Genomic DNA, 523,176 nt, shown 5'->3' with positions numbered 1-523,176 from the left:
TAACTGGGACACTGGGAACTGGGGACACTGCTGGACATGGGGACACTGGGACACTGGGAGAGGGGACAGGGTACACGACGAGGGGACAGGAACAGGGACGGGCGGGGACAGGGACCAATGGGACGGGACGGTCACAGCTGCAATGGGGCCGTAGCGGGACTGGGCCGCACTGGAGTGGGGCCGCACTGGAGTGGGGCCTTAATGGGGTGGGGCCTTAATTGGGTGGGGCCGTAATGGGGTGGGGCTGTAATGGGGTGGAGCCCTACTGGGAGGGGTTATACTGGGATGGGGCTGTAATGGGGTGGGGGCCGTACTGGGAGGGGGCTGTACTGGGAGGGGGCTGTACTGGGGTGGGTTTATGGTGGGATTGGTTTGTACTGGGGCAGGTTACGCTGTCCATTCCACTGGGACGGAACTGTACTGGGATGGGTTACGCGGGGATGGGCTCTACTGGGATGGGCTGTACTTGCACCGCTCCATACTGGGATGGGTTACACGGGGATGGGCTGCACCCGCACTGGTCCATACTGGGTGGGCCGTACTGGGATGGGCCGTACCCACACTGGTCCATACTGGGATGGGCTGTACTGGGATAGGCTGTACTCGCACTGGTCCATACTGGGTGGGCCGTACCCGCACTGGTCCCTACTGGGATGGGTTATACTGGGATGGGCCGTACCCACACTGGTCCCTACTGGGATGGGTTATACTGGGATGGGCCGTACCCACACTGGTCCATACTGGGATGGGTTATACTGGGATGGGCCGTACCCGCACTGGTCCGTACTGGGATGGGCCGTACCCGCACTGGTCCGCACTGGCCGCGCTGTTCTGTTTTTGCCGTTCTCGCCGCTCCCGCCAGGTGGCGCCATTTCCCTTCCCGTTCGGTTCCCGGAGCCGGACCGGTACGGACCAGTATGGGCCCGGTACGGACCGGTACGGACCAGTACAGACCAGTACGGACCCGGTACGGACCAGTATGGGCCCGGTATAGCCCAGTACGGACCAGTACGGACCCGGTACAGACCGGTACGGACCCGGTACAGACCAGTACGGACCAGTATGGGCCCGGTACGGACCGGTACGGACCAGTACGGACCTGGTACAGACCAGTACGGACCCGGTACAGACCAGTACGGACCAGTATGGGCCCAGTACAGACGACTACGGACCAGTACGGACCAGTATACAACTAGTACGGGCACAGTACGGACCAGTGTGGGCTCGTTATGGACCAGTACGGACCAGTACGACCTGTATAGGTCTGGTGGGACCAGTACGGACCAGTATGGGCCAGTACCACTCAGTCGAGCGCAGCAGCCTTCTGCACCATCCAGCAGCACCCCTGAAACCTGCAGACCCCCAGATACACCCAGAGCCCTCGAGGGACCCCCAGAGATCTCCGGACCCCCCTCCCAGATGGAGTCAGAAACGTCCAGTGCCCCAAAAGCCGCCCAGAGCCCCCCCAGCCCCCCCCAAACGTGCCCAGAGACCGCCCGTGTCCCCAGAGCCCCGGCTGGGGCAGGTGAGGGTGGCCGGGCTGGGGACAGGGACAGGGATGTGGGACAGGGGACAGCCCCCCCTGCCCTCCCCCTCCCGTTAATTGCGATCGTTGCCCAGCGTTAATTATCGATCCGCCCGCTCCATGTTAATTGACTTTGGATTCAATTAGCGCTGCCCCCTCCAGCCCCCCCCCACCCTGGAATCGATCGGCGGCGCGGGGACAGCGCGGGGGGGGCACCCACGGGGACCCCGCGGGGTTGGGGTGACCCTGGGTGGGGTGCGGGGGTGACAGGGGGACCCCGGGGACTCTTGTGGGGGTGCTGCCCCCCCTCCGGTCAGGGGTTCAGGGGTCACACTGGGGAGGGGTCAGGTTTGGGCTCCAGGAGTGGCACCCAGAGCTGAGGTTCAGGGTCTGGAGCCACTCTGGGACCTAAATCTGGGGGCTGGGTGGGGGTCCAAGGTCAGGGGCTGGTTTGGGGTCCCAGGGTAGGAGGCCCACAATGGGGTCCCCGGGTGGGGGGTCCACAATGGGGTCCCAGGTTTGGGGTCCAAGGGTGGCACCTGCAGTGGGACCCTGGGTGAGGTCCCAGGATGGGGTCCAGATCTGGGGGCCCCACTTGGCTCTGGGGGTGTTTGGCTGCTGTTCTTGTGCTGCCCCCATCCCCCTCCATTGCCCCCCAGAGCCAGGACAGGGCCGGGGGTCCCAGGGCTGCACCCCCAGAGTGACCCCCCCCCCCAATCAGTGCCCAGCCTTGGTCCGAGGGGATGAGGGGAGTTGACCCGAGGTGGGGGGGCTGCCCCCAGCACAGAGGGACCCCAGAACACCAGGACGCTTCACTACGTTTATTGGGCCTCTGCAGCGTTAAATACAGGCCAGGCTTTGGGGCTGGGGGCTGAGGGCGCCCCTCCCCCGCAGCACGCCCCCCTGGGCGCTGGGCCGGGCCATGGGGGGGCCCGGGGGGTTTGGGGGCGCCCCCAGGGCCCCCCGGCCCCTCAGCGGCTGTAGCCGAACTCGTCGGCGTCGTCCGCGCGGAAGTCGCCGTAACGCCACAGGTTCAGCTGGGGGGACACGGGGGGACACAGCGCTGTCACGGGGGGCTCCCCCACAGCCGGGGGGCTCCCCGGGGGTGCTGCCCCCAGCCCCTGCCCCAGGGAACGCCCCCACCCCGGTCTGCAGCGCCCCCACTCACCCGGGCGCTCTTGGCCGCCTCCTGCGCGTTCAGGTACTCGGTGACCTGGGGGGACAGCCCTGGGTGACCCATGGCCCTCGGGGGGCTGGGGGCACCCCCGAGGTGGGACGGGGACCCCCCGTCCTTCTGAGGCTCCCACTGCCCGCAGGGGATGGGGCTGGGGTGATCCCCCCTGGCACAGCCCCGAGGGGGACTCAGGGGTTTGGGGGGGTGGGCAGCACAGGGGGTGGGGGGACCCCCATAGTCCCAATGACCCCAGTCATAGTCCCAATGGGGCAGCAGCTGGGCTGGGATGGATCAGCACCAGCGGTTGGGGGGGGGGGGGGTGACAGGGACCCCCAGAACCCACCTGACATCCCCAGCACCCCCAGAACTCTCCAGAACCCACCTGACGTCCCCAGTACCCCCAGCATCCCCAGATCCCGCCCCACACTCCCCAACATTCCCCCCACCCCTCATGCACCCACCCAACATCCCAGCACCCACCGAGAGCCTCCAGCCTCTCCAAACGACCCCTGAGCACCCAGAACAACCCCCGGCACCTCCAGCATCCCCCCAACGCCCAGAACAACCCCCGGCACCTCCGGCACCCACCCAATGCCCCCCTACCCCTTCCCAGCCCCTCCCTGCCCCCCAGCACCCACCACTTTCTGGAACTGCCTCTCCTTGCGGGGCTCCACCATGACCAGCCCCTCCTTGACCAGCCCCAGCCCCACGTCGCTCTTGGAGTCGGCGAACTGCAGGGTGACGTGGGGACAGCCGGGCCCCAGGTGCTCCACGTTGAGCAGGCACTGCGTGTTCTGGATGTCCCTCACCACGCTGTCCACGGCGTCCGCCCGCGCCTCCTCCTGCACCCGCAGCCGTCACACACCCCGAGGGACACCCCGGGACAGGGGGGACACCCCGGGACAGCGGGGACACCCCACAACCCCGGGGACACCCCACCCATTGGGGACACTCTGGGCCACCAGGAACAGCCCACAACTTTGGGAACACCCCCAGTGCTGGGGAGGGGCACCCCACACCCACAGAGACACACCATGGCCTTCGGGGACCCCCCAGACCCTCAGAGATCCCCCCCACCCCTCAGACCCCAGGGACTCCTAGGTGTTTTGGGGACACCCACAACCCACTGAGGGCTTGGGGTATCCCTGGGATTGGGGTGTGGGAGGGGCTGGGGTTACCCTGGGATCATGGATCAGGATTGGGGTCAGGGTTGGGGGTCAGGGCACACACGGGGGAGCTGGGGTTGGTGTTCAGGGTCAGGAGACACATTTGGGTCCCAGGTTCAGTGTTCACAACTGGGACCAAGCTTGGGGTTGATGGTTTGGGGTTGGGGTCCACCGGTGGCACCTGGGGCTCAGGGTGTGGGTCTGGGGGCCACGGGTGGGACACGGGGTGGAGGCTCGAGGTCAGGGGCCACAGTGGGAGCCCAGGTGTGGGGAGCCCAGGTGTGGGGTGACAGCAGGAGCCCCCCATACTCACATCCTGTGGCACCTGGATGAAGGCAAAGGTGTACTCGGTGGCCTGGGGCGGCAGCACCCGCGGGGAGAACGCCGGGGGCAGCGGGGCCAGGCGGCTGGGGGGCAGCGTCTCCTTCTGCGGGGACACCAGGGGGACACCAGGGGACATCAGAGAGGGGAGACAGCGTGGGGGACACCAGGGACACCAAGGGGATGGAGGGAGGGATGGATGGATGGATGGATGGATGGATGGATGGATGGATGGATGGATGGATCCACAGATGGTTGGATGGATGGATGGATGGATTCATGGATCCATGGAGGGCTGCTTTCCCCCAGTTTCCCCGGTGCCACTCACGTTGCCGTAGTCAATGTAGAAAATGTGCACTTTGCCACCCGACTCCACCTTCTCCACCCGGGCACGGTACCTGCAGAGCAGGAGGGATTTTGGGGATCTGGTCCTCTCCCCACACCCCACGGCTGCCCTGGCCCAGCCCGTGGGTCACCCCGTCCCCTCCTCACCATTCCCCGTCGACGAACTTGGCGATGCAGAAGTCGCCGCGGCGCGGGACGAAGGAGCCCTCCACGGGCGGGTGGGCGCCCACCTCAGCACGCATGTTCTCCATCAGCTTCTCCAGCTGGGCGCCTGCGGGGCCCCGGATATCCAGGATAAGCCCCCAGCCCCATCCCAAACTGACCCCAACCCCGCTCCTCAGTGTGGCCCCAAAGCCCGAACCCCAAGTCCCAATAATGGCTTCAACAGTAGATCCCAAACCTGGACCTCAGCCCCAGACCCTGCCCCAAGACCTTTGGACCCCAAACCTGGACCCCAATCATGGACCCCTGCCCAGGTCCCGAAAATGGCCCTGGGAGATGGAGGGGTGACCCCACATCACCCTGGGCATATGGATTTGGGCGTTACCCACCAAACCCAGAGATCCTCATCCCATCCAACTCGCCAAACCACGCCTGGTCTGGGGAGCACCCCTGGGTGCTGGGGTGCCCAGGTGTCCCCCCGTACCTGTCTCCACGTCCTGCACATAGAAGTGGAGGTCGTCGGTGATCTCGGTGACGAACACGGGTTTGTAGTTGGCCGTGCGCTCCTTCTCCTCCAGCACCTGCACCACCTCCTCCACCGGCGTCTCCTCGTAGTGGGACCACACCTGGGGGGACACGGGGACCCCAGCCACGCTCAGGGGACAGCAATGGGAGGGTGGGGGGCTGGGGCCAGCAGTGGGAATGTGCCCAGGGGGTTGTGGGTGGGACATCCCTGGGGTGGGACATCCCTGTGGTGGGACATTCCTCAGGTGGGACATTCCTGTGGTGGGACATTCCTCAGGTGGGACATCCCTGGGCTGGGACATCCCTGGGCGGGGACATCTCTTGGTTAGGATATCCCTGGGGTGTTGGCATGCAACTATCTGGCATGCAACTATCATCACTTGAGGTGGGGACACCTCCGGGAGTGGGGACATTCCTTAGGGTGGAATCTCTTGGGGATGGGGACATCCATCGTGGTGGGATCACCTCTTGGTGTGTGGGCACGCACTGGGTGGGAACATTAATTGGGGTTGTGACATTCCCTGCAGTGGGGCCATCATTTTTTTGGGTGGGGAATCCCTTTGCACAGGGACATCTCTTGGGATGGGGACATCCCTTGGCACGGGGACACCCCTCACAGTGGGAACATCTCTTGGCATGGTGACACCTCCTGGAGTGAGGCCACCCTTTGACACGGGGACATCCTTTGGTGGGCACATCTCTCAGGCTGGGGACACCCTGTGTGGCCGGGCCATCTTTTGGGACGGGGCCGTGTCACTGGGGTGGTGACCCTGCTGGGGCAGGTCCCCTGGCCCCCCTCACCTTCTCCTTCCTCTGCTTGGCCGCGTCCTGGGCGGCCAGCAGGGCCTTGCAGTAGGGGCTGCGCTCGGCCGTGAAGTGCACGCGGGACAGCGCCTGCTCCACCAGCGCCACCGACAGGTTCACGCCCTCGATGTGCAGCCACCCGATGAAATTCCCGGCCTTGTCCATGCTCTCCACCTCCACCTCAACCTGTGGGATCCCGGCAATCTCATGAGCTGTGGGGCCCTGTTCCCATCCCAGCCTGCCCCAGCTGCCACCTCCTCCCAGTGCTCCGACTTCACCCAGGTGGGACCCCCCAATCACCTCCCTGCAGCCAGCCCAGACCCAGGGACCCCCAGCCCAAAGTGTCCCCCTGAGGTGGGGGACAAGGGACATGGGAGCCACGCGTGGGGTACACAAAACCACCAGGTCCTGCCACATCCTGTATCCCATTCCACCCTGGGTATCCCATCCTGGGAATGACATCCCACTCCAGGATGGGTTGGACTTGTGGCCAGCGTGGCCCTGGGGACAGCACATGGCACAGGACATGCCAGGTGTGTGGCCGAGGCACTGGGGACAGCGAGGTTTGGGCCTGGGGTGACAGATGGGCCACACCGCGATGGTTCAAACCCCGTCCATGGCCTTTGCCGTGGCCAGTGGGGTTTGGCTTTGCCAGCACTGCCACATGGAGCCTGTCCCAGCCCTGAGCTCACCCATCCCACCACAACTGCTCCCGCTGCTTCCCAAAGCCTGGAGGTGTCCCACTGTCCCTGCACTGCGGTGGCCACGGCACCGCACTGGCCATGGCACCTCACTGGATATGGCACCAAAACTGGCCATGGCATCGTGTCAGACACAGCATTGCACTGGCCATGGCACCAAAACCCGCCATGGCATTGCTCCAGCCACGGCACTGCACTGGAGATTGCACCATGCCGGCCACGGCACCGAAACCGGCCACGGCATTGCTCTGACCACGGCACTGCACTGGACATTGCACCATGCCGGCCATGGCACGGAAACCAGCCATGGCACCACAGTGGACAGGGCATCACGGAGGAGAGAGCACCACATTGGCCACTGGGCACCAGTGCTGGTGATGGCACCATGGCAGACACAACACTGTCACCACAGCAGCCATGTCACCACTACGGATACGGCACCTCACCAGACACAGCACCGCACCGGATACAGCACTGCACCGGACATGGCACCGCACCGACACGGCACTGCACCGGACATGGCACTGCACCGGACATGGCACCGCACCGGACATGGCACCGCACCGGACATGGCACCGCACCGACACGGCACTGCACTGGACATGGCACTGCACCGGACATGGCACCGCACCGACACGGCACTGCACCGGACATGGCATGGCACTGGACATGGCACTGCACGGGACATGGCACCGCACCGGACACAGCACCACACTGTTCTTGGCACTGCACCGGACACAGCACCGCACCGGACACAGCACTGCACTGGACACAGCACTGCATTGCCCATGGCACCACACCAGACTTGGCATCACACCGGACACAGCTCCGCACCGGACACGGCACTGCACTGGCCATGGCACTGCACCGGACTTAGCACTGCACCGGACATGGCATGGCACTGGACACAGCACCACACTGCTCTTGGCACTGCACCGGACATAGCACGGCACTGGCCATGGCACCGCACTGGACACAGCACTGCACTTTCCAAGGCCGGTGTGTGGCAGGGACACGGCCCCAGGCCACCCGCTGTCCCCCGGGCTGCCAGTGCCAGGCTGGTCCCTGGGGTCAGCACCCCGTGCACGCCTGTGGCACCTCCCCAGTGCCGCAGGGTGACACTCTGGGTGACAACAGTGTCCCTGTCCCCTGTGTCACCCCTGGCTCATTGGCCAGGGGACACGCAGGACACTGATGGACTCAGGGACAAGATGCGGCCACTGCAGTGAACAGGGAACATGCGGGACCCACCCGTGGGGCACTGGAGGTCACCAGGTCCTGCAGCTCCTGGGGGGACATCACCAGAACAGCTGCAGCCCCCTGGGGACGCGCCACCATCATGGGGACAGTGACCCCAGTGAGGAAGGACAGGAGGGTCCTGGGGTGCCCTGGTGCATGCCAGACAGGATGTCCCAGAGGGGCCACCAGCCCCACAGAGGTCCCCACCACCCCGTGGTAGCACTCAGGTGACAGGTCGAAGTGTCACCAGTGCCACCAGGAGCAGGGGGGCCCATAGGGTGCTGCAGGTGGTGTCGTGCACTCCCAGTGCCGAGGGCAGGGAGGGGACAAGGCACAGCTGAGGGTGCAGAGCCTGGGCCCCGAAGAGCAGCGGCACCCCCAGGTCTCATGATCCCCGTCCCCAGCCCCTGGCAGTCACCCCGTGTCCCCCCTCACCCCTGCAGGGCTGGAGCTCCCCCTCAGTGTCACAGCTCGGGTCGGGCCTCAGCCCCGCGGGCCGGGGGTCTCGGGGGTCCCCGCCCGGCGGGGGGGGTCGGACCCGGGGGGATGGAGCCGGGATCCCCTCGGTCCTCGTCACCTCCGAGCCGCCGAGCCCCGCGCTGCCCCCGTCCGTCCGTTCCGTCCCTCCCTCCGTCCATCCGTCCCTCTGTCCGTCCGTCCGTCCGTCCGCCCGTCCCCCCGGCCCCGGGGAGGGGTCGCTCGGGGAGCGGCCCCCCCCAAGCTCCACAAGCCCCGAGCGGGGCTGCGGGGAGGGGGAGGAGGAGGAGGCGGCGGGAGGGAGGGAGGAGGAAGAGGAGGAGGAAGCGGCGCATCCCGCATCTCCCCCTCCCCGCGCACAAAACCGCTCCGGGGCCGCCGCACCGGCCGAAGCGGGGCCGGCGGGGGCCCCTCCGGAGAGCGGCGGGTGGGTGGGTGGGTGGGGGTGCGGGGGGGCGCGGGGGGGTCTGTGCGGAGCCGGGATGCGTCAGCAGGAGCAGCGGGAGCGGCGGCAGCAGCAATCCATCCGCGCTCGCACTGAAGGACAAAAGGATGAGCCAGCCGCCTGCGCGGCTGCTTCCCGCACCGCCCGCACCGCCCCGCACCGCACCGCCCGCACCGCCCGCACCGCCCCGCGCGGCCCCCGCCACCGGAGGATGCCCGCCGGCACCGCGACCGCCACCGCTGTCACCGCCGCTGTCACCGCCACCATCGCCCCGCGCCGCCGCTGAACGCGACACCCACGCGGGGACGCGGGAACGACACGCGGGAGGGGACGGGACGGGACCCCCCCGCCCCGCCACCAGCGCAGCCGCCGCCGCTACCGGGAGGTGCCCCCGCCGGCATCTCCCCCCCCCCACGCCGACGCCCTTTCCTCCCCCCCGCTCCCTCCCCGAACCGCGTTTTTCCCTCTCCCGGGGGGGGCTCCCCGCGATTTATTTATTTATTTCGGCCTATTTTTAATCTTTATTTTCCTGTTTTATTTTTAGGTTTCGTCCGGGTTGTTTGGGGTTTATTTTTTTTTCTAATATTTTGAATTTTTATTTTTAGTTTTTCATCCGATTTTAGCCTTATTTTAACTTTTATCCTCATTTCCGTTCCTATCTCGATTCGATTTTATTTTAGATTTTTATTCCGTTTTTACCTCCTTTTCCATTTCCCTTTCCTGGCCAATTTTTTTTTTTTTTTTTTTCCCCCATTCCCATTTCCCTCCCCGTTTTTCATTTTTTTTCCCCACTTTTTCTCTCCTCCGCTCCCTCCCCTTTTCCCAATTCTTCCTTTTCTCCCGGCTTCTTTTTTTTAATTATTTCCTTTTTCGCCACTTTCCCCGCGTTCCCCCCCCCCCGCCGTTTCCCCGCGGCCTGGGGGGGGCGGCCATGCCGGCCCCGCCGAGCCCCCCGGGCCGGCCCCACGGGCGGAGGTGCGAGGCCGCGGGGTTGGCCGCGCTCGGGGGCTGCCGGGCCCCCGCTTAGCCGGGCCGCCCCCCCCCCCCCATCCTGCACCGCAGCCTCCAGGAGCCATTTTGTCTTTTTTTTTTTTTTTTTTGGGAGCCGGCCCCCCCCCTCTCCCCCCCCCTCCTCGGTTCCGCGCCCCCCGCGCTCGCCTCGAGCCCCCCCGGACCCCCCGATCCCCCTTCCTTCCCCAGGTAGGTACTGGCGAGCGGGGCCGGGCGGGGGGGGGGGTTCCTCCTCCTCCTCTCCCACCACCCCCCCCCCCTCCCAGCACCTTCCGCTGATTTTTTTTTTTCCCCTCCTTAAATTTTAATTTTTCCCTCCCCAAACCCCGCTCCCCCTCGGAGCCCCCCCCGACCCCGGCACCCCGACCCCCCCCCCCCTCCCCTCCGGCCGGCCGGGCCCCCCAGCTCGTGGGAGCCGGGAGAGGGGGGGGCCCCGAGCCCGTTCTGCTGTTCTCGCCGCCATCCCCAGACGATGGTGAATGATGAACGTGCCACACCATGAAGCTCTTGTGGCAGGTAACTGTGCACCACCTCCGCCGCCACCGCCGCCACCGCACCTGGCCGGGGCTCCTGGCCGCCTCCCTGACCCTGCACGCGTGGCTCCTGGCCACGGCCGCCGCCTCGCCGGGCCCCCAGAGCTGCCCCTCCGTGTGCTCCTGCAGTAACCAGTTCAGCAAGGTGGTGTGCACGCGCCGCGGCCTGGCCGAGGTGCCCCCCGGCATCCCCTCCAACACCCGCTATCTCAACCTCATGGAGAACAACATCCAGATGATCCAGGCGGACACGTTCCGCCACCTGCACCACCTGGAGGTGCTGCAGCTGGGCAGGAACGCCATCCGGCAGATCGAGGTGGGCGCCTTCAACGGCCTGGCCAGCCTCAACACCCTGGAGCTCTTCGACAACTGGCTGACGGTGATCCCCAGCGGGGCCTTCGAGTACCTGTCCAAGCTGCGGGAGCTGTGGCTGCGCAACAACCCCATCGAGAGCATCCCCAGCTACGCCTTCAACCGCGTGCCCTCCCTCATGCGCCTCGACCTGGGCGAGCTCAAGAAGCTCGAGTACATCTCCGAGGGCGCCTTCGAGGGCTTGTACAACCTCAAGTACCTCAACCTGGGGATGTGCAACATTAAGGACATGCCCAACCTGACGCCCTTGGTGGGCCTGGAGGAGCTGGAGATGTCGGGCAACAACTTCCCAGAGATCAAACCGGGCTCCTTCCACGGGCTCAAATCCCTCAAAAAGCTCTGGATTATGAACTCGCAGATCAACCTGATCGAGCGCAACGCCTTCGACGACCTGACGGCGCTGGTGGAGCTCAACCTGGCCCACAACAACCTGTCGTCCCTGCCCCACGACCTGTTCGCCCCGCTGCGCTACCTGGTGGAGCTGCACCTGCACCACAACCCCTGGGACTGCGACTGCGACATCCTCTGGCTGTCGTGGTGGCTGCGGGAGTACATCCCCACCAACTCCACCTGCTGCGGCCGCTGCCACGCCCCGCTGCACATGCGGGGCCGCTTCCTGGTGGAGGTGGACCAGACCTCCTTCCAGTGCTCGGCGCCCTTCATCATGGACGCGCCCGCGGACCTCAACATCTCGGAGGGGCGCGTGGCCGAGCTGCGCTGCCGGACGCCCTCCATGTCCTCGGTGCGGTGGCTGCTGCCCAACGGGACGGTGCTGAGCCACGCCTCGAGCCACCCGCGCCTCTCCGTGCTCAACGACGGCACCCTCAACTTCTCGCACGTGCTGCTGACCGACACCGGCCTCTACACCTGCATGGTGACCAACGTGGCCGGCAACTCCAACGCCTCGGCCTTCCTCAACGTCAGCACGGCCGAGCTCAACACCTCCAACTACAGCTTCTTCACCACCGTCACGGTGGAGACCACCGAGATCTCCCCCGAGGACGTGTCCCCCAAGTTCACCAAGCCCGTGCCCACCACGTCGACGGGCTACCAGCCGGCCTACACCACCACCACCACCGTGCTGGTGCAGACCACGCGCCCGCCCAAGCAGGTGGCCGTGCCCACGGCCGACGCCGGCGACAAGCTGCAGACCAGCCTGGACGAGGTGATGAAGACCACCAAGATCATCATCGGCTGCTTCGTGGCCGTGACGCTGCTGGCCGCCGCCATGCTCATCGTCTTCTACAAGCTCCGCAAGCGCCACCAGCAGCGCAGCACCGTCACCGCCGCCCGCACCGTGGAGATCATCCAGGTGGACGAGGACATCGCGCCGGCCACCGCGGCCACGCCCGCGGCCGCCCCGGCCGGCGGGGCAGGGGAGGGGGCCGTGGTGCTGCCCAACATCCACGAGCACCTCAACTACAACACCTACAAGGCCGGACACGGCGCCCACTGGACAGAGAACGCGCTGGGCAACTCCCTGCACCCCCCCGGGACCACCCTGGCCGACCCCTATTTAATCCAGACCCACCCCAAGGAGAAAGTTCAGGAAACCCAGATATGACTCTTTTTTGGGGGATTTTTCCTGCTTTTTTTTTGGGTCGTCGTCCCCCCCCCCCCCACTTCCAACCCCGGCCCCGAATTATTATAAATGCAATAGATGCACAAAAGCAGAACTCCAAAAAGAAGGAAACCCAGGAGAATTCCTCAATACTAAGGAAAACCAGGAGAATTCCTCAATAATAGACACAACTTTTGTACAGGGGGGGGAAAAGACTCTTTTTCGTGTACATGCTTCTATAGCCAACCTCGGGGCCGAGAAGAGCAGCAGATTCTATTAAAATTTAACGAAACCCACCCAAAACTCCTACAAAAAACCACTATTTTCTAACTCGCAGGTTCTATTTAAACACAAAAAGAAACAAACCAGGAGAAACAGAGGAGGAAAAAAAATAATCGGTAATAAGAGGAAAAATCCCCGTGCTCGGGGACGAGCGGCGGTGCCGTGGCGCGGGGGGACGCGGGGGACGCCGGAGCGGTGGCGGAAGCTGTCGGGGTGTTTCTGGGGGGGCTCGGGGTGTTTTTGGGGGTTATTTGGGGGAGGGGGTGAGGTCGGCCCCCCACCCCGCGGCGCTGCCCTTGGCCGCGCGCCCGCGGCTCCGGCGTCACCGGAGCGGGATCTCGGCCCCGCGCCAAGACCTTCCCATTGCAATAAAGGAATGGATTTTGGGGGGTGGGGGGCTCGGGGGGGGGCGGGGGGCACAGCCTAAGGGCTGGGGATGGACGTCTGCAATGTATTCAAGCAAAAAAATTCCTCAAAAACCCACGGGAAGGGGGAGAACCCCGCAAGCGCCCGGGGGGGTGGTTTGGGGGGATCTGGGGGGGCGGAGAGCGGGCGCCCCCCCGCTTTGCTCTGCACCCCCTTTCCCACGGTGTTTGTCACCCCCCCGGGCCCCCCGGACCCCCCGGCACAGGGCTATGGCTCCTGGGGGGCTGGGGGGGCCCCCACGGGAGACCTGACCAATGATTGTAACCACCTTCACTAAAAACGGCATTTTTAGTCCTTTTATTTGACTGGGGGGGAGGTGTGGGAAACACCCCCCCTGTCCCCGGGAGGGGGTGACAATGGGGACACCCCCCCAAGGGCTGCTCATGGAATGGGGGGGCTGGGAGAAATTAAGGGCTTGGGGAGGGGGGGGAGGTGACAATGGGGGGGCCACCAGCATCGGAGGTGGCGCCGGGGGGGGTCCCGGTGGGGACCCCAAGTGCCTCGTGGGGGTCCCGAGGGGATGAGGGGGTCGGGGGGGGGGGGTCGGGCAGCAGCGAGGGGGGGCCCCCCGGTTGCTCGGGCACTGGAATTACTTTAATTTCTTGTTTTAGCTTTAAAATGTTCTCGGAGGGGGGGGGCAAAGCTGAGCTAAAATTTAGGGTTTGGGGGTGTCCGGGGGGGGAGGAAGGCGGGAAGGAGATGCAGAAGTTCCCTCTCGGGCTGTAAACGCCGGAAGGATCCGACTGTACCGCGAATCCAACAAAAAAAAAAAAAAAACAAGTGTATTTTTGTATTTTAATAAATATTGTTCCAAATTTGTAACGCCGAGTGCCCGAGGGGTTAAACGGGGGCGCTCGGGGGGGCCGCGGGGGCCCCCCCCTCCCCGCCAGCCTCAAAGGGGTTTTTTGTCCTCTCAGCAGGAAAAGCTTTGGAAAAATCGCAGAGCGGGAAAGGGAGATGGAGGGAGAGGATGGAGGAGGGGAGGGGGCAAGGACAGCTCACCGGGGGGACAACAAGAATTTAGGGGGTGACATCGGGGTGACAAGAACTGGGGGGGGTTAAAATTAGGGGGTGACATCGGGGTGATGAGAATTGGGGGGGACATGGAGGGTGACATGGGGGACAATTACGGGGTGACATTGAGGGGAGTGATGAGAATCAGGGGATAACAGCAGCAGAGGGGCACTGATGGGGGGGACAGCAGGACCCTGATAGGGGCTGGGGGGGGGTCACACCCCACACATGCCAGGAACTGGGATTGGAGGGAGGGAGGAGGGATAGGGATCAATCAGGGGCACTGCACCTGCCCAGGAGGGACATGGGGACAGCGGGACCCCCAGTGAGGGGACAGTGGGATCACTGACCCCGAGGGGACAGTGGGGTCCCCCACTCTGTGGAACGGGGACACTTTGCGGGGACACCAGGAGCCTCGGCTGTGTGGGGACATTGGGACCTCCAGCCTGGGGACAGAACACTGCTACCCCAGCCTGGACACCGGGTGCCACTGCCAGGACACGGGGTGTGCTGGGCCCTGCTGGTGGTGGGGACAGGGACACAGGGACAAGGGACACAGGGACACAGAGTGTCCCTCTGGCAGTGGGGACACAGGGACCTCGGATGGCACCAGTGTCCCCAAGGTGTCACCTCCACCCCAGTGCCACCACCACGTCCGGGGGCTGAGCCCCTCCCCCAGTCACCACGCAGCTGTCAGAGTTCAGTGTTGGGATTTGGGGGAATTTTTAGGATTTTTGCTATTTTTGGCAGATCCGGGTCAGTTTTTCCCAAAATCATATTCCTGCTTTTCCCTTTATTCCTGAATTTTCCCACCAAGGCCAATCTGGGAATGCCAACGCCTCCTATTCACCCTGGGGGATGAAACCCCTTGTCCTCCCTGTGCTGGAGACAGACAGGAGTGATCCCAAAAATCCTGGGAATGATGCAGGGGGCTGGAGGCATTTATGGATTTTATAACAACTGATTTCAGCCCAAAATTAGAGCAACTAAATTCATCATCATCATCATCATCATTATCCCATCCTAATCCTGATCTTGATCTTGATCTTGATCCTCAACCTCACCCACAGCCCCATCCCATCCCCAAAGCCCTCTGGTTCTGGACTCCCCCAGCTCCCACTTTCAGGAATTCCATCCCATCCATCTTGCTAAGGACAGTCCCTGTGGCACCCTGGCCCCCGGAGCAGCCCCAGGTCCTTTCCTGGAACGATTCCTTTGGAGCAGGGTGGGAATCAGGCCCTGGGATGTGGGGAAAGGCAAATACTGGCAAATTAAATCCAGGGATTTTTAAGGAATGACAGGGAAGTCCCCATGGCAGTGGGATTTGGAGTTCTGCTCATGCCTCCCCTGGCTTTGGTGGATCAAAAAGGGAGCAGGGTGAGGTGGGATGGGGTGGGATGTGGGACAATGCAATGGGACACGGTGCATGCTCCAAGCACAGGGCTGGGATTTGCCCTGGGATTGGGATCAGGGTTGGGATTGGCACTGGGACTGGGATCAGCACTGGGATCGGGATCAGTGCCAGGATCAGGCTGGGATTGGGACTGGGATTGGGATCAACTGGGATCAGGGTGGGATTAGGATTGGGCTCAGTGCTGGCATCAGGCTGGGATCAGTGCTGGCATCAGGCTGGGATCCATGCTGGGGTTTGGACTGGGATCAGGGTTGGGATCCATGCTGGGATCAGTGCTGGGATCTGTGCTGGGATCAGTGCTGGGATTGGGACTGGGATCAGGGTTGGGATCCATGGTGGGATCTGTGCTGGGATCAGGGTTGGGATCCATGCTGGGATCAGTGCTGGGATCAGGGTTGGGATCCATGCTGGGATCAGGGTTGGGATCCGTGCTGGGATCAGTGCTGGGATCAGGGTTGGGATCCATGCTGGGATCAGTGCTGGGATCTGTGCTGGGATCAGTGCTGGGATTGGGACTGGGATCAGGGTTGGGATCCATGCTGGGATCAGTGCTGGGATCAGGGTTGGGATCCATGCTGGGATCAGTGCTGGGATCTGTGCTGGGATCAGTGCTGGGATTGGGACTGGGATCAGGGTTGGGATCCATGCTGGGATCAGTGCTGGGATCAGGGTTGGGATCCATGCTGGCATCAGGGCAGGACTGACCCACTGGAACCCACATCTCCAGCAGACAAAAGGCACTGGACCATGTGGTGGGGCCGGGGCAGTTTCCCGGCAGCTCCTGCAGGATCAGCACGGCCGCGGAGGAGCCGAGGGGCTCCCGGGGGTCCCCGGCCCTTCCCCGGCGCTGCGGGAGCCGCGATCCCGCCGGAGCATCCCGGCACCGCCTGCCCCCCACGCCGCGGGGCCGGTTCGTCAGCGGCGGCTCCGGGCCCGTGAGTCAGCAGCAGCCGGAGCCGCCGGATAAAAATATCCCACGGCTGTGGGGGTGGGCAGGGACTCGGCTGCCGGCGGGAACGCGCCCGGGGCCACCGTGGGAACCGCGGGCACCCGCGCCGGGACCGCAGCCGGAGCCGGGAATCGGCCTGGGCAGCAACCCGGCTTCCCTCGGCCTCCCTGCCACGGCATTCCTGCCCTGCCTCCCTAGATCCTGCCCTGCATCCCCAGATCCTGCCCCGCATCCCGAGATCGTGCCCTGCATCCCCAACTCCTGCCCAGCATCCCCAGCTCCTGCCCAGCATCCCCAATTCCCGCCCCTCATCCCCAACTCCTACCCCACATCCCCAATTCCTGCCCCGCACCCCCAATTCCTGCCCCGCACCCCCAATTCCTGCTCCACACCCCCAATTCCTGCCCAGCACCCCCAATTCCTGCCCCGCATCCCCAGCCCCACGTGGCCTCCCCACCGCCCCGTTCCTGGGCAGCAGCCCATCTTCCCACGGCCTCCCCACGACATTCCCGGGGAGCGTCCCGGCCTCCACGTGTCCTCCGTGCCACAGCATTCCTGGGCAGCAGCCCCGGCCCCATCTGGCCTCCCTGCCACGGCGTTCCCGGGCAGGTGCAGCGCCGAGGAGCCTCCGGAATGTGCCGAGGCAGCGGCGCGAAGCCCTTGGGATGCGGGTCAGCAATTCCCGGCAGCGCGAGATGCTGAGCAGGGAGGGGGACGACTGCAGTGTCCCCGTGTCCCTGGACTCCCGTGTCCCTGTTTCTCCATGTTCCTGCACCCCTGCACCCCTGTGTCCTCGTGTCCCTGTGTCCCTGTTTCTCCATGTACCTGTATCCCTACACCACTGTGTCCCCATGTCCTTGTGTCCCTGTCCTCCTGTGTCCCTGTTTCTCTTCGTTCCTGTATCCCTACACCTCTGTGTCCTCCTGTCCCTGTGTTTCCCTATCCCCAGGTCCCTGCATTCCCACGTCCCTGCATCCCTGTGTCCCTGCACTCCCACACCCCCGTTTTCCCATGTCCCCATGTCCCAGCATTCCATGTCCTTATGTCCCTGTGTCCCTGCATCCCCATGTCCCACACCCCTGTGCCCCTGCATTCCCAATGCCCCACAGCTGGCACCACCGGCCTGCAGCTGCTGCCACATCTGGATCCACACCCACATCTGGACCCACACCTGCATCTGGGTCTACAGCCACAACTGCACCCGTGTCCACCACATCTGGCATCCATGGCAACACCTGGATCCAGGGCCACAGCTGTCACCGAGCCCACACCTGGATCTCTGCAGCCACATCTGCATCCACAAACTACATCTGTATCCTTGCCCACATCTGGATCCATGCCCACAACTGCAGCTGGGTCCACAGCTGCATCAACCGTGCCTGCAGCCACAGCCACATCCGGATCCATAAATCCTATCTGGATCCATGATTCCCATCTCTATCCACGCCCACATCTGCACCAGAGCCAACATCTGGATGGGGGCATCAGTCCCTGAATTTTGGCTCAGCAGGACTGCGACAGTCATGGGGGGGAAGGATCCGGCATCCACCTCGGAATTGTGAATCACGGAAAAATTACCCAAAATGGGCCCCGAGCTCCGGAGCTGCAATCAGGGAAATCACAGGAGTTCCAGGGAATTTTAATATTCGGAGACGTTAACAGGAGCAGGTTCAAACAGGGGGGATCCATCCAGAACCCAACCCCACATCCATCCCCACATCCATGCTGCACCTGCCCAGCGCACTCTCAGTATCCCCAGGGATCTCCTGGATCTCTCAGTATCACCTGCGATGTGCTGGCGACACCTTGGATCTCTCAGAGCCACCTGGGATCTCTCCATATCCCAGAGGATACTGCTGGTATGCCCAGGATCTCTGGGTGATCTCAGCTGACAGCTGCTGCCCCCGGATCCCCCCGGACGCCCCCGACCCCCGCGCCCGGCTCCGGCCGTACCTCCCTCTGCAGCACGAGCTCCTTGGTGAACAGCGTGGCCTCCTCGCTGAAGGGCTCCCCCTCCTGCGTCAGCCCTGGCACGTTCCGGGCACCCCGCGGGCACTCGATCCCTGAGGGAAAACGGGGAAGGGTCAGGGCCTGGGAATGGCACACGGGGAATGGCACACTGGGAATGGCACCACGGGAATGGCACCACGGGAATGGCACACGGGGAATGGCACACTGGGAATGGCACACTGGGAATGGCACCACGGGAATGGCACACTGGGAATGGCACACTGGGAATGGCACCACGGGAATGGCACCACGGGAATGGCACACTGGGAATGGCACCACGGGAATGGCACCACGGGAATGGCACACTGGGAATGGCACACTGGGAATGGCACCACGGGAATGGCACCACGGGAATGGCACACTGGGAATGGCACACTGGGAATGGCACCACGGGAATGGCACACTGGGAATGGCACACTGGGAATGGCACCCCGGGAATGGCACACTGGGAATGGCACCACGGGAATGGCACCACGGGAATGGCACACTGGGAATGGCACACTGGGAATGGCACCACGGGAATGGCACACTGGGAATGGCACACTGGGAATGGCACCACGGGAATGGCACACGGGGAATGGCACACTGGGAATGGCACACTGGGAATGGCACCCCGGGAATGGCACACTGGGAATGGCACCACGGGAATGGCACACGGGGAATGGCACACTGGGAATGGCACACTGGGAATGGCACCACGGGAATGGCACACTGGGAATGGCACCATGGGAATGGCACCACGGGAATGGCACACTGGGAATGGCACACTGGGAATGGCACCACAGGAATGGCACACTGGGAATGGCACCCAGGGAAGGGCACCCTGGGAATGGCACACTGGGAATGGCACTCAGGGAAGGGCACACTGGGAAGGGCACACGGGAATGGCACCCTGGGAATGGCACACGGGGAATGGCACCCAGGGAATGGCACACTGGGAATGGCACCACGGGAATGGTACCCTGGGAATGGCACACTGGGAATGGCACCACGGGAATGGCACCCCAGAATGGCACACGGGGAATGGCACCCAGGGAAGGGCACACTGGGAAGGGCACACTGGGAATGGCACCCCAGAATGGCACCCCAGAATGGCACACTGGGAATGGCACCCAGAGAAGGGCACCCTGGGAATGGCACCACGGGAATGGCAACTTGGGAAGGGCTGGGAGGGAAGGGGACACTGGAAACAAGGGAGGTGTGAGGAGCTCTGGGAGGGTCCAGGGGTGGCACAGCTGTGGGACAGGCTGGGACCAGCAGGGATGGGGACATGGGGACAAACAGGGATAGGGACATGGGGATGTGTCTGCAGGGATGGGGACTCAGAGACAAACAGGGATGGGGACTCAGGGACACACAGGAATGGGGACATGGGGGTGTGTCTGCAGGGATGGGGACACAGGGACAAACAGAGATGGGGACACAGGGACACACCCAGCCCCCCCACCCAGAGCCCTCTGTCACAGCCGCTCCCCTGCCCCCTTCTCCTGCTGCCCCCGGGATCCCCCTGCTCCAGATCAGAGCACAGGGAAGTCCTGCATTATTAATGATCATTTACATAATTTGCATAATGAATGAAGTGCAGGGAATACAGCTCCAAGCTGGAGCCACGAGTGAGGAGGTGACACATTCCCCAGGGCCATGTCAGTGTCACCAACACCCAGGGACACAAGGACACAGATCCTGCCTGGAGCAGCTGGGAGCACCCAGAGCCCATCCTGAGGGACAATGTCCCTGTGCCACCACGTCCTTCCCCATTCCCATCCTCATCCTCATCCCTGGCCCTGTTGTATCCCCATCCCATCCCATCCCAGTCCCCATTTCCAGGCCATGCTGCCTCCAAGGGAAGCCATTTCCAGGGAATCCAGCAGGAGCTTCCCAGCCCTGTCCCTGCCCTTCATGGCACACACATCCTCTGTCCCCAAAAATGGGGACAGAAAGGGGGATTTCAGGAAAAGGGGAATTCTGGGAAGCACAGCAGAATGTGGGATGGGGAGCAGGAAATCCCGGGATCTTTGTTACTGATTTGGAACCATCAGGTGCCCCCAAGATCCGGGATCACCCCAGGATTCTCCTTCCAGCACTGGCACGGCTCTGATCCCGACCCTGGCTCTGATCCTGACTCAGCACTGATCCCAAATTTCTCCAGCAAGGAGCATCCCCCAGTGCCGCACTGGGAATGGGAATGAGGGGCTGGAGCTGCCCTTCCTCCTCCACGGAAGGGGCTCGTGGGCCACAACGGAATTCTTTCCCTCAAAATAACAAGGGAAGAGCTGAGGAAGGAGCAGAATCCTTCAACTCCACCAGCTCCCAGCTCCTCAGAGACGGGATCCCGCTCCGGATCCTCTCGGGCCTCTGACGCTTCCCAAGCCCACCTGCGGGAAGGTTCTGGAAGAGGGAAAGCTCCGAAGGCTGGGCTGGGCGCGCTCATCCCCCCAGGAACGCTGGCGGGAGCGGGGAGGGGACGCTTGGCACCCGGAAAAGTTCTCCAGCACTTTAAAAATAGCAGCTAATCCCGAATCCGCGGCTGTGCCGCGCTTCCCGGGAAGCCGTGACGGATTAATGAGGGATGCGGCTGCAAGTGCTGCAGCCACCGCGCTCCCCTGGGCTTCCCAGAGAGTTCCAGCACAATCCTGCCCAGCCGGGGCTGGAGGGGGCACATCTGGGGCTGCTCCCATCCAGAATCAGCCCTGGAGGGATGGGGGCAAGAATTGCGCAGCGTCCCGTCCCGGAGTACCCTGCGGCATCCTGAGCATCCCAAGGACATTCCAGAGCATTCCTGGGATATCCTGAGCATCCCAAGGTATCCCACAGCATCCCAGAGCATCCCACAGCATCCCTGCAGGATCCTGCACCAGGATTCCAGGAGGAACTCCTCCCCGGCCCTCAGTGGGAACAGACAGAACAGATCTTTCAGGGAGAATCCCTTGGAGCAAGGGCCCTTCCAGCCTTGATTCCAGGGATGTGAGCGCTTTGTCCCCTCGCTGTGCCACAGCCAGCACCGGGATCTGGGATGGCTCTGGGCCGGGATCGGCTGTGCCGGGGCCGAGCGCCAGGGACTGACTGATCTCCCACAGGATTTATGGATTCTGGGAGCAGGGAAGGTGAGCCGGAGGGAGGGGACACCCAGGAACTGCGGGAGTGGGGCTGGAATGCTGAGGATCCACTCCAGATCCCGGCGGGAGCAGCACTGGGACAGCTCCACACTGGGAATGCTCACACGGAAAAGCTCCGGATTCCCATCCCCGCCTCCCAATCCCGCAGCTCCCGGGGAAGATTCTGGAGCCCTTGGAGGCACCTGGCCACTCCAACATCCCCAGAGGTGCCCCCTCATCCCTCGGGAATCCTCCCTACCCCAGCCCCCGCTCCGGGAAGGCGTCAGGCTCCCGAGTTTTGCCGGGAGAGAGGAATTCGGGATTAAACCGGCGCCTGTATTTGCACATATTTATAGTGCTCTGACGGATCTATTTTAGCTGGAAAGCTGGGATGAGCTCCCTCGGGAGCATCCCTGGAGTCACATTTTAAGGGACTTGGCATCTCTTTCTGGTGCTCATTTGCATTTGATATCCATAAAAAAGGCAGGCGTTGATAAAAGGCGGATATTTATCCTATTCCTGGCTTGGCAGAGGAGGGTTGGGAATGGCACCGGGGAGAAATCCAACAAAAAACAGGGAAAATAAAAGCCAGAAGGTCCCGCCAGGATCATGGGATTCTATGGGATGGGATGGTCTTGGGGATGCATCCCTTCCAGAACAGAGCAGGGTGGAGCAGGATTCCCAATGGAGCAGGAGTTTCCATGGAGCAGGAATCCCAGTGGAGCAGGAGGAATTCCTGTGGAGCAGGGATCCCAATGGAGCAGAAATTCCCACAGAGCAGGACCATGGAGCAGGAATCCCAATGGAGCAGGGATCTCCAAAGAGGAGAACCATGGAGCAGGGATGCCCATGGAATAGGGACTCCCCTGTGGAGCAGGGATCACAGCACCAGGAGACATCCCAGCATCACTGGGAGTAGGGATGGAGCCCCCACTTCCCAAAGGCCATCCCAGTGCTGGTGTCCACAGGGGACAGAGACAGGACACATTCCCAACTCTGGGAACAAAGGGATGGACAAAGAATCTCTGACTCCATCCTTGCTCCCCCCAGGATAAACACTCCCACCTTTCCCAGTGTTTGATCCTAGGATTGAATCCTTTAAACGCTGATGGAATTCTTCCTCATCCTCATCCCCATCCCCATCCCATTCCCATCTTCATCCCCACTGTCATTTTGATCCTCATCCTACCATTATTCCCATCCCCATCCCCATCCCTGTCCTGCTCCTCATTCTCAATCCATCCTCACCCCCATCTATATCCCCATCCCCATCCCAGCATTCATTCCCTCCCTTCTGTCCAGTTTGTGCTTCCCCACCTGCTCCCAAGTTTTTAGGGTGGGATCACCCTCCCCAGTCCCAACCTCCCCCACCCCTCCCAGCCTGACTCAAGGCGGCTCCAGCGTTAATTGTGACCCCTCATCCCGGGATGCTCCAATCCAGGGAATGCTCCCCTGCCAGCCTGGGGGATGCTCTGGTGCCGATCCCGGAACCCAGAGGCACCAATCCCAGAACCTCACAGTGCCAATCCTGGGATCCCAAGGTGTCAATCCCAGGAACCCTGCGGCGCTGATCTCAGAACCCCGTGATGCTGATCCTGGAACCCCACAATGCCAGTCCTGGGAACCCTGCAGTGACAATCCTGGGACCTTGCAGTGCTGATCCCGGGAATCCCACAGTGCCAATTCCAGGAACCCCGCAGCGCTGATCCCAGAACCCCGCAGTGCCAATCCCACAGTGAATCCCACAGTGCTAATTCCAGGAACCCCGCAGTGCCAATCTTGGAATCCCGCAGAGCCAATCCCAGAACCCCACAGTGCCAATCCCGCGGTGCCAATCCTGGGATCCGTCAGTGCCGATCCCGTGGTCCCGATCCCAAAACCCCTCAGTGCCAATCCCACGGTGCCAATCCCAGAACCCCACATTGCTAATTCCAGGAACCCCGCAGCGCCAACCCCGGAATCCCGTGGTGCCAACGCTGCGGTGCCAATCCTGGGACCCCGTGGTGCCAATCCCGGGATCCGTCATTGCCGATCCCACGGTCCCGATCCCAAAAGCCCGCGGAGCCGATCCCGGGATCCAGCAGCGCTCCCGGCTGCGTACCTGCGAGCAGGAAGGTGATCAGGCAGGTCTCCTTGGGCAGGAAGAGCTTGAGGCGGGAGCCGCTGAACACGTACTCCACCACGGCCTCGGAGCGGCCGGCGCGCTGCAGGAACGGCAGGAACTGCTTCGCCTTCTGCGTGTCCTGCGGGAAAACGGCGAGTCAGGGACCCCGGGGCTGCTCCTGTTCCCTGTGACACCCGGGCTGTGACATCTGGGCACGGAGCTGAGCGCTTCCAGTTGGGAATGGGCTGTGCGCCCCAAACGCAGCCCAAATCCCAAATATAGCCCAAAACACATCTCCAAATACATCCCAAAACAAATCCCAAATACAGCCCAAAATACATCTCCTAATACATCCCAAAACAAATCCCAAATACAGCCCAAAATACATCTCCTAATACATCCCAAGGCAAATCCCAAATACACCCCAAATACATCTCAAAACACAACACATCTCAAAATACATCCAAAAATCCCAAATACATCCCAAAACAAATCCCTAATACATCCCAAATCCATCCCAAAATGCAACCCAAATCCATCCCAAAATCCCAAAAATACTCTAAAACACATCTCAAATACATCTCAAAACACATGTCAAAATACATCCAAAAATCCCAAATACATCCCAAAACAAATCCCAAATATATCCCAAAACGCATCCCAAATCCACCCCAAAATCCCAAAAATACTCCAAAGCGCATCCCAAGTACATCTGAGAACACGTCTCAAAATACATCCAAAAATCCAAAATCCATCCCAAAATCCCAAAAATATCCCAAAGGACATCCCAAATGCATCTCAGAACGCATCTCAAAATACATCCAAAAATCCCAAATAGATCCCAAAATGAATCCTAAATATATCCCAAAACACATCCCAAATACATCCCCAATCCAGCCAAAATGCATCCAAAATTCATCCCTAAACCCAGCCTCTAATCCATCCCAAAGCCCATCCTGTCCCTCCCCACAGGGCAGCTGCCTGGATCAGCAGGACAGATCGGGCCCCATTTCCCCATTTTTCCATTTACCCCATCCCTAATGGAGCATTCCGTCATTCCTGGGATCTGCCCTTCCCCATCCCAGCATGGAAGGGCTCCACAGAAATCCTCAAAAATATTAATTAATTGAGGAGAATGTAAGGAGCTCTGCTGGGAGGTATGGGGATCCCCAAATTCCCTCAGGAGAGTGGGGCAATCCCGGATTCCTGCATTCCCGCCAGCATTCCTGGTTCCCAGGCTACGGGGCAACTCGCGGTTTATTTATCCAAGGAAAAAAGGGAAAAAAAAACCCCCATCAGCTCCCAAAACAACGGCAGGTGTGGGTTTTATCCCGTTTGATCCCCCGCGGAATTCCCGCCCATGCCGTGCGCGAGGGGATGGATCCTTACTCCGGAGATGTCGGCCACCCTGTGGATCGGCACCTCCTTCTTGCTGTGCAGCCCCTTCCCGTTCTTGATGGCCCTGAGAGGAGAGGGAGCGCCGGGAATCAGCTCCGGCCGCAGCAGGATGGGAGCTGGAGCCTCCCCTGTGCCCGCCGGGACACCGGGGCTGTCCCAGGCGTGGAGTGAGGGGAATGCCACACACGGAGGGCACTGAACACACACGGAAAACCAGCGGGATGCTGGAGCTGCTGCCAGGCCCAACGCTGGGCTCGGATCCTGATCCTTGTCTCAGCACAAGGGTACAGGGCTGGGATGCTCCCCTGGGATGCTCCCCTGGGATGTTCCCTTGGGATGAGGCCACCAAGCTCTCTGTCCCCACCTGGAGCCTGGAGTGTCCCCTCGTGCCCCCGGGCCTGGCCTGGAGGGTTGGGAAAGGCTGGAGAGTGCCAGGATTCTGGCAGAACCAATGGTCTGGGATGTGATTCCAGGCTCTCTGAAGAGCTGGGAATGCTGAATGGATCCCCCAGAGTGCTCCAGGCCCTGCACCACAACCTCATCCAAAATCCCAGAGCATCCCACTCCTGCTGCTCCTGGCATTGTCCCAGAGCTGCTAGCTCCTCTGCCTGGTGCCAGCACCATCCTGGATTTGGGATGTGCCAAAGCTCCCAATGGCATGGATGAGCCACCTCCATCACCTGATCCACTCGAGGATCGGGCAGGAACATCCAGCACCTCCACCTGGGGACATCCAGGCTGAACCCCAACCCTGGAGTGTGGCTCTGGCTCCAGGTGCCACATCCCAGATGCCTGGAGTGCCACATCCCAGCCCCATATCCAGCTCCAGGTGCCACATGCCAGCCCCATATTTGGCTCCAGGTGCCTCATCCCAGCCCTGTATCCAGCTCCAGGCCCCATATCCGAGCCCCATACCCAGCCCCAGGTGCCCCATCCCATCCCTGCACCCGGCCCCAGGTGCCAGATCCCATCCCGGCATCCCGGTGCCCCCTCGGCAGCTCCGAGCTGCTGACTTCCTGCCAGGCTCCCCAAAAGGCACATTCCAGGCGCTGGGAAGGAGCCTGCGAGCAATCTGCCGGCCGCCCACCGCCCGGGCACGGCTGGGAGGGAGCGGGAGCAGCTCCCTCCGGATCGAGCCGCCTTTTCCCAGCAGCCAGCCCTGCCCGGCGAGGCGCCGCAGCCCCCTCCAAGCTGCTCTTCCCGGCTCTCGGCACCGTGCCGGGATCTGCTGCCAAGGAGGAGCTGAGATCCCACCATCCCCGCCGGGCTCAGCCGCCACGGAGCCGCCTCCGGAGGGAGCGGGGCCGGGCACGGAAGGGTGTCCATGGCCACTCCAGGGGGAGCGTGGGATGGGGGACAGGGACACGGGGACACCTGTCCACATGGGACACCTGTCCAAATGGGGAGCAGGGCCGAGCAGGGAAGGGTGTCCATGGCCATTCCAGGGGGAGCGTGGGATGGGGGACAGGGACACGGGGACACCTGTCCACACGGGACACCTGTCCACATGGGGAGCGGGGCCGGGCAGGGAAGGGTGTCCATCGCCACTCCAGGGCCATCAAGAACGTGGGATCAGGGACAGGGACATGGGGACACCCGGGGGGCTCTGGAGCGGGGCCGGGCAGGGAAGGGTGTCCATCGCCATTCCAGGGCGAGCGTGGGATGGGGGACAGGGACATGGGGACACCCGGGGGGCTCCTGAGGCTGGGAACAGCGATCTCTGTGTACATGGGGGGCACCAGGATATGAGATCCTCTGCATGGGGAGCTGGGCTGTGCACACCTGGATCTGGTGTACCTGAGACACAGCTGGGGACAGACAGGGACATGGGCTGGGACAGGACAGAGGGACACAGACAGCTGTGTGGGAATCACCTCGAGCCACAGGGATGGGGCAGGGGGACACAGGACAGGGGACACAGGACAGGGACACAGGATGTGACAGGGAGAGCCCAGGGGACCCCTCAGAGCCCCCAGCCCCGCGCTCACCGTGCCTCAGCTGCCAGCAGCTCATCGTAGTGTGCCGAGCGCTGGTCATCGTCCTGCCGGTAGCGCAGCACCGTGGCCAGGCCCTTGCTGACCAGCGCCTCCGCGATGTTGCTGTGGGAACGGGGTGGGATCGGGGTGGGAATGGGGCAGGGAGACCCCAGTCCTATCCCAATTCCATCCCATCCCATCCCACCCCACCCCATCCCATCCCAATTCCATCCCATCCCATCCCATCCCATCCCAATTCCATCCCATCCCATCCCAAGGGAAGGCCTTGGAGTGACACATCCCAGCTCTCTGGGCACAATGGGGGACCCAAACTGGGCTCATGCCACAGGGAGAAGCCTCCAAGGAGCACCCCAAAAATCTCACCCCAAAACCCAAAACTCCCCTCCCCTCTCACCCCAAACCCAGCAGGCTCAGCATTCCCAGCCCATGGGAGCCGAGTCCTGGATTTCCCAATCCCGTCACTTTTTTCCAGGAGCAGGGAGTGGTTTGGGAAGGAAGGCACCACCCCCAGATTCCCCCCAAACCCAAGGGGTGATGGCCCCCAGCCCATGGGAATTTCCTTGATTCCACCATCCTATTTTTTTCTGGTAAATAATTTGGGCACCGGTTCGGGGGGGTTGGACAGGGTGACCTCCCCACCCCCATTTCCATGGGAAGGGGCTGGGAGCAGCCTCTCCCAGTGAACTGGGATTTCTGGGATCAGCAAGGGAGGCCTGTGCCAGGCAGGGGTGAATCCACCACATTCCACTGCTCTAAGCAAATCCATGAATTCTCCTTCGCCAGCACTTCCCTAATTCTCCTCCAGTCACCGCCCCTCCCACTAATTCCCTCAGCATCCCCAAAAAGGAGGATCTATCCAGAGGATGGAGGGACTGATCCCTGCCCGAATCCCCGGCGTGCCCCTTCCTGAGCGGGGGGAAGGGCAAATCCAGCACCGGGAGCTGAAATTAGGTCTCGGAGCAGGGGGAGGAATCAAAAATTCGGGATTGGCAAGCGAGGGAATCGCTGCAGCCGGAGCAGCTGCGGCAGCCGGGGAATGCTGAGCACTGGGAATGGGCACCCTGGGGATGGGCACCCCGGGAATGGGCACCTCAGGAATGGGCACCTCAGGAATCGGCACCCCGGGAATGGGCATCCTGGGAATGGGCACCTCAGGAATGGGCACCCTGGGGATGGGCACCCCGGGAATGGGAACCCTAGGGATGGGCACCCCGGGAATGGGCACCCCGGGAATGGGCACCTCAGGAATGGGCACCCTGGGGATGGGCACCCCGGGAATGGGAACCCTAGGGATGGGCACCCCGGGAATGGGCACCCCGGGAATGGGCACCTCAGGAATGGGCACCCTAGGGATGGGCACCCTGGGAATGGGCACCTCGGGAACGGGCACCCCGGGAATGGGCACCTCGGGAATGGGCACCTCGGGAATGGGCACCCCGGGAATGGGCACCTCGGGAATGGGCACCCCGGGAATGGGAACCCTAGGGATGGGCACCCTGGGAATGGGCACCCCGGGAACGGGCACCTCGGGAACGGGCACCCCGGGAACGGGCACCCCGGGAATGGGCACCTCGGGAATGGGCACCCCGGGAATGGGCACCCCGGGAATGGGAACCCCGGGAACGGGCACCCCGGGAATGGGCACCCCGGGAATGGGCACCCCGGGAATGGGCACCCCGGGAATGGGCACCTCAGGAATGCTGGGGAAGGAGCAGGAGCTGGGGGAGGCCAGGGAAGGGCCAGGGCGGCTCCCGGCGCTCCCTGAGATTCCCCATCCCAGACATCCCACTCCCCATCCCAGTCAAATCCTGCTCCTCATCCTCAACACATCCCACCCCCCCATCCCAGCTGCATCCTGGAAAAGGGTGTGGAAAAGTGTCCCCTCCCTGGGCCACTGCAGAGCCCGGATGCTCTGGAGCATTCCCAGCACTCCCAGCCTCGAAATCCGGCTGCTTCCCAGTGCCACAACACTTCACTGGGCCGGAAATCCCGGGAAAAGCCCAAATTCTTTTGGGGTTCAGAGGGTTTAAGGCTCAGAATTCCCACGGGGACTGATCTTGGCACCCAGGGAAGGAGGGTGAGGGAGGCAGGGATAATGGCTCAGAGAAGGAATTGCAGCCCATGAATTCCAGCCCCTGCTCCAGCCTGGCTCACGGGGAGGCACCCCCCATTCCCACCTCCCAGCAAAGCTCTGGAATGGAGCTGGAGCTGTGGCCTGCAGGGAAGGAGCATCCCCTGGTTTATCCCAGATCCCACATTAAAGACTGGGAATACAATGGGAAAAATATCCTTAGGCTGGAAAACACCAATTTGGGAACTTCAAGCCAAAAATGTCGATTTTTAAGCTCCTCCCGCATTTCCTTTCCCAAAGAAAGTTTTGAATGGGTTTCATCCCACCAGAGCCGGTGCCCAGCATGGACTGGGATTGGGATTGGGATTGGGATTGGGATCAGGATCAGGGGTGCCAAACCCATCCCACCCCCCAAACTCCAAATCATCCCAAACTGCAGCACCCGGCCCTGCTGCCCCCAGGGAAGGGATCCCCCATTCCTGCCAGGAATTGCACCTGGAATTACAGCACAGGGTGCTCCTGAAATGTGGCATTAGGGATTTCTAGGAGCTTTTTTTTTTTTTCTGAGGATGATGCAGGATTCTGTGGGATGCTACGGAATGGTGCAGGATGCTGTGGAGAGCTGTGGGATGCTCTGGGATGCTGTGGAATGCACCAGCATTCCTAGCGCAGGGATCAGGCCCAAAGCTTGGAGGAGATGGATGCAGGCAGGGAAATGGGCAGGATACGGGCAGGGATAGGGGCTGGGAGATGAGCAGGGATCCAGGCAGGGATCCAGCAGGGATCCAGGCTGGGCTACGAGCAGGGATCCAGCAGGAGAAGCTGGGTTTGTGCTCCAGCCCCCCCAGTCCCCGTGCCTGAGCTGGGATTGGGGCTGCAGCTCCTGCCCTGGCTCCCGCCCCGGCGCTGCCGTGCCCGGAATCCCAAGCAGGCTCAGCCCAGCCCAGATGCCGGGCGGACACTCCAGGAGGACAAGCCAGGCTTTATTCCCTGCTCCATCCCAGCCTGGCAAAGGCCTCGGGACACAGACCCTGCTCTGTTCCACCCCCGGCATCCCGGGATGCAGCACCGGGAATGGCACAGGCACTGTGGAATATCCTGGGATACAGTACAGGGAATGGCAGTGTGGAACATCCCAGGAATGGTGCAGGCACTGTGGAATATCCTGGGATACAGTACAGGGAATGGCAGTGTGGAACATCCCAGGAATGGTGCAGGCACTGTGGAATATCCTGGGATACAGTACAGGGAATGGCACTGTGGAACATCCCAGGATGCAGCCCTGGGAACGGCACGGGCACTGTGGGACGTCCCGGGAATGCAGGAGTAGCTCTCCCAGCGCTGGGATTAGGGAGCAGGAGAAGGCAGCTCTCCCAGGTTTTGCAGGGAAGGGAAGGAAGGGAAGCGCAGCTCTCGCAGCCCCTGGATCACGGAGGGAAAGGCAGCGCTGCAGCGCTTTGGGCGCTTTCCAAAATAGCTGCTACCGGGAAAAAAAACTGGGAAAGCAACCAAGGGCCTATGACAAATCCTCCCTACGCAGCTCCCGGAGCCGCTGCCAGCCCGAGGCTCGGCCTATCCACAGGGATGTGCTGGGGGCCTGGCCTATCCACAGGGATGTGCCAGAGGCACCGGCACCCCGTGCCCTGAGGGGGAAAAATCACAAATTCTGGCTGCTCTGGAACATGCCCCACTTCTGAACCTTCTCATGGAGAACAAAAATCAGGGAAGGGAAGGACAAACACCCCGGGATACACAGCAGGGATTACTCCTCCAAAGCCACCCCTGAGGCAGCCGGATGGGGAGAACCTCATCCTGACATCCCCCAAAACTGATGCAGCTGTGGGGGGGCAGGTATGGGGGGTCCAGACAGCAGCACCCCAATGTACCCCATAGGATCACAGAGCTGGGATGCCAGGAATGGGGGCAGATCCCAGGCCAATGGGGAGCGAGCCAGCCTCCAGCCCCACGGAGCCCTGGCAGGGTGGGCAGGGCAGGTGGGCAGGGCAGGTGGGCAGGGCAGGGCAGGTGGAGGGAGCACTCACATCCCGCCGATGGAGACGGTGGCACAGGTGCGCTCCGAGAAGGCCGGCACGGTGTCGGTGGCGCTGCTGGCGGGGCGGATGTAATCCACGGAAACGTTCACCTGGAACAGGGAATGGCTCAGGGCTGGCACTGCCTGGACCCTCAGTCAGGGCCCAGATCAGCCAGACAGGCCCTCGTCCTCATCCTCATCCTCATCCTTATCCTCACCCTCATCCTTATCCTCACCTTCATCCTCTCCATGCCCAAACCCCTGGGATCAGACAGCCAGGCCCTCATCCTCATCCTCATCCTCTCCACGCCCAAATCTCCAGGATCAGACAGCCAGGCCCTCATCCTCATCCCCATCCCCATCCCCACCCCCATCCCCATCCTCATCTGCATCCCCATCCTTATTCCCATCCCCATCCTCCCCGTGCCCACGTTCCCACTGCCAGTCTCCAGCCCCTCTCCGTCTCCATGCCCAGGGAACGGAGCCGTTTCCCAGCGGCTCTGGCACCACCAGAGCTTCCAGGCAGGACAAGATCCCAGCTGGGATCCCAGCACCTGCCAGGTGTCCCCAGAGCTCCATGGGGATCCCGAGGTGTGGTGACCCCGGCAGTTCCCGGTTTATGGACACGACATTCCCACTGGGACAGGGATGGGAGCGGCACTTCACGCTCCACCAGGAGTGTGCCTCGGAATCAGGGTCTCCAGGAGGGATGGGAAGGTCTGGGGCAGGGCAGGGAGCACCCCGAGCCTGGAATTCCACAGTGCCCCCACGGCTCTGACACAGCAGGAAGGGATTGGAACAATGCTGGCACCCTCTGGGATCCACACAGGGACTGGGAACACCTCTGGGCAGATCCTGCTGGATTCATCACCTCCCACTGCACCGGGGTTGGGGTGAGCTGGGACATGCAGGGATCAGGGAATCCTGGAATGGTTTGGGTGGTCAGGGACCCCAGAGCCCCTCCAGTGCCACCCTGCCATGGCAGGGACACCTCCCACTGTGCCAGGCTGCTCCAGCCCCAGTGTCCAGCCTGGCCTTGGGCACTGCCAGGGATGCAGGGGCAGCCCCAGCTGCTCTGGCAATGCCAGCCCAGGCAGGAATTCCTCATTGCCAAGATGCCACCCATGGCTGCCCTCTGGCAGTGGGAGCCATTCCCTGTGTGCTGTCCCTGCAGGCCTTGTCCCCAGTCCCTCTGCAGCTCTGCTGGAGCCCCTGCAGGCCCTGGAAGGTCTCCCTGGAACCTTTCTTCATCCAGGCATCACCCCCCAGCAGTTCCCAGCATCACATCTCACATCTGCAGGCACCATTTCCATGAAAATCCCACCCAATCCCACCCCTCTGCTTCCCCAGGGAAGCTCCATCCTCAATGCTTTCCTGGTATCAGCTGCAACACCCTGAGGCTCTGGGGTAGAGGGGGTGACACTGGGGTGACAGGGGGCCGATGTGGGGATCTTTGGGGACACCCCAGTGCTGCTGCCCTGGAGCTGGACCTGGCCCTTGTGGACTTTTCCCGTTCCCGCTCCTGTTCCTGTTCCCGTTCCGCATGGCCGGAGCCGCGCTGAGCCAAAGGCAGCCAGACAGGCGAGGCAGGAGCATCCCTGAGCCCCTCCAAAGCCTCGGCTCATCCCGAAAATCACTCATTAAACCCACATCAAAATGCAAACAGGGCCGGAGCGTCTGGCAGGGCGCCGGAGCCGCGGCTTTTCCGTGCGGAGAGGGGGCTCCGGCAGGAAAGAGCCAATTAAGGGGAGCGGTTACAGCGATTCCTCGCAGCAAAGCTCCCGTCGGAACCACTGGAGGGGAAAAAGAGACGCCGATTACTCCGAGAGGCAGGTTGGGAATTCAGCTGCTCCAGGGCTTTTGAGATGTCTGGCTCAGGAGCGGCTGGCGTGGGAAACACCTGGCTGGGGATGCGGCACCGGCAACGGGGAGAGGCGGCGGTGGCGGAGCAGCCGGGGGGAACGGGGGATCCCGGGCTCGGGGAGGAGCCAGAGGGACTGAGATAGTGGGATCATGGGATCATGGGATAAGGGGATCATGGGATAAGGGGATCCAGGGGATGGGGGGGATGGGATGGGATGGGATCCATGGGATGGGATGGGATAATGGGATGTGATGGAATGGGATGGGATGGGATGGGGTGGGATGGGATGGGATGGGATGGGATGGGATGGGATGGGATGGGATGGGATGGGGTGGGATGGGATGGGATGGGATGGGATGGGATGGGATGGGATGGGATGGGATGGGATGGGATGGGATGAGGCCACCCCTCAACAGGAAAGCCTTCTATTGTGCCTCACTGTGTCCCGCTGTATCAGATGTGCCCAGGGGCAGGAAGGATCCACAGAGGGATCTGGACAGGTCAGATCCAAGGGACGAAGACAGTGGGATGAGGTTCCACAAGGCCAAGTGGAGCCCTGGCACAGCGTGTGGCTGCCCCTGGATCCCTGGAAGTGCTCTAGGCCAGGCTGGACGGGGCTTGGAGCCACTCGGGATAGGGGAAGGTGTCCGTGCCATGGCAGGGCTGGAACTGTTCCATGATCCCATGAAGTTCCCCCTTGGATCACACCAGCCCCACGGAACACTCCAGACACAGAAAGCTGGGAAAGGCCCTGGGGGTGCCGCTCAGCTGGAGGGACACGGAGCTGCAGGGACAACGCCCGGGATCATCTGAGGGCAGCCTGGGCTCCATGTGACACCAGACGTGGCACCGGCACCCCACAGCCCCGGCACCGGGGACAGCGGGCAAAGCATTCCCGGGATCCAAGGGCGACGTGCCCGTGCAGGGGCCGGGAAGGGCTGGGGGTGCAGGGACCCCCGGCACCCCCGGGCTCCGCTCCCCCCGGAGCAGCCGGAGCCACGCCTGGGTGGCTCTCCAAGGTCAGCTGCAGTCAGGGTGGATTAAATCACTCCGGCAGCTCCGCTCCCGGGAGCGCATCCAGCCCGGAACGGCGGCACCGCGCGGGCTGCGAGCGGCCACCGCCGCCAATGTCACCCGTGGGGACCTGGAATCCGTGGGGACCCTGCACCCATGGGGACCTGCATCCATGGGGATACTGCACCCATGGGGACCTGGAACCCACGGGGATTCTGCACCCACGGGGGATCCTGCACCCATGGGGACCTGGCACCCATGGGGACCTGGAATCCGTGGGGATCCTGCACCCATGGGGACCTGGCACCCATGGGGACCTGGAATCCGTGGGGATCCTGCACCCATGGGGACCTGACACCCATGGGGATCCTGCACCCATGGGGACCTGGCACCCACAGGGACCCAACACCCACAGTGACCCGGAACCCACAGTGACCTGGAACCCACGGGGACCTGGTACCCACAGGGACTCTGCACACAGAGGGACATTGCACCCCACGGGGACCCTGCACCCCAGCACTCACTGCCTGGGCTCACCAGCACAGAGCTGGGGGTGCCATGACATGGGGGAACAGGATGGGGTCCCCAGGATGTGGCCTCTGGCCTTGTCCCCAGCACCAGGGTCCCAGCGAGGCTGTTCCCAACACTCTGCTCCCAGGATGGGGTTCCTGCCTCACTGTCACCAGAACCAGGGTCCCAGCTCCTTGTCCCCAGGGTGTGGCCCCTGCCACCCTGTCCCCAGCAGGTCCCAAGGTGGGGGAGGCACCCCCGTGGTCCTGTCCCAGTTCCAGCCCCAGTCAGGGCTGGGGGGACACAACGGGACATTGCAGGCACATCCCCTGCTCCAGCCTCAGGACCCCAGGCAGCGGGGACACGTCCCCATCCTGGGGGGACATCCCGGGGGCTGCCTGAAGAGGGGGAATGGGGGCTGATCCCGCCGGGAAGGGCCGGGAGCAGCCCCACCTTTGGGATGGGGAGGGCGGGGTGGGTGCCGGTGCCGTTCCCTGCTATTCCCTCATCCCACGGGGGGCTCCGGGGGGCCGCGGGGACACGGGAGGGCCCGGGGGGGGACAGATGGGGGGTGGGTGGCAGCCCAGACCTGCCGGGCTAAAAATACGCGGCCCGCCCGCGGATCTCCCGGCCCGGCGGCGTCACCCGCGCCCGGGAATATTTTTACTTCGCCGGCAGCTCGTGCCGGGTGGAAGGGCCGGGGGGGCTGGGAAGGGGCTGCCCGGGGCTCGGGGGGTGCGTGCCCCCCGCGTCCCCCCCCGTGCCGCAGGGAGGAGGTTCCCGGAGACCCGGCGGGGCCAGGGGATGGGAGCTGTTCCCGGCAATGTGCGGGGTGATCCCGGCGGGATGGGGGGATCCCATGGTCCCCAGCACAGCGGGGCAGATCCAGGGAAGCGTTTTCCCCCTGGAGCAGCGGTTTCCCTGCCGAGGGCCGGCTCGTCCCAGCCCCCAGCCCACGCATCCTGCTGCGGGCTGCGGGATTTCCTGGGAATGGCGAGCGGAGCGGGCTGCGCTTCCCTAACGCCCTCCACCTCTCCATCCTCCCGTCATCCCTGCTGGAAAAGGCCGGGATGTGCCACAAGGATGCTCCACAGCAGCCGCGGGAGCGCCTCCGGCACCGCCAGCAGCGGATCCAGCAGGACCCGGCTGCCTCCTCCCTCCCGCTGCAGCGGCCGCCGGAGGGGCCGCGGAGACCCCCGGGGCAGGGTTGACCTTGGAGCGGGATAAGCACGGCAGCGCCGGGCTGGGAGGCGATGGGTGCAGGGAGAGCAGAGGCGCCCGGATTTGGGATGCTCACAGCGGCAATAATCCCGCTCGCCCCTGCCCCTCCCGTGCCGGGGCCAGCCCAGCCCACTGCAGCAGCCGGGCGGGAAAATGCGCTCCCGAACAGCTCTCCCGGCTCGGCTCCCTCCCCGGCAGCCAAATCCTCCCCGGCAGCCAAATCCTGCCCAGCTCCACACGTGGAAGCGGCGGCTGACGCAGCCGGCCCCGTGACGCTCCGGAGCTGGCAGAGCCGCCCCGGCTCCGGCGCATTCCCGGGAACAGCACCCGGATCCCGGCCCGGCAACAGCACCTGGATCCCGGCTGGGCACGGCGCAGCTCCCCCAGGGATGGGTCCCCATTGTCCCCAGCCCCGGCTGCATCAAGAATTGGGATCTTCCCAAAATCCGCCCCCCCCCCCCCCAGCATCGCTGCTGTGCCAGCTCTCCCAGAGCTCCCAAGCTCCCCTGAGACGCAGGAAAAATTGCCCGACATTCCAAAAATCCTCCAGTGTGCCAAAGCCTTCCCTCTCCCCGGCACCGGGATGGTGTTCCCAGGGAGAAGGCTTTCCCTGGTCAAACCCATCCCTGTTTTATCCCAGCCCGGGTCCCCAGCAGTGCTGGCACCGGGACTGCTGCTGTTGTAGCCCCAAAGGAGAATCCCTGGAAGCATCTGCGGGGACCAGACAGGTGAATGCCCTGGAAAACCACCGGGAAACCACTCAGGGCTCTGGAGATGGGCAGCATTCCCAGCTGGGATCAGCCTTCCCAAAAGGGATGGGGTGGGAATGATGGGACACAGCGATGGGACAGGATGGCGCACAGGGAGGGGATCCTGGGATTGGACACAGGGATGGGACAGGATGTGACACAGGGATGAGGCACAGGAATGGGACAGGATGGGACAGGATGGGACAGGATGGAACACAGAAATGGGACACAGGGACGTGACACAGGGATGGGCACAGGGATGGGACAGGATGGGACAGGATGGAACACAGAGATGGGACACAGGGATGGAACACAGGGATGGGACAGGATGGGACACAGGGATGGGACAGGATGGGACACAGGGATGGGCACAGGGATGGGACACAGGGATGTGACACAGGGATGGGCACAGGGATGTGACACCAGGATGGGACACAGGGATGGGCACAGGGATGGGACAGGATGGGACAGGATGGAACACAGAGATGGGACACAGGGATGTGACACAGGGATGGGCACAGGGATGTGACACAGGGATGTGACACAGGGATGTGACACAGGGATGGGACACAGGGATGGGCACAGGGATGGAACACAGGGATGGGACACAGGGATGGGACACAGGGATGGGACACAGGGATGGGACACAGGGATGGGACACAGGGATGGGCACAGGGATGGGACACAGGGATGGGACACAGGGATGGGCACAGGGATGGGCACAGGGATGGGACACAGGGATGGGACACAGGGATGGGCACAGGGATGGGACACAGGGATGGGACAGGATGGGACACAGGGATGTGACACAGGGATGGGCACAGGGATGTGACACAGGGATGGGACACAGGGATGGGACACAGGGATGGGCACAGGGATGGGACACAGGGACGGGGCCCTCCTTTCTTTCCCCCGGAGCAGCTGCCAGGGACGGGGCGGCACCGCCTCCGTGCCCAGGGAATTTCCACCCCGGAGCTCTCCCTTGCCGGCTCCGTCCATGCGAGCGATTAATCCCAGAGTTAATTAGGGAAGAGCCGCGATCCATCTCCCGCCCCGGCGCAATTATCCGGAGCGGCTCCGCGGCGCAGCGGCGCGATCGATGGGCGGAGGAGCCGGCCCTTCCGACACGCTCCACGGATTTATTCCACAAATCCATAGCGGCCTGGGCAGCCGGCGCCGGCCCCGGCTCATCCCGCGCCGCCGGGCAAATTCCAGCGGCTGGGAAGGACACGGCGGAGCTGCGAGAGGCTCCGGCACAGGAGCCAAAATCCCCAAACCCAGCCCTTATGTGCGATGCAAATCCCAGCCTGGAAAACTCCCGCTGCCCAGGAATGAGAGGGCAAGAGGGAAAATACATTGCCTTCCATCCCTTCCCAGGGAGCAGGGAATTCAGAGGTGGATTCTCGCATCCCAGCTCCTCTCCCAACAGGAGCTGGAGGAAAAGGAGCCGTGGCAGCCACAACAGGGATGGATCCTTCCTCATCACCCCTCGGTGCTTTCTCCAGAGGGAATTATTTTGGAAAGCAATGTCAGGGCTGACCCAGCGCTCCAGCAGGATGGGATGGGATAGGATGGGATGGGATGGGATGGGATGGGATGGGATGGGATGGGATGGGATGGGATGGGATGGGACGGGGTGGGATGGGATGGGACGGGGTGGGATGGGATGGGATGGGATGGGATGGGACGGGGTGGGACGGGATGGGATGGGATGGGACAGGGTGGGATGGGATGGGACGGGGTGGGGTGGGATGGGATGGGATGGGATGGGATGGGATGGGATGGGACAGGGTGGGATGGGATGGGACGGGGTGGGGTGGGATGGGATGGGATGGGATGGGATGGGATGGGATAATGGGATGGGATGGGATGGAATGGGATGGGATGGGATGTGTCCATGAGGAGCCTCCCAAGGCACAGGGAAAGGATCCAGAAGGATGGACCCCAGAGTGATGGGGATGGACGGAACTCCCGAGGCAGGCCAGGAACCAGGGCAGGCTGAGCTCCCTGAATGCCAGAACTCCTTGGAATCCCACAGCTCCTTGGAACAGCCAGGCACCCAGGGCAGGCTGAGCTTCCCTAATCCCAGAACACCCTGAAATCCCAAGGTCACCCTCCAAAGGCACCCAGTGCCAGAGCCAATTCCAATCCCTGATGCAACACAGGGCACAGCAACGGCGGATGGCAGAAAACTGGGCACCAGTAACCCCGGAATGGCTCAAACTGGGACCACACTGAGGTGCCAGAACCCCATTCCAGACCCAGTGCTCCCATCATAAATCCTGCCAACACTCCCACATTCTTTTCCAACTCCAGAAAGCATCAGATTTCCCATTAAAAAAATCTCCCAAGCTGCTCTTTTTCCCTTTCCCTATTTTTTCGGACTGCCCGGGCAGGCTCCGAGCTGGAAAGATCCAATTAGGCACCGGAGCAGCCCCGACGAGCAGCAACGGCCGCGCCACAAAGGGAATTGATTTTATTTGACTGTTTTATGAGCATTGGAAAATTGCATCCGGAGCGTTCGCTCCGCTGGTTAACACATTCCTCATTCCCGGAATTGCTCTGAACCAGCCTCGGAAAACAGCCAGGGAAACAAAGGGAGAAGCCAGGCGGAATTCCCGGGAAATGGGGAGGGCAACGCCTCGAGGGGCTCTCCAGGCTTGGGGGCATCCCCGAATTTCCCAAGGAGCCACACAGCAGCACGGGCATCAGACTCATCCCCTCCTTCACTCCCTCATCCTCACTGTCCCATCCCTTGTCCCCTCACCCTCAGCCCCACCCCAGCCTCGCCCCTCCCTCCGTACCTTCTTCCCGATGAGTTTCTTGCGCAGGAATTCCCGGGCCTCGAACATGTAGGGAATGTCGTAGAGGGGCCTCAGCTTCCTGTTCTTGTCCTGTCGAGAGAGGGGACTCGGGTCAGGGCATTCCCAAATCTGTTCCATTCCCCCCCCCAATCCCAACATCCCACAGGAGGAGGTGCCAGCAGCCTCTGGTGCCAGGTTGGACATTCCTGAGTGACAGATCCACGAGGGAAGGGGATGATGGAATTTGGAGTGGGAGCGAGCAGGGTGAACCCCCTGGGGTGTCCAGCCCTGTCCAGGGACATCTCCTGGAGTCACATCCCTGCAAAGGCTGAGCAAAAAGGGGAGACTCCCAAAGGAAACGGGGATTCAACCCAATGCAATCCAACACGACTCAAATATGACCTGAACTGACCCAGTGTGACCCAGTGTGACCCAAAGTGACCCAAAGAGACCCAATACAACCCAGTGTAACCCAACGTGACCCAACATGAAGTGACCCGAAGTGACTCAAAGTGATCCAACACAACCCAAAGTAGCCCAACGTGCCCCAACAAAAACCAACAAAATCCAACCCAATGCAGCCCAACCCAGACTCTGCTCTGCTCGCCACCACAGTGCCATGGGCATGGCCCCCTCACAGCTGCCCGAGCTGGTGAGGAAATCCTGGAAAAGGGGGAGATCAGGCCAAAACAGCCAGAAATGGAGGAGCAGAGTCAGACAGAGCAGGAGAGGGCGGACACGGCCGGCAGCACTCAGCTCCTCCCTAATGAACGAGGCTTTGGCAGAGTTTATTGTCCTTGACGCTGCTCATTCCCAGACTGCTCCTTGGAGACATTCCCTCCTCTGCCTGCATCGACCAGGGATGGGAACGGGATGGATCCAGAGAGGAGATCCTTGGGAACCCACAGCCAGTGCTGGGGATGGGAATGGGATGGATCCACAGAGGGGATCCCCAGGAACCCACAGCCAGTGCTGGGGATGGGAATGGGATGGATCCTGTGAGGGGATCCCCGGGAACCCACAGCCAGCACAAGGGATGGGAATGGGATGGATCCCGTGAGGGGATCCCCAGGAACCCACAGCCAGTGCTGGGGATGGGAATGGGATGGATCCACAGAGGGGATCCCCAGGAACCCACAGCCAGTGCTGGGGATGGGAATGGGATGGATCCTGTGAGGGGATCCCCAGGAACCCACAGCCAGCACAAGGGATGGGAATGGGATGGATCCTGTGAGGGGATCCCCAGGAATTTTGGCACCTCCTGCCCCCACAGCAGGTCCCAAAGGAGATTCCAGGTGCTGCTCCAGCCCCTGGAGCTGCGGGAGCTCAGAACAAGCACGGAGGAGCTACCGTGGCACCACCAGCCCCTCTCTCTGCCCTTTCCCAGGGGAGCACAGCTCCCCCTTTCCAAACTTCCAGCCCCTGCCCACGGGCTCCTGGAGCATTCCCAGTCCCCAAATCCTCGGGGTGACCCCGGACCCTTCCATCAGTGGGATGTGATGGATCCGGGCCCCGAGATGCTCCCGCCCTCCCCAAGGTCACGGCAGAGCTCCGACACCGAGCGCGGCTCCGCGCGGCAAAGCCCTGCGCAAACACTAATTAATCCTCACTAACGAACTCCAAATTTATGGCTTAGTTAAGTGTCTGTCTGGCACAGGCTGTTAAATCCCTAATCCCATCCCAGAGGGCGGGAAGCGGGACAGCAAAGCCCTGGGTGGCCCCGGCACCTCCGGGCAGTGCTGGGGGCTCAGGGGCCGGCAGGGAATTCCTGAGGGAGCCACGGGAGTGGGATCTGAGCCCTCCCCAAAGCTCCTCTGGGTCTGCAGCCACTGGGACCACCCCAAAAAGGGACCACTCCAAAAAGGGACCATCCCAAAAAGGGACCATCCCAAAAAGGGACAACCAGCACAGACCCCACAGCACCACTGCCATTCCTAAGCCATACTGGGATCCACGGTGCCATCCTGCCCGTCCTGGATGTGCCATGGAGGAGGGATCTGAGCCCTCCCCAAAGCTCCTTCAGAGCAAATCACAGGTCTGCAGCCATGTGAGACCACCCCAGAAAGTGGTCCCTCCAAAAATTAGTCACCCCAAGAAGGGAACATCCCAAAAAGGAGTCACTCCAAAAAGCGACCACCCCAAAAAAGAGTCACCTCAAGAAGGGATCACCCCTAAAAAGAGTCATCCAAAAAGGGATGACCATCCCAAAAAAAGGAGTCACCCCAAGAAGGGGTCACCCCAAAAAGGGGGTCACCAGCACAGGCACCCCAGTGCTGTGCTGGGACCCACGGCTGCACCACTCCAGCCCCGTCTGTGCTGGTGCTGACCCAGCCCCCCCATCCTGCTGCTGCTGCTGCTGCAAAATGCCAATTCCCTCTGGGAATCCTCCCCGCACAGGCTGGCAGCGCCAGGAGCAGGATAACGGGAACGTTTACTGCCCAGCCCGGCCGCCCCCTGTCAGCCCCATTAAACGTGGCTCTGTTGTCCCACAGCAGTGACACTCCCAGCGCAGGGAAAGCAGCAGCTGACGGCTCTGGGAAGCCGTTCAAGACCTCGGACGCTCAGCGGAGCTTTTGCAAATAAACACGAGAAATCAATGGAACAGCGGGAAGTTAACGGAATCCCACAGCCGGCAAACTCCGGCAATTTCCGACACGGACAAGGATTGTGTTGGGTCTAACCCATTTTCCGAGGCAGGAGCTGGATCCCAACAATGAATCACCTCGTGAGCTGTGGCTGCTCCATCCCCACAGTGCTCACATCCAGGCTGGACAGGGCTTGGGACAGCCTGGGACAGCAGAAGTGTCCCTGCCCGTGGTGGGACTGGATGGGCTCTGAGGTCCCCTCCAGCCCAACCCAACTCATCCCAACCCATTCTGGGATCCCACGATTCCATGAAATGCCAGTCCCGGCTCTCCTCGGCTGCTGGAGAGAGTCATCAGCCACTGAGAAGTTAATTAAGCCCAGGGATCTGAGGCTCACTTAATTAAAGGTGAGCAGCGAGGACGTCGCTCCATTAGCGACGGAGCCGGAGCTGCATCTTCAGGGAGCTGCCGGAGGAGGGGGGCACCCGCTCCCTTCCCTCCTGGAACACGGAGAATTCAATCCCAAACCTGATGGGAATGCTCTGGTTTATGCCAGGCTGGGGAAGCCGGGCAAGAAAGCAACTTTTTGGTTCCAGTGAGGGACGGAGCAGCTCCAGAGCGGGATGAGAGACCCCTGAAAACAACTCCCCACGGCCCAGAACACCCAACAGGTGACAGAATTCCAGCTCTCCTCTCCAATTAACAGCGTTACACAGGGCAGGGCCTAATTAAGGTCTGTTTCCAGGGAAGCAGCAGCCCGTATCCACTGCCAGAATTCCTGGGGGACACTGACCATGGAGTGCTGCCATTCCCAGCTGCCGGGGGTCCTGCTCCCAGCCCCAGCCCCTTCCCACGGGCACAGGGTGGGGGTGATGCCGGATGCAGGCACAGCTGGAGCAGCTGGAAATGCTCCAAGACCCGGGATGGCAACTCCAGCTCCACATTCCAGGGCTCCCCAGGGACTCTGCAGCCCCTGAGGGACCCCAGGATGGGGGGAACCTGCTCCATTCCCCTTGTGGGAGAAGGATTCCACCTGGAGCAAGAGAGGCTCCTGGGAATCCATGGAGTTGCAGGCTCCTGAAGCAGGGAAGGGGCCATGGCTCATCAGCGGTGCCACGCCACGCTTCACCCTCGGCTGAACCCGCCTGGGATGTGCCAGGTGGGGAATCCATCCCGGAGATCCATCCCAGAGGCCTGACAGGGAACAGGCAGCGTCTGGAACACGCATGCCACTGATCCAGGGGTCCTCAGAGCAGGGGGAATGGCCCGATCCCCTTGGGATGAGCCAGAGCTCCCAGCTCCCCATGCAAAGATTTTGGGGTTTGCTCCCAGAATTCTGGGTGCCAACACCCAAGGGGGGTCCCCAGCAGCGCCGAGGGGATCCAGAGCCTGGTGGCACCGTGGGATGGCAGGTGGGGAGAGCCCCCCCATCCCTGCCAGCGCAATTAGGGAAGCTCATTATTTGCAAAGTAATTAGCAGAGCTAATCAACTCACAGCGGCAGGGCGGAATGAGCGGGAGGAGAGCGGGAGCTGCCAGCTGGAAACGCCAGGGCTGGGAGGGGACCCGGGGACACTGCAGCCCCCAGGGTGGGGCAGAGCCAAGCACTGGGGAACGATCCCACCCGGAGCAGGAGAGGCCCCAGGGAGCTCCTGCTCCCGAAGCAGGGAACGGGTGACGGCCCATCAGGGTGTCACACCACGCTTCACCCTGGGCTGAGCCCGCCTGGGACGCGCCGGGTGGGGAATCCATCCTGGGGGAGTCCATCCCGGGGCCGGCAGGGCGGGGACAGAGCAGCAGGAGTGCTCAGGAATTGCTGCTCCTGGGAAAGCTCCGCTCTGCCCGGGCCCAGCGCCGCTCCCACAGCTCCCTCCCAGCATCCCTGAGCCCAGCTGGGCTGGCAGTGACGCCGGGAGCTGCGAGGGACAGCCCTGAGGACGGCAGGGATGTGACATGCATGGGGATGGAGACGAGCAGCTCCCAGTGACATCCCGGTGACATTCACAGGCAGCCCCAGGCAGGTGCTTGCTCAAGGAGCAACGCCTCAAGTGGGCACTTGGCCTCTCCAGCCTCTCCAGCCTCTCCTGCTCCCTCCTTGTCCCCACTCGCAGGCGGCGCCGCAGGCCCCGAGAGCCACTCGAGTGGCAGGAGCTGGGCACTGCTGGAGCCTCTGATGGCACCGGGGGACACAGGGCACAGCCAGGGGCTGGCAGGAAAAGGGCAGCACAGCTGGAGAACTGTGGGATAACTGAGGCTGGAAAAGCCTCAGAGCCCATTGAGTCCAACCATCCCCAGCACTGACAAGGCTGCCACTGATCCTGAAAGGGCTGGGCAGCCCTTTCCAGGAGGATTTTCCCCAAAATCCACCCTGAGGCTCCCCTGGCCCAGCCTGGGGCTGTTTCCTCTCTGGAGACTGTCCTGGGGCTGTGACTCCAGTGCCGACCATCCCCACTCCCAAACACAACCAGAGCCGCCCCAATCCTCCCCCAGCAACCCCATAGCATCAACATTCCAGCTGGGAGACCCCAAAGAGGGGTACAGGGCTGCAAACAGAGGGGACAGGACCCCAAAGTGGGATACAGGACCCCAAATGGAGGGTACAGAACTGCAAATGGAGGGAACATGACCCCATGGCCAGGACAGTGACCCCGAGAGCCCGGAGTGGGACAGCCCCGGCTCCAGTGGGATTGATGCTCCCGTGCCAGGCTCTGCTCCGTGCCCGCTCCAGGACACGCTGTGCATGCCCATCCTCATCATCCCGGGCAGGGATGAAGAGCCAGGGAGGCTGGGCTGCGCCGGGAGCTGGAGCAGGAACACCTCAGGACAAATGGGAACGGCGGGGAGCGATGGAAGCGACGGCACGGAAATAACCGGGGCTGCTTCAGCACAACGCACAACTATAAATAATAAAGTTATAAATTATAGAATCTGGGGATCAGGGATTGAGCTGGGTGGGCAGGGACCTCACAGCCCCTTCAGTGCCACCCCTGACGTGGGCAGGGACACCTCCCACTGTCCCAGGGTAGAGAGGAGAAGGCTCCAGGGAGAGCTGAGAGCCCCTGGCAGGGCCTGCAGGGGCTCCAGCAGAGCTGCAGAGGGACTGGGGACAAGGCCTGCAGGGACAGCACACAGGGAATGGCTCCCACTGCCAGAGGGCAGCCATGGGTGGCATCTTGGCAATGAGGAATTCCTGCCTGGGCTGGCATTGCCAGAGCAGCTGGGGCTGCCCCTGCATCCCTGGCAGTGCCCAGGGCCAGGTTGGGCACTGGGGCTGGAGCAGCCTGGGACAGTGGGAGGTGTCCCTGCCATGGCAGGGGTGGCACTGCAGGGGCTCTGAGGTCCCTTCCTACCTAAAACATTCCATGGTTTTATGATTCCAACATTCCAGGCTGAAGAAGAACTGGGGAAGAATTCCTCAATTTGGGCTAGGGTGCTGACAGGAGCTCCTCAAAGGGGTTTCACCCCACTGGCAGCTCTGTGCCAGCCCCAGCCTGGCCCCAAACCCCTCCGTGGGGGCAGCAGGGTGGGCAGGGTCCTCCCTTTGCAGGGAATTACTGGGGGACATCCCAGCATGGCACTGCCCCTCCCGGGGGATCCATCATCCAGCAGCGCTTGGCTCCGCGCCCCTCTCCGGGGCTGATGAGGAAACTGAGCCATCCCAAAACATCCTCTCCTTCCACAGATCACTCGTGCTTTTCCCTCCCTCATTTCCCCACCGCAGCGCTGGAATTTGGTGTCAAACCAGCCCGACTTGCCCGGGAGCTCCGGAAGAGCTGCTCCCTCCCAGGGAGGCTGAGATCCCTGCGAGAACTGCGCCAGCAGCAGCATCCCTGCTCCAGGCACCCAGGATCCCCTGGATAAACAGGAGACACGGCTCTGCTGCTGCTGCAGGGGTCTTGTCCCAGCCACTGAAATTCATCCACCCTCAGGAACTAACTGCCCACAAAAAGGTGGAAATCACAGAGCTGGATTTATCTCAATACCCTTTGGCTGCTGGAATGCAGATCCTCAGCAGCAGCACCTGCAACTGGGGCACAGCATTCCAGGCATTCCAAACCAGGCCCTTGGAATTGGGGGAGGCATCCTGGACACCCCAAACTGGGTACCTGGAACTGGGGAGCTGTATTCCAGACACCCCAAACTGGGCACCTAGAATTGAGGGGTGCATCCTGGACACCCCAAATTTGGCACCTGGGACAGAGCACTGCATCCCAGACATCCCATCCTGGGCACCAGGAATTGGGGTGCTGCATTCCAAGCATCTCAAACCGGGTACCTGGAATTGGGGGATGCATCCCCACCCCTGCCATGGTGGGAGATGCTGGTTCCAGGCTGCCCTCGGCCCAGAATCCGGCTGGAGCAGCCTCGGGATGTGCCTTTGCAGGCACCAAGGGGATGTGGCTCTGAGGGCCACGTGGATTTGGGAATCCAGCAGCGTTTTGGCTGCTCCGCTCCCACAGAGGGAAAATGGGGTCAGCGTTCCTGGAACAGGGATGATCCCGACCCAGGGTCTGGCTGTGGGACACTGTGACACCGGGAGATGCCTCTGCTTCCCAAAACCATCGCCGAGGGGACGGGAACGGGGACGGGGACGAGGACAGAGGCAGCAGCTGCTGCCAGGCACGGCCATTTCAGGGCTCCGGGAAGAGCCTCCACACTGTCCCCGCTGTTATCCCGTGTTTCAGAGGATAACTGCAGCCCCGGAGGGATGCGCAGCGGGGCTGTCCCTTCCAGCCCTGCCTGCCCTGTATCTGGGGTCGCGTGGGAGGGGACTGGCCTCACTCCCGGCCCCTTTTGTCCCCGCTCCCGGCCGCTTCACTGCCGTGGATCCTCCTCCCACACGGCCCCGCGGGCACCGGGACCCCGAGCAGGGTCAGGGCAGCGCTGGGGAGTGCCCAGAGCCCAGCCCAGAGCCCAGCCCAGAGCCGGAGCTGCACCGAGCGCTCCAAGCCCACCCGCACGTGACGGAGGGAAGGAGGAAAAGCAGCTGGAGAAAAGTAGGACAGCGGGGCCGGGAGCGAGGGAAGAGCTTGGAAGGATGGAGCTGCCTCCCCTCTGCGGGGCCTGGGACACAGGACAGCCCGAGCTGTCACTGTCAGTGTCACTGTCACCGTCACTGTCCCCCCTGCCCTGCTCACAGCACGCTCTGAGACCCCCTTGCCAACCCCAGGGGGCTGCACTGTGCCGGCGGCTCCGGGGAAAAGGCAGCACGGATCTGTCAGCCACGGCACAAGCAGGTTCCCTGGCACAAGCAGGATGGATATGTCAGCCACAGCATGGGCAGGATCACTGGCACAGGCAGGATTGATCCATCAGTCACAGCACAGAGAGGATGGATCCATTATCCCTGGCACAGACAGGATGGATCCATTATCCCTGGCACAGGCAGGATGGATCCATTATGCCTGGCACAGACAGGATGGATCTGTCAGCCATGGCACAGGCAGGATCCCTGGCACAGGTAAGATGGATCCATTATCCCTGGCACTGGCAGGATGGATCCATTATCCCTGGCACAGGCAGGATCCCTGGCACAGACAGGATGGATCCATTATCCCTGGCACAGACAGGACCCACGGCCCAGCCCCAGTCCCTGGCACAGCCCAGGTCACCTCCAGCACACCCACAGTGACACTGGGGCCATGCCAGGCCACGCCACCCCGGTGCCAGCAGGGCCCAGCCCTTCCTCACCACCAAGCCCTGCAGATCCAGGGCAGCTCGTCCATGGAAATCCCTTTCCAAGGGTCCCCACGGCTTTGCTCCTTGCACTGGGAATTTTGGGGGGTTCTGAGGTGCTGCCAGTGTCACCAAGGATGGCCGGTGCCACCAGAGCCCAGGAACTCGAGCTGGGGGGGAAGGGGCTGTGGGGGCTGCAGGTGCCCCCCAGTGAGGGACGTTCCCAATCCATCCCCCCTCCATCCCATCCACCCCTCACGTCTCCAAATGTCTGGCACTGAATGCAGCCGGTGCTAATGGAGGGGGAATATTCATGATTCCCGATTCTGGGAGCGGCGCCGGCAGAGGTGCAGCAATGGGGGTGTTCCCACTGCTCCCACGGCTCCAACCCCCCAGTGCTGGGGAGGCTCCCGCTCCTGAGCACGGAGGGATGGGTGCCCTGGGATACACACGGAGCCCTGGCCCCGCTGGGACCCCGGGGGACCACCCCGAGCCGGGAATTGGGGGTGGGATGTGAGCCTGGGCCAGGCCTTTGGGCTGGAGCTTCCCTGTCCTGTCCTGTGTGGATGGAGCTGCTGCTGTCCCCTCCCTGCCCCACTGGGTGATGGCACAGTGTGGCCCAGCTCTGTCCCCAGGGTCCCCTCGGGCTGGTGACCGGGCAGGATCCGGGGCAATGCCGGAGCTGTGCCTGCTTCCCACCCGGAGCTGGGAGATGGGAAGGGAGCCAGTGCAGAGGCTCATCCCACGCTAAAATCAGGGATCGATTCCCGAGGCACAAAGGCCGGAGCATTAATTGCAGAGCTCAGCTCTGTGCCAGGACCGAGGCGCTGCTCCAATTCAGCGCAATTTCCCATGCGCTGAGGAATTCCAGCAGCTCCCGAGGAGCTCAGAAGGTCAAAGCTCCTCTCTCCCAGCAGCGTTTTCACGCTCATCCAGCCGAGCGGCAAACAGCCGGGGCTGGGCACGGACCAAGCCTCTGGAGCGGCTCCCGGAGCGCGCCAGGCTGGAGCAGCGTCCCCGGCAATGCGAGCTGGCAGGTGCCTGGATCTCCCTCCAAGCATCGGTGTCACAACACCAGGCAGGAATTACAACAGAGGAATTGCAGCACTTAGCGGGGAGCGGCTGGGGAAGGATCTCGCCGGCTCTCCGGGGATTATTCCTGCCACGCGGCAGATCCCGGGCTCGGCGGCAGCAGATGGGCCGAGCGCGGCCTGCTCGGAGCAGGCGGCCCCGGGGCCTCCCGGAGCTGCTGCCTCATGCAAAAGCTGCTCCGTAATTGCTGGCAAGCTCCTGCCCAGCTCCCCGGCCGGCCGGCTGCTCCAGCACCAGCCCGGCTCCTGCTGCCGCTGCTGCCGCCCCAGCGCTCCGGGCCCCGGCCTGCTCCCGTTCTGCCGCCGAGCTGCTGCTCTCCGAGCCATGAGCAATTTCCTGGGATGCCAGCAGCTGTAATCCATACAGGAACCCAACTGTGCCAGATCGCAAATGAATCCGACCCGGAGTAGGCCTTGTACCTGGCGCTGGCAGCTCCCCTGGGAGCCGGCTCTGCAAGTTTGGACATCGGCAGGGAAAACGCTCCCGAGGCAAAGCGGAGCCCTCCCCCGGACCCCCCCAGCCGGAATTTAACGCCCTGCGCTGCCGGGAGCCGCCGTGCCGCAATCCAGAGGCGCGGGTTAAACACCGAAGGGCTGCCTTTCCAGCAGGAATGACTTTGGGAGCGGCAGGAGGCTCGGCAGCCGCAGATGCAAGCAAATCAGTTTTTCCCGGCGCAGCACTTGCTGCCCGGAGGGCACATTCCAGGTTCCCAGAACATGCTGACTGCACTCGTCTTCTCCCTGGAAGCGACTGCAGCTCCCATTAAATATTGATCCGGGAACTCCGGTGCCCCCGTGCCTCCTCTCCCCGGCTCTGCCAATATTTAGAATCCATTAAAGTCGCGTGCGGAGCACTCGGAGCCGCGGCGGCTCCGCACCGGCCACGCCGGCAAATCAGTTCGGTTACACAAGCCTGGATGAGCTGCCATGATCCCTGTAGCTGTAATTTAGCGGGAGCGGGCCCGGATGAGTTCATGGCTTTGTTCCTCGTTAATCTTTCATGCTCGTTGAGTGCGGAGCAATTTGTGTAGTACAAACCCTGCGCCACAAATTGCAGCCGCGACCTGCTCCGCGTGCATCCCGCCCGGCATTCCCAGCGGGACCACGGCCCTGGATTCAACCCTGCATCCCGGGAATGGCTCTGGGACTGTCCTCGTGGCACCCACAGGGACAGGGAACGGCTCTGGGACTGTCCTCAAGGCACCCACAGGGACAGGGATTCATCCCCAGGAACAGCTCTGGGACTGTCCTCAAGGCACCCACAGGGACAGGGAACAGCTCTGGGACTGTCCTCGTGGCACCCACAGGGACAGGGAACAGCTCTGGGACTGTCCTCAAGGCACCCACAGGGACAGGGATTCATCCCCAGGAACAGCTCTGGGACTGTCCTCATGGCACCCACAGGGACAGGGAACAGCTCTGGGACTGTCCTCGTGGCACCCACAGGGACAGGGAACAGCTCTGGGACTGTCCTCAAGGCACCCACAGGGACAGGGATTCATCCCCAGGAGCAGCTCCCAGGACTGTCCTCACAGCACCCACAGGGGCAAGGACAACAAGGTGGGGACACATGGGGGCGTTCAGCTGAGCTGGGGATCCCCGGCTCCTGCAGGCTTGTTACCAGAAGGATCATGGAATGCTGTGGGTGGGAAGGGGCCAAAGGGACCCTGCAGTGCCACCCCTGCCGTGGCAGGGACAGCTCCCACTGTGCCAGGCTGCTCCATCCCGTGTCCAGCCTGGCCCTGGGCACTGCCAGGGATGCAGGGCACCCACAGCCCCGCAGCCCCAGGGATTTGTGCCGGCGCCTCCCTCCCTGCAGAGGGTCTGGCAGAGCCCACCCAGCCATTCCCGCCTGGCAATCGCTGCCTGTGCCAGCCCCTCCTCCCAGCCCTCGCCTGGCAGGGCTGTGGCATCGCCCGCGCTCCCGAGGGTGCCAGCGCAGCCCCTGCAGGCCCAGGAACGTTCCCAGCTCCCGGCAAGGCGCTGCCAAGCCGTGCAGCCGCCCTCTTCCCCAAATCCAGCTGGCTGCTCCCTGGAAAAGCTCCCGGCGGACACCTGCAGACCATCTGTCGAGCGGCACCCACCGAGCGGGACCGGCCCCAGGCTCTCCATGGGCATCCAGGGTGGCGCGGAGCCGGGAGCAGCAGCTCTTTTCCAGGGATGCGGCAGCTGGCATTGCTAAAAATGGGTGGGACGGGATCTTTCCCAGCTCCTTTCCCAGTCCTCCCGCAGGGTTATAAATCCAACTGAACAGCCTCAAAAGCTGAGCTCCGGGGGCTGGGCCGGGCTGCCCTTGGCCCCAAGGTCACTCCCTGCCCTTCCTGCCTCCAGCAGGGCTGGCAGAGCTCCAGGCAGGTCGCTGGTACAGAGCCCTTCCAAGCCCACAGAAATATCCCAGGAGCCAGCGAGGCACAGGGAAAGCAGCAGAGGGCTTTGACAGGTGTGGGTAAAATGCTCCCTGAAATCTGCTGGAATGTGGCAGGAGGAGCAGCCACATCCACCACCCCTCCCAAGGGAACGAGGGACACGGAGCAGCCACGAAAAAATTCCCAGCACACAAAAATCCTGAATCCAGGAGTCAAACCCTGGCACCTCCTAAAGCAACTGGAACCCCAGAGCCCTGGAGTCACTGGGATCTGCAGGACACAGAGTGTCCAGAGAGCCAGACACAGCCATGGGAATCCCATGTGGCACCACCACCAGGAGCACCCTGGAACATCCCACATTCCAGCTGGGATGCTGATCCCTGGTGGTCAGGGTCCCACGGGAGAAGGGCCTGGATGATCCAGCAGCTCCCTGCCTTTGGAATCACAGCAGAAAGCCAAGAAACCTGCATGCAGCTCCTCCGAGAGCTGGGGAAAAAAATATCCAATCCCAAATCCATCTGTTCTCCCTCTTTCTGAAGCCATTTCCAGCTTTCCTGTGCTGCCAGCTTTTCCCTGCCGGGGTGGTGGCAGCTCTGGGAGGCTCCCATTGCTCCAGAGCAGGCAGCGCACCAGGATCCCCCATCCCAAATCCTGGCCAGAGGGGCCTGGGGTCCCTGCCCAGCACTGGTGTAGGGCAGAGCGACAGGAATGAGCTGCCATCCAGGGGAAACACGGAAAACCAGAGAGTCTCAGCTCTGCATCCCTGGAAAAGACATCTGGAAGTGTCCCGGTGCCATTCTGACAATCCCTGGAGAAACCCCACGCCTGCAGTGCCAGCCTGATCTCGGCTGTGCAGGTGGCACCAGGGACTCCTGCAGCAGCTGGGAAAGGAGCTGGGATATCTCTGCTCCCGGTCCCACTTCCAGGGCTCCCAAAAGCTCCCAAAAGCTCCTAAACCCCGGAGCAGCCTCCAGGTCCCTGCTCCAGCCGGGGGCACTGCCCCAGTTCCAGCTCCCCGGCTCCCAGCCCACCCCCAGCAGCCCGCCTGTTCCCTGCTCCTCCCGTTGAATCAGGATCCATGTGCTCGGCTCCCCCTCCTCCGGAGAATTCCCAATTAAGAGATCAATTTAGATAAATTGGGGATTGGAGCAGATTTGTGCTGCAACTGCCGCAATCCAGAAAATTCCGCCGGAGCGGCTGACGGGGCCTGGAGCGCGGCTGTCCAAGGGAACGAGCTGGAGACTGGAAAAGGGAATGGAAATATCCCAAATATCCAAATATCCTCTGGGAACTGTGGTGGCACCGACACCCAGAGAAGCTCTGAGGCAGAACCACCACAGCTGGATCCAGCAGGCCTGAGCCCCTCTTGCTCTTCATGGGAATTGGCTCTTCCTCCATCCCATGGAACTGCCAGACACGGCTCAGCTCCGCCTCTGGATGGATCCAAGGCCAGCAAAGTGCCCCAGGGAACAGGATGGATCCATCTCCAAAATGGACGGATCCCAAACCCCACCACAGGTTCAGCTGCACCTCAGGAAGGGCTTCCCTGCATCCACAGGCACCTGGAGCATCCCAGGGGCTGGAGCATCTCACATTCACAGCCCCAGATGGGGGCTGCATCCCAGGGAGGTTCCAGCCTTCCCAGGGAGATTCTAGCCATGTCAGAGAGAGGTTCCAGACATCCCAGGGAGAGTCCAGCCATCCCAGGGAGACATTCCAGCCTTCCCAGAGAGAGATTCCAGTTATCCCAGTGAATTTCAAGCCATCCCAGTGAGTTTTTCCAGCCATTCTAATAAGAGTTTCCAGCCATCCCAGTGAGTTTCCAGCCATTCCAGTAAGGGTTTCCAGCCATCCCAGTGAGTTTCCAGCCATCCCAGTGAGTTTCCAGCCATTCCAGTAAGGGTTTCCAGCCATTCCAGTGAGTTTCCAGCCATCCCAGTGAGTTTCCAGCCATCCCAGTGAGTTTCCAGCCCTTCCAATGAGTCTTTCCAGCCATCCCAGTGAGTTTCCAGCCATCCCAGTGAGTTTCCAGCCCTTCCAATGAGTCTTTCCAGCCATCCCAGTGAGTTTCCAGCCATCCCAGTGAGTTTCCAGCCCTTCCAGTGAGATTTTCCAGCCATCCCAGTGAGTTTCCAGCCATTCTAATAAGAGTTTCCAGCCCTTCCAGTGAGATTTTCCAGCCATCCCAGTGAGTTTCCAGCCATTCTAATAAGAGTTTCCAGCCCTTCCAATGAGTCTTTCCAGCCATCCCAGTGAGTTTCCAGCCATCCCAGTGAGTTTCCAGCCCTTCCAGTGAGATTTTCCAGCCATCCCAGTGAGTTTCCAGCCATTCTAATAAGAGTTTCCAGCCCTTCCAATGAGCCTTTCCAGCCATCCCAGTGAGTTTCCAGCTATCTTGATGAAGACTCCACCCATCCAGGTGAGGTTTTCCAGCTGTTCCCCCACCCCACAGCACCAGGGCAGCACCTGGAGCAGCAGGAGATCCATCTCCACCCCGACCCGTGACATTCCCAGACAGAGCCGAGCACTGGGGACGCTCCCGGCCGCCGCTCCCGGGATCCATCCAGCGCCGGGAGATGAAAGGCTGGAGATGAAAGGCGGCAGGATCCCATCACACTCCGTTTTCCATCTGTCACTTCCCATCTCCTCCAGCCGGAGCCGTGGGAGCAGCAATTAGCGCTCGGCGGGTTGGGATGGGATTCCCGACGGAGCTGCGATGTCCCGGGGCTCCTGCTCCGGCACGGAGGAGAGGCTGGGAGAGCCCTCAAAGGGGGGAAAAGCCTTCCAGGGGAGCCTGCAATCAGCCCTGAACTGTACTTTATACATTTCATATTTTATATTAAATAAGGGTATGTATGCTCCTAGAATTCATATGGATGCCAGCATCGCTGAGGCTGGGAAAGCCCTCCAAGGTCACCGAGTCCCAGCTGTGCCCAGTCCTCACCTTGTCTCCAACCCAGAGCCCTGAGTGCCACATCCAGGAATTCCTTGGACACCTCCAGGGATGGGGACTCCAAATTTCCCCTGCCAAGGCCTGACCCCCCTTTCTATGGGGAAATTCCTGCTGATTCCACCCTGAGGCTGTTCCCTCTCCACTGTCCCTGTCCCTGGGAGCACAGCCCAAACCCCTCCACTGGTGGATTTTCAATAAATGCTCAAATGTTATAAATACTCCCATGGACTTGCTGTAAATCCTGACACATTCCACGGAGGTGCCCATGCTGATATTTGATCCATAAACAGATGTGTCCACACTCCCTGAGCTCCAGATCCACGTCTGCAGTGGCAGCTGGGATGGGGGTCCCCCACCCTGAGCCCCAGCGAGGGTGGGTTTGGTCCCTTGCGGAATTCTTGGATGTTTTTTCCGTAATTTTAACTGCTGGTGTGGAAGGGAGGAGCAAACCCATCATTAATTGCACTGCCAGGTAATTAATGACAGCGCCAGGGACGGAAACATGACGGAGCCACAGAAGGATGAAACCCGGGGAGAAATAATTGGATTTAACAGGAGCATCCCAGGCCAGAGGGACCCCGGTGGCGCAGAACTGGGACCAGTACAGGCCATAAAACCTCCCAGTCTGGATCCCAGGCAGGGCTGACAGACACAGAACCTGGACCAGCCCGAGGAAGAGGAAGCAGAGGAGGCAGAAGGAAGCAGCTCTTCCTCTGAGGATTGGAAATTCCACACTTCCTGCCCCCATAAACCCTGGATGTGCCCTAAAGGCACAGCTGATCCCAAATGCAAATCCCAATGCATAGGAACAGCCAGTTACGGACACAGAGCAGCCACAGGGCTGCAATCCGGGGACCTCGGGGCGCTGGGATGTGACACTGGGGTGCCGGGATGTGACACTGGAGTGCTGGGATGTGACACTGGGGTGCCAGGAGATGACCTCAGGGTGCTGGGATGTGCCCTTGGAGCACTGGGATGTGACCTCAGAGTTCTGGGGCATTGAGGTGCCAGGATGTGACCTGAGGATGCCAGGGATGCACAGGGACACCCCAGACCAGGGCACAGACCCCACACTGCAGGGATTGGAGGATCCGTGCGGCGGCACGGCGGGCACTGCCTCTCTGCAGTCTCCTTGGAGCTGTGACTGCTCCGAGGGGACCCTGAGGGGATCCCGCTGCTCCCGCTCTGCTCCCCGGCTCCCGCAGCCCCGGCTCCCGCAGCCCATGCCAGAGGAGCAGCAGGAAGAGGCAGTCTGGGAAGGCATCCATAATTCCGCGTGGCCAGAGCAAGGCGGCGTGCAGGGAGGCAGGAACTTCCAAATTCCCGTTCCCACAGCAACGCGGGGTCACCTCGGGAGCCGTCGCCCACCGGCACGGCCAGGCTGGCTCGTGGCGCTCCAGGATGGAAAACAGCCTGGAAAAGGTGGGTCTGGAGCAATCCTGGCTCAGCCCCATCGTGTGCACGGGCAGGAGCCTTCCCAGGAGCCATCCCGGCATCTCCAGAGGCTCTGAAGGAGGAGGAGGAGGAAGAGGAGGGATGTGCCAGGAACAAGGCAGGCGCTCTGAAGGTCTCGGGAGCTCCGTGATCCCACAGCTCTGAGTGTATCAGCCATGGCGGAATGCAGTAACAGAATGCTTTTCCCTGCCCTGAGGAGCCCCTGCTGGACTGGCATCACCGAGAGACGGCAGGAAATGCCCATTTCTGCACCCCCAGAGCTGTCCCAGAAAGGGACACAGGGATTGGAGCCACATCCTGGCTCCCAGAGCAGCTCCAGAGCTCCGAGTGGGATGGAGACTCTGTGAAGAGGGATCAAGCCCTCATTCCAGTTTCTGGAACAGCTCCAAATCTGTGAGCAGGGTCAAGGAGCCTCTGTGTGACACAGGAATCAAACCCTCATCCCAACTCCTGCAGCAGCTCCGGAGCTGTGAGGGGATGAGGGAGACTGGACACAGGGACTGATTCATCATCCTGACCCCTGGCACAGCCCTGAGCTCTGAGCACAGTCAGGGACACTGCGTGTGACACAGGGACTGATCCCTCATCCTGTACAGCTCTGGGCACAGTCAGGGACACTGTGTGTGACACAGGGACTGATCCCTCATCCTGCACAGCTCTGGGCACAGTCAGGGACACTGTGTGTGACACAGGGACTGATCCCTCATCCTGTACAGCCCCAGAGCTCTGGGCACAGTCAGGGACACTCTGTGTGTCACACAGGGACTGATCCCTCATCCTGTACAGCCCCAGAGCTCTGGGCACAGTCAGGGACACTCTGTGTGTGACACAGGGACTGATCCCTCATCCTGCACAGCCCCAGAGCTCTGGGCACAGTCAGGGACACTCTGTGTGTGACACAGGGACTGATCCCTCATCCTGTACAGCCCCAGAGCTCTGGGCACAATCAGGGACACTCTGTGTGTCACACAGGGACTGATCCCTCATCCTGTACAGCCCCAGAGCTCTGGGCACAGTCAGGGACACTCTGTGTGTGACACAGGGACTGATCCCTCATCCTGTACAGCCCCAGAGCTCTGGGCACAATCAGGGACACTCTGTGTGTCACACAGGGACTGATCCCTCATCCTGTACAGCCCCAGAGCTCTGGGCACAGTCAGGGACACTCTGTGTGTGACACAGGGACTGATCCCTCATCCCAGCTCCTGGCACAGCCCCAGAGCTCTGGGCAGAGCCAAGGGCACTCAGTGGGTGCTGCACACAGACCAGGGCCATGTCCCGTTCCCAGCCCAGCTCTGGAGCTCTGAGCAGGGTCAAGGACACTCCCCGTGCCCACCCCCAGCCCATCCCGGCGCTTTCATGTCCCTGCCGCGCGCTCGGATCCAGCTCCAGCAGCGCCGGCCTGAGAGAGCTCAAACACAGAGAGCAGGGACCAAGCTGTGCAGGAACAATGTGATTTTTGCAGCCCTTCCCAACGTTCCAGAGCCTGCCAGGAACCCATCGATCCCGAGCCGCCGGTCACGAGCCAGCCCTGGTGTCCCTCGGAGCCCAGGACACGGCAGCTGCTCCTCTGGGTATGGGGAGTCACAGAGCCCAGGCAGCCCCACAGCCCAGGGGAAGGGAAACCGAGCATTCACCCCCTCAGGAGCAGCTGCACAGCCTCCCGTGCCTGCCCCACGAATGGGGACACGAGGGCGTGAGGCCACAGGCACAGGTATCCCTAAGGAACATCCCAGCAGCTGGGAGCGCCCACGGAACACGGGGGAAACTGAGGCAGGAGAAGAGGGACGGAGCCGTCTCCCTGCAGCCACCAGTGCACGCTCCAGCCCTTCCCAGGCCTCCTGCATCCCACGGGATGGGCTCCAGCAGGAAGGGAAAGGGGGCACGGGCATCCCAGGGGGAGCAGGAGCCTCATGGGAGGGGGCTGCATACAGAGCCGACCCTGCCCCTGCCCGCCCCCTTCCCATCCTGCTCCCATCCCCTCCCTGTCCTTGCAGTGTCCCCTCCCTGTCCCCTATCCCCACAGTGTCCCCCGGCGCTGTCCCCTCCCCGGGCCCTGTCCCCGCGGTGTCACCTGGGCGCTGTCCCCTCCCTGTCCCTGTCCCTGCAGTGTCACCTGGGCACTGTCCCCTCCCTGTCCCCTATCCCCACAGTGTCCCCCGGCGCTGTCCCCTCCCTGGGCCCAGTCCCCGCGGTGTCACCTGGGCGCTGTCCCCCTCGAGCCGCGGGGGCCGGATGCTGGACAGGTGAATGGTTTTGTGGTCCCCAGAGTTGAGCTTCACCACGATGGCGTCGGCGTTGAGCACCTGCATCACCTGGGGACAGAGACAGAGCTGAGCGTGGGGACAGCAGCCACCTGGGCACGGTGAGAGCCAGGCGCCACCGTGACACCGGCCCTGCCACCCTGGCTGCCATCCCCAGCACAGGAGCAGCCCCAGCCCCAGCCTGGCTGTCACCAGCGGCTCCTGGCACGGTGACACGTGGCACACCGGGGCACTGCCAGCCGTGTGTGCGCTGTGCCAGGGCTCAGCCCCTGGGCTCCATTCCAGAAGCAATTCCAGAGGGGCAGGAGCAGCAGCTGGACACTGGACAGGGGATGAGGAGAGAGCAAGGACAGCCCATGGTGGGAGCAAACTAATCAGGATCATAAAGTCAGGGAATCCTGGAATGGCTGGGTGGGAAGGGACCTCAGAGCCCCTGCAGTGCCACCCCTGCCATGGCAGGGACACCTCCCACTGTGCCAGGCTGCTCCAGCCCCAGTGTCCAGCCTGGCCTTGGGCACTGCAGGGATCAGGGGCAGCCCCAGCTGCTCTGGCAATGCCAGCCCAGGCAGGAATTCCTCATTGCCAAGATGCCACCCATGGCTGCCCTCTGGCAGTGGGAGCCATTCCCTGTGTGCTGTCCCTGCAGGCCTTGTCCCCAGTCCCTCTGCAGCTCTGCTGGAGCCGCTGCAGGCCCTGCCAGGGGCTCTCAGCTCTCCCTGGATCCTTCTCCTCTCCAGGTGAGCACCCCCAGCTCTCCCAGCCTGGCTCCCTGGGAGCTGAGGGGCAGGAGGATCCCAGTGGGGCTCAGGACACACGTGTTTAGCACTCCCAGCTCTCCAGCCCAGCTGAGTGGAGTTACTGGATATTCCCAGTGGCAGGACAGGAACCTTCCCCTGCCTGCTCCCACCACAGCCCAGTCCAAAAGGCTCCCACTGCTGCTTTTCCAGCAGGATCCCAATCCCACACATCCACAGGGGGAGGCAGGAGCTGAGCCCACCGCAGCCCTCTTTGCCCAGCAATCACACCCGCCCCTCGCAGCGTGCTGGGCCGGAGGGAGAGCAGGATTTAAGGAATTCTGATCCGAGCAGACACCACAGGGCACGGCAAAGCCCTCGGTAACGTCCCGGCCTCTCCCGGCTCCCAGCTCCCGCACGTTTCCTCGGCAGGAGCAGCCCAAAGCCGTGCGCCTGCCAAGTGGAGTAATCCAATCTCACGCTCCAGGGCATGCAGGGGCGAGGAGGGAGCGGCCTCTCTCCTTCCTGCCGCCCAAGACTCGGGAAAAGCAGGATGCGAAGCGGAGCCGCTGCAGCCAGGGCAGGGCGCTGCGGGTCAGCTCCGGGGGCACATCCCGCGCTCCATTACACATCCAGCACATGCTTCCCCGGCAGCCGCGGTCACATCTCATTTGCTCCCTGGCAGCAGGAGGCAGCAGCCGGCCAGCGGCTCCCGCGGCTCCCGGAGGGGCGGCCCGGTCCGATCCGATCCGATCCGTGCGGGACGGGCCGGGCCCCTCCGGCCCCCAGCGCCCCTCCCCGGCTGGAGCGGCTCAGGGGAGCCTGCACAGGGGTGAGACGGGATGCAGGACACGGGAGGCAGGCAGCAGCACACGGATGTAGCAGGACATGCATGTAGGACATGGGATGCAGCAGGACATGGATGCAGCAGGACACGGAATGTAGGACATGGGATGCAGCAGCACACGGATGTAGCAGGACATGCATGTAGGACATGGGATGCAGCAGGACATGGATGCAGCAGGACATGGATGTAGCAGATGATGGGATGTAGCAGGACAAGGGGTGTAGGACACAGGATGCAGCAGGACACAGAGGTGGCAGGACATGGATGTAGGATGTAGGGTACAGGAGGCAGCAGGACGCGGATGGAGCAGATGATGGGATGTAGCAGGACTTGCAGCAGGACACAGATGTAGGACACAGGATGCAGCAGGACACGGCACCTGGGACATTGTGTCTCCCAGGCAGGACAGAGCTGGGTGGCAGCAGGAGCCAAGAGGGACCTCCAGAGTCCCTGCAGGGCCCTGACCCAGTTACAGAGGGTCCCTGCAGGACACGGAATGCAGCAGGATACGGGATGCTGGAGGACAAGGGACACAGCAGGACGTGGGGCACAGGACAAGGGACACAGCAGGACGTGGGGCACAGCAGGACATGGCACCTGGGGCCAGGGCTCCCAAGGGATGCCAATCCCAGGCAGGACATGCAGGGTGGCACGAGGGGCACGCCAGGTGCCCACCCTGCCTGGGCAGCCGCTCCCTCCTCTGCTGGAGCCGCAGGGAGGGCAGGAGGGTCACAGGGGGTGACACGGTGACAGAACGGTGGTAGAACGGTGACAGAACAGCGACTCAGCACCGCCCCGGGGCCGGGGCTTTTGTCTCCCCCACGCTGGCAGCCCGCTGCAGCCACTTCCCTTATCCAATATTTATTGTGGCTTCTCCTGCCTGCGAGAGGCCCTTTGATAACGGGATTGGAGGGATTATTTTTTTAAAGCTCTGCAGCTGTTTCTTGCAGAGCCAGCACGCTCCGGCTGCGCTTCCCACGTCCCCCGGGCTGGGAGCAGCGAGGGCAGCTCCGGAACGTCCCTGTGGCACCGGCCACCCCGGCCACCCCCATGCCACCACCGCTCCAGGGCAGGGAGCCCGCAGCCCTCCCCTGTCCACATTTATCAGGGAAGATGTTTTTCCTCACTGCAAGAGCTGGGCCAAACAAAGCCTCCAGTTTTCCACCCCGGGCTTTGCTTGTCCCCAGTACTGGGGGCACACAGGGAGGGAGAACTGGGACCAGTAGAGGACACAAAACCTCCCAGTCTGGGTGCCCTGGGCAGGGATGGCACAGACCCAGAGCCTGGACCAGCCCGAAGAGGAGGAGGAAGAGGAAGCAGCAGAGGGAAGCAGCTCTTCCTCTGAGAATTGGGAATTTCACCATTCCAGGGCTCTGGCAGCACAACCTCACCCCCACAAACCCTGGATGTGCCCTAAAGGCATAGCTGATCCCAATCCATAGGAACAGCCAGTTACACACACAGAGCAGCCACAGGGCTGCAATCTGGAGACTTTGGAGCACTGGGATGTGACCCTGGGGTGCTGGAATGTGACACTGGGGTGCTGGGATGTGCCCTTAGGGGGCTGAGATGTGACACTGGGGTGCTGGGATGTGACCCTGGGGTGCTGGGATGTGACATTGGGGTGCTGGGATGTGACATTGGGGGCCAGGGATTCCACCTTTAGGGCTGGTTTCCCTGGGAGCTGGGGAGGACAAGGAGCCCCGTGCCTGGGGACCATGGGGACGTGTCCCCAGTCCCAAAGCTGCTGACTGCTGTGCTCCTAGGACAGCATCCCTGTCCCGGGACAGCAACCACTCTTGGGATGCACAGGGAGCATCCCCAAAGCTGAGGGTGACCTCCTGCACCCCAACAAGCACAGTGGCACTTGGGGAGCCAGAGCCCAGCACCAGGAGAGGCTCGGGTGTCCCCCCACCCCAAAAATGTCCTTTAGAGGGGTTTTGGCAGGGTCTGGCACTCGGCTCAGCCCAGGAGCAGCTCCCGGGCTCGGCTCTGGCACATCCCCCGAGCTCGGGGATGATTTGGCCGCGGCCAGAGCTCCCAGCAAGGGGAATAAAGCCCGCGATGATCAGAGGAGCCGGGCCGGGCTCAGGAGCGAGGCAGGGCAGCAGAGGGGCGGGACACGGCCCGGGGGCTGCCGCAGCCCCCCCTGCAGAGGATGGCTCCAGCCCAGCCCAGCCCGGCTCCGGCTCCGCAGCAGCGTGTCCCAAATCCCGCTGCTCCCAGAGCAGCTGACGCAGGGATTTCGGGAGAGAGCCTCAGCCCCTCTGACATTTCCCTTCCTCTGTTTTCCCCTCGCCCCTCACCAGCCCCACAGCCGCGGGCTGGCCGAGCCTCCCCTGCTCCCCGGCCCAGCCCTGTGCCCCCAGCGCCGGCAGCCGCAGCCAAAACCAGCCGGAGCCCATTTGCCGCGGCTCATCAACGGTGCAAAGGCAGGTTGGGATCTTCCTCCTCCCCCTCCCCTCGCAGCCCCTTCCAGCAGCTCCTGCGTCAGCTCTGCCGCTGCGAACGAGCCCCGCTGTGCCGAGCACGGAGGCGGCTGCGGCGCCATCCCTGCCCGCCCGCTCCGTGCCACCGGTACCGGCACCGGGACGGGCCGAGCCCGGGGAGCCGCACGCCGCCCAGCTGCGGGCCCCGCGCTGCCATCTGCCCTCCTTTTCCCTGTCGCTTGCGATTCCGGGCGCGGGGAAAAAGAACAAAAAGCCCCCAAAGTGACACAGAAATGCGGGGGCGCTGCGGCTGCCAAAGGCCAAATTCCAGAGCCCCGTGCGAAGAGCAGGAGCGACCCAACAGGCGGAGAAATGCCAGTCTCCTCCCCGAAAAGCAGGACGCGGTGTTTGTTGGCTGCCTTTGAGGGCTCCCGGGGACCCCGCAGAGCCGGGGAATTGGGGGCATCCTGCAAACTCTGCCCCCCAACCCACCCCACAGCACCGGGGGTCGGTGCCCACCATTGCCAGGGGAAAGCCGGATCCCATCGCTCCTGGGCACGGGGGGCGATGCTGCTGATCCCAAAGCCACCCCGGACATCCCCCTCCAGAGACCGGGGGGCCCCGCCTGCTGCCATCCCACGGAATCACGGCATCGTGGAAGCGCCGGGAGCATCCAGCCGCCCCCTCCAGCAGCTGAGCGGAGCGTGACTGACGGCGCTGGCACCGCTCCTGGCACCGCTCCTGGCACCGCTCCGGCGGCAGCCGCTGCCAGCGGCGCTTCCCGGCGTTCCAGAGCCGGCACGCGGCCCTGCCGTGCCCACGGGACACCTGCCCAGGTGCCATTTGTCACAGCCACGTCCTCATCCTGAGGGATGGGCTCTCAATGCCGGCCCCCCGGAGCCCCTCTGAGCTCGGTGTCCCTGCACTGCTCCCACAGGGAATGCCCTCCCTGGTTTGGGCAGGTTTTGGGGAGCCCTGCTCCTGTCCCAGCCACATTTGAGCCCCAGAGCAAGCACAGGAGCCATTCCCACCTCATCCCCGCAGACACGAGCCAGCAGTGCCACAGGGATCAGCTCTGAGCAGCTACAGGAGCTCCTGGCTGTCCTGGCAGCTCCAGAGCTTCATCTCTGCTCTGTTCAATCCCCAGCATCCAAGAGACCCCCAGAGTCTGCCAGGCTTGATCCCATTCCTACTTTTCCAAGGAGCTGCAAGGTTTGATCCCATTCCTGTTTTTCCCCAGGAGCTGCCAGCTTTGATCCCATTCCTGCATTCCCCAGGAGCTGCCAGGCTTGATCCCATCCCTGCATTCCCCAGGATCTGCCAGGCTGATCCCATTCCTGTTTTTCCCCAGGATTTGCCAGCTTCGATCCCATTCCTGCATCCCCCAGGAGCACCCAGGCGAGGCCAGGTTGCTCGGACACGATCCCGATCCCGGCAGGACCGGAGCAGCCGGAAAGACGCGGCCCTGCGCAGGGACCAGGCCGGCTTTCCAAGAAATGTGGCTGCTGCCCATGCCCAGGGAAATTCCAGCGGCTCGGGAGCCGCGGCCGCTGCCTGGGCGAGGCGGCAGCTCCATCTAGTGGGGCCGATGCCGCCCGGATCCCGCAGCTCCCGCATCCCACCAGGACCGGCCCGGATCCCGCATCCCACCGGGACCTGTCCGGATCCTGCATCCCACCCGGATCCCACCGGGACCGGCCCACGCTGCTGCACCTCCCTCCCGCACCGGCTGTGCCCTTGGATCTGTGCTGGAGCAGGGATTGCCGGGCACCCATGGGCAGGGATTGCCAGGAACACATGGGCAGGGATTGCCAGGCACCCATGGGCAGGGATTGCCGGGCACCCATGGGCAGGGATTGCCAGGAACCCATGGGCAGGGGTTGCCGGGCACCATGGGCAGGGATTGCCAGGAACCCATGGGCAGGGATTGCCAGACACCCATGGGCAGGGATTGCCAGACACCCATGGGCAGGGATTGCCAGACACCCATGGGCAGGGAACACACCAGCACCCACCAGGAGATGGGCTCAGCAGCATCTCCCGCCTGTGGGAGAAGCGGGAACCAATCCATGGGGCAGCCATTCCCTGGGAGGATCAGGAATTGATCCATGGGGCAGCCAATCCATAGGATGATCAGGAATTGATCCATGGGGCAGCCATTCCCTGGGAGGATCAGGAATTGATCCATGGGGCAGTCAATCCATAGGAGGATCAGGAATTGATCCATGGGGCAGCCATCCCCTGGGACGATCAGGAATTGATCCATGGGCAGCCATTCCCTGGGAGGATCAGGAATTGATCCATGGGGCAGCCAATCCATAGGATGATCAGGAATTGATCCATGGGCAGCCATTCCCTGGGAGGATCAGGAATTGATCCATGGGGCAGCCAATCCATGGGAGGATCAGGAATTGATCCATGGGCAGCCATCCCCTGGGACGATCAGGAATTGATCCATGGGGCAGCCAATCCATAGGATGATCAGGAATTGGTCCATGGGGTATCCAATGCCCCAGGATGATCAGGAACCAGTTGAGAAGCAATCCCATCCCCGTGGTTCTGCCTGACCAGAGTGAGGTGCCAGGACACCCCCAGTCCATGCCCACAAACCAAAGCCCCTGTCTCTCTCTCTCAGGGCTCCTTCCCTTCTCCTGGGCATCGCTTCTGCTGAAGATCCCAGAGCACCCTGGGATCCATGGCCGGGATCCAGCCCAGGGAAGCCCCTCTGGGGTTTGTGCAAACCCATGGAGAGGCCAGACTGGCCCCATGGGCACCCCATGCTGTGCCCCTGCTCCCCACATGTCCCTTCCAGCCCCGCTCACCTTGGCCACAAACTGTTTGTCCTTCTGATCCAGGTTTGCCGTGGGGGCCACGTAATCCCTCCAGATCCTCAGCTTGCGCTCCTTGGCAAACCTGCGGGGTGGGGACAGTGGGACACGGGGCTGGGACACCTGGACGTGCCGGGGGTGGCACTCCCAGCAAAGCCCCGGGGAGAGATGGAGGGGAGATCCCATAAATCCCACCCTGCATCAGCCACACGGGGCTGGGGGGGGCTGAAGTCACTCTGGGCACCCCATGGGTGCAGCTGGGAGCAGTGGGAGCAGCTGGGATCAGCTGGGATCAGCAGAGAGCAATGGGAACAGCTGGGTGCAGTAGGATCAGCAGGAGCAGAAGGAACAGAGGGATCAGCTGGGACCAGCAGGAGCAGAGGGACCAGCAGGATCCCCGTCCCACCTCTCGGCCGCGCGCAGTTTGTCGGCGCCGCGGGTGTAGACGGCGATGGACCAATCCACGCAGCGCGCAAAGCCCTCCTTCAGCAGCAGCTCCGTGATGTTCCCGTTCTGTGGGGAGCAGGAGAGGGCCCGGGGTCAGCAGGATCCCCCCAGGCCCTGTCCCTGCTGGGGGCACCTGCACAGCCCCTTCAATGTCCCCTGAGCTCCCAGTGCTACTGGAGACCCCACCAGTAACACCCCCTGGCTCTGCCCTCCTCACAGACCAGGATGTCCCAAATCCACCAGGAAACAGCCCAAAATCCCAGTGACACCCCAGGCCCTGCCCTCCTCAAAGACCAGGATGTCCCAAACCCACCCACGTCCCGACTCCCCCACTGGGAGCACCCTGTGACCCCAGAGTGTCCCCAGCCCCCCGAGGCAGCCCGTGGTGGCTCTCACCGGGTGCAGGATGGTGCCCAGGATGTTCTGGTTGTGGCAGCTCTCCAGGACAATCTGCACGTCCCTCTGCAGCAGCCGGGACTCCGTGAAGAATTTGGCTTCGGCCGCGAAGGGCTCCGGGACCTCGGAGTCGGCCTCGCGCTTGAAGGTGGGACACTGCGGGGCACGGGGACAGTCAGGGCATGGAGGGGCCCAAATCCTGAGGCTGCCCCCATTCCCGGCCCCAGGGGTGTTTTGGGGACTGAAATTGGGGAATCTGTGTAAGGACAGAGCCCTTTGACTGCCCTGGGAAACAGAGACCGACTCCAGTTCAGGGACACATAGACAGGGACCTGGAGCTGCTGCAGGGCTGGAGCCCCTCAGCTCCCAGGGATCCAGGCTGGGAGAGCTGGGAATGCCCAGCCTGGAGAGGAGAAGGATCCAGGGAGAGCTGAGAGCCCCTGGCAGGGCCTGCAGGGGCTCCAGCAGAGCTGCAGAGGGACTGGGGACAAGGCCTGCAGGGACAGCACACAGGGAATGGCTCCCACTGCCAGAGGGCAGCCATGGGTGGCATCTTGGCAGTGAGGAATTCCTGCCTGGGCTGGCATTGCCAGAGCAGCTGGGGCTGCCCCTGCATCCCTGGCAGTGCCCAAGGCCAGGCTGGACACTGGGGCTGGAGCAGCCTGGCACAGTGGGAGGTGTCCCTGCCATGGCAGGGGGGGCACTGGAGGGGCTCTGGGGTCCCTTCCCACACAAACAAGTCTGTGATTCCTTGAACTTGGACAACAGCAGGAATTTCTCCATAGGAAGGATGATCAAACATTGGAAGGGGCTGCCCACAGAGTTCAAGCAATTTCTGGAGGTGGCACTCAGGGCTCTGAGCTGGGGACAAGGTGGGCACTGGGCACAGCTGGGACTGGATGGGCTGGGAGGGCTTTCCCAGCCTCAGGGATCCTGAGATCTGTGAACTCCCAGTGCAATCCTGACCAGGGTGTCTGACAGCCCCACCCAAGCCACCCATGATGACACCTCAGGCTGCTTCCAGCCTGGTACTGCAGGTGCAGCAGGTGACAAGGATGTCCCTCCCTGCTGCAGCCTGGGACCCAGACAGGGGCAGGAGCCACGGAGGTCGGACAGGGAAGGAATTGGGCAGTGGGACTGGGGCAGAGGGAATGGGGCAGTGGGATTGGGGCAGGGGGAATGGGGCAGAGGGAATTGAGCAGTGGGATTGAGCAGTGGGAATTGGGCAGGGGGAATGGGGCAGGGGGAATGGGGCAGGGGGAATGGGGCAGGGGGAATGGGGCAGGGGGAATGGGGCAGGGGGAATGGGGCAGGGGGAATGGGGCAGGGGGAATGGGGCAGGGGGAATGGGGCAGGGGGAATGGGGCAGGGGGAATGGGGCAGAGGGAATGGGGCAGGGGGATTGGGGCAGGGGGATTGGGGCAGTGAGAATGGGGCACAGGGAATGGGCTCACCTTGATCCCCGAGAGCATGACGGTGACCAGGTAGAAGTCGGGCAGGAGCAGGGCCCTCACCACGCTGCCGTCCCGCACGTGCTCGATGATGGCTGCAGTGACACCGGAGCTCAGCCCGCTGGGCTGGGGACACAGGGGGACACAGGGGGACACGGGGACACAGGGGGACACACGGGGACAGGGGCCACCTCACCATTGACGGGTTTCTGGTGCAGGGAGTCCACGAAGTGCCGGGGGTTCTCCAGGGTGTACTTGAGGTCGCGCACGGTGTGCGAGCCCGTGCCCTCGCTCCACATGCCCTTCTTGGCGCTGCGCGCCTGCTCCTCCAGCTCGGCCAGCCGGCTCTGCTCGGGGCTGCGGGCACGGGGGTCAGCCCCGCAGCCCCGGGGGGCTCAGGGCCATCCCCCCCGAGCCCACCCAGCTCCTCCCACCGCCCATCCCGGGGAATGCAGCGGGAAGCGTCTCCTGCTCCTGCTGCCATGGATGGGGAGGAGAGCCCGGGAACCCCTCCTGAGGCTGCTCTGGGCACCACGGGGCAAAGGCAGCGGCGTTCCCAGCAGGGCAGAGCCAGTCTGGGAGAGCAGGGAAGGCACATTCCATGGGAATCCAGGGATCAGCCCGGCCCTGCATGCACAGGGAGCCACTGAGGGGCCACCAAAGTGGGCACAATCTCTTCCCAGCCCTGGCACAACAAACTCAGGGATATTGAACAGAGCAGCTGGGGCTGCCCCTGCATCCCTGGCAGTGCCCAAGGCCAGGCTGGACACTGGGGCTGGAACAGCCTGGCACAGTGGGAGGTGTCCCTGCCATGGCAGGGTGGCACTGGAGGGGCTCTGGGGTCCCTTGCCACCCAAACCATTCCATGACTCCATCACCCCACAAACGAGGCTGACCCTGCCCTCATGTCCTGCCCCTCTGGAATGGATCCTGCCCCTACAGCTGCAGCCCTGCACAGCCCAGGGATGTGAGGGAGCCCAGGAGAAGCCTCGGCTCTGCTGGCACAGGGATCACCCAGCCAGATCCAGCACCAGCCATGTCCCAGCACCTCCTCTGCAGTGGCAATGAAGGGGACTCAACCCCACCCCAGGAGTGACTTTGGAGGCTCACAGAGAGTCTCTGCTCCACAGCCCATGGACACAGCTCCAGTGCCTCTGCATCCAGGGAAGGAGGCAGCCCCTGCCACCCCCTGCCCAGCCCCAAAGCCCTCGGGACACCCCAGGGATGCCTGTGGGATGTGGGCACCTCGGAAGCTGAGGAGCAGGGCCTGGCCCTGCAGCTGAGGGATCCAGGGGCTCCGTGCCCGAGCACCAGCCCGGGATCGGGATCAGGATGGGGATGGGATGGGGATCAGGATCGGGATCAGGATTGGGACAGGGTTAGGATCAGGATGGGATCAGCACATACTTGTTGGCTCGGATGCCCTCCCGCCGGGACGCCAGTCCTTCTGCCACCAGGGACTCAGCAATGTTCTCACCATTGGTGTCTGAGAGAGGAGAGCAGCAGGTGAGAGGAGCCAGAGGGACATGGGAATGGGGCAGCATTCCCAGTGATCCAGGTAAGCAGTGCTGGAACAACCCCAGAGCTCCCCTGGGGACACAGCCTGGGCTCCCTCACCCCCTTTCCACGGGGAAATTCCTGCTGTGCCCACCCTGAGGCTGCCTGGCCCAGCCTGAGGCCGCTCCCTCTGCTCCTGTCCCTGTTCCCCCCGGCTGTGCCCTCCTGGCAGGGACTTGTGCAGAGCCACAAGGGCCCCTGAGCCTCCTTTGCTCCAGGCTCAGCCCCTGCCCAGCTCCCTCAGCCCTGCTGGGGCTCCAGGCCATTCCCAGCCCCATTCCCTGGACACTGCAGCCCCTCCAGGGCTCTCCTGAGCTGCCCCCAGGATCCCAGGGGGTCCCTGGGCAGGGCCAGCACAGGGGACAGTCCCTGCCCTGGGGCCGTGCCCATCGCCCTCCTGCCCCCCTGGCCCCCCTGGGCTCGTGCCCAGCCGCTGGCACAGCACCCCCAGGGCCTTTCCCAGCTTTCCAGCCCCCTGCCCCGGCCTGGAGCTGAGCCCAGGGCAGCACCTGGCACCTGGCCTGGCTGTCCCCATCCCCCTGCAGAGCTCCTGCTCTCCATCCTCCCCAGGCAGGAGCTGCTGCAGGGAATCTGTCACAGCATTCCCACATTAATGGCGCTCAAGCCCTGACAAACTTCATCAGGAAACATTTTCTGCCTCATTTCTCCCGCCCGCGCCGCTGCAGGCGGGGCTGGAGCAGGGACGGGGACGGCTCCAGAGGGGCCCCAGCACCCCAACCCTCCCCAGCCCCTCTCCCTGCCCTGGGACGGCCCTGGCTGCAGGGCGGCTCAGGGGAGAGCAGAGCAGCAGCTCCCCAAACCCAAGTGCAAATCAAACATTGCATTCCATGGTCCGCGAGCTGGGGGGTCCTTCCCAACCAAAACGTTTGTGATTCCAATCCCCCCCTCTGCAGCAGGGGATCCCCATCCCAAAGGGCCCCCCAGTGCCACCAGGAGCTCAGAGTGCACCATGGCATGTCCTGAGGGGGAAGGGACACACAGGGATCTGCAGCCCTGCACCCTCGGACCCCAGAGCCACCCTGGGCCCCCTCCCTTGGCAGAGCCCCCTGCCCCATCCTGCCAGCCTCGGGATCTGCCTGGGACGTCAGCAAGGCTGGCTGCATGAGCCCATCCCTGCTCCTGCTCTGGGAAAGGCTCTGAGTGCCATGGGAATGCCAGGAAAGGCTGTGAGTGCCATGGGAATGCCAGGAAAGGCTGCGAGTGCCACGGGAATGCTCTGAGTGCCACAGGGAGCGCACCTGGAGCAGCTGCTCCCGCTTTCCAGCCCATTCCCACATGGAAAACAGCCGAGTCCGCAGGGATGTGGGGCTGAGGGCACCCAACCCTCAGTCCCCATTTCCCCCAAAACTCAGCAGCCCCTTCCCTCCTTCCCATGGGACCGGTATCCCAAATATCCCACATCCCCCTGGTATCCCAAACATCCCAGGGCAGGGCTGTCCCAGCTGCACAGGGAGCATCACGGGGAGGGAGAGCCCCAAAACCCACCCGGAATGCTCGGAGTGAATCCATTTTGGGATCTCAGCCCCAGACAGGCAAGAGATTTGTAACAACAGAAAGGATGGAAAAAGGGAAGCTGTGGGAATTCACCCAGAGCTGCTCCTGTGTCCACGAGCTCCGGCTCAGCGGGGATCAGCACTGGGCATTTCCCTCTCTCCCAAAACTGGGAATCCATGGAGGAGCGGGAATGCATCCTGCTGCTGCCACAGCGCACCCCAACACCTCCACTGCCCACTGCACCCCCCAAAAGGGATTTCCAGCTGGATTTGTCCTTAGGGCACTCCAGGCTGAGCCCAGGAATGCTCCTGGAGCAGGGAGAGCAGGGCTGGAGCTTGGAAACCTGGGGGGCAGGTACCCCTCACTGCCTTCCCAGAGCTGGGGGCCATGGAAAATCATGGAAAAGTGATGGGGAAGCAGGCAGGCATCCTCCTGCTGATGGCACAGCCCAAACATCCCCTTGTGCTCTCCCCCAGAACCACCTTTTCCCAGGTAAAACACCCTGGAACCACCTTTTCCCAGGCAAAACATCCTGACACACCTTTACCCAGGTAACCCATTGAGCCTCCCTTTTTCCCAGGTAACCCATCCATCCTAACCTACCCATCCTCACCTTTTCCCAGGTAAAACATCCAGATCCACCTTTTCCCTGGTAAAACACCCTGGGAACCACCTTTTCCCAGGTAACCCATCCATCCTCACCTTTTCCCAGGTGAACCATCCAGAGCCACTTTTTCCCAGACAAACCATCCTGACCCACCTTTTCCCAGGTAAAACACCCTGGATCCACCTTTTCCCAGGTACCCCATCCATCCTCCCCTGTTCTCAGGTACCCCACTGAGGCTCACCTTTCCCAGGTGCCCCATCCATCCTCTCCTTTCCCCAGGTCCCCACCCAGGCTCACCTTTCCCAGGTGCCCCATCCATCCTCCCCTGTTCTCAGGTACCCCACTGAGGCTCACCTTTCCCAGGTGCCCCATCCATCCTCCCCTGTTCCCAGGTACCCCATCCATCTCCCCTTCCCCAGGTGCCCCATCCATCCTCCCCTTTCCCCAGGTCCCCACCCAGGCTCACCTTTCCCAGGTGCCCCATCCATCCTCCCCTGTTCCCAGGTACCCATCCATCTCCCCTTCCCCAGGTGCCCCATCCATCCTCCCCTGTTCTCAGGTACCCCACTGAGGCTCACCTTTCCCAGGTACCCCATCCATCCACACCTTTCCCAGGTACCCCATCCATCCACACCTTTCCCAGGTGCCCCATCCATCCTCCCCTTCCCCAGGTGCCCCATCCATCCCCCCCTTTCCCAGGTGCCCATTCATCTCCCCTTTCCCAGATACCCATCCATTCTCCCCTTCCCCAGGTGCCCCATCCATCTCCCCTTCCCCAGGTGCCCATCCGTTCTCACCTTTGCCCAGGTAGACCATGCCGTACTCGCGGCCCTGCGGGGTCTTGTACTCCACGGTGAAGCACACCTCCTTCCCGATCAGCTTCTTCCGCAGGAACTCCCGCGCGGGGAAGCCCCAGGGCTGCGGGAGGGATGGAGGCACCGTGAGCCGGGGGCCCGGGCAGGGCAGGGCAGGGGGAGCAGCCCCAGTGCCCCCGGAGCCCCCAGACTCTGCTGGGAGCCGGCTCCTGGGGAGCAACTCCCACCACGGGGGCACCGAGAGAGCTGTGGGGCAGCAAGGCAGCGGGGTTCGCAGCTCTGGCAGCCCCGCCGGGGTTCCGGGGCACGGCAGGCTCGGGAGCGCGCTCCCGTTCCCGCTCCCGTTCCCGGTGCGCGCTCCCGCTCCGGCCCCGGCGGGTGGGCGGGAGCGCGGCCGGAGGTGGGAACATGACGCGCTCATAAACAATTAGCGGGGCTGACAGGCGTCACTTTGGCAGAGAGTGACATTTAGAGGCTGTTGGGAAGACAAAACTCCCCAGGGAGAGCAATTATCTGCCAGCGCTGCTGCTCCCGCCGCCCCCGGCCCGCGGGAGGGGGGCCGGGCCCGCCGGCACCGGCACCGAGGGCACCGAGCGGCTGCGGGACCGCCCCGGGGCCCCGAGCATCCCCCGAGCCCCAAAGCACCCCCTGTGCCCCAAAACAGCCACAGCGTGAGCCCCACAGCATCCCCCGAGCCCCAAAGCACCCCCTGTGCCCCAAAACAGCCACCCCATGTACCCCAGAGCATCCCCCGAGCCCCAAAGCACCCCCTGTGCCCCAAAACAGCCACAGCGTGAGCCCCAGAGCATCCCCCGAGCCCCAAAGCACCCCCTGTGCCCCAAAACAGCCACCCCATGTACCCCAGAGCATCCCTGAGCCCCAAAGCACCCCCTGTGCCCCAAAACAGACACCCCATGTGCCCCAGAGCATCCCCCGAGTCCCAAAGCACCCCCTGTGCCCCAAAACAGACACCCCATGTACCCCAGAGCATCCCCCGAGTCCCAAAGCACTCCTTGTGCCGCAAACCAACCACCCCACGTGCCCAAAACCACCCCCATGTGTGCCAAACCGTGCCCTGGGTACCCCAAACCACCCCTTTACGTGCCCCGAACAATCCCACGCGCCCCAAACCAATCCATGAATCCCAAGCCATACCCCAGACCATCCCCTGTGTTGCCCCAAACCATTCCCTGAGTCCCAAACCGCCCCCCATGCCCCAACACAGCCACCCCATGTGCCCCAAACCACCCCTTCATGTGTCCCAAACTCTTCTACGTGCCCTAAACCATCCTGAGTCCCAAACCACCCCCTGTGTGCTCTAAAACAGCCACCCTATGTGCCCCAATCCACCCCCTCATATGACTGAAACTCTCCCATATGCCCCAAACCATTCCTCATGCCCCAAACCATTCCCATGTGCCCCAAATACCCTTTTGTGTTGCCTCAAACCACCCCACGTGTGCCAAGCCATCCCCCGAGTCCCAAATCTCCTCTTCACGTGTCCCAAACCACCCTGTGTGTGCCACCCACAACACCGTGCCAAGTGCAGAGGGACAAAAAGGAGAACACCCCCCCAAGCCCCCCCATGTGACTCTGCCAGGCCACCCTGTCCCTGTCCCCACGGGTGTCCCCTCACCTCGTCGGGGGTGTCCCTGCTGTCGGGCTGGCTGGCGTTGGCACGCCGTGCCAGGCTCCCCGCGCGGATGTTGCTGAGGTTGATCTGCCGCTCCGGGGGCGGCCCACCACGGGGCTGGCCCCGCACGATGATGGCACAGCCCGACAGCACCTGCGGGGACAACGGGGACACCGGGGTTAGAGGGGACAGCAGGAACTGCGGGATAGCGGGGTCAGAGGGGGACAGAGGGGACAGCGGGGCTCCCAGGGGACAGTGGGGACAGCGGGGGACAGGGGGCAGCCAGGGCACGGCAGGGGCAGCTGGGCAGCGGCGAAAGGACGGTGACACTGCACAGAAAGGCGACGTTGCAGGGACACACACAATTCCAGGGACACAATTCCAGGGATGTGCCCTGCCTTGGCAGGGCTCCGGAACTCAGCATCACTGAGTGCCATGGGCCTGGAGAGCCAGGAGCTGCCCCAGCTGGAGATGGGGGTCACAATCCACACGCTGGGCTGATCCTCAGCAGGGCAGGGGGATCCTGCCCCTGTGAGACCCCACCTGCAGAGCTGCCCCAGCCCTGGGACACAGCAGCAGCACCTGGAGCTGTGGCAGAGAGCCCAGAGGAATCCATGGAGCTGCTGCAGGGCTGGAGCCCCTCAGCTCCCAGGGAGCCAGGCTGGGACAGCTGGGGGTGCTCACCTGGAGAGGAGAAGGCTCCAGGGAGAGCTGAGAGCCCCTGGCAGGGCCTGCAGAGGGACTGGGGACAAGGCCTGCAGGGACAGCACACAGGGAATGGCTCCCACTGCCAGAGGGCAGCCATGGGTGGCATCTTGGCAGTGAGGAATTCCTGCCTGGGCTGGCATTGCCAGAGCAGCTGGGGCTGCCCCTGATCCCTGCAGTGCCCAAGGCCAGGCTGGACACTGGGGCTGGAGCAGCCTGGCACAGTGGGAGGTGTCCCTGCCATGGCGGGGTGGCACAGGAGGGGATTTGGGGTCCCTCAGAGCTCAGCACATGGGGTCACCTCCATGCACACAGAATCCGAAGGAGGATTTGGAAAATCAGGATTTTACAGCGGGTGGATGAGCCCAGCTGGGCCATGTCCCACCACAGCTCTGGCTCTGCGAGCTTCGGGCTGGGCAGTGCCAGCCAATCCCCTCTGCCAGGGTTCCCTCACACCCCCAGGCACATTCCCAGGTCCTGCAGCAGGGCCGGGCTCTGGGCCAGCAGCCAGGCTGTGCTGGGATCTCCCTGTTCCCAACAGGATCTCCCTGTCCCCTCTCCCAGCTCTCTGACCCAGCCTGGGGTCATTCCAGCGCCTGCCCTGGCTCCCCACACCCAAAACCCCCACAGATGCTCGCAGGGATCCCAAACCCCTCCAGCTGTGTCCCATCACCAGAGCCAGCCCAGCAAAGGCTCAGTGCTCTGTGCTCAAGGCTTAGAGATTCCATGGCTGCAATTAACCTTAATCTTTAATTGACAGGGCACGGGGATGCTGGAGCTGCTCTGCTCAATGCCCAGCACGAGCCATGGATCCCGGGGTGGGCTCCTTGGTGGAGCTGCTCCGTGTCCCAGGGTCAGAGCAGGGCTTTGGGGGACATTCCATCCCAGCTCCTGATACCTGTCCCTGCCCATGGAGTGGCCACACGCCCATGTGGCTGTGGGGATCCCCCAGCAGATGGGGAACTGCTCCAGGGATGGCAATGGGATCAGGACACTGTGCCAGCAGCCAGGTGCCACCGTCCCACCCTGCCAGCAAGAGCCACCCCACAGCCCATCTGTCCCACTGAGGGCTCCATCACGGAAATCTGGGCTTAAACCAGGCTTAAGCTGGGGGAAACAGCACAGGCACGGGGGTGCACAGACCCAACTCGTGCTGCCAATGCAGATCCCGGGCACCAGAGGAGATGGCACCAAAATCCCACGGGCACATCCAGAATCCAGGGCTGCCCCTGTGGGGCACAAAGGGTTAAAAATCCTGCCAAGAGTGGGAGGAAAATTCCTGCTCCCCATCCCCATCCTGCTGCCAAACTCCTGCTCTCAAACCCCTCAGCCTCGCTGTGATTGCAGTGAGCTGCACCGTGATTGCAACAGGAAGGTGCAAAAAACCCCAAAAACCTCAAGGCTGTGACGGAGCCACAGCAGAGCACGAGGCTGGCACCACAGAGAGCCAGGGACCCTCTCCCAGGGGATTTTGGGCTGCCCGGCCTGGAAGGGAGCACAGAGCACACCCCAGGCTATGGGGCACAGGCACAGCTGCCTCCCAGCCAGCAGACCCCAAAATCCTCCCCAAAATCCTGCTGCGGATCCCCGTCCCACAGATGGATCGGGCGGGCACAAGCAGCCAGGGGAGGGTTTCCTGAGCACCCCAAAACCTGCAGGGTGGGCAGGAGCCAGGGCAGGGTGGCAGCAGCAGATCCCCCATCACCAGTGACACACGGCACGGGGATGGTGCCAGAGCAGACCTGCAGTGTCCCCAAAGCCCCGGTGTCCCCAGACCCCCGGTGTCTGACCACAGACCCCCAGTTATCATCCCCAGACTCAGTGTCCACCCACAGACCCCCGGTGCCCATCCCAAACCTCTGGGATCCATCCCTAGATCCCTGCCACGCGTCCCCAGCCTTGCAGGGTCCATCCCGCGGTGTCCCCAGCCCTGTCCCCAGCACGGCTCAGACTGCAGTGACAGCCGGGAGCAGGTCTCAGTCCGGAGGGAGCCGGGGGTGAAGGGGTCAGCAGAGACCCCCGGAGCCACCCGGACTCGGGCACGGCAATCGGGGGGGTCGGGGCATGGCAGGGAACGGGCTGGGGCGGGACAGGGCCGGGAGGGGACACGGGACGGGGACATGGGACGGGGACACAGAATAGGGACACGGGATAGGGACACGGGACAGGACCAGGAGGGGACACGGGATGGTGACACGGGATGGGTACGCGGGATGGTGACACGGGACAGGGACACGGGACGGGGACATGGGACCGGGACACGGCGCCCGGCACTGAAGCCGACCTTCGCTCCCGCGGCCCCGCTGCCGGCACACGTGGGGCCCTGGCGCGGGGGACCGGGACCCTTCCCGGGGACCCCGGAGCGGCCCGGGGACCCCAAACCAGCGCTGTCCCGTGGGGACCCGACCGGGGCTCGGGGATCCCGCCCCGCCCCGCCCCGGGGATGCCCCGGTAGGGGCGGCGAGCGGAGCACGTGCGGCACCCCCGGGACGGCCCCGCCGCCGGCGGCACCGCGAGGCCGCTGCTCCGCCACCCTCGGGGCTCCGGGGCTCCGGCACCGGGAGCGGAGCGGGAGCAGCGGCTCCGGGACCCGAAACTCTCCCTGCCCAGCCCAGCAGCCGGGACGGCACCGGGAGCGCGCAGTGCCCGGTGCCGGGGCGTGGGGGACCGGCTGCAGGGGGATCCCAGGGTGCAGCAAGAGGCGCCGGGCAGCGGGCGGTAACGGATCAGCAACTGCCGCCCTACGGGGCCCGGGAGCACCGGACGGGCTGCACCGGGCACGGGGAGCCGGGCACCGCGCGGGCAGCGGACAGGCTCCCGGTTACCGGGAGGGGAGGCGGGCAGCGGAGCGGAGCCCCGGGCCCCGGAGGAGCCTGCGGGAGATGGGGGTCCCCGGTCGGTGAGCGGCGAGGCGCGGGGTCGGTGCGGGGAGCGGCGGGCACAGCCCTTACCATCTTGACGATGCCGCGCTGGACGACGGGCGGCGGCGCGGAGCCGCCCTGGCCGGGGTTGGCCGCGGAGGCCATGGCGGGGCCGGGCGGGCGGAGAGGCCGGGTCGGGCCGGGCCGGGCACGGGCGGCGGGAGCGCGGCGGGGCCCGGGGCGAGCGCGGAAGGGACCGCGGGGCGGGGCCTGAGCCGGGCAGGGGGGGCGCGGCCTCCCCGCGGCCCCGCCCCCCCCGCGCGGCCGGCGGCCAACGGGCGGCCGCTCCCGCCGCGCGCGCCGCCCCGCCCCGCCGCGCCTCGACCAATGGCGGCGCGCTGCCGGTGACGTCAGGCCCCGCGCGGCCACGCCCCAAGCCCGGCGCGCGGGCGGTGGGGCGGGACTTCCGGGGCGCGCGGCGCCAGGGACACGTCGGCAAAGGCCGCCCGCGCGCACACGTGGCCTCGCGCCGCCACGGGGGCGGGGCCAAGGCGGGATACGCCCCTTTCCGTCACAGATGGGCGGGGCTTGGTGGGGGCACGCCTCTCTTCGTCAGCGGCGCGCGCCCAACCCCGGGGCCGGACCGAGATGGGTCTGGGGTCCCGGGGGTCGCCCTTGCGGCGACCCCCGGGACCCCAGACCCATCTCGGTCCGGCCCCGGGGTTGGGGAGACCCCCAGACCCACCTCGGTCTGGTCCCGAGGTTGGGAGGGACCCCAGACCCACCTCGGTCTGGTCCCGAGGTTGGGGAGACCCCCAGACCCACCTCGGTCTGGTCCCGAGGTTGGGAGGGACCCCAGACCCACCTCGGTCTGGTCCCGAGGTTGGGGAGACCCCCAGACCCACCTCGGTCTGGTCCCGAGGTTGGGGAGACCCCCAGACCCTCCCGTCCGTGGGTGACCCCGACTCCCCCAGCCCCGAGCGGGGGAACCCTCCCGCCGTGTCCCGTGTCACCGGCTGTGCCCCCCCCGGACCGGCCCCAGCCCCTCGGGATGCTCCCGGTGCCGCTCCCGGTGTTACCTGTGCGGGCCCGAGCGGAGCCGTGTCACTCGTGGGTGGCCGGGGACGTTGCAGTGGCCACGGAGGGAATCCAGGGCAGGGGAACGGGAACGGAGCGGCTCCGGTGCCGCGCACCGGGATGGGAGAGGGCCCGTGTCCCGCGGGTGAAGCCCCCGAGTGTGGGGGACGATCGGGGCACACCTGGGGGGGCAATAGGAGCGCACCTGGGAGGATCGGAACGCACGGAGTGGGGATGGGGAAGGGATTGGGGCGCACCTGGGGGCGATCAATCCGCCCCGCCGGCGCTTCCCGCTGGGCACCGCACGTTTTCCCACCCTATGATATTTTTTTCACACCCTATGATATTTTCCCCCATGCTCCCGATGTTTTTCCCCGCGTTCCCGATGTTCTCCCGTCCCTGCTCACTCCCGGTTTGTCCCCACGCGCAGGTCCCGGTGCAGCCCCCGCCCCTTTCCCGAGGGTCCCGCTCCCGGACTTTGCTGCGCCGGCTGTGCCAGAGTGTCCCGGTCCACGAAGAATCCTCATCCCACCCTCTCCCTACCTGCCACAACATTCCACCGCTTCTGACCTCCCCGCTCCAGCCCTTTGATGATAATTTATTAATTTATTGCTTTTCTCCCCGTTTTTCATACTTAGCCCCCTTTTTCGGGGCAGGAAATCTCTGCCCAAAAACCTGGAAAAGCAGCTCCATTATCCTGATCCGTGGAATTTCTGGGCCTGCGACATCACTGTCCCATCCTGCACCTGCATTCCACCAGAGATGATGGGCAGCACACCTACAAGCCCCCAAATTGCCTCTTTTAGCCCGAATCCTGTAATAATCATCATTTTGATGGAAAAGAAAGTGAAATTGTAGGTGGGAACGTGGGGATAAACTCCGTTTTCTTGGTCGGCTGAGTCATCCGGGCTTTTAACTTCCACCCGTGCTTTCTGCAGGGGAAAACAATGGGATTTTCCAGGCATCCTGGTGCTCGGTGAGGAGCAGGGTGACCTTCTGCAGGGAGAAAGCCCAGAAAGGTGCAAAAACAGCCTTGGACGTGCAGACAGGAGTGACAGAGGGAGGGAAATCAGGGAATCCTGGAATGTTTGGGTGGGAAAGGACCCCAGAGCCCCTCCAGTGCCACCCCTGCCATGGCAGGGACACCTCCACTGCCCCAGGCTGCCCCAGCCCCAGTGCCCAGCCTGGCCTTGGGCACTGCCAGGGATGGGGATGCTGAGTGGAGCCCCTGGGAGCTGCTCCTCATCCCTCTGCCCTCCCAGCCCTCTGGAGCTGGCTCTGAGCTAGGATGAGGAGAGGGAACGCCAGGAACTCCAGGGTGTGGAGCACTGGAACGCCCAGATCTCCTCTGGGCAGGGATGGGAATCCCAAATCTGGTTATCCCAAATCTGGTTACCCCAGCACCCATCCCTGTGTGCAGGCTGGGAGAGCCCTGGGGATGCCCTGGGACTGGGGGCGCCCTGGGTCCTGGTTCCCCTGAGCCGCGGGCAGATGTTCCCTGTGGGATGGGGGCCCTGCTCCTGCCAGTGCCACTCAGGGAATGCAGGCACTGAGTTCCAGACAAAGCCCCAGCAATGAGCTGTGGTGCTTTGGCAGCTTTGCCTCACTGCAGAAATCTCCTGGGATAATGGCATTCCCCGGTCTGCTCCCTCTGTGTCCCTGTTCCCATCCCTGTTCCACTCCATGCCCCCATTTCATTCCCTTCCTGTCCCTGTTCCTGTGCCCCTCCAGGTCCCTGTTCCACCTTATCCGTTTCCCTGGTCCTGTGTCCCTCCATGTCCCTGTTCTATCCTATCCCTGTTCCTGTTCCCTTGTCCCTCCATGTCCCTGTTCCCTTTTCCCCTCCATACCCCCGTTCCCATTCCCATTTCCCTCCATGTCGCCGGTCTTGTGTGCCTCCCTGTCTCTGTTCCTGTGCCACTCTGTGTCCCTGTTCCCCCTTGTCCCTGTTCCCGTGCCCCTCCATGTCCCTCTTCCACTCTCTCCCTGTCCCTGTTCTCATTCCCATTTCCCTCTATGCGTCCAGTCCTGTGTCCTTCTGTGCCGCTGTTCCAGTGTCCCCGTGTTCCTGTCCCCATATCCCTGTCCCTGTGTCCCTCCCTGCTCCCGTGTCCATGTCCCTGTGCCACTCTGTGTCACCATTCCCATGTCCTTCCTTGTCCCTCTTCCTGTGTCCATGCCTGTCCCTGTGCTACTCTGTGTCCCTCCCTGTCCCCGTGTCCCTTCCTGTCCCCGTTCCCATGTCCTTCCCTGTCCCTGTGCCCCCTGTCCCATTCCCGGGCAGTGCTCCTGTCCCTCCTCTGGCGGAGCAGGTCCCCTCCCTCCTCCCAGCTCCTCACCCACCATCCCTGCAGGGTCCCTCTCTCCAGACCCCAGTCCCCAGCACACCCCGCTCCTGCTGCCAGCCTGCAATGGGGACAAGGATCCGCTGTCCCCGGGCGGGGAGGGCTCAGCGCCCCCTCCCTGGAGGGACACCAGAGGGCAGAGACCCCCTGGGCACGGGCACTGGGATCGGGGACAGACCCCCTGGGCAGGGTCACTGGGATCGGGGACAGACCCCCTGGGCACGGGCACTGGGATCAGGGACAGACCCTCTGGGCACGGGCACTGGGATCGGGGACAGACCCTCTGATCGCTGGGATCGGGGACAGACCCTCTGGGCACGGGCACTGGGATCAGGGACAGACCCTCTGGGCACGGGCACTGGGATCGGGGACAGACCCTCTGATCACTGGGGTCGGGGACAGACCCTCTGGGCACGGGCACTGGGATCGGGGACAGACCCTCTGGGCACGGGCACGGGCACTGGGATCGGGGACAGGGCAGTGCGGAGGGCAGCGATCCCCGAGCCCTGACCGAGCGGGGCAGCTCTGCTCGAGCGCGGCCCGGGCTGCACGGGGCTCTCCCGGTCCCTCCCTCTGGAACAGCCCAGAGACACCAAGAGGGGATGGGGATGGAATGGAATGGGATGGAGATCGGATGGAAACGGGGAGGAATGTGGGGAATAGGATCGGGAATGCAGATGGAGATGGTCTGGGAGTGGAGGAGGAGATGGGGTGGAGATCAAAACAGAGATGGAGGCAGAGATGGAGAGGAAGCAGAGGTGAAAGAGAGGGGGGAAAAAGGATACAAAGATGGAGATTATGACAAAATACAGATGGAGATGGAGACTAAGTCACAAATACAGAGGCAGAAATGAAGATGGAAAGAGAAATGAAGATGCAGATGAAAATGGGTATAAAGGTGAAGGTGATGGATCTGCTCAGCTGGATCCCTGTGCCCTGCAAACTCCCCGCAGAGCCGTGGGGACAGCTCTTCCTGCTGAGATGCTGCAGTGAGCGCCTTTCCCGGGACACGCCCTCTTTTGGGGAGCCCTGTGCTCCCCTCCAGAGCCCCCGGTGTCCCCAACACACCCCTGAGCCTGCCTGGGGACAGTGGGGACCGGGTTTTCTTTTTCCTTTCCTTTCCTTTCCTTTCCTTTCCTTTCCTTTCCTTTCCTTTCCTTTCCTTTCCTTTCCTTTCCTTTCCTTTCCTTTCCTTTCCTTTCCTTTCCTTTCCTTTCCTTTCCTTTCCTTTCCTTTCCTTTCCTTTCCTTTCCTTTCCTTTCCTTTCCTTTCCTTTCCTTTCCTTTCCTTTCCTTTTCCTTTCCTTTTCCTTTTCCTTTTCCTTTTCCTTTTCCTTTTCCTTTCCTTCTTTTTCTCTCTCTGGAGTTGCAGCAGGGACACTCGGGTCCCCGCCATCCCCCGCTGTGTGCTGGCATTCCTGGCCCCCAGGGCAGAGGCACCGTGTGCCACCTGCTGCCCCATGTCCCCTCGCTATCCCTGGGGTGCTCAGCACCCTCAGAATCCCCGCAAAAGCTCTTCCCGGGGAGCAGGGCGAGGCCACAGGAGCACAAATGCCGCGGTGGGTCCTGGATCTTCCCTCCACCTTTCCAGAGCTCTGTCCCCACCTCTTCGTGTCCCCAGATCTGTCCCCACTGCTCCACCTCTGCCTTTGCACCTCCCCAAGCTCCCTGATTGCACCTCCACACCTCTCCACCTCTCCTTTTCCCTCTTTCCATCATTCCACGTCTTCACACCTTCACCTCTCCACCTTTCCATGTCTCCATAATTCTGCCTCCACCTCTCCATCTCTCCATTTTAGCATTTCTCCACTTCTGCCTTTTCCCCTCTCAGTGTCCTTATGTCTCCATGTCTCCCCCTCTCCACATGGTCACCTCTCCATGTCCCAACACCTATCCCCCATCTCCTCCCCATCTCCTCCTCTCCTCCTCTCCCTTTCACCACCTCTCCATCCGTCCCTGCACCTCTCCCGTGCCCTCCTCTCTCCCTCCGTCTCCTCCCGACTCCGTCCCTCCGGGTCTCCCCCTCTCCATTCCACCCTCTCTCCATCTCTGCTCTGCACGTGTCCATCTCTCTCCCCACCTCCCCACACCTTCCACTCCCCGCATCTCCCTCTCCCGTCTCTGCCGCTCTCCCCGCTCCCTCCCCGCCTTTTCCCGGCCCGCTTTCCGCTGCCCGCGGCCGCCGCCGCGCCCGGGACGCGCCAGGGACGCACGGCCCGGTGCCCGCAGCCGCCGCCGCCTCCCCCGGGCCCGCGGGGCTGCCCCGGCTCCCCGGGCGGCTCCGGGGGCTCCTCCCGCCGCCGGGGCAGCGCGGGGCCGGCCCGGGAGCGGCGCGGGGCCGGCCGGGGCTGTGCGCCCCGGAGCCCGGCGCGCCCGTTCCCAGCGCGCGCGGCCCGGGGGCAGCCCCGCCGCTCCGGGGCCGGCCCCGAGCCCCCCGCGCCGCCCCCCGCCCGGGCCCGGGGGCTCGGGGACAGGCCCGGGCCCGGCGCCGCCGCCCCTCCGCCGAGCCCCGCGCCCCGCTCCCCGCGGCCGCGTTACGCGCGGGGCCGGCCCGGCCCGGGGGCTCCGCCGGGGTTCCCCCACGGCCGGCGCGGAGCGGGGGGTCCCGGGCGGCCGGCGCCGAGCGGGGGGACCCGGCCCTGGGTGCGGGCGCTCCCCGCGCCGCCGGGAACCCTCGCCCGGCCCCGGGGTGCGGGACGGCCGGGGCGCCCCGGGGGCGGCGGGGGGGCGGCCGGCGGCTCCCCGGGGGCCGGGGCCGGGCCCGGGCCCCGCGGGGCCGTGGTTAATGTGTAATTCGGAGCATATGGTATTTTCCAAAGGCGGGCAGCAGCGCGGAGCCCGGGGGCCGGGGCCGGGGTGCAAATAACGCCGGATGACTCGCGGGGCCGGGCGCGGAGGGCCACGGTGATGGGCTCCTCGCTGGCTAATATTTGCTCTTCAAATATTTTACTTGAAAGGTTTACAACGTTGTTTTTTTTTTTTAATCTTCCAAGAAGGGGCCATCTGTGCCGGTGCTCGCCCGGAGCACACCGGGGAGTCCCCGCCGGGGCCCAGCCGCCACCCCGGGGGCCGCCTTCTATTTGTTCAGCACCCAAAATAAATCAAATCGATGTAATAAAAGCGAAGGTGGATTTATGATTGAATCCCATATGTCCCTGTTTGCTTTGCGGGAGAACGCGGGAGCGAAACCCCTCGGGGGGCTCCGCCGGGGGATCCCCGGCGATGCTCCGGGACGCGGGGAAGCGGCGGGGCCGTGCTGTCCGCCGGCCGCAGGTGCTGAAACGCCGGCGCTCCGCCGGCACCGGCTCCCGGCCCGGCCCGGGGGGCCCCGAGCGCCCCCAGGTCCCGACGGACCCCCCGGGCCGGGCGTGCGCTGGGCGCGGTCACGTCGGGCCGCCCCTTCCTCCCCGTGCTCCTCTCCCTCCCGCGGTGACATCACGGCCCCGCTGAGCGCCCGCCCGGCCCCGGCCCCGGCGCGCTCCGCTCCGGCTGCCCCGAGGCTCCGCAGGTACCTCCTTGCGCCGCTGCGGCATCGCCGCTGTCCCGAGCGCCCCTCCCTGCGTGTGGAGCTGCAGGGACCGCTGCAGGAATTGGTGGGGATCGTGCTTGAACCTGGAGAGCTCGGGGGTCCCCCGGCCCTGGCCCGGGCTCGCTGCTCCCCGCTGGCCCCGCACAGGGACCGAGCTCATCCCGGCCCCGGGGCTCCTCGGTACCATCCGAGGGACACCCGCGGCTCGGCTTTCCAGCGCTCCCAGCCTCCCCACGGGCTTCCCTGGGGCACAGAAATCCCTGTGCCACCTGCGGGCACAGCACGGCCAAGGCAGGAGCGCTGGGGACTCGTGTCCCGTTCCTCCCTCCCACCTTCCCTCCCTCCCTCCCGGAGCAGCCTCCGCGCATCGCCCGGGGCCGATCCAGCCCTCTCCGAGCAGGGGCAGGCGGGATGCGCCTCGGCTTTGCGGAAAACCTGCGGGAAACCTGAGGGCTTGTCCCTATTGTTGGATTAATTTGGCTTTTCCCGAATTTCCGAGGGTCGGTGTCGCCAAACTCCCTCGGGCTGTGCGGTGGGATTTGGGGACTGTGGGGGTGCCGGGAGGGTTTTGGGGTGTTCCAGGTGAAACCCCGGGTGGACTGGGGGCTCTGGCGAGGCCGTGGGGGAGCAGCAGCCGCCAGGCCCGGTGGCACCTCTGTGGCTGCGCTGCTGCCCAGGCAGGAGAGGCACCGGCACCGGGGTCCCTGTGGGAATCCTGCCGGGAAATCCTACGGAGCCAGGCTGGGAGGGCTGGGGGTGTCCAGCATGGAGGCAGAAAGGCTCTGGGAGAGCTGAGAGCCCCTGGCAGGGCCTGCAGGGGCTCCAGCAGAGCTGCAGAGGGACTGGGGACAAGGCCTGCAGGGACAGCACACAGGGAATGGCTCCCACTGCCAGAGGGCAGCCATGGGTGGCATCTTGGCAATGAGGAATTCCTGCCTGGGCTGGGAGGGTGGTGGGCGTGGGGATCCCTCCATCTCCATTCCCTGTGGATCCCGGCACTCGGCTGGGCTGGGCTGGGCGTGGGGACCCCGCTGTGCCCCGTGGGGTGTCCGGGGAGCTCTGCAGGCGCTGGGACACGGCTCAGCCACGGCGGCTCCGCTCCGCCTCGGCAGCACCGGCTGCATCTCCCGAGCCTCTCCAGAGCCCTGTGACCTCTTTTCCGGCTCTTTAGCCGCTGTGCCTGCGGCACAAGGACTTCCCGAGTTGCCCCCAAGTGTTCCCATCTTCTCCTCCAGGATTCCTGCCCCTGTCCGTCCTCCTCGCAGCAAGGTCGTGGCTGAGCCCTGGACAGCGGTGCTGATTCACCCGGCCCCGCAGCACCCCCCGTGTCCCACGGGGAACTCCCAGGCCCCCACAGCCCCTGAAGCCTCTCCACGATGCAACACCGAGGTGAGGAGCGCGGTGTTCCCGGCGGGACCCGGGGATGCGCCGTGCCACCATTCCCTGCTCCGCCCGGCCGCCCATTGACCCGCGGCTCCGCAGGGCCCTGCCGGCCCCGGGCACATCCAGCCCCGCAGCCTGTCACCCCCTGCCCTTCCCAAATTCTCCCCGTGCTCTTCCAGGGGGTGTTTTCCTGCTTCCTGGGGCCGGCGTCCCCATTCCCTGCCTGCACCCACCCCCAGCACCGAGCCCCGCGTCCCTCCAGCCCGACTCCCCTTGCCCAGCCCCTGCAGCCCCCTCAGCTCCCCCTGCCCAGCCCCTCCGGACCCCCTCGTCACCCCTCTCTGTTCCCCTCCCCGGTGCCATCCTGGGGGGCCGGGAGGGCAGGACGGGCGGCCCCGCTGCCCCCAGCCCTGTTCCCCTCCCCAGGGCCCAGCAGGGTGAACCAGCTCGGGGGTCTCTTCCTGAACGGGCGCCCCCTCCCCACGTGCAAGAGGCAGAGAATCATCGCGCTGGCGGCGAGCGGCGCCCGCAGCTCCGACATCTCCCGCAGCCTCAAGGTGCGCCCGGCCGGGGCTGGGGGGGGTCTCCCGCCCCTCCCAAATCCCCCCCGCGCTCAAGCTCTGCCCGCAGGTGTCCAACGGCTGCGTCAGCAAAATCCTGGGCCGCTACTACCGCACGGGGGCCGTGGGGCCCAAGGCGGCGGGGGGCAGCAAGCCCCGCACGGCCACCCCCGCCGTGGTGGCCAGGATCGCGCGGCTGAAGCTGGAGCAGCCCGGGCTCTTCGCCTGGCAGATCCGCCGGCAGCTGCACGCCGAGGGAATCTGCGCCGGCAGCGGCATCCCCAGCGTGAGTCCTGCCCGGAGCCCCGGGGCTGCGGGAATTCACCGGGAAACGGGCAGGAGAGGGGGTCCGACCCACGGCGGGGGGCGGGAGGTGGGAATGGGAGCGGGGGAGGGCTCGGGACAGTGGGAGTGGGACAGGGAAGGGCTGGGGGCAGTGGGGATGGTGCATGGGGACGGGATCGGGGCAGTGGGAGTGGGAGCGGGGAAGGGCTGGGGCAGTGGGGATGGTGCATGGGGACGGGATCGGGGCAGTGGGAATGGTGCATGGGGAAGGGCTGGGGGCAGTGGGAATGGTGCATGGGGACGGGATCGGGGCAGTGGGAATGGTGCATGGGGACGGGATCGGGGCAGTGGGAATGGTGCATGGGGAAGGGCTGGGGCAGTGGGGATGGTGCATGGGGACGGGATCGGGGCAGTGGGAATGGTGTGCGGGGAAGGGCTGGGGGCAGTGGGAATGGTGCATGGGGACGGGATCGGGGCAGTGGGAATGGGAGCGGGGAAGGGCTGGGGGCAGTGGGAAGGGTGCACGGGACAGTGGGAATGGTGCACAGGGAAGGGCTGGGCCAGTGGGGTGGATTACCCAGGAAGGGCTCAGTGTGATGGGAAGGGTTCGGGCCCATGGAAGGACTCGGGAATGGGAAGGATGCACAGGGAAGGGCTCGGTGCTTGGTGAGAAGCAGAGCTGGAGCGGGTGGGCAGCGGAAGGCCGATCGCTCCTTCCCAGCGGAACCAGAGCCCCGAGCGCCACCCCCGAGCCCGGCTCCTCCTCGGGCCGCGGGACACCGCGGTGGCTCCGTGACAAGTGTCCCTGCCGGGCAGGGCGAGCTGCGCTCCCCAAGGACGGACCCACCCTGCCGGTGCCCCGCCGTGCCAATGGCACTCCGTTAGATTCTGTCTGTCCCCGGGGTTCCGGGGTCCTGGGCCGCAAACAGGGAGCAGACGGGCTGGGCCCCGGGCCGGAGAACCCCTGGCTCCGGAGAGCACCCCAGAGACAGCTCCAGCTCCATTCCCGTCCCCTCCCGGCACATCCCCTGTCCCCTGCCCAGGTCTCCTCCATCAACCGCGTGCTCAGGACCCTGCCCAGCGACCTCCGGCTGGCGGCCGAGCCCCAGGACCCGCGGGGTGAGCCTTGCCCCAGAGCCCGGAGCCCTCCTGACCCTTCCTGGCCCCTCCGGGGAGCCCCAGCACCGGGTCCGCCCCAGCACCGGGTCCGGCCCAGCCGCTGTCCCTCTGTCTCCGCAGGGTCCCCTCCGGCCGCGCCCCCCGGCCCGCAGCCCCCGCAGGGCCCCGGGCACCGGAGCGGGGGCAGGAGCCGCACCGTGTTCTCCAGGCAGCAGGCGGAGGCTCTGGAGGAAGGTGCGCTCCGAGCGGGGCTGTTCGGGGGGGCAATGCCGCTTTCGGGATGGGGTCGTGCCATCGCTGCGGGGCCCCAAACCGCCCCGGAGCGCCCCAAAGCGCCCCAGACTACCCTAGAGAACCCCAAACCATCCCATACCCCACCAGACCCCCCCAAACCACCCAGCGCACCCCACTCCGCTGGCCCCGCGGCCTGGCTGCAGTCACCCCCTGCCATCTCCCGCCCGGGTGCCGGGGTGGCTGTCCCGGCCCGGCCCCGCTCAGCCCGGTCCCCTTGCAGCGTTCCGGAGGGGACAGTACCCGGACAGCGCCACCCGCGAGCGCCTGGCCGCGGCCATCCGGCTGCCCGACAGCACCATCAGGGTAAGGGCGACCCGCCTGACCCGAGCGGGACCCGGGCACGTCCCGGTGCCCCGAGCAGCCCGGGGGGACCGCCGGGATCGGGACTGCCAGCTCCGAGGCACAGGGAGCCCTCCCGCCCTCGGGGACACCTCCGAACCGTGTCACCGCTGCTGGCCACGGGGCTGGGACGGGCTCCGGAGGGCGGCCGTGACTGCCCGGGGCTGCGTTTGTCCTGGCTCGGGGGTCTCTCCATGGCACACTCCCTGGCACACGTGGCACGTTTCATGGCACACTGCCTGGCACACCTGGCACACTCCATGCCACAATCCATGGCACACTCCATGGCACACTTGGCACATTTCATGGCACACTCCCTGGCACACTCCATGACACACTCCATGGCACACTCCATGGCACACTTGGCACATTTCATGGCACACTCCCTGGCACACTTGGCACACTCCTTGGCATACCTGGCACACTCCCTGGCACAGTCATTGACACATTCCCTGGTACACTCCATGGCGCACACTCCCTGGCACTCCCTGGCACATTTCATGGCACACTCCCTGGCACACACCCGTCACATGTTCCTCTCAGCAGCTCCAGATCCACATCTCTGGGTGCCCGGCAGCCCCTTCCCTTCTGATGCCCAGAATGAAACCCATTCCTCTGCCCGTGCCCCAGTGCATGCCTGGGACCAGGACACGGGCATTCCTTTGCCCATGTCAGGGATCGAGCTCCGTTCTGTGCCCGTGTCCCTCCCGTGTCGCCGCTCGCTCCCGGGCAGTGACGGGTCCGTGTCCCGGGGCTCAGAGCTGTGCCAGGGGCCTGGGACGGGCAGGGACCGCAGCCTCAGCTCCCGCCCCTGCCCAGGTCTGGTTCTCGAACCGCCGAGCCAAGTGGCGACGGGAGAGCAAGCGGCAGCTGGAGACGGGCGGCGCAGGTGACAGCGCGGGGACCGAGGGGACGGGACGTGGGACACAGGGCCGCCCCTGGCTGGGAGCGCGGCTGGCATTTGGCCCTGGGACCCCGGGGTTGCTTCCCAGAGCCCCGCTGGGAGCTGGGGAAGGGACACGGCCGCTCCCCGTGCGCCCCCGGGAGCCGGGCCAGGGCACTGTCCGAGCCCGGACATTGTCCGAGCCAGGGCACTGTCCGAGCCAGGGCACTGTCCGAGCCCGGACATTGTGCCCGCCCGTGCCCACGCAGGCTCCTGGTGCGAGTGGATCCCGCCCGCTGTCGGTCCCGCCGCCGCCGCACGGGTAGGACATGGCCGCTCCCGGGGTGCTGGGGACACCCCAACCGGCCCGAGCACCCTCTGGAGCGGCGCTCCGGCCGGGAGCCCTGTCTGGAGCGCCCCGGTGCTCTCGGGGTGAGCTGGTGCCGGAGCAGCCCTGTGACACGGCGCTGTCCGGTCCCCACGCAGCCCCTCCCGGACCCCCCCACGGGCTCGGCGCAGCCCCTGCACGGCCTCGCCCCCCAGCCGCGCCCCCCGGCCCCGCTGCACCTCTGCGCCTCCGGGCCCTGCGCCTGGGACGACGCTTGCTGCGGTACGAGGGGCCGGCCCCGGCCGCCCCGGGCTGCTGGGGGTGCCCTGGGTGTCCCCTGCCATGGCCCGGCCATGCCTGAGCCCCGTGTCCATCCCGCAGGTCTGGCTCCCGGCGGGACCCCCGCTCCAGCGCCCTGGCAGCCCCTGGAGAGCGCCCGCTTCGCCCTGCTGCCCCCCGGGCTGCCCCCGCTGCCAGCCTGGGGCCTGGAGCCGCGCTGAGCCCCCGCTGAGCCCCCGCTGCCCCCCGAGCTGTCCCGGCAGGACGGGGGGCTCCGGCACCCCCCGAGCCGCGGATTGAGGATATCCGGGCAGGGCGGGCTCCGGGGGCAGCCGGGCCAGCACGGCCGGGCCAGCCCGCGGCAGGTCCCAAACCGCCTCCGGACACGGGGGGGTCGCGGAATTCAGGATCCCTGACCCGTTCCGGGAGGGTCACCAAGCCCCGGCACTCCCCCAGAGCCTGGACAGCTCTTTGGATCCCGCTGGAGCAGAGGGGATGTCCCGGGTCCGGGCATCCCAGCTGGGCCCGACGGCACCGCGGGGCTGGCACCGGGGGTCCCGGCAGGAGCTGGGACAGAGGGGACAGCCCTGGGTGGCCGCAGCAGCTCGGGGGGCACCTCCGGCAGCTCCGCGTCCCTGGGGCTCCGGGCTGCTGCCGTTCCCGGTATTAAAGCGCTTTTCCCACCCGCCCCGAGCGCTCCGCGTCTCCTCCCGAACCGGGCCAGCCCCGCTCGTTCTCCCTCCCGGTTCCCGGTTCCCGGCTCCCGGCGCTGCCCGCAGCGGAAAGGCGCAGACGCCGCGGTGCTGGGGAGCACGAACAGCGTTGTTTGAACACGAACGGGGCTGCGGCACGGGGGGCGGCAGGGGAGGGGCGGGGGGACAGAGCGGCCCCGGGGCTGCGGCCCCTCGGGCCCCGCGGCGCGGCCGAGCCCCTCGGGAGCGGGCGGGGCCGCGCTCGGCAGCAGAACCGCGTCCGTTCCGGCTGCGCTCAGCCCAGCTGGGTCCTCAGGAACTGCAGGAAATCCCTCAGCAGGTTGCAGAACTGCAGCAGGCTCTGGTACGGCACCGAGATCAGCAGGAGCCTGTCCACTGCCTGTGTCGGTTCTGGTTCGGGGGTTGGGCCCAGCTCCTCGGGCTCCGGGGGGATGGTTGGCTCTGGTGTCGTCGGCGCCGGCAGCAGCTCCGGCTCCGGCTCGGGCACCAACTCTGTCTCCTCCTCTGGCTCTGGTGTCGCCTCTGGCACTAGCGATGGCTCTGGCACCGGCACTGTTGTCGGCGCTGTTGTCGGCGCTGTCGTCGGCGCTGTCGTCGGCACCGTTGTCGGCACCGTCGTCGGCACCGTCGTCGGCACCGTCGTCGGCGCTGTCGTCGGCACTGTCGTCGGCGCTGTCGTCGGCACTGTCGTCGGCGCTGTCGTCGGCACTGTCGTCGGCACTGTCGTCGGCACTGTCGTCGGCACCGTTGTCGGCACTGTCGTCGGCACTGTCGTCGGCACCGTCGTCGGCACCGTCGTTGGCTCTGGCGTTAAATCTGGCACTGGCACTGGTATCAGGTTTGTTACCAGCTCTGGCTCTGGGGTTGGCTGTGGCACTGGCTCGGGCTCTGGCATCAGCTCTGGCTCTGGGGTTGGCAGTGGCACTGGCTCGGGCTCTGGCATCAGCTCTGGCTCTGGGGTTGGCAGTGGCAGTGGCACTGGCTCTGGCTCTGGCATCAGCTCTGGCTCTGGGGTTGGCTGTGGCACTGGCTCTGGCTCTGGCATCAGCTCTGGCTCTGGGATTGGCAGTGGCACTGGCACTAACTCGGGCTCTGGCATCAGCTCTGTCACCAGCTCTGGCGCTGGTGTCAGGTCTGTTACCGGCCCTGGCCCTGGCACCACCAGCTCTGGTGTGGGCTCTGGCACTGGTGTTGGCTCTGTTTGTGCCTCTTGTTCTGGCCCTGGTGTCGGGGCCTCCTCAGAAGCCATGGTGAACTCTGCCTTAGGAGTCGGGGCGCACTTCGGCTCTGGTGCTGTCCCACTTACGTCTGCAGGGCTCAGGCTCGTCTGGATCAGGATCCAGTTGTAGAAGTGCTGAGTGGAGGTGTAGATCCCGGGGTGCCTGGCTCTGTCACAGCCTCTTCCCCAGCTGTTCAATCCCACCAGCCAGTAGTAGTCAGCTGCATTGTCCTTGCAGACGAGGGGACCCCCGCTGTCCCCCTGTGCCGGGAGAGATGGTTCAGGGACTGTGGGGGGCTGCTGCCACCAATCCCTGGGCTGGCTCCTCTCTCCCAATCCATGGGCTGGCTCCTCTCTCCCAATCCATGGGCTGGCTCCTCTATCCCAATCCATGGGCTGGCTCCTCTATCCCAATCCCGGGACTGGCTCCTCAATCCCAATCCTGGAGCTGGCTCCTCTATCCCAATCCCGGGACTGGCTCCTCTATCCCAATCCCGGGACTGGCTCTTCTATCCCAATCCCGGGACTGGCTCCTCTGCCCCAATCCTGGGACTGGCTCCTCTGCCCCAATCCCTGGGCTGGCTCCTCTCTCCCAATCCCGGGACTGGCTCCTCTCCCAATCCCGGGGCTGGCTCCTCTCTCCCAATCCCGAGGCTGGCTCCTCTCTCCCAATCCCGGGACTGGCTCCTCTCTCCCAATCCCGGGGCTGGCTCTTCTATCCCAATCCCGGGACTGGCTCCTCTCTCCCAATCCCGGGACTGGCTCATCTCTCCCAATCCCGGGACTGGCTCTTCTATCCCAATCCCGGGACTGGCTCCTCTCTCCCAATCCCGGGACTGGCTCCTCTCTCCCAATCCCGGGACTGGCTCCTCTCTCCCAACCCCGGGACTGGCTCCTCTCTCCCAATCCCGGGACTGGCTCCTCTATCCCAGTCCCGGGGCTGGCTCCTTTCTCCCAGTCCCTGCCAGGTCCGCATTCCCAGCACATGCCCAGCACAGGTCAGGGGCTCTCCCATCTCTGCACGTGGGCCCCAGATGTGCAGAGGACAGATGTTCCATGGTCACATCTGCACTTTGGGTCTGCCGGGGCCACTGGATGTGCTTTGTGGGCAGGAACAGGCCTTGGGGACAGGGGGACATAGGACAGGGACCCACGGGTGGGGAGGGGAGGGTGGACAGGGGACAGGCTGGGCTGCCTGTGGGGGCTCCTACCTTGCAGGTGTCGATGCCACCCTGTGGGTACCCAGCACACAGGTTGTCAGCATGAACAGCCCCCGCGTACCACCGGCTGCTGTTGCAGAGCTGTGTGTCCATGAGGTGAACCTTGGACTCCTGCAGCACCATGGCTGTTCCCTGAGCTGTGGGCACAGAGGGGAATGAGCCCCAGCAGCTCGGTACCCATCCCTTCCCCTGCCTGGGGTGAGCCCCCTTCCCAGGCCTGGCTCTGCCCCTTCCCCACGGGTGACATTGTCCAGCTGTGTCCCTGCCCCTTCCCCACGGGTGACATTGTCCAGCTGTGTCCCTGCCCCTTCCCCACGGGTGATGTTGTCCAGCTGTGTCCCTGCCCCTTCCCCACAGGTGATGTTGTCCAGCTGTGTCCCTGCCCCTTCCCCACAGGTGATGTTGTCCAGCTGTGTCCCTGCCCCTTCCCCACGGGTGATGTTGTCCAGCTGTGTCCCTGCTGTTGGCCTGGGGAAGGGGCCAAACCCCCGAGGTTTCCCAGGGCCAGCAGGAATTGTTTGGGTGAGCAGGGACCTTACAGCTCATCCCGTTCCATGCTTGTCTTGGTGGAGGCTCCTTCCCCCAGCCCGGGCTGCTCCGAGCCCGGCCCCGCTGGCGTCGTGCGGCCGGACCCTGTGTGTGCCCTGTCTGTGTCCAGCCCGTGTCCCTGTGTGTGCCCAGTCCGTGTCTGTGCCCAGCCTGTCCCTGTGTGTGTCCAGCCCGTGTCCCTGTCTGTGCCCAGCCCGTGTCCCTGTGTGTGCCCAGTCCGTGTCTGTGCCCAGCCTGTCCCTGTGTGTGTCCAGCCCGTGTCCCTGTCTGTGCCCAGCCCGTGTCTGTGCCCAGCCTGTGTCTGTGCCCAACCCGTGTCCCTGTGTGTGCCCAACCCGTGTCCCTGTCTGTGTCCAGCCCATGTCCCAGGGTGCCCAGCTCGTGTCCCTGTCTGTGCCCAGCCCGTGTCTGTGCTCAGCCTGTGTCCCTGTCTGTGCCCAGTCCGTGTCCCTGTCTGTTCCCAGCCCGTGTCCCAGGGTGCCCAGCCCGTGTCCCTGTCCATGCCCAGCCTGTATCCCTGTCGGTGCCCAGCCTGTATCCCTGTCGGTGCCCAGCCCGTGTCCCTGTCTGTGCCCAGCCCGTGTCCCAGGGTGCCCAGCTCGCCCTGGGAGCACACATCCTGTTGGGAACTCACCTCTGGCAAAGTTCCAGCCAGCGATGTAGCAGGATTTCAGCTCCGAGACCCTGAGTGAGGGGTCGGGCACACAGCCCAGCTGGATGTAGTCGCTGCACTCCACGGGCTGGTCCAGCTCCACCAGGGCAATGTCGTTCCTGGCCGTGGCAGCCACATATCGCTGATGCATCAGGAGCCTCTGGATGCGTCTCACCACAGCCCCAGGGCCTTGCTGTCTCAGATCTGTGGCCCCGATCACCACGTCCCACGTGGAGATGCCCCTGGGGAGCAGATGGACAGAGGGGTGACAGGGAGCAGAGCCACGGGCTGCAGCAGCCCAGCATTTCCCGGCCTTCTGCTTGCCCAGGTGGGCAGGGCAGCGGCCCGTGGTGCTGTGAGCTGGGCGCCTGCCCGTGCTCTGGGGACAGCTCTGTCCCTGCTGTCTCTTACCCGGCCCTGGCGAAGCAGTGTGCCACCGTGAGCACCCACTGGGAGCTGAGGAGGACACCCGTGCACATGTGCCACGTGCCGTTCTCCCAGGTGGCCTGGATGCTGACGATGCCGGGCCAGGCCCCAGGCCCCACATGGGACGTGCCAGCAGAGCTGTGGTCGGAATTCAAGGGCCGGAGCCCGCAGGTGCCCCTGGAAGCACAACGCCATCAGTGCCCTGCTCGGGGACAGCAGGGACAGGGAACCCCAGGGGCTCCTCTGTGCCCAGGCTGTGCCAGGGATCCCGAGTGGCCACTGACTTGCAGGTGATCCAGTTGCCCCTCACGGGCCCGGCCAGGGCCAGCAGCACGAGCAGCCACAGCAAAGCCATCAGTGCCAACACTGGAGGTGGCAGAGCCAGAGCAGAGCTGTCACCTCTGGTGACACCCAGGGCCCTGGCAGTGCCCACAGTGCCACCAGGCTGGGGTGATGTCACAGAGGGGCCGGTTCCATGGACAGGGCATGGCGGGGAGGGGCAGCTCAGGGTCACAGAGACGTGGAATGGTCTGGAGACAGCACCCCAAGCGTGAGAGTGGTCAGACACTGCTGGCACCGAGCTGGGCATAAGCAGCTGGAGCAACCCTGGGAGAAGGATTTGGGGGTGCTGGGGGTGAGAGCTGGACCGGATCCAGCCCAGAACCCCCCAGCCCTGGGGAGCAGGGAGGGGGATGCTGCCCCTGTGCCCCCTCAGGTGAGACCCCACCTGCAGAGCTGCCCCAACCCTGGGGACAACATCAGAAGGACCTGGAGCTGCTGCAGAGAGCCCAGAGGAGGCCCCGGAGCTGCTGCAGGGCTGGAGCCCCTCAGCTCCCAGGGAGCCAGGCTGGGACAGCTGGGAATGCCCAGCCTGGAGAGGAGAAGGATCCAGGGAGAGCTGAGAGCCCCTGGCAGGGCCTGCAGGGGCTCCAGCAGAGCTGCAGAGGGACTGGGGACAAGGCCTGCAGGGACAGCACACAGGGAATGGCTCCCACTGCCAGAGGGCAGCCATGGGTGGCATCTTGGCAATGAGGAATTCCTGCCTGGGCTGGCATTGCCAGAGCAGCTGGGGCTGCCCCTGATCCCTGGCAGTGCCCAAGGCCAGGCTGGGCACTGGGGCTAGAGCAGCCTGGCATAGTGGAGGTGTCCCTGCCCAAGGAAGCATTCAACACCCAGTAGAAGACAGACTGCTAATTAATGCAAGAGATTTTAATGTCGTTTAGAGCCAATTCCTTTCTTTGTCGGCTCAGAATGTACACACGGGTGACAAAGTTTTGTCCTGGGGTCTCTGTGGGGACCGGAGCTTTGCTGGCCACAGCCCGTGGCCAAGGACAGGGCAGGGCCGGACTCACGGACGCTGAGCCAGCACGGTTCGAGTCTCATTGACCCCGGCCGCTCCGGGGCGTTCCGGCCACACCGAGCAGCCCGGGGTCCCTCCCGCAGGGGACAGCGGGGACAGGGCCCGGCTGAGGTGGCACTGGGACACACCGAGGGCGCTCCAGCTCGTCCCCATCGCTATCCGGAGGGTTCGGAGCACCGGGATGCTCCTCAGGCCCGTCCCAGCGGGGACACCCCCTTGGGCTGGGGCTGCAGGGGCTGGGGGGACAGCACGGGACGGGGCGCGACACTGCTCGTCCCGCTCCGCCGTCCGCGGCGGGGACACTGCTCGGTGTCACCTCCCTGCCCTGCCCGCCACGACCCCACTGCAGGCTGGCACTGAGACCCCCTCGGGGCGACACGGAGGGGACACGGGGGGATACAGAGGGGACGCGGAGGGGACACGGGGGGACACGGAGGGACACGAGGGGACACGAGGTGACACGGAGGGACACGGGTGGACGGGGGGGCACGGGGGGACACGGGTGGACAGATGGGGACACGGGTGCACAGAGGGGGACACGGAGGTACACGGGTGGACGGTGGGGACACGGGGGGACACGGAGGGACACGAGGGGACACGAGGTGACACGGGGCACTCCAGGGGACACACAGAGGGACAAGGCATCACCCTGCTGTCACCGCCGTGCGGAGCCGGGCCAAAGGCCACGCCCCATCATCAGACCACGCCCACGTCGCGCTCGGCGTCGCGCGCTGAGGCCACGCCCCATGTGGGCAGAAACCACGCCCACACCGGTGTGCACGCGCACATTGCCCCGCCCCTCAATGCAGCCACGCCCACAGATCGCTTTATTTGGGGGCGGCTCCGCCCCGCCCGTAACCGCTGCCTTTGCCCCCCTCCTCCAGCAGCTTCCGGCGGAAGTGGCGGCGCGGCGGAGCCGGCCGGAGGTGAGGGGGGACCGGGGCCCGGGGGTGAGGATGGCGGGGCCGGGGATTGCGGGGCGGCCGCAGCCGTCAGGGTCGGAGTCGGGATGGTCCAGAGGGGCTGACGGAGCTGGGCCCGGGTGGTGTCCGGAGGGATCACGGTGGCCCGGGGGTCAGGGTGCTCCTGAGGAGGTGACAGTGGAGGGCCCAGGGGCGTCTGGGGGGTGTCTGGGCGGTTGGAGTGGTGTCTGAGCGCTCAACATGGAGGTCCCGGGAGGGTCAGGAAGGGGGTCCGGGAGGGGAGTTCAGGGCGGTGTCCTGGCGGGGTCAGGGTGGGGGTTCTGGAGGGCAGCTCAGAGTGGTGTCCTGGGGGTCAGAGGCCTGTCCTGGCGAGGTCAGGGTGGGGTCTCGGGGGGTCAGGCTGGGAGCCCTGGGCAGGTCAGGATGGGGTTCCTGAGGGGCTCAGGATGGCCCTCCTGGGCAGGGCGTGGTCAGGGTGGTGTTTGTGATCTTTGCTGCCCGTTTGGTGTCCTGGTGCGCCCAGGGCGATGCTATTGCCCATCCTAAAGGTGCCCTTTCTCCTTGCCCTGCTCACCCCCAGGTTCCCCCGCCATGGAGAAGTTCGGGATGAACTTCGGGGGCGGCCCCAGCAGGAAGGAGCTGCTGGAGACCATCGAGACGCAGAAGCAGCAGCTCCTGCGCTTCCAGGCGCGCCTCAAGGACGTCGTCCACGCCTACAAGAGCCTGCTGAAGGAGAAGGAGGCGCTGGAAGCCAGCCTGAAGGCGCTCTCCGTGTCCCACGACGGGGAGCTGCCCGTGCCCCCGCCCGCAGCCGCGGACTCCCCGGACGACGGGAGCTCGGAGCACAGCGAGGACAGCGCGGGCACGGCCGCCAGCGCGGACACCGGGGCCAGCCCGCCCGGGGGGGACGAGGAGGACAAACCCGCGGGCGGCCCCTCCCCGAGGGCCGAGGAGCCGAGCGGCGCCGAGGGCGGGGAGCCGAGTGCCGGCGAGCCCGAGCGGCGGCTGCAGCAGCTGAAGGCGCAGCTGGCCACGCTGACGGGCGCGCTGGCCACCGTGACGCAGGAGAAGTCGCGCATGGAGGCCTCGTATCAGGCGGAGCGGCGGCAGATGAAGCAGGAGCTGGAGGAGGCGGCGGCGCGGGCGCGGGCCGAGGCCGAGCGGCTGCAGGAGCTGCAGGAGCAGCTGGCCCAGACCCGCGGCCGCCTCCTGGAGCAGCAGCGCGAGCGGGAGCGCGAGCAGGGCGACCACGGGCTGATGCTGCGCGAGCTGCAGGAGCTGCTGCGCGCCGAGCGCGACGGGCGCCGCGCCGCCGAGCGGGAGCTGCAGCAGGCCCGGGAGGCGCTGGCCGGCACCGCCGGCACCGCGGAGCGAGCCCAGGGCCACGAGCAGCAGGCGCGGCAGCTGAGCCAGGAGCTGGAGGAGCTGCGCAGGGAGCTGCAGGGCGTGCGAGAGGAGAGCGGCAGGGCCGACCCGCGGATCCAGGAGCTGCAGGAGGAGATGGCTGGCCTCAAGAACCACTTCCAGCTGCAGCTGGTGCAGGAGATGAAGAAGGTGATTGCTGGCTGGGAATGAGGCTGGTGTCCAGGGACTGGGGCTAGAGGAGCCAAATTCCCTCTCCCAGTCTCTGAGAGTCCGTAGAATCCTGGCTTGGGTTGATGGGATGACGGTTCTGGGGAACAGCTCTCTGTGGGATGTATCCAGAGAGTGGGGCTGGAGTCAGACAAATTCCCCTTCCCAGTCCCTCAGATTCCAGGAGGTTCAAAATAAATGGCACAGGGTGCCCAGAGCAGCTGTGGCTGCCCCTGGATCCCAAGGCCAGGCTGGACGTTGGGGCTGGAGCAGCCTGGGACAGTGGGAGGTGTCCCTGCCATGGCGGCACTGGAGGGGTTTTGGGATCCCTTCCCACCCAACGCATTCCAGGATTCCAAACACACAAAACCCTAAAAGGCCAGGACAGGGAGGTGTCTCAGGCAGGGTTCCTGGGCTGGGAAGGGCCCCTTGTTGTTTTGGACAGAGCAGGGTCGCTGTGTGACCCGAGGTGTGTCCCTGTGTGACCCCAAGTGTGTCCCCATGCTGCCCTAACCCTGCTGTGTCCCCGCACAGACAGCCCAGGCCGAGGAGCAGCTGCGGCAGCACTCGCAGCGGGAGGAGCAGCGCGTGGCCGAGCTGGAGGCCCAGGTGTCCCAGGTGTCCGAGCTGCTGGGCACCTACGAGAAGGCCAAGCAGAGGGACCAGGGCACCATCCAGAGGCTCAAGGACCGCATCGTGCAGCTGGACCTGGAGAACAAGACCTTGGCCATCGCCGCCTCCAGCCGCTCCCTGGGCGAGGTGGCCGTGGAGGAGGCCACCCTGGACGTGAGCGTGCTCAAGGAGAAGATGGAGAAGCTGCGGAAGCTCCTGCAGGCGGCGGCCGGGAAGGGCGCGGAGGCGGAGGAGCCGCAGGGGCCGGAGCCGTCCCCGAGTGGTGGGGACGGGAACGGGGACAAGGCCCCGGGCGGGCACTGCCAGCAGGAGCTCAGGCAGCTCAAGGAGGAGTTTGAGCGCTACAAGGTGAGGGCGCAGCAGGTGCTCAAGAGCAAGGCCAGCAAGGACGTGGGGCTGGCCAGGGAGCTGGAGGAGGCGCGGGAGCAGCTGGCGGAGCTCCGGGACAAGCACGTGCTGCTGCAGCTGGCCGCGGACGACGCGGAGAAGCGGCACCGGCAGGAGCTGGAGGCCCGGAAGCAGGAGCTGTCCCAGCTGCAGCAGCTGCACCGGCAGGAGCTGGAGCGGTGCCAGCTGCAGTTCCGGGAGCGGGCGCTGCGCCTGGAGGAGGAGATGCACAAGCAGCGGGACCGGGCGCTGGCCGTGCTGGCCGAGAAGGACCGGGAGCTGGAGCAGCTCCGCGCCCTCGCGCTGCCCCACGGCCCCAAGGGCTCCCGGGAGGGCGGGCCCAGCCCCGGGGACGCTCCCAGCCAGGACTCCTCGGAGATCCTGCCCCAGGAGCTGCAGCTGTGCTCCGGCTCCGAGCCCACCTTCTTCCTGTACGCGGAGCAGCTGGCGCGCAAGGAGGTGGAGATCGCGGCGCTGCGCAAGCACCGGCACCGGCTGGAGGTGCAGCTGCACCAGCTGCAGGGCAGGGCCCTGGCCGAGGAGGACCGGCACCGCGAGGAGGTGGCGGCGCTGCGGGACGAGATCCAGAAGAACTGCCGCGATAAGAGCAGGGAAGGAGCCAACCTGGAGTACCTGAAGAACGTGGTGTACCGGTTCCTGACGCTGCCGGACGCGCGGGGCCGCCAGCAGACGCTCACGGCCATCCTGGCCGTCCTGCACTTCAGCCCCGAGGAGAAGATGAGCATCGCCAAGAGCTCGGCCCACGGCTCCTGGTGGCCCCACGGGAAGAGATGAGGGCTTGGTTTTATTCCCTTTGCTGTAAGAGTTCCTTCCCGAGGACTGACCAAAACCTCGTCCCAGCCACGCTCGTACCTCTCCGGGATTTGGGCTCCAGCTGGGGTTTTTAGCACTAACTTGTCAGGATTTGGACTCCAGTTGGGGTTCTTAGCACTAACTTGCAGTGAGGTTGTGCCAACTTTTCCAGCCCCAAAGCCTCTGTGGTGGGAATTTGCTTCGAGTTGAGACTTGATTTGGAAACCATGGAATTGAAGATGCTGAGGTTTTTTGAAGGTGGTTTAAAAGCAATCCCTACCTGTCAGACGTGGCATCAAGTGGAATTCACTTGGATCTTCAAGCTCCAGCCAGGCTGGTGACTCAGGAGATGAAAGGGAATGTGGGAAGCACTTTAGGTGGAGCTAAAATAGCAGCAGGCCATGGAAAGCTCAGGAAGATGGGGCTCAGTGCAGGAAATCTTGGGCATTTCCCCTAAGGCTCTTTTCCCGAGCCTAATTTAACCAGTGGATGCAGCTCCAGGCTCATCCAGGGGCTCAGGCTCTCCTTCCTTCCCAGGGATCCTCTCTGGGCTATCAGGGATTCTAGGAAGGAGAAAGGATCTCCCTGTGGACGATTCCCATCCTGAGGGTGTTGTTTTCCTGCCCCACGTTTGGAAATAAATCCTGGCTCTAAAGCTAGGCCCAGAGACAGGGACAGGTCTGGATTAGCACCCCCAGGGGTCCTGGAGCCCAGTCAAGAGCAGGTTTGGGAGCAGCTCCTGGTGCTGCACTGCCCAGAGAGCCTTGGGAAGGATCAGCCAGTCCTGGCACTGCCAGGGACAAGGACAGGGACGTGGAACTTCCTCCTTTGCTCCTTGGCTGTCCTGGCCCTGTCAGCAGCCAAACTCCCTGGATTCCACTGTGGCCAGTGCAGCCCTTGGTGCCAATTTCTCCTCCAAAAAATCCTCAGGGAAAACGTGCCCTGGGCAGAGCCTGTCCCTGCTGGGAGGGGGCAGAGCTGGGGGATGTTCCCACTGGGAACAGCAGGATACAGGTGCTGCCCTGATGGGAGAGTTTGTCCCAGGAATGTTTGAAACGCTCCTCAAGGATTAAAGTGCTGGCTCAGCCAGGAGAGAGCCCAGTCCCTGCTCCCAGTTTGGAAGTGTTGAATCAAGGGGTGCCTCTGGAATGGCAGGGATGGCTCCAACTCTTTCCCTGGAGCCATTCCCAGGACTCCAGAGGGAGGTGGAGCCCCCTCCTGCTGTGGCTTCACTGCTCGGGCTGGGGGCATGGATCCCTGTTCTCCCTCTGCTCCTGCAGGATGGAGTGACCTGGAATGGGCCCCAGGGGTGGTGGGGACCCAGCAGGGCAGAGAAATGGGGTGGGACCCAGCTGGGAGCACAGGTTGGAGCAGGGGATCAGTGTGGGATCCAGCAGGAGAGCAGGGACAAGGCAGGATCCATCTGTGAGGACCCAGAGCCATCCCATGCCCTCTGTCTGTCCCTGGCAGAGGAGGATGAGGAAGATGAGGAAGCTGCTGCAGGGGACATCTCCAGGAGTGCCCAGCTCCGTGTCACTGTCACCCTCCTGCAGCTCCCAGTGCCATTCCTGCCTCTGCTCCCCTCCAGCCCCTGTCCCTCCCTCTTCCCTCTGTCCCTGCAGCCAATATCCCTGAAATAAAGATAAAATTCCTCTTTGAGGGGACTCTGGTGGCTCCTGGGGACTGGATGGGCATTGCTTGGGGATTTTTGGTGGATGTTGGAGCATTCTTGGGTTAACATTATCACAAAATCATTAAATCCCGTGATTTCCAGAGGTTCCTGGGAGTGTGAGAACGGGAATGGTTAATTCCTGCACCTGCAGTCGGGCTGTGGCAGCTGAGGGGATGCAGAGGAGCCTGGCACTGAGAATCGTGGGATGGTTTGGGTAGTCAGGGACCCCAGAGCCCCTGCAGTGCCACCCAGCCATGGCAGGGACACCTCCCACTGTCCCAGGCTGCTCCAGCCCCAGGGTCCAGCCTGGCCCTGGGCACTGCAGGGATCAGGGGCAGCCCCAGCTGCTCTGGCAATGCCAGCCCAGGCAGGAATTCCTCATTGCCAAGATGCCACCCATGGCTGCCCTCTGGCAGTGGAAGCCATTCCCTGTGTGCTGTCCCTGCAGGCCTTGTCCCCAGTCCCTCTGCAGGCCCTGCCAGGGGCTCTCAGCTCTCCCTGGATCCTTCTCCTCTCCAGGCTGGGCATTCCCAGCTGTCCCAGCCTGGCTCCCTGGGAGCTGAGGGGCTCCAGCCCTGCAGCAGCTCCGGGGCCTCCTCTGGGCTCTCTCCAGCCTCACAAGGAGCGCCCGGCTGCTCTCCCGGCGCTGCTCCCTCATTCCCGGTGTGCCCGGGGGCATCCGAGCGCTCATTTGGGCTCTCCCGTGCCTGGGGCTGATCCCTCCCCGCTCCGGGGCTGGCACGGCGCCGCTGCTCCTTGGGAAGCTCCTGGGAAGCTGCTGCCGCCCGGCCGGGCAGGTTCCTCCGGCTGCGCCGCGGCCGTGTCCCACAGCGGGGCGTGGAGCGAGCCCGGGCCGCAGCGGGAGCCGCTTCCAGCTCCCGATCCATCCGTCCGGGCTGCGGCCGGCAAGGCTCCGGGTTCCGGCCATGGCCAGAGCGCAGGAACAGCCCGCGGCTCTCTCGGATATCCAGGTAAGGCTGCGGGGCGCTGCGTTCCCGTTCCAATAAACCCTGCCCGAGGGAGGTCCCCCCGCGCGGGGCTTGGGCCACCAGCGCTTTGGGGACCACCGGGGAGGGAGGGTGACACGGCCGGGCAGGGACACAGCCGGGCCGGGCTTTCGCTGGGGCCGGACCTGGCTCTTCCCCGGCTCCTGCCCCGCTCTCCCGGGCCCGGGGTCCGCCCGGCTCCGGCGGCCGCTCCGGTTCGTCAGGCGCCGTCGGGAGCCGCTCCGAGCGCGGCCGCGGGCGGGACGCGGCTTCTCGGCGCTCCCCAGCCCCGGGTGAGGGAAACTTGGGCGGAGATCCCAGCGGGAAAACTCGGGAGGAAGGAGCAGTGAAACCCCGCCACGTGCAGCCACCGCAGAGGGGCTGCTGAGGAACCGGCCGTGCCCCTCTATGTCCCCGAAACGCCTTTGCTGCGGTTCCTGGGCACAGCTTCGGGCAGGGATGGCCGAGGCACAGAGTCCGGCCGTGCCCAGGGTCCCACATCGCACCCCCGTGGGGGCTCGGGGTGGCCCCGCTCCCGGCCGGCCCAGCCCGCGCTGCCTCCGTGCCTCCCGCAGGTCCTGGCGCTGGCGGGCGTCACCGTCCCGGCCGCGCTGCTCAGGTGCGTCCTGTCCCTGTCCCTGTCCCTCGCCCGGGGCTGGCACCTGGCGGGCCGGGACATTCATCCCCCACCCCGTCCCCTGCAGCCTCCTGGGCAGCGGATCCGTCCTCGCTGTCACCTCCTGGCAGGGGCGCTGCTGCCACATCCAGGTGAGTGCCACCAGCTTGTGGCAATGCTGCCACATCCAGGTGAGTGCCACCGGCTTGTGGCAGTGTCACTGCTGCCACATCCAGGTGAGTGCCACTGGCTTTGGCAGTGTCACTGCTGCCACATCCAGGTGAGTGCCACTGGCTTGTGGCAATGCTGCCACATCCAGGTGAGTGCCACCGGCTTTGGCAGTGTCACTGCTGCCACATCCAGGTGAGTGCCACCGGCTTGTGACAGTGCTGCCACATCCAGGTGAGTGCCACCGGCTTGTGTCACTGCTGCCACATCCAGGTGAGTGCCACCGGCTTGTGACAGTGCTGCCACATCCAGGTGAGTGCCACCGGCTTGTGTCACTGCTGCCACATCCAGGTGAGTGCCACCGGCTCCCAGGGACACAGGGCTGGGTCTGGCCCAGCTAAGCCCGAGTCAAAGCCGAGCCAACAGCGGGTTTAAAGCCCCGGGCAGGGGACAGGAGGTGCAGGATGCCCCAACACCCGGCATCCGCCCCGGTCCCCGGGAGCCGCCGAGCCCAGCCCGTGAAGGGCCGCGGGAGCTGTCAGGGGCTGCTGCCGACAGAGCTAACGCGGTGCCCTGTCCCCAGCTGCGGCCCCTGTTCCTCCTGGCCCTGGCAGATTTCCTGGGTGCCACCGCGCTGCTGGGCACGGGAACCATCCCGCTGCTGCCGGCCCCGCTCTCCGTGCCCGCCTACGCCGTCTGTCCCTACGGGCGGATGCTGACCACGGTAAGGGGACACTGCTGGGGACGGCTGAGGCTGGAGTGTCCTGGGGACACTGTCCTGGGGTCCCCTCCTCGGGATGGGCACCGGGACAGGTCTGCCGGGGCCGGGGTGGAGCACGGGGAGGGAACGGGCAGCGGCAATGGGGGTGTCCGGGGTGAAGGTGCCCTGGCGGCGCTGGACACAACAGGATCCGCGGTCCCTTTCCCTCTCCTCTCTCTCCCAGACCTCCTACGCCGTCTCGTTCCTCATGGTCGTTGTTTACGCGTACGAGTCGCACCGCACCGTGCTCGGGGGGCGAGCCCGGCCCCCGGCAGCGCTGCAGGTCCGAGCCTGGCCCGGGCACACACGGCGCTGCCAGGGCAAGGGAGCAGCGGGGCGGTCCAGGGCAGCCCCTTTATGGAGTTCGGGGTTCCCCCGGTCCTGGCAGGGCGGGGCGGTCCAGGGCAGCCCCTTTCCCCGGGAATTTGGGGTTCCCCCGGTCCTGGCAGGGCGGACCCTCGGCCGCGGCCGCCCCTCAGCCCCGGCTCACGGCGCTTCTCCCGCAGGAGCGGAGCCGCTGTCTGGAGCGGGCCTGGCAGGGCATTCCCTACGTGCTGGCCTGGTAGGTGCCCGTTCCAGTCCCGGCGGAGCGCCCGGGCCGTGCCGGGCTGGCCAGGGGCTCCCGCCTCACACCGGCCCTTGTCCCGTGCCCAGGCTGGTGCCCGCTCTGACCCTCCTGGTGCAGCTGCTCGCCCGCGGCTCCTCCGCCGCCGCCATCGCGCCCGTGGTGCCCTGGGCCGGCTCCAACGACTCCTTCGGCCTTTACTGCTCCAGGTATGGCCCCTCCGCCCCGCCCCGCCCTGCCCGGGGCAGCCCCCGCACACCGGGCGAGGCTTTGGGACCTCCAGCCCCGCTCTGTCCCTGCAGCTGCCTCCTCCTGATCCACCCGAACCGGGACATCTGCTCCCAGGTGGGCGCTGCCTCCCCTCGCTGCCCCCACCCACCCTGCGGGGCCGGGGGCTCCGGGGCCCGGCCCCGCTCATTGCCGCTGCCTCCCAGTCCGGCGGGGACACGAACGCGGGGCTGGAGGAGAAGATCATCTTCCTGCTGTACCTGGGGCTGGTGCTCGGCTGCTGCTCGGTGAGGTCCGGCCCTGGGGGAGGCCCGGGGGTGCCCAGGCCGCGCTGAGCCCCGCCCGTCTGCCCGTCCGCAGCTCCTGTACCGGCGGGTGCGGCTCCGCTGCCGGGGGAACGCGGCGCTGCCGCTGCTCGGCCTGCACCGGGACGGCGGCACCGGCGGCAGGAGCGGCCGCGGCGTCAGCAGAGCCTTGCTGTACTTCCAGCTGGTTTTCCTGCTCTGCTGGACGCCAGGCAAGGCCGGGGGGTGCCCCACAGCCCTGGGCCCCGCAGGGTCACCCTGAGCCTGTCCCCATCATCCCCAGCCCTGCAGGGTCACCCTGAGGGTGTCCCCAGCTGTCCCAGCCCTGCAGGGTCACACTGAGGGTGTCCCCAGCTGTCCCAGCCCCGCAGGGTCACCCTGAGCCTGTCCCCATCATCCCCAGCCCTGCAGGGTCACACTGAGGGTGTCCCCAGCTGTCCCAGCCCTGCAGGGTCACACTGAGGCTGTCCCCAGCTGTCCCAGCCCTGCAGGGTCACAGTGGGGGTGTCCCACCAAGGAATGTCCTTCTGTGTCCCATCCACAGCCTTCCTCCTCACCATCCTCTCCTTCACCAGCATCAGCCCTGCCTCGCTCTTGGTGCTCTACGTGTCCACAGTGAGTAAAGCCCTTTTTCCAGGGCTCCAGGCTGGACATTTGTCCCCATCCCACGCGGGAGCTGTGACAGCCCTTGGGGACACCCTGGGCAGGGTGAGGACACAGCCCTGGGCCCAGCGTGGCTCTCCCCACTGGATTTTGGGTTGGGATTTCCCCCTTTGGCTTTCCCCGAAGGGTGGATGTCCTTTAATTGGCCACACCAAGAGGAAAGTCCCCCCGTGTCCTGTGCCACCCTGCCTGGGCTGTGCCTGCAGGGACCGGGAGCCCTGACCTTCTGTCCCCGTGTCCCCAGGCCCTGAGCGTGTCCCTGCAGGGCTTCCTGCACAGTCTGGTCTACGGCTGGATGAGGGAGAACTTCCGACAGGAGGTGCTGGCCCGCAGCCTGTCCCTGCAGAGCCCCGAGGGGATCGAGGCTTTCTACGACGACTCCCTGCGGGCTGCTCCCTGAGCTCATCCCATTCCCTGGGGGCTGCTCCCTGAGCTCATCCCATTCCCTGCGGGCTGCTCCCTGAGCTCATCCCATTCCCTGGGGGCTGCTCCCTGAGCCCCCATCTCATCCATTCCCTGGGGATTGCTCCTTCTACATCCTGTTCCCTGTGGGCAGCCCAAAGCCCGGTTGGGATTTGCACATTCCCAGCAGCTCAGGGAATCCTGGAATGGCTGGGTGAGAAGGGACCTCAGAGCCCCTCGAGTGCCACCTCCCATGGCTCCCGGTGTCCCAGCAGGATCCCCTGGATGCAGCCCCTGGTGCCTGGAGAGGTTTGGGGAGGGCCCAGGTGGGGCTGAGCAGGTCCCACAGCGCTGGAGACCCCCCAACTTCCACAGACCCACAGGGATGGAATGCTGGAACCACTGAGGCTGGGGTGGCACTGCAGGGGCTTTGAGGGCCCTTCCCACCAAACCATTCCAGGACTCTGGGATATTGGGCTTGCAGGAGATGGGGTTTGGCCTCCTTGGGAGGAATGCAAAGCTAAGAATGCATCCCTGAGGGAGAATTCCTAAAGAGGGAAGTTCAGGCTGCCGAGGAACAGCTACAAGAGATGCTGGAGTCCCCACTCCAGGAGGGATTTCAAAGCCCTGCTGTGGATGTGGCACTTGGGGACACGGTCAGTGGTGGCCTTGGCAGTGCTGGGAATGGTCGGACTCGATGTTCCAAGGTCTTGCCAACCCAAATGCCTCTGTGATTCTGTGATTCGATGCCTTGGGAGGGGCAGAGGGACACACAGCCACCCCCAGGTGCTGTGAACTCTCTGGAAGATCAGGAGGGCTACGAGTGACCAAGAGCAGGGACAACCATTCCCCACCCAATAAACCTCCCCAGCCTCCAAACCAGGACCCAGTTTGGCTCCAGGGTTTTTTTTAAACCACAATTTCCTGCTTACAGGAGGGTTTGGGGCCTACATGGACACACGTGGGATATGTCAGGATTTACACCATCCCGAAGGATATTGCTCACAACTCCTTACTCCAGCAGGGCCAGGGGCTCTGAGACACCCAGCAGCCTCCTGCAGCTCTGCCTGGCTCCAGAGGGGAAATTCAGGAGAGTTCAACCCCCTCAGCCCTTCCCCAGCCCTGGGAATGGGCAGGGACCGATGGAAACAGCACAGCTTCCACTGGGAGCTGCCCCAGCTCAGGGCAGGAACAATCCAACAGCCCCACCGTGTGCAGAGGTGCTGGGTTCGACCCTCCATGCTGCCACATCCCTCCCAAACCTTTCTTTTAGGATAAAATTCCGTCCCTGGATGGACCCCCTAGTGGCGCAATGCAGGTTTGGAGCGCCAATGCCCTGGTCCCAGCAATCCATTCCCGAGGCAGGAAGGGGATCCAGGCACAGGAGCTGCTCTGGAGGCAGGGGCACAGCAGCAGGGCCCACTGCAGCTCGGCACAGGCTGTGCAATCAGCTTCTCCAGGCTTTATTGGGAAGGGGCTGGCAAGAGCTCTCCCAGAGCCTCGGGCAGAGCCCCAGCCCCGCTGTGTCCCTGGAGCTCAGGCTGGGTTTCCAAGCAGAATAAATAGGATTTGGGGCCAGCTCCTCCCAGCAGCCATGCCCAGGCACTCCGGGGAGCTCTGATCCCTGCGGATGCTCCAGCCCCTCCTCTGGCGCTGCCCTGGAGGAACAGAGCAGCAATTGTCCGTGTCCAGCAATCCTCCTCCTGCTCCCGCGGCTGCCCAGGGCCAGGCCCGGTTCTGTCACCTCCTGCCCGTGCCCCTGCAGGGCTGCTCCTGCTGCTCCCGGGCGGGACGGGCATGCCGAGGATCCAAGCACGGGTGAGGATGAGGTGTCCGGGCGGGCCCTCCTGCCCTGCGGTGCCACCCAGGGGCGGCTCGGCAGGGACAGCCCCGGCCCGGCTCCGGCCCGGGACAGCCCGGGACAGGCTGGGAAGGGTCTCCAGGAGCCCCCCGGCTCAGGGGTGGTGCAGCACAGTCTGCAGGTCCTCGGGCAGCGAGCCGATGATGGTGTCGATGTAGAGACCCACCCTCTGCAGGGTCTCCTCCTTGACGGGCAGGTGCTGGCAGCGAGCCCTCACCTGCAGGAAATGGGGATGGACACATTCCAGGGGCCTTTCCCCTCTGCTGGGCTCTGCCTGCTGCAACTCAGGATAAACAGGGGCAGGAAATGCCACCTGAGCCTCGGGAGGGGAAGGAGTTCTCTGGATCCTCCTATTTCTGAGGATTTCACACAAACACCAAAATTCCCCGAGCTTCCCAGTACTCCAGGTTTTCCACGGCACAGGTGCGATCTGTGCCCCAGATTTCTCTCCACCCAGAGAGGAAGGAGCGCAGGGGGAGGCAGGCAGGGAGGGAGGGACTCACCAGCTTCTCCCGCAGCTTCAGCACCAGGTCCACGATCTCCACCTCGGACTTGTCCTTCATCCAGGCCACGATGTCCTAAGGAGAGAGTGGCTTCCCTCAGGGACGCTTCCCAAGGGATTCCCCTAAGGAAAGCCTGAAGGTGAGCAGGGGGTTTCCCATCCTCATTCCTGAAACAGTGACAGAGCCCCTGCAGTGCCACCATGGGCAGGGACACCTCCCACTGTCCCAGGCTGCTCCAGCCCCAGTGCCCAGCCTGGCCCTGGGCACTGCAGGGATCAGGGGCAGCCCCAGCTGCTGTGGCAATGCCAGCCCAGGCAGGAATTCCTCATTGCCAAGATGCCACCCATGGCTGCCCTCTGGCAGTGGGAGCCATTCCCTGTGTGCTGTCCCTGCAGGCCTTGTCCCCAGTCCCTCTGCAGCTCTGCTGGAGCCCCTGCAGGCCCTGCCAGGGGCTCTCAGCTCTCCCTGGATCCTTCTCCTCTCTGACTAAACTCAGCCCTGTCTCTGTCACCCAGCGCCTCACAGACATAGCCCTGTCTCAGCTCTGTCCCTGTCCTTGTCCCTATCCCTGTCACCCAGCGTCTCACAGACACAGTCCTGTCCCTGTCCCTGTCACCCACCGCCTCACAGATGGCCTCCAGGTGCAGGGCCTCGAGCTTCTGGGTCATCTCGCGGTGCCGCTGCCGGAACCAACCGTCGAAGTTGGGGGACTTGAAGAATCGCCTGTGGAGAAGTCAGCAGTTGTGAATTGTGGGGTGCTGGAGCTGGCAGGGACCCGCAGGGCAATCCTATCCAGCAACCCCACCCTGTGACCCACAGCTCCCTGAGGTGACCCTGGGAAGGGGTCAAGGGGGCCCTGGGCTGGCTGGGGACACACCAGGACAAGGGCACAGGGTGCCCAGAGCAGCTGGGGCTGCCCCTGATCCCTGCAGTGCCCGAGGCCAGGCTGGGCACTGGGGCTGGAGCAGCCTGGCACAGTGGGAGGTGTCCCTGCCATGGCTGGGTGGCACTGGAGGGGCTCTGAGGTCCCTTCCCACCCAGCCCATTCCATTATTCTATAATTATTGTTTCTGATCACTTTCTGTGATTTTTTTCATTCTCTATCTGCGCATTTCCCATTTTCCTTCCTTGGGTATCCAACTTCTGCATTTTTCCCACTCCTATTGAACCAAGTGTCTTCTCCATCCCAGTCAGAACCAACTATCCAGGAAAACCCTGGACCAACTCCCCTGCAGGATCTCCACTCATTTAAAACACACGAACCCCAGGCTGGATTTGCCCTGTATTTGCTCTCCCTGAGCATCCTGAGTTAATCCATGCTGAGTTCTGCAGGCCCCACAGCTCCCAGTGCTGCTGCAGGGTTTGCTGACCATTTGGACAGGCCCAGCTGGGGGTGGGATCAGGGTTCTCACCTGTAGAGCCCCAGCCAGTCCCCCTTGAGCACACAGGTGAGCTGGGGCCCAGCGTGCTCCAGGCTCTTCATGAAATCCTCCTGGCAGAACGGGCGGATCTGGGGGGGATTCTGCACAGGAAATCCACGTTAGTCCATGGAAATCCATATCAGAGAATCCCAAAGGAAACCAGGAAAACAAGGGCTGCATTTCCAGTGGGAAAGGAGCCCAAGGCACTGAGGATAAAAACTGCCCATGGCTGATCCTCACATGAGATTCCCAGTAACTCAGCTCCTGGTAAAACTGGGAATATCTGTCACAAGAGTTCTTTCAGCTTTTTAATGAATTTTTAAAGGAGTGAAATCCTCTTTCTTCAACAGGGGAGGTTCTCAGGAGTGTGCCCAGCACCCTGTAACCACTCCCAATCCCAAAGGGAAGGAGGACTGGGAAGTGCATCCTACCTTCCACGGAGTGATGGCCCTCTGCAGAGGCATCAGGCTGGCCATGTAATGCTCCTAAAACAAGAAAAGATAAAAATAAAAATAATAACTTCCAGGTGAGGAGCCTCTTGTGGTGCCCCTGGCAGTGCCCAAGGCCAGGTGGGCATTGGGGTTTGGAGCACCGGGGACAGTGGGAGGTGTCCCTGCTGTGGCAGGGGATGGGATGAGTTTAAAGGTCCTTCCCATGCAGCCCCTCCAGGGTTCCCTGCCCCGGGGTCTGTCCCAGGCACTGCTCCCTGTCCCCCCAGGTGTCCCTGCACTCACCAGAGGGATGATGAAGCTCTGGGTGAGCTCCAGGAGGTGCCTCCTCAGCAAAGCGCTCTGCACCTCCGAGGGGCGCTTCCGCTGGATGCCCTGCGCGACAGAGGGGTCACCCATGGCACAGCCGTGTCACACGGGGTCACCCAGTGTCACCCATGGCACAGCCGTGTCACACGGGGTCACCCAGTGTCACCCATGGCACAGCCATGTCACACGGGGTCACCCAGTGTCACCCATGGCACAGCTGGGTCATGTGGGGTCACCCAGTGTCACCCATGGCACAGCCGTGTCACACGGGGTCACCCAGTGTCACCCATGGCACAGCCATGTCACACGGGGTCACCCAGTGTCACCCATGGCACAGCTGGGTCATGTGGGGTCACCCAGTGTCACCCATGGCACAGCTGGGTCATGTGGGGTCACCCAGTGTCACCCATGGCACAGCCGTGTCACACAGGGTCACCCAGTGTCACCCATGGCACAGCCGTGTCACACGGGGTCACCCAGTGTCACCCATGGCACAGCCGTGTCACACGGGGTCACCGAATGTCACCCATGGCACAGCTGGGTCATGTGGGGTCACCCAGTGTCACCCATGGCACAGCCGTGTCACACGGGGTCACCGAATGTCACCCATGGCACAGCCGTGTCACACAGGGTCACCCAGTGTCACCCATGGCACAGCTGGGTCACCCAGGTGTCCCCTCACTGTCACACACAACCTGCAGCTCTGCAGGCACAGAAGCCTGAAGTGCTGCACAAACTCCAGATCCCCAAATCCAGATCCCAGACTCCAGATCCCATAGCACAGACTCCACCCTCCACTCAAACACACTAAAATTTCAAGTTTTACTACACAAAACCTGGGTTTTTTTTCAGGACTTTTTAAATATAAATTATTCCTACTCAGTTTATTGCTAGCACCAGGATTTAATCCTCAATATCAAATGGAAAATCCTAAACTGGGCATGATGAATGGACCCATTACAGACTAAATCATCCCAAAGTGTAAGTCCTGCTCCTTTGGAGAGCTCTGTCTGATCAAATGGAGCTCTTGGCAGTTTCCCACCAGGACAGGGTGGGAGGTGCTTACCTTCAGCAGCCTTTTGATCAGGGTTTTGTCTTTGTGAAGGAATGTTTTATAGGAAGTGTAGATTCCTGGGTGGGAAAACCACGGCATCAGGAAAAATCAGGAGTCACAAATGGACACAGCTCCCTGCTGCCAAACCCCACGGGAAGGGTCAGCCCTGAGGGATTCCTGAGGCCTGCACCCACCTGGTTTGGTGTCCAGGGTCTTCAGCTTGGCCAGCTTCTTCACCTTCACCTGCTTGGGCAGGTCTCCTGTGCCACACAGCGGGGACAATTCAGGCTCTGTCCTTCCTGCTGGGACTGCACCTGGGGACACCCAGCCCTGCCCCTGCCCACCCTCAGAGCAGTCCCAGCTCCCTTCCCTGCTGGAATTCTGGGATCAGGATGTGCTGAAAACCAGCTCCTCCTCCCCAGGGCTGCCTTGGCCTCCCAGCCAACACAGGTGCTCCATAAAGGAGAGGAGCTTTCTCTCTCTCTCCACCTTCTCAATTTCCTGCCCTGGAAGCTCCAGGACAGCAATTCCTGCTCCCCACACCCTGCCCCAGCTCCGTGCTCATCCTGCACATGGCCACAGCCAGAGGTGAGCTCCTGTGGCTGCTGGGCTCTCCCAGGAGAGAAAAACACTGCCGGGCAGCTCAGTGCCCAGGTGAGCAGCACTGACAGCCATGGGGTGCCCAGGTGAGCAGCACTGAGCCATGGGGTGCCCAGGTGAGCAGCACTGACAGCACTGACAGCCATGGGGTGCCCAGGTGAGCAGCACTGACAGCACTGACAGCCATGGGGTGCCCAGGTGAGCAGCACTGACAGCACTGACAGCCATGGAGTGCCCAGGTGAGCAGCACTGACAGCACTGACAGCCATGGAATGCCCAGGTGAGCAGCACTGACAGCACTGACAGCCATGGAGTGCCCAGGTGAGCAGCACTGACAGCCATGGGGTGCCCAGGTGAGCAGCACTGAGCCATGGGGTGCCCAGGTGTGCCCAGGGAGCAGAGGGCACACAGATGCAGGGCACGAACATGAGGGCATAAAAGGGTGGGCAAAGAACAGCAAGGGCAGATGCCTGCAGCCGTCTGAAGTGGTGTGGTGTTACCCTGTGTGGGCAGATGCCTGAAGCCTTCAGAAGCAGTAAGGTGTGCATGGAGGAATGCTTAAAGCTTTCTGAAATTGTGTGATGATGCTCTGTGTATTATGGGTGTCATGACTGTGACACCCTGGCAGCCACCCTGGCACCTGAGCTCCCCTGCAGGCCCCTGAGCTCTCCCTTCACCCTGAGCTCCACTGAGAGTCACCTTGAGCTGCCCTGGGCTCACCTGACATGCGGGGCTCGCCCACCCGCAGGATGTGCGGCCAGTGCTGCAGAGTCTTGATGAAGAAGGGGTTGGTGACGCCCACGACGATGTTGGGCCTGGAAGGAGAGGATAGGCTGAGCGCTGGTGGCCCTGGCTGTCCCTGGGGAGAGGTGGCAGGGCACAAGGGGCACTCACGGGGCCTGGGTGCGCGTGGTGTATTCCTTGAACTCGCTGTCGTGGATGGTGAAGTAGGGCCGGAAATCGCAGCAGTAACGCAGCGGCGCCAGGCAGCTGCAGGGACAGGCACAGAGCCATGCAGGGTCACCCTGGGCGTGGCAGGGTCACCTTGGGCATGGCAGGGTCACCCTGGGCGTGGCAGGGTCACCCCAGGCCAGCACAGGGTACAGTCCCTGCCCTGGGGCCGTGCCCACCCTGGAGCTGCCGCAGCCCAGGGCCCATCGCCCTCCTGCCCCCCGGCCACCCCGGGTTTGTGCCCAGCTGCTGGCACAGCACGCCCAGGACCTTTCCCAGCTTTCCAGCCCCCTGCCCCAGCCTGGAGCACTCCAGGGACTTGGGCTGAGCCCAGGGCAGCACCTGGCACCTGGCCTGGCTGACCCTCTCTAGGGATGCTGCTGTTTTTGGGGTTTTGTGCTAATGCAGAGCTCTGAGCTGGGCAGAGAACATTCCTCAGTGCTGGACCCATCAGGGGAGATTCCTTTGTACTCCTCTCTATCCTTGCTGGAAAATGAGCGTGGAATATTTGCAGCTTGTCTTGCAAAGCTTCCAAGAGCAAACTGAACCCAACCCAGGTGAGCAGCACAGAGTGCATGTGGCAGGGAAAAGCTGCCAGAATTTGGTGTCACAGCTCCCAGTCCCTCCCACCCTGTGGGTGGTACCTGGTGAGGGCCAGGACCATCTCTGAGGACATGGTTGGGGACGGTGCCATCACCACCATGGGCTCCCCCAGCAGCATCAGCTCCCACAGCATCTGGATGTGGATCAGCACTGGCTGGAAGCACCTGGGACAATGGGAACAATGACAGGGTCAGTCAGGATGGAACAGACACAGCTGTGGCCTGCAAGCCCCCCCAGGTGTGCTCCTGTCTGGGAATTTGAGATCTAGGATGGACTTCCAGCATTCCACAGGGAAATTCAGCTGTTTTCACCTGGGCTGTCACTCACTTGTTTCATACAAGTTTAAAGGAAATGCTCTAAGCACAGTCAAGCAATCTGTGACCAGAGTGGAATGGTTTGGGTGGGAAGGGACCTCAAAACCCATCCAGTGCCACCCCTGCCACTCTGGGGCCTCCTCTGGGCTCTCTGCAGCAGCTCCAGGTGCTGCTGCTGTGTCCCAGGGCTGGGGCAGCACCTGAGGGGGCACAGGGACAGGATCCCCCTGCCCTGCTGCCCACACTGGGCTTAGCCCAGGGCTGGGGGGTTCTGGGCTGGGTCAGCTCCAGCTCTCACCCCCAGTCCCTCTCCTGGCCCTGGGGCTGTGCAGGCACAACCCTCAGCTCAAAGCCTGCCCAGAATCCCAAAGGAGTCCCTGGAACACAGCAGTGTTTGACTGTGCCCCATCCCTGTGATGTATGGGATGCTCCCAGCAGGGAGAGGGCGGCAGGTGAAGGGGAGAGGGTCGGGAGGAGCCTCTCACCTGAACAGATCCAGCTCATGAACACTGGGGAGAACCAGGGGGGCTGGTAACAGATTCTGGATGAGGAAGGGAGAAAAGGCTGTTAGTAGCTGTTAGTCAACTGTGAGGAGATGGGAGCAGGCTGCCTGGAATTCCACCAGCCAGCCACAGGGAACACAGGGAACAAGGCTCACACCCTGAGGTGGGCACAGCACTCAATCCCAAACCAATTCCTGTGCCGACAAACAAGGAAGATTCCCTTCTTTTCCAGATGGGAAAGGCTGCCCATGCCTGCTCCTTTGTTTTCCAGGGTTTCCTCTGGTGGGAGAGTGTTTGAGACACAGCAGAGCCAGCGGGGTTAGAGACGTGGCACCAAACCAGTGTTAGTCAGAGAAAGGGGAAAGGAAGGAATCCAAACCAGAGCTGAACCAAAACACTGAAGCAAATTCAGAACAACTCCAGGATGAAGGCAGGAGACCCAGCAGGGCCTGACTTCCCAGGAAAAGCAAAGGGAGCAGTGAGTAAGGCACCCGGAGTGGGTGCACAGAGCCCTGTGTGACTCCAGGCAGGAGAGCCTGGCATGGAACTGCCGAGACCACACTGATCCCAGCCCAAAGGGTTCCCAAGAGGACTCAGGATCCAGCTCCTCCCTCTGCTCCAGCCCCTCTCACCTCCTGGTTGCACTGCTTCACTGGGCTGGAGCCTGGCTTGTCCACCCGGGATGGGATCCTCACCTGCAGGGCAAGGAGAGCAGGGATCACACTGGGTGGGGTGGCACTGGCAGGGCAATCCCAGGCACCATTTCCAGCTGGAAGGGCTGTGGGGAATGTGGGCTGAGCAGGGATTTCACATGCAGGAACATGGAACACAGGTCCCCAGGTACCTGGATGACAACTCCCATCACAGGCAGGTTCAGGGTCTGGCCAGGCACTGGGGGTGGCCACTGGTCGATCTCGTTGCACACTGAGGGACACAGGGAAGGGAAGAGATTCACCTGAGGGAAAGTCCAGCTCTTCCTGGCATTCTGAAAGGGAATTGTTCCCTTTCCCAGCTCACACATCCCCCTGGCTTGTGGCAAACCCAGAGCTGATAGATCAGGATGAAATCAGGCACAAAAGGCCTGATGGAGGCACAGCAGATTCCTGGCTTTGGGAATACACTGCATTCCTTGGGAACACCCTGCATCCAAACTGACAGCCCCATCCCCTGCCTCCCCACAATCCCTCCTTTACACCTGGTTATCCACTTGGACAAGCAGGAGGAGGTTCATCCCTGCTGGAATCTGCTCCAGAATGAAGCCATTTGGACACTGCAGCTGTTTTCCAGGACCCCCCCCCGATGCAGCCCCTCTATCCCAGGCTGGAATCCCTGCCCCCAGCTCACCTGCCTCCAGGCAGGGCTCCAGCTTGTCGAAGTATTCCGGAGCAATCAGCTGCAGCAGGCACTGGAACAGGTTCACGTAGGGAAGGCGGGACACGAGCACCAGGGACTGAGAATGGCACATTTGGGATCAGGACCCCCCTGACCCCAGCACTGCACATTTCTGTACTGCTTAGAGAGAGGGGAACTTAAAAACCCCAGCACTAAATCCATGGAGCAGCTCCCAAGCAGCACTTTGGTGGAATTCCTGCTGCCACCTGCTCCTGAGCCAGGATTTGGGAGAGCAAAGGGATGGCAGCATGGCCTGGCAAAGGAGCAGCTGGAGAGGGAATAAAACTCAGTTGCTGGTGGGTTCAAAGCTCCTAAAAACCATTTCAGGTGGAGAAGCACAAAAGAGTGACTCCTGAAATGGGAATTGGGCAGATAAACAAAGTCAAGGAATGCTGGGGAAGGACAAAAGAACTTGGAATAATGAATTGTGTCCAGCAAGGCCTTTTTTGTTCTAATTGGGGCCTTCTTGTGAAATAAATCCCTGTTTTTTTACAGCTGTCCCAACCCAGCCCCACTGGAGGTTTCATTGTTACATTGACTCTCCTCTTCCCCTAGCCATTAATGAGTGCATTAATTAGGAATGCAGGAGTCATTTAAACCCCTCTTGTCCAACTCCAAACTTAGCCATTTGAATTCAAACCTCATCCAAGTGTGATAATTCCTTCCCTGAGCAATCCCACTGTTCCAGTGGAAAACTCACTGGTTTAGTGGGGATGGAAAAACTGAATTCTGCATTAGCAGGAGTCAGAAAGGAACTCCTGGAGGTGGAGGGCACGAAGCTCAGGACACTGCTGGGACTGAGATGTCCCCATGGACCAGCACAGGACAAAGCTGGGCCAGGGGAGGGTCTGGGTGAAATCAGCAGGAATTTCCCCATGGAAAGGGGGGTCAGACCTTGGCAGGGGCTGCCCAGGGAGCTTTGGGGTGCCCAGCCCTGGAGGTGTCCCAGGCACTCCTGGAGGTGGCACTCAGAGCTCTGGGGCAAGGTGGGCATTGGGCACAGCTGGGGCTCCATGACTGGGAGGGCTTTTCCAGCCCCAGGGATCCTGGGGTTCCAGACTCGGCACTGACCTTCTGGAAGTAGCCCCTCCTCATGGAGCTGTCCTTGACCTGCCGGAAGTACACGTACCCAAAATAGTGAGCAGCCTCTCGCTGCAGGGACAGAGGGACAGAGAGTGACAGAGAGACAGGGAGGGACAGAGGGACAGAGAGACAGGGAGGGACAGAAAAAGAACAGAGAGACAGTTAAGGACAGCCCAGCCCCACTGCCACCAACCCCTCCTGAGCCATCCCCCTGCTCTGACACCTCCCAGCCCTCCAAGAGAGCTTTCCATGGGGGCACAGGGAGAGACACAACTGGAGCCAGGCTGGGAGAGCTGGGGGTGCTCACATGGAGAGGGAGACTCCAGGGAGAGCTGAGAGCCCCTGGCAGGGCCTGCAGGGGCTCCAGCAGAGCTGCAGAGGGACTGGGGACAAGGCCTGCAGGGACAGCACACAGGGAATGGCTCCCACTGCCAGAGGGCAGCCATGGGTGGCATCTTGGCAATGAGGAATTCCTGGCCCTGGAATAGAAGTCCCAGAGGAAAATCTGTGGCTGCCCCTGTATCCCTGGCAGTGCCCAAGGCCAGGCTGGGCATTGGAGCTTGGAGCAGTCTGGGACAGTGGGAGGTGTCCCTGCTTCAGCTCCCTCTCCCAGATTTGCCAGGCTGCCCTTGTTTCAGTTCCCTCTCCCAAAATAACTGAGGTCTCCCAAATTCAGTTCCCTCTCCTAGTGGAACTGGGGTCTCCCTAATTCTGCTCCACCTCCCAAAATAGCTGGGGGTCCTCCTGACTCAGTTCAGTTCCCTCTCTCCGATTCAATTCACTCTTTGATCCCCATGACCTAATTCCCTCTCCCAGCAGTTCCCTATCCCTGATCCAGTCCCACCTTTGATCCCATTCCCAGTCCCAGCAGTTCCCTGTCCCTGATCCAGTCCCACCATTCCCTGTCCCCTGATCCCATTCCCTGTCCCTGATCCAGTCCCACCTTTGATCCCATTCCCAGTCCCAGCAGTTCCCTGTCCCTGATCCAGTCCCACCTTTGATCCCATTCCCAGTCCCAGCAGTTCCCTGTCCCTGATCCAGTCCCACCTTTGATCCCATTCCCTGTCCCAGCAGTTCCCAGTCCCAGCAGTTTTCTGTCCCGCTCTCCCTCCCTGTGAGCACAGAAGGCAATCCCTGAGCTGAACCGTTCTTGTCTCGCAATTCCCACGGCCAAGAGCAGGAGGGGTTCCCCAGGGACCCCAGACCCACAGCATCCCTGGCTTTGCCCCGGCAGGCTGAGGGCCAGGACCCACCTGCAGCGTCACCGGGGCCTCGCGGTTGTAGCGGCCGTCGTCCTGGAACGGGGAGCTGCGGGAGCCCCCGGCCTGGCGCAGCCGGAAGCTGAACTGGGTGTCCCCGAGGCCACCTGCGACAGAGACACGGGGACAGTGACAGGGAATGGCTCCAGCACAGTGGGAGGGGGCCATGGGGAAACCCAGCAGGGAATGGGGAGGGATGGGGGAGAAACCAAAGAAATCCGAAAGGGAGAGCAAAGGGAAAAAGGAAGCAAAATGGGAAGGAAAAGGGAAATGGAACTATAGAAAAAGCTTTTCCCTGGCAGGGTGGGCAGGCCCTGGCAGCTGTGGCTGCCTCTGGATCCCTGGCAGTGCCCAAGGCCAGGCTGGACACTGGGGCTTGTGGCAGCCTGGCACAGTGGGAGGTGTCCCTGGCATGGCAGGGGTGGCACCGGAGGGGCTCTGGGGTCCCTTCCCACCAAAACCGTCCCAGAATTCCATGAAAATGCAGAAACCCAACCCTCAAAGCCCCAGGGCCTGGCTGGATGAGCAGATTTATTTCTCATTATGCCTTTGTGAAGTACAAACTCAGGTTTGGGAACATTTCTGCTGGAAGTGTCCCCTCCCCAGCTCCTGCTCCCAACCACAGGAATGTGACAGCTGCCACCCCTCCTGGCCACATTGGGAATTCCCTTGGAGCACAGGTTCCCACCCAGCAGAGCATGGGGGGCTCTGGCTCAGCCCCAGGGTGCTCCCTGCAGTCCCCTCGGCCCTGCTGCACCCCAGGGACTGTCCTCCCACCAGGGACACTTCTGTCACCCCCGGAGTCACCCACCTGAGTAGGAGTCTGGGAAGGACAGGTAGCAGATGCTCGTTTTCTGCAAAAAACCAACAGCCAGTGAGACGCTGGAGAGCTGCTGGCAAAGGAGGGAGGAGGGAAGGAAGGGTGGGCTGGTTACCTCCTTCTCGGTGAGCCTGAAGTCGTGGGGATACACCAGCTGTGGAGAGAGCAGAGCCTGTCAGCCCCTGTGCCCACAGCTCCACACACACCTCCTCCCTGACCCCAGCAGAGCCCACGGGAGAGCACCTGGGATGATTTAAACTCTGAACCTGGCACTGAACCCGGCTTTATTTGCATTTCTGGACAGACCCAAAGGCTCCTGGTTTAGATTTATTCCTGATGGCTGAGTGAATGAACAGCCCCAAATCCTCTGGGAGCATTCCAGATGTGCAAACATCTGTTCTGTCAGCAGCAGGACAGGACACACAGGAGGGACAGGGTGGAGCAGGAGCTGGGAAAGAGCAGGGGGGCGTGGGGGATGCACTGCAGGAATGGGGAACCAGGAGGGCTCAACAGCCATGGCTGAGACAAACCCCAAATGGAGGAATTCTATAACCTGGATTTGATAAGCTTGGAGGGCTTCTCCAGCCTGACTCTGTGCTTCTCATAACCCATGGAGATCACAGAGTCAGGGAGTCCTGGAATGGTTTGGGTGGGAAGGGACCCCAAAGCCCCTCCAGTGCCACCCCTGCCATGGCAGGGACACCTCCACTGTCCCAGGGTGTTCCAGCCCCAGTGCCCAGCCTGGCCTTGGGCACTGCAGGGATCAGGGGCAGCCCCAGCTGCTCTGGCAATGCCAGCCCAGGCAGGAATTCCTCATTGCCAAGATGCCACCCATGGCTGCCCTCTGGCAGTGGGAGCCATTCCCTGGGTGCTGTCCCTGCAGGCCTTGTCCCCAGTCCCTCTGCAGGCCCTGCCAGGGGCTCTCAGCTCTCCCTGGATCCTTCTCCTCTCCAGGCTGGGCATTCCCAGCTCTCCCAGCCTGGCTCCCTGGGAGCTGAGGGGCTCCAGCCCTGCAGCAGCTCCATGGATTCCTCTGGGCTCTCTGCCACAGCTCCAGGTGCTGCTGCTGTGTCGCAGGGCTGGGGCAGCTCTGCAGGTGGGGTCTCATGGGGTGGGTCCTGAGGAGGATCCCACAGAGCCCTGCACAAGTGCAGGAACTGCCGTGGAGCAGAAGGAGCTGGCACAGACCAGGCTGAGCTGGATCTCCCTGTCAGCCTCAGGATTGCGCTCCAGAATCAGCTGCTGCTCCAGCCAGGAGCTCCCTCGGTGCCTGGCTCTCCTCTCCAGGCTATGAATAGCCCGGGTGGCCCCGTGCCAGGGGCTGGGAGCTCACCCAGCTCTGACAATTCCCGCGGGTCCCTCGGTGAGGGCGGCGCTCCGGCCCAGCCAGCCAAACTCCCAATTAACAGTGCTGCTGATGAGAGCTGAGCTGAGCTGAGCTGAGAGACAACAGCCACCAAAATCCCGGAGCAAAACAATCCCTGAGCAGCTCCAGGGACGCAGCAGGGAGAGGGAGGGCTGGGATGCTGCAGTGGGAAGGGACTGGGATTGTCCCAGGGCATCCATCACCTCCCTGCTGCCCCTGTTCTGTGCCAGGACCCCCAACACATCCCTGTGGTTGGGCTAATGAACCCCACCCAAACATTTATCCTGATAATTCCCAGGGAATCACGGCCTGGACAGCTGATCCTGGTCCATCAGTGAATGCCAGGAATTGTGCTTTCCTCAACATTTGCTGCCTAATTCAGAGCAGGACTTGGGACAAGGCTTCAGCTTCTCCTGCTGGACTCTGGGGGGGCTTTCTGCAAGAGAACGTTTGGAAAATCAGGCTTTAACCTCCGGGGCTGGAACTGATGATCTCAGAGGTCCTTTCCAACCTTAATCCCTCATCTCTGCTTCCCCTTCACTTTAACTCTGATGTTTCTCTATGTTTGGGGTATATCCAAAAGTTCAAAACTTCAAATCCAAGCCAAAAGGAATCTCAGTCACTATAACTTTTCAAAACCCAAAAAAATGCAAATGAAAAGGAAATTAGGATGTGTAGAAGTCCTTGGATGTCTCCAGAGCAGCCCAACAGGGCTTCAATCACATCCTAAAGTGTTTATTTGGTTATTTGAAGGTGGAGGGGCCAGGAACAGGAATTCCATTTAACTCCTGCCTTGATTTGGGTTCTCCTTTCCTACAGCTTCTCCACTGTCCATGGAAGCAGAATGGGAATCGTTGAATTCCAGGATCTTGGGGCTCTCCCTCAGTCTGCTAGATTTCTGAATCTCCCAGAGCTGAATTTCAGAGACCCTCCAGGTTTGTACCCACAGAGACCCCCTGGGTTTGTATGGCCAGACCCCCTAAATTGGTACCCCCAGAGCCCCCCAAGCTTCTCCTCTTGCTGGCTTCCCTTCCCATGTCTCATCCCTGCTCCTTCCCCTTCTCTCTGGGATGGAAATCTAAAACATTTTTCCAAAGGAAGATGGACAATGGGGCTGTGTCATCCCCACTGACACGTTCCCAGTTTTCCTAAGTCATTTCTGCCACAGAAGGAACATTTTCCCACTGAAACTTATGCAGGCAAAGGGAGGAAAATTCTTTTCCAGAGATGAACAAACAACATTCTTGTATCCCTCATCCACAAAGGCAGACAGGTGAGAACCCTATACCTTTACACATCAAAACACAACTACAAAGCGTTGAATTTGCCATGTTAATTATCATCCCGATATTCTTCCCTTTTTTGGGGTACTTCAGGCCTGGTTTTGCAGGAAAAAGGATCAAACAGGTGAAACTCTGGTCTGGAGGAGATTTTTTTATTGACTTTGAGGCTCCAGGGAAAGAATCAAGTGTTCAAGGCAAGGGAGCAGCAAAAAGGTGGTGTTGGTTCCTCCTGCTTCCCATTCCCTTTGGAAGCTCCAGCATTTAAAACTGGGAAGGCTGAATTCTCTGAAAACCAGATCAATCTCCTTAAAAAGGGCAGAGCAAGGAGTGGCTCCCACAACCACAAGAAATAAGAGGAAACTTGAGGTGGTGCCTCAGGTTCAGACAAATCCACACTTCCCTGCTTTCCTCAGAGAGCAGCCCCTGAGGAGCCCAGCTCATCCCAAACCCTCCTGCAGGACCAGCACTGGGAACTGGGAACAGCTGTCCAGCCCTTCCCATCCCAATCCCACCCAAAGGGGGCTCAGCCCTGCTCCAACCCAGCCAGGGAACTTCCCGTCCCTGGGAATCCTGCACTGACACCTCCCTGCCCTAGCTGCTGGGAATGTGTGTCTTTGGAATCCTGGGATGGGTTGGGTGGCAAGGGACCCCAGAGCCCCTGCAGTGCCACCATGGCAGGGACACCTCCACTGTGCCAGGCTGTGTCCAGCCTGGCCTTGGGCACTGCCAGGGATGCAGGGGCAGCCCCAGCTGCTCTGGCAATGCCAGCTCAGAGCTCTCCCTGGATCCTTCCCTTCCCTCCCAGCTGGGCTCCATGGGACATGTCACCCTGGGCAGGTTTTATTCCATGAAGAGGATCCATAAAGCTCTCTTGGATGCTGCCCTGGCCCCTCCCTGCCCTGTGCACCCCCCGCCCCACAAAGATCCCATTCACCCCAAATCTCTGCTCGGGCTCCGCTCCCCTCCCTGTTCGCTTCCTCCACCTCCAACCCTGATCCCCCTGTCCACATCCCCAACCGTGATCCCGCTTTCCCCTGTCCATTCCTGATCCCGCTTTCCCTGTCCATTCCTGATCCCGCTTTCCCCTGTCCATTCTTTATCCCGCTTTCCCCTTTCCACTCCTAATCCCGCTTTCCCTGTCCATTCCTGATCCCGCTTTCCCCTGTCCATTCTTTATCCCGCTTTCCCCTGTCCATTCCTGATCCCGCTTTCCCTGTCCATTCCTAATCCCGCTTTCCCCTGTCCATTCCTAATCCCGCTTTCCCCTTTCCACTCCTAATCCCGCTTTCCCTGTCCATTCCTGATCCCGCTTTCCCCTGTCCATTCCTAATCCCGCTTTTCCCTGTCCATTCCTGATCCCGCTTTCCCCTTTCCACTCCTAATCCCGCTTTCCCCTGTCCATTCCTGATCCCGCTTTCCCCTGTCCATTCCTGATCCCGCTTTCCCCTGTCCATTCCTAATCCCGCTTTCCCCTGTCCATTCCTAATCCCGCTTTCCCCTGTCCATTCCTTATCCCGCTTTCCCCTTTCCACTCCTAATCCCGCTTTTCCCTGTCCATTCCTGATCCCGCTTTTCCATGTCCATTCCTTATCCCGCTTTCCCCCGTCCATTCCTTATCTCGCTTTTCCCTGTCCATTCCTTATCCCGCTTTTTCCTCTCCATTCCTTATCCCGCTTTTCCCTGTTCATTCCTAATCCCCTCCGTCTCCATCCTTAATTCCCCTTCCACTTCGCCATCCCTGATTCCCTCTCTCCCCATCCCTGCTCCCTCCACACCCCCAGTCCCTGACTCCCCTTGTCACCTCCCTATTCCCCATTCCCGACCCTCAGCCCCATCCCCGATTCCCCGTTCCCTCTCCCCATTCCCGTTCCCTTCCTCTCCATCCCGGCTCTCCTCACAGCTCCGCTCCCTGAGGCGGAGTGCCCGTGCCCCCGGCGCACCTCCATGGCCTGTCCCAGCTCCAAATCGAAGGTCACCACACACACGCAGTCGATCCATGCTGCGAAGCGGCCCCAGGGCAGCGGGGAGGCGGCGGCGGCGGCGCGGCGGGGCCGGGGCCCGGCCCGGCTCAGCGCGTCCATGGCGGCGCCGCCCGCCCGCGCGCGGCCCGCCCCGCGCCGCGCCCCCTGCCGGCCGGGAGGACCCCGCCTCAACGCGCCCCCGCCCTGCCCCAAGGCGCCCCCCGGCGGCCGGGAGGTCCCGAGACCATCGAGACGGGAGCGGGCGCGCAGAGCGGCGCGGGCGGGGCTGTGCCGGTGTCATGGCGGCGGCGTGAGGGTTCCGCGGGGTTGGGTCTATTGAACCCGCGGCGGCTTCACTGCTCGGCGCCCGGCCCCCGCGTGTGCCGGCCGGGGCCCGTCGGACTCCCGTGTGTGCCGGCCGGGGCCCGTCGGACCCCCGCGTGTGCCGGCCGGGGCCCGTCGGACTCCCGCGTGTGCCGGCCGGAGCCTCCCCGGCCTCCCCGAGCCCCCGTTCGCAGCCCCCCGGTCCTGCAGGGCCGGTTTTAGGAGCGCTCCAAACACCCTTTAGAAAAGACGCTGTTTGTTCCCTGCCGGGCGTGAGGAGGAGATTTCCACAAAGCAGGCTCACGAAGGGGTAAAATACGGCATCTCTTTTACCAGAGAAGTTGCACAGACCCGCCCCAGTGTAACTCACACTCTCCACCTGCCTAACGTACAACTCGTTGTGTGACCTAAGCTGACCCAGCTGAAAGTTGACTTTCGCTTGAGAGAGAGTTCTTTTATTGAGCGACTCCTATTGTAGAAGTTACCTGACGCCTCGGTTACGTTTACAAAGGTGAGAAAGTGACACCGGTTCCTTTGGGAGCAGTTTTCCCCGGGAGTGAGGATGCACCGGGGAGCCCCGGGGCCGGGAGCTGTCCCGGGGGTGTTGGCAGAGCCGGCACGGGGGTGTTCCAAGGCAGAGGGCAAAGACTGACCCGGGATTGTTAGTTACCGAGATTTTTGTGCGATTCCAGGCACGTGAATGCAATGCACGAGCTGCTTCCTGCTCGCGGACATCTGGGAAATAGCGGGGATGAATCACAGATCTGCGGCAGGTTTGCTGAGGAGCACCCAGGCACTTTGGGGGGTTATTTATTGCCAGGGCCAGGCCCGGAGCACAGGAGGAGTAGGAGCAGTGTAAAGAGAAAGTGTGAGAAGGAACAATTCCACCCTGGCAGTGCCCAAGGCCAGGTGGGACAGGGCTTGGAGCACCCTGGGACAGTGTCCCTGCCCACAGGACTGGGTGGGCTTTGAGGCCCCTTCCAGCTAAACCATTCCATGATTCCAGAGTCCCCATTGGTGTCCAAGTGACCCCGAGTGTCCCCCCAGAGACCCCGGGTGTGTGGTGTCACTGCAGCTCCTGGCAGGAGCTGTTTTCCACAGGAATCCCATGGCCAGGCTGCCGAGCTCCCACAGCAGCATTGCCCCCGTGGGTTTGGTTATTTATTTTGGCACTTCTTTGGCCCCCCCGTGTTGTTTGTTCAGTTTCAGCCCTTTAATGTCCTTGCCCCACCTGCCCTGCCCCTGTCAAACTCCCCTGGTCAGGGAGCAGAGGAGCTGCACCTAAACACTGCCCTGTCCCATGAACTGCTAATTAATGCTGAATATCATTTATTACAGGCTTGTAATAAAGCCTGCAACACTGCATTTATACTTGCCACACTTGGAGGTGATTCTTGCCACACAAGGGACAGGGGGAAAAGATAAGGAAAATATGAATTAAAAATATTGGACATTGTTTCCTCATAACTCTTTGTCCCACAATAAAAATCAGATTTAATCTTGTCCCAGGGTTCTCCCATGGCTAATTTCACTGCAACCACACAAACATTCCCTCCTGGCCAAGCAGAAGAAAATTAACTGTGAATAAAAAGAACAATAAAAGTGCTTGGAACGTCTGAGAAGTGTAAAAGTGAGGGCTGGAGGGTTTCCATTAGAACGGGAGCAGAGCCCTGTCCCTGAGCAGGGAGCTGTCAGGAACAGAAGGTCACACCCAGCATCCCCATTCCTTCACTGAGAACTTCCCAGAGCCAGGAGGCAGGACAGGCAAATGTTGGAATCACAGAACCAGGGAATCCTGGAATGGCTGGGTGGGAAGGGACCCCAGAGCCCCTGCAGTGCCACCATGGGCAGGGACACCTCCCACTATGCCAGGCTGCTCCAGCCCCAGTGCCCAGCCTGGCCCTGGGCATTGCAGGGATGCAGGGGCAGCCCCAGCTGCTCTGGCAATGCCAGCCCAGGCAGGAATTCCTCATTGCCAAGATGCCACCCATGGCTGCCCTCTGGCAGTGGGAGCCATTCCCTGTGTGCTGTCCCTGCAGGCCTTGTCCCCAGTCCCTCTGCAGCTCTGCTGGAGCCGCTGCAGGCCCTGCCAGGGGCTCTCAGCTCTCCCTGGATCCTTCTCCTGTCCAGGTGAGCACTCCCAGCTCTCCCAGCCTGGCTCCTCAGGAGGTTTCCATGAGCTCAGGACCTGCCGCAGAGCAGTTCTGGTTTCCTGTTGTTGAAACCCCCGAGCCCTCAGGACTCCTTTGCCCACCTGCTCTCGGTATCCCCCGGCTGGAGCCCTGCGGGGCTCGGGCTGTGCCCAGCCCAGGCTGCTGGTTGTGGCCAGGGGAGGCTGCAGAGCGGGATTTCCCGCAGGGCTGAGTTTGGTGCCCTCAGGAGAGGCTGTGAGGGTCCGATGGCAGCAGCCGGCTGGTCCCAGAGCCCGGGCCGAGCCGGGGAGCTCCGGCTGCTGCTGGACCATATTTGGGAAGGTCGGCGGTGCAGCCCTGCGAGCGCAGCGCTGGTGCCGAGCGCGGAGCCGCCGGGGCAGCGCTGGGGCCGCCGCTCATCTCCCCGGCAACCCGGCAAACACAACATTGCCCAACCCTGCCGGCTATAATTAACCGTGCGCCCCGGCCCCGCAGGAGCCGCTGCCCTGGCCGCCTGCGCTCCCGCGCTGCCGGCCGGGATAATGTGGATAATGTTCCCCAGAGCAGCGAGGAACATTCCCTGCAGCCCCGGGAACGTGCGGGGTGCCGCAGGCCAAGGAATGTGAGCTGCTCATCGGGCTCTTTGTGCTCGGGCACTCGGAGCCGTGGGATTTGAACCAGGCCCGGTCACTCGGCTCAAAAGGCAGCCAGAGAGAAACGCCGGGGTTTGGAAAAGCTCCCAGAGCAGCGCTGGGTGCTCGGCAGAGTCTGTGGCTGCGGGAGAAGGGAGGAGAGCTCGTCCCCTCCTCCCTGCAGGGCCGCTCAGATTAATGTCAAACCGGCGCTGGGAGATCCTGTTCTGATGCCTGCTGGAGGCACCAGATCACGCCTCAATCCGAGCCCAGAATAGATCCCAGAATTCTTCATCATCCACAGCCTATTCTGGGCTGCAGCCTCCCACCCAGCGTGTGCCCGCTCCCGCTGGGAATCCTGCTCAGGCTCAGCTCCATCCCTGCTCCAGGGCCGGGGGCTCTGCAGGCAGAGCGCTCCTTGTGCTGGGGGGCTGCCCTCACACAGAGCACCTGCAGGGAATCCTGCAAGGGTTTGGATTGAGGGGTCCCTGATGCCCCCCACTGCCACCCTGCCAGGGACAGGGACACCTTCTGGGAGTCCAGCCTGGCCCAGCCTGGCCCTGCCCCTCGTGTCGGTGCTGAGGACATTCGAGCAGTTGTTCCCAGTGGGATCCAGTGCCCTGTGCCACAGCCAGGGCACAGAACCGTGGCCTGGGGTGTCTGTCGCTGTCCCTGTCCCTGTCCCTGCTGGGAGAGGGGAGCTGGCAGCTCCTGGCCCTGCTGCTGCCAAGCCCAGAGTTCAGCTGTATCTTAGCGTGTTCCAGAGGGCTGGAGCAGAGACCAAGGAAGCTGTTCCAAGGTTGGAGCTCTAGAAATCAGCTGGAGGAGTCAGGCTGTACAACCCCAGCCCTCCTGGGGGCGGGAATGGGCTCTGAGGGCGGCTGGAAGGTTTGGGAATTTGCTTGGATGGTTTCGTCCTGTCCCCAGCAGCCACAGCAAGCCACAAAAAATGCTTTATAAGCCCATTTCCCTCCAACAGATGAAACAGGGAAGTGAAACTCCTGAGGTTGTGCTATTTTTTCCGCATTAATGGCCACCAACGTGCTAATTACCACACTGGGTGCCATGTAAATTCTAGGAGTCCTTCCCTTGCAGCTCTCACACTGGAAAAGCGTCCATAAACGAGGAGTTTTACCCACTCAGTCATGGGGGACACTTCTATGGCATTTCTGTGGCACAGTCCCATGGCCAAACCCCAGCCTGCGGCAGGGGGTGACACGGGATGAGCCTTAAGCTCCCTCCCAGCCCCGACCATTCCAGGATCCCGTGATTCCGTGGCCCCTGCCAGCAGAGCAGTACAAAACCGTCCCTCTTTTCCCATGGCAAAGGCCACGTTTTCCCTGTAAACTTTAACCACGTGCAGGAGTCTGTGCAGGGTCAAGGCCTCGGTGAGAGCAGCATGGAGCAGCTTAGTGGTAAATCTCATGGCAGGAATTCACTTTGGAATGAAGGATTGGATGGCTTCCTTCTGGTTCCTGGAGGATGCTGGCACTTGGAAAGCAGTTTATCCACGAGACAAAGACAAATCCGGGCACGGCGACGGCGGATCCAGGAGCCCAGGCTGCCAGCATGACTCAGAGATCCCGGCTCCAGCCCTGGCTCCCTGCTCCCTCTGGCTCCCTTTTCCCTTCCCTTCTCCAAGCTCACCCAGATCCCTGGACACGGTGGACTCTGTCCCCACCCCAGTCCCCTGACCCCCATCTCTGGCGTCCCCCCCTTGCAGTAACGCTGGGGCCACCTGAAGGCCACGGAGGGGCTCCCGCTGTCCCCGTGTCCCTCCAGCTGCGGGGTCCTGTCCTCGTGCTCCTCCTGCTCCCCCCGAGGCCGTGACCACCCCCGCGGGCCGCAGCTCGCCCACCCCGGGGTCCCGAGGGCTGTCACTATCCCCTCGCCCCTGTCCCCGGGGCTGGGGCCGCCCCACCGGTCCCCTGTCCCCGCCCTCGCCCCACCATCCCCGACCCCCTGTCCCCGTGTCCCCATCGCCATCCCAGTGTCCCCGTGTCTCTGTCCCTGTCACTTCCCCGTCCCACCATCTCCCTGTCCCCTGTCCCCGCCCCCGTGCCTCCATCTCCGCCCCCGAGTCTCCGTCCCCTTATCCTCATTCCCGTCCCTGTCTCCTCAGGTCCCCGTTCCTGTCCCCATCCCATCCACGCCCCTGTCCCCCCATCCCCATTCCTGTCCGCGTGTCCCCATCCTCGTCCCCATTCCGCCCCACCATCCCCATCCCCATTCCCGTCCCTGTCCCCCCGTCCCGTCCCATTGTTCCCGTCCCAAGTCGCGATCCCCGTCCCACAGTCCCCATCCTGCGGTGTCCGTGTCCCTATGTCCGTGTCCCCATGTGCCCATCCCCATGCCCATCCCTGCCCCCGTCGCCGTGTCCTTATGTCCGTGCCGCCATCCCCGTGTCCCCATCTCCATGCGCTCATTCCCGTCCTCCGTCCCCGTGTCCTTATGTCCGTGTCCCCGTCCCTGTGTCCCCATGTCCATGCGCTCATTCCCGTCCCCCTGTCCCCATGCCCATCCCTGCCCCCGTCCCCGTGTCCTTATGTCCGTGTCCCCGTCCCTGTGTCCCCATGTCCATGCGCTCATTCCCGTCCCCCTGTCCCCATGCCCATCCCTGCCCCCGTCCCCGTGTCCTTATGTCCGTGTCCCCGTCCCTGTGTCCCCATGTCCATGCGCTCATTCCCGTCCCCCTGTCCCCATGCCCATCCCTGCCCCCGTCCCCGTGTCCTTATGTCCGTGTCCCCGTCCCTGTGTCCCCATGTCCATGCGCTCATTCCCGTCCCCCTGTCCCCATGCCCATCCCTGCCCCCGTCCCCGTGTCTTTATGTCCGTGTCCCCGTCCCTGTGTCCCCATCTCCATGCGCTCATTCCCGTCCCCGGTCCCCATCCCTGTCCCCGTGTCCGCTCCCCAGCCACGCCTACCTCCGATAGCACCGCCCATCAACGACCACGCCCAACTCAGACCACGCCCCCTCCCCTCGGCCCCGCCCCTCTCCCCCGCCCTGAGGGAGCCGCGGCGCCGCCGCCATTTTGGAGCCGCCGCCGCCGCCGCTCCGCCGCCGCTGCCCGCGCAGCCCCGGCCGGCCCAGCCCGCGGGCCCGGCCCGCAGCCCGGCCCGGCAGCGCCCGAGGGCAGCCCGGCACCCGCAGGTGAGACCCGGCTGTCACCGCCGCCCTCGCGGGGCCAGGGTCGGGGCTGGGCCCGGCGCCGCGGACTGGGCCCCGCCGCCCCCCCGGCTCCGCTCCGGCCTCCCGGAGCCGCCCCCCGAGCTCTGGGGGTTCGGTACCGTTTGGGGGGTTAAAAATCTCCCCCGCCGAGCCGCTGTCCGGGGCTGGGCCGTGGTCCCGCCGCCTCGTTCCGTGCGGATCTGGGTTAAATCCGCCTGCTCTGCGCGTGACAGTTTCCTTTTGCCGTGTTTTGGTGCGTGCGGGGCGGGCTGGCGGGGCGGGGGGCTGGGGCTGCGGCCTCCCGGTGCTCCTGGAGCTCACCTGGCCGGCCGGGAGTGGCCGGAGCTGTCGGGAGTGGTGGCGGTGGCAAGGTCAGGGGTCAGGTCATCCTTCCTGCGACTCAGATCCCCCTCCTAGGGCTCAGCGCGCACTCCCGAGGGTCTGCTCACCTTCCGGGGGTCCCCCGCCCGAGGGTCACATCACCCCCCTGGGGGTCTGGTCCCTTTCCCGAGGGTCAGGTCCGCCTCTCGAGGTTCTTGTCCCCCTACCGGGGGTCAGGTCAGTCCCGGAGGTCTGGTCCCTTCGGGGGGTCAGATCACCCTTCTGAGGGTCCCCCTTCCTGGGCTGTGGTTCCCCTCCTATAGGTCAAGTCCTTCTCGGCTGTCTGCTCCCCTTCCCGAGGGTCTTGCTCCCCTTTGCGGAGGTCTGGTTGCCTTCCCGAGAGGCTGGCCCGTCCTCCGGGGTTCTGGTCCCGTTCCCGCGGGTCAGGTCCCTGCCGGGGGTCACAGGAGGGGGCTCAGCCTCCCACGGTGCCACCCTCCTGGGGACCTGCCCACCTCAGGGTGCAGAGTTTGGCCGTAAATGTCACCGTGCTGGTTTTATTAACGACCAGCCCCGCTGGAATCACCACAAGATTGATCTGACAGGAAAGCGGCTCCTGGCAGAGGCTGGGAGGGCCCTGCTGAATTTGAGGGCCTTGTTTTGCACCAGCTAAAAAAAAAAAAAACAAACTAGGAAGTGAAAAAGAGAAACTGAGCGAACTTGGAGGGGCCTAAGAGGTTTTTCCTCACTTGATCCCCGCTTGGAAATCAGTGTTTTAAAAACTTAAAGGTTGTTTTCATTGTTTATTTTGTGCCTAAGAAAGGAGAAAGTGGTGATTCCAGCCCTGCCCAGCCCCACAGGTTTGAACCAAGCTCTTAGGAGCAGATTTGGGTTATAAAGCTCTGTTTAAAGCCTGATGAGAGAAGAAACATTTATGTTTTCTCTTATTACTCTGACACTTAAAAGCGAACATGCTGTCAAAATACTTCAGTGGTAAAAAATACCCTTGGTGGATGGTAGTATAGGGATTTCCATGGCAACCAATGGTGATCTCATGGGAAGCAAAGTTAAATTTTGGGCTGTCAGTGGGAGCACATCATGGCCTGGGCTGGCCTGGGTGACATTTGCTCGGCAGAAGGTGCTGAGGGCTGGGTAGGAACAAACTGGTCTGAAACCAAGGCTTGTTCTCTGTGTGTACACTGATATTCTTGGTGCTTTCTGTACCTCCTTTGGATTAACGTTGAAATGCAAGGATGTGGGACGAGGTCCTGGCTGGCAGCGGGGACAGATTGGCGGTGCAGCAGCAGGTGCCTGTCGGGCAGGTGGTGCAGGAAAGGTTCCTGCAGAACCTCACGCTGGGGGAAGGTTTGTTGTGGGATGCAGGAGCTGTGGAGCATCTCCTGCTCAGCCTGGTGTTCCAGGAGCTCTGCGTGTGCTGTGGGAGGGACAGGGTGGATTTCTGACTTCACAAATTGGAAACTGTCAAAAATAATAACGACGAGGCAGCGCTGTGTGAGAGCTGCTGCTCGGGGGTTTGTTACCAGGAGAAAAGTGTTCTGTGGGCTTACAGGATTTTTGGGAAGCTCCAGGCCGCTGTTGGCAGAGCTTGCCTGGGGAACAGGGGGCTGGGGGGCCCAGCTGTGTTCCAGAGTGGGATCCCCTGGTCCTGATCACAGCTTCCTGGTTGGATTGGGAGACAGCTGGAGGGAATCCCATCCCTGCTGTCCCCCACAGTGAGATCCTGAGCGAGAAGGGGGTGTTGGTTTGTTAATGCTTCCTCTCCTCTTTGGTAGGGAGATATCCCAGTGTTTCCTGTGGTGCTTTTCCATGCTCTCTGCAGGGAATGCTTCATTTGAGGTCTCCCCTGAGTTTTCAGGTGGCAAAGGGGACCCAAAACTTTTCTTCCCTGAGCCTAGCAAGCGGTATAGAGGAATTCCAGCATCACAGAACCATGGAATCTCCTGAGTGGGAAGGGCCCACAGGGATCACAGATCCAGCTCCTGTGCATCCCTGGAACGCTGTGCAAACACTCCTGGAGCTCTGGGGCTGTGCCCGTTCCCTGGGGAGCCTGGGCAGTGCCCAGCACCCTCTGGAATAGAGCCTGTTCTGATGTCCATGCTATCCCTGCCCTGGCACAGCTCCAGCTGTTCCCTGGGTCCTGTCCCTGCTCAGCAGAGTCTGGGGGGAGCTTGGGGCTGGGAACAGAGGGCTGAGCTCTCCTGCTCTCCTTGCTGACTGCCAGGGGTGCAGGTGGAGCAACCCTGGGCTCTGTGCTCGGGATCATGACTCTGTGGATGTCATCCAGCAGGATGGTTCAACAGGGGCTGCGAGTCACAGTGCCTGAAGGGCAGGAGCTGCAGCTCAGCCATAAAAATGGGCAAACTGGAATGCCAGGAAATAGGAGAGTCTCTTGTTGAAGTAAATCTTGGGTTTGGAACAGGAGTAGAACAAGAATAACTGGGAAATTTGGGTGCAAATGGTGCGGGAGAAACGGGTGAGGTCGGCGAGCTGACAGCAAAGGAGGAGCTGGGTGCTTCAATCATAGGATCAAGGAATATCCTGAGTTGGAAGGGGCCCACAGGGATCATCCAGTCCAGCTCCTGCCCCTGCCTGGGACCCCCCAAATCCCACCCTGTGCATCCCTGGCAGTGTTGTCCCAGTGCTCCTGGAGCTCTGGCAACCCCGAGGCCATGCCCATTCCCTAGGGAGCCTGTGCCAGGTTGACAGAACTTCAGAGAACTTTACAGGGAGGAAGGTTTGTGGGAGGTCTTGTTTTGCTGGATGCAGAATTCCTGAAGAACTAATTGAGGAGTTAATAGAGTGAGTTAATGAGTGACGGCAGTGCTCGGGCCGGGCTGTCAGACACTGAGCCTCGGCCGGGAGCAGCAGTCCCTCACTCCTGGCCCTGTCTATGGGGAGAACACAGCCCTGCTCCCAGTTACATTGATGGGCTGCGGTGGTTTTACCTCCTTTTCATGGAAAATCCACAGATGTCGGGGTTTATGGAAGGCTCAGGGAAGGAATGTGGCCTCTGTGTGACCAGGAGTAGCAACAAAGGCTCTTAAGTGTCTCCTTTGATTCAATATTATTGGAAGCAGGAGTGTGTTGTCTTTCCTGGCTGCTGCTGTGTTTCTCTACTTGAGCTTTTCTTTTTCCCTCTCTGCTCCCTGTTCCTCCCACCATCCTCCCCTCACTCCTGATGGACTTCCCTGCTCCTTGTTTTGATCCTACCCAGCTGCCAGCACTGCAATAACCAATATTGACATTACTATCACTGCCTGGACTATTTTTACCTGCACCTTAACTCTGGTTTGGAGGGAAACTTGGGCAAATAAATATCAGTTATCTCAGGAAATGAAGCTTTTGCAGCCAAGCTTGAAAATATCAGACAAAAAAGGCTCAGATTTAGGTGGAATTTGAGTGCCACACATATTGCTGTTGGATGAGGTGTGGAAGTGGGAAGTTCCATCTTTGTGTTTCTTAGTGCCTGTTAGTCCCAGATGGAGCAGAGGCACCTCGAGAGTGACAGTAATAAATGTCTGCAGGGCCTGAAGCCTGACCAGAATTGTCATTTTTGTCAGGGGCGCCTTTAAACCGAACCCCACGTGGCACAGAGCCGTGACCGGGGGCTGTCACCGCAGCGAGGGTGAGGTGCTGTCAGGAGGAAGTGCAGCTCCTCAGCCTGAGCTGGCAGCTCTGCAGCTGCTGGGCTGGGATTGCTCCTCCTCGTGCTTCTCAGTCTCTCTTTGCCGTGTCTGCTTGTTACCTGAGAGCCGGGAGCTCTGGGGGTGGCTGTCCCCGGTGTCACGGTACCCACACACCCCATTCCTTTCCCTGGAGTCAGCCGAGGTGCCTGCGGACACCAGGATCAGCTGGGCAGGAGGGGAGGCTGGAAGGTGCGAGGGAGAAACCTTCTGGTGAAATGGCAAAGGGCAGGGAGTCACTGGGGGCAGGCAGAGCTCAGAGCTTTTCCCTGCCTGGGGCAGAGTGAAAAGCTTCTCTGGCACAGCTTTCCACAGAATCTGCTGAGCTGGACGGGAGCACAGGGATCCCAGATCCAGCTCCTGGCCCTGCACAGGCACCCCAACAATCCCTGGGAGGGGAGCTCTGGCAGCCTCGGGGCCGTGCCCATTCCCCAGGCAGCCTGGGCAGTGCCCAGCACCCTCTGGGGCAGAACCTTTCCTGCTTCCCAGCCTGACCCTCCCTGGCACAGCTCCAGCCATTCCCTGGGTGCTGTCCTTGCTCTCAGGGAGCAGAGATCAGAGCTGCCCCTCGGGATGAAGCTGCAGCCCCTTGGGAGCTCTGAGCTCAGTCTCCTCCAGCTGGACATTCCAAGTGCCCTCAGCCGCTCCTTGTGTGGCCCCTCCAGAGCCTTCCCCATCCCCATGTCCCTCCTTTGGATGCTCCCCAGGAGCTTTAGTTGTTTTGTATATTGAGGTGCCCAGTCCCAGGAGTGGAGGTGAGGCCTCCCCAGTGCAGAGCAGGACAGTCCCCTCCCTTGCTGCTGTCCCTGATGCCCCTGAGACGGATGTCCCTCCTGGCACCAGGGCACAGGTGACTCAGGTCCCCCTTGCCGTCCACCAGGACCAGGTCCCTTCCCAGAGCTGCTCTCCAGCCTCCCCATCCCGGCCTGTGGGTGCATCCAGCTGCAGAATCCGGCACCTGCCTGTGTTAAACCTCACACTGCTGCTGACTGCCAGCCCTCGGATTTCTCCAGGTCTCTGCAGGGCCTCTCCCTTAGGGGAGGCAGCAGCTCCTCCTGGTTTTGTGCCATCTGCACACTTCCCTGGTGTCCCCTCAAGCTGCATCCAGGTCACAGTGAAGGTGCTGAAGGAGCTGGGCCTGAGCTGGAGCCAGGTGGAACTTTGGCTTTGCAGGGAAACTTCCCAGACATCTGGACTGCTCAGTTCAGGGTTTGTGTGGACCTGGCAGTGCCCCTGCTGCACTTGAGGGTGCCTGTGCTGGGAACCTGGGGTTGCAGTGGGATTTCAGTTCTGCAGTTTGCTGCTGCTCAGAGTTCTGTGGCCTGGAGTGACACTGATGACTCTGGAGTCACTTTGATTCTGATTTCCTCGAGCAGCTTTCGGAACAGTGGCAGCAGAGCAGAACCTGGCACTGGGAGAGGCACAAACCTGCAGGAGTGGGGATGGTCTGGCTGCTGCCGCCACAGGAAGGAAGAAGGAAATAGAACACAAGAAGCTGCTTCAGTTTCAGTTTTGTGTTCGATTCCTTGTGAGGACTGAGTTCTGTCACACCTCAGAGAACACACCGCTGGCTCTGCTGTGACATTTGGTGTTTTCTTCCATGTGGCAGTCTCTTCCTTTCCTTCGTTCCCGTAGCCCTGCACAGCCTGCAGCTCGTTCCAGCTCCTGGCTCGGCTGTGCAGCGGGCTGGGATGAGAAGGTTGTGTTTCCTTAGCTGTTTATTTGTGTTCTCTTCCCTCGGCAGATCCCCTGGGACGCCGTTTAATTGAATTCTTTTATGTTAAGATGGATTTCTTTTCTTTGAAAAGGATAATTGAGCCTGTGAGCTCACAGGTTGCAAACTGTCCCCGTGTCCCCGAGGCGGAGGACGAAGGGCAGGGTTGCCCCGTGCCAGGAGCGGGCAGGAGGCCAGGGTGCCCTGTGCTGGCACCGCGTCCGTGCGGGATGGCAGCGGCACAGCGCGGGCACGGAGCCAGCACCGGCAGCTCCGCAGCTGGAGCGGCACGGCAGCGCTGGCACCGGGCACAGCACGGGCACCTGGGAGCCAGGAGGGAGCGCAGTGACAGGGCCAGGGCTGGCCTGGGATTTAACCAGGGCATGGTTGGATGGCGCTGGCAGCATCGTGGTGCAACGTATTCCTGGGGTGGCTGTGCGGCTGCTGGGCTCGCAGGGAGCAGGACTCAGATACCTCCCCTTCCTGGGAACTTCTGCTGCTGCCTCTGAGAGCCTGCAGCTCCTGACAGCAGAGGGACTGGAGCTGCTGGAGTGAACCCAGAGAGGCCATGGGGGTGCTCGAGCTCCTCTGCCCTGCAGCCAGGCTGGGACAGCTGGGGGTGCTCACCTGGACAGGAGAAGGATCCCGGGAGAGCTGAGAGCCCCTGGCAGGGCCTGCAGGGGCTCCAGCAGAGCTGCAGAGGGACTGGGGACAAGGCCTGCAGGGACAGCACACAGGGAATGGCTCCCACTGCCAGAGGGCAGCCATGGGTGGCATCTTGGCAATGAGGAATTCCTGCCTGGGCTGGCATTGCCAGAGCAGCTGGGGCTGCCCCTGCATCCCTGCAGTGCCCAGGGCCAGGCTGGACCCTGGGGCTGGAGCAGCCTGGCACAGTGGGAGGTGTCCCTGCCATGGCTGGGTGGCACAGGAGGGGCTCTGAGGTCCCTTCCTACCCAACCCATCTCATGACTGTGCACTTCTGTTTCACTGAACATGAGTCCCACTGCTGGAAGTTCTGCCGGGCAGTTGGAATATGGGGCTGGAATGTGATGGGGTTGCAGCGGTGGGGCTACACTGGTGTTGACAGCAGCCACAGCTCTGTGTTAGGTTAAGTCAAGCTCAGCCCAGGGAATGGAATAACCAGGTTATCCTGAGAGCCTGGAGCCAGACACCCCATTCCTGCTGAGCAGGTGCTCAGTCTGCACCATTTAGCAAATTGGAAAGCACCAAAGGGTGTTTTTTCAGCTTAGCTCTGCAGCTTGTTTCCTTTTTATTTTTCAGTTGGAAGATTGTTTTTTTTTGTGCTCAGTTGTTATTTACTTCTTCTGCATTCTCCTAGTCTTCGTTCCCTGCCATGATTAGAATGAGATGGTATTTAAAGTCCCTTCCCACCCAAACCATTCTATGATTCCCTGATTTACTGTATCATTATTTAATGTTGTACTGTCCATGGTATACTCTAATTTTTCTTCCATGACTTTCCAAGTATTTCCCCTCCCCCAACAATGTGTTTCATACTTTGCCTTTGCTTTCCAGGGGCTGGACCCTCACCCTAAGTTTGCACCTCTGTGATGTAAATCCTTCTTTCTGAGGTTCAGTGGTTCAGGGTTCCTTTTTTAGTCAGTGGAGGAGCCAGGTGCTCATTCCCTGTCTGCAGGGGTCGGAAATAGCCGAGTTGTGCTGGAGAAGCGCTCCTTCCTCTCCTGCCAGGGAATCTGTGTGACTGACTGGCATCAGTCATCCTCAGCATAAAGAGCTGCCCCTCGGGTGGGACCCAGCCTGGGCAGGGGACAGGGACAGGGACCTCCTCACCTGGGTCAGGCAGCTGAGGAGATTGGGCTGGGTGTTCCCCAGCAGCTTTTCCGACCTAAGTGATTCTGTGAGTGTGAGACACTGAGGTTTAACTATGTCCAAACCCCGAGCTCTGCCTGGGGAACCTTCTCCCTCTTCCACAGCACGTGGATGAGTTTGCTGCTGGAAGCAGGGAGGCATTCAGAACCCTGCAGATCTCTCTAGGGCCAAAGCACTGAACCAAATCAAAGTTGTTGTTGTTGTGCACATGCCCAGCACAGCTGGTTTTCAGTTCTGTGAGGAGCACGGGGCACAGCTCTGCTGCTCCTGGCATCAGGAGGACGTGGAGCTGCTGGAGCAGGTCCAGAGGAGCCCAGCACGTTCATCCAGAGACAGCCTGGGAGAGTTGGCAATGTTCAGCCTGGGAAGGGGAAGGTTGTGTCGAGACCTCAGAGCACCTTCCAGGATCTGAAGGGATCCTAGAGAGCCAGAGAGGGACCTTGAATCAGCACTGGAGTGCCAGGACACAGGGAATGGCTTCCCACTGCCAGAGGGCAGGCATGGATTGGGTTAGATTGGATATTAGGAACTAATTCCTGCCTGGGAGGGCGGGCAGGCCCTGGCACAGGGTGCCCAGAGCAGCTGGGGCTGCCCCTGATCCCTGGCAGTGCCCAAGGCCAGGCTGGGCACTGGGGCTGGAGCAGCCTGGCACAGTGGGAGGTGTCCCTGCCGTGGCAGGGTGGCACTGGAGGGGCTCTGAGGCCCTTCAGGCAGAGGACAGGGTTTCCCCTTCTGCTTCAGTGCCTGGCATGGGGAGGACCCAAAGCTCAGAAGAAGTTTATCAATATTTTACTGAGTTTTTTCTTTCTGCTTTAGAGAAAATTTGTTTCATTATGGCTGGTCCTAGACTGGTGTGTGTAACTGAGGGCTCTGGAAACTCAAGGATGAGCTGTAAGGGGCTTTAGAGTGCCAGATGTTGGTGGGGGTTTGGGATAGGGTGTCAGCAGTGACTGCACACTCAGTTTCACTGCTGTTACACTGTAACTTCCTCTTGCAAAAGAAGCAATTTCAGGCCTTCTGTTTTTCCTTCCCTTCTGTCACCTTTGTTCTGACACATGAAATTACTGCTGCAGGGCAGTGATGTTAGTGTGGGGTGTGCTTCCGGTGTGTCCATGGCCTCCCTGCTCCTGCTTTGCCTCCATTTCCAGCAGCAGCTCTGCTCAGGAATGTTGTGTCTTGCAGGAAACAAACGGCCACTTCATTTTTGACAGGTGAATTTTGGGCATCAGCAGCAATTTCCCCATGGAATAAGGGGTCAGGCGTTGGCAGGGGCTGCCCATGGAGCTTTGGGGTGCCCATCCCTAGAGGTGTCCCAGGAATTCCTAGAGGTGGCACTCAGGGCTCTGGGCTGGGACAGGGTGGGCATTGGGCACAGCTGGGGCTCCATGGGCTGGGAGGGCTTTTCCAGCCCCAGGGATCCTGGGGTTCTTAGAGCTTCTTTGTGCTGTTTTCTCAAATACCTGGAAGCAAATGCTGAAATGAAGCAGTGCACTTCCCAAGCACAAAACTGTTGAGTTATTTTTAGTTTTAGAAGAGAAAAGCAAGGAGAAGTATTGAGTGTATCCTTGGGGTTTGGATCTGTGCTGGAGTTTTCCGAGGAGCAGTGGAGTGAGACGGGATCACCTGGTGGGCATGGGAGACTTTGGCCATGTGGGGAAAATCCTGTTGTGTAATCCCAGTTTGTTTGGAGCTGTGGATAGTTGCCTGGTCAGGAATGTGTTATTTTGGGAAAAGCAGGTGGGATCACCACCAGCCAACCAGCAGGGCCAGTGCTGGGGGAAGCAGGAGGATCTCCAGGGCCCTGCTGAAAGGAGCAGTGCCCTGCTGGGTTTAGGTTTTGATGCTGTGGGGGCAATTCCTGCTGAGGAAATGGCTGCAGTTCCTGTGGGTTGGCCCATTCAGAGTCGTGGGGGAATCACAGGATCCCAGGATGGTTTGGGGCCTTAAAGCCCCTGCTGAGGGCAGGGACACCTTCACTATCCCAGGGGACTCCAGGCCCCACCCAAACCATTCCAAGAGAGCTATTGATGATCACTTGTGCAAGGTGGATGTTCACTTATTTTCCCAATGTTGATCCAATCTCTAGGATTCTTTAATAAGCTTGGAAAAACAAATGTCATCCTTTTCAGTCTTTTCAAACGCTCACCCTACAGATTCCATGGGTTTTATGAGTGGTTTTGGTTATGATTGAGGGAATTCAGTCACAGTGTGAGTGACTCCTTGGATTAGTGCTCCAAGCCCGAGTTGGATGGACATTTCAGCTGGAATGCTGTCTCCTTGCTGCTGCTCCGTCCTTCCTCACTTCCCTGCCCTCCCTCCCTGCTCAGACATTCCTGCAGCAATGTTGGAAGCTGGTTTGGGGGTATGATCCAGCTGGTTATTTTTTTGCTGCTAATACTGCATGGCCAAGGAAACCCATTTTTTCCCAGCAGTGCAGGTTTAGTACCCAGCAAGACGTGGCCTCAGATGAGGAGTGTGTCCTGCTGGTTTGGGATTCCCAGGGCAGGTTGAGCTTTGATGTTTCTTTGTCCAGGTAAAACCCATGGAACTCTAAAGGGTGGGTCTGAGAGTTCCCAGGGATTGTTTTCCTTTCAGGAGGTTTTATGATGGATGAATGAAGCCTGGCTCATAAATAGAGGTTAAGTGCCATGCAGGGAGAAAGATGTTTTACCCAATTCTGAGGAATTGGGTGAACGGGGAGGAATTTCCCCATGGAATAGGGGGTTCAGGCCTTGGCAGGGGCTGCCCAGGGAGCTCTGGGGTGCCCATCCCTGGAGGTGTCCCAGGAATTCCTGGAGGTGGCACTCAGGGCTCTGGGCTGGGGACAGAGTGGGCATTGGGCACAGCTGGGACTTGATGCTCTTTTCCAACCTCAGCCATTCTGAGCTCCTTCTGAGGAGTTTTTATTAATTTTAACTGCAAAACTTCTTAAACTTTGCATAAACTGTCTGTAATGCCCTGAAAGCTTGAGGAAATGAAAATGCATTTATTTAATGTCCTGTTTGAGGGCTCTGCTTCACTGAGGCCTCAGTTCTGGGTCCATTGCGTGGAGGAGCATTGGAATATTCTGGTAGGAGCTGCAGTGTGTGACAGGCTGGGCTGTTTTGCTGAGGTACAGCCACAAACTCACCTTGGGAGCTTTGAACTGGGATGAAGGAGCAGGAAAGGAGCTCGGCAGTTGTTTCACTGGCTCACTCGAGGCCGTGTGTTGATCAAAAAGGCGTCTGTGGAACGGGCAGCCCTTGATCTCCCCGTGGGGTGCAGCAGGAAATCTCAGTTTGCAAATGCTGGCCCTCAGTCTGAGTACAAAGAGGTGTCTTCTGTAACGTCACCTTCGTCTGTGTGGGCAGCAGAGGTGAAAACATCCAAGGTCCACGGAAGGACAGATGGATTTCTGTGAAACGCTGCTTGTGCACCCCAGTACAAACCAACACCCGGCTCGGAGATCCCAGGCTGGTCACGAGCAGGGATTTCTGTGGGGCTGAGCTGGGGTGACCCGGCTGAAAATGTCACTTGTTGCTTGGAGCGGACAGTAACCAACCCTGAGCAGCATCAAAGTGATGCAGGCAGGCCGAGAGGGAGGAGCCTGGAGTCCTGCAAGGGATGGAAATGAACGCTTCAAGCACCCCAGGACTTTGTTTTGCTGCTTTAACATTCAAATGCAGTTGCAAATCTTACACTCAAAGTTAATATTTAATGGGAAGCCCCGAGTCCCCCCGGGGTTCCTTGGGACTGGTGTTGCTTCCATGGGGTCAGCACAGAGGAGCAGCTGCAAATACCAATCCTGCCGAATTATTGCTGAAATAGAGATCACAGACTGGGAGATTGCTCTGCCCTCAGAGCTGATGTGAGCCCAGCAGCCCACAGAGGTGAATTTTAGGGATGTATTGAGCTCCATGTGCGTCGGCTGAGCTGGTAAAAAAGGCCTTTTTTGTGCTGTTCTGTTCCCAGAGCGCTTGGGATCCTTTTCTGCAGCCTTTTCTTGCAGCTTTTGAAGTGCTGCGGTTTCGGTTTCTTCGTGTCTGGGTGTGGAGCAGTTAATTAAAAAAGTAACATTTAAATCCAGAAGCTGTGCAAATTCTGTCTTTAGCATGGGGTAGGGCAGCAATTAGGAGGCTGCTTAACGAGATCCTGGGTGAGGATAAGGTTGATGATCAAAACAAAGTACTCCTGATATCATCTCTGTCTTTGGGAGCTTCGGAGGCCAAGAAGGATTAGAAGGAGCTCTTTATTTCGGGTGTACATTTGTCCAACACAGAGGCCTTCAAGGGTTTATTGCCAGGGGCAGTTTTTTGTTAAAGAAAAAGCCCAGCACAGCCCCTTTCTATGCAGAGCAGCATCCCACTGTGCCTGCGGTTTCCTGCTGGTGGCCAGGGAACCTCGGGTGGTGCTGAGCTGGGTGGGAGCTTGCAGAGGGACGGGGGCACAGCAGGGTGAGGGACAGCCAGGCCAGGTGCCAGGTGCTGCCCTGGGCTCAGCTCCAGGCCGGGGCAGGGGGCTGGAAAGCTGGGAAAGGCCCTGGGGGTGCTGTGCCAGCGGCTGGGCACGAGCCCAGGGGGGCCAGGGGGGCAGGAGGGCGATGGGCACGGCCCCAGGGCAGGGACTGTCCCCTGTGCTGGCCCTGCCCAGGGACCCCCTGGGATCCTGGGGGCAGCTCAGGAGAGCCCTGGAGGGGCTGCAGTGTCCAGGGAATGGGGCTGGGAATGGCCTGGAGCCCCAGCAGGGCTGAGGGAGCTGGGCAGGGGCTGAGCCTGGAGCAAAGGAGGCTCAGGGGCCCTTGTGGCTCTGCACAAGTCCCTGCCAGGAGGGCACAGCCGGGGGGAACAGGGACAGGAGCAGAGGGAGCGGCCTCAGGCTGGGCCAGGGGGGGTTTTGGGGAAATTCCCCATGGAAAGGGCTGTGCAGCCCTGACACAGCTGCCCAGGGAGCTTTGGAGTCCCCATCCCTGGGCTGGCTGGCTTTGCAGGGCTTTTCCAACCTAAATGGTGCCAGGATTTTGTGATGCAAATGCAGAGATCTCTTTAATTTGTCGGATATTAAGGAATAATGAAGAAATTCATCTTTGTAGCTCACAAGGGGAAAACAAAAGGAGATTCTTGGCAAACTGGTGAAATATTTTGGTTGAAATTTTATCTGTGAATTTTAAGTGTATCCCAGTGGTTTTCACTAAGCAGCTTGGGCCGGGGAATGTCTCAGGGAGCTGAAGTGCCTCTTTTGGGGGTGTGTAGCAACGATGAACCCCCAGTGAGTTGGGATCACTGCCTCCAGGCCTCTGGTGTGTCTTGCTTTGCCTTTAGTCAGGGATTCCAAAAAGAATTGAGCAAATGAGAGAGGCAGGGAGCAAAGGGAAAGGTGCTGAATGAGAATGGGGTTATGTAAAATCCTGATGTCAAAGGAGCTGTTTTAATTTTGTGCTGCCACTTGGGAGGGTGTCCCAGAGCTGCCCCTGAGGGAGAACCTTGCACAGGTCCTGTCCCTTGGCTGTTCCTCATGGCTGGCATGGGATGGGCTCCTGGCGTGGTGTAATTTGAGAGCAGGGGGGCTGGGTTCATGGAATTGTGGAATCCCAGACTGCTGTGGGTGGGAAGGGACCCCAAATCCCCTCCAGTGCCACCCCTGCCATGGCAGGGACACCTCCACTGTCCCAGGCTGCTCCAGCCCCAGTGTCCAGCCTGGCCTTGAGCTCCAGGGTTTGTGTAGGAAGCATTTCCTTTCCTCCTTTGAGTTTCTCACCATCCTTGGTGCCTCCACCATTCCTCTGAAGAGAAATCCACAAAGGTCTTGGATTCAGTCTTTGCTGTGTTAAAGATGAAAATGGGAATTTTTCCATCTTGGAAGCAGAGACAGATTGTGTTGCTCAGGAGTCTGAGGTGGGAGCCTAAGGAGGTTGAGAGAGCTCTGAAATCACTGAGTAGCTCATGATTCTCTTCTCCTGGCTGACTGAATCCCAGAAATACTGAGGCTGGAAAAGCCCTTTGGGATCCCTGAGTCCCAGCTGTGCCCAATGCCCAGAGCCCTGAGTGTCACCTCCAGGAACTCCTTGAACACCTCCAGGGATGGGCACTCCAAAGCTCCCTGGGCAGCCCCTGCCAAGGCCTGACCCCCTTTCCATGGGAAATTCCTGCTGAATTCCTGCAGGATGGTGACTTCTTGTCACCCTTGTCCAGCACTCACAGGAGGAGGACTCTGGGATGTGCCTGCAGCCCCCATCAGGGCTGACCTGAGACATTTACAGGGTGCTCTGAATTCTGGACAGTGTTTGCTTCTCTCTCAAGGAAATTTGGGTCCTTTTTAGGGAAATGAAATTGTGCAGTCGAGAAATGTTGATAACCCAAATGATCCCATTTCTTGGGGATAAAAATACTGGCGAGTGTAAATGGTTGTGAGGTGGCAGTGGGGTGTGATGTATGAGCCTGGCACCGCTCCTCGCCTGCTTTCCTGGGAGTGCCTGACAGCTCTGGGGATGGAGCAGGGCTGGCTTCCAGCTGGGCAGGGAGGCAGAGCTGTGTGGCAGGAGGTGGCAGAGGGCTGGGAGTGACCCTGTCCCTGCCCTGGCGGTCACCAGGCAGCACTGGGACCCCTGGGCACCCTCCATCTCCTGCAGCTGATGCTCTGCAGCCTCCAGCTTCTTCCCAGGGAGCCCTGGGCAGGGATAACCATAACAACAATAACAACAGCAACAACTGTGCCTCTGCTTGCAGGTGTGGGCAGTTCATTGCCGTCAGGAACTGCACTGGGAAGTCCTGGGCTGTGTTTCCTCTTCCAGGGCTGCCTGACCTTGGGGAAGGACCTGCTGTGGTTGGGGTGACTGACTGGAAAGCCACAGCAGCTGCCCGTCCATCCTGTGGTGTACCTGGGATCACAGAATCAGGGAGTCTCCAGAGCAGGAGGGGACCCACAGGGATCACAGATCCAGCTCCTGGCCCTGCACAGACACCCCAACAATCCCAGCCTGTGCAACCCTGGCAGTGCTGTGAAAACGCTCCTGGAGCTCTGGGGCTGTGCCCGTTCCCTGGGGAGCCTGGGCAGTGCCCAGCACCCTCTGGAATAGAGCCTGTCCTGATGTCCATGCTATCCCTGCCCTGGCACAGCTCCATGGAGATTTGAAAAGATTTGGAGCAGGCTCTGGCAGCACAAGGTGCTGGTTGTGTGCTGGATCAGCTCCTGTGGAAGATTCCTAGAGCTTGGCCAAGAGTTTAAAATAGTAACTGGTCTTGGTGGCTTCTCCAGTTACCAGGATCATTGCAGGGATCTCATGATTTGCATATCGTTTTCCAAATGTCCACATGCAGAGGAAAAGAAATTTGCTGTTGCTCTGACCCTGAGGTGAAGAAGGAAGAGTTGAAATGATGTTTGCCAGGAGTGGATTTAGGGATGAGCTGGGGCTGGGAGCAGCTGGCAGCGTTTGGGCAGAGAGGGGTGGGCTGGCTGCTCCTCCACAGGGATGGAATGGGAACTCCAGGAAACTGCCAGAGGGTAGCCATGGATGTGATCTTGGCAATGAGGAATTCCTGCCTGGGCTGGCATTGCCACAGCAGCTGGGGCTGCCCCTGCATCCCTGGCAGTGCCCAGGGCCAGGCTGGGCACTGGGGCTGGAGCAGCCTGGGACAGTGGGAGGTGTCCCTGCCGTGGGCACCCCCTTGTCCTGTCCCTGCAGGCCTTGTCCTCTCTCCCTCTCCTGGAGCCCCTTTAGGCTGTGGAAGGGCTCTGAGCTCTCCCCGGGGCCTTCTCTTGTCCAGGTAAGCACCTGCAGCTCTCCCAGCCTGGCTCCAGCCCTGGAGCACTCCATGCTCTCTGGACTCTGGCCAGCAGTTTGTCTCAGCTGTTGTTTATTTACTGTTAGAACCAGTGCCTCTGGGAATATTTCAATTCCTGTATTGGGGTTGAGGTTCAGAAGAGTTGATGGAAGGATCTGTATGTATGTATATGTTTGTTTATTTATTTATTTATTTGCTGGAAATGAGGAGGCAGCACAGACCAGAGCCCATCCCAGTGACCCCATGGCTGTGTGCAGTCAGGGATGGGCTGCAGGAGTTGGTGGGTTAGAACTGACCAGGACTATCTGGAGTGACCATCCTGGTCAGTTGGTGTTTGTGGTCACTTGGCTGTTCTGGCTGAGCATTGGGGCGGTGCCTGGATGGTTTTACGGCTCTTCCAGCCTTTAATGCCTCAATTCCTGGCAGAGACAAGGAGGATTAGGGAAGTGCTGCCGGTGTCATAAACCCCCAAGTTCAGAAAATCAGTGCAGGTGTTGATGGTATAAAACTCCAAAAATGGGAAAACCTCTGGACCATTTTTCCCAGTCTTTGCATCACTCACATCTGCTGGAGAGAAGCTGGAAAGTCCCAACTGTTTTAGGCTAGGATTATTTTTTCCTTTGAGTGTATTTAGCTATGGAAGGGGCTGCCCAGGGGGGTTTGGGGTGCCCATCCCTGGAGGTGCCCAGGGAATTCCTGGAGGTGGCACTCAGGAATCTGGGCTGGGGACAAGGCGGCGATTGGGCACAGTTTGGACTGGATGGGCTGGGAGGGCTTTCTCAACCTCAGCGATCCTGGGATTTTGTTGGGGCTGCTCTTAAAGCAGGTGGGAAGATGCTGAATAAATCCCAAAATTCATGTGAGTGGACATTGATTAGGGAATAGTTTGTGGTTGTTCTGTTCTGTCACCAGTGCAGGTACCCTGGGAAATGCTGCTTTTCCTTAGTTCCAACAGCTCAAACTCTTCCTTTATCAGTGAAATCTTGAGGGAAGTTCTAACTTATATAAAAGGTTGAATTTAGCTCATCTGGGCTGATAGTTCTGATCAACCATGATAAAGTAACTGAGGCAGTGGGAAGACTTTAAATTTTGTTAAAAATAGCTGGATTCTGTATGTGTCTGTCCTTTTCCAAATGCTCCCATCCCACTGCTGCCTCCTGGGATGAATGGGAAAGGCAGGAATTCTGTTCCTCTTGTGAGGCTCATGTTTAAGAGTTAAATGGACCTTTTGATTGTTTTTATTGAGGAATTCCTGATTCTCCTCATCCTTTTCCAGTTCCTTTTGCAGGCAGAGAACCTTTTCCTTGTAGTTGGGTCAGAGCAATGGTGGGTATGTATTTGCCTTGGGGAAGGGGCACTGCAGCCCCTGTGCATCCCTTCTGCCTGGGTAATGGGCACTGCAGCCCCTGTGCATCCCTTCTGCCTGGGTAATGGGCACTGCAGCCCCTGTGCATCCCTTCTCCTGGCTCCCCTGGAGCAGTAGGCACAGAGCAGGAGGAGCCCCTGGGATGCAGGCTCAGGTGGGATCTCAGGTTGTTCCCCAGAGGGTGCTGGGCACTGAGCAGGGCATGGTGCTGGCCCCGAGGCTGCCAGAGCTCCAGGAGCATTTGGACAGGGCTCCCAGGGAAGGGATCTGAGGGGTGTGTGCAGGTGATCCCTGTGGATCCCCTCCAGCTCAGGATACTCCATGAGTCCATGAGTCCAAGGGCAGTTCTGTGCTTCCATCCCTGTGCTGGGTGTTGAATTCCCGGCTCCCTTAAGCAGAGGGGCACAGGGAGGGATCCGGGCTCTGCCAGAGCCCATCCCTGTCCCTGCTGGTTGGACTCAGGGATCCTGGTGCAGGCTCTGGGGTGGGCTCTGAGCCCTGTGTCCTGCAGGGATGTGTTACACACACAGCCCCTGGCACACGTTCTCACAGGAACAGCCACAGAACAGCGGGTCTGCTCCTCCTGGGCTCTGCAGATCCTCCAGCAGGGCTGCTCCAGGTGGAACTTCCCTGAGGAGAGCTTGGGAGGGGAGCTGGGATGTACTGAACAGTTGTTCATGACTTGCTAATGTGTAAATGCTTTTCCAAAGGCACTGGAGAGGTTTTTAGTGGATTTTAGGCTGCTCTGTAACGAGCTTTCCTTACTTGCCTGAGTGGATTCCATGGAAAGTGGATTCCATTGCATATTCCTGTGGAATATCTTGGAGCCATCTGTCCTAAGGCATGGAAGGTGTGGCCAAGGTGGGGAAGGTGGGCTCTGTTCATTGGATATTGTCATACAGATGTGTGGAAAAGCTGCAACACACTCTGATTTCATTCATGTGCTTGGAGCTGAGCTGTGAATCTCCCTTAAAGCTATGGCCCTTGGATCCCTGGCAGTGTCCCAGGCCAGGCTGGACACTGGGGCTTGGGACACCCTGGGACAGTGGGAGGTGTCCCTGCCATGGCAGGGCTGGCACTGGATGCACTTTAAGATCCCGCCCAAACCATTCCATGGTCCCTCATTTATACAAAATGGATTTCACTCTTGATTGATCTTCTCAGTTTGTTCATATTATTTGGGCTGTGTCTTTCCAGTGCCAGCCACAGCTCTTTGTGTATGTTTGGGATATTTTGGACCAGCTGCTGTCTCATGGGAGGAGCTGCAGGTCAGCAGCCTCTTGCACTCCTTTGGGGTTTGCTCCCACCAAACTTGGCCTGAGTTCTGTGGGTGTTTGGCCAATGTCCCTCCCGAGGGGACACGGCTCCGTTTGTGCTGCCCTGTGGGTGCTGGCACCTCGGCAGAGTTTGGGTGCTGTGGGAGTGAGGCTGGATGGAGGGAATTGTGATCATCAGTGGCTGTGCCAGCCCCTTGGCCCTGGGGAGCACTGCCAGCAGCTGCTGCTGCCACCAGGCGTGTCCCTTGGCCAGCAGATGTGTCCTGGTGACACAGCAGTGACACGGGGTGGTGGCAGGAGTGCTGGTTGTGGTGACACAGCAGTGACACAGGGTGGTGGCAGGGAGTGCTGGTTGTGGTGACACAGCAGTGACACAGGGTGGTGGCAGGGAGTGCTGGCTGAGGTGACACAGCAGTTACATGGGGTGGTGGCAGCAGTGCTGGCTGTGGTGCCATGGCAGTGACACAGGGGTGGCAGCAGTGTCCGGGGTGTCCCTGGAGGCTCTCCATGAGGATGTGTCACAGCTCAGGGTTGCTGGGGTCGGCCAGGCTGGATCCCTTGGTGTCCTGGCTCTGCAGGGACGTGCAGTGCCTGAGGGAACTGATGGAGAGAGGCTCAGGTTGGATATTGGGAACTAATTCCTGCCTGGGGGCGTGGGCAGGCCCTGGCGCAGGGTGCCCACAGCAGCTGGGGCTGCCCCTGATCCCTGGCAGTGCCCAAGGCCAGGCTGGACACTGGGGCTGGAGCAGCCTGGGACAGTGGGAGGTGTCCCTGCCATGGCAGGGAGGGCACTGGAAGGGCTCTGAGGTCCCTTCCCACCCAACCATTCCAGAGCTCCATGGTTGTGGGATGCAAAGCCAGCTGAGACTAAGACAAGTTCTCCCTTCCAACCCCCCCATTGCTCCCTGTCCCAGCTTCTTCTGTGCATTGTGAGAATTCCCTGTGTTCTTCCATGGCTCTTGCAGCCTTGAGCTCTCCAAAGCATCAGTGCTCATTTAAGCCAGAGCTGTGCAGAATTTGTTTTGCTGAGGAAGTGTCCCTGTATATGGCAGGGATCTGGCTCTGCTCCCAGGGAACAGGGACAGGAGGAGAGGGAGCGGCCTCAGGCTGGGCCAGAGCAGCTCAGGGTGGAATCAGCAGGAATTTCCCCATGGAAAGGGGTCAGGCCTTGGCAGGGGCTGCCCAGGGAGCTTTGGGGTGCCCATCCATGGAGGTGTCCCAGGGGAACTCCTGGAGGTGACACTCAGGGCTCTGGGCTGGGGACAAGGTGGCCATTGGGCACAGCTGGGACTGGATGGGCTGGGAGGGCTTTTCCAACCTCCCTGAATCTGGGACTCTGTCGAAGACTTTTGGGCACAGATTCTGGGTGACAAAGTTTAGAAATAAAACCCTGAACAGTTTTTGTTCTCATCAATGCCCTTGGTGTGGGTCAGTGTTGTACCTGCAGTTAAGTAACCACTTACTGGATGATGAGGAAATACATTTATATTCACATTGCATTTAATTTCCATTTGATGTGGGGACCTGCTGCTGGTTGGTCTCTGCCTGGGTGTGTCCCACAGCACACCAGGAATTCCTGGATTTCAGGAGATTGGTTAAAGCCCTGCTTGGAGTTGTGGGGGAGCTCATGGGCTGAGCCAGGCTTGGCTCTTCCCCTGTGATCCCCTTGCACTATCTGTGGTTGTTCTGAGCCTCATCCAGCCTGGCCTTGGACACTGCCAGGGCTGGGCAGTTCATGTTTGCCCAGTGCTGCAGAGGAGGGGAACTGGGATAACTGGGAGGATCCTGAGTGCCCTGATTGGTGATTCCTTGGCAGGGACTGTCAGTCCCTATGATCTTCCTTTGAGCTGAATGGTTCTGTGAAAGTTCATTTAGGGAAAACAATAAAAGCCTTTGGCCCTCAGGTACCTTTGCTTATTAGTAACTTTTAAAAATCTTTTCCAGGATTGGAATCTTGCAAAGGAATTCACACTGGATGAAAACCATTTCCTGAAGCTGGGTCTATTCCAGGAACTGTAACCCAAATGTTTCTCTGTCCGTGGAGGAGATTTCACATTTGAAGAAACTTCTACCGAAGGTAGGAACATCTCCCTGTCCTTTTGTCTTGGAATGGGTTGGGTGGGAAGGGACCCCAAAGCCCCTCCAGTGCCACCCCTGCCATGGCAGGGACACCTCCCACTGTCCCAGGCTGCTCCAGCCCCAGTGTCCAGCCTGGCCTTGGGCACTGCAGGGATCAGGGGCAGCCCCAGCTGCTCTGGCAATGCCAGCCCAGGCAGGAATTCCTCATTGCCAAGATGCCACCCATGGCTGCCCTCTGGCAGTGGGAGCCATTCCCTGTGTGCTGTCCCTGCAGGCCTTGTCCCCAGTCCCTCTGCAGCTCTGCTGGAGCCGCTGCAGGCCCTGCCAGGGGCTCTCAGCTCTCCCTGGATCCCTCTCTTCTCCAGGTGAGCACCCCCAGCTCTCCCAGCCAGGCTCCCTGGGAGCTGAGGGGCTCCAGCCCTGCAGCAGCTCCGGGTCCCTCTGCTGTTGGCCCCAGGGCTGCTTTGCAGGTGGGGTCTCACCTGAGCAAAGGGGTAGAATTCCCCTCTGCTGTGGGATCAGCCCAGCACTGGGGGATTTCTGGCCAGGGCCTGTGAAGTTCTTCATTAAGTGGCCAGTTAATTCCCAGTAATGAGGATGAACTCTGTGATGCTGCTGTGATGCTGGGTGCTCAGTTCTGGTGGCTGCTCCTGGGATTGATCCTGGTATTTAATGCCTTGAGTCATCTGAGAGGGAATTGTGGTGTCCCAGGGATGTTCCTGGGATGGAGTTTGGGCTGAGGGGCTCAGTCCCTGTGTCCCTGTGCCATCCTGGAGCCTGGGCTGCCTTTTTCCCCATGGAAAGGGGTCAGGCCTTGGCAGGGGCTGCCCAGGGAGTTTTGCAGTGCCCATCTCTGGAGGTGCCCAAGGAACTCCTGGAGGTGGCACTCAGGGCTCTGGGACAAGGTGGGCACTGGGCACAGCTGGGGCTCCATGGGCTGGGAGGGCTTTTCCAGCCCCAGGGATCCTGGGGTTCATGGTGTGCTGGCCAGGAGCCTCCCTAGAACCAGGTTCAGCTGGGAAAAAGTGTCCCTCAGAACCTGAGCTCAGGTCCATAGTGGCTGGGAAGGGCATGGAGCTCCTCTTTCCCTGCTCTCCTGGGCACTGCTGTGGCTGTGGCAGGAAATTCCCTGTGGAGGTGCCACGCCGTGCCCTCATTGTGGGGCAGGAAAAGGGAATGGGTTGGGATCTCTCACCAGAGTTCCCAGGGAGGAGTGGGAACCTTCCAGCAGAGCAGCTCAGGCACACAGCAGGAGCTGCCCTCTCTGCAGCAGCACTTCCATTGTGGATTCACTGCCCTGGCATTCCCTGGAGCTGTGGGAGCAGTGCATCCTTCCCAGAGCCAGCAGTGGAGTGGCTGACTCAGGCGTTTTCCTCTTGGGAATTCCGTTGGGAAAAGCTACCCTAATGCTCCAAAGGGAGAGATTTGATGTAAAACAAGTTCTGCAATGGAAATAGGGCATGAGTTAAAGATGCACAGACTGAAATGGTTAGGTGGGATATTGGGAAGGAATTCCTGCTGGGGCGGTGGTGAGGGCTGGGATGGAATTCCCAGAGAAGCTATGGCTGCCCTTGGGTCCCTGGAAATGTCCAAGGCCAGGCTGGATGGGGCTTGGAGCTCCCTGGTCCTTGTGACAGCTTTGGTAGGCTCAGCCTAATTATTTTTGTGTCCCAAGCAGATGTTGATTCCCTGCTGTTCCTCTTGGGAGCAGGGATCCTTCTGGGATCACTCCCAAATCCACTGGTTTGGGATCTGCCTGTGCCTTTTTCTCTTTCTGATTTGTGCTGATTCATTTCTTCCCTTTCATCCCGCTGCTGAGTCACCAAAGGGGAGGGAGTTTTGCTCTAAAGCTGTTTGGGAGTTCCATGCCCAACCCTTCTCTGGGAATTCAGCTGAGCCACTGATCAGCCTGGCCTTGTCCATCTGTGTTTTCCAGGTGGATTTTCCAGTGGTGGAACAGTTTGCTGGAAAAGCTGATTTGGGGGTTCACGTTCAGCAGGTTCAGTGAAGTGAGATTTTGTTCCCCGGAGCTGGGATAACTGTTACTGGATAACTGGAATTAAAGGTGGAGAGTTCTTGGGTGGATGTGTGGTCCTGGTGTTCTCCAGACTGCTTCCCATACTGGAATTGGAGGGAATTCCCTATGTTTTGGGGTATTTTTAGTTGCTTTGTGTAGCAAAGCTTAAAATTATTTATTCTTATGGGGGAAATAGGGAAGATTTTGTATTAAAACTTGGTAAAAAAAAAAAAAGAGCAAGGTTTAAATTTCCATCAGGAATCTGTGTCTGTCCAGGCTAAAACCCACCCTGGATGAAACTGGGACCTGTTCAGCTGGGCCAGAGCTGCTGGAGTTGGGGTGGCTTTGGGATTTTGTACTGGGTGTTACCGGGATGGCGGGAGGATCCCAAAACTCTTTTTGGGAATGTCCCTCCTTCAGCACTTCCATGTGCCCCCACCTAGAAAAAACATCCAGTGATTTATTTTAGCAGGAATGATCTTAAATGGACCTAAAAAATCGGTAAATCTTGGGAATTTTGTCCTGATTTCCAGGAGACATTGCCTGGGGGGTTCCTGCCCCTCCCTGTTCACTTTTCCTGGCACTGGAGTGCACAGAGCACTTTGGAAAGGTTGGAAAATGCTGTGGATGTTTTCTCTGTGCCTGTGTTTGCTGGGGCTCAGGGGGGCCCTTGGTGACACAGATCTGGCTGGGAACAACCCTGGGAGAGATCACAGCAACCCAGGGCCTGGATACTCCTGGAGCTGTGGGATCAGGGGGGCTGGGAAAGTCAGCTGAGGGTGTCCCTGTGTCCCTTTGGAGTCACCTGGGAGTGACCCTGTCCCCAGCACCACGGCGCCGGGTCCCTTTGGAGTCACCTGAGGGTGGCCCTGTCCCCAGCACCGTGTCCCTGTGTCCCTTTGGAGTCACCTGGGAGTGACCCTGTCCCCAGCACCGTGTCCCTGTGTCCCTTTGGAGTCACCTGGGAGTGACCCTGTCCCCAGCACCGTGTCCCTGTGTCCCTTTGGAGTCACCTGGGAGTGACCCTGTCCCCAGCACCGTGTCCCTGTGTCCCTTTGGAGTCACCTGGGAGTGACCCTGTCCCCAGCACCGTGTCCCTGTGTCCCTTTGGAGTCACCTGGGAGTGACCCTGTCCCCAGCACCGTGTCCCTGTGTCCCTTTGGAGTCACCTGGGAGTGACCCTGTCCCCAGCACCGTGTCCCTGTGTCCCTTTGGAGTCACCTGGGAGTGACCCTGTCCCCAGCACCGTGTCCCTGTGTCCCTTTGGAGTCACCTGAGGGTGGCCCTGTCCCCAGCACCACGGCGCCGGGTCCCTTTGGAGTCACCTGAGGGTGGCCCTGTCACTGACACCACGCCCCCAGCCTGCTCCCCTGCTGTTCCCACTGCAGTCCCCAAAGGGAGCCTTGGTTTTCTGGAGCTGCCGGCAGCAGGAGCCTGGGTTATCATCCATGAAAAATAAATAATTAAAGGACAAATTCCCCACTGGAATTCCCAGGCAGGAGCTCCTCGGGCTCAGAACATTCTGTGTAAAACATTGATTTTGTCCTTTATGCAGATGAGCAGCTCTGGGGCAGGTACTGTCCAGGACACGGCTTTGGGGAGGGGGTAAAATGAAACAAAATACAATACAATAAAATAAAATAACATATAACAAAATAAAATAAAATGTGTCCTCCCCCTAGCTCCTGAGCAGGTGGAGAATAAGAAAAAGAACTGAACAGAACAGAGGTGGCAAAAGGGGTCCTTTGTTTGGGGTTTTAAGCAGCAAGTGCATTACTTGTTGGAACTTTCTATAAACTCAGCAGGAATTCTGTTGGCAGGGAATTGAATATTCCCAGCCCTGAGGAGGCAGGGTTTGTTAGTCTTGGAATTCTGTGTTGGAACAGGGAGATTAAATATCTCCTGCATTGTCCCAAAATTGAAACACCCCAACACTGTTTTTTTATCATGAATAGGAATTCATTTATGGGCTGAAAACTGATGCTGCTGTGCTGGGACAGGGGAGCTTCGATCCAGTTGGGGCTCAAAGACACACCTACGGAAATCACCTTCCCTGGTGCCTCAGGCTGGGGAGGGCAGGGCTGGATGGGATATTGGGAATGAGGAATTGTTCCCTGGCATGGGGTGCCCAGAGCAGCTGGGGCTGCCCCTGATCCCTGCAGTGCCCAAGGCCAGGCTGGGCACTGGGGCTGGAGCAGCCTGGCACAGTGGGAGGTGTCCCTGCCATGGCAGGGGTGGCACTGCAGGGTCCCTTAGGCCCCTTCCCACCCAGCCATGCCAGGATCCCCTGAGCCTCAGTGCCCACCCTGAGGATCTGTAATTGCTGTTGTTAATGAGCTGTCCCAGAGCCTGGTGCCCACAGGGGTTGCTGTGGGGCTCTCCTTGGCTGCAGCCTCACTGCTCCTTCCCAGCCCTGCAGCTCCTGCAGAGCCTTGGTGGCAAACACAGGGCTTGGGGGGACACTGGAATTTCCCTGTGGGGCTGGGAGATGCTCCCTGGAGAACAGCTCAGGTCCAACCCCACAGCAGGAACTCACACAGAGCTGCCCTCCTGGAGCCCTCGTGGGTGTTGCTGTTATTGGATATTCCAGAAATAAAACCAGCAGCTGGGAAGGGCTGTGGGTGTCCACCTGAACAAGGGAAGACATCTCTGCTTTACTGGTGGCAAGAGTGACCTAAATTTAAACACTGAGATGAGAGAAGTAGCAGATGCCATGGAATCAGAGAGTTCTGGAATGGTTGGGTGGGAAGGGTCCCCAGAGCCCCTCCAGTGCCACCCCTGCCATGGCAGGGACACCTCCCACTGTCCCAGGCTGCCCCAGCCCCAGTGCCCAGCCTGGCCTTGGGCACTGCCAGGGATGCAGGGGCAGCCCCAGCTGCTCTGGCAATGCCAGCCCAGCACCTCTCCACTCTCGCAGGGGAGGTCAGGCAGCTTTTCATGGTGATGTATAAAAAGTTCAGGAAAGCTGTGGCATTGCCAGGATTACAATGGGTGTCAGTTTGGAAGGTGAGAATTCTGTGTGGATTCCACACCAATGGAAGGAATATTTCTGCAATTGAGTTGACTGAGCCCCCAAACCTCCTTCACTGAAGGCCTTTGGTGCCAGATTTTCCCTCGGTGAATTTATAACCAAGCAGAGATGGTTAAAAATACCCAAAGAACAGTTTGTGAGGAACACACCGAGCCCAGCAGTGCTGTCACTGCAGTGTCACGTAGGTTGAACATTCAGATGGCTGCTCCCAACTCCAAAATTCAGTGCTGAGATCCCAGAATCCCAAAATCCCTGGATTTGGAAAAGCCCTCCCAGCCCATCCAGTCCAATCTGTGCTTGACCTCAACCTGTCCCCAGCCCAGAGCCCTGAGTGCCACCTCCAGGAATTCCTTGGACACCTCCAGGGATGTGCACCCCAAAGCTCCCTGGGCAGCCCCTGCCAAGGCCTGACCCCCTTTCCATGGGGAAATTCCTGCTGTGCCCACCCTGAGCTGCCCTGTCCCAGCCTGAGGCCGCTCCCTCTGCTCCTGTCCCTGTTCCCCCCGGCTGTGCCCTCCTGGCAGGGACTTGTGCAGAGCCACAAGGGCCCCTGAGCCTCCTTTGCTCCAGGCCATTCCCAGCTCCCTCAGCCCTGCTGGGGCTCCAGGCCATTCCCAGCCCCATTCCCTGGACACTGCAGCCCCTCCAGGGCTCTCCTGAGCTGCCCCCAGGATCCCAGGTGGGCAAATCCTGATGTGTAGAAGAAACTCAGTTTTTCTCCTGTTCCATGTCCTGCTTCTGTGAATGCTTCACTTGAAGACTCACTGTGGAAGTTGCACCATGAAGGACTGAGAGGTTTAAAATCTAATGGGAAAATTGGGGTCTTCAGCTTTTTGCAAGGCCCTGCTCTGGTGACTGGAAGGCAGAGCCCCCTCAGTGTCATTCCTGGGGAGAAAGTGGGTTTTTAGGAGGACAGTGTCCAGGCTGTCCTGTAGCTGAGAGTATGCAGAGTGTAACCAGCAGAGGAACAGGCACAGGGACATTTTTGGAAAAAGCCAAAGGAATGGACGGAGAGAGTTCTGTGTGTGGAAATGGGGATGTGGGTTAGGTTAAAAACAGCCTTGTGATCCTGGGTGTGGAATCACATGGTGCTGCTGGATCATCTGGGAATGTGGCACAGGGACACAGCTCAGCCCAGGGGCTGCGTGTGCAGAGCATGGGAGCAAGGGCTGGCACTGCCCAGGATGTGTCCCCTGTGTCCTGGGAATGACAGCCACTGCCTGCTGTTTGTGGTAATGGCTGCAGAGGGACTGGGGACAAGGCCTGCAGGGACAGCACACAGGGAATGGCTCCCACTGCCAGAGGGCAGCCATGGGTGGCATCTTGGCAATGAGGAATTCCTGCCTGGGCTGGCATTGCCAGAGCAGCTGGGGCTGCCCCTGATCCCTGGCAGTGCCCAAGGCCAGGCTGGGCACTGGGGCTGGAGCAGCCTGGCACAGTGGGAGGTGTCCCTGCCATGGCAGGGTGGCACTGCAGGGGCTCTGAGGTCCCTTCCCACCCAAACCATTCCAGGATTCCATGAATTCTGTACCTGGTGTGGCCAGAACAGTACTGTGAAGGGTTGTTGAGGAGCTGAGGTGAGATGGTGAAGGGCAGAATTGGAAGAGGAAATGTTAAACAAGAGGAAGAGCCCTGGAAGAGTGTCCTAGGAGTGGTCTGAACAGTGCCTTGCTTTGGTGTAACTCACAACTTTTCCAAAATTTCAGGTATTAGGAAAGCAAAGTGGAAAAAGATCATTAATAGAACTCGCACAGAGAAAAATTGGGGTAACAAAAGGGCAAACTAGTGTTGGGATAGGAGTGCATGGTAATGGGGGATGCAAAGTGCAGTGCCCCAAGAACAAACCTGAGGGGTTGGAGTATCCAGGGAATGGAGATTGGAAGGGAATGGAGCCCCAGCAGGGCTGAGGGAGCTGGGCAGGGGCTGAGCCTGGAGCAAAGGAGGCTCAGGGGCCCTTGTGGCTCTGCACAAGTCCCTGCCAGGAGGGGACAGTCCAGGGAACAGGGACAGGAGCAGAGGGAGCGGCCTCAGGCTGGGACAGGGCAGCTCAGGGGGGATTTTGGGGAAATTCCTTCCCCAGGAGGGTTGGAAAACACTGGATGGGCTGGAGTCCCCATCCCTGGAAGTGTTCAAAAATGTGTGTGTGGAGATGGCACCTAAGGCCATGGGGTGGCAGTGGGTGGGGTTGATGGTGGGACTCGATGGTCTCAGGGCTCTGACATCAGCAGTGCTGTGATCATGCACAGTAGGTGTGGAGCAGTAACCAGTGCTTTCCTGCCCCCAGCCAGTCGTGTCCCATCACCATGTTCTGGAAGTTTGATTTGAACACAACGTCACACGTGGACAAGCTGCTGGACAAGGAGGATGTGACCCTGGAGGAGCTGATGGACGAGGATGACGTCCTGCAGGAATGCAAGGCCCAGAACCGGCGGCTGCTGGACTTCCTGTGCCAGCAGCGCTGCATGGAGCAGCTGGTCACCCTCATCACCCACGAGCCCCCCGTGGACATGGACGAGAAGGTCCGATTCAAGTAGGTATTGGATCCCTGCTCCCCTGGGACATGCCAGCCAGGGATCCCGGGGCTGAGAACACACATTCCACCTGGGCTCCGTTGTGCCACCTCCTCGGGGGAGGCTTTGAGCACTGGGGATGTTCCAGCTCTTGGGCTTTGGAGGGAATTGGTTTGCTTTTGATGGTTTGACATTGAGTTGGTCTCCAAAAAAATTCCTATTTCAAGTAATGTCTCCAAAAAAACATAGCTCAAGTAATGCCTCAAATAATCAAATCTCAAATAATGTAAAAAAAAAATCTTATCTCAAAAAATCTTATCCAGAGCTCCCAGCTGGCCTGGAAGTGGCTTGTCCTAGTGGCTTGTAGGGAATGCAGAGATTGGGAAAGATCCTGGTGTAGAAACTTGCTGTTCCCTCAAAATCCAAAGCCCCCTGAATAGGTTTTTATAGGAAAGGGAAGCAGAAGAGGTAGAAATCTCTGAATTCAATGGGTTTCCAATCCCACAGAACAAAGTGAGCTGAAAAATGAATAAAATCTGGGTTATTTTCAGTGTGCTGCATGTCCAGATCCTGCTGATTTTAGGGATCACAGCTGTGGGCAGGCCCTGCCTCTGCTCAGACCACTCTGAGCTCCTCACAGGGGTTTACTTCTCACCAGAGTTGTGTTTATGTATTTTTAACCCAATGTATACTCAAAAATATTGACATTTGGGTTTGGGGAGTTTGTTTGCTTTTGTGAAGTTCTTACAAAGTTTATATAAAAATAAAAGGCTGCTCTGACTATAAATAAATGAAACTGGGCAGGTTTTTCCTGGTGGGGATGGATCAGGGCTGGGGTTGGTGGAAAGCCACAGAAGTGCCACGTTCAGGTGTGGTTTTGGGTAAGAGTTGATAATGGCGTGGGGTGGCTGTTCCCAGGTGAGTGAATGCCCGGGAATGTGTGGGGTAATAACCTGGATTATCCTGTAGCTGCTGTGCAAGGATCCTGCTCTGAAGGGTGAATTTGGGATCCACCTGCAGAGCTGCATCAGCCCTGGGGCAAGCAGCTGAAGGACCTGGAGCAAGTCCTGGAGCTGCTTCCAGGGCTGGAGCCCCCTGCTCAGGAGAGGCTGGGAGAGCTGGGGGTGCTCCTGGAGAGGAGAAGGCTCCAGGGAGAGCTGAGAGCCCCTGGCAGGGCCTGCAGGGGCTCCAGCAGAGCTGCAGAGGGACTGGGGACAAGGCCTGCAGGGACAGCACACAGGGAATGGCTCCCACTGCCAGAGGGCAGCCATGGGTGGCATCTTGGCAGTGAGGAATTCCTGCCTGGGCTGGCATTGCCAGAGCAGCTGGGGCTGCCCCTGATCCCTGCAGTGCCCAGGGCCAGGCTGGACACTGGGGCTGGAGCAGCCTGGCACAGTGGGAGGTGTCCCTGCCATGGCAGGGGTGGCACTGCAGGGGCTCTGAGGTCCCTTCCCACCCAGCCATGCCAGAATTCCCTGACTGTTACCAAACAGGTGAAGAGTGAGGGAAGGGGGGCACAAGGACAGAGGTTTCAAGAAGGAAATTCGAACTGGAACACCGAGGGCTGATGTTCATGGAGCATTTTCCTGGCAGCTCTTGGGACTCCCAGGCAGAGCAGGCCCAGAAGCATCTCCAAAGCCTGGAGAGGGGAAGGAGAGTTTGAGTTCATTAGAGACCAGGGAAGCATTTGGGATAAATAAAGGCTGAGCAGGAAGAATGGGCTCTGTGTAAATCCAGATGGAATCCCACTTTGGCTCCTCAGGAAAGGTTATAAAAGTTGGTGAAGTGGAACAGGGAGAAACTTGATAGCTTTGGAAGGATCTGGGGCTGGGGATGCGTGGAGAGGGGATCATCCAAAGGCTTTGTCCCTGGAACAGTGGGATGGAGGTTCATAAAGTTCAGAGGGGAAATTGCAAAGAGGAAAAGTCCCCGGTAAATCCCCATCCAAGCAAAACTTGTGGAATGAAACACCTGAAAGGAGGCTGGAGCAGGAAAGGAGAGTGTGAATCTGGGATCTGCCAGTGTGCTGCTGAGCCCAGTGCTGAGGGGAGCTCAGCTTGCAGGGGTCAGAGGGGGAGTTTGGGTGAGGTGAGGTCCCTGCAGCCTGGGAACCTCCAGGGCTGGGATGTGGTGCCAGAACGGGAATGGTGAGGGGTTGGATCAGACCCGGGCTGTAAAAACTGCAGGAGCAGAACCTGCTGGGACAGGGAGAGCTCCCATTTCTCCCCGTCCATGGGGTGTGTATCCCAGGGAGGCTCCACACACAGATCTTTAGGAATTGTGGATGTTTTGTGCATGGAATGAGCCAGGAAAAGGAGAAAAGAAGGGTGGTGTTCCTTCGGGGCTGTGAGGGATGGAAGGGCTGGAAGGTTCCTCTGTGGTGGTGACATTGACATCCTCAGCCTCAGCTCCTTGGGCAGCACCAAGCCTGGAACAGCAGCAGCAGGGCCTGAGGGGCTTTTGGAACCTCCAGGGCTGGAACTGCAGAACAGGAGGCTGCTGGGGGAGGGAATGGTGCAGGGAAAGGGTCAGAGTTCCCAGCTGGCCTGGAAGTGGCTTGTCCCAGTGGCTTGTAGGGAATGCAGAGATTGGGAAAGATCCTGGTGTAGAAACCTGTGGTCACAAATCACTAATAACCCGTTGTGGGAAAAGTGTCCTCACCAGAGGGAGTCAGTCATGGGATGGGTTGGGTGGGAAGGGCCTCAGAGCCCCTGCAGTGCCACCCTGCCATGGCGGGGACACCTCCACTGTCCCAGGCTGCTCCAGCCCCAGTGTCCAGCCTGGCCTTGGGCACTGCCAGGGATGCAGGGTGCTCTGGGCACCCTGTGCCAGGGCTGCCCACCCTCCCAGGCAGGAATTCCTTCCGTTCCTTTGTGGAGGGCAGATCTCCAGTTCCCATCTCACTTGTGCCGGCTGTGGTGTGTCACTGCAGGTACCCCAACACGGCCTGCGAGCTGCTGACCTCGGACGTGCCGCAGATCAACGACAAACTGGGCGGGGACGAGACCCTGCTCAACATCCTCTATGACTTCCTGGACCACGAGCCCCCCCTGAACCCCCTCCTCGCCAGCTTCTTCAGCAAGACCATTGGGAACCTCATTGCACGGAAAACAGAACAGGTGGGAATGGGTCTGTCCCAATCCAGGGAATTCCCTGGCACTGCCCGTGCTGTGTCCTTGCTGTGAGCTCATGGTGCTCCTGGAGCTGGGTTTAACGTTGGAGGTGAAATGGGGTCTCTGAAAGTTCTCAGAATTCCTCAGTGCAGGGTCATGCTGCTGTGGACAGACTCTTCCCAGGGCTTTGAGTTGGGATCTGCCACAGCCAGGATATCCCCATGGCACAGCTAAAGCTTCACTTTTCATGCCAAGGCATTTTGAGGATCATCAGAGTCATCCCAATCCATACACAAGGCCTCAGGCTCATCCTTGTGAAAGGGGTGCTGAGGCATGGGCTAAACAGGGATTCAGGAATGCTCACATCCCAATAAATACCGGGGTTGTAAATGCTGCCTGGTAGGGAGCTTGAGAGGAAAGGAAAATCCTCCAGCTTCACTTACTTTCCATGGCATTGGGTTTTTCTGTGACACAGAGGGGAGAAAAGCTGCCTGAAAAGATCTGATTTGGTGTTGCCTTGGAATAAGAATTATTCCCTTGTTCCCTGGAGAGTTCCCAGCCCAAGGTCGGTGGTTGAGACAAAAAGGAGAAGCTGTGGGAGCTGTGAGGGAGGAGTTGTGAGGGAGTTGAGGGGGATCTGTGAGGGAGCTGTGGGGGATTTGTGGGGGATTCGTGAGGGAGTTGTGGGGGGTTTGTGGGGGAGCTGTGAGAGAGCTGTGGGGGATTTGTGAGGGAACTGTGTGTCCCGCTGGCAGCTGATGCAGGCTCCTGTTTCCACAGGTGATCTCATTTTTGAGGAAAAAGGACAAGTTCCTGAGCCTGGTGCTAAAGCACATCGACACCTCTGCCATGATGGACCTGCTGCTGCGCCTCATCAGCTGCGTGGAGCCCACGGCGCTGCGCCAGGACGTGCTCAACGTGAGGGCCTTCCCCTGCCAGCCCCTGTCCCTGCCTGGCTGGGGACAGCTGGGGTCTGTGGGTGTTTTATCCCAGGAGCACATCCCCCCCTCAGGCAGCTCCTGTTCCCAGGGCTGGGGTCACTCTGTGGGGTCCCTCATTGTGGCTCCAGGGCAGCAGCCTGGGTCACTCCTGGCAGCAAAGGGGTTCCCACTCGTTTTTCCATGGAGCAACCTCTCTTCAGCTGGAGAGCTTGGAGAAAGGAAAACTGTGTTTTCCCAGTGTTCAGAAATTCAGACATTGATTGGGACAGTAATTCGTGTAATTCCTTACCATGTTCAAGAATCATAGAGTCAAGGAATCCTGGAATGGTTGGGGTTAGAGAGGACCCTAATGCCCCTCCAGTGCCCCCTGTGCCATGGCAGGGACACCTCCACTGTGCCAGGCTGCTCCAGCCCCAGTGTCCAGCCTGGCCCTGGGCACTGCCAGGGATCAGGGACAGCCCCAGCTGCTCTGGCAATGCCAGCCCAGGCAGGAATTCCTCATTGCCAAGATGCCACCCATGGCTGCCCTCTGGCAGTGGGAGCCATTCCCTGTGTGCTGTCCCTGCAGGCCTTGTCCCCAGTCCCTCTGCAGCTCTGCTGGAGCCCCTGCAGGCCCTGCCAGGGGCTCTCAGCTCTCCCTGGATCCTTCTCCTCTCCAGGTGAGCACCCCCAGCTCTCCCATCCAGGCTGTGGAGCAGAGGGGCTCCAGACTCATCCCTGGAAATGTTTTTCCTTGTAATGGAAGTTTGCTCATTTCCCAGGCAGCTGAGTTTGGGCATTGTTGGGATGAGTCTGGGGGATGTCACACGTGCAGCAGCTTTCCTGGAGCAGGAGTGGGATGTGAATGGAAACGGATGGAGATGAGGGGCTGAGCACGTGGGGCTGGCAGGGAGGAGTGGCAGGGAGCCTTTGGAGAGGACCTTCCTGGTTTGCCTGGGCCAGAAGAGAGGATAGGGAATAGTTTACATGGAGAACAAGAAGTTGTGGAGCAAGGTGAAGGTGCAGTGACAGCTGTTCCAGCATCTGGCAGGAGGTGGAATTGCTGGGTGTGAGCAGCAGGAAGAACAGGAGCTGCTGGGAGAACGTGGTGGGGTTCTGCCACCACTGCTCAGATGAGGCTGTTTGTCCCTGGAGCATTCCATGTTTTCCGAAGGGCCCTGTAGTTCCATGGCAGGATGCACATCCACATCCATCCCCATCCATGCTAATGCAGATCTGAATACATCCCTGTCCCTGCCTTAGGGATGGGATTGGAGATGGAAGGAAGGGCTTCCCCTTCCTGCAGAGCTTCCCAGAGCCCTTCTTGCTCTGAGTTCTTGGACATCCATTGAGGATTTTCTCTGCTGCTCTTTTCCCTGCAGTGGCTGAATGAAGCCAGGATTATCCAGAGACTCGTGGAGCTGATCCATTCGAGCCAGGATGAGGATGTGAGTGGCACAGGGCTGGGATTTGGGGGGCTGGGTCCTGCAGGGTCCGGGAGATTTCTGTTTGCCTTGTCCTGTTGACCTGTGGAGGAGCCATGGGGATGGCCTTGGGATGTCCCATCTTCTGCTCAGCACCAGATGAGGGGAATTGGAGTGGTTTCATCTGCTTTTGACTTACTTTACTCCCAGTTTCTTTGTTCTGCTGCCTCAGTTCATCTCAGTCCTACAGACAGTGGGGATTTCCCTTGGGATTAGGGAGGAGCCTGTGTTCCTGGGAGATCCTTTAAAATCAGCCACTTCATGCCATTTTCAAATCTTTCTAACCCCAAGTAGGAATTCAGTTGTAAAGTCCAGAAAATGCAGTTCTCTGAGCCCAGTTCCCTCAGCTCATCTCAGGCAAACTTCCCTCTGCAAGGGGAAAACTGGGAACATCCCCATGGATTGGATTTTGTTGGAGCAGATGCTGAGGTACAGCAGATCCATAGAGGCCTCTGATGGCCAGAAGCAGAGGATGAATTCCTCAAACACTCCTGGAAAGCCTTTTAAATCCCAGGAATTAAATGGTGAAGGGTTTTCTCAAGCAGGAAAGCTGAGCAGTGAGGGGAAGGATGGGATGTTTGTGTTGTAGATGTGCAGATTAGCAGGATTGAGGAGAGAAAAAGGAATCCTCACCCCTGAGCTCCCGAATGGTCACGTTTGGGCCAATCTCCTTTGAGTGCAAAGCCTGTTGGTGCTGCAGCTCCAGGAGTGTCCAGTCCTGAGTAACTCCAGGGGGAGCAGGAGTGGGGTTGATCCCAGCCAGAGCATTCCCAGCCTGGCCAGGTGCTGAGGCTGCTCCTGTCCTGTTTCCAGAGGCAATCCAACGCTTCCCAGACCCTGTGTGACATCATCAGGCTGAGCAGAGACCAGAGCACTCAGCTCCAGGATGTCCCGGAGCCAGATCCACTTCTCACGGCACTGGAATCGTGAGTACTGGGGGCACTGGGCGTGCTGGGGGCACTGGGTGCCCTGGGAGTGGCTCCTGGAGCGCTCTGCAGGGAGCAGAGAGCAGGGATGTTCCTTTGGAGCTGGAGCAGCTCTGAATGGCCTCTTCAGTGATCTGGGGGTTGGGGCTCTGTCCAGAGGCAGGAGAGGGGATCAGGGAGCCCAAAGGTCCCAGCTGATCCAGGGTGAGAAGCAAAAACCCAAGGAATTCCAGCCTGGCAAAGGGAGGGTTGTGTGGGACCTCGCAGCACCTTCAGGGTCTGAAGGGATCTCAGAGGAATCCCAGAACCTTTAATGAGGGCTGTGATTCCCTGCAGTGGCAGGGGTGATGGCCATGGATCCCATGGTACTTACAGACTTTTTTGGTAATTTTAGGCTCTCTTTGTACTTTTGGAGAGGGCTGTGGGACCCTGCACTTCCAGGAACTATCTCCAGAATTCTTGCTCAAAATAAAGGAGCATTTTGGGCAAAGGGGTTCTCTTGCTTCTCTTCCCTTTCTGCTGAAGGTCACAAAGCTCATTACCCTTCCTGGCCAGTTTTCCCAGCATTACAGTGACCTTTTGGGTTTTGGATAACTTTTATCATTCCTGAGTCAGGAATGAATGATCAGCCTGAAGGAGGTGGGATCAGGGAATGAACCCCAAATCCAGGTTCAGGAGATACTACTGGGTGCAATAAAGGGAATTTGGTTCATTACAGAAAATTGCCTCCTTTTCCTGCCTCTGCCTCCCCTGTTCAGCTGACAGAGGGTATTTAGATGCTCCTCATTAAAAGAATCCTCCCTCATTCAGCTGTTTTTACATTTTTGTCTCATATTTTATTTATACCCATGGAAAGGAGACTTTTTGGAACGTTATAAAATAGTCAGGATTGGGCTGTGAACTCCAGGGATGCTGGGTTTGGCTGGACATGGGACTGGGGAAGGCAGGGAATGGGAAGGGTCTTCCTGAGGGCTGGACTTTGGGGAGCTGTCCCTGAGGGACAGAGCTGGGATGTGGTGAGGGACAGGAGCTGCAGGAACTGGAGCAACAACTGACAGAACCAGAGGACACAGTCTTAAACTGCGCCAAGGGAAATTCAGGTTGGAGAGCAGGAAAAAGCTTTTCCAGCAAGGGGAATAAAGTTCTGAAATGACTGCCCAGGGAGATGGTGCAGTCTCCATCCCTGGGTGTGTTTAACCAGCCTGGATGTGGCACTGGGTGCCAGGGGCTGCCTCAGGGGTTGGGGCTGGGCTGGAGTCGATGACATTGAAGGTCTCTCCCAACCTGGTGATGGTGTGAGCTGGGGAGCAGGGCTGGCCTCAGCCTCCTGTTCCTGCCACCGTCATTCCTTGGTGTGGCACAGGGAAGGGGGAAGCGTGGGACGTTCCCTGTGCCTTCAGTGCCCGTGTGAGTGAGCCCTGTGTCCCCAGGCAGGAGTGCGTGGAGCAGCTCCTCACCAACATGTTCGACGGGGAGCAGAGCGAGACCTGCATCGTCAACGGAACCCAGGTGCTCCTGACGCTGCTGGAAACGCGGCGCTCTGGGTGAGTCGGGACCGCCGGGATCACTGGGACTGCTGGGATCGCTGGGATCGCTGGCATTGCCAGGGTTACTGGGATCGCCGGGATCACCGGGATTGCCGCGATCACCGGGATTGCCAGGATTACCGGGATCACCGGGATCACTGGGATTGCCAGGATCACTGGGATCGCCGGGATTGCTGGGATTACTGGGATCACTGGGGCACTGGGATTGCTGGGACTGCTAGGATTGCTGGGATTATCAGGATCACTGGGATTTCCAGGATCCCTGGGATTACTGGGATTACCAGGATCGCTGAGATTACCAGGATCACTGGAATTACTGGGATTACTGGGATCACTGGGATTGCCAGGATCGCTGGGATTACTGGGATTACCAAGATCCCTGGGATTACCGGTATTACTGGGATCACTGGGATTAGCAGGATTACTGGGATCACCAGGATTACTGGGATTATTGGGATTACCAGGATCGCTGGGGTCACTGGGATCACCGGGGGCTCCAGGCTGGGCTGGGGGCACTGCCCAGACACAGGAAATGGCTTCAAGCTGGAAGATGGGAGTCTTAGATGGGATATTTTGGGAGGGAATTCGTGGCTGGGAGGGTGGGCAGGGCCTGCTGCCCCTGGATCCCTGGCAGCGTCCAAGGCCAGGCTGGACACTGGGGCTGGGAGCAGCCTGGGACAGTGGGAGGAACAAACATTGTTAGGTAGCTCTTGCTGAGCCGAGCACTTCTCTGGAAGTGTTTAAGGGTTTGGAACCCCAGGCCCCACTTTGGGAATGTGGTTTGCCAGCTCTACTGGGAGGTTATTTCTGGTCAGCTCCTCCTGAGCTCAGCACAGGTTTGGTTGTGTGAGCAGCACCTGGGATATTATACCAATATTAACTAATACAGTATAATAAATAATGGGAATAGCTAATATAATAGAATCAATATTGTGCAGGTATGGGAATGTGTTCAGGAGCTGAATATTATTATTTTTCATCCTCATTTTTGAAGAGAAAACCACTGACATGGCCAGTGTGACTGGAGGCTCTTTAACAAAATCTCCACCTCTGGATACTGGGGGCAGTTCTGGGCCCCAGGAGAAGGAAAATGGAATGCAGGAAGTGTAGAAGGAAAATGGTTTTAGTGGAATTGCTGATTGAACACCAGGTTGGGCACTGGTTTAATATCATAAAGTCCCAGAATCCCAGGATGGACTGGGTTGGGAGGGACCGTGAGGACCCTGGTATCACTTGGTTGTTCAGAATGGGAAGAGGGAATGGTGAGTGACTTCAGTGAATCCTGGTGTTCCCTCAGAGTGGAAGGCCTGATGGACTCGTACACTCAGGGATTCGAGAGGTCTTACACTGTCAACAGCAGCATCTTACACGGCATCGAGCCCCGGCTCAAGGACTTCCACCAGCTGCTGCTGTGCCCGCCCAAGGTACCGCCGGCACTCCCGGGGCTCCAGACAGCTCCATGGACACGTGGCCAGGGAGGGGAAATCCACTCCAAACCCTGTAACTCAGGGATGAGCAGCAGGAGTCTGAGAGCTGTGTTCAGGGAAATCTTTGGAACTGGGGAGATGGGAAGGGATGGAGAGGAAGAAACTTTCAGTGCATAGTTGGATTTTAATCTTCTGATTTGGAAGTTAAATCTCGCAGTGGCCCCAGAACCGTCCTCTTGGGAAGGTGGTCTATGTTTCCCTGCTGAGAACATTCCTGAAATGGGTGGGTTCTGTTAAATCTGAGAATTCCAGAACAGCTGGGGTTGTTAGGGATCACCCGGTGCAACTCCATGCAGGGCAGGGTCACTGGAGCAGGTGACAGAGGGACGCGTCCAGCTGGGATTGGGATGCCTGCAGAGTGGGGCACTCAGGCCCTCCCTGGGCAGTGCAGGGTTCCAGGGCTCTATCCCCTCCATGGGAAGCTCTTGCCCCTGGTGAGGTGGAATTCCCATGGTTGGATTTATGGCCAAGGCCCTGCAGAACCCTGGTGCAGGTGCTCTGTGGGAACGCTGCCCTGCCCTGACTGCCCTCCCTGCCCGCAGAAACCGGCGATCCTGACCACGCTGGGGGTGCTGGAGGAGCCGCTGGGGAACGCGCGGCTGCACGGCTCGCGGCTGATCGCGGCGCTGCTGCACGCCAACACGCCCAGCATCAACCACGAGCTCTGCAGGCTGGGCACCCTGGACTTGTTACTTGTGAGTGTTTGGGGCACTGGGGATGGGGACCTGGGATCCCTCTGTGCGGGGCTTGTGCCAGGGGGACAAAGTCCTGGCATTTCCCTTACCTGCTCCAGTGAGCAGGACTTGTTACTTGTGAGTGTTTGGGGGCACCGGGGTGGGACCTGGATCCCTTCTGTGCAGGGATTGTGCCAGGGGGACAAAGTCCTGACATTTCCCTTACCTGCTCCACAAGGAGCAGATCCCTGGAGGAGCTTTTGTGATCCAAATCCGACTGTTTGGGGTTTTGGACTGAGCCTCACACTTCCAAGTCCATGTTAGTTCAGTGGAGAAGGTGTGAAACAGTCTCTGCTGTGAGTGTGAGCTCGTGGAATGATGAGAGATTAATTTTCTCCCAGGATCCCTGAGGCTGGAAAAAGCCTTGCAGAACCTGGGCAGCCTTAAGAGAATTCATTCCACCCTTAGCAGTGGTTTAGTTCCTGTTTTTCCTAGGCTTCACTGAGCCCCAGCAGAGTTGTTTAATTCAGTGTGTCTGTGCTGTGAGTGCTGTGTGAGAGGATTCCTAAGTGCTCCATTTACGGGGAATATTCACTGATTTCCCAGCAGACTGAGTGCCCTGGGAATGCAGAGCCCAGCCTGCACTGGGTGCTGGCATGTAGCAGGAAAACTGTATGAGTGGAATTGCTTGATCAAACAGCTTGGGCAACAATTTAATATCCCAGAGTCCCAGAATCATGGGATGGGTTGCAGATCCTTAAAGATCCCTGATATCATTAAAACCAGGAAAATTTATCCCAAGTAAACTCTTCCATCTCTCATTTCTCCTCCAGGATTTATTTTTTAAATACACGTGGAATAACTTTTTGCATTTCCAAGTGGAGCTGTCCATAGCAGCCATCCTGTCGCACTCGGTGCACGAGGGGAAGCCCAGCCCGGGGGAGCCGGGCAGCAAAGAGGAGGCTGCGAGCGGGAGCGCGGCCGCGGAGCCCCCACAGCCCCCACAGCCCCCACAGCCCCCACAGCCCCCTGCCAGAGGCACCGAGAACCTCATGGTCACCCACGTGAGAGCCGGGCTGGGGTCACCAGGGTGCCTGGGGAGGGGCTGGGGTCATCAGGGGTCTCGGGGATCAGACTGGGATCACCAGGGTGCCTGGGGTGGGGCTGGGGTCACCAGCGCGTCTCTGGGATGGGGCTGGGGTCACCAAGGTCCCTGGGCTGGGGCTGGGGTCACCAGGCATCTCTGTGGTGAGGCTGGGGTCACCAGGGATCCCTAGGATGAGGCTGGGGTCACCACAGATCTCTGGGATGGGGCTGGGGTCACCAGGACATCTCTAGGGTGGGCTGTTCCAGAGCGGGCACTTGTCTCAGTGTAGATTTTTTAAATTATTATTTATTTTTATATGTAATTTTTAGTAGGTTTTGTTATTATTTATTGCCTTTAAAATTTGTTTTTATTGCTTATTATCAAATTTTCATGGGCTTTATTATTATCTATTTTTAATGGGTTTTATTATTATTTATTATCATTTGTAGTGGGTTTTATTGTTATTTTTTATCTATTTTTAGTGGGCTTTGTTATTACTTATTATCATTTGTAGTGGTTCTCATGGAGCTGTGGTTACTTTTATGCCTTTATTTGTACTGCTGTGCTGGGATCCTCTGGGGAATAACCAGGAAGGAATTGGGCTCTTGGACAGGGGAAGGGCTGAGGTTGGAGCTCCTGAGGAGCAGCCAGGGAAGGAGCAGGAGGATCCACAGTTCTCCTTTGGAAAATCCTGACTATCCTCCCCTTTTCCCCACAGCTGTTCCAGAAGTGCTGCCTGGTGCAGAGGATATTGGACGCCTGGGAAGCCAATGACAAAATCCAGTAAGGAATTGCTGGCCTGGGGCTTCACATTCACTTTGGAATATTCTTGGAGAATTTCCATTTTAATGGTGTTGAGACAGACTTGGATTTTGGTTGGGATTTGGAACTGGGGTGATTTGCATGCTGACAAGCCAAATTCCCAAATTTTGGACAGGATTTGAAGGCATGGTGGGTTTTATGGATGTTTCCAACACCCCATCCCAAACATTCAGTCTTCTGCTTACCTGCTTTCTCAGGGAATCCCATGGAATACTCACTTTTTAAACTTTTTTGTTTGTTTGTTTCAAATGTACAATTTTATTCTTCCCGGAGTACAAAACTGTTGGAAGTTGGGGTGGCCAAGCATTTGTGGCCTGGATTTTCTATTTTATCTTTAAAAAACCCTTGGATTTTGTGCTGATTGGGCTGATAAGAGCTAAATATTCTAAAAGAACTAAAACATTAAAGTGGAAATATTCCAGAAGCTTCAGTTTCCATGTCCAGCTCAGTGTTTGGTCCTCCCTCTCTATTTTGAGCTCCTGGTGGCTTCCAAGGCCTTTGGAGTCCCACTGGAATTGTTTAGGCCATAATTGGTGGATTGAGATCTGGATTACATTTTTTTGTTGTTGGTGTGGTTTGGGGTTTTGGATTTTTGGTTCTTTTTACAGCCCCTTGTCCACATAAGGAATTTTACTGGGCATTTCCTTGCTCAGTTCTGTAGGACCAAAAATATCCCTGGGTGCTGCTTGGGAGTCTTCCTGATTAAACCAGAAAGGAGCCAGAGCTCATCCCTATTTCCTGCCAGAGTTCCAGTCACCACCACGCTGGAAAGAATCTGAATGGAAGGAAAAAAATAGGGATTTAAGCAGAGGAATCTCAGCTGGGGCTTTGGGAAGGTGGAGTTTCCAGGAAGGTCCTTGGCTGCTCTCAGTGAGCAGATGGAGACCAGCTGGGGCTGCCCCTGATCCCTGGCAGTGCCCAGGGCCAGGCTGGACACTGGGGCTGGAGCAGCCTGGCACAGTGGGAGGTGTCCCTGCCATGGCAGGGTGGCACTGGAAGGTCCCTTCCCACCCAAACCATTCCCTGGGCTGCTTTGGAGCACGGCTTCACTCTGCAGGAAGGGAAGCAGTGAGGAGCCAGAGCGGGGACTCAGGGCTGCTCGGGCTCTGTGTTGGGAACTGGTTTTAACCCAGGGGGAATCCCATGGTTGGATGGGAATGTCTTCTGTTCTGGGGGAGTCACTGCTGCAATCCCAGTCCCACCCTGGAGCTCTACCAGTAGCTGTACATCCTTAACTTTGGGAGTTTTCTTCCCTGGGAATTACAGTCAGATTTATTTCTGCATCTTTTCCATGTTTATCTCCTTGTTTAGAACCCCTGCCATGTTACCTGAGTGGGAGGAGGGATCCCAAAACAGCGCAAAATGAGGGAAGGTCCCTGTCCTGGGGGTGAGCTCACCCCATCCTGCCAGAGCAGGGCTGATCCCTGTGTGGGGCTGAAATTCTGTGACCATTGGGGCAAGAATGCTGTGGCTACTGGGGCAGGAATTCTGTGGCCAGTGGGGCAGGAATGCTGTGGCCAGTGGGGCAGGAATGCTGGGGCCATTCCCAGGGCTCTGTCCTGGCTCTGTGGTTATCCTGGCTCCATGGGCAACCCATCCCAGCTCCATGGGTGTCCTGGCTCCCTGGGTATCCCGGTTCTGTGGATGTCCCGACTCTAAGGATATCCTGGTTCCGTGGGTATCCCAGCTCCGAGGGTGTCCTGGCTCCGTGGGTAGCGGCTGCTCTCTGTTCCAGGGCAGAGGGCGGCAGGAGGAGAGGGAACATGGGGCACCTGACCCGCATCGCCAACGCCGTGGTGCACAACATGGAGAAGGGGCCCATGCAGGCCCAGATCAGTGACTTCATCAAAGGTACCGCCTGCTTCTCCTTCTCCTTCTCCTTCTCCTTCTCCTTCTCCTTCTCCTTCTCCTTCTCCTTCTCCTTCTCCTTCTCCTTCTCCTTCTCCTTCTCCTTCTCCTTCTCCTTCTCCTTCTCCTTCTCCTTCTCCTTCTCCTTCTCTTCCTTCACTTTTCACTGCTCTCCAGGGAAAAATAACTCTTGGGAACTCCTGGGAGGGCTCACTGCAGGTATTTCCTCAAGATCCTTTCCCATTGGAAAGTGTTCCCAGGGAAATCCCACAATATTCTCATCATTTAAAGTATGGTGAGACCCCATTTGGCTCCTCCTGGTTTTCACACAGTGAGGTTAAGATTGGACAGTGGGAGGTGTCCCTGTCATGGCAGGGGTGGCACTGGATGGGCTTTGAGATCCCTTCCCACCCAACCCATTCCATGATTCCATGGCTCTCTGAGGAAAGAGACAGGAGGTTGTGTCCCCAGAGGCCCCAGATGTGCTCATCAGGGATATTCCCATTGCCAGGCTGTGTCCATCCTGCCCTCACTGGATCCACTTGGAGAACTGGTTTTGTCAAATAGGCTTGGGTGGGAAGAAGGAAGATTTTCCATTTTCCACATTTTCCATCCCCTCTGCTCAGCCCCTGCCGGGCTAGGAAGGGGCACAGCTGGGCAGTGACAATCTGGGGGCACAATCTTCTGCTTGTTTCTCCTTTTATTATTTCCCCATTTCCCTGCCTCAACCCTCAAGTTCTGCTCACCTTTGTGCTCCCAGTTGTGCTGGGCTGGGAGGGATGGGAGGGGAAGGTGCCCTCAGTCTCCAGGAGAAAAGGGAAGACCCAAGCACAGCTGGAGCCCTGCTCGGGGTTGTTCCCAGCAAGGTGAGAGAAGCTGTGAGCCCTTTGCCCAGGTGAGTCCCCAGGGAGTTCAGCTGGCTCAGAACTCCCATGGTTTCTATGTCCCTTTTGTTCCAGAGTTGCCTGAGGACTGCAGGGGCAGGTGGGAGAGTTTTGTGGAGGAGACGCTGACGGAGACAAACCGGAGAAACACGGTGGATTTGGTGAGTTGGTCACTCCAGTGCCTGCTGGGCTTCTCCTAACAAAAAAGGGATATTCCTGGTTTTTCTCATTTTCCTTCTTTTGCTGAAGAGCCCTTCAAGGCAGAGTAGAAAGCATTTCCATAAACATGTTTCATAACAGTCCTTCAGCAGAGCTGATCTGTGGTGCTGAGCTGGTCCCTGGGATTCCTTGGGGCAGCTCCTGCCTGGGCAGGAGTTTGGGCTTTGGTGGAACTGAAACATTGGAGCTTTTCCAGTTTTCCCTGGTTCCCTGACTGGTTTGTGCTTTCCCAGGTGAGCACCCACCACCTGCACTCCTCCAGCGAGGATGAGGACATTGAAAATGCTTTTCCCAACGAGCTCACTCTCCAGCAGGTGGGTTGGGAGCATCTTCACTCTTCCCAGGAAACTCACTGCTCCAGTTGCCTTTGGTCCATCCTGGTGTGGAACAGCTTCCTGAACTCTGCTCCCAGTCTGTGTTCAGCTCCTTTGGGGTTTCCCAGAGCAGTTCCATGGCCTGGGATCCACCTGAGAGCAGGGCAGGAGGCATCAGGTTGGGAATCCCAGAGCTCTGTGTGATCCTGCACTGGGAAGGGATCAGAGTGAGGGTTTCACACTCTTCCCTGGGATTTTAGTGCTTTCCTGGAGGAGCTCCACTGACTGTTTCTGGAATGTCTCTGGACACCCTATTGATGGATTTTTTGGGATCCCTTCCCAGGCCTTCTCTGAGTACCAGATCCAGCAGATGACAGCCAATTTTGTGGATCAGTTTGGCTTCAATGATGAGGAGTTTGCAGACCAGGATGACAACATCAAGTGAGTCTGGGGGTGTTTGGTGGCAGCACCGAGTGAGTCTGGGGGTGATTGGCATTTCAGCCTCTTTGCATCCCATCCTCCCTCTGCTTCAGGTTTACAAATGAGCCTTGTTATCCCTCCTCAGGTTGTAAACAGCTCCTTGTTTTCCAGGAGCCCAGCCCGATCTCCAGAGCCAGGTGGAGAAGCAAGGAAAAGTATTCTTTCATTTCAAAGAGGGATATTTGAAATAAAGCAGGCAACTGTTGTCCAGCCCTGGTCTGGAATGAGTTTAAAGACAAAGCATGAGAGCAAACCCTGGGCAGTTAAACAGATCTTTTCCAAGGAATTAAATCCTTATTGGAAGGAGGAGTGAAGAGACAGTGCTCTGATGGAATCCATGGAAAATGCAGCCATTTTCCCTCTCCTGAGTAAGGGAGCAGGGATGATCAGGAGCAGTGGCATTTCAGGGAGACAGGGAAGGGGATTCAGTGTTACACAACTTGCTGAATCCGGAGCTCAGAATTTGCTGCTTTTACAGAATTCCTTTAATCCCATTAAAGCTGCAGCTCATCCTCTCCCCTTAGAAATGTACCTGGCACTGGGATTATCCCAGTGGCCATAACAGTCCTGAAATTGGGACCAATTATGGACAGAACAGTGCTCCAGGGGATCCCAATGCTCCTGGGTTTGTCTGCATCCCGGGAATTCCTTGGGATCCAAGGCAGCACCTCTGCCCTTCCCATCCAGGGTTTTTCCTGAGCCTCAGAGATGTCAGAAACTTGATAAGGCCAAAAAGTTCTAGAATAGAATCAGAGTTGAAATGAACAGAAATTATTCTGTTCTACACATAAATATTTTTTTAAATAAAATAAAATAAAGACTTTTCACTGCTGGCAAATACAGCCCCATGTGAGTGAGGGGCAGGGAGGAGTTAAATCCCTGTGGAGCTGCCCCAGGGGCCTCGTGCCAGGTGTAAAATGAACACGAAACTGGAAGAAGTGTGCGTGGCAGGTTGTAGCTCTGTTTGTGATTGGAAAAGGAGAATGTTCTGCAAAACCGGGAATATTGTGGGAGTGGTGCTCCCTGCCAGCTGTTTCCAAGTGGTGGACACTGGGCTGGAAGTGAATTGGAATATTTAAGGACTATCAGTCCTGTGTCAATGTCCCTAGAACTGCAGGGGTATTGAACAGGAGAGTCTTTCAAAGAAAATGACACTGGAAAAGCTACAGATCCATGAGTGGGGAGTGAACGCTTCCTGAATCCAAACTCTGGGAATTGGGAATTTCTGGGCCTGCAGCACCCTCTGCTGTTCCCACCAGGGGCTCCCCTGCCTTGGACTGGGAATTGGGTCATCGGGGATATTCACATTCTGGGATATTCACAGAGCAGCACACCTTGGGCTTTGAGACTGAGATTCACAGAACCCCAGGATCCCTGAGGCTGGAAAAGCCCATCCAGCCCCAGCTGTGCCCAATGGCCACCTTGTCCCCAGCCCAGAGCCCTGAGTGCCACCTCCAGGAATTCCTTGGACACCTCCAGAGATGGAGACTCCGAATTTCCCCTGCTGAGGTCTGACCCCCTTTCCATGGGGAAATACCTGCTGGTGTCCGCCCTGAGCTCCCCTGTCCCAGCCTGAGGCCGTTCCCTCTGCTCCTGTCCCTGTTCCCTGGAGCACAGCCCGACCCCCCCAGCTGCCCCCCAGGAATCCCCTCCAGTGCCCCCCTGCCATGGGCAGGGAATGTTCTAGGCTGGAATAACCCTTCCCTCGGTGAGGGGACACCGTGGGCAGGAGTGGCTGTGCGGGGACCCCAGCCCAGGAGTGGCTCTGGCCCTGCTGCTGTCCCTGTGGGCAGCACGGGCTCCTGGGAGCCACCCCTGAGGCTCTTCCCTCCCTCCTCCCTCCCAGCGCTCCCTTTGACCGCATCGCCGAGATCAACTTCAACATCGACGCTGACGACGACAGCGTGAGTGGGCTCTGGGCTGGGGCTGGGCTCAGGGGGCTGCTGGAAAGGTGATGCTGGCAGGCTGAGAGAGCAGAGCTTTGGGGCTTTGGGCAGTGAAGAGGGGCCTGAGAGAGCTGGGCACTGCTGGCCCCTCAGGGCTTCCTGCCAGAAAATGTTCCTTCCCTCTGAGCACAGAGGGAATCTTCCTCCCTCCCTGCAGTGCTTGTTCTTGGAATAATGGAATCCTGGGATGGGTTGGGTGGGAGAGGACCTCAGAGCCCCTGCAGTGCCACCCCTGCCATGGCAGGGACACCTCCCACTGTCCCAGGCTGCTCCAGCCCCAGTGCCCAGCCTGGCCTTGGGCACTGCAGGGATCAGGGGCAGCCCCAGCTGCTCTGGCAATGCCAGCCCAGGCAGGAATTCCTCATTGCCAAGATGCCACCCATGGCTGCCCTCTGGCAGTGGGAGCCATTCCCTGTGTGCTGTCCCTGCAGGCCTTGTCCCCAGTCCCTCTGCAGCTCTGCTGGAGCCCCTGCAGGCCCTGCCAGGGGCTCTGAGATATCTCTGTATTCGTCTCCTGTGCAGGTGAACACCCCCAGCTCTCCCAGCTTTAGATCATCTTCCAGACATAGATTAGGGAAGCATAGGCAGAGAAGGATTTCTCATGGATCTAAACATTGCCAGGCTGTTCCTGGCCTTTCCTGCTTTATTGCCCCAAAGCAAAGCAGCAGCTGGACTGTGGTGGTCCCAGGTGATCCCAGTTCCTGAGCAAAGCTGGATTTGGTCAGCCCTGAGACTTGGGCTTAAAGCAGTGTCTCCAGAGAGCGTGTGGCATGTGGTTTCCCTTTGGTCCTGCAGCCCAACGCCTCCCTGTTCGAGGCCTGCTGCAACGAGCGCATCCAGCAGTTCGACGACAACGAGGAGGAGGAGGATATCTGGGAGGAGAAGGACATCTCCTACGCCACCCAGGTCAAGTCCAGGACACGGTAAGGTGAAAGCAGAGCTCTGATTTTCCCCTTGCTGCTGGCAATCTGCACATTTCAGTCCAGGCCAGGAGGAATTCCTTGGGTTTTGTGTCATTTTGGGGCTGTGAGGTTTTGTCTGACACAACCCTGAGCACTTTCCCTGCCACTTGTGCTGGGGGTTCTCCTGAACTGAAGACAGATCCAGTTCAAAGGAATTCATTAACGATGGGGACACCTAATGAGTGAGTCTTCCATCAAACACATTAAAAACCCCCACCCTTAGTGTGAAACACTTGGAATTTGCTCCTTCTCTCATCCTTGGAGAGGAGGAGGAGGAGGAGGAGGAGGTGAGACTGAGGGGAGTGGGCAGAACATTCTTTCTCACAACATTCAAATCAGAAAAGTGAGAACAAGAGGCCTCCCAGGGGCATCTCGGGCTTTGAAATAATTTTTCATCCCTTTGACAGAGCCACTTATTAAAATAAAGTTATTTCCATAATTCCCAATCTGCAATTTGATCAAAGGAAACAGAGAAAACATCCAAGACTTCCCTGTGTCCTTGCCAAGCATCAACAGCCTCAGGTCCTGCGTGGGCATGGGGTGGGCTCCACACCCGTGTCTGTCCCCTCTCTGAGCACTGGTTTGTGTGGTGTCCCCAGCCCTGGCTCTGTCCTGCACCTCCAGGGAATGCTGGCAGCAAAGCCCTCAGGAATGTGGGGGAATCTCTCTGTGCACCCAGGAGTGCCCTGAGTCGTTGGGGGAAATATTTTGGAGGAAACAACCCTGGCAAAGGCTCTGGGCTGTTTCCCCAGGGACAGGGAGGAGGAGCTGCGGGATCCAGGCATGGCTCATTCCCAGTTCCCATTCAGGTTTGGAGCCTCACAGACGTCAGAGAGCTCCAAGAGTGACCTGGAGAACGGGGACCACGACGGCAGCGTGGACTCGGAGGAGGAGGAGGAGCGGCCACCACCCCCCTCCCCACACAAGGGCAGCACCCCAGAGCAGAAGGACTCAGACTCCTGCCAAGGTACCAGGCTTGGGAGCACATCCCTGGGGCTGCAGGGGTCACAGCAGCACTCACACACTGCCAGCTCCCCTGGCCAGGGGAAACCAGAGTGTCAGGGCTCACCTTGTGCCTCTGGAGTCCCTGGAGCTGCAGCCCTGCCCCAGAACAGCCCTTGTGTCAGGCAGCCCCACAGGGAGAATCCCAGGGAAAGGGTCCCTGCCCGTGGCAGGGCTTGGAATGAGAGGAGCTGTAAGGTCCCCTCACACCCAAGCCATTCCATGGTTCTGTGGCTCCCTGAATCCCAGCTCCTTCAGTGCAAATCCCAATCAAAGCAGCAGTGCAGGGATGTGACCTGAACTCCTCCCTGCCTGTTCTTCTGCTTTTCCAGCTGTGCTCTGCCTGTGGCAGTCCCATCCCTACAGTAACTGGAGCAGGAGTGCAGAGGGACTGGCTTTTCCTGGAATCCCAGGAATGGGTTGGCTGGGAAGGGACCTCAGAGCCCCTCCAGTGCCCCCCCTGCCATGGCAGGGACACCTCCCACTGTCCCAGGCTGCTCCAGCCCCAGTGCCCAGCCTGGCCTTGGGCACTGCCAGGGATGCAGGGGCAGCCCCAGCTGCTCTGGCAGTTCCAGCCCAGCCCCTGCCCACTCTCCCAGACAGGAATTCCTTCCTAAGATGCCATCTACACCTGGGGCTCAAGCCATTCCCTGTGTCCTGTCCCTCCAGGCCCCTGTACATTGTCATTTTTCATCTTGTCTGCTCCCTTCAGGGGTTTTCACAACTCTGTGTAAATGACACCGTGGGAATGCTGGACAGACATGGTGCTGTCAGCAGAACAATTCCAAGGGACAAAGCACTTTCCCAACCATCCATTTTCCCGTGCTTTTTGAATTCTATACAGTTTTTTTCTCTGGGTGCTGCCTTTGTGTTGTCACTGTGAGCACCAGGCAGGGTTATCTCAGGTTCCTGCTCTCTACACCCCTTTGGAAATGTCAGATAATTACAGTCCATTGGGAAGGACCAGTATGAACCTCCCAGTCCCAGTGGGCTCTGTGTGTGGCAGCCCAGTCACCCTCTGGAGACTCAGCTGGAATTTGGGATCAGTTTTGGGGATGCAGCCCTGGGGGGGGCTCTCCTGCCTGGTTCGGTTCCTGCAGAGCTCTGCAGTCGTCCCTCTTCCCTGGGAAAAGCTAAGGAAAAATGCTGTTCCAAAGATGGGATTTTTAGGACTGGAAATAGGAAGTGGGACAAGAAGTGGAAGGAGGTTCTGGAGGAGGAATTGTCCAAGACTGTGAAAAAAGCAATGGGTGATTTTTAGGATCTTAAATATTGGAATCCATTGATCAGTTCTTTACCTGAAACCTAACCATTGGAGATGGAGATGGCAGCTTTTGGCAGGGAACTGAGGGACTTGGACCTGGGAATCACTGGCTTGGGAGATGAAGCCACCTGTGGTGTCATTTGTCTCCATGGATGCCTCTCAGGGATAAACACCTGCAGAGGGATCTCTGTGGGACACAGGTGGGTGTGGGAGGGGTGCCCTGGGATGGGTCACTGTGTCCCTGGGATCCCGGGGATGTTCCTGGGATGGGTTACTATGTCCCTGGGATCCCTAGGGTGCAGTTGAGATGTCCCTGGGATTCCCCTGGAATCCCAGGGGTGTTCCTCAGCTGGGTTGTTGTGTCTCTGGGACATCCCTGGGATCCCTGGGATGTTCCTGGGATGAGTTGCTGTGTCCCTGGGATCCCTGGGATGTCCCTGGGATGGATTTCTGTGTCCTTGGGATCCCTGGGATGTCCCTGGGATGGGTTGCTGTGTCTCTGGGATGTCCTTGGGATCCCTGGCATGTTCCTGGGTGGGTTGCTGTGTCTCTGGGATGTCCTTGGGATCCCTGGCATGTCCCTGGGGTCCCTGCTGTGTCCCTGGGGTGCTCCTGGCCAGCTGGGGCTGGGCTGGCACCCAGGCTGTGGTGTCTGTCCCTAGGGGCTGGCTGGACGGCCGTGTTCGAGCCCGCGGGCCCCACGCCGCCCGTGGCCATGGACGTGGGCTCCAGCGTGTGGGACTCGGCCGCCCCGCAGAGCAGCGCCCCGGAGGAGAAGGGCTGGGCCAAGTTCACAGACTTCCAGCCTTTCTGCTGGTAAGAGCCACGGAATTCCAGCTCCCCTGGGGCTTGGGAATGGGGGAGTATTTGGGATACGTTTTGATGGAGTGCCTGGCTGTAATCCTTTCTTCTTCCCCTTCCCATCGCTTCCGTTTTATTGTGTAATGCTGTCTGATGATCCTGGATCAGGCCTCCTTTGTGCTTCCTGCTGCTTCCCAGTGCTCCTGACTGGGGTGGGACACAGCCCCGCTTTCTGTGTCCTCGCTGGGGTAGAGAGCCAGGAAATAAGGTTTAGAGAAATTCACAACAGTGATGGGCCGGTGGCTGCTCCTGGGGCTGTTGGGAGGCTCTGGGGTGATCCTGGCTCCGTGCTCAGGGCTCTTCCCTCCCCAGCTCCGAGTCCGGCCCTCGCTGCAGCTCCCCCGTGGACACCGAGAGCGGCGGCACTGACGGGACCCCGGCACAGGGCCAGGACAAGAACTGTGAGTGACACTGAGCCACACGGGGTGCTCTCAGCCCCTGGGAACCCTGCATGGAGCCCCTGGGGCAGGAGAGACCTCCCTGTAGGGCCCCTGCCCTGAGCATTCCCTGTGGGATCAGTGAAGGAAACAAAGGCAGAGATCCCCAGGGTTTGTTGGGACAGTGTCAGCAGGGAAGGGATGGAGCTGCAGTGGGTTGGAGCTGATATCACAGGCACACTTCATTTACCCCTGGTGGTGTCCCAGGCCAGGCTGCATGGGGCTGGGAGCACTCTGGGACATGGAAGGTGTCCCTGCCCATGGTGGCACTGGGTGGGCTTTGAGATCCTTCCCACCCACCCCATCCCACGATTCCCAGGCCATCTGCAGTGGCTGCAGGCCCTGTTTGACCCCTCGGGCCGGTCCAGGGAGCTTTCCCTAGGTTCCAGTGTGGGCTGTTCCTCCCCCAGCCAGCACTGCTGCCTCTCCCTGTGTGTGGAACGCGTGTGGGACACGGAAGGCACCGCTGGTGGCCTTGGACAGCAGCTCCTCGGGCAGCTCCGAGAGCGACGACGACGACGACGACAAGGCCAAGGCTGGCACGGAATCCACGGCCACGGCGCAGGAGGCCAGCAAGGACAGGGCAGCTCCCTCCAGGTGGGAAGGGATCTGTGTGGGCTGGGATGGCCCCTGGGCTGGGATGGCCCCACGTGGTTACTGTCCTTTCTGCTGTGGCCTCCGTGTCCTGGTATCCCCTGGGAGCAGGTCCTGCCCTGGCATGGCACAGGGGGGCTGAGGGACATATTTAGCACAGGGTTACTCCAAGGAAGGGTTGGGGCTCCTTTGGGCCACTCCAGTGTCACAGGAGCATCTCTGTTCCTGTCCTTTGGGCACTCCAGTGTCATGGGAGTGTCTCTGTCCCTGTCCTTTGGGCACTCCAGTGTCACAGGAGCATCTCTGTCCGTGATCTGGGATCAGACCCAGGGCAGGATCTGGGTGAGATCACTCAGAAAAGCAGAGTAAAGGCTCCCATGGGATCCTCCTGCAGCCATGGGGGTAAGGTTTAACCCACTCAGGTTCTCATTTTCCCCTCAGTGTCAAAGGCATTCAGTGATAAAAGCACCAGGAAAGGCTGGAGCAGATCCAGGGGTTGGGCAGGTTTGTAGGAATTGGATCTTCAATCCAGCCTGCTCCAGTCACAGGGGATGAGCTGCTGCCCAGCCCAGTCAGCATCTGCTGCATCCACAGAGATTTTACTCAGCTCCAAGATTCTGAGGTTTTTCCTCATACTCTTCCATGGATTTCCTCGTGTTTTTTACCTGAGTTCCTGGGTTTGTGCACCTGACTCAGGATCGGGAGTTTCCTTCAGCGATGCTTGGTGACAGTTTGGGGTCATCCCTGGGTGTGCACTGCCAGCAGCAGCTCCTGAGGGCCTGGGGGCTGGGAAACCACTGGGATTGCAGAATTCCCTGGAATTAGGGCAGGAGTTATCCCAGGGTCTGTTAGGTTGGAAGCAGCTCATTCTGAAAAATGCATTAATTCTGATGATTGCATTAATTCTGATAAATACAGTTCATTTTGATAAATGCATTAGTTCTGATAAATGCATTAATTTAGATAAATGGATTCATTTTGATAAACACAGTTAATTTTGATACATTTCAGTTTGATAAATGCATTAGTTCCAAGAAATGCATTAATTCTGATAAATGCACTCTGTGCCTGGGAGTGGCCTGGCTGTGGCTTGGTGGGGAGCAGAGGGTGAGGGAAGGCACAGCAGTTCCAGCTGTGCTGAAACAGCCTCTCCTTCTCTGGAGTTGTGTGGAGTTGGATCCATTGGATCTGATCCAAGCTGTGCTCCAGGTGCTTTTCCTGCCCTGGCCCATGGTGTGGGCACAGCAGGACCTTGCCTGGGGCTGGCTGGGTTCCCAGTAGGATCAGGGAATGTCCTGAACTGGACTCACAGGGTCGTTGGTGCAGCTGCCCAGGACAGCCCAGCAATCCCAGTGTTGTCCAGGTATTCCTGGGGCTCTGGAGCTGTTCCAGTGCCCAGCACCCTCTGGAGGAAGAGCCTTTCCTGATACCCCACCTAACCCTCCCTGACCCAGCTCCAGCTCTTCCTGTTCCTGTGTCCATCCTCTTCCCTGCTTTCCTGGCAGGAGGGAAGTGTTTGTTCCTGGTTTGGCACATTGGGAATGTTTTCCTCTCCAGACAAGTGTCTGTAGCACATTCCATAGGGATAAAGCTTCCCAAGCTGCCTGCCTTTGCCTGCCTGCTGATTCCATTGTGGCAGAGAGCACCCAGGGCCTCCCTGACAGGTGTCTGTGGCTCTCCACAGCTGTGTCCATGGCCAGAGATCCCAGGGGAAGCTGTGGGAGGACAGGGGCAGTGCCACAGCTGGGACTGGAGCTGCTCCAGGCCTGAACTCCCAGAGGGAATCACCACCCAGAGCTCTCCCAGTGTCCTCAGCTCTCCCAGACCACTCTGCCTGCAGTGGGAATATCCATTTCTTACCACGTTCCTTAATGATTCCAGGGAAATCGGGAACATTTTGGAGTCACTCTGTGGCTTGTGACTCTCTCCAAGCACTTCCCCAAAACCTGCACCACACCCCATTCCTATTGCTGTAGGAGCAGTTTTTCCATCCCCTTGTGCCCCTGGAATAACTGGAATCCACACAGGGATCTCTCATTCTCCTTGGAGCTGCTCAGGGACTGAGGATTTTTCTTCCCCTTGTCCCTGGAATCCACGTTGGAGGTCTTTTATCCTTGGAGCTGTCCAGGGCCTCTGTGGATTCCTTGGAGAACCAGATGTTGCAGCCCAGAAAATCCTCCAGATGTTCCACCCTCTGTGAGCCCCATCCCAGCTCCCAGGGGGATCCTTAGGGAGATGCGGCTCAGGAATTGCTCTCAGCTTCCCAGTTTGGATAGTTTGGATCCTGCTGCCCAGGAAGGTTTGGGGTTCCACCCCTGGGGGACCAGGGGACAGCAGGACATCCCACACAAACTCCTTGTTTGGGCTGTGTCACCCCTGAGTGACATGGGGTGTGTGTCCAGCTGGGATTTTCCAGGAGCCCAGGGAAGGCAGAGAAATTCCCAAGCCCCCGCAGGTGCTCAGGTAACTCTGGAATCCTCCTGCCCTGGAAAATTCAGGGATTGGGCTTCAGAAGTTTCTCTCTGAGCCATGGAAATGTCGAGCTCCAGTTTTTTGTGTGGGAAGAGGTTTTTTCCAGCGACATTCCTGGGAACACAGCTCCATCCCTGTGTCTCTCCAAGGTGTATTTTGGTACTTCTGAGGAGCTTGTGAGCCTGGAGAAAAGGGAATGTTTGGATCTCATTATTCCTCATTTTAATGTCTTTTTTTTCAAGATAAGTGCTCCAGAAATAGAACCCCAGTCTCCAATCTCCATCACATGTCCAATTATCCAGCTGGGATTATTTTATTCCATAAACTCCCCCGGAGATGGTGACAGGATTCAGCTCAGCCCTCTCCAGCTTTTCTCCCTTTTGTGGAGGTTTGCTCTGGGAGAGAGGGAAAAAGAATTGTTCTGGATGGAAACTGGGAAGAAAACATTCCTGGGGCAGCTCGTCCTCTGCCTTGGAAGCCAAAAATGGGGTGTGCACAAAAATCCCTTCTCCAGCTGCAAATCTGAGTGGGTTTATTCCAAACAAGAGATTGGGAGGGTTTGTTCCTGCAGTTCTCCTTTCCCAGGATTTGAGCTTTGGTTGTTGGTGCCTCTCTGGGGACATTGTCCCTCAGGTGGCACCTCCATGGTCCCTGGAGCGCCTTCAACATGTTTGGATTCTGGACATCCAGTCCCTGGGGGGTTTCCTCCATGGGATTTTAGGATCTGCCCCTAAACCCAGGATTTTCTGGGTGTCCCAGAAGCCTGAGGAGCCCCTTGGGCAGAGCCTGTGGAGCAGAGCAGTGTCTGTGCCCATGCCCGAGCAGTGTCTGTGCCCATGCCCGAGCAGAGCAGTGTCTGTGCCCATGCCCGAGCAGTGTCTGTGCCCATGCCCGAGCAGAGCAGTGTCTGTGCCCATGCAGAGCAGTGTCTGTGCCCGTGCCCGAGCAGAGCAGGGTCTGTGCCCATGCAGAGCAGTGTCTGTGCCCATGCCCGAGCAGTGTCTGTGACCATACCCGAGCAGTGTCTGTGCCCATGCCCGAGCAGAGCAGTGTCTGTGCCCATGCAGAGCAGTGTCTGTGCCCGTGCCCGAGCAGAGCAGGGTCTGTGCCCATGCCCGAGCAGAGCAGTGTCTGTGCCCATGCAGAGCAGTGTCTGTGCCCGAGCAGAGCAGTGTCTGTGCCCGAGCAGAGCAGTGTCTGTGCCCATGCCCGAGCAGAGCAGTGTCTGTGCCCATGCAGAGCAGTGTCTGTGCCCGAGCAGAGCAGTGTCTGTGCCCATGCCCGAGCAGAGCAGTGTCTGTGCCCGAGCAGAGCAGTGTCTGTGCCCATGCCCAAGCAGAGCAGGCTGTGCCATCCCAGCAGTGGCAGTGGGAATGGTGCTTCGGGAGCTCTCAGACTGCATTTGCAGCAGGAGTTGGGAATGCCTCCCTCGAGGAGCTGTTCTGGTGTGTACTGTTGGGTTTGGGACCCGGAGCCTCCAGGATGTGCCCGCTGATTTGAATCCCAGCTTGTTGCCAGTTCTCATTCCTGATGGGATCTTTAGGCCTGTGTGAGGAGAGCAGAAGGAATTTTGTTTTGCCCATTGGAATCTGAGCCCCATTCCAGCGTGAGTCTGCTTTTGCCGTGGGCTGAGCTGCACTGACGTGTCCCTGCCCTGTCCCACAGTGGCTCTGACGGAAAGGCTCCGGACACGCTTTCCGCGGGCGACTCCAGTGCCCCCCGTGCCCGGAACAGCGCGGCCACGCACACGGACGGGCACCAGAGAGTGCCCACTGCTGTCACAACTGCCACAGAAACGGCCACGAGAGACAGGTGAGCGCAGAATCCTGGCATGGCTGGCTGGGAAGGGACCCCAGAGCCCCTGCAGTGCCACCCCTGCCATGGCAGGGACACCTCCCGCTGTCCCAGGCTGCTCCAGCCCCAGTGCCCAGCCTGGCCTTGGGCACTGCAGGGATCAGGGGCAGCCCCAGCTGCTGTGGCAATGCCAGCCCAGGCAGGAATTCCTCATTGCCAAGATGCCACCCATGGCTGCCCTCTGGCAGTGGGAGCCATTCCCTGTGTGCTGTCCCTGCAGGCCTTGTCCCCAGTCCCTCTGCAGCTCTGCTGGAGCCCCTGCAGGCCCTGCCAGGGGCTCTCAGCTCTCCCTGGCTGAACATTCCTAACTCTCAGCCTGCCCTCATGTTAGAGACACCCCATCCCTCTGATCACCTTGGAAGAGGTTGGAGGCTTTTAGGTCTGTTCCTACCCATGCCATTCCCTGATTCCACGTTGATTTTCCCTGTAATATTCCATGAAGCACTGGGGGAGTTTCTCCACAGGGAGCTGAGAACACCTCACTGGGCAGACAGAACACAACCAGAGGGAGGGGCTCAGGTCCCAGCAGAAAGGCGTTCCCAGGAGGGATGAGGGCAGCTCTGGGAGCCCTCCTGGCCTGTCCCATGTCCCTAAGGCTGCTCCCTGGTGTCCCTGCAGGAGTGACGAGGCCTTGCCCTGCACCGAAGCCACGTTGAACGGCCCCGCTTGATGCCGCCGCCGCCCTGGGACGTGTGTGAGCCAGGCCAGGCTGCTCCCTGGTGATGCAATTTGTCAATTCTTTATTATTTTTTTTCATTTTAATTTTATTTTTTAATAAATGCTGCATTGATGAGAGCGAGCTGGCGTTCAGGACCAGACACGCAGATCCAACAGCACCGATCCGTTCGGAAAGACACTCGGCATTGTCGAAATGTAGCATTGAGTTCAGTCCTCACGGGAATGACGGGCTCTTCCCAAGCCTTCTGCCTGATTTGAGTTGTCCCCTTCCCCGTGCCCCTGATTTTTGTTTTGGATTTGGGGTTCAGTGCTGTTTTCCCAGTGTTATTGCACACAGTATTCAGCTTCTCTTGGGAAGGTAGCAGGTCCAGCGGCAGCCGGGGCCAGCGCACAAATCCCGCAGCCGTGTGACCAAAGTTCCTGATGGAGCTGTCCTCGGGCAGCCTTTGCACCGCTTTGTAGAGCAATAAAGCCTTACCAGAAACATTTCACAGGAGAGGAGGAATGCCAACACTTCCGTGGGGGGAGCAGGGAGGGCTTGGATTGGGTTGGCAGGGCCCAGGCTGGGGCTGTTCCCGGCCAGAGCCAGGGAGTGACGCTGAGGCCCAGCTGTCCAGGGAACGGGATGTCCCTGCATTCCAGCGCTGCTCCGGGCTCTCCATGGACACGTGGTGGATCAGGGCAGGGGCTGGGCCGGGCACAGGTGGCCTCTCCTGCCGATGTCCGTGCTGGCCACAGGGGACCCTGCCCACAAGGAGGTGACCAGGGGTTTGCTGGCTATTTGGAGACTGAATTAATGTATTTGCAAATGATGGTGGAAATCCTTTTTCTGTTTGTTTTGTTCTGTTTTTGAAGTTTTTAATGGATGCAGGAACAGCAACACTTTTGCACTTTGTACCTGGTGATGACAGCGTTGGGGGAGGGCATGGGAGAGCCCTGGGGGACATCTGGATCCCTCAGGGGCGATGGGAGAGCAGGCCAGGTGAGGGGAGCACCTGGAGCTGGGATATGGGATGTGGGATGTGGGATGTGCCCAGGCTGGAGCTCTGAGCTCACTGCCAGCCCAGCCTGGGGGGGCACTGGGGGGTTGGGCCACCTGGGGCAGCTGAGCTGGAACCCCTGGCTTGTGGAATCCTGAAAAATCCTCCCTTTGGAGCAAAGGCTGGAGCTTGGCACACAGGGAGGCAGAGCGTTTGGGATGCATTCCTGGGGGTAGGAAGGACCTCGCTCCCAACAGGCAGAAATCCCTTGCTTGTGCTGTGGTGTCTGCTGGTGGGATGTGCTCAGCTGGGCTGGGGGGGCAGTGGGGGAACCAGGTGTTCCCACTGTGGGGCTGCTCCTCTGGGTCCAAGGGCACCATTCCCACAGCCCTGGCCCAGCCCTGTGTGCCCAGGTCAGTTCTGCTCGTGGGGAAAGGGCTGGATCCCAGGAGCTGGGGTGCTGAGGTGGCTGGGATCCTGGAGGTGGCTGGGGCTGTGGGCCATGTGTGCTGCTGGCGCTTCCTTGGGAATCAGGTGGTGCAGGGCTCCTGTTCAGGATGTCTTCACTCGCTGCATGTAATTTAAAATTAATAATTTAAAGTTAATTGCACTGGGAGGGAAAAAATCTCACTTTGTGCTTTGCTTCCCCCACTTGGTGTTCAGGGATCAATCCCACTCCAGCCAGGACTCTCGGACAGGATCAGTGGCTTTGAGGTCCTGATTGGAGACACATTAAAGTCTTAATTTTCCAAGGATTGGTGCTAGAGTTCTGCTGGACATTGGGCATCCTTGGGGCCCCAGAGCTGATTCCATGGGAGCTGAAGGATCCATGTGCTGGTACAGCCTGGCTGGATCCCAGGGGATGCCAGGGTGCTCTTCCAGCCTGTTCCCTGTGCCTGCCCCAGGGGCAGCTGTGCCCAGACCGGTGTGGGATCAGGGATGAGGGGAATGTCCTTGGCAGGCACAGCTGGATCATCCTTCCCACTCGGATCCCTTCCCGTGGGAACAGTGCTTTGGGTGGGGTCTGAGGGACAGGACAGGGCCTCCACCCCCGGGCTGCCGAGCTTTGGGAGCAGAGATTCCACCTGGACAGGGATGGGGCAGCAATGACCCCATGGTGGCTCCCAGAGCTGGGGCTGGCTGTGCCTTCCGCTGCAATTCCAGCCTGGCATTCCTCAGCTTTGGCTTCGAGTCCCTGAGTGTCAGTGAGAGCTTTAATAATAATAATTATATTAATAATAATGATTATAAGAATTATAATAATAATAATAATATCCTTGGGCATATCCAGAACTGAACACAGCTCATTACTGGGGGCTCATTAGTGGGTTAATTTATTACTTAGTGCTGAGACACATCACTGGGGCTTGGTCAGACCTGTGGAGATGCACAAATTCCATGGGTTGGGTGCCTGTGGATGATCCCTCCACGGCTGGGGTTGAGGCTCTCAGTTCATTGCACCTCCCCACCCCCCTGGGCTGTTCTTCCCCCCAGCCAGGGCCTGATCCAGACCCAGCTCCTGCTGCTTGGGCTGCCGAGGTTTGAGCAGAGCCAGAGCCACTTCCAGGCTGGCTCCAGTGGTTGTGTGGGGAATCCAGGAATGGGAAATCCTTCTGAGGCAGAGCTTCCAGTTCCTCTGGAGACACAGCGGTTGTGGAGGGCTTGGAGTGTCCCACCTGGGTTTTCCTTCTCCCTGTGCTCCAGGGAAGGCTTCCCAGGGCTGGAGCATGGCATTCCCTGTCCCTGTGTCCCCTCATGCTCTGGCCCTGCTGGGCTCCGTGCCCAAGTGATGAGGGCTCCCTCCAAGTCCTGCTCCGTGCTTCCCTCCTGCCTCCTTGGAATCTCCCATAATCACAGGGTGCCCTGGGGCTGCTGAGGGTGTGCCTGGACACAGATCTGTGTCATTGCATGGGTATTCATCCACGCACGCTTGGATCTTGTGAGAAGCCTGGGAAGGGGCCACTGAGACACAAGGAGCTGCGTTTTTATCTCCAGGGTCAAGGCCAAAAGCAGCAAGGCCAGGTTCCAGGGGGATGGTTCTGGAATGTTCTGTGCAGTGGCTCTGCCTGCCTGGGCATCAGTCTGGGGATCTGGTGATGCTGCTGTGCCAACTGCTCCACACTGGGATGGGAAGGGAGGGAGCTCCTGGGCACAGTTAGAGCTAAACCTGATCCCTTTGGCCAGTCCTGGGCAATCCCTGGATCGTGGCACACCTGTCCTGGGTGGGATGTGGGAAGAATGGAATGGGCTCCTTGGGCATGGGAAAACCCGGTGGTGTTGGGAGTGTCCCCATCACTGTCACATTGGGTGCCCCTTCCCAGTGTCCCTGGTCCTGTGGGGGCCCCTGGGTGCAGAGTGAGGGAGGGGAGCAGGGTGGAGGGCTGGGAATCCCAAATCCCAGTGTGTGGAGCTGTGATCCCAGGGCAGATGGAGTGGAGTGGCTGGAATTGAGCATTCCTGGGGCTCAGGACAGGCTGGGGGGTTCTGTACCCCCTCAGTCCAGGGTTGTCCAGAGGTGTGTCCAGAATTCCCTGCATGTCCCAGGCCAGAGATCCCACTGCACCCTGCAAGGGCAGCCAGCAGGGAATATTCCCATCATTCCCTCAGCAATTCCACAGCCAAAAACTCCCCTAAAACAGAATTCCCTCTCCTCCTGAGGCAGGCAAAATCCTGGGTGTTTGTTGGGGTCCTGTGTCCTCAGCAAAGCCCAAGGGAATTTCTCCAAGTGTCCCAAGGCTTGGCTGTCCCTGGGATGGAATCCCAAGGTTCCACCCCGAGGTTTCATCAAGAGCATCTCTTTGGAGAGCTGCAGGTGTGCAGGGAATGGAAACCCTGGGGGGCACAGATTGGAAAAAAAAGACCAAAAAAACCCGAAAAGCCCAGTGTTGCCCTCAGTGTCTGTTCCAAAGGGCTTGGGCATCCCAGTTCCCAGACTTCCCAGTGAAAGGTTTGGAGTGAAGGTGCAGACATTCCCAAAGAACATATCTGAAGGAAATATCATTTAAATTACTTTCTTGTTCTCCAGTGGCATCCCAGAGTCATTTTTCCCACACTGGCCAGGGAGCTGTCATTAAAATCCTGATTTATCAGTGGCAATCCTTGGAGCTCATCCCTGTGCCAGGCCTTGAAATCCCAACCCCTCGGGGATCCCCCTCACTCTGAGGGGCCCTTTCTGCCCACAGTGGGTGGGCTGGGAATTGATCTGTTGGAAAAATCAGAATTGATTGGAAAAAACAGGATTGATGAATTGGTGAAGGGCTTGGTGAAGGGCTCAGGGCGTATCCAGGGTGTATCCTGGGTGTAACTGGGGTGCACCCAGGGTGTGTTCAGGGTGTATCCGAGCCGTACCCGTCTTCCCGCTGTCGTGTCGCTCATGGACTGGCTCTGAACTGGTTTAAACTGGGACTCACTGGGCTCGGTGCTGCCCTGAGAGAATTCCTGGTCTCCTCCTCGTGTTGGGATTGGGAGCTCCTCCTGCCATTTCCCATTCCCGCTCCCCTGGCTCCGTCCTGTGCCGTTTCCCTGTGCTGTCCTCTGGGGGCACAGGGATGTGCCACCCTGGAATCCTGGCCGTGTGCTCAGGGAAGGGCTGGAGGCTGCTGAGTGTGCCAGGCTGGCACACCCGGCCCCCTTGGAATGGGCTGTGCTGCTGTGGTGCATCCATGGAAACCTGGGATGGAGGGGTTTCCTTGTGACTGTTCTCCCTTTGACTCGTTATTGGGATTTTCCCCTTTGCTCTGCCGGTATTTGGGATTTGGGATTTTGGTGTTCCCGGTCCGGAATCGGCTCTGGGATTCGGCAGTGTTAATGAATAATTAGTGAATAATTACCTGTGTTAGTTAATGACATGTGGCAGTGGCAGGAGTGGTGCCCTTGAAGCACTGGACCGACTCCAGCATTCCGTCAGTGGAAGTCTGAGATCCTTTGGAATTGGGTTGGATCAGTTCCCGTTGGTTTCATCCTGGGTAACGTTTCTGACTTCACCAGGAATGCTGTTGGGCTTGGGCTGAAATGGGAATTTTGATCCTGGATTTTCCCTCTGTGGTGGGAAGTTCCAGCAAACCCAGGAGTTTTCCAGGTGTATTTAGGGCTGAGCTTTGGGACAAGTGGAAAAGGAACAATTTGGCTCCTCCCCGGTGGCGTTGCTCACCTGAACCTCTCTTACCTCATCCAGGAAGGGCTTTGTGGTGTCCCAGCTCCCACCTGGGTTTGTACAGAATTCCTGGTATTCCGTGGTGGTCCTCACCTCTCCCAGCAATGGGATATTCCCATGGAAACTGTATTTTTGTATTTGATGCTGATGGGAAGAGAGGGATTTTCCTCTCTCCCTGAATTTGGGGCTTTTCTGGAGGGCAGAGCCTTCCCTTCTATTTTTGATTCCCTCCAATTCCTTGGACAGATGGAAACAAGGGATAAATCCTTTCTCCTGTAATTTTGATGCTCAGAGGTAGTTTTGCAGAACTCTGTAGGAATTCTGGGAATGCTGTAGGGATTCCCCTGTGGGGGGTGGGTTTGGTGCTTTTGCAGTGAAGGGACTTGGCTGGATCTCATGGATCCAAACACGAGGATCCGCAGGCACAGCAAACGTTCTTCTCTCCATGGAAATGCTTCTCCCACTCTCCTCTTTCCCCAACTGCTGCTGGAGAACCTCAGGTGGCCCCTGGGGTGCTGGGATTGTGACAGGGAATTCTGGCTGCTCCGCTCCAGAGCCCAGAGCTGGGCCTGGAGCTCCCTTGTTCCGTGGTCCTTGTGTGCCTTCCATGTCCTCCTGTGAAGTCCTGGCTCCCTGGAGTCATCTCTGGTCCTTGGAGTCATCCTTTGTTCTTTGCAGTTCCCTGATCCTCACATCTGTCTCATGGCCCTTGCAGCTGTTCCCTGGCCCTGGTGCATTCCCTGCTCCCTGCAGCCATTCCCTGCTCCTCAGCTCCCTGTTCCCACTCCTGGCAGTGACTTTGCACGGACACTTCAGCTCTTTCCCTGCTCCTCTCTGTCGTCCCAGGAATGTGCGAACTCCAATCTGTGTCTTATTGGCCATGGCAGAATCTGGAAAATTTGGGAAAATCCCCTTCCCTTCCCTTCCCTTCCCTTCCCTTCCCTTCCCTTCCCTTCCCTTCCCTTCCCTTCCCTTCCCTTCCCTTCCCTTCCCTTCCCTTCCCTTCCCTTCCCTTCCCTTCCCTTCCCTTCCCTTCCCTTCCCTTCCCTTCCCTTCCCTTCCCTTCCCTTCCCTTCTTCCCTGGATCCTGTTAATTTGCAGTTAATTCCCGTGTATTCATCACATCCCTGCAATTCCCATCCCTGCTCCTCCCCTCCCTCCCGACCTGCTGCAGCTTTCCCAAAAAAGGTTCAGCTCCCTCAGACACTTGGAGCTCTGAGGCCCCTTGGATCTGGGAGCTGTTCCAGGGCACAGCACTGACCACACTGTGGTTCCAAAGCAATCCAAAGCCTTGGATTTAGTCTGGAAGGAGCCACCTCTTCCCATTCCAGCTTGGATCCAGTGCTGTTCCATCCCAGATCACAGGAAACAGAGGAGAATGTCCTGTGCTCCAGCCCATGGATAAAATCATTCCCAGTTCCCACTGTTCCGAGTGCCTTAAATCCATCCCAGTTCCAACAATGGATTTCTGTTCCCTGTGCTCTTCCCTCTACACCTCACAGCTCCTTATCCCACTTGGTGCATCCCAGTATCCCAGTTCATCCCTGTATCCCAGTTAGCCCATCCCAGTATCCCAGTCAGTGCATGCCAGTATCCCAATTCATCCGTCCCAGTATCCCAGTGAGTGCATCCCAGTGTCCCAGTTAGCCCATCCCAGTATCCCAGTCAGTGCATCCCAGTATCCCAGTTAGCCCATCCCAGTATCCCAGTCAGTGCATCCCAGTATCCCAGTTCACCTATCCCAGTATCCCAGTCAGTGCATGCCAGTATCCCAGTTCACCCACCCCAGTATCCCAGTTCCTCCACCCCCATTGTCCCCACGAGCTCCGGGCAGAGCCAGATGGGATTTGGTCACGGGAACCTTCCCTGCACTTCCCCTGGATTTGGGATGTGAGGATGATGTTTGGGAGTGGGGCCCTGTCAGAACTCCAGAGAACAGAAGGAAAAGGTCCTTTGGGAATGCTCAGCTCCCGGGGTTCCCTGTGGGGCCGTGCAGGGAGAAGTTGATCCCTTCCCAGGGGATCATGGAGGTCCCACAGGAGTGGGGCTGTGGGGCAGGGAATGGCAATGGGAATTCTGTGTCCATTTCCAGTCTGCTCCAGAGGGATCCCAGACTCCAACCTGGGCATCAGAGCTGTCTCCGAGTAGGACAGAAACTGGGCCAAGAGCACCAGAAAGAAAGGATTATTCCTGATTTTCTGATGGAATGGAATTAGTGTTTAATCCCAAATATTTTATTATTTAATGGAAATATTTAATGAAAACTTCCCGGACCTGTAAATATTCCCCCCCTTGGAATATAAACATTCCCCTGCTGGGTCTGGGGTTTGTGGAATGGAAAGGGATTTTGTGCCAGACAGTCCCAGAGAATTCCCTGGTGAGCTTTTCCCTCTTAGAATCGTCCTTGTGTCCCCTGGCAGCCAATAGTGGCAAACACCGGGAGTGCTCCAACCTCCCAAGTGGAGGGGCCGGTGCTGGAATCCAGCCTTAACCCTGGAGCTGGGCACAGAGGGAGGGGCTGGAATTGGGAATTCCCTGGGCTGGGTTGGGCTTTCCCTGGCTGGGATCCCCCTTTTCCTGTTTGGGATCAAAGGAGGCGCTGCGGGGCGGACGTCCTGGATTTATGGATTTATGGATTTATGGCTGATTTAGGAGCAGGACCTGACCCTCCACCCCCATTCCCAAGGGAGCCAGAACCTTTCCTGTGGTTTCCCATTTGGCTGAGGCTGTGACTCAAGGGTTGGACCATGAGAGTGATGAGGAGAGACCTTGGGATAGAAATCCTGGGGATTTCAGGGAAGGAGGTGGTTGGTTTCTCCCCCAGCCTTGGGGACAGGCAGGAACATTCCAGAGGGGATGGATCCATGGAATGAGGGCAGAGGGGACTCTGGGGACAGGCAGGAGCATCCCAGTGGTGGCAGCAGGAGCTGCTCTGAGCGTGTCCCTGGCTCCTCCTTCCCTCCCCACGCTCCCATTCCCAGTGTTTGCTGTAAATAGGGAATATTTATAAAAATTTATTGCAGAGATTTCTAAACTCACCCGAATCCCATTTTTCCCAGAGCTTTTGGCTTTGCTGGGATCTCCTGGAGCAGGAGATTTGCACCTTCCCAATGGGCTCCGGCGTCAGTACAAATCAATCCAATCCCAGTCCCAGTCCCAGGTGCTGGGCAGGGCTGGGAATTCCAGGGGTGCCAGGGCTGAGAATGGAGCAACTCCTTCCCTTTATTTTATCCCTGTTCTATTTTCTCCGTGTGGGAGAGGCTGTTCCAGGCTGCAGCCGTCCCAGGGTGTCCCTGGTGCTCTCGGAGGTCGTGGATTTTCCCTTTTCCTTGTTTCTGTCTTTGCCTTCCATGTCTGACCCGGCTGCAGCAGCAGTTGAGGGGAATTTGGGTGGGAATGTGGAGTTTTCCAGGCATTCTCCTTGATGTGACATTTTCCAAACCTTTCCTTTATCCCTCCTGAGTCCTGGGATCCCAGCTGGCACATCCCCAGGGGTTCTTGGTGGTTTTCCCTGGTGAATTGGCTCCAGCAGATCCCTCTTGGCTCCACTTTCCCGCCCGGCCTCCTCCGTCCACCCGTACTCGGAGCATTCCATGTTTGCAGTTGAGTTGGAGCCTCTGGAGCCGCTTTTCCAGGGCTTTTCCAGGGCTTTTCCAGGGCTTTCCCTTGCAGGGGCTCGCTGGGAACACTCGGCTCTGTGACTGTTAGCACAAACCATGGATTCATCCCCCGGGACACCCCGGTGCCGCCTCTGGCCCCAGAACCCCAGGCTGATCTCAAAGTGACCCCAGCCAGGCTGTTTGTTGGGAATAATTCCGGATCTTCAGGAGAGCAGGAGGTTCTGGGACCACAGCAGTGCCTGGGGCTGGCAGGGCTTCTGCTGAGGGAGTGGATTCTGGCTGGGATCCGTGCCCATTCCAGGGGCTCCGTGCCCATCCTGGGGGCTCTGTGCCCATCCCAGGCCGTGCCTGGCTCCCAGCCTTGGCTCATTGTGGAAAAAGGCCTTGGGAATGGCACCTCTGCCATCTCCACGTCCCGGCTGAGGCAGAGCTGATTCCAGGCTGTGGGATGGGAGCTGGAGCCTTCCGTGAGCACAGGAGATCCCATAACCCCAACAGCCCGGGCAGGGGGAGGCGCTGCTGCCGCGGGGTGGGGATTCGTGGATTTGGGAAGGTTGCAGGGGGGTCCCCAGGCCGAGCCCGGAATTTCAGCGTCGCTCCGCTCCTCCTCCTCTTCCCGCTCTCCCCAAATCCTACCGTGGTGTCCCGAGCTGAGTCTCCCTGAAAATGTGCGCTGGCACCGGGGCCATCCCCGGTTCCCGAGGGAGGGATGGGGTGTCCCGGCGGGAGCAGCGGGCGGGGCGGACTCGATGCCTTTCTCCACAACCACCGGCCCCGCAAAGCAATAAAACCACGGAGGGGCCGCGGGGAGATCCCGGGATCCGCTCCGGGCGGGCACGAGGGCGATGCCGGGGGAGCCTTCTCACGATGCCAACTGCCCTTAAACTGGGATCCGGGTCTTTGTAAGCAATGTCTGTGTATTATGTGTAAATATGAGGGACAAATTTGAAATTACTGCCTTTTCCCTGTTTATTTTTCTGAGTAATTCCAGATGTACTTTAGTCTCTCTACTGTCAAAACTTTTATATTGTAAATCTGATGCTGGTGGCTTTTTTGGTTATTTTGGTTTTTGGTTTGTTTTTGTTTTTTTTTTTTTGTTTGTTTTGTTTTTTGGTTGTTTTTTGTTTTTTTTTCCTTTTTTTTTGTAAAAAAGCAACCAAAAAAAGAAACAAAAAAAAAAAAAAAAAAGAAAAAGAAAAAGGAAAAAAAGTCTGCATCTCTCTATGTTGTCAGTTTTAGGCTGTAAATTCCAACTATCAATAAAAGCTCAAAATTCATGTGCCAGTGCTGGGTTCCTCCATCCTGCAGGACATGCCAAGGGTCCCGAGGGGCTCTGGGATGGTCGGGGCCAGGAGTGGGGCTGGACTCCTTGTGGAATCATGGAATCCCCGAGGCTGGAAAAGCCCATCCAGCCCCAGCTGTGCCTGACCTCCACCTGTCCCCAGCCCAGAGCCCTGAGTGCCACCTCCAAGAATTCCTGGGACACCTCCAGGGATGGGCACCCCAGAGCTCCCTGGGCAGCCCCTGCCAAGGCCTGACCACCCTTTCCATGGGGAAATTCCTGCTGGTTCCACCCTGAGCTGCCCTGGCCCAGCCTGAGGCCGCTCCCTCTGCTCCTGTGGGGTTGGAATGGTGGCAGCAGGAGTGGGTGGGACAGAGCAGATCCAGCATGGTGCAAAGGTTCCAGTGCCAGGATCCCCCAGGAGCTCTGCCCAGTGACAGGAGCTGAGCCTGTCCTGTGCTGGCCCCAGGCTCTGCCCTGTTTCCCTGTGCTCAGCAAGGCAAAAGGAGCGTCTCTCATATTAATTTTTTTATTAAATTCCGTTAGTTTTCTTTTTATAGAATAACCTTTTCCTCTAGGCACAAATACAATACAAGGACTCTGCATGTTTGACACAATGTACAGAAACTTCAATAATCTACAACTGCTCAGGTAAGTTACAAAACCTCCGTGTTACACCTGCACAGCCAGGATGGTACAGAGGAACGGGGCGACTGTACAAAGAGCTCTGCACTGAAATAAAACGCTGGACTTTAAAAACAAGACGGGTGGAGGGGCTGGCGGAGCTGGGGGGGTCAGTCCTGGGGGTGGTGGGGGGTCCCGGGCAGCAGTGGGGCCGCAGTGACCCCACAGTGCCCTCTGGGGTCCCCCCACGCCGAACCCCCAGTTCACACCAGTGCGGGGGCAGGGGGGCTGCAGGAGCCAATTCGGTACCGAGAGCCACCCCCAGCACTGAGGGGCAGCAGCGGGGGGACAGTGGGGACAGGGACAGCGGGGCTGGGACAGGGACAGTGGGACAGGAGCTGCTCCCCCGAGCTGGGCACAGGCAGAGCACAAAGGGGGCAACCGGGGGGGGTGGATGCAGGAGAGCCCTGGGGGGGTGTGTGCGACCTGTGCAAAGGAGACCCTGCAGGGACCAGGTGGCACTTGCAGGGCTGCTGCCCCAGCCCCCAGCCCCGTGTGCCTTCAGCCAGAGGGGACCCTCATCCCGGGGCTGGTTTGGTCCCCACCCCCCGGGAGGGGACAGAGGGGCACCCAGGAGGCTGCAGCATTTGGCACCTCCCGCAGGGAATGTGCCCCCCGGGACAGCCAGCCTGGAGGTAGAGACTGCCCCAGCCAGGACAGGGGGCCCAGCGGGACAGGGACCCCCTGGCCACAGCCCGAGGAGCCTCCTGCCCGCTGGGAGCAGAGTGGCCACAGCCACGTCCCCCCCCAGGGACACGGAGCCAGCACCTGCAGCATCCTAACATTCCCAGCACTCCCGTTCCTGTGCTCAGCTGGGAGCGGCTCCAGGGTGGGACAGACACGGGATGGTCCCGGTGCTCTGTGCTGTCCCCTGCGCCATCATCCCCTGAGCTGCAGGTCCCGGCTCCAGCAGGATGGGAGCAGAGCCCAGGACTCGCTCCCAGGCCGGGAGGGGCAGGGCAGGTTCCGGGGGCTCTGGCAGACATGCAGGGGGGCAGGACGAGGGGCAGGATGAGGGGGCAGCTCTGCCTCCCCCCGCAGTGTGGGGTGGGGGTGTGGGGTACAGGATCCCCTGCCCAGGGAGCTGGAGCGGGACTGGGGCACACGGAGGACACGGGGTCACGACACGGCTCAGACGGGGCCGGGGGCGGGAAGGGCCCCCGCCCGCTTCAACGCGAGGAATCCCTCCCTGTGCCACCCCTCCCCGGACACGCCCGTCCTGCCCGGTGGCTGGGAGGAAGGGCCGCTCCTCCTCTCCCTCAGTCCCGGGCTCGCCTCGAGCCTGGCGCTGCCTCTGCTCCCGCTGCGGGCCCGGCAGCCGTGCCTGGAATTGCGGCTCCGCTGAGCCGGGCTCACGCGTCCGACAGGCAGCTCTGGATGCGGTCGATCCACTGCTGGGCCAGCTGCACGTCCTGGGCGCAGAAATTGTAAACTCGTTTCGTCGTCTTCAGCTGCGGGCAGAGAGAGGAGGGGCTGAGGGCGGTACCCAGGACAGCTCCGGGGACGCGGCCGCAGCCCGGAGTGACAGGAGCTGCCCAGTGCCAGCCCCTGGGGACACTCACGTCGAAGAAAGCTTTCTCATCCACCGTCTTGGGGGCCCCCATGGTGGGGGTCCCCGGCGTGATGGACTCCACCTCGGCCAGGTCAATGACACCTTTGCACTCTGTGTCCATCCGGCTGTCGTAGTACCGCAGCTGTGGGAGAGCCGTGCTCAGGGCAGGGCAGGGCAGGGCACGGAAGGGATGGGATGGGATGGGACAGAGGGACAGGACAGACCCCGGGCCCCACCCGGTACCTGATGTTTGGTTTTATCCAGCACAAACCACCGAGACTTCCAGGGTTTCATGAAGGCGCCTTTCTTGTACAGAGACCCCTCGTAGGATCTGCAGGGCAGGAAGGGGTGGAACAGCGGGGTCAGGGATGGAAACTCACCAGGACCCACATCCTGCCCCCTGGGAGGGATCCCCCTCCTGCTGCCACCATTGCCAGCCCATCCCCAGCCCCGCCTGCCTGTTCTCGCTCTCGGACATCTGGAACTGGCTGTAGAGGGTGGAGGTGCTGCGGCGGCCGCCCGGCTTCCCGCTGGACGGGGTGGAGGTGCTGCTGGTGTCGCTGTCCAGGCTGAGGTTGAGCGTGGAGCCCACCCCGCTCTCCTGCAGGTACACGCCCAGCGAGCGCCGGTGGTGGGACAGCCCCGATGACATCAGCAGGGAGCTGGGGGTCTGCGGGACAGGGACAGCGTGATGGGGGCCGGGGCTGAGCTCCAGCAGCAGCAGCAGCAGCAGCACCCAGAAGCAGCACAGCCTGCCACGCTCTGTCACACCTCTGTCACAGTCACTGCCACCCCATCACAGCCCTTGCCACAGCTACATCCACACCCTGTCACACACTGTCACATCCTGTGACAGTGCCTAGCACAGTCCTGTCACACCCTGTCACCTACCCTGTTGCCCTCCTGCCGCCCCTCCGTGCGCTGGGACGCTTTCACCTTGTCCCACGTGTCCTTCCAGCGCTCCGGGACCTGCCCCAGCTCCATCTCCAGGTTTTGCAACTCCTGTGGGGGGAATTCCAGCATCAGCCCCGGAGGGTACAAACCCCCTGGGGCCGCTGTCCCTGTCCCTGTGCCAGGGCTCTGCCGGGTGCCATCTCCCGGGCAGGATGCCCACCTCGAGCAGTTTGGAGATGGCGTCGGGCTCCACGCGGCTGCGGTTGTCGTAGCAGGGCCAGATGATGCGGCGCTTGCTCTGCGGGGCCGCCGTGTCCTGGCGATCCGGCTCCTCCGCCGGCTCCGGCTGCCCCTGCGCCAGCTCCCAGTCGTACGGGGGGCCCTCGGACAGCGTCTCCTCCGTGTAATAATCCCACACCTTCAGGTTGGAGATGTTGCTGTACGGCCTCAGCACCTGCGGGAGGGGTGGGGGAAGGCTCATGAAGGGCAGCGGGGCCAGGCTGGACATTCCCGGCCAGAACAAGGAGATGGTGTGTCCACATGGAGAGCTGGGAGTGTCCAGCATGGAGAGGAGAAGGCTCCAGGGAGAGCTGAGAGCCCCTGGCAGGGCCTGCAGGGGCTCCAGCAGAGCTGCAGAGGGACTGGGGACAAGGCCTGCAGGGACAGCACACAGGGAATGGCTCCCACTGCCAGAGGGCAGCCATGGGTGGCATCTTGGCAATGAGGAATTCCTGCCTGGGCTGGCATTGCCAGAGCAGCTGGGGCTGCCCCTGATCCCTGGCAGTGCCCAAGGCCAGGCTGGACACTGGGGCTGGAGCAGCCTGGGACAGTGGGAGGTGTCCCTGCCTTGGCAGGGGTGGCACAGGAGGGGATTTGGGGTCCCTTGCCAGGGGACAAATCCCAGCTCCAGCTGCTCCTGCAGGGAGGATCCTGGGGTGCCCCCAGCTCTCACCTCGCCGTCCTCAGGCGCATACAGGTAGTTGAAGAAGATGGGAGCTTTCTTGTTGAGGCGGTCGATGTAATCCCAGATGGATTTGGAGACCTGCTGGCCCTTCCGCTCGCCCTTCTCCTCGTACAGGAGCCCTGGGGGACAGAGGGGACAGCGGGTGTGACGGGGGCAGGGGCAGGTGCCATCTCTGGCCCCGCACGCTGCGCTCACCCAGCTCAATGCGCTCGTAGTCCGAGTCCAGCAGGAATGTCCGGAAGCGGTTGGAAATGTAGTGGTAGCTGAGGAACTTCAGGTAGTACTGGCTGAACTCAAACTCCATGGGGAACTGCAGGTGGATCTGTGGGAGAGCCCGGGATGGCTGGGATCAGGCACACGGGCTGGGCTGGGCTGGGCTGGGCTGGGCAGGGCCCTCCCGCCTGCCCCAGGGGACACTCGGGGGTTCCAGTAGGCACTGAGGGGTCCCTCGGGGTGCTGGGGTTCCCACTGGACACTCGTAGACCTGTGGGCACTCAGGGGTCCCCCCCAGTCACTCGGGGGTCCCGTGGCCCAGGTGCCAGGGCTCACCTGGTGCACACAGTCCAGGAACTGCAGGAAGATGGGGGCGAAGCCGCTGCTCTGGCCCGCCAGGGTCTGGGCGCCGCGGTGGCTGAAGCGGTGGCCGAAGGACAGCCACTCCTTCTCCACCAGCAGCCGGAAGCCCTCCAGCGTCCGGTAGTAGGGGTCGGACAGGAGCTGCACCAGGGACACCACCTGCGGGGACGGGGAGCTCCAGGGGCTGTGGGGGACAGCCACGGGGCCACCCCGGCCAGCGCCGCGCCCTCACCTGCGTGGTGATGTCCCAGCCGTCCTCCAGACTGACCAGCACGGACGAGCCCGTGTCCAGCAGCTCCACCACCAGCACCGAGATCTGCAGGATCTTGTGGATCTGCCAGGGCAGGCCCAGGAGTGAGGAGGGCACAGGGAGCTCCTGGGCTGGGTGTGGGGGCAGTGTCCCCTTCTCCGGAGCGAGGCCACGCTCGGGGGTCACAGGGGCCACCACCACAGGGGCTCAGACATGACAGCAGCAGCAGGGACACGGGACCCTCAGCCCCCTCAGCCCCTCCAGAGTGGGACTCTTCTCATGGCTCCACACTGAACCAGCCCCCCTGGGCTGCTGCCCTGGCTCATCCTGGCACTGCCCTGTCCCAGCCCCTCTGGAGCACCCTGCAGGTCCTGCCTGGCATTCCCGGCTGGCAGATCTGCCCAGCACTACAGAGCTGAGCTCTGGATTGTCCCACCCCTGTCCCTCACACCCCCCTGCATGTCCCAGTGCTGCTCTGCACAGGGCACTGGAGCCCATCCTGCTCAGAGCCCCCAGGGAGGGGAGGGCCCTGTCTGTGAGTGTGACTGACCTGGGACAGCCACTCCGAGTCCTCCAGGGAGCGCAGGTAGGCCACGCTGGGGTCGCTGGAGGGGCAGCCGGGCACGCAGGCCTTCATCAGCTTCTTGAAGCTGGCCTTGACCTGGCGCACGTCAAACACCTCGATGGGCACCACCTCCCAGTGCTGCAGCGGGTCTGGCTTCACACCCTGCAGGGGGACAGCATGGCCTGGGCTGCCCTGGGCTGCCCTGAGCCACTGCCACCCTCGGGATCAGGGAATTCTCTGGATTGGAAAGGCCCTCGGAGACCGTGGAGCCCAACTGTTCCCCAGCACTGCCAAGGCCACCACTGACCCTGGCCCCAAGTGCCACATCCACACATCCTTGAAATCCCTGCAGGGATGGGTGCACCAAAGCTCCCTGGGCAGCTGTGCCAGGGCCTGACCCCTTTCCATTGGGAAATTCCTGCTGCTGTCCAACCTCACCTCCCCTGGCCCAGCCTGAGGCCGCTCCCTCTGCTCCTGTCCCTGTTCCCCCCGGCTGTGCCCTCCTGGCAGGGACTTGTGCAGAGCCACAAGGGCCCCTGAGCCTCCTTTGCTCCAGGCTCAGCCCCTGCCCAGCTCCCTCAGCCCTGCTGGGGCTCCAGGCCATTCCCAGCTCCGTCCCTCCCTGCGGTGGCAGTGCAGGGCGTGTCACCTTCAGCTGGGACTTGTCCCCGATGATGTAGAGCGAGGCGCGGTGCTGCCGCAGGAAGGAGGGCTCGGCGGGGGTCCCGTTGTGCTGTGTCCCCAGCAGGTCCTTGCCGGCCAGGCGGGACCCTATCTCCACGTTCAGGGCGTAGCTGCTCATGCGGCCGCTGGCCCGGATGCTGCCCCACTTCCCTGCGGGACCGGGCCGGGTCAGGGCGGGGCCGGGGCTCGGGGGCTGCACAGCCCCACGTCCCCAGCCGGGGGCCGTGCTGTCCCCGCAGCCCGGCCCGCGGGGCACATGCCAGGGAGGTGCTGGGCACCAGGTTTGCTTTGGCTCCTTCTCCCTCTGGGTGCTGCAGGAATTCCTGCCCGCTGGATTCCGGCCCCGTTGGCTCCGTGTCTGGTCACTGGCACTGTCACACCCCACCCCAGCGTCACCGGGACCTGCCACCTGCACCACAGCCCTGCCACCAGCTGCACCCTGCCCTGGCACCACCGCCACGCACCGCAGAGCCCAGGAGCCCAAAGCAAACCTGGCGAGGCTGCCCGGTACTTACCGTGCCCGTGGCACACCTGGAGCAGGGGGGCTCGGGGGGTTACTGGGGTTACTGGGCATTAGTGTGAGGGGCAGGGAGTGAGTGAGTGGGTGAGTGAGTGGGGGGTCAGTCACAGTGGTCAGTCACACCCCGCCGGCTCGGGCGCGTCCGTACCTCGGGGCGTCTCGCGGCCCTTCGGCGACGCGCACTTGGGGGAGGACAGGGTGATGACCCTGGCTCTGTGACCCAGCCCTGGGGGCACAGGACGAAAGGGACCTCAGCAAGGGACACGGAGCCACAGACAGGGAATGGGATGGAGGTGATGGCACCGGGGCTGTGGGAGAGCCCTCCCCCCCTCCCTGTGGCTGCGGCTCAGGGGAGCATCTGCTCTTCCCAAGGAATCACCTGCTCTTCCCAGGGGATCACCTGCTCTTGCCCAGGAATTATCACCTGCTCTCCCCAAGGAATCACCTGCTCTCCCCAGGGGATCACCTGCTCCCCCCAGAGAAGCATCTACTCTACGAGAGCTGCCCGGGGCTGGGGGTCTCAGTGAGGCCCCCAGGCAGCGCCCCCGTCCCGTCCTCACCTCCGCGGCTCAAAGTCCCAGGCCCTTCGTCCTTCCCTCCCATCACCTGCTTCATGAGCGATCCCAGCTTAGGCTGCTGCCTCTTGTCGGAGAAATCTGCAGCACCAAGAGAAGGTCAGCTCCCGAGGCCCTGCCCAGCTCCCGAGGCCCTGCCCAGCTCCCGGGGCCCTGCTGGAGCCAGGCAGGGCAGGCAGGAAGCAGCAGCAAGCGGAGCCCCGGGATGCAGAGCCAACAGGGGAAGCACCATCCAGCTGGAGCCACGGAAAACCAGTGCCCGGGGCAGCCCTGGAGTTGGAGACTCGGTCCCCAGCTCACCCACAGGGTGGGGTCACCCTGTGCCAGTCCTGCCAGGTCACCCATGCCACCCTCAGAGCCAGGCTGAGCCCCCTGCTCCGGCCACGCTCTAGACACATCCCCTTGCACTGGGGAAAGGCCTCGGAGGGGCTGTTGGGAAGTTCTCTCTTCTCTTCAGGATCAGGGAGCCCCCCTGGGCTCCCCAGAGCCCCCAGCCCCTGATGTGTCCACAGTGATGATGGGTGGGATGACGGGACAGCACGGATGGCACTGGGACAGGATGGATGGCACCAGGACAGGACAGATGGCACCGTTGTGGCAGGACAGGATGGAACTCTGTCCTGCAGGAAGGGCCAGCTCGGAAGGGACAGCTGGGATGGGACAGTTGGGACAGGACAATTGGGAAGGTCTGGCTGGGAAGGGACAGCTGGGCACGGACTTACCAGGGGTTCCCAGACCGACCTCAGCACCATGCATGGGGGACACGCAGTGCTGAGATCCTGGTGGGAAGGGTCTGTCCCCACTGGCCCCCGCAAAGTGCCCAGATCCCAGCACAGGCTTTGGCTCCCAGCGGTCCCAGTGCTCCAGAGACACTGGGATTCCCAAAACCCCCAGGGCCCCCAGTGCTCCAGGGACACTGGGATTCCCAAAACCCCCAGGGCCCCCAGTGCTCCAGGGACACCAGATGTCCCAAAGCCCATCCCCACCCGCAGCCAGGGAGACCCAGCTGGAGCCGGGAGCTCTGGAGAGGCAGCGCTGCCTCCTGGGATGTGGGAGCCCAGAGAGCAGCTCCCTTGGGATGCAGAGCAGGAGCCCCCCCGTCCCCCTCCCCTGTGCCCCCCTCACCTGCACTGCTCATGTGAGCCGAGGTGAAGCCGCTGAGGGTGTTGCGCCCACTGGCGTCCGAGTAGTGGGGCATGGAATTGATGACAGCCTGCAGGTACTTCTCCTGCTCCAGGCTCGTGGAGTCTGCCTGCGAGGGGCCTGCAGGGGACACCAGTGTCACCTGGATACCCTCAGACTGTCACTACCCAGAACCAGGAGACCTCTGAGGGCAAGCACCCAGAGCTGGGAGACCCCCGAGTGTCACCGCCTGGAGCTGGGGACACCCCCAGGTATCTGCACCAAGCTAGGGAGACACCTGAGTGTCACCTCCCAGAGCTGGAGAGTCCCCTGAGTGCCACCTCCCAGAGCCAGGGGACTCCCAAACACACCACGCGGAGCTAGAGCCCCAAAGTGTCACCACCTGGATCCTGCAGACCGCCAGGTATCCCTGCCTCAAGCCAGGAAGACCCCTGAGTGTCACCACCCCAGAGCCATGGGGACAATTCAATGTCACCCCAGAGCCAGAGACACCAAAGCATCACCGCCGTGAGGCAGGGGACCCCTGAGTGTCACTGCTCTGACCCAGGGGACCCCTGAGTGTCACCACACAGAGCCAGGGGACCCCTGAGTGTCACTGCCAGGAGCCAGGGGACCCCTGAGTGTCACCACCCCAACCCAGGGGACCCCTGAGTGTCACCACCCCAACCCAGAGGACCCCTGGGTGTCACAGCCTAGAGCCAGGGGTGATCCCACAGCCCCAGCCCCCCGTTCCAGCCAGGCTGGGAGGGTCACCTGGGGTCGGGGCGTTCTGGGACTTGAAGAGGCCGACGACGCCCTTGCCGTGGAGGCCCCCGGAGCGCAGGAGCACGGCCTTGGTGCGGGAGTTCCTCCAGCACACCACGGGGAAGCGGCTCTGGCGGTAGCAGCGCGAGATCCGCTGGATGGTGTTGTCCTGGATGCTCTGTGGCACTATCAGCAGCCCGGGGTAGCTGCAGACACAAAGCCCGGGATGGCACGGCTCTCCTGAGCTGGCTTCGTTAGTGCTTTCATTAATCCTGAGCTCCACTTGGAGCCAGCACTGATCACCCTTCCCCACACTCCTGATTGCTCCTCGGATCATTAAATCACAGCTCTGAGTTGGGTAAAACCGACCCTGACAAGCTGCACTCAACAAAGCCTGAAGGAGTTAAAGCCTGGACACCTGGGAGCCAGAATTCATGGCCCTCCAAGGACACAATGGAGTGACCAGGACTCATGGTCATCCAAGGACACGATGGAGTGACCAGGATTCATAATCATCCAAGGACATGATGGAGGGACCAGGACTCATGGCCCTCTAAGGACACATTAGAGTGACCAGGACTCATGGTCATCCAAGGACACAATGGGGTGACCAGGATTTATGGCCATGCAAGGACACATTAGAGTGACCAGGACTTGCGGTCATCCAAGGACACAATGGAGTGACCAGGACTCATGGTCATCTGAAGATACATCAGAATGACTAGGATTTATGGTCATCCAAGGACACATGGAGTAAATGAAGACAAAGAAAACACTAACAAAGACACTTCAGTCTCAGTGCTGGAAACTCCCCATGTGGGAAAAACATTACAAAAACACTGAAAAATTCACACTAACCATGAGAAGCGAGAAATCAATAATCAATAGAGGGCAGAACAGTGATTAATGACGAGCACTGGGCAACTTAGAACCAATGAACGTTGGCTGAAAATAAGTGAGAAAGTTGTGGGGCGCTGCAGGCTGGGATTGGGTTGACCAAGGACAAAGCCATGCTGGCACCAGTTTTATTGATCCCAGTGGCTCTGGGTGGCCCGGTGACAGCAGAAGGGATCAGCTGGGATGGGCAGGGATGGGCAGGGATCCGTGCCCCGGGCGGGCTCACCTGCGGCAGATGGCGTACATGCGGTTGACGGTGGAGATGCGGAAGGGCTCGTTCTTGGAGCGGGTCAGGCTGCTGCTCAGCGTGCCCAGCCCCAGGCGCTGGTAGTCCCGGCAGCAGGCGCGCTCCACCACGTGCGTCATGGTCATCTTCTCCGACGGCCTCATGGTGCTGCTGGGCGTCAGGGTGCTCCTGTCCAGCTCCTCGGACACTGCGGGGACACGGCGGGGCTGGGACACCTCGGTGCACACACACGGTGTCCCAGAGCAGCAGGAGGACATGGATGGCTTGGAGCAATGTCCCACCCTGCTGCTGTCACCCATCAGCCCCAGGAGATTCTCCAGCCAGCCCAAGACCTCTCTCCATACTGGGCTCTCTGCCTGGCCACCACCAGCAGCCAAGGGCTGGGACAGCACTGGGAACCAGGAGATGCTCCCACCCTGCTCCCACCACAGAGACACCAGGACTTCTCCCAGGTGCCACTGCTCCCTGCCTCCCCAGGGACATTCCCAACCTGAGATCTCGTCCTCGTTGTCCTCGGGGAACTGCTGGCTGCCTCGCTGCTCCCAGGCTGGAGGTGTGTACTTCTTGCGGGTCACGTACTGCCGGCCGATCGTCCTCTTGGCGTTCTTCACCAGGTTCTTGGACAGCGTCCTGGGACAGAGGGACAGCACTGTCACCCAGGCAGCCAGAGCCAGGAGCAGCCCTCAGCCTGGACAGTCACTGTCACACGGGAGGGAATGGACGTGTCACCTGCCAGCACCCTGGCCCTGCAGGAGCCACAGCTCCTGCCATTCCCAAGGGATTTGGGAGGTGGGATGGGGCTGTGCCCCAGGCTTTGGATCAGAGTTGAGCCAGGTTGAGCTGGTTCAACCCAGCCTCAGGTTGAGCTCTGGCTCATCCCAGGGGAGGAGGGCTCCAAATCACAGCAAGGGACAGGGATCCAGCACAGGGACAAGAGGATCTACTGGTATCATGGAATCCATAGCAGGGACCTGGGGATCCACCACAGGTACCAGGGGATCCATGGCAGGGCCATTGCCAGCCAAGCCTGGGCTCAGGGCTGCAGCCAGTGCTGCAGGACCATGTCCCCAAGTCACCCAGCACTGCAGGACAATGCTACCCAGCCATTCAGCACTGAAGGACTGTGTTACCACGTCACCCAATGCTGTAGGAAAATGTCCCTGAGTCACCCAGTGCTGCAGGACCGTGTCCTCAAGTCACCGAGCACTGCAGCACTGCATCCCCAAGTCACCCAGTACTGCATCCCTGAGACACCCTGTGCAAAATCAGTGTCCTCGAGTCACCCAGGGCAGGAATAATGTGTCCTCAAGTCACCCAGCACTGCAGGACAATGTGCCTGAGTCACCCAGCACTGCAGCGCCATGTCCCCAGATCACCCAGCACTGCAGCACTGTGTCCTTGGGCCACCCAGGCCACTGGAACCCCTCCTGTGGGACACCTCCTCAAGCAGGGGATGCCACTGCAACAAACTCCCAGTGTGACCTGTCCTTCCCAGTGTGACTGTGTGGGGCTGGGGACACTGCAGGACAGGGGACACCTGCAGCTCTTTGGGCTCCACAGCTCCCTGCCAGGAGGGCACAGCTGAGGGCTCGGGCTGTGCTCCAGGGCACAGGGACAGGAGCAGAGGGAACGGCCTCAGGCTGGGCCAGGGGAACCTCAGGGGGGATTTTGGGGAAATTCCTCCTGGGAAGGGCTGTGCAGCCCTGGCACAGGAGTGGGGTCCCCATCCCTGGAGGGGTTAAAGAGCTATGTGGATGTGGCACCTGGGGACATGGGCAGTGCTGGGAATGGGAATGGCTGCAGTCATTGTCCCACAGGGCTTTTCCAAGCCTAAGGATTCTCTCATCTCCAGTGACACAAACCCTGCACCAGGATGGGTCTGAGCAAGGAGGGCTCAGCTCCCCGTGTCCCCTCCCTGGTGGCTCTGCCGGAGCAGGGACAGGAGGGGGAGTCCCAGAGGATGAGGCACACCCAGGTGTGATCCCCTCTCCTGGCACAGGTACCTGAGTGAGGGGTTCTTCTCCTTGGCCTTGGGCTGCATGGCCTGCTTGGGGGACTGGCCCACGGTGAAGGCGAAGGTGCCGCGCACGTGCTGGGGGTAGCGCAGCTTGTGCAGGTGCTTCCGGAAGATCTCGGCGCTGTCCGAGGCCACCTCCTCGTCAAAGGCGATCTTCAGCAGCTGGGGAGGCACAGGTGAGGGGTGACAGGGGGGTCAGGCCAGGGACAGCCCTTCCCATGGATCAGGGCAGGGCTTGGATCCACCCAGGAGCACCATAGGCACGGGCTGGACTGAGGCTGCCCTGCCTCTCCTGGGATTCCCATTCTCTTTCCCCTGCCCCATTTCCTTTCCCCTGTCCCATTCCCTTTCCTACTGGAGTCCCCACTCCTGCTCCTGGGTGTCCCTGAGCTCTCTCCCAGCATGGGGTCCCACCTGGAATGTGCAGGAGCGCAGCTGCAATCCCTCCTGGATGAACTGATCCGCCTGGGCCTGGATACTGATCTTCTTCTCTTTGGTCAGCGAGGCGATGGGGAAGGACCGGATCACCACCTGCTCCCCCACTGGATATAGGACAGGAATGAGGTCAGTTCTACCCCTGCCCCGGCCCCAGGCAGGGCCAGGCCACCCCAGGCCACTCCTGGTGTCTGTCCCACCACAGACATGGGTCTGTGGGACACAGCAGCCAGAAACAACCAACCCCTGCTCCCCAGGGACCACTGACCAGCCCCCTGCTCCCCAGGGATCCCCAACCCTGCTCCCCAGGGATCACTGACCAACCAACCCCTGCTCCTCAGGGATCACCAACCCTGATTCCCGGGAATCACCAACCCTGCTCCCCAGGGATCCCCAACCCTCCCCCCTGCTCCCCAGGGACCCCTGACAACCAAGCCCTTGACCTGCAGGGATCACTGACCAGCCCCCGGCTCCTTAAGCATCCCAAACCATCCCTCTGATCCCCAGGGATCCCAACCCTCCCCCCTGCTCCCCAGGGACCCCTGACCAACCAACCCCTTGACCTGCAGGGATCACGGACCAGCTCCCTCCTCCCCAACCATTCCCCTGATCCCCAGGGATCCCAACCCTCTCCCCTGCCCCCAGAGACCCCTCCCCTCTCCCGAGGCTGCAGCCCCTCACCCAGGGGGTCGGTGGGGGTTCCCTTGAAGATGATCCTGTAGGTGGTGAGGAACACGGCTCCCTCTGCGGGGAGCAGGGGGGGCCCCCCGATGCTGCCCCCGGCCCCCTCCTCGCGCCCGTCCGGCATCAGGTACACGCGGAGCCCCTCCATCACACACTCCTCCCCCAGCAGCAGGTTGGGCCGCAGCAGCTTTGGCTGGGGAACAACGGGGGGCTCAGGCCCGTGGAAGGGTCTCACAGACCCCCAGCTCTGCTCCCAGCCCAGCAGGGCATCCCTACCTTCTGGATGGGGGGAAGCCTCTTGCTCTCCCTGTGCACAGCGTCCAGGGTCTCGATGTGCATCTGGACGATGTCTGTGGGACAGGGGGTGAGTCCTGCCCTGCCCGAATCCCACCCTGTCCTTGTCTGAATCCCACCTGCCCTGCCCAAATCCCATCCTGCCCTGCCCAAATCCCACCCTGTCCCTGCCCGAAGCCCACCCTGTCCCTGCCTGAATCCCATCCTATCCCTGTCTGAATCCCACCCTGTCCCTGCCCAAATCCCACCTGTCCCTGCCCAAATCCCTCCCTGTGTCCCTGTCAAAATCCCATCCTGTCCTGCTTGAATCCCATCCTGTCCTGCCTGAATCCCACCTACCCTGCCGGAATTCCACCCTGTCCTTGCCCAAATCCTACCTGCCCTGCCCAAATCCCATCCTGTCCCTACCCAAATCCCATCCTATTTTACCCAAATCCTGCCCTCCCTTACCTGAATCCCACCCTGCCCTAATCCTACCTGCCCTATCCAAATCCTGCCCTGCCCCGCTCAAACCCCACCCTGCCTTTCCCAAATCCTGCCTGCCCAAATCTCATCCTGCCCTTCCCAAACCCCACCCTCCCCTTCCCAAATCCCACCCTGCCGTCTCCCGCTGTTCCTGCAGGATCCCCGTGGCCAGCCCGGTGTCCTCACCCGGGATCATGACGTGCAGCCCCTTGAGGTGCTCGTTGGTGACACCGCTCTCGGTGCACACCTTGTCCACGAAGCGGTTGATGAACCTCACCACGGAGTTGGCCACGTCTGAGCTCTCGGCGTCCTCGAAGCCGCTCTCGGTGTCGTAGCTCTCGGCCACGCTGCCCGCGATGCTTCCCAAGGGAAACGGGGAAGGGTCAGCCCGAGACAGCCCCAGCCATGGACCACTCCCTGCACGGACCCAGGAGAGCTCCCACTCCTCATATGGTCCCAGGAGAGCACCCATTCCTCATATGGTCCCAGGAGAGCTCCCACTCCTAGTAAAAACCCAGGAGAGCTCCCAGTGCTGACACAGACCCAGGAGCACTCCCACTTGTGACAGAAACTCAGGAAAGCTCTTACTCGTGGAAAAAGCCACGAGAGCTCCCACTGCTCATAGGAGCACAGGAAAATTCTTACTCCTGATATGATCCCAGGAGAGCTCCCAGCGCTGATACAGACCCAGGAGAGCTCCCAGTACTGATACAGACCCAAGAGAGCTCCCACTCCTCATATGGTCCCAGGAGAGCTCCCAGGGCTGACACAGACCCAGGAGAGCTCCCACTCAAGACAGAAACGCAGGAAAGCTCTTACTCCTGGAAAAAGCCAGGAGAGCTCCCACTCCTTATAGGAACACAGAAGTTCCTACTCCTGATATGATCCCAGGAGAGCTCCCAGTACTGATACAGACACATAAGAGCTCCCACTCCTCATAGGGATGCAGGAGAGTTCCTACTACTGATATGATAGCAGGAGAACTCCCACTCCTGACAGAGGCCCTGGAAAGCTCCCTCCCATTCCTGCCAAGAGTCCAACACTGTTCCCATTCCCAGCAGGGACCCAGCAGAGCTCCCACTCCTAGAAACCCCCCGGGACACCACAGTCTGCCTCAATCCTGACAAAACCCTGGAATCCCAGCATGGCTGGGACTGGAAAGAACCCTCACAGGGGTCCAACGCCCACAGGGAGCAGGGCTATCTTTCCCTGACAGCAGCCTGTCCCCAGCTCGGGTCACGCCGGTGTCCCCACACCTGTTGGTGACGAAGCTGTTGCTGACGCTCTCCACGTCGCCCAGGCCGGAGCTGCGCAGCAGGCGGTTCTTGCTGGTGTCCAGGGGCAGCAGCAGGTAGCTCATCCTGTTGGCGTAGTGGATGGCCTGGCTGAACACCGTGCTCTCCTCCTTCTGGATCAGCTCCTGCTGCTTCTCCCGGCTCATGGTGGGCCACAGCCGCAGCTGCTCCGACGCGATCTCCAGCGCAGACTTGGCCTCCTGCGGCTCCTCCGCGCTCTCCTGGGGCAGGGGAAGGGATGGGGCTGTGTGCATGGGCACACCCACAGGGATCTCCCAGAACTGGGGTGCCGCCCCTCGCTCTCAGCTGAGCAGCCTGCCCAGAACAGGCAGCTGGGCTGGCATTGCCAGAGCAGCTGGGGCTGCCCCTGCATCCCTGGCAGTGCCCAAGGCCAGGCTGGACACTGGGGCTGGAGCAGCCTGGCACAGTGGGAGGTGTCCCTGCCATGGCAGGGGTGGCACTGAAGGGGTTTTGAGGTCCCTTCCCACCCAACCCATTCCATGATTCTATAACTCCATGATGAGCCCCAGCCCTCTGGGAAGAGCTCTCCTGGGCCACGCTCCCACCTGCTCCGTGTGGTTCTCCTCAGCACTGTCCAGGTAGAGGGCCCGGATGTGGTTCTGGACGTCACAGTAGAACATGGCCTCCCAGAACTGGATGTTGGTCCACACCACGTGCTCCTGCACACAGCTGTAGGCAAACTGGGTGATGCCAGGGCTCAGTTTCTGTGGAAGGAGGTGGAAAAGATCCATCTGCACACAGCCTTGGTGCTGAGCTCTCCACTCAGGTGTCCCTGCTCCTCAAGTCGGCCACTGGGAAAGCCCTGGGCAGGCAGGAGGGATGTCTGCACCAGAGCTCCTCTAGCATTCCCTGAAAATTCTCTTGCTTAGAGCCCATCCAGAGCCCAGAGGCTCAGCCCAGCCCAGCCTGACCATGGGATTTAGCTGTCATTCCAGAGCAGCCCCTTCCCACAGGTTCCCCTTCCAGCCTCCCTGGGAGCCTCGGGCCAGTCTGGGCTGGGTGGAACATTCTGGGCAGGAGCTACAGGCTGACAAGCTCTGAGGGGACACCCCCCACCCTGCAGCCTCTGCCCCCTGGGGGGATCCTGAGGCTCTGGGGCGGGGACCCTGCGGTCACTCACCCTGCAGAAGGCGGTGACCAGCGGCAGCAGGGCCGCAGCGATGCCGTGCTCATCCATGGCTGTGCAGTCCTGGGGAAGGAGCAGGGGTGACCAGGGGACACTCCAAGGCTGACCCCTGCCGTGCCCCACGGGAAGAAGGAGCCCCCCAGCCCTGCCCTACCTGGAGGCAGCAGTTCATCATGCGGATGACGAAGTCGAACTGCTGGTGGTCCAGCACGGCGCGGTTCTGCTGCACGTGCAGGTGCAGCTCCTGGGTCAGGCAGTGCCGGGCAGCCCGGCCCTTCATGGCACGGAGCACAGCTGGGAACAGCTGTGGGAATGGGGTTTGTGGGCTGGGATGGGCCTGGAGAGCCCTGCTCCCACACAGAGCGGGCCCACACCAGTGTCAGGGCATGCACTCGGACATGGAGACAAAGCAGGGCAGAATTCCAGGTGTGGCTGGCAGGACACGGCCATGGAGGAGGGGGAGGAGACCAGGGGCAGGGGGACATGGAGCAATGGAGTTGGGCTGGTGTGGAGCCACCAGCCAAAATCCCAGGAACACCAGGAGGGGACAAGTCACGGGTCAGTGGTGGGCACGGCAGTGGGACTTGATGGTCCCAGAGGGACTGCCAATCCAAATGGCTCCATGGCCTGTTACTGAGGTGGGAGTGGGGCTGTGATCCCTGGGAACAGGGACAGGAGGAGATGGGACAGATTCAAGCTGGGCCAGGGAAGGCTCAGGATGGACATCAATGGGAATTTCCCTATGGAATGGGTGGTCAGGCACTGACACAGCTGCCCAGGGAGGTTTGGAGTCCCCATCCCTGGAGGGATTTCAAGGATGTGTGGATATGGCACTTGGGGACATGGTCAGTGGTGGCCTTGGCAGTGCTGGGGATGGTTGGACCCAATGGGCTCAGAGGAATTTTCCAACCTCAGTAACTCTGTGATTCCACAACTTTTTGACTCTAAGCCAACCAGCAGGATGTGGGCACAGGACAGGAATGTCCTCTCCATCCACAGAGGACACTGACCCCCATCCCCAGCCCCCCTCACCTTTTTGGCCTCCAGCATCTTGTTCTCGAAGACGTAGGAGATGCAGTTCCTGACCACCTCCAGGCGCCGCGCGCTGTTGGCCAGGGCGTTCCCGTTGCGCTCCAGGATGGCAGCTGGATGGAACAGATGCCCTCAGTCTGGGTGGGGTGGGGCTGGCACCCGGGGGGACACTGTGTCCCCCTGCTCTGAGAGACCACGGGGCCTCCATGGGCCTTGGGAGCCCCTGGGGAGCTGAGGACCCAAAGGAGTTGGAGCTGCTGTTTCTCCATGTTTTACTCCTGTGCTGTGACCCAGAACAGGGTCCACTGTGCCCCACATACCCATGGGGTGTTCCAAGGGCACCAACAGCCCCCCAGAGCAGGGTCTCCCAGTCCCCCACACACCAGTGGGGGTCCTGAGGGCACCATGGCCTCCAGCAGCCCCCCAAAGCAGGGTGTCCCCATGCTCCACATACCAATGGGGGGTCCCAAGGGCACCATGGCCTCTGGCAGCTCCCAGAACAGGGTTCCCCTGTGCCCTACAAACCACTGAGGCTCCCAAGGGCACCATGGCCTCCCACAGCCCCCCAAAGCAGGGTCCCCCCTGTGCCCCACGTACTGATGGGGGGTCCCGAGGGCACCATGCACTTCTTCTCAGCCTTGACAGCAGGTGGGGCTGTCTGCAGCTTGGCCGTGGCCTGGTCGATGATCCACTGCACGGTGCCCTCATCCAGGTGTGGGAAGGGCTTCTGGTGCAGGCGCAGGTGGCAGCCCTCGGTGGGCTTCTGCACCTTGTGCATGGTCACCGCAGGGTACGGGTTCTCCTGCGTGGGGACAGCTCCTGCTCAGCCCTGAGGTTACCCACAGCATGTCCCCTCCTGCACAGGAGCCCCCAGCTCCCTGCTCTGCTCCCAGCTGGAATCTGCAGGGCCCAGGATCTGCTCCCCCAGCCCCCAGGGATGCACAGCTATGGCACAGCCATGAGCCAAGTGCCAGCAGGAGCTCCAGCCCAGCCAGGCGAGGCTCCTGCCTTCAGGTGCTGCTGGAAACCTCCAGCTGGACTGGGGAGGCTCGGGTTGGACATCAGCAGGAATTTCCTCCTGGAAAGGGGGGTCAGGCCTTGGAAGGGGCTGCCCAGTCCCCATCCCAGGAGGTGTCAAAGGAATTCCCAGAGGTGGCACTCAGGGTTGTGGGCTGGGGACAAGGTGGCCACTGGGCACAGCTTGGACTGCATAGCCCTGGGAGTCTTTTCCAACCTCTGTGATTCTGGGATTCTATGATCCTATAAAATCAGGACCTCTGGCACATGAGGATGTGCCTGACCACCCACGACAGCACAAGGACGGACAGGAACTATCACCAGGAGCTTATGGAGGGAGGACAGAGTGACCAGGACTGCACCCAGGCTCTCCCTGCCCCGTATCCCCCAGCACATCCCCACTCCTGCCCGGGGGCTCCAGGACTCACATTTTTGTAGAGTTTCTCTGCCAGCTCCTTGATGTGCCTCAGGATTTTCTGTTTGTTCCCCTCCTCTGCCTTCATGCGCTTCACCTCGTTGGCCACGAGCTGGGGAGGACAGGACAGGGGTGACAGGGGCAGCTCCAGGGCCTCTCCCAAACCTGGGGCCACGCAGATCCTGCTCAGGCCCCGCAGATCCCGCTCAGGCCCCGCAGATCCCCCTCAGGGCCAGCAGATCCTGCTCAGGCCATGGCAGATCCTCCTCAGGCCCTGCAGATCCCCCTCAGGGCCAGCAGATCCCCCTCAGGCCCTGCAGATCCCCCTCAGGGCCAGCAGATCCTGCTCAGGCCATGGCAGATCCTCCTCAGGCCCCGCAGATCCCCCTCAGGGCCAGCAGATCCTGCTCAGGCCCCACAGATCCCGCTCAGGGCCAGCAGATCCCGCTCAGGCCCCGCAGATCCCCCCCAGGGCCAGCAGATCCCCCTCAGGGCCAGCAGATCGCACTCAGGCCATGGCAGATCCCCCTCAGGCCCCGCAGATCCCCCTCAGGCCCCACAGATCCCCCTCAGGGCCAGCAGATCGCGCTCAGGGCCAGCAGATCCTGCTCAGGCCCCACAGATCCTGCTCAGGGCCAGTAGATCCTGCTCAGGCCCCGCAGATCCCGCTCAAGCCATGGCAGATCCCTCTCAGACCCGCAGATCCTGTTCAGACCCTGCAGATCCTGCTCAGGCCATGGCAGATCCCGCTCAGATCCCGCAGATCCCCCTCAGGCCCTGCAGATCCTGCTCAGACCCTGTGGATCCGGTTCAGATCCCACAGATCCCGCTCAGGCCATGGCAGATCCCGCTCAGTCCCACAGATCCTGCTCAGCCTCACAGATCCTGTTCAGGCCATGGCAGATCCCGCTCAGCCCCCACAGATCCCACTCAGGCCATGGCAGATCCCGCTCAGCCCTGTAGATCCTGCTCAGGCCATGGCAGACCCCACTCAGCCCCACAGATCCCGCTCAGCCCCCACAGATCCTGTTCAGCCCCACAGATCCCGCTCAGCCCCCAGATGCTGCTCAGACCCCACAGATCCCGCTCAGATCCCGCGGATCAGACTCAGACCCTGCAGACCCCGCTCAGCCCCACAGACCCCACTCAGCCCCACAGACCCCGGGCTGTGGGAAGGGGAGCTGCCCTGAGGCCCCACCTCGTCGAAGAGGTCGATGGGGCGGTAGGGAGCCCCGCGCTCGGTGACAAAGCCAGCGAAGGCCATCCCCTCCAGCACCTTGGTGAGGAAATCGTCCTCTGTGAGCCCCCGCTGGCCCAGGAACGCCGCCTGCAAGGGAACGGCAGTGCCATCAGCACAGTGGTGACACCAAGCTGTGGGTGGGCACCTGGGGGGCACTGGGACGGTGCCACCTCCTTCCTCAGGGACACGGTTGGCATGGAAACCTGAGCCTCTGGCCCATGGCAGCAGGACAAGGGGCAAGGGAAGGGCTCTGGTGTCACCCTGGCATGCAGAGGCAGGACACAGGGACACGGGGGCACAGGGCCAGAGGGACTCTGGGACACAGGGGCACAGGAATACAGGGACAGAGCGATACAGGGCCATGGGGACACAGGGACATAGGGACACGAAGCCAGAGGGACTCTGGAACATAGGGGCACAGGGACACAGGAATACAGGGACAGAGGGATACAGGGACACAGAGACATAGGGACACAAGGGTACAAGGCCAGAGGTACTCAGGGACATAGGGCCAGAGGGACACAGGGACAGAGAGCACAGGAACACAAAGCCAGAGGGATTCAAGGCCAGAGGGACTCAGGGTCAGAGGACTGCAGGTGGTCCTTCAGCAGTGCCAAGAGCTCCCCAAACACCCAGCTGCAGGCCTGGCTCCCTGCTGGCTGAGCTCTGCAGGAACACCCAGGCAGGGAGGGAAGCGCTCCTGCCCCGGGAGACCTCGGCGCGCTCCAGGACAAACACGGGATGCAGGTGGGCTGGCAGGGGTGCTGGGGAGGTCACTGCCTGGAAAGGCAGGATGTTTCCTGCACTCAGCTGTCCCAGCCCGGCCTGGGTGAGGCCCTCACCTTGTGGAAGCGGATGACGGGCTCGGGGTGGATGCGGATGATGTGCAGGCACCAGCGGTAGCCCTGCAGCAGCTGAGCAAACAGGCGCAGGAACACGGCCCGGATCTCCTTGTCCTGCAACAGGGAAGCACAGCCCGGGCTGGGGGGGCTCAGGGTGTGGACAGGGCAGCTCCAGGGGCACGGATTTCCCCCCAGGATGGGATCAGCCCCGGGGTGAGGGCAGGGAATGCAGCTGAGATTCCAGGGAAAAGGGGCATGGGATTTACTGCTCTGCCCCCCCGGGGCTGCACAGGGAGGAGAGGGAGCTCTCCAGCTCTGGGAATGCTGCAAGCCCAAACATTCCCTGTCTGCTCCAGCCTGGCTGTGAATCTGGAGAACAAGGCAGTGCAGGATCCAGCCACGGCTTGGAGCAGTGGCCTCGGATGGACACGGGGCTGGAATGGTGTGTGAGAGCCAGGATGGCCCTGGGGAACAGCCCCTGCTGAAGGTCCCTCTCCTCCTGCCCCAAGGTGTCCCTGGGGAACAGCCCCTCACCCAGGGGAACAGCCCCTGTTGAGGGTCCCTCTCCTCCTGCCCCAAGGTGTCCCTGGGGAACAGTCCCTCACCCTGGGTCCCTCTCCCTCCCACCACTCACCTGCATCTTGAGGGAAGAGGCAGAGATGGTGGAAGGGGGGAAGGCGAGGTCAGCCACCTCCAGCTCCGGGTCCAGGACCTGCCCAGGGAGGACACTCAGCTCAGGCTCCATCCCGGCTGGAGAAGCCAAGGACATTTCCCCAGAGACCCCACAGCCCCTGTGGAAAAGGTCTGAGGGGCTTGGGGACAAACCACAGGGGATCAGGAATGCTCTGCTGGGCCTGACCCTGCCTTGGGAAGCACGGCTGGCACTGGGATCCCAGGGAAGGGGGAGCCCCTCCTGCTCTGCCAGGGAGACCTTCACCCCCCAGTGCCCCCAGGAGGAGCAGGAGCTGCTCCAGCAGTGCCTTGGGAACACAGGAGCAGCCAGGCCACAGCTGCTTCCTGCCCTGGGCTGGGAGCCAGCACCACATTCCCAGAAACCTCTGCCAAAGGAACCCCCCCAGCACTGCAGGACATCAGAGGGCACTGGGCTGGGAATGGCCACTGGGACAGGGGCAGCAGCACCCCAGGGCAGCAATCACAGAGGAGGGAACCCCTGCTGCTCCACTCCCAGCTCCCATGCAAATGTGTGCCATTCCCAGGGCGCTGGCCAGAGGCCAGTGGATGAGGAATGGTCCCTGTGACAGGACCCCAAGGCATGGGTAGGACCCCAAGGTATGGACAGGATCCCAAGGTATGGGCAGGATCCCAAAGGCATGGACAGGATCCCAAAGGCATGGACAGGATCCCAAGGCATGGGCAGGACCCCCAAAGGCATGGGCAGGACCCCCAAAGGCATGGACAGGATCCCAAAGGCATGGGCAGAACCCCAAGGCATGGACAGGATCCCAAAGGCATGGGCAGGACCCCAAAGGCATGGGCAGGACCCCCAAAGGCATGGGCAGGACCCCCAAAGGCATGTACTCCCCAAGGCACAGGGAGGACCCCAAGGCAGGAATCCTGTTCACAGAGGAACCTCAGCTCCATTCCCACCTCTCTGGCCACATGTGTCACTGCCAGGGGATGGTGCTGGCACCCCAGGGATGCCGTGGGGAACAGGAATGCCCTGGCACTCACCATGGACAGGGCTTCCCGTGTCTGCTGGAGCAGGGGCTCGGGCAGCAGCGAGATGTGCACGCACTCCGGGACGTTCACGGTGCCGCCGTCCAGGTCCGCGATCACCACGTCCAGCTGGGAGGGGACAGCAGTGGGACACAGCCCCACCTCCCAACCCCACATCCCAATCCCACAGCTGATGGGAAGCTACCCAGGTGAGCTGGCTCAGGAAAGGGCTGGGAATGGGCTCTAGCTCCTCCCCACCTTCCCTGAGCACTCAGCAGTTCCATCCTGTCCCCAAATCCAAGGACACACTGGGATCCCTCACTGGGGGGACAGGGGGACACCGGGCAGGAGAGGGACCCAGCCATTCCCACGTGACCCAGCCATTCCCATGTGACCCAGCCATCCCCTGGCTCCTGTGGGACACCTGGATGCATCCTGGGCTGGGCACACACAGCCCGTGGCCCTGGGCACGCTCAGGACAGATGGAGCTGTCACCCGAGCTGTGACACCCACGCTGCCCCTCCCCAGCCCCTGGCACCAGGGCAGGGCACGTGGCCTCTCACCAGCTCCTGGGTCTCCGACTGGAAGATGGAGTGGACGCCGATGATGAAGGGGGTGGGGGTGCTCAGCACCTCCAGGAGCTGGGCGGGCAGGATGGGCACGTAGGTGAAACTGCAACCAGAAACAGCCTCAAAACCAGCCTCAAACACCGCCCCACTGCAGCCAGGCCAGCCCTGCCCCACACCCCTGCCCTGTCCTGGCACAGCCAGACACCATCCTGGCTCTGGAGCCGTGTCCAGGGTGCCCTGGCAGCCCCAGCCCCTCGGGCACACGTGGCCCCCAAAGGCTGTGGCTGCCCCATCCCTGTGAATGCCCTGGGAGGGACCGGGGACAAGGCCTGCAGGGACAGCACACGGGGAATGGCTCCCACTGCCAGAGGGCAGCCATGGGTGGCATCTTGGCAATGAGGAATTCCTGCCTGGGCTGGCATTGCCAGAGCAGCTGGGGCTGCCCCTGATCCCTGCAGTGCCCAAGGCCAGGCTGGACACTGGGGCTGGAACAGCCTGGCACAGTGGAGGTGTCCCTGCCATGGCAGGGGTGGCACAGGAGGGGCTCTGGGGTCCCTTCCAATACAAATTATCCTGGGATTTCATGATTCCATGATATGATCCCTGTCTGGTCTTGGGGTTGTAATCAAAGTCTGACCAAGGAAAGGGTTTCCAGCAGAGCCACTAACTCCAAAAGAAGAATTTCAGGAAAAATTCCCCATGGAAAGGGTGGTCAGGCCTTGGCTGGGGCTGCCCAGGGAGCTTTGGAGTGCCCATCCCTGGAGGTGTCCCAGGAACTCCTGGAGGTGGCACTCAGGGCTCTGGGCTGGGGACAAGGAGGGGATTTGGAACATCTTGGACTCAGTAACCCTGGAGGGTTCTTCCAAGCTCAGGGATTCCATAATTCTGTGAAAAATAAGGTTCCTCTGGGACACCAACAACCTCTCTGCAGCCTGGGGAGACAGGAGCTGGCCAGGAACCTCTGTCCCAGCCCAGCCCTGGCAGAGCTGCCAGGAGCCCCAGGGCTGCCAGGGCTGTGTTCCCACTCCCTGTGGGACATTCCCAGCTCCCAGGGTGAGCGGGGTTCCAGCCATCCCACAGGAGTCACCACGGGGGCTTGGCCACCACCAGCACAGCCACTGCTGGGAACACCTCACTCCTGCTCATGGAACCATGGAATCTCCTGAGTGGGAAGGGCCCACAGGGATCACAGATCCAGCTCCTGTGCATCCCTGGCAGTGCTGTCCAAATGCTCCTGGAGCTCTGGGGCTGTGCCCCTTCCCTGGGGAGCCTGGGCAGTGCCCAGCACCCTCTGGAATAGAGCCTGTCCTGATGTCCATGCTATCCCTGCCCTGGCACAGCTCCAGCTGTTCCCTGGGTCCTGTCCCTGCTCACCAGGAAGCCCAGAACATTTCCCAGCACTGCCTCCAGTGCCAGAGCCCGTTTTGCCTGGGAGAAGAGGGAAGCAGGGCTGGGAGATTCCCAGTTATTCCCCAGACCCTGGGATGCACTAAGGGTGGCACAGGGGCACAGCTGGCACAGCTGGAGGCTCGGGGACCCTCACCTGTATTTGAGGGGGAACATGAGAGCCAGGAGGGCCCGGCAGGCGTCCGTCAGCCTCTGGTAGCTGCTGGAGAGGAACAGGATCTTGTGCTCGGTCAGCGCCGCGCAGAACAGGAACAGCACGTTGGTGATGCCTGGGCAGGGCACAGCAGGGGCTCAGGAACTGGGGGGTCCCTCTGACACCCCTCAGAGACCCCTGATCCCCCCCCAGGCTGCAGCCCACTCCCCATCCCTGCATCCTGCCAGGGGAGGAGCTCAGCATCCCCCAGAGAGCCACTTGTGGTTCTGGTCACTGCCAGGTGTGCTCCCCCTTCCTGGACAGCTCCGTCCCTCCTGGGGGCTGGTGGCCTTCCCTGGGGGCACAGGATGGCCTTTCCTTGGGGACACAAGGCCAGTGGCAGCCCTGGGCTGCTCCTCCAGACCCCAGCCCCAGTCCCACCCTCCTGGAAAAGGGACGGCACAGCAGGGCCAAGAGGCTCAGCTGGGACAGAGCTCAGAGCCACATGCAGGAGGTGACCCGCAGGGAGGTGACCACAGGGAGGTGACCCATGGGAGGTGACCCACAGGGATGTGACCCGCAGGGAGGTGACCACAGGGAGGTGACCCACAGGGATGTGACCTGCAGGGAGGTGACCCACAGGGATGTGACCCACAGGGAGGTGACCCATGGGAGGTGACCCACAGGGATGTGACCTGCAGGGAGGTGACCCACAGGGATGTGACCCACAGGGAGGTGACCACAGGGATGTGACCCATGGGAGGTGACACGCAGGGAGGTGACTTGCAGGGACCCCAGGTGCCACGGGGACAGGGTGGGGACACGTCTCACCAAGCTGGCGGAAGAGCAGGGCCACGCTGCAGCTGCTGACAGGCAGCGAGTCATTGATGGGGGTCTGGATCACCTGCCTGTCCCCTGCTCCCAGAGAGATCGTCCTCTGCAAGGCAACACACACCTGGTCACCAGGGCCACCCAGAGAGGGACAGGGCCAGGGCAGGGGCAGCCAGACCCCCCCCGGGCACAGGGCCACCCTGTCCCAGCACAACCCCGATCTGCTGTGGGAAGAGGGAAAGGGAAAGTGAAAGGGAAAGAGGAAAAAGAAAAGGGAAAGAGAAAAGATGCTGCCACAGCACCCACTGGGTGCCTGACTGGGTCCCTGGGCTGAGGGAAGGAGGGCAGCTCCTGCAACATCCCCAGGCAGTGCCAACAATGTCCCAACAGCCCTGAGATCCACCTGCAGGTGGGACAGAATGGCTCTCCAGGACACGAGGGCTCCCCAGAACTAGAGGGTTCTCCAGGACATGAGGGCTCTCCAGAACTCAGGGAGTCTCCAGGCCACGAGGGCTCCCCAGGGCTCCCCAGGATCTGAGAGGGCTCCCCAGGATCTGAGAGATCTCCAGGACACAAGGGCTCCCCAGGATTCAAAAGCTCTCCAGGATCAGAGGGCCCCCCAGGATTCAAAAGCCCTCCAGGATAAGAGGGCTCCCTCAGGATGCAAAGACTCCCCAGGATTCAAAGACTCCCCAGGACTCAAGGGGAATTGAAGCCTCTCCCAGGCCCTTGGAGCCAAGGAAGCAGCTCCCCTGTCCCAGCCTGGCTGTGCCCAGGAGCAGCCCCAGCTCCACAGCCTCTCCAGCGAAGGAATATCCTGAGAATATCCTGAGGAATATCCTGGGAATATCCTGAGAATATCCTGGGGGAAGGGATGGACATCCTGGGCACAGGATTGGTGCTTCTTCCCTGGTACCACTGAATACTCCCAGCCCCGAGCTCGTTCCCAGGGACACAGGGACACTCAAACATCCCCAGGCTGTCTCCAGGCCCCTCTCCTCCTCTTTTCACTCCTTTCCAGGGAAAACACTCCTGCAGGAGCAGCATTTCCTCTGCAGCCACCTCCTGGCAGAACAGCCCCAAAATCCAGGGCTGAGCAGAGCCAGAGCCCTGAGCTGGGCTGTCACAACCCCAGCAGGGCACCCAGAGAGCTGAGCCTGGAATTCAGCTCCTTCCCAGAGCCCAGGGACACCCTGGCTGTGACACACAGGGACACATACCCGAGGGTACCACCGGGACCTGGGGCTGGGTCACAGCAATTAACAGAGAGGCTGCTAATGAGGGGACAGACCCAGAGCCGGGAGAGAAAAGGTGGGGAAAAGAAGATGGGAAAGAAAAGGAGTTCGTACCACGGCTTCGTCCTCCACGTCAGGCTGAGGTGGGACAGACAGAGAGCACAGTCAGTTAGGACACACAGACAGGCACAGTGGGGACACAGACACCAGCAGGGACAACGGGACAGGAGAGAAACTCACGGTCAGGGACAGGGACACCAGCAGGGACAACGGGACAGAAGCCCACAGACAGGGACACCAGCAGGGACAATGCGACAGGAGAGAAGTCCACAGACACAAACAAGGACACCAGCAGGGACAAGGGGACAGGAGCCCACAGACAGGGACAGGGACACCAGCAGGGACAATGCAAGAGGAGAGAAGCCCACAGACAGGGACACCAGCAGGGACAAGGGGACAGGAGCCCACAGACAGGGACACCAGCAGGGACAACGGGACAGGAGCCCACAGACAGGGACACCAGCAGGGACAAGGGGACAGGAGCCCACAGACAGGGACAGGGACACCAGCAGGGACAATGCAAGAGGAGAGAAGCCCACAGACAGGGACACCAGCAGGGACAACGGGACAGGAGCCCACAGACAGGGACACCAGCAGGGACAATGGGAAGGGAAAGGAGCCCAGATACACAGACACAGAGTGAAAGCAATGCCTATGGCACAGGGAAGGAGCACTGGACACGGCAGGAGAGCAGGAAAACCGCAGGAAAACCACAGGAAGGGAAGTGCCACCACCAAACTGTTCCCCCTGTCACACAGTCCCCGTTCCCAGGGCACAGAGCCATCCTGCCCCAGCTGGGGGCATGGATCTGTGCCAAGCTCAGCGAGCCATGGTGGCAGGAGAAGCCGTCCTGCTGTGGCAGCCGCTCCTGGTCCCGCCGGGAGGAGCCGGATCCAGGCAGATCCCATGGGAAGGGACTGCAAACCCTGGCACAGCCCGGGCACGGGCAGCACCTGGGGCACGGGCAGCACCTGGGGCATGGGCAGCACCTCGCTCTGCCCCAGCACTGGGACAGGCCTGGCTCCACACCCCTCCACAAATCCCAGCAGCACTGCTGGCTTCTCCCAGGACCTACGTGGCTCTGGGTGCCAGAGCAGGACCTGCCTCAAATCCTGCTGTGATTTGGGATCAGGGAGAGCCCCCTCAGGGTCAGGGCACTGCAGGAAGGACACCCCTGTGGAGGCACCAGGGCCTGTGTTGCTGTCCCAGTGCCCCATGGTGCTGTCCCAGTGTCCTGTGCTGTTGTCCCAAAGCCCTGCAGTGCTGTCTCAATGTCCCACAGTGCTGTCCCAGTGCCCCATGCTGCTGTCCCAGCGCCCTGCAGTGCTGTCCCAGCCTGGCCAAGGCTCCTGCACTGGATCAGCCAGGCTGTGGGATCACTCCTGGCCCTCTGTGCTGGGGCAAGGGGAGCTCAGCCAAGGGAAGGCCCGTGGGGACACAAGCACACACCCACAGGGACATCCCAGGGGCCAGCAGGGCACGAGAGCTCCAGGGCACAAACTGCTGTCCCCAGCCTCTGCCAGGGGTCCAGCTGGGCTCTCCCTCTCTGCCACCCCCAGTGAGCCCCCCAGCTCCATGTGCTGAGCCCAGTTGGCCCGGAGCAGGGCAGGCTGGAGGGACACAGGGCTCTGAGGGGACAGCAGGGGGCTTGGTGGCCTCAGCTGCAGGAGAAGCTGCTGCTCCTCAGGCCCCCAGCACCGGCACAGGACCCGGGGCACACACAGGACCTGGTACAGAGCTTGGCACGGCCATGGGCACAGGACCTGGCACAGAGCTTGGCATGGCCATGGGCACAGCACCTGGCACAGACACAGGACCTGGCATGGACACAGACACAGGTCCCAGCACAGGACCTGGCACAGACACAGGTACAGCACCAGGCCAGTGCCCCGAGGAGAGCTCCAGGCTCTGCCCTGCCCTGCTGGCCATGTCCCCACAGCTGTCCCAGCCCTGCTCTCACAGATGGCCCGTGACCACTTGGCTCTGGAGCAGGGTTCAGCACAGAGCCAGACCCCAAGAGAGCCCACGGAGCAGGGAATGTTTGCATGGATTGAGCAGCACCTACGCCAAGCCCCTGGTGCTCCCTCCCAGGCAGCAGCCGCCAGGACAGAAGCTGCAGCAGGAGCTCCTTGGCTAATTGAGGATCTGAGTGGGATTTGTGCTCGGAAGCACTCGGGAAGGCAGCAGGGCACGGAGCCAGGCCCTGCCCACGGGGCCCACTCGGGCATGGGGAGCAGGGCTGGGCTCTGAGGGGACAGAGCGAGGACAGGGAGGGCAGCAGGAGCCCAGGGCCCACCTGTGCTCCCCCCGTGATGGGGATGGTGCAGGTCAGCAGGTTCCCGATGACGTTCTCCAGGGACACGCTCAGCCCGTCCACGTAGATGGTGTAGATCAGCCCCAGGCTGTTCTGGAGAGGGGAGCAGAGCAGGGATGAGCAGTGCAGGCAGCTGGGGACACCCCAGGGCTTGTCCCTGGCCACAAACACACCCTGGCAATGCCAGCTCCACATCTTCCTCATCCACAGGGATGGATATTCCAGCCAGGAGAACGTCCCCATCCCTCCACTGATCCCACCAGAGCAGGAGATGCGTCCCCAAGGCCAGAGCTCCATGGGAGCAGCACCAAGGGGCTTTCCAAAGCTCCAGCAGAGAGGTGACCAGGGCAGCTGGGCTGCCCCAGCCTTCCAGTACCCCAGTCCCACACAAACCCCAGGGAAGGCATGGCAGAGGATCCTTCCCCAGCGAGGGTTGGGTGAGATGCCCAAAATTTGGGCAATGCCCTTGACAGCACACCTGGACTCTGGTCAGCCCATGGTGGTCACTGTGGGTCCCTTCCCACCAAAACATCCTATTCCAACTGGGAAGCAACAGCAGCCCCAGCTCTGGGGGCACCAGCACAGGGCAGCCCCCAGAACAAGCTGGGAACGAGGGATTTGAGGAATTTGTGTTCCAGGCACCCTCAGGGTGCTGGTTTCCAACCACTGAGGAAAAGGGAAAACACAAACACTGGACTTTGGAGAGCAAGGCCAGGCAGACTCTGTCACAATGGAATAAAGAGGGAAGAGCAGGATAAACCTCTGCCTGCTGGAATGAGAGAAGATGAAGCTGAGATTCCTGGGCACTGGAATGAGGAGCTGGGAACTGTTTCTGTCCCAGGGGAGCAGCTGGCAGGACATCTCTGTCCTTGGGGACAAGTGAGGGGACCCTGTCTCCTGGAGGTGCCCCAGCTTGTGCCTGGCAGGACCCCACTCTGCTGTCCCAGGCTTAGGAAAACAGATCCTGCATTTCAGAGAATTCCCACTCCACACAAGGCAGGGACACCTCCCACTGTCCCAGGTGCTCCAGCCCCAGTGTCCAGCCTGGCCTTGGGCACTGCCAGGGATGCAGGGGCAGCCCCAGCTGCTGTGGCAATGCCAGCCCAGGCAGGAATTCCTCATTGCCAAGATGCCACCCATGGCTGCCCTCTGGCAGTGGGAGCCATTCCCTGTGTCCCTCCATCCCTTGTCCCCAGTCCCTGGAGCCCCTTCAGGCCCGGCAGGGGCTCTGAGCTCTCACTGGATCCTTCTCTCCAGGCTGGTCACTCCCAGCCCATCCCCATGGATACACTCTGTACCCAGCCCTCCCAAGGCTCCCCAGGCACACAATGCAGCACCTCTGGAGGCAGCAGAGCTGGCACAGCCAGTGCTCCCAGGAACAGGCTGTTCCTCAGGGCTTCCCAGGAGTGGGGCCTGCAGCTGCTCCGTGTCCCGCAGCCATCCGGGATCAGCGGCAGCAGCTGCAGCCCCACAGCTCCGGGGTGCCAAGGCAGGATGGAGCCAGGCTGCCAGGGGCTGTGCCAGCCTGTTCCCACTCCCACAGGCAGGAAGCCCTTCCCAGCACAGCTGCCCTGCTCCTGACTCACCCGGAACACCTCGGCGTGGTCCAGCCGCGACACCAGCACCAGGCTCTTGGGAGCGAACAGCTGGGCAGGCTGCACCAGGGCTGAGGCCTCCTCCTCCTCCTCCTCCTCGCCCTCACCGTTCCTGGCATGGCTCTGGGGCTGGGGAGACACAAACCAGCCCGGGCTGGGGGTTAAGGGATGCTCTTCCCTGTCCCAAGCTCCTGCATTCCAGTGGCACAGGGAAGGCAGGAACCCTGACCAGAGCCAAAAGCAACTGGGTGCTTTTCTACCAGCATTGTTGGCCACCTTTCCCATCCATCCATCCATGGATTCCTGTGGCACAGGGAAGGCAGGAATCCTGCCTACAGCCAAGGGCAGCTGGGTGCTTTTCCACCAGCACAGCTGACCATTCTTCCCATCCATCCACCCATGGATTCCTCTGGCACAAGGAAGGCAGGAATCCCCAGAGCCAGAGCCAAAAGCAACTGGGTTCTTGTCCACCAGCATCGCTGGCCACCCTTCCCACCCACCCATGGATTCCTGCGGCACAGGGAAGGCGGGAACCCCTGGCCAGTGCTTGACAGGTGCTTCCCCATCAGCACCACCAGCCCCTGCCCCCACGTCCCCGTGTGTGTCCCCATGTCCTCATGTTCCCATGTGTCCCTATGTGTGGCCCCACGTCCCTATGTCCCCATGTCCCCGTGTGTGTCCCCGTGTGTGTGTCCACGTCCCCGTGTCCCTGTGTGTCCCCGTGTGTGTCCCTGTGTGTCCCCATGTCCCCGTGTGTGTCCCCGTGTGTCCCCGTGTCCCCGTACCTGCGGGCTCTCCACGGCCTCCCAGAAGGTGAAGCAGGCGCAGTAGTGCCGCTCCGAGTTGATGTCGGTGAGCACGGCCACGAAGAAGGTGGGGGGGTTCCTCTCGGGGAAGAGCTGCCACCCGCTGGGCTGGCAGAACTGCAGGAGGGACAGGCTGGGCTCAGGGGCTGCCACCCTCACCATCATCGTGGGATCCCAGCCCCGAGCCCCAGCCCACATCGCCCATGGAGCCTGCAGAGAAGGGCGGCTCCACGGGCCAGGAGCTGGGAGAGCACCAGGCAGAGCCCCCAGGCTCCTCCTGGAACTGGGCGGCTCCTGGAATTCCCAAATCCCCCTTGCAGGGAAGCAGGGCCAGCAACATCCCCTCCTGTCTGCAGGGACAGCAGGAGCTGCCTGGAGAGACCCACACTGGGAGGGGTCGTGATGGGACAGCCCAGCCAGGCAGGAGCCCCCAGCTCCTGGGGAAGGTCCCCCATGGCAGACAGGCCCCAAATTCTGTGCTGACCCCATGGCACAGAAACTCCAAACTCTGCACTGCCCCCATCCCACCGTGGGCCAGACACCCCATGCCAGCACCACACAGAGCCCAGGAGGACAGGGGACACGTGGGACACGGGCTCTGGAGTGGCTCCAGGAGGTGGCACCACTCCCCTGGCACACACACGGGCCTGGCTGTGCCATCTCACTGCACCAGCCCCTGGCACTTCCCAAAGCCCCTCCCAGGGCCGGGGTAATTCCAGACTCCCCCGGCTTCCCGAGCCTCAGGGGATTTTCTCGATTTCCTCAGGGCTGCAATTGGCTGCTGAGGAGCCATGGAAAATTCCCTGGGTGCGGGACAGCCCGGCTCCTTCCAGCCTGACTCCTCCCAGGGCTGGAGGCACACTGAGGACACGGGAATTCTGCAAATCCTGGGAGGAGAACCATGGCACCAGGGCCTGGCGAGCTCAGGAGTCCTGCCCCAGCTCCCTCAGGAACCCAAGGTGGATCCCACCTGAGTCTCCCAGCTGCTCACCACTCCCCGTGCTCACAGTGCCCACAGATCCTCCTGTGCTCCCTGGCAAGAGCCCACGGGACAGGAGCTGGGCTTTGTGCGGATCCTTGGGGTGGCAGCAGGAGGGACAGGAGGAGAAAGCACCCCAGGAGCTGCTTCCCACATCCTGTGTCCCTGGAAAGGAACACCCGGGGCTCCTCCATCACAGAGTCCCTCCATCCTGGGGCTCCTCCATCCCGATGTCTCTCCATCTGAGAGCCCCCTGCCAGCTCCCATGGGAGCACGGGGAAGGCCTGGCTCAGCAGAACACCAGGATGAGCACACGGTGTCACTGTCCCGGTGTCACTGTCCCAAGGTGGGAATTGCCCCTCCCTGCTCCCAGCCCCACACAGAGATCTCCTGGCACTGTGGGAATGAGGAGCCCAGAGCACACGGAGCTGCTGGATCAGGATGATGGAATCAGGGAATCCTGGCATGGCTGGGTGGGAAGGGACCCCAGAACCCCTCCAGTGCCACCCCTGCCATGGCAGGGACACCTCCCACTGTGCCAGGCTGCTCCAGCCCCAGTGTCCAGCCTGGCCTTGGGCATTGCAGGGATCAGGGGCAGCCCCAGCTGCTGTGGCAATGCCAGCCCAGGCAGGAATTCCTCACTGCCAAGATGCCACCCATGGCTGCCCTCTGGCAGTGGGAGCCATTCCCTGTGTGCTGTCCCTGCAGGCCTTGTCCCCAGCCCCTCTGCAGCTCTGCTGGAAGCTGCTGGATGCCCTGGAATGCTGGCAGAGGCGGAGCAGGTCTGCAGGCCTGGACACACCCAGCAGGTGCCAAAACCATCCCAGAGCTGCCTCAGGACGTGGAAAATCCCACACAAAGTCCAGCAGACCTGTGGGATCATGGCATGGAAGGTCCTAAAGCCCAGTGCCGAGGAAGGATCCAAAAAGGAGAGTGGGAACGGCCCTGAGAGCCACTGGAGCACAGGGAGCCCCTGGATTTACAGCAATCTCCATTCCCACCTGGATGCCCCTGCTCCAGCAGAGACCCTGGGAATGCCCTGCCCATGGAATGCCCCCACCAGGCAGCTCCTGGGGCTCTGCAGGAGCAGCTCTGGGCAGGCAGGGAGAGGCTCCCAGGGTGGTTTATCCACACCCTGTGCCTGTCCCCAGAGAACTCAATCCATTAAAATGAGTTATTTCTGCTGGGAATTGCTGCTGGACACCGCGCACAGCCAGGAGCTCCAAACCCCAGCTCCCTGCACACCCTGGGAATGTTTCTGTCCCCAAAAAGCTGTCAGGGAGATCAGCCCTGACCGCAGGGACACGTCCCACCGACCCCCAGGACAGGCTCCCGTGGGTTTCCCGAGCTGCCTTCGGAGCAGCCCCACGTGCTGCTCCCCCTGGACACTCAGAGAGTTTGTGGGAAGCCCTGGAGCCACCCCTGCCTCCCAACAGCACAGGGCTCCAATTGTTTAAATTCCAAGGATTTTTTGGCTGGACAGTTTGACCCTTGGGAAAAAAAGCAGCTTTGCTCCTGCTTGGGACAGTTCCCAAGTCCCTGCAGACACCAGGAAACTCGGAGCAGAAAAATAAAAATAAATATAAAAATAAATGCGTGGTTTTGCCTCAGATTAAACAGCACAGAAAGGTCCCAAATTGTGCTGGAATTTCAGGGAACATGTGATAAAGAGGAGCTGGTCACTGCTGATCCCAGTAACAATGGGATGAGGAGCCAGTAACCCCAGTGATGACGGGCAGGGACACCTCCCACTGTCCCAGGCTGCTCCAGCCCCAGTGTCCAGCCTGGCCTTGGGCACTGCCAGGGATGCAGGGGCAGCCCCAGCTGCTCTGGGCACCCTGTGCCAGGGCCTGCCTGCTCTTCCAGGCAGGAATTCCTTCCCAAGATCCCACCTAAAAGGATGTCCATCCCTGGCACAGCTGCCAGGGCAGTGCTGGAGTCCCCATCCCTGCAGGGGTTTCAAAGCCATGTGGATGTGGCACTCGGGGACATGGGCAGTGGTGGCCTTGGCACCACGGATTGCACTCAATGGGCTCAGAGGGATTTTCCAACCCAAATGAATCCATGATTCCATGAACCCCACGGGGAATGGAGCAGCTTCCAGAGGGCTCAGCCTGCAGGGCTCAGTCTGTCCCAGCCCATCTTTTCACTGGAATGGAGCTCCAGCTCCTCCCTCAGGGTCCCTGGAGCTCCAGGGCACAGGGCAGGGATTGGGAAGAGCTCCCACTCCAGTTCAGCCATGAGGGAAACAATCCCACCCTCCTGGATGAGCTGGAGGATCCCCACAGCTCCACATGCCGGGAATGTCCCAGCTCTGAGCTGATCCCAAAGCACCCCGAGAGCCGGTGACCATGTCCAGAGGGCTGGGGACAGCCAGGCCCTGGCCCTGGGATCCAGGCAGGACAACAGGAGCTGGGGGTGCTCAGCCTGCAGGAAAGGAGACTCAGGGTGCCCCCAGCACTCTCACAGCTCCTGAAAGGTGCCTGTGCCCAGCTGCCCCTGGGCTCTGTCTGCAGCAGCACTGGCACACCCAGGGCACACAGCCTGAGCTGGGCCGAGGGAAATCCAGCTTGGAGAGCAGCAAAAAGCTTTTCCAGCAAGGGGGAGAAAGTTCTGCAATGGCTGCCCGGGGAGGGGGTGCAGTCACCACCCCTGGGTGTGTTTAACCAGCCTGGAGGTGGCACTGGGTGCCAGGGGCTGGGCTGGGCTCCAGGGCCTTGGAGGGCTCTCCCAACACAGGGATTGTGTGATTGTGTGTGATTGTGTGAAAGGCCTGGCCATTCTCCTGGGGGGCTGTGGACACTAAGGCTGCATCCATGGCTCCTCCAGGGGGCATTCCAGCATCCCAGAAGAGGAGGGGTAGCAGGAGGCCAGGAGAGGAGCCAGTCCTGGATCCATCCCACCATTTCTGGAGAGCTCCACTGCTGGATATGCAGCCAGGGCAGGTGGGAACTGCTCCCTCCCAGCCCCCCCAGTCAGACCCCGTGGGATGCGTCCCAGTGCCACCCCCAGTGTCACCCATGGGGCCCCAGCCACTCACCAGCTCTATGCCCTGTGGGAAGGGGTTGTCCTCCCAGTCCTTCTCCGGGAAGCGCTGCAGGATCTGGCCCTGTCCATCCCCGCTGCCTGTGGGGACAAGATGGGATTAGAGGGCAGCAGGTACCCCCCACCCACTGGGAATGTCCAGCTGGAACAACCCCGGGTGCTCCAGCTCTCCATGCATGGGGCAGCACAGGAGAGAGCCCAGGCCAAGCAGCGCTGCCCCCTCCAGCAAGGAGCAGCAGAGATTCCAAGGAATCCCAGAGCAAACAGCTCCCAGAGCCTTCTCTGGAGGTGGGAGCGGTACTGGAGCAGCAGCTCTGGTCCCTCTCCAGGCAGAACTCCCTTCCCTGCGATCCCCACACGGACAGCACCCCCCGCTCTGAGCTGCACTCCCTGCTCCTCATCTCCCACTGGCCTTTCCCCAAACAACTCTGCCTGGGGTTTATTTTGGGTTCCTGACAGCTCCTGCTTCCCCGGGGCTTTATGGAGCACTGGGAGCACTCCAAACCCTCACCTGCCCCCCAGCCCACACCATTCCAGACCCTAAATCCTGCTGTTCCCCATGGACAGCCTGGAAAAGGCCCAGCAGGACAGGTGGGCACTGCGGGACCAGCCGGCTCTGGGACAGCCCAAGGTGACAGTGCCACCAAGTCTCCTGTCACAGCCCGAGGTGACAGTGCCATCAAGTCTCCTGTCACAGACCCTGCCAGGCTGGGAGGGGCTCCCACACTGCTCAGGCTGCTCCTGGATCCAGCTGGGAATCACAAATCCCAAGGATTCTGGCCCAGCCACGAAGGCAGGCAGCCTGTGGTGGGGAGAGGGGGCTCCTTCCAGCCCCTTCCAGAGGGAGGGATTATCCATTTCCAGGGACCACCCAGGGCCTCTCCCATCCCAGGAGCCGGGTCCTGGCCATGGAATGGGGCTGGGAAAGCAGGAGGAGCCCCAGGGAAGGGCTATTTTGGGAGCCCAGACAAGTCCCCAGGGTCCTGCTCACCACACAGCAGCCACAGCTGGATTTAGCAGGGAGAGAGAAAGGGAAAGGGAAAGGGGCCATTTATAGCCCTGGGCCCAAAATGGAAAGGCTGGAGCCAAACTGGGCACCAAATATCCACAGGGATGGGGTCAACCAGATCCTGCCTGGCCACGTGCTGCGACACCACAGCCCTGCTCTGCCACCACAGCCCCGCTCTGTCACCACAAACCTGCTCTGCCACCATGTCCCTGCTCATCCCTGCTCTGTCACCACAGCCCTGCTTGTCCCCTGTTCTGTCACCACGTCCCTGCTGTGTCACCACGTCCCTGCTCCATCCCCACATCCCCCTGGAGGCAGCCCTGGCCCCGAGTGCTCCCAGCCCTGGCCAAAGGCTGCCCACTCCCAGTGCCGAGGGCTCGGCTCAAGCACCAGACAGGAAAATCCCTTGAGATCCACACGCCAGGATTACAGCTCCAAGCTGTGCCCTCCACACCCAGCCCTGCCACGGCTTTGCTGCAATATCCTCAGTTAAAGGGGAATGGATACAAGACCACAAAATGATGGAATGGTTTGGGAAGGGACCCCAAAGCCCCTCCAGTGCCACCCTGCCATGGCAGGGACACCTCCCACTGTCCCAGGCTGCTCCAGCCCCAGTGTCCAGCCTGGCCTTGGGCACTGCCAGGGATGCAGGGGCAGCCACAGATTTTCCTCTGGTACTTCTATTCCAGGGCCAGGAATTCCTCATTGCCAAGATGCCACCCATGGCTGCCCTCTGGCAGTGGGAGCCATTCCCTGTGTGCTGTCCCTGCAGGCCTTGTCCCCAGTCCCTCTGCAGCTCTGCTGGAGCCGCTGCAGGCCCTGCCAGGGGCTCTCAGCTCTCCCTGGAGCCTTCTCCTCTCCAGGTGAGCACTCCCAGCTGTCCCAGCCTGGCTCCCTGGGAGCTGAGGGGCTCCAGCCCTGCAGCAGCTCCGGGGCCTCTCTGGGCTCTCTGCCACAGCTCCAGGTGCTGCTGCTGTGTCCCAGGGCTGGGGCAGCACCTGAGGGGGCACAGGGACAGGATCCCCCTGCCCTGCTGCCCACACCGGGGCTCAGCCCAGGGCTGGGGGAGCTCAGGCTCATCATCCTCAACACAAACAGAAATCATTCCAAGGGCTGCTGAGAACAATGGGAACCTCAATTCCCAGGGTTTTCCCAGAGCCAGGAGCTGCCACCCTTCAGCCAGCTGCAAGCAGGTACATCCTGATTTTGGGGACTGTCACCAACAGGCTGACTCAGGAACCCAGCACTTCCCTCAGCTGCTCCCGGGGCAGCCTGATCCCGGCTTTGCCACTTCCCAGCATTCAGCTCCGTATCGGGCTGCGGGATCGGCGCGTCCCTTCCTGCCCCATCCATCCTGCTGAGATCCCTGGGAACGCTGGAGATCCTGGCAAAGCACAGTGCCAGTGAACCCCGGCCCGCAGGCAGCTGCTGCTCTGCTCCGTCCTTCCTGCAGCTCCTGGGGACACCTGGGGGAGCCCAGCCCCTCCCTGGCCTGCACTGGAAGGTCACGGGATGTTGTTGTGACACAGGAAATTCTAAATAAGCCCAGAGGTAAACACGGGGCTGAGGCACGGCACCGGATGACCCCGGCTGGGAGCGCTGGCACGGCGGGACACGGGCGGACACTGCCGGGAACGGCTCCGGACACGGCTCACGGACACACGAGTGTCCCCTGTGTCCCCTGAATGTGGGACAGGAGGGGCTGTGCATCAGCCCTGCGCACACACCGGCCAGGCTCTGCCTCCGGGGCTGGGGGGCTCCCAGAGCCTGCAGGAGGTGCCCACCGTCCCTGGAAAATCCCGGGGGATTCACGGGTGGAGCACGGCAGCCCCAGCCCATGCCAGCCCCACGGGGGCAGCCATGGGGTCAGGGCTGGGAACCACCCTGCAGCAGCTTCTGCAGCCCTTTCACACAATCCAGAGATCCACAGAATTCACACAATCACACAATCACATACAGTCACACAGAATTCCCAGAATTCCTGATTTGGGAGAGCCCTCCAAGGCCCTGGAGCCCAGCCCAGCCCCTGGCACCCGGTGCCACCTCCAGGCTGGTTAAACACACCCAGGGGTGGTGACTGCACCCCCTCCCCGGGCAGCCATTGCAGAACTTTCTCCCCCTTGCTGGAAAAGCTTTTTGCTGCTCTCCAAGCTGGATTTCCCTCGGCCCAGCTCAGGCTGTGTGCCCTGGGTGTGCCAGTGCTGCTGCAGACAGAGCCCAGGGGCAGCTGGGCACAGGCACCTTTCAGGAGCTGTGAGAGTGCTGGGGGCACCCTGAGTCTCCTTTCCTGAGGAGCTGGATGCAACAGGGAGAGAGGAGAAGGGAATTTTCACAGGGATCTGAGGCAAAGGAGCTTGTCTGGAACAAGCCCTGTCCCACCCCTCACACCTGACAGGTGACTAGAGGTGTTTCACCACTAGCACAGGACCACTGGTCTGGCCAGTCCCCAGGAACGGCTCCTCTGCAGGCTGGGACACGACTCCCACACCCCTGAACCTCAGAAATTCGGGATGAAATCATCCAGGGGAGCACAAAGTTCAGACAACACAGCTCAGAGCTGGAGCAGGTACAGGTCACCAGAGCAGCTGGGGCTGCCCCTGCACCCCTGCAGTGCCCAAGGCCAGGCTGGACATGGGCTGGAGCAGCCTGGCACAGTGGGAGGTGTCCCTGCACATGGAACTGGAGGAGACTAAAGGTCCCTTCCATTCCAAACTGTTCCACAATTCCAAGTCCTCCCCACAGGAGCCAGAGCTGTTCCAGCCCTCCTTCCCCACAGGCTCCAGCCAGGAGAGTGTGGAATCATTTTAGAAACATCCAGTACCTTCAGATACCTTAAATTATTCCAGAAACATTCATTTCACACCATTAATGATTCTCCACCTCAGCCAGGTTCAGGGGCAGCCTCATGCCTGCCTGGAAGCATCAGCTGAGGCTTCCGAGAGCCTCTCACTGCAGGAATTATTTATAAATTCAGCAGCTTTACAGCACCAGAAAATCCTTGGTGCTCCAAAGCCCTGCCTGGAGGTGGCTCCTGCAAAGGCAGAGACAGAGCAGGCACAAGGCACAACAACCTGCCAGGACCTGGAGCTGCTGCTGAGGGCACTCAGAGCTGAGCCCTGACCCCAGCCCAGCCCAGAGCAGGGCCCTGATGGGGCTGTGGAAATGAGGCAGGAGCCATGAATCCCTGGGGCAGCACCAAACAGGGATTGGGAAATGTCCTGCAAGCCCTGGGAGTGATTGCATCAACCAGCACCAAGCAACACAGTGGGGAGCACCGCCAGCAGCCCCTGCCCCATCCCTGGAAACACCCAGGCCAGGCTGGACATGGGGCTGGAGCAGCCTGGCACAGGGGAAGGTGACCCTGCCATGGCTGGGTGGCACTGCAGGGCTGTGAGGTCCCTTCCCACCCAACCAACTCTGGGACTCCCTGATCCTCCAGTCACTCTGTCCTACCTGTGCACCGAGTGGTGGCTCCTGCCAGGGCCTGGCACACAGCCAGAGCAAGGAGGGCACTGCCAGCCTGGAACAGGAGCCCAGGGGGGCAGGAGGGCGATGGGCACGGCCCCAGGGCAGGGACTGTCCCCTGTGCTGGCCCTGCCCAGGGACCCCCTGGGATCCTGGGGGCAGCTCAGGAGAGCCCTGGAGGGGCTGCAGTGTCCAGGGAATGGGGCTGGGAATGGCCTGGAGCCCCAGCAGGGCTGAGGGAGCTGGGCAGGGGCTGAGCCTGGAGCAAAGGAGGCTCAGGGGCCCTTGTGGCTCTGCACAAGTCCCTGCCAGGAGGGCACAGCCGGGGGGAACAGGGACAGGAGCAGAGGGAGCGGCCTCAGGCTGGGCCAGGGGGGGTTTTGGGGAAATTCCCCATGGAAAGGGCTGTGCGGCCCTGGCACAGCTGCCCAGGGAGCTTTGGAGTCCCCATCCCTGCTGGGATTTCAAAGCCATGCAGATGTGGCACCTCGGGACAGGGTCAGTGGTGGCCCTGGCAGTGCTGGGAATGCTCAGATTCAGTGGACAGAAAGGGCTTTCCCAACCTGACTCCATGAATCCACGGTGCCAGAAGAGAACAGCCCTGTCCCCAGGGAAGCCCTGTGCAGGACATTCCCACGCTGATGGAGCCAGTGGGATTTGTCACCAGCAGCTGTTGCCAGCCCAGGTGGGCCCAAGGACCAAACCTGCCCCGTTCTCAGCTGGGACACACCAGGCGGGATCAAAGCTGGCACTGGGGCTGCAGCAGCTTCCCTGGAATTCCCCAGGATCCGGGATTGGCACAGCCCCAGGGCTGGGCCCGGGCCAGGCCCGGCTGCAGCACCTGCCCCGCGTGGCAGCGGCACTGGGCAGGAAGCTCCAGAGGCAGGAAAAGCCTGGGGGAAAATGGTGATTCTGCAGCTGCCAGGAGCTGCCAGACAGGCACAGGCTGAGTGCCACACCAGGGGTGATGGCCTGGCATGGTGACATCCCATCCCATGCCATCCTATGCCATGCCATCCCATCTCATCCCAGCCCCAAACCCCAGTGACCACCTCCTGTCACCCCTCCAGTCATGTCCAGGAGCTGCATCCCCTTTCCCACACCTGCACCACAATCCTGGAATGGCTGGGTGGGAAGGGACCCCAGAGCCCCTCCAGTGCCACCCCTGCCATGGCAGGGACACCTCCCACTGTGCCAGGCTGCTCCAGCCCCAGTGCCCAGCCTGGCCTTGGGCACTGCCAGGGATCAGGGGCAGCCCCAGCTGCTCTGGCAATGCCAGCCCAGGCAGGAATTCCTCATTGCCAAGATGCCACCCATGGCTGCCCTCTGGCAGTGGGAGCCATTCCCTGTGTGCTGTCCCTGCAGGCCTTGTCCCCAGTCCCTCTGCAGCTCTGCTGGAGCCCCTGCAGGGGCACTGGGCACTCTGGGACAGTGGAGGGTGTCCCAGCCATGGCAGAGGTGCCACTGGATGGGGTTTGATGTCCCTTCCCACCAAACCACTCCATGATTCTCGGACATGTCACACCAACCTGAGGACAACCAGCTCATCCTTCACCCCTCTGTTCACCAGGAATCATCACCTGAGTGGGGAGCTGGGCTATTCCAGCCCTGCCCATCAGCTCCTGCCTCCCTCCCAAGAGCAGGGATAAGGCACAGACAGGGATGAGCCATCCCAGCCCTGCAGCCCCCCACCCCCAAGCCCACCCAGAACAACACCCAAGTGTCTGCTGTGGGGACAAAGGAGCCTCTGTTCCCTGTGACGTGTCCCCGAGAATGGCCTTTCTATGGAGGGAACAAAGGGGCCGTTTGTGGGGCTGGGGTGGCCCCCAGCTCTGGCCACTGCCAGGAAAGCCCACCCAGCCCAGGGAGGGCACACAGCCCCTGTCCACCAGCACAGCATGGGACAGCCCTGTCCCCACAGCCCCTGTCCCACCCTGGCCACCAGCATGGCATGGGACAGCCCTGTCCCCACCAGCACCAACAGCAGGTGCTGGCAGCTCCCTGTGCCAATCCCAGCACCCCTGAGGCTGGAAAAGCCCTCTGGGATCACTGAGTCCCAGCTGTGCCCAGTGCCCACCTTGTCCCCAGCACAGAGCCCTGAGTGCCACCTCCAGGAATCCCTTGGGCACCTCCAGGGATGGGCACCCCAAACCTCCCTGGGCAATGGAATTCCTGTTCCAGCGCTGGTCAACCCTTTCCATGGAGAAATTCCTCCTAAAGTGGCACTTACCAGGCCCCCAGTGTCCCCTCCAGCTGTCCCCAAGGCCACACCCCCCTGTGGCATGGCTGCTGTGCCCCCAGAACGGGACATGCAAAATGCCAAGGAACAATTTCCCACTTGTGGTTCTCTCCATGTTTTAGAGCAATCCCATGGGACAAGGAGCTTGGGAAGGACACAGCCCTTCCCAGACAGCAGGAACCCTGCAGGAGCAGGTGACAGGGACACCTCTGGCTCGGCCAAAGGGATTTGGAGGGGATTTAGGGCAAAAGTCTCCCCAGGTCACAGCCAGAACAGCAATTCCTGTCCCAAGTACAGCTAAAAAAGGGAAAAGCTTGGGAATAAGGGCCTGTTTCATTCCCTGTTTAATGGTCACCTCGGTGATGTCTGAGGATGTGCCTGACCTGCTGGACGATAAGGATCACCCAGGGAAGATAAGGATCACCCACTACCTGGGACAAGAGCTGGGTGAGGAAACAAACTGTCTGCATGCAATTCCAGGCTGGAAAAACCCCCTCCAGCCACGGACGCTTCCCACGGGAGGCAGAGCCCTCCAGCCCGGGGTCACTCACTCCCAGTTGCAACATCCTGGAGCAGCAGCAGGGCTGTCACTGCCCGGCCAGCACGGGGAGGGGAGCTGGGGACACCCCCAGCATGGCACTTCCAGGGAGCTCCCCTTCCCCAGGGAATGCAGGGAGGCTCAGGGTGAGGGTGTTTGTAGGAACCTGAAATGAGGCAGGGGAAGGAGGGGTCAGTGCTGATCCCCCCCACCCTGGCTCACATCAGCCCTGTCCTGGAATGTCATTATTCCTCAAACCTCCTCCTAATCCCTCTCAACCTCTCCTGAACCCCCTCAAATTCAGGAGAAATGCTGGAGAGAGCCATCTCTCTCTGCACACAGCCCAGGTGCCCTGCCAGGAGCTGGGGGTGCTGATGCCAGGGATCAGGAATGCTGGCAAATCCCTGGCACAGAATACAGCTGGAAAATCCCAGGAGCCTGTGCAATGTGGGGCTCTCTGCTCTCCCACCACCCCAGATGCTGCAGGAAGATGCACTGGGATCCTGCCCACACCCAGCACTTTGGGATGGCACTCAGCACGGGCCCAGGGGAGATGCCAGGGTGCAGGAGTGGTCAGTGAGGAGGGAGCAGCCCGGCATGGAATCCCTGCTGTCCTGGCAGGGTCAGACCCTGGGAGATGCCCAGCACCACCACCAAAGCTGTGCCTGGGAGCGGGCTCGGCGCAGCCTGGGCAGAGCCCAGCTGTTCCCTGACCCCGGTCCAAGGGAGAGCTGTGTTTATCTTTGGAAACATTAAGGCACAAGAGGAAGTAATTAAATTTAAAAAACCCCGCCTGCTTCCGAGAGCTCGGTGCAGGAAAACGCTGCAGGCCCCGAGCGTTCCTGGCAGTGGGACATGGACAGGGACAGGGACACGGCCTGCAGCTGCCACAGCCACAGCCACTGCTCACCCAGCCTCAGCCACGGCTGCAGCAGGAAGGGTTTCCATCAATCCTGGGGGACACGGCCCCACAACCCCTCAAACCACCTCAAACTACCACCCACACAGGGCAGGAGCCAGAGGTCCCTTTGGAGGAGCCCTCCAGGAAAACTGGAAGCTGTGACGGCCCAGGAGCTGCTTTAAGAGATCCTAGGGGATCCCTGAAGGTGCCTTTGGAGCTCACATCCTCTGGGGTCCCACCAAGAGCAGCCAGGTGACAGTGACACCCAGCTGGGGGGAATGTCCAGGAGGGGCTCAGGAGAGCTGCAGAGGGGCTGGGGACAAGGCCTGCAGGGACAGCACACAGGGAATGGCTCCCACTGCCAGAGGGCAGCCATGGGTGGCATCTTGGCAATGAGGAATTCCTGCCTGGGCTGGCATTGCCACAGCAGCTGGGGCTGCCCCTGATCCCTGGCAGTGCCCAAGGCCAGGCTGGGCACTGGGGCTGGAGCAGCCTGGGACAGTGGGAGGTGTCCCTGCCATGGCAGGGGGGGCACTGGAGGGGCTCTGGGGTCCCTTCCCACGCAAACCATTCCATGATCCCTGATTCCAGGACCTGGAGCCGAGTGGGTGCTGGGGCTCAGCCCCCCCAGAGGAGGATCCCGGTGTCCAGCCATGGTCCCGTGGCCAGAGCTGCTAAAAGCATTTTGGGGATGAACCTCTGCTATTTTTACCTGATGCCAAATTCCAGCTGCTTCCCAGGGGAGCCATTCCCAGCTCCACTGGCACCCTGGGTGATAATTATGGGGATGCCAACATTTTCTCATGGCCTAAAAACAGCCCCGGCTGCTCCCATGGCCCCTCCTGCCCTGTGGGAAAAATATGTGGGAATTACAAAATGGTTTGGGTGGGAAGGGACCTCAGAGCCCCTCCAGTGCCACCATGGGCAGGGACACCTCCCACTGTCCCAGGCTGCTCCAGCCCCAGTGCCCAGCCTGGCCTTGGGCACTGCAGGGATCAGGGGCAGCCCCAGCTGCTCTGGCAATGCCAGCCCAGGCAGGAATTCCTCATTGCCAAGATGCCACCCATGGCTGCCCTCTGGCAGTGGGAGCCATTCCCTGTGTGCTGTCCCTGCAGGCCTTGTCCCCAGTCCCTCTGCAGCTCTGCTGGAGCCCCTGCAGGCCCTGCCAGGGGCTCTCAGCTCTCCCTGGATCCTTCTGTCCAGGTGAGCACCCCCAGCTCTCCCAGCCTGGCTGCAGGGCAGAGCTGTTCCCAGCTGGCAAAGGGACACAGAGGGACAGTGGGACAGGATCCAGCCAAGCCCCAGGACAAAAGGCCTCAGTGCCCTGGTCCTGTCCGTGCTGGGCAGTTCCCTGCAGAGCAGCCAAGGACAGAGGGAAACCCCAAACCCCAATCCCAGGGCTGCCCTCACGGATCACACGTGGGTGCCCCAGTCCCTCCCTGCTCCGTGCTGCCAGGGCCCAGGGAGTGATCCAAGCCCTGCCTCAGTTTGTCTTGACCCTGCAGGGATCATTTCCACCCGGCCTCTGCCAGCATCAACATCTCCCACGAGGGCAGAAGGAGCTTTTGTTCCCCGTGTCCCACACAGGCGGCAGCGGCTGCGGGGCGGAGCTGGCACAGCCAGGGGGAGCCTGCAGGGAGGGACGGGGACAGGGACTGGGACAGGAACCACGGGGCAGGAATGGAGAAGTGGGAATGGGGTCAGCTTCCACAGGGGCCTCAGCTGGGCTCGGCAGTGCCGGAGCCACCAGAACTGACGGGGAGGAAATGTCCCATCAATGGGGGAACTGTGAGAATTCCCCGAGAACAGCACTGACCCTGTCCCCAAATGTCACATCCACACAGCTGATATCCCAACAGGGATGGGCACAGGGCTGCACAGCCCTTTCCAGGAGGAATTTCCCCAAAATCCCCCCTGAGCTGCCCTGGCCCAGCCTGAGGCCGCTCCCTCTGCTCCTGTCCCTGTTCCCCCCGGCTGTGCCCTCCTGGCAGGGACTTGTGCAGAGCCACAAGGGCCCCTGAGCCTCCTTTGCTCCAGGCTCAGCCCCTGCCCAGCTCCCTCAGGGCTCCTCTCAGGATCTGTGCTGCAGAAGGGAATCCCTCCATGAGGGACAGTCCTCACCAGGGCTCTGCCTCTCCTGGGGCAGCAGGAACAGCACAGGGTGCAGGAGGAGGGAGAGGCTGAACCCAAGGGGAACTGAAACCCCCCTGACCACAGACAGCTCCAGGATGGGGAAATGATCCTTTCCTGGAGCCCTCAGCTTCCTCATCAGCATTACCCAGAGAATTTTCTGAAGCAGGTACAGCTCCCATGGAGCACCTGCAGTCCCAGAGCCTGGAGCTGTCCCTCAGCCTGACCCCACAGCCTGGAGAAGAGCCCTGCCCTGCCCAGGCTCAGGAATGCCCATCCCTGGGAATGCCCATGCCCCAAACCCCATGGCACACCACCCCAGAGGGTCCAGCCGTGGTCCCAGTCCTGCCCCAGTGACCTGGAGCAGCTCCTCACCTCTGATCCTTGGGAATGAGCAGGGAGATGGCAACGGAAGCACCAGGGAGTGCTGCCAGCTCTGAGCCTGGCCAGGGATTCCTGGAATTAGCACATTCCCAGCAGCTCCTGCTCCCAATAGACCCCACCAACACCCAGCTCCCCCAAACCCACCTCATCCCCCCACATGGATTATCTGGGAAGGCTGGAACAGGCTGGGATGAGTCCCAAGGTCACAGAGTCGAGTGGTTCTGCCCCAGAGGGTGCTGGGCACTGCCCAGGCTCCCTGGGCAATGGGCACAGCCCTGGGGCTGCCAGAGCTCCCCTCCCAGGGATGCAATCCCCTCTCTGGGATTGCTGGGGTGTCTGTGCACAGCCAGGAGCTGGATCTGGGATCCCTGTGCTCCCTTCCAGCTCAGGACGTTCCAGGATTCACCTGCAGACCAGTCCCTGGAGCTGCTCCCAGCCTGACCCCGTCTCCTGGAGACCAGCAGGACACAGGGCCCTTCCCAGCTCATCCCAGGGACTGAGCTAAATAGGGGAGGTGTAGATGGGATATTGGGAAGAAATCAATACAGAACATGACTCAAAATTCCCCATTTTAGTGAAAGTTCCTGGAGAATGCAGTTTGTCAGGTGCAGAGGGACTGGGGACAAGGCCTGCAGGGACAGCACACAGGGAATGGCTCCCACTGCCAGAGGGCAGCCATGGGTGGCATCTTGGCAGTGAGGAATTCCTGCCTGGGCTGGCATTGCCAGAGCAGCTGGGGCTGCCCCTGATCCCTGCAGTGCCCAAGGCCAGGTTGGGCACTGGGGCTGGAGCAGCCTGGGACAGTGGGAGGTGTCCCTGCCATGGCAGGGGTGGCACTGCAGGGGCTCTGGGGTCCCTTCCCACCCAACCCATTCCAGGATTCCCTGACCCCAGGCACACCCACAGCTGGGCCAGGGGCAGAGGCTCTGTTTGATGGGAAGGGCTGGGAACCACAGCCCCATGGGATCCTTCCCAGAAGGAAACACAGCTCTGTCCTCCACCCAAAGCCAACAGAGCCGGGCAGGGGCTGGGCCCTCACACCCCTGGGAGCCGAGGACAGGGCTGGAACACTCCACGTGCTCCCATGTGACTCGAGGAGCTCCTCATCTCCACCAGCCCAAAATCCCTCGTTTCCCACAAGAACTCAACTGAGATCCTTGGATCACTTTGACTTTGAGGAACACAGGAAAGCCTCAGTGGACTGAGGAAGATGAATTCCCCGTCCTGTGGAGCAGAGCAGAATCCAGCTGGAGCAGGAGTGCTCCTCATGGATGTGCCTGGCACATTCCACACCTGGAGCTTCCAGCCTTGCAATGAAACAGCTCAGACCTGAGAGAGCAAACACTCATCTCTGCTGCTGCCATGCCAGAGAAACTGAGAATCACGGAATTCTGGAATGGCTGGGTGGGCAAGGGCCTCAGAGCCCCTCCAGTGCCACCTGTCATGGCAGGGACACCTCCCACTGTCCCAGGTGCTCGGGCACAGCCACCCCTCTGTCCCAAAGTGCTTCACTTCCCCCACAGCAAAACCCTGATTTCCCAGAACAAGCACTTGGAATGTGACCCAAATAAACCCCATCTCTGGCGTAGGTTTAGGTTTTTCCAAACCCTCAACAAGTGACTGACCCCCCGTTCAGCCAAACCATCTTGGGATTTACCAAGCTGGACAAAAAAACAACCATTAAAGAGTTCAGCAATAAAATAAACATCCCCAAAACCACCAACACGACATACGGGTAAAACCAAGTCAGACGTGGGGCAAAGGTCAGGGGAAAATGAGCAACAACAAACTACTGAAAAACACCGAAAAATGGTAATTAACAATAAATTCAACAGAAACACTGAAAATTCAAACATTTTCTCCAGTGTCAGCTTCCTGCCCTGCGTGGATTTTCAGGAATATTGAGTGATGTCCGTGCTGAGCCCGTACCCTGGGGATTTCAGCAGCACAGCTGCTTCCAGACACACCAGCCCCAGCAAAAAAACACCTAAAAGCCCCAAACCCACCGGCTAAGAGCCAGAAACCGGGGCAAACACGCTGCAAGCATTCCAAACTTGGTCATGGATTAAGGATTAAGGCTGGTTTGGATGCACAGAGCTCAGGGGAGGAGGGACGGGGACCCCCCCGCACCCTGTCCTGGAGCAGAAGCGACATTCCCAGGGGCAGGAATGATCCCAGAGCCCTGGGGATGATCCCTGCATGGGCACACGGGGCTGGGATACAGCCAGGGCTGGGATAAATCCCACAGACACATCCCAGGCCTGCTGGGACTGCTGCAGGCACGGAGCAATCCTGGTGCGAGTGCACAGGAATGGGAACCCCACTGACCCAAAGGCACACGGGAACGGGAATGGGAACCCCACTGACCCAAAAGGCACACGGGAATGGGAACCCCACTGACCCAAAGGCACACGGGAACAGGAACCCCACTGACCCAAAGGCACACGGGAACGGGAACCTCACTGACCCAAAGGCACACGGGAATGGGAACCCCACTGACCCAAAGGCACACGGGAACCCCACTGACCCAAAGGCACACGGGAACGGGAACGGGAACCCCACTGACCCAAAGGCACACGGGAACGGGAACCCCACTGACCCAAAGGCACACGGGAACGGGAACCCCACTGACCCAAAGGCACACGGGAATGGGAACGGGAACCCCACTGACCCAAAGGCACACGGGAATGGGAACCCCACTGACCCAAAGGCACACGGGAACCCCACTGACCCAAAGGCACACGGGAACGGGAACGGGAACCCCACTGACCCAAAGGCACACGGGAACGGGAACGGGAACCCCACTGACCCCAAAAGGCTCCAGGAAAACAGTGGGGCCAAGGGCATTTCAGGGTGACGGGGCTTGGGACACAGGCACAGCCCCTGCCCAGGGGGTCTGGGTGGACACCAGAGCAAGGGATGACATGGAGGCTCCTGATGGGAATAACTGCATCAATTGGAAAGTGGGAAAAATGCCCCAAATCTGTCCAGAACAAGACAAGGAGCACTGTAACTGCACTGGATGAGCCCAGCACTTCTCCATTCCCTCCTTCCCACCCATCCCAGACCAGAGCAGGAGCTGGGATGAGCCCACCACGTCCCTGTCTCTCACTCCAGACCCAGGGAGAAGAGTCCACATTTTCCATGAAACATTTCTGGGAAAATATCCAAGAGCTGTGAGCAGCTCCCAGCTCCCCCTCCTCCTCCAGAGCCCCTTCTTCATCCTCCTTTTGCCCAAAGCCGGGGCCAGGGGATGGGATTTTGCTTTTGGGGTGGTGCACGGTGACATTCCCACCTTATCCCCCTTCTTCTGTCACCAGCCACCCCAGTGCTTGGAAAATTCCATGAGCCCCAAAGCCCTCATGGGCTGGGATGAGGCAGCAGAGCCAAGGAAAATAATGTGCAATAATCCATTGAAATGACTTCAGGGACAGACAATGGGATGGCTGCAAGAGGGAAGAGCCATTCCCTGTGTGCTGTCCCTCCATCCCCTGTCCCCAGCCCCTCCGCAGCTCTCCTGGAGCCCCTGCAGGCCCTGCCAGGGGCTCTGACAGGGTCAGTGGTGGCCTTGGCAGTGCTGGGGAACGGCTGGACTCAATGAGCCCCAAGGGATTTTCCACCCCAAACAATTCCATGGTTCCATTAAAAACACCCAAGGGAACAGAGAAGCACAAGAGCTGCACGTGGGGGGCAGGTGGAGCAGCTGCAGCCAGGTGAGCTCCTCACAGGTACAAACACCATCAGGTGAGTTCCTCACAGGTACAGACACCCCCAGGTGAGTCCTGACAGGTACAGACACCCCCAGGTGAGCTCCTGACAGGTACAAACACCCCCAGGTGAGCTCCCCCCATGCCTGAACAATGTCACCCAGCCCTCAGCACACCCCGAGGTCAGGTCTCCTTCCCCTTTTCTTGGAGCTCCAGCATCCCAGGAGGGCGGGCAGGCCCTGGCACAGGTGCCCAGAGCAGCTGGGGCTGCCCCTGCATCCCTGGCAGTGCCCAAGGCCAGGCTGGGCACTGGGGCTGGGCACACACTGGGGCAGTGGGAGGTGTCCCTGCCGTGGCTGGGAAGGGGCTCTGAGGTCCCTTCCCACCCAAGCATTCCACACATCCATGTCCCTGTCCTGTGGCCACAGCAGGGTCCTGTCCTGTCCTGTCCCCTCCCGGGGGTCCCTGGCTGACCCCATCCACGCTGCCTCCCCCGTCCCGACCCCAGCACCGCTCCCGCCCGTCTCAGCCAGGAACCCCCGGTAAATCCCGGGATTTACTTGGAGCCTGGCAGTCTCCATCTGGAGCAGGAGCCGCAAATGCCACAGCAGCCTTGCCTGGATGGGACAGGCCCCAGGCTGGCACTGCTCCCAGGACATGTCAGCCAGTCCCCAGGCGCTGCCTTGGGGAGCACAGACCCCTCCTCACCCCCAGCTCCGGGGCAGGACATGATCCCTTCCTCCCTTCCCTTCCCACTGGGAATTCTGTCCTGTCCCACATCCATCCTTCCCCCCCATCTGGGGTTCCCCACTGTGCCAGGTGGGCTGCCAGCTGCTGTGCCCTGCAGCGTTCCCAGGAACCCCGGGAGCTTGGGATCAAATCCTGAACAAGGATGTGTCCCACTCCATGGGCTGACAACTCCAGGAGAAACTGGGACTGGTTGGGGCAGGGGGGCTCTTTAGTCTGCGGGTTTTTTGTTTGTTTTTATAACTCCACAAGGCTATGGATCCTCCTGGAGCTGCATCCGGTGCTTCTACTGGAGTGCAGACTGGAATTTCACCTCTCCAACTGGAACGGCCTCCTTGGTCAGGACATCAGCCCCACTTCCCTGCAGCCCTGTCCAATCTCTGTCCACACATCCCTACAGCCCCTTCCCAGCTCCTATCCCACCTCCAGCCCCACCCCATTTCCCATCTCCCACATCCCTGCAGCCCCATCCCATCTCTGTCGCCACATCCCTGCAGCCCCATCCCATCTCCAGCCCCACATCACATCCCTGCAGCCCCATCCCATCTCCAGCCCCACATCACATCCCTGCAGCCCTATCCCGTTTCCCATCCCACATCCCTGCAGCCCCACATCCCTGCAGCCCCTTCCCATGTCCCCACGGACGGAGCCGGGATCTCCACCTCCTTTCCCTCACGGCCACACCCTCTCGAGCCTTCCCTGCTCCGACGTTCCTTCTCCCACTCCCCGCGGGCTCACGCACGCTCCGCACGAGGTGTGGAGGAGAATTTCCCCTTTTATGGCGAAAGGCAGCAAACCCCAGCTGGGGGAGCTGCCCGCAGCCCCGCTCCTCCCCGGGCTGGGCTCCACGGCTCCCAGCTGCTCCCTGCGCTTCCTACGGGCTCCGGAGCCGGAACGGATTTCTGCCGGGATGAGTCAGAGGATCCCAGCCCTGTGCCTGTCTCATGACTCCTCCCGGCTGCATCTCTGCGGCTGCCGATTCATGCCCACGTGCCGGGATGACAGATCACACTCCTCCTGCCTGGCCGGCTGCCACCTGCATCCCTCGGGCCAGGAGGAGCGGCTGGCACACGCCCAGGGATGCTCTCAAGGGCCTTTGGGAAAAAGGAGCCGCTCGTTCTTGGGGAAAACATCCTGGAATGGCCAGGATTGCAGTCAGGGGATCCTGGAATGGGCTGGGTGGGAAGGGAGCCCAAAGCCCACCCAGTGCCCTCCCTGCCATGGCAGGGACACCTCCCACTGCCCCAGGCTGCTCCAGCCCCAGTGCCCAGCCTGGCCCTGGGCACTGCCAGGGATGGGGATGAAGGAAAGAGCTCCAGCAGCTCTTGGAGCTGCTCCTTGAAACCAGACCTGGATCCCAAACACAGCAAACCTCGAGTTCTGCACCAGCATTAAACAAAAGTACAAAATCCCAACATCCTCGATGGAATTCCCAAGAAATCCAACACTTGTGAAAGGTCCCAGTATAAAACCAGAGCTGCCAAGAAAACCTCAGGTCAGAGGGAGAATCCAGAAGAAAATCCACATTTCCTCCCTCTGTGTTAATGATGGTGAGGTGAGTGCACTGCCAGGCCTTGGGAGGAAAAAGGGAAAACAGGGATGCCAGGGAGAGTGGGAAGAATGTGGATGCAGATCGTGTGTGACAGGAGCAAAGCAGCCTCCAGACACAGTCCAAACCCACCCAAACAGGGGGGAAAGAAAACGCGAAGTGAGAACACAGACCTGAGCCAGGAGAGCCGAGAGGAACCCAGAGAGGGAGGAAGGAGAAGTTAAAGGGACAGAGAAATCCCCCAGGAGAGCCCCAGTGCTGGGAGGAGCTGGGGCAGGAGAGGCTGTGGGACAGCCAGGGCTGTCTGCAGTGCCACTGTCCCCCTGCCCTGCTGGCACCTCACTGGGACAGCGCTGTGGTCACCTGAGAGGCACTGGGGACAAGGAGGAATGGCCCCCATCTGCTGCCAGATGGAATTAGATGGGCTATCGACACGAGATTCCTGGCTGTGAGGCTGCTGAGGCTCTGCCAGGCTGTGCCAGGGCTGGACCGGGTTTTCCATGGGGAAATCCCTGCTGATGTCCCCCCTGCCTCTCCCCTGGCCAGCCTGAGGCTGTTCCCTTTCCTCCTGTTCCTGCTTCCTGGGAGCAGAGCCTGACCCCACCTGGACACACCCTCCTGTCCTGGCTGTAGGAAACCACCTTGCTGGGCTTTCCACACGTCTCTGCAGGAATTCCCAGTGCTGGGAACACCAGACACAGCCCCAGGCAGAGCTGAGAGCCTGCTCCTGCAGCCAATCCCTGCAGGAATCAGCTCCCACTGCTCCTGTGAGGAACCAGCACTGTCTGACCTCCTTCCTGCTGAGCTCACCTTGATCCCTCCAGGAGCTTATCCCTGTCCTCTCCAATCCCCTCCTGAGCAGGGGAGCCCAGCTGCCCTCGCTGGGCTCATCCCCTGAAGGCACCAAGCCCCAGCTCTGCTCATGCCCAGCCCAGCCCGTGGTGAGGCTGAAGGCGGCCATTGTCCTCAGCTGGGCTGACAGAGCCACTGTGTCCGAGGGACAGCAGGGCCGTGTCCCCACAGCTGTGGCCCAGCCCTGTGTCCCCACAGCCCCGCAGAGGGACAGAGCAGCAGTACCTGCCCTCGGTCCCAGCCCCTTCTCTGCCCATGGAGAGCTCATTCCCAGTGGTTCCAACCCCCTCTCTGCCCTTCCAGAGCTCATTCCCAGCCCCTTCCCTGCCCTCACAGAGCTCCTCCCCAGCTTTCCCTGCTGGAGGACACAAAGCTGGCAGGTGAAGGGGTGGATGATCACCCAGCTGGCACCTCCCAACGCCTGGCTGGGCATCCTGACGGGAATTTGCTGCAGGGCTGTGACTGCAGGTAGCTCAGAAACACCAAACACCAGGGCAAGGTCCTAAAACCAGGGCAGAGGCTTTTCCCACATGAAACAGCAACGTTACAGCAGCTTTGGAGCAGAGTTGACCCAAAATCAGGGAATTGTTTGGGTTGGAAAAGCATCGGGTCCAAGCATTCCCCAGCATCGCCAAGGCCACCACTGACCATGTCCCCAGGTGACTCCATCCCTGTGCCAGGGGTGCACAGCCCTTTCCATGGGGAATTCCCCAAAAATCCACACAAACATGGCCCAGCCTGAGGCCGCTCCCTCTGCTCCTGTCCCTGTTCCCCCCGGCTGTCCCCTCCTGGCAGGGACTTGTGCAGAGCCACAAGGGCCCCTGAGCCTCCTTTGCTCCAGGCCATTCCCAGCTCCCTCAGCCCTGCTGGGTTCCCAGCTCCGTTCCCTGCCCTGGGCAGCAGCACTGGGAGCTTTGGGGGGACAGTGTGCAGGAGGCCGCTGTCACCGTTCCCCTGGATGCAGGGCCAAGCCCCTCGGAGCATCCGGGCTGGGCTCAGAAGCTGATCAGAGCAGCAGGGCCCCAAGGCTGCCCTGGGGAGGGTGTGACAGTGACAGTGGCAGTGACAAGACACAAGAGGCCTTATCTGGGCCATCAGCAGCCGCGCTGGGCAGGAAGGTGCAGCAGAGCTCACGAGGAGCTGCTTTGCTGCATTTCCTGCAGCTGCCCACAGAGACACCTCAGCTGCACACACACACAGACACACACCACGGGCAGCTCTTCCTCCCCAAAACCCCCCTCGTGCTGCCACATCTCCCTCGCACAGCTCAGGCACACCAAAATAACGCGAGAGACTCTCTGCATCCCAGCGCTGAGCCCGCGGGAGCTGGGGACGTGTGGCTGCTCCTGCCAGGGGACACGTGGCACTGGAGCCACTCCACACACACACACAGACCTCTGGAGTTGCTGGCGGATGGAGGGACAGGCAGGGCCCCGCTGCTGCTCCCCACTGCCCCGACCCCCGTGCACAGCCTGCCCCTAAACCAGCCGCCAGCCCCTTCCCGAGGGGTCCCAGCAGCCCTAAATCCTTCCACAGGCTCCCACCAGCCCCTAAATCCTTCCACAGAATCCCACCAGTCACCAAACCACTTCTCAAGGTCCCACCAGTCCCCAAACTCCCCCAGAGAGTCCCAACAGTCACCAAGGACTCCCACAGGGTCCCACCAGCCACCAAATCCTCCAAGAGGGTCACAATAGTCACCAATCCCTCTGAGAGGGTCCCAACAGTCACCAAATTCCCCCAGAGAGTCCCTTCAGTCACCAAGAACCCTCTCAGAGGATCCCACCAGTCCCCAAACCCCCTCACAGGGACCCACCAGCCCCTAAACCCTTCAAGAGGGTCCCAATAGTCACCAAACCCTCTGAGAGGGTCCTACAAGCCCCTAAACCCTCCAAGAGGGTCTCATCAGTCCCCAAATCACCCCACAGGGTCCCAGCAGTCACCAAGGACCTCTCAGAGGGTCCCTGCAGCCCTCAAACCCTCCGGCCCTGCCCTGGCAGCAGCTGACACCCCGGGAGGGACAAACACACTCAGGATATGGAAGGCTCGTTCCCAGCAGCAGGAATTCCCTGCCCCGAGGCCAGCAGCCTCTCCAGCTCTCTCCAGCTCCTCGCCTCTGCCACAGGAGCAGCATTTAGTGGTCAGGAGCTCTGGAGCCACAGGAGGAACAGCGAGGCCCTGGAGGCGTCACCGCCGCCATCCCGGAGAGGTGGCAGAAATCTCCTCCGGATCCCACCCAGCCCCAGGGAGGGTCCCTGCTCCCCCAGGTGTGCCAGGGAACCAAACCAGAGGGGTTCTGCAAAGGGCTTAACTCCTCCCTGCAGCCCGGGCAGCCCCAGGGCACATTCAGTGGGGTTTGTTTGTGTTTCTAGCGCCCATAAAACCGCAGCTGCTGCTCCAGCCAGGAACGGGAAAAGGGAACAGGCTGCAAGGAAAGGCTTCAGGTTCGGGGAAAACACGAGCTGGGGTGAGAGAGACCAGAGAGAAAAGTGCTAAATCCTCACTGGCAGCACACAAAATACCACCAAGAAATGGGGCGAGGATCAGGGTACAACACCTGGGTTAGGGCTGAGCGCCCACCTCACCTTGAGCCACCTTCCCCAAACAGGGGCTGCCACTCTCCCAGGAATGCCAGACACCATCCCTGGGCACAGCAGCAGGCAATTCTGGCAAAGAAACACAGCTGGACACAGAAATGTGTCCAAAGGGGGAGAAATGACCAGCCCAGAGCTGCAGCCCCGGTTTCCCCTGCTCCAGGTCCAGCGTTATCCATCCCACAGCAATAACAACACCGTGGAAAAGGAGGGGCTGCAGTGTCCAGGGAATGGAGCTGGGAATGGCCTGGAGCCCCAGCAGGGCTGAGGGAGCTGGGCAGGGGCTGAGCCTGGAGCAAAGGAGGCTCAGGGGCCCTTGTGGCTCTGCACAAGTCCCTGCCAGGAGGGCACAGCCGGGGGGAACAGGGACAGGAGCAGAGGGAGCGGCCTCAGGCTGGGCCAGGGCAGCTCAGGGGGGAATCTGCAGGAATTTCCCCGTGGAAAGGGGCTCAGGCCCTGGCACAGCTGCCCAGGGGGGTTTGGGGTGCCCATCCCTGCAGGAATTTAAGATCCTTGTGGATGTGGCACCTGGGGACATGGTCAGTGGTGGCCTTGTCAGTGCTGGGGATGTTGGACTGGATGGGCTCTGAGCGGTTTCCCAACCTAAACAACTCCATGATGAATGTTCATTCCAAGATGAATCTCTCCCCATCGACAAACACACCTCGGTGGAGCTGGAGGAGCTCAGGCCCAGCCCTGGCACAGCCCAGGGACAGCTCTGGCCCTGTCACTGCCTCTGTCACTGTCACTGCTTGGCCTCCAACACCCACGTGGGACCTGCAGCCCCCAGAGCTGCTCCTCCCGGGCAGGAGTTCAAAGGGAAGGAGAGGAGGATTCCTGGAGCAGCTGGGATCAAAGAGCTGCAGTTCCCAGGCCTGGATGCAGCTGGAAGCTGTGGGGGCTGGTGGGAGGGGTGACCCTTCCAGAGGCACATGGAACCAGGGAATCCCAGACTGGGCTGGGTGGGAAGGGATTAAACTTCACCCAGTGCCACCCCTGCCATGCAGGGACACCTCCCACTGTCCCAGGCTGCTCCAGCCCCAGTGCCCAGCCTGGCCTTGGGCACTGCAGGGATCAGGGGCAGCCCCAGCTGCTCTGGCAATGCCAGCCCAGGCAGGAATTCCTCATTGCCAAGATGCCACCCATGGCTGCCCTCTGGCAGTGGGAGCCATTCCCTGTGTGCTGTCCCTGCAGGCCTTGTCCCCAGTCCCTCTGCAGCTCTGCTGGAGCCCCTGCAGGCCCTGCCAGGGGCTCTCAGCTCTCCCTGGATCCCTCTCTTCTCCAGGTGAGCACCCCCAGCTGTCCCAGCCTGGCTCCCTGGGAGCTGAGGGGCTCCAGCCCTGCAGCAGCTCCGGGGCCTCTCTGGATTTGCCCTGTCTCACATCCCCACCTTTCCCAAGGCCAGGCACGTGGGTGGGAGCAGCTCTGCACGTGGCAGGGCCATTCCCAGCCTCTCTTTCCCTGTGCAAATATTGATCCAGCAAACAGCTCCATCACTGCTGCCAGTCCCGGGGGCTTTTCCACCGGGATTTTGCCAGAACTCAGCTGAGTCAAACCCTGAGTCACTGGGCCACGGCCACGCACGACAGTGACACGAATGGGTGCCACCAGGAGAGCTGGAACCCAACCCAAAACAGCTGGGACAGAGCCCTGCTGGCCTGCAGACCCATTCAGCTTCTCCCACCAGGAACCAGCTCCAGGAGCACCTGGGGAAGGGTGGGATGTGTCCTGTCTGTGCCCTCACCGCTCACAAAGAGCACCCCAAAACCTGCCCTGAGCACCTCATGGAAAGACCCCAAAACCTGCCCTGAGCACCTCATGGAAAGAGGCAGCCCCAAGCGGCTTCCTCCTGCCAGCCCAGCCACCCACGGAGCTGCCGAGCCCAGGCCGGGTGTCTGAGCAGGGCACAGGCGTGGGGTGATGCTCCTCCCTGAGCGCGGAAACGCGGAAACCACCGCGACTTCCCAGCAGCCGCGGCATCCTCTGCGGCCAGCCCGGCACCCACGGGACACCGGGACCCAGGGGACACCCACGGGACACTGATGGGACACCGGCACCTCCTGGGACACCCACGGGACACCGGGACCCAGGGGACACCCACGGGACACTGATGGGACACCGGCACCTCCTGGGACACCCACGGGACACCGGGACCCAGGGGACACCCACGGGACACTGATGGGACACCGGCACCTCCTGGGACACCCACGGGACACCGACGGGACACTGGCACCCAGGGGACTCCACAGGGATCAGTCACGGGATGGGCACAATGAGAGGGACCCCAGAGCCCCTGCAGTGCCACCCCTGCCATGGCAGGGACACCTCCCACTGTGCCAGGCTGCTCCAGCCCCAGTGTCCAGCCTGGCCTTGGGCACTGCCAGGGATCAGGGGCAGCCCCAGCTGCTCTGGCAATGCCAGCCCAGGCAGGAATTCCTCACTGCCAAGATGCCATCCATGGCTGCCCCCTCTGGCAGCTTAAATCCCCTGGAATATCCTAAATCGATCCCAAGCTGGGTCTTGGCTCCCATCATCCAGACCATGACCATCCAGTGCTCCCTATGCAAAACTTCCAGACTCCTTCAGCCACAGGGTTTGGAATGGAGCTGTCCTGGACTCTCAGGGTATGAGGGGTGCACAGAGAAAACCCCTCAGATCCTAAGGGAAAACCCAGCACAATCCCAGCTCTGGGCAGCTGTCATTCCCAGTAAAACCCAGCACAATCCCAGCTCTGGGAAGTTGTTATTCCCAGGTAAAACCAGGCACAATCCCAGCTAAAACCACGCACAATCCCAGTTCTGGGAAGCTGTCATTCCCAGCTAAAACCACGCACAATCCCAGCTCGGGGAAGCTGTCATTCCCAGCTAAAACCAGGCACAATCCCAGCTCTGGGAAGCTAGCATTCCAGGTAAAACCCAGCACATTCCCAGGTAAAACCCAGTCAAATCCCAGCTCTGGGAAGCTGAAGGAAGAGCCAGGAGAATAAAACCGTTCATTTCCAGGGAATAATGTGAGCAATCAGCATACAGTAAAACAGACCCTGCCATGGAAGGGGCTGGTTCCCAGTGCCTGCTGGTTCCCACTGCCAGGAGCATTCACCCCACACTTTTCCCTGGTGCCCCACACAGCCCCACAGAGCGGGCTGGGTGCCTGGCACAGCAGAGGGACAGGGGCACACTGTGTCAGGCAGGTGGCGTGTCCATGCTCTGCATTGCCTGACACTTCCCCCACAGCTCCACAAACCAGGAAAAGCCTCTGGATGCCTGCCCTGGTCCTGGACAGCCCGTGCAGCCAGAGCAGCTCAAGGCCCTGCTGCACAGCCAAAGGCAGAGCCCTTGAGGGAGTTGAGAGCCCTTGTGTGCCCTGCCCAAGGAGCAGGACGTGGTCCCTGCACACAGCCCCAGGTCACGGGGATGAGGCTGCTCTGGGACAGCCCAGGGACAGGCGGCTCCAGCAGCACCCAGTGACCCCAGGGAACCCAGCAGGGCCTGCTCCAGCACAGATCTGCTTTCGGTTTTGTTCCCACGAACTGCACTGAGCCACGGCAACATCGCACGGAGCCAGGCTGGGAGGGAAGGGAAGGAACCAGGGAGAGCTGAGAGCCCCTGGCAGGGCCTGCAGAGGGACTGGGGACAAGGCCTGCAGGGACAGCACACAGGGAATGGCTCCCACTGCCAGAGGGCAGCCATGGGTGGCATCTTGGCAATGAGGAATTCCTGCCTGGGCTGGCACTGCCAGAGCAGCTGGGGCTGCCCCTGATCCCTGCAGTGCCCAGGGCCAGGCTGGACACTGGGACACCCTGGGACAGTGGGAGGTGTCCCTGCCATGGCAGGGGTGGCACTGCAGGGGCTCTGCCACCCAGCCCAGCCTGGCATTGTCTCTCTGGAGACGCTGCAGAGCCACCTCAGCTCCTTTCACATCCCCAGTGCAAACCCATCCCTGCCCGACCCCAAACCCCACAGGCACTGCACTCCCCGAGGGGCTCATCCAGCATTGTGCAGCTCAGCCCAGCTTTGTTTACAGGTGAGGCCTCCAGGGATGGCACAGCCCAGCCTGGCACAGCCCACGGCTCTGCCAGAGCAACCCAACCTGTACAGCAATTAGTCACCGGCAGATGAGCGCCGCTGCCCTTCCTCCAGCGTTATCTAAGCAGGGAGCGGGGTGGGAAAACAGAGCTGGAGCCGGGAATGCTGCCAGCCTGATCCCAAAAACCACAGAACCGGTGTCACTCCATGCCTGGGGACAGACTGGCACTGCCCTGGGGACAGGGCTCGGACACCTCCAGCCTGGCACGGCAAGGGGTTTGCCTGGGCTGGCACAGAGGCCACAGCTCCTGGTGCCTCATCCTGCACAGGGGACACTTCTGACTGGGCCAGCCCGGCAGCCAGGAGGGTTGGGCTGGTTCTGGGACCTGTCCCTTCCCAGGGGAACCTGGATCCATCCCCCCAGGGTATCCTGGACCCATCTCCCCACAATATCCTGGAGCCATTCCCTCCATGCAGAGGTGAGCCAAAACCAAAATAAAGCAAATATTTACACCAAAGGAACATAATTTGTTAAGTGTGAACTCTTCCCTTCCCAGTGGCACAGAATCACGGAGTGATTTGAGTGGGAAGGGAACATAAAGTTCATCTTGATCCACCCCTGCCATGGCAGGGACACCTCCCACTGTCCCAGGCTGCTCCCAGCCTGGCCTTGGGCACTGCCAGGGATGCAGGGGCAGCCCCAGCTGCTGTGGGCACCCTGTGCCAGGGCCTGCCCGCCCTGCCAGCCAGGAATTCCCTCCCAACATCCCACCTTAACCTGTTCTTCCTTTTGGCTGTCCCACTGCAGCCAAGCACATCAGCTCACAGCACCATCCCTCTCCCACACAATCCCAAATGACTCCAGGCACACGAGGGACATTTCTGCTCCCGGGGAAACTCGGGCTCTGGGATCACAGCAAGGAATGTCAGGTCCCTGATCTCCACCAGCCACCAACCAGCTGACAGCACCAGTTTGAGGATGCAGGTCCCAGCTGCAGCATCCTCAGGGAGGAGATGAGGAAGAAGATGCAGGAGGAAGCACCCAGGGGCAGGACAAAGTTGGTACAGCCACTAGCATGGCTCCTGAGAGGATGTGGAGCCTGTTACCAGATGGAATCCTGAAATCCCCCGGCACCTCCCACCCCAGCACAGTGTGAGCCCTGGGACAGCAGCTCCTGTCCACCCCAGTGCCCCAGGACAAGGGGACACTGGGGAACACAACTGCAATAACAGCAATAATAACAATAACAACCAAACCAGCACCACATGAGCAGAAAGCCCTCGGGGAACACCAAACTCTGATCCAGAGCTCTGCTCTCCAGCGTTCCCAACACACACCTCACTCCTGCTGCCCCCTCCAGGGACCCCAGGATGGGGCTGGGATCCAGGCTGGGATTGTGCATCTGAGCCCCACCAGCATCCCCCGATGGACAAACCCCCAGCCAAACCAGCATTCCCCTTCCCCAGCCCCGAGCACAGGCTCAGAACAAGCTCAGCCACAGCCGGGAGGGTGCCAGGTGGGCACAGACACCCGGGGTGGGGGGTTCTGCAGCAAAGGCCTCCTTTCCTGATTGCAGGGCACTTCACCTGCCCTGTGACGCTGCCAAAGCTCGTCTGCCCCGACAGCTCTGGGGGCAGGAACCAGAAGGAAACACGATGGGAAGAGAACCTAAATCCACAACAAGGAACACCCCACAACCACAACAAGCAACAGCATCACCTGACAGCGAGCAGGGATGTGAGAGAGGATGGAGGAACTGTGGGACATCCCACAGATCCGGGGGTCAGGAGTGGCTGAGGGAGGGCATGAGGGCCTGCCCGAGGGGGCTGGGGGTGCCTGGGGAATGGGGCTGGGGGTACAGCCCCCCATCGCAGGGGCTGTGGGTGCGCGGGCAATGGGGCTGGGGGTACAGCCCCCCATCGCAGGGGCTGGGGGTGCCTGGGGAATGGGGCTGGGGGTACAGCCCCCCATCGCAGCACCGGGAGCGGTCCCGTGCCCGGAGCCGAGGATGCGCAGGGGGCGCGGGCCAGGCCGTGCCCAGGACAGCAGTGCCCCCCCAGGCCCAGCCGATGTTTCCGGAGCGGTGACAGCCCGCGCACGGCGGGGGAGGGAGACAGACCGAAAACACCCAAACCGTGAACGCGCCGGGCCGCGCAGGGGCGGCTCCGGCTGCCGGCAGCTGCTCGGGGGCCGCTCGGAGCGGCGTCACGGCGGGCTCGGAACGGCCCGGGGCTGCCCGGCCCGGCACCGGCCACGGCCCCGCGGCCCCGGGACGGCTCCGCTGCCCCGGCCCGGCTCACCCGCACGCCCGGGACGGCCCCACAGCCCCGTCCGGCTCCAGCAGCACCCTGCACCGCCGCCCCGCGGCCCCGGCCCCGCGCCCACCGCACGGCCCCGGCCCCGCAGCCCCGGCCGGGGCAGCCCCGCGCGGGCCCGGCCCCCCCGCGTCGCTCCGCCGCTCACCGCGCTTGCCGGGGTCGTATCCCACGAGCACGAAGTAGTCGGCCAGGCGGGCCATGGCGGCGGGGGCGGCCCGGGCCGGCCCCGGGGGCCCCGCGAGGCCGCGCTCGGCTCCTCAGGGCGCCGCCGCCCGCCCGCGCCCACCGCCCGCCGCCGCCGCCATCTTGGCCCCGCGCGCACCGCGCCTGCGCCAGCGCCGGCCGCCGCGGGGGGCGGGGCCGCGCCTCCCATTGGCTGCGGGTGGGAGGGGCGGCACCTCCCATTGGTCGCGGGGTTAGGGGCGGGGCCAAGAGCAGAGGAGGCGGGGCCTGATGGGGAGGGGGCGGGGGCGGGCCAGGGGCTTCCCCGAGGGGGGGAGGGGGAACGGAGGGTCCGGGAGTGGGGGGGACACGGGGACACCCGGGGTGCGGGGACATCCAGGGGTGTGCGGGGACATCCAGGGGTGCGGGGACATCCAGGGGTGCGGGGACACCCGGGGGTGCGGGGACACCCGGGGTGCGGGGACATCCAGGGGTGTGCGGGGACATCCAGGGGTGCGGGGACATCCAGGGGTGCGGGGACACCCGGGGGTGCGGGGACACCCGGGGTGCGGGGACATCCAGGGGTGTGCGGGGACATCCAGGGGTGTGCGGGGACATCCAGGGGTGCGGGGACACCCGGGGTGCGGGGACATCCAGGGGTGTGCGGGGACATCCAGGGGTGTGCGGGGACATCCAAGGGTGCGGGGACACCCGGGGTGCGGGGACATCCAGGGGTGTGCGGGGACACCCAGGGGTGCGGGGACACCCAGGGGTGCGGGGACATCCAGGGGTGCGGGGACACCCGGGGTGCGGGGACATCCAGGGGTGTGCGGGGACACCCAGGGGTGCGGGGACACCCGGGGTGCGGGGACATCCAGGGGTGCGGGGACACCCAGGGGTGCGGGGACATCCAGGGGTGCGGGGACATCCAGGGGTGTGCGGGGACACCCAGGGGTGCGGGGACATCCAGGGGTGTGCGGGGACACCCAGGGGTGTGCGGGGACATCCAGGGGTGCGGGGACACCCAGGGGTGTGGGGACACCCAGGGGTGCGGGGACATCCAGGGGTGCGGGGACATCCAGTGGTGTGCGGGGACATCCAGGGGTGCGGGGACATCCAGGGGTGTGCCTGGACACCCAGGGGTGTGCGGGGACATCCAGGGGTGCGGGGACATCCAGGAGTGTGCTGGGACGACACCCAGGGGTGTGCGGGGACATCCAGGGGTGCGGGGACATCCAGGGGTGCGGGGCCATCCCCGAGTGTGTATGGACCCCTCAGGTGTGCACGGCCACGCGTGTGGGGACCCTTTGGATGCGGCGGGACACCCCCCGTGAGCACAGACCCCCCTCAGGTGTGCACGGCCCCCGGGGTGCCCACAGGTTGTACACGCCCCCCACTGCACAACGTTCCCCTGGAAAGGACCCCCGCAGGTGTCACCCCACTCGGATGTGACCCCACACACAGGTGTGACACCACACACAGATGTGTTCCCACACAGGTGTGACCCCACATAGACGTGACCCCGCGCACATATGTCACCCCACACACAGATGTGACCCCCAGGACACGACCCTGAGGCTCGGCGTCCCCATCCCGCGGTGTCCCCGCACTCGGGGCTCCGTGCCGCCCCTGCCCCAGGGACAGCGGGGCCCTGCCCTGGTGTCAGCCCCGGTGTCCCCGCGGCGTCCCCGGGCAGGGACGGCCCGGGCCATCCCCATCGCCGGCCCTGGGGGGATCCCGGGATGCGCGGCCGGTCCCGGCACCCCCGAGCGGGGTCCCCCCGGCACCCGCACCCGCACCCGGCCGGGGGTGATGCAACCCCGCCCGGCCCTTGCGCCTCCCGCCGGCCCCGCCGCGTGTCGGGACATGTGCGGCGTGTCGGGACACGGCCGGGACACGGCTGGCTCCGTGCCGGGACACGCTGGCTCCGTGCCGGGCACGGGCACCGGCCCCGGTAGAGACCCGGTCCTGCGCTGGCCCCGCTCCGGGCAGGGCTGGCCCAAGGCGGCTCCTGGGGACACCGGCGGGGTGGGCCAGCGGTGACCGGGGGTGGCACCGAGCCGCAGGTGTCCCTGTGCCATGTACCCATTGCGGCACGGCTCGGCCATCGGCCGGGTGCGGCCTGGCAGCGGGGTGGCCGTGCCCGTGTCCCCATGTCCCCGCATCCCCGTGTCCCCGTGTCCCCGCATCCTCGTGTCCCCGTGTCTCCGTGTCCCCGTGTCCCCATGTCCCCGTGTCCCCGCATCCCCACTTCCCCGCATTCCCACGTCCCCGCATCCCCGTGTCCCCGTGTCCCCGGTAGGAGCCACACCCGGACCCCCGGCTGCAGGGATCACGGGGGGCTGTGCGGGCACGGAGCAGGGGACACCCGCTGTGACCTCCTGGGACAGCGACAGGGACGGGTACCCGGCAAAGGTGACAGCGGGGACGTGGGACCGGAGCGGTGCCGGAGGCTGGGAACGGGAAAAGCGGGCTGATCCAGCCTGGCAGCGCCCGGGGCCGTGCGGGTGTGACTGTCCTGTGCCAGGGTGGGACGGGCACGGGGACACCGCTGGGGTCTGCACCGGCGGGGGCGGGACCGCGGGGGTGGCACCGACAGCGCAGGGATGGCGCTGACACGGCGGAGATCGGCACTGACCCCGCAGCGGTGGCGCTGCAGGGACCGGTGGCGGCGGGCGGTGCCGCGGGCCGTGGTGGCAGCGGTGACGCGGCAGCAGGGGCTGTGCGGGACCCGCAGGGGCAGCAGCGGGCACAGGGAGCGCAGGACACGGGCACGGGGACGGGAACGGGGCACGGGGACGCGAGGCACGTGCAGAGCCCCGTCGTGCCGTGTGCCCGGGATCCTCTCGGGAAAGAGCTGCTGCCGGGGACGCTGGGGACGCTGGGGACACTGGGGGTTGCTGGCGTTCCTGGAGATGCTGGGGACACTGGGAGCACTGGGGACACTGGGACACTGAGGATGCTGGTGACAATAGGGATGCCGGTGACCCTGGGGACCCTGGTGACCCTGCCGTGTCTGCAGGCTGAAGGAAGCGGTTCCTCCCCTCTCCCGGCAGCTCCCGGCCGTTCCCGCGGCCCGCACACGGAGCCCGATGTCCCGGGGTGTCCCGGACACGGAGCCCGATGTCCCGGGGTGTCGCTGTCACCGCTGCCCAGCGGGACGCGGCTCCGGGGCCGTGTGAGGCCACCTCGGGTGTCCCGGCGGGCCCAGGGATTGGGCAGGGACCGCTCGGTTTGGGGGTCCCGGCTGTGCCCCCCGGGAGTCCCAGCAGCAGCCAGGGGCGCTTTTTGGGGGGCGGGTGACCGGAGCCCGCCCTGCCCCGGGGCCTCAGCCAGCAGGCAATTAAGCTAATTAAAACTTCTCCTGGGTTCCCAGGGCCGGGAGCCAGCGGAGAGGAAGAGGGAAAGGGAAAGCGCTGCCGAGCCCGGGGACAGAGGGGGTGACCCGGGGACGGCGGCTCCCGGTGCGGGTCCAGCTGTGGCCCGTGCCGGGGTGGCCGTGAGGGGACAGACGGAGCCAGCAGGGCCGGGCAGGGACAGTGCAAGAGGCGCCAGGGATGGCGATCCCTGAGGAGGAGGAGGGCAGGGAAACTGGCCCTGCCCCTGCTGTGGGCCGGGGGCTCAGCTGCACCCCTGCCGTGTCCCCAGAGCCCCCTCCTCGTGCCCAGGCTGCTCCTGGTGACACGGACCCTGGTGACCTGACCCTGGTGACACGGTTTGTCCCCGGGGGTGACAGCGGCTGGCCCTGCCCCGCGCGGGGACCCGCACAAGGGGAGCCCGGGATGGCGCTGGGGTCGCTGCGGGGGCGCTGGCGCTGCGCCGTGCCGGGTGACAGATGTCACCTCTGTGTCCCGGACCCCACGGGGTGACACCCGCGGGCACAGCCCTGGGGACACCGCGGAGGTGGCGGCGGGCTCGGGGGTCCCAGGGTGTCCCGCGTCCCCCCGCCCGCGGCTCTCGGCCTTGTTTCCAGCCGGGTTTTCCCTCTCGCTGGGTTTTCCCTCTCTCAGCCCGGACCGCGGCAGGGATTCCCGGGGGTCGGGCCGGATCCAGCCGTGCCCCCCGCCCCGCTCGGGGCCGTGTCCCGCCGCCCCCGCCCGTTCCCCCCGCGCCGGGATCAGGTGCTGCCCCAAATCCCCCCGCACGGGGCCGGGTGTGTGCAGCCTTTGTGTCCCGATAATGCGGAAGAATCCCAGCGATTCCGGGCACGCGGAGGCCCCCGGCCCTCGGCCTGGGGAAGAGGGGGGAGCGGGAGCCCCCAGCCCCGGGTCCGGGCCGGCTCGGGCTCCTGGGGGTGCTGGGGGGGTCTCCCCCGCTCCCCCCGGACCGCCGGCTCCAGCAGGGTGGGGGTCCCGGCCGGGGGTCCCAGCGAGGGGAGCTGTGAGGACCCCTCCCCTGCCCAGCTCAGAGGCAGCCCCCGGGAGCCCCCCGGAACCCCGGGATCCCGGTTTGGGGGAGCTGCTGCCCGGCAGGAGCGGGGCCGCTCTGATCCCTGCGGATTTACATTCCTGAGCCGTTCTGCAAGGCGCCATGTGATGCTTTAAACACGGAATCAGCCCGGGCAGGACCGGGGGTGCTGCTGCCCCCCGAGGGGGCGCACGGGGCTGTCCCTGCTGGGCTGCACTGGGGGGCTCTGTCCCCCCGGCGTCCCCGCAGGGCAGGGGGTGTCGGGGTGCCCGGGGGGTGCCAGGGAGGTGCCCGGCGGTGCCAGGCGGGAGGGCACGGCCGGGTTTGGCAGGGCACGGAGCGACGTGGCACGGGGCAGCGCGGACCCGGCCCGGCCGGGGGGCTGCCCAGACCCCCCGATAGTCCCAGTCCCGTCCCTCTGCCCCCCCAGCCGAGTCCCCCAGCCCAGCCCGGCCCGGCCCGGCCCCAGGGCCGCTCCCCAGCCCCGGCCCTGCGCCGGCAAGGTCCCGGGGGCAGCGGTACCGGGGTGAGGTTCGGGCCGGGCTCGGCCCTGGGCTGCTGCGGGGCTGGGGAGGGGCCGGGGAAGGTGCGAAGGCTGTGCCGGGCAGAGGGGCGGGGGGCAGTGCGGGGTCTGGGAGGAGCAGTGCGGGGTCTGGGACGGACACAGCGGGGCCGGGGCGCTGCGGGACTCGGGGGCTGCGGGAGCGGTGCCGGGAAGGTGCGGGGCCGGTGCGCGGCCTGGGCTCCGGGGCCGGTGCGGAGCCGAGGGCGGCGCGGGGCTGCTGCCGCTGCCGCTGCCGCTGCTGCTGCTCCCGCCCGCGGCTCCTCCCGTCCCGCTGGGCCCCTCCCGCCCGCCGGCCCCGGCGATATTTAACCTGGGCCAGGGCGGGGAGCGGCAGCGCCGAGCGGGGACGGAGCCGAGCCCGAGGCAGCGCAGCCCGGTCCCGGTCCCGTTCCGGTACCGCCGGGACCCCGCGCCGCCCCCGCTGCGGCACAGGCAGGGAGCGGAGCGGGGCCAGCACGAGCAGGGGCCGCCACCCCGAGCCGGAGCCGGAGCCCAGCGCGACCCCCGCGCCGAGCCGCCCTCCCCGTGCCTCCCGCCGCCGCCGCCGCTCGTCCCGTCCCGTCCCGTCCCGTCCCGTCCGGCCATGCGAGCCCCGGCCCCGCTGGCGCTCGGTTGCGTCAGCTTCGCGCTGTGCCTGCTGGAGCTGCCCCACGGGCGGGCCCTGCCGCCGCGCAGGTGAGGGACCCTGCCCGATCCCCGCTCGATCCCTGCTCGATCCCTGCCCGATCCCTGCCCGATCCCTGCCCCCATCTCTGCCCGCACCCCTGCCCCGCTCGTCCTGCCCACCCGCACCCCCTTTTCCCGCACCCCCTGCCCGCCCCCTCCCCGTTTCCCCCGGAATGGGGGCCTGGGGGGTCCCGGGGCAGCGTCTCCTGCAGGGCCCCCACCCCGGGGACGCGGTACCGGGCGGGGGGTGCGGGGTCCCGGCCCCCGCCATGGGCGCTGGGGCCAGGTGTGCCAGGCGTGCAAAGGTGTGCCAGGTGTGCCAGGTGAGCCAGAGCCGCGGGGGCTGGCACACGCCGGGACAGGGATTTTCTGTGTGCGGGATCTCGGGGGTGCCCGGGGCCGCTGTGGGTGCCCGGTGGGGTCTCTGGGGCCGGGCCGCCCCCCGTGTGACCGTGCCCACCCCGCACGTTCGGGTGCGTGTCCCGGCTCGGGGAGCGCGTCCGGACCGGCCCCGGCGCCCGGGGATCCCCGCCTGGCTCGGGGGGTGCGGGGGGAGCGGCCCTGGCACCGCCGGCCGTGGGGGGCACCGGGGCATCCGCAGGGCACCCCCTGCCATGGCTGGGCTGCGGTCCTGTGGGGCACGGGACGAGGGTTAAAATGGGGAGAAATATTAAAAAAAGGGAAAAGAGAAGGACGGGACTGAGAATGGGACCCAAAGCTCCGAGTTCCTTGGAGCTGAGGAGGGGTCCCCCGAGGAAAAGGCGTCCCGGGATAGGGGCACTGAGGCCGGGGCAGCTCTGTGGCCCCGTGGGGGTGCCCGGAGCCCCCCGCGGTTACCGGGGCACGTGGGTGCGGGGCAGGGCCCGTGGGAACGGAGCCGGGGGGGCTCCGGCGGCTGCCCGGGGGTGTCGTGTGTGCGGGACACGTGTCCGTGTGCTCGGGGTACGTGTGTGCCTGCAGGTAGAGGCTGCTTCCTCCTCCTCCTCGTCCTCCTCCTCCTCGTCCTCCTCCGCCCCTGCGGAAGCGCCGGGCTCAGCGGCGCCCGGTGCCCCCCGAGCCGCAGCCGCGTCCCCCTGACCGCGTCCCTTCTCTCCGCAGGGCCCCCCCGGCTCGGAGCCCCCCGGAGCGGATCCCCGCTCTCCCCGGAGCGCCCCCGGCCCCGCAGCCCGTGGGGACCCCGCGGCACCGAGCCCCGGTTCCCCGGCACGGCCCGTGGGCCGACCCCCGGCACCGCCCGCCCGCCCCGCGGCCCCCGCCGCGGCACGGCCGGCGCCTCGTCCTGCGGCACCCCCGGTGGGACCCCCGGTACGATCCCCCCCGGTGGGACCCCCGGGCCGGCCGCGGCCGCCGGCACGCCGGGGCGCACCTGGTGCGGGTGGGCTGCGTGCTGGGCACCTGCCAGGTGCAGAACCTGAGCCACCGCCTGTGGCAGCTGCGGGGACAGTCCGGCCGCCGCGACTCGTCCCCCATGAACCCCAACAGCCCCCACAGCTACGGCTGAGCGGGGGGCGCGCCCCCGCCCCGCGGGACCCCCCGAGCACCGCCGCGGGCTCCTCCGGGCGCCGGAGCCTCCTGAGGGAGCACCGGGGCGGCCACGGATGGACAGCGGCACCGTGGGACTGCTGGTGGCCCGGGATGACCAACGGGATCCGTGGTGGCCCGCGGTGGCCCCAGGGACCGGCGGTGGCCTCACAGACTGAAGGTGGCCTCACAGACCGGCGGGGGCCCAGAGCGACTCACGGCGACCGCTGCTGGCCCGCGGTGACTCTCGGTGGCTCAGAGTGGCCCCTGGTGGCCGGTGCTGGCCCGCGGTGACTCTCGGTGGCTCAGAGTGGCCCCTGTGACCGCTGCTGGCCCGCGGTGACTCTCGGTGGCTCAGAGTGGCCCCTGGTGGCCGGTGCTGGCCCGTGGTGACCCGTGGTGGCCCGTGGTGGCGGCAGTGGCCAGTCGGTGCGGGGCAGGTCCAAGGGCCACCGGGAATCCCGCTGACCGCAGCAGCACCGGAACCTTGTGCAAGACGCTCCTGCTGACTCAGCATTCCCGTGCGGGCCGTGGCACCCCCAGGGCACCCCCAGGGCCCCAGCCCTTCCCCAGGGTGACACTGGGGCTGTGGGACCCCGCAAGGACAGGGCACGGGGACCCCGCCCGGTGGGACGGGGATGTGTGACCCAGGTCACTGTCCCACCCCCTCCTGGGGGCAGCTTGAGCAGCCGCCCAAGAGCAGCAGCCCCACTCCCTCCAGAACAGCCCTGGCCTTCCTGGGGCACCCCATTCCCACAGGAATGTGCCTGTTCCCCCAGCGCACCCCGTTCCCAGAGCACCCCAATTCCCAGAGGAATGTGCCTGTTCCCCCAGAGCACTCCATTCTCAGGAACACCCTATTGCTGGGAACAACCCTCTTCCCAAGAACACCCTCTTCCCAAGAACACCCTATTTTCAGAGAACCCCCATTCCCAAGAACACCCCATTCCCAGAGCACCCCAATCACGCCAGGAGCTCCCCAGCCCCCATTCCCCAGAGCACCAGGATGTCCCCTGGGTGCCACACGGACGGAGCTGTCCCCGGGTGTCCGTCCCCTGGGTGTCCCGGGACTTCCCAGACCCCATAGAGCTGCCGAGGGGCGCTGGGGGATCCCGAGGGGTGTGGGGGTCCCCAGGCCTTTGTCCCCTCCCCTGGGTGCCCCCGCTGAGCCTGGGGGGTGCCCGACCCACCCTGGCCCAGGTCGCAGCTTCCCGGGAATCCTGGATTGTGTGGAATAAATAAAACGTGTGAGGAGGAGCTGGGCTGGGGCGTGGTGATCCCAGGGGGACGGGAGCTGGGATGGGGCACGGTGATCCCATAGGGAAGGGGATGGGATGGGGCACGGTGATCCCATAGGGAAGGGGATGGGATGGGGCACGGTGATCCCATAGGGAAGGGGCAGGGATGGAGGGTGGTGATCCCAGGGGGATGGGATATGGGATGGGATATGGGATGGGGCACGGTGATCCCAGGGGGATGGGATATGGGATGGGAGCTGGGATGGGGCACGGTGAGCCCATAGGGATGGGATATGGGATGGGAGCTGGGATGGGGCACGGTGAGCCCATAGGGATGGGATATGGGATGGGATATGGGATGGGGCACACTGATCCCCTGGGGATGGGGCAGGGGGTGGGCAGGGGGCAGCCGTGTCCAGGGACAGGCACTGAGCCCCTCAGGAGCAGGAGGTGACGGGTGGGGGCTGTGTCCGCAGGGCCGTGGGGACAGACGTGGGGACAGTGGGGGCACACACATGTGTGTCTGTGCCTGTGCCCACACGTGTCTGTGCCTGGTTATGCCCACACGTGCCCATGTCCGGCCGCGTCTGTGCCCTGTCCTGGCCGTGCCCACACGTGTCCATGCCCACCCGTGCCAGCCCGTGCCGTGTCACACCCGTGCCATCGCCTCCCCGGGGCAGCGCCATCCCGGTGTCCCCGCTGTGTCCCCAGGGCCGGTTCCTCTCCCCGTGTCCCTGCGGGGTCACTCGCGGCCCCACCCGGGGGTCCCCAGCTCGGGGCCGGCCCGGGGGTCCCCAGCCCCCCCCCCCCCCGGCGGGCGGGGGTCAAACATTAACCGGGGCGGGTTAACTGGTCACCGATTGTCACCCATTGTCCCCGCGGCGCCGGGCGGGCCCCCCGCGCCACCCCCGCCATAAAAGCGGGGCTGAGGCGGCCGCCCCCAGCCCCGGAGCCCCCAGCCCCAGCATGAGCAGCCTGCAGGAGGTGAGCGGGGCGGGGGGCTCCACCGGGGGGGGACAGACACACCTGGGGGGGGGGGGCGGCACGGGACAGACACACCCGGGCCACCCCAAACCCAGGGACAGAGGGACCCCTTGGCGATGTCGCCCCTGCTGTGGGGTGCCCCCCCACCCCACCCCAAAGGGTCCCAACTTGGGGGGTCCCGAGGCGACAGGGAGCTGCCCCCACCCTGGGCAGGGTTGTGGGGACAGGGCCAGCCCGAGGGGTGTCCCACAGCACCCGTGGGGCTGGGCAGAGACCCCCAACAAGGACCCCTGGACCGCTGTCCCCATCTAGGGACAGCCGGGGCTGGACCCCCCCAGGGATCGGGGATGGCACCCCCAGATCCGTCTGTGCCCCGGGGGACAGTGTGTGGTGATCTGTGACACCATGTGACACCGTGTGACACGGTGATAGTGTGCGATAGTGTGTGACAAAGTGTGACACCGTGTGACAAAGTGTGACATTGTGCGGCAGTGTGTGATAGTGTGTGACAAAGTGTAACAGTGTGATCCCACACGACCAGGTCTCTCCTTGGCGCCAGTGTCCCCCGTCCCCAACCTCCTGTCCCTGTCCCGCAGAGCCTCGGCCAGAGGAGCAGGACAGGACAGGACCCCGATCCCCTCTGTCCCTGTCCCCTGTCCCCATCCCGGGGGCAGGATGGGACCCCTGATCCCTCTGTCCCTGTCCCCTGTCCCCATCCCGGGGGCAGGATGGGACCCCTGATCCCTCTGTCCCTGTCCCGCGGTGCCCCATGGGACCCCTGAGGCGCTCCGGTCCCTGTCCCCTGTCCCTGTCCCCGTCCCTCGGTCCCCACGCGGGTCCCCCTGAGCCGCTCTGTCCCTGTCCCCCATCCCTGTCCCCTGTCCCCGTCCCTCGGTCCCCACGCGGGTCCCCCTGATTCCCGTTCCCCGCAGGGCCCCGACTCCTCCGAGGAGCCGCAGCCCGGCAAGGCCAAGAGCGAGTTCCGCAACTACACCGTGAGTGGGGGTCCCGGGGGGCGGGGGTCCCCAACCGGGCGGGTCCCGCGGCTCCGGCTGTCCCCAGAGCACCGGGCAGGGTGCGGGGACACGGGGGGAGCCCCCGGAGCGCCCCCAGCCCCGGTGCTGCCCCGCAGGAGGGGAAGCTGATCGACCGCGTGTACAACACCTACCGGCTCATGCACACGCACCAGACCGTGGAGTTCGTCCGCAGGAAGGTGCGAACGGCCCCGGGTCCCCCGGTGTCACCCCCTGTCCCTCGGTGTCACCCCCTGTCCCCCGGTATCACCCCGGGTCCCCCGGTATCACCCCGGGTCCCCCGGTGTCACCACAGCGGGGGTGTCCCAGCCCCGCCGCCCATGCCAGCCCGTGTGGGGGCACCGAGGGGCACCGGCCCCCGGGGCTGGCAGGGGATGGCGCTGTCGCCACGTGTCGCCGTCCCCAGAGCGCCCAGTACGGCTCCTGCTCGCAGCGGAGGATGAGCGTGATGGAGGCGCTGGAGCTGCTGGACCAGCTCGTGGACGAGTCGGACCCCGACGTGGATTTCCCCAACTCCTTCCACGCCTTCCAGACGGCCGAGGGGATCCGCCGGGCGCACCCCGACAAAGGTGGGGCCGGAACCCGCCCTGTGCCCCGCCGGGTGCCCGGCCCGGGGGTGACACGGCCCCGCCTGTCCCCCCAGACTGGTTCCACCTCGTGGGGCTCCTGCACGACCTGGGCAAGGTGCTGGTGCTGTTCGGGGAGCCCCAGGTGAGCGGCACGGCGGGGAGGGGGCTCGGGGGGTCCCCCCGCGGCCGGGGAGCCCTCGGGGGGCGCTGTGACCCCCGTGCCCCCCGCAGTGGGCCGTGGTCGGGGACACCTTCCCGGTGGGCTGCAAGGTGCAGAAGTCGGTGGTGTACGGGGACTCCACCTTCCACGAGAACCCCGACACCAAAGACCCCCGGTACAGGTGAGCGGGACCCCCGGGGGGTTGGGGGCTGCACCCCCGGCCCGGCTGGGCTGCAGGGGGGGGTCCAGCCCCTCAATCCCCACCCCATCCCCAGCACCGAGTACGGGATGTACCAGCCCGGCTGTGGCCTGGACAACGTCCTCATGTCCTGGGGCCACGATGGTGAGTTTGGGGGGCTGAGGGGAGGGTTCCCTTCCTGGGGGCAGCAGCCCCTGCCCTGAACGGGGCTCTGGTGCCCCCCGGGGCTGTGCTGAACCCCCCCTCCCCACTGCCCCCTTCGCATGGGCTGCAGCCCTTGGCGTGGGGCAGGGGCTGCTCTTTGGGGGGCTGCAGCTCCTGGGGGGGCTCTGTGACTCTGGGGGGGCTCTGCACCTCTCGGGGTCCCTCCCCGGTGGGGGTCCAGCCCCTCCCCACGCCCACCCCCCTTTTCAGAGTACATGTACCAAGTGATGAAGTTCAACAAGTTCGCCCTGCCCAAGGAGGTGAGCTCAGCCTGGGGGGGGCTCGGGGACCCCCGGGGGGTTTGGGGGTGCGGGGGGAGCACCCTAACCCCGCGTCCCCCCCACGCCAGGCCTTCTACATGGTTCGCTTCCACTCCTTCTACCCCTGGCACGCCCACGGTGACTACGGGCACCTGTGCTCGGAGGAGGATCGCCGCATGCTGCCCTGGCTCCGCGAGCTCAAGTGTGTGCCAGGGGGGGTCTGGGGGCTCGGCCGGGCCCCCCGAGGCTTTGGGGGGTGCAGCCCCCCGCCCTGACCCCCCGTTTGCCCCCGCAGCAAGTTCGACCTGTACACCAAGCAGGAGGAGCTGCCCGACGTGCAGCAGCTCCGCGCTTACTACCAGGGCCTCATCGACAAATACTGCCCGGGGCAGCTCTGCTGGTGACGCCCCCGTCCTGCAGGGGGGACCCCCGAACCCTGCTGAGCCCCCCCCGAACCCTGCTGGGACCCCTAAACCCTGCCGGGCCCCCCACAGCACCCCCAGACCCTGCCCTAGGGCTCCACAATAAACCTGCTCTGCTGCACCCCCGTGCCAGTCCCCCTCCCCACAGGACCCCCCATATCCCAAATCCAGGAGAGCTGCAGGGTTGGAATGTCAAAGGCTTTAATTAGAAAATTATAGGAAAGCTCTGGGCTCGGGCTGAGCCGGGCAGGGGGAACCATGAGATGGGCAGAGCCCGCAGGGAGGAGCACCCCAAAGTGCCAGGGGGGACCCCAAAGTGACCTGAGGGGCTGGGCAGGGTAACCGGAGGGCTGGCACTGCCCAAACTGCCCCAGCCCGCGGGCACAGAGCCCCCACCCGCCCTGAGCCCCTGACCTGTGCTGAGCCCCCACACTGTGGAGCCTGGAGGGGTCCCCAAGGGGCCCCTGGGTACTGGGGAGGGGTCCCTCGACATTGGGGCCAGGTTCCCAAGGGGTCCCCGGGCATTTGGGCCGGGTCCCCAGACACTGGGACACGTCCCCAAGCAGCCCCCGAGCCATAGGGAGGGGTCCCCAGGAGTGCCTGGACACTGGGGAGGTGTCCCCAGGTAGCAGTGGGAGGTGTCCCCAAGGCCTGGCTGTGTCCCCAGGTAGCAGCGGGAGGTGTCCCCAAGGCCTGGCTGTGTCCCCACAGGCAGTGGGAGGTGTCCCCAAGGCCTGGCTGTGTCCCCAGGTAGCAGCGGGAGGTGTCCCCAAGGCCTGGCTGTGTCCCCACAGGCAGTGGGAGGTGTCCCCAAGGCCTGGCTGTGTCCCCACAGGCAGTGGGAGGTGTCCCCAAGGCCTGGCAGTGTCCCCACCCCACATGGCCACACCGTGCTGAAGGCACTGGCCCGGGCTGGGGTCCAACAAGCGCTGCCCCCCCAGCCGGGGACTCCCTCCCTGCCCCCCATTTTTGGGGGGCTCTGGGGGCTACTTCTTCTTCTTGTTGGCCTGCCGGCCCTCGGGCCGTGCCCCCTCTGCGCCCGTGCCCCGTGTCCCCTCGGTGCGCGCCCCCTCTGTGCCCCGCGTCCCCTCGGTGCCCCGGGCCCCGTTGCGCTCCCCCCGGTCCCGGGCCCCTTTGTGGCGGGCGGGGGGCGGCCCCCGGCGGGCCAGGGCCCGCAGCAGCCCCGCGGTGGCCGCCACCAGGTAGAGGGACCAGAGCAGGGCGGGGCCCGACACGGGCTGGCACAGGCGGCGCACGGAGCTCAGCAGGCGCGGCAGCAGCGCCTCGGCCCGGCGGCGAACGGGGGGCTTGTCCTGGGGGCAAGGGGAAATGGGTCAGGGGGATTGTCCTGGGGGGGAAAGGGGGCAGGGGGAAATGGGTTAGGGGGATTGTCCTGGGGGGGAAAGGGGGCAGGGGGAGAGGGGGTCAGGGGGATTGTCCTGGGGGGGAAAGGGGTCAGGGGGCTTGTCTTGGGGAGAATGGGATCAGGGGGGATTGTCTTGGAGAAAAAATGAGGTTGAGGTGGGGAAAGGATTGGAGGTGAGGGAAAAGGGCCAGGGGTTGAAAAAGGGGATCAGGGTGAGGGATCAGGGTGAGGGAGGGAAGAGGGTCAGGGGTAAGGGAAGGGGGGATCAGGGGCTGATAAAGGGGATCAGGGTGGGGGAATGGGGGAATGGGGTCAAGGGCTAAGAAAAGGGGTCAGGGCAAGTGAAGGGGCTCAGGGAGGGAGGTGGGGCCAGGGGAACAAGGGATGGGAAAGGGGTCAGGGTCCAGGGAGAGAGAGGGATGGGGGTCAGGGGTGAGGGAAGGGGGCATCAGGGGCTGAAAAAGGGGTCAGGGTGGGGGAAGAGGGTCAGGGGGCAACAAAATGAGTCAGGGGAGAGGGAAGGGGGCTTGGGGGGGTTAAGGGTGAGGCAAGGGGATCAAGGTGAAAGAACAGAGGGTCACGAGCAGTGGAATAGGGTCAGGGAGACAGCTGGGGGCAAGGGAAGGGGGGTCAGGACCGTGGCAGGGGGTCAGGGGTGTTGAAGGACAGGGTCAGGAGCCAGGGAGGGTCTCAGAGCCCAGGGAGGGGTCACGCCGTGCCCACCTTGAGGCCGTGCTGGCTGAGCAGGGACTCCAGCGTGGGATCTCCCAGGGACACGGATGGGAAGAACTCCTGCACGTGCTGCCGCCGCCACCACGGAGCTGGGCCTGGGCTGGGGGCACAGGGGGCTCAGTGACCCCAAACCAACCCCCCCCAGGGCTAGGCTGGGGGCACAGGGGGCTCAGTGACCCCAAACCAACCCCCCCCAGGGCCGGGCTGGGGGCACAGGGGGCTCAGTGACCCCAAACCAACCCCCCCCAGGGCCGGGCTGGGGGCACAGGGGGCTCAGTGACCCAAACCCTCCCAGGCCGGGCTGGGGGCTCAGGTGACCCCAACCCCCCCCCGAGCCCGGGCTGGGGGCACAGGGGCCCCTCCCCGCTCACCTGGCCTCGCTGGGGGATGTGAACCAGTACTTGTAGAGCTGGGCCCGCAGGAAGGTGGGCGGGCGGGCGTGGAACGGGTACCGGGACTCGTCTGTCTGCACCAGGCGGATCACTGCGGGACAGGGGCACAGATGGGGACACCCCAAACCCAAACAGGGACACCCAAACACACCTGGGGACACCCCCAGGGCTGTGGGAATAACCCAGTCATGGACACCTCCAAGGCTGTGGGGACACCCTAAATCCATCCAGGGACACCCCAAACCCAAACAGGGACACCCTAAAACCATGGTGGCACCAATGCTGGGGAGGTCCCATCACACCCTGGGTCTCCAGAGGCCCCAGCCCCCTGTGTCCCCTGTCCCCAGAGCCCCCAGGCCCCGGTGACCCTGTCCTCAGTCACCAGACCCCCCAGCCTCCCATGTCCTCTGTCCCCAGTGCCCCCATCCCCAGAGCCCTCAGCCCCCCTGCTCCTTGTACCCAGCCCCCGTGTCCCCTGTTCCCCCAGCCCTTGTGTCCTCTGTCCCCAGAGCCACCCAGCCCTTGTGTCCCCTGTCCCCAGAGCCCCCAGCTCCTGTGACCCCTGTCCCTAGAGCCCCCAGCCCGTGTCCTGTGGCCCCTGTCCCCCCAGCCCTCCATGTCCCCAGCCCCTGTGTCCCCTGTCCCCAAAGCCCCCATGTCCCCTTTCCCCCATGTCCCCTGTCACCAGAGCCCCCAACCTCCGTGTCCCCCGTCCCCAGCCCCAGAGCCCCCTGTCCCCAGAGCCCCCTGTCCCCCATGTCTCCTGTCCCCCATGTCTCCTGTCCCCAGAGCACCAGCCCCCCAAGCCCCCAGCCCCCTGTGTCCCCTGTCCCCACCCTCCATGTCTCCCATCCCCAGCCCCCGTGTCCCCTGTCCGTGTGTCTGACCGTCGGGCTGTCCCTGCAGCAGGCGCAGCACCAGGGCGCTGAACCAGGGGCTGCTCTGGTGGGGCCCGAGGGCGGCGAACCAGAGCTGCCAGTCCAGGCGGGGCTGGTGCGGGGCCACCACGGCCGGGGCCGCGCTCACGTTCCCGGGCTTGTACATGAACTCGATCTCCTGGGGACGGAACGGCTGCCATGGCAACGGGGACAGGGACACCCAGCCCCAGCCACGGCCCGGAGCCGCCCCAGCCCAGGAAAGGGACACTGCCACCCAAAATCCCGGGATTCTGTGACAGGGACACTCTGGAACCCAGCCCCAGCCAGGGCCACCTCAGCACAGGAAAGGGACATTGCCACCCAAAATCCCGGGATTCTGTGACAGGGACACTCTGGAACCCAGCCCCAGCCAGGGCCCGGAGCCGCCCCAGCCCACGAAAGGGACACTGCCACCCAAAATCCCGGGATTCTGTGACAGGGACACTCTGGAATCCAGCCCCAGCCAGGGCCTGGAGTCACCTCAGCCCCAGGAAAGGGACACTGCCACCCAAAATCCCAGGATTCTGTAAAAGGGACACCAACCCAGCCCCAGCCAGGGCCCAGAGTCACCTCAGCACAGGAAAGGGACATTGCCACCCAAAATCCCGGGATTCTGTGACAGGGACACTCTGGAACCCAGCCCCAGCCAGGGCCACCTCAGCCCAGGAAAGGGACATTGCCACCCAAAATCCCGGGATTCTGTAAAAGGGACACCTCTGGAACCTGATCCAGCCATGGGCACGGTTCTGTCCATGGTCACCACAACCTCAGGAAAAGACCATTCCCACCCAAAATCCCTGGATTTTGTGACAGGGGCAGCACCAACCACAGCTGACCCAACCATGTGTCTCATCCTCCTTGGGGTCACCTCAGACCCAGGGAAAGGACATTCCCACCCAAAATCCCAGGATTCTGGGGCAGGACACCTCCAGAACCCGATCCAACCAAGGGCCTGGTCCTGCCCAGGGTCACCACAGCCTCAGAACAAGGACCCAGGGTGACTCCATCCCAGCGAGGGACAGGATGAGAGGAAACAGCCTCGGGTTGCAGCAGGGAAGGTTTAGGTTGGATATTGGAAAATTCCTCCTGGAAAGAGGTCCCCAGGCCTGGCACAGGCTGGAGCCTCCAACCCCCAGAGAGAATTCAAAGTCATGGATGTGGCACTTGCAGGGGACACAGGCAGTGGTGGCCCTGGCAGTGCTGGGCATGTTTGGACCCCACGATCCCCATGTTCCAACCAGGCCAACTGCACCATTCCCTGCTCCTGCCCTCTGCTGCCCCTTGCCCTTGGCAGGAGGAGCTCCAGGGCAATTCTTTGGCAGGAAGAACTGGGCCTTGGGACTGCATGAGCTCAGAGCCCCTTCCCAACCCTGATTCTGTGTCCCCACCCTTGGCTCAGTGTCCAGATGTGCCCAGCCCCCAGACTCTGTGTCCAGCTGTGCCCAGCCATGCCCAGCCCAGACTCCCCATCCAGCTGTGCCCGTTCCTGTGCCCAGCCCAGACTATGTCCAGCTGTGCCGAGCCCAGACTCACCATCCAGCTGTGCCTGTTCCCGTGCCCAGCCCAGACTCTGTGCCCGTTCCCGTGCCCAGCCCAGACTATGTCCAGCTGTGCCAAGCCCAGACTCACCATCCAGCTGTGCCCAGCCATGCCTAGCCCAGATTCTGTGTTTAGCTGTGCCTGTTCCCGTGCCCAGCCCAGACTCACCGTCCAGCTGTGCCCATTCCCATCTCAGGCTCTGTGCCCATTCCCACGCCCATCCCAGGCTCTGTGCCGATTCCTGCGCCCAGCCCAGGCTCACCGTCCAGCTGTGCCCATTCCCATGCTCATCCCAGGCTCTGTGCCCATTCCCATGCCAGGCTCACCGTCCAGCTGTGCCCAGCAGTGCCCAGCCCAGGCTCACCGTCCAGCTCTGCCCATTCCCGTGCCCACCCCAGGCTCTGTGCCCACTGCCGTGCCCAGCCCAGGCTCACCGTCCAGCTCTGCCCATTCCCACGCCCACCCCAGGCTCTGTGCCCACTGCCGTGCCCAGCCCAGGCTCACCGTCCAGCTCTGCCCATTCCCGTGCCCATCCCAGGCTCTGTGCCCATTCCCATGCCAGGCTCACCGTCCAGCTGTGCCCAGCAGTGCCCAGCCCAGGCTCACCGTCCAGCTCTGCCCATTCCCATGCCCATCCCAGGCTCTGTGCCCACTGCCGTGCCCACCCCAGGCTCTGTGCCCACTGCCGTGCCCATCCCAGGCTCTGTGCCCATTCCCCTGCCCAGCCCAGACTCTGCGCCCACTGCCGTGCCCAGCCCAGGCTCACCATCCAACTCTGCCCATTCCTGTGCCCATCCCAGGCTCTGTGCCCACTGCCGTGCCCATCCCAGACTCTGTGCCCACTGCCGTGCCCATCCCAGGCTCTGTGCCCACTGCCGTGCCCAGCCCAGGCTCTGTGCCCACTGCCGTGCCCAGCCCAGGCTCACCGTCCAGCTGTGCCCGTCGTAGCTGCCCTCCAGGATGACCTCGGGCCGGCCGCCCACGCCGGTCATCCTGCGGAAGAGCCCGTAGGAATTGACCACCTGGAATCGCTCCACGGCCCCGAACATCTGGTGGATGCCGGGCCACAGCTTCCCGTTGGACTCGTGCTCGATGTAGGTGAAGGGCACCTGGGGGGCAGGGGGCTCTGTCAGGGCCTGGGGGGTTTGGGGGTGCCCAGTGCCCCCCGGCCCCCAGGCCTCACCAGGCTAACGGCGAACAGGCCCACGGTGGCCGAGGCCATGATGGCCCACTGCAGGGTGGCCCAGAGCTTCCAGAAGCATCCCCGGACACAGGCACAGCTGGGGGGGCACAAACGGGGGGTTATGGGGGCAAAGAGGCTCAGCCCCCCCGGTTTGGGGGGTTAAAATCCTCCCACACTCTATCTGACAGCTTAAATCACAGAGCAGGGTCACCCCTTCCCAGCTCCCAGGGTGTCACCTCAGTGTCCCCAACGCCCCTGGGGGCACCTCAATTCCACCTACACCCCTGGGGGCACCCTGATTTAACCCACACCCCTGGGACCACCCCAGTGTCCCCCTACACCCCTGGGGACACCCTGGTTTCACCCACATCCCTGGGGACACCCCGATGCCCCCCACACGCCTCAAGGGCACCTCGGTGTCCCCCACACCCCTGGAAACACCCTGGTGTCCCCCACACCGCTGGGATCACCTCAGTGTCCCCCACACCCCTGGAAACACCCCAGTGTCCCCCACACGCACCGGTACATGGCCACGAGGATCTCCCAGGACAGGGACAGGGAGGCCACCCCCACGAGTGGCAGTGTCACCGTGCGCAGCCACATGGTGAACTCGTGGTAGGTGAAGGCTGCAGGGGGGACAGACGTGGGTCAGGGACAGACATGGGTCAGGGACAGCCCCTGTGCCCAGGGAGGGGCACACAGCTGTGCCCTGGCACGTACCCACTTTGGAGTCCAGCAGTTTCTTGTCCCAGTCCAGCTCCAGGCCGAAGTAGTGCACGGTCCAGCAGAGCAGGAGCCCGTAGGTGCAGAGCTCCAGCAGCGTGCCCAGCACTGAGCGCAGGCTGGGGGGCCAGCCTGGGGCACAGAGGGGGTCAGAGCCTGCCTGGGGCCCCCCTGGGCACAGCCCCTGCCCTGGGCTGAGTGTGGCAGCTCCCACAGCGTCCCCTGTCCCCAGGAATGCCCCCTCCCCTCCCCAGCCTGGGGTCTCACCGTTGCCCTGCCTCCCGCGGGGCCGGCCCAGCCAGCGCCCCACGTGCTCCTCGTCCAGCAGGGAGAAGGCCAGCACGATGGTCAGCACGTTGAAGAAGTTGTAGTTGCCCGTGAGGATGATGAGGACCTGCAGCAGGACCTGGGGGGCACAGGGGGGATTTGGGGTGTCACAGGGACAGAGGACACTGGGCACACCTGAGCAGCACCTCCAGTGCGGGCACCTCAACTCCCAGTGCCAGCCCCAGCCCTGGAGAGGCCCCCATGGGGACCCCCGGGCACAAAGAGACCCAGGGCTGTCACAGACACACATTTTTCTTTATGTCCTTTTAAAGTTTTAAACCTGCTTTACCTTCCTACTAATCCTATCTCACAACAAAAAGTGAATACACTAATAATTAACCAACACTAAACCCACCACACTCATTAGCACACCACACAAAAAAATCTTAAAATTAATAAAATCCCAAATTAACAAAAAGTGATACACCGGTAATTAATGAACATTAAACCCACCACACCCACTAGTACACCACCTAAAAAAATCCCAAAATTAATAAAATCCCAAATTAACAGAGTGAATACACCAGTAATTAACCAACACTAAACCCAGTACATTCACTAGCATACCACACAAAAAAAATCCCAAAATTAATAAAATCCTGAATTAACAGAGTGAGTACAGCAGTACATTAAATCCACCACACTCACTAGTACAACACCCAAAAACTCCCCAAATTAATAAAATACTGAATTAACAAAAAGTGAGCACACCAGTAATTACCCAGCACTAAACCCTCCACAGCAATTAGCACACCACCCAAAAAATCCCAAAATTAATAAAAACACAAATTAACAACAAGCAAATACACTAGTAACTACCCAGCATTAAACCCACTGCACTCACTAGCAACTACCCAAAAAATCTTAATAAAATCTGAAATCAACCAAGTGAGCACACCCGTAATTAACGAACATTAAACCCACCACACTCACTAGCACACCACCCAAAAAATCCCAAAATTAATAAAATCCCAAATTAACAAAAAGTGAATACACCAGTAATTAACCAACACTAAACCCAGTACACTCACTAGCACACCACCCCAAAAAATCCCAAAATTAATAAAATCCCAAATTAACAAAAAGTGAATACACCAGTAATTAACCAACACTAAACCCAGTACACTCACTAGCACACCACCCCAAAAAATCCCAAAATTAATAAAATCCCAAACTAATAAAAAGTGAATACACTAATGATTAATGAATACTAAATCCACCACACTCACTAGTACAACACCAAAAAAATCCCAAAAGTAATAAAATCCCAAATTAACAAAAAGTGAATACACCAGTAATTAACTAACACTAAATCCTTCACAGTGATTAGCAGATGAAAAATCTTAAAATTAATAAAATCTGAAATCAACAAAAAGTAGATACACTAATAATTACCCAACACTAAACCCATCACACTCACTAGCACTCCACCCAAAAAAATCCCAAAATTAATAAAACCTCAAATCAACAAAAAGCGAGTGCACCAGTAATTAACAAACATTAAACCCTTCACACTCACTACCACACAATCCAAAAAATCCCCAAACCAATGAAATCCCAAATAACCAAACCAAAACCCCTGCAGCAGCCCCTCTGAAGTGCAGGACGCCCACTCCAGCCCAGCCCCTGGACGCAGTGCCCAGTCCCACCTGGCAGTAGAAGGCGAAGAGGCGCAGGCGGCGCAGGGGCGCGAAGAAGAGCACGGGCACGGCCACCTCGATGACGTAGGTGGCCACCACGCTGAGCTTCTGGAACCACACGGGCAGCTGGTGTGCCAGCCACGCCCCCGGCGTGGGGATGCACTGCGTCTCGTAGTGGTACGTCAGAGCTGGGGGGCACAGAAACGGGGGCTCGACAAAAATCCCAAAGATTCACCCCAATCCTGGGTAATCCCGGCTTTTGCCATTGCAGAGTATAACCAGTGCTAACCACGGAAAAGCTTCTCGGGGCAAAAATGGTTCCAAATGAAGGGGTATCTTGGGGCTGGGGGATACAGGGGACTTTGGGAGGACTTCCATAATCTACTTCCCAAAAACTGAACCTAATTTGGGGTTAATGCCAGTTTTTCCCATTGCAGACTACAAGCAATTCTGGGAATTCCAGAATTGGAATTCAGAATTAAGTGGTATCTTGGGGCTGGGGCACACAGCAGGCTTTGGGAGGGCTTTCCATAACCTGCTTCCCAAAAATTCCCTGGAATTCCAGGCTAATAGAGATTTTTCCCCATTGCGGAATAGAATCAGTACTAAATAGGAAAAACCTTCTTTGCAGAAAAATCCAAATTAAACTGTACCTCAGAACTGAGGCGGCATAGGGGGCCTTTCCATATTCTACTTCCCAATAATTCACTGGAATTCCAGGCTAGTGACTGAACCCCCAAAGCTTCACACCCTTAACAACACCTGAGCCCCCAAACCTGCACCCTTCACCTGTGAGCCCCCCGACAGCCGAAACCCCAAACCTGCATCACTCACCAACACCTGAACCCTCAAACCTGCACCCCTGCGATCCCCCCATGCGGGGCAGCAGCTCAGGAGCTTCACAACCCCTAAAACTGGGGGATTCTCCCCAGTAGCTGAGCCCCCCTCACCTGTGAGCCCCCACCAGGTGGGGCAGCGGCTGGTGAGCTTCACCACGCCCGAGGCGAACATGAGGCGGAAGAGGAGCCAGCGCACGGCCCAGAAGGTGACGGCATCGTGGGGCCTCCAGGCCGGGGACCCCCAGCGCAGCAGGCGCAGGGGGGCCACCAGCACGGCCAGGAACCCGGCCTCCAGCAGCAGGCTGTCCCTGGGGAATGGGGGGGACAGGGCTGAGACCCCCACCCTGCACCCCACAGGGGCTGGGAACACGGGCATGCCCTGTATGTGGGGCTGGGGACACAGGTGTGTCCTGTATGTGGGGCTGGGGACACAGGTGTGCCCTGTATGTGGGGCTGGGGACACGGCCGTGCCCTGTATGTGGGGCTGGGGACACGGCCGTGCCCTGTATGTGGGGCTGGGGACACGGCCGTGCCCTGTATGTGGGGCTGGGGACACAGGTGTGCCCTGTATGTGGGGCTGGGGACACGGCCGTGCCCTGTATGTGGGGCTGGGGACACGGCCGTGCCCTGTATGTGGGGCTGGGGACACGGCCGTGCCCTGTATGTGGGGCTGGGGACACAGGTGTGCCCTGTATGTGGGGCTGGGGACACAGGTGTGTCCTGTATGTGGGGCTGGGGACACAGGTGTGCCCTGTATGTGGGGCTGGGGACACGGCCGTGCCCTGTATGTGGGGCTGGGGACACAGGTGTGCCCTGTATGTGGGGCTGGGGACAGGGCCGTGCCCCGTATGTGGGGCTGGGGACAGGGCCGTGCCCCGTATGTGGGGCTGGGGACACGGCCGTGCCCCGTATGTGGGGCTGGGGACACGGCCACCCCCTGCTCCCCATCCCACCGTGCCCCGACCCCAGTCCCCCGAGCCCCCCACATCCCCTGCCCAGTTCCCAGAGCTCCCTGTGCCCCTCACCCCAGTCCCCCGAGCCCCCCACCCCACTGTGTCCCCTGCCCCCTGGGCAGCCCCTTGTCTTGGTCCTCACAGCCCCTTGTGCCCCCCACCCTGGCCCCCAGAGCCCCCCGACCCACTCCCCAGGACCCTCTGTGCCCCCCACCCAGGGGGCCCAGGACGGTTCCCCAGCCCTGAGCCCCTCAAAAGCCCCAAAGGTGAGGGGGGGTTGCCTGACTCACCACTGGAAGTACAGGAACACCTGGCCCACCTGCGGAGAGGGAGCAGGGTGGGGATCAGCTGGGGGGTCTGACACCCCCAGACCCTTCCCCATGGGGAGAGGGGTGGGCACAGAGCCCTGGGCCCCCTGGCACGGGAGCAGTGGGAGGTGACAGCCCCCTTGGGAGGGATGGCCTCATACAGATCATCTGTCCTTCCTTAATTCCTGATTTCAGAGGGAAGTGAAACCTCCTCCTCTTCCTCCTTCTCCTCCTTCCCCCACACCCAGCTCTGACCCATGGGAGCTCCAGCCCCAACACCAGGGAGGATCCAGGGAATCCTGGGATGGTTTGGGTGGCAAGGGACCCCAGAGCCCCTGCAGTGCCACCCCTGCCATGGCAGGGACACCTCCCACTGTGCCAGGCTGCTCCAGCCCCAGTGCCCAGCCTGGCCTTGGGCACTGCCAGGGATGCAGGGGCAGCCCCAGCTGCTCTGGCAATGCCAGCCCAGGCAGGAATTCCTCACTGCCAAGATCCCTCTGGCAGTGGGAGCCATTCCCTGTGTGCTGTCCCTGCATCCCTCATCCCCCTGCAGCTCCAGGCCGGGCTGAATCACCCTGGGACAGTGTGAGGTGTCCCTGCCCATGGGGGCTGGAATGGGATGGGATTTACAGCTCCTTCCCACCCCATCCTTCCCTGATTCCATCACTGTGCCCCCCCGGCACACCAAGAGCTGGCAGGACAAGCCACCCCCCGCCGTCCCCGCTGTCCCCGCACCTGGTACAGTGACAGGTAGAACATCCTGAGCAGGGCGAACACCAGGCAGTCCCGCAGGCAGTCGCAGAGCAGCGCGCCGAGCGCCGCCAGCATTCCCAGCAGGCAGAGCAGCTCCATGCCCTGCTCCGTGTCCAGCCCCAGGCGCGGCCCCAGCCACAGCAGCGTGGGGACATCGCGCAGCTGCTCCCACAGCCCCTTCCCGCTCAGCCGCAGCACCCGCCGCGCCGGCAGCAGCCCCTCGCGGCCGTACAGCCCTGCGGGGACGGGCAGTGAGCACGGAACGGCAGGGAGAACCGGGAATGCACACGGCATGCCAGGGAGAGCACCCGGATTAAACGCGGCACGCCAGGGAGAACCGGGATTGAGCGCGGCACGAACCCGCATGCCCGGGAGAACCGGGAATAAACCCGGCATGCCAGGGGCAACACGGATTGAGCACGGCGTGCCAGGGAAAACTGGGAATAAACACGGCATGCCCGGGAAAGCCCGCAATAAACCCGCCATTCCCGGGAGAAAGCCCGGCATAAACCCGGCACTCCAGGGAAAACTCGGCTTAAACCCGCCATTCCCGGGAGAAAGCCCGGCATAAACCCGCACATTTCCCCGAGAACCGCGGCATTCCTGGGAAAAAGCCGGCACTCCCAGGAAACACCCACAATAAACCCCACATTCCCGGAACGTCCCCCGAGGAGCCGGCGCTGCTGCCGGGACAAACCCGAGGCACCGGGAGCGCGACCCGGCCTCAATCCCTGCCTCCAGCCCGGCCACCCCTGCCTCCAGCCCCCGGGAAGGGCCCAGGTGCGAGGCAGGAGCTGCCAGAGCCACGTGGAAGGGACGGGCGGTGGCGGCTGCTGCGGCTCAGGGACACCGGGGCCGCGCCGGGACCGCCGGTGCTCCCGGGAAGGGGAAACGAGGGAGGGAAACGGGAGGAGGGAAAAGATAACGGGGATACGGAGCGATCGGCCCGGCAGCGGGACGGGCACGGACTGTCCCTGCCCCGGCTCCGCCGGTCCCCTCCCGACCCCGATCCCGCTCGACTCCACCGGCCACGTCCCCAGCTCTCTCCCGGCTCTGCCCCGGTTCCCCCAGCCCCACTCCCGGTCCTATCTCGGTTCCCCGGCCCCATCCCGCTCTCCCGGCCCCACTCCCAGCTCCGTCCCGCTTTCCCCGGTCCCACTCCCGTCCCCATCCCGGTTCTCCCGGCCCCGCTCCGATCCCTGTCCCGGTTCCCCCGGTCCCGATCCCGGCTCCTCCGGCCCCACTCCCATCCCTATCCCGGTTCTCCCGGCCCCGCTCCGATCCCTGTCCCGGTTCCCCTGGCCCCACTTGCGGCACAGTCCCGGTTCCCCTGGCCCCACTCCCGTCCCTATCCCGTTTCCCCCGCCCCAGTCCCGGCTCTATCCCGTTTCCCCCGCCCCAGTCCCGGCTCTATCCCGGTTCCCCCGCCCCAGTCCCGGCTCTATCCCGGTTCTCCTGGCCCCACTCCCCGCTCCGTCCCGGTTCCCCCAGCCCTGTCCCCGTTCCCCCACCCCCACTCCCATTCCTTTCCCGGTTCCCCCGGCCCCACTCCCATCCGTACCCTGGTTCTCCCGGCCCCACTCCCGTCCCTCTCCCGGTTGCCCCGGCCCCACTCCCGGCTCTGCTCCATTCCCCCATGCCTATCCCGCATGCCCCGGCCCCACTCGCGGCTCCGTCCCGGTTCCCCCGCCCCACTCCCGGCAGTGCCCGCCGCGGTACCGGGGATCTGCACGTAGAGGGAGCCGAAGGCGGCGATGTAGACGGCGGCCAGCCCGGCCAGGAACAGCGCCCGCGGCCGCGCCAGCTCCCCCATGGCGGCCATGGCGGCCCGGCCCGGCGGCGCGCGGCGCTGACGTCAGCGGCGCCGTGACGTCAGCGGCGCTCGGGGCGCGTCCCGGAGCGCGGGAAGGACGAAAATGGCGGCGGCGATCGGGGGATGAGGAGGGGCCGGTGAGGGGCGGAGAGCAGGGACACGGCGGGGTCGGGGTTTGGATGGGGATCAAGATCAGGGTTTGGGTGGGGACCGGCACCGGTACCAGGATTTGGATGGGGACCGGGGTCGGGATCGGGGTCTGGATGGGGATCGAGATCGGGATCGGGGTTTGGATGGGGAGCGGGACCGGGATGGGATCGGGGTTTGGATGGGGAGCGGGACCGGGATGGGATCGAGGTCTGGATGGGGACCGGGACCGGGATGGGATCGGGACTGGGATGGGGACCGGGACTGGGATGGGATCGGGGTCTGGATGGGGATCGAGATCAGGATCGGGGTTTGGATGGGGAGCGGGACCGGGATGGCATCGGGGTTTGGATGGGGATCGAGATCGGGATCGGGGTTTGGATGGGGACCGGGACCGGGTTCACGATCCGGATCGAGGTTTGGATGGGGGCCGGGATCAGGTCGGGATCGAGATTGGGATTGGGATCGGGATTGGAATCACGGTCGGGATTGAAGTTTGGATGGGGACCGGGACCGGGATGGGAATGACGATCGGGGTCGAGGTTTGGATGGGGACCGGGGTCAGGGGCGGGATCATGGTGGAGACTGAGGTCGGGATGGGGGATTGGGATTGGGATCACGGTCGAGGTTGAGAGTGCAGTTGGGGTAGGCATTGGGATGGGAATTGGGGTCGGGGTCTGGCTGGGTATCGGGGTTGGGATCAAGATCGGAATTGAGGTTAGGGTTGGGGTTGGGATCGGGACCGGGGCGGAGTTAAGGTTGGGAATTGGGGTCGGGGTCAGGTGAGCGTTGGGATAGGGGATGGGATTGGGGTGAGAATCAGGGTGGGGAGCAGGATCAGGGTTGGGAGTGGGTTCCAGACTGGGATCGAGTTTGAGGTCGGGGTCACGGTTGGGACTGAAGTTAGGGCCAGGGTCAGGTAGGATTGGGATCATGGTCAGAGTGAGAATCAGGGCCAGGGCTGGGAGTGGAGTTGGGATCACTGTCACAGGGCTTGCAAGGGTCTTTCAGAGTGAAGAGAGAGACGAGAATGTTGACCTTATGTTCAGAAGGCTTGATTTATTATTTTATGCTATATATTACATTATAACTGCACTAATAGGAATAGAAGGAAAAGTTCTCAGAAAATTGCTAAGCTAAGAATAGAAAAGGAATGAATAACAAAGTTCTATGTCCAGGCAGAAAGCAAGAACAGCTTTGCCGTGAGTGGTCAGTAAGCATAAACATCTACAGGAGACCAACCACAGATCCACCTGTTGCATTCCACAGCAGCAGATAACTATTGTTTACATTTTGTTGCTGAGGCCACAGCTTCTCAGAAAGGGGGAAAATCCTAAAGAAAGGATTTTTCACAAAAAATGTCTGTGACAGATCAGGATCAGGTCAGGACTGGGATCACAGTCAGAATGAGAATCAGGGCCAGGGCTGGGGTCAGGGTCAGGATTGGGGTGGGGATCAGGGTCAGGATCAGGACCAGGCTTGAGCTGGGATCTGTGTGTTGGGATTGGGATTGCTGTTGGGATTGGGGTGGGCATTTTCCAGCCCAATCAATTCCCTGTTACCTGAGCTGTGTCTCTGTTCCCACCCAGCCTAGCTGTGATTCCTGCAGAGCTTCCCCTGGCGCTGTCCCCTGACTTGCAGCCCAGGACACTCATTCCCTGAGGGACCCTCCTCCACAGCTGGGAGCTCCCAGGCCGCTTTTGGGGTGTCTGCAGGGGGATCCCACCATGGAAGAGGTGGATTCCCGCTTCCTGCACCTGCTGCAGCCCATCCGGGACCTCACCAAGAACTGGGAGGTGGATGTGGCTGCCCAGCTGGGGGAGTACCTGGAGGAGGTAATGGGCTCACCCCAGAGCCCCTCGTGTCTCCTGCCCCTCTTTTTCTCCCTCCTTTTTCCTCCTTTTCTTCCTTTTATCCCTCTCTTTCCTGCTCTTTTTCTCCCTATTTTTATCCCTCCTTTTCTCTCCTTTTTGTCTTCCTTTTCTTAATTTTATCCCTCTCCTTCTTTTCTCTCTCTTTTTATCCCTCCTTTTCTTCCTTTTATTCCTCTCTTTCCCCCTCTTTTTATCCCTCTTTCTGTCCCTTTTTTTCTTTCTTTTATCCCTCTCTTCCCCCTCCTTTTCTCCTTCTCTTTCCCCTCTTTTTCTCTCTCCTTTTTCCTCCTTTTCTTTCTTTTATCCTGTTTTTTCCTCCTTTTGTCCCTCTCTTTCCCCCTCCTTTCCTCTCTCCTTTTATCTCTTTTTTTTATCCCTCCTTTTCTCCCTGTTATCACTCTCCTTCCCTCTCCTTTTCTCCCTGTTTTTATCCCTCTTTTGCTCCCCTCCATGCCCCAATTTCCCAGGTGAATGCCAGGGCCATCCAGCCAGGGTGGTGGCCCTGGGGACAATGACACCTTTCCCAGTTCTCTGCCACCTCCCCTCATCCCTGTCCCTGTGGCACCCCAGACCCTGCCAGGCTCAGCCTCTCCTCCCTGCCTGTGAGGAACAGATTTACAAAGAATTGCCAAAACCTCAGAGAAAACTCTTACAGTTTTATACATCTGTATGCAAACAGTAAAAATAATAATAATGTGTGCTGACTTAAAGTCATAAAACATAAATTACATTATTGATAGAGAGATTGAACTAGAAACACGTTTTAAAATGTGGCCTTCCAGAAGAATTTTAAAGAATTAAAATTTTAATTTAATAAATTTTAATTAAAAATTTAATTTTAGAGGGTTAAAACTGTGAAAGATGCATGGTAGCAAGACCACACGGAGTGAAAATATAAGTGATCAGTGTTAGAATTAACAGCAATATTAGAATTAACATAATTAATTATAAGCGATTAGTGTTAGAATTAACAGCAGTATTCGAATTAACATAATTAATTGTGAGTGATCAGTGTTATAATTAACAGCAATGTTGTGTGGCAGAAGCTAATAGGGTGAAAAGTATTTATAAGTAATTGTAACCAGAAAATAAGTTAGCTTTAGTAGAACAGTGTTGAGTTTTACATCTCTTAGTCTCGCCCTTCATTGAGTTGAATAATATATAACAGAACAAAACCATTTAACAGAATAAAACCTTTCCAAACACCTCTGTAAAAGCTAAACCCAAACCCTGCCTCTCCCAGCTGGACCAGATCTGCATTTCCTTCGACAACGGCAAAACCACCATGAACTTCATGGAGGCAGCGCTGCTGATCCAGGGCTCTGCCTGCATCTACAGCAGGAAGGTGAGATCACACCTGCCCCATCCCCATCCCATCCCCCTGAGCCACCCGAGTCCCTGGGGTCACCCCAGAATTCCCCCTTGGCTTCAAATCTTTAATCTTTAATTTCAGCTCATCCTTCCGAAATTCGATCCCTTTGTAGGTGTTGGCAGCCCCAGGGAACAGCAGGAGTTTTGCTGTTCTCCAGGGTGGGATATAAATTCTGTTTTGTCACAAAATTGTGGCATGTTGGAGCTATTGGACCACAAAGCCCTGGAATGGTTTGGGTGGGAGGAGACCATGGGCACGGACACCTTCCACTATCCCAGGCTGCTCCAAATTCCAGGGATTTCCCCCAGTCTGGCCGTGGAATGGCTGAAAAAAGGGAAAAGAGCACCAAACCCCAGGGAATTGACCTCCATAATGGGAGACGGGGGGAGTCCCTCGGGTGGAGGAGCTTTCCCAGGAGCTGCTCCCCCCTTTTCCAGCCCCAGGTGCTGTTTTCCAGGTGGAACACCTGTACATGCTGGTCTGCCAGACACTGGACTGCATCTCCAAGAAAAAGTGAGTGGGATTTTCCCATCCCAGGGGGAAATTTTCCCTTCCCAGAGGGGAATTTGTCCTGCAGAATCCCTGCCCTGATCCTGGGCCATCCCCACTTCCATCCCTGTCCTGGGAGGTGCATCCCAGGTTTAGGAATGCCATCACAGGGGTAACACACAAAACCAGGGCTGCTTTTCCTTCTCATTCATGAGGATTCAGGAGTCCAAAGGAGTCTGAGGGAGACTTTTCCAAAAGGAAAATCCCTTCAGAATGTGCTGCCAGCTCCTCTGGACTCCCACACTGACACAGATGAGAGGGAAATCCCCATTGTTTTTTGGGATTCTCCCACCTGGGGGGGGCACAGCAGGGCTGGAGGGACCCTTGGCCCCCATTCCATGGATCCTGAGCCCGTTTTTCCCTAGGAGGGAGAAGCTGCCCACTTCCCTGGGCCCCGACGGCCGCGATGCCGACGCCACCTTCACGGAGAAGGAGGAGGAGGTGAGGCGGGCTCTGTGCTCCCTGTCCTGCTCCAGGGGGGTCCCTCGGTGTCCCTGCCAGCTGGGGTGACACTGGGGGGGGCTTTCCTGCAGTTCCTGTCCCTGGATGACATCCCAGAAACCAGCCAGGCCAGCGTGGACATGAGGAGGGATCAGCAGCCTGCTGTAAGAGGAACCAGTTCTATTTTATGCCTCATTTTAGTTCTCCTTTCCTTTCTTTTATTCCTGTGTTTATCCCTCCTTCCTCCTTTTCTCCTTCCCTTTTTTCCTGTGTTTCCTCTTTTTATCCTTTCCTTTCCCCTTCTCTTTCCCCCTCCTTTTCTCTTTCTTATCCCTGTTTTTATCCCTCCCTTTCCTCTATCCTTTTTCCTACTTTTCTTCCTTTTATCCCTCTTTTTATCCCTCCCTTTCTCCCTCCTTTCCTCCCCTCCATGGCACCATTTTCCCAGGTGAATCCCAGGGCCATCGAGCCAGGGTGGTGGCCTTGGGGACAGTGACACCTTTCTCAGGCTCTCTGCCACCTCCCTGTCCCTTCCCAGGCCGTGAACATCATTCCCCTGACCCCGATGTCCCTGGTGCCTCCGGAAGAGGGGGAGAAGAAGGAAAATCCCCTCCTGAGGTGCCACTCCTGGGATTGTCCTGTGTCCTCTCCCCTGGGTGGGATTGTCCCGTGTCCCCTGCCCTGCTCCAGTCCCTGGTGGCATTGTCCCGTGTCCCCTCTCCTGTTCTAGTCCTTGGGTGGGATTGTCCCGTGTCCCCTCTCCTGCTCCAGTTGGGATCCCTGGGTGGGATTGTCCTGTGTCCTCTCCCTTGCTCCAGTCCCTGGTGAGATTGTCCCTTGTACCGTGTCCCCTCCCCTGGGTGGGATTGTCCTGTGTCCCCTCCCCTGCTCCAGTCCCTGGTGGGATTGTCCCGTGTCCCCTCTCCTGCTCCAGTTGGGATCCCTGGGTGGGATTGTCCTGTGTCCTCTCCCCTGCTCCAGTCCCTGGTGGGATTGTCCCTTGTCCCCTCTCCTGGTGGGATTGTCCCGCGTCCCCTCCCCTGCTCCAGCCGGGGTCCCTCAGCACAAACACACAATCCCTGCTGGGATCTGGAGGAGCAGGACGATCCCAGGACGTGTGTGGCCATCCAGGCCATTCCCGTGCTGCTGGGCTGGCCCAGGGGCTGTCCCGGGGGACGCTGGGGACACTGGGGACAGTGTCCTGCCGTGTCCCCGCAGCCGGCGCGGCGAGGTGCTGGCCAGCCGCAGGGATTTCCGCATGAACACCTCCACCCCCCACGCCTCGGGCGCCTTCCTGCTGGAGCTGGCCGGGCTCTCCCCCACCCACCCGCAGCAGGAGCAGCACCTGGGCACAGCCACAGGTACCGGGGGCTCTGGGGCGGCCCTGTCACCGTCACTGCCACTGCCAGGGCTCACTGTCACTGTCCCCAGCAGCGGCTCTGGGATCCAGCCCCGCCGAGTGTCCGAGCGCTGGCACGGCCCTGGTGCGGGCACTGAGCTTCCGCGAGGAGGCAGGTGAGGGGTGGCACCTGCCAGGTGTCCTGGGGTCCCTCTGTCCATCCAGGGGGCTGCAGAGGAGGGTGAGGGTGAATTCATCCCTGCCAGGAGGGGATGGTCAGGACTGGGCTCTGCTCCCAGGGAACAGGGATGGGAGGAGAGGGAACGGCCTCAGGGTGGATTTTGGGGCATTTCCTCCTGGAAAGGGCTGTGCAGCCCTGGCACAGGGGTGAGGTCCCTGTCCCTGGAGGGGTTTAACATCCCTGTGCATGTGGCACTTGGGGACAGGGTCAGTGGTGGCCCTGGCAGTGCTGGGAACGCCTGGATTTGGGCTCTGGGGGATTTTCCAACCCTACCAACTGCACCATTCCCTGCTCCTGCCCTCTGCTGCCCCTGCCCTGGCAGGAGGAGCACCTGGGGAGATTCCTTGGCAGACAGGGTGGGAATGGGGGGTCCTGGAAGCTTCTCCAGCCTCTGCCCATTCCCACCCTTCCAGGTGATGCAGGACCTGACGATGACGACGTTCCTGGGGTCCCCCTGGGGGATGACATGGAGGTGACCCCGGTCCCCAACGAACACATCGTGGCGCAGAGGGTCTGTGTGGGGCAGGGGCTTGGGGTGCTGCCTGTGCTCCTTCCCTGGATCCCCTCACTCCTTCCCTGGATCCCCTCACTCCTTCCCTGGATCCCTGGAGCCCCTTGTTCTTCCCTGGATCCCCTCACTCCTTCCCTGGATCCTTGGAGCTCCACAGCCCCTCACTCCTTCCCCAGAGCCTCGTGTTCCTTCCCTGGACCCCTGGAGCCCCTTGTTCCTTCCCTGGAGCCCCTCACTCCTTCCCCAGACCCCTGGATCCCCCCACCCCAGCCCTTCCCTGTCCCCCCATCCCTCACTGTCCCTCTCCATGTCCCCCCATCCCTCACTGTCCCTCCCCGTGTCCCCCAGAACTTGCCCCGGACCCGGGGGTACATCCTGCGGGAGAGACTCCCCAGCCAGGACCCCAAAGCCCTCAGCAAGGTAAGGGGGGGCCTGGAGCCAGGGAGATCCCAAATCCGGGCAGGATGGGACCTCTGGGATGCCCCAGAGCCCCTGCCCATCCTCACCCCTGTGCCAGGAGGAGCCCAATCCATGGCAGAGCCTCGACCCCTTTGGAGACTCCGAGGAGAAGCCCTTCAGGAAAGGTATTTCTGGGGAAACTGGGCAGCTCCAGGGGAGCAGGGACGGCATGGCCCAGGTGGGTCATCCCTGGCCACGTGTCCCTCAGGGTCCCCAGCCCCACAGCGGGTCATTCCCAGCCCCACATCCCTCAGTATCCCAGCTCCATGGTGGGTCCTTCCCAATCCTACGGGAGGGTCACTCCTGGCTATGTGTCCCTCAGTGTCCCCAGTCCCACAGTGGGGTATCCCTGCTCCCACAGGGGGACATTCCCAGCTCATGGAAGGTCATTCCCAGCCCCACAGGGATTCATTCCCAGCCCCACATCCCCATCCCCATGGCAGGTCCTTCCCAGCCCCACAGGGGGTCACTTCCAGCCCCACTGGACATCCTCAAGTGTCCCTGTCCCCACGCTGGGTCATTCCAGCCCCGGGACATCCAGAGGGGCCCCTTCCCAGCCCCTGGGGGTGGCCGCACACCCGGTGTCACCCGTGTCACCCGCAGGGAGGCCCTTCCTGGTGCCACACGGCCTGGATGATGTGGTTGGAGGCAAGAGGAAGAGGAGGGGCCCGAGGAAGCTCCAGGATTTCACAAGATGGTTTTCTGCAGCCTGTGAGTGATTCCTGTGGGATTGGGATCCAAAAGGATTTAAAAATCTTTAACAGAAGGATTTAACAGCCCTGTGCATTTGGCACTTGGGGACACGGGCAGGGGTGGCCTTGGCAGTGCTGAGGGAGCTTGATGGGCTCAGAGGGCTTTGCCAGCTTTGATAAATCCATGGGATTTCCATCCAATGATTATTCCTGATCTGCTCCCCCCAGACAACAACGTCACAGAGGGCCGGAAAACCAGGAGGAAGGGCCCCACCTTTGCAGGTGAGGGGACACGGGCAGGGACACATTCCCTGTCCTGGGGGACACCAGGGACTGGATCCTGCAATGGGGTAGGAAGGAGGGGAATGACACCCCAAAAGTGGGGAGGGAGGAGCACCAGGGACTGGATCCTGCAGTGGGGAGGGCATGCAGGGGAAGGACACCCCAAAACTGGGGGCAGTGGACACCATCTCCTGCAAAGGGGAAGGGCCTGGGATGCCTGGGGGGGGGGTTCTGCTTTGGGGGGGCACAGAGGAGCCACCCCAAATCCCTGTTCCCAATCCTGCAGACCTGGAGGTGCTGTACTGGCGGCACTTCAAGGAGCGGCTGGCGGCGCACAGGAAGCTCCAGAGACAGGGGGTGAGTGGGGTGCGGGCTAAACTGGGGGGCTGGGGGGCTCCAGCACCTCCTTGCCATGCTCTGGGGGGGCTCAGGGCTGTTCCTCCCTCCAGGAGCTGCTGAGGGAGCTGGAGCCGGAGCTGGAGCAGGAGCGCGGCGCTGAAAGCGAGGATGGGGCAGGTGCTGGAACCCAAAACCCCAAATCCCCCAGCCTGGGGAGCCTTTCTTTCCTTCCTGGGGGTCTGGGGGGGGAACCCAGAAGGTTGGGAGGGGGTCTTAGGGGGCACTGAGGGGGGCTCAGGGGACACTGAGTAGTGTCCCCATGCTGGCAGATGGGGATGATGATGATTTTGTGGAGCACGAGGACATGGAGCCTGAAGCGCCAGAGGAGCTGGAGGAAGGAAACCTGGGTGAGCTGCTGACCCTTCCCTCCCCAGTTCCCTGGCCTGTCTGTCCCTGAGGGTCCCCTGTCCCTCCCATGGGGGTGGCTGGGTGCTGTCCCCCACTCTGGTGACCCCTTTTCCCACAGACCCCCCTGAACCTGGCTACGAGGAGCTGGTGCGCAGGAACGTGGTAGGTGCTGAACGTGGGGACCTGGGGGTGACTCCAGAGGGTCAAGGCTGGGGTGTCCCCAGGAGGCTTTGGGGTGTCCCCATTGCTGTCCCTGTCCCCAGGAGCTGTTCATGGCCAGTTCCCAGAAGTTTGCTCAGGAGACAGAGCTGTCGCAGCGCATCCGGCAGTGGGAGGAGCGCGTGGAGCCGCTGCTGCAGGAGCAGGCACGGAGCCAGGCTGGGCTGGGGGCTGGGGGACACTGCTTGGGCTGGACTGGGGGCTGGGGGGCACTGCCTGGGCTGGGCTGGCACCTGGGGGACACTGCCTGGGCTGGGCAGGGGGCTGGCACTGCCCTGCTCACCCCTGAGCCCCACTGCTCATACCTGAACGCCCAGTATCCACCCACTCTGAGCCCTCTGCCTTTCCCTGCCCACCCCTGAGCAGCCCCCTGCCCCTCTCACTCCACCCCTAACCCTCCCTGTCCCTCACACCTGCAGGAGTCCTGTGCTCCCTTCCATGTCCATGGGTAGGGGCTGGCACTGACAGGGTCAGTGCCACTGACAGGTGGCACTCCTTGTCACCTCGCTGTCCCCCAGGAGACCTGTATCCATTCAATGTCCAAGCCTACGGGCTGGCACTGACCAGTGACACTCCCTGACCCTCCCTGTCCCCCAGGAGAGCCGTGTCCCCTTCGATGTCCGTGCCTACAGGCTGGCACTGACCAGTGACACTCCCTGACCCTCCCTGTCCCCTTGCCGTCCCCCAGGAGAGCCGTGTCCCCTTCGATGTCCGTGCCTACGGGCTGGCACTGACCGGGCGCTGCGCGGAGCTGGGCCGGTGGCACTCTCTGGCCAGCCTGGTGGCCGGGCAGCCCCCGTTCGAGGTGTGCCGCTACCTGCTGGCCTCGCTGCAGCTGGTAAGGCTCTGGGGGCTCCCCGGGGGGTCACTGGGTGTGCCAGGACCCTCTCCCAGCCCCTGTCCCCTCCCCAGGCCAACGACGCGGAGGTGGAGCTGGCGCAGGAGCCGGGGCTGGAGGCGGCGCTGGACACGGCGCGGCTGCGGCTGCTCTCGGCACGCCCGGCGCACGAGAGGTTCCAGCACTTCCAGCTGCCCTCCCAGAGGGACCCCGGGCCCCAATAAATCCCCCCCCACGCTTTGCTAAGGCCTGGCCTCTTCCCTGGGGGGGATGGGGGGGTGTAATGGGATTTGGGTGCACAGGGATTGTGGGGAGGGGCTGGGGGGTCCCTCTGCCCACCTGCCTTTTGTCTCCCTTTGGAAAGGGGTCACTTCACTCACCTGTGCAGAGCCCCCTGCCCCACGGGACACTCCTGGGGGGCTGCAGGGGTCTCTCCCTGCCATGTGACACTGCTGGGGGACACTGGGGTCTGGTGGGGGTGCCTTCACCCACCCACATTCTCGCCCTCACAGGACACAGCTGGGGGGGTCCCTCCACCTGCCCACTCTAAATCTCCCTCACCCCAGACCATTCCTGGGGACACTGGGGGCTATCAGGTGTCCATTTCTGCTATGTGACAGCCCTCAGAGGGTGTGGGCTCTGTCCCTCCCACAGAACACACCTGAGGGACACTGGAGGTGTCAGATGTCCCCCTCTTTGTGACACCCTTGCAGGGTGTGGGCTCTTTCAGGGCTGTCTCTCCCACAGGACACACCTGGGGGCTGTCAGCTGTCCTCCATGTGCCACCCCTGCAGGCTCTCAGGGCTCTGTCCCCCCGTGGAACACACCTGGGAGACACTGGGGGTGTCAGCTGTCCCCTTCTTGCCATGTGCCACCTGTGAAGGGTGCAGGCTCTGGCCCTCCCACAAAACTCACCTGGGGGACACTGGGGGCTGTCAGGTGTCTCTCCCCTGCCATGTGACACCCCTGCAAGGTGTGGGCTCTGTCCCTGCCATGGGACACACCTGGGGACACTGGAGGCTGCCAGCTGTCCCTTTCCCCTGCCATGTGCCACCCCCACGCCCCAAATCACGACAGACCCCACTCTTTAGGGGGGTGTCACGGCCGTTTATTGCCCATCCGCGGCGGGCAGCGGCTCGTAGGCGTCCATGTGTCCCCTGACGCTCCGCGCCATCTCCTCGGCCGTGCGGGAGCGCCCGTAGCAGTCCCGGAAAACGCCGTCGGGATCCACGAGGAACGTGAGCACCGAGTGATCCACCACGTAGTCCCCGTCGGCATCGCGGGGCCCGGCGCTCACGTAGACGCGGAAGGCGCTGGCGGCGGCCCGCACCTGCTCGGGGGTGCCGGTGAGCCCCAGCAGGCGCGGGTGGAAGTCCCGCAGGTACCGCTCCAGCGCCGCCGCGTCGTCGCGCTCGGGATCCACGGTGACGAAGAGCGGCTGCAGCGGCGGCAGCGCCGGGTCGCGCTCCAGCAGCTCCACGGCGCGGCTCAGCTTCTCCAGCTCCTCGGGACACACGTCCGGGCAGTGCGTGAAGCCGAAGTAGAGCAGCACCCAGCGGCCCAGGAAATCCGCCTTGCTCCGCGCCGCGCCCGCCGTGTCCCGCAGCTGGAAGTCGCCCTGGCCCAGCGCCAGGCGGCGGAGCTGCCGCAGGCGGCGGGAGCGCCGCTGCCGCTCCTTCTCGTGCCGCGCGTACAGCCAGCCCGCCGCCGCCGCGCCCGCCACCGCGCCCGCCACGCACAGCCGCTGCCGCAGCGGGAGCCGCGGGGCGCCGGGGGGCACGGCCAGGCGGCGCCGGGGCTGGCACCGCGCGGGGCACGGCCCGGCGGGGCACGGCCGCGGGCACAGCCGCGGGATGGGGCGCAGGGACCGCAGCATCGCTGGGGCTGGGGGGAGGACGAAGGGGGGGTCAGGGGGTGGGAGCTGCCCCGCTGTCCCCGCCCCGCGGTGGGTTTGGACCCCAACCCTGTCCCCCGAAATGCCCTCTGACTCCTCATTTCACCCCTCCTGATGCTCTTGGACCCCAACGCTCTTCCCCAAATGTCGCCTAACCAATACACTGCTGGTCTTGGAGCCCTCAGTCTGCTCCCCAAATGCCCCCCGACTCCTCATCCCACCCCTCCTGATAACCTTGGACCCCAACTCTGCCCTCAAATACCCCCTGCCCCCCGTGCCCTGCTGCTCTTTCCCCCCAGCCCAAATGCCCGCTGACCCCATCCCTGTCCCTGCTACTCCCGGACCCCGCTCTGCCCCTCGGACGCCCCCCGGCCCCTCATTCCCCCCACCCGCCGTGTGCAGCCCCCGCTGACCTTTGGGGCCTCCGCCCGCTCCCCTCGCGCCCCGTCGGCCGCCGGTGCTGCCGGAACCGGATATACCGGAGGGGGCGGAGCCACTGTGGGAAAGGGCGGGGCCACGGCTAAATGGGGCGTGGTCTGTAGCCTGCGCTGCCAATGTGGGCGGGGCGTGGTCAAAATAAGGGGCACGGTCAACGTGAGGGGCGTGACCGGCCCTCGTGCACTCCCCCCTTTCACCGCAAGGTGGCGCCACCGCCCCGCGGCCCTGAGACTCGTGGTAGGGGAGTGAATCGCGACATGGCCCCGGCATCGCGATCATCGCGGTTTATTGCGAGTCCCGGCACGGCCCGGGCAGGGCTCCCGACGGCACGATGGTCTCGGCCACCAGCGGCGGCGGGTCCCGGGGGGGCTGCGGGCCGAGGCACAGCGCGTCCTGCAGCTCGCGTCGGCCCTCCGCGTCCAGGGTGCCCTCATGGTGCACCCGCAGCCAGGGCTCGCCTGAGGGAGGGGCACGGAGGGGTCATCGAGGGCTCTGATCCCCCCAGATATCCTCCCCGACCGAGGGGCACGGAGGGGTCATCGAGGGGCTCTGATCCCCCCAGATATCCTCCTCGACCGAGGGGCACAGAGGGGTTATCGGGGGGCTCTGATCCCCCCAGATATCATCCCCGACCGAGGGGCACAGAGGGGTCATCGGGGGGCTCTGATCCCCCCAGATATCCTCCTCGACCGAGGGGCACAGAGGGGTTATCGGGGGGCTCTGATCCCCCCAGATATCCTCCCCGACCGAGGGGCACAGAGGGGTTATCGGGGGGCTCTGATCCCCCCAGATATCCTCCCCGACCGAGGGGCACAGAGGGGTTATCGGGGGGCTCTGATCCCCCCATATTCCCCCCAGCCAGAGTGCACCCGCAGCCAGGGCTCGCCTGAGGGAGGGGTTATTGGAGGGCACACGGAAGCTATGGGGGTTTCGGGGAGCCCCCCCTCACCTGCCCGCAGGTGCTGCCCGGTGCCCACCAGCAGCTCGGCGCCCACGCGGGGGTTCACGGGGTCCCCGGCCCGCGAGCGGCCCGCGCCCAGGCCATGCAGGACCCGCGCCAGGGGCAGCGCCCGCACCTGCTGCACCCAGCCTGGGGGAAAAGGGGGTCAGGAACGTGGGGGGACAGGGACATGGGGGGACAGGGACATGGGAGGAGGACAGGGACATGGGGGGGACAGGGACATGGGGAGGACAGGGACATGGGGGGGACAGGGACATGGGGAGGACAGGGACATGGGGAGGAGGACAGGGACATGGGGGTGTCAGGAACATGGGAGGAGGACAGGGACATGGGAGGAGGACAGGGACATGGGGGGGACAGGGACATGGGAGGAGGACAGGGACATGGGAGGAGGACAGGGACATGGGGGGGACAGGGACATGGGGGTGTCAGGGACATGGGAGGAGGACAGGGACATGGGAGGAGGACAGGGACGTGACGGGGACATCTCAGCCCAGGTGGGTCAGGATACGGGCATCCCCCAGGGATCAGGATCAGCCCAGGGATGGGGTGCAGGGGGCACAGATGAGGACCCCCAGAACACGGGATGGGGAACCAAGGACCCTCAAGGGGCAGGGGGGTTTGGGGACCCCCAAGCACAGAGCATGGGGGGCAGGTGAGGACTCTCAGGGTGGGGGGAATAACCCAGAGGGGTCTTGAGCATCCCGGGGAGGGGCAAAGGGATGTCAATGGACGGGGGCAGTGGGAATAGGGGGACCCTCAGCCCCCCGGAGGGGCACGGGGTGAGGGGAGGGTGCAGGATTTGGGCTGGGGTCCCCTCTGACCTTCCTGCGGCGCGGGCAGCTCCTCGCACACCTTGGCCTCGCCCAGGAGCCGGCGGCGCTGCGCGGGGGTCCCGGCACAGAGGCCCCGGGCGGTGTCGGGGGGCACCCCCTGCGCCCCCAGCATGGCCTCGAACGTGCCCAGGGCCGAGCCATCGTCCAGAGCCCGGGCCAGGCGCTCACGGCCCTGCTCGGCCCCCGCGGCCATCCCGCACTGCCACAGCAGCACCCCGCCTGCAGCACCCCAAAAGGGACAGGGCTGGGACCCCCACAGGGACCCCCACTCCTGGGGAGCCCCAAACCCTGCCCCACTGTCCCTCTGTGCCCCCAGCCCCGCTCGGGACAGGGAGGAGGGGCGGGGGCAAGGGAGAGGGACAGGGACTCCATGAGGGGGCAGAGAGTGTGAGGGGGACCTCAGGATTGGGACAGGACACAGGACCCCTGTCTGCAGACCCTGGCCCCCCCGTGTCCCCCCACTGTGTCCCCGCACTGACCCAGGGCCGTGACCAGGTGTCGCAGGTCGGGGGGGCACCCCCTCCCGTGTCCCCCCCTGTGTCCCCCCGTGTCCCCGCACTGACCCAGGGCCGTGACCAGGTGTCGCAGGTCGGGGGGGCCGCCGCCCCCCAGGCACTGCAGCGCCTCCAGCACCTCCAGCGCGTTGCCCACGGCGCGGCCCAGCGGCTGCTCCATGCGGCTCAGCAGCGCTGCCGTGCGGATGCCCAGGTGGGCGCCCACCTCCACCTGCGGGGACACCCAGGGGGGACAGCGGGAAAGGACAGGGATGGGCAGGGACAGGGACGGGGAACAAGCAGCGATAGGGACAGGAGGAGGGACCGGAGCAGGGACAGGCAGGGTCAGTGGGAAGGAGAACAGACAGGGACAAGGGACAGCAGGCAGGGAGTGTGGGCAGGGACGGGACACGTGGGGACACGGACAGCCAGGGACAGGGGCAGCGGGCAGGGTCAGGAACAGGAGCAAGGACAGGAACAGCGGACAGGGACAGGAGCAGGGACAGCGGGAGGGGACAGCGGGCAGGCACAGAGGACAGTGACAATGGGAGCGGACGGCGGGCAGGGCAGCCGGGCGGGGGTCCCGGGGTCCCCGAGGTCTCACCAGGCTCCGCGCCAGCTCCCGCGCGCTCTCCTGGGTGCGGTACAGCGCCGCCTCCCCGAACTTGACATCGAGCACCAGCGCCGAGAGCCGCTCCGCCGCCTTCTTGCTGAGGATGGAGGCTGGGCCGGGCGGGCCGGGGGGGTCACCGCCTGCCTGCGCCCCTCCCGCGCGTCCCCCCGCGTCCCCGTGGCCGTACCGGTGATGAGGGGCAGGCTGTCCACCGTGGCCGTGACGTCGCGCAGCCCGTAGAGCACCCGGTCCGCGGGCACCAGCTCCGCGCTCTGCCCCACGATGCAGCAGCCCACCCGCGCCAGGATGCGCTGCATCTGCCGGAGCCGTGTCCCGGTGGGACCCCATGGACACCCCATGGACACCCACACAACCCACGGGCACCCCATGGACACCCCATTGATACCCCACTGACACCCCACTGACATCCCACTGACACCCCATGGACACCCCACTGACACCCCACTGACACCCCATGGACACCCCACTGACACCCCATGGACACCCCATGGACACCCACACAACCCACGGGCACCCCACTGACATCCCATGGACATGCCACGGACACCCCATGGGCACCCCAAGGGCACCCCTCATCTTCTCCTGCGCCCTTTTGGGACCCCACAACCCGTTGGCACCTGTACCCCATCACTACCCCATGGCATCCACCCCCATGGACACCTCACAGTCACCCCCCAGCCCATGGACACCCCCCGGGTGCCCCAGAGGGACCCCACCATCACCCCGCACCCCTCTGGAGCCCCCCGAGCCCGGCTCCTGCAGGGTGTGAGGGTGCCCGCGGTGTCCCCGTCCCTCACCCATCACCCCCCGTCCGTCACCTCCTCGGGGCTCTGGGACACCCGGAATCCGGGAATGGCCTCCAGCTTGTCCAGGGTGCCCCCGGTGTGGCCCAGCCCGCGCCCGCTGATCATGGGCACCTGCGGAAGGGCACGGGTGGGCACAGGTGGGGCTCGGGGACCCCCCCGTGCCCGCCCCATCCCCGGGTCCCCCTCACCTTGCAGCCGCAGGCGGCCAGCGCGGGGGCCAGGGCCAGGCTGACCTTGTCCCCGACCCCGCCGGTCGAGTGCTTGTCCACCAGCAGCCCGTGCCAGGCGGGCGGCCAGGCCAGCGTCCGGCCAGAGCCGGCCATGGCCCGGGTCAGGGCCAGCGTCTCACCCGCGTCCATGCCCCGCAGCCGGATGGCCATCAGCATGGCGCCTGCGGTGACAGCGACTGGCTGCGTGTCACCTCCCCGCTCCCCTCCCTGTCCCCAACCCGACCCGTGCCCGCAGCCAGATGCCATCTGCGTGGCACCCGGAGGCACCGCAGTGCCCTCCCCAGGGCCCGCACCCATCCACATTCCTGGCCGTGACCGTCTGCCACATCCTGGGGTCCCCCCTCTCTCACCCCCATCGTCCCCTGCTCATGACCCCCTGCCATGTCCTGGGGTCCCCTCTCCCCCCCATGGGGTCCCCCAGCCGTGTCCCCTGCCCAGGACCCCCGGCGCATCCCGGGGTTTGTTTCCCTTGCTGTCCCTCCCTCTGCTGGGACCGCCCGCTGCCCCGGTGTCCCCTGTGCCCGTGTCGCTCTCCTGTGCCCGTGTCACTCCCCTGTGTCCATGTCACTCCCCTGTGTCCGTGTCACTCCCCTGTGTCCGTGTCACTCCCCTGTGCCCGTGTCACTCTCCTGTGTCCGTGTCGCTCCCCTGTGCCCGTGTCACTCTCCTGTGCCCGTGTCACTCCCCTGTGCCCGTGTCACTCTCCTGTGTCCGTGTCACTCCCCTGTGCCCGTGTCACTCCCCTGTGTCCATGTCGCTCCCCTGTGCCCGTGTCACTCTCCTGTGTCCATGTCACTCCCCTGTGCCCGTGTCGCTCCCCTGTGCCCGTGTCGCTCCCCTGTGCCCGTGTCACTCCCCCGGCCATGTCCCCCCGGCTCTGCCCGCGCTCCCCACCCCGTCCCCGTCCCATCGGCGCATCCCGCCGTGTCCCCGTCCCGCTCCCTCCGCTGCCCTCCCGCCCCCGGTGTGTCCCCCGTCCCTCCCGCCCGCACCGATCTGTCCCTGCTGCGCCGTGCCCTCGGTGACGCCGCGCACGAAGCTCCGGATCTCGGCGTCCTCCAGGCGCTCCCCGTCCCGCTTCTTGCGGATCAGGGTGGGGAGAGGGCTCGGGGCGTCCATCCCTGTCCCGGACAGCCGGCACCCCGCTTTGGGGCGGGGGGAACCGCGATGTGGCAGCGGTCACAGCCCCAAGTGGCACCGGCGGCACCGGAGCCCGCACGGTCGCACCCCGAAGTGGCACCGGTGGCACCGGAGCCCGCAGGGCCGCGCCCCGGTTGCTCAACGCCGCCAGCCCGAGCCCGCGGGGCCGCTCCTGCCCCGGAGCTGCCGGGACCTGCCCGGGGCTGCCCGGCTGGCCCCGTGCCCGGCCCGGCCCCGTGACTGCTGCCCGCTGCCCGCGGGCGGCCAGGCGGCTCCGGCCGTGGACTCTGAGCCCGGGACAACGAGCGGGGCACGGGAGAGGCCGCGGCGGGGGCGGCACGGGGGTGACACGGGGGCTGACACGGGGGGGTGGCACGGGGGGTGACAAGGGGGTGACACGGGGGTGACACGGGGGGTGGCACGGGGGGGTGGCACGGGGGTGGCACGGGGATGACACGGGGATGACACGGGGGGTGGCATGGGGATGAGACGGGGGTGACACGGGGGGTGGCACGGGGGGTGGCACGGGGGGTGGCATGGGGATGACACGGGGGTGGCACGGGGGGTGGCACGGGGGTGACACGGGGGTGGCACGGGGGGTGGCACGGGGGGTGGCACGGGGGTGGCACGGGGGGTGGCACGGGGGTGACACGAGGGGTGACACGGGGAGTGGCACGGGGGTGACACGGGGGGGTGACACGGGGGGTGACACGGGGGGTGACACGGGGAGTGGCACGGGGGTGACACGGGGGGGTGGCACGGGGGTGACTCGGGGGTTGCCCCCGGGTCCCTTATTCGCCCCGGACACTCGCAGGTGATGCCCTGCCAGGGATCCCCCCATCGCACAGATCCCACAGAGTGGGGGGACCCCTCAAGGCGCGGCGCTGGTGCACGTCCCCTCCCCGTTCGGTGTCCCCAGAGCCCCCCATGCCCCGAGGTCCTGGGTGGGATGGGACTGGAGCTGGGAGGGGGGCGGTAGCACATCCCTCACCCCGGCACCTCCCACCCCACCGTGGGTTCCCTTTCCGTGGTTTAGCCACGGTCCCCCTCGGGATGGGCCAAGCGCGGCTTTAGGGGAGCCCCGGCCCCCGTGCGACGCAGCGGGACAGAAGCAGAGCGAGCGAGCGAGCGAGCGCTGCTGCGGGTCGTGTTTGTCACGCGCTGGCGGCGTCACCCGCGTCCCCGCTCTCCTACAGCTGCAAGTCCATCACGGGGACCACAGACTCCGAGTGGCGCACGCCGAAGGTCTGTCCTTGTTTGCGGTCCTGCGGGAGGACGGAGGCGGTGTGAGGGTGGGGGGCCGTGGCTCCCTGCCCCTGTGTCCCTGTGTCCCTGTGTCCCTGTGTCCCCGTCCCCGTCCCCGCTCACCGGTTTGGGGTAGTAGTCGCTGGGGCTGGGCGTGTTGGAGGTCAGGCGGGAGGGGGTCCGCCCCACTATGGTGCAGCGGGGGGCCCGCTCCATGTACAGGTTGGTGTCCACGATGCAGTAAGTGTTGGGTCCTGGGGTCTGCGGGGACAGGGGCGGGGGGCGTCACCCCCTGGACACCCCACACCCTCGGTACCCGGAGCCCCTGCACCCCACACTCGGCCCCCCGCAGTCGTGGCACCCCACACTCCTCGGTACCCCAACGCCGCGGACCCCTGGCACCCCACACTCCTGGTACCCTAGCCCCCCGGGACCCTGATACCCCAGATCCCAGTCCCCCGGCCCTCCCAGTCCCTTTGCACCTGATCCCCCAGCCCCCAGCCCCCCAGCCCCTCCAGTCCCCTCAGCCCCACGTTTTTATCGTCGTCGAAGATGCTGCGGCCTCGCCCTGCCATGGTGTACTGGGGGGTCGATGTCTTGTCCACCAGGCGGGGGCCCACCACGGGTGGCAGCTGGTAGGTGGCAGGGCCTGGGGAGGGGACACGGCTCAGGGGCTTCACCCCCGCATGGTTTGGGGGGGAAAGCTCAGCCCCGGGGTGCTGGGCGGGTCAGAGCAACCGGGGGATGTTGGGGAGCCCGGTCTGGTTCGGGGGAATGGGGCATCCCAGCCCGAGGAGGAGATGGGGGGCCCAGCCCAGAGGAGATTAGGGGGTCCCAGTCCAGTCCAACACAGGGGAATGATGGGGATCCCGGCCCAGGTGTTGGAGGTCCCAGCCCAGCCCCAGGGAGATGTCGGGGTCCCAGCCCCACACGGGAATGATGGGGATCCCAGCCCAGCCCCACACGGGAATGATGGGGATCCCAGCCCCACACGGGAATGATGGGGATCCCAGCCCAGGTGGGTGTTGGAGGTCCCAGCCCCAGGGGTGTGCCGGGGTCCCAGCCCCGGGGGTCCCCTCCCGCCCCCTCTCTGTCTCACCTGGCGTCTGCTGGGGTTTGTCCGGGCGGGTGCGGGACCGCACGGAGCAGGCGGGGGCCGAGGGCAGGGTCACCCTGGTTGCCTGCTCCGGGGAATAATAGGCTGCAAGGGGAGAGCGGGTCAGCGCCGTGAGCTGCGGGCACCGCGCGGGGCTCCCGCCGCCGGGGCTGCGGCCACTCACTCACTACTCACGCATTCGCTATTCGCTCACTCACTCCTCACTCACTCACTACTCACTCACTCCTCACTCACACACTCACTCACTCATTGGCTATTCACTCACTCACTCCTCACTCACACACTCCTCACTCATTGGCTATTCACTCACTCACTCCTCACTCACTCACTACTCACTCATTCGCTATTCGCTCACTCACTCCTCACTCATTCTCTATTCACTCACTCACTCACTTACTCACTCACTCCTCACTCACTCACTCACTCACTCACTCACTACTCACTCATTCGCTATTTGCTCACTCACTCCTCACTCACACACTCACTCCTCACTCACTCACTACTCACTCACACACTCCTCACTCACACACTCCTCACTCACTCACTCCTCACTCACACACTCCTCACTCACTCACTACTCACTCATTCGCTATTCACTCACTCACTCACTCACTCACTCACTCACTCACTCACTCCTCACTCACTCCTTACACACTCCTCACTCACACACTCCTCACTCACTCACTCACTCACTCACTCACTCACTCACTCACTACTCGCTCACTCACTCACTCCCTCACTCACACTCACTCCCTCACTCACACACTCACTCCTCACTCACTCACTCACTCACTCACTCACTCACACTCACTCACTCACACACTCACTCCTCACTCACTCCTCACACACTCCTCACTCACTCCCTCACTCACACACTCACACTCACTCCCTCACACACTCACACTCACACTCACACTCACTTACACTCACTCACCCTCACTCCCTCACACACTCACTCCTCACTCACTCACACTCACTCCCTCACACACTCACACTCACACTCCTCGCTCACTCACTCACTCCCTCCTCACTCCCTCACACACTCACACTCACTCCCTCACACACTCACACTCACACACTCACTCCTCACTCACTCCCTCCTCACTCCCTCACACACTCACACTCATTCCCTCACACACTCACACTCACTCCCTCACACACTCACACTCACACTCCTCACTCACTCACTCACTCACTCACTCACTCACTCACTCACTCACTCCCTCCTCACTCCCTCACACACTCCCACTCACACTCCTCGCTCACCTGGCCCGGGGGTGTCTCCGGCCCGCCGCTCCCGGGGCCGGCCGCCCATGGTGAAGGCGGGGCCGCGCTCGGGGCCGCGGGCGGTGCAGCCGGCGGGCACCAGGTACTGGGGCCCGGGGGAGCGCTGCTCCTCGGGGCCCTCCAGCCTCATCCCGAAGCTGTAGGCGGGGGCGCGGCGGCCGGAGGGGTCGCGCTGGTCTTTGCCTGGGGGCGGGCAGGGGCTCGGTGGGACTCGGCGCCCCCGGCCCCCGTCCCCCGCGGGCCCCGCGGCCCCGCACTCACCGATGCCGCCGGGGACGCCGTACTTGGGCCCGGGGCTGCCGTACACGGCCGAGGTGGGTCCCCGGGGCCGGTGCGGCCTCCAGGGCCCCACCCAGCCGTGGTTCCGCATGGGGGGTTCTGCTGGGGGCGCCTCGGGCTCGGGGGGAGACGCGGGGGCCCCCGGCGCGGCGGCCCGGGGCGAGCGCAGCGGCGCCGGCATGCGGGCACGGCCGTGTTGGTGGCGGCGGCGCCCCGGTGACGAGTGACTCTGCGGGGCCGCGGGCGGCGGCGGCGGCCGAGGGGTGGCCGTGGTGTCACAGCGCCCCGGGGTTCCAGCGCCTCGTCCCCTCCGCGCCCAGCGCCCCGCGGCGACAACGGCGACAGCGGCGGGAAGGAACGCGGGGAGCCCCGTGGGTACATCCCGATGGGTACACGCCAAAAATACACCCCATGGATTGACCCCCAGAACCCCCATTCATACACCCCAAAGGGTGCACCCCAATGATAGACCCCCCAAATACACCCCACGGGTACATCCCAATGGGTACACCCCAAAATACACCCCATGGATAAAGCTTTGCACCCCCATGGGTACATCCTAATGGATACACCCAAAAATACACCCCGTGGGTACATCCCGATAGGTGCACCCCAAAAATACACCCCGTGGGTACATCCCGATGGGTGCACCCCAAAAATACACCCCATGGGTACATACGAATGGGTGCACCCCAAAAATACACCCCGTGGGTACATCCCGATGGGTGCACCCCAAAAATACACCCCATGGGTACATACGAATGGGTGCACCCCAAAAATACACCCCATGGGTACATCCCAATGGGTACACCCCAAAATACACCCCATGGATAAAGCTTTGCACCCCCATGGGTACATCCCGATGGGTGCACCCCAAAAATACACCCCATGGATACATCCCGATGGGTACACTCCGAAAATACACTGCATGGATAAACCCTGGCACCCCCATGGGTACATCCCAATGGGTACACCCCAAAAATCCACCCCCATGGATACATCCTAATGAATACACCCCAAAAATACCATGGATTGACCCCCGGCACCTCCATGTATGCATCCCAGTGGGTTCACCCCATGGATACACCCCCAAAATACACTGCATGGGTGCATCCCATGGATACATCCCAATGGATAGACCCCAAAAATACACCCCATGGCTGCACCCCTTGGACCCAGTATCTGACCCCCCAGAACCCCATATGACCCCCCTGGACCCCGTGGAGGGGACAGGAGGGACATGGAGACACAGGAACACAAGGACAGGGGGACAGGAGGGGACAGGAGGGGACAGGAGGGGACAGGGGAACATGGAGACTTGGATGTGAATGACACATGGGGGACATGGGGATATATTGGGGGACATGGGAAGAGCACGGGGACACAGGGAGACGGTGAGGGGACATGGGGACGGGGGGACACAGGGGATGTGGGGACATGGGAATATGGGGGACACAGGAGGACAGGGGGACATGAAGACAAGGGGGGACATGGGAACACAGAAACTGGCAGAGACCCCCAGGGGCTGCCTTGGGGACACCCCTGGTTGTGTCCCCCAGGGGGAACTGAGGGTCCCTGTCCCCTGTTGGTGTCACCCGTGGGGTGCAGACACAGCAAAGGGACACGGGGACATCGCGGTGCTTCCGTCACTTTATTGGGGGGTCTCCATGTAGGGGGGGCTGGGTGTGTGGGGTGGGGGTGATCCAGGGGTTGGGGGGTGCAGGGGGTGGGAATTGGGGGGTGGGACAGGGGTTTGGGGCTCTGGGTTTGGGGGAGGAGGTTAAGGGGGCAGGGTTTGGGATTGGGGTGCAGGGTTTGGGATGGGGACAGAGGTCCAGAGTTTGGGGGCTGGGGTTCAGGGGTGCTCAAGGGGCTGGGACTTGGGGGGCAGGACACAGGGTTTGGGAGAAAGAGTGTGGGGCAGGGGTGTGGGGTGTCGGGGTCTGCAGATGGGATTTGGGGGCAGGGTTGGGAGCAGGGATTGGGGTCTGGGATGGGGTTTGGGGCAGGGATTGGGGTCTGGGATGGGGTTTGGGGAAAGGGATTGGGGTCTGGGATGGGGTTTAGGGGCAGGGATTGGGGTCTGGGATGGGATTTGGGGGCAGGGATTGGGGTCTGGGATGGGATTTGGGGGCAGGGATTGGGGTCTGGGATGGGATTTGGGGACAGGGATTGGGGTCTGGGATGGGATTTGGGGACAGGGATTGGGGTCTGGGATGGGGTTTAGGGGCAGGGATTGGGGTCTGGGATGGGGTTTAGGGGCAGGGATTGGGGTCTGGGATGGGGTTTAGGGGCAGGGATTGGGGTCTGGGATGGGATTTGGGGGCAGGGATTGGGGTCTGGGATGGGATTTGGGGACAGGAATTGGGGTCTGGGATGGGATTTGGGGACAGGGATTGGGGTCTGGGATGGGGTTTGGGGGCAGGGATTAGGGTCTGGGACAGGATTTGGGGCAGGAATTGGGGTCTGGGATGGGGTTTGGGGCAGGGATTGGGGTCTGGGATGGGGTCTGGGATGGGGTTTAGGGGCAGGAATTGGGGTCTGGGACAGGTTTAGAGGCAGGAATTGGGGTCTGGGACAGGTTTAGGGGCAGGGATTGGGGTCTGGGACAGGGTTTGGGGCAGGAATTGGGGTCTGGGACAGGATTTGGGGCAGGGATTGGGGTCTGGGACAGGTTTGGGGGCAGGGATTGAGGTCTGGGACAGGGTTTGGGGCAGGGATTGGGGTCTGGGTTGGGATTTGGGGACAGGGATTGGGGTCTGGGATGGGGTTTGGGGGCAGGGATTGGGGTCTGGGACAGGTTTAGGGGCAGGAATTGGGGTCTGGGATGGGATTTGGGGGCAGGAATTGGGATCTGGGATGGGATTTGGGGGCAGGGATTGGGGTCTGGGACAGGTTTAGGGGCAGGGATTGGGGTCTGGGATGGGATTTGGGGGCAGGAATTGGGGTCTGGGACAGGTTTGGGGGCAGGGATTGGGGTCTGGGATGGGGTTTGGGGGCAGGGATTGGGGTCTGGGACAGGTTTAGGGGCAGGGATTGGGGTCTGGGACAGGATTTGGGGCAGGATGCAGGGTGGGGGTCAGGCCCCACAGTCGGGGGGCCCCCCTAGGCCGGGTATTTGCAGATGAAGGGTTTGCGCTCCCCACAGGCCTCGCCCTCCCAGGCCATGAACCCTGCGGGGACACGAGCCAGGGCTGGGACAGGGGACACGGGGACACTCTGACAGCCCCGGAGCCCCCCTGACCCCTCATTGTCCCTCCCGGGCACCCCCTGACCCCCAACCCTTGAGTCCCCTCACCAGCTGAGTCCTCCCGTGTGGCACAGGGCTGTCCCCGTCCCCAGCCCACTGTCCCCAGCCCCGGCTCCCAGGGTCCCCTCACCTGCCGAGTCCTCCATGGCGATGCAGGGATGTCCCTTGGGGCCATCGTCCCCCTCCCAGGCCAGGTAGTGGCGCGGGGACCCGTCAGCCCAGAGCCAGCCCTGGCGCTGTGACAGGGACACAGGTGGGACAGGTGGGACAGGGGCACAGGGGGCACAGGGGGACAGCAGAGGGGGACAAGGGGACACACAAGCAGACAGGTAGCGCTGCACAGGAGGCTCAGGACACCAGGATGGCACATAAAGGTGTGGCAGGGCGGGCTCGGGGCAGGTTTGGGCACAGGGACGCAGGCAGGGTCAGGCAGGGGACACCGGGGTGGCACATGAAGGTGTGGCGGAGCGGGCTCGGGGCAGGTTTGGGCGCAGCCAGGGGACACCGGGGTGGCACATCGGGGTGTGGCAAGGCAGGGTCAGGGCAGGTTTGAGCACAGGGAGCGCAGGCAGGGGACACCGGGGGACACCGGGGTGGCACACCGGCTGTGGCACACCGGCACAGACAGGCGCGGCGCACTCAGGCACCCACCCGCCGGTGCAGGCCGATCCAGACGCTCTCCTCCCTGTCCCTGTCCCTGCCCTTGTCGCCCTCCTCATCGTCCTCTCCGCGCCGCGGCCGCCGCGCCAGGAAGGCGGCGAGCGCCCGGTGCTCCTCGGGGCTGTGCAGCGACGCCAGGTGCGCCCCGCGGGTGGCCTGGCACCACGCCTGGGGACACAGCCACCTGCAGCGCCGTCCTGGGCACCCCCGGCACCCCCCGCGGCCCCCGGACCCACCTCAGCCCGCCGCCAGCTCAGCTGCTGCCCGAAGTAGCCGTAGCAGTGTCCCTCGAAGGACAGCCAGCCGCGGGGACACCGCGTGGCCTCGGCCCCTGCGGGGACAGCGGGGTCGCCGCCACATCCCCCCGAACCCAGCTGGGGCGGCTTTGGGGGCTCCGGGCAGCTCCGGCCCTGTTGGGGGCTGGGGGAAAGGGAAGCAGAGGGCGGGCAGGGGGCGCTTTGGGGGGCTCAGAGTGTGGCTGGGGGACCTGTGTGAAATTTGGGGGGCTCAGAGTGTGGCTGGGGGACCTGTGTGAAATTTGGGGGGCTCGGGGCGCAGTTTGGAGGGTTAGGGGGCAGCGGGGGTGTCTCAGGGTGTGGGAGGGAGGGTCTTGGGGTGCAGTTTTGGGGGTCAGGGCGCAGTCGGGGGTCTCAGAGTGCAGTTTGGGGGATCAAGGTGCAGTCTGGGCTCTCAGGGCACAGCTTGGGGTCTCACCCGGCAGGGAGGGGGGCAGCACCAGGCACCCCAGCAGGCAGAGCCCCAGGAACGTGGCGGGACCCATCCTCAGCCTTCCTGCAATGGGGGGGGGGCTGCAGGGCTGGGGGTGCAGCTGCCCCAGCACCCACCGAACCATCTCCCCCAGTGCCCCAGCGCATTCACCCCAGGATCTCTCTGGTGCCCCCAGCACCTCCAGCCCCCTAACACCACCAGGACCCCTCCCCAGCACTCCCAGACCTCCCCAGGACCCCTCCCCAATATCCCCAGCCCCGTGGCACCGCCAGGACCCCTCTCCAGCACCTCCCCCCAGCACTCCTAGACCCCTCCCCGGCACCCCCAGCACTCTCCTCAGCCCCTCCAGTCCCCCGGCACCCCCGGGACCCTCCCCAGCACCCCCAAGACCCCTCCCCAGGACCCCCAGCACCCCCAGCCCCGGCACCTGGCAGCTCTCGCAGCTCCGGTCGGACGGGCCGGGGGCCCCCCGAGCCCTTTATAGGCCCGAGCGGGGCCGGGTGCGGGGGGGCCGGGCCCGGAGCAGCCGCTCGTGGAGCCGCTGGCACCGCATCAAAGGCACCGGGCACAGCCGTGACGCTGGCACCTCCACCCCGGGCCGCTGCCTGGGCGCCCCCGGGCCGTGCCCACCCACCCTGAGCCCCCCGAGCCCCCCGGGGCTGCCCCCGCGACACAGCCGGGGGTCCCTGGCGGGCTCTGGGGTCCCCTCGGGGCTGTGGGGGTCACCCACGGGCGGGGGGCTCGGGCTGGGCCAGGGCACAGCTCCGTGTGAGGGACCAGGATGGGCACGGAGCCGGGAGGGGACGCAGCGGGACACGGGAGGGGACAGGGCCATCCCCGGGAGTGCCCTGAGTGGGGACAGGGGGGTGAAGGGGCCCGGAGGGGACACAGGAGGGGACAGGGCCATCCCCGGGGTGCCCCCCGCCCCAAATGGGTGCCGGGGGTGCCGGCCTGGGGTGCGCTCACCCGAGGGATCTGATAAGGGAGCTGATAAGGGAGCTGATAAGGGAGGGGGAGCGGGCGCGGCTGCGGCGGACACGGACCAAGGGACACGGAGCGAGGGACAGACAGAGGGACACGGACCAAGGGACACGGAGAGAGGGGCAGACAGAGGGACACGGAGCGAGGGACACGGAGAGAGGGACAGACAGAGGGACACGGAGCGAGGGACACGGCCAGCCCCTCGCGGTCCGGGGTCCCAGCACAGCCCCCCCCAGCTCCCAGCGGTGTCCCCGATGTCCCCACGGCACCCAGGACACCCCAGTGCCAGCTCCGAGCCCCCCTGGCCGTGGGGACTCCGGGGGGGACACAGCCCCAGCGTGGGGACAGCAGGATGTCACCCCGATATGGGGTCGGGAGGGGGAAGTCACCCCGATATGGGGAGGGGATGGTGGATGTCACCCCGATATGGGGTCTGAGTGTGGGATGTCACACCGATATGGGGTCGGGGAGCAGAATATTACCCGATATGGGGTGGGGAGGGGGATGTCACCCCGATATGGGGTGGGGATGGTGGATGCCACCCCAATATAGGGTCGGGATGATGGATATCACACTGATATGGGGTCGGGGATGGTGGATGTCATCCCGATATGGGGTCGGGGTGCAGGACCCAGCCCCGGTGCGGGGGTGACAGTGACCCCACGGGACTCTCCCCAGGCGGGGGTGGGGTCTCTGTCCCTGGACCCTCTCCCAGAGGGGTCTTTGTCCTTGTTCCCTGTCTGTCTCCTCTCCCGGGGGATCTCTGTCCCCGTCCCCTGTCTGACCCTTCTCCGAGGAATGTCTCCCATCCCTGTGCCCGCTCTGTCCCCTCTGACAGATGGCCCCTGGTCCCCTGTCCGCTCTCCCGGGGTTCTCCTCGGTCCCTGTCCCCATCTTGTCCCCAGACCCCGTGCCCCTCCTGTCCTTTTTCCTGGGGTGTCCCCAGTCCCTGTCCGCGGTCCCTGTCCCCTCTCCCGGTGTGTCCCCTGTCCCTGTCCCCGTCCTGGCCCCCGGCCCGCGGGTGGCTCCGGGCTGGCGGCGCCGGGCGGGCGGTGCCGGTGCCGGTGGCGGCGGGCAGGGAGGGAGGGAGGGCGGGGACGGTGCCAGCGGTGCCAGCGGTGCCACCCGGGGCGCGGCGACCCCCAGGCGGGACACGGGCCAGGGGCTCTGCGCAGGCCCCGCCCGTGCCGCCGTGCCCCGCTGAGCACCCCCGTCACCGGGATGGGGACAGGGACCGGCACGGGTATGGGGACTGGCACGGATCACCGGGATGGGGACAGGGACCGGCACGGGTATGGGGACTGGCACGGATCACCGGGATGGGGACAGGGACCGGCACGGGTATGGGGACTGGCACGGATTACTGGGATGGGGACAGGGACAGGCACAGGGACGGGGACCGGCACGGATCACCGGGATGAGAGCGGATCTGGGGATGGGCGTGGAGCACCCGGATGGGCACGGATCTCTGGAACGGGAATGGAGCACCAGGATGGATACAGACATGGGTATGGATATGGGGATGGGCACGAGTACGGGGATGGGCACAGATCACTGGGATGGGCATGGATCATTGGGATGGAGATGGGCACAGATGACCGGGACAAACATGGGCACGGGCATGGATCACTGGGATGGGCACGGAGCTGGGAATGGCCATGGATCACTGAGATGGGCACAGATCACCAGGATGGGCATGGAGCTGGGGATGGGCACAGATCACTGGGATGGGGTCAGCCATAGATCACCAGGACAAGCACGGGCATGGGCATGGGGATGGGCACGGATCACTGGGATGGGCACGGACCTCAGAATGGCTACAGATCTCTGGGATGGGCATGGATCACCAGGATGGGCACGGAGCTGGGGATGGGCATAGATCTGTGGGACGGGCATGGATCATTTGGATGGATGGCCACAGATCCCCGGGATGGGGCTGGGTACGGACCACCGGGGTCACTGCCCTGGAGATGGCCCTTTTGATGCCTTCACTGGCCCTGGCTGGTAACCACCTGCCCCCACCGGGGACACCCCATGGATCCAGCCCTGGCTGCACCCCAGCATTCCATCCATGGATCCAGCCCTGGCTGCACCCCACGGATGCACCCCAGCATTCCATGGATGCACGCCACATTCCATGGATCCAGCCCTGGCTGCACCCCACGGCCACCCCCGGCGTCCCCCCCGTGGCACAGCGGGGTCACACCAAGAGCCTTTATTGGGAGCGGGCCCAGGGCAGCGCCCCTGGCCCCCCTGGCCCCCCCCATCACTTCCCGGCCGCGGGTTTGTCGAAGAGCGCCGCGAGGTCCAGCATGGCCTGGCGGATGTTGCGGCCGAAACGCTGCGAGTCCTGCGGGCAGCGCCGCTCAGAGCCCGCCCCGAGTGCCCAAAGGGACACCCGGACCCCCCGTGCCCACCCCGGGGCACCCCCGGGGCTGGGGGACCCCCAGAACAGCCGGCAGCCCGGTGGAATGGGGGACCGGGATGTGGGGAGGGTCCCAGGGATGGGGTGGGGATGGGGATGGGGTGGGGGTCCCACAGGGTGGATCGGGATGTGGGGAGGGTCCCAGGGATGGGGTGGGGGTCCCACAGGGTGGATCAGGATGTGGGAAGGGTCCCAGGGATGGGGTGGGGATGGGGTGGGGGTCCCACAGGGTGGATCGGGATGTGGGGAGGGTCCCAGGGATGGGGTGGGGGTCCCACAGGGTGGATTGGGATGTGGGGAGGGTCCCAGGGATGGGGTGGGGATGGGGTGGGGGTCCCACAGGGTGGATTGGGATGTGGGGAGGGTCCCAGAGGAGGGGACAGGGATGGTCTCACAGGAAGGGGTGGGGTGCAGGATGCAGCAGGGTCAATATCAGGGTCAGGGGTGTCCCAGACCCACAGGTGACCCCACAGGTGACCCCATGGATTGCAGTTCTGGTATAGCCCCCCCCCCCCCCCCACACCCCCCGTTCCCCCCTCACCGTCTCGGGGCTGGAGAACTTGCTGGACACGTGGAAGGTGATGAGGTTCTCCCCGGCAATGATGTAGGACACCCCATAGCCATCGTCTGCCACCTGCGGGGGGGGAGAGAGGGGCCATGGGGCACCTGGGGGCACCTGGGACCCACCTGGCGCACCCACCTGGGGGTTGTGGGGCCGGGCTGAACCCCCCGGGTCACCCCTGTGGGGCTGGGGGCTCCCGGCGTGGGGCACCCCCTGCCCGAACCCACGGGGGGGGGATGGAGTACAAGACCCCACGGGCCCCCCTGCACCCACTGCCCCCCTCCCGGTGCCGCCCTGTGCCCTCCCGGTGCCCCCCGGTGGTCCCGGGGCTCACGGGGCCGAAGCCGCCGCCGCAGGAGACGTGGTCGGGGAATTGCTCGAAGTCGAACATCTTGAGCTGCTGCTGCGGGGTCTGGCTGGTGGAGAGGCGCCAGGGCTCCGACAGCACCTGCGGGGACACTCGCTGCAGCCCGGGGCACCCCAGGGAGCCCCACTGCACCCCAGGGAGCCCCACTGCCCCACTACGCCCCATGCCACCCCCGCCCCAGAGCGGGACTCCATGTGCAGTGACACCGGGGAGGGTGGCAGTGCCCCCTTGTATCCCGCCGTGCCCTCCCGTGCCGCTCCCGGTGCCACACTGTGTCCCCCGTGCCCCCCTGCTCGCGTCCCACAGTGGCTCTGTGTGCTCCCCCGTGACGGCGCCTGTTCCCTCGTGTCCCTCAGCGCCACCCTTGGGTGCTGCTCCCCCCGTGCCCCTGTCCCGCGCTGACCTTGGCCAGGAAGGGGCTCTGCGTGCCCAGGTACCGGGACATCAGGTAGAGGCAGAAGAGGTGGCGGTCGATGCCCGCGCCCGTCATGGCGAGGCGATAGAGCTGCTGGTGCTTCTCTGCCGCGGCCTTGAACAGCTGCTGCCGCTCTGAGCGCTGCGGGAGAACCCCAAATTACAGCCAGACTGCACCCCAAACCTGACACCCCAAACCTGACACCCCAAACCTGACACCCCAAACCCGAACCCCAGCACAGCCCCCAGATCTGCACCTTGAACAGCTGCTGCTGCTCTGAGCACTGTGGGAGAACCCCAAATTACAGCCAAACTGCACCCCAAACCTGACACCCCAAACCTGACACCCCAAACCCGAACCCCAAACCCAAACCCCAGCACAGCCCCCAGATCTGCAGCTTGAACAGCTGCTGCCGCTCTGAGCGCTGCGGGAGAACCCCCAATTACAGCCAAACTGCACCCCAAACCTGACACCCCGAACCTGCACCCCAAACCTGAACCCTGATACAGCCCCCAGATCTGCACCTGGAACAGCTGCTGCCACTCCGAGCACTGGGGTGAACCCCAAATTACACCCAAACTGCACCCCAAACCTGAACCCAAAGAGGCACTCAGCACCCCGTGAGGGACAGGAACCTCTTTGAGGGATGGGGACATCCAAGAGGGACAGAAACTTCCATGAAGGATGGGGACCCCCAGGGGGGATGAGGACCCCCCGAGTGACAATCCCAGGAGGGTGTGGCGGTTCCCAGGCCAGCCCCGTGTCCCTGCCGGCGTCACTCACGCTGCTCCAGGGGTCGGCCATGCTGCGCACGAAGGCCGTGGCCTCGGAGGTGCAGGAGCGCACGGTCTCGGTGCGGCCCTCGCGGAACAGCCGCGTCATGGACGCCTCGTAGGTCAGGCAGAAGGAGCCCTTGTCCTGCGGGATGGCAGCGTGGGGACATGGGATGGGCCTGGCTCGTCCTGCTGCCTGACGCTGGTCACACCCACCTCGTCCTGGCCATGGCCCTGCCCAGATCCCGTCCTTCCCTGGTCCTGCACCATCCCATCCCATCCCATCCCATCCCATCCCATCCCATCCCACCCCGTCCCACCCCGTCCCGTCCCGTCCCGTCCCATCCCATCTCATCCCATCCCATCCCATCCCATCCCATCCCATTGTTATCCCATTCCATCCCGTGCCTATGCGGTTCTATCCCTATCCCTGTCCCATCCCATCCCAATCCCATCCCATCGATCCCATTGCACCCCATCCCATCCTTATCCCATCCCATCCCATCCCATCCCACCCCTACCCCATTCTATCCCTATCCCTGTCCTATCCCATCTACATCACCATTCCATACCTACCCTGCCCCATCTCAGCTCCCTCCTGCCCCATTCCCTCCCCATTCCCATTCCCACCCCATGGATCCTCTGCCATCCCATCCCATCCCATCCCATCATCCCATTACCCCGCCCCAGGCTCCCGTTCCCGTCCCTCACTCGGAAGTGAGCCAGCTGCAGGGCGATCTGGATGAAGGCGTCGGGGCTGGTGCGGCAGCGCTTGATGAGCCCCTTGCCGAAGGTGGTGAACGGGAAGCAGCAGAAATCCACGTCGTCGGCCAGCGCCCGCGCCACGCGCAGCGACGCCTCGATGGCCGCCACCCCCTGGGGACACCGCGTGGCGTGGCGTGGCGTGGCGTGGCGTGGCGTGGCGTGGCACCCTCACCTGAGCCTGTGCCCACACCTGAACCTGTACCCACACCCAAGCCACCCCCAGCGACCCCTCGATGGCCGCCACCCCCTGGGGACACCACAGCATGGCACGGCACAGCGTGGCACTGCATTCACCTGTGCCCTCACCCTCACCTGCAGCTGTCCCTGCCCCTGTCACCCACCTCGGGGGGGATGTTCCACTGCAGGCGCTGGGGGGGGGCCAGCTGCCACCTGGGGTCCCCCTTGCAGTGCCCGTCCTGGGTGTAGCCCAGCTGGAACTTGTCCGTGGCCAGCATGAACTGGGAGGGACAGGGGGCGGTGGGAAGGGGGCAATGACCCCCGGCTCCCCAAAAACCTCCTGCCCCCCAAAACCCCCGGCCCCCAAAACTCCCGGCCCCACAACTCCATAACTCCCAGCACCCCAATTCCACAATCCACCCAGACCCCAAATCCCCAGAACCCTCAATCCATGACTGCCCCAACCCCGAATTCCTGAGACCCCTGATCGCCCAGTTCTGTGCCCCCAGACCCCCAATCCCATGGGCCCCCAACCCTTCAGCTCCCCAAACACCAAATCCCCAAGCCCCCCGACCTCCCAATCCCGTGACCCTCCAACACCAAAATCCCCAAATCCCCAAATCCCCAAATCCCTTGGCCCCCCAGTTCCATGGTCCTCCACACCCCAAATCCCCAAGGCCGTGGTCCCTGACCCCCAATTCCATGGCCCCCAACCCTTGAGCTCCTCAAACTCCAAATCCCCAAGCCCCCCGACCTCCCAATCCCGTGACCCTCCAACACCCAAATCCCCAAATTCCCTGGCCCCCCAGTGCCATGGTCCCTCACACCCAAATCCCCCCAGTTCCATGGTCCCCTACACCCCAAATCCCCAAGGCCGTGGTCCCTGACCCCCAATTCCATGGCCCCCAACCCTTGAGCTCCTCAAACCCCAAATCCCCAAGCTCCTCAACCCCACAATCACCCCCGACCACCTGCAGCCCCCAAGCCCCTCAAATGCCCCTATCCCCAAAACCTCCCATCACCCCAACTCCCTGATCCCCCCAGCCCCCCAATCCCAAACCCTCAGGGCCCCCCCAGAATCCCGACCCTCACCCCACAGCCCCGGGCAGAACCCCCACATCTTCCCTCCATCCCCAAACGGGGGTCCCCAGCCTTGGGGTGCCTTATAGGGGTCCCCAACTGAGGGCTCCCAACCTGGCCAGGGGTCCCCAGACCTTGGGGCACCCCACGGGGTCCTGAGCCGAGGGTCCCCCTCAGGGGGTCCCCAGCCCTGGGGTGCCCCACTGGGGAGTTGCCCGTGCCAGGGGTGCCCCATTGGGGGTGTCCCCATCCGGGGGAGCCCCACTGGTGCCCCGGTACCTCCCAGAGGTGCCCCACAATGGGGGCGTCGGCCCAGGAGTGCTCGGCGTTGGCCCCGATCTTGCCGTTCTTGTAGACCACCACTGTGAAGGACTTGTCGAACCAGCTGCGGGCGGCACGGGGGGTTTGGGGCGGATTTGGGGGTGTTTAGGGGGTGTTTGGGGGGCACTGGGGGGCAGAGGGTACCGGGAGGGAGAGGGCAGGGGGCACGAGTGGGGGGTGAGAGCAAGGGGGGGATTTGGGGGATGGCAGGGGAGGGTGGGGAGTTTGGGACATCTGGGAGGGTTTTGGGGTCCCCACAGCTGGTGGGAGCAGCAGGGATGGGGTGCTGAGGGGCCCGATGGTGCTGGGGGGTCTGGGAATGGATCTGGGTCTGGGATTGTAGGATGGGGGTGCAGAGGGTGCTGGCGGGAGGTTTGGGGTCCCAGCAGGCTTTTGGGGTGCCCATCGGTCACAGCAGTGCAGTAGGGACTTGGTGATGGGGTCTGGTGGGGCTGGGGATGATGTGAGGGGGTTCAAAAGGTCTGGGAGGGTGTCTCGGGGGTGTCTTTGGGGTGCACACAGTCAGAGCAGTGTCTGTGCAGCAGGGACTGGGCTGGGTGGGATTTTGGGGTGTTTGGAGTGTCTGTGGGTATTTGTGGGTACCAGGGGCAGGTTTTGGGGTGTTTTGGGGTGTGCACCGGTCGCAGCAGCGTCTGTGCAGCATGGACTGGGCTGGGTGAGGGTTTGGGGTGTCTGGTGGTGTTTGTGGGTGTCTGTGGGTGTTTGGGATGCAGCTTTGGGGTCCTGGAGGTGTTTTGGGGTGCTCACCAGTCATAGCAGTGGCCGTGCAGCTGTGACTGGGCTGGGCAGGTGTTTGGAGTGTCTGTAGGTACTGAGGGCAGGTTTTGGGGTGTCCTGTCTCACGCACCAGTCATAGCAGCGGCCGCGCAGCAGGGACTGGGCTGGGGGGGTGTTTGGGGTGTGTGGGGTGTCTGTGGGTACCAAGGGCAGGTTTTGGGGTGTCCTGTCTCACGCACCGGTCGTAGCAGCGGCCGCGCAGCAGGGACTGGGCTGGGTGGGTTTTGGGGTGTCTGTGGGTACCAGGGGCAGGTTTTGGGGTCACGCACCGGTCGTAGCAGCGGCCGTGCAGCAGGGACTTGGCGTAGGCGTCCATGCAGCCGGGCTGGGCGGGCTCCTGGCCGTGCTCCTCCTCGTCCAGCGTGAGGAAGAAGGCGGCGCGCTCGATGGCGTCCAGGGACGCCCTGTTGGGGCCGCGGCGGAAGAACCGCGCCCGCGCCTCGGCCCACGGCACCCTGGGCAGTGCTGGTCAGCCAGGGGCCCCCCAAACCCCACGCACCCCGCCCTGAACCCCACCCTGGGCAGCCACGGTCAGCGAGGGGCACCCCAAACCCCACGCACCCCGCCCTGAACCCCACCCTGGGCAGTGCTGGTCAGCGAGGGGCACCCCAAACCCCACGCACCCCGCCCTGGGTGGCACCGGGGCCATCGAGGACCCCTCTGAGCCCCCCACCCGTGAGGGGTGTCCCGTGTCCCTGTGCGAGACTGGGGACAGGGATGGGGGACAGAGATGGGGAAAGGACGCCCTGGTGGTCCAGGGTTCCCAACACTCCCAGTGTTCCCAGTATCCCCAGTGTGCCCATCGCTCCCAGAGTTCCCAGGAGCCCATTATGCCCAGCATCCCCAGTATTCCCAGTATGGCCATTGCTCCCATTGTTCCCAGTGTTCCCGGTGTTCTCAGGTGCCTGGCATTTCCAGTATGCCCAGCATGCCCGTTATTCCCGAAGTTTCCAGGTGCCCAGTGTCCCCAGTATCCCCATCATTCCCAGTGTCCTGGTATTCCCAGAGTTCTCGGGTGCCCAGCATCCCAGTATGCCCAACATTCCCATTATTCCCAGAGTCCCTGGCATTTCTAGGTGCCCAGTGCCTCCACTTTTCCCGGAATTCCCAGTATTCCCATTATGTCCATTATTCCCATTATTCCCAGAGCTCCCAGGTACCCAGTGTCCCCAGTATCCCCATTATTCCCACTGTTCCCAGAGTTCCAAGTATACCCAACATCCCCATTATTCCCAGAGTTCCCAGTATTTCCAGGTGCCCATTATCCCCAGTATTCCCATTATACACATTATTCCCAGTGACCCTGGAGTTCCCAGGTGCCCAGTGTCCCCACTATTATTCCCATTGTTCCCGGAGTCCCCAGAGTCCCCAGCATCCCAGTACGCCCAACACCCCGTCATTCCCGTTGTTCCCGGTGCCTCGCACCTTTCCCCGGCCGTGAGCGCCGCCAGCCGCTCCTCTCCGGGCTGCGGGGGCGAGGGGTCCTCCAGGATCCTCTGGAATTGCATCTCCAGGTCGGCGGGCGGCAGCACCTGCCCCCCGTAGTAGAGCCACACCTTGTAGTAGCGGCCCTTGTGGTACACGGCCAGGTGTTTGCTGTCGGTCAGGTGCAGCAGCGTGTCTGGGGGGGCACGGGGGGGGTCAAGGCCAGGCCGGCGGGACCCCGGGGACGCCCCCCGGGCCCGGTGCCGCCGCCTCCCGGGCCGTACCCGTCTCCTTTCCCGGGATGCGGGTGGTGTTGAACATGCGCTCCATCTGGTACGAGCACATGGGCACCACGCCCAGCGCCATCATCTGGGGAGGGGGACACGGCTCAGGGGGGCTCGGGGGGGGGCGGCGTGCCCAGCTCTGCCCAGCTCTGCCGCTGCCACCCCCGCTCCGAGCCCCCCGACAGCCCCGGGTGACGCCGCCCTGCTCCTGTCGCACGGAGCTCTCCCTGCGCTCCCGGGACCCCCAAATCCCCCAAATCCATGGGATCCCCACAGCTCCCCCAGCCCCACGGGACCCCCAAATCCATGGGATCCCCACAGCTCCCCCAGCCCCACGGGACCCCCAAATCCATGGGACCCCACAGCTCCCCCAGCCCCACAGGACCCCCAAATCCATGGGATTCCCACAGCTCCTCCAGCCCCACAGGACCCCCAAATCCATGGGATCCCCACAGCTCCCCCAGCCCCACGGGACCCCCAGGATCCCCAAATCCATGGGATCCCCACCCCACAGCTCCCCCAGCCCCGCAGGACCCCCAAATCCATGGGATCCCCACAGCTCCTCCAGCCCCACAGGACCCCCAAATCCATGGGATTCCCACAGCTCCCCCAGCCCCACGGGACCCCCAGGATCCCCCCATCCCCCTGGGACCCCCCAGCCCCCTGGGAACCCCCCAAACCTCCATCCCCCTGGGACCCCCCAGCTTCCCCAGCCCCATGGGAGCCTCTGGACCCCCAGGCTCGTGGACCCCCCCCAACCCTAAAGAATCCTAAAGAATCCCCCAGCCCCCCCCAACCCCATGGGACCCTCTGGAGCCCCCAGACCCATGGCACCCTCTGAGTCCCTTCAACCCTAAAGAACCTCCCAGTCCCATGGGACTCCCCCAGTTTCCAGTCCCCTTGGTCCCCCCCAGCCCCATGGGGCCCCCCTGGGACCCCCAACCCCATGGGACCCCCTCCCAGCTCCATTGGGGCCCCCCAGTCCCCCCTCACCGGGGTGATCTGCCCCCATTCCAGCTGCTGCCGGTACAACGGGACAACGCTGACCCCACCCCTCCGGGACCCCCAGGACCCCCCAGCCCTGTGGGACCCCCTGGACGCCCCCAAGCCCCCGGGCCCTCTCACCGGGGGGATCTCACCCCGGTCCAGCCGCCGGCGGTAGAGCATCATGGAGTGCACCACGTTGGCCGCCCGCGCAGCCTGGACGCGGCTGGGGGTCACGTACAGGAAATCCTGGGGACAGGGGACACGCCGCGTGTGGCGGGGGGTGCCGGGGGATCCCCGGCGGGGTTTGGGGGTCCCCAGGCCCCCCTCCAGACCTTACCATGGCGTAGTAGTTGCTGTTGACCATGAGGGGGCTGCGGCCGCGCAGGTAAATGTACTCCTCCCACCAGTCACTGACCTGCAGGAACGGGGACGGGGACAGGGACACGGGACACGGGACAGGGGATGGGGACAAGGGACCGGGACAGGGGACAGGGGATGGGGACAGGGAGAGGGGTAGGGGATGGGGACAGGGGACAGCGGGGGAAAGAGAGCACAGGGACAGGGATGCGGAGAGGGAACCGAGAAAGGCCACAGGGAGGGTGACATGGGATAGGAGACAGGGACAAGGACAAGGGATAGGGGACACGGGATAGGGGACAGGGTAAAGGGTCAGGGAACAGTGACAGGGAACAAGGGATAGGGGACAGGAACGGGGATGGGGACAGGGATAGGAATATGAACAGGAATGGGGGACAGGGAGAGGGGACAGGGACAAGGGTTAGGAGGCAGGGACAAGGGCAGGAGACAGGGGAAGGGACAGAAACGGGGGACAGTGACGGGGGACAGCATCCTCTGCCCCTACTGCTCCAGCCAGGACACCCAGGAGATCCCAAATCCCTCCTCATGCTGCCGGGAGGGGACACCAGTTCTGGGGTCACCACCCCAAAGGCCGCGGGGTCCCCATGTCCCCGGGCGTCCCCACACTCACATAGTTGGTTGTCCACCAGGACTTGAGGCGCAGGTACCGCTGCAGCCGCGGCGCCGTCTTCTCCTGGAACTCCTTGGCCAGCGCCTCCATCTCCCGGAATTTGTCATCGTCCAGGAGCGGCCGCACCGACTCCAGGTACTGCGGGGAGGGGACACGGGTGACACCCCATCATTGCCACCGCCACTGCGGGCACCCCTCGGGTCCCAGCCCCGCGGGGACAGCGTACCCGGGCGATGGTGGCTTTCACGGGCGGCACTGGCAGCGTGGGGAGGGAGCTCTGGAAGCTGTACAGGAGGGGCTTGCGGATGGACATGATCTTCACCAACGCCTGCGGGAGCAGCGGCAGAGGCAGGAGGAGGAGGAGGGATGGGGTGAGGATGCACAGCTCCCACAGCTCCCAAAAAAATCCAGCACCCACAGCTCCCACGGCACCCAAAGCTCCTGCACCAGCCACAGGTCCCACGGCTCCCACAGCTCCCAAAAATCTCCAGGTATCCATGGCTCCCAAAAAATCCACGGCTACCAAAACCTCCACAGCTCACAAAGCTCCCCGAGTTTCCAAAGCTCCCACAGCACCCACAGCTCCTACACCAGTCACAGCTCCCACAGTTCCCAGAGCATCCCCATCTCCCATAGCTCCAACAGCTCCCTGAGTTCCCACAGCTCCCGTGGTTCCCACATCTCCAAAGGTTTCCCTGGCAGCCACAACTCCAACAGCTCCCACAACTCCATGGCATCTGTGGCTCCCACAGCTCCCACAGCTCCCAAAACTCTCAAAGCTCCCACTTCTCCCTCAGTTCCCAAAGCTCCCACATCTCCCAAAGCTCCCATAGCTCAAACAGCTCCCATGGGATCCATGGCACCCAAAGCTCCCAAACCAGCCACAGCTCCCAGAGCTCCCACAACTCCAACAACTTCCACAACTCCATGGCATCTGTGGCTCCCACGGCACCCAAAATTCCCAAAGCTCCCACACCAGCCAGAGCTCCCACAACTCCAACAGCCCCCACAGTTCCCAAAGCTTCCACATCTCCCACAGTTCCCTCAGTTCCCACAGTTCCATCAGTTCCCAAAGCCCCCACATCTCCCACAGTTCACAAAGCTCCCACATCTCCCACAGTTCCATCAGTTCCCAAAGCTCCCACATCTCCCGCAGTTCCCAAAGCTCCCACATCTCCCACAGTTCCATCAGTTCCCAAAGCTTCCACATCTCCCACAGTTCCCTCAGTTCCCACAGTTCCATCAGTTCCCAAAGCCCCCACATCTCCCACATCTCCCAAAGCCCCCACATCTCCCGCACTTCCCTCAGTTCCCAAAGCTCCCACATCTCCCGCAGTTCCCAAAGCCCCCACATCTCCCAAAGCCCCCACATGTCCCGCATGTCCCAGTGCGGTGTTGCTCACCATCCAGACGCGGGTGCTGCGGCTCACGCGCCCGTGGGGCTCGAACATCCAGCCGTGGTAGGAGAGCAGCAGGCGGAGCAGCCTCCGGAAGAGCAGCACGGCCGCCAGCCAGGCCCCCGTGGAGAACACCACGGTGCTGACCACGGTCTGCACATGGGGGGTCAGCGCCTCGCTGGCGACACGGGGGGGACACGGCCTCAGCGGTGGGGACAGCGCGGGTGGCAGCCCCGGAGCGTCCCCAGGCTGGGCTGCGTCCCTGGTGGCGCTGCCAGGGAATGTCCCCAGGTGGGGCTGTGCCTGTGGAGTGGGACCCACGGGGATGTGCCTGCGTGGGGTGCCTTGAGGGACACCCCCAAATGGAGATGCCACAGGTCTCCTGCACTTTCTAGGGGTCGGGGTCCCTCCGTGGGGTGGGACTCCTTGAGGGACACCCCCAAATGGAAACCTCCCGCACCTTCTGGGGGCTGGGGTCCCTCTGCGGGACAGGGCCGTGCCGTGGCTGGGACCCCTTGAGGGACACCCCCAAATGGGGCGGGGATGTGCAGGGTGGAGCCCCCAGGGCTGTCCCGGTCGCCACGGCCACGCCGGGTCTGGGGTCTCTCCCCGGAACGCTGCCGGGGGGCCATGCAGGTCGCGGCTGTCCCCACCACGGGCCGTCCTCGCTGGCCGTGCCGGTGTCCCGGCCGTGTCCCGCGTCCCGCTCACCTGCGGGGCAGCCAGTGCTGGATGCGGGCGATGAGCCCCAGGGACGGATCCACGTGGCAGTAGCAGGAGCCGGCCGTGGCCATCACCACCACCATCCAGCTGGAGGGCGACGCGGGGTACACGCCGGTCAGGAAGCTGTTCTGTGGGCACAGCGGGGTCACGGGGGCGCACGGGGGTGGCACCGGAGGGGGCGCGGGCGGCCGAGCCCACCTTGGCGCGGACCAGGCGCTTCTTCCATGAGTGCACGACGGCCAGGTAGAGCTGGCGCACGGCCTCGCGGCTCAGCTGGAAGCCCAAGCCCTCGGGGGTGACCGTGAACTGGAAGGCCACGGCCTGGTGAGCTTCCGCCATCCTGGGGCCCGGCCGGTGACACCTGCGGGGGACACGGGGGCGGTGGGCGCGGGCACGGGCCGGGGGGCGGAGGGGACAGCGGTGCCCTGCCGGTGTGCCCGGGGCGGCGCCAGCCCCCGGGAGCCCCGGCCGCGTCACGGCGGTGTCACGGCGGCGTCACGTGGCGCTGGCCCGGTGCCCACTGAGGGAAGGGTCAGCGCTGGCACCGCCGCCAGCGCGGCCCCGGAGGGGACAGCCGGGAGGACAGCCCGGCCCCTGCCCCCGCCCGTGGCACACCCTGTCCCCTGCCCGTGTCCCCTGCCCCGTGTCCCCTGCGGGACATAGCTGGGGTGCCACCAAGTCCCCGTGTCACCACGAGTGTCGCTGGAGACCCCCCTGCTCTGGGGGTGCCGCAAAGCCCCCCCAGCTCTGGGACTCCGCTGTGTGGGCACAGCCAGGGCCGAGCCCGGGGGCGGCGGGGGGTGACCCCCCCTGGCCCCAACACGGGCACCTTTCCCACGGCGGCCTTGGGCTGAGGGCGACAGCCGGGACCCGATCGCAGCGGGGCTGCTGTGCCCTCTGCACCGCGTGGTGTCACCACCCCGCGCCCCATGGCACCCCCATGGCACCCCACTGTGTCACCAGGCCTGGCACGGCACCGATGGCACCCCACGGCACGGCCTGGCCTGGCACGGCGCACCTGGGCACTAAACCACATCCCCAGCCCTGCAGGGCGCCGGGGCACTGCCACTGCCCGGGTGTGTGTCACCGCCCTGTGTCACCGCCCTGTGTCACCCGCAGGGCACAGTGGCACTGCCACTGCCCGGGTGTGTGTCACCGCTCTGTGTCACCCGCAGGGCACAGTGGCACTGCCACTGCCCGGGTGTGTGTCACCGCCCTGTGTCACCGCCCTGTGTCACCCGCAGGGCACAGTGGCACTGCCACTGCCCGGGTGTGTGTCACCGCTCTGTGTCACCCGCAGGGCACAGTGGCACTGCCACTGCCCGGGTGTGTGTCACCGCCCTGTGTCACCCGCAGGGCACAGTGGCCCGGCCCGGCCCGCCCTGTCCCGCGTGTCCCCGCGGCGGGTGGCACCGGGGCCACTCCCGCCGTGTCCCCCGCCCCGCCCAAGGTCACCGCGGCTCCGGGGCCGGGATGCGCAGCCCCGGGATGGCCCCGCCCGTTGCCCCCGCGTGGGGCCGGGCCCCGCTCCGGGACCCCCGCAGGTGACACCGCCAGGGGACCCTCGGAGGGGACCCCCGGACTCGCGGGGGGCGCGGGGGTCGCTCCGCACGGACACGCGTGGAGCCGGCACCGGGCGCGGCGGCACGGGAGGGACCGGGGGGGCTGTGCCGGTACCGGGGGTGACCCCGCGCTGCCGCCGCCGCCCCCGCGGGGCTCCCCGCGCGCGGGTCCCGTCGCGCCCCCTCCCCGGGCCCGGTACCTGCGTGGGCAGCGCGGGGGCCGCGGCTCCGCGGGACGACGGCTCCTGCGGCCGCGGCGGCCGCCAGCCGGTAACCGGACACCGGCGGGGCCGGGCGGGACCGGAGCCGCTCCGCCCCCGGGGGGACCGCGACACCCGGGGGGACCCCGACACACCGGGACGGCAGCGGCAGCGCGGGGGGACCCGGATACCCGGCGTCCCGGGGGACAGCGACATCCCGGGAATGCGACAGGAATCCCCGGGACAAGGACCCCGACATCCCCCGGGTCACCGTCCGGGACAGGAATGGACATCCCGGGACAGAACGGGCATTCCCGGGATGGGGCGTTATCCACAGCCCGGGCCACGGAGCGTCACCCTGGGGGACAGCGGGGACACCGGGGGACACCGACATCCCGGGGGGATGGATCCACGTCCCGAGACAGTGACCCGCATCAGCGACAGGAACGCACATCAGGGACAGGGACACATCCCGGGACACATACACGGGACAGGGACACGCGGACCGGGACAGGGACCCGGGACAGGGACTCCCATCCTGGGACAGGGACACAGGGACAGGGACAGGAACCCGCTACAGGGACACACATCCTGGGGACAGGGACAGTGGCTCTGCCACGGGCTGCGGGGGCTCCGGGTGTCCGTGCCCCGGTGTCCCTGTGCCCCGCCTGTCACCTGCCCCCTGCCCTGCCTGTCACCTGCCTGCCACCTGTTTGTCACCTGCCCGACCTCTGGCCCCTGTCCCAGTTGTCACCTGCCCGTCACCCCGAGTGTCACCTCCCTGTCCCCTGTCCACTCCCTGCCCCCTGTCCCCTGCACTGAGGGGACACGGGGAGGGGTCTGCAGCACTCGCGACCCCCACCCTAAAGACCCCCCCCATGTCACCCCCCGTGTGTCCCTTGTGACCCCCCCACCGACGGCGATTGGGGGGTCCCGGGGAGCGGATTTGGGGAGGGGGCAGAAGGAGCAGTCGGGAATTTGGGGGTGGGATTTGGGGAAGGCGGGATTTGGGAAGGGGGAATTCGAGGGGGTTGGATTTAGGGCGGGATTTGGGAAGGGGGAATTTGAGGGTGGGATTTGGGATGGAGGAATCTGAAGGGGCGGGATTTGGGGTGGGATTTGGGGCGGGATTTGGGGCGGGATTTGGGAAGGCGGACTCGAGCGCCGGCCCCAGCGCGGCTTTATTGGTCTGAGTTTTACATTCTGCTGTCGCAACGGGGCGACCCCGGGAGCCCCCCGGCCCCAGAGCAGCGGGCGGGGGGCGCAGGGGGCACTGAGGTACAAACGGGGGTCCCCCACCCCCTGTGCCGCACCCCGAACCCCCCAAACCCACCCCAAACCCCCGTTACTGGCCAGGAGTGCGGATCTGGGGGTGCCCGCAGCCCCCACCCCAAATCCCACCCTTATTGGGGGGCGTCCCACCCACCTCTGCTGCCGAGTCCCGGGGTGCGGGAGCTCCCGGGGCTCAGCCCCCCCGAACCGTTGTGGCGGCGCCCCCCAAACTGTCGGGGCCCCCCCAAACCGTTACAAACCCCCCCAACCGTCCCAACGCCCCCCCAGAGCCCGGGGGGGGGGCCGGGTTTGGGGGATCCCCTCAGGAGCAGCGAGCCTTGTGCTGGAAATAGGCCTGGAAACGGCTCTGGGCGTAATCCTGGGGAAAAAGGGGAAAATGGGGCGAAAAAGGGGTTAAAAGGGGGGTTAAAAAGGGGTTAAAGGAGAGGGGAAGGGGATAAAAAGGGGAGGAAGGGGTTAAAAAGGGGGAGGAAAAGGAGGAGGAAAAGGAGGAGGAAAAAGGGAGAAGGGGGAAGAGGAAAGAGGGAGGAAAGGGCGGGGAAGGAGGGAAAAGGGGAAATGGGCAAAAAAGGGGGGAAAAGGGGTTAAAAAGGGTGGGAAAGGGCAAAAAAGGGGGGGAAGTGGGATAAAGGGGGAAAAGGGAGAGAAAAAGGGGAGAAAAGGGGGAAAAAGGGAGAAGGGGGAAAGAGGGAGGAAAGGGCAGGGCAGGAGGGAAAAGGGAGGAAAAATGGGGGAAAATGGGAGAAAATTTGGGAAAAAAGGGGAGAAAATGGGCGTAAATTGGGAAAAAAGGAAAGAAAGGGGCAAGGTGAAAAAATGGGGGGAAAAGGGGAAAATGAGGGGAAAAGGGAGAAGGGGGAAAGAAGGAGGTAAGGGCAGGGATGGAGGGAAAAGGGGGAAAAAGGGGGGGATAAAAGGGGCAAAATGGGATAAAAATGGGGAAAATGAGGGGAAAGTGGGGGGCAAATCGGGAAAAAAGGAAAGAAAGGGGAAAGGGGAAAAATTGTGGAAAAGGGGGGAAAAGGGGGGAAGAAGGGGGAAAATGGGGGGAAAAAAGGGAGAAGGCGGAAAGAGGGAGGGAGGGGCAGGGAAGGAGAGAAAAGTCGGGAAATGGGAGAAAAAGTGGGAAAATGGGAGAAAAATTGGAGAAAAAGGGGAGAAAATGGGGGGTAAATCGGGAAAAGAGGAAAGAAAGGGAAAAGGAGGAAAATGGGGGGAAGAAGGGGGAGAAAAGGGGAGACGGAGGGGAAAGGGAGGGGAAATAAGGGAAAAGGGGACCAAAGGTGTGTTCAGGGGGTTGTGCAGCCCCCCACACACCACAGGGGCACAGTGCCCCCCAAAACTCACCAGGTACCCAAAGTGGATGGTGGAGATCTTGGCCTGCACCACGGACCAGAGCCCCCAGAAGAAATGTGAGGCCAGGGTGAAGCTGGGGGAAAAGGGGGCGTGAGACCCCAAACCCCGCCCCGGGCACCCCAAAAACACCCACGGGAGGGGGGCGTGGGGCAGGGGAGCCTAAAAATGGCACAGAGACCCCAAAAGTGGCAGAGAGACCCCAAATGGGGGCACAGAGACCCCAAATGGGGGCACAGAGGGCCCCAAATAGAGGTACAAAGCCCCCCAAAAATCCCACTGATGACCCCAAAAGTGGCACAGACATCCCAGAGCGGCACAGAGACCCCCAATGGAGGTGCAAAGACCCCAAAAAACCACACAGGGCCCCAAAAGTGGCACAGAGGACCCCAAAAGTGGCACAGAGGACCCCAAATGAGGGCACAGAAACCCCAAATCTTGGCACAGAGGACCCCAAAAGTGGCACGGAAACCCCAAACAGAGGTACAAAGACCCCCCCCAAAATCACACAGAGGACCCCAAAAGCGGCACAGAGGACCCAAAAGTGGAACAGAGGACCCCAAATGAGGGCATAGAAACCCTAAATCTTGGCACAGAGGACCCCAAAAGTGGCACGGAAACCACAAATAGAGATACAAAGACCCCCCCCAAATCCCACAGACACCCCCAAAAGTGACACAGACACCCCCAATGGAGGTGCAAAGACCCCCCTAAATCACACAGAGGACCCCAAAAGCGGCACAGAGACCCCATGTAGAGGCACAAATGCCCCCAAATCCCACTGAGGATCCCCCGAAGCCCCCCGAGCGCCCCGGTACCGCTCGATCTCCCGCAGCATCTCCTCCTCCAGGCGCGCCTGCTCCTCCGGCGGGGCCCGCCCGGGGCCGCCCGACAGCGCCGACAGGTAATGGCGGATGAAATGGAGCTGGGGAGGGGGGCACGGGGCTGGGACCCCAAAGGGACCCCCCCAAAGGGACCCCCAAAGGGACCCCTGCCCAGCCCTGGGACCCCTGAGCACTCAGACAGGTAATGGCGGATGAAATGGAGCTGGGGAGGGGGGCACGGGGCTGGGACCCCAAAGGGACCCCCAAAGGGACCCCTGCCCAGCCCTGGGACCCCTGAGCACTCAGGTAATGGCGGACGAAATGGAGCTGGGGAGGGGGGCACGGGGCTGGGACCCCAAAGGGACCCCCCCAAAGGGACCCCCAAAGGGACCCCTACCCAGCCCTGGGACCCCTGAGCACTCAGACAGGTAATGGCGGATGAAATGGAGCTGGGGAGGGGGGCACGGGGCTGGGACCCCAAAGGGACCCCCAAAGGGACCCCTGCCCAGCCCTGGGACCCCTGAGCACTCAGGTAATGGCGGATGAAATGGAGCTGGGGAGGGGGGGCACGGGGCTGGGACCCCAAAGGGACACCCCCAGACCCAAGGGATCCCCAAGGGACATCCCCGAGACACCCAAAGGGATCAACCCCCCTGGTCCCAGGGACACCCCAGGGAACCCCTCAACCCCAAAGAACCCCCACGCCCCCCGAGCACCTGGACAGGTAGTGCCGGATGAAATGGAGTTGGGGGCGTGGGGAGGGGCTGCGAGTGTGGCCGGGACCCCAGAGGGACCCCAAAGGGACCCCAAAGCACACCCTGAGCCCCAAGGGACCCCTCCAAGGGACTCATCCACCCCAAGGGACCCCTCCCTGTCCCCAAAGGACTTCTCCAAGGGACCCCTGCCCAGTCCCAAGGGACACCCCCAGGGGACCTTTCAGCCCCAAGGGACCCCCCTGGGACCCCAAAGCCCCCCTCCCCAAAGGCCCCCCGGCCCCCCAGACCTGCTGCTGGCGGCTGGGGAAGTGCTCGGGGTGTGCCTGGAAGCAGGGCCAGCTCTCGTGGCTGTAGCTGTAAACCCACTCGCAGAAGTGATTGCCCAGGTCAAAGCCCCTGCAACGGGGGGGTCACACAGCACCGACCCCACTGTGAGCCCCAAACCCACTGAGGGATCAGCACCGACCCCACCGTGAGCCCCAAACCTACCAGGGATCAGCACCGACCCCACTGGGAGCCCCAAAATCACCCAGGGATCAGCACTGACCCCACTGGGAGCCCCAAACCCACCGGGTATCAGCACCGACCCCACTGTGAGCCCCAAACCCACCAGGGATCAGCACTGACCCCACTGTGAGCCCCAAACCCACCAGGGATCAGCACTGACCCCACTGGGAGCCCCAAACCCACCGGGTATCAGCACCGACCCCACTGTGAGCCCCAAACCCACCAGGGATCAGCACTGACCCCACTGTGAGCCCCAAAATCACCCAGGGATCAGCACTGACCCCACTGTGAGCCCCAAACCCACCAGGGATCAGCACCGACCCCACTGGGAGCCCCAAACCCACTGAGGGATCAGCACTGACCCCACTGGGAGCCCCAAACCCACCGGGTATCAGCACCGACCCCACTGGGAGCCCCAAACCCACCAGGGATCAGCACTGACCCCACTGTGAGCCCCAAACCCACCAGGGATCAGCACCGACCCCACTGGGAGCCCCAAACCCACTGAGGGATCAGCACTGACCCCACTGGGAGCCCCAAACCCACTGAGGGATCAGCACTGACCCCACTGTGAGCCCCAAAATCACCCAGGGATCAGCACTGACCCCACTGTGAGCCCCAAACCCACCAGGGATCAGCACCGACCCCACTGGGAGCCCCAAACCCACCAGGGATCAGCACTGACCCCACTGGGAGCCCCAAACCCCCCTGGGAGCCTGCAGAGGGGATTAAAGCCCCAAATCCCACCAGGATCATGGAGCGGGGACAGGGCGACCCCAAATCCCACCATGATAATGGAGCAGAGAGGTGAAACCCCAAATCCCAACGGGGTCATGGAGCGGTGATGGGGAGACCCCAAATCCCACTGGGACTGTGGAATATGAGCAGGAAGCCCCCAAATCCCAGTGGGGTCATGGAGTGTGGGGAACCCATAGGGAGCCCAAATCCTCTAGGGACTCCCAAATTGCCATCCTCCAAAAGCCTCCAGGGACCCCCTAAAATCTCCCTAAAAATAGAGCAGGGACGCAGGAGGGGGAGCCCCTAAATCCCACCAGGAATATGAGCAGGAAGCCCCCAAATCCCAGTGGGATCATGGAGTGTGAGGGACCCCCAGGGACACCCCAAAATCCCCCCAGGGACCCCCAAAATCCCCCAGGATCAGAGACTTGTGAGGAGGAGCTCCTAAATCCCACCGGGACCACGGAATGTGAGCAGGAGTGGGGAAATCGCAGTGGGATCATGGAACATGAGGGACCCCCGGGAACCCCCCAAACCCCCCCGGGAACCCCCAAACCCCCCCGGGAACCCCCAAGCCCACCGGTAGTTGTAGCTGCTGTACTCGAAGTCGATGAGCATGAGCCGTTCCGAGGAGGCCTCGCGCCCCGCCAGGAGCAGGATGTTCCCTGTGGGGTTGGGGTTTGGGGCATTTATGGGGGATTTGTGGGGTTCTGGGGGGTTTGGGGGGGTCTGGGGGACGGCCACCCACGGCACTCACCCTCCTGCACGTCGTTGTGGCAGAAAACCACCGGGGATGGGGTGGCCTCCAGCAGGTCCCTGAGGGACGAGAGGGGCTCAGAGGGGACAGGGGAGGGGCTGGGGGACCAGGGTGGGGACAGGGGGACAGCCAAGGGACATGGGGGACACAGGGACACTGGGGACATGGGACACAGGGGACATGTGGGACACAGAGGAACAAAGGCATGGGTGACACCAGGAGATAGAGGTGACACAGATACAGGGAACACAGGTGACACCAGGGACAGGGGGGACACAGGGACAGGGGGAGCATGGGGACACCAGAGACACGGGGACACACAGGGATATGTAGGACATGGGGAGACACAGGGGACACCATGGACAGAGGGGGACAAAGGGAAGGACAGAACCATGGACGCCCCAGCCCCGCAGGATCCCTGCCCTGGGGACGCCGTCGGGCTGGGCAGGGACAGGGGACAGCGGAGGGACACCCAGGGGGTGGCAGTGACCTGAGGCTCCTCATCTCCTGCTCCAGGTTGTAGCCCCGGAGCTGCTCCAGCTGCTGCAGCTGTGATGGCTCTGAGAACGTCAGCTTTGAGATCTGCTGCAGGTACCTGGGGACACGGGACAGTGGGGACACGGGGGCAGCACGCGGACACAGGGGACAGTGTGGGGACATCGGGGACAGGACCCTCAGAGCTGCCTGCCCAGCCCCGGCCACCCGAAGGTCTCCCCTGTGTCCCACAGGACCTGCTGGAAGCAGCCAGGAAACCCCCGGGGTCTGGACCTGCTGGGATTTGGGGTCCCCACTCCCTGATCCCAATGGGGTTTGGGGTCCCCACTCCCTGATCCCAATGGGGTTTGGGTCTCCCTCACAAGTTCATGATCCCGCTGGGATTTGGATCTCTCCCACTCCATTCTGTCTTCCCAATGGGATTTTGGGGCCCCCACTTCCTTCCCTCAGTGGGATCTGGGTCCCCATTCCCCACTGTCAGTGGGATTTGGAACTCTCCCTCCCCATTCCCTGCTACTAGTGGGATTTGGGTCCCCACTCCCCGCTCCCAGTAGGATTTTGGTCCCCCCCTCCCTGTTCCCAGAGGGATTTTGGGTCCCCCTCCTCCCCATTCCCAGTAGGATTTTGGGTCCTCCCTCCCCCTTCCCTGTTCCCAGTGGGATTTTCGTCCCCCATCCCATGCCCAGTAGGATTTTGGGTCCCCGCTCCCTGCTCCCAGTGGGATTTTGGTCCCCCATTCCCAGTGGGATTTTGTGTCCGCACTCCCCTCTCCCAGCAGGATTTTGGGTCTCCTCACCCCATTTCCTGTTCCCAGTAGGATTTTGGTCCCCCCTCCCCATTCCCAGTGGCATCGGGTCCCCTCACCCCATCCCCGTTCCTAATGGGATTTTGTGTCCCCACTCCCCTCCCCCAGTAGGATTTTGTGAATTTTGTGTCCCCCCTCCCCATTCCCAGTGGGATTTCGGTCCCCCCTCCCCATTCCCAGTGGGATTTCAGTCCTCCATCCCCATTCCCAGTGGGATCGGGTCCCCTCACCCCATTCCCAGTGGGATTTTGGTCCCCCCTCCCCGTTCCCAGTAGGATTTCAGTCCCCCCTCCCCATTCCCAGTGGGATCAGGTCCCCCCTCCCTGTTCCCAGTAGGATTTGTGTCCCCTCACCCCATTCCCTGTTCCCAGTAGGATTTGTGTCCCCTCACCCCATTCCCTGTTCCCAGTAGGATTTGTGTCCCCTCACCCCATTCCCTATTCCCAGTGGGATTTGTGTCCCCTCACCCCATTCCCTGTTCCCAGTAGGATTTGTGTCCCCTCACCCCATTCCCTATTCCCAGTGGGATTTCGGTCCCCCCTCCCCATTCCCAGTAGGATTTCAGTCCCCCATCCCCATTCCCAGCGGGATCAGGTCCCCCCTCCCTGTTCCCAGTAGGATTTGTGTCCCCTCACCCCATTCCCTATTCCCAGTGGGATTTGTGTCCCCTCACCCCATTCCCTGTTCCCAGTAGGATTTGTGTCCCCTCACCCCATTCCCTGTTCCCAGTAGGATTTGTGTCCCCTCACCCCATTCCCTATTCCCAGTAGGATTTGTGTCCCCTCACCCCATTCCCTATTCCCAGTAGGATTTGTGTCCCCTCACCCCATTCCCTGTTCCCAGTGGGATTTGTGTCCCCTCACCCCATTCCCTGTTCCCAGTAGGATTTGTGTCCCCTCACCCCATTCCCTATTCCCAGTGGGATTTCGGTCCCCCCTCCCCATTCCCAGTAGGATTTCGGTCCCCCCTCCCCATTCCCAGCGGGATCAGGCCCCCTCACCCCTCCATGGTCCCAAAGAGCCACTTGGGCTCCTTGTTGAAGGGCATGGCCATGCCGTGGAAGCGCGCCATGGTGACGGCGATCTCGGCCGAGACGCGCGGGTCCCGCAGCTCCTCGGTGCGCAGCCGCCGGCTCTGGGGGGGCACGGGGCGTTGGGGGGGCCCGGGGGGGCCCGGGGGGCGCGGGGGACCCCGATCCTACCGGCAGGTACTGCTCCAGGCGGCCCTGAGGGAACACCCCAAAGAGGCGCGGGCCCAGCGCGCGCTCGGCCAGGATGGCGAACATGACGCTCTCCAGCACCAGCGAGTCCACGCCCTGCGGGAGGGAGGGGGACAGGGGCGCCCCAAAACGGGGACACGGATTGGGACATCAAAATGGAACACCAAAATGGGAGCCCCAAAAACGGGGTCCCAGATTGGGACACAAAAAACACAGGACACCAAACAAGAATCCCCAAAAATGGGACCACAAAATGGGATCCCAGATTGGGACACAAAAAACACGGGACACCAAAATGGGATCCCCAAAAACGGGGTCCCAGATTGGGACACAAAAAACACAGGACACCAAACAAGAATCCCCAAAAATGGGACCACAAAATGGGATCCCAGATTGGGACACAAAAAACACGGGACACCAAAATGGGAGCCCCAAAAATGGGACACAACACAGGACACCAAACAGGGATCCCCAAGAACAGGACCCCAAATTGGGACACCAAACAGGGATCCAAAAACACGGGACCCCAAAAACACAGGACACCAAACATGGATCCCTAAAAACAGGACCCCAAATGAGGACATAAAAAACATGGGACCCCCAAAATGGGAGCCCCAAAAACGGGACCCCAAATTGGGACAGAAAAAACACAGGACACCAAAATGGGAGCCCCAAAAACGGGACACAAACTGGGACACAAAAAAACACAGGACACCAAACAGGGATCCCCAAGAACAGGACCCCAAATTGGGACACCAAACAGGGATCCAAAAAAACAGGACCCCAAACTGGGACACCAAACAGGAATCCCAAAAAAACGGGACCCCAAAAACACGGGACACCAAACATGGATCCCTAAAAACAGGACCCCAAATGAGGACATAAAATCATGGGACTCCCCAAAAATGGGAGCCCCAAAAACGGGACCCCAAATTGGGACACAAAAAACACGGGACACCAAAATGGGATCCCCAAAAACGGGGTCCCAGATTGGGACACAAAAAACACAGGACACCAAACAAGAATCTCCAAAAATGGGACCACAAAATGGGATCCCAGATTGGGACACAAAAAACACGGGACACCAAAATGGGATCCCCAAAAACGGGACACAAAAAACACAGGACACCAAACAGGGATCCCCAAGAACAGGACCCCAAACTGGGACACCAAACAGGGATCCAAAAAAACGGGACCCAAATTGGGACACCAAACAGGAATCCCAAAAAAACGGGACCCCAAAAACACAGGACACCAAACACGGATCCCTAAAAACAGGACCCCAAATGAGGACATAAAAAACATGGGACCCCCAAAATGGGAGCCCCAAAAACGGGACCCCAAATTGGGACAGAAAAAACACAGGACACCAAAATGGGAGCCCCAAAAACAGGACACAAAAAACACAGGACACCAAAATGGGAGCCCCAAAAACGGGACACAAACTGGGACACAAAAAACACAGGACACCAAAATGGGAGCCCCAAAAACGGGACACAAAAAACACAGGACACCAAACAGGGATCCCCAAGAACAGGACCCCAAATTGGGACACCAAACAGGGATCCAAAAAAACGGGACCCCAAATTGGGACACCTAAATGGAATCCCAGATTGGGACACCAAAAACACAGGACACAAACAGGGATCCCAAAAAACAGGACCCCAAATAGGGACACAAAAAACATGGGACACCAAAATGGGATTTCCAAAAATGGGAGCCCCAAAAATGGGAGCCCAAATTGGGACACAAAAAACACAGGACACCTACAGGGTTCTCCAAAAACAGGGCCCCAAATTGGGACACCAAAAGCACGGGACAACAAACAGGGATGCCCAAAAACAGGATCTCAAATACGGAACCCAAAAACCGGAAGCAAAAATGGGATTCCCAATCGGGACACCAAATAGGGATCCCCATATCAGGACTCCAAAAATGGCATCACAAATAGGGATTCCCCAAATCAGGACTCCCAAAAGGGACCCCAAAAATGGGACTCCAGATAGGGACCCCAAAATAGCACCCTCAAAACTGGACCCCAAAACCAGGATTCCCATACAGTTACCCCAAAACCAAGACCCCAAAACTGGGATCCAACACCAGCCTCCCCAAAACGGGCCCCCAAACCAGCACCCCCAATACTGGCACCCCAAACAATGGTACCCCAAAAACAGGCCCCCAGCCCAGCACCCCCAAAAGTGGCACCCCAAAAACGGGACCTCAAACCCAGCACCCCAAGGAGCCTCAGAACCCCAAACCCCAGCACCCCCACCCCAGAGGGAGGGCACCCAAAAACCCTAATCCCAGGAGGTCCCTTGGGGCTCCCACGGGGTTTGGGGGGTCCCTTGGGATTTGAGGTGTCACTGTCCCCTGACCTACAGGATGGCCCCAACACCCCCTACCCCAGTGGGAAGGCACCCCAAAATCCTAATCCCAGGGGGTCCTGGGGGGTTCCCCTGGGGTCCTCATGGGGTTTGGGGTCCCGGGGGTCCCCATGGGGTGTTACTGTCCCCTCACCTGCAGGATGGCCCCATAGACGCGCAGCAGCACCTGCCGGGGCTCGTCCCCCACGCTCTGCACGTGCTCGGGCAGCGCACACTTGTACAGCAGGTTACTGAGCCCCCCTCTGTGGGACAGGGACATTGGGGACATTGGGGACACTGACCCACCCGGGCAGTGCACGCTTGTACAGCAGGTTACTGAGCCCCCCTCTGTGGGACAGGGACATTGGGGACATTGGGGACACTGACCCACCTGGGCAGCGCACACTTGTACAGCCGGTTACTGAGCCCCCCTCTGTGGGACAGGGACATTGGGGACATTGGGGACACCAGGGGGACACTGACCCACCCGGGCAGCGCACACTTGTACAGCAGGTTACCGAGCCCCCCTCTGTGGGACAGGGACATTGGGGACATTGGGGACACCGGGGGGACACTGACCCACCCGGGCAGCGCACACTTGTACAGCCGGTTACTGAGCCCCCCTCTGTGGGACAGGGACATTGGGGACATTGGGGACACCAGGGGGACACTGACCCACCCGGGCAGCGCACACTTGTACAGCCGGTTACTGAGCCCCCCTGTGGGACAGGGACATTGGGGACATTGGGGACACTGACCCACCCTGGGCAGCGCACACTTGTACAGCAGGTTACTGAGCCCCCCTCTGTGGGACAGGGACATTGGGGACATTGGGGACATTGGGGACATGTGGGGACACGGATCCACCCGCACAGCACGTGGGGGTCTGTCCCCTCCCGTCCCTGGGGACAATGCTTGGGGACACTGGAAGAGGCACTGGGGTACTGGTCCAGGGGGAAACTGGGGGCAACTGGGAGAGGGACTAGGACACCAGTCCATGGGGACAACCGGGGGACACTGTGGGACAGGGATGCTGGTCTAGGGCGAGACTGGGAGGGGACACTGGGGCACGGCGCCAAACGCAGCTGGGGACACTGGGGGACGGCGACGCTACTTCGGGGTGGGGCAGCTGGGGACACTGGGAGAGGGACTGGGATAAGGGTCGGGGAAGGGACCGGGACATTGGTCCGGAGGGTAACTGGGGACACCAGTCCGAGGGGTACTGGGCTACTGGTCACGGGGGCAACTAGGGGACACCGGGAACGGGGACAACGCTCCGAGGGCAACCGGGGCCACTGGGAGGGGACAGGGACACCGCTCCGGGGGTAACCGGGGCCGCTGTGAGGGCCATTGTGAGGGGCCACTGTGAGGGGACACTGTGAAGGGACAGGGACACCGCTCCGGGGGTAACCGGGGCCGCTGTGAGGGCCATTGTGAGGGGCCACTGTGAGGGGACGCTGTGAGGGGACACGGACACCGCTCCGGGGTAACCGGGGCCGCGGGGAGGGACGCTTCCCTAAACCCCGGGACGAGACCACCGCGGAGAGGGCCGGGGGGGGAACGCCTCTCGCCCGTTCCGGTTCCTACCCGATGGGCCAGATGCCGAACTCATCCGGGCCGATGAGCTTCCAGGAGCCGGACAGAAACTCGCGGCACCAGGCGTAGGCCTGCAGGCGGGTGGCGGCGGGGACATTGCCGTCCTCGCTGCAGCAGCCCCGGCCCCCCGCCGCCGCCGCCATGGTCGCCCCTGCCCCGTCCCGCTCTGCCGGGGCGGCACCCGGGCAGCCTCCAACCAATAACAACGCGATTAACTGATTGACGGTGTAATCGACCAATAGAAAGACGTCTCAGAGAGGTGGTGCGTGCGCCGCAGCCAATGGGCGCACTCGGCGGGATGCGGCGGAACGTGGAGGTGAAGGCGCGGCTGAGGGCGCGGGAGGAAGCGCTGAGGGCGGCCCTGAGGCTGCGGGGGCTGGGCCCGGTGTGCCCGGTGTGCCCCGGGGCAGGGCAGGGAGCGCCCCAGGTGTGCCCCGGGGCAGGGCAGGGAGCGCCCCAGGTGTGCCCCGGAGCCGGGCCGGGCACGGGTGAGGGGCAGAAGCCGCCCCAGGTGTGCCCCGGGGCCGGGCAGGTGCTGCTCCAGACCGACACGTTCTTCCGGGTGCCGCGGGGGCGGCTCAAGCTGCGCCGGACACAGGTGAGGGGTGGCAGGAGGGGCTTGGCCCTGGCCCTGTGCTCACCTGGCCCCGTGCTCACCTGGCCCTGTCCCTCACTTGTCCCCACCTGTGCCTGTCCCCAGGATGGCCGGGGGGAGCTGATTTTCTACGAGCGCCCCGACAGCGCCGGCCCCAAACTGTCCAAGTTCAGCATCACCCCCACGGCCGATCCCGAGGGGCTGCAGGTGAGCGGGGCTGGGGGCGCCCTGGGGTCCCTGTGTGTGCCACCTTATCACCCCTGTGCCATCCCTGTCACCCACTGTGCCACCTTGTCAGCTGCTGTGCCATCCCTGTCACCCCTGTGCCATCCCTGTCACCCCCTGTGTCCTCAGGTGGTGCTGTCCTAGTCCCTGGGTGCCATCCCTGTCACCCCTGTCCCTGTGTCCCCAGGCGGTGCTGTCGCAGTCCCTGGGCGTGCTGGGCACGGTGAGGAAGGAGCGGCTCCTGTTCCTGCTGGGCCAGACCCGGCTGCACCTGGACCAGGTGCAGGGGCTTGGGGACTTCCTGGAGCTGGAGGTGAGGGAACAGGGGGCGTGGCACCCCGGGTGACCCCAGGTGACCCCGGTGACCCTGGGTGACCGTGGGGTGGCCACAGGTGGTGCTGCGGCCGGAGCAGAGCGAGGAGGACGGGCAGCGCGTGGCACTGGAGCTGCTGCAGGAGTTTGGGATTGGGGAACAGGACCTCATCTCTGGGGCCTACCTGGATCTGCTGCTGGCACAGGGGGACAATGGGGACACACCCTGAGCAGCCACTGGCCGGCCAGGGACAGCGGGGCTCAGGGCAGGGGCACCTGGTGGCTGTGCCCACCCTGTGAACACGCTGTGCCCACCCCATAAACACACTGTGCCCACCCTATAAACACACCGTACCTTGTCCCACACCATAAACACCCCGTACCCCCTATGGACACCCTGTGCTCAACCCCATAAACACCCTGTGCCTTGTCCCATCCCATAAACACCCTGTGGCCACCCCGTAAACACACTGTGCCACCCTATAAACACACTCTACCTTGTCCCACACCACAAACACCCTGTACCCCCTATGGACACCCTGTGCTCAACCCCATAAACACCCTGTGCCCTGTCCCACCCCATAAACACCCTGTGCCCTGCCCACAGACACCTCCAGCCCCATAATGCCCCCCAGAAACCCCATACCCACCCCACAGACACCTCCTGCCCTGTCCCACCCCACAGACATCCTGTGCCCACCCCACAGACACCCCCAGCCCCAAACTCCCCCTGGAAACCCCACACTGCCCCATGGTCACTGTGTCCCCCTCCCCATGGCCACCCTGTCCCCCCCGTGGTCACCGTGTCCCCCTGCCCATGGTCACCAATAAACTCTGTGTCCATGTCCAGCTGTGCCCGTTCCCGGGGTCACCCTGTCCCCACCGTGTGACATTCCCGGCTCAGAGGTGGCAGCGATGCCCGGCCCCGATCCCGGATTATGTCCGGAGCCTCGGGAAGTGCCGGGGGGGGCCTGGGGGTGACAGATGGGTGACGGGGGTTGGTGGCATCTGTGCCAGCTGCTGCAGCTGCTGCTGCCACCCCGGCCTGCCCGGGGGGGGGAACTGCGGCTGGAAAATCCCCTGGGATCGATCCAGCAGGGCAAGGCCACCCTCCTGTGTCCCCAAGTGTCACATCCATGGGGCTGGAAACCCGTGTGGGGATGGCGATCCCAAACATTTTCCGGGAGGAGTTTTCTCAAATTTTCCAAAGGTGGCCCCGCTGAGGCCCCAGCCGGAATCCTGGAGAGCCCTGGAGGGGCTGGAATGGGGTCAGGAAGGGAACAGGGCTGGGAAGGGCTGGAAAATTCCAGAGGGGTTTGGGAGGGGACTGGAAAACTCCAGAGGGGTTTGGGATTTGGGCTGGAAAACTCTGGGGGATTTGGGCTGGAGAAAACCAGCTGGATTTAGGATTTGGGCTCAGCCTGGAGCAGAGGCAGCTCCAGGGCTCCTTCGGGACAGGCTCTGGCTCATCCTGGGATTCTCAGGGAAGCTTCTGGAAGCCCTGGGCTGCCCTGGGGCTCCCTCATTCCCTTTGCTTCCCAGATTTCTGTTGGGCCTGGGCTGGGCTCAGGGCTGGGACGGTGCCGGGCGCTCCTGGATCCGGGATTTCCCAGCTTTGGCTTTTCCCAAAGGGAAATTCCTTTTTTTTTTTTGGGTGGAATCTCAGCTCCAGCCACTCCAGTTGCTTCTCCAGGAACTGATGTTCCATGTTGGGGTGGGAAGTGGTGGAGGTTGGATGTGGAGAAGGGCTGGGATTTGGGGATTTGGGGATTTGGGAATGAGGAGACACCGTGGCTCTGTGGGAAGGACTTGGCTGGAAGTGAGAGGGAAGAGGGAAAACTTGGGATAAGGAGAGCGGGAAGGATTGAATGGATGGATTTTCCTCAGGCTGGATTGTCCCAGCAGAAATTTCTCCCATTTTTTGGAGCTGTGGCAGGTCCAGGTGGATCCTCTGGATCCATTCTGGGAGCTGAAGGTTTGGGATCGACCCAGGGTGGAATTCATGGATCCTGGGAATGGAAGCGCTTGGAAAACTTCCTGGGCTGTGCCCGTGGGATCTCCTGGATCCTGGGGGATCCTCGGGATGGGCTGGGAGGTCCTTCCCAGGCAGGCCTCACCAGGATTGGGGAACTTTGGAATCCTGGCCCATGGAATGCCGGCAGTGCCTCGGGAAGGGTCCCCGAGCCCCCCAGGGATCCGTGCAGGGAGAGCCCGGGAAAAGTGGGATGTGCCCCGGGCTGGGGCCAGGGCAGCTCCGCGGGGATCGGGGCCGGGATCGGGAATGTCCTTCTGGGCCTGCCCAGCTGCTGCCAGGAGCCAGCGGGGATCGGGATCTGCTCCAGGGAATGAGCCCCGGGAAGAGAGGGAGCGGCCTCAGCCTGGGCCAGGACAGGCCCAGCTCCCGGATTTGGGATCGTTTTCCATGGAAAGGGGTCAGGCCTTGGCAGAGGCTGCCCAGGGAGCTTTGGAGTCACCGTCCCTGGAGGTGTCCAAGGAATTCCTGGAGGTGGCACTTGGGGCTCGGGTGGGGATCAGGCCCAGCTTGGATCGGTGACCTTGGAATTCTTTCCCAGCTCAGTAATCTGGGAATTCTGTGCTCACACCCCATGAGAATTCCCAGCACATCCCAGTTATCCAGGGAATGAACCTTGGGAAAAGTGTGAGCGGCCTCAGCCTGGGCCAGGGGGGATATTTGGGATAATTTTCCATGGAAAGGGGGCCAGGCCTCGGCAGGGGCCAGAGGAATCCGGAACATCCGGAGCGGGACCCCAAAGGAGCATCGAGCCCAGTTTATCCTTGGAAATCCTTGAAGTCCCTTAAAGCCACAATTCCCGCTGGGAGTTTGGGAATCCCTGGGCTTGGGAAGATCCTGCTCGGTTTTTATGGAATGTTTTCCCTGTGGAATGGGAGTCAAACACCCCGGGGAGAGCTCCTGGAACCCCAAATCCCTGCTGCGGTGGGGCCGTGTCCCAAAATCCCAAAGGAACAAAGATGGGAATGGGAATGTTGGGGTGAAGATGGGAGTGGGAAAGGGCTGAAAACTGGGAATGTTGGGTTGGAAATTGGGAATGGGGGTGTTGGGATGGATGGGGAAGGAAATGTTTGGATGGATGGATGATGGATGGATGGATGGATGGATGGATGGATGATGGATGGATGGATGGATAGATGATGGATGATGGATGGATGGATGATGGATGGATGGATGGATGGATGGATGGATGGATGGATGGATGATGGATGGATGGATGGATGGATGGATGATGGATGGATGGATGAGGGGTGGATGATGGATGGATGGATGGATGGATATGGATGATGGATGGATGATGGGTGGATGATGGATGGATGGATGGATGATGGATGGATGGATGGATGGATGATGGGTGGATGATGGGTGGATGGATGATGGATGGATGGATGATGGGTGGATGATGGATGGATGGATGGATGGATGGATGGATGGATGGATGATGGATGGATGGATGATGGGTGGATGATGGATGGATGGATGGATGGATGGATGATGGATGGATGGATGGATGGATGGATGGATGGATGGATGGATGATGGATGGATGGATGGATGATGGATGGATGAGGGGTGGATGGATGGATGGATGGATGGATGGATGGATGGATGATGGGTGGATGATGGATGGATGGATGGATATGGATGATGGATGGATGATGGGTGGATGATGGATGGATGGATGGATGATGGATGGATGGATGGATGGATGGATGGATGGATGGATGGATGGATGGATGGATGATGGATGGATGAATGGATAGATGGATGGACGGATGATGGATGGATGGGAATTTTGGGAAGAGGCACAGGCAGGAGTGGGTCATGGGGGGCGTTGAGGTGCCCTGGATGTCCCCTGGGCCTTGTGGTGGCACCAAAGTGGCCTCAGCCTTGCTTGGGGACATGGGGGACACTGAGGGTGTGGGGACATCGAGGGAATTGGGGGACACGGAGACACTGAGGGAGTGGGGGACACAGGGGTGGCACTGAGGGACCCCACATCCCACGGGTGGCAGTGCGGGGGTCCCATTGCCCACCGCCGGAACTGGGACCGTCCCCGGTGTCCCCTGGCCGCTCCCTGGTGTCCCCTGCGGCCACCAGCGGCGGCCGTTGTCCAGTCCCGCTGTCAGCACCGGGGACAGCTCCGCTCGCGGGCCCTGCGCGGCGCCCGGCCCCGCTCAGCGACCCTGCAGAGCGACCCTCTAGAGCACCCCATAGGGCCCGATCCCCTATAGAGACCTGACCTCCTTGTAGGCTCCCCGATCCCCTATAGACTCCCCGGATCCCCTATAGATCCCCCCGATCCCCTATAGACCCCTGTGCTCTGCTCCCAGTCCCCACACTGCTCCTGTCCCCTCTTACCGACCCCATAGACCCCCCGAGCCTCGTATGGATCCCTCAGGGCCCCTACAGAGCTTCGGGATCCCCTATAGACCCGCCCTATAGCCCCTCTGCCCCCCATATGGCCCCTGTTCCCCTCCCCTGGGTTCAGCACCGCGGACAGCTCGGCCCAGGCCTGTCACCGCCCCTACAGGGACCCGCCCACCCTGACCACCCTATAAACCGCCCTGCCCCACTACGGACCCACTGACCACCCTATGGACCCCCTGGCCACCCTATAAACCTCCCTGCCCCACTACAGAACCCCGACCACCCTGCCCTGCCCCACTACAGAATCCCTGAACCCCCTGCGGACCCCCTGGCCACCCTATAAACCCTCTGGCCCCACTGTAGACCCTCGACCCCTCCTATAGACTCCCTGACCCCACTATAAAACCCCTGATGTCCTATAGACCCTACTGACCCCCTGTCCCTATAGACGCCCCTGTCCTCCCTCGATCTGACCCCTTCCTGCCCCTCCCCGCCCCAGCTGATCCCACCCCATCCCAAATCCCCTTCCCTTCCCTTCCCTTCCCTTCCCTTCCCTTCCCTTCCCTTCCCTTCCCTTCCCTTCCCTTCCCTTCCCTTCCCTTCCCTTCCCTTCCCTTCCCTTCCCTTCCCTTCCCTTCCCTTCCCTTCCCTTCCCTTCCCTTCCCTTCCCTTCCCTTCCCTTCCCTTCCCTTTTCCCCTCCCCTCAGGAGATTCCCCCCCCGCCCACCCAGGACCCCTCCCCATTCCCTCCCAATCCCACCCCCATTCCCAGAACTCCCCCAATCCCATCCCACACCCCCAGACCCCTCCTTCTCTGGACCCCCTGGACCGCCCCTCATCCCATCCCACCCCTCATCCCATCCCATCCCATATCCCATCCCATCGCATCCCATCCCACCCCACCCCACAACTCCCTCCCTCCCTCCCTCCGGCCGCCCCCGCCCCTCCCGGCTCCTCCCTCTCCCCCCGTTATTCCCGCAGCTCCTCCCGCGCCTCTCCCCCCGTTTTCCCGCAGCTCCTCCTCCCTCTCCCCCCGTTCATTCCCGCGGCTCCTCCCGCCCCCCGCCGCTCCCCCGCCGCTCCCGCAGCTCCTCCCGCCGCTCCCCCCCCGCTCCCGCAGCTCCGCAGTCCGGCGCAGCCCCGGCCGGAGAAAATGGCGGATCGCGCCGAGATGTTCTCGCTCTCCACCTTCCACTCGCTCTCCCCGCCCGGCTGCCGGTGAGCGGGGGACGCGCGGGGGATGCACCGGGGGATGCGGGGTCGCGCTGCCCTTCCCCTCCCGCCGTGCCGCCCTTGCACCGGGCCCGCGCCCCGGCCCCCCCTGCCCGCCCGTTCACCTTGGGATGCGGGACCGGGGGGGCTCCTCTCGCCCCCCGCCCCAGCGCGGCCCTTCCCGGCGTTACCGGCGCCGCCATCGAGCCCCCGGAGCGCCGCGGGCGGGGGGCGCGGGGTCCCCTCCGTCCCTTCCCCTGCCCGGGGCCCGGAGCCCCCCCGGCCTCGGGGGCCGCCGCATCCCGGGGCCGCTGCGGGAGGAGCCGCCGCCGCCTCTTTGTCTCTCCCGAGGCGCCGCAGCGGCCCCGGGATGGGGACGGGGATGGAGATGGGGGGGCCGGTCCCGGGAGCAGGGGGAGCTCGGCGCGGCCGGGGAGATGCCGAGGGGATCCGGGGGGATCCCGCAGCCGGGACGCCGCACCGGGGCCCCGGCATCGGTCACCTTCCCGCAGGGCCATCGGGGGTCCCGCGGGGAGGGGACGCGGCGGGGCCCGCCCCGCGCCTGACCTTGGCTGGGTGCGGGGCCGGGGGTCGCGGTGCGGGGCCGGGGTGTGGGATGCGGGGTCGGGGTGCGGGCCGGGCTGGCGCACTGCGGGGCCGAGACGCCCGGCAGCGGAATGGGAAGGGCAGGAGGCGGCCCTGAGGGGCACCTGGAGCGCCCCGGGGATGCGGGAGCTGCGGAGAGAGGAGCAGGGACAGCGGGACTGTGGGACGTGCCCTTGGCTGGCTGTGGCTGTGTTGGGCAGGGCTCCCCTTCTCTGGGATGTCCCTGGCCCCAGGATGTCCCCTTCTCTGAGCATCCCCATCCCCAGGATGTTCCCTTCCCCGAGCATCCCAGGATGTCCCTGTCGCCGGGCTGTCCCCTTCCCGGGCCGCAGCGCAGCAGGACCCCGGGCTGTCGCTGCCCGCGGTGGCGCAGGGAGGGGACGCCACGGCCTCGCTGGGGCCGCTCGGCCCCGGGCCGGCCCTGGGGCAGCCGGGCCCGGTCCGGGGAGCGGGAGCTGTGCCCGGAGCCATCCCAAACCCGGGGCCGCTCCCTGGGGCTCCTCGAGCATGCCGAGATCAGCCGGGAATGGTGACGGAGAACACGAACCCGAACCCGGCTGTGCCTTCCCTGAGGAGCCGCGGGCAGGGAGGGGATGCCCAGCCCGGCTGGAGGTGCCCGGTGGGGTGGGACCCCCCGGCCGGAGAGGAGAGGCCGGAATGGGCTGGGAATGCTCCCTCGATGTGGGAATGGATGCTCGATGTGGGAACGCTCCCTTGATGTGGGAGCGCTCCCTCAATGAGGGAATTCCAGGCGCGCACGCAGCCGGGCCTTGCGATGGCTCCCACCTCCCGCTCGGGCCGTGGCAGCCCCAGGTGCCAACCAGGAGCCCCCGGTCCCCAGTTTGGGGTGACCACGGGGTCAGAGCAAGCTCCGGGAGCGGGCGGGGGTGCCATCCCCTCCCGGGTCGCTGTGGGTCCCCTCCCGGGCCGCTCTGGGGTCCCCTCCCGGTCACTGTGGGGTCCCCTGCCGGCTCTCGGAGCCCCCCCGGGCGGTGCGCGGGGAGCGGGGCTGGCAGCGATGAGGAAATTCCACCCGCCCGGGGCCTGCGCCGGCGGCAGCGCTCCCCGGGGAGGGAGCCCGGCCCTGGCAGCGCTGGCACCGCCGCTGTGCCTGCCCAGCCCTCCCGGCCCTGGCAGCGCTGGCACCGCCGCTGTGCCTGCCCAGCCCTCCTGTCCCCTGCCCAGCGCTGTCCCTGCCCAGCGCTGTCCCTGCCCGGCCCTCCTGTCCCCTGCCCAGCGCTGTCCCTGCCCAGCCCTCCCGGCCCTGGCAGCGCTGGCACCGCCGCTGTCCCTGCCCAGCCCTCCCGGCCCCGTGCCCCTGCCAGGTGACACTGGGCCCCTTAGGGGTCCCCTCTGGCCCATCCCGGCTCGGGGTGGTGGCGCTGGGGTCACTGGAATGCCGTAGGGGTGTGGGGGGTCCTGCAGGTTCCAGCCCTTCCCGATCCCCTCTGCCTGTGCGGGGCTGGGTGAGACCCCCTGGCCCTGTCCTCACCCTCGGCTCCGCTCCTGTCCCTCGGTGCCAGCCGGCCCCGGGAGTGTCCCCAAGGTGGGGACGGGCACTGTCCTTGTTCCTGCTGCTCATCCCCAGCGCCGTGTCCCTCACCCATGGCCAGGGCACTGACTTTGTCCCCAGCCCGGTCCCCAGGGGTCCCATCAGGGAGATTGTGGAGCTGCATGGGCTCTCACTGCTGGTTCCATCCCACCACAGTGTGACCATCCCATCCCACCACAGTGTGCCTATTCCACTGTGACCACCCCATCTGTGTCCCCATCCTACTGTGTCATTCCCACCCCACCAGTGTCCCCATCTCATTGTGTCATTCCCATCCCATCCCATCCCATTCCCGTGTCCCCCAGCCAGGAGCAGGAGCTGCTCCCCCATTGAAGAGGGTCCGGGGTGCAGGAGGGGACCCCGAGGTCCCCACCCCAGGAGGACTCAGTCCCACTGTCCCTGTCCCCCTGTGTGCCCACAGGACCCCCATAGACCCCAGGGACAGCAGAGTCCTGGGGTTCTTCCTGAAGGGGGGAAGCCCCCGATATTCTGTGGGGCTGGGAGATGGTTTTGCACCCTATAGGGCTCTGCACCTGTAGGGCTCTGCTCCCTGACATCCTGGGATCTCTACCCCAACATCCTGGGCTTTACACCCTGACATCCTGGGCTCTGCACCCCAATATCCAGGAATCTGGTCCCCAACACCCCTGGGCTCTGCTCCCCAAAAGGCTCTGCTCCCTGACACCCCAAGGCTCTGCTCCTCAGCATTTTTGGGGCTCTGCTCCCCAACAAATCAGGTCTCTGTGCCCGAAAGGGTTCTGCACCCCAACATCCTGGTGTGTGCACCCCAAAAGGCTCTGCACCCAGGGTTCTGCTCCCTGGCATTCTGGTGTTCTGCACCCCAAAACCCCAGGGCTCTGCTCCTCAATACCCCAGGCTCTAACCTATATCTCAACAGGATCTGCACCCCAAAACCCCAGGGCTCTGTTCCCCAATAGCCCAGGCTCTGGTCCCTACAATCCAACAGGATCTGCACCCCAATATCCCAAAAATCTTCTTGTCACCAAAAACTTTTTGCTCCTCAACAGCCCAGGGCTCTGCCCCCCAACACCCTAGAGGTTGGCACCCTGGAACCCCAAAGGGTTCTGAACCCCAAAGGGCTCGGCACCTCCACATCCCATAGCTCGGCACCCCAAAGGTTCCTGAACCCCAAAGGGCTCGGCACCTCCACATCCCATAGCTCGGCACCCCAAAGGTTCCTGAACCCCAAAGGGCTCGGCACCTCCACATCCCATAGCTCGGCACCCCAAAGGTTCCTGAACCCCAAAATTTCTGTTCCCTGACACGCCAGGGCTCTGCACCCTGAAGGACATTCCTTCCCAGCACCCAGGGCTCTGCACCCCAAAAGGCTGCGCTCCCCAAACCCCGGGGCCCCTCACCCCCCAGCCCAGGGCTCCCCTGTCCCGTGTGTCCTTTGGGGCCCCGCTCAGCCCCGCTCCCGCTCAGCCCCGGCCCCGGCTCCGTTTCTGCCGCTTTTGCCCCAAATCTGCGCGGATTTGGCGCGGCCGTGCCCTACTTCTGGGAATTATGGGATTAGGGGAATCTTCCTGCCGGGAATCAGGGGCGGCTGCGCCGCGGGGGACACAGGGGACAGCCCTGGGTCCCCTTGGGGGTCTGACCCTGCTGCCACCCTGGGGCTGGGCCCCCGCACCCGCCCGAGCCCACCGGGCTGTCCCCAACCCCACAGAGGGGGGACGCAGGGTCCTGCTGGTGCCCAGGTGCTGATGGGAGACCCTGAGGGGGCCCTGGGTGTCCCCAACCCCACGGAGGGGGGCACAGGGTCCCACTGGTGCCCAGGTGCTGCTGGAGGGGCCCTGAGGGAACCCTGAGGGGACCCTGAGGGGAGCCTGGGTGTCCCCAATCCCACAGAGGGTGGGCAGAACGTCCCAGTGGTGCCCAGGTGCTGCTGGGGGACCCTGAGGGGACCCTGGGTGTCCCCAACCCCAAGGAAGGTGACCAGAGGCTCCCAGTGGCACCCAGGCACTGCCACACACCCTTGGGACTGGAATGGGCCACCCTGGGTGTCCCCAACCCCACAGAGGGTGACAAAAGGGTCCCAGTGGTGTCCAGGTGCTGCTGAGGGGACCCTGGGTGTCCCCAACCCCATGGAGAGTGACCAGAGGGTCCCAGTGGCACCCAGGCACCCTTGGGACCGGAATGGGGGACCCTGGGTGTCCCCAACCCCACGGAGGGTGACCAGAGGCTCCCAGGGGCACCCAGGCTGTACCTCTCCCCTCACGGAGCCCCCCCAAACCCCCAGTTTCTGTTTTCTGGCCCCAAACCCTGCCGGGATTTCAGGATTTCGGGATTTCTCTCATTCCGCTGTTCCCGCAGGAGCCGCTGGTTTCCATGGCACCCCCGTTCCCTGGGAATGCGCTCAGGGGTGTCACAGCCTGTGTCCCCTTTGTCACCCCAGCCATGCCCGTGTGACCCCCCCAGCAGCACAGGCCACCCCAGACCTGGTGACCGTCCCCTCCCCACCTCGGCTCCGGGGATTCTGTGGGACGGGAATTTGGGACATGTGGTGGCCTTGGCACCTCCACCCAGCCGGTGCCACCGCGTGGTGACAGCCGTGGGTGACGTGTGCCCGTGGCTGTCCTGTGCCAGCACACAGGGGTGACAGGGTGTGGTGCCACGTCCATATGGCACCCAGAGGTGACAGGGGTGTGGTGACATGTCCCTGTTGTTGTCCTGTACTGCCACTAAGGAGTGGCAGGGTTATGGTGACATGTCTATGTGGCACCCAGGGATGACAGAGTTATGGTGATGTCCTTGTGATACCAGAAGTGACAGAGTTTGATGCCATATCCCTGTGTTATGGTCACATGTCCTGGGCCAGCACCCAGAGGTGACAGTGTCCTGGTGCCATGTCCATGTGGGACTAGAGGGGACAGGGATGTGGCGCCATGTCCGTGTGACACCAGAGGTGACAGGGTTATGGTGCCATGTCCGTGGTGCTCCCATGCTGAGAGTGCCACCCATGCACGGACGGATGTCCTCATGGTGCCACTCTGCTGTTACAGTGCCATGAGGGCCTGGCTGTCACTGAGCCGTGTTCCCTGTGTCCCCGTGGTGCCACTTTGCTCTCACGGTGCCGTGAGGGCCTGGCTGTCACTGAACCATGTCCCCCGTGTCCCCAGGCCCCCCCAGGACATCAGCCTGGAGGAGTTCGATGACGAGGACCTGTCAGAGATCACGGACGACTGCGGCATCGGCCTCAACTACGACTCGGACCACTACGAGAAGGTGCAGGAGCCTGGTGGCCCTTGGGGACACCGCGGGGGCTGCGGGGACACCGGGCTGCCACCACTCACCCGCAGCGGTGCCTATGGTGGCTCTGTGGGTGCTGAGGCAAAGGGGACGAGCCGGGGGTCCCTTGTCCCCTCTAGGTCACCCCAGCGGGGACTGGGGATGGTGCCACCCCTCGGTGGCAGGGGGGGTGGCCCTGGGTTGTCCCCTGGTCCCTGACACGGTGCCACCCACAGGACTGCCTGGTGCTGGAGCGCGGGGAGCAGCCGCACCCCGTGTGCACCTTCCAGGACGACTTCCAGGAGTTCGAGATGATCGACGACAACGATGACGACGACGACGAGGAAGAGGAGGAGGAGGAAGGCAACGAGCTGGAGGCGCCGCCGTCCCCCTCGGCCTCGCCCATCCCCTCGCCCGCCCTGGAGGAGACGCAGAAACATCGCCCCACCACGCTCAACCTGACGGCCCCGGGCACCCAGGTGAGGCCGGGCTGGCCGCAGGTGTCCCCTTGTCCTGGGGTCACTGTCCCCTTCCTCCCCAGGGTCACTGTCCCCTTCTCCCAGGGTCACTGTCCCCATCCCCCCCGGGGTCACTGTCCCCTTCTCCTGGGATCACTGTCCCCATGGCTCCCTGGGGTCTGTGTCCCCTTCTCCTGGAATCTGTGTCCCCATCCATCCTGGGGGTCACTGTCCCTTCCCTTCCATGGTCACTGTCCCCCCCTCCTTGGGTCACTGTCCCTTCCCCCCCGCGGTCACTGTCCCCTCCCTCCCGGCGCTCTCCGTCCCCGGTGCCCCCCCCACGCCGTGTCCCCCGTTTTGCGGGGCTCGGGGCTCCCGGGGTGTCCCCCCGGCCGTGTCGCCGCAGGGATGTCCCCGTGTCGCGGCGCAGGCGCCGCCGCAGTGTGTGGGAAGCGGCTGCACCGCCGGCGTTGCCAGGGAACCGCGGGCCCTCGGGAATTTCGGGGCCCCCCCTTTTCCCGGGAGGGCCCCGCGCGCTGCCGGCCTGGGGGGGGCCCGGGGGGTGGCGGTCACCGCGAGGGGACAGAGGGGACAGAGCCCGGGGGTCCTGCCCGGCCAGGCCGGGTCCCCGCATGGCTCCGTCATCCCTTGGAAGGGGCGGGTGGGGCCCCTGGATCTGCCCCATCGCGGGGTCCCGGGAGGAGGCGACATCCTGGTCCTTGGGCCCGGTGTCCCCACAGAACACATCCCTGCGTCCCCCCTGCAGCCATCCCTGTGTCCCCATGCCCTGTCCCCTGTCTTTAACCCTTCCACCAGCGTGTCCCCCATCCCTGTCCCCTCTGGCACGTGTCCCCATTTCCTTCATCACCCACTCCCATCGCTCCCATCCCTGTCCCTCCTGCACCCATTCCCATCCCTGTCCCCGCTAGGAGCCATCCCCATTTCCCCATTCCCACATCCCCCATTCCCATCTCCCCTTCCCATTCCCATCTCATCCCCATCTCCCCTATTCCCATATCTCCCTTTTCTCACACCCCCCATTCCCATCTCCCCCATTCCCATTCCCCCATCCCTGTTGCCCCCCCATTCCCATACCCCTGTCCCCTCGGTGCCCACCCCAGTCCCTGTCAGGGCCACCCCGGTTGGTTCCCCACGGCCCGGCCGCGCTCCCTAATCCCCGCTCCCGCCGGGATGTGCCGGGATTAGCGCTGCCCGCGCTTCCCGGCGGGACTAATCCCGCTGCAGCTGCCGGCGCGACATTCCCGAACATCCCGGGCGCTCCCCACACCCCTGCGGGCCGGGGCCGTGCTGCCGGGGTCCCACATGGCTGTCCCGTGGTCAGCACCCTGCTGGGTTTGTCCCCGGGGTGGGCACCGTGCCACCCGTGCCGTGCTGTGCCATGCCCCTGGCATGCTCTGGCCGGGCAGGGGATGCAGGGATGGATGCGGCGGCCCTAATCCGGATAAACCCACGCACGTGGCACGGGGGCTGCCAGGCACCCCAGAGCCGTCCCTGCGACACCCCCGGGACCATCCCCACACCCAGCACCCCCTCCTGTACCCCCATCCCTGTCCCCACATCCCCCATTCCCATCCCTGTCCCCCAGTGCGCATCCCTGGGGGTGTCCCCCCATCCCTGTCCCCTCCTGCACCAATTCCCATCCCTGGCCCCCCTAGGACCCATTCCCACATCCCTCATATCTCCATCCCCCATTCCCACATCCCTCATTCCCATCCCTGTCCCCCCTAGGACCCATTCCCACAAATCCCATCCCACATCCCCCATTCCCACATCCCCCATATCCCCATCCCCCATTCTCACATCCCCCATTCCCATCCCCCCATCCCGGGGATGTCCCTCCATCCCTGTCCCCTCAGCACCCATTCCCATCCCTGTCCCCTCTAGGACTCATATCCCAATCCCCCATTCCCACATCCCCCATATCCCCATCCCCATTCCCACGCCCCCATCCCGGTGTCCCCATGGTGTCCCCGAGCGCTCCCAGGGTCGGGGGTCCCCACTGATCCCCCCGGCCCCTCTGTCCCCGCAGGATTCCCTGAACAACAACGGCGGCTTCGTCCCGCCCGCGCCGCGCCCCAGCTGGCAGGACGCGCTGCTGCACTCCTCCTCCTCCTCCTCTTCCTCACACACCGGTGAGCGCGGTGGCGGGGTCACAGTGGCAGGGTGACAATGGCACGGTGACAGTGGGCATGTGCCAGTGGGGCTGTGACAATGACGGGGTGACAGTGGGGCTGTGTCAGTGGCAGGGTGACATGGGGCTGTGACAGTGGGCATGTGCCAACGCAGGTGGGACAGTAGGGTTGTGACATGCAGGTGTGACATTGGTGTTGTGCCAATGGGGCTGTGACAATGCAGGTATGACATTTGGGTATGTGACACTGGGGCTGTGCCAACGCGGGTGTGACAGCGGGGCTGTGACAATGGGGCTGTGCCAATGTGGGCGTGACAATGCAGGTGTGCCAGCGGGGCTGTGCCAATGGGATGTGACAGTGGGGCTGTGTCAGTGGCAAGGTGACAGTGGGGCTGTGCCAATGCGGGTGTGACAATGCAGGTGTGACAGTGGGGCTGTGCCAACGTGGGTGTGACAATGCAGGTGTGACTGTGGGGCTGTGACAATGCAGGTGTGACAGTGGGGCTGTGCCAATGGAATGTGACAGTGGGGCTGTGTCAGTGGCAAGGTGACAGTGGGGCTGTGCCAATGCGGGTGTGACAATGCAGGTGTGACAGTGGGGCTGTGTCAGTGGCAAGGTGACAGTGGGGCTGTGCCAATGCGGGTGTGACAATGCAGGTGTGACTGTGGGGCTGTGACAATGCAGGTGTGATAGTGGGGCTGTGACAGTGGAACTGTGCCAACGCGTGTGTGACAATGGGGCTGTGCCAACGCGGGTGTGACAATGCAGGTGTGACAATGGCAGGGTGACTGTGGGGCTGTGCCAACGTGGGTGTGACAATGCAGGTGTAACATTTGGGCATGTGACAGTGGGGCTGTGCCAACACGGGTGTGACAGTGGGGCTGTGACAACGTGGGTGTGACAATGCAGGTGTGACAATGGCAGGGTGACAGTGGGGCTGTGCCAACGTGGGTGTGACAATGCAGGTGTGACATTTGGGCATGTGACAGTGGGGCTGTGCCAACACGGGTGTGACAATGCAGGTGTGACAGTGGGGCTGTGACAATGGGGCTGTGACAGTGGGGCTGTGCCAAGGTGGGCGTGCTGCCGGCTCCCGCGGCCGCCCCGCGGGGTGACGCCGGCTCCGTGTCCCCTCCCCACAGGACACTCGTCCCCCCACGCCTGCATCCTGGACGGACCCTGCCTGGAGAGCCCGCCGGGCCCCGGGGGGGCTCCCCCCTCGCTGCCGCCCTCCCCCCTGGACTCGCAAGGCAACAGCCCCGAGTCCCTGGCACATGGTAACCCATCGCCCCCGAGAGCCGCGCCCGATTTTAACATGAACCTCATCTCCGCTGCGCTCCGAGCTCCGCTCTCCCCGCCGCGCCCCCGCCAGCCGCCCCCGCCTCCTCACCCCTGTCTCTCTCCAACAGGGCCCGCGGCTCCCCCCGGCGCCCCCGAGGCCGCCCCCCCGCCCCAGGCCGCCCCCCAGGCCCCCACGCAGCCCCAGGGCGGCGGCAGCCCGGGGTCCCCCCGCCCGCAGCCGCAGCCGCGGCCCCCTCGGCCGGAGCGGGACGGGGCTCCCGCGGAGCCGCTCAGCTCCGACGGGGAGGGCGCCCAGTCCGGCCGGGCTGCCAGCGTGCGCGGCCACCCCTCGGGCTCCTCGGAGACCACGTCGCCCTCCTCGGACCCGGGCATCGAGGCCGACCTCACGAGCCGCACGGCCAAGCCCTTCCTGCCCGGCGGGCGGCGCGGGGACGAGCTCAGCTCGCCCGGCTCTGACTCGGACGTGGACGGGGAGCTCGAGGCGGCTTTCGCCGGCGGGCGCCTGGTCAGCAACATGATCTCGTCCATCTCGGAGACCGAGCTGGACCTCAGCAGCGACAGCAGCAGCGGCCGCTCGTCCCACCTGACCAACTCCATCGAGGAGGCCAGCTCGCCCGGCTCCGAGGGAGAGCTGGAGCCCGAGCTGGAGGCGCCCGGCCTGCTGGGCATCAAGGACTCGCTGCTGCTGGACAAGGGCAAGGAGGACGAGGAGGAGCCGGCCGAGAGGGGCCCGCCGGAGCGCGGCGTGCTCAGGAGGGAGAGCCTGGCCGAGCTGAAGATGGACGCCTACTACGACAGCCTGGATCCGGCCGACGGCCCCGCGCCCGAGGGCCAGACCGAGGTGTCCAGCGCCAGCCCCCTGGACCTGAAGATCGACCCCGACCACAGCCTGGAGAGCATCCGCCGCTCCTTCTACCTGCCTGTGGGGCCCAAGCTGATGCCCGAGGCGGACGAAGAGGACAACAGCGAGTATGACTCTGACTCAGAGTCGGAGCCCGACCTGAGCGAGGACTCGGACTCGCCGTGGCTGCTCAGCAACCTGGTGAACAAGATGATCTCGGAGGGCTCGTACCCCATCAAGTGCCCGGACGAGTGCTTCCAGAACAGCCACTCGCTGTGTGACACCATCTCTCCCGCCTCCGACCTGGAGCCCGAGATCCTGAGCGAGGCGCTGGACGAGGAGCCGGGCCCACGGGACTCGCCGGCGGCGCTGGCGGACACGGCAGCAGGGACACGGTGCCAGCGCGGCGCCATCGAGCTGGTGGACATGGAGACGCTGCGCAGCTCCCTGGCCGAGGCCGAGCACGCGGCCGCTGAGCCGCCGCCGGAGCCGCCGGCCGAGGAGCCGGGGCCCTTCCTGTTCCTCAGCAACCCCACCAATGACACCATCGCGCCCGTGTGCCCCGGCCGCCCTGTCGCCCTCGGCCGCCTGGACGCCTCTGAGGTCCTGGCCACCCTGGGCTGCCACCCGGCCTCGCTGCCACGGGCATCCCCTGGCGCCGAGCCCACCGTCACCGGCGGGGATCGCCGCCCCGCCAGCCCCCGGCGCTGGGCCCTCGAAGGGGACCTGGACTCGGGCGTGCTGGAGGCCGACTCCATGATCGACGACGTCCGGTTAGCGCCTGACGCCGACCCCGCCGCGCTGGACGTGTCCACGGCCAAGACCAACCGCGGCTTTGCCATGGCCTTGGAGGAGGCCGAGCCGGCCTTGGTGGCCTCGCGCCGGGGCAGCCCGGCCGGGGAGGCGCTGGAGCCGCCGGAGCCGCCGGCGCTGGACGAGTCGCTGGCCTACGACTCGGTCAAGTACACGCTGGTGGTGGACGAGCACACGCAGCTGGAGCTGGTCAGCCTGCGGCGCTGCACGTCCGTGCTCAGCGACGACAGCGACATCCTGAGGGCCTGCGACGACGAGGTGGCCTTTGGGGACGGGCTGGTGGCCCCCGACGCGCGCAGCTCCTCCGAGGACTCGTCCCCCGAGGCCGACCTGCAGTTCTCCAAGAAGTTCCTCAATGTCTTCGTCAACAGCACCTCGCGCTCCTCCAGTAAGTGGCGGTGTTGTGTCGTGACATGTCGTGACCTGTCACGGTGTCCTGGGCTGGTCTGGGTGACCTTGGCAAACTGGCTGCCCTCCGTGTCCTGCCCCAGCCATTCCCGTGTACCCTGTTTGTGGCATGTCACGACATGTCACGACATGTCTCAGCATGTCCCGATATGTCCTGGGATATCGTGACATGTTGTGCCATGCTGTCCTGGCTCTTCTCACACCAGCTGCCCTCCCTGTCCTGTCCCTGGCACCATTCCCTTGTGCCATGCCATGCCATGATATGTCACGATATGTCATGGCATGTCGTGACATGTCACAGGAGACGGGGCAGGCTAACAGTGACCACAGGGGTCCCCAGCCCTGCTCTGCTGGGCAGGGCCCAGGTGGGACCCCCAGGAGGGTTCTGACCCCATGAGTGCCCCCCAGGAACATGGGTGGGGATGTCCCTGTGGGGGTGGCAGCTGTCCCATGTCCCTGTGGGGGTGGACGCTGTCCCCATGTCCCATGGGGGTGGCTGGCTGTCCTGTGTCCCCATGGGGGTGGCAGCTGTCCCCCGTGCCCCTGGCATTGCTGTCCCCTGTCCCATGGGAGTGGCAGCTGTCCCCCTGTCCCCGTGGGGGTGGCAGCTGTCCCCTGTGTCCCTGGCATTGCTGTCCCCACAGGCACAGAGTCCTTCGGGCTGTTCTCCTGCATGGTGAACGGCGAGGAGCGGGAGCAGACCCACCGCGCTGTCTTCAGGTGAGGCCACCCCCGGTGACACCCAAGGTGACACACAGCCCCTGCCAGGGACACCCAGGGCCCTGCAGTGCCACCCCAGGGCTCCCTGCCTGCTGCTGGGGTGGCTGTCCCTGGGCTCTGGGGATGTCATGTCCCCCCACAGCTGCCACAGGGTTTGGGGGTGACCACAACATTGGGGTGGGGTCTGAGCATGGGGGATGAGGAGGGGATGAGGGGGACAGGGCTGTGGGTTTGGGGGTGTCCAGGAGGGGAAGGGGTGTGGGTCTGGGTTTGGGGGTGCCCAGGAGGGGAAGGGGTGTAGCAGGGTGGATTTTTGGTGAATGGCTGAGGGGAGTGGCTTTGGGGGTGATGAGAAGATGAATGGAGTGGCTTTGGGGCTGATGACCAGGAGGTCAGGGCTGTGACTGGGGCTGAGGTCAGGGCAGTGAGTTTGGGGCTGACCAGGAGGTCAGGAATGTGGTTTTTGGGGTGACCAGGAGGTCAGGGGTGTAGTGGGGTGGATTTTTGGGGTGGTGAGGGGCTGAGGAGAGTGTATTTGGGGTGATTGGAAGCTGAGAGGTACAGGACAGTGCCTTTGGGCTGACCAGGAGGGCAGTGCAGTGGTTTTGGGGTGCTGATGACCTGAGGGGTGCCAAGCGGTGGCTTTGGGGCTGACCAGGAGGTCAGGGCAGTGAATTTAGGGCTGCCCACAAGGTCAGGGCAGTGGCTTTGCGCTGACCAGGACATCATGGCAGTGACTTTGGGCTGCCCAAAAGATCAGGGCAGTGAATTTGGGGCTGGCCAGGAGGTCAGAGCCATGGTTTTGGGCTGACCACGAGGTCAGGGTAGTGGCTTTGGAGCTGCCCAGGACATCATGGCAGTGGCTTTGGGGCTGCCCATGAGGTCAGAGCAGTGACTTTGGGGAGGTGATGGTGACCTGAGGGTACTGAGCTGTGACTTTGGGGCTGCCCAGGACATCATGGCAGTGGCTTTGGGGCTGCCCACGGGGTCAGAGCTGTGACTTTGAGGCTGCCCACGAGGTCAGAGCTGTGACTTTGGGGCTGCCCAGGACATCATGGCAGTGACTTTGGGCTGCCCACGAGGTCAGAGCCATGGCTTTGGGGCTGCCCACGAGGTCAGAGCCATGGCCCTGGGGCTGCCCACGAGGTCAGAGCTGTGACTTTGGGGCTGCCCAGGACATCATGGCAGTGACTTTGGGGCGGCCCACGAGGTCAGAGCTGTGACTTTGGGGCGGCCCACGAGGTCAGAGCTGTGACTTTGGGCTGCCCACGAGGTCAGAGCCATGGCTTTGAGGCTGCCCACGAGGTCAGAGCAGTGACTTTGGGCTGCCCACGAGGTCAGAGCAGTGACTTTGGCGCTGCCCGTGTCCCCATGCCATCCCCCTGTGCGTCCCCCCAGGTTCATCCCGCGGCACGAGGACGAGCTGGAGCTGGACGTGGACGACCCCATCCTGGTGGAGCTGGAGGAGGACGATTACTGGTACCGGGGCTACAACATGCGCACGGGCGAGCGCGGCATCTTCCCCGCCTTCTACGCCCACGAGGTGGTGGGGCAGGCCCGCGACGCCGTCGGTACGAGCCCGGGACCCCCGCAATGGGGAGGGGGCTGGGGGCGTGGGGGGCCTCTCTGGGAGAAACCAGATTTGCTCTTTAACACCTTTAATTTTTCATAAGGGATAAACGCGTTGGGGGTGTGGCCGTAGCTTGGTCGCGCTGCTTTATTATAATAATTTTTCTTTTTCTATATTTATTTTTCTATGTGTATTTTTCTATATTTATTTTTATATTTATTTCTATGTAAATTTTTATATATATTTCTGTACATATTTCTACGTTTATTTCTATATATATTTCTACTTTTTTTCTCTATTTATCTCTATATTTATTTATATATTTTTCTGTTTTTCTATATTGATTTTCTTTCTATATTGATTTCTCTATATTTATCTTGCTATATTTATATTTCGATTTTTATTTCTATATATTTATTTCTACAATTATTTCTATATTTATTTCTCTATATATTTCTATATTTATATATATATTTCTACATTTATTTCTCTATTTATCTCAATATATATTTCTATTATTTCTATATTTTTCTATATTGATTTTCTTTCTATATTTATTTCTCTATATTTTTTTATTTTTATTTTTCTATATTTATCTCTATATTTCTTTCTATATTTCTTTCTATTATTTCTATATTTATTTTTCTATATTGATTTTCTATATTGATTTTTCTACATTTATCTCTATCTTTATCTCTACATTTACTTCTCTTATTTCTATATTTATTTTTCTATATTGATTTTTCAATAATTATTTCTACATTTATTTCTACATTTATCTCTATATTTACCTTTACATTTATCTCTACACTTATCTCTATATTTATTTCTATTATTTTCATATTTTTCTATATTGATTTTCTTTCTATATTGATTTTTTCTATATCGATTTTCTATATTAACTTCATTTATTCTATATTAACTTATGCATTATTTTTATATCATGTATAAATTATATATTATTTATATTGCATTGATTGCATACCTATTTAGGAGGATTATATGTATTTAATATTTTCTTTGAGTTCTTTTATATCCTCTGGGCATTTTTTAGTTTGGTTCCACCCCTGACCCATCGTGCAAGAGTGAATATTTGATTTTTGGGAGTGGTGAATGGCAGTTTTTCCCAATATTTATGCTATTTTTTCACAATGAGTGTGTCATTTCTTCACAACAAACAGGGAGTTATTGACAGTCAAAGGGTCAGTGGCAGAAATCTTTTTACATCTTTTTTTCCCATATTATCTGTGTGGTTTTTTTAATGTTATTTAACCGCACAGAGAATTTTAGTTATTTTCCTTATCCGAGTTATTATTGTCAGATAGTTCCAAAAATAAAAGCATTAGTTAGTATTTCATAACTAATTGTATGTGTACTATGTGTGCTGTGTGCTATAACATTAACTTTTGCTTGTTGTAAAAGTTATTGTTATAGCACACAGCACATAGCTCCTATATTAATATTTTGTGAAAGCGAAATTTAAAATTATTACAGTTTAAACTAATCTATCTATCTATAATATATATTTTATGTAATTTATTATTTTAAACAAGAATATATATTTATCACACTAAAATATGCAATCTACACAGGGATTAGGGTATTGACCACAAAAGGCTGACAAATTATATAAAAAATGACAAATTATATCAACTTATATAAAAAGTAGTTATAAAGAGATTTAATAATTTATTATATTTAAAAAGAGGTTGCAAATTTTAATGATATCAAAATAATTTGCAGAAGTTAATATATAATAAATAATATATTAGAAAATATATAAAATATAAATGTAATATATGTAAAAAAATAAACAATATATAAAGAATAAATAATATATAAATAATATAACATATATTAATAATATATAAAACATAAATAATGTATAAAGAATAAATATTACGTAAATATGATATAAAATATATAAATAGTATATAATTTATATATTATATAAAAAAATAATGTATTAGTTTGTATAGAATAAATAATCTATCAAGTTAACATAGAATAAATAATCTATATGATTTAAGCAGAGAATACCAACTGTACTAAATTAAAATAATTTTCAAAAGTTAATATAGTATAAGTAATAAATTAAAAAAATATATAAAAGATATGTAAATATATTATAATACATAATAATATATAAATTTAAAAAATATAAAATATAAATAATATGTAAAGAATAAATAATATGTAACTACTATATAAGATATATAAATAATATGTAATTGATATATAATATAAAAATATATAATGTATAAGTTAATGTAGAATAAATAAAGTTAATATAGGATAAATAATATATTAAAAATATCTATAAATATATAATGATAAATAACAATATATACATTTTATTTATATACATAGTATATAAACACTATAAAATATAGAAGTAATTAATAATTTTTGTATAAAATAAATAATGTATAAATTAATATAGAATAAATAATCTATATTATTTAAACCGAGATTACAAACTATACTAAATTATGATAATTTGCAGAAGTTAATACAGAATAGTGACAGCCAATGGCTTCTATGGCCCTCTTGGCCACCAGGGCTCATGGCTGGCTCGAGCTCAGTTGGGCATTGACCAGTGATGTGACAGTCCCTGACGTTGTGGCTGGGCAGTGCCAGGCACAGAGGGACCCAGTGGGCAGCAGGGTAGGAGCCCTGGTGTGCCCTGGTGGCCAAGGGCCCAGTGCCACCTGGCTGTGCCACACTGGAGGGCACAGCAGCAGGGAGGGCACTGTGCCCTGGTGGCCAAGGGCCCAGTGCCACCTGGCTGTGCCACACTGGAGGGCACAGCAGCAGGGAGGGCACTGTGCCCTGCCCTGGGCCAAGGACCCAGTGCCACCTGGCTGTGCCACACTGGAGGGCACAGCAGCAGGGAGGACACTGTGCCCTGGTGGCCAAGGGCCCAGTGCCACCTGGCTGTGCCACACTGGAGGGCACAGCAGCAGGGAGGGCACTGTGCCCTGGTGGCCAAGGGCCCAGTGCCACCTGGCTGTGCCACACTGGAGGGCACAGCAGCAGGGAGGTCACTGTGCCCTGGTGGCCAAGGGCCCAGTGCCACCTGGCTGTGCCACTCTGGAGGGCACAGCAGCAGGGAGGGCACTGTGCCCTGGCACGGGCAGGGCTCAGCTCCAGGGCTGTGCCAGCTCTGCCCCCTCAGCCCGGGCAGGACCTTGGGACACTGAGCAGGGCCAGAGGGGCAGCGGGGCTGGAGAGGGGCTGGGACACAAACCCTGAGGGAGCCCTGAGGGAGCTGGGGGTGCTCAGCCTGCAGGAAAGGAGACTCAGGGTGCCCCCAGCACTCTCACAGCTCCTGAAAGGTGCCTGTGCCCAGCTGCCCCTGGGCTCTGTCTGCAGCAGCACTGGCACACCCAGGGCACACAGCCTGAGCTGGGCCGAGGGAAATCCAGCTTGGAGAGCAGCAAAAAGCTTTTCCAGCAAGGGGGAGAAAGTTCTGCAATGGCTGCCCGGGGAGGGGGTGCAGTCACCACCCCTGGGTGTGTTTAACCAGCCTGGAGGTGGCACTGGGTGCCAGGGGCTGGGCTGGGCTCCAGGGCCTTGGAGGGCTCTCCCAACACAGGGATTCTGTGATTGTGAATTCTGTGTGATTCTGTGACTGTGTGTGATTGATTGTGTGATTGACTGTGTGATTCTGTGATGCTGTGTGATTGTGTGTGGTTCCATGATTGTGTGTGATTGTGTGATTCTGTGAGATTCTGTGAGATCCTCTGTGATCCTGTGTGATCCCTTGTGATTGATTGTATGATTCTGTATGATTCTGTATGATTGATTGTGTGATTCCATGATTCTCTGATTGTATGATTCTCTGATTGTGTGATTCTACGATGGTGTGTCATTCCGTGATCCTGTGATTCTGTGTGATCCTGTGATTCTCTGTGTGGTTCTGTGTGATTCCATGATCCTGTGATCCTGAGGTTCCATGATTGTGTGATTTTCTGATTCTGTGATTGTGTGATTCCATGTGATTCTGTGTGATTCCCTGATTCTGTGATTCCTGATTATGTGTGATTCTGTGATTATGTGATTTCATGATTCCCCACTCCTGTGTGATTCCGTGATCCCCCAATCCCGACATTCCGCCATTCTGTAATTCCCCGATTCTCTGCGATTCCCCGATCCCGTGCGATTCCGTGATCCTGTAACCCTGCTGTTCTGCCATTCCCCGATTCCGTGATTCCATGTGAACCTGTGTCACCCCGCGATCCCGCCATCCCACCGTTGTGCCATTCCCCGATCCCGTGTGATTCCGTGATCCTGTAACCCTGCCGTTCTGCCATTCCCCGATTCCGTGATTCCATGTGATCCTGTGTCACCCCGCGATCCCGCCATCCCACCGTTGTGCCATTCCTCGATCCCGTGTGATTCCGTGATCCTGTAACCCTGCCGTTCTGCCATTCCCCGATTCCGTGATTCCATGTGATCCTGTGTCACTCCATGATCCCGCAATCCCGCCATCCCACCGTTGTGCCATTCCCCGGTCCCGTGTGATTCCGTGATCCTGTAACCCTGCCGTTCTGCCATTCCCCGATCCCCTGTGATTCCATGTGATCCTGTGTCACCCCGCAATCCCGCCATCCCACCGTTGTGCCATTCCCCGATCCCGTGTGATTCCGTGATCCTGTAACCCTGCCGTTCTGCCATTCCCCGATTCCGTGATTCCATGTGATCCTGTGTCACCCCGCAATCCCGCCATCCCACCGTTGTGCCATTCCCCGATCCCGTGTGATTCCGTGATCCTGTAACCCTGCCGTTCTGCCATTCCCCGATTCCGTGATTCCATGTGATCCTGTGTCACTCCATGATCCCGCAATCCCGCCATCCCACCGTTGTGCCATTCCCCGATCCCGTGTGATTCCGTGATCCTGTAACCCTGCCGTTCTGCCATTCCCTGATTCCCGTGTGATTCCATGTGATCCTGTGTCACCCCGCAATCCCGCCATCCCACCGTTGTGCCATTCCCCGATCCCGTGCTTGCTGACGCCGCTGTCCCGCGGTGCCGCAGGGCTGAAGCGCAACCCGTGCTGGGTGGAGCGGTTCAACGTGCAGTTCCTGGGCTCCGTGGAGGTCCCGTACCACCAGGGCAACGGCATCCTCTGCGCCGCCATGCAGAAGGTGAGCGGGTAAAAACAGCCGCGACTCGCTGCTTTGGGCAGGAAATCTGGGTTTTTATGGCGCAGGCCAGATTTGATGGCATTATCAGAAATTATTATTATTATTGGCGTACATTAATTATTGTATATTTCATCGTTAATATTATAAAATTATTTAAAATATATTATAATATTATTTATGTCGTAATATAATATTATTTATATTATAATTATATATAAAATATTGTATTATAGTTATTAAATTATATTTAAAATATATCATTATATTATTATAGTATTGTATAATAATAACTATATAACTATATAATAAGATTATTATATAAAATAATATTATTAAGTTTATAGTACAAATATTATAATTATATACTATAATATTAATTATATATTAATTATACAAACTATTATAGACCATAATAATTGTAATATTATCTAATAAATATTATCTATAATATATTAATACATAATATAGGTTATGTATTTATAATATAAATAATAGAAATAGTAATAAATAATGCAATTAATGTAATATAAATAACAATATTATTAAGTAGTATCAATAATATTATCTAAACACAAACATATGTAATATATAATAATTATATAATTATATAGAATAATTATACAAGCTATAATGTGATATGATATGATTGATATGAATATGATATTATATGATTGATATAATATAATTAAGATGATATTATTATTGTCAGATCTAATTGTAATTAACAACACACTCACACTCAGTTCATCAGTATCTGTCAAACTTTATTTTTAGTCCATTTCCACACCTTTTCTGCTCATTCTCAAGGAACAGATCTCTTTTTATTACAGGTGCAGCCTGTTTTTTACCCAGGAATAAGTATTTTGTTATTAACCAACTTTTCACTCTCAAGATTGCAAAAATAGTCTTGAGAATGAAAAGTCAGGTGATAAGATGAAAAGTCAGATGATGATGATGATGATGATGATGATAATAATAATAATAATAATGTCAGTTGATTAGATGAAAAGTCAGTTAATAATAGAAAATAATTATAAAAATAAGAAAAATAATATAATATTAAATAATAATAAAAATAATTATAATAATAATAAGAAAAATAAATAATAAATTAATAGGTAATTAATAATAGTAAATTTGGCATGGGAACTTGGGAGCTCTTGCTGAGCTGTGCTTAGCAGAAGGAGCAGACCCCAGCCTTGCCCCATGAGGCTCCCTTTTACAATCTCTTATCAATATTTTATAATTTTACCTTTCTCAATTTTCCCTTTTTTTTGCCGTTTCCCGCCTCTCCCGCTGTCCCAGATCGCCACCACCCGGAAGCTGACGGTGCACCTGCGGCCCCCGGCCAGCTGTGACCTGGAGGTGACACTGCAGGGCATCAAACTCATCCTGACCGTCACCGAGTACAGCCCCGAGCACGAGGTCAGGGACGGGGACACCGGGGGGACAGTGGGGGGACAGTGGGGGGACAGGGGTCTGGGTTTGGGGGGGACAGGAGGGGACAGGGGTCTGGGTTTGGGGGGGGACAGGAGGGGACAGGGGTCTGGGTTTGAGGGGGGACAGGAGGGGACAGGGGTCTGGGTTTGGGGGGGACAGGAGGGGACAGGGGTCTGGGTTTGGGGGGGGACAGTGGGGGGACAGGGGTCTGGGTTTGGGGGGGGGACAGGAGGGGACAGGGGTCTGGGTTTGGGGGGGACAGGAGGGGACAGGGGTCTGGGTTTGGGGGGACAGTGGGGGGACAGGGGTCTGGGTTTGGGGGGGGACAGGAGGGGACAGGGGTCTGGGTTTGGGGGGGGACAGGAGGGGACAGGGGTCTGGGTTTGGGGGGGACATGGTGGGGACAGGGGTCTGGGTTTGAGGGGGGACAGGAGGGGACAGGGGTCTGGGTTTGGGGGGGACAGGAGGGGACAGGGGTCTGGGTTTGGGGGGGGACAGGAGGGGACAGGGGTCTGGGTTTGGGGGGGACAGGAGGGGACAGGGGTCTGGGTTTGGGGGGACAGTGGGGGGACAGGGGTCTGGGTTTGGGGGGGCACATGGTGGGGACAGGGGTCTGGGTTTGGGGGGGCACATGGTGGGGACAGGGGTCTGGGTTTGGGGGGGACAGGAGGGGACAGGGGTCTGGGTTTGGGGGGGACATGGTGGGGACAGGGGTCTGGGTTTGAGGGGGGGCAGGAGGGGACAGGGGTCTGGGTTTGGGGGGGGACAGGAGGGGACAGGGGTCTGGGTTTGGGGGTGACCAGGGCGGGAGGAATGGGGGGTGGGTTTTGGGGGGCTCAGGGGTCTGGGTTTGAGGGGTGACCAGGGCGGGAGGAAAGTGGGGGTGGGTTTTGGGGGGCTCAGTAGTCTGGAGGTGAGCAGAGCAGATGTGGGGGTGCCCAGCAGGTGCAGGGTGCAGGGCTGTGGGTTTGGGGGCCGATGCTGAGGGCGGGCACAGATTTTGGGGGGCTCTGGGCCCCCAGACCTGACCCAGCCCCTCCTGTGCCCCTGTCCCCCGCAGTTCGAGCGCTGCAGCCACTTCTTCCAGATGAAGAACATCTCCTTCTGTGGGTGCCACCCCCGGAACAGCTGGTGAGCCCCCCCTGCCCCCAGGGGCACCCCGAGGGACCCCCACCCTACCCAGGTGCACCGCAGGAGACCCTCACCCTGCCAGTAGCACTCCAATTGATCCTCACCCCACCTAATGACATCCCAAGGAACCCCTACCCCATCCAGGGACACCCCAAGGAACAGCCACCCCATCCAGGGTCCCAAGGGACCCTCACCCCATCCAGGGACACTCCCACCCTTCCAGGGATGCCCCAAGGGACCCCCCCACTCTGCTAGGGATGCCCTAGGGGACCCCTTACTCTACCCAGGGACACCCCAAAGGACCCTCACCCCATCCAGGGGCACCCCAAGGGGTCCTCACCCCACCCCATCCAGGAACACCCCCAGGGACCCTCACCCCATATAGGGGCATCCCCAGGGACCCCCTACTCTGCCCAGGGACACCCCAAAGAGACCCTCACCCAATTCAGGGACACCCTAAGGGACCCCACCCCATCCAGGGGCACCCCGAGACACCCCCACACTGCCAGGGGCACCTCAAGGGACCCTCACCCAATTCAGGGACACCGCAGGGAACCCTCACCCAATTCAGGGACACCCCAAGGTACTCCCACCCTACCCTGGGACCCCAAGGGACCCTCATCGCATTTAGGGACACCCCAAGTGACCCCCATCCCACACAGGGACCCCGCGGTGCCACCCCGGAGTCCCCTGCCCGCCCCGGTGTCCCCGGGGTGGCCGTCCCGGACTCTGGGGGTGCCCCCTGGCAGAGCCCGCCCGGGGCAGGTTTGGGGTGCCCCCTGAGCCCGTGCCCCCCACCCCCGCAGCTATTTCGGGTTCATCACCAAGCACCCGGTGCTGAGCCGCTTCGCCTGCCACGTGTTCGTGTCGCAGGAGTCCATGAGACACGTGGCCGAGTGTGTCGGGTACGGCACCGGGACACCGGGGGGACAGGGTGGCACGGGGGGCACCGGGGGGACACGGGGGTACAGGGGACACTGGGCTAGGGGACACTAGGACACCAGGGGAGTATGGGGATTACAGGGGACACGGGGGCACAGGGGACACGGGGGGTACAGGGGGCATGGGGAACACCGGGGGGACACGGGGGGTACAGGGGACATGTGGGGCACGGGGGCATGGGGGGTACAGTGGGTACAGGGGACACGGGGGGCACTGGCAACACCGGGGACACGTGGGGGACACAGGGGACATGGGGGACACGGGGGGCACACGGGTGTACAGGGGACACGGGGCACCGGGGACACTGGGGACACGGGGGACACGGGGGGCACGGGGTGGCTGGGATGGGGCTGGGGGCACGGGGGTTATGGGGGTACGGGGACGTGGGAGATACAGGGGACAGAGGGGCACAGGGGGCATGGGGGGCAGGGCATGGGGTGTTGGGGCTGGAGGTTTTGGAGGCTCTGGGTGCCAGGGGATTGAGGGTGCAGAGGGTCTGGGGGTGCTGGAGGGTCAGGGTGCCAGGGGACAAGGGGTGACAGGGGGCAAGGGGGCTGGGAGTGCTGGGGGTCTGGGTGCCAGGGGAATGGGGTCTGGGTGCCAGGGACTGGGTCTGTGTGGCAGGGGATTGGGGTGTCAGGGGGTTGGGGTCTGGGTGCAGCATTATGGGGTGCAGGGGTCTCTGGCTGTACTGGGGCTGGGGTCACAGGGTGTGAAGGTTTGGGGTGCTGAGGGCTGGGTGTGGGGGCTCTGTGTGCCAGGGACTGGGGGTGCTGTGGGGCTGTGGGGTCTGGCTATGCCAGGTTTGGGTGGTCTGGGGATGCTGTGGGTCTGGCTGTGCCAGGTGTGGGGGGGCTGTGGGTACCGGGGTCCAGCTGTGCCAGGTTTGGGGGTACCAGCCCCTGTTTGTGGGGTCTCAGCGGGTCTGGGGGTGCCTCTCTGTGCCCCCTCCCCTCGCTGACCCCCCTCCCCATCGCTGCCCCCCCAGCCGAGCGTTTCAGGAATATTACCAGGAGCACCTGGAGTACGCCTGCCCCACAGAGGACATCTACCTGGAGTAGGGTCCCTGCCACCCCCGGGACTCGGTGTCACCCTTAGGGACGCTGTGTCACCCTTAGGGACTCGGGGTCACCCAGCCAGGGACTCTGGGTCACCCCAGAGACTCGGCGTCACCCTTAGGGACTTGGTGTCAGCCCCAGGGATTCTGCATCACCCCCAGGGATTCTGTGTCACCCTTAGGGACCCTGTGTGACTCCCAGGGACCCTGTGTGACCCTTAGGAACTCGGTGTCACCCTTAGGGACTTGGTGTGACCCCAGGGACTCTCTGTGTGACCCCAGGGTTTCTCTGTGTGACCCCCAGAGTCTCTGGCCCCCCCCCGCGCCCCCCCGCACGCCCCCCCCACCTCTCGGGGGTCCGGGGGTCCCCTCGGGGGGTGACACAGCCCGGGGGGGGTGGCACGGCCCGAGCAGCCTCCCCTGCATGAGCACGGCCAGCCCGGGGGGCAGCGGGCCCGCGGCTTTGGGGGCACGGGGGGGGTCCGGGGGGCTTCGGGGGGGGGGTCCAGGGGCAGCTCGGGGGAGGGAATCTCTGCGCACCCCCAAATCCGCGCTGCCCCCCCACAGGAACGGGGATCCCCCAGAGCCGCCCCCCGCCCCGGGTGTGCTGCCCCTCGTGTCGGTGTCCCCGGCTGTCCCCCCCCCGCCCGCCACCGAGCTCGGGACCCCCCCGGGGCCGCCCCCTCCTCACTGCTGTGCCTGGTGGTCCCTCGCTTCGGCCCTGTCGCCCAGCGCTATCGTGACTATATCGCCACCCGCTCGATGTCCCGGTATTTATCTGTACTCAGCAGCCAGAGGAGCCCCCGAGCCACTGTGCCACCCCGGCTGTCCCCACGCCGTTGTCACCCACTTGGTCTTTCAATAAAATATATGCTTGGTGTGAGCTGGGGACAGTCCTGGCACGGGAGGGGACAGGGGTGGGGACAGGAGTGGGACAGGGCGGGGACAGTGCTGGGGACAGTGTTGGACACTGGTGGGGTCAGTGTTGGGGACACTCCTGGAGACACTGCTGGGACAGTACTGAGACACTGCTCAGGACACTGTTGGGGACATCCCAAGAGTGACAGTTGCTAGGGACACTGTTGGGGACATTGCTGTGACGGTTGTTGGGGACACTGTTGGGGTCAGTGTTGGGGACAGTGCTGGGGCACTGCTGGGGACACCGCTCGGACACTCCTGGGGACATCCAGGCCATGCTGGACACCCAGCTGAGTTGGGGACACCCAGATGAGTTGGGGACGTTTGAGTGAGTTGGGGACACCCAGACAAGTCGGGACCCCCAGCCCCTTCCCTGTCCCTTTGTCCCTTGTCTGTGCCCCCCGAGGGTGACCCCCTGCCCTGGCCCTGGGGACACCAGTGGGTGGCCAGGACCTGCTGGGGGTGTGACGCTGGGGACAGTGGCTTCGTGCCATTGATGTGGCACCTGTGGGAGCCAGAACACCCCAAATCTCACCCAGGGACACCCCAAAACTTATCCAGGAACACCCCAAATCTCACTCAGGGACACCTCAAAATCCATCCCACCCATCCTACTCAGAATTCATTCACCCCAAAATTTGAGGGGCACCTCAAATTTCACCTGGGAATGTCCCAAAATTAAACTGGGGCATCTCAAAATTCAGCCAGGACAACCTAAAATTCAACCGAGAACACCCCAAAACTCACTCAGGGACACCCCAAAATTCACCCGGGGCACCTCAAATTTCAGCAGGGAGTACCCCAAAATTTATCCAGCAAAACCCCAAAATTCATCCGGAAAACCCCCAAAATTCAACCGGGGACACCCCAAAACTCATCCAGGAACATCCCAAAATTCAACCGAGGACACCCCAAAACTCATCCAGGAAAATCCCAAAATTCAACCGAGAACACCCCAAAATTCAACCGGGGACACCCCAAAATTCAGCCAGGAAAACCCCAAAGTTCAACTGGGGACACCCCAAAATCCACCCATGGGGCTCTGTCCCTCAGGAGCTCCCCTTGTCCCCCGCTGTGTGGGGCCAGGACCACCGCAGGATCTGAGTGAGCACAGGACCAGGCGGAGCTTTCTTATAAATTTATTACATAATAATAATAATAATTAATAATAATAATATAATATAAGAAACATAGATCTCTGTGGGGGATATGTATCACAACGTCAAGGGCGGGAGGCGAATGGCCGCACCTCCGTGACTCCGGAGAAGGAGAAAGCTCCTCCGAAAATCCATACAAAATTAAGGGTGAAGTCAAACTGACCCTGGGAAATTAAAAACGGAACGAAAACCCACAGGTGAGTCCGGCTGGGGGACGGAACCGAGAGTGTGGCGGGGCCGGGCTGTGCACATGCAGCGGGCGTGAGGGCGTGGCACATGCATGGGCAGTGAGGGCCTGGCCGGACAGCGGCCGGCCGGCCAGACAGCGGCCCCGCCACGGATGGGGCCGGCGGGGCCGGGGATCCCCCGGGAGCTGAGTGACCCCGGGGGGTTCTGCTCTTTGTCACAGTCGGGGGAACGGACGGGCGGATGGAGGGGGGCGATGGCGCTGGGCTGGACAACGGAAAAATATCGACAGCTTGGGGGGGAAAAAACCCCTTTGGAAGCAGGGGGGAAAAGAAAAGGAAAAGTGTCTCCCTTTGTACAGCGGAAAAACCCGAGTGGTGGAGAAGCCATGAGAGGAATCACAGTAATGCCGCGGCCCGGGGCGGGGGCGGCGCGGCCGGGGGCGGCACGGCCCTGGGGTTGGCGTGGCCGAGCCGTGGTCAAGGGGTCGGCGTGGCCAAGAGGCCAAGCGGTGGTCAAAGGGTCAGCACGGCTGAGGGGTTGGCGTGGCCGAGGGGTTGGCGTGGCCAAAGGGCCGGCACGGCCAAGGAGTTGGCATGGCCGAGGAGTTGGCATGGCCGAGGGGTGGTCAAGGGCTTGGCACAGCCAATAGATTGGCATGGCCGCAGGGTTGGCATGGCCAAGTGGTCAACACGGCCAATGGGTTGGCATGGCCGAGGGGTCAACATGGCCAATGGATTGGCATGGCTGAGGACTTGGCGTGGCCAACGGGTTGGTGTGGCCAAGGGGTGGTCAAGGGCTTGGCATAGCTGATGGGTTGGCATGGCCAAGTGGTCAACACGGCCAGTGGATTGGCATGGCCGAGGGGTTGGCATGGCCAAGGGGCCAGCACGGCTGAGGGGTGGTCAAGGGCTTGGCACGGCCAATAGGTTGGCATGGCCGAGGGGTTCGCATGGCCAAGTGGTCAACACGGCCAATGGGTTGGCATGGCCAAGGGGTTGGCGTGGCCGAGGGGTTGGCGTGGTCAAGGGGTCATCATGGCCAATGGGCTGGTGTGGCCAAGGGTTGGCGTGGTCGAGGGGTTGGCATGGCCAAGTGGTCAACACGGCCAATAGATTGGCATGGCCAAGGGGTTGGCGTGGTCAAGGGGCCAGCACGGCCGAGGGGTGGACAAGGGCTTGGCACAGCCAATAGGTTGGCATGGCCGGGGGGTTGGCGTGGCCAAGGGGCGGTCAAAGGGTGGGCACGGCCGATGGGCTGGCATGGCCAAGTAGTCAACACAGCCAATGGGTTGGCATGGCCGACGGGTTGGCATGGACAAAGGGCCAAGGGGTAGTCAAGGGGTTGGCACGGCCAAGGGGCTGGCATGGCCGAAGGATTGGCATGGCCAAAGGGCTGAAGGGTAGTCAAGGACCTGGCACAGCCAATGGCTTGGCATGGCCAAGGGGTCAGCATGGCTGGGGGCACAGCATGGCTGACAGGTTGGCGTGGCCAAAGGGGCCAAAGGGTGTTCAAAGGGTCGGCACGGCCAAAGGGTTGGCGTGGCCGAGGACTTGGCATGGCCAAGGGTCCTTAAAGGGTCAGCACAGCTTAGGGGTCAGTGTGGCTGTGGGGTCAGTGTTGCTGTGGGGTCAATGGGTCTCAGGGCTGACCAAGGGTTTGGCACGGCCAAAGGCTTGGCATGGCCGAGGGGTCAGTGTGGTCAAGGGGCCAGCCTGGCCAATGGGTTGGCGTGGCCACGGCATGGCCGAGGGGTTGGCAGGGCCAAAGGGTTGGCGTGGCCGAGGGGTCAATGTGGCCGAGGGGTCAGCACAGCCGATGGGTTGGCGTGGCCGAGGGGTCAGCGTGACCCCGGGATTGGCGTGGCCGAGGGGTCAGCGTGGCCAAAGGTTTGGCATGGCCGATGTGTTGTTGTGACCGAGGGGTCAGTGTGACCCGGGGGCTGGCAGAGCCGGGGGTGGCCGAGGGGTCAGCGTGGCCGAAGGGTTGGCGTGGCCGGGGGGTCAGTGTGACCCAGGGGCCAGGCCGGGGTCGGGGGTCAGCTGGGCTCCCGCTCTGCCTTCTCCCGGATGGCTTTTCCAAAGGCAAGGTGGCCCCGGCTCCGGAGGGGTCCGGAGCGGGCGGGCGGTGTGGCCGGAGCAGGGACAGGAGCTGGGGACACCGGGAATCACTCCCGGCAAGGGGACGGCAGCGCTTTGGGAACGGCCACGGCAGCGACCCGTGGCCGATGGGCAGCGTGGGGTCCTGGTGGTGGCACCGTGGCACTGGGTGGGTGACCCTGGCCGCCGGCACGGGGCCACCCCCAGCCGGTGGCACAGCGGGGCACAGGCTGGGGGTGCCGAGGGGCACCGGGGGGACACGGAGGGGACACCGGGGGTCTGTGCTGGCAGCTGGAGGGGCCGCCCCAGGCGAAGCCAGTTCGCCCGGGGACCCTGATGGCCTTTTGGAAGTCCCTTGTCCAGCTCTGCCACGTCCCCGTGGCAGCGCAGGGGACAGGGATGGGCAGGGGACGGGGGTGGGCAGTGCTGGGGACAGGGACGGGAAATGAGGGGGACAGGGATGAACGGGGCAGGGGACAGGGATGGGCAGGACAGGGGACAGGGATGGGAAATGAGGGGGAACAGGGATGGGCAGGGAACAGGGATGGGCAGGGCGGGGGATAGAGACGGGCAGGACAGGGGACAGGGATGGGCAGGACAGGGGATAGAAATGACAAAGGCGGGGGAAAGGAATGAACAGGACAAGGGACAGAAATGACAAGGGCGAGGGACAGGGATTGGTGGGGTAGGGGACAGAAATGAAAGGGCTGGGGACAAGATGAGTGGAGCAGGGCACAAGAATGAACGGGTAGGGGACAGGGATGACCTGAACAGGAGACAGGGATGAGCGGCACAGGGGACAGGAGTGAGGAGGGCTGGGGACAGGAATTTATGGGACGGTGAACAGCCATGAGCGGGACGGGGGACAGAGATGAGTGGGACAGGGGACAGGGATGAACAGGACAGGGATGAGTGACACAGAGGATAGGATGAGTGGGGCAGGCGACAGGGACAAACGGGACAAGGGAACGGAATGGGGATGAGAGGAGCTGGGGACAGGGATTAACGGGACAGGGATTAATGGGACAAGGGGACAGGGATGAGTGGTACAGGGACAGGGATAAACGGGACAGGGAGACAGAGATGAGTGGCACAGAGGACAGGATGAGTGACACAGGAGACAAAGGATGAGTGGGGCTGGGGACAGGGATAAACGGGACAGGGATAAACGGGACAGGCATGAGTGTTACAGGGGACAGGGATGCTGGCACAGGTGACAGGGATGAGTGGCACAGGGGACAGGGATAAACGGGACAAAGGGACAGGGATGAGTGGCACAGAGGACAGGATGAGTGACACAGAAGACGAAGGACTAGTGGGGAGAGGGACAGGGATAAACGGGACAAGGGGACAGAGATGCCTGGCACAGGGAACAAGGATGCCTGGCACAGAGGACAGGGATGCCTGGCACAGGGGACAGGGATAAACGGGACAATGGGACAGGGACGCCTGGCACAGGGAAAGGGATAAACGGAGCAGGGATAAACAGGACAGGGGACAGGGACAGCAGGACGAGGAGGCTGCGGGGACACACGGGGCAGCTCGGTGGCAGCGCCGGGCGCTCTCGGGACGGGCAGCGCGGGTGGAAGTCGCCTTCTCTGGCGTGGGGCCTGACTGGGACGAGCCGTGGTGTCCCCGCGAGCGGCGCGGGTGACACTCAGTGTTCGCCAACACAGGTACGGCTGCAGCTGCTTCAGCGGGAGCTGGGGGTGCGGGCCGGGCACGGCCGCGGCTCCGCGGGCGCGGAGCGGGCACCGCCATTTCCGCCCTCGGGGGGCGCGGAGGAGGACGAGGAGGGAGAGGAGGAGGGAGGGGAAGGCTCCTCCGAAATGGCGAGAAGGCGCACAGCTCTCCGGTCCCAGAGCGAGCTTGAGCGGAGCGGTTGCGCTCCGCGGGTTCGGCCTCTCGCGGCGAGAGGCGGCCGCGGGCGGGGGTCTCCGTCTCGGTGTGGCCCCGACAAACAGCTGCGGAAGGGGCGGAGACCCGGGACACCCGGCGGGACGCGCCGGGCTGCCCGCGCTCAGGCCACCACTGTCACTGCCACCCGCGCCCGTGGCGCCTGCGGAGCCCCCGAGCCTCAGGGGACACCGGGGGGGGGGCTCCGCGAGGGGACACCGGGACAGCGGTGCCACCCAGGGGACACCGAGAGCGCCGGGGGCTGCCGGGGCTGCGGGGATGGGGAGGGACAGGGGACAGGGACAGGGAGGGACGGGCAGGGTGGGCAGGCAAGGGTGGTCGGGCAGGATGGGCAGTGCCAGGCAAGGGTGGGCAGTGCCAGGCAGGGTGGTCAGGCAAAGCAGTCAGTGCCAGGCAGAGTGGTCAGTGCCAGCCTGGGATGGTCAAGGGGTCAGACAGAGCGGTCAATGACAGGCAGAGTGGTCGGGGCGGCCAAGCAGAGTGGTCAGTGCCAGGCAGGGGTGGTCAGGCAAGGCAGTCAGTGCCAGGCTGGGGTGGTCAGGGTGGTCGGGCAGTGCCAGGCAGGATGGTCAGGGGCGGCCAAGCAGAGTGGTCAATGCCAGGCAGGGGTGGCCAGGCAGGGTGGTCAGTGCCTGGCACGGGCGGTCAGAGAGAGTGGTCAGTGTCTGGCGGGGTGGTCAGGGCAGTCAGTGCCAGGCTGGGGTGGTCAGAGAGAGTGGTTAATGACAGGCAGAATGGCCAGTGCTGGGCAGGGGTTAGCCAGGATGGTCAGGCAGGGCAGTCAGTGCCAGGCAGGGTGGGCAGTGCCAGGCTGGGTGGTCAGAGCAGTCAGTGCCAGGCTGGGTGGCCAGGCAGGGTGGGCAGTGCCAGGCAGGGTGGTCAGGGCAGTCAGTGCCAGGCTGGGTGGGCAGTGCCAGGCTGGAGTGGCCAGGCAGGGTGGGCAGTGCCCGGCAGTGCCAGCCAGGGTGGTCAGGCAGGGTGGGCAGTGCCAGGTAGAGTGGGCAGTGCCAGGCAGGGTGGGCAGCCACGGGCGCGTCCCCACCGGGATCCCCCAGGGGAGCGGCCCCGGGAAGGGACAGGCAGAGGAATTCCCGGGAATTCCCCAATCCCACAGCGGCGCCATGGCACCGGGACGTGCTCCGCCCGCCATGCGACATTCCGCCGTGCGACATGCCGGAACGCGACATTCCTGCGTGCGACATTCCCGCGTGCGGCATTCCCGCGTGCGACATTCCGCCGTGCGACATGCCGGAACGCGACACTCCGCCGTGCGACATTCCCGCGTGCGACATTCCCGTGTGCGACATTCCGCCGTGCGACATTCCCGGCGGGATGCGGAGGGGCCGGGAGCGCCCCGGGATGCGCGGAGCGGCTCGGGACAGCACCGGGAGGTGGCGGAGGGACACGGGGACAGAGGGGACAGGGAGCGGAGGGGGCAGGGGAGAGGCACAGGAGGGTGGCACGGCATTGTCTAGGATGGGATTGGGATGGGATGTCGGATGGGAGCTGGGGTTGGGATCTGGGACGGGATGTCAGATTTTGGGTGGGATTTGGGGTGGGATCTGGGATGGGATTTGGGGTGGGATTTGGGGTGGGAGCTGCCAGCCTGCTCCTGCGCCCGGAGTGTCCCGGGAATGCCGGACACAGCGGGGACACAGAGCGAGGGGTGTGGGGATGGATTTGGGGGATAAGGGTAGGATGGATTTTGGGGAGATTGCACAGGGTAGAGCTGGATTTGGGGGCGCAGGTTTGGTCGATAAGGGTGGGATGGATTTGGGGACACAGGTGGGATGGATTTGGGGGATAAGGGTGGGATGGATTTTGGGGAAGATTGCACAGGGTCGGGCTGGATTTGGGGCCGCAGGTGAGGTGAATTTGGTGGATAAGGGTCGGATGGATTTTGGGGACGTGGGTGGGATGAATTTGGGGGTACAGGTGAGGTGAATTTGGGGGACAAGGGTGGGATGGATTTTGGGTAAGTGTGGGATGGATTTGGGGGCACAGGTGAGGTGAATTTGGTGCATAAGGGTGGGATGGGTTTGGGGTAAGGGTGGGATGGATTTGGGGGCACAGGTGAGGTGAATTTGGTGCATAAGGGTGGGATGGGTTTGGGGTAAGGGTGGGATGGATTTGGGGGCACAGGTGAGGTGAATTTGGTGCATAAGGGTGGGATGGATTTTGGGGACGTGGGTGGGATGAATTTGGGGGTACAGGTGAGGTGAATTTGGTGCATAAGGGTGGGATGGGTTTGGGGTAAGGGTGGGATGGATCTGGGGGAGATTGCAGAGGGTGGGGCTGGATTTGGTGGATAAGGGTTGGACGGATTTGGGGGCACAGGTGAGGTGAATTTGGTAGGGGTGGGATGGGTTTTGGGTGCCGGTGGGAGGGCGCAGGGCGGGGCTGGGTTTAGAGGGCGGATTGCGGGGAGGTGACCGTGGGTGGGGCTGGCACAGAGGATTTGGGGGCCGAGGGTGACACCTGGTGACACCGCGGGGCTGGCAGGGCAGATCTGGGGACACGGGGGAGAGGACGGGGACGGGACCTTGGCGGCGTGGCGGGGGCTGCGGGGACACGGCCGAGGGCAGGACCTGAGCTGGGCGGGGGACACCGGGCGGGCGCGGTGGCACCGCGGTGGCGCAGGGGAGGGGCCGGGACGTGCCGGGCTCACCGAGCCCGCCATTCCCGGCTTGTTTTTGTTTCTTCCCGGGATATTTTTTCCCGGCTCGTCGCCCGCCGGGCCCTCCCCCGTTCCCGGCTGGGACGGCGGGGTGGCAACCGGGCACGGGGACAGAACGGCGGGGGTCGCCACGGGGGTGAGGGCTCGGGGACAAGGAGATGGCACCGGGGACCCTCCTGGGGACAGCCCGGTGCCTGACACAGGGCAGGGACATCCCGGGGACATCCCAGTGCCCCAACAGAGGGCAGGGACATCCCGGGGACATCCCCGTGCCCCGACATAGGACAGGGGACATGCCGGGGAGGTCCCAGTGCCCTGACACAGGACAGGGACAACCTGAGGACATCCCGGTGCCTGAAACAGGGCAGGGGACATGCCGGGGAGGTCCCAGTGCCCTGACACAGGACAGGGGACATCCTGGGGACACCCCGGGGGAGCTCCGGGCCCTTTTCCCTGGCAAGGTCGGAAAGGTTCGGAGATGTTGAGGGTCAGGACGGAGCTCCCTGTCCTCCCCTCTTAGCACCAGAAGAGTTTTGTTAATGCCTTCCTGGGGGCCTCGCTCGGCTTTTGGGAGCACCGAGCCCTCCCCTCCCGGCCAGCCGGGCCGCCCCCGCCCGGGGGACACTGGGGACACCACGGGGAGCGTCCCCTCCCCCGGGCATCGTCCCCACGGCCACCACCAGCCCTGGGACCCCCAAAATCGGGGACACCTCCCTGCTGTGTGCCTGGAAGACTCGGTGTGTCCCAAAACGCAAGTTTGTGTTTTTGTGGTTTTTTTTTTTTTTGTGTGTGTGTGTGTTTTTGTGATTTCTCTGAATTTTTACAAATCCAGAGCGTCTGAAAGGAGCTGTTTCGGGTTGGTGGGGAGGGGGATTTTAGGGGTTTTTGTGGTGTGTTTAAAAAGACTTTTTCACATTCATTCAGTCGCATAAAAACTCCCGCGAGCCACGGGCGTGCCGGGAGCGTCTCCTCTAGTCCAGAGATAGGAATTCTTTTAGGAAAATCCTAACAAAAATCAGGTGGCTATAGCTCTGGAGATATAGATATATAGATATTCTCTCTTTCCAAATATAGAGCTGCTTAAAAAGATGCAAAACGAGGGATGAGCAGGATTTTGGGGGGTGGGGGGGCGGAAGGGGTGTGTGGGGAGGGGGGAGGATCCTGTAATTCGTTATCTCGTGGGGCTTATCAGCTGCTCTCTAGATAAATGCACGGAGATTAAATAATTTCCCATCAACGCTTTTCCCCCCTTTTGGAAAAAACAAGACCCCAAGCCCAGAGGAAATCAAACCTTTCCCACCCCCCGCCCCCTCCCCTCTAAACGTTGCCAAAGCGATTTTTTTTTTTTTTTGTTTTTCGTTTTTTTGCTGCGGGATTCGTCCCCCCCAGCCTCCCGACATTCCCAAACATGCTTCGATCCATGCGCTCCTCGCTCCCTCTCACCCGGCCGGGGCAGCAGCTCAGAGTCCGGGGGGGTCCGCCTGGCGGGGAGGGCTCTTCTGGCACGGCCTGGCACGGCTCGGGGTGGCACGGCCGCGGCTGGAGCCTTCCCGGCCCTTCCTTCTTTCCTTCCTCCTTTCCTTCCTCCCTTCTTTCCTTCTTCCTTCCTTCCTTCCTTCCTTCCTTCCTTCCTTCCTTCCTTCCTTCCTTCCTTCCTTCCTTCCTTCCTTCCTTCCTTCCTTCCTTCCTTTCTCCGGGAGCGCCGCCGGGATGGCCCCGCTGGAGCCGCCGCCTCCGAGCCCGATGGGGACACCTGGGGGGGACCCGGGGCCACCTCCTGGCAGGGACACCTGGGGGGGTTCAGGACCCAGGGCCACCCCCCGATAGGGACACCCTTGGGAGGGGGCAGGACCTGGGGCCGTCCCCTGACAGGGACAATTCTGACCCTGCCGGGGACACTTGGAGGGGTTCAGGACCTGGTGCCACCCCCTGGCAGGGACACCCGGGGGGGGTCCAGGACCTTGGGGCCACCTCCAAGCCGAGCAGGGACAGCTGTGAGTGACCCTGCCGGGGACATCTGGGGGGTGTCGGGACCTGGGGCCACCTCCCGGCAGGGACATCTGGGACTTGTCAGCACCTGGGGCCACCTGTGAGCGTGGCAGGGCCACCCGGGAGGTGCCACCCCCGCAGGTGCCACCTGCCCGCTCCGGGGCTCCAGGCCGTGTCGCCGCCGAGGTGCCACCACCGTGCGTGTGGCCGGTGCCACCCGGGCGGGGCGCACGGAGCGATTTACAGGCCAGGCTCTCCGGGAGAGCGGGAACGAGGAGGAATTTCATGCAACATTCCTGGGCCGGAGGCGGCGGCGCGGGGCCGGGGCGGGAGCCGGGGATGGGGGATCGGCGGCCCCGCGCCCTCAGTGCAGCGCTCGGAGAAGGAGAAGGAGAATCCGAGTGGGTTTTCTTGGCTTGGGAATTCCGCCCCGCCCTTCCCACGGCGGCTCCGGGCGCGGTCAGCTGTCCACCAGCTGCTTGAGCGCCCGCTCGATGTTCATGCGGTGCCCCACGCGGGTCACCCCCAACTCCACGAAGTCCTCCTTGGTCAGGGCGGGCAGGTGCGTGCCCTCGATCTCGTGGTCCTCGAACTTGTCCCGGTGCTCCACCAGGTTGATGCTCTCCAGCCAGTCCCCCACGTCGTACTTGTTCCACAGGTGCAGCGGCTTCTGCATGAAGGGCCGCGGCGGGTGCAGCGTGTGCAGCGGCGGCCCCGGCGACGGCGACGGCGACGGGGAGCGGCTGCGGGCGCTGACGCTGCGCACCACGAACCGCACCTCCTTGGGCTCGTGCGGGATGGAGAGGCTGGAGGATTTGAGGATGGTGGGGGGCGTCAGGCCGTAGGGCCGGACGGTGCTGAGGGGCTCGGGGCGCTCCAGCGCCGCGGGTTTGACGGGGCTGGGCGTGCGGCGGGTGACGGGGTAGCGGCTGCCGGGCCGCACGGTGAAGGTGGTGCCGGAGCTGCGCTGGGAAATGGTGCTGAGTTCTCCTAAACTACTGAAAAGTCTGCGGAGAGAGCGGGGAGGCGGGGGGAGAAAAGAGAGGAGAGGGAAGGGGTGAGGCCGGGTTTGGGAATGGGGGCGCGAATCCTGCGGGGTTCGGGGAGGTTCGGGGTGGGGGGACACGGCTCGGGCGGGATATCCCGCTGGGGATGTCCCAAAGATTCCGGCAGCGCCGCCAGGGTGGGGGTTCCCGGCCGGTCCTGCCCTCCTGGCACGGCTCTGCGCCCCCGAAGTGTCCCAAACCCTGGGGACAAGGACCCTGTGCCCCGTCCTGCCCCGTCCCCTCCACCCCGTGCTGATCCCACGTGGAATGGGAGAAACCCAGCGGAGAAAAGCTGGGATAAGAGGGAACTTTCCAGCATTTTCCCGGGATGGAGGGACCCTCTGGACACCCCTGGTGAGGTCACCTGGTGGCCAGGGTGTGGCGTGAGGAGCCCAGGGGTGGCCGGGCCGTGTCCCCTCGGCACTGGGACATGTGGGACCCCCTGGCTGTGCCACCGTGGGAATCTTGGATGGGGACAAAGCTCCTCAAAGCGCTGCTGTCCCCTTGGCATTGTCCCCATCCTGCCATTGTCCCCGTGGGATGGACAGGGAATGGGAAAGGAAAGGGATCTGACACCTGGGTGAATCCTAGAAAATCAGAGTCCTGTGCTCTGGAGAGGCTGGGAGAGCTGGGAATGTTCCCCTGGAGCAGGGAAGGCTCCAGGGAGAGCTGAGAGCCCCTGGCAGGGCCTGCAGGGGCTCCAGGAGAGCTGCAGAGGGACTGGGGACAAGGCCTGCAGGGACAGCACACAGGGAATGGCTCCCACTGCCAGAGGGCAGCCATGGGTGGCATCTTGGCAATGAGGAATTCCTGGCCCTGGAATAGAAGTACCAGAGGAAAATCTGTGGCTGCCCCTGCATCCCTGGCAGTGCCCAGGGCCAGGCTGGACACTGGGGCTGGAGCAGCCTGGCACAGTGGGAGGTGACCCTGGATGGGTTTTGAGGCCCATCCCATCCCATCCCATCCCATCCCATCCCATCCCATCCCATCCCATCCCATCCCATCCCATCCCATCCCATCCCTGCCACTCCATTTGTCCTCAGAACTATCCTATAAAACTTCCTTCATCCTGGTGCCTCAGTTTCCCTGCTCAGCCTCCCATCTCAGCTCCCTCCTGGAAAACCAGGACACTCTGGAATGCTGCTGGGATCCACCACTGCCTCGATTGCCACCTCCTGGTTTTGGGAATGCTGATGAACTCCGAGGATCCCATAAATCCATAGCTCTGAAGGGATGAGCTGAACGTGGCTGAAGATCTGCAGGATGAGCCGTGTACCTGATAATTCCCATTTTTGAGCCACATTCCTGATAACTCCCATTTTTCTGCTTCCCTGGCACAGCAGAGAAGGAATCACCTTTTGAAGCTCTGACAGGGAAAAGCTGGATGTCCTGGGATTTCTTGGATTGTTCCTGGGATTGCTGGGATCTTTTCTCCAATTATTTGGATCATTCCTGGGATCATTTGGATCATTCCTGGGATGGCTGGAATCGTTCCTGGGATTGTTTGGATCGTTCCTGGCAAGGCTGGATTGTTCCTGGCATGGCTGGGATCGTTCCTGGGATCGTTTCTGGGATCACTCCTGGGATCATTTGGATCATTCCTAAGATGATGGGGATCACTCCTGGGATTGTTTGAATCTGGGGATCACTGGAACTGTTCCTGGGATCGTTTGGATCATTCCTTGTTCCTTCATGAGGCTCCCGTGCGGCTGCTCCGGTGCTCCATGGTGGGCCTCAAATCCTTGGAATTGTCTCTCACAATTCCCATGGCAGTTTCCAAAGGGGCTGTGACCACCTCCAGCCTTGGTGTGGACCTGTTCCCAACCTTCCTATGGATCTTCCTCAAACCTTCTCCCAGTCTTCATATAGATGTTTTTCCAATCTTCCTATGGATCTTCCATCCAACTTTCCTATGGATCTTCCTGAATTTCCTATGGACGTTTCCTGACCTCCTCGTGGATCTTCCTCTGACCTCCTACAGATGTCCTCCAACCTTCCTGAGGGGTTTTCTCCAACATTTCAGTGGAGCTTTTTCCAACATTCCCAAGGACCTTGTTCCAACCTTTCTACGGATCTTCCTTTGACCCTCCCATGGATCTTCCTGCAAGATCTTCCTTCCAATGGATCCTAAGGATCTTCCTTCTTTTCTATGGACCTTCCTCCAATGCTGATCCCAAACATAGCCCTAACCCTGAGCCTAACCCTAATCCTAATCCTGATCTTAATCCTGACCCTGATCCTGATACCGACCGTGATCCTGATCCCAAGTGCAAACCTGATCCCAGCCTTGACTCTGGCCCTAATCCTGATCCTAACCCTGACCCTGATCCTAACCCTGGATCTGACCCTAAGCTTAACCTTAACCCTGACCCTAAACCTGACCCTAACCTTGACTCTAAATCCACCTCAACCCTGATCCTGATTTTGATCCTGGTCCTAACCCGAAACCTGACCCTAACTTTAACCCTGAGCCTAAACCTGACCCTAATCCTGATCCCAATTCCCAGGTGATCCTAACCTTGATCTGCATCCCACTCCTAATCCTAATCCTAACCTTGACCCAGACCCTGATCCCAACCCTAACTCTGATCCTGACCCCAATCCCAACCCTGATCCTGATCCCAATCCTCACCCTGACCCTACCCCTGGAGCCAGGCAGGGATTCTGGGAACCAGGCAGGGGTACTGGGAACTGGACAGGGGATACTGGGAGCCGGGCAGGGATACTGGGAACTGGACAGGGGATACTGGGAGCAGGGCAGGGATACTGGGAACTGGACAGGGGATACTGGGAGCCGGGCAGGGATTCTGGGCAAGGACCAAACACTGTCCGAAGTTTTCCTGATCCCGGTCACTCCGATGGATGGGACGTGGCCATCCCAAAGGATCCAGGAGCAGATGTGGGAGCAGGACACGGAATTCCTGCTGTCCTGAACCCGGGAGCTGCGGGATGAACCTTGGGATGAGCCCTGGGAGGAACCTTGGGATGAGCTTTGGGATGAGCCTGGGAGGAATCTTGGGATACGGAGATGAGCCCTAGGAGGAACCTCGGGATGAACCTCAGGATGAGCTCTGGGATGAGCCCAGGAAAGACACTGGGTGGAATCTTGGGATAAGCCCCAGGAGGAGACCTGGGATGAACCTTGGGATGAGCCCAGGGATGAACCTTGGGGTGAGCCCAGGGAAGAGCATTGGAAGGAATCTTGGGATAAGCCCTAGGGTGAGCCTAGGGATGAGTCCTGGAATGATGCATAGGATGATCCAAGTGCCCCCAGTGCCAACACAGGGGACGGTTCCCCCTTGGTGTCCCCCAAATATCCCAAATTTCCATGAGACCAGTGCCAGGACTGGGGGAATGAATCCACGGCTGGATCCCGTGGGATGAGCCCCCCATGGCCGAGAGGACCCTCCGGAACGACCCCGCTCCGGGCGTTCCTGGAAAGATCCGGAGCAGGCCGGGAGCTCCCGAGCATCCCGCGCCCCTGCCCCACCCGGGAGCGGAGCAAATCCCTGGGAATGGCATCCAGCAGCTGTCGGGAATGTGGGAACGCGGCCCCCGACATTCCCAGAGCGTCGGGATCCGGCGCCGCTCTCCCGGGACGGGGCCGCGGCCTCGGGAATTCAGCGCTTGGCAGAAAAGGACAAGGAAAAATCAACCGGGAACGGCTCCGGGAGCCGGGACACGGATGGAGCCGGAGCTCCGCACACGGGACGGGACACGAGGACGGGACACGGGGACAACACGCAGGAAGCACAACCAGGAGCACAGAGCCGGCCATGCACGCTGGGAAATTCCCAGGGGGAATTCTCCGGCCCTCCCCATCCCATGGGTCGCCCCTTCCAGCCCAAGGGAGCTGGAGTGGGAACAGCTTTTCCCGGGATCCCGCTGCTGTCCCATCCCAGCCTGGGGAGTCCTTCCAGAGCTTCTGAAAGCCTCTGGGATATCCTGGAGTCATTGCTGGCAGAAGGGGAATCCCTGGATCCCGGTTTTCCTGCTGCGGCCTCGGGTGGTTTCCCTGGGGGATTGGGATGGAGCAGGATCCCAGCAGCTCCCTCCTCTGTCTCATGGAATGTTTGCTCCAGAGGGGCACCTGGGAGCCCCCACCCTGGGGAACCACAGATGGATCCAGGTGCATCCACGGTTTGCTGGGATTGGAATGGGGATGCTCTGCCCCCTTTCCCAGAGTCCTTCCCAGGGTATTCTCCACCTTTCCCAGATTCTCTCCCATCATTCCTGGAGTCTTTCCCACTTTTCCTGGGGTCCTTTCCTCCTTCCTGGGATCTCTCTCACCTTTCCTGGGATCCTTTCTCACCTTTTCTGGGGTTTCTCCCACGTTATGTGGGATCTCCCACTTTTCTTGGAGTCTCTTCCAACATCCTGGAGACCTCTCCCACCTTTCCTGAGATCGTTTTCCCACCTTTCCTGGGGTCTCTCCCACCTTATCTGGGATCTCTCCCACTTTTCTTGGAGTCTCTTCCAACATCTTGAGACCTCTCTTACCCTTCCTGGGGTCCTCTCTCACCTTTCCTGGTGTTTTTCCCACCTTTTCTGGGATCCTTTTCCCACTTTTCCTGGTGTCTCTCCCACCTTTCCTGGTGTCCTTCTCTTTTCCCACTTCCTGGTGTCTTTCCCACCCTTCCTGGGATCTTTTCCATCCTTCTGGGGTCTTTTCCACCTTTCTTAGAATCTGTCCCACTTCTCCTGGGATCCTTTTCCCACCTTTCCTGGGGTGTCTCCCACCTTATCAGGGATCTCTCCCACTTTTCCTGGAGTCTCTTCCAGCATCCTTGAGATCTGTCCCACCTTTCCTGGTGTTCTTCCCTACTCTTTCTGTGGCCTTTTCCCACCTTTCCTGGTGTTTTTCCCACCTTTTCTGGGATCCTTTCCCACTTTTCCTGGGGTCTCTCCCACCTTTCCTGGCGTCCTTCTCTTTTCCCACTTCCTGCTGTGTCTCCCACCCTTCCTGGAGGACCGAGCCGCTCCAGGATCTCCCCACCCCACAGCCCCAATCCCCCGGGATCCCGACGGGAATTTCCTCAGCAGGAACACCAGCGGGAAGAGCCGGACACGCCACCACAGCACAGGGACAGGGCCATGCTCCCGAGGGACGCGCACATCCCGGAGCCGGCGCCGCTCCCTCCGGAACATCGGGAACGCCGGCGGGAGCGGGGCGGCAACGGGGACGAGGGAGAGACAGGTGAGGAATGGGACATTCCCGGTGGGATGGAGCTATGGAATGGGAACGTGCTCACTTACACAACTCGCCCACCCTCCGGAGGCCAGAGGCGGATCTAGGACAGAGCAGCGGGACATGCACATGGAAGCAGGAAAAGAGGCAATGAGAGAAATGTTAGCTCCGGTCCGGGAAGCGCCACACGGAAAAAGAAGCCACCGGACGTCGATCCCGAGGGATTCGGGGCCGGGAGAACCGCGGGAATCGATCCGGCCTTGGTGTTCCCTGAGTGGAGACCCCCGGGTGGGTTTGGGGAGAGTTGGGGATTGGGAATGGGGGAATGGAGGGGGTGGGAATTGGGGGGGAGATCGGGATGGTTCCCGTGGGATGGGTGAGGGCGTGGCCAGCCGGGAATGGGGCGGTTGGAATTGCATGGATTCAGCCAAAGCCTGGAGGGTTGGACAGCGACAGAGCTGCTGGGAGGGCTGGGAAAAGAGGGAACAGCGGGGAGGGATTCGGGAAAGGGCCAGGGATTTGGGAAAGAGAGGGATTTGGGAAAGGCAGGGAAATGGGAAATGCAGGGATTTAGGAAGGGCAGGGATTTGGGAAGGAGCGGGGATTTGGAAAGAGAGGAATTCGGGAAAGGCAGGGATTTGGGAAAGGCAGGAAAATGGGAAAGAGGAATTTGGGAAAGGCAGGGAAATGGGAAATGCAGGGATTTAGGAAGGGCAGGGATTTGGGAAGGAGCGGGGATTTGGAAAGAGAGGAATTCGGGAAAGGCAGGGATTTGGGGAGGGCCAGGGATTTGGGAAAGGCAGGGAAATGGGAAAGAGGAATTTGGGAAAGGCAGGGAAATGGGAAATGCAGGGATTTAGGAAGGGTAGGAATTTTGGAAAGAAGAATTTGGGAAAGGCAGGGAAATGGGAAAGAGGAATTTGGGAAAAACAGGCAAATGGGAAATGCAGGGATTTGGGAAGGAGAGAAATTTGGGGAGGAGGGTGGATTTGGGAAAGACAGGGATATCGGAAAGAGGGATTTGGGCAAGGCAGGGATTTGGGAAAGGAAGGAAACAACAAACGCATGAGAAAAATGCCCCACAGCCAAAACAACACCGAGCAGCTGACACAAAATTCCCAAGTTTTTCCATGTCCCCCCAGGGCTGGTGACAGTGACGGTGCCATCGGCCACCCCCAAAGGCCACGGGATGTTCCCGGGGATTCGGTGCTTCCCAGAGGGAATAACCTGTGGAAGTTGCCCGGGATCCCTGGGCTGTGCTGTCAGGAAGGAGGGAATGGCCTCATTCCACCTGGATATGGACCAGGAGCTTCCAGGTTTGGAATGTTGGCTCCAAATGCCCCCAAACCCCTGGATTATTCCCAATTTTAACCCTTTCTGCAATGGAACAGGCAGGAAATGCCAGAGCTGTGCCGGGAGCAGAGACACCTCGGGAATGCCAAAAGTTGGAAGCTGCCATTGGAGCAGAGTCTGGGAACATTTGGGAATGTGGATTTGGGAATTTTTGGGCAGGACGCATGGTTATCCCTTGGGTAAAACATCCCAAGGGGCCCAGGCCGGAGCAGGGATGGGGAGGAGACCCAAGGGGGTCTCAGGCTCCAGCAGGGATTTGTCCGGAGCGGTTTTGGGATTGGGATTTATCCATGAGCTCTGTCCCGGAGCAGGGACAATCCAGAGCAATCCCGGGAAGCTCCAGCAGGGAGCTCTGGCAGGATCGGGGATGTTGTAACTAAAATTCCCTTTTTTTCCTTCTCTGATCCCAGCAGGAAAAGGGAATTCCAGGCTGGAATCCATAGGAAAATTCCCAATTCCTCGAGTGTTGCCCCTGGGCCTTCCCAAGGCAATCTCTTCCCGTGAGAGATCCTGCAGAACATCCGGAGCTCCCTCCTTCCCTGAACTCCACCTGGAATGGATCCCTCTGGATTTCTCCAAGGAAAATCCCCTTTCCCACGATTCCCACCTCAAGGAAAAGGTGACAAAGCCCAGTTTAACGGGAACATGGGGACAATTCCACTCTTCCCACTCTGAGGCTCTCTCAGGACCTGGAGCTCATCCCTTGGAGCTCCAGGCAGCCCCACTGCTCTTCCCAAATTCCCAAAAAGCCCGTTTCCTTGGGATGAGCGTGATGGGTGATGCTGGGATGGGAGAAGCCAGCGGAGTGGTGACGTGGGGACACGGTGACACTGGGACAGGACACGTGCTGGGGGGGACCCTGTCTCCTTGTAGGCATCAAACCCTTCCCAGATCCTGCAGCACCTCCGAATCCTCTGGGATCAAGGGCTGGGAGGGTCCTCTCAGTGCAGACCCCCAGAATTCCCCATTTTCCACAGCTCAGCCTCCCTGAGGACCTCAAAGATCCCCAGCCTTTGAGAACCTGGGGAAATTCCATGGAAACCCAGAGGGGAAGGGATCCAGGGGATCCCACTGTGCCTGGGGACCCCTGCAGCAGCCTCTTCCCATGGGAAGTGGAATCCATGGAGCCCAGTGGGAGGGAGGGTGGAGAACACAGGGGTTGTGGCCGTTTGCAGCGTGGTCACCTCCATCCCAATCCTGGTCACCTCCATCCCAATCCTGGTCACCTCCATCCCAATCCTGGTCACCTCATTTCCAATCCTGATCACCTCCATCCCAAGCCTGGTCACCTCCATCCCAATCCTGGTCACCTCATTCCCAATCATGGTCACCTCCATCTCAATCCTGGAACCTCCATCCCAAACAATCCTGGCCACTTCATTCCCAAACTTTGCCACCTCCTTCCCAGTCCTGGCCACCTCCATAGTCCTGGTGACCTCTCCAGATGTGGTGGGAGGGGGGCCCCTCCTTCCCAATCCTGGCCATCTCCTCAATCCCGGCCACTCCTTCCCAATCCCAGCCACTCCTTCCCAATCCTTGCCACCTCCTCTCTAAATTTGGCCACCTCCTCTCCAAAAGTGGCCGCCTCGTCCCCACCCCTCCCTGCCACACAAATCCCCCCTATTCCCACTCTCCCTCACTCAGCGATCCCAATCCCCCTTTTCCTTCCCTCCCCACAGCCAATTCCCTCGATTTTCATCCCAAATCCCTGCTTCCCGTGGGAATTTCCCCAGGAAGAGCCCCCAAGCCTACAAGGAAACAGGGGGGTGTTTTTCCAAGCTTTTGCTGGGATGTGACACCACTCCCGGGACACGGAATTCATTCAGGATCGGAGAAAAAGAGGCAGCTTTACCCTAAAAGGAACTAAAACCCCAAAGGGCTCAAGTTTCTTCTCCTTCTCTCTCAGATCTGTGGGAATACAAAGGAATTCATGGAATTGCAGAGCAGCACCGGAAACGCTCCCTTTGGAAGCTCGAGTTCCGCTTCCCAGGAGCCTTTTTTGGGTTAAAGAGAAACAAAGGCACGAGCAAAGACATAAAAAACCCTTGGAGAAGTTTCCCTTTGGATCCAGAGCTCCAAACTGGGAAACCTGGGATGCTCCTGGGAGTCCCCAGGGGCCAGACCTCCTTGGAAAAGCTCCCCCGAACCTGGATCCAGAACCCCAAAATGGAACATTTGGGATGTTCCTGCAAGTTCTGAGGAGCTGTTGAAAAAGGTCATTGAGCTGGGATCCAGAGCCCCAAACTGGGACATTTGGGATGTTCCCGGAAGTTCTGAGCAGCCAGAAGCCCTTGGAAAATCTTCCCTGAGCTCAGATCCAGAGCTCCAAACTGGGACACTTGGGATGCTCCCGGGAATCAGTGGAAACCAGGACCCTTTGGCAAAGCCCTGCCTCACCTGGAGCCCCAAAGTGGGATATTTGGGATGCCCCTGGAAGTCCCCAGGGGCCAGAACTTCCCCTGAATCTGGGTCCAGAGCCCCAAAACAGGACATTTGGGATGTTCCTGGAACTTGTGAGGGGCCATTTGAAAAGCTCCATTGAGCTGGGATCTGGAGCTCCAAACTGGGATATTTGGGATGTTCCTGGGAGTCCCCAGAACTCCTTGGAAAAGCTCCCCCAAGTCTGGATCCAGAGCCTCAAAATGGGACATTTGGGATGTTCCTGGAATTTCTCAGGAGCTAGAAGCTCCTGGAAAATCTTCCCTGAGCTCAGATATGGAGCCCCAAACTGGAGCCAGGAGCCAGGACTGGTTGGCAAAGCTTCCCTGAGCTTGACCTTGGATCTGGAGCCCCAAACTCGACATTTGGGATTCCCCTTGGGAATCACTTGGAGTCCTTGGCAAAGTTCCCCTGAGCTTGGACCCAGAGCCCCAAACCAGGAGCAATGGGAATTTCTTGAAGTCCCCAGGAGCAAGATCCCTTTGGAAAAGCTCCCCGTGGCCCGGCTCCAGAGCCCCAAAATCTCGGAACTCTCCTGGAATTTGCCTTGGAGATTTATCAACACCAAAGAAAACCCTGGGAAGAGCTGGAAACCTGTGGCTGGGATTTAGCTGGAAAAGCCTTTGGGATGGGCAAAGCTCCCACAGTCTTGGACTTGGAGCCTCCTTCCAAATTCCAGAGGAAAACAGGAAAATACAAAGCTCTACCTGGGAACGACCTGGACAAATCCTGGGCCCTCCACATCCCAAACTCCTGGGAGTTAAATCGTGATTGGTTTGTAAAAGAAAGGGTTTTTGGGATGTTTGGGATGCTCCTGGTGAGTCCCAGAGGTTGGGAAGATGGATCCAGTTGGGATTATGGATGGTGAGAGCCTGGCAGGGCTGGGCGGGGACACGCGACGGGAATGTCTTGGGGAATTTTGCGGGAATGCCGCCTGGAGCACTGGAGCAGTGAATCCGGAGCCGGAGCTGGCTCCGGGCATGGAATGTGGCTCCCGAAATGCTGGGAATGGCCGTGTCCCCAATGACACACACACACCTGTCACGGTCACCGTCAGCTTTATTGGGGACACGGATGTCACACGTGGAACGCGCTCGGCCCCGCGCGGCTCCCGGCACATCCCGAGCCTCTCCCACGGCTCAGCAGGGTTTTCCCAGGATCCTGGGATTTCCAGGATCCCAGCACTGCTCCAGGAATCCCGGACAGGAATCCCAGCTGGGGCAGGGAACAAGAGGGTGTCACCTCGAGGTGAAGTTCGATTTTTGGGAAAATTCCTTCCCCAGAAGTTGATGAAGTGCTGGAATGGGATGCCCAGGGAAGGGGTGGAAGCCCCATTCCTGGCGGGATTAAAAGTCGTGTGGATGTGGCACTTGGGGACACGGGGCAGCACTGGGAGTGGCTGGGCTCGGTAGGATCAGAGGGATTTTCCAGCCTCAACAATTCCAGGGTTTTGGGTTAAACACGAGGAAGCTGCTCTTGGACACGGCCACCAAGGGCCACCACGGATGAAGGGAAGTTGTCCCCTTGCTCCGCTGCCATTGTCACCGTTCCAGGTGTCCCTGGTCCTGGGATTGTCACCATCAGTGGCCTGAACTGTGACCTGACGTTGCCACTGTCAGAATTCCTTGGGCTCTTTCCCAGTCCCTCGGCTCAAAGGTCCTTCCGTGGACGCCCAGCTTGGGAGGAGACAGAGCCGGAGTTAGAGCTCAGGAAAAATCCATGGAATGGGGCTTCCCGGGTTTCCCAGGGAGCATTCCCACAGGGATCGGTCAGGGAAAGGCGTTAGGCACTGCTCTGGAGCAGGGAATTCCCTGAGCTTGCACGGAATTGCTGGGAATTCAGGATGAACGTGGGGATGGAGGAATTGCAGGATGATTCCTGAATGGCAGCTGCTCCGCCAATCCCATGGATTCAGAGCTGCTGGAAGGGCTGGGGAAGGATCAGATATGGGAACACCGGTGTCCCCATCCCTGTGGGACTCAAGGCCACCTCAGTGTCCCCATTCCCAGATTCCAGGACACCTCATTGTCCCCTCTGGGGACTCCAGGCCACCTCCCTGTCCCTATCCCTGTGGAACTCCAGGTCACCTCAGTGTCCCTGTTCCTTGAGGAATTCCAAGACCCCTCAGTGTCCTTTTGGGATACTCCAGGTCACCTCAGTGTCCCTGTTCCTTGTGGAATTCCAAGAACTCTCAGGATCCTTTTAGGGACTCCAGGTCACCTCAATGTCCCCATCCCTACAGAATTCCAGGGTCCCCATTCCTGTGGGTCTCCAGGACACCTCCATGTCCCCATTTGGAATTCCAGGTCACCTCAATGTCCCCATCCCTGCAGAATTCCAGGCCACCTCCCTGTCTGCATCCCTGTGGGATTCCAGGCCACCTCTGGCTCCCGGCAGCTCTTGAGGGACATTCAGGTGACACTTCCTTTCTCTGGACAATTCCAGAGCCTGGAAAACACATCCCAAACTGGGTCACTGCCTCTTACCTAACCGTGCTCCCGTTATTCCCTGAATTCACAGCAATTCCATACAAAAAGCCAGGAGAACTCGGACAATGCGGGAGAGCGGCTGCCATCATTAAAATTTCCATTCCCCACTGACTCCCTGGGAAACATTTCAAGTCTTTGACATCCCAAAATTTGTGAGGCCGTGGAAGGCCATGACTTTGCCAAAAGAGAAAAACTGGGAATGTGGGACTCTGCGGGATGGCTGGAAGGGCCGGATTCCGGTGGGGAGCGAGGACGGGATGTGCAGGAAAAGAGGAGGCTCCAGGGGCTGGATGAGCAGGGCACAGAGCCCTGGGAATTGCAGGGATTGCAGGGAAAGCAGGAAGAGAGGATGGAAAAAGGCTGATCCTCAAAATCGGTGAAATCGCTCCAGGGGAAAACCAGGAGGTTGGATGGACACAGATGGAAGGGATGGGGACATGGAAAGGGACATTCCGATGTCACCAGGAGCCGGAGGATTCCCAGCAGGGAATACCAAACCAGCATGGGATCCTGGTAAAAGGGCTTGTAAAAGCCCAGAATTCCCAAAATTCCAGCGCCACTGGAGATGGGCACTGCCTCGATTCCAGAGGATCCCCAGATGGCCTCAGCTCGGGATGAGGGAAGGGACGTTGGGTGACACCTGGCTCCTTAGGGAATCACACTCTTGGGCAGGGAGACACCCCTGGATCCACTCCCAGTACTCCCAGTTTGGATCTGCTGGGAGAGGCTGGAGTGACCCCAGAATGCTCCTGGACACTTCGTCCCCAAGGCCACCACCTGGAATGTCACCTCCTGTGCCAGCGCCATGCGCCGGAGCAGCCGTGGCTGGGATGGTGTGGTTGGAAAAGCTTTTCCCATGGGAAGGGCTGCCCCTGATCCAGAGCTCCTGGCACCTCACTGAGCCCTGACACCCACAGGTGACAGCAGGTGACACTCGGTGACACCGGCTCATGGCTGCTCTGTGGGGCCGCGCCTGAAGGGGCAGGACAAGACTCGGAATTTTGGGCCATTTCATGCTGGGATTTGATATTCCCAAGCTTTTTAAGGGTTTGGGCTCCCATTTGGAAGGTTTGGGATAGTTTTAGGGTTGGGGGGATGAGGCAGAACCAGGGTGGCGTTGGTGCCACCATGTCCTGTCCAGGGGGTGCCACGGGCCGCCTTTGTCACCTCCTGAGTGGGACAACACCTGGAGATCCTCAGACATGGAAAAGCCCCAGAAAAACCCATCCTTGGTGCTTGGCCAGGAGAGAACACGGAGGGGGTGACCCAGGACTCGAAATTGTCACCACAGCATTGTCATCTCAGCATTGTCACCATGGGGTCATCATTGTCACCACATCATCATTGTCATCACAGTATTGCACCTCAGCATTGTCATCATCACCACAACATCGTCATTGTCGCCACAACGTCGTCATTGTCACCATAGCATCATCATCACAGCATCATCAACATGGCATCGTCATTGTCACCACACCATTGCCACCACTGCATCGCCATTGTCACCCCTTCGTCATTGTCACCACAACATCGTCATGGTCACCACAGCATCGTCATGGTCACCACAGCATTGTCACTGTCATGACATTGTCATTCTCATCACAGCATCATCGTCAGGACATTGTCATTGTCGCCATGGCATCATCATTGTCACCACAGCATTATCACCACAGCATTGTCACTACAGCATCCGCATTATCACCACATCGTCATTGTCACCACAGCACTTTCACTGTCACAGCATCATTGTCACCACAGCATCATCCTCAGGACATCGTCATTGTCACCACAGCATCCCCATTGTCACCACATTGTCATTGTCACCACAGCATCGTCATTGTCATGCCGTCATTGTCATCACAGCATCATCATCAGGACATCGTCATTGTCACCACAGCATTGTCACCATGGCATCGTCATTATCACCACAGCATTGTCACCACAGCATTGTCATTCTCACGTTGTCATTGTCATCATGGCATCATCACTGTCACCTCACCATCGCCATTGTCACCACACCATCACCATTGTCATCACACCACCCCCACCGTCACCATATCATTGCCATTGTCACCTCATCATCGCCATTGTCACCACGGGGAGGGGAGGACACGGAGCAGCAGGAAGGGCAGAGCAGGGGGAGCAGCCACAGCCACGGCACGCCAGGAGCCCATCCCACAACTCCCACTGACATTCCAGCCCCTCCGCCGAGCTCCCAAAGCTCCGAGGTGTCCCTCAAAGCCACATCGGGCTCCTTGGCAGCGTCACCCGCCCGTCCCCGACCCTGGCCACGCCCGGCTCTTACCGTGCGGCCACCACCGGCGACTTCTTGCCGGGATCCAGGGCGGAGCCGGCCGGTTCCTCGCCCAAGGAGCGCGTGTCCTTGTTGAGCTGCTGGAGGCGGGAGCTCAGCTCGCTGATCACAGTTGGTTTGTCCTCTTCGGCCCCGTGGCCGGGCCTGCTCTCCATGGGGTCCCCCCATAGCTTGGACCTTCTCTGAAAGAGGTAGCGTGGCCGGGCCGCGCTGGTGGCCGCCAGCGTGGCCGCGTGGTGCTGGGAGATGAGCTCGCTGTCCGAAGACTGCTTCAAAAGTGGGTCCCTGAAAGTAACCGGCCCCTTGCTGAGCTGGGACTTGAGTTTGGGCTTTGGAGGCACTGGTGGCTTCTCGAGTAGAAAAGTTTGGCCGTCGGCGAAGGACGTGTAGGTGTCGGTGGGCTCGCCGCTCTCCGAGGACAGCGTGGACATGCTGGAGACCGTGGAGATGGTGCTCGTGGTCTCCAGGTGGTGGTCGCTGGAGCTCCTGGTGTCCACCTCTTCCACTCCCGAGTCCGCCGCCGACTCTGGGGCCGCGGGGGCGTCCGAGGGCTTCCCTGAGGGTGTCGCGCCGGGGGGAGAAGGTGCTACTGCTGCCGCTGGCAGGGACGGCGTGCTGGGCGCGGCCAGGTGGCTCACGGGGGTGCCGGGGGTGGTCACCAGGACCCCGTTGGCGAATTCATCCGGGGGCGGCACCAGCCCGATCTTGGCCAGCTCCTCGCGGGTCTCCTCGTCGCTGGAGGACAGCTGGGCGGGCGGGAGGGTCACCGTGTAGGGCTCCACCTCCTCCTCCGAGCTGCCCTGGCCCAGCGCCTTCTCTGAGGCCGGGCTGACCGGTGGCTTCCCCACGGGGCTGGGCTGGGGCTCGGCCTTGGGGGACTCGACCGGCTCGGCGCAGACCTCGGGCACGGCCGGGGTCTCCTCCTTGATCTCCAGGCCTATCTCGTCTTGACCATTACTGGTGGCGTGGACCATGATGAGGCCGGCGGTCTTCTGCTGCGATGTGTCCACGATGCTGATGATCATGGACTTCTTGTCCTCGGGTTTCTTCTCCTCCTTGCTCGGCGTCTCCGCTCGCACCTCGGGCTCCTTCCGCAGGGTGGTTGGAGTCCCCCAGGGGCTCTTGGTGGGGGTCAGAGCGCCGGCGTCGGCCGCCATCACCGCCTTCCCTCCAGGGGAGTAGGCGGGGGACACCAAGCTCTCCAGGTCCCCCCTGTCCGGTTCTTTGGTTTGGATGTCCACAAACAGGGGCGCGGCTCTGTCCGAGTCGGGGCTGTGGATTGGGGTGGGTGACCGGGATGGGACTTGAGTGGACAGCGCCCGTTCCCTTGCGGCCAGCGCCAGCGCCAGGGGCGAGTTGGGATCCAGGGGCTTTCCTGTCAGGGGGTGGATGAAGGTCGAGGAGGAGCTGCTGATTAATGGCTTTAAAGCTGACACGGGGGACGGCAGGAGGACGTCCCGGCTGCCCAGGAGCCGCTCGTCGATGGAGCGCGACTGCTGCAGCGACGGCATCTCGCTGCCGCCCGGCGCCGGCCCCTCGATGGCTCCCACCGACAGGAACACCGTGGATTTCCTCCTCTCGTCCAGCCGCCGGTCCCGGTCCTTCATGACGCCGGCGGCGATGGCGGTGGCGAAGGGGAGGCCGGCGGCTTCCACCTGAGCGATGCTGGGGTGGTGCTGGTAGTCCAGGCGGTGGCCCCGGCGCGTGGGCGACGGCTCCCGGGAGGAGTAGCCGCCGGTGATGGCCAAGGCCGCCCGCTCCTGGGCATCCTCCACCTGGAGCTGCTTCACCAGGGGGCTCTTCTTCCTCTGCGGCTTGGTGGGGGCGAAGAGGCTCACGTTGAACTGGCCCATGTTGGCGTAGGGGTTGTCGATGACCCGGCCTTTCCTCTTAAGCTTCTCCGGGGGCGTCGCCGCCGGGCCGGGCCGCGGGATCTCGGTGGGTTCCACGGGGAGGTGGGAGGAATCCTGGAGGATTATCATGGAGCGGGCCCTCTTCTGCCGCTCGGGGTAGGGCATGGAGCCCCTGGCCTGGTCGTACATCTCGGCTGCGCTCAGCACCTGAGGCAGCCCGTGCAGTTTGGCCTCTAGGCCCGGCTTAAAGCTGGACCTGATGGTGTCGTAGGCCCGGCCCGGCGGCGGCGGGGGTGAGAAGGACGGAGGGGGGCCGGTGTCGAAGTAATAGGGGGAGGGGGGCGGGGGAGGGGCAGTCTGAGGGGGAGGGGGGATCCCGTGGCCTTCCCGGACCGTGTCCGTCATGGAGGTGCTCCGCGGGAACTTCCCGTCCAGCAAGGACGCCGCCAGCTTCTCGTCTTCCCCTGGAAAACAAGGAAAACGGAGGAGTTGGGGATGAGTTTGCGGTCTCCGGCTGGACAACGAGGAAAAGAGTGGAGTCAGGGAGAAGTTTCCCATTTTCCATGTGGAAAATAAGGAGAACTAAAGTCAGGGATGAGTCTTTGGTCTCCACCTGGCAAACAAGGGAAACAATGGAATCAGGGATGAGTTTCTGGTCTCCAGCTGGAAAATGAGAAGTTAAGTCAGGGAAGGAGATTTTTGTTTTCCCCTGGAAGAAGGAAAAGAGCAAAGTCAGGGATGAATTCTTTGGAAAACAAGGAGAGAACTGGAGTCAAGGAGAAGCTTCACATCTCCACACAGAAAACAAGGAAAAGAGCAAAGTCAGGGATGAGTTTCTGGTCTCCACCTGGAAAACAAGGAAAATAATGGAATCAGGGAGAAGTTTCTTGTCTTTCCCTGAGAAACAAGGAGAACTAAAGTCAGGGATGAGTTCTTTGTCTCCACCTGGAAAATTAGGATAGAAGTGAAGCCAGGGATGAATTTGTTGTCTCCACATGGAAAACAAGAAAAAGAGTGGAGTCAGGGATGAATTCCTTGTCTCCACTTGGAAAACCAGGAGAGAAATGGAGTCAAGGATGAATTTGTCTCCATGTGGAAAACAAGTAAAAGAGAAAAGTCAGGGATGAGTTTCTGGTTTCCAGCTGGAAAACAAGGAAAAGAATGGAGTCGGGGAGCAGCTTCCCATTTTTCACCCAGAAAACAAGGAGAGAAATGGAATCGGGGATGAGTTTCTGGTCTGCACATGGAAAACAAGGAAAACAATGAAATCAGGGAGGAGTTTATTGTCTTCCCAAGGAAAACAAATAAAACAGGGGAGTCAGGGATGAGTTTCTTGTCTCCCCCTGGAAAATAAGGATAGAAGTGAAATCAGGTATTAATTTGTTTTCTCATGGAAAACAAGAAAAAGAGTGGAGTCTGGGATAAGTTTGTAGTCCCTACCTGGAAAACCAGGAAAAGAGTGGAGTCAGGGAGAAGTTTCCCATTTTCCACCCAGAAAAGAAGGAGAGAAATGGAATCGGGGATGAGTTTCTGGTCTGCACATGGAAAACAAGGAAAAGAGCAAAGTCAGGGATGAGTTCCTCATCTTCCACCTGGAAAACAAGGAGAACTATGGAATCTGGGATGAATTTCTTGTCTTCCCATAGAAAACAAGGAGAGAAGTAAAGTCAGGGATGAATTTGCTGTCTCTGGAAAACAAGGAAAAGAGTGGAACCAGGGATGAGTTTCTCATCGACACCTGGAAAACGAGGAGACCAGTGAAGAGGACATTCCGAGAGAATTCCCAGACTGGAAATTCTGGGACAAATCGGGAAGTGGCTGGGGTTGTTCCTCCCACCCCACTTTGCTCCCAAGACTTTTCCTCTTTCCAAGCCTCACTGGAAAAAGCTTGGAGAAACTTCCAGTGGAAGCTCTGAAACTGGAGGAACCAGCCGGAATTCCCAGGAAAGCCGTGGATCCCCCCAAATCCCTGGAAGCACCCAAGGCCAGGTTGGAGCACCCTGGGGTAGTGGAAGCTGTCCCATGGAAAGGCTGGGAATGGGATGAGCTTTGAGCTCACCCCAATCCCAACCATCCCACGATTCCTTGAGAGCCTCCCCACAGCCACATTCCCGTGGGATCGGCTCCCACGGGAGCTGTTCCCACCCCTTCCCGAGCAGCTCCGGTGACGGAAGCGCCGCCACCGCCAACGTGCCAGACACCCGAGTGCCACCGGCACGGGCGCGGCTCCCGTCACACTTCCCGCTTTCCCGAGGGGTGACATCTGTTCCCGAGTGCCAGACTGAGCCCGGCAGGGTCTAGCAGGAATTCCTGCTTTTTCAGGGAATACTCGGAGACGCTGCGAAGATTTGGATGTTAAAGCAGGAACAAACCAGGGGTGGATTGGGATGATTTCAGGGCCTTCCCAGCCCGAGCCATTCCGTGATCCTAAAATCCATTCACGCCACAATCCCCCCCTCCATTCCCAGCTCCAGCCTCATTCCCGAGCCTGGATCCGCCGTGCTCACCTGTCCTTAGGGAAAATTCCTCCTTCCCAATCCCTCCTCCGCTCTTCCCAAGCTTTCAAACGGCTCCGGAGAGGATTTGGGCTTTTTTTATTTCTGGCCTCTGGAGCGAATTTTCCTTTATGGAAAATGCTCTTCCAGTGGCACCGAGAGGCTCCGGCAGCTCCGCCCGGAATCCGTCAGCGATTCCACCCGAGGCAGAATCCAATGGGGACAAAAGGGAGGAATTTGGCACTGAAATTCCATCCCATGCTGTTGGTCGTGCTGGAAACTGGGCTATTTTTGGGAATTGGGGATGTGCTGTGGGAATAAAGAACCGGCAGCATGGAACGGGTTCAAAGGGAGCCTGGACAAAGCCATGGAAAATGTGCCTTTCCCAAGCTTTTTGAAATCCCGGAGCCGAGGCCAGCAGGGGGAATTTGGGAGAATGATCCCGTTCTTGCCCTTTTTTCCTTGGGAATCTGGGAACCTGCACTAGATGGAGCCGTGGAATGTTCTGGGAGCAGCAGGAAGATCCCAAAATAAACCTCAGTCCTGCCTTTCTGAGATTTCTGGGAATAGCTGGGAGGTGACACAGGGATATTTGGGAAGATCTGAGCACCATCCCTGGGCCTGGAATGTCCCAGGACACAGAATAGGGGAGCTGGGCAGGAAATCTAGTGGGAAAGCAGGATCTTCCCTCTGGAATGTCCTGGGAATGGCTGCCGGATCAGGGGTGACATTGGGACATCCAGTCCTTGGATCCAACCCTCCTCCATTCTTCCCTACATGAGGAGGGGACACTATGGAAAACCACATCCAAGGAATTGTCAAATGCAGGGAATACCATGGAAAAACCACATCCCAGGAATTATCATGTTCAGGGAATACTATGGAAAACCACATCCCAGGAATTTCCAAGGGCAGGGACACTATGGAAATTCACATCCGGGGAATTGCCAAGTGGAAGGGACTCTGGCAAATCACATCCCAGGAACTGACAAAGGTAGGGAATGCTATGGAAAACCAGATACAAGGAATTGTCAGATGTAGGGAATACTATGGAAACCACATCCAAGGATTTGCCATGTTCAGGGAAAATGACAGAAAATCAAATCCAAGGAATTGCCAAATGTAGGGAATACCATGGAAAAAACACATCTCAGGAATTGCCACATTCAGGGAATACTATGGAAAACCAAATCCCAGGGATTGTCAAATGTGGGGAATACTATGGAAAACCAAATGCAAGGAATTGTCAAATGTAGGGAACGCTATGGAAAACCACATCCATAGAAATTGCCAAATGCAGGGAATACCAGGGAAAAACCACATCCAAGGAACTGCCAAATGCAGGGAAAATTATGGAAAACCAAATCCAAGGAGTTGCCATGTTCAGGGAAAACGACGGAAAACCGAATCCAAGGAATAGCAAAATGAAGGGAATACCACGGAAAAACCACATCCCAGGAATTGCCACATTCAGGGAATACTATGGAAAACCAAATTCCAGGAATTGCCAAGGGCAGGGGCACTAGGGAAAACCACATCCAATGAATTGCCAAGTGAAAGGGGCTCCGGAAAAGCACATTCCAGGAATTGACAAAGGTAAGGAAGACTATGGAAAACCAAATCCAAAGAATTGTCAAAGGTAGGGAATACGACGGAAAACAACACCCCAGGAATTGTGAAGGGCAAGGAGCACTATGGAAAACCACATCCAAGGGCAGGGAATGCTCTGGAAAACAACATCCAAGGAATTGCCAAATGTAGGGAACACCATGGAAAACAACATCCAAGGAATTGCCAAGCAGAAGGGACACTACGGAACAGCACATCCCAGGAATTTCATGTTCATTCCCACCCAGCATTCCTGCCCTGTGGCAGCGGCTGAGCCACAGCCATGGGATCATTCCCAGATCATCCCTCGGTTTTCCAGCCATTCCCAGGAGAAGGAGCTGAGCCACCTTGGGTGTCACTTTGGCAGCAGCTCCACTCCTGGATCCTGGAACTGCTCCCTGGATTTGGGCAGGGTTCCTTGGAAAAGGGAGCTCGGAGCAACCATGGAATGGGGGAGGAACCATTGGAGATTTCGTTGGGAATGTTCCCCAGGGATGTGTCCGGCTGGATCAGGAATATCTCCAGGGAAGGAGATTCCACAGCCTCCAGAGTCCGGATGTTCTTCCCATGGAAAAATCCTGGAATCTGGGTGGGAAGGGACCTCAAATCCCATCCCAATCCCATCCCATTCCAAGGGCAGGGACACCTCCCACTGTCCCATGCTGCTCCAGCCCCAGTGTCCAGCCTGGCCTTGGGCACTGCCAGGGATCAGGGGCAGCCCCAGCTGCTCTGGCAATCCCAGCCCAGGCAGGAATTCCATGGCTGCCCTCTGGCAATGGGAGCCATTCCTGGAGTTCCTGCAGGTTCTGGAAGGTCACAGCTGGGTCACCCTCGATTTTTTTTCCCTTTTTCCCTTCTCCAGACTGGACAATCCCAATTTTTCCAGCCTTGGATCATCCTGGTTCCTCCTCTGGAGTTGTTCCAACAATTCCATGTCCTATCCCTTCCTCATCTTCCCATCCCTCCAGGTCCCTCTTATCCTGAGGATCCCAGACCTGGATCCAGCTCTCCCTGTCCTGCTGGGAATGCTCTTCCCAATCCATCCCAAGATCCCACCGGCCTCAGGGACAAAGTTTTTCAGTAGATCCTTCTCCACTGAGCCACTTCCCAGCAGATCCTTTGGAATTCCAGTGGAGTTGCTGGGTCCAGGGAAGGTTTTTCCTGAATTCTGGGGCTGTTTTGTTTCATCCTGCCCAAATCCTCCCCCCATCCCAGCTGCTGTGGCCAAATTCCTACAGAACCTCAGGAGAGGAGGGAATTCCTCCCAGGAATTTTAAGGAGCATGGAAAAGCAGGATCTGTTTATTCCCAGCACGGATGCTCCAGAGCCGAGCTTTATTTACTTTTCATGGAATTCTGCCTGGGAATCTCCAGAGGGGGGTAAAAGCCACCAGCGATCCCCTGGGAGCAGCCTGGAATGCTGGGGGCTGGATCAGGTGTGGAGAATTTTGGGACTGGGCTCCATCCCTGCAGCAGCTGGAGCCTGGAGATGCTCCTGGAATTCCCAAGGGAATTTGTCCTTGGAAAAGATCTCTAAAGGATCCTCAAAGATCCTTAAAAGGGAACAAATCCAGAACATCCGGCTCTTGGACAGAATTCCCAGAGAAGCTGCGGCTACCCCTGGATCCTGGGATGCGTCCAAGGCCAGGTTGGAGAAATCTGGGATGTGGAATGTGTCTCTGTCCACGGAAGGGGTGGGAATGGGATGGGATTAAGGTCCTCAAACCATCCCAGGATTCCACGATTCACCCCTGGATCTCAATCCCTGTGTCCCAGGAAAGCACAGGGTGTCCAAACCTTCAACTTCCCAGTGAATCTGGAATTTTGGGAGCTGCTCCAGGCTCTCAGGAGGGATGGGAGAAAAGTGGGAATATCCTCTGGGAAAAGTCCCAAATGTCCTCCTATTCCCAGGAATTTTTTAACCCCAAATCAACCCCTCCCTTTGCTGTTTTCCATGGAATTCTGCTCCCTTCAAACCCCACCCGGGGCCATGGGAGACTCCCGCTCTTCCCACGGAACACCGGGACAGCGCTGGGATCAAATTCCGGAGCTCGGGAATAAAGAGCTGGAATCCAAACAGAGCCACCAGTAAGGACCAGTAAGAACCAACTCCCAGCATTCCCTGGAATGGGAATGGCGCTCCCAGCGTAGCCTGGCAACCCCCGGAGCCATTCCTGGTGCACTCCATGGAATTAATCTCCAAGGAAAACACAAAGCCTTGCCACGAAAGCTCCCGGGGCCGTTGCCATAACAGCCCAAATCCCTGGAAAACCTCATTCCATGCATTCTTTAGTGATGGATAAGGCTGGGATGAGGGAGCGAATCCCAAAAAAAGACCTGGAGCAGGAGGGTGCAAATACTGGAGTGGGAAGGGGAAGGGAATCCGCATCCTCTGGAGCCCAGGAATGGGAATTTCAATCCCCCGGAGCCTAGGGATGGGAATCTCCATCCTCTGGAGCCCAGGAATGGGAATCTCCATCGTTTGCAGCCCAGGGATGGAAATCTTTGTCCTATGGTATCCAGAGATGGGAATTTCTGTCCTCTGGTACCCAGGAATTGGAATCTCCAATTTTTGGTATCCGTGGTTGGGAATCTCCATCCTCTGGAGCCCAGGGATGGGAATTTCCATCCTTTGGTGTCCAGGAAAGGGAATCTCTGTCTTTTTGTGTCCAGGGATGGGAATTTCCATCCTCTGGAGCGCAGGGTTGGGAATTTCTGTCCCGTGGCATCCAGGGATGGGAATCTCCAATTTTTGGTGTCCGGGGGTGGGAATCTCCATCCTCTGGCACGCAGGATTGGCCCAGGATTCCCAGAGCAGCTGTGGCTACCCCTGGATCTCTGGAAGTGTCCCAGGCCAGGCTGGAGCACCCTGGGATAGTGGAAGGTGTCCCTGCCCTTGGAATGGGGTGGAATTTGGGAATCTCGAGGATCCTTCCCACCCAAACCATTCCAGGATTCCATCCCGGATATCGCTTTAACACCAGGACACTTCCCAGCTTCTCCCAACATTCCCGATGATCCTGAGGGGTCACAAATCCCTCCCATCCCTCCAAAGGCAGCGGCTCCACCCTCTGGAGTTCTCTCCGGGAGCCATGGCAGCTCCGCAGTCTCCGGAGTGTTTTTAACTCTGCTGCCGGAGCAGATGGCGCTGGCAGAAATCTTGGAAGTCTGACAGGAATTATCTCCCCTCCCCTTCCCCCCACTCCTTCCCTTTCTCCTCCAAATATTCCTCCCATCCCGCTTTTTTTTTTTTTTTTTTTTTTTTTTCCATTTTCCTCCCATCCTTGCTTTTTATTCAGGGATTTTTTCCAGGACTTTTTTTAAAATCTTTTTCTCCCATTTTTTTTTTCCCAGCCAGCCAGGGGTTAACCACCTTTATCCCGGGAATTTTCCCCAGAATATTTTGGATCTTTTTCTCCCATTTTTTTCCAGCCAGACGGGAGTTAACAACCTTTATCCCAGGATTTTTTCCTGAAATCTTTTCTCCCAGTTTTTTTCCAGCCAGCTGGGGGTTAACCACCTTCATCTTGGGATTTTTTCCCCCCTCTGGAATATTTTTGATCTTTTCTCCCTCTTTTTATTCCAGCCAGCCAGGGGTTAACCATCTTTATCCCAGGAATTTTTTTCCCCCTAGAATCTTTTTGATCTCTTCTCCCTGGGAATCTGCAGTGCTGCTGTAATACGCAAATGCCAGGGAATATTTATTCCCAAAAAAAACCCATCCGAGCGCTGCTTTTCCATCTCCTTCCTCGCCCGTGCAGGGATTTTTCCCCGGGAATCAAGTGACTGCGCAGCTCCTGGCCGTGGGTGTGGAATGACAGCTCAAGGACTTCTAATTCCAGCCCCATTCCCACCCGATTCCTCCCTCTCCACCTCTTTTCCATCCCCGTTTCCCTGGAATTCCACGGGAATGGTTTCTTCCAGGAGCTGCTTCGGGTTTGGGGCTGGGTCCCCTCCATTCCAAGGGTTGTCCTCCTGTGGGGATGGATCTGGTGCTCCTGGGTGGGATTTTTCCCTGGATTTTTTGTCGGGATGTGCTGTGGCAGCTGCAGCCATTCCTGCCTGGAGCAAGGATTCTCCCACTGGGATTTGCTGGAGATTCAAGGAATGATTTTAATCCCTTTTTTTCCAGGGGGTTTGGCTGCACGGGCTGGGAATTCCTGGGAAGGTCTGGGATAACCGGGATGTGCTGGGAATTCTCATGGGGGTGTGAGCACAGAATTCCCAGATTACTGAGCTGGGAAAGAATTCCGAGGTCACCGATCCAAGCTGGGCCTGACCCCCACCAGAGCCCCAAGTGCCACCTCCAGGAATTCCTTGGACACCTCCAGGGACGGTGACTCCAAAGCTCCCTGGGCAGCCTCTGCCAAGGCCTGACCCCTTTCCATGGAAAACGATCCCAAATCCGGGAGCTGGGCCTGCCCTGGCCCAGGCTGAGGCCGCTCCCTCTCTTCCCGGGGCTCATTCCCTGGAGCAGATCCCGATCCCCGCTGGCTCCTGGCAGCAGCTGGGCAGGCCCAGAAGGACATTCCCGATCCCGGCCCCGATCCCCGCAGAGCTGCCCTGGCCCCAGCCCGGGGCACATCCCACTTTTCCCGGGCTCTCCCTGCACGGATCCCTGGGGGGCTCGGGGGCCCTTCCCGAGGCACTGCCGGCATTCCATGGGCCAGGATTCCACAATTCCCCAATCCTGGTGGGGTTTGGGTTGGAAGAACCTCCCAGCCCATCCACTTCCAGCCTCTGGACACCTCCCACTGCCCCAGGCTGCTCCAGCCCCAGTGTCCAGCCTGGCCTTGGGCATTGTAGGGATCAGGGGCAGCCTGGATTTTGGGTTTGGGGGCACCAGAAATCTTTGGGATCAGAATCAAGAACACACCAGAGATGGTTCTGGGTTTGGAGACTCCATAAATCTTTTGAGATAAGCTCAAGGGTTGCTTGAGCTGAACAGATGGTTTAGGGTTTGGAGACTCCAGATATCTTTAGGGACAAGGTTCAGGACCCACCAAAGGTGGATTTTGGATTCAGTGGCACCATAAACCTCTGGGACAAGGTCCAGGACTTCCCACAGATGGATTTTGGGTTTGGTGGCACCATCAATCTTTGGGAACAGAATCAAGAATCCAGCACAGATGGTTTTGGGGCTGAGGACCCCATAAATCTTTTGGGATAAAGTCCAGGACATCCCACAGCCAGGTTTGGATTTGGAGGCACCACAAACCTTTAGGGACAATGTCCAGGACCCAGCACAGGTGGATTTTGGGTTTGGTGGCACCAAAAACCTGGAATGGGGTGAAGGACTACCTACAAATGGATTTTGGGATTGGTAGCACCAGAAATCTTTGGGATCAGAATCAAGAACCCGCCAGAGGATGGTTTTGGATTTGGAGAATCCAGAAATCTTTAGGGACAAGGTCCAGGATGCACCACAGCTGGTTTGGGGTTGGTGGCACCATAAACCTCTGGGACAAAGTCCAGGACATCCCACAGATGGATTCTGTGTTTAGAGACACCATAAATATTTTGGGATAAGCTCAAGGATCCCCCACAGCCAAGTCTGGGTTTGGTGTCACCAGAAATCTTTGGGAATGGAAATAAGAACACACCAGAGATAGTTTTGGAATTGGAGACTTCCTAAATCTTTTGGGATAAGCTCAAGGATCCACAACAAGCAGTTTTGGGTTTGGAGACTCCAGAAATCTCTAGGGACAAAGTCCAGGGCCCACCAAAGGTGGATTTGGGGTTTGGTGGCACCAAAAACCTTCTGGGATGGGGTCAAGGACTTCCCACAGATGGATTTTGGGTTTGGTGGCACCATCAATCTTTGGGAACACAATCAAGAACCCTCCAGAGATGGGTTTGGGTTTGGAGACTCCATGAATCTTTTGGGAAAAGCTCAAGGATCCCCCACTTCCAGGTGCCTCCTCCAGACCTCATCCTGCTCCTCTTAAACCCCAACTCTGGCATTCCTGGTTTCAGTGCCATTCCCGTCGGGAGTGCTCAGTGCCAACACTGGGGGTGGCAGAGCCCCCCTGTTCTTGGCAGAGCCGATCCGGGAACTCCTGGAATTCCCTCCCAAAATTCTCTCCTGGAATTCTCCAGTCCCACCTTCCGCTCCGAGCACTCCTGGAATTCCCTCCCAAAATTCTCTCCTGGAATTCTCCAGTCCCACCTTCCGGCATCCCTCCAAGCCGGAATTCCATGGAATTTCATGGAATACTCCAAAATCCAAGAGCTGGAGTGATCTGGGAAGGGCCGAGCCTTTCCCACCAACTCCACATCCCGCAGGGACCCTCCCTCCTCATTCCCAAGGGATTCTCCCGGGTCTTTCCTCACCTACTGACTTGGTCCGTGGAATTCCTTTCCGGAGGGGCAAGTGGGGCTTCTCCGTTCCCGCCAGAACCCCGGGATGTGCCATTCCTTGGCGCTCAAACAGGGACTGGAAGGGAAAAACAGGGAATTCCCAGTCTGGATGCTGCTGGAAGGACCCGACATGTCCACCTGAACTTCCAACCATGGGAAAATGGGAGCTCTTCCCAATGGGATAGACCCCCCTTGCCTCCTCCTTCCTGCTGCTCCATCCAGTGGAATTCCAAACTTTGGGATAATTTCCTGGGTCTCATCCTATCTCCCTGCCCGCTCCAGGTGGGAATCCGGTGAGGATGGCTCCAGGAGCTCCTGTCCCGTTTTTCCCAGAGCTGCCTCCCACCCGCAGCATTCCCAGCACAATCCCGAGCCTCCTCCTCTTCCCTCCTCCGTGCTCCCCCCCGGATTCTGGTGGAATTCCAGCCCTGCATCCAGCCCAGCTCTCCCGGCTCCTCCCAAGCTGCTTGTCCAGCCTTCCCTGGGAAATCCATGCGGATTCCCAGCCCTGGATGGGGATCCTGGGAAGCCGAGGGAGTGCTGAGGCCCTGCTACGGATCGGGGTCTCCCAGGCTCTGCATTCCTGGGAATTCTGCTCCTGAACCAGCTCCCCTTGGCACCACATTCCGTCCCATCCTCCTACATGGGCTCCCTTCCCTCTCCTTCCGTTCCCAGGAATCCCACTCCCCATTCCTGGTAAGGACATTCCCCATTCCCTCTCATCCCTCTCCCTCATTCCAGGCCCCCATTCCTGGTGGGATTCCCTCTGGCTCACACTGATCTCCTCAGTGAGACCCTCCAGATCCTTCCCATCCCTTTCCATGTGGTCCTGTCCCTCTCCTTCCTTCCTTGGAATTTCACTCTCTGTTCCTGGGAATTCCAATCCCCGATTCCCGCTGGCTCACACTGATCTCTGCAGGGGTGATCTTCCATCGCATTCCCACATCCCACGCCCCCATTCCTGTGGAATTCCCGCTGTCTCACACTGATCTCCGCAGGGCTGATCCTGTGGCTCTCTCCCATCTCATTCCCACATCCCACGGCCCCATTCCTGGTGGGATTCCCTCTGGCTCACACTGATCTCTGCAGGGGTGATCCTTCCATCCCATTCCTATCTCATTCCCACATGCCATGTCCCCATTCCAGCTGAATTCCCGCAGGCTCACTCTGATCTCCGCATGGGTGATCCTCCCATCCCATTCCCACATTCCACGCCCCCATTCCCACATCCCACTCCTGCATTCCCACGGAATTCCCGCTGTCTCACACTGATCTCCGCAGGGGTGACCCTCCCATCCCATTCCCATTCCCATCCCATTCCCATCCCATTCCCGCTGTCTCACACTGATCTCTGCAGGGGTGACCCTCCCATCCCATTCCCATTCCCGCTGTCTCACACTGATCTCCACAGGGATGGTCCTCCCATCCCATTCCCATCCCATTCCCATCCCATTCCCATCCCATTCCCGCGGCATTCCCGCTGTCTCACACTGATCTCTGCAAGGGTGACCCTCCCATCCCATTCCCATCCCATTCCCATCCCATTCCCGCGGCATTCCCGCTGTCTCACACTGATCTCCGCAGGGGTGACCCTCCCATCCCATTCCCATTCCCGCTGTCTCACACTGATCTCCGCGGGGGTGACCCTCCCATCCCATTCCCATCCCATTCCCGCGGCATTCCCGCTGTCTCACACTGATCTCCGCAGGGGTGACCCTCCCATCCCATTCCCATCCCATTCCCATCCCATTCCCATCCCATTCCCATCCCATTCCCGCGGCATTCCCGCTGTCTCACACTGATCTCCGCGGGGGTGATCCTCCGGCTCGTCGGGCGCTGTTTCACCGTGGCCGCTCTGGAATCGGCCTCCACCAGCTCCGCCCTCAGCGCCGGCTCCGCGGCCGCCAGGATCTCATCCAGCTTCTCTGGAATCCAAGGAAAACCAGCTGATCCCGGGGCTCAGCCCTGGCATCGCTCCCTTCACGCAGTTCATCCCAGAGAATGGGGGGGACCATCCCTGCCTCTCCTCTCCTCAGGCAGTGGCTTTCCATGGATTTGTGGGGGCCGATTCCGCTCAGCTGGGGAATTCCGTGAGTGCTGTCCCACCCCACATTATAAGGAATTCTCTGTCTGATGCCAACCAGTGAGTTCATCCCAAATTTTGAGTATTTGGGATCAGCTGAGTCCTGCCAGGAGGGTGGGAGATCCAGGGAATCCCAGGACATGGAGATGCCCGTGGGATCCACACGACTCCAGCACATCTGGCTTTTGTTTGGGATAAACTGGGATAACAGCTGGGATGTTCCCAGCTGGAATGGACTCCCTGAATGATCCCAACTTTCCGTGTCTGGGGCAGGATCTGGCGCCCACGGATATTGGGAATATCAGCAGAGCCACCACAGCCGTGTCCAAACTCAGGGAATGGAGAGTGGGGACTGGAATTCCCAGCTCCAGGATCCACCCTGGCACTTTTATCCCTTGGGAACACCAAGTTGTGCCTGGATGTGTCCCAGTGGATCCATTCCCTTGGGAATTCCAGCTGGAATCCTGAACCTCAGGATATGGGAAAAGGCAGAGGGTGGACATGGATTAATTTCCATTGATTCCACCTGAGCTGAGCCTATGGAATTCCCAACTGGAATGGGAATATGGGGCCGTTGGCTCTGTGCCACTGATGGCGCTTCCCAGATCCAGCTGGATCCATATCCCAAATTCCTGCCCTGGGAGAGGGACTGGGCAGCTCCACCTGTGTCCAGGTGGGAATGGTAGCCCTGGAATTCTCCTGAAGCCAGGCTGGTCCTTGGACCTTCCATGGAATTGTGGGACATGGAATCATGAAATGGTTCGGGTGGGAAGGACCTTAAAGCTCATCCCATTCCATGGGACACCTTCCCACGATCCCAGATTTCTCCAGCCTGGCCTTGGGCACTGCAGGGATCAGGGACAGCCCCAGCTGCTGTGGCAATGCCAGCCCAGGCAGGAATTCCTCATTGCCAAGATGCCACCCATGGCTGCCCTCTGGCAGTGGGAGCCATTCCCTGGGTGCTGTCCCTGCAGGCCTTGTCCCCAGTCCCTCTGCAGCTCTGCTGGAGCCCCTGCAGGCCCTGCAATGTGCTGGGAGCTCTCCCTGGAATCTTTTCTGGAAGAAAAGCATCCTGGATCCATCTCCAATCCTTGGGAACCTCCAGCTGATTTTCCTGATCCAGGGGTCCTCGTGTGTGGCCCCCTCTGGATCTGCCCGATCCAGGGAAGGGTTGGGAGGATCCCTCAGACACTTCCCACAGTAATTCCCACTCGGCTTTTTCCCTGTCCTATCCCCACGGGATCCCTGCTGGAAGAGCTGATCCCACATGCCCATCTCCATGGGGAACACGGAATGGGAACCAGCAGGACAGAAAATCCTGGATCAGAAAATCCCAGGAGGGGTTGGGTGGGAAGGGACCTTCAATCCCATCCAGATCCAACCTTGCCACCAAAAACTTCTGCGGCCCTCACACGACATTCCTGACACATCCTCTGGGTGGGAACAGCGGGATAATCCACATGGATCTGCCAGGAATAGTGGGAAAAATTCCCTGGAATTGCCAGGAATAATGGGATCAACTGCATGGATCCACCAGGAATATGGGGATAAACCACCTGGAACTGCCAGGAATAGTGGGATAAACTCCCTGGAACTGCCAGGAGAGGCTTTGGCTATTTGGGATAAAGCTGGACATTGTCATTCCCAAGGATCCCACACAGGACATTCCCATGGGGAAAATCCAAAGCAGGAATCACACCTGGGAATGGCAGGGTTGGGAATTTTGGGATACAGGACCAGTCTGCCCGTGCCCAGCTGAATCCCATGTAGCTGTTCCAACTCCCGGCTCCATAATTCCTGGCATTCCAGTTCCTGGCATTCCAATTCCAGGCGTTCCAATTCCTACTGGAGCAGCTCCTGGACACCACTGGAGCCGATCCCAAATTCCCAAACTCCCGGCTGAATTCCCTGAGACGCTGCAGGAACAGCGACCCTCAGGATGCCAGGATCTCCCCCCAGTCTGGATCCTGCCAGATCCCAGCGGAATCCCGGGAATTTCAGTTTCACTCACCCCCTTTCCTTCTCCGCATGGAGGCTTGGAATGGGAAACAAAACACAGAATCAACGGCATGGAACAATTCCCGCCCCCGTTCCCGGCTCCAGCCTGGCTCTGCCCACAATTCCCGGCCTCTGGCATGCGGGATCCGGCCTGGGATGTGGGATTTGGGCAGGGCACCTGGAATTCCAGCCTTTATCCATTGGGAATGTCCCTCTGGCCCGGGATTTGGGATTTATCCCAAGGCTGGGATCATCCCTCATGGATCCTCATGGATCCGGGGAATCCAGAGTGGGATTGGCTGGAATTCCATCCCAAGCCATGGAAAAGCTGCCAGGGCAATTCTCTACATCCAAGCCCATGGATTTTAGCACAGGAGGGATCCTGGAGCATCCTGCTGGCAATCTGCTGCTCCAAGGGGATTGGAATGTCAGGGAAAGGGTTGGGAAGGGCACAGGGAGTGTTTGGGATCCATGGAAAATGGGGTGAGAAGCACCCGGCAGAGATTTTTTGGGGATGTCCCTGACTCTTCCTTGGGAAGGAGAGTGGCTCCAGACCAAATCCTGGGAATGCTGATCCACGGGAAAACCCAGAGTGAAAGATGGGAAGAGGACGGATCCCCTGTTTTCCCTGGAATAGCTCCAGCCCATTCCTTGGATCCATAGGAATGAGCACTACAATTCCCAGAAAAACTCATGGGAATTGTGGGATCAGAGCTGGAATGGCCTCCAGATCCTTCTCTGGGACTGCTGCTCCCAATCCCTCTCCAGGAAAACTGGGAATTGCTGGAAGGGTGGAAGGAGGAATCCCAGGATCTGGGATGGGGGAAAAGTAGGAAAAAGGAGCCGGTCTGGCTCTGCTCCCAAGAATTCCCACCAAAAAAAGAACCTTGGATTGGGAATAATGGTCTGGAAATGCTGGGAATCAAGGGTGGGAATTCCAGGGTGGGAATCCAGGCTGAGGCTCAGGATAAAATAAATCCCAGCTGATCCAGTCTGGGAATTTTGGGATCTGTCCTGATCCCGCAGGGTCTGGCTCCAAGGAGGAGCACAGGGAGCAAGGAAAGGCTTGGAAAACTGGAAAGGGCATGGAAAACCAGAGGGAATGGAAAAACAGGAAGGGCATGGAAAACAGGGAGAGCAGGGGAAAAAATGGTGAGCATGGAAAACCAGGGAGAGCATGGAAAAGCAGAAGGAATGGAAAAACAGAGAGCACAGAGAACAGGGAAAACATGGAAAACTAAGGAAAACAGGGGGAATGTGGAAAAGCAGAAGGAATGCAAAACCAGAAAGGGCATGGAAAAAACAGGGAGAGCTTGAAAAACCAAGGACGGTATGGAAAAACAGAGAGAACATCGAAAACTGTGGAAAACAGGGAGAACATTGAAAACTACGGAGAGCATGGAAAACAGGGAAAACATGGAAAACCAGGGGTAATGTGGGATCCTGCTGAGGCTCCAGGATGCCACATTCCCACATGGAAAATCCCAAATTCCCATGGATGCTGGGGCAGCATCGATGGCCTCCAAGCCAGCTCAGGGATGCTCCAAAGTTTTCCTGGGATTTGGCATCCCTCCGTGGCCACATGGCCGCTCCAGTGACATCCAGGGACAAAGCGTCAGCGGATCCAGGAAAAGGGAAGGGATGGAGAGGGATCGGCTCCCACCCTGCCAATGGGTCCTGGGGACATCCCAGCTGGCCACAACGGCTAGGAAAAACAAGGAATTCTGAATGGTGGGAGTGGAGAGGATTTCAGGGAATCTGGGAATGTGGAGCGGGATGGGAAAGCAGCAGGAAATGTGGGAGTGGCAGCGGGGTGGGGGGCGTGGAGCAATCCTGGAGATCTGGAATTCTCCTGGAGCTGTCCCGGAATTCTCCTGGAGCTCACTTGGAGTTCTCTTGGAATTCCAGAGCTCACTTGGAGCCACCTGAAGCTCATCTGGAATTCTCACAGAGCTCTCCCGGAGCTCTCCTGGAATTCTGGAGCTCTCCTGGCAGGGTTTGGGACCTGCCCAGAGATGGGAAATCAAAACCTGGGACTGCCGGGTGTGGGAAAGGAGGGAGAGGAGCAGGATGAGGAAACGGGGGAGGAAGGAGAGGAGCAGGGAGAGGAGCAGGGAATGAAAGTGGGAATGGGGCAGGGAGAGAAGCTGGGAGAAGGGAAAGGTGTAGGGAAAAGGAGCAGGAGGAGGGAAAGGAGCAGGAGCAGGGAGAGAGGCAGGCAGAGGATGAGGATCAGGAAGAGGAGCAGGAGGAACAGGGAGAGGAGCAGGAAAAGGATCATGAGCAGGGAATTGATCAGGGAATGAAGCAGGAAATGGAGCGGGAGAAGGGCAGAGAGGGTATCGGGAAGAAGAGCAGGAGCATGAAGAGGAGCATGGAAGGAGTGAGGAAAGTGAGGAGAGGAGCAGGGACAGGAGCAGGGAGAGGAGCAGGAGGAGCAGGAGGGAAAGGATCAGGAAAAGGAGCAGGAGGAGGGAAAGGAGCAGGAGCCAGGAGAGGAGCAGGCAGAGGATGAGGATCAGGAAGAGAAGCAGGAGGAACAGGGAGAAGAGCAGGAAAAGGATCATGAGCAGGGAATGGATCAGGGAATGGAGCAGGGAGAGTAGCTGGGAATGGATCAGGGGAACGAACAGGAGAAGGGCAGGGAGGGTATCGGGAAGAAGGGCAGGAGCAGGGAGAGGAGCATGGAAAGGAGGCAGGAAAGTGAGGAGAGGAACAGGAGGAGGGAAAAGAAGTGGAAAAGGGAGAGGAGCAGGATTAGGGAGAGGAGCAGGAGGAGAAGGAGCAGGGAAAGGAGCAGGGAACTGATCTGGGAATGGAGCAGGGAATGGAGCAGGGAATGGAAGGAACATGGAAAAGAGCAGGGAGAGGAGCTGGAAACGGATCAGGAATTGAGTAGGGAATGGAGCTGGGAATGGAGCAGGGAATTGATCTGGGAAAGGAGCAGGGAATGGAACAGGAGAAGAGAGAGAATCAGGAAAAGGAGCAGGAGCAGGGAGAGGAGCAGGCAGAGGATGAGGATCAGGAAGAGGAGTAGGAGGAGCAGGGAAAGAAACAGGGAGAGGAGCAGGGAATTGATCAGGGAATGGATCAGGGAGAGGAGCCGGGAATGAAAGTGGGAATGGAGCAGGGAATAGATCAGGGAATTGATTGGGGAATGGAGCAGAGAATGGAGCAGGGAAAGGAACAGGAGAAGAGAGAGGATCAGGAAAATGAGCAGGATCAGGGAGAGGAGTAGGAGGAACAGGGAGAGGAGCGGGAAAAGGAGCAGGGAATGGAACAGGGACTGGAGCAGGGAATGGAAGGGGCAAGAAAAGGAGCAGGGAGAGGAGCTGGGAATGGATCAGCAATTGATCAGGGAATGGAACAGGGAAAGGAGCTGGGAAAGGAGCAGGGAATGAAACTGGGATGGAGCAGGGAATGGAGCAGGGAAAATAACAGAAGAAGAGAGAGGAGCAGGAAAAGGAACAGGGAGAGAGGCAGGCAGAGAATGAGGATCAGGAAGAGGAGTAGGAGGAACAGGGAGAGGAGCAGGAAAAGGATCAGGAGTAGGAAAAGTATTAGGGAATGGAGCAGGAAATGGAACAGGGAAGGGAGCTGGGAAAAGAGCAGGGAAAGGAACTGGGAATGGAGCAGGGAATGGAAGGGGAAAGGAAAGGAGCTGGGAATGGATCAGGAATTGATCAGAGAATGGAACTGGGAAAGCAGCAGGGAATGAAACTGGGATGGAGCAGGGAATGGAGTAGGGAATGGAAGGAGTAGGGAAATGAGCAGGGAGAGAAGCTGGGAATGGATCAGGGAATTAAACCGGGAATGGAGCAGGGAAAGGAACAGGAGAAGAGAGAGGATCAGGAAAAGGAGTAGGAACAGGGAGAGAGGCAGGCAGAGGATGAGGATCAGGAAGAGGAGTAGGAGGAACAGGGAGAGGAGCAGGAAAAGAAGCAGGAGCAGGGAAAGGAGCTGGGAAAGGAGCAGGGAATTGAACAGGTAGAGGAGCTGGGAACAGATCAGAAATTGATCAGGGAATGGAGTAGGGAAAGGAGCAGAGATTGATCAGAGAAGGAGCAGGGAAGGATCCGGGAAAGGAGCAGGATGCCCAAGGCCAGGGCACACCAACCCCTCCACACCCACCTGGACACTCCCAACATCCTTCCCACGCCCACCTCCGCCGGGATGCGCCCCCAGAGCGCTGGACATCCCTGTGGACACCCCCCTGGACATCCCCATGGACATCCCCATGGACATCCCCTGGACATCCCAATGGACATCCCAATGGACATCCCAATAGACATCCCCTGGACATCCCTGTGGACATCCCCCTGGACATCCCCATGGACATCCCAATGGACATCCCCTGGACATCCCAATGGACATCCCCATGGACAGGGACGGGGATCCGGCTCCCCCGCCCCCCCCCCGCGCCTCCCACACCCCCACGGCGCACATGCAAACAGCTGGAAAACCGCTGGAAAACCGCTGGGAAGCGGCTCCCGAGCACCCCCCGCGCCTCCCGGGGGATCCCGGCCGCATCCCGGTGCCGGCCTTACCCAGCTCCTCCAGCTCGGCCGTCATGGACTTGGAGCGCAGCGTGAGGGTGGTGCTGGGCGCTCTCTTGGGCGGCGGCGGGGCTGCAAGGAACAGAGAGGGCATCTTGCACCGCTTCTCGCGGAATTTGCGCGGCGTGGCCAGGTGCAGGTGCCACTTCTTCTCCACAGCCTGGATCTCCTCGTACTCGCGGGACGAGGAGTCGCACTGCTGCAGGATCTTATTGAGGCTGCGCGTGGACGCGAACTTCTTCATGATTCCCGCCGGGAATGTGCCCGCGGCCCTCGGGAATGCGGGCCACCCCCCCCCGCTCAGCGCGGAGCCCGAGCCATGGCCCCGGGCGGGCGGGGGACGCGGGCAGGGATGCGGGGACGGCGGGAATGTGTCCAGCCTGAGCTCGGGATCCTCTTCCCGCCTCGGCGCAGCCCCCGGAGCGCTCAGCCCACCCCACCCTCCTCTTCCTCCTCCTCCTCCTGCTGCTGCCGCTGCCGCTGGCCGTGGATCCCGACCCTACGGAAGCGCCGGCGTCCGGCCGGGAGCTGCCCAAGGACGCGTGGCCCGGGATGATCCCGAAAGCTCCCGATCCCGCATTCCCTGAGCGCCCCCCCCGCTCCCGGAGCAGCGAGGATGAGTGGAAAGCTCTTCCTCTTCCTCCTCCTCCTCCTCCTCGCTGCTCCTCGCTGACAATGCTGGAATAACGCTCCAGGATTGCCATGGCAACGGCAGCTCCAAGGATCCCTGTGCCTGCGGCAGGGATCCAGCGGGGCGGATTCAGCCCCAGCCGGGCCCACACAGGCGCTGTCACCGGGGTGGGGGGGACACGGCACGACCCCCCCCGGGCCCCCGGCGCCCCTCGGATCCCTTGGAGCAGCGGCCGCGGGGATGCGGAGGAGCGGGAGGAGGAAGGCACCGGGCAGAGGGGGAAGCGCCGAGGGGCAGCGGCTCACCCCGGGCTGGAGCGGCTGCAGCGGCCCGAGCGGCCCCGCCGGGGCTCCCGGCGCCGATTCCCGGCTGAATTCCCGAGGATTATTCCCGGCTGAATTCGCGGCTGAATTCCCGAGGCTGCCAGCCGTTCCCACGGCTCGTGCCTTTGTGCCGTGACGGGATAATTGGAGCTCCTCGTGCCAGCAGCGCTCCCTCCTTCCCTCCCTTCCCTCTTCCCTCCCTTCCCTCCCCCGAGCCCCGCGTGCTGCGCTGGGAGCGGCCCCGATCCCGGCCCCCCTCATTCCCTGCTCCCATCCCCCTGCTCCAGCCCTGCTCCCATCCCCCGGGCTCCACTCGCTACTCCAATCCCCCTGATTCCACTCCCTGATTCCATTCTCTACTCTAATCCCTGCTCCCATCCCCTACTCCAATCCCTCTGATTCCATCCCTGCTCCCATGCCCCTGATTCCATCCTGATCCCATCCCTGATTCCATTCTCTACTCTAATCCCTGCTCCCATCCCCTACTCCAATCCTTCTGATTCTATCCCTGATCCCATCCCCCAGCTCCCATCCCTGCTCCCATCCCCAACTCCAACCCCCCTACTCCAATCCCTCTGATTCTATCCCTGATCCCATGCCCCTGATTCCATCCCTGAATCCATCCCTGCTCCCATTCTTTACTCCAACCCCCCTGCCTCCATCCCTGTTTCCATTCCTGTTTCCATCCATCCCCGCTCCTGACCCTCCTGTCCCACTGTTTCCATCCCTTGCTCCTGTCTCCTGCTCCCATCCCCTGCTCCCATTTCCCCATTTCCATTCCCTGCTCCAGTCCCTCTCCTCCCTTCCCTGCTTCCATTCCTGCCCCTCTCTCCTGTCCCTGCTCCTGTCCTGTGTTTCCATTCCCTGTTTCCATTCCCTGCTCCTGTCCCTCCACTTCCATCCCTGCTCCCATACCCTGCTCCTTTCCCCCGTTTTCATTCCCTGCTCCCATCCCTGCTCCAGTCTCTCTTCTTCCATCCATGTTCCCATATCCAGTCCCATTCCTGGTCCTGTCTCTCCTGTTCCCTGCTCCTTTCCCCTGTTTTCCATTCCCTGCTTCCCTCCCTGCTCCAGTCCTTCCACTTCCATCCCTGTTCCCATCTCCTGCTCCTTTCCCCCATTTTCATTCCCTACTTCCACCCCTGCTCCAACCTCTCTTCCATCCCTGCTCCCATTCCTGCTGCCATTCCTGTTTTTGTCTCTCCTGTCCCCTGTTCCTGTCCTGTGTTTCCATTCCCTGCTCCCATCCTCCTGATTCCATCCCTGATTCCATCCCTGATCCCATCCCTGATTCCATTCTTTACTCCAACTCCCCTGCCTCCATCCCTGTTTCCAATTCCTGCTTCCATTCCCGTTTCCATCCATCCCTGCTCCTGTCCCTCCGGTCACGCTCTTTCCATCCCTTGCTCCTGTCTCCTGCTCCCATCCCATTTCCATCCCTTGCTCCCGTCTCCTGCTCCTGTTCCCCCGTTTCCATTCCCTGCTCCAATCCCTCTGCTCCCAACCCAGCTTCCATTCCTGCTCCTCTCTTCTGTCCCCTACTCCTGTCCTGCGTTTCCATTCCCTGTTTCCATTCCTGCTCCTGTCCCTCCACTTCCACCCCCTGCTCCTTCCCCCATTTTCATTCCCTGCTCCAATCCCTCTGCTTCCATCCCTTCTCCCATTCCTGCTGCCATTCCTGGTCCTGTCTCTTCTGTCCCCTACTCCTGTTCTGTGTTTCCATTCCTTGTTTCCATTCCCTGCTTCCATTCCCTGCTCCTGTCCTTCCACTTCCATCACTGTTCCCATCTCCTGCTCCTATCCCCCCATTTTCATTCCCTACTCCCATCCCTGCTCCAACCCCTCTTCTATCCCTGCTCCCATTCCTGCTGCCATTCCTGTTTTTGTCTCTCCTGTCCCCATGTTTCCATTCCGTTTCCATCCCTGCTCCTGTCCCTCCACTTCCATCCCCTGCTCATTTCCCTGTTTTCATTCCCTGCTTCCATCCCCTGCTCCTGTCCTTGCTCCCATCCCTCTGCTCCCATTCCAGCTCCCATCCCTGCTCCTGTCCCCGTTTCCACCCTCATGCTCCCATTCCCTGCTCCCATTCCCTCGTTCCCAGTTTTCATCCCTTCACTTCCCTCCCCTGTTCTCATCTCTCTGCTCCCATTCCCTGCTTCCATTCCCTGAGTTTCCATCCCATTTCCATTCCCTGCTCCCATCCCTGTTCCTGCCCCCTGCTCCCATCCCTCTGCTCCTGTCCCTCTGCTTCCATCTCCTGTTTGCATCCCTGCTTCCATCTTCCTGCTCCTATCCCTCCATCTCATCCTAATCCTGCCTCCCAAACTCCCATCCCCCTTTTCCCATTCCCCTCTTCTCATCTCCATAATTCCATCCCCTGCTCCCAAGCCCACAATTCCATCTCCTTTTCCTATTACCCTTTTCCCATCCCCATAATTCCATCTCGTTTTCCCAGTCCCATAATTCTACCCCCTTTTCCCACCCCCCTGCTCCCATTCCCTGGAATTCCAGTCCCAATCCCCCCAAACCCCTCATGGCTCTTTCCTAAAGTTCCCGTCCCTCTGGACAAATCCCTGCCCTGCCCAAAGCCCTGGATCTGCTCCCGGAATCCAGAACCCATGGAATGAAATCCCAGAACTTTCTGGGATCCCCCAGGACCAGCCGTGCCCAGGAATTCCCACAGGGACTCCCTGGCTCCATCACAGAATTCCCGGTGTTCCTTTGGTATCATCATCTTGCCCCCCAATATTCCTAGAAATTCTTAGGGTAGTTTCCCATCCCAACAATTCCCAGGTGGAGCTGGAGCCTGGAGTAGCTGATGGGAATTCCAGGAATTCCTGATCATGGGAATCAAAAGTGATTCCCAAAACCCATCCTGGGGCTCCCCAAATCCCTCCCTTCCTGCATCCATGAGTTCCCAAAACTCTTATTCCTCATTTGCCACAATTACAGAAATTCCCGATCTTGGGAATTCAAGCCATTCCCAAAAAACACCACAACTCCAGGAATTCCAGGCCTTGGGAATTCAAGCCATTCCCAAAAAACACCACAACTCCACAGATGTTGGGACCTTCCTGATCTTTCCTGCCCACCTCCCTCATTCCCAAAAATCAGCACATCCCAGAAACTAGCACATCCTAAAAATCAACAAGTCCCAAAAATGGGAACATCCCCAAAAAGGGATGCCTCCCAAAAATCAGCGCATCCCAAAAATGGGAACATCCCAAAACTCTTTGTATCCCAAACATTAATGCATCCCAAAAACAAGCACATCCCAAAAATCAGCACAGCCAAAATGAGCAAATCCCAAAAATTTTTGCATCCCAAACATCAATGCGTCCCAAAACCCAGTACATCCCAAAGAATGGGCGCATCCCAAAAAATGGACACATCCCAATAAACAGCACATCCCAAAAAAATGATGCACCACAAAAATGGGCACATCCCAATGTGGGCAAATCCCAAAATGGGCTCATCCCAAAAATTTATGCATTCCAAAAATAAATTCTTACCAAAAATCAGCACAACCCAAAATGACCAAATCCCCAAAATTTTTGCATCCCAAATATCAAAGTGTCCCAAAACCCAGCACATCCCAAAAATGGGCACATCCCAAAAACCTTCACATTCAAAAATGAGGACATCCCATAAACCAGTGCATCCCAAAAATCTGCACATCCCAAAATTGGTGCATCCCAAAAATGGAAACATCCCAAAAATCATCCTATCCTGAAAACTGGCACATGCCAAACATCAACAGGTCCCAAAAATCAGTGCATCCCAAAATCAGTGCATCCTGAAATCGGCGCATCCCAAAAACTGGCACATCCCAAAAAATGGACATATCCCAAAAATCGTTGCATTCTAAAAATCATCACATCCCAACATCAACACATCCCAAAAATCGGCGCATTCCGAAATTGGCGCATGCTAAAATTGACGCATCCCAAAACCCAGCATATCTCAAAAACTGGCACATCTCCCAAAAAATGGCACATCCTGAAAAAAACGGAAACATCCCAAAAATCACCGCATCCCAAAAATCATCGCATCCCAAAAATCGGTGCATCACAAAAACCACTACATCCCAAAAACCAACACATCCCAAAAATCATTGCTTCCCAACATCAACACATCCCAAAAAGCGGCACATCCTGAAATTGGCACATCCCAAAAACGGGTGTATCCCAAAAACGGGCGCATTCCAAAAATGGAAACATCCCCAAAACTGGCACATCCCAAAAATCAGGACATCCCAAAAAATGGGCATATCCCAAAAATCATTGCATTCCAATGCCAACACATCCCAAAAACTGGAACATCCTGAAATTGATGTATCCCAAAAATTAGCACATCCCAAAAAACTGGCGCTTCCCACTTGGAATTTTCCACCCCTGCCACTCCCTCTCCTTGCTGGGGCCACTCCAGCCCATCCCGAATGACCAGAATCCCTGAAATCCCATAAACCAGCACATCCCAAAAACTGGCATATCCCAAACATCAACACATCTCAAAAATCTGCGCATCCTGAAATTGGTGCATCTCAAAACCTGACGCATCCCAAAACCTGACGTATCCCAAAAATCAGCACATCCCTGAAACTGGAACATTCCAAAAAACGGACATATCCCAAAAATCATTGCATCCCAACATTAACACATCCCAGAAATTGGCAAATCCCAGAAACCGGCACATCCCAAAAATTGCCGTATCCCAAAAATCGTCTCATCCCAAAAAACAGCACATCCTGAAATTGGTGCAGACCAAAAACCGGCATATTGCAAAAATCAGCACATCCCAAAACCAGGCACATCCTAAAAAATGGACGCATCCCAAAAATCATTGCATCCCAAAAAATGGCACATCCAAAACATCAGCACATCCCAAAAGTTGGTGCATCCTGAAATTGGCGCATCCCAAAACCAGACACATCCCAAAAACCCAATGCATCCCAAAATCAACACATCCCAAAAATTGGCACATCCCCAAAAAAAGGCACATCCCGAAAAAAAAGGGAAACATTCCAAAAACCGGCACATCCCGAAAATCAGCGCATCCCAAAAAGCCGGCACATCCCAACCTTCCCACCCTGGAATTTCCCACCCCCGCCACTCCCTCTCCTCGCTGGGGCTGCTCCGGCCCATCCCGAGCCCCTGGAGAGTTGCAGGATTCCCAGGAACTGTGGCTCACCCTTTTTGCGAGATCCCTCCTCGGTGTCGGGCTTGCGGCTGACGGACACGACTTTCATCAGGAGGTGATTCCCGCCCTGCCGGATCAGCGCCACCACCTGCTTGTGCCCCACCTTCACCACATTCACTCCGTTCACCTGCATTCCCAGAAAAAAAAAACATGGATCAGAATTCCCAGTGGGAAAAAACCCCATGGAAGTCTCCACAAAAATCTCGCTTCTCCCCGTTTTTTTTCCCCGTCTTTTTTTGCGGTGGTTGGGAGCCGCTGCCTGGTGATGGCAAGGAGGAGAGGGGAATGGCTAATTCCTGCTGGGAGATTCCCAAAAAAACGGGGTTTCCCCAGGTTTTTTTTAGAGCGTCTGGTCATGGAATGTTCGGAATGGAGAGAATTCCCTGGAAAACCATTCCATGGATTCCAGTAAATCCCATGGGAACTTGCCCATGGAATGGGGTCAACTTGGAGAGGGGGAAAGGTCCAAGCTGGGATCCCTGTGAAGATTTTGGGACCTGGAGAATCCTGGATAATCCCAAATTCTCTGGAATGGCAACCCCTGGATTTCTGCTCTTTCTTCCTGGTGAAGGCTGATTCCAAAATTCCAGGAGTTCTTTCCAACACTCCATGTTTATCCCATGGATCCATCCCAAAGGACGGCCCCGAGCCCATTCCAGCTCCTTTGCTCCAGGAAACTTGGGAGCTACCAACGATCCCACACGATGATTCCCGGGAATCCAAAGTCTCCTGGAGCAAAGGAGCCGGAATGGGCTCAGGGCTGTCCCTCGGGATGGATCCATGGGATTAAGACAGAGTGTTGGCAAGAACTCCAGGAATTTTGGGATCAATCTTCAGCAAGAAGAAAGAGCAGAAATCCAGGGATTGCCATTCTGGAGAATTTGGGATTATCCAGGATTCTCCAGATCCCAAAATCCTCCCGAGGAACACAACTTGGATCTTTCCCCCTCTCCAAGCTGACCCCATTCCATGGGCAAGTTCCCATGGGATTCACTGGAATCCATGGAATGGTTTTCCAGGAAATTCTCTCCATGTGTACCAAGCTCCTTCCAAACTGCTGGAATTCCACACCCAGATTCCAGAGCCAGGAATTCCTGGATCCTCATCCCTTTTCCCACATCCTGAACTATTCCCAGCTCCCATTCCAATCCCACTGGATCCATCCCCCATCCGGGATCCAAGTGGGAATTTCAGGGAGCTCAGGAATTTTGTCCTTTCAGGATCTGCCACACCCAACCAAAAAAATCCATGTGAAATCCAGAAATTCCTGGGAGAATTCCCTTTTCCCAAGGGAATTCCGGAGCCTGGAACCTCCATTCCCTGCCTCGCAGGGTTTGCTGGAATGAGAAATTTCCAAGGTTCTCCCATCAGCATTTTTCAGGTTGGGAATGAAATCCTGGAATCTGGGAATCCCTGAGGCTGGAAATCCCACCGGGAACATTCCCAGCATTCCCAGCACTGCCATTCCCATCCTGATCCATGGATTTGAAATCCCTTGGGAATGTCGATTCCCACTGTCCCGCTCAGCCCAATCCCATCCTTACCAACCTTTTCCATTAAGAATTTTTCCCAAATATTTCATTCCTGGCTCAGCTTGAGGCCATTCCCTCTCATCCTGTCCCTTTTCCCTGGGATCAGATCCTGATTCCCACCTGGATCCATCCAGGGAATTGTTGTGAATTGTCTCTGACTCCTAATTCTATTTATTTCTACCTGAATTTGAAGGAATTCCAACAAAACCCTCGGGATAACCTGAGCCTGACTTCCATCCCCAGGGAATTCCTTGGGATTTCAATCCTGGAATTCCCTGTGCTCCCAATTCATCCCTGCCTTGATTTCCCTCAATTCCTCCCCTCCGGAAAACTGGGAGAGCCCAATGCTCATCCTGAGCCTCCGGAATTCCAGGGCTGAGCAGCATTCCCAGACCCCCCTCCCGCAGATCTCCGGGATCCGCTCTCCCAGCCCGGTAATTTGGGAATGGATATTTTTAGGAATTCCTCTCTCCTTGGTTACTGGGAAACTTCGTGTTCCGAGACATCTCCCGGAGAAATCCGAGCTCCGCATTCGTTCCCAACTCGGAGCGGAACATTCCAGCTTTTTTTCCCCACACCAGAATATCCCAAATTTTGAGCATTTCCATTTAAAAACTGGAGCTGGATCAGCCTCTTCCCTCTATTTTTTTTTTTTTTCCCTGTTGTTCCCAAATTCCCAATGATCCGAAATCCCGGCCTTTGATATTTCCTCGGATCCTTTTTATCAACCTCCCACGCTCCGGAGCTGGAATTATCCGCATTTCCTGCTTTTTTTGCTTCCTGACCTTTCCAGCAGGGAGAGGATCCGGGAATGTTTCAGTGCTCCCTCATTCCCACAATTCCAGAGGGGGAAATTTTGTCCCAGAGGATTTTTCCCTACCCTTGTGTATTTTTGGACTCCGTGTCCTTAAAAAAACCTCTGGAATTTTGTTCATTGGGATCGTGGAATGGTTGGGATGGGATCATTCCATTCCCACCGCTGCCCAGAGCAGGATTTTTCCTCATTCCCAAAGAAAATCATGGAATTGTAGAGTTGGAAAAGCCCTCAGAGACCACTGCTAACCCACATTCCCAAATCCAGGTTTTTTGAACATTCCCAAGGATTTGACTCCACCACCGCTCCTTCCAAAGCTTCCCAACCTTTTCCATGGAGCAACATTCCCAAATATCCCACCGAAACCTCCCCAGGGGATGCTGGGGTCCCACCTGGATCCCTCATCCCAGTTTTTCCTTTAAAAACATTGGGATAACAAGAAAATCAGTCACTAAATCCTGAAAATATCCACAGATTTCCAGCCATGTCTGTATCCCAAATCCTGGGAATTCCCACCTGGATCCTCAAGGAATCATGGAATTCTCATGGAAGTGGTCAAAGTTCTCCACTTCCAAGGCTCCTCATGAAAAAAATTCCAGGATTGAAAACCTCCCAGGATGGGGGAAGACAAAAGGCTGGAAGTCCTGGATTTTCCTCTGGAATTCTGGTGGGATTTTCCCAATCCCACCGCCGGAGAGTTTGGATCTTGGCAATTCCCCAGCCTGGCACTGGGAATTCCCTCATGGAGCCATTCCCGGAATGTGGTTCATGGGATCATGGAATTGTTGGAGGTTGGAAAAGCCCTTGGAGATCAAATCCCAGAATTCCCAGCTCTGTCAGGGCCACCCTGGATCAGGTTCCTCCGAATCCACTGGGATTTGATTCCCTCCAGGAGGAATTTTCCTGATTTTCAGCCCGAACTGTGGCTGTTCCAGAGGCTGCTCCAGATTTTCCAGGAGGAATTCCTGCCAGCGCCTTCCCAAAGGGAATTCAGGGCTGGAATTGGCACCAAGGGCAGCTTGGAAGAGCTCCAGGGGTGACCCAATTCCCAAAGGGAATGTGGGGACTCTGGATCCCTCCTGATCCACACCTGGAGGACTCTGGATCCTCCTGACCTGGAAAACTTCTGGAAGTTCCTGATCCACATGTGGGGACTCTGGAACCTTCCTGATCCACACCTGGAAAACTCCTGGAAGCTCCAACACCTGGAATACTCCAGATCCTCCTGATCCACACCTGGAGAATTCCAGAACGTCCTGATCCACAGCTGGAGGACTCCGGATCCTCCTGATCCACACCTGGAGAATTCCAGATCGTCCTGACCTGGAAAGCTTCTGGAAGCTCCCGATCCACATGTGGGGACTCTGGATTCCTCTGGATCCCTCTGGATCCACACCTGGAGAATTCCAGACCCTCCTGATCCACATCTGGAGGACTCTGGATCCTCCTGATCCACGCCTGGAGAATTCCAGATCCTCCTGACCTGGAAAACTTCTGGAAGCTCCTGATCCACATGTGGGGATGCTGGATCCCTCAGGATCCACACCTGGAGAAATCCAGAACCTCCTGATCCCAGTCTGGAGAGCTCCTGGCACTCCCATTGTCTGGAGGACTCTGGATGCCTCTGGATCCACACCTGGAGGATTTCTGAAAGCTTGGAATCCACAGGAATTTCCCCATGGAAAGGGGCTCAGGCCTTGGCAGGGGCTGCCCAGGGAGCTTTGGAGTGCCCATCCCTGGAGGTGTCCAGGGGATTCCTGGAATTCCAATCAGTTCTCTGGGCTGGGGATCAGGCTCAGCCTTGGACTTGGTGACTTTGGAATTATTTTCCAAGCGCAGGGATCCCAGGATTCTGAGGAGAAGCACATGGGACCAGCTTCAGGATTTTGGGAAGCCTCTCCCAGGCGCTGAGCAGGGACATTCCCGGTGTCACACTGGCCCCAAAAGGAAGTTCAGGAAATATGCGAGGCTGGAACTGGGAAATTATCCATGGAAAAGGCGGAGAGGAGGAAAATCTGGAAGTTGGATTTCATGGATAAAAGGAACTCCCAGAACTCAGAGGGAAAGGGACAATTCCCATCGGGAAAGGAAGAGCTCAGGGAATTCCCAAAACAGCTCCGGAATCCACTGGAATGAATCCAGAGGAAGCTCTGGAGCTGCTCCAAGGCTGGAGCCCCTGTGGAGTCAGGTTGGGAGAGCTGGGAATGTTCCCCTGGAGCAGGGAAGGCTCCAGGGAGAGCTCCCAGCACATTGCAGGGCCTGCAGGGGCTCCAGCAGAGCTGCAGAGGGACTGGGGACAAGGCCTGCAGGGACAGCACACAGGGAATGGCTCCCACTGCCAGAGGGCAGCCATGGGTGGCATCTTGGCAATGAGGAATTCCTGCCTGGGCTGGCATTGCCACAGCAGCTGGGGCTGCCCCTGATCCCTGCGTTGTCCAAGGAAAGGTTGGAGCAGCCTGGGATGATGGGAGGTGTCCAGGGGTTGGAAGTGGATGGGCTGGGAGGTTCTTCCAACCCAAACCCCACCAGGATTGGGGAATTGTGGAATCCTGGCCCATGGAATGCCGGCAGTGCCTCGGGAAGGGCCCCCGAGCCCCCCAGGGATCCGTGCAGGGAGAGCCCGGGAAAAGTGGGATGTGCCCCGGGCTGGGGCCAGGGCAGCTCCGCAGGGATCGGGGCCGGGATCGGGAATGTCCTTCTGGGCCTGCCCAGCTGCTGCCAGGAGCCAGCGGGGATCGGGATCTGCTCCAGGGAATGAGCCCCGGGAAGAGAGGGAGCGGCCTCAGCCTGGGCCAGGGCAGGTTTGGATTGGATATTTGGGAATTTCTCCATGGAAAGGAGCCTCCAGCCATCACAAATCCCTCCAGGCTCTGTTTTCCTCCTTCTCCTGTCAGGACAAGCAGGAGTGGGAATGTCCCAGGTCTCCTCCCAGCTTTCCATGGAGACAGAGCCTGAAATCCTCAGCGTGGAGAAAATTGGGATCAGGTTCCCACCCAAACCACGTCAGGCAGCACAAAATGCCAGAGATTCATCCCAAATGGAATCCTGGGATGGTTTGGGTAGGAAGAACCTCAAAGCTCATTCTGGGGACACTTCCCACCATCCCAGGCTGCTCCAACCTTTCCTTGGACAACGCAGGGATCAGGGGCAGCCCCAGCTGCTGTGGCAATGCCAGCCCAGGCAGGAATTCCTCATTGCCAAGATGCCACCCATGGCTGCCCTCTGGCAGTGGGAGCCATTCCCTGTGTGCTGTCCCTGCAGGCCTTGTCCCCAGTCCCTCTGCAGCTCTGCTGGAGCCCCTGCAGGCCCTGCAATGTGCTGGGAGCTCTCCCTGGAGCCTTCTCTTCTCCAGGGGAACATTCCCAGCTCTCCCAGCCTGGCAGGATCTGTCCCAATCCCAACACTCCACACATTCCATTGGAATCCAACTTTCCATGATCCCTTTCCAACCAAAGCAGTGCTTGGATCCAGTCCCTGAACCATTCCTTGGATTTCCCACTGGAAAACCTTTTTTCCACCTTTCCAAACTCTAGCCCTGTCCTGTTCCCACCAATCCCATTGGAACATCCTAAGTTCCTCCTCCAGCCAGGAAAATCCCTAAAGCAATGACAACTCCAGGGAATCTCCTGAAATCTCAGTGTGTTCTCCATGGTGGAGCAGCCACAATTCCAAAGGGATTCACTGGCACTGAGGGACTCAGGATCCCTCTGGATCCACACCTGGAGAATTCCAGATCCTCCTGATCCACACCTGGGGAGCTCCTGGAAGCTCCTGATCCACACCTGGAGGACACTGGGATCCCTCTGGATCCACACCCAAAGAACCTCTGGAAGTTCCACGACCTGGAGGACTCCGGATCCTCCTGACCCGTACCCGGTAGAATTCCAAAACTCCTGGGCAATTCCCAAAATTCCCGGGGAAGGAGTGGAATTCCGGGAGGAGCTCACCTCGATCAGAAAATCCCCCGTGCGCAATCCCGCTCTCCAGGCGACTCCTTCCACATCCACGGATTCCAGGTACTGCAGTGCTGGGAATGCCGGCGTGGGCGTGAACTCCTCGATCGGGGTCTCGGCTGGAAAACACAACGGGAAGGGGAACTGAGGGATTTCCAAGGAAATTCCACCGGGGAAGGCTCAGCCCGTGCACAGCATTCCTAAAATCATGGAATTACAGAGCTGGAAAACCCCTGAGTGAAACTGTTCCCAGCAGTGCCGAGGCCACCCCCAATCCGTGTCCCCAGGTGCCATATCCATGGATTCATGGATTTGAATCCCACCCCTTGTCCTGCCCTGTTCCCACCTCAGTGATTGAATCCGAGGTGGAACCAGTATTGGAATCAATGATGGAAATAATGAAGGAATCCAAGATGGAATCAATCATGGAACTAATAGTGGAATCAATAATGGAACCAATGAAGGAATCAATGAAGGAATCGAAGGAACCAGTGATGGAATCCGAGATGGAATCTATGAAGGAATCAATGAAAGAATCCAAGATGGAATCAATAATGGAACTAATAAAGGAATCAATGAAGGAATCAATAAAGGAACCAGTGATGGAATCTAAGATGGAATAAATAATGGACTCAGTCATGGAACTAATAATGGAATCAATGATGGCATCAATGACAGAATCCAAGATGGAATCCAAGATGTAATCCAAGATGGAACCAATAATAGAATCAGTCATGGAATCAATGATGGAGTCAGGGAATCATTTGGGTTGGAAAATCCCTTGGAGAACATCAAATCCAACTGTTCCCAGCACTGACGAGGCCACCCCTGATCCTTGTGCCCAGCTGCCACATCCACATGGATTTGAATCCGGTCGGGAATGGGGATTCTACTCCCATGCCAAGGTTGGAAAAGCCTTTCCAGGAATGAGTTTTTCCGTTATCCAACCTGGAGACGTCCTGGCACAGCCTGAGGTTGTGTCCCCTTGTCCTGTCCCCGTTCCCACCTCAGTGATGGAATCAAGGATGGAATCAACGATGGAGATAATTAAGGAATCCAAGATGGAATTAATGATGGAATCCAAGATGGAATCAATCATGGAACTAATAATGGAATCAGTCATGGAATCAATGATGGAATCCTAGATGGAATCTAAGATGGAATCAACGAAGGAATCAAAGATGGAATAAAAAATGGAGTCAATGATGGAATGCAAGATGGAATCAATCATGGAACTAATGATGAAATCAGTCATGGAATCAAGGATAGAACCCTAGATGGAATCTGAGATGGAATCAATGAAGGAATCCAAGATGGAATCCAAAATGGAGTCAGTGATGGAATCAATGATGGAATCAATGAGGGAGTCAATGAAAGAATCCATGATGGAATCAATAATGGAACTAATAATGGAATCAATGATGGAATCAATGATGGATTCAAAGAAGGAATCAGTGATGGAATCCAAGATGGAACCAATAATAGAATCAGTCATGGAATCAATGATGGAGTCATGGAATCATTTGGGTTGGAAAATCCCTTGGAGACCATCAAACCCAACTGTTCCCAGCACTGCCGAGGCCACCCCTGATCCGTGTCCCCCAGTGCTGCACCCACATGGATTTGGATCCCACCGGGAATGGGGATTCCTTGGACACCTCCAGGGACGGTGACTCCAAAGCTCCCTGGGCAGCCCCTGCCAAGGCCTGACCCCTTTCCATGGAAAACGATCCCAAATCCGGGAGCTGGGCCTGTCCTGGCCCAGGCTGAGGCCGCTCCCTCTCTTCCCGGGGCTCATTCCCTGGAGCAGATCCCGATCCCCGCTGGCTCCTGGCAGCAGCTGGGCAGGCCCAGAAGGACATTCCCGATCCCGGCCCCGATCCCCGCAGAGCTGCCCTGGCCCCAGCCCGGGGCACATCCCACTTTTCCCGGGCTCTCCCTGCACGGATCCCTGGGGGGCTCGGGGGCCCTTCCCGAGGCACTGCCGGCATTCCATGGGCCAGGATTCCAAAGTTCCCCAATCCTGGTGAGGCCTGCCTGGGAGGGACCTCCCAGCCCATCCCGAGGATCCCCCAGGATCCAGGAGATCCCACGGGCACAGCCCAGGAAGTTTTCCAAGCATTTCCATTCCCAGGATCCGTGAATTACACCCTGGGCTGATCCCAAACCTTCAGCTCCCAGAATGGATCCAGAGGATCCACCTGGACCTGCCACAGCTCCTAAAAATTGGAGAAATTCCCGCTGGGACAATCCAGCCTGAGGAAAATCCACCCATTCAATCCTTCCCGCTCTCCTTATCCCAAGTTTTCCCTCTTCCCTCTCACTTCCAGCCGAGTCCCTCCCACAGAGCCGCGGTGTCTCCTCATTCCCAAATCCACCTGGAGCGGATTAGGAGCCAGGAGAAATTCTCATCCCCACAAATTATCCCAAGAAATGGATTTTTAGGAGCTGACAGATCCCGGATCCCTGAGGTGACCCCGGTGGCCTCTCCTTTGACGCCCTTCCACCAACATTCCCAACGTTCCCCTCCCTTCCCACCAAACCAAGCCTCCGGTTCCACCCAGATCCAAGACTTTTCCTCCTCTATCCGTTTTTATTCCCACATTTTAGGCGGGATTTTTCCACTCCGGCACGGATCGCACCCCGGGAACCTTTCCCTGCCACCCCTCCATGTGCTGAAGCTTCTCAGCTGCTTCCCACCAACGGCTTTCCACGATTTCTGCCTTTCCCGGGAGAAGTGGCAAACGCTTGACAGCTCATCCCTATTTTTAGACATTCCGACGGAATGTTGGAGCGCTCTCCAAACCCTCCAGGATCCTTCCAGGATCTCAGCTCCTGTGATCCCAGGATGCTCCAAGTGTCCGACCTGGCCTTGGACACGTCCAGGGGTCCCAGCCATGGATTCTCTGGGATAAATTTCATGGAGCAAATCCCACATTCCCACAGATCCCATCGCACTCCAGGCCCATCCATCGCCTGAGTTATCCATGTGTCATTCCAGGCACTTTTCCAGCTTTTTCCGTGGGCTGGGAGCCACCAGCCCACGGTGGGTGCATGTCGTGATCCAGGATTTGGGAAGTGCTGCCAGAGCCTGAAGGATTTGCCAAATGGGAAAATGCTCAGGAATTGGGAATTGTCTCCCTGTGGAATAATTCCGGGAGCAGATTTTCCTCCATGAGGGGACAAGGAGACACAGGGACAATTCCCACCATCCCAGGCTGCTCCAACTTTTCCTTGGCCATTGCAGGGATCAGGGGCAGCCCCAGCTGCTGTGGCAATGCCAGCCCAGGCAGGAATTCCTCACTGCCAAGATGCCACCCATGGCTGCCCTCTGGCAGTGGGAGCCATTCCCTGTGTGCTGTCCCTGCAGGCCTTGTCCCCAGTCCCTCTGCAGCTCTGCTGGAGCCCCTGCAGGCCCTGCCAGGGGCTCTCAGCTCTCCCTGGAGCCTTCCCTGCTCCAGGGGAACATTCCCAGTTTCTCAGAGGGAAGCTGATCCAGTTCTCTGGGTTTGCTCCAGGATTTCCAGGTCCTCCTGGTGTTGGAGCACTGGAGCTCCCCCTGGAATGGTTTGGGTGGGAAGGGACCCAAATCCCACCCAATTCCAACCCCTGGACACTTCCCATCATCCCAGGGGGCTCCAAGCCCTGTCCTGGCCTTGGGAATTTTTCTCCCAGGTTTTACAACCCCTGGGGATGGAGAAGGACATCCCTGCTCCCAGCAAATCCTGGGAATCTCGATCCACCTGTCCCAGCTCAGCCATTCCCAAAAACAGTTTGGGACCAAACCTGATCCAGGGAACGCTCCAGGTGTGGAAATCATGGAAAATCCATCCCTAAGTGCCCTCCCGGGGAAGAAATCCAATGGGAAGAGTCTCCCATCCAATGGGAGAACCAAAGCAAAAAGTTGGGAATTATATCCAGGAAGTTCCCACTGGGAATGAGGGGAATTCCCCGACCAGGAGGTTCAGCCTTTCCCACCAAAACTCCGGACTCAGAATTCTGGGAAGCGTTATGGGAACCCCCTTAGGAATCACCAGGGCCCTGGTTGGGGAATTGGGAATTCCTGGGCTTAAATTCCCACAATTCCCAGCTGGAATTCCAGAGCCAGCTGCGGGAGAAGCCCTGGTAGAGCTGGGTCACCAGGAAGGCCTGGGAGCACCAAAATCCACCTGGGAGGGAACCAAATCCCAACCTGAGGACAACAAATCCCATTCAGGGGGACAATATTCCATCCTGGAAACACTAAATCCCATCCCAGGGACACCAAATCCATCCTGGGGAACCAAATCCCGTCCTAGGGAACGTCAAACTCCAACCTGAGGGACCAAATTCTGTCCTGAAGGGACCAAATCCCACCCTGATGATCAAATTCCATCCTGGGGACACCATATCCCATCCTGGAAGCACCAGATTCCATTCTGGGGACACCAAAATCCCATCCTGAGGGACCAAACCCAACCTGGGGAATCAAAATCCATCCTGAGAAAACCAATCCCATCTTGGAGATCAAATTCCATCCTGGAAGCACCAATTCCCATCCTGGTCATCCCTGGAGTGGTCAGGCAGTTGGAACAGGTCCCCATCCCACGGATCCCAGAAAGTTCCAAACTCAGGGAATTCCCAAAGGATCCTTCAATCCCCAATGGATCCTGGCAAGCTCCAAGCTCAGGGAATTCCCAAAGGATCCATTGATTCCACAGATCCTGGCAAGTTCTGAGCTCAGGGAATTCCCACCTGGAATATCCAACCTGCAAGCCCAGCTCCAGGCTGTTCCCTCTCCTCCTTTCCCTTGGGATTGGCTCCTTCAGAAGATCCTCAGGAAGGAATAATTTAGGAATTTTGGGAATGACCCGGTTCTCTCCAGGCACACCAAGGAAAACTCATCCCATCCAGCAAAAACTTGGATTCGTTCCTTTAATTTGGATTTCAGGACAGATCCTTGTTTTCCATAAAATCACGCAATGGGTTGGGTCGGAAGAGCCCTCAAAGCTCATCCCATTCCAGGATGGCATTCCATGATCCCAGGCTGCTCCAGCCTGGCCCTGGGCAATTCCAGGGATGCAGGGAGAGCCACAGATTCCCTGGGAATTCCCAGGGGATTGGATGTGGGGCAAGGCCAGCTCTGAGAGCTGCAGGGACTGGGAATAACTCAGAATCCTGGGATGGAATGGGATGGGATGTCCCCCTTGGGAATTGGGAAGAGCCAGAGCTGGGATGGGCTGGGAAGGACCCCAGGGTGGGCAGAGCCTTTTCCCTGGAAGTGCCTTTTACCATGGAATGGAAAAAATTCCAGGGAGGAATTTGCAGCAGGAAGAGCAAATTCCTTTAAGGATCATCCCAAAATCTGCCTTCCTCTTCCTGCCTGGAATGAAGCTCCAGCCCCTGCCTTTTCCAGCCCCTTTTCCCTCTTTTCCCCAGAGGTCTGGAGTGGTTTTCCAGGAAAACCCAAAGGGAGCAGTGCTGACATGGATGGGGCCAATTCTGGGTCTAAAATCCATAGAATTCCAGCCCAAAATCCATGGAATACAGGGATGAGGGGCTGGGAAATGGGGGGGATTCCAAGCCACTTCCGTAACTTGGGAATGCTGCTCCAGAGGGAGCATTCCCAGATTCTGGATCTTCCAGGCCAGGACCCCTCTGCATCCATGCCCTCCCTGTGTCACACCGAATTCCCAAATCCCACAGAATTCCCAAATCCCACAGAGCCACACACCCACTCCAAACACTTCCCTCAGCCTTGGCACATGAAGGGAAACTGGGAATGACAGGAGAGCCAGGAAGGAAAATAAAGGGGAAGAAAAAACCAGGGAATGGGATTAAATTTCCCATTTTTTTCTGACACAAAAGCTGTGGGATTGATCCCAAAAAAACCCCATGGATGCCATTTTGGGCCCTGAAGTTTCACTTGGCGCTCCACAGATGTGAATCCATAGGGAATGGGAGGGAAATTCCCACTGGGATTGCAAACCTTGGGACAGAATGGACAGAAGGACAGAAATCCAGGAGTTCTCCTGGAAAATCCCATTCCAGCCTGGATCTGCAGCTCTTCCCAGCTTTCCTCCCACATGGAAAACAGCTCCGCTGTCCCTCTGCTCCTGGGAATGCCGGGGGTGGAGAGGTCTCTCCATCCTGAGCTTTTCCCGCCTCCTCTTCCCTAAATCCATAGGAATATTCCCAAGTTTCCAATGGATTACTTTTTTTTTTTTTTTTTTTTTTTTTCCAGCAAAAAGGTGGAATTCTGGCCAAAGGAGTCACAGGAAACTCCCAGGAAAGATCCTGGCCCTGGGAGAACCCCGGGATGAGCCGGGAATGAGCTCCAGGGTGGGAGCAGCAGGAAAAGCTCTCCCGGCTTTCCCCAGGGATCCCAAAAGCCCCCAGCTCTCCCCAGCCAAAATCCAGGGAAAAGCTCCGAGCATTCCAACCCCAAAAACCCATGGATGGAGCTGGGCAGGGGCTGTTCACTCCCACATGGAAAAAGGAGTGAAAATTCCCAAAAATTCCAAGCAGCATCCACACCAAAACCCCCAGAAAGTGGGAAAGGAGGAGACGGAACGAGGGATGGAAATCCCTTTGGAGCCCCCCAGGGTTGCTGGGAACGGGGTTCCGGAGCTGAGCAGGGGCCGTTCATCCCTCCGGGAAGCAAAGTGACAATTCCCAACAATTCCAAGCCACATCCACAGAAAACCTCCCAAAAATTCTGAGAGCCACGATGGCAGCAGGACAGTGCACTAAACTGGAGAAATCCGGGGAAAAAAATCCCTTTGGAGCCCCCCCTCCCCGGATTGCTGGGAATGAGAATCCTGAGCTGTTCACTCCCTGGGGGAAAAGAAGTGAAAATTCCCAAAAATTCCAAGGCACCACCAGCACCAAAACCTCCAAAATTCTGAGAGAGCTACAATGGCAGCAGGACACGGCACAGAACCGGAGAGAACCGGAGAAATCCAGGGAGGAAAATCCCCTTGGAGCCCCCCAGGATTAACGGGAATGAGAATCCTGAGCCGTTCATCCCTCAGGGAAAAGCAGTGACAATTCCCAAAAATTCCAAGGCGCCACCATCACCAAACCCCCCCAAAACCCCAAATCCACAACCCCAGACCACGACACCGAACGAGCCAGGGAGGAAAATCCCTCTGGAGCCTGGGAATGAAAATCCCAGGAATGAGAATCCTGAGCTGTTCATGCCTCAGGGAAAAGAAGCGACAATTCCCAAAAATTCCAAGGCACCGTGAGCAGCGCCTGCCCGAAAATGTGAGAGAGCCACGATGGCAGCAGGACATGGCACTGAGCCGGAGAGATCCAGGGAGGAAAATCCCCTTGGAGCCTCCGAGGATTGCTGGGAATGGGGCTCCAGAGCCATTCATTCTCCCAGGGAAAGGGAGCAAAAATTCCCAAAAAATTTCCAAAAAATTCCAATGCACCACGAGCAGCACCAGCACCAAAACCCCCGAAATTCCGAGAGAGCCACAATGGCAGCAGGACACGGCACTGAACCGGAGAAATCTGGGGAGGAAAATCCCTTTGGAGCCCCCCAGGATTACTGGGAATGAGGATCCCGAGCCAGGCAAGGGCTGTTCATTCCACTGGGGAAAAGGAGTGAAAATTCCCCAAAATTCCAAGCCATCACCAGCATCACACCCCCCCGAAAACCCCAAATCCACAACCCCAGACCACGACACAGAACGAGCCAGGGAAGAAAATCCCTCTGGAGCCTGGGAATGAGAATCCCAGGAATGAGAACCCTGAGCCATTCATTCTCCCAGGGAAAAGCAGCAACAATTCCCTAAAATTCCAAGGCATCATCAGCACCAAAATCCCCAAAATTCCGAGAAAGCCACGATAGCAGCAGGACACGGCATTGAACCGGAGAAATCCGGGGAAGAAAATCCCCTTGGAGCCCCCCAGGATTGCTGGGAATGGGGCTCCGGAGCTGAGCAGGGGCCGTTCATTCCCTCAGGAAGATTCCCAAAAATTCCAAGGCACCATGAGCAGCACCAGCAGCACAACCCCCGGAACTCCCAACCCACAAGCCCAGACCACGACACTGAACCGAGCCAGGGATGAAAATCCCTCCGGAGCCCCCCAGGATTAGCAGAAATGAGAACCCTGGGACGTTCATTCCCTGACGGAAAAGGAGGGAAAATTCCCAAAAATTCCAAGGCACCACCAGCACCAAACAAAACCCCCAAACCCACAACCCCACTCCACGCCATCGCCCCAACCCGACCCCCCCCCCCAGCGCTGCACAACCACGCCGGAAAAAATCCCCGTAAAAAACCCTGGGGAAAAAAAAAATCCGGAAAAAAAGAAAATCCTGGGGAAAACGGCTGGAAAAGCGGCTCGGGGCTTACCTTTGGCCCCGCGCAGGACGAAGCCGAAGCCCTCATGCTCCCGCTTCTGCAGCACGGCCGTCTTCTCCTCGATGATGTAGTCACTGGGCAGGAAAGAGCACAAGAGAATGATGCCAGGGTTAGAGCGCAGCACCATCGCTGCCAGCGCCGTGGCCGCTGTCACCAGCCGGGGGTGGCCCTGTCACCAGCCGGGGGTGGCCTTTGTCACCAGCCAGGGGTGGCCTCTGTCACTCTTCGCATCCAGCCTTTCATCTCCGCAGGGATCGTTGCTTCCCCTCCCTTCCTTTCTCTTTCTTTCTTTCTCTCTCTTTTTTTTCTTTTTTTTTTTTCCTCCTGGATTTTTTTTTCCTGTTTTTTTTCTCTTCCCGGATTTTTTTTTTTTTTTGCGCCCAAAGTCACACCAAAAAGACGGAAGCGACTTTTGCCTCGGCGTGGAGGAGGAGGAGGAAAAGGAGGAAAAGGAGGAGGAGGGAATTAAAAAAAAAGCAAGAAGAAGAAGAAGAAGAAATCGTGGATGTCCCTGCTGCCCACCGGGCCCCTCGCAGTCACCTGCAGAGGAATGCAGGGATACGGAGCCCTCGCTCGCAGGAATGCAGGGATACGGAGCCCACGCAGGAATTTCGGGAATTTCGGGATCCGGAGCTTCGCCCGTTAAACGCGGAGCCCCATCGGGAATCGTCTCTTCCCACACTTGCCGAGCGCGTCTCCCGCGGGAATAAAAACCGGGATTCTCGGATGGAAGCGGCGCTGCCTCCTCGCCGCTGGCCGGGCAGGAGCGGGGCAGAGTTTAAATCCTCATCCTGGCGGATTTGATCCCAAAATTCCCCCCCTCGGGCGTTGCTAAGTGACGGATTGCCGGGAGCGGGGGGGAAGGAGCATCCTTGGGAAAAGCCGGGAATGATCCAGCGATGGATGGAGGGAGGGATGGAGGGATGGGTTGGAGCCCCCTCCCCAAACGGGCTCTAGGAGCGGCGGGAGGGGGAGGGGGCCGCAGGTCCCTCCCAGCGGAGCCGCAGGGGTGACATCAGAGCCGGGATAATCCGGGAGCGCCGGGAAGGAGCTTGGGAAGGAGCCGGGAAGTGGGAGCCAGAGCGGGAGGGGAGAGGAGGGAGCGAGGGGAGGGATGGGAACAATGGGAGGGACGGGGAGATGGAAAAGGTTTGGGAATAATGGGGAGGGATGGGAACAATGGGAGGGATAAGGAGGGATGGAGAGATGGAAAAGGATGGGAGGGATGGGGACGCATGGGAGGGATGGGAACAATGGGAAGGATGGGGGGATGGAAAAGGATGGGAGGGATGGGAACAATGGGAGGGATGGGGAGATGGAAAAGGTTTGGGAATATTGAGGAGGGATGGGGAGGGACGGGAACAACGGGAGGGGTGAGGAGGGATGGAGAAATGGAAAAGGAGGGATGTAAAACAACGGGGGAATGATTGGGAGGGATTGGAGAGATAAGGAGGGATGGAAAAGATTTGGGAGTATTGGAGAGGGATGGGGAGAGATGGGGAACAATGGGAATGATTGGGAGGGATGGAGAGATGGGAACGATGGGAGGGACGGGAACAATGGGAGGGATGGGGAAGGATGGGGGGATGGGAGGAGATGAGGAGGGACAGAGAAGGATTGGGAATATTGGAGAGGGATAAGGAGGGATGGGGAGGGATGAGGACGGTTGGGAGGGATGGAGAGATGGGAAAAATGGAGGGATGGGGGGATGGGAGGAGATGAGGAGGGATGGAGAAGGATTTGGAATATTGGAGAGGGATAAGGAGGGATGGGGAACAATGGGAGCGATGGGGAAGGATAGGGAGGCATGGGAGAGATGAGGAGGGATGGAAAAGGATTGGGAATATTGGAGAGGGGTGGGGAGGGATGGGAACGATGGGAGTGACGGAGAGGGATGGGGAGGGATGGAGAAGGTTGGGGAATATTGGAGAGGGATAGGAGGGAGGAGGAACGATGAGAGGGATGAGGAAGGATAGGGAGGGATGGGGGAGATGGGAGAGATGGAGAAGCTTTGGGAATATCGAGGAAGGATGGGAGGGATAGGAGCAATGGGAATAATGGGAGGGATGGGAAAGGATTGGGAATATCAGAGAGGGATGGGGAGGAATGAGGAGGGTTGGGAGGGATGGAGAGATGGGAACAATGAGATGGATGGGAAGGGGTGAGGAATGTTGGGAAATGATTGGGAATATTGGAAAGGGACGGGGAGGGATGGGAACAGTGGGAGGGATGAGGAGGGATGGAGAGATGGGGAATGATTTGGAATATTGGAGAGGGATAAGGAGGGATGGGGAGGGATGAGGAAGGTTGGAAGGGATGGAGAGATGGGAATGGGTGGGAGGGATGGGAATGTTGGGGAATGATTGGGAATATTGGAACGGGATGGGGAGGGATAGGAACAATGGGAAGGATGAGGAGGGATGGAGAGATGGGGAATGGTTGGGAATATTGGAGAGGGATGGGAGGGATGGGAGAGATGGGGAGGGATGGAAAAGGATTGGGAATATTGGAGAAGGACAAGGAGGGATGGGAGATGAGGAATGTTGGGGAGGGATGGGGAGAGATGGAAGCGACAGGGAACAATGGGAATGTTGGGAAGGGATTGGGAATTATTGAGAATATTGGAGTGGGATGGGAAGGGATGGGGAGAGATGGAGATGTTGCGGAGGGATTGGGAGAGATGGGAGCAGTGGGATCAGTGGGAGCACTGGGAATGTTGGAAAGTGTTGGGGAATGTTGGGGAGTGATGGAAACAATGGGAATAATGGGGAATGTTGGGAAGGACAGGAATAATGGGGAGTGTTGGGAATGATGGGAATGATGGGAGTGATGGGAATAATGGGGAATGATGGGGTGTGATGGGAAGAGATGGAAAATCATGGAAATGTTTGGAAGGGATTGATGGGAGGGGTGGGGAGCACTGGAACAGCTGGAATTGGTGGTGGGAATTCCCCATGGATTCATTCCCAAGGCACAGGAAAGGACTGGAATTCTACTGGGGAATGAGGGGTGGGGCTGGGCCTCGCCAGCTCCTCCAGAGGGAAAACCTTGGATCACCGGGAGGGAATGGATCCCTGCCAGGAACACCGGGAATACTGTGAGAGAATGGATCCCTGCTGGCAACACTGGGAATACCGGGACAGAATTAATCCCTGCCAAGGAAAACCTTGGATTTCCTGGATCACCGTGAGGGAATGGATTCCCGCCGGGAACACTTTGGGAATCCATTCCACAGGGAGACAATTCCTAATCCTGTAGTGTTTTCCCACTTCCCAAATTCTGGAATCATGACATGCACTCACTGTGGGCTGGAGGTTTCCCTGCTCCTGGAATGGTGGGATGGAATTCATGGAATCGCGGAAAAAGCTGGAAAAGTTCCAGGGTGGAGCAGCGTCATTCCACAGAAATGGGAATGTGGAGGGAGGGAAGAAAAACTCTTCCTGGAAAGGTTTCTCTGGAATCCCACTGGGAGCATTCCCAAGCCTCTGGAATTGTCTGGGAGCAGCAGCTTTTGGGATCAGTTCCCGCTTTCAGGGAATGTCAGGAATTCTGGGAATCATGGAATGGTTTGGGTGGGAAGGGACTTCAAGCTCCCGGAATTCCACCCCATTCCATGATCCCAGGCTGCTCCAACCTGGCCTTGGAAGCTTCCAGGGATCCAGGGGAATCCATGATTCCATCCCTCAGACAAAACAGGTTGGAAAAGTCTCAATTCCATGGAAAACTGGGAATTCTGGCCTGAGGACACTGGAGAGGCTCTGTGGAGCTGCTTTTCCAATTCCATGGGAAATAGAGCAGGGCTAGATGGGATTTGGGAAGGAATTCCTGTCTGGGAGGGTGGGGAGGGGCTGGGATGGAATTCCTAGGGTTGGAATTGGGCGGGATTTCAGCTCCATTCCCACCCAACCCATTCCAGGATTCTCCCATGGAATTTCCATCTCAGCAGTGCAATCCCAGCCCTGGAAGTGTCCAAGGAATTCCTGGAATTCCAGCTCTGTGTTGGGATCAGGTCCAGCTTGGCCTTGGTGACCACGGAGGGCTTTTCCCACCTCAGGAATTCCATGGATTTCAGGATTTCAGCTGAACTCCAGTTTTGCTTGAGGAATCCAGAAATTCTCAGGTGAGTGGAATGCTTCTCCAGCCACTCCAGCATTCCAGCGCTTTCCTGGGAAGCTGGGACACCTTCCAATGGTTTTCCCATGGGAATAACCAAGCGGATCCATGAAAACTGATTTTACTTCCCGATTTCCCCCTTTTCTTTTAGAATCCCAGGATCTGGGTTGGAAAAGGGATTCAGGATCATTCCATGGGCAGGGACAATTCCCGCTATCCCAGGTTGCCCCAGGCTTTTTCCCAACCGGTCTGGAATTCTTCCAGGTGTCTCCTGGGCGGCTTTTCCGGCTGCTCCCCAAACTTTGGGAATGTGGGCGGAGCGTTACCTCAGCGGGATCGGCGTCACTGAGAATGTGGGCGGGATCCAGGTGTGGGATCCGAGCCCGGAGCCGTCACCGGAGCCTCGGGAAGCGTGGGAGCCGGGATGAATCACGGCTCCATTGATTCCCGCAGATTCCATGGGTTCTAAAAGGAGCTGGAATTGCCGGGGGTGGTGCTGAGACCAACGCCCACCTTTAACTCCCGGCGTTCCGTAGGGACGGAGAATTCCCAGGATTCCAGCTCCCCTTCCAGGTTTTCCGCTCGCCCTCGGGCACCAAAGGGTGGGATGGTGGTGGCCTCTCCAGAAATTCCTTTTCCAATCCTTTTCCACGGGTTTTCCACAGTTTTGCCTAATCCAAACCCGACCTTTAACTCCTAGCGTTCCACAGGGACAGGGAAAATTCCAGCTCCCATTCCAAGTCCCATTCCTGGGATTCCAGCTCCTATTCCAGTTTTTCCACTTGGCCTCAGGCACCAAAGGATAGGAGGGTGGTGGCCTCTCCAGGAATTTCTTTTCCAATCTTTTTCCATGGTTTTTTTTTCCATAGTTCTCCTTGATCCAATGCCCACCTTTAACTCCCAGCATTCCACAGGGACAGGGAAAATTCCAGCTCCCATTACCAGTCCCATTCCCAATCCCATTCCAGCTCCCATTCTGGGTCCTATTCTTGATCCAATTCCAGCTCCTATTCCAGGCCCATTCCAGGTCTCATTCCAGGCCCATTCCAGGTTTTCTGCTCGGCTGTGGGTACCAAAGGGTGGGATGGTGGTGGCCTCTACAGGAATTCCTTTTCTAATCCTTTTCCCAATCTTTTTCCACGTGTTTTCCATAGTTTTTCCTGATCCAAACCTGACCTTTAACTCCCAGCATGCCACAGGGACAGGGAAAATTCCAGGTCCCATTGCAGCTCCTATTCCCAATCCAGTTCCCGATCCCATTTCAGATCCCATTCCCAATCCCATTCTAGGCCCATTCCCACTCCCATTCCCGATCCAATTCCTGGTTTTCTGCTCAGCCTTGGCCACTAAAGGGTGGGATGGTCGTGGCTTCTCCAGGAATTCCTTTTCCAAGCCTTTTCCATGGGATTCCCATAGTTTTGCCTGATCCAAAGCCCATCTTTAATTCCTGGTGTTCCACAGGGACAGGAGAATTCCAGATCCCATTCCAGGTCCCATTCCCGATCCCATTCCAGGTGGAATTCCAATGGAAACTCAGCCCCTTTGGATGGGGGAATTTCAGCTTTGGAAACACGAGAAGGAACTCCCAGATTTCCAGAGGGATGGGAGAAGAGGCAACCACACCAAGAAAATCTCAGAAATTACAGGGAAATCCAAGGAAAACTCTTCCCAATGGAAGCTCAGCTTCCTTTGCCTGTAGAATTTCCATTCTTGGAAATATGGGAAGGAATTCCTGGATTTCCCAGCTCCAGGAAAATCATTCCCTAATTCCAACCTCTGTTATTCCATAATCCCATCATTCCAACCACCCTAATTCCATAGTTTTCTGTCTCCACACATTTTTCCAGCCTCAGCATTCCAGGACCAGAGAAATTCCCTTTTCCCCCTCCGTGTTTTCCACATTTTCCATGTTCTCCCTGTTTTCTGGTGAAATCCCTCTCCCTAATCCCCGACACAAATCCGGGATTGGCTCCTGCTCCCAATTTTTCCCCTTCCCAGCTGCTCCCGGCTTTAATACCAAAATTAATTTGGAGCCTCTTTAATCCCTGCCTTTAATTCTGAAGGCAATTCCCATTGGGATTTCTCTTCCGAATAAAGCCAAGCTCAGATTTGTCTCCTCCAGGTAAATTTTTCTGTCCCATTTTTCCCATTCCCAGATTTTGGGAATGACCAGAATTTTGGGAGCATTCAGCACATCCTGGCTATGGAGTGGCCCCTGCTCCTCCTTAGAGGGATTCCTGATTCCAAAGGAAATCTGGGAATGCTGGGAATCCCATCCCGGGAGAGTTTTTCCATCTTCAATAGAGATTTATCCCGAAATTCCTGGGGATGTCCTATCATGCCAAAGCATTTCATGATCCCTCAATTCCATCATTCCCAACCATCCCATGGTCCCATAGAATCCATAATCCAGAATTTTGGGATTTTCCCTTTCCCAATAAGTCCCTAAACTTTTCTTTGAGAGCTTCTTCCTGGAATTCAAACAATTCCCAAAGGATTTCCTGGAGCAGGACCAACCCAAGCCCTCCCTGTGGATCCAATCCCACTCCGGGCTCTTCCCAAGGTTTTTTCTGGATCCAGCTCCTTAAATTCCTCTCAAATTTGCCTTGGGCCAAGAAATGGCAAGGATCCATGGAATTCTGGGAATCTTGGAGCTCATCCACAACATTTTCCTGCTTTTTTGAGCTCCTTATCTCAAATTTTGCTCCTCTGAGCATTCCCAGCTCCAAAGAATTTGTGGAATTTTAGGGTCTTCTCAAGTTTTTTTTTCCATGCTGGATCCGGCCCCTTGAATTCCCCTTCCTGCCTCACTCCTCCACTGGAATTTCCAGGAATCTTTTCCCAGTGAAAATTCCCAGGAATTCCAACTCCTGGCCAAGAGCTCCTCCTGCTGTTTCCCCAAGATGTGATTCCCAAAGGAAATCTCTTTTCCTGGGATTCCCATAAATTCAATCCAGTTTTTTTCCTCTGAACCAATGGAATTTCACCTCATCCATGAATTCTCACTTTTTTTCCCACTCTTCCCGTGATCCCAGCAGGGATTTTCCAGAGCTTCCCTTCACTTTTCCCTCGGTTTTCCCTCTTTCCCGATTTTTCCCACAGGAACGTCCCCAGAGCAGCAAATCCCAGGAATTTTAAGGATCCACCCAAATTCCACAAATCGTTCAGAAACAGGAATGCTCCCAGAAGCAAAATTTGGGATAAGGAGCTCAAAAAAAGCAGGAAAATGTTGTGGATGAGCTCCAAGATTCCCAGAATTCCATAGATCTGCACAATTCCATGGCTTCCAAGGAGAGACCCCTCCTTTGGCTCTGATGGGTTTGGGAACTCAGAAACTTCCCTGGAAAAAGGGAAAACGTCCCCATTCCAGAGGAAGCAGCTGCTCATCCTTCTGGGAATTCCACAGCCCTGGGACATTCCCAAATCCAACCCTTCCCATTCCCGATCCCAAATCCACAGGAAAAGCCACAGTCCAGGAATGTCCCCCTGCTGTCGCACCTGGGAATGCGCTCACGTTCCCAAACTTTTCTGGAACCTTGGATTACCCACTGGGATTGGAGACAAGAATGGGAAACATTCCCAGACTTCTCCAGAACTTTGGATCTGGCACTGAGAAATAAGTCAGGAATGGGAAACATTCCCAGAATTTTGCAGAATGTTGGATTCTCCCCTGGGACAGGAGCCTGGAATGGCACCACATTCCCAGACTTTCCAGGATGTTGAATTCTCCCCTGGGAAATGAGCTGGGAATGGGAAACATTCCCAAACTTTGGATTCTCCAATGGGACAGGAGCCAGGAAGGGGAGCACATTCTCAAACTTTTCTGAAACCTTGGATCCTCGCATGGGACACGAGCTGGGAATGTTTCACATTCCCAAACTTCTCCAGAACTTTGGATCACCCACTGGGATGAGCCAGGAATAGGAAACATTCCCAGAATTTTCCAGAACGTTGGATCCTCCCCTGGAATGTGAGCTGGGAACGTGAAACATTCCCAAACTTTTCTGGAACATTGGATTCTCCACTGGGACATGAGCCAGGAATGGGAAACACTCCCAGACCTTGGATTCTCCAATGGGACAGGAGCCTGGAATGGCACAACATTCCCAGACTTTTCCAGGATGTTGGATCTTCCCCTGGGAAATGAGGCAGGAATAGGAAACATTCCCAAACTTCTCCAGAATTTTGGATCATCCATTGGGAAATGAGCTGGGAATGGGAAATATTCCCAAACATCTCTGGAATGTTGGATCCTCCACTGGGATAGGAGGTAGGAATGGGAAACATTCCCAGAATTCTCCAGAACTTTGGATTCTCCATCAGAACATGAACCTGGAGTGGCAGCACATTCCCAAACTTCTCTGGAACTTTGGATCCTTCCCTGGAACATGAGTCGGGAATGGGAAGCATTCCCAAACTTCTCCAGAATGTTGGATCATCCATTGGAATACGAGCCAGGAATGCAGCCACATTCCCAGAATTCCCCAAAACCTTGGACCCCACCCAGGGACTTCCCCCACCTGGATTTCCTCCCACAACCCAAAACTCACGGAAAAATCCCCTTCCCATGGAATTCCAAACCTCTGTGACGAAAACGGTGGGTTTTTCCATGGAAATGGGAATTCCCAGAATTCCCGGGATTCCTGGGAGTGGCTCCTTACCTGTGGGAGGTGAAGTTGTCATAGGACCCGACGGTGTAGTGCCGGAAAAGCCGCTTGGTCCGGTCTTCCCTGGTTTCTGTGGGAAAAATCCACATCCCAAATTATTCCTGGCATTTCCTGCTTTCCCAGGGGATCCACAAAGCCCGGGAATTCCATTCCAGGTGGGAATTTCTCCGTGGATGAGGAGAATCCGTGGGGGTGAGAGGCCCACGTGCGGCCGAGGAATTTCTGGGAATGTTTGAGCCGTTCCTGGAAATCATCCAGGAGGAAATTCCAGCAAAATTCCCAGCTGGAATGACAGAGGAGACTCAACCCTATGGAAAACCCAAATCCCACATTCCTGCCCCTCCCTCTTCCTTCCTTTTCCAGTGTTGGAATGGATGGGAAGAGCTGGGAATGCTCCTGGGAATTCTGTGCTGTCCTGGAGGTCACCGGATCCCCGGGAATGCCAGAATTCTGAGGAAAACTGGGAATGAGGGAGATCCCGGCACCACTCCTGAGGGAGCAGCTCCCATGGAAAAGCTGGAAATGTTCCAGAGATCCTCCTGCTCTCCCAGAGGTCTCTGGATCTCCAGGAATGCCGGAAATTAGGAGGAAAACTGGGAATGAGGGAGACAATCCCATGGGAGCAGCCACATTCCCACCCTGCTTCCGTGCTTTTCCCACCTCGGAATGGATGGGAAGAGCTGGGAGTGATCCCTCTGGAGTTTTCCAGCCCTCTCCCAGGATTAGCCTGGGGAAATCCTCACCGCTCCAAGGGGCTCCTGATTCCAGGGGGAAATTCCAAGGAAAAGAAGCCGCCTGAGAATCTCCCAGGTAATTAATAAAAACAAGGAATAAAAACAGGGAATTCTCTGCTTGGATCAGGATGGGAAAATCCTCATGGGTCTGAGGAGTTTCTGATTCCAGAGGGAAATTCCAAGGAAAAGGAAAAACTTGGGAAGATCCTGCTCGGCACCAGGAGACGGCAGCAGGGAGCAGCTGTGGAGCCGATCCAGGAATGATTCCCGATGGGAATAAGGGAAAGGAAAGGAAAGGAAAGGAAAGGAAAGGAAAGGAAAGGAAAGGAAAGGAAAGGAAAGGAAAGGAAAGGAAAGGAAAGGAAAGGAAAGGAAAGGAAAGGAAAGGAAAGGAAAGGAAAGGAAAGGAAAGGAAAGGAAAGGAAAGGAAAGGAAAGGAAAGGAAAGGAAAGGAAAGGAAAGGAAAGGAAAGGAAAGGAAAGGAAAGGAAAGGGTAATCAGGGAAATCTGGAAAAGGGGAGGGAAAAGGGAGAGAAGGAGGGAGGGAAGAAAGAAATTCCCAGTAGATTCTGAAGTCCCAGCAGATCCCGACAGCTCCATGAGCTGATCCATCCAGCCCTGGTATTTCCCAGCACTTCTCATTCCACCAGGAATTCAGGAATTCCCTCCTCCTGCCCCCTTCTCCTGCCATCCCAGCCCTTTGGAATTCCCGATTCCCCTCATCCCTTCTTCTCCTCATCCCTCCGGACATTCTCCCTGATTCCCAGCCCCTCCTGGATCCCATTCCCGAGGAAAAGCCAGGATTTATGGGCTGTCCACGGCCCAGCGGCTCCGTTCCCTTCCCGGCTCCCAAAAATAGCAGCGCTTTTAATGGAGCCGTCACGGAGCCTCCGGAGCTGATGGATGGATCCAGGAGCAGCCGGGATCCGCAGGGACACGGAGCGGCTGAAATGAACGGGAATGAGCCCGAGGAGACCGGGATGGGATCCAGGGAATGGGATCCAGGGGATGAGATGGGATCCATGGGATGAGATCCATGGGATAGGATGGAATGGGACCCATAGGATGGGATTCATGGGACAGGATCCATGGGATGGGATCCATGGGACAGGATCCATGGGACGGGATCCATGGGATTTATGGGATCCATGGGACAGGATCCATGGGACGGGATCCATGGGATTTATGGGATCCATGGGACGGGATCCATGGGACGGGATCCATGGGTCGGGATGGGATCCAGGGGATGGGATCTAGGGGACGGGATGGGATCCATGGGATGGGATGACATCCATGGGATGGGATCCATGGCATGGGATAGGATTTATGGGACTCATGGGATGGGATCCAGGGGATGAGATCCATGAGATGGGATCAATGGGATGGGATGGAATCTGGGATAGCGGAAGATTTCCACAGGGAATGGGATCAGGATGGGCTTTAAAGCCCTTCCCAACCTAAACATAACCTCGAATCCATGACCAAAATCCTTGGCAATTCGGGTCTGGAATAAATCTGGGATGTGCTTGGATCTGCCAAGGGAAGGTGCAGAAATTTGGGAAAAGCCTGGATTTCAGCATCCTGATTAAATCTGTGGAAAAAGATCATTCTGCTTTTTCTGGGATAATGGACAGCTGGAAAATCATTGGGAAGGACTCAATTATTGGAGAAGGGATAGGATGGGATCCATGGGATATGGATGGGATGGAATTCTATGGGATGCTCTTCCAGCAGGAATCTGGGAACAGGGAATGCTGGGAAAAAGCTGGAAAACCAACCAGGAATGCCTCATTCTCTTTTTTCCCCGGGAATCAGTCCTAGGTTGCAAACAAGGAGGGAAAATAACGCCCTCTGAAATGTGGGAAGATCCCTTTTCCTTCTGTCTGGAATTCTGGTTCCATGGAGAGTTTGGAATTTGATTAATTCCATTGAAAGGGAAGATTCCTGAACCTTGAATTCTTGGGGAATGGGATTTTTCCTTTGTTTATTTTGGACCCAGGCAGGGAATTGTGGAATCCCAGAATTCCAGAGGTTGGGAAAGAATTCCAAGGGCACTGAGTCTGAACTGGGCCCGATCCCAGGCCAGAGTGGAATTCCAGGAATTCATTAGACACCTCCAGGGATGGCCACTCCAAATCTCCCTGGGCAGCCCCTCCCAAGGCCTGACCCCTTTTCCATGGGGAAATTCCCAAAAATCCAATCCCAACCTTCCCTGGCCCAGCCTGAGGCCATTCCCTCTTTTCCTATCCCTTTTTGCTGGGAGCAGATCCCAACCCTGCCTCAGATCTTGGCAGGAAGTTGGGAAATGGGATAAAACCCCCCTGGATCCTCCTTTTTCCAGGCATGGAAAAATCCTCCTCAGTGGAACAGGAATTCCTTTGGAATTCCAGAATTCCCATCAGAGCTGGGGCAGTTCCAGCCACTTCTGTGGATCATCCTGGATCTTCCTCTTTTCCAGTTGGGACAATCCCAGTTTTCCCAGTTTTTCCTCTGCTCCCACCCCTCCATCATCCCAAACTCTCCATTCCTACAGATGATCCCAATGATGGATCCATGATTGGAACTCAATCCCACAATTCCATGTAGGTTGGAACAATTCCCATTCTCCTATCCCTCCATCCCTTAGAAACATTTCTGATATTCTCACTTTTCATCTTTCCCATGGCTCCTTCAGGCCTTGGCTGCCACAGTTGGATCATCCTGGATTTTTTCTCTTTTCCAGGCTGACCAATCCCAGTTTTCCCACTTTTCCCTCTGCTCTCACCCTTCCATCATCCCAAACTCTCCATTCCCTGATGACGGATCCATGATTGGAATTGACCCCTTGGGATACAATTCCTACAGTTCCCTCAATCCTCACCCCACTGAATGAGTGCTACAGTGATTCCCACTGGGAATTCCAGCCGGAGTTCCAGGATACTGCCCTTCTCCAACTGACCGATCCAAATTTTCAGTTTCCCCTCTGCTCCCATCCCACCATCATCCCAAACTCTTCATTCCCTGATGGTGAATCCATGATTGGAATTAATCCCTTGGGATACAAATCCCACAATTCCCTCCACCCCTCCACCCCCCCCCCCCCCCCCACCACCACTAAAGGAGCACTCTGGTGATTCCATTGGGAATTGCATCCGGAATTCCAGGATACCAACCTTCTCCAACTGACCAATCCCAATTTTCCCAGTTTTCCCTCTGCTCCCACCCCTCCATCATCCCAAACTCTCCATTCCCTGATGAGGAATCCACGACCAGAACAGATCCCTCAGGATACAATTCCCACAATCCCCACACCGCCGAAGGAGCGCCCCGGTGATTCCATGGGGAATTCCACCTGGAATTCCGGGATACCGACCTTGCCTGGAGTCGTACTGGCGCATCTGCACCTCCTCCACGCATTCCGCCGGGAACCAGCCGCTCCTGCCCTTCACGGAGCCTTCCCAGAATCCGCCCTCGCCGATGCTCAGCACTGCGGAAAACAGGGATTGGGAGTCAGGAAGGAATCCCAGGAAAAGGGGGCTTGGGATTGAGGAGGTACCGCGGGAATCCGGGAGGCAAAGCTGGAGGGAGGTTGAGGAATGTGGAGTTTTCTGCGGGTTAAGTTCCTTTGGAAAATCTGGAATTGCTGGGTTTTCCCACTCTGGATGCCAAAATTCCCATAATTTTCCCACTCTGTATCCCCTAATTTTCCCACTCTGGATGCACACATTTCCAAATTCCTGATTTTTCTCACTCTGGATGCCCCATTCCCAACTTTTCCCACTCTGGATCCCCAAATTCCCAAACTGTCCCACTCATGACCAAATCCCAAATTTTCCCATTCTGGATACCCAATTCCTGATTTTACACACTCTGGACGCCCAAATTCACAAATTGTCCCACTCTGGACACCCAAAGGCCCGAATTTTTCCACTCTGGATGCTAGAATTCCCAAATTGTCCCACTCTAGATGACTGAAATCCAAAATTCCCAAACTGTCCCACTCTAAATGCCTTCATTCCAATTTTTCCCAGTCTGGGTGCCTGAATTCCTGAATTTTCCCACTCTGGATGTCTAAATCCCAAATTGTGCCACTCCAGATCCCCAAATTCCAAATTTTCCCACTCCGGATGTCCAAATTCCTGAATTGTGCCACTCTGGATCCCCAAATCCCAGCAGCACATTCCCGGTATTCCCCAGGTGTGAATTCTCTCAGGAGTGTCCAGATCCCAGAATTCCAGTGGCTGGGATTTGGGGATCCAGAGTGGCACAATTCAGGAATTTGGACATCCGGAGTGGGAAAATTTGGAATTTGGGGATCTGGAGTGGCACAATTTGGGATTTAGACATCCAGAGTATCTAAATCACTGAGCCCAAACTGGGCCCAATCCCAGCCCTGAGTGGAATTCCAGGAATTCCTTGGACGCCTCCAGGGATGGCAACTCCAAAGCTCCCTGGGCAGCCCCTGCCAAGGCCTGACCCCTTTTCCATGGAAAAAAATTCCCAAAAATCCAATCTGGCCCTGCCCTGGCCCAGGCTGAGGCTGCTCCCTCATTTCCTGGGATTTAAGGTCCCTTCCCACCAAACCATCCCAGGATTCTGTAAAAGGAAAAAACCCAGGAATTCCTGTGGGATTTGCTGTCCCGTTCCTGCATTTCTTCCAACACTTCCCAGCTTTATCCCAGCTCAAATTCCTGCGGATCCATCAGAGCTAATCCTACATTTCTTCAGGCATACGGAAATCCAGCCCTGCTCCATCCATACCAAAGAATTCCCAGAAGGATCCAGGAATTAAATTCTGCCTGGAGGCATCCAAGGAAAAACAAATCCAAGGAAAAGCCAAACAGCAAAATCCTTTCAGGCTCCTCCAGGGTTTTTTTTTTTTGGGATGCAAATTCTCCAGCTCTCCAAAGGTTCCGGTGCTGTCAGGCCTTGGAATGATCCCAAATCCTGGATTTTGCTCAATTCCCACTGCTCTGCTCTCAACAGCTCCCCTGCAAAATTCCTCCTTTGGAGCCCTTGGGAATTCTGGCCTCCCAGGAAGGAATTTTGGGATTTGGGGCTTCACACCAAACATCCCTGGGCAGTCCCCTCCAAGCCCTGACCCCCTTTTCCATGGAAAAATATTCCCAAAATCCAACCGCAATCTCCCCTCCAGGCTCTTCCCTCTTTTCCCATCCTTCATTCTCTGGGTTCTCCTTCCCTCCCGCAGCCATTCCCAATTTTTGCTGCTCTCTTCCAACATTCCCCATCCTCATCCCGCAGGACCTTGACCAGCCTGGAATTCCAGCAGGGATTTCCGCAGGGAATCCACGTTCCGTGTATGGAATGGGACTTGGGAATGGATCCAATGGATCTGGGAATCAGCACTGGGAATGGCTCTGGAGGGATCCGATGGATCCAGGAATCAGCATCAGGAATGGATCTGATGGATCTGGGAATCAGCACCGGGAGCTGTTCCTGCTCAGGATGGATCTGGGAATCAGCCCTGGGAATGGCTCTGGATGGATTCAATGGATCCGGAAATCAGAATTGGGAATCAGCACTGAGAGCTGATTGGAATGGTCCTGGATAGATCAGGAAATCAGCACCAGGAATGGATCTGGATGGGTCCAATGGATCTGGGAATCAGCACTGGGAATGGCCCCAGATGGATCCAATGGATCCAGGAATCAGCACTGGGAATTGATCCGGATGAATCCAATGGATTCAGGAATCACAACTGGGAATCAGCACTGAGAGCTGGAAGGGTTCTGGATGGATTGAGGAATCAACACTGGGAATGGTCCCAGATGGATCCGATGGATCCGGGAATCAGCACCAGGAATGGGTCTAGGTGGATCCAATGAATCCAGGAATCAGCACTGGGAATCAGCACTGGGAGCTGTTCCTGCTCCAGATGGATCCAGGAATCAGCACTGGGAATGGCTCCGGATGGATCTCAGAATCATCCCCGGAGCCGTTCCCGCTCTGCCGGCTCCAGCTGCGGAGCTGATTTGGGAACGGATCTGGCTTTGATTCCCGTCATTATCCTGTCCTTCCAGCTCTAATCAAGCATTCCTTGGAAAAAATAGCGGCAATCAAAGGGAACGGGAAAGGGAGGGAACGGATGGAGCCGGGAAAATGTTCCTGAGGAATTTTCGGCCTCAGCAGAATTTTGGGACTGCAGGACAGAAAGGAGCTTGGGAATGGGATTTGCTGATCCAAAGGTTTCGGATCCTTCCCATGATCCAGGATTTCCTCTCCCTTCCTCATTCCCATTTTCCTTCCCAATTCCTGAGGACCTGGATCCCACACACAGAGAGATTCCCACAGTGAGAATACCGGGGTTTTCCGTGGGCTGGAATTCCAGGATTTTCCAGCCCACCCAGAATTCCCAGTCAACCTTCCCAGAGCTGATCCCACCTGGAAAACTGGGATGAATCTTGTCACAATTCATCTTTCCATAATTCCCAGTCTGGCATTCCCAGCACTTTTCCTTTATCCCAAGGAATTCCTGGCAGCTCCAGCGGAGTGGGAGCCACAGGGACAGAATTACCAAGGGAATGTGGCCCTGGAATGGCCCTTAAAGATAAAAAGCGAGAACATTGGGAATATTTACAAGGGCCCCATTCCCAAAAACTGGGATTAATCCCATTCAGATCCCCCACCATCCAGGGAATTCCAGCTCCTGGCACAGCCACAGGATAGGGAAAGCTGTTCCCAAATCCCATGAATCCCAGATTCCTCAGGGAGCCAATTCCAGGATTTTGGGAATACAGGGAGGATCCCGGGGGGATCGGGGAGATCTAAAGGTACCTGGATTCAGCAGATTCCCAGGAAATTCCCCAGCATGGATATCCCTCAAATCCCACCCAGCAAAGGCCAAAGGTCAGAAAACCCTGGAATGGCCGGAGCTGGAAAGGATCCAGAGGGATCAAAGCCAGGAGGGATTGTGCTGGAATGTTCCTTTTCCTGCTATTCCCTCTTTTCCATAACCCGGGAATGATGACGGGAGCATCCCAGGGAACAAAAGGAGGGAAAACAAACAAACAAACAAAAAAAGACAGAGCACATTCCATAGGAAAAACAGGGAGAAATTCCCTTTTCCTGCAATCTCCCAGCACTGGGAGAGCAGCAGGATCCTGGAATTGCAGGATCTGGACTGGTAAATCCAGGGAAATATGGCTGAGGGGTCCAGGAGGGAAAAGTGGGAATGAGAAGCCAATCCCAGCGGGAAATCCTGGGAAAAGCCTATTTCCAACTGGAAACGGGAATTCCCGAGCCTCGGGAATGCTGGAGCATAGAACGTCCTCCAATCCCTGCTCCAAGCCAGGAAAGGGCCAAAATGTGGGAAAAGCAGCGGGATTCCTGGGACTGCCCTTGGGAAAGGGACGCTGGAATGCTTTGGGTGGGGATGGAGCGAAAATCCCATCAAATTCCAAGAGCAGGGAAATTCCCACCATCCCAGGCTGCTCCAGCCTGGCCCTGGGCACTGCAGGGATCAGGGGCAGCTCCAGCTGCTCTGGCAATGCCAGCCCAGGCAGGAATTCCTCACTGCCAAGATGCCATCCATGGCTGCCCTCTGGCAGTGGGAGCCATTCCCTGTGTGCTGTCTCTCCAGGCCTTTCCCAAATTTCAGCTCTCCTGGAGCCCCTTCAGGCTCTGGAATCTGCTGGAAGCTCTCCCTGGAGCCTTCCCTTCTCCAGGAGAACATTCCCAGTTTTCCCAGCCCTGGCTCCAGCTCCTTCTCCCAGTGTTTATTCCTCAGATGTTTCCCAGGCTTCCCCAAGAGCTTTCCTGGCTCAGCGTTCCCGGGCTCCGGAGAAGAGCGAAGAGCAGCCGGAGCCGTCTCACACCCGTGCCCACGGAAAACATGGATGGGAAAGGAGTCAGGGATCCAAGGAAACCCGGCCCGGCTGCCAGGCTGCTCCGAGCTTCTCCCGGGGAACAGGAGGAGGAGGAGGAGCCCCGTGAGTTCAGGGAATCCCTTTGGAATCCGCAGGAATCCTCTTCCCGCTGAAAAGCTGGGATGTGTTTGAGGGATTAGTGCCATTCCAGAGGCGGAAGTTCCTTGGATAATCCGGCCTGGGAAATGTTTCGTGTGCTATTCCAGCCTGAGGGGATTTTCTTAATTCCTGCCCGAACTCCAGGAAAAATTTGAGATCATCCCCTGTAAGCAGGAATTCAGAAATATTTTGGGATCACTCCCTGGTGGAATTCCCAGCTGGAAAACAGCGGGATTTGGGAATTCCCCATTCTGAAAAATCCCAGGGAGACAGAGTACTCAGCATCCTTAGGGAAGGAATTCCCAGAATTCCCACCCCAAGAGCAGCTCCTGGCAGGATGAGGAACTCCATGGGAGGCCCTGGGAATGCTGGATCCTGGCCAGAATTCCCAGAGAATCCGGCAGGAGAGACCTGGGAGAGACCTGAGAGACCAGGGATTGGGATGGGCCCATCCCACTTGGAATGTGGCACAAAGGGCAGAACCATCCCAAAAACCCATGGAAAACCCGAATCCACCTCCCTAAAAACCCAAGAAAAAACCCATGGAAAAATCCACATCTCTCAAAAACCCTGGAAAACCTGGATCCACCTCCCTGAAAACTATGGAAAACCTGGATCCACGTCCCCTCAAAATTATGGAAAACCTGGATCCACATCCCTAAAAATGCACTGAAAACCTGAATCCACATTCCCCAAAACTCATGGAAAACCTCCCATTTCCAAGGGAATATTCCTGGATTTTTCCTTATTTTTGATTATAATGCACCAGGAGATGGAAAAATTCCTTCTCCAAGCTTTTTCTCTGGGAATGCCAACCCCAGATTCCCATTGGATCATTTGGGATAGTTCTGGTTTCTGTGGATTGATCTGAATTCCAGGAAAAAATTATGGATCCTACTTGGAATTGGCAGCTCCAAGTGGATCCTGGTGGAAAACAGGGAAAAGGATGATGACATCACCTTTTCCTTAAAAACCTGTGGAAGTTTTGCTCCTGGAGGTTTTATTTTCCCATGGAAATTCCAGGATTTCTGAGCAGCCTCTGCAGTCGGAGAAGAGCATGACACGGCACTTCCCAGCCCTTGAAAAATTCCGGGATTAAACTCTGAAATCCTGGAATTCCTGACCTTGGAAAGGCCCTCCTGGGTTATCAAATCCCACCTTACTCCCGCCTCAACATCCAGGAATTCCTTGGAATTCCTCCAGGAATGGTGACTCCAAACCTCCCTGGGCAGCCCCTGCCAAGGCCTGACCCCCTTTCCATGGAAAAATTCCCAAATATCCAAGCTGAGCCTCCTTGGCCCAGCCTGAGGCCATTCCCTGTTTTCCCATCCCCTATTCCCTCAGGAATTCTGTGGCACCTGGAATTCCCAATTCGAACTGCATTCCTGGGCTTAATCCATGTAAATTGGAGGGAATATTCCAGGAGGCAAAATTTGCTGGGAGCAGCAACTCCCAGGTTTAAATCCGGCTGATCCCAACTCCTGTTGGATGGGATTTTCCTGGGAATTGGAATCCACCTGGAGCAGCAGCAAACAGCAGGAAAAGAGCGTTTTTCATGGGATTTCCCAAGGATATGGCAGCAGAGGAGTGACGGGAGCACATGGAAACCTTGGGATATTCAACGGAATTTTTTGGGACCAGCTCCGCCCCATTGGATGCTTCCCCATCCCTGAATCCAGGATCAGATTTCCAGGATCACCAGGAGGGGATGGATTTTCCTGACATCAGAAATTCCAAAGCCACTCTGAGAGCACCGGGAATTGTGTCCCAACATCCTAAATCCCTGAGCAGCAAGAATTCCCACGGAATTCCTCCTTCAGAATTCCCAACCCACAATTCCCACCCCAGTTTCTCACCCACAGCTCCCATTCCAGAATTTTCCCAGAAGGTGACTCCCAGTTTGGGTTTTCTGGGAATTTCAGGACAACAAGGACAGGGAAACTTTGGAAGCGCAGGAAAACGGGGATGGGAGAGGAAGATCCCTCTGCCCCCCGATCCCATCTGGAATAAACAGCAGGAGTGGAAGGAAAACCAGGAAAAGCTGAGCTCCAAAAATCCTGGAAAACTCCCCACACTTGGAGGCCATAGTGAGGAAAAAATGTGGGCAAAAGGATAAAGCTGGGAAGGAGAAAAAAAATTCCAAGGAAAAATTCCATAGTTACCTACTTCACGGAGCTGCTGGTCTGGAGCATGGATGGGAATGGAAAAGAGAAAAAAACATGGAAAATAGAAAAAAATAAACATGGAAAAGAGAGGAAAAAAAAAACACAGAAAAGATAGAAAAAAATCCATGGAAAATGTGCAGAGGCGCAAACAGAACAATGTGGAAATGAAACACGGGAATGGTCTCCAGCTAAATCCCTGGAATTATCCCCTGGGATGTCATCCAGGGAAGTGTGGACTCCTCAGCCAGGTCAGAACATGGACAATCCCAAAAAACCCAACCCAAGATCCCAAATTCGGTTGGAATTCCAGGTCAGGACCATGGAAAATCCCTAAATCCCAACACAAGATCCCAAACTTTGGGGAAAATCCAGATCAGGACCACAGACAGCTCCCAACAAAAGGAATCCAAACAAAAGATCCCAGATTTCGTTGGAATTCCAGGTTAGACCATGGACAATCCATCCAATCCCAACCCACGACTCCAAATTTGGGTGAAATTCCAGGTCAGAGCACGAAGAGCTCTGAAAACCCAACCCTTGACCCCAAATCTAGTTGGATACACAGGTGAGACCATGGATGAGCATCCAATCAAAAAAAAAAGACCCCAAATTTCCTTGGAATTCCAGAGCAGACCATGGAGAACCTCTCCCAACCCAAAACCACCAAATCAGGTTGGACACCCAGGTGAGACCATGGACAATCCCAAAATCCCCCCCAAAAACCCCAAACTTGGTTGGAATTCCAGAGCAGACCATGGGCAATCCCTCCAATCCCAGAAGAGATCCCAAATTTCCTTGGAATTCCAGACCAGACCATGGACAATCCCTCCAACCCCAAATTTGGTCGATCCCCAAATCCAACCCTGAACCTCCCCTTTGAATCCAATATCCCAAACGCGGCCGAAATTCCAGCCAAGATCCCAAGGAAGCCGATCCATGAAAACCCAACAGCGCCACAGCCACTCTTCCCACCTCCCCGAATTCCCAGCTTTTCCCAGCCTGGATTGTTCCGTCATTTCCGATCCTATGGGAGCTCAATTCCCTCTGGAATTTTCCTGACGATTTTGGGTCACGCTGGAAAACTGGGACAGCTCCGAGGTCACCGGGATGTGGAGTGGAATTAATGAGGAATTTTCTAATTTTGGGATGGGAATCGGGGCCGGCCGCCAGCTCGGCGGAATATTCCCAATGGGAATGTCTCCCGGGTTTCTTCATTTCCACAGGAAACCAAGGCAGTTCCCAAATTCCAGCTGGGAATTTGGGGTCACTTGGAGACCCTTGTTTATGGGTTGGAATTCCAGGTGGGAATAATAATTCCCAGGATTGTCTGGAGCCAAGAAGGGAGCAAATCCATCTGGAATTCCCAGGAAAATCCTGAAATTATTCCCCAAAACCCAATGGGATTTCCATTCTGGAGGTGCCACCTCAGTTTTTCTAGGAATATCCCATAATTTAGGGATTCCCAATGGAATTCCCATGGGAAAGGGGAAGCACAAGGGGATTTTTCCAGAGGATGGAGGAAAGCAACATTCCAGGACTAAATTCTGGGATTCAAATCCAGGAAAAGTGCCAGGAAATGCAGGAACACCAAAATGAATCCTTAAAACTATTCTTTAAAATAGTTCTTTCCTTAAAATTTTTGTTTCTTTTGGAAAATTCTGGGAATTTTCCCACTCGATTTAAGATTTCTGTGTCCAATGTTTTTTCCCACCGGGATCATTTCCTGCTCCTGCCCCTGATCCCAAAAATCTGATTCCCAAAATGATCCATTAAATTATCCCAGGGATCTGAAATGCCTCAGCCTGGAAAATTGGATTTATATGGAGGCTCTTCCTGAGAATTCCAGGAAAAATGCTTTTTAAAAATCTGGAATTCCCAGAATTCCAGCTTTGGGAATGAACTAAGGGAAGGATTTTGGTGCCAAGGCAGAGTTTTCCAACTCATCCAAGTGGGAAAATTGATCCCATTCCAGAGGTTCCACTCTCCCTTTTTTCCAAAGGAAAAGATCCATCCAAAACCAAGATCCAAGGAAAATCCATCGGGATCACCCTGGAAATCAGAGTAGAACCTCGGGAATTCCTGTGCTGGTCAATCCCAAAAGAATTTTCATGCATTTGGATCCAGCCCCAGAGCTGAGCCCACAAATCCCAGCCCAGGCTTGGGATACGGGGGGGGGAAGCGGAAATGTGGGAATGCTGTCCCAAAAATCCGAGTTTTGATGGGATATCCCCCTCTTATCACCAAGGATTTTTCCAGGGATAACTGATAAGAATTCCCAATGTTCTCCCAGATTCCAGAAACGAATGTCATTTTAATGGGAATTTTCTGGAATAACCCAGCTTCATCCTGGATATTTCCATCATTTTCAGATGGATTTCCATCCACACATTTGGAAAAACATCATTTTTTGGGAATTTCGGAAACTCTGGGATGACTCCAATGGATCCCGACCAAGGAACACCGTGGGAATTCTCGGTCTTTTCCAGATTAGGAAGAAATTCCATTAAAAACAGGGAGGTAGGGAATAAAAAAATCCGGTAAGTGTCCTGTCCAGCTTCCCTGCAGATATGGAAATTCGGGAAGAGGGATCTTCCCTGGCAAAAATTGATTATGAAGGAAAAGCAAAGCACAGGAAAAGTTGGGAATTTTTCAATCCCGAGCAAGATCCCTCCACCTGAATGGGAGGTGGAGCCAAGAATTCCTGGGATTCTGGAATGGTTTGGGTGGGAAGGTTCTTTAGGATCATCCCATTCCAATTCCCACATTCCCAGGTTGCTCCAAACTGGCCTCGGACAATTCCAGGGATGGAGCAGCCACAATTCCAACTCCTTTTCCAACAAAATCCCAAAAATCCTGAGGCCATCCCACCAAACCATCCCTAAATCCTGATTTTTATTTTTCCCCCTGTATCCAGCAGAGAATTTTTCCTTGGATTTCCAGTCAGGAAATTTGGATTTGGGGAAGTTCAGAGTGGAGCGGCTCCAAAAATTCCCCAAAACTTTTCCTGGTGACCTGAAATCCCAAAAATCCCAATGGAAAAATCCTAGCCTGACCTGAAATGAAGGAATATAACCTGGGTAAAAATGGGATTTGGGACAGATGGCATTCCCGAGGGCTCGGATAATTTTCCAACCGGGAACCAGCTGCATCCTGGCTTCTTCCCAACCCTTCCCAAATGACCTTCCCAGAGGGAAAACCAGGAGCAGCAGGAGAAATTTCTGACCTTGGGATGAAGGAAAAACTTCCCAGGAATTCCGAGCCCTGGAGAAGCCATGGGAATGAGCTGATCCTGGGAAATGTGGTGAAAACTGGGAATATGGGATCGGGAATTATCCCGGGAAGGATGTGGAGCTGTTGGAGCAAATCCAGAGGAGGCACCGGGAGGATTCAAGGGATGGAGCTGAGAGGAAAAACTGGGAAAATTGGGAATGTTCTCCTGGAGAAGGGAAGGATCCAGGGAGAGCTTCCAGCACATTCCAGGGCCTGAAGGGGCTCCAGGAGAGCTGAAATGTGGGAAAGGAATGGAAGGATGGGACACAGGGAATGGCTTCCCACTGGGAAAAGGGAGATTGGGGTGGGATTTTGGGAACGAGGAATTCCTGGCTGGGCTGGAATTGCCAGAGCAGCTGGGGCTGCCCCTGCATCCCTGGAATGTCCAAGGAAAGGCTGGAGCAGCCTGGGATTGTGGGAATTTCCCTGCCCTTGGAATGGGATGGGAATGATCTCATGGATAGGGATGAGATCCATCATCCCCCAAATCATTCCATGATCCTGGAGATTCCTAGGCTGCCCCTTGGCCAGAATTCCTGAAATTCCAATTTCCCATCCTCATCCAGCAACCCCTTTCATTCCCAAACCTTTTCCCATCCTCGCAGCTCCATTCTCAACATTCCCATTCCCAGGGATCTCCACCATCCCTCCCCTCGCATCATTCCAGAACCCTGGAGAGCTCCCTCGGCCGGAATTCCTCCAGTTCCAGCCTCTCCCAGCATTCCCGGCCACCCCCCGAGCTCCGGGCTCCGGGATTGTCCCGAATCCATGGAACATGACAAAGCAGCGCCGTTCCGGAGCCGCCAAGATTCCCAAAAATCCACGGATCAGCCTCTCCTGGAGCAATTCCAAGGGGGAAGGGATTGACTGTGAACTCTCATCCTCCCGAACTCCATTGGGAAGCGATTCCCGCTCCCAGGGGTCACTCCACGTCCTCCTCCTCCTCCTCCCTCTTCCCACGGGTTGTTTTTCCCTGGAGATCACACGCCAGGAATTTTGGGACGGAGAAGCGAATCCCAAGGATTTTGTGGCAGCAACTCCAGGACCACCCACTCCACGGCAGCACGAGGAAAAACAGGGAGAAGGGGGGGGGGGGAAACATCGGGAAAAGCATTTCACATCCCAGGAATCCTTCACGGACCCTGCAATTCTACACCTGCATCCCAGGAATGCCGGAATCCCGCGTGAAACCCTTGGAATTCCAAGGAATCCATAGGAATTCCTCAGCACAGCCCCCCCCCCCCCCTTTCCCACTCCCGCTCCTCGCAGGGAAACCAAATCCATGGGAAGGGCAGCGGGAATGTGGGAGCCGCAATTCCAGGCTGGGAACATTCCCGGTCTCCCTCTCCCGTCATTCCAGAGGCTCCGGCCCCGCGTCGTGCCAGGAATCCACAAAAAAAATCGCGGAGGAGGGAGAGGAGGAGAAGCTCCCGAAACTTTCCGCATGGGGGGAAGAAACTCTGGAATTCTCCGGCTGGCAGGGAATTCCCTTCCTCGGGAAGCTGGCAGCTGGAATTCCCAGCTTCCAGCAGAATTCCCAGCCCAACCCCACGGCAGCGCTGCCGTTATCCAGGAAAATTCCCCTGGCATTATCCATGAGAATTCCCCCGGTTTTATCCATGAAAATTTCCTTGGTGTTATCCACGAAAATTCCCCTGCGTTATCCATGAATTTTTTCCCTGCCGTTATCCGTGAATTTTCTTCCCTGCCGTTTTCCATGAGAATTTCCCGGCGCCCGCTGCAGCTCGGGAAGCGGAGCCGGGAGAAGCCGGAATGGGCGAGGGGGGTTGGGAGCTCGGGATGTGGGGATGGGATTTGGGAGCGGAGCCGGGATGGGCGCGGGGCGCGGGGGGGACAAGGACACGGCCCCGGAGGGACGGGAATGGGAACGCCGGGAACGGGAATGGAGCCGGAGCGGGGCCGGCCACGAGTGCGGCCCCAAAATCGGGATGGGGACCCAAAACCGGGAGGGGGACCCCAAAACCGGGATGGGGACCCCAAGACAGGACTGGAGATCCCAAAATCGGTATGGAGACCCCACAGAGCTCCGGCCCCAAAACTGAGACTAGGGACCCCAAAACCGGGATTGGGGATCCCAAAATCGGGACTGGGGACCCCGCAGAATTACAGCCCTAAAACCAGGCTGGGGACCCCACAACAGGATTGGGGACCCCAAAACCAGGCCGGGGACCCCACAGCCCTGCAGCCCCACAGGTAGGGACCCCACAGAGCTGCAGCCCCAAAACCAATCTGGGGACCCCACAACCACTCTGGAAACACCATAGAGCCGCAGACCCACACCTGGGCTGGGCACCCCACAAAGCTGCAGCCCCACAGCCAGACTGGGGATCTCAAAGCCCTGCAGCCCCACAGCTGAGCTGGACACCCCACAGGTGGGTTCAACACCCCAAAGCGCTGCAGCCCCACAGATGGGCTGAGGACCTCACAAAGTGGCAGCCCCATAACTGGGCTGGACACCCCACAGAGCACCAGCCCCACAAGTGAGCTCAAGACCCCATAGCCCTGCAGCCCCACACCTGGGCTGGGGACCCCACAGTGCTGCAGTCCCACAACCAGACCAGAGACCCCAGAGTTCTGCAGCCCCACAGGTGGGCTCAAGACCCCAAAAGCTCCAGCCCCACAGGTGGGTGGGAGACCCCACAGTTGGGCTGTGCACCCCACAAAGCTGCAACCCAACCAGCTGCAGACCCACAAACTGATTGGAAGACCTCAAGGCCCTGCAGCCCCACAGGCAGCCCACAGACCCCACAGCTCTGCAGCCCCACCTGCGCTCGGGATCCCAAAGCCCTGCAGCCCCACAGGTGGGCAGGACACCCCACAACCCGACTGGAGACCCCAGAGCCCTGCAGCCCCACAGGTGGGCTGAACGTGCCCAAATCTGCAGCCCCACAAGCAGCCTGCAGACCCCACAGTTGTGCAGCCCCACATCTGCGCAGCGATCCCGAGGCGCCGCAGCCCCACAGGTGGGCAGGACGCCCCAAAAGCCGCAGCCCCACAGGTGGGCAGACACCCCAATCCCTCCACCCCACACCTCAGCGCTCCCATCCCTCCGTCCCATCCCTCCATCCATCCCAGCCGCGGCCCCGCCACTGCCGCATCCAGCACCGGGGGCAGCTCCCGCCGCTCCTCCCGCCCTCCCCGGCCGCTCCCCGCCGCCGTCCCGGCGTCCGCGGCGCTGTCCCCGCGTCCCCGCCGCCGTCCCGGTGTCCCCGCTCACCCTTGACGGCCTCGCCGCGGTTGAGCTGGATCTCGCCATCGCCCTGCGGCGCGTAGCTCTTCACCACGATGAACTTGCGGCCGGGCACGGCGCTGTAAAGCTTCCGCTTGGGCCCGCGCAGCGGGGCGGGCGCGGCGTGGGGCGCGGGCTCGGTGCCGGGGCCGGCGGGCGGCCCGGCGGGGCCGGCGGGGCTGTAAACGAACACGTAGGTTACGGTGCTGATGCCCGGCAGCTCGCGGCTCGCCCCGCCGCGCCCCGCGGGCTGCGCCATGGCCGGGGGGGCCCCCGCGGGGCTCAGCGCGGCCCCGGCGGCGCCGCCCGGGCGCGGGCAGCGGCGGAGGCTGGAGCGGCACCGGCTGCGGGGCGGCCGCCGCCCGCCACCGCCGGCTCCATGGCGCAGCGGCGCCGCCCGCCCCGCGCTCCGCTCCGCTCCCTCCGGCGCACCATGGCCCGGGGCAGGTGGGGCCGGAGCCCGCGGCTCCTCCCCCGGCGGGCGGGGACGCCGCCGGACCGGCCGCCCCCGCTCCCGCCGCCGCCGCCGCCGCCCCCGCTGCCGGCGCGGTCCCGACCCCGCTCCCGCTCCTGAGCCCGGGGCCGCTCCCGCTCCTGATCCCGCTCCTGGATCCCCATGCCTCTCCTGGATCCCGATGCCGATCCCTGATCCCGATCCCGACCCCGCTCCTGATACAGACCCCGCTCCCGGGACCGTCGAGCATCACCCATACTCCCGTGTGGGAATGGGAGTGGGAGTGGGAATGGGAATGGGTGTGGGACCGTGCCACAGCCATCCTGGGGCCGATCCCGCTCCCGCTCCCGTTCCTCATCCCGCTCCCAATCCCGCTCCCGGTCCCGGTCCCGGCGGGGCCCTCCCGGAGTCGCCCCCTGGCGGCCGCTGCCGGCGCTGCCCCGGAGAGGGAACCGGTGCGGGAGCGGGAGCGGGAATGGGAATGGGTGTGGGAATAGGGGTGGGAATGGGATTGGGAATGGGTGTGGGAATAGGGGTGGGAATGGGAGCGGGAGCGGGAATGGGATTGGGAATGGGTGTGGGATTGGGAATGGGTGTGGGAATAGGGGTGGGAATGGGAGCGGGAGCGGGAATGGGATTGGGAATGGGTGTGGGATTGGGAATGGGTGTGGGAATAGGGGTGGGAATGGGAGCGGGAGCGGGAATGGGATTGGGAATGGGTGTGGGTGTGGGAATGGGAATGGGAGCGGGAATAGGATCGGGTGTGGGAACAAGACTGGGATGAGAATGGAATCACATGAATGGAATCGGGGGTGGATTAGGATTAGGATTGGGATTGGGATGGGAGCAGCAAAGGGAGCGGCTCCGGAGCCGGGAGGACACGGCGAGGAGGGAGCAGGGAGTGGGATGGGAGCGGGATGGAGGGACAGGGATGGAAGGAAGGATGGGAACAGGAGGCAGGGAAGGAGGGAGGGTCCCCAGTTCCCATTCCCGGTTCCCATTCCCGGTTCCCGTTCCCGGCCTGAGGGTCCCCAGTTCCCATTCCTGGTTCAGGGCTGCCCGCAGTGCTCCTACCCCGTGCCCCCAATTCCACATTTGCCCCCACAATTCCATATTTTTCCACCCCAATTCCATATTTGCCCCCACCTCGTCAAGTTATTGCGACGTAATTGCGGGAATTCCAGGGATTTTAGGAATGCGGGATTTGCGTGGATTGAGGGAATTGCGGGGATAGAGGATTTGCAGGAATGCAGGAATTGCGGGATTGTGGGAATCTCGGGAATGCTCCGGGAGGATCCCTGAGTGCACTGAGGCGGCAGAGCCCCGCCCAGACACAGCGACACCGGTGCCACCGCTGGGTGCCACCGTCACCTCTGCCAGCCAGTGACGCTTTGTGCCACTGTCACCTGTGCCACCCCTGTGCCCCAGTGCCACCTATGACAACCTGTACCCCAATGCCAGTTGTGACAATCTGTGCCCTGCTGCCACCCACAGCAACACTGTGCCACCGTCCCTTGTGCCACCCTGTGCCCTACAGTCACTTGTGCCTCAGTGCCACTCGTGCCATCCCTGGGCGCCATCATCACTTGCGTCACCCCACGCTCACTGCCACCCACAGTGACACTGGGTGCCACCACCAGTTGTGCCACCCGTGCCAACCTATGCCCTGGTGTCACCTGCGCCACCCCGTGCCTGCTGCCACCCACTCTGTGCCGCTGTCACTTGTGCCAACCTGTACGCCGCTGTCACCTGTGTCACCCTGTGTCCCAGTGCCATTGGTGCCATCCCTGGATGCCATTGTCACCTGTGCCCCGGTGCCAGTGCCCAGTGCCACCCACAGAGACACTTTGGGCCATTGTCACCTGTGCCAGCCTGTGCCCCAGTGCCACCTATGACAACCTGCGCCCCAGTGTCATTTGTGACAATCTGGGACCCTCAGCCACCCACAGCAACACTGTGCCACTGTCCCTTGTGCCACCCTGTATGCCAGTGTCACCTGTGTCACCCTGTGCCACTGGTGCCATCCCAGGGTGCCCACTGTCACCTGTGTCACCCTGTGCCACCCCTGTGCCTCAGTGCCCCTCATGCCATCCCTGGGTGCCATTGTCACTTCTGTCACCTGTGCCCCAGTGCCACTCCCACCTGTGCCACCCTGTTCCCCCGTGCCACTCATGCCATCCCTGGGTGCCATTGTCACCTGCGTCACCCCATGCCCCAATGCCACCCACAGTGACACTGGGTGCCACCACCAGCTGTGCCAACCTGTGCCACCTGTGCCAACCTATGCCCTGGTGTCACCTGCGCCATTCTGTGCCTGCTGCCACCCACAGTGACATTCTGTGCCACTGTCACTTGTGCCAGCCTGCGCCCTGGTGTAATTTGTGACAATCTGTGACCCTCTGCAACCACAGCAACACTGTGCCACTGTCACTCGTGCCACCCCGTACGCCACTGTCACCTGTGTCACTCTGTGCCCCAGTGCCACTGGTGCCATCCCTGGGTGCCATTGTCACCTGTGCCACCTATGCCCCAGTGTCACTGGGGTCATCCCTGTGCCCCATTGTCACCTGTGCCACCCTGTTCCCCAGTGTCACTGGTGCCACCCCTGGGTGCCACTGTCACCTGCGTCACCTGTGTCCCAGTGCCAGTGCCCACGGTGACACTGGGTGCCATTGTCACTTGTGCCACCCTGTATGCCATTGTCACCTGTGTCACCCTATGCTCCAGGGCCCCTGGTGGCACCCCTGTCCCCTGTGCCACCCCGTGCCCTCCTCCTGTGCCTGGGCCCGAGCCCTTTCCTGGCTCCTTCTGGAATTTTCCCTCCTTTCCCAGCTCCGCTCCTTTCTCTCCCGGCGGGCAGAGCCCCAGGAATTCCCGGGGAAGAAGTGTGGGAAGAGCTCGGCATTCATCACGAATCCCAGAATTCCAGAGCTTGGAAAAGAATCCCAAGGTCACCGAGCCCATCCTGAGCCCCCCGGCAGAGCCTTGAGCAGAATTCCAGGAATTCCTTGGGCACCTCCATGGATGGGCACCCCAAAGCTCCCTGGGCAGCCCCTGCCAAGGCCCGAGCCCCCCTTTCCATGGGGAGAAAAATTCCGTGAGGAAAAAAATTCCACGAGGAGAAAAATTCCATCAGCAAAAAAAATTCCACGAGTAAAAAGTTCCGGGAGTTAATCTGCCCGGCTGGGGTTGGATGTTTTCCATGGGAGAAAATTCCCGGGCGTTTTTCCAGCGGAGTTTTCCCTTCATCCCTTTTATCTCCCCTCACTAGGAGGCTCCAGGCCCCTCGTTCCATGAATCCCGAGCTCATCCCGGATTTCTGATAAATCCAGCAGCGGGGATTAAGCGGCTCGTGAGATTCCCAAAATTCCCGGCAGATCCGGGATTTGTCCACGCTCGGTGCCCACATCCTTCTTCCAGGATTCCCATGGGATTCTGAAGGGAAAGGGAATTCTGGGAAGGAGCAGCAGCTCTTCCTCCCACCCTGGGTTTTGCGTTCCATGGAATTTTTTGTCCTGGATCGCTTCCATCCCGTTGGAATTCTGGGTGGGATTGATGGGACTCCATGTCCGATTCCAGGGAATTCCAGCCCATGGAAGTGTCCGGGTGGATTTGGACACCTGGTGGTGCTTCCATTGGGAATTGTCCCATTCCAGGATGGAAAAACCTCCTCGGGAATAAACTCGGAATAAACCCCCAGAGAATTCCCATTCCAGGTGGATGAATGGACCATGATATTCCCAAAAATCCAGGACATTTTAATTTCCATGGGATTTCATGGGAACAACCAGAAGTGAATTCCAGGTGAAAGATTTTGGGTTTGGTTTAAACAATGCTTCCCTTGGGAATTCCTGGAATTCTCGGAATTTCTGGGTCTGTTTTCCAGGATTCCTGACTGCTCTTTCCCAGGAAAAGGAGCTCAAACCCAGGAAGAACATCCAGAGGGAGCCGGGGCGGGGGGGCTGATCCTGGGAAAAACAAGGATCAGGAGGGACCTTTTCCCTCCAGAATTCCATGGCAGAGGTGGCAGCCGGGTGGGATTTGGGATCTGCTCCCAGGAAATCCCAGGGAACAGCCTCAAACTGTGCCAGAGGAATCCTAGGTTGGATATTGGGAAAAAATCCTGAATTTTCACACAGAATTAGGACAAATTCCTGCTCTTAGGAGAATTCCTCCCTCTGGGAGCATCCTGGGATTCTCCTTCTCTGCACTTGGACACAGTTCCAGAATTTCTGACCCCGTTTTCTGGGATTTCCAACCCTGTTTTCCAGGATTTCCCATGTTTCTTTTCCAGGATTTCTGACTCTCTTTTCCGGGATTTCTGACCGTTTTCCAGGGTTTCTGACCCTGTTTTTTGGGATTTCCAACCCTGTTTTCCAGGATTTCCCATGTTTCTTTTCCAGGATTTCTGACTCTCTTTTCTGGGATTTCTGACCGTTTTCCAGGGTTTCTGACCCTGTTTTTTGGGATTTCCAGCCCCTCTTTCCCAGGCTGGTGGGATCTAGGGGTGGCACCCGGAGCTGCTGGTGGCCACGGATCCGGATTCAGCTCCAGGGATTCCCAGGATCTTTCTCCCAACATTTCTGGGATCCTTTGCCCAGCATTTCCAGGATCCTTCTCCCAACATTTCCAAGATCTTTTCCCCAAAGTTGCCAGGATGGTTTCCCTGACATTCCCAGGATGATTCTCCCAGCATGTCCAGGATCCTTTCCCTAAAGTTTCCAGGATCTTTTCCCCAACATGCCCAGGATAATTTCCCAACATTTCCAGGACCTTTTCCCTAAAGTTTCCAGGATGGTTTCCCCAACATTCCCAGGATTATTTTCCCAGCATTTCCAAGATCCTTTCCCTAAAGTTTCCTTTTCCCCAACATTTCCAGGATCATTTCCTAACATTCCCAGGATCTCTTCCTATCATTCCCAGGATTGTTCTCCATGGACAGGGACACCTTTCCCTATCCCAGGTTGCTCCAAGCCCCATCCAACCCGGCCTTGGGCACTCCCAGGGGTGGGATTTGACTCCAAACACCACCTGGACACCTGAAATTGTTCCTGGACAAATCCAAACCTCTGGATTCCACCAGGAAATGCCCATGGAGGAATTCCCACAGTTAATTTCTTTCCCTAAATCCAGCAGCAGCAGGAAAAAAATCCCAGGAATTGCTGGGAATTCCTGGTGTTCCCTTGGCTGATGGCAGAGAGGGAAAACTTCCCCACGGATGTGGAAATTCCAAGGTGCTGAAATCTGGGATAGGCAGGGAGATTTTGGGAAGATCCCACCTGGAAAGGAGCAGCAGGAATGAAAGAAGGATTTTGGGATGAGCCTGGCCGGACACATCGGGAATGTTGAGGAGGGATTAAAGCATTCCAAGAATTATTTTGGAAACTCTGGTTGTGTGTCCAGGAGAGCGGAAAAAAAATGGGAATAAGGAAAACTGGAGGAATTCAGACACTGAATTCCCTTGGGGAAAAAAAAAAAAAACAAACCACCTGGAGCAAATAAAGCCTGGATGGAAGAAATGTGGGATCGGAGGGAATTGCAGTGGATCAGTGGGAAAAGGAGCTGATCCCAAAAATCCCAGCTGTTCCCAGATCCAGGGGATGATTCCCTGCTCCAAAGCCTCCCTTCCCAAAATGGGAATATCCAGGATGCACCGAGAGCCGAGCAGGAAAACCAGGATGGATCCCAGATCCAGAGGGCTCCAAACACTGGGAATGAGGGTGGGATGAACGTAAGGAATGAAACATCCGGAGGGATGATCCCAGCACGAGGAGCTGGGTGGGGAACTCGTGGTGTTGGAGTGGGACTGGGAAGAGCGCGGAGGCTCCGGAGGCTCCGGCACGTGGGGAATGAGTCAGAGTCACGGCCGGGAGGGAGGGAGAGAGGGAGGAGGGATCCAGCTAAAACCTGGAAAAAACCTGGAAAAAACACATGGAGAAGTTCTGCTGGCCCAGCCCCGCTGCTCCTGGGAATGGCTGAGGGATCCCCCGGAATTCTGGGAGCAGCTCTGGAGCAGGAAAAGAGAAGGGAAAGAGATGGGAAAGGGGCCGGAAAACCTCCCTTGGAATAAAAAAACTGGGACAACACTAAATATTCCTGATATTCCCTGGAAAACTTGCCCCAGAATCCATTTTTCTCCGGGATTTATCAGGAAAATGTGAGAGGACTCCGGTAATTATGGATATCCCTTGCCGTGGAGTGAAGGAGTTTTTGTCGGGATTTAAAACTTAAGGGTTTTTTTCCCAACTTGAACTGTTCAGATTGCAAATCTGGGAATTTATCCTGCCCCAGCTCCATGGAATGAATTCAGTGATCCCTCTATCCTTGGAAAAATCTCAAAATAACAGAGCACAATGCTCTTTCCTAGAGATATTTTCCCTGCAAAAGGTTGGGAATCACGGAGCCAGGTCCAGGAATGCTCAGGAAGTTTGGACAAGGAGTTGAGCAGAGCTGCTCCAGGGTATTTTGGGATTATGGATTTTAAAATCCCACACTATTTTTGACCTCCCAATGCCTCCATATCCCACTCTGGATCTGCCTCCGACACATCCTAAATTCCCAAGCTTCCCAAATTCCAAGGCCAGGTTGGAGCAACCTGGGGTAGTGGGAGGTGTCCCTGCCTTGGAATGGGGTGGAATTGGATCAGGTCTTTAGGATCCTTTCTATTCCAGGATTCCAGAATTCCAACAGAATCCTCTGAATCCAAATCCGGACCCTGCGGTCACCACAAGGATACCCCAAAATCCCCGGACACATCAGGGACCAGTGACCATTCCCAATCCCAGGCAAACCAACATTCCCATGGGACACGGCTGGCAGGGATGGGGAGCAGCGGGGTAATGCCAGATCCAATCCCAATCCCACCAGAACCACCGGATGCCATATCCACAATGCCCATGTAATCCACCATATCCATGAAATCCACGATATCCACGATATCCATGAATCCATTATATCCATGGTATCCATGATTCAAGCATGGAATGGCAGGAAAACCCAGAGAAAAACTCAGGGAACAATGGAATCCAAGTATGGGACAGAGGGAAAACCCCAGGAAGAACCAAATTTGACACTGGGATGGATGGAGGGAAAAACCTAGGGAAAATCCAGGGAAAAACTGGATCTGACCTCAGAATAGCCGGAAAAACCCATGAAAAACCCAATAAAGCCACCATAACCCCACTCCTCATCGGAATGATTAACCTTTCCCACTCTTCCCATCCCACATCCCACATCCCACATCCCCCTAGTCCATGGGATCGCATTCCCAGCTCTAATTCCTTCTACATCCCCAAATCCATGGGATTCATTTCCAGCTCAAACTCTTTCCACACCCTCCAATCCACGGGATCATATTCCCAGGTCTAATCCCTCCTCCATTCCCCCAGTCTATGGGATCCTTTCCCAGCTCTAATTCCTTTCACATCCTAATCCAATCCAATCCAATCCAATCCAATCCAATCCAATCCAAGGGACTGCATTCCTAACTTCATCTAACTCCTCCCACACCGCCCAATCCATGGGATCCCATCCCCATCACTAACCCTTCCCACACCCCAACCCAATCCCTGGGATCCCATTCCCATCTCTGACCCCTCCCACACTGCCCAATCCATGGGATCCATTCCCAGCTCTAATTCTTTCCACACCCCCTCAAAGCACTGGGATTGCATTCTTAACTCCATCTAATTCCTTTCACACTCTCCCAATCCACGGCATCCCATTTCCAGCTCTAACTCCTCCCACACCCAATCCATGGCATCCCATTCCCATCACTAACCCCTCCCACGTCCCCCAATCCACAGGATCCATTCCCACCACTAAATCCTCCCACATCCCAACCCAATCCACAGGATGCATTCCCATCTTTAGCTCCTCCCACATTCCAACTCGAACCCTGGGATCTCATTCTTAACTTCACCTAATTCCTTTCACATTCTCCCAATCCATGGAATCCCATTCCCATCACTAACCCCTCCCACACCCCCCAATCCATGGGATCCATTCCCAGTTCTAATTCTTTCCACACCGCCTCAATCCATGGGATTGCATTCTTAACTCCATCTAATTCCTTTCACACTCTCCCAATCCACAGCATCCCATTCCCATCACTAACACGTCCCACATTCCAACCCAATATTCCACGGTACCCCATTTGCAGCTTTAATTCCTCCCACACCCAATCCATGGGATCCCATTCCCATCACTAACACGTCCCACATTCCAACCCAATATTCCACGGTATCCCATTTGCAGCTTTAATTCCTCCCACACCCAATCCATGGGATCCCATTCCCATCACTAACACGCCCCACATTCCAACCCAATATATGGGATCCTATTCCCACCTCTCACCCCTCCCACGCCCCATCCCACTCCCCGGGATGCCGTTCCCGATCCCATACCTGGCTTTCCCGCGGCTGCTCCGGCGCAGTGAGGGCACCTCGGCCTCCCTCTCCTCCTGCACGCGCTGCAGCGAGGGCGAGCGGCTGTGGGCGCTGCGGGCGCTGCCCGAGCTGGCCAGGCTCCCGTCCCCGCCCGCCATTCCAGGGCCTGCGATTCCAGCGGCCGCTTCCTGCATCTGGACCAGGAGCTGGGGCGGAAGGCTCCGCAGGGACGGCACCGGCGAGTACGAGGCGCGGCTCTCGGCCTTCAGGTTGTTGTCGCTGGCCGAGCGCTGCAGGACGCGCGGCGACGCCAACCCGCCCGAGCCGAGGAGCCGGCGGCGCTTGGTGTAGCTGGGAGTTTCTCGGAAAGGCACTGGGAACGAAACATGGGAATGCGGGATTAGGTGTTGGGAGTTGTGGGAAAAGATGTAAGAGAGTGGAGGGTGTGGAGTTGGGTTTTGGGAAGAAGGTTGGGAGTTTCTCGGGAAGGCACTGGGAATGAAAAACAGAAGGATGGGATTAAGTGGGAGTCTCAGGCTGAAAAAAATGGGAATATAGGATTAGGTGTTGGGAATGCAGTTGTGGGAAGAGATGGAAGAGGGTGGAGGAGAAGGTTGGGAATGGGTTTGGAGTTGGGTTGGGAAGAAGGTTGGGAGTTTCTCAGAAAGGCAATGGGGATAAAAAATTGGAAAATGGAATTAGGTGGGAATCTAAACCCAAAAAAGATGGGAATATGGGATTAGGTGTTGGAAGTGCGGTTGTATGAAAATCTGGAAGATAGTGGAGGAGAAGGTTGGGAATGGGTGTGGAGTTGGGTTTTGGAAAGAAGGTTGGGAGTTTCTCAGAAAGGCACTGGGAATGAAAAATAGAAGGGTGGGATTAAGTGGGAATCTTAGGCTGAAAAAAATGGGAATATAGGATTAGGTGGGGAATCTAAGGACTAAAAAAATTGGGAATATGGGATGAGGTGTTGGGAGTGCAGTTGTGGGAAGAGATGGAAGAGGGTGGAGGAGAAGGTTGGGAATGGGTTCGGAGTTGGGTTGGGAAGAAGGTTGGGAGTTTCTCAGAAAGGCACTGGGAATGAAAAATTGGAAGATGGAATTAGATGGAAATCTCGGGCCCAAAAAATGGGAATACGGGATTAGGTGTTGGGAGCTGTGGGAAAAGATTGAATAGGGTGGAGGAGGTGTGGCACTCAGGAGAAGAAAGTTAGGAATGGGTGTGGAGTTGGGTTGGGAAGAAGTTTGGAAGTTTCTCAGAAAGGTACGGGGAATAAAAAAAGGGAATATGGGATTAGGTGGGAATCTAAACGCCAAAAAAATGGGAATACAGGATTAGGTCTTGGGAATGTGGCTGTGGGAAAAGTAGGAAGAGAGTGGAGGAGAAGATTGAGAATTCCCGTGGGAATTCCTGTGGAGCTGGCTTGGGAAGAAGAGAATGGTCTCCTCCTGCTCCCAGTTCCTCTCCCAACACTGGAAATCCATGGGATCCAGCCATGGATCAGCACTGGGAAAGGTTTGGAAGTGGCATCTCAGGAAGCTCTGATGGACCAAGCCAGGACCAGTGGAATTCCCAGCAATCCAGATTCAGCTGCCACTGGGATTGACACTTGTGCAAATCCCAGCTGCTCCTCCTATCCCAAGTCCTTATTCCATAGCTCCAGGGATGTGCCAAGAGAAAGATGGGAAAATCCAACACATGGAATAAATCACCAATGACTCCCTGCCCTGAATTCCTTCCCAATCCTTGGGAACACCGGGAAAAAGTGACCTCCCGGATCCACCTGGAAGTGCAAACTTCAGCTCCACTGAGGGACCAGGAGTAGAATCTCCATCCTGGAAGAATTTCAATGGAATTTGGAGACATGGATCAGTGGTGGACTTGGAAGTGCTGGGAATTCTTGGATTCAATGTCTTAAAGGACTTTTCCAGCCTAAACAATTCCATGATCCACAAAACAGATCCAGATGTTCCGGAAAGGGATGAAGTTCAGCTGGGGGGCCCCTGCACTCCAAACTTCCAGGAAAATGGGATTTTACAATATTTTGTTCAATGAGCTCGTTCCAATCCCAAAGTTTAACATCCCTAAAATTTGTCCGGCGCCTGTGACAAAATCCAGCAGGAAATCCGGAATCGGCCGCATCCAGCCCATTCCTGGTGCCAAAACATCAGGAAAAACATGGATTGCTCCTGCTCTGAGCCAGAACAGGGGACAAGGAGCAGGGAATTCCTTGCCCTCTAGATCTGGGATATTCCCAGAGCCGCCGTTCCAAGGCCACCGCTCCCATGGCAGAGGTGAATCCTGAGGATGCTCCGAGGCCAGGAGAAAGAAAATCCTGGGATTGGGAAGGAGCAGCCCAGGCTGAGCATGGCCATGCTCGGAATATTTTCCCGAGGAATATTTGAGGTTCAAAGTCCGAGGATTTCAGGCTCCTGGAACTCTTCCCGTTGCCGTGGCAACGCCCGGCGTTCGTTCTCCGATGAGTTCCAACCTCGGCTGTGGGAATTTCTCCCGGCGTCAGCGGCGCTTCCCGGATCCTGTCGGCACCTTCTGCCCTCAGCGCCCACATCCGGCCATTCCCAACGGGAAAACTGGACAAAATTATGGAATTTCGGAGCCAGAGGGGTTGGAAAAGCCCTCCAAGGCCATCAATCTCAACGACTGCAAGGTCACCACAGATCCGTGTCCCCAACTGCCACCAGCAAGGAGGGATGTCCAGCCAAGGCCATCCCAATGGGAAAGCTGGACCAAAACTATGGAATTTCGGAGCCAGAGGGGTTGGAAAAGCCCTGCCAGACAATGAAATCCAACCACTGCAAGGCCAACAGTGATCCGCATCCCCAAGGAAGGATGGATGTCCCACCAAAGCCATCCCAATGGGAAAGTTGGACAAAAGAATGGAATTTCAGGGCCATACCCCATGGATAAGTCAGACTAAAATTATGGAATTTCGGAGCCAAAGGGGTTGGAAAAGCCCTCCCAGACAATGAAATCCAATGACTGCAAAGCCACCACTGATCTGTTCCCCAAGTGCCACCAGAAGAGGGATGTCCCACCAAGGCCGGGTGTCACCCGGGCATGGGACACATCTCCAGGAAATGTTTCATTTTGGACTCCATCATTCCTTACAGAAAATCCCTGGAAAAAATCCAGGAAGTGAAAGTCCTGTCTGAAGAACTTCCCAAGAGGGAGCAGCTTCAAGCTGTGCCAGGCGAGGTTGGGATTGGATTTTTGGGATCGTTTTTCCATGGGAAGGATGGTCAGGCCTTGGCAGAGGCTGCCCAGGGAGCTTTGGAGTTGCCATCCCTGGAGGTGTTCAAGGAATTCCTGGAATTCCACTCAGAACTCTGGTGGGGATTTGGCCCAACTTGGACTCAGTGACCTTGGAATTCTTTCCCAACCTCAGTGGTCCCAGGATTCTGGAATTCCAGACTGGCTGGGTGAGCACAATGATGATCATGATGATGATGAAGAACCACTGAGTGTGAATTCCAAGTGCTGGAATCAGGACATTCCCAAACTCCTGCCAGATTCCCAGTTCTTTGGAAGTTTTCCTCATCCCACCCTCCTGAATCCACAGTTCCCAATGGGAAAAGCCAGGAAGGGAGAGGTGATGATGAAGATGAAAAAACTCCAAGTCCAAACTCCAGGATCCAGAATCAGGACATTCCCACACTCCTGCCAGATTCTCAGTTCTAGGGAATACTTCCTCATCCCATCCCCCTCAATCCACATTTCCCAGTGGGAAAAGGAACAGAAAGGGAGGGAAAGGGAGAGATTATGGTGATGGTGATGAAGAATCACCAATCCTGCATTCCAGGATCCAGAATCAGGACATTCCCAGATTTCCAGTTCTGTGGAATATTTCCTCATCCCACCCTCTGGAATCTGCAATTCCCAATGGGAAAAACAGGGAAGGGAGAGATGATGGTGGTGGTGATGACGATGGTGATGAAGAAGAACCACCAAGTCCAAACTCCAGGATCCAGGACCAGGACATTCCCAGATTTCCAGTTCTATGGAATATTTCCTCATCCCACCCTCCGGAATTCACAATTCCCAGTGGGAAAATCCTGGGAAGGAGACGACAAAGGAACAAAACTCGGAGCAATTCCCACAATGAGCTCCGGATATTCCTTCCCACACCTTTCCCAGACTTTATTCCAGGTCTGTTTACAGAGTTTCTCCCGGCACAACGAATCCCGTCCGTTACCATGACAGCGCCGTTCGGAGCAGCCCGATCCCTGTTTTCCAAAGGAAAACACGGATCCCTGTTTTCCAAGGGGGCCTGGACGCTCCCTGAGGGGAGCGGGACACACCCAAAGCTCCCTGAGGAATTCTCAGCCTGGAGATGCTCCAGAGGCTCCCGAAAATTCCTGGCAGCTGGAGGAAGGGAAGCGCAATCAACTCTCCGAGGTTTGTTTGGATTTGCTGCTTCCATGATAATAAATATTCATGGAAAAGCACGAGGAGTGCAAATGTCTGCTCGCTTCCAGGCCACGGTTCCATTTTAATCCTGGAAAATTCCAGAGGGAAGTGGGAAAGGAGCCTGGAATGGCCCAGAAGGGAAAAGGGAAAAAGTGTTTCCCAAGCTGGAGAATTCCCTCATTTCCCACACTAGACAATTCCCAGGGCATTTTCCAAACTGGAGAATTCCCACAGTACATCCCAGACTGGAAAACTCCCACAGCGCTTTCCAACCTGCAGAATTTCCAGGGCATGGCCCAGACCAGAAAATTCCCATGGAATGTTCCAAACTGGAGAATTCCCACAACATTTCCTGGAATGGAAAATTCCCATGGCATTTTCCAAACTCGAGCATTCCCAAGTTGTCCCACAAACTGGAGAATTCTCAGGGTACTTTCCAGACTGGAGAATTCCCAAATCATTTCCCAAACTGGAGAATTCCCAGGACAAGAGGGAACAGGAAGTTCCAGCCCTGCCGACTCCAGATCCCAAGGAAAATGTGGATGAGCCTGGAATTCTCCTGGGAAGTTCCCACCCTTTCTCCCTCTGCACTGGGATCACCAAATCCAACCTCAACCCAGCCCAGCTTCCCACTGGGAATTACACAGGAAAACCCCTCCACGAGCATCATTCCAACCCCAATCCCACCAAATTCCTTCCTTATTCCCATAAAACCCTGGGAAAAGGACACCAGCAGGAGCCGTTCCCTGCTCCGACAAAATTCCTCAGCTCCTGTTGAACTTCCAAACCCCAATTTCCAAACCAAATTTTTCCAAACCAATTTTTTCCAAACTCAATTCTTCCAAATCCCCATTCCCAAACCCAAATTCCAACCCCAATTTTCAAACCCTGATTTCCAAACCCCAATTCCCAAACCAAATTCCCAAACCCCAATTTTTCCAAATTCCAAGTTCCAACCCCAATTTCCAAACCAAATTTTTCCAAACCCCAATTTCCAAACCATAATTTCCACATTCCAATTTTCAAACTCTGACTTCCAACCCCAATTTCCACATCTCGACTTCCAAACCCCATTTTTCCAAACCCCAATTTTCAAATCCTAACTTTTCCAAATCCCAGTTTCCAAACCCAATTTCCAAACCCTGGGAAGCTCCCGGCCGTGGGCGTGACCATCTGGACCTGCTGCTCAGGTTGGAATTAGTTTGGAATTCTTCCCTGACCTAATTTTTATCCGGAGCTGATTCCCAGACTTTCCATTGCTCCTGACAGCTTTCCGTGCTACTTTTCCTGCTTTTGTTTTCCAAGGAAAATCACGGAGATGCTCAGTCCCAGGTGCAGATCCCAAGGGGAATTTAGGCCGGACCTTTGGAGGTCATTTGTTCCCAAACTTTTTTCTTGGATTAATTCCATGACCTTGCTGGCAAAGGAATTCTCAGGCTCTTCCCAAAATCCTTCCCGACTTTTCTATCCCACCCCCAATTCCCAGTTCTGGCTATCAGGAATAGGGAGCTGAGAAAAAAAATAATGGGGGAAAAGATTTTTGGGATTGAGCCAAGCTCAATTCCTGCTGCGAATTCCGGAAGAACTGATCCCTGTTTTCCTTCATTTCAGTGTTTTCATGAAATTCCAGGAATTTGGGTGGGAAAGGACCTTAAATCCCATCCAATCCACCCCTTTCCCACAATCCCAGGCTGCTCCAACCCTGGACATTCCAGGGACACAGGGGCAGCTACAGGGAATTTTCTGGGAATTCTGTGTCAGTCCCTCCCAGGCAGGAGTTTTTCCCTGAATTTTTTTTCCAGCTGCTGATCCCATGGCTCCATTCCTTTGTGCTGGGAATTCCCTCTGCTCCCTCCATCGGCAGCTCTGGATCCGTAAATTCCTCAGGATAATCCATGGAAATGCAACAAGTGTGGATTTTATTCCTGATCCAAACACACTTTTCCATAGAATTTCTCCCATGGGGACAGGGGAAGGATGGGAAAGGTGACCCAAAGGACTAAAATTCCCAAAATATTCCTTAAAAAAGCAAATCCAACCTGTGCTCCTATTCCCAGAGGATTTTCCCTCCTTGCCCAAAATCCCAGGATGCTGGGAATGAAATCCCTCGGGGATGCAAAAAGAGAGGAAAAATCAGGATTTTACAGCAGAGAAAATCCAGGATAATTCCAGAGCTTGGGAATGTCAGCCAGGCTGGAAAAACAGCCTGAATCCCATGGGAATCTCTCAGACACTTCCAAGATCCAAAGTGGCAGCAGCTTCCATGGATGCAACACTGGAAAAATCCATGGATGCAACACCAGGAAAATCAATTAATCCCCCCCACCAGTCCATCACTGGGATCCACAGGAAAGGAAAAAAAAAAAAAAAGGGAAAACCAGGAAAACCAGGAAAAATCCAACTCACCAACATCGGACTCTTTGTGGGTTTTGATGATTTCCGCCAGCTCAAAATTCCCTGCAATGATGGCCACCTGGAAAAGAGCCGGAAAAGCGGGATGAGCAGCTCCGGAGCTTCCATATGGATGGGAACAGCTGCTTTCCGTGGGGGAAGCCAAGGATTCTTCTGCCTCGGATCATCCGGGAATTCCGAGGCGCCAACACCTTCCCACGACAGTGGCCGGAGAGGGTTTGGGTGGCCCTGACTTGGGGACAATCCCTGTCCCCTGGAATTCCCAGATTCCAGGCAGAAATTAATCCCAAATCCTGGAATGCTCCCAGGGTGTTGGGTTTGGATCCTGGGTAAAATTGTGGAATTTGGAAGAGGTTTGGGATCAGCCAGTCCAGCTGGATGTGTCACTGACCGTGTCCCCAAGGGCCACATCAAAACGATTTGGGGACATTTCCAAGGATTAGGAATGCCCTGGGCAGTCTGATCCTGATGGGAGGGAACTTCCCAGCAGCCAAATTCCCAAATCTCCAAATTCTCAGATCCCCAAATCCTCAAGTCCTCGATCCCCCAAATTCCCAAATCCCCAAATCCTGAAGTCCTCAAGTCTCCATGTCCCCAAATCCCAAGTCTCAAAATTCCCTAATCCTTGATTCCCCAAATCCTCAAATTCCCAAGTCCCCAGATCCCCAATTCTCCAAATCCCCAAATTCCCAAATCTCCAGATCCTCAGGTCCCCAAAACCCCAGGTCCTCGAGTCCCCAAATTCCCAAGTCCCCAAATCCTGAAGTCCTCAAATCCCCAAGTCCTCAATTCTCAAAGTCCCTAAATCCTCAAATCTCCAAATCCCAAAGTCCCAAAATTCCTAATTCTCCAAATCCCTGATTCCTCATTTCCCCAAATCCCTAAACCTCCAAATCACTAAATCCCCAAATCCTCAAACCTCCAAATCCCTAAATCCTCAAATCCCCAAACACTCAAATCTCTAAATCCCCAAATCCTCCAAGCATTCTGCTCCTTTTCCAAGGATTCTGCCCCTTTTCCCAGGATTCCCCTCCATCCCAAACATTCCCATCCCAAAAAACATCAACTTCCCCTTCCCACTTCCATATCCCACAAAACCCCCACATTCCCATCCTGTTTCCGGAATTCCATGCGCTTTTCCCTCCCTCCTGCCCCAGCACTGAATGCTCATCCCAAATCATGCCCCAGTGGGACAAATCCCACCTGGAAAAATCCCAGGATATGTGACAAAATTCCCAGGAACATCGGGAAGCTCTGTGGGATTCCTGGGAGTTGTGCTCACCTGGAACGCCGTCTGGCTGTTGTAATTCCGGATTTCCTTGCTGGCGCCTCGGAAGAGGAGAACCCTGGCACAGCTTTCCTGGGGAAAAAAAAACAAGCAAACAAACAGGGAAAACAGGAATTAGACCAGGATTGGGAGCAACAGAGCCAGGAAATTCTTCAGGAAGAAGGAGGATGAGCATTCCCTAAGGATTTGGTATCCTAAAGGGAGCAAGTTATGGAATCACAGAATTCCAGCACAGATTGTGTCAGAAGGGATCTTTGGGAACACCCAGATCCAAATTCCATGGATTCTGCCTCTTTTCCAAGGATTCCTCTCCTTTTCCAAGGATTCTTCTCCTTCTCCAAGGATTCTCCTCCTTTTCCAACAATTCTGTCCCAGCAAAACATTTTGGGAATGGGATGGATTAAACCACGGAATGTTCTCTTGGGACATCCCAAATCAGGCTGGGGCTCCAAGGAGGAACAGCCTCATCCAAGGGCAGGGACAGATTCCACCTCTGAATTTGGGAATGGAGATCTAGGAGGGTCCAGGGGTGGTGTCACCTCCCCCATGATGTCCCCTGTCCCCAAATCCCACAGATTCAACCCCGGAACCCAAACTCTGGAGCTATGAGGAGAAACAGCCTCAAACATCTTAATCCGAAGACAGGAATGGATTTCATCCTCTGGATTTGGGAATGGTGAGCCAGGAGTTTGCTCTTGGTGTCCCGTGCGGGTGCCACCTCCCCTGCGGTGTCCCCTGTCCCCAAATCCCACAGATTCCACCACAGGATGTTCTCCTGCGGAACCCAAAATCAGGGGCTCCAAGGAGAAACAGCCTCATCCCAGGACAGGGATAGATTCCACCCTCTGGATTTGGGAATGGTGAGATCCAGGAGCGCCCCGGGCTGGTGCCACCTCCCCTGTGATGTCCCCTGTCCCCGTCCCCATCCCACCTGGTTGTAGAGGGCGCAGATGTGCAGGGCGGTGTTTCCTGAGGCGTTCTGCGCCGTCATGTCAGCTCCGTAGAACAGGAGGTGCTCCAGGTGCTGCACGTGCCCGTAGCGACAGGCCTGCTCCGGAAAACACGGAAAAGCGGGAATCAGGGAGCGGCGGGAGCCAGAGGGATCCTCCCCCAAAAAAATCCTCCGCTGGATTCAGTCAGGGAATCGTCCATTCTGTGGGAATGGGTGTGGCTGCTCACAGCTCCACCTGGACACCCATGGAATAAATCAGCTCTGGATCAACGGGAAACGTTTGGATCACCCCAGATCCGGAGGCTCCTCCAACTGGGTGGTGGCTCGGGATGAACTCAGCACCCTGAATCTCTGGAAAATTGGGATGCTCTCCTTTGGATGTCCATCCCAGGATTCAGGGATCAGCCAAGGAGGATGGAGGCAGAAGGGAGGGTTGGATCCATAAATTGGGATCACAGGACACATCCCTGGATTTCCTATCCCCAGCTGGGTGTTGTGGGAGATATTCCAGTGGGATCCCATCCCTCCTTCTCCCAAAGGATTGGGAAGCACAAAGCTTGGGATTCCTGACTCCTGATCCAAGTGTTTCTCCAAGTCCCCTTAGAGAAAGGGGGTTCCACGTGGAAAACAGCGATAGGCACAACTGGGATTTGGATCCGAGATCCCAAAGTGTTCTCCTTGGAGCCAGCCATCCTTTGGGAAGGTCCCAAACACGGGGAGAGGCCAGAAAATCTGGGATGGAGGCAGAGCAGCCATCAATCCCAGAGATGGGACAACCCCACCCATGGACAGCATTCCCAGAGTCCAGCCCTCAACTCCAGGAATAGAATGATCCCTTCCATGGGTACCAGGATGGCATTCCCATCCCTGTGGTCCCTGTTCCACCTGGTGGATCTCCATCCATGGCACTGGGAGAACATTCCCAGAATCCAGTCCTCAATCCCAGCAATGGAAACACCCCATCCATGTTCTCCCCAGAAGAATATTCCCATGGTTGAATCCCATCCCTGTGGAACCTGTCCCTCCTGGTGGATTCCATGCCACCAGGTGGATCTCCATCCATTGGCACCAGGAGAACATTCCTAGAATCCAATCCCTAACCCCAGGGATGGAACCACCCCATCTGTGAGTACCAGGAGAACATTCCCATGGCCGGATCTCATCCCTTTGGATGCCCTCCCCATAGATCCCATCACACCTGGTGGATCTCTATCCATGGGCACCAGGAGAACATTCTCTCAGCCCAGCCCTAAACCTCAGGCATGGAATGATCCCATCCATGGGCAGCAGAAGAACATCCCCAAGGCTGGATCCTATCCCCATGGATCCCGTCACCCCTGGTGGATCTCCATCCATGGGCACCAGGAGAACATTCCCAGACTCCAAACCCCAACCCAGGGATGGAATCACATCATCCATGGGTATCAGAAGAACATTCCTGTGGCTGGATCCCACCCCCATGGATCCTGTCACACCTGGTGAATCTCCATCCATTGGCACCAGGAGAACATTCCCATGGCTGTATCCTGTCCCTTGTGGACCCCATCCCCTCGGATCCCATCCCTGTGGATCCTGTCACACCTGGTGGATCTCCATCCGTGGCACCAGGAGAACATTCCCATAGTTCAGCCCTCAATCCTAGGGATGGAACCACCCCATCCATGAGCACCAGGAGAACATTCCCACAGCTGGATCCCATCCCCATGGATCCCATTGCGCCTGGCGGATCTCCATCCATGGCACCAGGACAACATTCCAGCAGCCCAAACCTAAACCTTAGGCATGGAATGATCCCATCCAGGAGCACTGGGAGAACATTGCCGTGGCTGGATCCCATTCCCATGGATCTCCTTTCACCTGGTGGATCTTTATCCATGGGCACCAGGAGAACATTCCCACAGTCCAGCCCTCAACCCCAGGGTTGGAACCACCCCATCCTTGGGTACCAAGAGAACACTCCTGTGGCTGGATCCCATCCCTGTGGGTCCCGTCACACCTGGTGGATCTCCATCCATTGGCACCAGGAGAACATTCACTTAGCCCAGCCCAAAACCTCAGGCATAGAATGATCTCATCCATGAGCACAAGGGGAACATTCCGGTGGCTGTGTCCTGTCCCTCGTGGATCCCATCCCCTCGGATCCCATCCCTGTGGATCCTATCACATCTGATGGATCTCCATCCATGGGCACCAGGAGAACATTCACTCAGCCCAGGCCTAAACCTCAGGCATGGAATGATCCCATCCATGAGCACCAGGAGAACATTCCCGTGTCCGTATCCCGTCCCTGCGGATCCCATCCCTGTGGATCCTGTTGCACCTGGCAGATCTCCATCCATGGCACCAGGAGAACATTCCCATAGTTCAGCCCTCAACCCCAGGGATGGAACCACCCCATCCATGAGCACCGGGAGAACATTCCCGTGGTCGGATCCCATCCCCGCGGATCCCGTGGCACCTGGTGTATCTCCTGCCAGCCGTTCTCGTCCACGCAGCCCAGGCGGGCGTAGTCGTGCAGCAGCAGCTCGCAGCAGTAGGGGTCCCCCCCCACCATGGCACTGTGGTACAGCGGCGTCAGCCCCCGGCTGTCCTTGTAATCCGGGGACGCTCCCAGATCCAGCAGCGTCTGCCCGGGAAACAGGGAACGGCCCCGTGGGAACGGGAATGGTCCCTTGGGAACAGGGAACATCCCCTTGGAAATGGGAACGGTCCCTTGGGAATGGGAAACGGTCCCTTGGGAACAGGGAATATCCCCTTGGAAATGGGGAACAGCTCCTTGGGAAACAGGGAATGGTCCCTTGGGAATGGGAACATCCCATTGGGAATGGGAAACGGTCCCTTGGGAATGGGAAATGGTCCCTTGGGAAACAGGGAACGGTCCCTTGGGAATGGAGAGCGGTCCCATGGAAACAGGGAATGGTCCCTTGGGAATGGGGAAGGGTCCCTCGGGAAATGGGGAATGCTCCCGTGAAAAAAGGGAATGGTCACGTGTGAACGGGAACATCCACTTGGAAACAGGAACACACCCTTGGGAATGGGGAACAGTCCCAGGGAAGCAGGGGATGGTCCCTTGGGAAGGGGGAATGGTCCCTTTGGGAAGGGCTGGGATGAGGGAATCACTTCATGTCCGTGGGGAATTGGCTGGGGAGAGGGCTGGAGGGAAATGGGGGAAAGGAGGGAGGGAGGGAGGGAGGGAGGGAGGGAGGGAGGGAGGGAGGGAGGGAGGGAGGGAGGGAGGGAGGGAGAGAAGAAAAGGAGGGGGGAAAAAGGGGGGGGGGAAAAAGGGGGGGGGAAAGGAGGGAATAAAAGGAGGGGGAAAAAGGAGGGGGGAAAAAGGAGGGAAAAAAGGAAGGAAAATCTGGGAAGGGGAGAGGAAAAGGGAGGGAAAGAGCAGAAGGAGGGAGGGGCAGAGGAGAAAAGGAAAATCTGCGAAAGGGGATGGAGGGAGAGAAGTAGAGAGGGAAGGAGGGATGGAGGGGAAGGGGAAAAGGGGAAAAGGGGAAAAGGGGAAAAGGGGAAAAGGGGAAAAGGGGAAGGAAAAGGGGAAGGAAAAGGGAAAGGAAAAGGGAAAGGAAAAGGGAAAGGAAAAGGGAGAGGAAAAGGTGGAATGCAGATGGAAAGCCCTGGCACTGACCAGCAGGGCCGCGTGATTCCGACACCTCACGGCTTTGTGCAGCGCCGTCATTCCCTCGCGGGTGCGGAAGTCCAGGTGGGCTCCGCCGTTCCGGAGCGCCTTGATCATCTCAGCGCTGAGCTCCAGCTGCGCCGCCGCCGTCAGCGGGCACTCTGGGAATGAGGGACATCCATGGAATGCCCGGCACATCCACGGGAATGTCTCCCCATGGGATCCACTGGAATGTGGATCTCACTTCCAGCTGGAAGTGCCCACCGAGATCTCCTCGGGGTTTGGGATCGGATCCATTGGAATGGGAATGAGGGTCAAATTTGGGAGCTGCTCCCTCCCAGGTATTCCTAAGGATCTCCTGAGCAGCGGGAGTGGGAATTGGATGGAAAATTCCAGGATTAGGCAACAACAGCAGAGCAGCCAAAATATCTCGGGAATGGGATCTGGGAAACCATAGGTTCTTCTTGGCCCCTTGGGAATTCCCAGATCTGGTGCTACCAATGGAAAAATCCTCATCCTGGGAAAAGGGGTGGATTCCAATCAGGAGAAGCCTCTGGATGCTCCCAGCTTTCCCTGGGGTTGCTGCTACGAATCCCACAGATCCTGCTGGGAATCCCAAGAATTCCAGGATTCCCTCATTCCCTTGGGATGCAGATGGGATTCCCAGAGCAGAGTGGGAATTGTGTAATTTAAGGAATGCTACAGGATTGGGTCTGGAAACCCTATGGATACAAAAGGGAGAAGGAAAGTCTGGAATTCCGTGTCCATGGCCAGTTTGTCCCGGCAGGAAATCATGGAGAAAGGGCCTGGAATTAATGAGGGAATTAAGGAATGCCCGGGATCCAGATTGGAAAGGGGCTCAGGCCTTGGCAGGGGCTGCCCAGGGAGCTTTGGAGTGCCCATCCCTGGAGGTGTCCAAGGAATTCCTGGAGGTGGCACTCAGGGCTCTGGTGGGGATTGGGCCCAGCTTGCACTTGGTACATTGGAATTCTTTCCCAAACTCAATAATTCCATGATTTGGAGAAGGGACACTCCAAGGTCATCTCATCCCTATCCCTGGGATCATTCCCATCCCATTACAAGGGCAGGGACAATCCCACCACCCCAGGCTGCTCCAACCTTTCCTTGGGCACTGCAGGGATCAGGGGCAGCCCCAGCTGCTGTGGCAATGCCAGCCCAGGCAGGAATTCCTCATTGCCAAGATGCCACCCATGGCTGCCCTCTGGCAGTGGGAGCCATTCCCTGTGTGCTGTCCCTGCAGGCCTTGTCCCCAGTCCCTCTGCAGCTCTGCTGGAGCCCCTGCAGGCCCTGCCAGGGGCTCTCAGCTCTCCCTGGAGCCTTCCCTGCTCCAGGTGAACACTCCCAGTTTTCCAAGCCTGGCTCCACGTCCCTTTCCCTCCCCCATTCCCAATTCCCGCAGCAATTTTTCCCCCACATCATTTCAGGGATTTTGAATCCTCCTTTGTAATTCCAACGTTTCCCTGGGCTCCTCTCCCTCTCCCGCTGTCCCTCATTAAATATCCCTCGTTAAACATCCAAGGATTTCTTCTTCCCTCTTTTCTCCAGCAAAATCATCCCTGGGGTTTGGCTTTCATTCCAGAACAACGGAAACTTATCCCGGATCCGGAGCTTTTTTCATTCCCACTTTTTCAATGTCCCCACAGGTAGCAACTGTGAATTTTTTTGGCTTTTTCATCCCTTTCAAATCCCGGGAATCTTTCCTGGAATATCTTCAATATCTTCCCAGCAACTGCAAAATGGGAACAGCCTCAAACAGGGCTGGAATTGCTCCCCAAGGTGGATTTTCCTGTATTTTTCCATCCAAGAAGAGCTTGGAAAATGGGAATAAATCCTCGGCACAGCTTAAAACCTTTCCCAAAATCCATTGAAATGAAGATTCCCAAAGTTTGGAATCCATGGGATCAGCTCAGAGTGTCCCAGGAAGCTGAGAGGATTTTATGGCTCTTCCCAGTTATTCCCAGAGCATTTGTGGGATTAAATCCTGTAAGAAACCATCTTTCCAAGCAGGATTTTCCAATTTTCCATGCGGAGATTTTAATGGGATCCCCAAGGATCCACTCCTAAAATTCCAAAAGGAGAAGTGCTGGCTCATTCCCAGCTCATTCCCACCCTGCTCTTCCAGCATCCAGCCCAGACTTCCTGGAAAATGCATGGGAAGCCAACCAACATTCCCAAAAACCCCCAAAGATCCCAATCCAGGAATTTCTGAGAGATTCCCATCCATTCATCCAACAGTGGGTGGGATAGGAAATGGAAATGGGAAGGGAAAATATTCCAAGAGGAGAAATGTGGGATCGTATCACAGTGAACCCCAAAAGGGATTGGGAAGAGCTATTCCTAAGGAATGCCACATTGCTAAAATCCCCTGAAAAGCAGGAATTGCACCATAAAACCCCAAAAAACAACTGGGATAGAGCGGGAAAAATTCCAGAGGAAAGCCTGGAGGAATTCTGGGAAGGAATTGGGAATGTTGAGCTGATTCCTTCTGGGAAGAACTCCTGAATCCCGAGGTAAAGATGGAACTGACCTCCGGTGTCGGGATCATGGAAGTTGGGATCCAGCCCCTTTTCCAGCAGCCGGCAAACCTTCTCCGAGTTCAGCATCTGCACGTATTCCATGAATTTCTTCAGGTTTGCCTGGATTTGGGAAAAACCGCAGCGTTAACATCCTGAAATTCCGGGAAAAGACACTGGGGAAACATCCCCATCTCAAAAATCCAAGGAAAATCGGGATAACAGGACGGAATTCTGTCAGGATGGGACACAAATCCACGTGGAAATCTCAGGAACTGAGGGGAAAATTTGGGAAAAGCTCCAAGGAAATGGAGAAGGTGAAGCCGGATTTTACATCCAAGGAAAAAATTTCAATTCCAACATTTCCCACCTTAATTCCATATGGGAAAATGATCATTTTTAGGAGGAATGAATCCCAGAAATGCTGTGTTTCCTTGTTTATTCGGATGACTTCCAGTTGGAAAGTTGGGAAAGAACCTTGGAAATGCCAAGTGGGATGAGGAAAAGGTTTGGAAGGGAATCTGGGAATTCTGGAATGGTTTGGGTGGGATGAGAGCTGAAATCCCATCCCATTCCAAGGGCATGGACTTCTCCCACCATCCCAGGTTATTCCAACAATTCCAGGGATGAGGCAGCTGAAGATTCCTTGGAACTGCCGGATCATCGCATGGGAATCCAGGCTCCCAGTGCCTCCCCTCTATCCCAAATTTTGGGATCAGAATTTTGTTCCTTCAAGCCAGAATTCCCAAAGATTCACCTCAAATTCCCAAATCATTGGGATATTTCCTATTTTTGGTCTGGCTGGATGAAGCTATTATTAAATTCCCGGATTCCAGGAATTGCAGAGGCAGGAATAGCTCCGGGGGGAAAGTCCCAGCTCCCACATTCTCAGATTTCCAGACTTTTCATTGGAGGATTTTTTTGGGAGCTTATTGAAATCTGGGAAAAGTCCTGGAAAATCCCAAGAGCTGGAATTCAGGCCGGCCGTGCCCTTGGAGCCAGGAGAGGCCGAAGCAAATCCATGGATCCGCCTCCCGCTGCCAGGCAGCAGCAAATGGATTCATTGATCCCACAGAAACGGGGAATTATGGATTTGCTGCCACGTCAGGACAACGCGGAGCCTCTGGAATTGCGCATCTCCTCCCAGTGGGAATCTCCAGGGCCACGGCACCGGGAATCCTGGAATGGTTTGGGTGGGAAGGAACCTCAGATCCCATCCTGATCCTGTCCCATTCCAAGGGCAGGGACTCCAGGAAGGGTCTCCCTTCCCTTTTCCATCCCCAGCTTCCATAAAAATCCCTCAGAACGGATTCTGAGCTTCCTTGATCCCAAAATCCTGGAACGGTTTGGGTGGGAAGGGACCTTCAACCCCATCCCATTCCAATCCCACCATCCCAGGCTGATCCAACCTTTCCTTGGATATTCCAGGGATGCAGGGGCAGCCCCAGCTGCTCTGGCAATGCCAGCCCAGCCAGGAATTCCTTCCCAAAATCCCACCCCAATCTCTCTTTTCCAAGGAATCCTGTCCATCCCTTTGAATCCCAGAAAATCCAACATTTCCCTGCCCGAGGAACCGGACAGAGCCACAAATCCCAGGAAAGCCCCACCCCGGGACACAGAGGCAGCGCCTCTACTTTTCCAAGGAAAACCTCAATATTAAACACATGGAAGAGCAGGAATTCCTAGAAACTGAAGCAGGAATTCTCTGGATTTGAAGGATTGAAGGATAAACCCCCACCCTTCCAGGAGCTGAGGCAGGAATTCCCAGAAACTGAAGCCGAAATTCTCAGGAACCGAAACAGAAATTCCCAGGATTTGAAGCAGAGACCCACAGAAACCACAGCAGGGATTTCCCAAAAAACTGAAGCAGGAATTCTCAAAAAAACCAAAGCAAGAATTCTCAGAAATTGAAGGAAAAAATTCCCAGAAACTGAAGCAGAATTTCCCCAAAAACCAAAGCAGGAACTCCCAGAAACCAAAGACAGAATTCCCCAAAAACCAAAGCAGGAATTCCCAGGAGCTGAAACAGAATTCCCCAGAATCTGAAGCAGAAATTCCCCGAATTTGAAGGAGAAATTCCCAGAAACTGAAACTGGAATTCCATAGGAATTGAAACCAGAATTCCCCAGCTCCCAAACCTCACGGAATCTCCATGCTGAATTCCAGCTGTTCCCTGGATGACCCCATTCCGGGAATGATCCCTGCCCATTATCCCAATATTCCCAGGGAATCTCTGTGCTGAATCCCAGCCCCATTCCCGACTCAGGGAATGATCCTCAGCTCCAGGAATGATCCCTGCCTGTTACCCCGATGTTCCCATGGAATCCCCGTGCTGAATTCCAGCCCCATTCCCAGCTGAGGGAATGATCCCTGCCCGTTATCCCAATATTCCCAAGAAATCTCTGCGCTGAATTCCAGCCATTCCCTGGATGACCCCATTCCGGGAATGATCCCTGCCCATTATCCCAATATTCTCAGGGAATCCCCGTGCTGAATTCCAGCCCCATTCCCAGCTCCAGGAACGATCCCTGCCCGTTATCCTGATGTTCCCATGGAATCCCTGTGCTGAATTCCAGCCGTTCCCTGGATGACCCCATTCTGGGAATGACCCCTGCCCGTTATCCCGATATTCCCCGGATCCGGTACCGTTCCCGAGGCTCTCCGGGTGTCCCGGTGTCCCCGTGCCAGCCAGGATCCCATCCCTGCTCCCGCTCCCTCTGGATCCAGCTCCAATCCCAGCCTTTTTTCCCGGGAGCTGCTCCAGTCCCAGCTTTTCCCGGGGAAGGTCGATCCGTGCCCGCTGCGCCGGCATCGCTCCAACGGGCACGGAACGAGGATGGATTGGCCGGAATTGGCCCTTTGGCTCCCACCCGGCATCCCCAAATATCCAAGGGACTGGAAAAGGCCAAGGAATGCCACAAAACCCCACAGGTTCTGGAAAGGCAGCAGCCCAAGGAAAAGGGAAATGGGAAAAAGGGGGGAAAAGGGGGGGAAAAAAGCCAAAAAGGGGGAAAAAGGGCAAAAAAAGAGAAAAAAAGAGAATAAAAGAGAAAAAAGAAAAAAGAGAAAAAGGAGAAAAGGGAGAAAAAAAAAAGAGAAAAAAAGAGAGAAAAAAGAGAGAAAAAAGAGAAAAAAAAAAGAGAGAAAAAAGAGAAAAAAGAAGAGAAAAAAAAGGAAAAAAAAAGAGAAAAAAAAAAAAGAGAAAAAAAAAAGGAGGAAAACAAGGAGGAAAAAAGGAGGAAAAAACGGAGGAAAAAAAAGGAGGAAAAAAAGGAGGGAAAAAAGGAGGGAAAAAAGGAGGGAAAAGGGAGAAAAGGGAAAGCTCCTTCCCAAAATTCCACAGGCTTGGGACAAGTCGCCAAAGGAAAAGGGAAAAAGGAGAAGGAAGATAAATCCGTGATCCCGGATTTCATCACCCCACGAACACTCTTCCTGCTCAATCCCACCCCATGGAATAAAATCGGAGGAAATCTCTCCAACTGCTCCTATGCCCGGTTTTGGCACCAGGAACGCTGGGATTCCTTAGGATATCTCGGAATTCCGAGGCCGTAGGGATTTCCCAGGATTTTCCAGGTGAATTCCATGGGAATTTTGGGCTCACCACCACTCCCACTCCGGTTTCGGTGCCGCTTTAATTTCAGGTTTGGATTCCTTGGGACATCCCGGAATTCCAGGCCGGAGGGGTTTCCCGGGGGTGTCCCGGGGTTTTTCCATGGGAATTCCACGGGAATTGCGAGGGGCTGGGGCTCACCTTGGTGTGCAGCTTGGCGAACTGCTTGTCGTCCAACAGGGGCTGCGAATACACGCGGCGCTTGTAGCGGAACTGCCGAGGTAAGAGGATGATAAGAGATAAGAGATTAATATCTTCTGATAGATAACAGATAAATAAGAGATAACAGATAACAGTTAAATAAATATAAGAGTTAAGAGATAAAAAGATAAGTGATGAGAGATAAGAGATGAATAAATATGAGATAAAAGTAAAGACAAGAGAAAACAGACATGCAAATGTAAGAGGGAAAGATAGGAGACAAGAGATAAGAGATAAGCACAGATAAAAGAGGAGAGATAAAATGTAAGAGATAAAATAATATTAGATAAGGGATGAGAGATAAAAGGAGATGAGAGATAGATGAATATGAGATAAAGACCATGGATAAGAGATAAGAGGGAAAGATAAGATATAAACAGAGATAAGAGAGTTGATATAAGAGATAAATGAATTTGAGATAAAGAGGAGGGAGAAGAGATAAGAGACATACCAAGAAAAGAGACAACAGATAAACAGAGATAAGAGATTTGATGTAAATTTATTTAACTTGATATGAGATAATATATAAAAGAAAATATAAGATAAAGATAAGAGATAAGGGGTATACAAAGATAAGAGATAGTTAAATGGAGATAAGAGATAAGATATAAAGATATGAAGCTTAAAATAAAAGATCACTAATAAATGGAGATAAAATGTGATAAACAGAGATAAAAGAGGAGAGATAAGAGATAACAGATAAATGAATTTGCGATAAGGGAAAAGAGATAAATTAATATAAATGAGAAAGATAAGAGAGAAGAGATAAGAAACATACAAAGATAAGAGATATATATAACAAAATGTAAAAATATATAATAACAGAAAATTAAACAAAACTAAATGCAAATAAAACAAAATAAAATAAAAAATTTAAAGTAAAACAATATAAAATAACATAAAATTAAATTAAAACAAAATAAAATAAAAAACCAAAATAAAATAATACAATAAAACAAAACAAAATAAACAAAGGAAAGTGAAATGAACTAGAGCAAAAATAAAATAAGACAAAATAAAGCAGAACAATATAAACCAAAATGAAATTAAATAAAACAAAATAAAATATTTTAAATAGTAAAGTAACATAAACCGAAAATAAAATAAGACAAAATAAATCAAAACAATATAAAACCATGTCAAATAAAATAAAACAAAATAAAATATTTTGAAATATAAAATGAAATGAAACAAAATAAAATAAAAAACCCCAAAATAAAATAACAAAACAAAACAAAATAAAATAGCATAAAATCATATAGCATAAAATAAAATATTTTGAAATGTAAAATAAAATGAAATTAAGCAAAATAAAATAAAAGTAAAAAAATGAATAAAATAAAATAAATATAATAACATGAAATTAAATAAAAATAAAATAAAACAAAATAAAGGAATAAAATAAAATAAAGCTAAATAAAATAAAATAAAATAAAATAAAATAACATAGCCTAAAATAACATAGCATAACAAAATAAAATAAAATAAAATAAAATAAGATAAAATAAAATAAAATAAAATAAAATAAAATATGAAAAAAACCAAAATAAAATAACAAAGCATAAAATAACATAGCATAATAAAATAAAATAAAATAAGATAAAATAAGATAAAATAAGATAAAATAAAATAAAATAAAATAAAATAAAATAAAAATAATCTAAATTAAGCAAATCCCCCAGCCCCCAGCCCCCATCCGCGCTGTCACCTCCAGGTAGGGCACGGGCGTGTCGGGGTTCAGGGGGTATTCCCGCAGCAGCCGCTCCTCGTCCAGGAATTTCCCGGCGCGGCCGTTGAAGGCGGGCTGGAAGAGGCCGTAGTTGAGCACATCCTTGAGGCTGTGGTTGAGCGTGCACAGGATGCGCTGCTTGGACACCCACACCGGCACGTCGGGGTTCAGCCGCAGACACTTCTGGGGGCGGCACGGAACGCCGCGTCAGCGCGGGGAAATACCGGGAACGGGACGGGGCGTTCATCGGGAACATTGGGGAAAGAGGGAGGGAAAGGAGCAATGGGGTTTGGAGAGTGCAGAGCTATAGGAAATTAGGAATTCCCAAGGTTTTATGGATAAATTATTTTTTAAAAACCAAAAAATTTGGATGTTCCCACTGTGAATTCCAAAGGGAAATACATAGGGAAACAGAAGGAGAAAACGGGAATCCACCAGGTTCTCCAGGGAATGGGGGAATGAGGGAGTTGGGGTTTGGAGAGGGCAGAGCTATGGGAAATGGAGAATTCCCAAGTTTTTATGGATAAATTATTAAAAGACCCAAAAAAATTTAGCTGTTTCCACTGTGAATTCCAAAGGGAAACATGGAGAAAAAGGGAATTCACCAGGTTCTCCAGGGGATAGGAGAATGAGGGAGGGAAAGGGGGAGTTTGGGTTTGGAGAGGGCAGCGCTATTGGAAATGAGGGATTCCTGAGGTTTTATGGAAAAAAATTATTTTAAAAATTCCAAAAAATTGGGTGTTCCCACTGCGAATTCCAAAGGGAAATCCATAGGGAAATCGGGGGAGAAAATGGGAATCCACCAGGTTCTCCAGGGAATGGGGGAATGAGAGAGGAAAAGGGGGGAGTTGGGGTTTGGGGGATTTGGGGGGGCGCAGAGCTATGGGAAATACAGAATTCCCAAGTTTTCCTGATTTTTTTAAATTAAAATAATTAAAAATTGGGTGTTCCCACTGTGGACCTCAAAGGGAAATCCATAGGGAAAGAGAAGGATAAAACAGGAATCCAAGGAGTTCTCCAGGGGAATGGAGGAAAAGGGAGCAAAAAGGGGGTGTTGGGGTTTGTGGGGCACAGAGCTATGAGAAATGAAGAATTCCCACGTTTTTATGGATAAATTATTAAAAGCCCCCCAAAAAATTGGGTATTCCCACTGTGAATTCCAAAGGGAAACGGGGAGAAAAAGGGAGTTCTCCAGGTTCTCCAGGGAATGGGGGAATAAAGGAGGGAAAGGGAGGAGTTGGGGTTTGGGGGTTTTGGAGGGGGCAGAGCTATGGGAAATTAAGAACTCCCAAGTTTTCCTGATATTTTTCATAGGACAAACAAAGGACGATGGATCCGCGTCCGTCCCTAAGGAGTTGTCACACTCCGGGCACGGATCTGGACGTGGATCCAAACATGGATTTGGGAATGGATCCAGGTATGGATCCCAAATTGGATCCCAACACTGATTCCAGAATGGATTCCAACATGGATCCCAACATGGATTCAGAAATGGATTCCAACATGGATCCTGACATGGTTTGGGAATGGATCCAGGCATGGATCCTGACATGGATCTGGGAATGGATCCCAACATGGATCCAGGAATGGATCCCAACGTGGATCCTGACATCGTTCTTCCTAAAGCCAGGCCACAGTTCCAGCCCCAATCCAGGCCCAGGGCACCTTCCCGGCTTTTTTCCAAGGATTCTCTTTGGATTTCTCCCAGGATCTTGGTTTTCTTCCCGATTACTCCTTCCATGCCATCCCAGCAGCATTCCCATTCCCACAGGGTGGAAAATCCCACAGGATTCTCCTGAATTTCTGTGGGTTGGCAGGAGAAGGGATCAGAGCCACAGGATTGGGAATATCCATGGGAATTCCCACCTGGAATCCCACCTTGGGTCAGGCTGGATGTCACCATTCCCATCATTCCTGACCACAATCCTGGGAAGGAGTTGGGATTTTTGGATATCCAGGGAAAAGCAATCCTGGAGGAGAGGAGGAATCCATAGGATTTTTTTTCCATCCTCCAAAGTCAAACTGGGACCAGTTTGTGGAGCCAGCTGGGAAAAAAAAAGCAGGAATTTGGGGGCTTAGATCATCTCCTGAGGAAAATTCTGGCCCTGCCATTCCTGGAGTTTAATTCCATGATTGGAGAAGCCACTTCCAGCAAAAAAATGGGATAAGGGCGAGAGGGAGGATCCAGGAAGCACCTGGAGTTCCTGGAGCCAGAAAAACAAAGGATTTGGGATTTTCCAGTGAATCATGGGTCGATCCATCGGGAAGGGCGTTGGATGTTGTGTCATGCCACAAAACCCAAGCCCAAAATCCCATCCGGTGATTCATGGTTCAAAGCTCCGTCCAAAAATCCCAGAATTCCAAACTTGCTGCAGCACTGACAGCCCCGGCCATCCCAATATTCCCAAAGTCCCCAAAATCTTGGAATGTTTCCAGGGAATTCACTCCCCCCATCCCACCCAGCGCTTCCCATGGGATTTGCTCCATCAGTTTTCTGGGATAAAGGTTCCCCACAAGGAAAACCGTCAGGAATTTCAAGGAAACACCACAATTCCCTGGAAAAGCCATCCCAGTCCATTTCTGGCAGCTCCTGATCCAACAGATTGAGGCTGGAATTTTCCCTTGGGAAGCAGCACCCTTGCCTCACTTTTCCAGCATTTTTCCAGGATCTTTCCTGATCCCTCAGGAATTCCAGGATCTGCTGGATCTTTGCCCTCGTGTCTCCTTCTTCCCAGAATTCCTTCCCAAATTTTGAACACCTTAACCTTGGAATGTTCTCCCTCCTTTCCTCAGTGCTTTCCCAAAAAAATCCACAACTCATCCTTGGGAATTTCTCCCATTCCAAGCTCCTTCCCTTCCCCCTGGAGCTGTTCCAGCCCTCCCAGAAATTCTTGGAATTCAGTTCCAGCAGGAGCCTCTGGAAGTGGCTGCTCTGGAACTTTTAATTCAACCCAAATTGAAATTTCCAAATCGGGAATTTCTCAGAATTCCCATCCTTTATATCCAATCCTGTTCAACATTCCAAACCCATTTGGCCACCACATTCCCAGGAAAACCCAACAGTTCAAATTCTCCAGGAATTCTTTCCTGGATTTACCGGTTTTCCATGGAAAATCCCGGATCCGTTCACTGCTCTTTAGGTCACGAAGGCGGCTCCTTCCCAAAAATCCTTTTTCCCTATGGAATCACCACTTAGAATGCCAACATTCCTCCCTCCTCACCCTCTCCATCCCTCCAATCCTGGTGGGAATTCCCACAGGAATTCTTTGGAAAATCCAGCACTCACCGACTGCTCCATCCTGGAGCGAAAATTCCCAACTTTTCTCACTGGTGGCTCCATCTTTTCCTTGTCGTCCCTTCGTGTCCCCCTGGATGTTCCAAGGGGACAAAATCCCATGGAAGGAGTATCCCTGTTTTCCAGGGAAGGGCTATCCCTGTTTTCCATGGAAGGGCAATCCCTGTTTTCCATGGATCCTCTGGAAGCGTCCGCTCCAGAGCTTTGAATCCCAAGCCAAATAAATCCTGGGAATGTTGATAAACTTATCCAACCACTCCCCTCTGGATCAGTCCTGCCGGGATTGGTCCAACGCTTCCAGGGGCCGTTCCCAGGAAATTCCGACCTCCAGCTCCATGGTCAGATTCCCAGGAAAAATACAGAATTCTGAGCTGGAGAAAAAAGGGGGAATTTTCCCTCCTATCCACGTTTTACCTGGTTAAAATTGGGATTTTCCTTCCATTAATTCCCAGCTTGAATTGGAATCCTGCACATTCCTATGGAATTTTCTCTCCTGCTTCCCACAAAAAACAAGGATCTGATTATTTAGGATGAAACAGCACCAAAAAAATGTTGGAAAACTCTGAACCAGCCAAGAAAAAAAACCAAGGATGGGACGCATCCGTGCAAAAAAAATCTGGAAAAATGCGGGTTGAAAATGGTGTGGATAAAAATTCCAACTTTTTGCTGGAAAAATGGGAATTAACCATGGGAAAGCTGAATAATAAATGACAGGATTTTTTTTGATGCAAAATCAAATCGGGATTTGAATCCGACGAAATTCCAAAGGGGATTTAATGGGAAGGGAGGGAAAAGGAGAAATTGGGCAGGAAATTTTAATTAATAAAGGATTAATTAATAAATTATTAATCAGTTAATGTTTATTTATTTATTGCTAATTAATAGAAGTGGGCTTGGATAATAATTCCTCATTTTTTAAATTCTTAGGGAATTCTTATCAAATTCCAGGCAGGGTTGGATGAGCTTGGAAAAGCCTTCCCAGGTTCCCATTGGAATCTGAGGTTCTTTAAGGACTTTTCCCACCCAAATTTTCCCAAATTCTCAATAAAATCTCCCAGAAATAATTTTCCAGGGAAAAAAAATTCCATCATTCCCAAGGACGAGCTCATTCCTTCTCCTGTTCCTCGCACCAGGCTTCCCTTATTCCGTAAAAAACCAGGATAAAAAAAAAAAGCTGGAATTTCTATCGATCCCCAATGGGAATGGGAGGGAGGATTTGACTGGTTAATTAATCAACCATAATTAATTAATTAATCGGTGACCTGTGAATGTCAGGATAATTGAAGATCCCGGACAAAGGCGGCTGCAGAATGTTTGATTCCAACCGGGATCATCCCAAAAAATGAGTTTTAACAGCCTGGCTGAAGGAATTTTTCCATGGAAAAGCAAAAATTCCTGGAGTGTGGGAATGGATGAGGGTTAATTAATCCTTTTTTGGGGTGATTTGAATTAATTACTTAAAATTTTCACGGATATCAGCATGGAAAAAAACTGGAAAAGCTGGAACAATATAAAATGTGGGAATGAGGTGGGATAGGATCTGGGATTAAGCAAAGAAATAAAAAAAAAAGAAATTTCCGTTTGGAAGAGGAGAAGCCAAAGCCGGGAAATCGGCCCAACCCCAAGCCCAGCCCAGGCCTGATGGAAATCTGGGAAGCAAAGGGAAATCCCTCGGGAATGAGGGAGCCCCAGGGTGGCCCAGGGCTTCCAGAAGCTTCCCTGAGAACCCCGGGATGAGCCAGAGCCCGTCCCGAAGGAGCCCCGGAGTCGTCTCTGCTCCAGGCTGAGCCCAAACCCCAAATCCAGCTGGAGTTTTCCAGCCAAAATCCCAAAACCCTCAGGAGATTTCCAGCCCAAATCCCAAACTCCTCCAGTGTTTTCCCAAGTCCCTCTGGAGTTTTCCAGGTCAAATCCCAAACCCCTCTGGAGGTTTCCAGCCCCTTTCCAAATCCCTCTGGAGTTTTCCAGATCTTTCCCAAATCCCTCCGGTGTTTTCCTGTTTTCCAGCCCGAATCCCAAACCCCTCCAGAGTTTTCCCAAATTCCTCCAGAGCTTTCCAGCCCCTTCCCAGCTCCATTCCTTTCCCTGGCCCCACTCCATCCCCTCCTTATCCCGAGGATCCAGAACTTCCCCATGGAATGTGCAAAACTTTCTCCTGCTGCTTCTTTTGTGCTCTGGATCCCAGACATTCCTGAATTCCCTCATTAATTCCAGCCCCTTTTCCACTATTTCCTGCCGGGACAAACTGACCATGGACAGGGAATTCCAGCCTTTTCTTCTCCCTTTTGTATCCATGGGGTTTCCAGATCCAATCCCACGGCATTCCTTAAATGTTATCATTCCCACTCTCTTCTAGAGATCCCATCTGCATGCCAAGGGAATGAGGGAATCCTGGAGTTCTTGGGATTCCCAGCAGGATCTGTGGGATTTTCCAGTTCCTCCAGGGCACTCCCTTGTGGATCCTCAACGGGAATCCAGGCAAGAATTTCCTTCCCTTCCCTTCCCTTCCCTTCCCTTCCCTTCCCTTCCCTTCCCTTCCCTTCCCTTCCCTTCCCTTCCCTTCCCTTCCCTTCCCTTCCCAATGGAAGCTGTGAACCCTTCCAAGAGTTCCTTTTCCTTCCCCATTCCCAATGTTTTGGGCAATTCCCAGAATTTGACAACCCCCAACTCCAAGATTTTACTGGCCACAAGAAAGCCTCAATTTAAGGAATCCTGGGGGGAAAAAAAATCCCTTTTTCCCTCCTCTTCCTTTTTCTCCTGCTGGAGCTCTTTGGTTGCTCCCACATTCCCAAGGAATCCAGCAGATGGAATTCAGAGCCATTATTCCTGATAGTTTTTTTTTAGGAATATTTCCAAGTGCTCAACTAATTTTCTTTTCATGCCAATTTTTCCTCGCCTCAAATGACTCAGAATTCCTCTTTATTAAGCACGGAATGTGCTCTTCCCGAAAAAAATGGCTGGAAAATGAAAAGATGGGATTGACGTTTTCCATGAAAATTGCCTCAATGGATGCATCCTGTTCCAGCAAATCCGCTTGGGAGGAGAAAAAAAGGGAATTTTTTTCTCGTAAAATCTTCCAAATTTATTAAATTGCAAATGTGCTGGTCACGGCTTGATCTGAGTAGGATTTTCCTTGGAAAAAGCCGCGGATTGGGAACACGCGGCAGCTCCGGTTATTTGCGGGCGGATTTTGCTGCCGGCGGATTTCTCCCAGATAAAATCGGGAATTGCTCAGATTCCGATCAATCCACTTTGTTTGATTGAGCTCACAGAGGGTGACTTTGCCCCCGGGGCAATTCCCGGGATTTGGGGTTGTGCTGGAATATTTTGGGAGGTTCTGCTGCTCGTCATTGTCTGGAATGTGCCAGGGCAATTGTTTGGGATAAATGGGATTTATTTCCATGGAATTGTTCAAATTTGGGGTGGAAAAAGCCACTTAAATGTGGTGGAACTGCAGCTTTCCAATGTTTCCTCTGGATCATGGATTGGAAAAACCCGGAGGGGCCTGGAAAAGCCAGGATGGGGCTGGAAAAGCTGGAAAGGGTCTGGAAAAACTGGGATGGGGCTGGAAAAGCTGGGATGGGGCTGGAAAAGCCGGGATGGGGCTGGAAAAGCCGGGATGGCCATCCATGGAGGAATCCAAGGAATTCCTGGATGGGGCTCTCAGAGCTCCGTGATTGGGATCAGGCCCAGCTTGGATTTGATCTTGGAATTCTTTTCCAAGCTCAGGGATTTCAGGATTTATGGTTAAAGCACCTGAATCCTTCCAGGGGATTTTTGGGAATCACTCATTTGATTCCCACCGGTTTTTGGGACACTCTAACTCAGCTCCATCCGGATCCTCCCTCCGGATGCTCCAACGGCCACCAAGGGAAAACAGCTCCCAAAAAAACCCCCAAAAAAGCCACAAAAAGCCTGGAAAAATCCGCAGGCAGCACCTGCAAGAACGGGGACGGGGAAAATGGAAATGGGGAAGAGGGAAAAAAAGCGGAGCAGCTGCTCCATTCATGGAGCACGATCCGGCGGATCTGAAAGGAGCCGCATTTCCATGGAAAAACAATGGGAAGCTCCAAGCAAAAAGCAGCTCCCGGCCTGTTTGGAAGCACTTTGATTCTGCCCTAAAACGGGGGAAAATTCCATTGGAATTCTCGACATCCCAGGGTTTTTGCCGCAGTGCGAAAGCGGGGAAGGATCAAAGGTTTGGGGCCATTCCCAAGGGCCATTCCCTACATCCTGATTTTCCCCTTGCAGGAATCAAATTCTCCTGATTTTCCCTCTTTTTACGGTGTTCCCATGGCTGGAGAGTGGAGAATGGAGAGGGGAATTTCGGGATCTAAGCACTGGGAAAACAGGGAATGGAAAAGCTTTGGGATGGAGGCAGGGAATTGGTGCGAAGGGGAGCGATCCCTCATCCCACACTTTTCCATGTTCTCTCTTCCCTTGGAATCCACATTCCCACTCTCATCCCTCACTTTTCCAGGTGTTCCCATCCCTTGGAATCCACATTCCTGTGGGATCTCCACTCTCATCCCTCCGTTTTCCATGTTCACCCTTTCCTTCCCAGGAATTGGCCACATGGGATGGGCAGGAGCCTCCTCTTCCACATCCCAAAGGAATTCCCAGGCAGAATTCCCATTCCCACCCAGCCTTGGAAGACCGAGGAATCTCCTCAGCAAAGCCGGAGGAAAACTGGGAGGCTCTCGGCTAAAAACCACCTTGGAAGGGAAAAAATGTGGGAATTCCAAGGATTGAGGGATCAGGGCTGGGAGCTCCAAACGCATCCTGGAAAACATCAGGAAAAACCTCTGGAATTCCACCTGGACACTCCTGGTCCATCCAATGCCGGGAGCTGCTCCCAGATAAATCCAGCTAGGATTTTATTTGGATTCCAATTTTTCCATGATTTTGAAGGGAAAAGGAAGAACTCCCAGCACAAAATGGGGAAGGAAAACTTTTGGAAAATTCCCCCCTGGCTGCACATCCCTGATCTTTCCCAGCTGTTCCCATAAATTCCAGCCCTGGGAATGCCAGCAGCTTCCCAAGGCTGCAGGAGCCTCCCATCTCTCCACATTCCAGTTTTCCTGGGATGTGCTGAACCTGTGGTTTCTTGGAATGAGTTTTCCCCTGCTTCCAGAGGAAAAACAAATGGAAAACCTCTGCAATCACAGCCAGTGCCAGCCCCCACAGAGCCCATTCCCATGGGATGATCCCAAGGTTTGCTCCAGCACCTCCAGGATTCCAGCACTGCTGACAGAGAGGAAAACTCGGCACATTCCCAGGATTTTTCCTGGATTTGCCACTTTTTCCTACCAAAGAAGGAGGCTGCTCCCAAAGCGCTCCCGCCAAATTTCAGGAATGGGTTTTCCCGTGGGATTTAACGGCTCAGAATCCATAAATCGTTCCAGAGGAACCAACCCCAGCTCGGGCGTGTTCCTGTCTCCTTAAAATCCGGCTCCGAGCTCGCGGACCCCGTGGGAGGTTGGGATAATTTTATCCCGGGTCTCCACCACCCTTCCCACGGAGCAGCTGGAGGCAGGAACGGCTCTTCCCGAAGGATCCACAGCTCCGGGATGGGACAGGGAAGCTCCAAAGGATCCTCAGGGATTCCTGCACCCTCCTTTTGCCAGGATCACATTCCCAGCTCGGGGAGTGATCCAGGTTCTCAAATTCCAAAAAAATCACAGGTTTGGGAATCTCTGGAGCTCAGGGTGTCCAAGGAAATCAGTTCCCGGCCCTATGGAAAAGCTCCAGGATGGGAAACACCTGGAGCTCCAGGCTGAGCCCGGATCCTGGATCACAGCTGGATTCCTGGAATGCCGCACTGGGATCAGTAGGACATCCCATGGATTGCCTGGAATCTCATAATGGGGTCAATGGGACATTCCATGGATTCCCTGGAATCCTGCACTGGGAGCAGTGGGACATCCCATGGATTCCCTGGAATGCTGGGATCAGTGGGACATCCCATGGCTTTCTTGGACTCTTGGGATCAGTGGGACATTCCATGGATTCCCTGGAATCCTGCACTGGGATCAGTGGGGACGTCCCCGGCTTCCCAACCTTCTGGAGACTCCAGGACATTCCAGACCTGCCTGGACATCCCAGGAAAGTCCAGATGTCCCACCTGGACACCCCAGAACATTCCAGACCCTCTGCTTGGACACCCCAGGACATTCCACGACATTCCAGACCTGCTAGGACATCCCAGGATAGTCCAGAACCCCTGGACACCTCAGGACATTCCAGACCCTCTGCTCAGACAATTGCAGGGTATTCCAGAACCCCTGGACACCTCAGAACATTCCAGACCTGCTCAGACACGTCAGGGCATTCCCAACCTCCCACCTGGACACCCCAGGACATTCCAGGACATTCCAGACCCCCTGGACACCTCAGGAAGGTCCAACCTCCTCCATCCACAATCCGAGTGGGAGAACCGGGATTGGGACCCCATCACCCCACAGGACACTTGGGAAGGGAAGGGAAGGAGAAAAGAGGAGGAAAGACCTCAAAAATTCTTCATTTCCCACAGCCTCATTCCCTGAAAATCTTCCCCATTCCCATGGAATTCCAGAACATTCCAAGCTGGAAAACCCTCCCCAGGATCTCCAAGTCCAACTCTTGGCCCTGCACAAAATAATCCCAACATTCCCAGCACTGACCCGAGGGCATTGTCCCAAATTTTCTGGAGCTCTGGAATGCCGAGGGTTGGGAGCAGTTCCAGAGGTTTTGGGAATTGCAGCTCCCTGGAGCAGCTCCACCACCCACCAGGAGCTTTCCCAGGATTTTCCAGGTGTGGGGAATTTAAGCTCTCTTCCCTGGCTCGGGTGCAGGTGATAAAAACCGGGATGTGCCGACGGAAAAGGCCCTTCATTCCCAGGAAAACTGGGGGGAGATTTGCACATGGGAATTCCAGCACTTCCACAGAATTCCAGGGATTTGGGATGAGCAAATTCCAGGAAGGCAGGAAAACTTCCCGGGACTTTCAACCCCCACCTGGAGCCTCCCAGAACAAAGATGGGAATTCCATAACCTGAGCTTTATGGCAGTCCTGACCTCGGGAATGCTGGGATGGAGCCGGACTTGGGGCTGGAAAACTGATGATCCCAAAGAATTCCTTTCCCAGTGATCCCAAAGAATTCCCAAACTGATGACTGAGAGAATTCCATCCCAGTGACCCCAAAGAATTCCCATGCTGGTGATCCCAAAGAATTCCCATCTCCAGCAGAGTTTTTATGGAAGAGCTGGTGGAACATTGGCCGTGGATCCGGAGCTCCAGGCGCACCTCTGTGACGGCTCTTGGCCAGCTCGGTGTCCCCAGAGCCACCAGACACAGGATTGGTGTCCCCAGTGCCACTGACCCCAGACTCAGTGTCCCCAGTGTCACTGGCCTTTGAGAGCTTGGTGTCCCCAGAGCCACCAGACACAAGCTTGATGTCCCCAGTGCCACTGACCTCTGCCATCTCCGTGTCCCCAGTGCTACCAGTCACTACCTGCTTGGTGTCCCCAGTGCCACTGACCACAAACTTGACGTCCCCAGCGTCACTGGTCTCTGCCAGCTTGGTGTCCCCAGTGCCACCAGACACAGCCCATGAGTACCCATTGTCACTGACCACAGGCTCCACGTCCCCAGTGTCACTGGCCTCTGAGAGCTCAGTGTCACCAGTGCCACCAGACACTCCCGGGTCGGGGTCCCCAGTGCCACTAACCACAGACTTGATGTCCCCAGTGACACCTGGCTTCTGCCAGCTCAGTGTTCCCAGTGCCACCAGACACAGCCCACGAGCCCCCAGTGCCACTGACCAAAGGCTCAGTGTCCCTAGTGTCACCAGCCTCTGACAGCTCTGTGTCCCCAGTGCCACGAGACACAGGCTCAATGTCCCCAGTGCCACTGGTCTCTGCCAACCCTGTGTCCCCAGTGCCGCCACCCTGCTGTCCCCGTGGGAACCCCACGCCAGGCCCCAAAAGAGAATTTTTCCTTTCCAAGAGGCTCCAACCCACCTTGGTGCCCTCTGCTCACCCCAGGTCTGTCACCTCAGCCTTGTCACCTCACCCTTGTCATCTGCAGCTGCCCACTCCCCTAATGAGAGCTGTTAATTACCCCATTGCCGCAGCCCTCCAGCTTTTCCTGCCTCTCATTCCCTACAAATACCCCAGTTCCAGGGAATTCCAGGTTCCTGGAGTGCTGTGCCCTCCTGGGTCACTCTTATGGTCACTTCAGGGGTAATGCCTGGGTCACCCCTGGGGTCACTCCTGGACTTCGGGGTCCCTCTGGGGTCACTCTGGCACATCCCACCAATGGCACTGGCACATGTCCCCCCCATTCCAGCGTCCATCACCCCCACACCATCCCAGTGTCCATCACCCCCACACCATTCCAGTGTCCATCACCCCACACCATTCCAGTGTCCATCACCCCACACCATTCCAGTGTCCATCGCCCCCACACCATTCCAGAGTCCATCACCCCACACCATCCCAGTGTCCATCACATCCACACCATTCCAGTGTCCACCACACCATCACTGTCCAGCCCAGCAGAGCACCCTGGACACGAGTGACCATCACACACCAGCACCGCAGCCCCACAGCCTGGCCCTGGAGCCGATCCCAATCTCAGTCCCAGTCCCAATCTCAGTCCCAGAGCTACTCCCCGTTCCAGGCTAGTGATGGAGCCGCCCCTGCTGCCCGATCCCAGCCTGGTCCCGGTGCCAATCCCGGTCCCGTTCCCGGTGAGTGCGGATCCCTGGGGCGGGGAGCGGCCCCGCGGCGCGGCCGCACCGCAGCACCCCGGGATGGCAGCGGGAGCGGGGGGACACCGGGGTGGGGACACCGGGGACTCGGGCAATGGGACCCGTCCTGCCGGGCCCGGGGCGGGGAGAAGTTTGCCGGTGCTGCCGGGGCGGCGGCGGGGCCGGGAGCGGGGCCGGGAGCGGGCGGGATGCGGGACGGGATGCGGGACGGGATGCGGGACGGGATGCGGGTTGCCGCCAGCGCTGGAGCGGCGCCGAACCGGGTGCGGATCGGGGCGCAGATCGGGACCCGTCTGAGAGAGGGTCGGGACCGGTCCTGGTGCGAATTGGGGCCGGTCTGAGCGAGGTTTGGAGCCGGCCCGGGTACAGAACGGGGCCGGTCTGAGCGAGGTTTGGGGCCGGTCCGTGTGCGGATCCCGGCGCGGAGCGGGCCCGGTGTGTGAGTGCGGGTGGCGGCTGCTCTGGGTGCGGATCGGGGCCGCTCTGGGCTGCGCATCCCGGCGCGGGCGGCTCGCGGTGGCGCTCCCGGTGCGGCTCCCGCTGCCCTTCCCGGCTCGGCGCGCTGCCGGTGCGGCTCCCGCTGCCCTTCCCGGCTCGGCGCGCTCCCGGTGCGGCTCCCGCTGCCCTTCCCGGCTCGGCGCGCTCCCGGTGCGGCTCCCGCTGCCCTTCCCGCCTCGGCGCGCTCCCCGTGCGCATCCCTCCCGGCTCGGTGCGGCTCCCGCTGCGCATATCCCGGCTCAGGGCGGTCCCGGCGCGGCGGCGGCCGCTCGGGGCTCCCTCTCTCCCTCCCTCCTGCCCGGTGCCCCCGTTCGGCACTCACCGTCTGCTGCAGGTCGGGGATGCCGATGCGCACCACGATGGCGCCGGGCGCGGGCTCCTCCATGCGCGCCGGGGCCGCCAGCTTGGGCGAGCGGGGCCCGCCGTGGCCCCGGGCCGGCTCCAGGCGCGGCTCCTCCCGCAGGCCGGGGCTCGGCTCCCCGCTGCTGCTGCTGACGCGGGGCTGGCGCTCCGGCGGCGGCTCCGGCGGCGGCGACTCGGGGCTCTCATGCTTGCTGCCCGCGGGGCTCAGAGGCATGCTCCGTGCGCCGCGGCGGGCGGCCCGCGCCCGCTCCGCTCCCGCACCGGCACCGGCACCGGCACCGGCTCCGCACCGCGCCGGGGCCGCGCTCAGCGCCCGCCCGGGGCCCTGCGGGGGGAAGCGAGGGGTGAGCGGAGCGGCGGGACAGAGCCGGGAGAGGCATCCCGGAGCCCCCGAGGGCGCCCTGGGACTGGCAAAGCCAGCGGGGAGAAAGCGGAGCTCCCGAGGGATGGGGAAATCTGGGACGGGACACCCGGGATGGACAGGGACACTCCCACAGGGACCCGCTGGAATGTCCCCTCAGGAAGGGCATTCCCCGGGAAAAGTCCAGGAGTGAATTCCCCCTCTCCCTATGGACATTCTCACCAGATTCCACAAACCCTCCCAACAGGGATTGTCCCGAAACAGGGACCATTCCTCAGGAGAAATCTGGGATGGGACACCCCGAATGGACAGGGACACTCCCACAGGGACCCTCTGGAATGTCCCCTCAGGAAGGGCATTCCCTGGGAAAAGTCCAGGAGTGAATTCCCACTCCCGCCACGGACATTCCCACAGGGACCCCCAGGAATATCCCACCAGGAAGGGCATTCCCAAGGATGGAGGAATCTGGGAAGGGACTCCTGGAATCCCCATTCCCAGCAGGGATCATCCCTCGGGAAAGGATCCCCAGGATGGACATGGACACCGCCACAGGGACCCTCTGAAATATCCCTCCAGGAAGGGCCACTCCCAAGGAAAAGTCCAGGAGTGAATTCGCACTCTCCCCATGGACATTCCCACAGGGATCCTCTGGAATATCCCTCAGAAATTCCTCATGAGAAATCTTAAAGGGCATCCCTGGACCCCAAAAATTCCCCCAGCTGGGCCCATTCCCTCAAGAAATCTGGGATCAGCCCCACTTTTCACATGGAATCTCCTCGGGAATTCCGTGGAATTTTCCCAGCAGGATCCATCCCCTAGTGGAATTTTCCCAGCAGGATCCATCCCCTAAAGGGACCCCACAAAGAAACTTTGCGATCCCACCCCGAGGGATGAGGAAAAACAGTGGGAGAACCCCAAAATTCCAGTCGGGAAAATGCACTTGGGAAGGAGAAAAATCAGGATAAACAGGGAAAACCACCGGGATCCTCCTGCCCTGTGGCCTGGGATAGACAGGAAACCCCTTTGGATCCCTTCGCAGCCATGCCCCAATCCCATCCCAAATTCTCCTCCCTCCCTTTCCCAAATCCTGGATTTGATTTATTCCCATTTTTCCCCCTCTCTCTGCCTTGTTATCCCACAAATGAAGTGCTCCAGATGGCGACCCCTGGGATTTTCCCTTTTTTTTTTCCATCTCTCATTAGTTCCCAATAAATTTAAGGCCCTGTCTGGGAAAGGCTGGAAAAAATTCCACGATGGAATAATTCCCCAAATTCCATTTTGCAGAGTCATTTTCCCTCCTTAAATCCACTTTTTTGCTCACGAAATCAAAAAATTTCCACTTTTCTTTCCCAAGGAATCCATGGAATCTTTTAGGAATCACAACCCAAAGAGTCTCATTCCAATAGCAGGGGAAAAAAAGGTTGGAAAAGCTTCCAAGGGAGCTAGAAAAATATTGCAAGTTTTTTTTTTTTTCCCTGCCGTGGTGTTTTCCTTGAATTTCTGAGAATTCCTTGGATTTCTGAGCATTCCCAAGAGGGTCAGAGCAGAGTCTCCTTCCCTCCTTTTCCTTCAGGAACAGAATTCCCAGATTTCCCACCCTTCTTCACATCAGTTTGGGATTATAAATCTGGAGCCTTGCCCAAATTCCAGCGCTGGGAGCAGCAATTCCAGAGGGAACAGAAATTCCAGAGATGACAGAAATTCAGAGGGAAATCCCAGAGGGAGTCCAGCTGGGAGAACCTGGGAAAAGGGCAGCAGGATGGGGAGACCTGGAAAGGATTTTTGGGAATTTTTGGGGGGATTTTTTGGGTGGATTTTCAGATTGGATTGGAGCTTTTCCCTGGAATTGAAATTTCTCCCTGGGATTGGAATTTTCCCCTGGGATTGGATTGTTTCCCTGGGCCTGGCACTTTTCCCTGGCAGAATCCAGGTTAAATTCCCTCCCTTTCCCAACTTTCCCAGTTTTCCCAAGCCCGGGGATGGCTGGGAAGCTGCTGCCTCCTCCTCAGTCCCACGTCCCCATCCAGAAAACCCGGGATCCTTTGGGAAAAGGGTTTTTTGGGAAGCACCTGGCTCGGTGTGTGCCCAGGTGAGGCCATTCCCGAGCTTTTCCTGGGAAAACCGGCCAGGAATGACAGGGCCAAGGGAGACCTGGTGTCCTGCTGGGCTCACTGGGATCGCTGGGAATGGGCCCAGGAAGAGCTGGGAAAATCCTGACTGGGATTTTCCAGTCCTGGAATTGCCACTGCCTGGCCACATGGGAGAGGGGTCCTGGATCCCAAACAATTCCTGCCCTTCCAGGGATCCCAAACAATTCCTGCCCTTCCAGGGATCCCAAACGATTCCTGCCCTTCTTTCCAGAGATCCCAAACAATTCCCGCCCTTCTTTCCAGGAATCCCAAAAGATTCCTGTCCTTCCAGGGATCCTGAACAATTCCTGCCCTTCTTTCCAGGGACCCCAAACAATTTCTGTCCTTCTTTCCATGGATCCCAAACGATTCCTGCCCTTCCAGGGATCCTGAACAATTCCTGCCCTTCTTTCCATGGATCCCAAACAATTCCTGCTCTTCCAGGGATCCTGAACAATTCCTGCCCTTCTTTCCATGGATCCCAAACAATTCCTGCCCTTCCAGGGATCCCAAACGATTCCTGCCCTTCTTCCCAGAGATCCCAAACAATTCCCGCCCTTCTTTCCATGGATCCCAAACAATTCCCGCCCTTCTTTCCATGGATCCCAAATGATTCCTGTCCTTCCAGGGATCCTGAACAATTCCTGCCCTTCTTTCCATGGATCCCAAACAATTCCTGCTCTTCCAGGGATCCTGAACAATTCCTGCCCTTCTTTCCATGGATCCCAAACAATTCCTGCCCTTCCAGGGATCCCAAACGATTCCTGCCCTTCTTCCCAGAGATCCCAAACAATTCCCGCCCTTCTTTCCATGGATCCCAAACTATTCCTGTCCTTCCAGGGATCCCAAACAATTCCTGTCCTTCTTTCCAGGGACCCCAAATTATTCCTGCTCTTCCAGAGCTGGATCCAGCCCTGTGGCTCCGGCTGCCAAAGCCTCACCTGGATCAGGGATCCTGGAAGGATCAGGGATCCTGGAAGGATCAGGAATCCAGACCCTCCCTGGGAAGGATCGGGGATTCAATCCCTCGCCTGGAAAAATCTGGGGGCCAGAACTGGAAGGATCTGGGGTCAAACCCTCACCTGGAATTCTCAGGGGAGCCAAAGTCTCCCCTGGAGAAGGGAACCTGGAAGGATCAGGGAATCCAGAGCCTCACCTGGAATTCTCAGGGGAGCCACACCTCACCTGGGTCAGGGATCCCATCCCTCTCCTGAAAGAACCAGGGAGCCTGGAAAGATGAGGAATCCTGGAAGGATCAGGGATCCAGACCCCCACCTGGAAGGATCAAACGGGCCAAGCCCAGCCCTGGAAGGATCTGGAGACAATCCCTGTCCTGGAAATATCTGGGAGCCTGGAAAGATCAGGGAGCCAAAGCCTCATCTGGATCAGGGAATATGGAAGGACCAGTGGGCCAAAATCCCTCACCCGGATCAGAGATCCTGGAAGGATCAGGAGAATGAAACCTGGAAAGATCTGGGATCCAATCCCTGCCCTGGAAGGATCTGGGATCCAATCCCTCACCTGGAAAAACCAGGGCGCCCAAAGCCTCACCTGGATCAGGGATCCTGGAAGGATCAGGGAATCCCAATCCTCACCTGGAAGGATCTGGACAGCCTGGAAGGTTCAGGGAGTCACAACCTTGGCAAGATCAGGGATCCAGACCCTGCCCTGGAATTCTCAGGGGAGCCAAACCCTGCCCTGGAAGGATCAGGGATCCAATCCCCCTCTGGGAAGGATCAGGGGAGGGATCTGGAGCCAATCCCTCACCTGGAACAACCAGGGAGCCAAAATCCCTCACCTGGATCAGGGAGCCAGACCCTCCTACAAGGATCAGGGATCCAACCCTGTCCTGGAAGGATCAGGGATCCGATCCCCGCAAGGATCAGGGATCCAGTCCCTCCTGGAAGGCTCGGGAATGTCACTCGGGCCGGGCCTGGGGACAATCGGCGCCGTTTGTCACCCGCGGGGCCGTTCCTGAGTGACCCTGGAACCCTCGGGAATGGGGACACGGGGACACGGGGACTGTCCCGCTCCGTCCCCGCCGCGCCACCCCCGCGGGGCTGGCAGTGCCACCGTGGCTGGCAGTGCCACCGGGGCTGGCGGGGCTGGCAGTGCCACCGTGGCTGGCAGTGCCACCGGGGCTGGCGGGGCTGGCAGTGCCACCGTGGCTGGCAGTGCCACCGGGGCCGATCCCTGGGGCGGTGCCAGCCCCGTGCCAGCCCTGCCACGCTGTCCCCGCGCTTATCTGGCCACGGCGAGGTCACCGCTGCTGTCCCCAAGCCACGTGACGGGGACACGGGGACAGCGGCCCGGGCCAGCCCCGCGTGTCCTTTGTCACCGCGGGGGGGTCGGGGACAAACCCGGGGACAGGGACAGGGGACAAGCACAGAAAGAGGAGACACAGACAGGAGCAGGGGAAGGGGACAGGGAAAGGGACAGAGACAGGAGAAAGGACAGAAGAGGAAGGGACAGGGACAGGAGAAGGGACAGGAACAGGGAAGGGACAGGATCAGGATTGTCCCCCTGGAGTCCCCGCCCGTGCCAGGACACGGGGACAGCGCGGGGAGCATCGATCGCCCGCGGGTGGCCGCAGTGTCCCCGCAGTGTCCCCGCAGTGTCCCCAGCGCCTGCCGGGTAATTCCATGGATTTTTCCTCTCCCGCTCTTCCAGGGGCACTGGGACAGCGCGGAGGGGCCGGACCGGGCATTAAAGGGCGAGCGCCACCCCCTTGGGGACATGGGGACACCAGCGGGACAAGGGGGCACATCAGTGTCCCCAAATGTCCGGCACAGGGACAGGGCCACCCCTGAGCAGGGCCGGGAATGGGGGGGAATTCAGGGATCCCGGGCAGAGTTTTTTGGGATTCTCCGGATTTTTGGAATAGGATCAGGGAACGACAGAATGCGAGGGGACATGAACAATCACCCAGTGCCACCACCTGGGGACACCTGCCACGGTGCCAGGCTGCTCCAAACCCCATCCCAGGGATCAGGGGCAGCCCCAGCTGCTCTGGCAATGCCAGCCCAGGCAGGAATTCCTCAGTGCCAAGATGCCACCCATGGCTGCCCTCTGGGAGCCATTCCCTGTGTGCTGTCCCTCCATCCTTTGGGATTTTTCCCTCTCCCTGTTTCCTGCAACTCCTTCAGGCTCTGGAATCCAAAATTGGGTCAGCCCGGAGCTCCTGATTTCCAGGATGAACGTTCCTGATTTTCCTGGAGCTCCTGTGCCCAGGATGGACATTCCCGATTTTCCTGCTGGAGCTGCTCCATCCCTGTCCGGCCCTTCCGGGATGATCCCAGAGTTTGGTGCCACAAAATCCCAAAACTCCCGGTGGTCCCAGCCCCTGGGGAGGGGTCTGGGGACAGAAATTTGGGGACAGGAGGGAGATTTGGGGACAGGGCAGAGAGCTGGGGACAGGTCACAGGTTTGGGGGACAGGAGAGAGATTTGGGGACAGGAGAGAGATTTGGGGACAAGAGAAGGATTTGGGGACAGGCCACAGATTTTGGAGACAGGAGGGAGGTCTGGGGACAAGCGAGGGATTTAGGGACAGGAGAGAGGTTTGGGGACAGGACACAGATTTTGGGGACAGAACAGATTGGGGGCAGGAAGGAGATTAGGGGACAGGACAGGGGTTTGGGGACAAGAGAGAGGACTGGGGACAGGACAGGGATTTTGGGGACAGGACAGATTTGGGGACAGGACACAGATTTAGGGACAGGACAGGGGTTTGGGGACAGAACACAGATTTTGGGGACAGGAGGGAGATTTTGGGACAGGACAGAAGTCTGGGGACAGGAGAGGGGTCTGGGGACAGGACAGAGATTTTGGGGCCTCCCCTGTCACCTCCTCCATCCCAGCAACGTCCCCCCGGTTTCGGGAATGTCCCCCCTGGATCGGGAGCGTCCCCCCGGTTTCGGGGCTCCCCCATCCCGCTCCGTATCCATGGGAACGTTCCCGGCACCGTCACCATGGAAACCGCAGCGCCACGCGCGGCACTGCGGGACCTGCGCACCTGGGAGGGACAGAGGGACACGGACAGAGGGACAGGGATGGGGGCAGAGGGGACAGAGGGACAGGGATGGGGACAGAGGGACAGAGGGACAGGGATGGGGACAGGGACAGAGGGACAGGGATGGGGACAGGGACAGAGGGACAGGGATGGGGACAGAGGGACAGAGGGACAGGGATGGGGACAGGGACAGAGGGACAGGGATGGGGACAGAGGGACAGGGATGGGGACAGAGGGACAGAGGGACAGGGATGGGGACAGAGGGACAGGGATGGGGACAGGGACAGAGGGACACGGACAGAGGGACAGAGGGACAGGGATGGGGACAGAGGGGACAGAGGGACACGGACAGAGGGACAGAGGGACAGAGGGACAGGGATAGGGACAGAGGGACAGCGATGGGGACAGAGGGACAGGGACAGAGGGACACGGACAGAGGGACAGGGATGGGGACAGAGGGGACAGAGGGACAGGGATGGGGACAGGGACAGAGGGACAGAGGGGACAGAAGGGACAGCACCAGAGGGGACAGAGGGCACAGCAACAAAGGAGACACGGGGACAGAGCCAGAGGGACAGGAATAGGGCCAGAGGGACAGGAATGAGGACAGGAATCGGGACAGGGGGACAGAGGGACAGGAATGGGGACAGATGAGACAGCAAAAGAGGGGACAGAGGGCACAGCGACAGGGGGGACGTGGACAGAAGGACAGACATGGGGGACAGGGACAGAGGCGACAGAGGGGTCAGAGTGGACAGGAATGGGGACAGGGGCAGAGGGACAAGGATGGGGACAGAGGGACAGGAATGGGGACAGATGGGACAGCAAAAGAGGGGACAGGGATAGGGATGACACAGACAGAGGAGACAGAGGGACAGGAAGGGGGACAGTGACAGGGGACAGATGGGACAGCAAGAGGGGACAGAGGGCACAGCAACAGGGGGGACATGGACAGAGGAGACACAGGGACAGGGGGACGGGGGACAGAGGGGACAGGGGGGACACGAATGGGGACAGGGACAGAGGGACAGAGGGGACAGAGCTGTGCTTGCACAGGACACAGGAAATCCCTGCCAGGGCTGGAGCATTCCACGATCCCCCAGACCCCACAGATCCCTGGATGGACCAGACCCCCCCGCCCCACAGCAGCTCCCGCCTGGAGCACCAACATTCCCATGGATGGGGACAGGAGCAGGCCCGGAGCCGCGCAGGGACAATTCCAGAGCCCCCGGTGCCACCAGGAGACAAACAAAGCCCACCTGGCGGCGCCCACAATCCCCGCTGTCATCCCGGGAAATCCCGCCGGTGCCACCCGGGACAGCTCGGCGGTGGCACTGCCGCGTCCTGTCCCCTCTGCCGCCTCCACCCTGACCCCAAACCCGCCGGGAATCCCGGCAGTTCCACGGAGGCGCTGGTGGAACACGCCGGAGCCCATCCCGGGGGTTGGATCTCACCTGTTCCCGGGAATTCGGCGCTGCCCGAGGGCTCGGGGCCGCCCGGAGCTGGATCCGGCCGGGACAAACATCCCGGGCCCCCCCGGCAGCGGCGCCGCTAATGGGATCAGCCCCGCTCCATCTGCTCGGCGGGGCCGCGCTAATCCCGAGCCAGACCCGGGACAGGCCGGGAAACGGCAGCGGGACACCGGGAACGGGGGGGAATCAATTCTGGGAATGGCGGGGAAATTCTGGGAATCTCGGGGAAATTAATTCTGGGAATGGCGGGGAAATTCTGGACATTGGAGAAATTACGGGAATCGGGGAGAAAATACGGGAATTAGGGGAAAATTAATTATGGGAATCGGGGAGAAATTACTGGAATTAGGGGGGAAAATAATTACGGGAATCGGGGAGGTATTCTGGGAATCGGGGAGGAATTACAGGATTCAGAGAGAAATTCTGGGAATCGTGGATAAATTACGGAAATTGAGGAGAAATTACGGGAATTGGGGAGAAATTACAAGGATCAGGGAGAAATTCTGGGAATCACTGGGAAATTACAGAAATCAGAGAGAAATTCTGGGAATTGAGGATAAATTACGGGAATTGGGGAGGAATCCCAGGGATCAGGGAGAAATTCCAGGAATCGGGGAGAAATTCCAGGAATCACAAGGAAATTACAGGAACTGGGGAGAAATTCTTGGAATTTGGAGAAATTCCAGGAGTCAGAGAGAAATTTTGGGAATTGACGAGAAATTCTGGGAATTGGGGAGGAATTCTGGGAACTGGGAAGAAATCCCAGGAATTGGGGAGAAATTACAGGATTCGGGGAGAAATTCTGGGAGTCACGGAGAAATTACGGGAATTGAGGAGAAATTCCACAAATTGTGGAGGAATTCTAGAAATTGGGGCAAAACCCCAGGAATCAAGGAGAAATCGTGGGAATTGGGGAGGAATCCCAAGAATCAGGGGGAAATCTGGGAATTACAGAGAAATTCCAGGAATCGGGGAGAAATCACGGGAACCAGGGAGAAATTCTGGGAAGTGGGGAGAAATCCAGGGAATCACTGAGAAATTCCAGGAATTGCTGAGAAACTCTGGGAATTGGGGCAAAATCTCAGGAATCAAGGAGAAATTCTGGGAACCAGGAAGAAATCCCAGGAAATACAGAGAAATCCAGGAATCAGGGAATGGCGCTGTCACCCCACCACAACATCCCGGGAGTCTGGCACCAGCGGGAGACTCCAGACGCGCATTCCAGAGGGAGAACAGCTTGGGAAAGCTCCCACATTCCCACATTCCCGCATTCTCACGTTCCCGTGTTCCCACGTTCCCGCATTCCCTCCCACAGCCAGCAGGGCAGGGAAGCGCCTGCAGCACTCGGAGTGGGAAAACGGGGTTTGGAATGGTTTGGAATGGTTGGAAATGGTCGGGAATGAAGTGCTGGAAGTGCATTGCAGGGGTTCTGGGATGAGGCTGGAGCCGGGAGAAGCCCCCTGGGCTCCGCTGGAATTCCCATTCCTTGGTTTGACCCCCGGTTCCCAGGATTTCATCCCAAAGCCTGGCACGGGCAGGGAAGGGGCCGGGAGAGCTCCTGGGGTGTCCCTGTGGGAATTCCAGGTGCACTCCTGGGATGGGATGGGATGGGATGGGATGGGATGGGATGGGATGGGATGGGATGGGATGAGCCTGGGGACAGGAGCTGGAATCCCAAATCCTGATGATTCCCAGCACCAGGAACAGCAGCAGGTCTTGGTTTGGGACTGGGATCAGAATTGGAATTGGAATTGGAATTGGGATCGGGTTTGGGATTGGGATTGAGATCAGGATCAGGATTGGGATCAAGATTGGGGTTGAGATTGGGATTGAGATCAGGATCAGGATTGGGATCAAGATTGGGGTTGAGATTGGGATCAGGATCAGGATTGGGATCTGGACTGGTGTTGATCAGGACTGAGATCAAGATTAGGATTAGGATCAGGATTGGGATCTTTTCCAGGAACAGAGGAGCCCTGAGGGCCACAGGAAGATGTTGGAGCAGAGATTGGGAAAATCCCTAAGGAAAACCCTTCTGGAGGGAGGTTTGGATCAGGAGGATCCAGACACTTTTCCTGGGTCACCTCCATGGGACGTCTGTCCCCTCCCTGTCCCCATCCCAGTGCCAGGAACAGCCGGAGCTTCCAAAGGTCCAGGAGAAGCCCCACGGCTCTGGGGGGCCCTGCCCAGCCACATTCCCATGGGATTTTCCTGGAGGGACCTGCCCAGCCACAGTCCCATGGGATTTTCCTGGAGGGACCTGCCCAGCCACATTCCCATGGGATTTTCCTGGAGGGACCTGCCCAGCCACAGTCCCATGGGATTTTCCTGCTGATGGCACATCCCAGAGCCTCACCCAATCCTGCCTCGCTCACAGCCGGCACCGCTCGGAGCCTTTCCAGCCTTTCCCAGTTTTCAGTTTTCCCATTCCTGCCCTCAACTTTCCACACCTGAACTAGGACCGTTCTGAGCCCAGCCAGCCTTTTCCAGTTTCCCAAATTTTTCCCAGCCTTTCCCAGTTTCTTCCCGCCTTTCCCAACTTTTCCCATTCCCATTCCTGCCCATAGGGACCGATCTGAGCCCTGCCAGTCTTTTCCAGCCTTCCCCAGTTTTTCCCAGTCTTTTCCCAGTTTTCCCAGCCTTCTCCAGCTTTTCCGAGCCTTTCCCCAATCCCATTCCTGGAATGGGACTGCTCTGAGCTCTGCCACCCTTTCCCAGTTTTTCCCATTCCCTTTCCCATCTCCCATCCCTGATCCCCAGAAGAATTTTCCGGCCGGATCCCCCACCCCAGGGGCTGCAGGGACATTCCTGGTTGGCATTCCCGGCTGGATCCCCGGCCTTAGGGCCATTCCCAGCTGAATGCCCCATCCCAGGGCCATCTCCCACTCCAGGGCCATTCCCGGCTGGATCCTCCAGGCCCATTCCCAGCTGCATTTCTGACCGGATTCCCTGCCCCAGGACCATTCCCAGCCCACATTCCCAGCTGGATCTCCCACCCCAGAGCCATTCCCGGCCGGATTCCCAGCCCCAGGGCCATTCCCAGCCACATTCCCAGCTGGATCCCAGGGCAGGCTCACCTGGCAGCAGAGTCACAGCCGCGCTCACAGCGCTCCCTCCTCATCCACCTGCGGGGACAGAGGGGACACGTCAGAGCATTCCCGGGAATGGGAACGCTGGGAATGCATCCGTGGGCACCGCGGGTGGCAGGAGGGTGGGAATAGGAGAACTCCCAGGAAAGGGACGGCAGGGACAGGGAAGGGCACCTCTGGTGTCACAGGGAAGTCAAAATTCCGAGCTCTGAGAATTCCTGATGCACAAACCCGTTCCTTACCCTGAGAATTCTCACCACAGGAGCCCATCCTTATCCTGAGAATTCCTGATGCACAAACCCATCCTTATCCCAAGAATTCCCCCCACAGGAGCCCATCCTTATCCCGTGCTGTCCCAGTGAGAGCTCCAGGGAACATCCCAGGGATCAGGGAGAGGGATGCAGGAACCTGGCTCAGCGGGAACCATGGATGCTTCTCCCATCCTGGATCAGTGAGATTCTCTAACACTTTTCCCACCCCAGATCAGTGGGATCGTCCACTTTTCCCACTCTGGACCAGTGGGATCCTCCACTTTTTTTCACCCTGTATCAGTGGGATCTTGCAGCACCAATCCCACCATGGATCAATGGGGTTCTTCCCACAATTTTCCGACCCCAAATCAGCGGGATCCTCCACTTTTCCCACATGGATCAGCGTGAATCCTCCAGCACTTTTCCCACCCTGCATCAGTGGGATCCTCCACTTTTTTTCACCCTATATCAGTGGGATTTTCCAGCACTGGTTCCATCATGGATCAATGGGGTTCTTCCCACACTTTTCCCACTCTGGATCAGTGGGATCCTCCACTTTTCCCACCCTGGATAAATGGGAATCCTCCAGCACTTTTCCCACCCCAGATCAGGGAGATTCTCCAGCACCAATCCCACTCTGGATCATTGGGATCTTCCAGCACTAATCCCACCATGGATCAATGGGGTTCTTCCCACACTTTTCCCACCCCAAATCAGTGAGATCCTCCACTTTTCCCACCCCAAATCAGTGAGATTCTCCACTTTTTTTCACCCCAGATCAGTGGGAATCCTCCAGCACTGATCCCGCCATGGATCAATGGGGTTTTTCCTCCACTTTCCCCACCCTAAATCAGTGGGATCCTCCACTTTTGCCACCCCGGATCAGTGGGATCCTCCACCTCTCCCACCCCAAATCAGTGGGATCCTCCACTTTTCCCAGCCTGAATCGGTAGGATCTTCCAGCACTTTTTCCACCCCAGATGAGTGGGATTGTCCAGCACCTTTCCCACTCCAGATCAGTGGAATCCTCCACCTCTCCCACTCTGCATCAGTGGGATCCTGCACTTTTCCCACCCCGGATCAGCAGGATCCTCTCCCGGCTCACTCCCATCCTCCCCTCAGTGCCCCCAGCCCTGAATGTCCCCACTGGGGTCGCCCCTTTTCCTTCCTGCTCGGGGCCGGCGCCCACCTCCAGCCCGGCGGAGATTCGGGAATGGGAACATCCAGGGAATGGGAACATCCAGGGAGCCTCTGGGGCCGCTGCCGCCGCCAAAGCCGCGCTCGGGGCGGGCGCTGCAATGGCTGCCGGTTCTTAGGGAATTAAAAATGCATGGCTTGGGAATTCTCCGAGCGCCGCAGCTGCTGCCAGCCGGGAAGGGGGGGAAAAGGGGGGGAAAAGGAGGAAAAAGGGGGAAAAGGGCCGTGCTCAGGGTGCCCTTTGTGCCCCAAAACCCCTGGAGCGCCACGCAGGTGCCTGGCCGGAATCCTGGGAATGTTTCCCAAGGTCTCCTCTTTCCTGCACCTGGAGAAGTCGCGGCTGGTGTGGAAAATGATGCTGGCGGAATTCCCAAGGGGCCGGAGAGGCCGCGGCTGCCGCCGTCACCAGCCTGGCCAGCTCAGGGGACGCTCCTGGGGACAGGGAAGCGACACTGGGGTCTGTGCAGGACCCACGGAAAGATTCTTGGGAATATCCAGGGAATGCTCTGCCTGCAGGGACATCCAAGCTCCCCGCACAAATCCTGGTTTTGGGATGAGGGAAAACACCTCCACAGGCAACGTCCCAAAATCCCGGATTTTGGCTGCTCCAGAGCCAGGCAAGGGCTGGGAGCAGCCCAGGCCTTCCCAGCCTGAGCTTCCCATAAAACACAAATCCCAGGAAAACCCGAAACAGGCGGGAAGAGCGGCCAAAGGGCGAGGAGAACTCGCAGGAAGGGGGAGGAAAAGGCAGAATTGGCGCCTCGGGACCTGGGAGAGGAGAGAGGAGTGAGATAAGAGCCGTGACATCCTGAGCAGGAGCGGAAAATCCCGTGGGATCCGGCGCTGGAGGGCAGGAAGAAACGCTTCCCGGCCTGGCAGGAAGCGCCAAGGAGAAAATTCCCAGCCGGATCCAGAGGTTCCGGAGGGGGAGGCGCTGCCGGGGGGGCTCTGGGGGTCACGGCAGCACCGAGAGGGATTTTCCTGCTCTTCAGCCCAACTTCAGGGCTCAGGTGAGGCCTGGCTGCAATTCCAGCCCTGGGAATGTGCATCCAGAGGTGCTGGGAAGAGAAATGGGATGCTGGCAGGAGGAGATTCTCCTGGGAATGGGGAGGAAAAGATTGCAGAAATTCAATTTGGCCCAGGGAATGAATTGTGCCAGAGATCCAGGAGGTTTGCAGCCTGCAGGATCCCAACCCTGACATTCCCAAGGATCCTGGATCCTGGGATTCTCAGGGTTCCCATCCCAACCCTCAAATCCCAAAGGATTCTGGGTTTTGGAATTCTTGTTCCCATCCCAACCCTGACATTTTCCAAGGATCCTGAAATCCTTGTTCCCATCCCAATCCTTGCATTCCAGAGGATTCTGGGATTCTTGCTCCCATCCCAACCCTCAAATCCCAAAGGATCCTGGGTTTTAGAATTCTTGCTCCCATCCACATTCCCAAGGATTCTGGATCCTGGAATTCTTGGTCCCATTCCAACCCTCACATTCCCAAGGATCCTGGGATTGTTGTTCCAATCCCAATCCTCCCATTCCCAAGGATTCTGGGTTTTGGGATTCCTGTTCCCATCCCAGCCCTCACATTCACAAGAATTCTGGGTTTTGGAATTCTTGGTCCCATCCCAACCCTCACATTCCCAAGGATCCTGGATCCTGGGATTCTTATTCCCATCCCAATCTTCACATTCCCAAGGGTTCTGGGATTCTTGTTCCCATCCCAACCCTTGAACCTCATAGGATCCTGGGTTTTAGAATTCTTGTTCCCATCCCAACCCTGACATTCCCAAGGATTCTGGGATTCTTGTCCCCATCCCAAACCTCACATTTTCCCAGGAAATTCCTGAGGGGAAAAAAAAAAACCCCAAACCAGGCCCAGTTTTTCTGGGAAAACCAAACTCGTCCACGGATCCAGAAAAATTGTCACCTCTCGCTGCCATCCCACTGTCCCCAAGGTCCCCCGGGGCTGGTGGTGACACCAGGGAGAGCTCCGGGATCCCCCATCCCAACGGGATCCCCCGGGGACGCTCCAAAGGCTCGGGAATCACCGCGGGAAGGGCCCATCGCGGGTTCCCGGCTCTCCGGGAGCCGCAGCCCCCGTTCCAGCCGGGAGCATCCCGGGGCCGGGAAGGGCCGCGGGCGTTTCCTGCGGGAGCCAAAGGACAGGAACGGCCGCCCCACGGCGCTTCCGGCCATTCTTGCCGCTCCCCGGAGGGGTTCCAGAAAAAGCAGAGAGATCCAGGCCTGGAAGCTGAAATCATTCCCGAGAAAAAGGCAGGAATGCCAGCCCTTCCCAAGGGATGGGGCGGGAGCCAGCTCAGACCCCAAATTCCGCTTTTGGGGTTTTTGGTGCCCGGCACCGAACCCAAACCCATCTTGGGGTCTCTTGGTGCTCCCAGAGTGAAAATTCCACTGGAATCTGGGATGGGATTCCCAGGGAAGTGTTGGGGTCCCCATCCCTGGAGGTGTCCCGGGAATTCCTGGATGTGGCACTCGGGGATCTGGGTTGGGGACAAGGTGAGGACCAGGCACGGGTTGGGCTCGGCGACCTTGGAGGGATTGTCAAACATAAACAATTCTGGGATTCTGGAATTCTGGGGTTCTGGATTTTGGGATTGTGGGATTCTGGACTGTGGGAATATGGGATCTCGGATTCTGAGATTCTGGGATTGTGGGGTTCAGGGATTTTGTGATTCTCAAATCTAGGGTTCTGGATTATGGGATTGTGGGTTTCTGGGGATCTGGGATTCTAGGATTCTGGGATTGCAGGAATACTGGATTTTGGATTCTGAGATTCTAGGGTTCTGGGATCCCCGGAGTTTGGGATTTGGGGATTCTGGGTTCTGGGATTATGAGGTTTTGGGGTTCTGGGATTCTGGCATTTGCATTTCTGGGATTCTGAGTTCTGGCATTCTGGGATTCTGAAATCCCAGATTCTGGGATTTGGGGATTCTGGGATTCCCAGAAAGTGCCCCCCACAGCACCAATTCCCTCCCTGCCAGGGCTGTGTGGGGCTGTGACCCCCAGCTCCACTGTGCGGTTCAAGGGACATCTTTGGGGTGCAGGGGGTGTCTGTGGGGTGCCCCCCGGGCCCCAGCCCTGCCCCTGCCACCCCCGGTCCCCGCCCGGCCCCGTCTGTCCCCAGTCACGCGCCAGGGCCAGCCCGGTGCCACCGAGCCGCCGGGCCCTCAATATTTCATGAGCGAGGAATCGGCCGCTCCCTGCTCGGGTTACCCCGGAGCGCGTCCCTGCTGTCCCCAGCGCCAGACGGGCGGCCGGGCCAGGGACACCTGCTGCCACCAGGCCTGACACAGCCACACGCTGCCACCAGGCCCGGCCAGTGTCACCCTCTGTCAGCCACTGTCACCCTCTGCCACACGCTGCCACCCAGCCTGGCCAGTGCCACCCTCTGCCACCCTCCGTCAGCCACTGCCACTCTCTGCCACCAAGCCTGACATGGTCATCCTCTGCCACCCTCTGTCACCCATTCCTGTCAGGCCTGGCCAGTGTCATCCTCTGCCACCCACTGCCACCCTCTAAAACCCTCTGTCACCTGTTGCCACCTGCCGCCACCCGCTGCCACCAGGTCTGGCCAGTGCCACCCTCTGTCACTTGCTGTCACCCTGTGCAACCACTGCCACCAGGTCTGGCATCCACTGTCACTGGATGCCACCGGATGCCACACAGTGCCACCAGATGCCACCCTCTGTCACATTCTGCCATAGCTGCCACCTGGCCTGGCACCCACTGCCACTTGCTGCCACCACTGTCACTGCTGCCCCCCGCTGTCCCCAGGGCTGTCCCTGCCCAAGCGGCGGCACTGTCCCTGCTGTGGCCCTGTCATGGCACTGTCCCCGCTGTGGCCCTGTCATGGCACCGTCCCTGCTGTGGCACTGCCACGGCACTGTCCCCACTGTGGCCCTGTCATGGCACCGTCCCCGCTGTGGCTCTGTCCCCGCTGTGGCGCTGTCACAGCACTGTCCCCGCTGTGGCACTGTCACGGCTGTGGCACTGTCCCTGCTGTGGCACCGTCCCTGCTGTGGCACTGGCACGGCACTGTCCCCGCTGTGGCACTGTCACGGCACTGTCCCCGCTGTGGCCCTGTCATGGCACTGTCCCTGCTGTGGCACTGTCCCTGCTGTGGCACCGTCCCCGCTGTGGCGCTGTCACGGCACTGTCCCCGCTGTGGCCCTGTCATGGCACTGTCACGGCTGTGGCACTGTCCCTGCTGTGGCACTGTCACGGCACTGTCCCTGCTGTGGCACTGTCCCTGCTGTGGCACCGTCCCTGCTGTGGCGCTGTCACGGCACTGTCCCCGCTGTGGCTCTGTCACGGCACTGTCCCTGCTGTGGCACCGTCCCTGCTGTGGCTCTGTCACGGCACTGTCCCCGCTGTGGCGCTGTCACGGCACTGTCCCCGCTGTGGCTCTGTCCCCGCTGTGGCACTGTCACGGCACTGTCCCCGCTGTGGCACTGTCCCCGCTGTGGCACTGTCCCCGCTGTGGCACTGTCACGGCACTGTCCCCGCTGTGGCACTGTCCCCGCTGTGGCTCTGTCACGGCACTGTCCCTGCTGTGGCACTGTCCCCGCTGTGGCACTGTCCCCGCTGTGGCTCTGTCACGGCACTGTCCCCGCTGTGGCTCTGTCCCCGCTGTGGCGCTGTCACGGCGGTGTCACCGCGGGCCCGGCCCACGCGGGCTCCGCCTGCCCCCGAGCCGTGCCCGTTGTCACAGTGACAGCGGTGACAGCGGTGACAGAGCTGCGCTGCCTCCGGGAGTGGGATGGTGGCAATTTACTCTTTGTGCTCCTTTTAGCTGCGGCCTCCCGCTCCTGCTCCGCCGTGCCGGGGGGAGGGAGCTCGGCGAGCCGGGAATTCGGGAATTCAGGGATTCAGAGGATTCGGGGGATTCAAGGGGGTCAGAGAATTGGGGGGTTCGGGGGAGTCAGGAAGTAAAGGATTCAGAGAAGTCAGGGGATACAGGGGTTTCAGGGGAAATCAGGGAATTTGGGGGATTCAGGGGAGTCAGGGAATTTGGGGATTGAGGGATTCGGAAGATTGAGGGATTCAGGTAAATCAGGGATTACGGGGATTCACGGAAGTCAGGGGATTCAGGAAATTTGGGGGTTCAGAGAATTCAGGGGAGTCGGGGATTGAGGGATTCAGAGGATTCGGGGAAGTCAGGGATTTCAGGGGAATCAGGGAACTGGAGGATTCAGGGAGTTTGGGGGATTCAGGGGTTATGGGGAGTCAGGAATTGAGGGATTCAGAGGATTCAGGGGATGCAAGGAATTCAGGTATTATGGGGAGTCAGGGATTTGGGGAATTCAGGGGAGTCAGGGAATTCAGAGGATTCAGGGATGCAGGGAATTTGGGGGGATGCAAGGAATTCAGGGATTATGGGGAGTCAGGGATTCAGGGAATTCGGGGCAGTTAGGCAATTCAGAAGATTCAGGGATTATGGGAGTCAGGGGATTCAGGGATTCGGGGGTTCAGGGAATTCAGAGATTTGGGGCAGTCATGAGATTTGGGGGATTCGGGGGATTCCACCCCACGGGTCCCCACTCCATCCCACAGCTCCTCGTGGTCCTGGAGCAGCACATCCCATTGGGCACGGAGCAGGAAGAGGATGGGACCCTGTCCCTGTGCTCCAGCTCCGAGGGAATTCAGGAATTCAGGGGATTTGGGGCATTGAGTGGAGCCAGGGGATTTGGGGATTCAGGGGAGTCAAGGAATTCGGGATTTAGGGGATTCAGGGAATTTGGGGAATTCAGAGATGCAGGGGAGTCAGGGAATTTGGGGATTCAGGGAAATCAGGGATTTAGGAATTCAGAGAATTCCACCCCACGGTTCCCACTGAACCCCACAGCTCCAGCTGGGAAGAGCTGGCACAGCACATCCCAGAGGGCACGGAGCAGGAAGAGAACAGGACCCTGTCCCTGTTCCCTGGCTCTGCCCATCCCAATTCCCAATTTTCTTCCCATGCGCAGAGGGCCTGGAGCGCTCCAAGGACCCTTCAGCCATGGAAAATCCAGGAGCAGCCCCACTGCGCACGAATCCCTGAGCTGCACCCCAAATCCATCATGGCCAGAGAGGGGAGGGGGAGAACAGAATTCCCCTCCGGAATAATGGAAATGGGAAGGGGAGAACAGAATTCCCCTCTGGAATGCAGGAGAGAGGGGAAGGGGAGAACAGAATTCCCTGCTGGAATAATGGAAAGGGGAAGGGG

General features: G+C 59.8%; 19 protein-coding genes across 23 annotated transcripts; 8 read left to right on the top strand and 11 right to left on the bottom strand.

The window, feature by feature from the left end:
* Window positions 1–2,331: 2,331 nt before the first annotated feature.
* SND1 (staphylococcal nuclease and tudor domain containing 1) lies at window positions 2,332–76,784 on the bottom strand. The gene is made up of 24 exons (XM_058804863.1): window positions 76,620–76,784; window positions 72,967–73,116; window positions 71,313–71,433; window positions 68,244–68,322; window positions 67,033–67,193; window positions 66,840–66,931; window positions 65,386–65,541; window positions 64,949–65,055; window positions 64,537–64,627; window positions 57,642–57,755; window positions 39,316–39,405; window positions 31,164–31,264; window positions 27,042–27,152; window positions 25,045–25,117; window positions 23,653–23,794; window positions 18,400–18,509; window positions 6,020–6,208; window positions 5,178–5,319; window positions 4,679–4,802; window positions 4,515–4,584; window positions 4,179–4,292; window positions 3,338–3,541; window positions 2,694–2,738; window positions 2,332–2,562 (listed from the first exon to the last, which is right to left on the bottom strand). The coding sequence occupies exons 1-24, from the start codon at window positions 76,692–76,694 to the stop codon at window positions 2,497–2,499; spliced, it is 2,727 nt and encodes a 908-aa protein (XP_058660846.1). The 5' UTR covers window positions 76,695–76,784; the 3' UTR covers window positions 2,332–2,496.
* On the top strand, window positions 10,394–12,364 carry LRRC4 (leucine rich repeat containing 4). Its single transcript, XM_058804864.1, has one exon. The coding sequence runs from the start codon at window positions 10,394–10,396 to the stop codon at window positions 12,362–12,364; it is 1,971 nt and encodes a 656-aa protein (XP_058660847.1).
* LOC131558337 (collagen alpha-1(I) chain-like) lies at window positions 76,693–89,170 on the top strand. Its single transcript, XM_058805987.1, has 16 exons — window positions 76,693–76,769; window positions 76,813–77,291; window positions 77,452–77,589; window positions 81,380–81,509; window positions 82,770–82,854; window positions 82,944–83,659; window positions 84,745–84,868; window positions 85,042–85,419; window positions 85,493–85,708; window positions 86,751–86,826; window positions 86,947–87,060; window positions 87,341–87,423; window positions 88,279–88,348; window positions 88,612–88,664; window positions 88,829–88,952; window positions 89,052–89,170. The coding sequence occupies exons 1-16, from the start codon at window positions 76,693–76,695 to the stop codon at window positions 89,168–89,170; spliced, it is 2,982 nt and encodes a 993-aa protein (XP_058661970.1).
* A 7,432-nt stretch (window positions 89,171–96,602) lies between these two features.
* Window positions 96,603–101,042, top strand: GCC1 (GRIP and coiled-coil domain containing 1). The gene is made up of 2 exons (XM_058805755.1): window positions 96,603–97,565; window positions 98,118–101,042. The coding sequence occupies exons 1-2, from the start codon at window positions 96,603–96,605 to the stop codon at window positions 99,396–99,398; spliced, it is 2,244 nt and encodes a 747-aa protein (XP_058661738.1). The 3' UTR covers window positions 99,399–101,042.
* A 5,834-nt stretch (window positions 101,043–106,876) lies between these two features.
* On the bottom strand, window positions 106,877–123,642 carry DENND6B (DENN domain containing 6B). Its single transcript, XM_058805391.1, has 20 exons — window positions 123,493–123,642; window positions 119,019–119,057; window positions 118,895–118,937; window positions 118,078–118,190; window positions 116,813–116,893; window positions 115,694–115,799; window positions 115,194–115,273; window positions 114,982–115,044; window positions 114,332–114,387; window positions 113,574–113,696; window positions 112,873–112,968; window positions 112,699–112,793; window positions 111,573–111,638; window positions 111,391–111,455; window positions 110,301–110,390; window positions 109,998–110,051; window positions 109,558–109,667; window positions 108,766–108,868; window positions 108,146–108,220; window positions 106,877–107,859 (listed from the first exon to the last, which is right to left on the bottom strand). The coding sequence occupies exons 1-20, from the start codon at window positions 123,631–123,633 to the stop codon at window positions 107,737–107,739; spliced, it is 1,722 nt and encodes a 573-aa protein (XP_058661374.1). The 5' UTR covers window positions 123,634–123,642; the 3' UTR covers window positions 106,877–107,736.
* Window positions 123,643–129,634: 5,992 nt separating this feature from the next.
* PPP6R2 (protein phosphatase 6 regulatory subunit 2) lies at window positions 129,635–186,085 on the top strand. Of its 2 annotated transcripts, none has more exons than XM_058806013.1 (24): window positions 129,635–129,753; window positions 149,706–149,838; window positions 157,173–157,418; window positions 160,331–160,517; window positions 161,292–161,429; window positions 162,814–162,879; window positions 163,729–163,841; window positions 165,272–165,385; window positions 166,686–166,812; window positions 167,418–167,570; window positions 168,383–168,613; window positions 169,355–169,419; window positions 171,194–171,309; window positions 172,266–172,351; window positions 172,643–172,723; window positions 173,067–173,164; window positions 175,050–175,107; window positions 175,945–176,072; window positions 176,921–177,078; window positions 179,040–179,193; window positions 179,551–179,639; window positions 180,086–180,272; window positions 184,407–184,553; window positions 185,214–186,085. In XM_058806013.1, the coding sequence occupies exons 3-24, from the start codon at window positions 157,192–157,194 to the stop codon at window positions 185,263–185,265; spliced, it is 2,775 nt and encodes a 924-aa protein (XP_058661996.1). In that variant the 5' UTR covers window positions 129,635–129,753; window positions 149,706–149,838; window positions 157,173–157,191; the 3' UTR covers window positions 185,266–186,085. The 2 variants fall into 2 exon arrangements, with proteins under 2 accessions (XP_058661996.1, XP_058661997.1); XM_058806014.1 differs by lacking the exon at window positions 129,635–129,753 and adding an exon at window positions 129,861–130,024.
* A 9,777-nt stretch (window positions 186,086–195,862) lies between these two features.
* Window positions 195,863–231,225, bottom strand: SBF1 (SET binding factor 1; the record flags this gene model as incomplete). Its single annotated transcript, XM_058806009.1, has 41 exons — window positions 195,863–197,443; window positions 197,555–197,686; window positions 197,788–197,875; window positions 198,003–198,214; window positions 198,436–198,546; window positions 198,659–198,892; window positions 199,391–199,521; window positions 199,598–199,724; window positions 199,952–200,137; window positions 200,211–200,312; window positions 200,779–200,955; window positions 201,443–201,627; window positions 202,146–202,223; window positions 202,558–202,653; window positions 203,698–203,835; window positions 204,469–204,665; window positions 205,583–205,790; window positions 206,094–206,233; window positions 207,607–207,782; window positions 208,035–208,162; window positions 208,737–208,932; window positions 209,016–209,089; window positions 209,685–209,857; window positions 210,755–211,014; window positions 211,360–211,518; window positions 211,935–212,003; window positions 212,095–212,244; window positions 212,973–213,085; window positions 213,570–213,774; window positions 214,418–214,516; window positions 215,603–215,731; window positions 216,487–216,600; window positions 217,121–217,198; window positions 218,179–218,292; window positions 218,727–218,835; window positions 220,276–220,408; window positions 221,104–221,209; window positions 224,695–224,805; window positions 226,299–226,436; window positions 227,093–227,230; window positions 231,133–231,225. Coding segments are annotated over 41 exons (5,706 nt in total), but the record flags the coding sequence as incomplete, so codon positions are not given.
* Window positions 231,226–267,110: 35,885 nt separating this feature from the next.
* Window positions 267,111–270,101, top strand: MIOX (myo-inositol oxygenase). Its single transcript, XM_058805749.1, has 10 exons — window positions 267,111–267,139; window positions 268,072–268,134; window positions 268,272–268,352; window positions 268,580–268,742; window positions 268,817–268,884; window positions 268,974–269,083; window positions 269,178–269,245; window positions 269,516–269,565; window positions 269,655–269,767; window positions 269,861–270,101. Exons 1-10 carry the CDS (start codon window positions 267,122–267,124, stop codon window positions 269,967–269,969), a joined length of 843 nt encoding a protein of 280 aa, XP_058661732.1. The 5' UTR covers window positions 267,111–267,121; the 3' UTR covers window positions 269,970–270,101.
* Window positions 270,102–270,192: 91 nt separating this feature from the next.
* On the bottom strand, window positions 270,193–283,481 carry LMF2 (lipase maturation factor 2). The gene is made up of 15 exons (XM_058805986.1): window positions 283,221–283,481; window positions 281,949–282,096; window positions 281,642–281,895; window positions 280,889–280,917; window positions 279,757–279,953; window positions 278,816–278,994; window positions 277,107–277,245; window positions 276,837–276,971; window positions 276,637–276,742; window positions 276,117–276,213; window positions 275,860–276,042; window positions 273,365–273,533; window positions 272,457–272,568; window positions 272,077–272,185; window positions 270,193–271,300 (listed from the first exon to the last, which is right to left on the bottom strand). Exons 1-15 carry the CDS (start codon window positions 283,479–283,481, stop codon window positions 270,974–270,976), a joined length of 2,445 nt encoding a protein of 814 aa, XP_058661969.1. The 3' UTR covers window positions 270,193–270,973.
* Window positions 283,482–283,550: 69 nt separating this feature from the next.
* Window positions 283,551–293,426, top strand: NCAPH2 (non-SMC condensin II complex subunit H2). 4 transcript variants are annotated; one of them, XM_058805514.1, is made up of 21 exons: window positions 283,551–283,609; window positions 285,209–285,454; window positions 286,737–286,838; window positions 287,323–287,378; window positions 287,780–287,855; window positions 287,948–288,019; window positions 288,394–288,473; window positions 289,074–289,216; window positions 289,290–289,370; window positions 289,849–289,946; window positions 290,295–290,366; window positions 290,464–290,530; window positions 291,009–291,116; window positions 291,326–291,379; window positions 291,666–291,736; window positions 291,811–291,895; window positions 292,048–292,125; window positions 292,245–292,288; window positions 292,390–292,491; window positions 293,034–293,183; window positions 293,258–293,426. In XM_058805514.1, the coding sequence occupies exons 2-21, from the start codon at window positions 285,347–285,349 to the stop codon at window positions 293,405–293,407; spliced, it is 1,797 nt and encodes a 598-aa protein (XP_058661497.1). In that variant the 5' UTR covers window positions 283,551–283,609; window positions 285,209–285,346; the 3' UTR covers window positions 293,408–293,426. The 4 variants fall into 4 exon arrangements, with proteins under 4 accessions (XP_058661497.1, XP_058661498.1, XP_058661494.1 ...); XM_058805515.1 differs by having other exon boundaries at window positions 289,287–289,370; window positions 291,829–291,895; XM_058805511.1 differs by having other exon boundaries at window positions 289,287–289,370.
* An 865-nt stretch (window positions 293,427–294,291) lies between these two features.
* LOC131558334 (protein SCO2 homolog, mitochondrial) lies at window positions 294,292–295,059 on the bottom strand. Its single transcript, XM_058805985.1, has one exon. The coding sequence runs from the start codon at window positions 295,057–295,059 to the stop codon at window positions 294,292–294,294; it is 768 nt and encodes a 255-aa protein (XP_058661968.1).
* A 741-nt stretch (window positions 295,060–295,800) lies between these two features.
* TYMP (thymidine phosphorylase) lies at window positions 295,801–300,722 on the bottom strand. Its single transcript, XM_058805747.1, has 9 exons — window positions 300,469–300,722; window positions 299,435–299,637; window positions 299,259–299,357; window positions 298,607–298,736; window positions 298,411–298,529; window positions 297,876–298,038; window positions 297,301–297,531; window positions 296,465–296,605; window positions 295,801–295,973 (listed from the first exon to the last, which is right to left on the bottom strand). The coding sequence occupies exons 1-9, from the start codon at window positions 300,593–300,595 to the stop codon at window positions 295,801–295,803; spliced, it is 1,386 nt and encodes a 461-aa protein (XP_058661730.1). The 5' UTR covers window positions 300,596–300,722.
* Window positions 300,723–301,680: 958 nt separating this feature from the next.
* On the bottom strand, window positions 301,681–304,635 carry CIMAP1B (ciliary microtubule associated protein 1B). Its single transcript, XM_058805925.1, has 6 exons — window positions 304,527–304,635; window positions 304,245–304,448; window positions 302,961–303,062; window positions 302,395–302,510; window positions 301,985–302,122; window positions 301,681–301,881 (listed from the first exon to the last, which is right to left on the bottom strand). Exons 1-6 carry the CDS (start codon window positions 304,633–304,635, stop codon window positions 301,807–301,809), a joined length of 744 nt encoding a protein of 247 aa, XP_058661908.1. The 3' UTR covers window positions 301,681–301,806.
* A 3,014-nt stretch (window positions 304,636–307,649) lies between these two features.
* Window positions 307,650–309,307, bottom strand: LOC131558333 (dromaiocalcin-1-like). The gene is made up of 5 exons (XM_058805984.1): window positions 309,169–309,307; window positions 308,691–308,785; window positions 308,446–308,622; window positions 307,925–308,030; window positions 307,650–307,717 (listed from the first exon to the last, which is right to left on the bottom strand). Exons 1-5 carry the CDS (start codon window positions 309,305–309,307, stop codon window positions 307,650–307,652), a joined length of 585 nt encoding a protein of 194 aa, XP_058661967.1.
* Window positions 309,308–312,364: 3,057 nt separating this feature from the next.
* On the bottom strand, window positions 312,365–325,468 carry CPT1B (carnitine palmitoyltransferase 1B). Its single transcript, XM_058806152.1, has 19 exons — window positions 325,414–325,468; window positions 323,850–324,012; window positions 323,640–323,779; window positions 322,935–323,106; window positions 321,758–321,859; window positions 321,532–321,669; window positions 320,881–320,958; window positions 320,682–320,789; window positions 319,557–319,641; window positions 319,273–319,468; window positions 318,117–318,302; window positions 317,008–317,113; window positions 315,813–315,929; window positions 315,418–315,582; window positions 314,717–314,851; window positions 313,922–314,074; window positions 313,486–313,599; window positions 313,131–313,223; window positions 312,365–312,514 (listed from the first exon to the last, which is right to left on the bottom strand). The coding sequence occupies exons 2-19, from the start codon at window positions 323,988–323,990 to the stop codon at window positions 312,431–312,433; spliced, it is 2,313 nt and encodes a 770-aa protein (XP_058662135.1). The 5' UTR covers window positions 323,991–324,012; window positions 325,414–325,468; the 3' UTR covers window positions 312,365–312,430.
* Window positions 325,469–326,881: 1,413 nt separating this feature from the next.
* CHKB (choline kinase beta) lies at window positions 326,882–334,186 on the bottom strand. Its single transcript, XM_058805375.1, is given in 9 exon segments — window positions 326,882–327,064; window positions 328,054–328,135; window positions 328,878–328,984; window positions 329,887–329,995; window positions 331,425–331,509; window positions 331,602–331,660; window positions 332,092–332,196; window positions 333,902–334,081; window positions 334,083–334,186. Coding segments are annotated over 9 exon segments (888 nt in total). The 3' UTR covers window positions 326,882–327,007.
* A 4,191-nt stretch (window positions 334,187–338,377) lies between these two features.
* On the top strand, window positions 338,378–340,013 carry LOC131558332 (uncharacterized). Its single transcript, XM_058805983.1, has 4 exons — window positions 338,378–338,677; window positions 338,780–338,881; window positions 339,087–339,212; window positions 339,292–340,013. The coding sequence occupies exons 1-4, from the start codon at window positions 338,378–338,380 to the stop codon at window positions 339,439–339,441; spliced, it is 678 nt and encodes a 225-aa protein (XP_058661966.1). The 3' UTR covers window positions 339,442–340,013.
* A 4,700-nt stretch (window positions 340,014–344,713) lies between these two features.
* MAPK8IP2 (mitogen-activated protein kinase 8 interacting protein 2) lies at window positions 344,714–368,723 on the top strand. The gene is made up of 12 exons (XM_058805982.1): window positions 344,714–344,830; window positions 350,123–350,228; window positions 350,468–350,710; window positions 352,740–352,842; window positions 353,985–356,186; window positions 356,851–356,926; window positions 358,325–358,497; window positions 363,538–363,647; window positions 364,953–365,072; window positions 366,148–366,218; window positions 367,025–367,123; window positions 368,149–368,723. The coding sequence occupies exons 1-12, from the start codon at window positions 344,766–344,768 to the stop codon at window positions 368,219–368,221; spliced, it is 3,441 nt and encodes a 1,146-aa protein (XP_058661965.1). The 5' UTR covers window positions 344,714–344,765; the 3' UTR covers window positions 368,222–368,723.
* Window positions 368,724–378,856: 10,133 nt separating this feature from the next.
* Window positions 378,857–512,378, bottom strand: SHANK3 (SH3 and multiple ankyrin repeat domains 3). Its single transcript, XM_058805981.1, has 25 exons — window positions 512,203–512,378; window positions 508,015–508,044; window positions 507,874–507,887; window positions 504,402–504,898; window positions 491,513–491,716; window positions 489,745–489,816; window positions 486,008–486,116; window positions 483,469–483,620; window positions 482,293–482,460; window positions 479,814–479,930; window positions 478,877–478,954; window positions 477,589–477,655; window positions 470,773–471,127; window positions 461,902–462,092; window positions 448,617–448,730; window positions 444,525–444,600; window positions 435,742–435,824; window positions 427,388–427,512; window positions 421,086–421,221; window positions 414,933–415,013; window positions 410,399–410,422; window positions 408,102–408,229; window positions 406,278–406,380; window positions 393,981–396,306; window positions 378,857–380,167 (listed from the first exon to the last, which is right to left on the bottom strand). Exons 1-25 carry the CDS (start codon window positions 512,376–512,378, stop codon window positions 379,621–379,623), a joined length of 5,973 nt encoding a protein of 1,990 aa, XP_058661964.1. The 3' UTR covers window positions 378,857–379,620.
* Between the last annotated feature and the right edge of the window lie 10,798 nt (window positions 512,379–523,176).

This window comes from Ammospiza caudacuta, chromosome 5 (assembly GCF_027887145.1).
Source record: "Ammospiza caudacuta isolate bAmmCau1 chromosome 5, bAmmCau1.pri, whole genome shotgun sequence".
Taxonomy (NCBI): domain Eukaryota; kingdom Metazoa; phylum Chordata; class Aves; order Passeriformes; family Passerellidae; genus Ammospiza; species Ammospiza caudacuta.
The sequence above is the reverse complement of the archived record's forward strand: the minus strand, read 5'-3'. Positions and strand labels throughout refer to the sequence as shown.

Coding starts and splice junctions, on each gene's coding strand:
- SND1 (XM_058804863.1), bottom strand. CDS start 76,694: ATGGCCTCCGCGGCCAACCCCGGCCAGGGCGGCTCCGCGCCGCCGCCC. Junction 64,628..64,948: donor AAACTGCGCGCGGCCGAGAG/GTGGGACGGGGA, acceptor CCCACCCCGCAG/GTTTGCCAAGGAGCGCAAGC. Junction 2,563..2,693: donor AGGCGGCCAAGAGCGCCCGG/GTGAGTGGGGGC, acceptor GTGTCCCCCCAG/CTGAACCTGTGGCGTTACGG.
- CIMAP1B (XM_058805925.1), bottom strand. CDS start 304,635: ATGCGGAACCACGGCTGGGTGGGGCCCTGGAGGCCGCACCGGCCCCGG. Junction 303,063..304,244: donor CGGAGACACCCCCGGGCCAG/GTGAGCGAGGAG, acceptor CTCCCCTTGCAG/CCTATTATTCCCCGGAGCAG. Junction 302,123..302,394: donor TCTTCGACGACGATAAAAAC/GTGGGGCTGAGG, acceptor CTGTCCCCGCAG/ACCCCAGGACCCAACACTTA.
- GCC1 (XM_058805755.1), top strand. CDS start 96,603: ATGGAGAAGTTCGGGATGAACTTCGGGGGCGGCCCCAGCAGGAAGGAG. Junction 97,566..98,117: donor TGGTGCAGGAGATGAAGAAG/GTGATTGCTGGC, acceptor GTCCCCGCACAG/ACAGCCCAGGCCGAGGAGCA.
- MIOX (XM_058805749.1), top strand. Junction 268,885..268,973: donor TGCTGTTCGGGGAGCCCCAG/GTGAGCGGCACG, acceptor TGCCCCCCGCAG/TGGGCCGTGGTCGGGGACAC. Junction 269,084..269,177: donor ACCAAAGACCCCCGGTACAG/GTGAGCGGGACC, acceptor CCCCATCCCCAG/CACCGAGTACGGGATGTACC.
- LOC131558337 (XM_058805987.1), top strand. CDS start 76,693: ATGGCGGGGCCGGGCGGGCGGAGAGGCCGGGTCGGGCCGGGCCGGGCA. Junction 77,292..77,451: donor CACCTCGGTCTGGTCCCGAG/GTTGGGAGGGAC, acceptor TCTGGTCCCGAG/GTTGGGGAGACCCCCAGACC. Junction 88,953..89,051: donor CTGGGACGACGCTTGCTGCG/GTACGAGGGGCC, acceptor TCCATCCCGCAG/GTCTGGCTCCCGGCGGGACC.
- MAPK8IP2 (XM_058805982.1), top strand. CDS start 344,766: ATGGCGGATCGCGCCGAGATGTTCTCGCTCTCCACCTTCCACTCGCTC. Junction 363,648..364,952: donor TCTGCGCCGCCATGCAGAAG/GTGAGCGGGTAA, acceptor CCGCTGTCCCAG/ATCGCCACCACCCGGAAGCT. Junction 367,124..368,148: donor CACGTGGCCGAGTGTGTCGG/GTACGGCACCGG, acceptor CTGCCCCCCCAG/CCGAGCGTTTCAGGAATATT.
- NCAPH2 (XM_058805511.1), top strand. CDS start 285,347: ATGGAAGAGGTGGATTCCCGCTTCCTGCACCTGCTGCAGCCCATCCGG. Junction 291,896..292,047: donor TGAAAGCGAGGATGGGGCAG/GTGCTGGAACCC, acceptor CCATGCTGGCAG/ATGGGGATGATGATGATTTT. Junction 292,126..292,244: donor GCTGGAGGAAGGAAACCTGG/GTGAGCTGCTGA, acceptor CTTTTCCCACAG/ACCCCCCTGAACCTGGCTAC.
- LOC131558332 (XM_058805983.1), top strand. CDS start 338,378: ATGCGGCGGAACGTGGAGGTGAAGGCGCGGCTGAGGGCGCGGGAGGAA. Junction 338,678..338,779: donor TCAAGCTGCGCCGGACACAG/GTGAGGGGTGGC, acceptor GCCTGTCCCCAG/GATGGCCGGGGGGAGCTGAT. Junction 339,213..339,291: donor GGGACTTCCTGGAGCTGGAG/GTGAGGGAACAG, acceptor GGGTGGCCACAG/GTGGTGCTGCGGCCGGAGCA.
- SHANK3 (XM_058805981.1), bottom strand. CDS start 512,378: ATGGGCTCCGGCGTGTTCCACCAGCGCCTCCGTGGAACTGCCGGGATT. Junction 491,717..504,401: donor TCCCCGACCTGCAGCAGACG/GTGAGTGCCGAA, acceptor TGCCGCCCCCAG/AAGTGTCTGCGGCTGAACCC. Junction 380,168..393,980: donor TCGCCGGTGGTGGCCGCACG/GTAAGAGCCGGG, acceptor CTCTCTCCGCAG/ACTTTTCAGTAGTTTAGGAG.
- LOC131558333 (XM_058805984.1), bottom strand. CDS start 309,307: ATGGTTCGGTGGGTGCTGGGGCAGCTGCACCCCCAGCCCTGCAGCCCC. Junction 308,786..309,168: donor GCTGCCCCCCTCCCTGCCGG/GTGAGACCCCAA, acceptor CTGTCCCCGCAG/GGGCCGAGGCCACGCGGTGT. Junction 308,623..308,690: donor TGAGCTGGCGGCGGGCTGAG/GTGGGTCCGGGG, acceptor CTGTGTCCCCAG/GCGTGGTGCCAGGCCACCCG.
- CPT1B (XM_058806152.1), bottom strand. CDS start 323,990: ATGGCGGAAGCTCACCAGGCCGTGGCCTTCCAGTTCACGGTCACCCCC. Junction 321,670..321,757: donor TGAAAGCCACCATCGCCCGG/GTACGCTGTCCC, acceptor CCCTCCCCGCAG/TACCTGGAGTCGGTGCGGCC. Junction 315,930..317,007: donor TTGTGGGGCACCTCTGGGAG/GTACCGGGGCAC, acceptor TGTCCCTCCCAG/TTCATGCTGGCCACGGACAA.
- DENND6B (XM_058805391.1), bottom strand. CDS start 123,633: ATGGACGCGCTGAGCCGGGCCGGGCCCCGGCCCCGCCGCGCCGCCGCC. Junction 116,894..118,077: donor AGGCCCCGGTGACGCTGCAG/GTGGGTCCTGGC, acceptor CTGTCCCTGCAG/CGAGAGGCTGCTCACTATTT. Junction 111,639..112,698: donor GGGCGAGCCCCGCATGTCAG/GTGAGCCCAGGG, acceptor TGTGTGGCACAG/GAGACCTGCCCAAGCAGGTG.
- LMF2 (XM_058805986.1), bottom strand. CDS start 283,481: ATGGCCGCCATGGGGGAGCTGGCGCGGCCGCGGGCGCTGTTCCTGGCC. Junction 278,995..279,756: donor CACCTGGTGGGGGCTCACAG/GTGAGGGGGGCT, acceptor TGTGCCCCCCAG/CTCTGACGTACCACTACGAG. Junction 272,186..272,456: donor ACATCCCCCAGCGAGGCCAG/GTGAGCGGGGAG, acceptor CTGTGCCCCCAG/CCCAGGCCCAGCTCCGTGGT.
- LOC131558334 (XM_058805985.1), bottom strand. CDS start 295,059: ATGCTGCGGTCCCTGCGCCCCATCCCGCGGCTGTGCCCGCGGCCGTGC.
- PPP6R2 (XM_058806013.1), top strand. CDS start 157,192: ATGTTCTGGAAGTTTGATTTGAACACAACGTCACACGTGGACAAGCTG. Junction 169,420..171,193: donor GAAGCCAATGACAAAATCCA/GTAAGGAATTGC, acceptor TCTCTGTTCCAG/GGCAGAGGGCGGCAGGAGGA. Junction 173,165..175,049: donor GACCAGGATGACAACATCAA/GTGAGTCTGGGG, acceptor CCTCCCTCCCAG/CGCTCCCTTTGACCGCATCG.
- TYMP (XM_058805747.1), bottom strand. CDS start 300,595: ATGGACGCCCCGAGCCCTCTCCCCACCCTGATCCGCAAGAAGCGGGAC. Junction 299,638..300,468: donor GGCGCAGCAGGGACAGATCG/GTGCGGGCGGGA, acceptor CTGTCACCGCAG/GCGCCATGCTGATGGCCATC. Junction 298,039..298,410: donor GGGAGCTGGCGCGGAGCCTG/GTGAGACCTCGG, acceptor GTGTCCCCGCAG/GTGGAGGTGGGCGCCCACCT.
- LRRC4 (XM_058804864.1), top strand. CDS start 10,394: ATGAAGCTCTTGTGGCAGGTAACTGTGCACCACCTCCGCCGCCACCGC.